General features: G+C 40.8%; 6 protein-coding genes, 1 long non-coding RNA gene and 3 pseudogenes across 10 annotated transcripts; 5 read left to right on the plus strand and 5 right to left on the minus strand.

The window, feature by feature from the left end:
• Nucleotides 1-34,289: 34,289 nt before the first annotated feature.
• On the plus strand, nucleotides 34,290-41,375 carry LHX1 (LIM homeobox 1). The gene is made up of 5 exons (XM_036269321.1): nucleotides 34,290-35,168; nucleotides 37,019-37,245; nucleotides 37,343-37,620; nucleotides 38,953-39,118; nucleotides 39,492-41,375. Exons 1-5 carry the CDS (start codon nucleotides 34,999-35,001, stop codon nucleotides 39,869-39,871), a joined length of 1,221 nt encoding a protein of 406 aa, XP_036125214.1. The 5' UTR covers nucleotides 34,290-34,998; the 3' UTR covers nucleotides 39,872-41,375.
• Nucleotides 41,376-45,648: 4,273 nt separating this feature from the next.
• Nucleotides 45,649-148,189, plus strand: AATF (apoptosis antagonizing transcription factor). Of its 2 annotated transcripts, XM_036269294.1 has the most exons (12): nucleotides 45,649-45,975; nucleotides 46,924-47,115; nucleotides 49,615-50,046; nucleotides 50,525-50,662; nucleotides 86,370-86,484; nucleotides 87,646-87,847; nucleotides 88,384-88,548; nucleotides 90,293-90,376; nucleotides 110,462-110,529; nucleotides 112,366-112,446; nucleotides 122,085-122,156; nucleotides 147,854-148,189. In XM_036269294.1, exons 1-12 carry the CDS (start codon nucleotides 45,885-45,887, stop codon nucleotides 147,915-147,917), a joined length of 1,704 nt encoding a protein of 567 aa, XP_036125187.1. In that variant the 5' UTR covers nucleotides 45,649-45,884; the 3' UTR covers nucleotides 147,918-148,189. The 2 variants fall into 2 exon arrangements, with proteins under 2 accessions (XP_036125187.1, XP_036125188.1); XM_036269295.1 differs by lacking the exons at nucleotides 122,085-122,156; nucleotides 147,854-148,189 and adding an exon at nucleotides 111,506-111,557 and having other exon boundaries at nucleotides 45,740-45,975.
• A 27,165-nt stretch (nucleotides 148,190-175,354) lies between these two features.
• On the minus strand, nucleotides 175,355-425,638 carry ACACA (acetyl-CoA carboxylase alpha). 2 transcript variants are annotated; one of them, XM_036267833.1, is made up of 57 exons: nucleotides 425,521-425,638; nucleotides 409,747-409,793; nucleotides 406,265-406,517; nucleotides 387,564-387,696; nucleotides 385,459-385,597; nucleotides 378,642-378,751; nucleotides 376,730-376,811; nucleotides 375,427-375,525; nucleotides 373,895-374,001; nucleotides 370,324-370,434; nucleotides 360,465-360,674; nucleotides 356,725-356,895; nucleotides 355,374-355,535; nucleotides 354,866-355,029; nucleotides 350,873-351,023; nucleotides 350,007-350,110; nucleotides 347,384-347,465; nucleotides 346,796-346,941; nucleotides 345,621-345,771; nucleotides 343,531-343,665; nucleotides 343,026-343,172; nucleotides 342,288-342,476; nucleotides 341,492-341,592; nucleotides 340,421-340,509; nucleotides 334,801-334,925; nucleotides 327,395-327,508; nucleotides 326,086-326,199; nucleotides 325,128-325,217; nucleotides 322,513-322,631; nucleotides 312,165-312,188; nucleotides 309,394-309,537; nucleotides 308,525-308,621; nucleotides 307,538-307,645; nucleotides 301,493-301,549; nucleotides 301,228-301,272; nucleotides 293,355-293,396; nucleotides 292,130-292,345; nucleotides 290,995-291,150; nucleotides 288,678-288,881; nucleotides 283,667-283,822; nucleotides 281,707-281,853; nucleotides 264,570-264,839; nucleotides 260,208-260,305; nucleotides 255,391-255,511; nucleotides 254,432-254,542; nucleotides 218,173-218,316; nucleotides 217,481-217,601; nucleotides 214,083-214,179; nucleotides 210,877-210,973; nucleotides 209,311-209,446; nucleotides 201,556-201,733; nucleotides 199,463-199,575; nucleotides 187,446-187,600; nucleotides 186,600-186,770; nucleotides 178,804-178,940; nucleotides 177,408-177,527; nucleotides 175,355-176,438 (listed from the first exon to the last, which is right to left on the minus strand). In XM_036267833.1, the coding sequence occupies exons 3-57, from the start codon at nucleotides 406,489-406,491 to the stop codon at nucleotides 176,420-176,422; spliced, it is 7,056 nt and encodes a 2,351-aa protein (XP_036123726.1). In that variant the 5' UTR covers nucleotides 406,492-406,517; nucleotides 409,747-409,793; nucleotides 425,521-425,638; the 3' UTR covers nucleotides 175,355-176,419. The 2 variants fall into 2 exon arrangements, with proteins under 2 accessions (XP_036123726.1, XP_036123727.1); XM_036267834.1 differs by having other exon boundaries at nucleotides 175,355-177,527.
• Nucleotides 240,647-241,605, minus strand: LOC118633805 (annotated as a pseudogene).
• Nucleotides 317,566-317,732, minus strand: LOC118635192 (annotated as a pseudogene).
• A 248-nt stretch (nucleotides 425,639-425,886) lies between the features above and the next one.
• On the plus strand, nucleotides 425,887-455,880 carry CUNH17orf78 (chromosome unknown C17orf78 homolog). The gene is made up of 8 exons (XM_036268379.1): nucleotides 425,887-426,102; nucleotides 433,249-433,261; nucleotides 443,249-443,335; nucleotides 444,341-444,586; nucleotides 451,569-451,724; nucleotides 453,530-453,654; nucleotides 454,102-454,218; nucleotides 455,577-455,880. Exons 1-8 carry the CDS (start codon nucleotides 425,887-425,889, stop codon nucleotides 455,649-455,651), a joined length of 1,035 nt encoding a protein of 344 aa, XP_036124272.1. The 3' UTR covers nucleotides 455,652-455,880.
• A 16,571-nt stretch (nucleotides 455,881-472,451) lies between these two features.
• LOC118635024 lies at nucleotides 472,452-475,324 on the minus strand. Its single transcript, XR_004960427.1, has 3 exons — nucleotides 475,180-475,324; nucleotides 474,828-475,074; nucleotides 472,452-472,664 (listed from the first exon to the last, which is right to left on the minus strand). It is a non-coding gene; the product is annotated as an uncharacterized LOC118635024 (long non-coding RNA).
• Nucleotides 475,325-475,503: 179 nt separating this feature from the next.
• Nucleotides 475,504-532,160, plus strand: TADA2A (transcriptional adaptor 2A). Of its 2 annotated transcripts, XM_036269780.1 has the most exons (16): nucleotides 475,504-475,571; nucleotides 478,586-478,712; nucleotides 491,610-491,716; nucleotides 492,926-492,985; nucleotides 501,201-501,292; nucleotides 503,196-503,353; nucleotides 506,129-506,217; nucleotides 507,437-507,509; nucleotides 515,412-515,475; nucleotides 517,383-517,426; nucleotides 520,765-520,875; nucleotides 522,745-522,816; nucleotides 526,192-526,324; nucleotides 526,870-526,913; nucleotides 529,171-529,244; nucleotides 530,953-531,260. In XM_036269780.1, the coding sequence occupies exons 2-16, from the start codon at nucleotides 478,688-478,690 to the stop codon at nucleotides 531,136-531,138; spliced, it is 1,332 nt and encodes a 443-aa protein (XP_036125673.1). In that variant the 5' UTR covers nucleotides 475,504-475,571; nucleotides 478,586-478,687; the 3' UTR covers nucleotides 531,139-531,260. The 2 variants fall into 2 exon arrangements, with proteins under 2 accessions (XP_036125673.1, XP_036125674.1); XM_036269781.1 differs by lacking the exons at nucleotides 506,129-506,217; nucleotides 507,437-507,509 and having other exon boundaries at nucleotides 475,509-475,571; nucleotides 530,953-532,160.
• LOC118635126 lies at nucleotides 479,267-479,324 on the minus strand (annotated as a pseudogene).
• Nucleotides 532,161-542,849: 10,689 nt separating the features above from the next.
• On the plus strand, nucleotides 542,850-573,587 carry DUSP14 (dual specificity phosphatase 14). Its single transcript, XM_036268819.1, has 3 exons — nucleotides 542,850-542,896; nucleotides 571,109-571,202; nucleotides 572,348-573,587. Exon 3 carries the CDS (start codon nucleotides 572,437-572,439, stop codon nucleotides 573,031-573,033), a length of 597 nt encoding a protein of 198 aa, XP_036124712.1. The 5' UTR covers nucleotides 542,850-542,896; nucleotides 571,109-571,202; nucleotides 572,348-572,436; the 3' UTR covers nucleotides 573,034-573,587.
• The last annotated feature ends 3,129 nt before the right edge of the window (nucleotides 573,588-576,716 follow it).

Genomic DNA, 576,716 nt, shown 5'->3' on the forward strand with positions numbered 1-576,716 from the left:
GAGGAGCTGATGTCTCAGCAGGGTTTTTAAGGGTGAATAGGAGTTTTCCAGGTGGCAAAGGGATCATTATCATTACCTGCCTACACCTCTGGCCACACATTACATACTTTCCTCTCCCTTTTGCTGACTATACACTTTTCCTATGAGTTCCTTCTAACACTCTCTATGCTGTTCCAATTGCCTGAAATGTTCTTCCCTTCTTTTCCTTGACTATTCCCTATTCCACCTCGAGGCTCGCCTTAAAGAACTATCCCTTCCTTAGAGAGAGCTACAGCCCCCTTCTAGATGCTGCTGTAGCCTCCTGTGTCTCCCTTTCTTAACTCAACACACTTGTGTTCACTTGTTTGCTCCACAAGGGCAAGGACTATGTGGTACCTACAGTATCTGGGACAGTGCCTGACACATTTCAGGAGCTCGCTGGATGTGATGGTGGGTGGATGGATGGTTCAAGGAGCTACAAGTGAAAGAGAATTTAGAACTGCAGAGGTGTGTAGAATACAGGGAGGTGGGATGATGATGGGAGAATGTGGGAGATGAAAGTGAAGAGGCTGGGAGTGTGGAAGGCCCCGTGACCCCCACACACCACACATTGGCATATGAAGTGAATTCTAGAATGTTATCAGTACAAGACCCCTTGGAGATGATATGGTGTTAACCTTCATTTTACAAATGAGGAGGCTGAGGTCCAGAGAAGCAGGGCTTGCTCCAAGTCACCCAGAGGGTGAATCAATGGATCAAACCTGTAGGATGGACCTCCTGGTCCAGGGCACAAGCAGTCTCCTGTACCCCAGGAGGGATTAGGAGGTGATCAAACCACACTCACTTTCCTGAGTTGGGCTTGACTCTCTGGGTACACTGACTGCTCGAGGAAATGTACTGAGTCCATACATAGCACCTGTACCCATCAGAAAAAGTGGCTGAAACCCAACTTAATCTAGTTTCTCCAAAAGGGCAGATTATTGACCTGTGTACCTGGGAAGGACAGGTGGGGCTGCCTGGGGTGCAGCTAGATTCGGACTTTCAAGCAGTGTTACCAGATCTCTCCCCTCCCCCTCTCTGTGCTGGCCACTCTCTTGCCTCCTCCTGGTGGGCTTTGTGTTGGGTTGGGGGAGATGGGTAGCAAGGGACGGGGCATGACCCATGATGCTGGAAAGGGAGAGCGGGGGGGACACTTGCCCCTCTCAGAGTCGACATATAAAATCCCAGCTAAATGTTCTGCTGCTTCTAGCTCTGGTCTGATCCAGTGGTCAGAAGGATGGACACTAAGATTGAGCGAGTCTGGATCTCATGTCCACACCAGAGGCCAGGAGAGGGCATGGGACAGGGCCTGACAGCTCATCGGCTGACATGCAGAGGACAGGGCAGTACTGCGAAGGAAAAGGTGCTCTGAGCTGCAGCACAGGGAAGGGATGCTGATCACACAAAACGGCAGATGGCCACAGCAGTGCCACCATAGCACTGGGTAACTAGTGGGTCAGAAAGTGTTGAGAAATAACAACAACAGCAACAAGAATAGCTTTTAGAGTACGTCATGCAAATTGCCTGCATACATCATCTCTTTTCTTTCTTTCTTTCTTTCTTTCTTTTTTTTATCCTCCCCCGAGGACATTTTTTGATATTTTGTTCAGATAGAGTGGGAGGGAGAGAGAGCGAGAGAAACATCGATGTGAAAGGGACACATCGAGTGGTTGCCACCCACGTGACCCAACCAGGGCCGGGGACAAACTGCAACCGAGGTCCATGCCCTTAGGGGGAACCGAACCCGGGTCTCTCCGGACCGCAGGCCGACGCTCTAACCGCTGAGCCAAACTGGCCAGGGCACATCATCTCTTTTCATCTCATCTAAACCTAGAGTGAGAAGACGCAGGATTGAGTCCCAGCTCTACCAGTCACCAGACCCAGGGTCTGTAGCTGAATCCTTCTGAACCTGTGTCCCCATCTCTAAAATGGGAAGAATCGAGCCCATCTTCCAGGAGCATTTGGGTTCCCTGTAAACTGTGAACAATGTTAGGGGCAGGAGAGGTTCACAGTAATGCGTGTGCACTAATTCCAGGTGGAGACAAGGAATAAGGAGATGCTTTTAGCGAACCAGAAAGTGTTCAGGACAAAGACGCAGCAGGCTGGCTTCTAGCCTGACTCAGCAGGAAAAACAGGTCTGCCCAGAGCACAGGAAGTCCTCCTCTGGGAGCCCCCTTGGCCTGGCTCCTCTCTACCAGGGTGAAGGGGGTGCACAGAGGACTTAATGGATTACAGGGCTGGGCAGGAAGAAGAGAGGATTTTTCATTTTAAAATGTTCTGAAATAATTCATATTTGCTTTGCAGGGCAGCGTTGTGCGCTGTCAGCTCTGTAATAACTTCTAGGCCTTTATTTATTGTTTCACCTTAATGATTTCATGTTGCTCTGGTGTGGAGAATTCAGTGTCTTGTAACACATAATGGCAGAGAAGACCCAGGCCATGGCAGGCCCCAGCGGCGAGGGAGTCACGCTCCTCCACAAACCCTGCCCGGCCCCCAGGAGATGGCATAGCCGAGAGCAGGAGGCAGCAGAGGGCAAGCTCTGTGTAAGGTGCTTTGTCATTGAAGGCCAATTCTCACAACGCCCGGCAAAGTTGATACTACTACCCCATTTTACAGAAGTGAAAACTGAGCCTTAAAGAGATTGTAAGGTTCACCACCTGGCTTTGGGTGACCAAGCTAGGATTTAAACACAAGTGTGTTGTATTCTACACTGGTGAATCTTCAACTTTGGTATGCGTTGGAATCACCTGGGGAGAACATTTAAAATATGGGCTCCTAGGGTTCAACTCTGAAGACTGGGCTTTAGCAGGTCGAGGATGGTTCCTGATGCTCTCTGTACTTAACAAGCTTCCCAGATGAACCACAGCCACATTTGGGGACTCAACTAGTGGCGGAGACCATACTAGTCACACACTTGGACCCTGTGCCTCAAGAGTTGTGGTCCCACAATCATCTATCTCTCCATAGCCCATCTCTCTCACAAACGTCCCCTCAGCCACTCCTGTCCCCTGTCACTCTCCATCCTGTATCCCTGAGAGCTTGGACTCCCCACCAGACCTCTAGCCCCTTCACTGAAGCCAGGACAGGAAGGGTTAGGGAGGGGAGGCTTTCTTGGTTGCCATGGTGATTCTCCACCTCCCTGTCTGTTGGGGGGAGGCAGTTTCATTGTGAGCCTCCAGCCAAGGCCTGGAGGGAAGCAAGCTGTCCCAAGCAGGGAGGAGGCAGAGGGGTGGGAAGAGAACTCTAGTCACTGGGGAGAGGGGAGGCGGGGAGGAAGAGAAGGAGGAGGAAGAGATAAGGTGGAGGACCATGCACCCAGAGCAGCCGGCCCAGGGCAGCCGGAGCAGAGAACCAGCCCCTCCAGATGCTGGGGCTGCCAGCCTTCAGCCAGGGGGTGGGGAGGAAGTGCGCAGGAACTAGACTGACAGGGCCTGATGCTCCCTGAGCTCAGAGCTGGCAGGAAACCCCGGGCAGGTGGTGGCAGAGATGCAGGGATGAACGAGACAGCCAGAGGCTGGCACGGGATGGAGGCAGAGCCTCAGGGCTGGGAAAGACCAGGGCTCCGAAAGCAAAGAAGAGATACGGACAAATAAAACAAAGCAGCAGAACCCCAGACTGCAGCCCACTCCCACCCCTAGCTGGGCCTGGGCTGGCATGGCCTGGGATCCCAGCCTGCTGAGCTGGGCTGGGCTGGGCTGGCAAGCCGGATGGCACAGGCTGTGGCAGAGGCAGATGGAGCGAGGAGGGGGCCTGACCCCGGCCCACCAGGGAATGGCTGGGATTGTCTGTTCGTTAGAGCCCTCCCACTGCCCCACCCCCAACCTCCCGCCTCTGGGAGCATGGCTGGGGAAAGGGTGGGGAGGAGAAGCAACATTTCAGAGCCAGTGTCTCTGCCTCCTCCTGCTCCCTTTGGCTTTCTTTCCCTGCCCATGGCACGCACCGCCTGCGCCCAGCCTGGCTCTGGCAAAGACTAAGATGTTGGAGGGGGGCAGGGGGACAGGAGCTTGTTGTGAGAGAGAGAGAAGAGGGAGGGAAAGAAGCTGGGAGGTGACATCCCAGAGGTGAGTAAAGGAAGATGAGGGGAGAAGCCTGATGGGAGCTACTCACACACACACACACACACACACACACACACACACACACACACACCCGCCCCGCACCATGTTTTAGGCAAGCACTTCCTTTGGACCAGGCCCCATTCAACACTTTACATGTATTGACTCATTTAATCCTCATAACAGTTCTAGTCAGCAGGTGCTGTTGTTCTGATCCCCATTTTACAGATGAGAAACTGAGACAGAGAAAGGTTGAGTGACCTGCCCAAGGTCACAAGCTAGGAATTGACAGAAGAAGGGTTCAAACCCAGGAAAGGTTCAAAGTTCATTCTCTTAGCCCCCACACTTCACTGCCTTTCACCCCACCCCTACATTTTAGATTACAAATTTCTTCTTCCTTTTTTGCCCCATCTTTTCTCAGCATTTCCCTAAGCAGCCTGTATTCCTTCAGATAGCATGTTCCAGTCTCCCCAGGTCATCATGCCAGCACTATCACCTGAATGGCCATATCCACGTGTGTAGATGCATGAGCACTCACGTGCATGACCACTGGGAGCCCACATGCATGCGAATGTATATGCACACCTCTGCACAATAAGCACACGCATCCACATGTCTATGTATATGTACACAGGTCCGTTCACACATGTATCCACCAGACATACCACACCCTGGGTAGGTCGTGAGTGTTCTCACCGACAGAGTGTTAACTGTGGCAAGATAATCCCAAACAATGGTGAAGCCAAAATTATCTGTTTGGCTTTGCAATAAAGTACTGCTTGGCATATGGGGCTTTTGGCAATACATTTACCTTTCTAGGTTTAGCTCAGGCTGATGTGGTTTCCTGCATGTCTGAAGCTTGGCAGCCCCGGATTCCAGGGTAATCAGCTCCTGAGAACCTGCCAGATGCCAGGCCCTCAGCAAGGCACCTAACAAACATTCGCTCCAGTCCTCACAGCTGCACGTGAGGCAAATCTTGCTGGTCCCATTTTTCGGGTGTGTACCCTGAGACTCAGCGAGTCGTGCAGTTACACAAGAAGAGTGAGGATTCGAACCCCAGGTCAGCCTGAGGGTCTATAAAGCTTGAGTGCCTGCAGGTGGGTGGGGGAGCCAGACATGTGACCTTCCAGGCGTGCCTCAGCCGTCTGGAATGTGGCTGCCTCACCGTCTGGTCACGTCTGGGCCCCTCTCCTGCAGCCAGGCTGGTGGGCGGGGGTGGACTGCAGTGGTTCATGCTGAGCCGCTCTACAGACGGCCCACCCCGGCGGCGTGCAAGTAGGTTTGCAAAAGCCTTTTCCCCGGTGACGATGAAGAGAATACGGATGGCTCAGATGATACAAAGACCAGGCAGACTTATCATCCACCACTGAGACTTAGGCCTATCCATTCCTTTGGCATTTCTGGAACACCTTCTGGCATTTTATTGGACTCTGAGGACAATACAAACAGGAATCAAACTTGAACTCTGCCTTCTTCAGAAAGCTTATGAGAACAGTCTTTCAATTATGGAAAAAGCTTTAATATCAAGTTAAAAGAAACCTAAATGCTGTAAGAAAGATGCAGATGTGCCCTGGCCGGTTTGGCTCAGCGGTTAGAGCGTCAGCCTGCAGTCCAGAGAGACCCAGGTTTGGTTCCCGCTAAGGGCATGTACCTCGGTTGCAGTTTGTCCCCGGCCCTGGTTGGGTCATGCGGGTGGCAGCCACTCGATGTGTCCCTTTCACGTCGATGTTTCTCTCTCTCTCTCTTCCTCTCTCTTCCTCCCACTCTAGCTGATCAAAAAATGGAAAAATGTCCTCAAGTGAGGATAAAAAAAAAAAAGAAAGATGCAGATGTAAAGTAAGAGATCACTTTCAGCTTCAGGCATGAAAGAAGACTTCCTGGGAAAGGGGTGTGTGATGCCTCTTGAAGAGAGGGGATGACTTACTGTGGTGATGGAGAAGGGGATATTGATTTCCCAAGGAGCACGTCCCAGGTGCAGGTGAGATAATGGCAGGTGGGCACGGAGAGAGCAAGTAGCTTCATTTTTTTGTGGCAAAGGCTGTGGGAAGTGAATTGGGGTCAGATAACAGAAGATCCCGAGACCAGGACAAGGAATTTGGACCTTATAGACAGTAGGGGGCCATCAAAGAATGTTGAGCAGGGGAAGGCCTCAGGAGCTGTGTTTTATTTAGGAAGACTAATCCACAGTTGTGGGCCAAGTCAACTGGAAAGGTACATGCACATTCTCAGGAAGGTGTATATATGTGTACAAATGGACAGGCCCAAAAAGCATAGGGTTAATTCCTGAGCCCACATCTTTTTAAATTTTGAATTGTATTTGTTTGTTGAAATAGGTAATACATTCATGTGATCTAAAATTCAAGAGAAATCTAAGAGAATACACTGAAAAGTGAAGCCACCCCCACTCCTTCCTCTAGGCCCTCAGTTCCTCAACCTAGAGATAAGCACAGTGGCCACTTGGAATCGTCCTTCCAGAGATGTTCTGTGCACAGACAAGCAATATCCAGCTGCATTTTTATTACACACATTTTTCTACACCTTGCTTTTCTCATTTAATAATATCTCTTAGAGATCTTTATATATCAGTACATGGAGAGCTGTCTTGGTATTTTTAATAGCAGTATACTATTTCATTGTGATTAGATACTTACATTATTTCTTGTCTTGGGCTCTTACCAAAAATTTTGCAATGAATAATGTGTCATTTTACATATTCCTCCTCCCTCCCTCCTCCCTCCCTCCCTCCCTCCCTCCTTCTTTCTTTCTCTCTCTCTCTCTCTCTCTCTCTCTCTCTCTCTCTCTCTCTCTCTCTCTTTCTTCTTTCTTTCTTTCTTTCTTTCTTTCTTTCTTTCTTTCTTTCTTTCTTTCTTTCTTTCTTCAGACATTTATCCAGCATCTACTATGTAGCACCAGCATCTAGGTTCCAAAGATAGAGCAAACACATGGGCAAAAGTCCTTGTCGCCACTGAGCCTACCTTCGGATGTGTCTGAGCAGGTCTGCAGGATACATTCCTGGAGGTAGAATCATCAAATCAAAGTTCTGTGCATTTTAAAAGTTAGTAGATAAAGCCACATTTCTCCCTGGAGAGGTTGTACCGTTTCACCCTTACAATGTAGACGAATGTCTGTTTCCTTATCCTTTACCAACAAAATGTTATCAAACTTTTCGATCTTTGCCAATGCGACAAATGAAAAACACCTGTAGTTTTAATTTGCATTTCTCTTGTAATGAATGAAGTTAAACGTGTTTTGATATATTTAAGAACACTATTCACGTCCTTTTCTGTCAATTATCTGCTATTCTTTGCTCATATGTCTATTAGGTTGTGGATCCTTTTTATGTTGATTTGTGGATTCTTTTTATCTATTGAGGAAATTAGTCCTTTGCCTGTGATATGAGTTACAAATAATTTTCTCTAGCTTGTCATTTGTATTTGAACTGTATGGTTTTTTATAAATACAGACTTTTAAAAATATAAAATAAGATGTAAGGGGAACTCTGCTCATTCCCAGCTTTGCCTCCCATAGTGAAATGCTTGCTCGGGTTGAGAGACATAGGTCACAAGAACACAATTTTGGGTTCCCACCCGGGCACTTGATAGAAGCACCGGTTCTATGCAGAAGCTGACAGTCCTACTCTGTTCTGATGCCTCATCTCAAGAGGTTTCTGGACAAAGGGGAGCAAGCTGAAAGGAGGGTAATCAAGAAGGTGAATAGGCTTGAAAGCCAGTCACATAAGGGATAGTGATGGAACTGTGTCTCTGAGCCTGAAGCAAATCACTGGCTATGAATATCATCGTGGGCAATGGGACTGGCCACATGATGCAGAACCAGGGCCTGTGATGGAAGCTGTCAGATAATCGGGCTCTTTTTAAGGCAGAGCTGTCTGAAAATAGAATGGCCTACTTTGCGAGGAGGTGAGCAAACCAGAGATGTACAAACCAGAACTGCATGACCACCTACTGGAGAAGCCAGGGGTTAGACCAAATGCCTTTCAGAACTTCTAATCCTGAGAGCCCATAATTCTAGAAGACCACAAGGAATCGTAAAATTCCTCATTTTGCAGATGACAAAGGCGGGGGTGGGGGGACTAACATGCATTAAGCACCTACTTTGTCCCAGGCACTTTGATACATATGACTTGATTTAAAAGGATAGGACCAGAGAGGCTGAGTGATTCACTTAAGGCTGAACAGCAATCTCATGGCAGAGCCAGAACTAGAACCCAGGTCCCCAGAATCCAAATCTAGAGCTCCTTTCGCTGAACCATCTGTTCCTGTTCAATAACCAAACACACGTTTATTGCATGTTTATTGCATATCTACTCTGAATGGACACTAATGTGGCCAATGAGAGCGTGTAATATGCAGGCTATTTGCAAAGTCTCAGGGTCTTTGCTCTGCAGAAGGTCACTGCCTAGTGGGCGAGTACAAGCACCACCTCTGTATTGGCTGGCTCAGTGTGAATGGTGCTCTCTGGAGTTCTGGTAGCCCTGGGTAGACCTATAATGAAATATGAGGCAATTTGGTAAGTGCTATAATAAAAATGTGTACAAAGTGCTACAGAAACACAGAAGGCATGATTAATTCTACCAGGGAAGGGAATCCGGAAAAGGGGAGGTGGCATCTGAGTAGGCCTTGAAGGATATGTAAAAGAACAAAAAGCAGAAGAGAATAATTTCTGTATTCATCCCACCTACATTTATTAAGTAGCTTCATGCTGCCAGGAAGAGATGAATAATTCTCAGTCCAGTAGTGGGGGGCAGAGAAGTCACCAATAAATTGCCATGGAGTGTAAGTATAACAGTGGAAACCTGCTCATGGCACAGAAGTGAAGTAACTCCTGGAATAGTGTGGTGGTGGGAGAAGACTCTGGGAGATTTTGGGGAGGGAAATAGAAATTTTCCAGGCTGATAATAAGAGAGTCGGGAGAGAGGAAAAGGTATTCTAAGCAAAGGGAATGGCATGTGCGAAGTTTCTGAGTCTTGAAAGCTCATCCCGTCTTCAGATACCACAGCAGATCTGAAAGGCTGGTGTAAAAGGTTGGAGTGGTGGGCAGCCAGGCAGGAGGTGGACCTGACACACAGGCTTTTAAGCAGGATCTACCAGGCTTCCGGATGAATGGGGAAGGAGCGTTGGTGTGCACTAGGATTTAGCAGACTTAGCAACCTTCCTTCAAAGCGGTGCCCCCGATTGAGAGCTGGAAGAGAAAAGTGTGAGCCATAAATCCCCAGCTCCTTCTGCTGTGCCCAGCGCTGCAGAGCCCGGGGAGTCTCCATGGCTCTCCAGTCCCACCGCGGCGACCCGGCTAATCCAGCCTCCTGGCCCATCTGACACACACTTCCACTTAACATTTTGTTAGCGACTCTATAAACGAGCTCTCCCTGACCTTCAATCCCTGGCTAATTGCTGGTTTCATGTACAAGACTAGCTTAATTTTACGTGATAATTACCTGAGAGTGGCAATACATATGGCATTGCATGTTCGAAATGTCAGGCCTGGAAAACTACAAGTGGCCGTAGTCAGGGGCAAAAAGAGGAGGCAGCTGGGTGGCGGGGGCCTTAGAGAGGCAGCCAGAGGATGAGGCCACGAGGAGAGAGAGAGCATGCCCGATGCAGACAGAGCTCGGAGAACCGAGACCCCGGCTTGTGGTAGGGCCCAAAACCCTCCACTGAGCCCAGAACACACAGGGGCACAAAGTCCGAAAGAGCTGCACACACATTCCAGTCACCCATGCACACACACGGTGGAGAAACACGGACCAGGTCACAAGCACAGCTCATACGCTCTCTCAGTCCCTCAAATGCTCCTGGAGCACCTACTACATACCAGGCAGTGTGTGGGCATTTCCGCTGGTTTCAAATCCCCATCCCACTCAGGGAGGTTGAAAATACATGGAGGGTGCCCTGGCCAGTTTGGCTCGGAGGTTAGAGTGTCGGCCTGCGGTCTGGAGAGACCCGGGTTCGGTTCCCGCTAAGGGCACGTACTTCGGTTGCAGTTTGTCCCCGGCCCTGGTTGGTCGTGCGGGTGGCAGCCATTCGATGTGTCCCTTCACATCGATGTTTCTCTCTCTCTCTCCCTTCCTCTCTCTCCCTCCCACTCTATCTGGACAAAAAATGGAAAAATATCCTCGGGTGAGGATAAAAAAAAATAATAATAATACATGGAGGACATGTTGGGGTTGTCATAATTATTTGGGGGATGCTACTGATACTGAATAGACAGGGCCCCCGGGAATGCTAAAAGACTTGCAATTCCCAGCACAGTCCCACTCCGTAAAGCTACCGACCCCCACCCAGATGAGAACCCTCACACCTAAGCCTGGGCCACAGCCATGAGGAATCCAAGTGGCCCCTGCCCTCTTGGAGTTGACTGGAAGGATGATAGTGACAAGGGTTTAGTAAAGAAAGAGGACTCGGGACATTTAGCAGGTGGACTAACAAAGTCCAGTGTTCAGAAAGGACCTCCCTTAAAAAGTATGGGGGAAAAGGAGAAACATCTGTAACAAAAATAAATTAATTTTAAAAATTAAAAATTAAAAAAAAAAAAGTGCCCTCTGTTCCCCCAACATCTCTAGTTTGTGCCTAGAACCGTTCTTGGCAAAAAGATGGACAAATACCAAATGGTATATACGTGTCTACACCACATGCCACACATCTGAGTGCGTATACCCTCTACAGAGGGATGGCCTGGGTTCACTTTTTCCTTATCATTCCAGGGTGCAGGGCAGGGCAGGGCAGGGGGGGGGGCAGGGCCCTGGGGTGATGAGACTGGGGAGTCTAGACCAAGAAGGAGAAAGGGTGCCCCTGGCCAGGAGGGAGGGCCCTTCCACAGGAGCCCATGTGTACACCCACCACACAGGCCACAGCAGAAGGAAGCACAAGCCCCAGACTAAGGCGAGTCCCCTTTAGCCTCCTCACCCATAGAATTGTGGACTCCTGAGCTGTGTTGGAGTAAATTACTTGCGTAATGAGATTTCAATTAACAAAAACAAATTAAAATCACTTTGGTAATTAAGCTGCTGTGAACCTCACCAGCAGCTCTCCCTCAGACCTCAGATTTCCATGGAGAGGGAGCTGGGAATCAGGGGCCACTCAGCCATGCTGTTGAGGCTGGGGCAGGGCCCGGAGCTCCCTGCCTTGGGGATTCTACCCCAGGAGCCACAGCCTCCTGGAGCCCTTCTATTGGCACCAAAAATGTGGGTGGGAAGGAGGGGACAGCACATAGCAGCTAAACTGAAATTCAAATGGTAGCCCTGCCAGTTGGCTATATGAGCTAGGGCACATTAATTGACCTCTGAGCCTCTGTTTTCTCATCTGTGTAATGGGGATAATAACAGTTCCTACCCTACATCATTGGGTTGGGGAAGGATTAAGTGAATGAAGGCAGGTAAAACATTTCAAAGACGGCCTGTTCCACAGCAAGGGCTTTTAATCTACTTTCCCTTGTGGGGTCAAGCCCCTCACTGGGTGATCTTTCCACCCTTGCAATTTGCATTGGCCTGAACCCAACCCCCTCCAGGGCAACCCTGTTGCTCTGAGTTGGATAAGAATCTATCACAGAGGTCCCCTTTGAGGTAAGGTTTCTGCCAGGTTTTGTCCCATCCAGGCCCCCATCTTTTTCTATCAGAGCCAGTAGCTCAGATATGGGAGATAAAAAGCTTTTTCTTCTCAGGTAGCTTGGAAAATACCCCTTTCCTTAGGTTACAGAATCACCCACTTGCTCCCACCTGAGAGGCCGGGAGCGTTAAGTAGAGCCGGCATCACTGGCCCAGTGGTTGAGAGAGAACAAGTCTCGGTGCTGGCATAAATATACACGTTTGGTCTTGTGAAGATTTAGTAATGGCATTTTAGTTTTAGTTTTTGAGTCACTGTTTGCTACCTTCATTCTGAGAGACTGAAAAAGAAAATTAAAATGTATTTTTCAAAATTCACAAAACGAAATAAGTGCATAATAAATCTAAATCAAGTTTCAAATAATTTAAGTTTTTAAAGTTTGTAGCACTTATACTTTTGAAGTTATTAAAACTAACACTTCACTAAGTAGTTTTTATTTATATATATGTATAAATACACACGCACACCCCAAATACTGTTTTCTCTGTGGTATTTAAAACTACAGATGGTTTCGTTTTATGTGTTCATTCATTCATCTTTTTTTGTTGTTGTTGTTCAGATAGTGTGGGAGGGAGAGAGAGAGAGAGAGAGAGAGAGAGAGAGAGAGAAACATCGATGTGAAGGGGACACATCGAGTGGTTGCCACCCGCACGACCAACCAGGGCCGGGGACAAACTGCAACCGAGGTACATGCCCTTAGTGGGAACCAAACCCGGGTCTCTCTGGACCGCAGGCCAACGCTCTAACCGCTGAGCCAAACCGGCCAGGGCTCATTCAACATTTTTTTTCATCCAACATACTATTTGACTTAGCAGGTTTTTTAATGCCCATGGAGTACCACAATGAACAAGCCAGACTTGAACTCTGCTTCGAAGGGACTTGGAGCTTGTTAGAGATGGACACTGGACATGAAACAATGAAATGACTACTGTAGAAAAGAAAAGGCAGGGCCTTGGAAGCCTCGTACAGATGCTCTAATAAACATTTATTTCTTTCGTAAAAGTACTAAAATAAAACAATTTATATATTTTTTAATGAATCCCAAGAGTCCCATAGATAGTTAATATTAGAACTGAACGTAGACCTAAAAGCCTTCTGGTTCTCAGGCAAATGGTTTTTTAAAAAATCTGACACCAATACCCTGGACAGTTTGAACAGCATCCCAGTTTTGAGTAAAAAGCATCCCCAGATAAGCAAAGAAGATATCTCACAGAGGTGCTCCCACCATCTCCAGACCGCAGGCTGACGCTCTAACCGCTGAGCCAAACCGGCCAGGGCCTCCCACCAGCTATGTACCTGTCAGACCTAGGAGGTATCCCCATTTACACCTCCATGTCAGATCTGGAGGAGGTGTGTGTGTGTGTGTGTGTGCACACGCGCATGTGTGTACACCAAGCAGGACCCCAGTGGATGGGTGTCTCACCCTTCATCAACTGCAGAAGTGGAGTCCAAACATAGCTTGGTTTCAGCAGCCCCGCCCTCCCTGCCAGACTGGTCTCTAGTGCTCCTTCAACCCACCCTGGGAGCCAGGCCAAGGGGAGAACATCCCAACATCCAGAACCTCCCACCGTCTGTTCCCTCCCATTCCCTGAGAAATACTAACCTTGCAGCCCCTCCCCTGCAGACCCTTCAGTCCTGGGGAGGGAGAGGTCAGGGTGCCATCCTCCAAGCACCCAGCTCAGTGAGGGCTGCTGGCTGTGATGCCCCCTCATCAAGAGATGCAGCCAGAAGGGTGGCCCTCTCCCTGCCCAGACTTCTCAGTTATCATATTTTGTGCTGACTTCAGGCAACCAAGGGAGGAGGACACAGTTGTACTTTCCAAGTAGCTGGAAACCCTTAATCAATGTTAATTGGTTCTAATTAGCATATGTTAATTAATGATATTTACTACAAATTAAAGGTATGAGTGCTCCCAGAGGGTTTCCTGTTCATCCAATTAGTGCCAATTAGTTGCAATTAACACGTGTAAATGAGATTCCATTGAACCCAAAACAAACAGCACAGAATCTCTCAGATTCCCTCTTGCACCTTTTCAGTCAGCCAGGGAGCTAAGGGTGGGAAGTGGGGGTGGGAGGGAGAGAAAGACCCCCTTGGGCTGACCTCCTGTAGAAAGATACCGATTCTCCATGCACCAGAGAGGAGAAAAGGAAGAGCTGCTGGACAAGTCTGACCTCCTGAAGCCTTGACCATGCTCCTGGGGCCATGGACCATCCTTGGGCATCTCTGTACCTGCCAGGGTCTAACCTAGTATATGGCCAGAGTAGGTGCTCAGTAAAAGTTGGCTGAATGAAAAGTTGGTTCCTTGGTATCAAGGACCAATAACTTTAGATGTAAAGTTACAGGATGCATTGATTAGGAAAACATGCAGTGTTCTCTTCTCCATAAAACCTTCCCAGGTGCTCTACCAAGGAGCAAGATAGTATTTGCCTCTATGACATCATTTTAATATAATCTTTATATGTCTATGGAGATTTTACTTTACTGCCAATGTTGCACTTCCTAATTTTATTTCCTTTTCATTTAACTACAACCTGAGGCCCAAACTTCTATCATGGTGGATATAAAACAGCCAGAAGGGGCTACCATGAACAATGAAATGCTACTCCAAATTCTCCACCACACAGAACCTTCTAAGAAACTGTGACGTAAGCTCTAATTCCCAATAACTTGTTTATTCTTAACTCACTTTTGCTACACCCAACCTTCCATTAAAGGTGATACTCATTGTGTTTTCAATGTTTGCTGGTCACTGTGTGCTGGGCACAATTCCACGGGCTGGGATACAGCAGCAACAAATCCTGTATAAACCCCTGACCCCATGGAGCTCACATTCTTCTGTTTTATTACCTCCCAGTTGGGATTGTGATGTATCTAGAGTCAGACTTGGGTTCACATCCCAGTTCTGCCTCTCAGCAACTGCAGGGCAGGGGGTGGAACAGGGCATTTTATCTACCTAGGCCTCAGTTTATTTATCTGTAACATGGATATAATAATACCTATCTACCTATCCTACAATCATGTTATTGGGAGGATTAAGCTTCCTCCCTTGTCCCATTTCTTGGCAGAGCAGAATTTGGAATTAAGGCACAAAGAAGGTAGGAGACAGAACTCAATCTGAGCTCACAAATAAAAGTCTGATGGAGTCATCTCTACATCTGGATCTCCACACCCCAGCTGGTCACAGCAGTCCTCACTGCCTGCACAGCACTTCACAGTTTACAAAGCCATGCACAACCAGCCTCCCACAAGCCAATGACCCCCAGGCTGTGTTAAGTGGGGCGGGAGGAAAGGTTCAGGAAGAGAAAGCGCCTCCTGGGTCATGTGGCTGCTAAGACTGAGCCCAGACCTCCGGCTCCTCTGGGCATATCCTCTTTTTTTTTTTTTTTTTTTTTTGGTACATGCCCCTAGCCACTAGGGCCTAGCAGGAACTGAACCCAGGACTCTCTGGTCCGCAGACCAACGCTCCAACCGCTGAGCCAAACTGGCCAGGGCGGCATATCCTCTTTCATCTGTGCCCTTTCTGAGTGATGGGAGACGTGAGTGAGGTCCAGAAAGGTCACTTCCACTGGCCAGGAGCAGGAGTTGGCCCGCCAGTGATGGGACGAGCCTGGCCCAAGGTACACCTTTGTACAACCAGGTGCCAGGACTCTTCAGCTGGGCCAGGCCTCACCTAGGCCAGAGACCACAGCACCTGCAGCTTTTGTCCCCTCCCTCAGCCTCTCAACTCTGTCCTCATGGGTCCTCAGGCAGGGTGTTGGATCATTTCAAATTGCCTGAGTGTGCCCTTTGTAAAGCAAAAGAGTTTGCCTAGAATAGTCTCTAAAGCCCTTTCAGACCTGGTATTCTAGGATTTTGGATATCCTCTGAGGAATGTAGGTCCCACCTTTACAGTGTATGTGCCAACATCTGGAGGCAACTACATGGTGGATGGGACTCAAAAATAGCCTTGATTTCCCTTTCTTTGGGGATCCCTCCCACCTGTGATGACCTCATGGTTCCCACCCCCCTCCCTGCCCACTCCCTAGTCGTTTCCCATGGCTCTTACGTCACCTTCCACTCCCAACCAACCTTCCTTAGGATAGTGATGAACCACCAGCCCTGGTCCCCAAGACACCAGGCCTCAGAAGTTCTTCACTTTGATCAAATTCAAAGCTTCCCGGCCGGTGTGTCTCAGTGCTTGAGCATTGACCCATGCACCAAAAGGCTGCTGGTTCGATTCCTGGTCAGGGCACATGCCCAGATTGTGCGCCTGATCCCCAGAGGGGCAGGCAAGAGGTGACCAATCAATGTTGTCTCTCATAAACGTTTCTATCTCTCTCTCCCGCTCCCTTCCTCTCTCTAAAAATAAATTTAAAACAAAAATTCAAAGCCGAGTTGGAAGGCCAGTGGGAGGAATGGAGCTGACAGCGTTTAATAGAAATTGCCCAGCTGGGCTGTCTTCCTGGAGGGGCATGCAGCTGTGGAATGGATGTCTGCACTGGGCCTTCCTGGGGCTCAGTATTTCTTTCCCACCACTGCACCCCACCCCCATCTGGCTGCCTTTCCTTCCAGCAAAAATAAAATCACCACTATTGAATACGTGCCATGTACCAGGCACAGTACTAGGCCATTTACTCACATTATTTCCGTTTAGAAAGGATGGCATTGGCTCGTTCTCATCTCTAAGTGCTGTGAGCATCCTGGGCTGGGTCAGGTTAGCACTGGGACTGATAATCAGCCAGATTTGACCATGAAAGGTAGAGCAGGAAGGTTGCAGTGAAGGATGAGGAAAGTGCTACTTGCTGTGTCCCTACAACCAATGTGCACCCTCCCACACAGACGCGCATGTGCGCGCGCGCACACACACACACGCACACACGCACGCATGCACACACGGAGGCACACACATGCACAAACACAGCACAATCCCCCTCCTCTCTCTTGGCCAGATGGATGCTGGCTCACCAGTGGGCAGAGGGTAGATCCAGGGGGAGGAGGCTGCCACTCAGAAGGTTGAGTGTCAGAAACCAGGGACACAGTGGGGCGAATCTTCAGCTTTCAAGGACAAGAACGTTGCCTCCAAACCAGGAGTTCTGGGAGCCCTAGGAACTCTGGGATGGAGAAAAGGAACTCAGGCGAAATGGCTGCTTTTTATCCCACTAATGCCTCTTGAGAAGTGATATCTCTCTAAAGCCAAAGTTCCTGTGATGAGGCTTAACATGGCCACTTCGGAAAAAAACCTCAGCTCCAGGAATGTAACAACAGAAAATAATTAAGGTCTAATAAGGTCACTGTTCCACCTTAACACCTTTTCAGTTCCAGTTAAAACCTCTACTAATTTGCCAAGAAAAACCAGCCTCACTTGGGTCTTATTATTTGAATCACGTCCTGTCTCTTAATTTAAACGAGAGACTCACATAAGGATTTTTTTTATTTTAAATTACAATGCCGACTTTCTTCCAGTTGATTACGGTATATGACTCTCTGTTGGAAGGCCATTATTTTTTGCTATGATTTACAAAGCATTTAAAGCGAAATCAATGTAATAAATATTGAAGTATTGTAATAGATAATTCCATATATTTAACCGGAGACACAGTGCAGCCTGGCTTGGGCAGCCAGGAGAGGAGCAGAGGAGGACGGGGCGGGAGAGTGACCTGGTGCTCGCTCAGAGGGTGACGTCTTCTCTTTTCTCCCGGATTCATTCAGCCAGGATGCCCTGAGTTCTCCCTAAGGTCCTGCACACTGGACTTGGGACTGCGGGCAGTGTGCGGTGCCCAAGCCATGTCCTCCAGGTGCCAGAGACCCTTCGGAGAAATTCCCCCGCAGTGGAGGGGCCAGTGGTGGAGGCCACCAGATCTGCGGAAGGAGCCGTGTGCGGGGAAAGGGTTCAGCACGGGAAAAGGTCCACCAGTAAAGGAGGCACACATGGGGCCCAGCCTGTGCGTTGGCCCCGTACACACCTCTGGTGCAGGAGATGTGCTGTCTGCAAAGCCACTTGAGTGCTGTGGGGAGCTTCGTAAAGGTTTTGTCCACTAGACGCTGCTGGCTTGTAATAGAGCATGGGTAGTGCATGTGTGCACATATACCACACACACATGGACACGCACACACGTTTAGCAGATCTCAGAGGAGGAAGATATATTGTCCCTTGCCTTCCCACCCCAAGCCTGAACCCAAGCCCCAAGTCCCTAGCTCTGAACATTTTCCACCATAAATCCCAGGAGGGGACACACAGAGGGAAAGGGAGCAGAGAGAGATTTACAGCAAACTTGCTTCCTGACACCTCTTTGGCCCATCCCATAAAATAACAATATCACCAGATAAATCACACAGAGTCTTAGGGGTTCTTACCCTTGTCCTTTTGGGGTCTTTGGTGGAAGTCAGTGGGACGTGGCCAGAGGATTCCACCTAGCTGGGTTCTCCGTGACAACATCAGTCCTGTACAGCATGGGGGCAGGGGTTGGATGTCTCAGATCTAATCCCTGGAGTATGGCGGGGAGGGGTTGGAGAATGGGGTGATGGTAGAGAGCATTAATCTATCGTCACCCAACAGAGAGCATGGCATAAGGGATTCAGCATGGGCCTTGAGCAAATCCCAGCTCAAATTCCTAGCTGTGTGACTTTGGGCAAGTTACTTAACCTCTCTGGGCCTTGGTTTACTTCTCTGTAAATGCAGGACCTAGAATATCCATCTAACAGGATATGTCTGGAGATTATTGAGAATAATGTACCTCAAAGTGCCTGGCGTATAGTAGAGACTCAGAAACAGGTCTGATACAGGGGCACTGAGGTGGCACAACCTTGAGGCGGTAAGTACATGTGTGGGGCTGGGGGCATGCTGGGGTAAGTACATGTGTGGGGCTGGGACATGCTCTGGCCTGAGCACCCCCAGTATTTCCAGTCGCTGGAGGATCAGGAGTTCACCCACAGGGCAGCTGTCAGCAGCTCAGTGGATGGATGAGTGAAAGTGTAAGAGGTGGGAGGCGAAGGTGCTGGGGAGGGAGCTATCTTCAAATAAAAATGAAAGGGGCATGGTGAATGAAATAACGGGGCTGTTTAATATAAGCCCCACCCAAGGCATCTCTGCCCTGGCACCCAGCCTTCCTGCCCAGCTCCCTCCAGTCCTGGGCCCCTGTCCTGTTTCCTGAAGTTTCCCTCATCACAGAGGCCCATTTGCGTCCCTGATCCTTTGAGAAAACCAGAGAGCAGGAGATACCCCCACCACCACCAAGTCCCCGGCTCCCTGGCCGCTCCCAGTCTCCTCATCTCCCACTGAGGATTGGGACCCCAAGCAACCTGCTCCCAGCGTGATGGTGTCTGGGCAGATTAGTGCCCCCAAACTGGCAGGCCTATCAGGAGGCCTTCGTGGGGGAGAGGGCTGGGGAGGAGAAGGGGATTTTCCATTCTCTGCATAACTGGATTACCCGGTCAGGGGATCAGGGAAGAACTTACTGCTTAAACTGCCTCTTCCCAGCCCAGCCTCTGCCCTGGCTCTCAGCCTCCAGTGTTCCCAGCAGGGGTCTTAGTGAGCCTTGCCTTGCCTGCTTTTGAGGTGTGTGTGTGTGTGTGTGTGTGTGTGTGTGATCTGAGTCAGCCTTGAGGGCAAAACAAAATCTCCCCTCCCCCCACTCCCAAAGCTATGACACCAAAGGACTCAAAGGGATAAGCTTATCACCACCTCCACTAACCCCCACCTTCCACGAAGACCCAGGTCTGAAGATGGATCCGGAAGGGGTAGTTCAGAGAGGTGGAGTGAGTTGCTCTGAGTCCCACAGAACGTAATGGGCGACCAAGTTGGTTTCCTGACTGTGGCTGAATTTGTAGGAGAATGTTCTCTGCAGAGTGCGCCAGGTCTATGCCAGGGACCGGAAGGAGCCCGAGACTCTACCATTCTCCTGAACATTCCTCAGCCCCAGTATGACCTTTTGGGGAGGGAGCCCTGCTCCCATTCAGTCTCTCAGACTGCAGTGGACCAGACTGTAGCAGATGGGGAGGTGGGAAGGAGATTAGGTTTAAAGACTTGAAAGTCTTAAGGGTTAGTCCCAGCCTTACCAGTTAACTTGCTGCATTACCTTGGGTAAATCACCTCCCCTTTCTGAGCTGTTTGTCTTATCAGCAAAAAGAAGACAACATCTCTTTCAGAATTGTTTTGAAAATACTGGAAGAACATAGAGCATAGCGCCTTACATACTAGCTGCTCAAAATCATGGTGGAGGCAGAATTGGAGGTGATTTTATTTCCTTCACCCAGAGCTGTGCCCATTCCCCAGAACCAGTCTCCACTGTACATTCAAACAGCTGGATCTCCCTCCTGGGAGGGCAAATCCATCATGTTCAGCAGCTAGTCGCCTCCCCCACCTGGTGTAAGGTTATCGGGGGGTCATGCCCCCACACCTTGTGTCCACTTTCTAGAAAGGGGCCCAAAGCCCCCCACCCTAGCCCGTGTGGCCCTTAGAGGCCTCTAGCTGACAAAGTGGTCATCTGTGACCTTCTTAATGGCCTGTGTTCCTCTCAGTCACAAAATTCTATGATCCTGTGACCCCGTAAAGCCCTGCCCTGCTAATGGTTTTATGATCTTCCAGAGGAATCCTCTCTTTGCCCTCCTTAACCCCCAACCCCTTTCAGTAGGTTCTAGTCAAAATAAACAACGTTTATGACCAGAGAAGGATTCAAGGTCCAGGCGTTGCATTGCAAACAAATGCAGAGCCCTTTGAAGGGGCCTGGGGAATCCATCACTCCTGGGGTGTGATGCTCCCCAGGCCCAAGGGGAGGTGGGTGCTGGGAAGGGTTGCAGACCTGGGAAGCTGAGCTCTGGATCTAGATTTAGGATCTCCCTCCCAGCACCAAGCCTGCCTCCCTGCGAGGGAAGTGAGGGGAGAAGGGACTGGCCACAACCCAGTGATCAGCAAACTTTTCTGTCGTGTGTGCCTGGCATGGCATCAGGGGAGAAGGGAATAAAATGAAAGAGTAGGAAAAAAAAAAGAGCTGAATGGAGACACAGTGAGCATGAGTGGGTGCGAAGATTAGAGCCCAAAACACAGAGGTCTCAGGCGTCATCATTACCTCCAGTGCTTGTGTGGATGGTGGTGTAATGGTAGCAACCTCGGGACAACTTTCCTAAAGAAAAGTAGTCCAACCACCTCCAGGAGAAAATCAGCCAGCCGAGCTACAGTGAGAGCAGGAGAGAGAACCAGGCTCTGTTCTGAGTTTCTCTGGGAGGGCCTGAGCATCACCTTTAGTAAGTGAGAATACTGGGGGAGAAGTGGAGACCCTCCATTCCGAACGAACACCTCCTCCTCCATCCCACACCAGGGGAAAGGCAGAACCCCTCCCCCCACACTCTCTTCTGCATCCTCAGTGGGAGAAAGGGGCCCACAGGGTGGGGCGGTCGTCACTGGTCGGTGGTCCGCAGCCTGTGTTGTCTCAGCTTTGTCTTCCACTTGCCGAGTGGATGAGATGTCTCACCTGGGTTCAGCCTCCTCTGGCAGGTGCAGATTTGTTTTCAAAGGAGGACTGGCTCAGCCTGGGAATGGTTGTTGGAGAATATTAAGATAGAATTCCCAGAGGCCCAAGTCTGAGAGCAGCTTTCTAGGACACTCAGCTCAAAGCTTTCGTCAGCCGCTGCACCAGCCCCCAGAACTGGGGCACGGGCCTAGGGGCTGGTGTTCTCTAACTCAGGGCTGAGGGAGGGAGGAAAGTTCCCCGGGGGCCTGTGCCTTATCATTTACCCTGCTAAAAATACTGTGTTACCCTGCAGCTTGGGTGAGGAACTAGACAGGAAAAATGTGCAGGTAGCAAGGTATTTATCACATTTATCAGGTACCAGCTGATAGCATTTGCATAGATGGCATTATAATTAATGTTTGATGAGTGAGAGTCAGGGAGCTCGAAGATTGGAACAAAGATGGAAGGGAATAGAGATAGCTGGAAATGCAGGCATGAGTTTTTCCAGGATAAATACAGTTTGTTCAAAAAAATTATCCTCTTCAGCAGAGTGCCCTGGTGTGCAGCACGGTTCTTTGTATATAAAAAGTCCTCCGTGACATAGAGTTTAAGGGCTAGAAGGGTCGTGGAGAGTATCTAGGCCAGTAGGTCTCAATGTTGGCTGAATATGTATAGAGTCACTTGAGATGCTTTTAAAAAAAAAATTAAATGTGCTTGGCCGGTGTAGCTCAGCGGTTGAGCATCGACCTTTGCATCAAGAGGTCACTGGTGTGATTCTGGGGTAGGGCACATGCCCAGGATGTGGGCCCAATCCCCAACTGGGGGCAGGCAGAAGGCAGCCATTCGATATTCTCTCTCATCGATGTCTCTCTCCCTCTCTCCTTCTCCCTTCTTCTCTCTCTCCTTCTCCCTTCCTCTCTCTCTCTAAAATTAATAAAGGAAAAAAATTAAAAATAAATAAATAAAATGCTGGGCACCCACCTCCAGAGATTCTGATCTAACTGGTCTGGGATGGAGTCCAGGTGTCTGTTTTCTAAACGCTCCCCAGATGATTTTACTGTGTGGCCAGGGTTGAGAACCAGTAGTCTGGGCCATACTTCACTTTCCAGAGGTAGAAACTGAGGTCGAGAGAGAAGGTTACCTAGGCAGCAGAACCAGGACCAGAGACGGCATCCTGGCTCATTTGTTAAATGAGCAACATAACATTGATCCTCTTTTGGAGACATCTTTACCTGCAGAGACCAGCTACCCAACCCCTCCTCCCAACCCCCACCTTTTCATATTATTTTCATCAGAGGCCAAGCAGGCTGGTATCTTAACCTTGCTCCTCCTGGCTTCCCATCCCGAGTGTCTCAGGGCTCATAGAAGGTAAACAAACACCCAATTCAGATATTGTCCAACAGGTCTGCATCCTCCAGGAGTAACAGGGCAGCTGTTGCACCTCGGCCTATGGGTGTCAGTCAGTGTATGCCCCAGAGCAAGGGTGCGGGAGTGCGTGTGTGCAAATGTGCACATGCACATGGAGGCACACTTATGTGGGAGCCTGTGCAGAGGATTCTCCTGCATATGGGCACTTGTCCTTCCAGGCACGTCTGCAATTGCAGTGAGAGCACTTACATGTGTACATATAAATAGCCACACTTGGGATGGTGTGCATGTTCATGTCAGCATCATCTATAAGGCAGTGTGGGTGTGTGAGAAAATATGCATAAATGTACCAAAGATCCTAAAATGCTGGTATGTGTCCATAATTATGTACAGGTGCATAAAGCTGGGTCTACCTTTACAGAAGCTACACTTACATTTACCAGTGAAGACACATAGATGACATTACAAATGGGGCTGGCTGGACGTCTGAATGTGTGTGACTGGCAGTCTGTGTGTGCAGGGTGCAAGTAAATGTGGAGAGAGAAAAGGTTTCTGCTGTTTCCATCACATTCTCCTAAGTAATCACTGGGAAATATATGTGTCGGAAAACTGTATCGTTCATGCTTAAATATATCTCGGCATATACAAATGAAACATGATTATTGTGCCAACTGAGATGCTACACATTAGCATTGTTTATCATTGATAGAATTAAATAACCCGTGCAAGGCCCTGGTAGCATTTCTTACTATTTTATTTAACACTGTTTTGGCCAAGCAGCATTTGGCAAAGGCCACATACACACTGCAGAACTGTAACAAATGCACACTTTGGGAGATATAATATACAAAACATGAGAAGTATTAACAGAGGAGTGTTAAAAATTCCAATTGTCCCCATCTTTCTTTGCACTCAACTTATTCCCCTTCCTTCCCCAAACCTGATTAAAACCCATCCCTTCACACTTCCCTAGGAGGTCTTGCATTTGTATTTGAGAGATAAATGGAGGGTGAGGATTTGGGGATGGGAGAAGAGATAACACTCTAAGACCTGATCTCTGGAATGTTTCTACTCCTCCCCAACTCCACAGTCTGTCAGAGGCAGGCCGCAGCCCCAGCATGTGTTAAAACAAGGAGACCAAAGGAAGCATTTTTATAGGTTCTGCAGACCCTCAGGTTGACTGACAAAGTTACTCATTCAGAATGAGTAAAAAGAGCAATGAACTTATCAAATTGGTAGTAAATCCTTCATTAAAAGATTCATAGAAATGGTTCCCTGCTTCTCTTTTTGAAGGGGAAACTGTATCCTTTCTTGAGCCCAGATGAGAACAACCTTGCAGAGTTACAGGCCTGCCAGCTCACCTCTCACAATGTGTGCTAGCCAATGGCCTAGAATGTGGGTTAAATTATGAATGGCCTGAGAGAAACCAAAAGCTCAGGAGCTGGGAAGGCTGGAGTCTTCCTCGACAAGTACAGACTGGAGCATGAGCTAGAACATGGTAGAAACACAAATGAGGGTCATACTAGCTGCAAATGCTCCCTTTCCAGCCTCTGGACAGTGAAAGAGGTTGCATTTAGTCCCAGAGATTATGAATAAATGACATTTGTAGGTCTTTCCAAAACTTGGAAAAGACTTCTTAATCTCCCAGAAATCAGGGCCGAAATCCCACATGGAACCTCAAAGCCCTACTCTCTAGAATCTGTTTTACCACCACTGGGCTTCATTTGGGCATGGCAGTACTGCGGCTGAGGCAAGGAACTCCCTACGCCTGCCCCTGCAGTCTAAGTCTCTCTAACTTCTCTCCTACTGAGACGCAAAGACTAAAGATGGCCAGGTATAATTTGAACATCAGCTGGATCCACCCCCACTCCCCAAGTCCTCTGCCACCTGCAATGAAGTAGTCATCAGAACTATCTTTCCAGACAGCCCTGGCCCCTCTCCGCCAGCAGGGAGATCAGCCAACTGCTTGGGGGACAGCTGAATGTTAGCCGCGAAAAGCATCGCATCATCTTCACACCGCTTCAGTCAGGAAGTTGGCTCTCCAGAGCTTGGTGCCATGCGCTGTCTCCTGAGTGAATACAGAAAAAAAATTTCCTAATGTTTGGATTGGAAGTAAGAATGATGACAAGCTCTCATCAATGTGTGTGCCTCTCTCCAACACACACACTCCCACACCCCCACACACACCCTGTCCTTGCAGACAAATCATGAATCATCTCCGTGGCTGAACATTTTAGCGTTCAGTAATATTCTCCAAGGCCCAAGGTTTTCAGGCAAATCCCAGGTCTGTGCACAAGGACACTGCATAAATCCCTCCCCTTATGAAAGGCCAGTCTGAGCAGATGGGACCACTCTTAAGTAAACTGCCCAGCCCTCCCTTGTCCATCTCAGGAGGAGCAGCAGGGAGCCAGTCCTAACAGCCAGGATTGCAGAGAGCAGCAAAAGCTGCTAATTCAGAGGCTAATGTTCACATCCCCAACTTATCTCTCTGAGGGAGGTGTCCGTTTGACAACACAATCCTCCCTCCCCTCCCCCAAGGGGAAATCAGATCTTCAAGTCAGATTAGAGGAGGCCACAGCAGACCAAGTGGTAGCCAGAGTTGGGAAAGCAAATATGAGCACTGGAGAGCTGACCGGGGCTGAGAGGTGAGAGGCCAGAGGGCCCCTCAAACCCAGTTTCTTCCCTTGCTAAATCTGGGGAAATAACCTCACAACAGCTCCACTTTCTGATACCTGCCTCATTCATATTTATTAAACAAAATATTTTTTTAGCCCAGCCGGTGTGGCTCAGTGGTTGAGTGTCGACCCACTCACCGAGAGGTCGCCCCTTCGATTCCTGGTCAGGGCACATGCCCAGATTGTGGGTCCAATCCCCAGTGGGGGGCATGCAGGAGACGGCTAGCCTATGTTCTCTATCATCGATGTTTCTATTTCTCTCTCCTCCCTTCCTCTCTCTTTAAAATCAATAAAGAAAAAAATATATATATGTGTGTGTGTCTATATATATGTGTGTGTGTATATATATATACATATATATATACACACACACACATATATATATATATATATTTTTTTTTTTTTTTAAAGAAGGAAGGGCCAGTAATTAAATACTCGGTGGAGGTAAAGGCTTCCTCCATTCTGTTCTCTGCCTGCCCCCACCCCTGCAGCCTAAGCCAAATATATACACTGCACTATCTACCACCCCAGCCCCTACTCATCTCCCCAGGTGTGTCAGGAAGACATAAGGCAGGTGGATGGAGAAAGAGACAGACCCGGGCACCCCAGGTGCTCACAAGGAAATGCATGGACTGTGAAATTACACCAGGGCTGGACAACTTACCACCACACTGGAACCCTTGGGGTACTGAAATAATTAACTTGCTAATCAGGTACACCTTGCTTTTTCCCTTTCTTTCTGGAAAAAAACAATTGCAAATCGCCTTCACATCAGGTTCCTATGTCAGTCACTTGGAGACAAGTGATGCTTTGGAAGAAATACACTTTGCACCTCCTTGTAGACTGAAATGGATCAGACCAAGGTGGACCTCCTCTTCCTTACTCCTTCCCACCAGGCCTGGGGGCCACACAGAGACAGAATGTTTCTGGAGATGCAGGGTTTTCTATGTCCACGCCACAGAGCTTTTCCATCTCTGCTAAGCTTTCTCACTTTTGGCCCTCTTTAGCCTGCTTGCTGGCGCTAAACAGCCAAGATCCATGTGGAGAAAAGAGGATTGATTAGAATCATAATAATAATCCCTGATTCGTCCGGCTTTAGCGTTCACAAAGTGTTTTCACACATTATCTCATTCGGTCAGAGGAGATTGGAGCTAGAAGGGATCTTAGCAACCATTTAGCCCCATTCCCTTGTGTTACAGTTGGGGAAACTGAGGCCCAGAAAGGTTAAAGGTCCTCTCCATAGTCCACAGCTAAGGACAGTGCGGCCAGGTCCCCACGTTCATTGTCTAGAGATCCTGTGTCGCCTCTGATCCTCTGAAAAGAGGGAAAGCGCATGGCCATATTTTTGTTCCACAGTAGATATATAAGCCAAGAAATCAAAAAACTGAAAATAGGACATTAGAACAGATAAAGGCAACTCTTGTAAGAAATTATTGGGAGAGGGGTTTTTGGGACTGGGAGAGACTATTCTATGTCCTAAACGGAACGTGTTAACTAACACACTTCCCCACTTCCCTCTCTGTCTCTTTGTCCCCTCATCTCCCCCTTCTCTCCAGGTTTAAAAATATGAACATTATGCAGTTTGAGATCTAAGGCTTAATTGCCCACAGGCCTTGAAGGTGAGGGCATACTTTTCTTGGATTCAAATCTGGCACCGACCCTCCCATCAGGATTCACAGCGTGATGGGTTCGTGTGTACATGTGTGTGTCCACTCAAGACATTGGATTTAACAGTGAAAAACAGGCATCTTGATCCTTTCACAGATCAGATGATTTACAAATTAATAGCTCTTCCCCCCACCTCAAGGCTCTGAGGGGATAAAAAAGAGAATTCTGATGGGGTTGGGGAAGGCAGAAAAAGGTAAATTGGGGAAAAGAAGTAAAACGACACTGTGTTCTGTAGGAAAATACTTCCCTGTGAATGGTGAGCGTGTGTTTGGATATAGGTCTTGCATTTCCACAGGGCCGCCCTGCCCCGGTTGCCCGAGCCGGCTGGAAGGTAAGCGGTTCCTTTGTGTGTTCGTTTATTACTAAACCCAACTCTTTTCCCTCTAAAACTCCTTCTTCTCCCTGTTGAGCTGACCATGCTTCTGGATTTATGAAGAGAGATGTTTTAGCAGAAATCCCCCAGAGTGTCCCATCAGCCCTAAATCCCAGGCCCACTCACCCCCCCCAAGACCCCATGACACACAGCATGCCAACACGGCTTCCTCTTGCCTATGCATTAGCCATCCATTGTGGCAACCTGACATCTCTCACACATAAAACCGTAAGAGAGAAATAAAATATCTGTCTCTTGGCGAAAATAAAGCTTTGCCTCCCTCCTGATGTATAGGATATAAAATAAAGCCGCGGCTCCAATAGTGGCTTTTCCTTATGCCGGAGTTGCCTTTGCACACACAGAGACAATGAAGACGGATGGTTTGGGACAAGGCCCAGCCTCCTGGGGCCGCCTTCACCCTTTTTTATTATCCTCTCTCCCCCCCTCCCTGCCTTTTTCTTTCTTCTTCACTTTCTTTCCTTTCTGGTTTGGATTTGCCTTTTATATGCCCTTCTCTTTCTTTCCTCTGGAACTTTATTTTTCTTGCTCACTTTCTTTCTAAAGCATGACAGAGACAGGGAGAGAAGAGCCAAGTTTCTCCCCTTCTCAAACATGCCTGCCATCTCTCCCCACCTCCCTCTTCTCCAGACGCCCCCAACTCTCTCTGGACTGCCAGCCCCTATGACGAATTTTGCTGTTACTGCTCAGGGATTTGCTTTGGTCAAATGTACAAATGTTCCCAAGGGACAATTAAGAATGTGTTCAGTGGGGTGGGGTGAATTTTTTTTTTCTGGGGAGCTGCCCTTTCCCCCTCCTTCCTCTCCCTAGGCTGGGTGGTTTATGGATCTCAACAATTATTTACTTAGCCTCTGAGGAGGCCAACAGAGTAAACCTACCACCTCCAAGGGGTGAAAGTTGACATTCACCTCCCAAACCCAAGCCTCAAAGCTGCATCATGGGCAGCCTGCGGGCCTTGGGCCCCTTCCAGCCAATTCTAACATTCTCCTGCCTCTTTCCCCAGTCCTGAAAACGGAGGGCACCGTGGTGTAAATAAGAGGAGGCCTTCCCCCTGGTCACATAGATAGAACTGTCTCCCCAAGTCACACAGTCACAGAAACATGGTCACCTTTCTGCCCTCACCCACAATGCATGTGCCTACCTTTTTTCTCCTCTGTCCTCAGAGGCCTCATACTTGCCAGGTGTTCATTGCTGTCCACTGTGCTCTGTGTCTCTCCACTCCTGCCTGGGTGGGCTTGTCCCTAGAAGACTCTTCCCATCCTTGTCCTGACCTCATCCCTCCTGCTGCTCTCTCTATCTACCCAAGGCTGCTTCCCAACCCATTCAAAACCTCACCTGCTCCACTCAAGGTGGCAGGACACATCCCAGGTCCTGGGAAAACTAAGTAGCAACTGAAAGAAGGGGGACAGGGTCTGGGCTCCTAGGGGAACAACAGGGGAGGGGGAGATTTAGTGTTGCCTAGAGGTAGAAAATGTCCAGTAGAGGGGTAGTGGGTAGCTTTCAGCCCCTGAGATTGATGAAGGGCCCCTGTGTGTGTGGGAGCTCCTGGTCACCCCTAATCTGAGGAGATCTTTATTAATGCAAACACGGAGGGTCTGGTGAGGCAGCAACATCTATTGAACTCTGCTGCCCCGCCCCACCAAAAGGGGAGGGGGGCTTAGAGCAGTCAAGTCCAGAAAGAACTCAATCCAATTCCCAAAGGTAGTTAGCTTGGGGGGTCTCTCCCCCTCTGTCTCTCTTTCCACTTGATATCTCTCCAGATATCGGCAATGACCACCGCCATTAGGTAAGGGGAGAGAGTCAATTAGTGGGAGGATTAATTACTCGGAGGCACGAGCCCCGTTTGTCTTCCTTACGGGGTGTGTGTGTTCAGACAGGGGAACATGGGCACGCACCCAAATACACATTGTTGTCACGCCGTCTTAGACGTTTTATTTATTTGTTGGATTCCTGCCCAGAGCCGCTCACACGCTTTTCCACGGGCGCTGAGTCTTCCACCAAACACGCTGCCTCCTTTTCTCCCGCCTAAGAGCGCGCCTGTCACACACGCGCACGCCCTCCAGTCCCGCTGGCCGCCCCTCGGCGCCTGCAGGGTCCTTGGCTCCGCGCCTTTCTCCTGCCGCCTTTTTTGTCGCTGGATGTCTTTCCGGGTCTTTCTTTCCCCCTCTTTTCCTCTACTCCTCCATGCATTTCTCCCAGCACGTCTTTGCTCTTTAATCGCCGATCACTCTTCCACATTCCTCCCTTATTTCTCTGGTTTTCTGTCCTTGTTCTCTTTCCCGTCCCTCTCCGGTCACTTCTCTCTCTTCCTTCCGACGCGGCCCGCGACCTGTCTTTGCTCCGAAGCACTGCCTTGCATCTGAGACCACCACGCTCGACCTCTTTCCCCTCTTTATGCCCAGGATCCCCCCAGCTCTCCTGGGAAGCCGGGGTTGTTTACCCAGCCCGAGCGCACACGGTGAAACCCGGCCGCATGCTGCCCTTCCCTGGCCTCTGGGTACCCCTTCCCATCCCCACCCCCAACCTTCGCTTCGGACAACGTGGCTGAGGCGAAGTACGAGGTGGGGCCAGGTGATAAGCCCCTCAAACTTCTCTCCTTCAATAATGCCCCGACTAACGGATCTGGAGCAAACCGTCTAACTTGGGTTTCTTCCCCGGGAAAAAGGAGGTAATACCGATCCCCCCTCTTACTATGTGGTCCAGGGGGCAAAGTGCTGTAAACTGTAAAATACTGCACACAAGTAGGTCATTTCCAGGAGAGAGTAACGGAGTGAGGTTAAGGCAACCCGAGGCAGGAGGGAATGAGAGAGGACACGGAGAAGCGGGGGAGGTCGGAGCAGATCCGAGAGACTCGAGCCAGTTTCCTGCGTCGCGTCTGCCGTGTTCTCTCGGAGTCGGTGTGGAGTTTGCTTGGCCTCTGGGACCCAAAGGGTCAGGACTCATCCAGCTCTCTTCCTGGCCCCGCGTGGCGGGTGGCACCGCATTCCTGCGGCTAAGTGCAGGGAAGCACCTAGAGTCCACTCTGTCCCCGGCGCCTCCTTCCGTGGCCTCGCCGCCCGATTCTGGGGGTTCGCGGACTGAATAGGAGAGCGGAGGGCAAGGAAAAATGCAGCCGCTCTTGGGATCAACAGCAGCGACCTGCCAGGCAAACTCGGGCGCTTGGCCGCAGGAGCCACTGGAGAACGTGGGGGAGGGAGACGAAGTAGGGCTCGAATCAAGGAGGCAGCGGGGAAAAAGAGGGTGCAGAATAGGGCTCCTCCAGCCCCTCAAACTGCAGAGCGGCTGGGGAGGGCTGGCAGAATCTCCTCCGCTCCCAGTTCCCTGGCAGGGCCCCTCCTCTGGGGATCATCCTCCAGGCACTTCTCACAAGAGAAATCTATCCTGTGAAAGCTGTTTCCTGGGCTTTCTCCGAGTGTCTGGGGGTGAGGTGTTGAGGACCCTCAGGGCACCCCTCCAGAATTCACAGGACCTAGGGGCGTTGGGTAGGAAAGCGCTGGTGCACTTCAGGACACAGGCTGTCGTCAGTGGTGAGAGAGAGCAGGGAAGGTTGGCATTCTTCACCCAGCAGACGTGCAGGGCTGAGCTGAGCTGAGCTGAGCGGCTTCGGAGACAGCGCATTTGGAGAGCTCGGTCAGTTTTCTCTCCAGGTCTCTGTGACCAATTACATTTTAAAATAAAAACTCAGTGGAAACGAAGAAAACATTAATCTAGTGTGCTGTCCCCGTGGAGGCGTTAAATCTGGACTTTAAACCTATAATCAGGAGCTAGGAGGGCCTCCTCCAGTTGCGCTCCTTGACCTCCTGGTGGACACTTGGGTTGGTTCCCTCCGACCGGTTTACTGAGCCATCTGGACACAGGGACAAGCAGAGCCCGGTGTCCCAGAGCCTGCATCCTGTCCTCCTCTACCGTGCTGGTACCCCCGCAGGGAGGGGTTCTCTTTCCCTCCATGTCGAGGTCCCAAGGTACCCGCACCCCCAGACGGGTGCAGAAACCTCCTCCTGCCCACCAGAAAGGAGAAGGCGGCAGGCCTTGGGTTCAGTAGGGGCTAGCAGCCGGGTCCAGCTGTCAACTCAGAGGTCCCCCGCCCACCGTCCCCCCACCCCCCTGGCCCCTCTGCTTTGCATAAGAAGAAGCCCAGCTGGGGTGGGGGCGGTGGCGAGCCGCCTGGGACCTGGTACGCTAAAGATTCCAGAAAGGGGCGGTTGGGTCCAGGGCACTAGCGGCGAGAACTGAGACAGCTGGGCGAGGGAGGTGCGTGGGGACCACAGAACTAGACCAGCCCCTCCCCAAGACCTCTCCCGGCACAGCGGGCTGGGGAGGCGCCTCGGGTCACACTGGAGGAGGCAAGGATCCCGCGCCGCGCATCTCTAGTGTCTCCCCGGGTCCTGGAGTACCCGCTACGGGTCGGCTTGTTCCTCTGCAAATGTCGGGTCCACAGGACGAGCACAAAGCCAAGTCTAAGCCTCCGAAACCGGCTTGCAGGGTAGTAGAACAGCACTCCCATCCCCAGTCCTGCCCTGAGCCCCTGCCTGGGAGAGACCCTCGAAGGGGGCTGATGCGAGAAAGATAATCAGCCCCAACACTGCCTTCCCCGAGCCTAGGGTGTGTGTGTGTGTGTGTGTGTGTGTGTGTGTGTGTGTGTGTGTGTGTGTGAGCGGTGCGGCGCTGGCGTTAGGGACTCGGCACCCAGAGGTCAGGATGGGCGGAGCGCCGAAGGCGCGCGGCGACGCTGGGCTTCCAATGAAAAGGTGGCGCGGGCGGCAAGGCGAGGGCTGTCGGTATGCCCAGGGTTTGCCGGGCGGTGCGGGTAGAGACTTGGAGGCAGAAACGGGGCGTTGGCAAGAACCCTAAAATTCCAATCCCACTTAAGCGCAAACCAAATTCGCTGTAGCAGTTTGCCGGTTCGCCCGAAGAGGGTTTTCTATTTGCAGAGGGCTAGACTTCCTGCCCACCCAGGCTCAGTGCAATTGGGATTCAACTCTCATTTCCCTTTAGTTAGCCCTAGACCCTATGTAGGATGTCTGAACCCTGCGCCGCGAGTGGGGGGAAAAAAGGCCAATCCCCATACTGGTTACACTTAGCTGTCTGCCCATCCTTATTTCCTTCCACGCTAGGCCAAATGCTCTTTCCAGTTACCCGTCTCCGAAAGAAAAACAAAAACAGGGAGCAAAATAGCAGAACTACCTAGCACTGCTGCCTTCAAACATAACTTTGGGAGAAATCCCAGTTGAGCATAGAAATGGTGCTGTCGAAACGGAATTTGGTATTTGACTGGTGTTTGCCAGGGAACCAGACTGACTCTTCGTGGCTAAGGCTTTCAGGACCCCAAAGTGACTCCCATATCCGCAATAATCCGCCCCTTGGGCAGTGGTTCCGAGTTTATACTCTGAGGTGTGAGCTCCCTGATGGTGTGCACTGGCGTCAGTTGCCTGGGGAAGTTGATGTCAGCCCAGGGCCAGGAAAAGAGGAGGACGGGAAGCCAGGCTCACTCTGCCTGTTCGCTGCACACCCCAATCCACTGCAGCTTCTCTGTGGTGCCCCAGGGATGTCCCCCTTCTCACCGACACAATCCCCCTACGCCGCCGCAGCCCCGCGGTTTCCCGCCTAGTCTCTTGTTTTTGTACGTAAAAGGTGTCCCCGGATCACATTTTCCTCACAACTTCTCGCCCCGGTAACAACTCCTCACCCGAGGCTTTTCCCCACCCACTTCTTTCCCCTCCCGGGCGCCGCGCCTCCGGTCTCCCCCGCCCCCACAAGGAAACCGCCAGAATCAACTTTACAAGACGGCGCAGCGGGAAACAGACACCCAGATCTCCCAGGGACCGGGACCCTGTGGACTTTGGATGGAGTGGGGGAGGGGGAACAGAAGGAAGGACCAGAGGAGGGAAATTCTGCAGCCAAGGGCCCTCCCTTCACCACTCCCCCCCAAAGACCCTCGCTGTGCTCGAGGAGACTTCTAGGCCAAGATTGCTAGAAGTAGAGGGGGGGTGGGGGGAGCCAACACCCAATGAATTGCAAAGCCAAAGTGTGCACGAGGGCGGCCGGGGCTCCCAGACCCAGCTGCACCCCAGCCTTCAACAAGATTGGATCTTGGATTACTCCCACCCTCCAGCAGAACTCTGCCTCCGCCTGGCCTATTCCCACGTTCCCACCGAAACCGAGGCCTTACCGGAGCAGGAGGGGGCCCGGGCACCTCGCAGCCCGCCGCGCACACCGCGCCGGGCCGCGGATGCGGCCGCCACTGATCCTCTAAACGCGGTCTCCCCGCACTCTCCTCGGCCTGGGGATGCAGAATGGTTTACAGAGGGACCGCGAGCCGCTGATTGGTCGCAGGCCGCGGTGACGTCGGCGGGCGCTGCATTAAGGCGAGGGGGCTTCCAGAGCCCAGCCAACAGCCAGGAGCAGTGACCGAGCCGCCGGAGCTGGGGAGAGACGCGCCGGGGCGGCAGACTGGGCCAGGAGACCAGGGACAGAGGGACGCTTGTCCAGGGAGAGCCAGGAACGAACCGCGGCCCGGGCAGCGACAGCGGCGGCCGGTGCCGAGCTGTTCCCGCCGCGCAGAACTGTAGCCGCTGCACCAGGACGTTTTAAAAAGCTTTCTAAGCTACCCCCCTCCTCCCGACTCCTCCCGCTGCAAAAGAAAAATAAAAGGGAAGGAAGGAAAGAGGCTAGAAAGGAAACCCAGATTTGCCACCACAACGAAAAGAGAGGGGGAAAAGAAAAAGAAAAAGTCGAGCGACTGTGGGGTTGGACGCCGGCAACCGGAGTGTGGGCCAGCGATGCGGGGCTGCGCACCCAGGCGGCCGCGAATTGTGACTGGAGCCACGATGCACAGCCAGGCGCGGTGAGGAGCCAGCCCGTATCACCTACCAGAAGGAGTCCAGGCGCAGGGAGGGCGGTCCCGAGAACACGGAGGCCGCCAGCAGGCCCTGGGCCGAGGTGACGGGGCTGGGGCGGTGGGAAGTGAGCGAGCGCGCCTGGCTGCGTCCTCCGGGAGTTGTCCCTCTCCGTTCTCGATTTTCACAAACACTTCTCCAAAAGGGGAGAAACCTAAGCAACAACAGTCAACAACGAGATCTTCCTTCTGCCCTCCCCTCCCTTCCTCCCCCCTCGGTCTGCCCCCGCCCCCTCCCCCAGCCCACCTTGGGCGCCCAGCGCGTCCCGACCCGCTGTGCGATGCCGGCAGTTTAGGATCCAAAGCTTCTCTACTCATTTTGTTCTTTTCTTTTATAAAAAGAGGAGGGGAAATCCCGGTGGCGGGCAGCCGGGCACACATACACCAGCCCTCATACTCCGACAAAAGCAGATGCACTTTGACTTCTGACAGCTCTACCTCAAGCCCGAGAGAACTCAGCGACGCTTTCCCTGCAAACAGAGCTCGTCGCGTCGTCCTCTTCCTTCACCATCTCCGTTTTATTTATTTATTTCTCTTACCGTCACGGTTCTCGGTGACCTTCACTCCTCCGCGGGATCTGGGCAGAAGAGTCGCTTTCGCGCCCGCCTGGGACTCTTTTCCTCGCCCCAGGAGCTGCAGCGTCGCTGCTGTGCCCCGGGGCCTTGGGACTCACCGGCTCCACGTCACTGAGGCGCCCTGTCCTCCCTCCCCCATTTGTCTCGTTTCCCCCTCTTTTGATTTCCTGGTGCGGGTTTTGGCTTTCACCGCCGAGTGTTTCTCCTCTTTTTGGAGGGACTGGGGAGCTCGTTTCGGTCGTCTTCGGGAGTCATTCCCTCGGCTCTACCTGCTCTTCTGTCTCCGGGCCTCACCCAACCAAACCAAAGACCATGGTGCACTGTGCCGGCTGCAAAAGGCCCATCCTGGACCGCTTCCTCTTGAACGTGCTGGACAGGGCCTGGCACGTCAAGTGCGTCCAGTGCTGTGAATGTAAATGCAACCTGACCGAGAAGTGCTTCTCCCGGGAAGGCAAGCTCTACTGCAAAAACGACTTCTTCCGGTGAGTACTTCCCTCGCGCGCCTCTGCTGCTCCCTCCCCGCGGGCCCTTCCCGGTCAGCCAAGGATCAGAGGTCAGCGTGGCCCCGTTAGGAGCTGCCTTTGGAGAGGGCAGCCAAGTCCCGCAGGCGCCCACCTCTTAGCCAGCTGGCGCACGGGGCTCCCGGGACGCGGCCCTGCTTGCATCCTGGAAATTGTGGGTCGCGGCTTAGCTGCACGTGCTTGGGAAGAAAGGGAGTGAGCCCGCCTCGGCCCAAAAGCCCCTCTAATCTTGGAGGAAGGCAGCGCGGCCTCGGGCGTTGTAGTCCTGGCTCCCCTCACTCCCAGTGCGCGGAGCTCTCCAGCAACTGCATTCTCCCGGCCTCCTGGGTTGCTTGCCCTCCAGACTGAGCTTTGAAGGCTGGTCTAGCTCCTTGCCACCGACTTTTCCGTCTCCAGGAGGTCTTGGCGGGAACCGTTGAGCTTTTTGCATGGGGTGTCTTGAGTCCTTGCCTAAGCAGCGGCAGTGAAGAGACCCTGTCCTGCACATCCCGGGGCGTTCCCGAAACTCCAACCGGCCTCAGAGAGCTGGCCTAGGCAAACTGCCTCGCGGTAACTGTGAAATGCCTCGAGGCTGCAGCTTCCGCGAAGATCCTTTCCCCTGCTTCCCCACCTGCCCCGGGTTGGCATGAGGTTTGGCCTCTGCCTTACATGGACTTTGGCTCTTAGGCGAGGGCTCCGTTCGGAGCTCTTCCAAGTACTGCCTCTCACCCCCAGCCACCTCCTTTCAGAAACCCAGGAAAAAGACAAGATTTCTTTTGACACCCCTCCTTCATTTAGCATTTTAATTGTGTTCTCTTAAACTCACTATTTTGTCACCAAATCCACAAATACACAAGTCAACAGAGAAGAATAGGAGCAAGTGCGAATTGTCATTTCCCTACGGTGCTTGAAATCTCCCAGTTTACTCGGCTGACTTGGTCTGTTTTCTTCGGAGTCTGTAGTGATAGATCAAACTGGGAGAGGAGGTGGGAGTTTAAGCCACCTGTCCCCAGTGCCTCCCCAGGACACGCGGCTCTGGTTGTTGGCGACAGCGCAAAACGCTGTGCCGGCAGGAGGAAGCGCAGGCTGAACCTCCGAGCCTCCGCAGGCCGTGCCGGTTTTCCCTGGTACTGGCTGGAACCCAGCCGGGGAGCTGCGAACCGTGCTGGCTGCCAGTGGGCTCCAGAGGCCTGGCCCGGGCAAAGCGCGGCCCGGCACCTATAGCCAAGCCGCGACTCTAGTTTGCGCCAACCTGCCGGTCTTTGGGCTTGAACGTGGCGGCGGTCCAGCTGCGGCCGTCTGGGCTCTCGCGGCTGTTTGTTCACCCGCGGCGGGACTGGACCTTGCCAAACCCCGCCTGTGAGCGTGTCCTTTGGCGGTGAAAGAGAAGCGACGCTAGGAAAGAAAAGCGGAGCTCCGGAGGCGTTTATATGGAGCTCTAATTAGAATTTGACTGTTTTCTGAATCTAATCGGAAAATAAGTGCCTCCCTCCCTCTTCCCTTCGCCTCCTCGCCGCCTTCTTCGGCAGCGCTTTTTCCCTTTGGGACAGCCTTGGGCATAAGGGTAGGGGTGGGGCAGTTTGGGTCCCTCGCTCTCTAACTCTAACTTGTGTACCGCTTCCCCGACTTTTCGACTTTTTGTGGCGCCCTCCCTCTGTCTTCCTGCCTTCTTTTCTGCTTAATCGGTATTATGCCTTTCTTACTTTTTGGCGCCCGCGTTCTCTCTCTCCTTTCCCCCTTTCCTCTCCACCTTTCTCCATTTTCTACTTCTTTCTTTCTGCTTGTCTTTCTCCCTCTGTGTCCCCTGTCCCTCACCCCCGCCCCCCTTGCAGGTGTTTCGGTACCAAATGCGCGGGCTGCGCGCAAGGAATTTCCCCTAGCGACCTAGTGCGGAGAGCGCGGAGCAAAGTGTTCCACCTAAACTGCTTCACCTGCATGATGTGTAACAAGCAGCTCTCCACCGGCGAGGAGCTCTACATCATCGACGAGAACAAGTTCGTCTGCAAAGAGGATTACCTAAGCAACAGCAGTGTCGCCAAAGAGAACAGCCTCCACTCGGGTGAGGCCCCAATTCCCTGCTGGCTAGGGGCGGGCAGGTCGTGCGGGAGGACGGTCCGCCAAGGCTGCTCCTCAACCTGTTCCTTCCTTCTCCCCAGCCACAACGGGCAGTGACCCCAGTTTGTCCCCGGACTCCCAAGACCCGTCTCAGGACGACGCCAAGGACTCGGAGAGCGCCAACGTATCAGACAAGGAAGGGGGAAGCAACGAGAATGACGACCAGAACCTAGGCGCCAAACGACGGGGGCCACGCACCACCATTAAAGCCAAGCAGCTGGAGACGCTGAAGGCTGCCTTCGCCGCGACGCCTAAGCCCACGCGCCACATCCGAGAGCAGCTGGCTCAGGAGACTGGCCTCAACATGCGCGTCATTCAGGTTAGGGCCCCCTGCTTGCCGCTCAGTTTCCCTAGACCCACATGACTCCTCCAGGCCAGCTTTAGGGAGCTGAGCAAGTTTCTGGAGGCTGGCGGATGGGAAGAAAAGCCCAGATAAACCTCTATCCCTTGCGACTTTTTAAGCGCTGCCTGATGCTTAGAACTACTGTAAATTCCTATGTCTCCTCTTCTTGTTTCAGCACTAGTGATAGTGGTGGAGGGGGGGAGAGGGGAGCTCAGCAGAAGCCTGGAGGAAGGAACATTGTCGGACACCCAGTGAGAGTTGGGACCCTTTTTTCTGCACCACCTACCCCTGTTCCGAAGGAGCCCAGAGGTCGCTGTGCATGTCGGACTTAATTGGTTCCTTTGGCTTCTGCACAAGGAGATCTCCTTCTGCATCCCCAACTTTGTGTGTCTCCTGCCCTAGTTAGACAACTCCCAGAACAGAGACTTCCCCTCTGAAGAGAGGTGGGGCCTCCTGGTTTCATGGGGAGTCTGGAGGGAGTCAGCGCTACCTCACCGTCCAAAGTGAGATGGGGAGGAGAGGTGGCCATCTGGGCAGCTGTGCAGGTGTTGTAAGGATCTGAGACTGCATGTGATTGGGGTCGAGTTTCCCGTCCAAGTTTAGGTGTCTGGTTCACTGTTCTTGGATGCTCTTCGAAGGTGTGGGTGTATCTGCCTGGGAGGCTGAGTGTGCATGGGCACATGTCTGCAAGCTGCCCTCCCAAGGAGGCCCTGCAGCCTCTGTGAAGTTGTGCCAATGTGTGTTCATGTGAGCGGTAGGCTGCATGTCTGTGTCACTATGAGTGAGAGGCTGTGGATAAGTATCTTTGGCACTGGGAGATTGTGCGTGGGTGTGAAAAGGAGATTGTGTGTTTTGGTGTCACTATCGTTGGGAGACTGAGTGTCAACAGGAGGCTGTTTAGTTCTCTCTCACTATCAAGTGGAGGAGGGAGCTGCCAGGGACCGTGAAAGAAAAACTGTGTGTCTGACAGTACTTGGGGAGGTTGAGTGTCTATATGTATACACGACCGGAGAAGCTGTAACTGACAGTGTGACTGTTAGAAACAACTCCAACTGTCTCACGTTGCCCAGGCCTTCCAGGCCGGAATCCTGTTCACCATTGGTTCAGGGGCCGCCCAGCGCTGTCCTACTCAGAAGACGCCCCCTCCCCCCATCTTACACAACACACGCGCACACACATATACACACACGCCCGCACACTTGGAACCCTGAGTGCTGGGCGGTGGAGGGGTGAGGGGCCGGCGGGTCGGCGCACCCGAAGTGGGGAGTGGGATCTTTGTGGCTTCACCCCACGGCGTGTATGCTTCAGGTCTGGTTCCAGAACCGACGCTCCAAGGAACGAAGGATGAAGCAGCTGAGCGCGCTCGGCGCCCGGCGCCACGCCTTCTTCCGCAGTCCGCGCCGAATGCGGCCGCTCGTGGACCGCCTGGAGCCCGGCGAGCTCATCCCCAACGGGCCCTTCTCTTTCTACGGAGGTGGGTGCGCTGGCCCGTGCAGGTCTCTGCCAGGCCGGCTTTGGCTTCGTTGGAAGAGGGTGGCAGCGTCAGAGGCGCTTCTCTCTCTCTACAGACAAGTGGAGAGATGGGTGGAGGCCGGGAAGTAATAACCGGGGAGGTAGTGAGACCGAGGGCCGAATTCCCGACCCTGAATGAGCGGGTGGGCAGGTAGGGAGCAGCTCCTGGGTGTGCATCCGGCTCCCAGCCCGGCTCCCAGCCCGGCAGGGAGCCCATGAACCAGGAGCGCCCCGCGTTGCCGTCCCCTGCAGGCTGGCGAGCGCGCCTCCCGGCCCTTTGTACCCCACCCCACCCCGGGCCCCGCCCTGACAGCCTCCTCCCCGCCGCTCCGCAGATTACCAGAGCGAGTACTACGGGCCCGGGGGCAACTACGACTTCTTCCCGCAAGGCCCCCCGTCCTCGCAGGCTCAGACGCCAGTGGATCTACCTTTCGTGCCGTCGTCCGGGCCGTCCGGGACGCCCCTGGGTGGCTTGGAGCACCCGCTGCCCGGCCACCACCCGTCGAGCGAGGCGCAGCGGTTCACCGACATCCTGGCGCATCCCCCTGGGGACTCGCCCAGTCCTGAGCCCAGCCTGCCCGGGCCTCTTCACTCAATGTCGGCTGAGGTATTCGGGCCCAGCCCCCCCTTCTCGTCGCTGTCGGTCAACGGCGGGGCGAGCTATGGGAACCACCTGTCTCACCCTCCTGAAATGAACGAGGCGGCCGTGTGGTAGCGGGGTCTCACACAGTCCGTGGAGTTCGTGGTTGTACAGAAATGAACTTTTATTTAAGAAAAAAAAAAACAAAAACAGAAAAAAAAACCATAAAAATTAAGCCACCCCCCACCCCCACCTTCGTCCAGCCGCGGGGGCCATTTTCCGTATGGGAAAACTAGACGGGAAAGGGGGACACGAAATAGGATTTAAATCTGCCTGGAGGTAGGACTGGGATCCGAGAGCTGGCTGGCAAGGTGCAGGACTGGGGCTCCCGAAGGGAAATGCAGACCTCTCCCCACCTCCCACCTGGACCTGGCTCCGTGGACAGACACCGCGGGCGTGCGCGTCTGGCCAGCGGGCGGCACAGAAACCACCACAGCGGCCACCGGACGCAAAGCACAGCGGTGATGCCGGGAGCCGCAGGGAGGGAGGCTGCGCCCTTAACCGGGTGCGGGAGGTGAATCATCCCTGGGCGCTCCCGGGCCGTCCAAGAGGGTTCTGGCCATGGGAAATCTAATAGTGTTGGTCTCAGAGTTCAGCAACAGCGACAACAAACTCTTATAGCTTCAGAAACGCCGACCTGCTGTGCATCAGGTGGGACTCTATATATATATATTTTTTGTCTCTCTGGGTTTTTTGTTTTTGTTTTGTTTTTGCCAAAATTGCAAAATTCTAAATGTAAAGCCCTCAGTATCAACTCTTCTACCTTCACAAAGCTCCACACACACACACATATACACACAGACACACTGGATATGATGGTCTCCAGCCAGACCTCTCAGTAAAATGACTTGAACATCAGCTGTACAAGAAAAGTATTTTACTTTCCGACACACACAACACACAAAGTTTAAAAAAAGACTATTGAACTAAAAAACAGTCAACTGTTTACGTATAATGTTAAATTCAGGAGTTCAGTGTTTTACTAATATATCCTGTTTTGAAACCTCTTGTTTAAAAACAAAATGTTTTGAGCACTCAACCAAAATTGTTCATTTTCTTTTCCTGTAGATGTTCTGACAGATTTGCAGGGCTCACAGCTCACTGTGCTAGTATGTAAAAAGGTGTTGTTTACACAAGGCAGAGAAAACACGATATTCAGACACTTGCCAAATAGAATAATTATAGCACAAATACTGTAAAGGTGCCTGGCACCACAACCTGAGAAAGTGTTAAAAAAAAAAAAAAAAAGTGTTACAAGGTTTAAGAAAAAAACATCTTTGCTAATTTTTAGTCCTGTTGAACATTCATGGAATTGTTAATATGACTTATATAGACCCACACAGGTTTTATTTTTGTGTCTTTAAAATAAAAGTCCAAAATATTTAAATTTTATGGTCAAATATGCAGTCAACAGCTGCTACTTTTTTCTTTATATATTAAATTTCTCATATGTCTTTTATTGTTCTGATAAACCTAAGCTTGTGTGACCTCCAGTGCATATTAGACCATTCACTGTATGAAAGAAAACATGTTGAATAAATTTGTGAGTTTTTAATAAAAATAGAAAATCGGATGTTTAGATAATTGGTGTTATTTGATGTTTTAAGAACTAGAAGGGAGGCAGGATGGGGAGCTGAATGACCTCTCAGAAGCCAGGCAGGACTGAGATATGTTTTTGCCTTGGCTGTGGTTGAACCCCATTGCTCCTGCCAGCCAAGCAAGCTTTTCTCTATGGCTTCCCGCGGTTATTAACTACAGATTTGCATTCTGTGGATTTAACTGATACAGTTGAAGAGATGTTTGCTGATAAGTTAATATAGAATGTGAAATAGAAATCAAATCCATGGCTCAAAATGGGTGACCCTAGTCTGTGATTAGGCAGGAGATCCCGTGCACTCTCTCGCTCCCCCTCTCCACACAAACAAAACTGGACTTGTGAATGTCAGTTAGCTGCAAATATATAGTTAGAGGTGGTCTTTTTCAGTTTCAATTCATTTCCCATAGATAATCCTGTTTTCTAATTTGGTGGTTTGAAAGATAATGTAAAATGAATGTACAGTACAGCTAAAATGAAATACTTTAATCCCTTCACAGAAATGATATGAAATAGTTGTTTTATAGTATTTGTTACATTTGAAGTTCCCCAGAAGGAAAACTATTTTGCCTGGCACAGATACATATTGCATTTCTCTGAGAGATGAGTAAAAGTAACCAATATAGAAATCAAATGTTAACTGGCAGTTGCCAATTGGTTCTGAAAAGTAGTTCAGTCCCTTCCAAGCCTTCATTAAACGGGGAAGGAATTTAAATATTTTATCTGCTATGAAATACGTGTGTGTGTTTTAATATCAGACACTATTAGAGTTCCAGGATTTCTTTTCCGTATAACCTAGATTTCAGTCTGGGTTATTTAATTCCTTATTTTTTAAAAATCAAGGTTTTACATTAAATGGCATGTAATTTCCAGTGTTGTTTTTATATTTTGTTAAGACACAACCAAGTGTATCTTTCCTGACAAGAAGTCTTTAAAATAAGCAATATTTCACTGCATCCATTTGATGGTTTATCCAATGGGGATGACTATCAGGGAGGAATCTGGCAGTGTTCTTGTAGAAACCCCAATTTATGAAATACAGGAGAGACTTTTGAAACAACTAGCCTGTGCTTTGTATGCAATCACTGGATCGGCTTGTTTTTGCCCATTTAGCATTTATTTGTGTTAAATCATAGCCAACTTATTTATTATAGCCACCCCCTGAAAAGACATTCATTTAACTGAACCTCATTGGGAAGCTGCATTTTCCTATCAAGGCTGCTGAATTATTTAGCAGCTTTATTGTGGAATCGGGTACTTGATAAGAAGCGTTTTAGAGTTGACTGCTCGATGTGGACTCAATTTTTCTCTCTGACTCTGTGGCAGCAGCTCAGTCTTTCCCCCCTTGGTGCTGTATTCTGAACCCTAACGAATACCTAAACAGGTGGCAAAGTTTATTAATAGTCCATTTTGGAGCTGCCTGAGAGGAGGAGATCTAGAAATGTGAAGGACTAGTCTCCTTCCCAAGGGGGCCTCGCTGCCCACCTCTGGTCCTGAGATGCAGAAAAGTGCTGCACCATCCCCACCCTGGTGGGGCTGAGAGCTCCCTATTAAGGCTCTGGCCAGCGGGGAGGGCCAAGCCAGTCCCCTTTCGTCTGAGAACAGTCTCCTCTCTGGCTGGGCTTGGCAGCCTGGTTTCTCCCTGCAGCCATCTTAAAGCTGCCACCTCTTCAGCCTTTTGGCCACCTGCCCTCAGGATGCCAGCAGCAGAGCCACCATCTGCCTTGGGTGAGAGAGGTGAAAGTCACCCATCCAACGTCTTCAGGCTGAGGGAGGCCGTAGGAGTCTGGGGGGCTACTTTAGGGTGAGACAAGGCTGGGCAGGACTATGCATGGAGAGCCAGGACAGGCATTGGCAGGGGCCTGGGACCTGGAGATTGATAGTATCTGGAAACAGAGAAGAGAAGCAGGTAAGAACCTGGTTTCCCCAAACTCTTGAAACTCCTGGTCATGTGACAGGCAACTGATTGGGGGGTATCTAATGTCACCCCTACCCATCCTCTGCTATTCCTACATCTATTTGCCACGTTGTAGCCCTTAGGCAGCAGGCAGAGGGACTGTGAATAGGGAGACCCTCTGACCTTCTCTGGAGAGGGCTATTCTTTTGGGAGTGTGCTCCCATTTATTCTCACCCCCTGCTTATCTCATCTGCTCTCATCTCTAGAGCAGTCAGAGGTTTACATTTCTTCTAGCAAATGAAGTCTTTGAAATATGCCCTTCCATAGTCGACCCTCATTCTCTATCCCATCCCCACCAGGAATCTCGTTCTCCCTTCTCAAGAAACTAGAGGGGGGGGGGTGCAGAGAGAGCATTAGGAGGTTGCTTGCCTTCCCCATGCCTCAATTTCTCTCAGTTACATATTAAGTTTTAGAATTCGCCCCTCTTTTCTCCACTCCTGGAGTCCCTTCCCTACCCTCAGTATGGGTTAAGAAAGTAGAGGAAACATTTTGGGGTCCCCGGCATGTGTGTGACAGGAATAGTCTTGATTTCTTCCTCAAAAAGCTTCCCAAGTGAGTGGGAACCAGGACAGAGAAGAAAGAAGAGGTAAGCAGGTCTATAGCATTTTCTGCCCAGAATCACCCAGCAGTGTCCTGTTTGCATGACAGCTTAGAGGTGGTCTCTGACCTGCCTTGCCTTCCTCCCCCTTTCTCCCTTTTCTTTACCCCTAGGCCAGGTTTCTAAGCATTATTAGTGTCCAAAATAGGAAGGGAAGAGGATTGCGGGAGGTAATTTCCTAAATGTGGGCTGAGAGAAACATTTTTGTCCTTTGAAGCCTAGGGCAATGGCCCCTTGTTGCAGCCCGAGGAGCATGCTTTTACTCTGAGAGGGGCCCCAGACTGTAATTACAGGGTGTGTGTGTGTGTGTGTGTGTGTGTGTGTGTGTGTGTGTGTGTTTAAAGCTGTTTCCTAGCTTGAATTTTTTTGCAGACAGTAAAAAGCAAGGTTTTTATTTGTTTTAGTGTTTTTTTTGCCTGAGCCCCCTGCTTAGGGTGCTCTTGGTCTAGCCTGGCATTCTTTCCCTTCCATGTTTGGGTGGAGGAGGTCAATCCTAAGATAGCTCTCTTTCTACTATGCAGCAACTTAGGAAAGGGACATAGGACAAGGCACATCATTGATCTTGATCCTGAAGGCACGTGAAGACTGTGAAAGTCAAGGATTCTTACTTCCCTTGGGTTCCACAGTAAACACTGGGGAGCTTAGGGTTCCCTAAGAAGTTCAGCTGTGGATCCAGTAGGCCTGGGCTGCACCCAAGAAGGACATAGGACACCTCTAACATTTGTTTTCTGGATCCTTTTGAGGCAGTTTCTGTTGAGGAGTTTTCAATTCTCTGTAGGCGACCTCAAACGGATACTGGAATGATAGACTGCTTTGTAAGCACACTTATCCCTTATTGCTCTTTCTATTTACATGTTTGTCTGCCCCTCCAGGCTGATGACCATCAGGAGAGAATCTAACTTACTCATCTTTGCATCTCTTCTAGCAGTGCCTGCCACATAGTGGGCAGTCAGGGAATGTTTGGTGAAGGAAAGAGAATATAAAAAGATCGTATCTTTCCATGTGACTGGGTGCAATTAAATTGATCCTATGAAATATTTACATTTGAGTCTACTCGTGCCCCTCTAATGGTAGACTTGAGTTTTTGTGTATTTGTGTATCAGTTCCAAGTGTCTGAGTATGCCCTCATCTTTGAACAGCAAAGATATCAATACAGATAGATGTGCTGAATAGTAACCCCCTCTCCACCGTCTTTTCCCTGTTCCGACAAGACTACTTGGAGAAACTACATAATCGATCCTTATTTATGCACAGCCATAGCGATTTCTAATTATTCCTATTAATAAAGATGCCAGCAATCCGCTACACACTTACACATACCCATCTCTGACATAGGATTCCCAAATCCTGGCAGCTGCGAGGCCAGAGGCTTAAGCCCGGCCCCTCCAAAATATGAAATGCAAGACCTGCTTTTGGTCCCAATCTGTGGCATGCCTGAAAGCGCACCTGGGGCTCGAGACGCTTACGCTTTACTCCCTCCTTCTTTCCAAATCAGCCGCCATGGATCACGGCTACACTGTACTTTATTTCTAAGCAAGTCTCGGACAAATCTTTAGGTATATTTTATTCAAGGGGACAACGGCCGCTCTCATCACAATCCTTGCAGAGCGCTGGCGTCAGCCACGAACCCTTGCGCGTTCCCGCGTGCCCCCAACACACCCCTTCGGCGCACGCGCACGCGCACACGCGGCCAGACCGCGACGATCCCTTCAGTCTCCCGCGCGCTTCCGCCTTCGTTCTAGGAGTGACGCGAAGGCCCCGCCCCCGCCCGAGCGCCTTCCGGAAGTTGCCATCCCTGAGCTGGGCGCGCGACTCCGCGCGGTTCCTGGCTGGGCTGGAGAGTAGTCTCCCGGCGAGAGGACCCGGCGGGGAGACAGCGTCCCGGGCTGGGGCCGCACATTTACGTGCGCGGCGCGGAGCGGAGTGAGACCTGGTGACGATGGCGGGGCCGCAGCCCCTAGCGCTGCAGCTGGAACAGCTGTTGAACCCGCGGCCACGCGAGGCGGATCCAGAGGCCGACCCGGAGGAGGGTGAGGCTGGAACAAGGCCACGTGCAGAGCGGTGGGTCCGGCCCCGTGCGGCCCCGGGCCGCGTGTGAGGGTCGGCATCCTTACTCTTCTAGGGAGGAAAGCTGCCTCCCGGAGCGGTGCCCGGGGCACCGGAGGACGGCTGCGGCTTCTGACGCGCCCCATAAACTTGGTGCTCGGGTGGGCGGAGCATCCCGCGGACTTGGGCTTGGTTAACTTGGTCCGGGCAGGGGCTGTCGCAGGGAGCCAGAGGCTGGTAGCAGGTTGGAAGTTATCTTTCAGGATGCTCTTAACAGGAATTTCATTAGAAATGAGGAGAAGGCAGTCTCATCCGTTTTTTAAACTCTGCGTGTTCCTAAGAACTTACTTGGAGAAAGAAGTGAGAAGTAGATTTCAATGGTGTTTTAAGCCTCTGTAGACCTCAAGGCGCTTGCTCAGGGGCTGAGACTCGGTTCTATCAGCTCTGGTCAAGGTCTCGTTGAGAGTGAGTAATCCTGCTTTAGACTTGAACCAGAGAAGCGTGAGGAAGGGAGAATAATGAAGGATAAATGTGAGTGCTGCACTGGGTCTCAGGAGTATCAGTTGAAGGAACTGGGGCTGTTTCTCCAGTTCCCTGGATAAACGAAAAAACTCCCTGGGGGATAGGATGGGGTGAGGACAGAAGATGATGATAGATGACTTACAATAGTTGAGGGACTGTCATACATGGAAAAGGAATTACACTAGTTTTATATGATCCAAGGCATAGAAATATATCCTACTAGTAGGTTCAGAGTCAACTTTCTGTTCAAGAACAGCAATAAGATAGAGGTCTACCTTAGGAGGGAATGAGTTCCCTGTACCTGGAAGTTCATAGAGGACATTCAAGTATGAGTGGAAAGGGTTGGACAGGGTTACCATTAAAGTTCCTTCTGACCTGGAGATTCTGATTACTTTCCCCCTCCCCCACAGCCACTGCTGCCAGAGTGATTGACAGGTTTGATGAAGGAGAGGATGGGGAAGGTGACTTCCTGGCTGTGGGTAGCATTCGAAAACTGGCATCAGCCTCCCTCTTGGACACAGACAAAAGGTATTTTGGCAAGACCACCTCTAGAAAAGCTTGGAAGGAAGACCAGTGGGAACATCCTCTGTCAGGTTCATCTGGTGAGTGGATATATTTGCATGTTTGTGTATGTGTGTGTGTTTTGCATGGTATTCTTTCTCTTTCTTCCCTAATTTTTTTCTAGGGTTAAAATTCCCCCGCTCTTTTAATGAATTTTGCAAGAAGAGACCATTGATAATGGCTTTAGAAAGGGCCTTAGAGGTACTTAGTTTCACTTCACAAGGAATCTAAACCCTGGAGCTATTAAGTTGCCACACTCCTTATGTTTAGACTAGTAGTTCACAATAAAATGCAGTGAGAGAAAAGGTAATGCACATGGGATATTGAAGAGGGTTGTGCATTGAGAAAGTGTTGCCTCTGAAGAGCATGGTATTCAGGGATTTTGATCCCTTTCTGTCAGTTTTTCAGTCTTGCATTGGGTCACTGTGTGATATTAATTTGTGAAACTCATTTTTGCCATTGTAAAAGTAACACAATCCTTCCCTATTCCCTGCAAGAGCGTTAGAAGATGTGAGTTTATAGTTTTAAAGCAGAGTGGAAGAAGGGGCTGGATATGGTAATTATTGAGTGAATGTCATTTGTTTTTCATTAGAGAAATCAGAGTTGCTTTGTTGAAAATCCACAGATAATATAACAGAAATTTTTATTTAGGTTATGACATATGTGTGATTTAGTCCTTGATGTAGGTCTGGGGAGTTTCTGATAAGCTTTTTAACATTCTTAGCCTAGAGACTGATAAAGAGACCAATATGAGACAAACATTATAACATTTGTTGAACTCTCACCATGTGTCATGTCAGGCACTGTGGTAAGCCCTTTAAGTTTTAAGAGCCTAGGACACATAAGTTCTCAAAAAATGTTATCACCATTATCATTATATGTATCATCTCATTTAATCATCCCTGTAGCCTTGTGAGGTTGGTACTATTTAGTCCCATTTTACAGATAAAGAAATTGAGGGACAGATTGGTTAAGTAACTTGCTCAATGTCTTACAGGTAGTAAGTGGAAGATGCTGGACTCAAATAAGGCAGTCTGACTCCAAGATCTGTACATTTAATTAGTATTCTGTAGGAATGTTTCTTTTCCTTCTTCTTTTGGTTAATCCTCACTGGAGGATATTTTTCTATTGACTTTTTTTTTTAAGATAGAATGGAAGGGAGGGAGGGAGAGAGAGGGTGAAAGAGAGAGAGGGAAACATCAGTATGAGAGAGACACATTGATTGGTTGCGTCCTGCACAACCCCTGACCTGGGACAGGATGGAACTTGCAACCTGGGTGCTTGCCCTTGACTGGAAATCCAACCCGAGACCCTTTGGTCCATGGGTTCTAACCGCTGAGCAAAACTGGCTAGGGCTGTAGGAATGTTTTTTTTCTTTGTTTTTATCCTCACCCGAGGACATTTTTGCATTTATCTTCAGACAGAATGGGAGGGGGAGAGAGAGAAACATCGATGTGAGAGAGACACATTGAATGGCCACCACCCACACGACCCCAACCGGGGCCGGGGACAAACTGCAACTGAGGTATGTGCCCTTAGTGGGAACCGAACCTGGGACTCTCTGGTCCACAGGCTGACACTCCAACTGCTGAGCCTAACTAGACAGGGCAGGAATGTTTTTAACCAGGAACCATAACTAACATTCCATTTACTGGAGGGTCAAGTTCAAACTCCTTCCTATTAAAAGTAAGACTCCTGATTTGGTCCCTGGTCAACTCTGTAGGCTTATCTCCTACCATTCTGTACTCCAGTATACTTTTATGGTGCTGGACCTTTGCATATGCTGTTTTCTCTTTTCTTTCTCCGTTCTCTGTCTGATGAGCTGTTTACTTATGTAATGTCTCCTCCTACACATGAAGCCATCTCTCACCTTTCCAGGGAGTTAAGTGGTTCCTTCTCTATATAGTGTGCTAATGACATTGAAACATAATTATTGGTATGCGTATCTACCACTCCCACTAGACTATGAAGCCCTCCTCATAGATACCACATTCTATTTGTCATTCCTTAGTATTTTCTCTACCTGGCTCATAATAGGTGCTTATTAAATATACTAAATAGGGTGTACACTTGTGTGATAGAGATTGTGCATTTGGGATAGTTAATGATAACCTATACTTTTTTAGATGCAGGTTTGGGAAAACTGGTAATTCCTTACACCTGTTAAAATCTGACTATCTCTTCCTGATAGGTTTGCTTAAATGTGCTTGCCCCACAGTTAAAATTTTCCCCTTCTCTGGAGTATCAAAACTTTGTCAAAGCACTTATAAGTCTTTTCTGTATTATAGTTTTATGGGTCTTTCTCATTAGAACCTTTTGTTAGAATGGGATTTATATGTTTTATTCATCTTTACTTCTCTGTTAGCATTTTACAGATAGTAGATGTGTAATAAATATTTATTGAGTCGAGTACAATGTACTTTTTTTTATAACTACTATGGTCCTTTAGATGAAATGAATAATATGGTCTAGTATTTGCCTTAAGGTAAATCCATTTTTTCCTTCTTCTCTCCTTGTTTTTCTTTCTTTTCCTTGTTTAGACAAGGAAATATCTGATGAGGAAGAGTCTGGAGATGGCGATTCAGAGGTGCTGGGTCTGGAGGAATCTGATGAGGATGTAACGAGTGCTGTTGAGGAACAGGAGTGTGGTGATGATGGGGACAATAGTCTGGCCTGGAGGAAGGGGAGCAGAAGCCACTCTGGGAAAACGCCAGGCTTCAGTATCCAGAATATCAGTGACTTTGAAAAATTCACTGAGGGAATGGATGACCTTGGTAGCAGTGAAGAGGAAGAAGATGAAGAAGATGAGAGTGGCATGGAGGAAGGGGATGGTGAAGAAGACTTAGAAGGTACCTGTGAGGAAGACAGGGCTGAAGACAGGAACAGTGAAGATGATGGTATGGTGATGACCTTCTCCAGTGTCAAAGTTTCCGAGGAAGTGGAGAAAGGCAGAGCTGTGAAGAACCAGATAGGTTTGTACATGGTTTGCTGTTTGCTTATTTTTCAAAGTGTCTGCATTTGATGTCCTTTTTGTCTGTTTGTTTGTTTGTTTGGTTTTGGCTGTTCACTCTCTCCTGTGTCCTTCCAATTAGTTTGCGACATGCCCCACTTACCTAGAAGCCTAAAGCCCCATTCCTCTGTGCTTAGCCAGCCATTTCTACCCTGAGCTGCTTAGCTGGTTCTGCTCTAGTACTTCCAGCAACTGTGGAAGATTGAAGAGAAGGGTGTTTTCTTCTCTCTTTGGGCTTTAGCATTCTCTCTCATGTAGCAAACATTTGCTTCCAAGATACTGAATTTATTTCCTATAATAGAGAATATTTGCACGGCATGAAACTGTGATAAAGCTGTGCTGCTCAGAGACTGGTATGATTTCCTGTCCCGTTACCCCCTCCTCTCCCCTCCCCAGGAAGATTGTATAACTGAGGAATGGAATTCTTATTTCTTTCTCAGCACTGTGGGACCAGCTCTTAGAAGGAAGGATCAAACTACAAAAAGCTCTGTTGACTACCAATCAGCTTCCTCAACCAGATGTTTTCCCTGTTTTCAAGGACAGAGGTGGCCCAGAATTTGCCAGCGCCCTAAAAAATAGTAAGAATACTTATGCCATATTGGGGTACCTTGCAACACCACAGAGTTGATGAAGAAAAGATGTGGTTTTAATGATAACATGGTATAAAATAGTAGTTTTTAACTTTAAAAAAGCAATCTAATTTTTTTATCAAATGAAGATAACTTTGGTTGACATGGATTGGGTGCTTGAGTCATGTCTATTCTGCTTTTTCTTTACCTGCCCCTCCCCTTCTCCTTGGCTTTCTGAGTTACTTCTTTTAATGCTCAGAGAATACTCTTTGAAAATCTACTGTTATAGAATGAAAGGGAGGGAAGGAATGACTAAACTCAGTTCATTTAAGTTGGTTGTACCAAATACTTAAAAGATGCCCTTTTTTGTTGTTGTTGGGACATTTCTATAACATGCTAAAATGATCTTATTCTTATCTTCCTTTGGGTTACATAGAGTAAGGAAAGATGATGACTGCAGAAGGAGGAAAAAGTTTCAGAAGAGAATTGCTGAGCTATGAAAGCCAAAAATTTTAGAAGAAAAAAATTTAGAAACGTTTTGGTTCCCAGTCCCCTCGTTTTATAGAGAGAACTATGGCCTAGAGAGAACAAGTTGCCCAGAGTTACAGAGCTTGTTCCTGCATGGCAGAGAGAAAACTCCAGGTTTTCATCTCAGTCTTCCTTCCGCACCACACTGCCTCCTGTGTGCTGTATGCCTGTGTGCCCAGTGGCACCAAAGGACTGGGGTAGATTTGGGGGTAGTGCACTGTGATTGGTATTGCTATTCCTTATTTACATGCTGGGACTTAGTGTTTTCTTTTGCTCTTTATTTATTGTATTTATTGATTTTTAGAGAGAGATTCAGAACGGAGAGGGAGAGAGAGAGATAGAAACATTGATGAGAGAGAACATCGATTGGCCGCCCCCTGTAGGCCCCCCACTGGGGATCGGGCCCACAACCTGGGCATGTGCCCTGACCAGGAATCGAACTGATGACCTCTTGGTGCATGGGTCAATGCTCAACCACTGAGCCACACCAACTGCTTCCTTTGCGAAGGGACCCGAAAAGGGTATCTGATTTGGTATCTGCCTTTAGGGAGAATCACCTCGAATCATTCAAAATAAAGATGTAGGATTTCTAGGGAAGGGGATACTGTGAACCTTTCATGTGGGAAAATACCTGGTTTAATTAGAAATTAATTCCTGGAGTCTGGTCTTTAGATTGTATGTCCTACCATACTTGAAGTCTGTTTCCTATGGGAAAGGCCTAGTTGGCCAATTAATCCTTCAGGAACCCTGCAGGTACTGTGAAGGTGGGTCTTTTATAGCCCCTCTCCCAGCTCTTCCCCCTTCTTCCTTTACATAAATGATAGATTGGCAGTTTTCAAAATTTTTGAGATTTTTGGAATAGTTCTCTGCTATTTTTGATATCCTAATACCCTAATTCCTGGTTTGCCTTGGAATGAGTCCTAGACTGCTCTAGATGAAATGTCTGAAATGTTTGCTAAAGGCTTTTTCCATTTTGTTACTTATTACTCTTCTTGCTTGAGCCTTTCCCTTTTTTTGTGTGTGTGGGGGGTCTTCTTAAAATACTGATATTTTAGGGGTTGGTCAATATCAAGTAAATGGATACATTTTTATTCTTGGATACAATTTAGTGTCTTTAGCTATTTTAATGTTATTTAACAGTTCTGATAATTTTTATGTTTTTGTTTATTTTGTATTTTACCAATTGCCTCTTTGCCTCATTGGTGAACTTCAGTTAATCTGAGACAGGGTGGGTTTTGGTAGAAGAGGGAGAAGAAAGGAATGTTTGTTTGGTATCCCATATTCTAAGGTGGGAGAGCAGGGAGTTTCCTAATCAGAATTTCTGCACATCTGACAGGTAGTTAATTTTTGTTTGTTTTCAACCTGCTTATGACAATATGACATAATATGTTATATACCTCCCTGTCTAGGTAAACAGAGTTTAAGAAAAATTTCTTGACTACATTACTCTGGATGAAGAATTTATACTGTGTGATAAAGCTAGTGTGGAACATAAGCTAAATTTGTGTTGACCTCAAACACACACTAGAACTTACTGTCTTTAACTAAATCTCTTTTCAGTTTGCTTGGTTATACAGTAGCTAAAATCAGACTGCCTTGATTTAGATTCCATCTCTGTGACCTTGGGCAAGTTACTTATCACACTAAAATGGTGATGATAAGGTGTGAGGAGGATTAAAGGATGTAATATAAAGCATTAGCACAGTATCTGGCATGTAGCACACCACAAATGTTAGATATGGGTGTGTTTCTGCTGAAAGAGGCATTTGGCAATGTTCAGCTATGCGAATGATGGTCGTCATTGTAACAAACTATCATCTCCATTGTCTTCAGTGTTTTTTTATTTTTTATTAGTATGCATATACCTGATATAGTTTATTTATGTATTTATTTTTTAATCCTCACCTGAGGATATTTTTTCATTGTTATTTTTTAGATAGGGTGGGAGGGAGAGAGAGAAACATTGATGTGAAAGAGACACATTGATTGGTTGCCTCCTGAACAACTCTGTCTAGGGCTGGGGATCGAACCCACAACCAAGGCACATGTCCTTGACTGGGAATCGAACCCGTAACTCTTTGGTCCACAGGCCGATGCGCTAACTGCTGAGCCAAACTTGCCAGGGCTTCCCTATATAATTAAAAAAATTTTTTTTCTTTATTGATTTGAGAGACGGAGGAAGGGAGAGGGAGAGATAGATAGGAACATCGATGAGAGAGAACATCGATTGGCTGCCTTCTGCATGCCCCCCACTAGGGATCTGGCCCACAACCTGGGCATGTGCCCTGACTGGGAATCGAACTGGCGACTTCTTGGTGCATGGGTCGATGCTCAACCACTGAGCCACACCATCCAGGCTTCCCTATATAACTTAAATTAACTATTTTTCTGGAAAGTAGGTAGTGTTATATTCTACTGTAATACTTATAATTCAGCTTCTGCTTCTTATGCTTATGGAAGGTAAGCAGAGATTTCCTTATTGCCAAACCTGGCATACTGCCTCCCTGAAACTTTCAATCTTTTCTTGAATTATTTCCCTTTGGTGGTGGTAACACTACATATGCTGTTTGAGTTCTCTTGCCTTTCTGATTTCTTCTCATCTCAGACTCCTCTTTTATGCTCCCAATGTCAGTTTCATTGCATTGAGGATAATGTTCTCAGGTAGTGTTTTCTTGATATATCCTCTCCTTGGCACTGTCATTTATCCTCATAGCCCTAACAATAGTCTCTAAAACAGCAGCCTTTCAGCTATATTTTAGCCACAATAAACTTCTGAGCATGTTTTTGTACCTTCAGTGTCCTAAACTTTTCAGAAACTAAACAAATATCTCCTTCCTTCTGCAACGCATACATGCACTTAGTCCCCAGTCACCTTGATGTTACATGTTGGTAATTAACTCTGGAACTATGAAATAATTTCAGAGACATTTTTTGATATTTTAGTAGCAGCATAAGTAGCAAGTTATGAAGTAACCTTAGCAAAATTAAGGGATTTTCTATGCACAAAACCATTTCTCTAAAAAGATTAGCTTTTTCTCTGATTTTCTTTTTAAAAGTTCTACAGTATTAGGAGGCAGGTCTTTTATGTTGGTAGCAACAATATAAGGAAGAGGGCAAGTTACTTAAGGAAAACTCATAATGAATTATTTAAAACTTTTCATTATAGAATATATCAAACCTGTATAAAAGTAGAGAGAATTGTACAATGAACTCATATAGTGTTACCAGCTAAGTAATTATTAACTCACAGCCCAACTTATTCATCTATGCTTATACTAACTCTCCCCTTCTGGATTATTTTGAAGCAAATAATAGATATTCTGTTATTTTATCAGTAAATCAGCATGTATCTCTAAAAGAAAAGGACTTAATAAAATCACAATACCATTCTTTCACATAAAAACGTTAACAATTTCTTTTTTAAAAAATATGTTTTTATTGATTTTTAGAGAGAGAGAAAAACATCAATTGGCTACCTCTTGCACACACCCCAACTGGGGACCAAACCTGAAACCGGGGCATGTGCCCTGACTGGGAATCGAACCAGTGACCTTTTGGTGCACGGGACAATGCCCAACCAACTGAGCCACACTGGCCAGAGCAGCAATGATTTCTTAATACGCATAACTGATTTGAATGTATTGGGGGAATTGAGAGAGCATTTCTGTAACAGGTACACTCTACTATCTTTTTCAGAGTTTTCTCTATAGCTTTAAATGAAGTGATTAAAGGAAAGCCAAACTTTAGCCATAATAAGTTGACCTTTTAGTGAAATGCATGTTATTAATGTATTTAATGAGATGCATTACAAACTGCAGTGAGCACCATGTTTCATTACAGGTCCAAAATGTAATATCATTAAAGACCTTTAATAGAAACAATGGTTGACATTTTGATATTTCCCATAAGCAAAAAATCCAAGAACACAGTATAATGTAATATAAATATAGAAGCAGTGTTGGAATTTCTTACTTGAGTGTAAAAACAAATTCTATTATAAATAAATTTTGTTTGCCACTCTTCATCTTCCCAGGTATAGTTCATACTCATTCTGTTATCTCTCTGTGGCCCTTGTACTGGCCCCTCAACTATTTTGACTTGAATAGACTAAATATTGTAATGCTTATTTGACCTCCGCACTAATAGATACCTTAAAGAATAACTTCTAAAATTTTGAGTAAGTCGTAGGCAACCACAGAGTCTTGATAATAATTCTTTTTTTTTTTTTTGGTGGTACATGCCCCTAGCGGGAACCGAACCCGGGACTCTCTGGTCTGCAGGCCAATGCCCAACCGCTGAACCAAACAGGCCAGGGCTTGATAATATTTCTGTTTTGTTTTTAAATTTTATTTATTTTTAAGTAGGCAGTATATTCACATGACTTACAATTCAAAAGACATGACTATATAGAATCTTTCTTCCCACTACTCCCTCTACCCAGTTCTCTATCCCATAGGCAACCAATATTATCAGTGAACTCCTCCCTTTTTTAATTACTTAGTTGCCTTAGGTGACAAATTCATGAACATCTATTTCAGTATTCTCTCAATTAACACTCTATGGGTTCATGGCAGAGTTCTCACAAACGATCTGTAGAACCCTGAAATAGCCTTAATTACTTGGAATAGGTTTAAGTATTGCTTGGGACAAAGGTACTTGCAACCTTCTCCAAGAGCAGCACTGTGTCGGATTAAGGACTTTTATCACCTTGTATTTCATCTAGCCAAGATGATGTAAGTTTGATCTTTTTGTTTCAGCCAATGGCTATCGTTTTTTAAAATAGCTTTACTGTTCTAATTATAAAATTATGTTGTGCTTGCTTCAAAAATTCTGGAAATGCATAAAGAAGAAAATAAGAATTACCTGTAATTCTGCTGCCCAGAGGTAATCACGGTTGTCATTTTGATGAATATCCTTTCAGACCTTTTTCTGTGCTTATACACAAACCCGTTTTTAAAACAAAAATGGAATGTTATAAATATGTACTATTTTATAAGCTTATTTTTTCTACTTAATATATCATTTCATGTCAATATATTTAGATGAACATCAGCGTTTTCAGTGGCTACAGAATATTCCATTTTATAGATTTACTGCAGTTTGTTTAACCAATATGTATTGATGAATGCTTAGGTTTATTCTAGTTTTTCACATTTATAAAGCATGCTTTGATAAACATCCTTGTACATACATATTTGTGCAATTTGTCTAAAAGTAGCACTGTCTAATAGAAATATAATGCAAGCCACATATGTAATTTTAAATTGTCTAGTAACCACATTTAAAAAGTAAAAGGAAAGAGGTAAAATTAATTTTTGTAATATTTTATTTAACTCAATATATCAAAAAAATTGTTATAATTTTAGCATGTCAGTATATAAATATAAATGAGATATTTATGTATATTTTTTTTATGTTAAGTCTTTGAAATCCCAAGTGTATACTACATTTACAGTGCATCTCAAAATTTGGACTAACCAGATTTTGAGTGCTCAATACCCACATGTGGCTAGTGGATACTGTATTGGACAGCACAGACTTACATTCGCTGGAAATGCAGTTGCTAGTACAAGGGATTGTATGGTATTTTTTTTTTTTAACGTGTTTTTGAATATGTTGAGAAATTGGCCCTAGAAGAATTGTAACAATTGAAATTCTCATCTGTAAGTTATTTTCCTGAACTCATGCCACCACAGAGTATTATGGATCTTATTTTTCTTAAACTGTAGGTGGCAAATGAAGGCATTCATTTCTTGATAACTTTCTGTTTGATATTTACATAATACCTGTTGACTTAGCAGTGAAATATATCCTATGTTTTGCCTATTTATTAAAAAAATGAGCCCTGGCAGGTTTGGCTCAGCGCTTAGAGCGTCGGCCCGCAGAGCAATGAGTTACGGGTTCGATTCCAGTCAGGGGCATGTACCTCGGTTGCGATTCATCCCCGGCCCTGGTTGGGGTTGTGCAGGAGGCGGCCACTTGATGTGTCCCTTTCATGTCGATGTTTCTCTCTCCCTCTTTTCTCTCTCTCCCTTCCACTCTGAACAAAAATGGAAAAATGTCCTCGGGTGAGGATAAAAAAAATTTTAAAAAGAGCTCTGTGTAGGAAGACTTTAGGTCCCTCTTGAGCTACTACCTATTTTGTCCAACTTGGTTAATTAGGTATATTATGTAGAGAGTAAAGCTGGATCACAGAGCAAGTGCTTTTCCAAAGGAATCAACTAGTGGAACCAGGAGGAGTGTCAGATTCTCCCGCAGTGATTCCACCTACCCTGGAAAGATGAGACTTAGATGGGTCATGGAGCTGTGAAAGGTTCAAACTACTGAAACCAGTCTGGTCAGAAAATTTGCTGTTTTGGGTTTGTTAGGAATTAGAGTTGTCTTTGGTTTCAGAAGCAATCTTTAATAGTAATGAGTTAGAGAAGCCCACAACCCTGGCTTGTAGTAGTTCATAGGATTTCCAAGTAGGATCACTACCCGTTATTCACGGTGAAGTTGTACACATTCCTGTATATTGGAGCCTCTTTGTATGGACATTTAATTAACTCACCTTTCACTATGTGCCTGGCCAAAAGAAAAAGAGGAAGGGAGAGGGAAACAGCTTAAATAGTGCCAGCAATTTTGCCTGCCATTTTACTGAATGAGCGAGTGCCCTGGAGTAAGCATGAGAGGGCAGATGGAATCTGGTTTTGGATCAGTTATTTTTTTGTTCCTGAATACCTCTCAACAGACAGACTATGAATCTAGTGTTTAAAGTTACAGCATGCAGTCTTAGTACAGTGTGGTCCCTAAACACAGTCATTTGTTCAGTCAGTGAACTAGCTTCATGTTCTAGTGTTTGAGGGGAGAAACTGACTATGTTGAACTAGTGGAGAGAAAGCATGATGCTGAACTTCACAGGCAATGTTAAGGATTTTTTTTTCTTTGTTTAAAAGATTTTTTTTTTCTTTATTGATTTTAGAGAGAGAGGAAGGGAGAAGGCGAGAGAGATAGAAACATCAATGAGAGAGAACATCGATTGGCTACCTTCTGCATGCTCCCCACTGGGGATTGGGCCCACAACCTGGGCATTTGCCCTGACCGGGAATCGAACCGGCGACCTCTTGTGCATGGACCAATGCTCAACCACTGGGCCACACCGGCCGGGCAATATTAGGGATTTTTAAAGTAGTTTTGTCAGAACTTGATTTTTTGCTTTATGCTCAGACTTTAGAACCTAACCATTGCATAAGATGCTTTTATTCTACTTTATTGTTATTTATGTCTTACAATTTATTCTTTTTTAAAAATCCTTACCCGAGGATATTTTCCTGTTTATGTTCAGATAGAACAAGAGGGAGGGAGAAAAAGAGAAACATCGATGTGAGAGACACCTCAATTGGTTGCCACCTACACAATTCCAACCGGGGCCGGGGACGAACTGCAACCGAGGTACATGCCCTTGGCTGGAATCGAACCCAGGACTCTTTGTTCCATGGGCCGATGCTCTAACCACTAGCCATACCAGCCAGGGCTTAAAATCTATTCTTTTTTTTTTTTTAATCCTCATCCGAGGACATTTTTCCATTTTTTGTACAGACAGAGTGGGAGGGAGAGAGAGGAAGAGAGAGAGAGGGAAACATCGATGTGAAAGGGACACATCGGCTGCCACCCGCACGACCAACCAGGGCCGGGGACAAACTGCAACCGAGGTACATGCCCTTAGCGGGTCTCTCTGGACCGCAGGTGGATGCTCGAACCGCTGAGCCAAACCGGCCAGGGCTTAAAATCTATTCTTAAATCATTTTATTAAAATTATACATGAATATAATAGCATAGAAGTATTCTGGAAAATAAGAATCCTTTGCCCTATATTCAGTCTCATTCTATTTCTGTTTTACTTCTGTAATTTTAGATACTTTGTTTATATCTATTTATTCTCTAGTTTGAAAGGTGAGAATGTGCCAGACAGGTTAGGTAAATGAGGATTGAGAATTGAACATTTAATTTTGCAACATGGTGGTCATCTGTGACCTTGATGTGCAATTTGGATGAAGTGGGAGGGAATGGATTCATGAGAAAATAGGGAAAAGGGATTTGAGACCGTGAGTACAGACTACTGTTTCCAGGGATGTTGCTTTAAAGGGGAGCAGAGAAATGGGACATTAGATGGAGAAGGATGTGGAGTCGAGAAGTGTTTGGTTTGTTTTTGAGATGAAGTAAATAACATGATGAGAAGGACTCACAAAGGGGGAAATTGATGCAGGAGAGGAGGGCTATCTGCCATAGCAATGTCCTTGCGTAGGTAAGTGGAAATGGGGCCAGTGCACAAGAAAGGTGGCCTTGAATAGCAGTGTGGACAGTTTAACTGTATCGAAAGGTGAGAAGATATATATAAATAGACACAGCCCTGGCCGGTTTGGCTCAGTGGTTAGAGCATTGGCCTGCGGTCCAGACAGATCCGGGTTCAGTTCCCGTTAAGGGCGTGTACCTCGGTTGCAGTTTGTCCCCGGCCCTGGTTGGGTTGTGTGGGTGGCAGCCACTCGATGTGTCCCTTTCACGTCGATGTTTCTCTCTCTCTCTCCCTCCCACTCTATCTGAATAAAAAATGGAAAAATTTCCTCGGGTGAGGATAAAAAAAAAAAAAAAGGCACAGATAGGTAGGAGTCTGTGAAAATTCTCTTTTGCTCGTTGTTTTCTTTGAAGTAGAAACTAAGTTAATAAATTGCTAATGAGGAATAGGGGAGGAGGTAGTAGAAATTTTGAGGGTAAGTTAGGAAATAGTCATTACATCTTTTTTTCACTCCAGTTTTACATTCTGCCCTACAACTACAAGAAGGATTTTAGCACTTTATCCATATGTTGACTCCAGGAGTTGAAAACCAATAAACCAAAAATATTTACAGCGTTATTACCATGTAAATATGGTATAATACTAGGGCAGAGAAGAACTGGAAAATTACTGTCTCTTTTCTTTGTGTTCCCAGTCATGGCTCCTAGGCCACTCAAAAGAGAATGTTCCTAGTTTAGTTCAAGTTCCTAGATCCTAGTTTAAGTAGATCTTTTATTAACCTCCATCAATTGCTTAACATCATGCTGTATTTTAGTTTGCTTCACATTTAGACTATTAATTTATTATATAATTTTTTTCTTAGACCTCTAATCCCTCCCCCTATATCTTATAGCTAGCTCAGTTTTATCTTTTTTTTTTTTTTCTTCCCATCTTTTGTTCAGATAGAGTGGGAGGGAGAGAGAAACATCGACGTGAAAGGGACACATCGAGTGGTTGCCACACGCATGACTGCAACGGAGTTATGTGTCCTTAGCGGGAACCGAACCCGGGTCTCTCTGGACCGTAGGCTGACGCTCTAACCGCTGAGCCAAACTGGCCAGGGCTCAGTTTTATCAATTATATTTTCCCCAAACTTTAAATCATGCCTTTTCTTTTATTTTTCCAGTTTGAACTGTCTGTTCTCTGGGACTAGTGCTCCCTTCATCTCCATTTGCTTTGTCCATTTGTTGCCAAACATGCGTGGAGAGCAGATTGTCTGAGTTTTTGTAGATGTATTTTATTTATTTATTTCCTTTTATTGATTTTAGAGAAAAAGGAAGGGAGAGGGAGAGGGAGATAGAAACATTGATGAGAGAGAACATTGATTGGCCACCTCCTGCATGCCCCCCACTGGGGTTTTGACCCACAACCTGGACATGTACCCTGACTGGATATCGAACCGGTGACCTCTTGGTGCATGGGTCAGTACTCAACCACTGAGCCACACTGGCCAGGTGAGTTCTTGTAGATTTAAAAATACTCTGCCCTCATTCTTTATTGATGAATTTTAATTGATTGGGTTTAAAATTTTAGGTTGGAAAAAAACTTTCCCTCAAAATTTGAAAGTACTGCCCTTGGTTTACTATTGTTACTGCAACAAATTACCACAAGTTTAGTACTCAAATGGCACATATTTATTATCTTACAGTTCTAGAGGTTAGAAGTCCTAAAACCACAAGGTGTCAGTGCGATTGTGCTTCTGGAGGCTCTAGGGGAACATCTGTGTCCTTGTCTTTTCCAGCTTCTAGAGACTGCCTGCATTCCTTGGCACATGGCTATCTTCCATCTTCAAAACCAGCAATCCAAGCCCATCACTTCAGCCTCTCCTTTTCTGACTGATCCTGCTGCCTCCCTCTTACAAATGGACTTTGTGATTACATTGGAGTCATCTGGCTAATTTATTATGATATCCCCATTTCAGATCTTTAATTTAATTATATCTGCAAAGTTCTTTTGCCATGGAAGGTGACATTCACAGGTTCTGGGGATTAGGATGTGAGCATCTTTGGGGGACCATTATTCAGCCTTCCTACTACATGCTCTATTGTCTTCTATTATTCAAGTGTTGTCAGTGAGAAGGTAGTTGTTGGTTTGAGTCACATTCCTTTGCAGGTGACTTGTTTTTGCTCTCTGGAAATGTTTGGAATCTTCCCTTTATTCTTGATTTTCTGAAATTGCCTGAAGAGACGTCTAGGTATGGATCCTTTTTCATGCATTGTTCTGAGTACTTACTGTGCTCTTTTTGTCTGAAGATGGGTCATTCAATTTTGGGAAAATATAATATTCTTTAAATAATTTCCTTGCCTCTGTTTAATCTGTTCTCTTACAGATAGTAAAGCTGTAGTAGTGTTGTGTCTCTTACGAGTTTGTCTTCTAACATTTTCCATCTCGTGATTTTCCATGTCTGTCTTCTGAAAGTCTTTGAGTTTGATTTCTAGTTCTATTTTTCTTTTAATTTCTAACAGATCTTTTGTTTTCTGAATATTCCTTTTCTATATAATTAATATACTTGGAGTGTATTATGTACGTTCAAAGCTTTTTTGTTTTTATTTTCACTTTAGTTTGTAAAATTTTTCCTATTTCCACCAGCTTTTCTGTTTACCTTGGACTTTTTCCCTTCTCTTTCACCCAAGTTATACATGTATATAATTTAAAGAGTCAAATAATTCAACAAAGCTTGTTATGAAAACCGGATGCTTCTAGCTGTGCACATCACCCCCTTATTTGTTTATTATATTTTTTTGGAATCCATAGGATTTATCTTTATACTGCTAGTTTGTTTTTTGTTTTTTTCTTTATTGATTTTAGAGAGAGAGGAAAGGAGTGGGAGAGAGAGATAGAAACATCAATGAGAGAGAACATTGACTGGCTGCCTCCTGCATGTCCCCCAATGGGGATCAGGCCCACAACCTGGGCATGTGCCCTGACCGGGAATCGAACTGGTGACCTCTTGGTGTATGGGGTTGAAGTTCAACTACTGACCCACACCAGCTAAGCTATATATATATATATATATATATATATATATAATATATTTATATATAAGCTATTATATATATATATATATATTTATGTGGTACGTGCCCCTTGCGGAAACCGAACCCGGGACTCTCTGGTCCACAGGCTAATGCTCAACTGCTGAGCCAAACTGGTCAGTGCTGTTTTTATATTTTTAATTAACATGTCTTGTTTCTACTTGATTTTTCAGTTTTAGGCATTGTCTATTGACTCCTCATTATGAAAATGAGGATTTAGCTCTCATTCCTTCTACACTCATACACACTTTCATGGTTATATTGTAATTTGGTTAGATCAATAGTCAGTGTTTACAATATTATGTCTATGTAAACACTGTTCACAGCTGAGCCGAATAATATATAAATATACTATGATTGTTTCTCCTTTCCCACACTCCATTTTGTTTTCTAGAATGAATAAATCAAGCCCATACTTTTCTCTGGTTGTCTACATCTCCCCTTAGGATATGCAATTGCATCAGATATTCTACCAATTTATCTTCCAACAGAAATCTTTTTTAAAGCCTTTTGATCTGCTCTAATCTGGACTGTCCACCTTTTCCCATGCCCAGCTATTGTGCTGGGATCTCCTGGGGCTTACCTTAGCTTCTTGCTTCTGTGGATCTTCTCCATATTCCAGAATCTTTCTTGGCTTATTCCCTTATGTTGGTAAAGCACATTCTGTTGTGGCTTGCTGAGAAAGGATGCATGAGAGATCAACTTTTTTAGACCTTCTTTGTCTGAAAATATCTATTCTGTCATTACAGTGACACTAATCACAATTAACTCTTCAACTGTGTATAGAATTCTATAGAATGTTCCATTGTCTTCCACCTTCCAAAATTGCTATTGATAAGTCAGAAGCCATTCTGATTCCTGATCTTACTGTTTTTCCCTCCCTGTTTGGCAGCTGGAAACTTCTCTTTGTCTGAAGAATTCTGAAATTTCCTGATGCTGCCTCTTGGTGTTACATGTGTTCTTGTTCATTGTGCAGAGTATTGGCAGGACCTTTTCAATCTGGAAACTCGTATCTTCTAGTCCTGTAAAATTTTCTTGAAATTATTTTGTTAGTGATTTTCTTCCCTCTGTTTTCTCTCCTTCTGGAAGACCTCTATTATTTGATGTTAGCCTGTTCCTCTAATTCTCTTTTTTTTTTCATCCTTTTTTTCAGTTCTCTCTTTCTTCTCTCGCTCTCTCTGGTTCTATATTCTAAGACAATTTCTTCACCTTTATTTTCAAACTCTTTTTTTCTTTTTATTGAATATATTGGGGTGACACTAGTTAACAAAATTATACAGGTTTCAGGTGCACAATTCCATAAGACTTCATATGTACACTGTATTGTGTGTGTTCACCACCCCCAGTCAAGTCAACTTCCGTCATCATTTATCCCTCCTGTACCCTCTTCCACCTCCCCCAAGTCCCCTTCCCCTGGCAATCACCACACTGTTGTATGTGTCCATGAGGTTTATTTCTCTCTTTTTATTATTTTTTTCTTTATTGATTTTGAGAGAGAGAGATAGAAACATTGATGAGAGAGAACATTGATCTGCCGCTTCCTGCATGTCCCCAACTGGGGATTGGGCCCATAACCTGGGCATGTACCCTGACCAGGAATGGAACTGGCGACCTCTTGGTGCATGGATGGGTTGACGCTCAACCACTGAGCCACACCAGCTGGGCTCTCTTTTTTCTTTTTTTTTCTTTTTTTTAACTCAATTCTTCTACCCCTGTATCCAGAACCCCACCCCCTGACCCAGACAGCTGTCAGCCTTCTCTCTATGAGTCTGTCTCTGTTTTGCTTGTTAGTTTATTTTGTTCATTAGATTCCACATATGAGTGAAATCATATGGTACTTGTCCTTCTCTCACTGGCTTATTTCACTTAGCATAGTGCTCTCCAGGTCCATCCATGCTGTCATTAAGGGTAAGATTTTCTTCCTTTTTTATGACTGAGTAGTATTCCATTGTGTAAATGTACCTTAGGTTTTTTTTCAATCTACTCATCCACTGATGGACACTTGGGGTGCTTCCAAATCTTTTTTGAGTATTTTTATTTTTATTTCAGATATATTCTTAAGGGTTCTTCCTGCATAGTCTGTTTCCTCCAAGCTGCTGCTTTATTTTTTTAACCCCTATATAAAATGTTGGCTTTTAAAAGTAAGGGTACCCAACCCTGGCTGATTTTGCTCAGTGGTTAGAGCGTCAGTCCACAGATCAGAGAGTCCTGGGTTCAGTTTCCACTAAGGGCATGTACCTCAGTTACAGTTTGTCCCCACAGAGCCATGTGGGTGGCGACCACTCGATGTGTCTCTCTCACATTGCTGTTTCTCTCTCTCTTCCTCCCTCTCCCTCCCGCTCTATCTGAAGAATGCAAAAATGACCTCGGGTGAGGATGAAAAATAAAAACTATAAATAAAAATAGAGTACCCAGCCCGGCTGGTGTAGCTCAGTGGATTGAGTGTTGTCCTATGGACTGAGAGGTCCAGGTTCGATTTGTGATCAGGGCACATGCCCGAATTGCACGCTTGATCCCCAATAGGGGGCGTGTAGGAGTCAGCTGATTAATGTTTCCCTCTCACATTGATGTTGCTGTCTCTTTCTCTCTCTCTCTAAAAACAAAACAAAACAAAACAAATCAATAAAAAACATTTAAAAGTAGGGTACCCAAAAGTTTATTAGAAGCTTTGTATGTTTAGATAGGATTCTTTGTGGTTTCCATTGTAAAGTGATCTATCTGGGTCATATGGGGAACCCCAGTGTCAGTATCTTTAGATCTTTGTTCTTCATAGGATCATTATTGCTAGGAGACTTTCAGTCTCAGCCTCACTGCCAACATTCTAGGAGGTGGTTAACCTGGGGATTTCAGCATTCAGTCTGTGAACTTCAACTTAGTCCCCTATTGTTTAAGTTATGCCCTTGCCCTCAGCTGTGTCTGGTGACCCCCTGACCAGATACCTTATGTTAACTCTCTTCAAAAGATAAACCTCTAGCCCTGGCCGGTTTGGCTCAGCGGTTAGAGCGTCGGCCTGCGGTCCTGAGAGACCCGGGTTCGGTTCCCGCTAAGGGCATGTACCTCGGTTGCAGTTTGTCCCCGGCCCTGGTCGGTCGTGTGGGTGGCAGCCACTCGATGTGTTCCTTTCACATCGATGTTTCTCTCTCTCTTTGTTCCTCTCTCTCCCTCCCACTCTACCTGAACAAAAATAAATAAATAAATAAAAGATAAACCTCTAAACTTCTACCTGGGTGACTGGTAACTACTGGTAACTGAAACAGCGGAAAGCAAAACTGCAGGTAAGGGGGGACTACTGTACATGCTTTTGTATGCACGTATACCTTTACTTCTGGACAACTAAGAATGGAATGACTGGGTCACATGATAAGTATATGTTTAATTTTTAAAGAAGCGGCCAAACCGTTTTCCAAAGTGGTTGTACCATGTTGCAATCTCACCATCAGTGTATAAGAGTTCCAGCTGCTTCACATCCTAAATGCTTGATATGGTTAGTCTTTTTATTTTTAGACATTATCATAATTGTTTAGTCGGTTGGCTTTTTTGGTTACCAAACTGAGTTGATGTCATCTCTCTCATACTTTATCCTTCCTTTGTGGGTTTATTAATTTTAAAAGTTACTTTAATCAGTAGAATAGAATAGAGAATTCAGAAATTGAGTCTTACAAATATGGGTAATTGACTTTTTACAAAGGTGCAAAGTCAGCTCAGTGGAGACAGGATAGTCTTTTCAACAACTGGTGCTAGAACAGTATACATAGTATATTCATTTGCAAAAGAAATGACCTTTAATCTATAGCTCACACCTTAGCCAAAAATTAACACAAAATATATCATTGCGTTAAATGTAAAACAAAATTATAAACTGAAGAACATATGGGAAAAAAATTCTCATGACCACGTTAGGCAAAGAGTTTTTATTCTATTTATTTATTTATTTTTTAATCCTCACCTGAGGATATTTTTCCCCCCATTGATTTTCAGATAGAGTGGGAGGGAGGGAGGAGGAGAGAGAGAGAGAGAGAAAGAGAGAGAGAAACATAGACGTGAGAGAGACACATCAATTAGTTGCCTCCCATAGGACCCTAACCAGGGCTGTGAATCAAACTGCAACTGAGGTACATGCCCTTGACCAGAATTGAACCTGTGAGTCTTTGGTCTGTGGGCCTACGCTTTAACCTCTGAGCCAAACCGGCCAGGGCATAGGCAAAGAGTTTTTAGATACACATCAAAAGTATAATCCATGAAAGAACAAATTCATGATTGGGCTAAATCAGAATTAAAATCTTTTGCTCTGTGAAAGATATGTTAACAGAATGAAGAGACAAGCTGTAGATCTAGAGAAAATATTTTCAAATCACATATTCAACAAAAGACTTGTGTTCAGAATATATAAATAACTCTCAAAACCCAACAATAAAAAAATATCTATTAAAACAAACAAACATACAAAAAAACAAAAGCCGTGTCTGGTATGGCTCATTTGGGTTGGGCTTTGTCCTGTACACTGAAAGGTTGCCAGTTCGATTTCTGATCAGCCTGGGTTGAGGGTTCAATCCCTGTAGGGGCGTGCAGGAGGCAGCCAATTGATGTTTCTCTCTCACATTGATGTTTCTATCTCTCTCCCTTTCTCTCCAAAAAAATAAAAAACATATTTTTAAAAATGAAATTAAACTTTTATTAGCCAGATGATCCAGCAGTCCTAGTCTTAGGTATTTACCATGGAAAAATGAAAACATATGTCCTCACGAAGACTTATACATGTTTGTTTATAGCACCTTCATTCATTATCACCTCAAACTGGAAACAGCCCTGATGTCTTTCAGTAGGCAAATAGATGAACAAATTCTGGTACATTACTCAGCAGTAAAAAGAAACAAACTATTGATAAATGCAAAAACATAGATGATCATTAAAGGTATTATGGTAGTGAAAGACTCCAGTTTTAATAGATTATTTACTTTAAAATTCCATTCAGATGACATCTGTAGAAGGTAAATGGAAAGGGATGGAGAACAGATCAATGGCTGGCAGAGGTTAGGGGCGGGGGAAGGGCTTGACTATAAAGGGGCAGCCCTGCTTTCTTTGTTTCCTATAAGTTTCTATTTTCCTCTTCAGTAGCCTCATTTCCTTGGAGTGTTTCCCACCTGTTTTTCCTCAGTGGCTCACCGCTGAACCCTGCAGTTTGGCTTGATTGTGAACATTTTGTTTGGATTGAGGGAGGGGCTATAAATAGTTGTGTGCTGATTCCCAGATAACTCTGGGAATATTTCTTATGATAATGGATACATGATACAGTACTTCTAGGGATGGAAGAATAGGCTACATCAACCTATAGTGTCATTTTTGCTTGAAATATATATCTTTGGTACTAAAACCTTACCCAGAAGAGAATAATAGATTACACAGAGCTTCTAGATTTTGATGTGGGTTAGAACTGAAAAATGAGATGTCTTTAAACTCTTTTTCCTTCTCTCTTTGATAAGTGATATAATGTGGTTTGGACACTCAGAGATTCCTGTGATTCCAGGTTCTGGTTGATGATTTACTGCAAAATTGCTTATAAATTGAAGTAGAAAATGTTTTGCAGACCTGGCAGCTTTCTGGCTTCACACCCATTTGTCACCCAGCATTTCCCTTTGTGTATAGAACAAGAATTAATTAGGCTGCACTGCAGGAAAAGTTTATGGCTATAATTTATATAGGATGAATTTCCTTTTAAAGAGACAGCATTGTTTTGTTATACCTATATACATGTAAGTGTGTATATAGAGAGAGCTGGGATTTTTTCCCCCTTAAAGCAGTCTGTGAACTTCTGGAGTAAACACATGTTTTTTCTACTTAATGTAAGACATTGGTGGAATAGATGCTTTTATAGTGATTGCTTTCTGATTAAAATGTTGGATTTTGTTTCTGGTTTTTAAATTCACTGCATACTAGTGAGCAGCACTGTTTTAGATTTGCATTTTAGACATTGGTCAGACTTGTCTGGTTTTGAGAGCTTTGTATTGTTTTAGTCTCTTCAAAGACTTAGGATTCTGGTTTTTTTGCGGGGGGGGGGGCTTGTTCATTCAATTAATGTTTTCATAATCAATGCAAGTCAGAACTTGCAATTTGTTCCTGATTTGCACATTAAAGAGCTCCATTAATTAAGAATCCTGATGTTTGGCATGTACCCGCAGGATCTGTGCATTATTTACATGGTAAAAGTGCAAGATGCAAGTTTCTCAGTGTATGGCAATTGCAGTTAATTCTGCTTTTTCTTTCTTTCTTCTTTTATTTTGGGGGTGTGTGTGCTTGTGAATAACAATTCACAACTCATTGAAGCTCCTTAGGGATACATTGTATCAAAATAGGAACGTGATCCAAATGAGGGGGCCACAGTGGAAGAGCAGAAAGTAAATTATTTAAAGGGGAAAATTCCCCTGGAAGACAGAATTTATATGTTTGGTTTTTGTTGGATGTTTCACTTGGCTAAATGTAGGAGGTGTAATAGTGTTGAGTTGTAATTCTGTTTACTCTGAATTTGCAGATTTTTTTTCTTCATAATAGTAGTTGCACTGATAAGTGAAGTTGTCTTTCATAACTCAACCCCAGAAATTTTTACAAACATACCCTTATGTGTATGTCAAATAGGTGTTTCATACTATTCTTGTTTTTAGTTGCCTTTTTATGAAGTTATTTTCCCTAGTGTTTGAATTCTGTTACTATTTGAAAGCCTTGGTCTAAGCCAGAGGTGGTCTCCATCTTGGTGTGTACGAAAAGGGGTATAAACAGCAGTCGGAAACATGAAATCAGATCACTGGTTCATCAGGTTCCTTCTTTTCAGTTTTAACCATGGCTGATGCTTACCTACTCATAATGTATTGTCTTAACAGTAGCTAGTTTATCTTTAAAAATACTATGAAATGGGGGAAAAAGAAACATCTGTAACAAAAATAAATCAATAAAAAAATGTAAAAAATAAAATAAAAATACTATGCAAAGTTGCAAAGCAGTTTTCAAAAACGTAGAGACATGTTTCCCCCTGAAATTATGAACTTGCTAGGGATTTTATGGGACTTAATTTGTCCTTATGTGCTCTTTCATTATGAGATACATATATATATATGTATATATATAATATGTAAATGTATACAAAATTTTTACTGTTAAAAATATATATATGTGTATATATATATGTGTGTGTGTATATATACACACACACGCCTTGGCTGGGTAGCTCACTTGGCTAGAGTGTCATCCTGATACGCTAAGGTTATGGGTTCAGTCCCCAGTCAGGGCACATACAAGAATCAACCAATGAATACATAAATAAGTGGAACAACAAATTGATGTCTCTCTCTCTCTCTCTCTCTCTTTCTTTTTCCTTTCCTTTCTCTCTAAAAAAAAAAATCAATAAAAAATTATAAAATATATACAGTATAGATGTATGTAAAGGAGAAAGTAAAAGTTCTCCCACTTTCCCAAATCCCTGTACCTCCTCAGAGAAAACAATGTGGGGTGTATTATTCCAGACATTTTAATGTGTATATATTTTGTCCCACTATATTTATTTTTCCATTAAGTTTTAATGGAAGTTTGACACGGAGAGGAGATGGAGTGGGGGTGGCCAGTGGTGTGAGAAAAAAACAGCATAGGTTATAATGTTACTTATGAATTATCTTAGAGAAAATCTGCATGTCATGATACCTTTAAGACATAAGTCTCTCTTGATTATGATGATTATTATTTACAACCTATCCCCAAATAAGTTTACCTATATGACTTGCTTTGAAAATTTGTTATACTTGGATTACACTTGACTTTGGCTTGAGTTCTTTGATAACTTTTTTTTTTTTATCCTCACCCAAGGACATTTTTCCATTTTATTTTGTTCCGATAGAGTGGGAGGGAGAAAGAGAGAGAGAAACATCGATGTGAAAGGGATACATCGAGTGGTTGCCACCCACACAACCCAACCAGGGCTGAGGACAAACTGCAACCGAGGTACGTGTCCTTAGCGGGAACCTAACCCAGGTCTCTTTGGACCACAGGCAGACACTCTAACTGCTGAGCCAAACCTGCCAGGGCTCTTTGATAACTTTTAATTACCTTTCACATAATATTGATTGTTTTTCTGGGTGTTTAGTCCCAAATCTACCAGATTTTTCTCCTTGGGGCAGTTGAGTAAATTTGCCTATGGATAAATCCAAAATGCTACTATTTTGAGAAAAGTTATTACTGGCTATTCATACTGTCTTAGATGGGGAAAACTTTATAGGTAGAGAAGCTGTTCAGACCGTTTTAAAGGTTCTTACATCCTAAAGATGGTACATAATCTAGGCTACATAAATGTTAACAGTGGTGAGAGTTGGGGGAAGGGCAGAGATAAATGTTCTAACTCAAGTAATTATAAAGCATTTCTGGCCCTGGCCAATTTGGCCTCGCAGTTGGAGCATCGGACCTGCAGACCAAAGAGTCTTGGGTTTGATTCCAGTCAAGGGTATATACCTTGGTTGCGGTTTGATCCCAGGCCCTGGTTGGGGTCTTGCGGGAGCGGGAGGCAACCAGTTGATGTGTCTCTCTCACATCGATGTTTCTCTCTCTCTCTCTATCTGAAGATAAATAGAAAAGTATCCCCAGGTGAGGATTTAAAAAAAAAAAAAAGGCATTTCTGGTGTCCTCAGTATGACTTATAAGAAATAAGAACATGAATGGAAAGCTATCAAATGTGATATTTTGAGAATTGGGATAATCAATCTATGTCTTTCTTGGGATTTTTATTGTGCAAGTATGCTAGATGACATTATATACTAAAATAATAAAGATAGCTCCCATTTGTTAATTGTGTATTACTCCCCATGTACTATATTAAATTCTTTACAAATGTCTCATTTAGTCTCACAGCAGCCTGTGAAATAGGTGCTAATAGCTGTGCTGCACACATGAGAAAATCAAGTCTTGAAGAAGTTAGTAGCTAGCTAAGGTCACACAATTAGAGGCAAAGCTAGTACAGAACCTGAGGTTTGCCCTGCTTCACAGCCTCTGCTCTTGACCAATCACTGTGCATATAGTTTAACTATTTTGTTTTATTATTATTATTATTATTTTTTAAGACATGTTAGTTGAATAAAAGCCATAGCTTAAAGGGATGAAGTCAGGAGAGCTATGGAGATGAATTTATTGTAAAACAGAAGGCTTAGAGTGTAAGTAGTAAATGCACCCCTCAGTTTTTCTAAAGATTTTTCCTATATACTGTTTTTTGTTGTTGTTATTAATCCTTACACAAAGATATTTTTTCCATTGATTTTTTTTTTTTTTTTTTTAGAGAGAGTAGAAGGAAGGGGGGAGGGAAGGTGAGAGAGAAAGAGAGAGAGAAGCATTGATGTGAGAGAAACATTGATCACTTGCCTCCCACACATGCCCAGGGACCAGGGTAGGTATCGAACCTGTAACCCAGGTATGTGCCCTTGACCAGGAATCGAATCCACAACCTTTTGGTTTGCAGGCCAATGCTCTAACTACTTATTGACACTGTTTTTTTGTGGTTTTTTTGTTTGTTTGTTTTGTTTTTCAGTAAGACAGTTAGATGGGCCCTTGAGCGATCAGCTAATCCAGTTTCTCTGCTACAGGCAGGTATGACTTTTTTTTTAATCCTCACCCGAGGACCTTTTTTTTTTTTTTTTTTTTTTTTATCCTCACCCAGGACATTTTTCCATATTTTGTTCAGATGGAGTGGGAGGGGGAGAGAGAGAGAGAGAGAGAAACATCGACGTGAAAGGGACACATCGAGTGGTTGCCACCCGCACAACCCAACCAGGGCCGGGGACAAACTGCAACTGAGGCACGTGCCCTTCGCGGGAACCGAACCCGGGTCTCTCTGGACTGTAGGCCGACGCTCTAACCGCTGAGCCAAACTGGCCAGGGCTCGAGGACCTTTTTTTTTAGTTTTTTGTTCAGATAGAGTGGAAGGGAGAGAGAGAGAGAAACATCGATGTGAAAGGAACACGTCAAGTGGTTGCCACCCGCACGACCCAACCAGGGCCGGAGACAAACTGCAACCGAGGTATACGCTCCTAGTGGGAACCAAACCCAGGTCTCTCCAGACCGCAGGCCAACACTCTAACCACTGAGAAAACCGGCCAGGGCAGGTATGACATTTTTTAAGTGATAAAGAAATAGATAAATAGGTATTTTTCTTATAAATATAGTACATATTCATTATATAAAATTTAGAAAATGGCCAAACAAAAGTAAAGAAATAATGTTCCTTAATCCCAGCAGCTACAGTTAAGTACTGTTAATATTTTAGTATATGGTATGCTTATCTTTTCTAGCTTTTTTCCCACATAGGTGTGTAGTTAGAACAAAAATGGAAATATATATATATATATATATATAGTAATCTGTTTTTTCTTACTTAATAGAGATCCATGTCATTAAATATTGTTCTGCAGTATTTTTTTTTTTTTTATCTTCACTTGAGGACATTTTTCCATTTTTTGTTCAGATACAGTGGGATGGAGAGAGAGGAAGAGAGAGAGAGAGAAACATCGATGTGAAAGGGACACATTGAGTGGCTGCCACCCACACGACTGACCTGGGCCGGGGACAAACTGCAACTGAGGTATGTACCCTTAGCGGTAACCAAACCCGGGTCTCTCTGGACCGCAGGCCGACGCTCTAACCGCTAAGCCAAACCGGCCAGGGCTGCAGTATTTTTTTTTTTTTAATTGATTTTAGAGATGGGAAAGGAGAGAGAGAGAGAAAAGAAAATTTCAATTTGTCCCTCTTATTTATGCATTTATTGGTTGATTCTTGTATGTGCCCTGACTGGGGATCAAATCTGCAACCTTGGCACATCAGGACGACATTCTAAACAACTGAGCTACCCAGCCAGGGCTCTACAGCATTATTTTTAATGGCAGCATAGGTTTTTCCATCATATGAATAGTATAATCAGTTCTTTATTGTTGGACATTTGGGTTGTTTCCAGTTTATCATTTTTATAAATAATGTAATAAGCATCATTGTTACTAAATCTTTACTTACGTCCATGATTACATTCTTGCATAACATCAATTTTTGTGTGTGGAATTAGTATGTGTTCTAAGGTTATACAACGTTTTTAGGTTTTTGATCTATATCACCAAGTTGCTCTCCAGAAAACTACTAGTTTACATTCTTTTTTTTTTTAAATCCTCACCCAAGAATATTTTTCCATTTATCTTCAGATAGAGTTGGAGGGAGGGAGAGAGAGAGAAACACATCAATTGGTTGCCTCCCGCATGACCCTGACCAGGACGGGACTGAACCGCAACCGAGGTACATGCCCTTGACTGGAATCGAACCATGACTCTTTGATCTGAGAACTGACACTCTAACAGCTGAGCCTAACTGGCCAGGGCTAGTTTACATTCTTACATTCTTTATATGAATGTCGGTTTCCCTTATCCTTGTCAACACTGGCTTAAAAAATTTTTTTTTCCATTTTTGTCACTTTGATAGATGGAAAATGGTTTCTGTTTATTTTAATTTAGATTTTTAAAAATTTACATTTCCCAGTGTTTAATGAGGGTAAACATTTTTCCCCTTACATTTATTGGTCATTGATATTTTGTGAATCGTATAAGGAAAATTTTAAACTAGATAGGGAGGTGAATTATCTCTCTCTCTCTTTTTTTTTTTTTTTTTTTGGTACGTGCCCCTAACGGGAACTGAACCCGGGACTCTCTGGTCCGCAGGCTGATGCTCCAACTGCTGAGCCAAACCTGCCAGGGCTAAGAAATTATATTTCAAATTACAGTTTATACATTTAATATTATTTTTTGTGTTTTTTGTTTGTTTGTTTGTTTTTATCCTCACCCGAGAATATTTTTACATTTATCTTCAGAGTGGGGGGAAGAAAGAGAGAGATGATCTGTCAGTCAAACTTCTGGCGGCCTCTAATCTCTCCTGCTTTTATTTTAATGTTTCCTCTTGTTTGATTTTCTGTGTTGACAGGAAAAATTACATTTACTTTAGAAGACCTCTCTGTAGTCTGAAATGTATTATTTAATCTTAATTACCTTTTTAAAAATTATAAAAATTAAATTTGTAGTAAATATTTTTTTCAAATAGTACTGACTCCCTTCCCCAAATAGTACTGAAATATGCAACATGGATTGAGGAAGTCCTCTTTTTTCCTATTCTTCATAGTGCTCTTTAGAGATAACCATATTTAGCAACTTGGTGTATATCTTTCCAGATACTTTATGTCAATTTAAACTTTTTTATTTTTTTATTTTTATTATTTATTTATTTATTTATTTATTTTTATCCTCACCCGAGGACATTTTTCCATTTTTTGTTCAGGTAGAGTGGGAAGGGGAGAGAGGAACAGAGAGAGAGAGGGGAACATCGACGTGAAGGGACACATCGAGTGGTTGCCACCCACACGACCCAACCAGGGCCGGGGATAAACGGCAACCAAAGTACGTGCCCTTAGCGGGAACCGAACCCGGGTCTCTCAGGACCGCAGGCCGACGCTCTAACCGCTGAACCAAACTGGCCAAGGGCTCAATTTAAACTTTTTTAAAGCCATAAATGAGATTATGCTTCATATATACCCATGTTAATGAATATAAATTTACTTTTTCTTTCTTTAAAAGCAATACTTTGCTATCTTTGTTTTCTTTTTCTTCTGAAGTATTTTAAAGTAAATTACAATCATCATGCAGTTTGCCTTCAAATACTTCTGTAAATGGTTCTTAAAAAATGAGGATGTCTCTTAACATAACAGTATCATCTTACCTAACCAAATTAATACTTCCTAATAATCCTAATAATATGTGTACTCCATATTCAGAGTACTTCAATTATCCTAAAACATATTTTATGGTTTAATTTATTCAAACCATGTTCCAGTTATACTTATACTTTTCAGAAACTATACAGAAAGTTATCTGGCTAAACTAAATTAATTTAACCAATCCCCTGTAAAAGGGCACTTGAGATATTGGCAGTTTTTGCCTATTATAGACAGTGTTAGCCCTGGCCAGTGTTGCTCAGTGGTTAGAGTGTCGGCTCTCGAACCTAAGGGTCACAGGTTCGATTCCCAGTCAAGGGAATGTACTGGGGTTGTAGGTTTGATCCCCAGCCCCATTGGGGGACATGTGTAGGAGGCAACCGATAGATGTTTCTCTCTGATATCAGTGTTTCTCTCTCTCTCTCTCTCTCTCTCTCTCTCTCTCTCTGTCTCTCTCTCCCCTAACCCCCTTCCTCCCTCCCTTCTACACTCTAAAAATCAATGGAAAAAATATTCTCAGGTGAGGATTAAAAACTAAACAAAACAATGTTATAATGTTATTAACCAGTTTCACCCCAATACATTTAATTAAAAATAAATAATGCTAAAAACAATGTTTTTGTGCCTAAGTCTTTGATTTCTTATTTATTTTGTTAGGATTAATTTTCAGTAGTGGAATAGTAGGGTCAGGAAATATGCATGTGTAAAACTTTGATATATTTTGCCAGATTGCTTTCTGGATATGTTGGTGCTAATTAAACTTTTATCAGTTGTATGTGGAGAGTGCCCCTTTCCTCAATCCTTGCCAGCATCAAGCATTATCAGAAAAATATCTTCTTGTATGTGTGTGTGAGGCTAAGCACCTTTTCTGATATGTTTGGTCATTTGAATCTTGGATATTATTAGTCCATTTCTTAACATTCACTTCAGATTAAGCATGTATTCCTTTATGTTGTTTTACTGGACCTGCCTTCCATCTGTATGATTTGGGCTTCCTTTAGTTTCTCCACTCACTGTTTTTTTAAGTATGGGAACCAAATTTGAACATAACATTATAATAGATCCTCACCAGTGTTGTTGTTTTAATTGTGTAAGGGTATTGGGGAGGGCAGTTTTGTCATTTTTTTAGTAATTGAAATTTTATTACACTTTGTTTTCCAGGTAGTTTTGCACCCATAAGGATACATTGGTCTAGAAAATGAAAAGTGTACAGGTTTTTTTTTAAGCTTATGGGATAGGAGTGTTTTATTTTCTTCATCTGTATAATGGTAGTATAATAATAGTGTCTAATCAGAGGATTGCTGGGAGGATTTAAATAAGTTGATCCATATAAAGAGCTTAGGGGCTAGTGCCTGCTACTTAGGTTCTTAGTAATGTTAACTGTTAATCTTAATAGTGATAGTACAGTCTTTTCTTGGACTATAGCTCTATGGCCACAGTATTTGTTTCTCTCCTCTTAAAGGGGTTATGTATAAATTCTAGTACTGCACTTACAGTTAGTTCTTTGAAGACTTGAAGTTCCCAAAGAAAAAGTATATGCCAAGAAAAATATTACGGTGTTATTTTTATTTAGTTACTCAGTCAACAACATGGAGTGTACCACTTACCAACACCAAGCATACCAAGGTTCATACCTCTTGCCTCAGGGAGCTCATAGTAAGGTATAGGAGATAGGTAAACCACTTTTTATTTATTTATTTATTTTTTTAGAGAAATAGGAAGGGAGAGGGAGAAAGGAGGAGAAACATTTATGTAAGAGTGGAATATCCGTAGGCTGCTGGCTACATACCCCCTACCGGGGATTGAGCCAGCAACTCCGGCATGTGCCCTGATGAGGAATCAAACTGGCAACCTTTAGGTGCACCGGGCAACTGACACCCAACCAACTGAGCCACACTGCTAAGGTGGTAAACCACTTTTAAAGCATAAATCATTTAAGTGTTTGTTAGTTTGTTTTTACAAGAAAGCAGCTTCTCAGAGTGTTTCATTTTGAGTTGGGGAATAAACAATGTTTAGTCTTACTAATATTTTTTTTTTTTTTTTTTTTTTTTATCCTCACCTGAGGATATTTTTCCATATTTTGTACAGATAGAGTGGGAGGGAGAGAGAGGAAGGGAGAGAGAGAGAGAAACATCGACGTGAAGGGACACATCGAGTGGCTGCCACCCGCACGACCAACCAGGGCCGGGGACAAACTGCAACCGAGGTACGTGCCCTTAGCGGGAACCGAACCCGGGTCTCTCCGGACCGCAGGCCGACGCTCTAACCGCTGAGCCAAACCGGCCAGGGCTTACTAATATTTTTTAAAAAATAAAATAAAACAATCTTTTATTGTCTGAGCCTCAGTTTATCCCTCTAAGTGGTGATAATTGCTAAATCTTTATGAGTATACATTGTAACATTTGTAGGTTCTTAAATCTGGTAAAATGGTTTTGAAGCTCTTAGGAGTAACCTATGTATCTTACATAGCTGATGTGATGATAATAATAAAAAAATTCAGTTTAATTACTTTGCTTCTGTTAACAAAGCTCAGCTTGTAGAGGATGCATAATTTTACAGTTAGCACTTATGGAGCTCACATTTTGTTTGCTTGTCAGCATTTAGATTTGGAAATGATAGTGTAATCAGATGTTCTGCCATGTGACTTAGGCATCAGTTTTCTGGAACTAAAATATTGTAGGATACTTTTTATGGCTCAAGGGATGTGTTGGATGCTAGAGTGACAGGATGAGGTCTGTGCTCTCGAGCAGCTAACAGTGTAGTGAAATCAAACTCACGGTACAATATGATAAGCGTGGTAGCAATGACATGAATGATACTGAGAAAGGAGTGATTAATTCTGCATGGGAATCCTCATTTCTGAAAGGTATTCTCTGAATCCCCATTTTCAAAGGAGTTATTTCCAGACCTGTACTCTATGGAGAATTTGAGCATTTTGTTAGGGATAGTTTCACTAAGAGGCTGTTTATTTAAAGGCTTTTTAATATGAAGGGATCAGACTGTTTTATATGAAACAGAAGGGTTACTTGGATTGTGGTTCTGATTTTATTTTTAGTAAGTTTCCTTGCTTTAAAGTTAACTTTAAATTTTAATAGTATTTTAAACTATAAAAGTAGTATATGTGTATAAAATGTTCAAACAGTTCAAAAGTCTATCAGATAAATATTAGAGTATCCCCACTCTCACTGAGCATCTCCTGTTAGGTAGTTTAAACAATTACTTGTAAATAAACTTGGATTTGAAGTATCTCATATTCTGAGCATTTACTCTTTCTGTTTAAAGGAGAAAAAAAATCAATTTCCTTTTTTTGGGAAGTACTCCAGAGCAATGGAGGTTGTCTAGCCACTGTGAAGTGGAAGGTAACTGTAGTGGATTTCAGGAAGTACATTGATCAGTTAGATTGCCGTGTCCTATAGGGCTTTTTAAGGATTTATTGACACACTTCATCAAGGTGTTTGAGAGAGTATTCAGGGAAACCTAAGAAATTCTGCTGTTCTTTTCCCTTCCTTATAAATTCATGCCTGGTCAGAAATTACAGCTTGAGTGGGATGTCCCTCCACAGAACTCAAATGCATACTATCTATCATGTTACTTAGTGTGGCAGTAATGTAAAATGTTAAGGATTTTTTCTTTTTGTTTCTTTCTGTGAGGGGCTCACCCAACATATTTTATCATATGTCTCTTCATCTCTCCCTTATTTCAACTTTCACTTACTCCCCCAATTCCCCATATCATTCTCTTAAGAGAAAAAAAATAAGTTTTGCCCACTGAGTCCTCTTTCTTATTTGATTTAATATATCTTGGGCTGAATGTTTCTCACAAAAACACTTTGCATTCTGAATTAGCCTATCAAACCTTTTTCTCCATAGACCCCTCCATAGATTGTGTTCCTTCTACTGTGGTACCCTTGGAGGTATGAAAACCCAAGTCTGCTTTTGGCTTAGCCGTCATGATTCAGAATATAAGTCCCCATGCTCTGCTTTGAAAGGTTAACCTGGTGGTTTTTTTGTACCAATAAAAAAAATTCTGTTTTTGGTCCACAGACCCAAAGAACATAGTGGGACAAAACTCTTATACTATTCCTGTTAAAACCGCAGTCTTCCTGATAGCACAGCCACATATCTGCATCAGGGAATCTGTATGTGCACACACCTGTATATGTGTACACATACATGGATATATAAAAATTCTAGTTGGACACATTGGAAATGATAACAACTCATCCATATGGTTGGTGTCAAGGAATTTGTAACCTGCAGTACTCTTTCTTACTGGTAACGCCATTCTGCTTGGGGAATATAGAACAAGCCCAAACAGTAATACTGACAGAATTTGGAATTATGATACAGTGGAGCCTTCACGTAATTCTTTGTTGAAGAAGTTAGGGCCTAAATGTTAAGGCTTATTGTTATTCTGAGTTGATAATCTCTGCCTTGCTTTAATAATTTTTCCTCATGCCTGGGTAGCCCGCGAGTTGCACAATAATCACTCACACAGCTTTGTAATCAATGCCCAAAGTAATAGGATTCCTCTGGCCACCGGCAATTAATAAATTTGTGTCTTTTTTAAAACACTAGCAAGTCGGGCCTGAAATACGACTGACTGGCTCTCCTCATTTGCATATTTATTGCAGTGGAAAAATTCTTACCAGATGATTGATGCTGAGCCTGCCTCTTGAATTCCAAGCAGCACATTATTATGAAATGAAAAATGCCGGCCATACAGTTGATTAAAGTTGAAGACAGTGGAATCGGTGTTTTTTAAGATTGTGGGAGAATTAAAGGCATATTTTAATAGATGTTGACAAGAAGTGAACTAACAAAAGCAAAGCAAAGGATTTGCTTGAAAAGATTTAATCAAACGTCTTTCGTGGGGGATTAATTGCCAGGGATGACTAGTGCAAGTGGCAGGCTTGTGTGGATTTGAATGAAAAGTATTGTTCTCAGGCCAATATATTGTGTGTCATTTTGACCTATAGTTTAGCTCTAGTTCTAGAGTTTCTTTTGAAGGAGAAAAAAAATGCCCTTGTAATCTGTACATTCTAGTTCAATATATTTATCTGGGGTAATAGGAATGTGGGAGTTTATGTATACTTGTACATAAATAATTGTATGTTTCGTATTACTTTAAACACTGTGTAGATATTTAAAAACTGATAAGGTAAGCTTTATTTTATTTTATTTTATTTCATTTTATACATTCACTCTTTCCATTCTACCTCCATCTCCTTGCCAGAAGTTTTACGTATTGGTTTATAATCTAATTAATGAACTATGTACCCATGTTCAAACTTATTCTCTGTCTACAATTTTTTTTTTTTTTTTTTTTTTTTGTCAAACAGCCTAGATGAATCAGGGGAAAAAATAAAGCTGTTAGGTGAAAATGGTTTTTAGATTGGTGACATTTTCTATATAGAATGCTTGCATATGGGTAGCATGTAAATGAATACTTAATATAGGACTCTGAGTACTAGTTCAGCCCTAGTGCTGTAGCTCAGTATAAGCAGAGCTTAAGATTTTCACCATGTGAAGATGATTTTTTTAAATGGTAATAGTCCTTCCATTTCTATTGCATTTAAAAATTTGTAAAATTTTATATATAAAACTCATTTATTATTTTCACCTTTATTCTATAAGATAAACAGGCAAAGGATTATCTACATTTTATAGATGAGAAAATTGAGACTCAAAAAGATTACATTGGTCCACTCAGTATATAAAATGACTAGTTAGTGATAGCGTCAGTTAGAATACAGGATTCCTGACCCTGAGTAAAGCACTCTTTCCATTTATTCTCTACCTGGAGAATTATTCCTAAAGCTGGTGCCTAGATGTTTGGGTTGGATCTTGGTAATTTGATGAGGCATATGTCCTTCTTAATCTCCCCTTAAGGGAAAGGCCTCTGGAAATGGACCATGTAGGACAAAATAAACATACATCCTTAACAGTCTCTGTTTGTTTTTATGTGACCACATGCCAAGAGGGAGAAGAAGAAAGTATATGCATCTCTGCTGCTTTTCTAAAAAATTTAACCCTAACAGTAATTGGGTGAAAAACTAGAGGTGAAGTAGGAACTGGTGATTTCCATTCTCTTTATTATTCATAAGGCTGAGCAAATAGAATTCAGTCCTGTATGAATGGTAAAGAGGATTTGTTTTGGTTTGGTTTCTGGCTGGGAAGAATTCACTGTTGGATTTGAGCCTCCAGGAGAGAGTCTTTCCTCACTCTTCTCTACTGTGGCTTTGAAGAGACCTACCAAGTCCAGCAAATGATTGCTCATTGTCTCCTCGAGTTTTACATAAAATCTTATTAGGAGGAAATGTGGTCGTAATATTGCAAAGAAACAAGAATTGGGTTCTTCTAAATCTCTTTATAGGAAGTTGTTCATTATCTATATGTTGGCCTCTAGTGACTTTACTTTGATAAACTTATTTTTTTGGTGATTAGAAGCACAGAATTGCAGATTTCATCTCTGGTAGGTCTCTTGACACTTTGATGCATGGTGGTGCTATCCCTGAATGGAGCTTAAATACTTCAGGGCTACTTTCTGACTGGGTGAAGGGGTGTATAAAATGAGAACATATGAGAGAGTATTAACAGAAAGGCACACTTTGATTTACTGATATTGGCTCTCTGCTTTCGTGTTGGATTGATAGGCTGTCTAATATATCTCCAATGGATTTTTAAAAACTGACTTGAACAAAATAAAAGGGCTTGTATAGCTATTTGAGAGTGGCCCTTAAAAGTAGTAGTCTTTCATTGGATGTTTTCACAATTCTTGGTTACGCTACATGTTAGAGTCAAATTACGACTTGCTCATTGTGGGCAAGTAGCTGTAAACATTATGGACTGCTTTGCAGCTTCTTCCCTGCATGGTTCGTGATTTCATATTTTAGATCATGGACACATGGTACCTAGCAGAAGTAAGAAACGGGTATTTGCATTTTCTATTCTATTTAATTTTTTATTGTGGTAAAAAAAAAGCATAATAAAGTTTACCATACTATCCATTTCTAAGTGTATAGTTCAATGGTGTTAAGTATATTCACTTTGTTGTGCAACCAATCTCCAGAACCTTTTCATCTCGCGAAGCTAAAACTCTATATACTTCATTAAACATCTGCCTTTCCCTCTGCCCCAACCTCTGGCAACTACCACCATTCAGCTTTCTGTTTTTATGAACTAGACTACTCTAGGTATGTCATATAATTGGAATGATAATAGCATTTGTCTTTTTGTGACTCTTATTTCATTTAGCATAGTATCCTCAAGGTTCATCCATATTGCAACATGTATCAGAATTTTCTTTTTTTTTAAAGGCTGAATAATATTCCTTCATTTTACCCTGTTCTTTTTGACTAGGCTCAAGATTGAGGGATTATAGATTATTTTGTCTATATAGAAATGAACTAGGATGGTAACAATTATTTATTATACTTGGGTCTTGGGATTTTTAAAGTGATTTTTTTTTTTTTTAATTGTGGTCAACTATACATGAGCCCTGGCCAGTTTTGCTCAGCGGTTAGAGCGTCAGTCTGTTGACCAGTGAGTCCAGGGTTTGATACCTTGGTTGCAGTTTGTCCCCTGTCCTGGTAGGGATTGTGCAGGAGGCAACTAGTCAATGTGTCTCTTTCGCATAGATGTTTCTCTCTCTCCCTCTCCCTCCCTCCCACTCTGTGTGAAGATAAATAGAAAATTATCACTGGGTAAGGATTAAAAAAAACATATATGTATATGTATATATGACATAAAACTTACCATTTTAATGCGTACAGTTCATTATCATTAAATACGTTCACATTGTTGTGCAACCATCACCATTCTCCATCTCTAGAACTTTTTCATCCTTCCAATGTGAAACTGTATCAATTAAACAATACGTCCCTATTTCCCCCTCCCTCCAACCTTGGCAACCACCATTCTACTTTCTATTTCTATGAATGTGACTTTCAGAGACCTTGTGTAAGTGGAATCATACAGTATATACCTTTTTGCAACTGGCTTATTTCATTTGGCATAATATTTTCAAGGTTAGGTCTTGGGAATTTTGAAAACTACTTTGCAGATTCAAAATTGATTTGAAAATATGGTCCCTCTTTCTTAAGATATAGCCATTTCCAGAAAAGAAGTTAGAAATAGTGGTTACTACATAGAAATTTGGATGAGATGAGAGTTCTACATTGTCATGGTCTTCCTTTTAAGTATTAGCATCTTCTGTTTTCTGAAGGTTTTTGCTACAACATATACTTTCAAAACCATAGCTACTTGGGATATCTCTTATCACTTCTCAGGTCTTTTCACAGATGATCATTTGTGGTAATCTAATATTTGTAGTTATCATTTGTATTCTTTGTTCTGTTTATCCTTTAAAATTTTCCCATATATATTTACATAATTTGTGTTGTTCTACTTACACACTTAGCATGTTTAGACTGATTTTAGGCTTTAAAATTGTTACATCTTTCTTCTATTTTTCTTTCTTGCCTTTGTTATCATCTGTTTATACTTAATACATTTCCTAAAAGCTGATAGAACGAAGGATAATGCTGTATTACTTTTTTCTTCTTTATGAGTATAAGTTGTCTTCATATTTGGTAGAAATTTTGTTTTGCTTTTTGTTGTTGTTGTTTTCTAAAGATTCAGAGCAATCGCCTGGCCAGTATGGCTCAGTGATTGAGCATCGATCCCTGCATCAAGAGATTGCCAGTTTGATTCCTGGTTGGGACACATGCCCAGGTTGTGGGCCTGATACCCCATGGAGGCATGCAAGAGGTGGCCAGTTGATGTTCTTTCTCATTGAAGTCTCTGTCTCACTCCCTCTCCCCTTCCCTCTCTCTAAAATCAATAAAGGAAAAAAAAAAAGATTCAGAGCAACAGTTTGAGAATCGTGGTTTATAACACAAGGCATTTGGATTTTTCAGGTAATATTATATATTGCGGATCCTCTCAAGTGGTATGGATATACACTGATTATAAAAGGATTAGAATATAGAATTTAGAAAAGATGTGATCAAGGGTTTTATTTTAAACAAGGAAGTTGTATTCATGTAGTTTTATTTTTATTTATTTATATTATATTTATTTTTTTATCCTCACTCGAGGACAATTTTTGCATTTATCTTCAGATAGTGTGGGAGGGAGGGAGGGAGGGAGAGAGAGAGAGAGAGAGAAAGAAACATTGATGTGAGAGAGACACATTGAGTGGTTGCCACGCACACAACCCCAACCAGGGCTGGGGACAAACGGCAACCAAGGTATGTGCCCTTAGCGGGAACCGAACCCGGGCCTCTCTGGTCTGCAGGCTGATGCTCTAACCGCTGAGCAAAACCGGCCAAGACGTATTCATGTAGTTTTATATGCAGACTGTTTGAAGGAATGCAAAGGAGTTATTGGGTCATTGATTTCCTTCTGACCAGTCTGAGAAGGCTTTCTCAGCTAGGTTCACTCTTAGACTTATGTAGAAATAGAATGCTCCAGTATGATATGTATGGGGAGCTTATTCAACTCAGGTGTTGGTGTACAATTGGTGAAACAAGTTGGGGTGTAAAATAGTGAGGAGGCTATTCAAGCTGGGCAGGGTAGAAGCAGGAAAAATAGCATAAGACTTATAAAGATCACTTAAGTTAAAGTTAGTGTGGATTATACAACAAAAATGGATGCAGGGATTGCTAAATGAAAATAGGGATGCTTGTTAGAAGATTGCATTTATTTTATTTAATTTAACTTTTTAATCTTCACCCGAGGATATTTTTTCATTGATTTTTTTTTTTTCCAGATAGAGTGGGAGGGAGGGAGGGAGAAAGAGAAACGTCTATGTGAGAGAGACACATAGATTGGTTGTCTCCTGCATGACCCATACTGGGGCTTGGAATTGAACCCACAATCACAGTACATGCCCTTGACTGGGAATCGAACCCACGACTCTTTGGCCCGCAGACTGACGCTTTAACTGGTGAGCCAAACCAGCCAGGGCAAAGATTGCATTTATTTAAGGGAAAGAGGGAAGGAATGATCTAAGTGTGGCCAGAGATAAATGGATAACTATTAGTGTGAAAAACATACAATTTAGCCACTGATTAAATATATAGAATAAGGACACCAAAGTGTCAATGATCTCCTATGAAAACATTAAACAAAGAAGAGAAAAATCAGACAAGGATGAAGTATTCGGTAGGAAGAAAAAGTTCTATTTCTGATGTGGTATACATGAAGGAGTGATGGAGCATCCATGTGAAGATTTTCTTGGAGTTGGCTGGAAATGTGAAAGCACAGGAGAGTTGTCCGAGTGCTAGCAACACATAAATAATGATGACCAGTGTCGTTAGCCCCTTTAGTAGGATTAGGCTGATAAAGAAGGTAAGAGTTCAGTTCTCAGAGGGCCAGTTTTTATTCTGAAAGTCCTTAGTCATAGATCATATACTTGATCCTGACTAGCTTTATTTGACTAGCTTTATTACAAATGCATCCTGTTGGCTATGAAGAGAGTCAGGTGAGAACATATTTTTGATGTGCAGATTTTTAATACACAATTCAGTACTGCAAACAGTAAGTCATTAATTTGGGTTTTTCATACGTGAATAAGAACGTTCCATAAGGATATATATGTGTGGCAAGATTGAAAGAAACATGTGGCAGCTCAAACCAGAGGCAAATGAGATCTCCTAGAGCAGGGTGGTGGAGGTGGTAGGGATCCTGGGACTAAATTGTGCTCTTAGGAAAAGAGGAGGAATTGCTTAAGGGGTTGATTGATAGAGGGATAATACAGGAGGTCAGGGGGTAACGTGTAGAAACTAACACCAAAGGAAAAAAGATTGGTTATGATGACAGGCAGGGAAGGAATTTGTCAGTCTTACTAAATTTAAGAACTCACAATTTATTGCAGACTCTTTTCTAAGCACCTTAACACATGTTGCCTAGCTTGTTCCTCATAGCAACCTGATGTTGTAGGCATTGTTATTATTTCCTTTTGTGAATTCTGTGTTTCAGAGTTCTTAGTCCCTGCATACCCTGTGCCTGCACCCCCAGCCAGAACTGCTCAGAAGCCATGATAAGTGTTCCTTCTTTGTGCTTTATTTCCCAGGTCACAAGGCACTTAAAGCATTGTTGAGGTCATTGGTAGATCTTCAGGAAGAGCTACTCATCCAGTTCCCAGATACGAGATATCTAGTAGATGGAACAAAACCCAAAGCAGAAAGGTAAGGAGGGAATGCAACTATAGAGTTGCTTATTTTCTTTTCATCTGAATAGTTTGCAGTCATTTATGAAAAAGAAAGCTAAATCCTTTCCAGGCAGATATCAGGCTTACTGTTAGTAAAATAGAAAGAGCCACTTACAAGTCAGCTGGCTTTTTTTTGGCCAGGATGGCACAAAAATTGGGAATTAGGTTTTGAACTTTTATACTTAGTTGTGCCTGATTCTCTTTGTGACTTCAGCATAAAGACTTGTCTTCTCTTTAGAGCTATTGAAATTAATAGATGAAAACACATTTTAATATCATTGCTTTATTAATGTTTATGAAGCACTTTGTGCCCATACCATGGAATTGCTGGTCACAACCATCTTCTTTTCAGTCGAGGAAGAAGCAGTTGTTTTGAAGGGAGGAAAATTTCAGAAAACAGTAGAATAAACCTTTTTCTTTACTGAAATTATCACATTCAGTGAAGCATCTCCCTGCCCCTTTGAGCCTGCTGTGTATGGCACCTGCTTACTGTTTTCCCTTGGGCTTATCCTTTGTTGCATTCTTTTCTCCTGAAATAGTTGGAGGGATAAAAAGTAAACTCATTTATTGAACACCTACTGTGTGTTGGGGTCTATAATCCAGTAAATGCAATTGAAAGTTGTATTCCTTTCCATGGCAGTTGCATATAATATTGTGCTTTAATGCTGGTTCTGTTACCTACCCCTTTGAGTTTTCTTCACGCTCAGTTTCTCTTCATTTGGTTCAACTAATATTCAGCTTTCCTGAACAATTGATTACAGGGAGACATTGATTTGGGGATTAAGGTCATAAAAATATGGTTATGTGTTTAATTTTTAAAAACCCTTTTGTAACCAGTATAGGCCTGGTTTATATGCATTTCTAATAATGTTTTTACAATCTCATTTAGTTTTATGGTTTTCTTACCTTTTAAGAAATATTTTGAAATCAGTTATTTTTATATTTATTTGAAAAGTTACATGAGATTTTGATTGACCTCATGAACATTCTTTTCAAACAAAAAAGCCATCCTTATATCTGTGGTGCTATGTAAAATGTAGACACAATAGGAAAGGCCTAAATACTCTCGACTTCATGTGAATCTAGCTTTTTATGTAGGTAATGTTTATTTATATTTATATTCTTAATGGTTTTCTAGTGAGGAGGAGATTTCTAGTGAAGATGAAGAACTAGTAGAAGAGAAGAAGAAGCAGAGAAGGGCCCCACCAAAGAGGAAACTGGAAATGGATGACTATCCTGGCTTCATGGCAAAACGCTTTGCTGACTTCACAGTCTACAGGAACCGCACACTTCAGAAGTGGCATGATAAAACCAAGCTGGCTTCTGGAAAACTGGGGAAGGTAAGTGTGTGTGTGTGTGTGTGTGTGTGTACGTACGCATGCACACATGTGTGTATAACAGGCTGTGACAATCTGAAGCAGTTTTAAGAAATTGGAACTACAGTTCATTTCTATGAATGATGCCACTATAGTAATTAGTCATATTTGTAGAAAAAAATCTACTGAACTCCTACCATTGGGGTTTATACCATTCAGACTTGTGATTTTAACTTTATTAGAAAGAATATTTTATTCTAGAAATTGTGACTTTGTAATTGTTCAGGTGTTGTAAATAGCAAAATAAAGAAGTTGATGTTAATCATTATTAAAGGAGCAGATGTTAAACTCTGGGTATAGGAAAGTAATACGACCTACTTAAGACTAATTTTTTTTTCTGAGAACAATTACAGCCATTCACAAACTCAGTCTTTAATAGAAAGTCCCTCCTGAAAGAGGGTTGTCTGTTTCTCTGTTGACACAGAAAGATAGAGAAACCAATGTAGCTGCCTTCAGCACAGACTTTCTGCATTATCTGACACTGGTTAATGTTGTTGCAGGGTTTTGGTGCCTTTGAACGCTCAATCTTGACTCAGATCGATCATATTCTGATGGACAAAGAAAGATTGCTTCGAAGGACACAGACCAAGCGCTCTATCTACCGAGTTCTTGGCAAACCCGAGCCGGCAGCGCAGCCTGTCCCAGAGAGTTTGCCAGGACAACCGGTAAGAACTCTGATCCAGGGTGATTATGGGGAGCAGTTTCTGTGAGGCTAATTAACTGAAAAATCTGATCACCTACTTGCAGGTATGACTCTTAGTATGAGAAGTTAGTGAAAGGGAAAAAAACACTACTAGATTGTTGAGAAACTGAGAATATGTTTTTTTAAAACGTTCTATTAAAGTTTTTAAAATATAGAGCTATTATTAACTTGTGTGCAGTCTTTCACTTTTGAAGTTGATATGAGTCCAGTAATGGAAGCATTCATAATCTAATTTTTAAAATTCAATTTTAAAGTAGCTTCTTTAGAAATGTCAATATTAAAGCAAGTGTATTCTTTTTTTTTTTTTTCCCTTTATTGATTTTTAGAGAGAGGGGAAGGGAGAGGGAGAGAGAGCTAGAAACATCAATGAGAGAGAACATTGATTGGCCGCCTCCTGCATGCCCCACACTGGGGATCGGGCCCACAACCCGGGCATGTGCCCTGATCGGGAATTGAACTGGTAACCTCTGGTGCATGGGTCAATGCTCAACCACTGAGCCACACCGGCCGGGGCAAGTGTGTTCTTTAGGCTTTATATTTGGATGTTTGGATACTCCAGAAAAGGATCCAAAGTTGGAATAGTCAGATTATTTTTTTTTTTATCCTCACCCGTTTTTTGTTCAGATAGAGTGGGAGGGAGAGAGAGGAAGAGGGAGAGAGAGAAACATCGATGTGAAAGGGACACATTGAGTAGCTGCCACCCACATGACCAACCAGGGCCGGGGACAAATTGCAACCGAGGCACATGTCCTTAGCGGGAACCGAACCCCGGTCTCTCTGTACCGCAGGCCGACTCTCTAACCGCTGAGCCAAACCGGCCAGGGCTACAGTCTTTTTTTTTTTTAAGGTGCAGAAGAATTTTACATAAAAAGTAAAATTCCCCCAGTCTGAGAATTTTATTGCTCAGATTTAACCAATGTTCATAGTTGTAACAAGCTTTTGGATTATTTTCCATTCATATATATGCACATGCATACATATATGTACATATGTAAAATTGGTTGCCTTTTCTTTTAAACTAAATGGTATGGATATACATGTGTATTTAAATATATAAAATGTTATAAAGTATATATAAAATCTTACCACTTTTTAAATTTAATGTATCCTAGACATTTTTCCATATAATTTTCCCTGATGACTAGAGTATTGTATGGATATGTACTATAATTTATTCAAACAATGGGTATTTTTGTTGTCTCCAGTTTTAGAAACGGTGCTACAGGAAACATTCCTGAGTATTTATAGTTTTGTATTTGTGTGAACATATGGATAGATTTTTCGAAGTGGAAATATTAAATCAAAGAGAATATGCATTTTAAATCTCGATGAATGTTGCCAAATTGCCTCCAAAAAGGCTGCTTTAATTTCCAATCTCAGCAGCTGTGTTTTCCAAAAGTGAGTGTTGCCAGTTTTAGGGGTGAAAAATGGTGTCTTCTTGTTTTAATTTGCATGTATTTGAGTAGAACAAGATTAAACATATTTTCAAATGATTTTTGATTATTTGTGGTTCTTACTCTGTCAAGTGCCTATTAATGTTTTTGCCCATTTTTCAGTTGGATTGTTTTTGTTTTTTAATTTTAAGAGTTCTTTATGTCTTAAGGAAAACAGTGCTTTGACTGTTACGCACATTGTTTATTGTAGCTACATTGCTTTTATAATAACCTCAATGATATTCACTTTTTCCTTTCTTCTTATTGATATAGGAGATCCTCCCTCAAGCCCCTGCCAATGCCCACCTGAAGGACTTGGATGAAGAAATCTTTGATGATGATGACTTTTACCACCAGGTATGATTTTTACACTCTTTGTTATAAATCAGGTTCTAGTATTTTAAAACAGCTGATAGATTTTTTTGATCAAAAGATAGCTTACTTTGGGGATAGAGTCACACAGGGAGTTAAAACTATCTGTATTCAAAATTGACTTAATGTGTAGTTCTGGATCTGTTGCTTTCCTTCTGTCTTATGTTTTTCTATTTGAAATAAAAAATAGCTACAGCAACTTTTTCAGTTGTTGCAGCATGCAGATTATCTGTAAAATAGTCTCCACTTCTTTGAGTTAGGTCAATTATTTCTTAGCTGTTTTTGATAATGTTAATGGAGGAATTTTTGTTAGTTATTTAGTTTTCGTCCTATTAGTATTATATCAGGATATGGAGCTAAAGGACTGGGATCCCAGAATTCTTCAATTGCACTTCTGGTTCTATTACCTATAAAGTCTCTTGTCTTTATTTTTGTGCCTGTTCAAATCAGTTAAGTATGTATTGAGATTGCTACTGTTGATTATAATAATATTGTAGTGCTTTGAAAACAGAAGAATTGGCAGAAGTTGAAATATGATTTCGTTCTCAATACTATCTCTCTACAAACATCCCCCAGTTCTTTCCCTGACATTATTATCTCTTGGCATTGCTCTTTTTTAATGATGCTAGTGAATATTAAGGTAGACTAAACATTTGAGCTATTCTAAAGAACTAAAATAATTTCCTATAATGCTAGGTCTCTTGATAAGTTATACCTCTTAATGAAATGTGCTTTAGGAGGTACCTTTTCTAGCTCCAGAGAATTGAGGATGTTGGTCAGCAGCGATACACTAGTTTTTTGTTGAACCATTATTTATCAAGATAATTTTTTTCTTCTGCTGAATTTTCAGTGTGTTAACTTTTGCCAAAGATTTTGCAACTGCTTTTTGAAGGTTTAGCTGTGATGACTGTATTATGTACATGGAATAGGAAGGAAGGAACTTAGGAAAACTGTACTGTGAACCCAGGAGAACAAGTGATTTTTTTTATTGCAGATACCTCTGCTTTTGCCCTAAAAAAGAAAAAGAAACTTTCTGTTAATCTTTCTATTCACTCTGTGATGTTCAATAAAATTATTACCATAGTGAGTCTTAAAAGTAATGAGAGGGAAGAGAATTGGTGGGGCCTCACGTGTTCCTAGTCAGAGGTCCTGATTCTTTTTTTTTTTTTTTCTTCTCTTATATCTATTTGTCAGAAGAGTAGAGAACTCTGTTTTGTTCTAGAATGACTTAGGAAGTACATGATATAGGATATTAATGGTGTATAATTATGTGAGATCATGGGAGATGATCAAAAATGTTCCAGTCTTCATTAATTGAAGTGTACGTTATTCAATGGAAAGTGTATCATAAATTAAATAGGCTTAATAAAATAAACTGAAATTTCTGGGGAGAATCTGCCTCCACAGTCAATCCTTTGTCTATCTGAATGATTATTAGTATTTTTTTTTTTTGGCCTGGAGGTCTGTTTAAAAAGAAATAGCATTACTTGATTGGCCCTTCATCTCAATTAATAATTTTTAACTTCGGTAAATTCTGATTTCAGAGTTATGACTAGTCACATCTTAGCTTTTCCCCTTGCCGGTTAATTGGGGTGCTGGGGTTAATCTAAATTAAAACTTAAACTAATAGAGGTCAGCAAGGCAGCTGAAACACCTGAGTGAAACAAATGGGACTGCCAGGCGCAACTTTATCTTGGCTGTTTCCCAAGAGGGAAGTGGCAGCAAATTGGAGTTGTTTCAGCCTTCTGTAAAGGTGAATGATGGGTGACACTTGTTAATGTACAGTATCTCCGGAAGCATTCCAGATTGCTTTGCTGCTGTACCAACTGCTGCCATCCATGCAATCAGTAGGAACTGGACCAGTTGCCAACATCTGGCAGCACAGCAAGGAATGGGTGCAAGTCTTGAAACCCCGCAGATTCTAAATATGGTGCTTAGAACTGTGCAGGCTTTAATCACTTACCACTGTTTGGCAGCAGGCTACGACAGCTTATCCTAGCCTCGTACATCACATCCCGACATCTGCTGAGCCGCAAGGCAGCTGCACATTCATTTTCTTTTCTTGCCTTTTCTCTTTGCCTCCTATTCCTCCTCTTTTCACTTTCCCCCTCCTCCCTTCGGTTTTCCTCCCCCTCCCCAATATGCTTCTTGGAAGAGATGATCTGTAAAGATTACTGCTTCATTGTGTGCAAGTAATTGTGGTGATGCCAGACCCTTGACAGACACAACGTAGCACCTGTTCTGCTGACCTGGTTAATTTCTTCTGTTGAGTGGGATTTGCCAGAGATTGGAGCTGAAGCCAATTCGATGATAAGGCTAAAGAAAATGGCTGTATGTTTTCTGTCACCTCCCAATTAAATTGGCTTCATAAAGTGCTTTCCTTTATTTGTCAGGGTAGTAAGCCTGAGCTAAGTGTTGCATTCAGAAGTGGTACAATGTATTATAATGGGCTTGTGAGTTTTCATTTGCGTTTTTCTTTATGTGGTCATATGGAAAAGCAGGGTGGTGAATATAATACATTTCGCCTTTTTTTTTTTTTTTAACCGTACTTGAAGCCAGACTCTTTGGGTCTATGTTTTGTAAGGAAGAGATTATAGCCACATTGAATTTTAATGTTTCATTGTAGGGGTTTAAAAGCTTACTTGGTTAATTCAGGTGTCAAAAGGCTGTGTAAATGCCCTAACTACTGAGAATAATGTTTGGGGTCAGAACACCCAACACACACACACACTCACTCACTCTCTGTTTCATAATGGGCCTTAAGTTATACAACTTTACAAATATGTCTCTATTATTTAATAAAGGTACATACATAAAAATATCTGAAGAGTATCTGATAACATAAGTAATTACATCATTTTTAAGCTGAAAAGAACCTTACAAGAAACTAATTCCTTGAAAAGTTAAGTAACTTCCTGAAAGTTATATAGTAAATAGCAACTCTAGTACTTGATCTTAAGACTTCTTAGACTAAATTCTATTCTTTCCATACCTTTATTTCTTAAATATTTCATCCTTGAGCCATAAAAAGACTTCACTATAGTATTACAGTTTTCAGTTTGTGAATAAATAAGCTTCATTTTCTTAGAACTGGAAGAAATATTATGTGTGTTAGAAAGTAATGTCTTTTGCTTAAAAGGGAAATGATTTATTGAACTGTTGTTTCTTAACAATTCTAAAGAAAAAATTAGCTTTATAGTCGTGATACTGGTTTGTGTGGGAACCAGAATTGCTGAAAGCTTGAAGTATACACAGTGGTGAAGATTTTATCAGGGAAACTCTTCACCTGCTGACTCCCAAATGGAATTAGTTTGCATTTGGTCTCTTTATTGTCAAAGCTCATCCCGGAAGACGATCTCACAAAACGTGAAGGTTGTAGATGGCCGTGAAGGATGAGTCATTCAGAAATGTTTTCAGTATCTATTTTTCATTTTCATGATCCTATATGCTACTTTTTTAACATTAAATTTTTTTAAAGATGTGTTGTCTAGATCACCATTTAAGGTTGCCTTTTTTTTTTTTTTTTCCAATTTACTTTTTTAAACCATCAGTTGATCTTGGACTTGATGAGCCTGAGTTCTTAAAGAGTTGAGGAAGGGCTAACATTTACTGAACACTAGTTATGTGCCAGCTCCTGGGCTAATTAGATAGGTATTTGACATATATCTTTATTTAATCCTCATAAGATTTTTCATATTGAGATATGACTGTACTTAGCAGCAACCTATGGAAAGTGACTGGTTGGGACTTCTCATAGCTGAGACTTCAAACTAGTTTCTTGTCATCTCATGAGGTATTTTATTCTGAGAGGCCTAATTGAGCTTAGATATTGACAGATCGATACCTGGATTTCTAAGAGTTCATTAGGGTTTTGTATATTGCTTCTAGCTGTGTTTAGTTTTGATCTGGTTTGTCATGTCACTTTGAATTTAACCAGGAGTATCTGGAGAAAGGCATAATAGATCTTGCACCTTTAATGACCACTTTGATAGGTTAAATTTCTCCCTTCATTTGCCATCAGGATATGTCTATAACTGACCTTGCCACTTGCTGGATTTTTGTATCCAAGACATTTGATAATGCCATAAACAAGTAATTACTGCCCTGGACTGTTTGGCACAGCTGTAAGAGTGTTGGCCTGAGAACCAAAGGGTCACAGGTTCGATTCCCAGTCAAGGGAATGTACCTGGGCTGCAGGTTCGACCAGGGCCATGTGGGAGGCAACCAATCGATGTTTCTCTCTCTCTATCTCTCTCTCTCCCTTCCTCCCTTCCACTCTATCTAAAAATCAATGGAAAAATATTCTCAGGTGAGGATTAACAAAAAAAAATTTTTTTAATTAAAAAAAAAGTACTGATTTGGCAAACTATTAAAAATAGATAATCCTAAGAAATAGAGAACAGGTAAACTTTCTGATAAGATGGTTTACCTTAATTAAATTGGTGAGTGATTAATATGGACAGTTGGTGTGGTTGGTGGCTTTAATTGTATGCATTTAGATCTTAGTGCGAATAAGAGATGTCTGAAGCCATTCCTCTGGTTAATGATAATACAATGGGACATTCTAACTTTTGGCATGTGTCTTTCCAGTGGTTCAGTTGATGGTTAATAATATGTTTTTAGTTTGATCTGAACCTGCTCCTTTTAATTTTTTTTTTTTTTAATCCTCACCCGAGGATATTTTTCCATCTATTTTCAGACAGAGTGGTAAAGAGAGAGAAACATCGATATGAGAGAAACACATTGATTGGTTGACTCCTGCACGACCCTGACCAGGGCCACAACCAAGGTACGTGCCCTTGACTGGAATTGAACCAGTGACTCTTTGGTCCACGGGCTGACGCTTTAACCACTGAGCCAAACCAGTCAGGGTGAATCTGCTCCTTTTTTTTTTTTTTTTTGTTTAATTCTCACCTGAGGATATTTTTCCATTTTTGTTAGATGGAGTGGGAGGGAGAGAAAGGAAGAGAGGGAGAGAGAGAAACAGATGTGAAAGGGACACATAGAGTGGCTGCCTCCTGCACAACCCCAATTGGGCTGGGGACAAACTGTAACTGAGGTACATGCCCTTAGTGGGAACCAAACCTGGGTCTCTCTGGACCACGGGCCGATGCTCTAACCACTGAGAAACCGGCCAGGGCTGAACCTCCTCCTTTTAATTAGTTGTTGAAAAACTGATACCTTTGTTCAGAGTAGTATTTCCTTTTTAGTTTTACCTTAAAATGTTGCTATTTGAGCCCTGGCCGGTTTGGCTCAGCGGTTAGAGCGTCGGCCTGCGGTCCCGAGAGACCCGGGTTCGGTTCCCGCTAAGGGCACGTACCTCGGTTGCAGTTTGTCCCTGGCTCTGGTTGGTCGTGCGGGTGGCAGCCACTCGATGTGTCCCTTCACGTCGATGTTTCTCTCTCTCTCTCTTCCTCTCTCTCCCTCCCACTCTATCTGAACAAAAAATGTCCTCGGGTGAGGATAAAAAAAACAAACAAACAAACAAAATGTTGCTATTTGAAATGTGCATAGTGTTCCTTAAAAGTTTGATAAAACTTATTACATATAGACCTTTATGGTGATTTTAGAGGAGACATACAAATGAAGTACATACATTTGAAAATTAAAATTATGGTTAAAGATATAGTAGAGAATTAATCAGGTTTCTTGAGGTATAGTAAAGGTGTTAAAAAACAACAAACAAACCAAATACCAATATCAAATTAAACCTTAGTTTTATTTTTTAAAATCTGTTTTTATTTATTTATTTTTATTTATTTATTTTAATCCTCACTCGAGGACATTTTTCCATTTTTTGTTCAGATAGAGTGGGGAGGGAGAGAGAGAGAAAAAAACATCGATGTGAAAGGGACACATCGAGGGTTGCCTCCTGCACAACCCCAACTAGGGCTGGGGACAAACTGCAACCGAGGTACGTGCCCTTAGCGGGAACCGAACCCAGGTCTCTCTGGACCGCAGGCCGATGCTCTACCGCTTAGCCAAACCAGCCAGGGCTTTTTAAAAAATGTTTTTATTTTATTTTTTAGATAGAGAGGAAGGGAGTGAGAGGTAGAAACATCAATGTGAGAAAGAAACATCAATTGGCTGTCTCCTGCATGTCCCCCCTGGGGATCAAGCCCGCAACCCTGGCATGTGTCCTGACTGGAAATCAAACCAGGACCTCTAAGTTCATGGGATGACACTCAATCCACTTAGCCACGCTGGCTGGGCTAAACCCCAGTTTTAATAATTACATGATTATTTTGTATACTATGTGTACGAATTTTGAGATATATTCTGGCTTCTGTGCTGCCATTATCTCTCTGTCAGTGTTTAGATCCAAATATGACATTCAAATTGGCATTTGGTTCCTAGTGTGGGCTTACTGTTGTGGAGGCTGCACAGAACAGGAGGCCAAAAGCCACATATTAAATGCAAGGTCCAGAAATTTAATGAAAACAGCAGCATCAAGGGAAGGTACACACGACTGGCCCTCATTTCTTTCAGTTTCCTTCCTTTAAAAAACATCGGAGCATGACCTCAGTACTACTACCTCATTTAATCAAAGGTACAGCTTCAGAACAAAGCCTAAAACAGTAGATTTTAGGAGCCAGCTAGGAAAGAGATAAGAATTGGCTTAGAATGATTGAAGAAACATTTCAAACGCAAATGGTCATGGGAGTTTACTAAGCAAATATGTGGCCAAAACTGTGTTTTCTGTATAAATAAGCACAGTGTCAGCTGGCTGGATGTAAGTTAAATACTGGATTCTTGTAGTATTTTAGAATTTGACACCCCTCGAAAAATGAGGAACACTACTGTTCACCAAAGTAAGCATGACGTCTTCTTATTAAATCATATTCAATGTATAGCTCCTGTAAAGTAAATTATAGGGATGACGTTTTAGCATAGTAAGAAGTTAATGAGCATCTTTAAAAAGGTGTGTGTATTGTGGATCTAGAATAGAACATAATTGCTGTAAAGTTAGATAGCATCTTTGAAGACCATCAAGTCCAAACTGTCTTTTTTACAAATGGGAACCTAGAGGAGGTAAGTGACTAGTGTAGGATCACTCCATTTAGTGAGTTAGGACATGGAAGCCCACGTACTCTTGCTCCCAGTTTGATATTCTTTCTGACACATTATTCTGCCTTTTGATCTGACACATTTAAAAATCCACGTGAGAGTTTCTTTTTCAGATTAATATCTGTTTAGGATATTGGAGATCCAGTGTATCCATTTGCACTCTGACAAGACACATGTATCACTTTTGTGCAATTATGAACTTCATTCAATTAACATTTATTATACCAGATGCTAGGCTTATAAAGACTAATAAGACAAAATCAGTGCCCAAGGAATTTGTGTCATCTAACAAGAGTAGGTTCTCTGCAGTTCTATATAGTCATATAGCTCCTCTTTAAGAGTATGACTTTATTAAAATGTAAGTGGAGAAAATAAGTGATGAAAGAGAGCAGTCAGGTCCTTGATATAAAAACATACATGCAGTTCTCTAGTGTTGTATTATAACAAATATGCCTCAAGCATTTATTAGCATACTGGTATTTCCCTCAACATACACCTGATCTAATTCCTAGTCATTTCTTCATAACCTCTAAAAGGCCCTATGAGATGCTATTAGATATAAACTCAGGTTACTATAAATTCCTTCTTTTCCAAGAATGCAGTAGAAGACAGATTGAGATACCAGTATCTACTGATACTTATTTCAGGTTAGAAAAGCCTTTGGATATTTGAGGGTTCATTGGCTATGGCCTACTACTTTATTGTATTTCTGTAATAAAAAATTAAGGAGAAGAAAAGCCTTCAGATTTCTTCCTTCCAGTCATTCATTCAACAAATATTTTAATACCTACTACGTATTTATTGAATAACTACTGTTTTAGGCTGTGCCGTTTAATACTGTAGTCACTAGCCACATATAGCTATTTACATTTAAAATAATTAAAATAGGATAGAGTTAAAATTTCAGCTCCTGAGTCATACTAGTCCCATTTCAGGTGCTAAGTAGCCACATGTGCTAGTAGTGGTTATGTTGGACAGTGCAAATATAGAACGTTTCCATCATCACAAGGTTGGAGCTATGTTAGGGGCTGGAACAAAGCAAAGTCTTATGAGTTGTATTCTAGCTTACAGATAGGGTGAAATTCAGAATACATTATGCCACTGCAGTAGAAAATGATAAAGCTGGATATAGGTGAAGTGAGTACTAGATTAAAAATAGGATGGTTACTGTTTTTATATAGGATGTTCAGGGGATTAGGTGATATTTGAGCAGAAACCTAAAGGAAGTGAACAGTAGAGCCATGCAGGTGTCTGGGGGAGTAAGGTGGGGGACAAAGGGAATGGCAAGTGCAAAGGCTCTGAGGCACATCAGCGGCTAGCATGCTTTAGGAAAATCATGGAGGCTGGTGTCACTGAGGTGGAGTAGGCAAGAGTGATAGGAGAGGAGATCAGAGAAGTAGAGGGAGGCCAGGTCCTGAAGGATCTTGTAGGCCACTGTAGGACATTTTGGCTTTTACTGAGATGGGCAACCACTAGAGGGTTTTAAAGAGAGGAGTAACATGATTAGTAATGTTTTATTTTATTCTTTTACTTTATTTATTTTCCACCACCATTTATCCCCTCTATGCTCTCTCCCACCTTCACCCACCACCTTACCCCCCACAATCATCACACTATTGTCCATGTCCATGAGTTCTCTCTCTCTCTCTCTCTCTCTTTTTCTCAATTCCTCCACCCCTACTCTCAACCACCCCTCCCCCCAAACTGTCTGCTTGCTCTCTATGAGTCTGTCTCTATTTTGCTTGGTAGCTCAGTTTGTTCATTAAATTCCACATATGAGGGAAATCATATGATGGCTGTGTTGAGAATAAACTCTAGGGAGGTAAGGTGACAAACAGGAAAACACTTAGGTGACTCTAGAGATAATTCAGGCACGAGATGGTGAGAGCTGGGACTAGACTGGTTGTAGAGGGAGTGCTGAGAAGTGCTTGAATTCTGGATCTATGTTGAAGGTTGAACTGACAGGATTTGCATGTGCTATATGGAAAGAAAGGAGTCCATGGTGACTTGAAAGTTTTTGGTGTGAGCAATTGGAAGAATGAAGTTAAGATTTATTGAGCCCTGGCCGGTTTTGCTCAGCGGTTAGAGCGTTGGCCTGCGGTCCAGAGAGACCCGGGTTTGGTTCCTGCTAAGGGCATGTACCTCGGTTGCAGTTTGTCCCCGGCCCTGGTTGGGTCGTGTGGCTGGCAGCCACTCGATGTGTCTCTTTCATGTTGATGTTTCTCTCTCTCTTTCTCTTCCTCTCTCTCCCTCCCGCTCCGTCTGAATAAAAAGAAATGGAGAAATGTCCTCGGGTGAGGATAAAGAAAGAAAAAAAAGAAAGAAAGATTTATTGAGATGGGGAAAAACTGAGAGAAGCTACTTTGGAGGAGAAATCTGGAACTCAGTTTTGGTTACATTAAGGTCTCCTTCCCGCATGGACCTGTGTTAGCTTTAATTATTTTGATTCCAATAATTGGTTATATTAATTATGGGATACCTCTAAAGCATTTATATGGAGTTATTGAAGAGAATTACTATGTAATTTTGAAGTTCAGGGTATGGTCAGGGATAAAGGTCTGAATCTGAAAGACATCAGCATATAGATTATATTTAATACCATGAGACGGAATGAGATCACCTAGGGAATGAAGGCAGAGAGAAAGAGAAGAGATTCAAAGCCTGAATCTTGGGACATTCAAACAATTAGCAGTTGGGGAGATGAAGAGGAACCAGCAAAGGAGATTGAGAAGGAGCAATCAGTGAGAAAGGAGAGGTGAAAGGAAGAGTGATTTCCTAGGTTCCATGTATAAGTGTTTCAAGAAGGAGGGAATCTAGTTTTCCCAAAGCCAGACAAAAAGATCACAAGGAAAGAAAATGACAGACCAATGAACATAGATGCAAAAATCAACAAACTACTAGCAAACTTAATCTAGCAACACATAAAAAACAATTATACACTGTGGCTAAGTGGGATTTAGCACAGGAATGTGAGGTTGGGTTAACAAATATCTATTAATGTAATATACTATATTGAAAGAATAGGACAAAACCACCATCAGTAGATGCAGAAAAAACATTTAACATCCTTTCATGATAAAAACTCAACAAACAAGGGACAGAAGGGAACTTCCTAACATCCTTCTCAGTGGTGAAAGACTGCCTGCTTTCCCCTAAGACTGGGACCAAGGCAAACATATCCGCTTTTGCCACCACTATTCACTGTTGTACTTGGAGATTCTAACCAGGGTAGTTAAACAAGATAAAAAAAATAAAAGGCATCCACATTGGAAAGACAAAGGTAAAACTTTCTCTTATTTGCAGATGGTATGATCCTATATATAGAAAATCCCTCCAAAAGCGACCAAAAATAAGTTCAGTACTACCTTGGCATTTTCTTTAGCCAGTTCAGCTGTGTGGATGCAGGTACTGAGATTTAACATCGTTTGTGGTAAGTTCTGAAAACAACTTTGTTTGTTTTGGTTTGGGAAAACAAACCATTGTGGTGGCAACATCTGATCTGAATGGTCATGAAGCTTATATAACCCTTATATAACCCTATAAGGCTTTATTTATTCCACTTAGTGGGCATTGTCAAGTATTTTGCTATAGAAATACTAATATGTTTGACTTTGGGGTGCTGCCACAGGCTCTGCTGGGGCATTCATGATGTATCCTAAAAATTCTGAATTCCAAGACACATCAATCCCCAAGGGATTGTGGATCTGTATGACAAAGGGACAAGCATGCAAGGGAGTTAAGGATGTATACTAGGAGTGATTACCCTGATGGACTATGAGATTGCATCCACCTGAGTAAGGAGGGAAGTGAACACGTGAGGAGAGGACCAGGGATGCTGAAAAGGTAGCAGAATCAATGCGTTATTGATCCTGGTGGGGCTGAAGAATTATTGGAGTCTGAATGCTAGAAAGACAGGCTGAGGTTTGTTTCAGCTGGGCTTTTAGTCCTTAAAGGACATAATTACAGAATACAAGTTAGTACTACCCTTTCAGTTTCTTTCTTGTGAATCCTTTTTGGTAAAATTGTCTGTGGTTCTGAATGATCTCCTCTTTATTCTTTTAATACAAATTATATTATTGTATGGAGCCATTAAAAGAAATGTTGCCAAAGAATGCCCAGAAATAGCCCTTGTTTGAGCTGGTATCCCAAAGAATATATAACCCCTCTCCCCACCTTTGTTATGGATAGAAGAAGGAAAAAAAAAACAAAAAAAACGTACCAGGACATCTATCTGGTGACGAGGGGACAGAATACTGAAAATGGAACCTGTTGGAAATTCTAAAAAGTAGCACTTTCTGTACATTGTTACTTTTGGTATGGATTGGGATGAATGGCTTCATGCAGTCACTTAGTCCTTGTAAAATTCATTTTATTCGTAGGAAAAAGAAAGGAGAAGCAAATTGGCAGAAAGAAATTCCTTAGCATTCTCATTGCCCAACTCTTACTCTGTCTTCACACATCAGATCCTAATACTGATAGTGATTTACTTACACTTCTAGTTAATAATTAGACATTGGGAGACACTGTATGTCATTCCTAATGGAATATATGAGGTCTGATGAGAAAGTTTTCTGTTTTGACTAATAAATTTTAACTCAAATGGCCCAGCCTAGTGAAATATTATAGCCTTTGAAATATTTTAGAACTTGGACTGAGAAAAGTGCTACTTTATTCAGTGAATGGATTTATCATCCCTTCCAAACCACAGGCCTTAGCTCTAGCTTCAGAGGGGAGGCTGAATCAGACAGTGGAAAAACTAATCAAATCCTTAAAGACCAAGGGCAGTGAGGCAGTTAGACTGACTTTTTCAGTGGTAGCCTCTAGCTATACATTTTCTTATTTTAGTAAGCAAAGGTGCGCTATTTGTAACTTCAGTATTAAGATACATGTCCATTTTATTCACACATCCCAATTTCCTTTCATTCTTTCCTATATTATTTTTCTTGTAAATATTGTACTTGCCATTGCAAAAGTTGGATGCTTTCCGTCCTTGATCACAAGATCTAGAAGACTGCTTGCTACTTAACTCTTTCATTTTAGAAATATTATCGAATAATCATTATGTGCAGGACAGTATACAGAGTTCTGTGGGAGGTAAGAATTTGAATCAGACTGTACCCTGCCCTCAAGAAGCTTACAGCCAAACAAAAGAGATGACAGAAACATAAACAACCAGAAGGCTTGGCGGGGAGGTATTAAAGAATTCAGAAGAGGGAGAAATTAATAACAGTTGATGAGAATTAGAGAATGCTGTAGGAAGAGGAGATAGCATTTAATCTAGGTTTTCAAAGAAGGTAGATAGGATTTTAGATAGGATGAGATTGAGAGGGAGAGCTTCTAGGTCCAGGGAATTATGTCATCAGAGTATGGTGGGGGTAGTAGCAGATCATGGAAAGGGAATAGCAGTTAGTTGTTCAAATAGAATAAATGGTAATGGAGAAGATCACTTTTGCTCCAATTGATCATGGTTTAGTTTGGGAAAGTCCTGCAAATAATAGCATACTTTTCAAGTATTAACTTAATATTTTTGTGAATTTTCTATGCTTTTTATATTTTTCTTCTTTCCATTCTATGTTTCCTTCATTTCATATCTTATTTATCTACTATTGAAAATCAGTAGAAAGGAAAATTGAATTATTATTATTTTTTTTTATCCTCACCCAAGGACATTTTTCCATTTTTTTTGTTCAGATAGAGCGGGAGGGAGAGAAAGGAAGAGAGAGAGAGAGAGAATCATCGATGTGAAAGGCACACATCGAGTGGCTGCCACCCGCACGACCAACCAGGGCCGGGGACAAACTGCAACCGAGGTACGTGCCCTTAGTGGGAACCAAACCCGGGTCTCTCTGTACCGCAGGCCGACGCTCCAACCGCTGAGCCAAACCGGCCAGGGCGGAAAATTGAATTATTGCATTTGTTCACTGTTAGCTGCTAGGGTGATTTAGCTATGGAAGGTATTGCATTTTGTCCTAGATGGTGTTTTGGGATTATGAATATTGTTATCTGATATTGACAGTATTTCTATTTATCAAATACTTAACATTTTGTTAAATGCTTCACTTTTATCATCTTTTAAAATCTCAAGTCAACTTCATGAGATACAATTATTACCACTTTATGGGTGAGGAAACTCAATCACAGACAGGGGAAATAACTTGTCCCAAATTACACAGCTAGTAAGGAGCATAGCTGGAATTCAAAACCCAGATACTGTATGCTAGACTCCAAAGCCACAACATTATTCCGACTCGTTGGCAGATACTCAGATTTATATTAAACTGTGCAGCACACATATGCATGTAATTGAAAACTCCTATCTAGAAGCATTAGATCTTAGGAAATGAGAGATGGAAACCTGTGACTGTGATTTGACAAACCTATCTCATAGATAAAATATATTTAAATAGAAAACACTATATTAAAATTAATGGAGATCTTTATTACAAAAATGTCAAGACACCTTTCTTGCAGTGAAAGGACCAACTCAAACATTCTACAAAAGGGCCCCAAAATGATCTCACATCAATGTTTTTCTCTCTCCCCCTCCCTTCCTCTCTCTCTAAAAATCAATAAAAAATATTTTTTTAAAAGAGGAATGAAGTACTGACATGCTACAATATGGATAAACCTTGAAAACATGTTAAGTGAAAGAAGCCAGTCATCAAAAGCCATATATTGTATGATCCCATTTATATGAAATGTTCAGAATGGCATATCATACAGACAGAAAGATTAGTGCTTGCTTAAGTCCAGGGGATATGTGGCTGGGGTATACTGGGGATGACAGCTCATAGGCATGGGGTAGGGATGAAAATGTACAAAAATTAAATGTGGTGATGATTGCATAACTGAATTTACTAAAATACACTACATTATATAAATTTTGAATGGATGAATTGTAGGTGAATTATATCTCAGCTGTTAACAATTATTTGAACTTCATCTGCAACAAATCAAAATAAATGTCATTGGTACTATTTTCTAGTGTGTTGTCATGTTTAGAAAACAGAAAAATATTCCTAAGAGTTTTAATCAGTATTTCCTCAATCCCCCTTCCCTTTTTTTCTCCTGTAGGAAATGTAAAATTTCTCAGTGTGAATTTGCAGACTGGGAAGATTTTTCAGAAACATCTATACTCTTTTTCTCTGGGCATTGCTAAATTAATACTGACAAATTCTTCTTCTTGGGTTCTCCATTTCCTAAAAAATGTTACAATTCTAAGGTGCTAAGAAGACCCAGAAGACAAAGTTTCCATACTTTATTTTCCTAATTACTTGCATTTGTTTGTTTGTTTGTTTGTTTATTGATATAAGGGAGAGGGAAAGAGAGAGATAGAAACATCGATCAGAAAGAACATCAATTGGCCGCCTCCTACATGCCCTCCACTGGGGATCAGGCCTACAACCTGGGCATGTGCCCCGCCCTATGGGGAACTGAACTGATGATCTCTTGGTGCATGGGTTGATGCTCAAGCACTGAGCCACACCAACCAGGCATTACTTGCATATTTAAAATAATATATCCTACTGTTGAATAATCGATTTTAGTCATTTATTAAATCATCTTTTTTTTATTTTTTTCCTCTATTGATTTTAGAGAGAGAGGAAGTGAGAGGGAGAGAGAGAGAGAAACGTCAATGAGCGAGACCATTGATTGGCCGCCTCCTCCATGCCCCTCACTGGGGATCAGGCCCACCACCTGGGCATGTGTCCTGACCAGGAATCGAACTGGTGGCCTCTTGGTGCATGGGTCGACGCTCAACCACTGAGCCACACTGGCTGGACTCAAATCATCTCTTGACTTTTAGTAGTCAGGCCCTAGCTTTCCGATACACCCTCCCTTCACACTTCAGTTCTTTATTCCCTGGGTGCATTCCCTGGGTGCAGAGTTTTGTGAAAACAAATCAGTGTGAATTTGCAATGTTTACAATTTGAATTGTTTACAATGTTATGACTAAATAAATGTTGTTCACAAGTAATAGATTGTGATTACATTTCCTAACAAATTTGTTTTTTTCTAGAGCTAATGCTACCCATTTTTAAACAATTTGCTTAGTTATCTGTGTATCTCTTGGTATTTTTCCTCCACTTAAAATGCCTTGAGTATATAACATAACCTATCACTTTCCTCCTCTTTCTGCCTTTTCCCCTGGAGAGCTTCCTCCAGAGTTCCCTGGGCTCTGTTACTTTCTGGAACAGCTGCTCCCTGGGCCACTGCCATCTGTAGTCTGGGGACTTACCTTAGCTTCTTTCTTGAGTTAGACCTGTTTCTTAACATCTCATTCTTTTTCTTTCTTGATGTATGCTCTCATTGTACTGAAGCACATCTTCCTGTGAAGAAGTGTGTGGAAAGTAAATTGTTGAGGCCTTGCATGCGTGAAAATGTCTTTATGTAACTCTCATACTTGGTTAACACTTTGCTTGTGTATGGAATTTGAGGTTGGAAGTCGTTTTCCTCAAAAATTTGAAGGCATTGCTCAGCTGCCTTCTGGTATCTGCTATTGTTTGAGATGTCTAATCCCATTTAGATTTTCATTCCTTAATAGGTAGGGCAACTATATAATTTATTGTCAAAATTGGGACACTTGAGGTGCTTGCCTGAAAGACTAGGGCAGCAGGCATAAACCGGGATTCTCTGGGGTAAACTAGGATACACGGTCACCCTCTTTACATGTGACCTGTTTTTCTCTAATCATTTAGGATCTTCTCTTTGCTTCTAGTGTTCCACATTTCACGAGGATGTGTTTTGGGGAAGATCTTTTTTCATTCATTGTACTAGATCTTTGTAGGCTCATTCCTGTCTTTCAATTTTGGGAAATTTTCATTATTTCTTAAATAATCTTCCCCTAGCCTTTGTTAGTCAGATGTTTGACATTCTGGATTGTCTTCCTTTTTTTTTTTCTTCTCTCACAAATAAGCAAGAGGGTATTATCTTTTTACCTTTTTGTTTTAATCTAAAAGACTTTTGTACATTTATTTTCCAGTCATTCTATTGAAATTTACATTTTTCTGTTTGTGTTTAATTTCTTGTTATACTTTTCTACTTTTTCTTGGCATTTTGTTCTTATAGAAGTGATCTTTGTTCACAGCTTTGGGAGTGTTGTACATTTTCCCTCCCTCCTTCACTTCCTTCCTTCCATCTAAACCCCCCCCCCCCCCCCAGCTTTATTAAGTCCCTTTTTTCTTTTTGTTTTGGTCTATGCCTGAGGCTTTCCTCAGATGCTGGTGATCCTTAACTGTCTCTTTATACTTAAGAGGAAGGCATTCAAAAGTATTTCTGAAACTTGACCGTAGGTTTTTGGCTCCTTTATAATTGTGCTGTGAACTTATCTCTTTTGGTTGGAATATTCTCAAATGTCAGAACTTGGAAATTTTATGTTCTGGGGGGAATGGGGATCAGCCATGAAGTCTCTCCAGTAAAGACTCCTCCTCTGCTCTGCTGCCCAGGCAGTTTTATACCTGGGTCCTAGCATTCTGTGCCTGGGTGTGGGAAGGAGGCAGAAGGTCTCAGAGATGAGCACAGTGCCTTTCCCTTATACCTCATCCCAGCCTTTGGTGCCTCATCTTCTCAGCCTGAAGCTTCTGTGGCTCAGTTTTTCCAGAAAATAAAACTTCTTTTTTCCTGGTGAGAGGAGGTGATTAAGAGGGGTTAGTCGCTTGGCTGTATGGGGTAATGGAGAAGGCCCAATAGTTCTGCCCCCTCCCTTCTCCACCTTTCCTGGTAACTGCCACTCCAGAGCTCATCCTCATAGGGCTTCTGTGGTCCTAGTTAGCCCCACCCTCATCACCTTTATTCCCTCTTGGCACTTGAGTGATAACTTCCTTTTATTCTTCCATCTCCTGCCTGTCTTTGAAAAATGTATGAAAATCTGCTCTCATTAGCTCTCCCTTTCTCTTCTTTCTTATGGGTTAATAACATTTATTTTATTCCTCTACTATCTTTCAGAGGGCTTGAGAAAGGAGACGAGATAAACTTTGTTTAATCTGCCATTTTTAACTTGATTCTGGCATGCATTTTTCTAGGCAAAGTATTATACATATTGGTTAGATGCTGCATAATAGTAGCAGTGCTATTCTTCATGTATGTTGTTATGGGTTAAAGAGGTTTCTGTGGGCTGACTTGGAAACCTAACTACATTTATGATTTTCCTCTAAACTGGAGAAACAATCAAGCTTTTCTGAGTTGACTCTCTGGAGGAATTAAAACAGGCTAGAATAAAAATATTCCACACATCTCTCCATTTCCTGAATCACAGAAAATTATAAATATTGTGTCGTTGTCAAAATTAAAAGCTCCAATACTGTAACCAAAACCTGAATTTTAATGGAAAAGTTTGTTCATAAAGTTCAGCTATAAAAATTGAACTAGGAAGCAAAATTGAATTCTCCAGTAAATACCCCTAAAGCTTCTTTTTTTCCCCCTGCAACTTTTTTGAAAGCAGTTTTCCTAATTAAATTTAAGCCCAGTGATAGTGCTGGCTGTGGGAAATTGTAATAGCCCCGAGTGGGAATAGTTTACTTGTATTTACTTGCTACTTTCTTATTCCTACCTTGCACATAACAGAATCTTTTGAAATATTGGTTTGAATAAACTAGACTTAGCCAGACAGACCAAGAAAACCATCTTCCTAATCACAGATTACTAAGAAGAGCTGTGCCAGGCACTTGGGTAGTGGAAATGCAACCCAGAATATGCAAAGTCCACAGAATGCTGGAAGGTAAACTGCACCAACCTGGTGTTTGACATGCAGAGGCCACTGCAAGTGTAATGGACACACTGCAGTTGTGCTGCTCCTATTTTCAGCCTCCGGGAAGGGCATATGGGGCTTTCTTCCAGAGATCACCCCTTTTGTGCAGGGGCAGCCTTCCATGAGCACTTGTTCCCAGTGGCCGTGACAGCCCAGTCTCAAGGGATCAGAGCTGATTAGGAAAACCAGGAACGGTTGTTGTAATCTCTTATGTGGCTGGAACAAGGTAAGGGCAGTGAAATGCAGTCATTCCATTATTTTTATTTTTTACTTTTTTCTTTCTCTTCTTTTTCTCTTTCTTCTTTATCTTTTTTTTTTTTTTTTTACTAACCTCTCCCCCTTCTCCCTCCCAACCTTGCTTTTGACAGCATATTGACTAGGGACTAGAAGCCCATTTTTGCTTAGCCTTAAGGGCAGCTGTTTACAGAGTAGTAGTGTTACATAGGTTTACTGTGTCGTATGTCTGTGTAACACTGGATTTGGATCTTGTATTTAGCTGCCAGAAGTGACTGTGATGAAGTAGGAGAGATAAACTGATAGATTGGCTGCCAGAAAGGTGTTGGGAATCAATCAGATAAACAGGGTAGAGAAATAGCTTGCTGTTTTCTAGTGATAATAAACCAGTGGCCTCTGGTCCCCGCATTTTAAACATAATTGCTATAGTACTAATGTCCAAAATAAGCAAATGAAAAAAATCACAGGCGGTTCTTTAATTGCAATTGAGATATCCTTTTCCCTTTTGCAATAAATAAATATTCATCTTATATGGAAATTAATATTTTTATAAATTTTACTTTTTCCAGCGCCTACTTACATAAACAAATGAAAATGAGAGCATGAACTACTTTCATAGGAATTTATTCCTCCTTCTCCATCCTCCCACAGGCTTCAGCTGTTTAACTTGGTGAAATACCTATATTGCTGCCGTGCCTCACCTACAAAACAATTACTTATTTTTGTGAAGAAACAAGTTTTAAAGTCAAACCTGTATTATTGACAGATGAGTAATAGGAACTGGTTTATTTTAAATTTTCTCTCAGAAGATATTTGGAATATTTATTTTATTTTTTTTCATCCTCACCCAAGGACATTTTTACATTTTTTGTTCAGGAAGAGTGGGAGGGACAGAGAGGAACAGAGAGAGAGAGAAAAATCGATGTGAAAGGGACACATCGAGTGGCTGCCACCCACACGACCAACCAGGGCCGGGCACAACTGCAACCGAGGTACATGCCCTTAGCGGGAACCAAACCCGGGTCTCTCTGGACTGCAGGCCGACACTCTAACTGCTGAACCAAACCAGCCAGGGCGATACTTGGAATTTTAATCTCTGCTGCCATTTCCCTGCATACATATAGCACTTGCATAGGAGAGATGATCTACCATATTATTGTAATTTAGAATTCTCCTCCTTTAATGTTTACCTTTTAAATCCATTGCTTCTCTTTACCTAGGACTTTAAAATCCAATGCAAAAGCTTAAGACTGTGTGAAAGATATAGTTATAGACTTGGATTGCATGTGGTGGACTCCCCAGGATTAAGAGGAGAGGAGGAGAGGAGGTTCAAGTTCCCATGGAGTTAATTGTATAGGATGAAAGACTGGTTTTCTGTGTTGTATTTGCAGTAAGCACATATGTCTTTTTTTGGGTTCCCTCTTAAAATTATTGTGGCTGTAAATGTGTTGGTCTCATATATGGTTAAATCACTGAATAGTTAGCAGGGAAGAGTACTGGCTATGGAAGGCAAGAGAATGAAGTCCACACTTTTAATTATATATAATAAAGGCTTTTGCCTGAGGAAGATCTTCCTGACTGCTGGAGGTTATAGGTCAGAAGTTAACTGTGTACCATTATTCTATTGGTGAGAAGCTGATGCATCTTTTTTTTTTTTTGCTGCACAGTCCTCCCCACCTGACCTTTTAAAGATTCTCCACTGATATCGATGAGGTGGACAAAAGTAATCATAAAAACAATGAAGGGGATGTTGCAGATTCATTGATCCATTTGAAATGAACTGCAGTACAATAAGTCTTCCAAATGGACTTCTGTTCTCAGCTATTGCTCTAGCCACCTTTTTAAAGATATATAAATATGAAAGGGTTAATGGGAATTCAGTCATGCTCTTGCCACTGGGTTGTCCCTTATTGATTGTAGTTTTAGAGATGTTGCTATGCCATTCAGAATTCTTACTGTGCCCTTTTAAAGTTAGTTGGTGCTGGAAAATAAATAAATCAGTTGCTTTACTTTTACCATAGCTCCTTCGAGAACTCATAGAACGGAAGACCAGCTCATTGGATCCCAATGATCAGGTGGCCATGGGAAGGTAATTTAGATATGGCTTTCTATTTATGCAAGCAGCTTACGTAATAGTTTCTCTCTTTGGTTCCCCTTAATTCTGCCTCCAAGGCATTGATTGGCCCTATAATTATAAAAGTAGAGTAAGCTATAAGAGCTAGAAAGACAAAGTGATGGAAACCCTAATTGTTTACCCTACATTGCCTAACATGCAGTTTGAATAAGAGATTATAAAATACCTATATGTGTTTGTTCTAGGGCTTGTTTAGCAAAGTCCTTCTTATGCTTTATGGATTTGGGTTGTGACTGTATCTGTATCAATCTCTGACCAGTGGATAAAAAGCAACCCCAAATGTGTGCTCTCAGCTGTCAGATGTGGCACTTCACACAACAGGTTCCTAGCTCGTAGCTGAATCTGCTTTGTTAGAGTCTGCCCTAATTTAGACCTCCACCCCTCAGTAAAAGCTTCAGCACAATTAGAAATGGAACGTGGCAGCATTACCCAGATGTCAGGGGAGAATGTAAAGTAGTGAAGGAAGGCCCTTGTGTGTATGCTTCACCCTGTGGTTGGAAAATAAAAAGGGCATTTAGAGTGTTACCTAATGAATAGTGTACATTTAAATAGCCATGAGCCATAATTTGCAAAAGCATGAAAGGAAACAAAGGCTGCAAGTGCCAGAATAGGATTCTATGCAGAGAAGCATTTGGAGAATGCAATGAAAAATTTGTGTTGACGAAATAATTTTATTTGAGTAAAACAGTATTTGAATTTTAGGATGGGATGTTGTTGGTATTTTGTGTCTCTCTGGAATGTTATAGAGAGCTGTTCACTATAAATTTAATGTGATAGAGCAAATTGTATTTAAGTGGTGATTATATTGTACATTTATCTCACTTTACAATAAAATAGATTATGGTAATTAAGATTATATTAAGATTACGGTAATTGGATTTCCCTAGATTTTTTTTCCCTTCTGATGTTGAGTTTTCATTGTATAAATCAGGTAAGAAGACTAGCTGCTGCTGTTTCTCCTTGGTTTTTTCACATTTGTTCATGTGAGCAATTTATGATTTTCTTAGCCCAGTATCTTTTGTTTGAAAAATTAATTCCTTTTAATCTAAAATGACTGGAGAACATGTGGATCTTGTTTGGATCCTGACTCAAACAAACCAACTGTAAAATTCAGGCAATCTGGGAAATTTGAAGACTGACTGAATATTTGATAGTGAAGAATTACTGTTAACACTTTTTAGGTGTGACAGTGGTATTGCGATCATACTGGGGAGAAGGGAGAATCACCCTTACTTTTTAGCAACACATTCTGAAATATCACAGATTAAATAAAAACTTAATAAAATAACTGTAAAACTGGTATCAGTAGTGGTAATTATTTTAAAAATTTGCAAAAATTGAAAAGCATAAGAAAAAGCAGTTGGGTATTAACAAAGGCAAAATTAGATTTAAGGAATTCATGTGTTTAAACCACACAGCGCTAGCAATATTAGTAATAGAACTTGCTGCACAGCTAAAACATTAAAAGCAAACCGAAGCAGCTGTACTCAATTTGATGGGTTTTTATATAGACTGGTAGATTTAGTGCTTGTCACAGCAACTCCAGATACTAAGGAGTATTGTTAACCAAATTTGCTGTAGAATTTCCCAGCTGCCATTTGTTTTTTTTTTTACCATTGCACAAATCCTCTTCAATTGATTAGTCGCTTTGGTCCCAGACTGTCTTGAGGAACTTCATGTAGGTTGATGATTTCTTTCTGTAGGGTTGTTAGTGGGAAAAATTCCAATTTGTCAATACATATAACTGTTTCTGTTAGTGATGATGCATAACATTGCTTGTGAATTTCCCAGGCAGTGGCTTGCAATCCAGAAGTTACGAAGCAAAATACACAAGAAAGTAGATAGAAAAGCCAGCAAAGGAAGGAAACTTCGGTGAGTTACTTTTCAGAAAAAATGTCAAATGTTATGTTAATATCTGTCTTCTCTTGCATTTTGTCTATTGTGCCATTTTTCTGTTTCTTCTGATGATTCTGTTTTTAAGGGTCAGAAAAATAACTGAAACAATATTGAGACTTTTTTTGACTCAGCTTTTCTTTACTCTAAAATGTAAATACGGTTTTAAAGGATTTTTGTTCTACTCTTGTAAATGGATAGGTTTTGTAATATCTGCATTTCTCTGAAAGAGAAATAATAAATAAACAAGAAATGATAGTTGAAATGTCTTAGTTTTAAAAAGTGATTTCTATAGAAAAATATAAATATTTTATTTTGGAGTCTAATTTAGAATATGATTATGTTGGTTCATTTTCATGATGCTATATGTGTACACAGTATGCAGAAAAGATATAAAGAGTCCAGATAATGTTAACAATGTGCTTAAGTGAGATGAGAAATATAATTTTTATGAGAAAACCGAGAAATTTCTGACTATAGGAAAACCCATAGCCCTGTGATCTCTTTAAGGAGTCTTATATATATGCAGAGAGAAAAGGAGTGAGAATAGGAAGTGACATTTCTATGCTTTTAGACTTAGATTCCTTGTAACTATATATATTACATGGTATCATTCACACAAAGCCTCCATGTCAAAGAAACTACTTGTAATTCAGGTGCAAATTGAAGAAAAGTCTTAAATTCATTGTGTTAGGACAATTTTAGGCAGGTAGCTAATCCTACATCCTTATTAGAGCCTGCCTGTCATTAAATTCCCTTTGGACAAATGCAGATCTATCTCATTTTTAAATATCTTCAGAGAAGCAGATTTCATAACTACTTTAAATGAACCTGTTTAAGTATTTAACAAAACTCATCAGGAAATGCTTATTACTTTTCTATAACTTTGCAGAAATAAACTTATTCATGTGTCGAAATTTCCAAATTTTCATGCTTCTCCAGGTTCATTTTTACTTTAGTGGTTAAGAGCATGTACTCAGCCCTGACCAGTTTGGCTCAGCGGTTAGAGCGTCGACCTGCGGTCCCGAGAGACCCGGGTTCGGTTCCTGCTAAGGGCGCGTACCTTGGTTGCAGTTTGTCCCCGGCCCTGGTTGGTCGTGTGAGTGGCAGCCACTCGATGTGTCCCTTTCACGTCGATATTTCTCTCTCTCTCTCTGTTCCACTCTCCCTCCCACTCTACCTGAACAAAAAAAATGGAGAAATGTCCTCGGGTGAGGATAAAAAAAAAAAAGCATGTACTCAAGGGCCAGACTGCTGGAGTTTAATCCAAGCTTTGACATTGACTAGTAGTTACTTTGGGCAAGACCCTCAAACTTCCTGTACTAGTGTCTTCATCTGTGAAATGGGGATGATAACAACGGTGCAGACTTGTAAGGCTGCTGTGAGGATTAAGAGAGTAAGTATGGCCCTGGCCAGTTTGGCTCAGCGGTTAGAATGTTGGCCTGTGGTCCCAAGAGATCCGGGTTCGGTTCCCGCTAAGGGCACGTACCTCGGTTGCAGTTTGTCCCCGGCCCTGGTTGGGTCATGCGGGTGGCAGCCACTCGATGTGTCCCTTTCACCTTGATGTTTATCTTTCTCTCTTCCTCTCTCTCCCTCCCACTCTATCTGAACACAAAAATGGAAAAATGTCCTCGGGTGAGGATAAAAAAAAAGAAGAGTTCGTTACTTTGGTTTGTCTTATGTTTTCTGTTGGCATTGCTATCGCAAATGTATGCTCTTCAAAAGAATTGAGAGAGGAAAATAATACCTTTTCTACATATTGTACTGTTATAAAATTTAAAACTATTGGGGCAAGTAGCCAAAGCTGTGTGCCCCTTGAGAGCAAGAATTATACTGTTTTATCCTTTAAGACATTCCAACCTTATTATCTGCTATACTGCTTTATAGACAGCCAGAAAATGTTTTTGGATGATTATGACAGTAAAATGAACATGCTCATCAGGTAAAGAGAAATGGCACTAAGTCTAAACATAACACAGATTAAGAAATCTGTATAAATGTTGGAGAAGTGAGCATGACAAATAACAGAAGAACTGTGGATCTGTTGTTTCCCAAATCAAAATAAATTTATCAGAGTTGTTATTAGGTTAAGGTATTTTTTTAAAGTATTATATTTTAATAGCAACTGCTTTTCTTTTTTCTTTATTGATTTTTAGAGAGAGCGGTAGGGAGAAATGGAAACATCGATGAGAGAAAACATCGATTGGCCACCTCCTGCATGCCCCCTACTTGGGGATTTGGCCCACAACCTGGGCATGTGCCCTGACTGGGAATCGAACCAGTGACCTCTTGGTACATGGGTCAATGCTCAACCTGTGAGCCATACCAGCCGGGCAGCAACTGCTTTTCTATTATTTACTTATTAAACCTCATTAAACTATTCATCAGAGGTATGTGTCACTGCAATTGTATACTTCTGTTTTTGTAGCATTTTGCTAGTAATTGAGATTATAAATCCCCATAAATCCAGAGGCATTTGACATCTTATTCTGGCAACAGGCAAGTAGGAGATAGATATTCTACTTAAACATTACAATATAGGAAGTGGTATATAAAAATATAGGAAGGGTGCCTTCTGAGATTCTAGGGGCCATATTACGAGCTGGGTAAGACCCATTCTGCCCTCGAGGGGCATGTAGTCTGGAGAAGATGGCAGACAATAATCCAATAAGTGGTGCTGTGTGGGAAGTGCTATAGTAGAGATCATCCTGGTACAGGGTCTCTTGGGGAATGCAGACTACTTAGGAAGACTTTCTATAAGGTGCAACATCAACACTTCACATTGAGCAGTCTGGAAACAGCCCAGTGAAGGCCAAAAAGAATAACGTTTGCAAAAATGTGTTTTTAGAGTATACATGGCCATTTTGGGAACTGCAATTAATTTGTTTTGGCAGAGACTTAAAGTGAATGTGGAGCAGATGAGGCTGTATGAGTAGTGAGTGCTAGATCATAGACAGTCTAAGGGTCTTGGACTTAATTCTGTAGACTGTAGTGAGTCATTTAAGACTTAGGTAGAGCCCTGGTCAGTTTGGCTCAGTGGTTAGAGCATCGGCCTGCAGTCTAGAGAGACCTGGGTTCAGTTCCTGCTAAGGGCATGTACCGTGGTTGCAGTTTGTCCCGGCCCTGGTTGGTCGTGCAGGAGGCAGCCACTCGATGTGTCCCTTTCATGTCAATGTTTCTTTCTCTGTCCCTCCCACACTATCTGAACAAAAAATGGGAAAATGTCTTCCAGTGAGGATTAAAAAAAAAGACTTAGGTAGAGGTATGTTATCACATTTCAGTTGTATTTTAGAAAGATGTAGGGAGGTAAAGGAAAATGAGAAGGCTAGAGTTGACTCTCAGGAGTTTCAGAGGGAGGCTGAAAGAAGGAAATCAATTTTTTGCCTTTGAGAGAGAGAAGTATGTTCAGTTTTTTAATATACTGAATTTGACACAACCTTGAGGAATCCAGGTTTAGAGAAAGATTTTTTTTTTATGTCAAGAGAAGGATGTAAATATTAATAGTAGTCCCTCCTTATCCACGGTTTCACTTTCTGTAGTCAGCCATGTTCTGAAAATATTAAATGGAAAATTTTAGAAACAATTCATAAGTTAAATTATGTGCTGTTTAGTAGTGTGATGAAATCCACTCCCTACCCCACCCCCGCCCTAGGACATATATCATCCCTTTGTCTAGCTGTGTATGCTACCCTCTGCCCTCCCATTAGTCTCTTAGTAGCCATTATGGTTATCAGATCAGATATGAAATAATTATTGTTATTGTTGTTAATCTTGTACTGTATCTAATCTGTAGATTAAACTTTATCATCATTACATATGTATAGGAAAAACATAGTATATGTAGGGTGCAGTATTAGCCATTGTTTTAGGCATCTACTGGTGTCTTGGAACATATCCCTTGTGGATAAGAGGGGACTACTGTGAAGTTGATAGTTTAGAAACAATTGAATTGCTATTTTCAGGGAGTATATAGGGTGAAAAAGTACAACCTCGAGGAATGTGATAGAGGAAGAGTGGTCACTGAGGAGGGGGACAGAAAAGAGGGATGTGAAGCAGTAAAGGCAGAGAATGTTTGATAAGAGTCAAGGATGTTCCATGTCTCAGAGCAATTAAGTTGGGTGGGACGTTTCATTTGTCATCACATTACTCCACAGGAGGTGCTGCTGGGTGACTACAGAAGTCTAGAAACCATAAACTAAGGGACCTTCCATACTGTAAAGGCCTTTTACAATTTTTCTGTAAACTTTTTTTTTATTCCTCACCTGAGGATATGGTTTTTTATTGATTTTAGAGAGAGGAAGGGAGAGAGAGTTAGAGAGAAACATTGATGTGAGAGAGGAGCATTGATCAGTTGCCTCCTGTACATGCCCTGACCAGGAATCAAACCCACAATTTTTTTGGTGTATTGGACGATGCTTCAACCACCTGAGCCACCTGGCCAGGGCTGTTTAAACTTTTACTATGTCTGTTGGCTTGTGTCATAAAAGCCTTTTGGAATACAGTTGATGTACCATCAAAAGGATATGTGCAGTTCCACTTATTAAATGTAGAAGGAATAAGAGAAATACAAAATCACCAGTAGACAAGCACCATGTAATAATTTGTGCAGGCAAGATCCACCAGTGGGTGCTACAGTCAATGGGGAAAAGTTAAGAAACAGTGTATCTTCAAAGATATTAATTACAAAGAGAAAGCAGTAACTTTATAGTGGAGAAACCCAGCAGGTGCCACCTTACCAAAGTGTTCAAGATTAACAACACCAATAATAAGGCATATTTACATCCCTTGCCCTGTCTTCTGTAGGAGAACACAACATCATTTCTGTGGTATTCTTGCTTAACCTCAATCTCATCATGAAACATCACACAAATCCAAATTGTGAGACACTCTACAAAATAACTCATCAGTACTTATCAGAAGTGTCAGGGTAATGGAAAAACAAGGAAGACCGAGGAACTGTCACAGATTGGAAGAGGCTAAGGAGAGACAGCACAAACAGGTGCAATGTGGGGTCCTAGACTGGATCCAAGACAACAGAAAGGACATTGGGATAAAAACGGGTGAAATTTGAATAAGGTCTATAGTTTAGTTAATAGTATTATACCAGTGTTAATTTCCTGAGTTTGACAATTACACTGTATTTAGGTAAATTATTAACATTAGAGGAAGCTGCGTGAGGTTAAACATGAATGTACTATGTTTGCAAATTTTCTGTAAGTCTAAAATTATTGCAAAAGAAAAGTAATGAATATGGTCATGTGTTTTGTTTTTCAGTTTTGTCATTTGTATTTATGTGATTCTCCTTGACCATAAATGTGAGGGATGTGGTCAGAATCAGAGAATAATCTTTATTAGTAGCAACAGTGACCACTAACATTTATAAAACTCACTGTTGGGCCCTGCAGAGGTAGAAAAAGCACAGGCTATGAATCTTAACTGTCTAGGTTTGAAATCTGACTCTTCTGCTTACTGGCCTTGAGGCCTTGGGCATGTTACTTTACATCTCTGTGCTGCAATTTCCTCATCTGTGAGGAATGAAGTAAAAGTCACATCTCATGTTGTTATACAGATTAAATTAGCTAATTCATGTAAAGTAGTTAAATAAAGTAATTTACCCAACATTACAGAGCTAGTTAGGGATTTAAGCTAATTGGTCTGAACCCACTCATGTAATTTCTGGCTGTTGAATTGTTTCTCTGGCAAGACCTCTGCAGGCGCTAAGATGACATCTGGGCTACATTAGCATTCTGCCCTGAAGGATTAAACCAAGTGGCCCAGACTAGATGAGAATATTATAAATACTTCCTTAAAATACCTCTACAAGAGCTGGTAGAGTACACTATCATCACTGATACTAGATTCTGCCATTGATCAACTTTTGCTCTTTGTTTGTGATAGGGTTGGAAAGATAAGATTTCCAGAATGTTATAGCAAAATTGAACATTACCTTGTGGATATATTAGTTAAGTGATAGCAGGTCAGTGGTATCAGCCTGTTGAGACTGGACATGGCAACTTGCAAGTTGGATACTAGAAAATAATTTATTTAAAAAGAATATTTTAGCCCGGCCAGAGTGGCTCAGTTGGTTGAGTGTCACCTCATGCACCAAAAAAAAAAAAAAAAAGGTTGCCAGTTTGATTCCCAGTCAAGGCACATACCTGGGTTTTGCAGGTTTGATCCCTTGTCAGAGAGTATATGGAAAGCATACTAATCAGTGTTTCTCTCTCACATCGATGGTTTGTGTTCTCTCTCTCTCCTTTGCTCTCTTTAAGCATGTCCTTGGATGAGGATTAAAAAAAAAGAATATTTTTATTTTTAGAAATAATTATAATTATTGATTATCAGTATTTTATACAGCAGTATATATAAGTGGATTTCACCATAATTTTGTCAGAACTTGTAATGTAAATGAATTAAACTTTCAGGTCTTTAATAATGAGATGTCTTACTGTGTCTGTCTATTCTTCTGCAACAAAATTACATTTATCTTTTCTTCTTTTTTTTTTAATCCTCACTCGAGGATATTTTTCCATTTATTTTCAGACAGGGAGGGAAGGCGGGAGGAAGGGAAGAGGGGGTGGATAGAAAGAGAGAGAGAGAGAGAAACATAGATGTGAGAGAGATACATTGATTGGTTGCCTCCTGCACGACCACGACCAGGGCCAGGACAAACTGTAACTGAGGTACGTGCCCCTGACCGGAATTGAACCCATGACTCTTCGATCTGCAGGCTGACACTCTAACTGTTGAGTCAAACTGGCCAGGGCTATTTATCTTTTCTTAGTATGGTTGGAAAAAGGTGTTTTAATACTAAAACATGTGTTTATCATCCTCAGCAGTACTGAGATGAGATGCATTGCATTAAGTACACGTTACTAAATGTCTTCAATCTGGTTACTTCTTAAAACCTGTCTTTCCTCATGCAGTTAATAGTTATTGAATATATTGTATTAGTGTAAAGGTATTCCATAGAGCAGTATCATCCAATAAAAATATGTATTGCATATGTAATTTTAAATGTTCTAGTGGCCACATTAAAAAACAAAACAGGTGAATGTAGTTTATATGTTTCATTTAACTCAATATATTTAAAATATTATTTCAATAATTTATTATTTTAAAAATTATTAATGACATAATTTGTATCCTTTTGTGTCTCAAGTCATCAAAATCTGGTGTGTTTCTTAGAACGATAGCATATCTCAGTTCAGATAAGCCACATTTGAGGTGCTCAGTAGCCAAACAGGTGGCCAGTGGCTACTGGATTGGACAACACAACTATAGAGCATACTTCATAGTCTTTGTCCAGAAGTGAATTAAACCTGGTCTTTGGACACAGCCAAGAATAGTACTAATTTTTTATATAGACACCAAACTTTGGTGAAATCTAAAGATATTAAAATATGTTTATTAACAGTATTTATGCTTTATACTTATATAAAGAGGTTAGGTAAATATTTATACTCTCACATATTGACATAACCTTTGGGAGGGCATTTTGACTCAGTTTTTCTATTTTAAATATGTATGCCTTTCAATTTACCAGCAATTTCACATGTCACAATTTATCCCATAGAAATAGGTGAACAAATATACAGCAATTTGTATAATTATCTTCACTTCGTTGTTTAACATGGTTTTTAAAGGGGGCAATCTACACAGATGCCCATGAATAGGAGATTAAATAAATTATAATATATTGACACAATGGAATATTCTGCAATTATGAAAAAGAACCGACTATGACATAATGGTTCAGTGGGAAAAGCTTAATGCAGAATATTAACTCTATTGTAATCTGATTTTTAGGTTAAAAATGTATTAAGTTTATATTTATCTTTTGTATGGAAAATGCTTCAGCCACACTAACAGTTTTAATCAATAGTGATTATTTCTGTGGGGTAGTATTACCGGGGACTTGTAAGTTCTCTATACATTTCTGTATTTGGATTTCTTTTATAAGAGTTATTATTTTTATAATTAGGAGATAACAGACATTTTAAAAACAAGTATGAGATTTTGTTTTTGCATCATATAAAAAGTGAAGAAGTGGAAACAAGATAAATGTTCAAAAATAAGAAAATATATTATGGTACTTCCACTCCTGGAATTGTATACAGTTATTTAGACATTATGGGACAGAGCTTACAATGCAAAGGGGAAAAAAGAGGATATAAAATTGTATGTATATATAACAGGATCACTATGTAAAACAAATATAACTAACCAAAATGTTAACAATTGCTTTTAGGTGGAGGAATTATGCATATTTTGGTGTATGCTTTGTTGGTTTCTTTTCCAAATTTTCTATAATGAATTTATACTTTTCCTACTACTTTATAATAAAGAAAATCTCATCACCATTATTCTTTTAAAACTCATTTGTTAAGGAAAAGAAATTTGGCCCTGGCCAGTTTGGCTTAGTGGTTAGAGCATCAGCCTGCAGACCAGTCACGGGTTCGATTTTGGTCATGGGCATGTACCTTGGTTATGGTTCAGTCCCAGCCCTGGTCAGGGTCGTGCAGGAGGCAGCCAATTGATGTGTCTTTCTCACATCAATGTTTCTCACCCTACCCCTATCTGAAGATAAATGGAAAAATATCTTCAGGTGAAGATTAAAAAGAAAGAAAAAGAAAGTTGGGAGGCTTTGCTGTGGGTGGTACAGCAAAGAGTCAGATATTTGATATATGTAAAAATGTTTTTAAAACTTAAAACATAATGCACAAGAATATATTTATTGTATTTTTGTTTGTATATAGTGTTTTGCCCAAGTCATGTTTTTTGGTTAACATTTTATAATGTGCATATTGTCATGCAGCCTCTCCTATTATAATTAACAGAAAGGGATACTTTCCTTGAATTCTCTTTGGTATAATTTGGTCTATAGAAGGTTATATATTTGTTCGGCCCCTTTCACCAGAAAAATCTCAAAACATTGTATACAAAAATAACTATTTTTCTATTGACAATAACTGGAAGTGATGTAACTTAAATTTATATGACATCTTGACTGAAGATCTGGGAATCAAACTTATGTACTATTAAGTTGTACTCCTTCATTTAAAGATGGGGGAATGAAAGACCCAGTGGAACTAGTGAGTAGAAATGATGCGGAATTCTAGAAGCCTTTTCTGACTCAGGGAACCAAGTGCTATTGAGTGACGGTGATGATGAGGTATTGCATTCGGGTGTTATACCACTCACCGCCTATGCTACTGCCAATAGGTAGTTTTAATGACACTGAAAAATGATTAAGATATAGAGAGAGGAGGAAAATGGGGTAGTCAAGTGCTCATTGTCTTTTGTCTGGAGTAATGTTTAAGGATTAGTATGTTGCTCAAGGGCACAGTGTATCTACTTTTTGGGGGGCTGTGATATGAGTGGATCTGTGTTGAACAACTGTCATTTATAATGTACTGTTACCAGACTTTTCTCCTGTAGCTTTAAGGAAAAAGGGTTCTATAGTTGTGAGTGTTACATGCCTATCATTGTTCTCTATTCAATTCTGGAGCCAAATGTTCCTGTGCTGTGTTCCCAAGTTTGTTAGTTCATAGAATGTGTTTCCTCTTCTAGTTTAATAGTTACTAATGTTGCTACCTCTCTCCTGCTTTATTTAGGTTTCATATCCTTAGCAAGCTACTGAGCTTCATGGCACCTATTGACCATACCACAATGAATGATGACGCCAGGTGAGTAATAGATTAATTATGTGTCTCAAATGGCTTCATGACAGCCTGATATTGACCTGTTCTCCAGCCTGTCACCCTCTCCATTTTTTCTTATCAGTTAACCATTTGTCATTGGCATCATAGCAAGAGTCCTTGTCACATCTCTTCACTCCCATAATTACTGTAAAACCAAAACAAAATTTCCATACATCTCAATGCTGCCTCTGATTGTTTTTTGTTTGTTTTTGCTGTTTTGTTTTCTTTTTAACTTTAGCTGTTTGCCCAGCTCATCTGAGCTCTTGCCTAGGACAGACAGGTCAGGACAACTCTGCACTTGATTTATAGAGGTGTGCGTTGTTGTGTTTGTTCAGGCTGCTGAAGAGGATTGTTTGATTAAGTATTTTTATGAAAGAAGTACATGCTGCCCTGGCTGGTTTGGCTCAGCGGTTAGAGTGTCGGTCCATAGTCCAGAGAAACCTGGGTTTGGTTCCTGCTGAGGGCACATACCTCAGTTGCAGTTTGTCCCCGGCCCTGGTTGGGGTTGTGCGGGAAGCAGCCACTCAATGTGTCCCTTTCATGTCAATGTTTCTCTCTCTCTCTCTCTCTCTCTCTCTCTCTCTCTCTCTCCTACTCTATCTGAACAAAAATGGAAAACTGTCCTTGGGTGAGGATAAAAAAGAAATACATGCTGCCCTGGCCAGTCTTGCTCAGTGGTTAGAGCGTTGGCCCACGGACCAGAGAGTCCTGGGTTTGGTTCCTGCTAAGGGCACGTACCCTGGTTGCAGTTTGTCCCTGGCCTCGGATGGGGTCATATGGGAGGCAGCCACTTGATGTGTGTCTCTCTCTCTTTCTCCCTCTCTCCCTCCCACTCTAGCTGAAGATGAATGCAAAAATGTCCTTGGGTGAGGATTAAAAAAAAAAAGAAGTACATGCTTATTTTGTAAAGCTGAAACAAAATAGAAATATATACTTATAATAATATAATTCAGAGATAACCATTTAAAAAATAGCTTCTTCAGTATTTATTAGTAATCTACTATAATGTAATATTTTTGTAAGATTACTTATTGATTTACCATTCGTTTATATCAGTATGGAATCATGCTTTCCTGTTTTATTCAGTGAATTATAATCTATTAGTATCATTATTTATTTTGATTTTAAACTGCTCCATATTAATGGATGCCCCTTCAAGCTGACTTGTGTTCTTTTGAGATATCCTCAATTATTCTTTGAGTACTTCCCTACTTTCTGGCACAACAAAGGTGTTCTAGGTTCATCTTATATTTTCTCTGTTTCCACTCTGGAATCAGTCTTTCTCCAAGGAGCCCTGATTCTTTTCAGTTGATTATGGATGTAGAAACCAAAATCTGGGTGCTAGGAGTGCTCACTGTCACTGGGTGTCATTGTTTCTAGGCTCTTTCAACATTCAGAACTGGGAAGTCTATATATATATACACACAAGAGATAACTACTTTTAACATTTCAGAATATTTTCTTTTAGTCTTTTGAGTTCACTTTTTGTACATTCTTGTTTTTCTTTTTTATATAATTAAAATTGTATTCCACTATTATGAAATTTAAAAAAATATTTTGTATGCTGAGAGCATTGTCCCATTAAAATTATTTAAAAATTTGTAATGACTGTAAGGTTTTAAATATTACTTATTAGTCATTTACTAATTATTGGACATTTAAATTGTTTTTTAATTATAATTGTTGTAAATAATGCTGTGATAGACATTTTTAAACAACCCAGTACATGCCCTTGACCTGGAATCGAACCCACAACCCTTTGGTGTGCAGGCCCATGTTCTAACCATTGAGCAACACTGACCAGGGCTATTTGCGTATATTTAGTTTGCTACTAAATCCTATCAGATTCTCCCCTACCCCTTGCCTATAAAGAAGTAGTTCAGCAAGTTTAGGTAAGCACAGTGATTATTAATTCTTTTTGTTTGCTTTGTTCAGTACTTTGAGTAATAAAACAGCTTATGGATAGTTCTGAATGTTTATACTCAAAACTTTGTGACCTTATATTTTCTCTTGTGCTTTGCAAGTGAATGCCTGTGTATGGCTATTTTTTTTTCCTCATTCATTTCTAGATTAGTCTGTTTTTAAAAACAGAGCAAAATGAGTACATCCTTAATTGACATGAAAAAATTATATTGCCAAGAAAGGAAAACAGAATGCTTAAACCTAAATGCAACCCATTCAGGTAATATTATTATTCCAGTCTGGCTGATGTGGCTCAGCCGTTAAGCATCAACGCATGCACCAGGAGGTCACCGATTTGATTCCTGGTCAGGACACATGCCCAGGTTGTGGGCTCGGTTCCTGGTGGAGGGCATGCAGGAGGCAGCCAGTCGATGTTCTCTCTCATCGATGTTTCTATCTCTCTCTCCCTCTCCCTTCCTCTCTCTCTCAAATCAATAACGGAAAAAAAATTATTATCCCAGGCATAAAATGAAACCTAGTTTAAACATTGGTGGTGTCTTTTGTACACTGTACTACTAGATCATTTAGAAATCAACTTCTGTCGTTCTTAGTTGGGCATTTTCTTTAATCATCTAAAAATACCCCAGGGACACTTGGTTTTACAGAGTCTTACTCACTCATAATGTTTGAGGCTTTGCTATATGCTGGACATAAAGATTATTTGAAAATGACTATTATTTAGGATTATGTTGAGCTTGGTCTTTAAGAGACATAAAGCCTGACTACAGAGGCATAAGCAAATGGGATTTATTTTTCTGACAGAATAATAGTAGGGATGCAGGCAGTGGTTTTCCCATCTCAATGATGTTAGGGCCGCATTCCTGGTCTTTCCCCTGTGGTCCTGAGTTGGCTGCTGCAGCCTCAGCCATCAGACGTGCATTCGAGGCAGGAAGAAAGAGAAAGGAGTGGTTGGTGTCAGCCACACCTGTTTTCTATTATCAGGAAAGTGAAGAAATTCTTAGAATCCATTCAAACAAACTTCTTATATCTTATTGGCCAGAACTATGTTACATTGCCACTTCAGGTAGAGCAGCAAAGGAGGAAGGATTGGGAATGTGTTTTTCGAATAACACTTGGGAATAGTCCTTGTGGCATTCAGTGGGGGAAAAGGCTATCCCTTGTGGACTGATGGCTGACTATCAGCATTGTTCTCTAGCTGGTTAGCCATTTAACAAGGAAGTTCATAAAAGTCTTATAGCTGGAGCCTGACAGGTGTAACTCAGTGGACTGAGCGTTGTCCCATGAACTGAGAGGTCTGGGTTTGATTCTCAGTCAGAGCACATGCCCAGGTTGCTGGCTCGATCTCCAGAAGGGGGCATGCAGGAAGCAGTTGATCGAGGTTTTTCTCTCACATCGATGTTTCTATGTCTCTCTCCCTCTCTCTCTCGCTCTAAAAAAAATCAATAAAAACCTATTTTAAAAATGTCTTGTAGCTGGAGAACTGAACATTTGTTTTTACCATAGTATACTCAATTCCCTTTGTGTTTCATAATTATCAGTGCATACTACTTTTCCTCAAGTGAATACTTCTGGTTTTGCTAAGTTACAGATACGCCATTCTGTAAAGTATGAATGGAGAACTTTTTATGATTTTGAGGCAGAAAAGGACTTCATAAATATGGCACCAAGGCCAGAAATTGTAAGGGAAAAGATTAGTAGATCTTACTACATACAAGTCATGTTGGAAAAGACAGCAAAAACTTACAAATAAATGACAGACTAGAGAGAAAAAGTTCAACGTATGATATATTTCTTTACTATGTTATAACACTTATAAAGAATTCTTACAGCCCTGGCCGGTTTGGTTCAGCGGTTAGAGCGTTGGCCTGCGGGCCAGAGAGACCCAGGTTTTGTGCGCACTAAGGGCATGTACCTCGGTTGCAGTTTGTCCCTGGCCCTGGTTGGTTGTGTGGGTGGCGGCTGCTTGATGTGTCCCTTTCACATCGATGTTTCTCTCTCTCTCTCTCTCTCTTCCTCTCTCTCCCTCCCACTCTATCTGAACAAAGAATGGAAAAAAGTGTCCTCGGGTGAGAATAGGAAAAAAAAAAAGAGTTCTTACAAACCTCTAAGAATATCCCAATAAAAATTAATGGGCAAGCATGTCATGGGCAAACTCTGAAAGAAAAATCTTAAATTGCTAAAAACATAGACTATCAGTCTCATTAATCAAAGAAATGCAATTTAAAATAATGAGATTTCATTTTTTTCTTATTGGAAAATATTCCAAGATAGTAGTCCCCAGTTTGGGTAGTGTGAAAAAACAGGCACTTTCATAAACTGTTATTGGGAATATAATTGGCAAAATCATTTTGGTGGGTTACTTGATACTGTGTTTCAGATTTTTATCTTTTGACCAAGAAAAATCTGTCTTTAGGAATTGACCTAAGGAAATAGCAAGTTAGCAAATATATTTTATTTGCATCAAGGATCTTTATCACAGCATTGCTTGAAATGGAGAAAAATAAGAAACAATTGGAACCATCAATAGGGAACTAGTTAATTAATCATAGAAAATCATTCAATGCAATTATACGCAGCTGATAAAAGATGAGTGGAATGTATGTATTAACATAATTTTAAGTGGAAAAAGTAGTTTACCAACTACTATCTTCATTGTAATCCCAATTATTTAAATAAACAGATATGCGATAGAAAATAGACAGTAGAGCCCTGGCCATTTTGGCTCAGTGGTTAGAGTGTTGGCCCTCGGACCAGAGTCCTGGGTTTGGTCCCCGCTAAGGTCATGTACCTTAGTTGCAGTTTGTCCCTGGCCCTAGTTGGGGTCATATGGGCGGCAGCCAGTTGCTGTTTCTCTCTCTCTCTCTTCCTCCCTCTCTCCCTCCCGCTCTATCTGAAGATAAATGCAAAACTGTCCTCAGGTGAGAATAAAAAAAAAAGAAAGAAAGAAAGAAAATAGATGGTAATGCCTTTAAAAAATATATACTGTCACAGAATGATCTCCAGGTTATTTTGTTAACTGGAAAAAGAAATTGTGCTTACTTGTAATGTGCCTTGCTTTTAAAATAAAAATTAACTGAGTATGTAGGTACACATATCTATCTATATCTATATCTATCTATCTATCTATCTATCTATCTATCTATCTATCTTGTAGAAAATGCCTGGAAAAACCGTATGTCATAGTATTTTATCCTCACCCGAGGACATTTTTCTATTTTTTGTTCAGATAGAGTGGGAGGGAGAGAGAGAGAGAAACATCGACGTGAAGGGACACATCGAGTGGCTGCCACCGCACGACCAACCAGGGCCGGGGACAAACTGCAACCGAAGTACGTGCCCTTAGCGGGAACCGAACCCGGGTCTCTCCGGACCGCAGGCCGACGCTCTAACCGCTGGGCCAAACCGGCCCGGGCTGTCATAGTATTTTAAATGTTTACCTATGGAGAGGAGAATGGGATGAGGAATGGGCAAAGTTAGACTTTCAACAGTTAGTTTTTATACTTCTATTGTGCTCTGATCTTTTGCCATAAGAATGCATTCATATTAGTTGTCATTAAAAATAATGTCATTAAAAATAAGAAGCTCGCCCTGGCCGGTTTGGCACAGCGGTTAGAGTGTCGGCCCGTGGACCAAGGAGTCTCGAGTTTGGTTCCCGCTGAGGGCACGTACCTCGGTTGCAGTTTGTCCCCGGGCCCAGTTGGGATCATTTGGGTGGCAACCAGTCAATGTGTCTCTCATGTCGATGTCTGTCTTACCCCCCCCCCCCCCCCCGCTCAATCTGAAGATAAATGCAAAAGTGTCCTCTGGTGAGGATAAAAATAAATAAATAAAAATAAAAATAACAAGGACCTTCCTACCATCTCTCTGTATTATATATCTATATATATTTATGTTCCTTTTTTCTGCTGATAAAAACTACAGAAATATGCCCTGGCCAGTTTGGCTCAGCAGGTTGTGGGTTTGATTTCTAGTCAAGGGCATGTACCTGGGTTGCAGGTTTGATCCCTGGACCTGGTCAGGGTCGTGCCGGAGGCAGCCAATTGATGTGCCTCTCTCACATCGATGCCCCCCCCCCCACGCCTTGCCCACCTCCCCTTTTTTTGTACTCTATCTAAAATCAATGGAAAAATATCCTTGGGTGAGGATTAACCAAAAAAAAAAAAAATTAAGAAACTCTGAAACAGTGTACACCAAACTTCCCATATTTATTGCTGGGTGGGTGGAATTGAAGACACATTTTCCTTCTTATTCTATGTATTTCTGTAGTTGTTGTTGTTGTTGTTATCCTCACCTGAGGACATTTTTCCATTTTTTGTTCAGACAGAGTGGGAGGGAGAGAGACGAAGAGAGAGAGAGAGAGAGAGAGAGAAACATTGACGTGAAAGGGACACATCGAATGGCTGCCTCCCGCACAACCCAACCATGGCCATGGCCGGGGACAGACTGCAACTGAGGTACGTGCCCTTAGCGGGAACCGAACCCGGGCTTCTCTGGACTGCAGGCCGACACTCTAACCGCTGAGCCAAACCAGCCAGGGCATATTTCTGTAGTTTTTATCAGCAGAAAAAAGGGACATAACTATGTATAGATAAAGATATAGATATAGATATAGATATAGATATATAATACAGAGAGATGGTAGGAAGGTCCTTGTTATTTCTTTATAGAAGTACATAAATGAAAACTCTTCTCTCCCCTACAGTTTCTGCTCTATGGACCATATGGATAAAACTGGCTTTTTAATATCTGACGAACTTCTCTTCCCACCCTACCTCCCATGTTTTAAATCATGAAAAAATACAGTTTTAGGCTCTTTTGATTTCTTATTCCCAGAGGCAGCTGCACATGTATGGTTCCCATCTAGCCTAGATCTAGGGAGTGAAACCCTCTTTTTTCTTTAGTTGTTCTTAGTGCCAGTTCATTGTTCCACACATCTGTCTAAATTGGATTAATATCAAGTGTTTGGGCTTTGGGGAAGAGGGACCCAAGTGCTGTTACTTGTCCTTGAATCTCCCATATCCCTTGTCTAGTTTGAGCTAAAAAAATTTACACTTGGTCAGTTTGAGTTGAAACTGGAACATCTCTCTCATTAAGAGAGAAAAGAAGAGACCTTTACTGTTTAGTGGCACTTGCACTGTTTTTCCTGTGGTGTGGTCATGTGGTCTGCACAGTGTTATCTATTTAGTTAATTTCTGCTGATACATACTCTTTTCTCCTGCTAGGAATTTTTCTCCTCAAGCAGTCTATTTTAAAAAACACACAAAAACCTTTTAAAATTTAAAAGTAGCTCAGTTTGCACCCCTGTGTTACCAGATTTTTCTTTGGGGGTTTTTTCTTTCTAGATAAACTGTGTATACGCCTTTAAATGCCTCTTGTGCCTTCAGGTCTCCTTTGTTAGTAGTGAAAGTTTCATGTAATCCTTGTCATTTCTCAGGTGCAGGGCCGGTAGGTCTTCACTCCATCATGAGAAGTTGGTCTCTGTTGCAGGCCTGATGCACAGCCCCAGTACTGAGCAAAAAGAAATCCCACTTTGTCCACATACCATGTGTTTGCATGAGAGGGAGGGAGGACATGACCATGAGCCTAAAAATGATCATGGGCTTCGCTAAGCCCCTGGGGACCCTTGGCATGGGACAGTTCAGCTCCCGGAGCAGCTACCTTCAGAGTCATTTTGCTAAGAGGCCAAAATATCATGTGATATTGTAGAGACAGTTATCAGTGGGTGAAGGAGGGAAAGAGGTATGCTGTTCCATTGGTAGAGAATTCCTTTAAGCACATTGTTACCACCAAGAAAAGGTCAGGATATCACCTGCAAGATGTACAGGAGAGCTGTTCACATCTCTGAGTATTGAAGGACGTTTCAGAGCAGCTTACTTTACATGGTGTGAACCCCCTGGAGTGCTGTGAGACCAGGTGAGTATGAAGTACAACTTTAGATGATCTCTCATTATAGTTCTAACAAAATGAAGAATTAGAAGGTTGTGGAAGAAATCACCTGTTTTTGAAAGCCTCTCTGAGATAGACTTGTAAAGAAGTTAATTCTTCATTTGTTGTGTTGACGGGGGTCAGACAGTAAAATGCTAGTGTGACAAGCAGGAGAAGCAAATTCTGAGACCTCAGAGACAGGTTATGATGTGTTCCCCAAAACTGGCCATGGCCTCATATTTGGGAAAGGGAACCACTCGAACTGCTTGCTCTGTTGGCATGATGGCTTTGGCTGTCAGTGTGGAACAGGTCTCAGTAGCAGCAGTCAGCTTAATGTGTGCCAAGGAAAAGAAGTGTTTGCCTTGCGCAGCTGCTGCTTCAAGAGGGTCCTGATTTTGGTACTGACCCTTAAAGGTGTAGGTTACTGTATTTTCATATGAAGCTTTTTTTTTTCTTATTACAAAAATGATAGCAATATTAACATTTTATAGTTACTCCATTCTTTAAAGAAATTCTCAGTAGGAACAGCAAGAATTTCCATTTTGTCCCACCCCCATATTCACTCCCAAAATAGAAAACACTTTTCCGATTCCTTTCCTAAAGCTACTGGCATTTTTAAAAAGAACCTGGAGAGGATCCTTTAATGATAACTACTAAGCACCAAATGCATTGTTTTACATCTGGAGTTTTAGAAAAGAAACGCACAAATGTAATCCAGCCTTGTAAAGTGCTTTGTCAACATCACTGCCACGCTGTTCTTGAGGTGCCTCGGTGTAATAGAATTTGTACAGGCGATTTATCTTTGGCTTGCCATTTTTGTGTGTGTGTCTGTACCTTAATGTGGGGACATTCTCCCACTCTACTGAAGATGTTCTTTTTCCCCTACTTGGTAACCCAGAGGTTACTTAGACCATTTGTAATTCCCCCTTGCTAACTTGACCCCTTTCCGTAATAGAAATAGGCATTGAATCATGCTGAAATATTCTGGGGTAGTTTGCTCAGCATTTGAGAGCACATCAGCTCATTATCCGAGAAATACCCTCCACAGAGCATTTTTGTTGGTTAAAAACTTGCAAGCAAGAATGGTTAAGATATAGATGTTTTCTCAGAAGCTTATCTTCTAAAAAGACACAGGTTATTCTGACAGGTGAAACAAGTCCGGGCGAATATGCAACACTGATCTAATCGGTATGAACGAGAGCAATATTTTCACTGGTGCCACCTTTCACCAGTGTCATTAAAGGCTCCCATTACTCTTTTATTAGAGGCTCCCTCTCTTCCTTATCAGATTACAGAATGAACATAACTCATGGCAGTGATTTGATCTCTTGTTAAAGAGGATTACAGCTTTGCATTAACTCAGATTGACACAGTTTATAATTCGCTTGTTGATACTCAGGCAGGCCGTATCACGTGTTTGACCCCCCAGCAGTACTGAGGGGAAGGGACCCCCATATATCATCATTAAAGATGGCGTCTAGCACAGAGATAGGAGGCACAGGGCTTTCCTCCTCAGTAATGTCAGAAAGGACAAAGGATATATTCTCAAGTTCACACTTGAGGCTTGGGCCAGAGTTCTAAAACTGGGTTGAAAAGAAAACATTGATACTGTTTTCCTCTATTTTCCCTGATTTGCTGCTTGTTCAATCTCACACGATTCTAGAGAATTTGCATTCTCAAATTGAAGCCTTGGTTCCAAGCAGGATGTAGAGTGATAAAAGCACATCTTCTAGAAAGAGATTGTAAAACTGAACAGATAAATCTTTCCTCAAAATGGGGCTTCTTGACTATAGTTCTCATTTCTGCAGTCAAATGCCCATCATTTCTTCAGAGGATTATGAATCCTTTTTATTCCCCCAAAGGGATATTTCACATTCTTTAAAGTGAGTGTAAATGTTTCTCCTAAGGACTTACTGTTTTTAAGTTTTTGTATTTTATTATTATTGACTTTTCAAATATAATATCTTATAGATATTGTATTAATTAGAACTAAGTAACTTGCTAGTGGGCAGGCAATAGCCAAATGTCTTTTCCATTAATTTAGGTTAGGCTTTCACACATCTTAGTACATTTTTCACAATGATCACTGAGCCAGCATTAGATTGCTAAGATATGTAGACCATTTCTGTTTCGAAGTGCATTCATCCTTCTCTCTGATTTATTCACCCTAAGTCAGCCACCCTATTTCTGATTGGCAATGAAATGACATAGAAAAATATCATATTCCACTTATTGAGCATTTACTATATGCCAGACACTGCACTAAGCCCTTCAAGTACAATTTCATTCATTCCCTATAAGAAACTATTAAAAGTATTTCACATTATCTGCATTTTATGGTAAGAATTCTGAGGCATAGAACAAATAAGTAACTTGCCCAAGTTAAACAGTGAGTAAGTAGTGGATCTGGTATACTATATGCACCTAGGAGTGTGGCCCCTAACCCCTGCTGCTGTGTCCAGAAAATCAGCAAGCTTTTAGACATATTTGGGAATGATATGCCAAGGGGATGCTCCTTCTTCCACACCCAGTACACATACACAGAGCCTATCTCTCAACTAAAAACTTGTTTGGGAAAAAGAAACAAAGTAAAGAACTTGTTTGGATTAAAATGATTTCTCCTTTTCTAATAGAGATGCTTTCTATATAAGAAGGTTTTGCCTGTGAAGTCATTCACATTTTAGTGTGAATCACTGAATTTCCAAACCCACTTTTATGGCTATACCATTCTGATTACAAAGACCCTAAACCTTGAAATTAGCTTTGAAACCTGATCCAGCATATTCAGTCATTTTGCTCTTATAGTTCTATCTCTGCCACACCTAGGCACCTGTTCCCTACTTTCCTTAGAAACAATATATTTTCCCCCTACAATAACCACAATATATGCTTACAGAAGAAGTACAGAAAGGACAAAGAAAAATTCATCTGTTATCTGCTATTGAGAGTTGAACATTATGCCCTGGCCAGTTTGGCTCAGCGGTTGGAGCGTCGGCCTGCGAACTAGAGAGTTGAACATTATTAATAGTTTTATGTTTTCTTGAAGAATATTTTTGTGTATGTATTTTATGAAGATATATACATACATGTTTGAATCCCTTTTTTCAGTTAACTTTATAAGTATTTTAACACCATAAGTATTTTAAAGACATTTTAATAACTTTATAATATTCAATTATGGAATATTTATTATTGGACATTTAGGTTGTGTCTGGTTGTTTTTATTCTCTTTAAGTAATGCTGCAATGAACAGATTTGTATTGAAATCTATGTTCTAAGTTTTGCTTGTGTCTTTAGAATTGGTTCTTAGAAGGGTAAATCCTGGGTAAAAGACTTAACTTTCTAATGATTCTTGGTAGGTTGAACTAATTACCGTGTCCCTTCTCCCCGTTCCCCCCTCAGCTGAGGCTTATGTCATTGCACCTTTGCTAATATGGAGGGTTGTCATACACATTTATAACAAAGACACCTTATTGAGGACCGAGAACGTGTAGGCACTGGACTAGGTATCTGATGTTTATTTTCTCGTTTAATAGCAAACTTAGAAAATCTGTATATTTATTAATCATGTGTAGTTCTATTTTTATCCTTATTTTTCTCTTTTTAAGATTTAGTTTTCCTCTGCAGTTTGTATGAATTTTATATATAATGGTTTATGCTATATTTTATATTCTTGTAGATTATTCTTATTTTTGCTTACCTGTTAATTTTAATCGCTTTTATTGATCATATATAACTTTTCTTTTTTTATGTAATCAAATATATAAAGCCTTTTTCTTTCAGATATTTTTCATTGCTTTGTGCTTAGGCAATCCCTCCTGCATCCCAGTGTTTTCTCTAAGTCTGATTTCTTCTCTTACTTTTAATCTGCTTGGAATTTTATTTAATATACAGGGGTGGACAAAAGTAGGTTTACAGTTGTAATACAAATAAATAATATGAGAATAAATAATAATCCAAGAATAAACTGTTTCACATACAACTGCAAACCTATTTTTGCACGTGCACGTACGCGTGCGCACACACACACACCTGCCTCACTCCCAGTGCCTATATTGTTCAGTGGTCTCTACGCTCCGTTTCTACAGCTTCTTTTTGAGTCCAGATTTTTTCTTTTTACTTCCCCCATAGACTGTTGCCCTAACAACTTCTTAACCACCAGCCTGATCTAATCAGTGCTGTGTATCATTGCCACATTAATGCCTTCCTAAACACCACTTAAAGCAAGTTATTCTTCATTGTCTGTAGAGTAAAAGCCATACTCTTGAACCTGCCACTCAGGCCTGCTGTGAAATGTCTCCTTGCTACCTTTTTCTCTTCATCACCTGTTTTGGTGCACATACCTTTGTGTAATCCCAGAACACACTCCCTACTCCTCCCACTTGTGTCTCTTAATGCTGTTCACTTAACCTGCCCCTGCCCCACCTCGGTCTCTCCTGTTGCCATGTTCAGGTCCTTGGCTAACACCAGCCTTTCCAAGGAGGCTTTTAGATTCCCAGCCCTCACTGAGATAGGGGCTCCTTTTCCCTTGACCCATGTTTTATTTGTTTATCTCTAACAGCATTTTCTACAATTCACAAAAGCACCTATGAGTTTTTTTTTTCTTGCTAAGAATGCTTAACTTATAAGTCAAAGTAGTATGCATGTTTACTGCAGTCTTGTATTTGGTATCAGCCTGGTTTTATGCTCGTATACTTGGATTAATGTACAGGCATACCCCAGAGATACTGCGGGGTTGGTTCCAGACCACTGCAATAACGAAAATATCACAATAAAGTGAGTCGTAATCATTTTGCTGGTGGATAGTCTGGCCTTCAATTTGTAAAAAGCTCAACATCTGTGAAGTGCAATAAGATGAGGTGTGCTGTGTTATGATTCAGTTGTATCTTGCCTTATTATATAGCAGTTTTGTAGCACAGGTGTTACTTCAAAACAATTTATTTAAGGTCTTTGCCCAGTTGTTGTCAGTCTTCCCTAAGGTAGAGGACTGATTTAGGATTCTTGAGCACATGGTATGCCCTTGCCCTCATGTGCTGTGTGACTCTGAAGGCTCCATGTGCCTTAGTTTCCTTCTTTATAAAGTGAAAATAGCCCTTCTTGCTCATTAGATTCTTGAGAATGAAATGTTCTTTTAAATTTTTTGTTTTTGAGAAACAAATTTTTTGTTTTAAATTAATCTATATGGATAGTTATTTAAATAAATAACATTTATGTTTTCATATGAGTATGTATATATTATGTCATGTCCATTTGCGTGCAACACAGACACATCCTTTTTTATATAAACCTAAAGAAACTTGGCTCTAGGTCTGCTGTCTGAAATGTCTTTAAAGGTCTTCAGCTTATAAGTCTATTTACAATTTGCTGCTAAGATTATTTTTGCAAACGGTCCTAAGATAGATGAGCAATGGTTTCTTGCCTCTTTTACTGAAGTTTTTCCAAATCATCTAGCTCCTGTGACACACTCTTGTCCACTCCCACAGCATTTTGTACATGTCCACATTATATATAGCATTTACCACCAGGTTGTGTCCTATCTATGGATCATGTCTTCACGCTAGAATATTGCACTACTTGAGGGCCAGCTCCACATCTTCTTCACTCATGGCTACCTGGAAAAGCCCTGGAAATGAAGAGTCCATATTTGGGACCTCATATCCCCAACCCTTGACCTAGAGAGTTTGTGAGGTCATATTTACTTAGTATGAACCCTGGGAAAAGATCTTTCATGAACACCCTTATATTTCCATCACTTCTAAGAGTGTATACCATAAACTTTATATAATTCTATAGGTTTTCTCCTGCCCATGTTGGCTATGATATCTATACTGGGTTTGGTTTCTGGTATAGATATCATACCAGATATCTATTGGTTACGATGAAACATGGCGAATACAGACAGGCCTCTGTGATGAACAGTCACAGCTTTAGGTCAGTTTTTTGGACTGCTTTCAGGATTTGTTTTGTTTAAGAAGACAACAGCTCTGGAATGGATTCTGTCTGTGCATTAACAAGGCCTAATAGTCCCTGGTTACCTTTTGTTATTTTTAGTGTTGGTATTAAGTGTCAAACCAAAAAGGGATATTTAGATAAAGGGCATTGCCTTATTGTTCAAGGTGCTGGGAAGCCAGTATTTGTAAGGAAGCTATTATAACTACCCTGGAAATGAGGTCCTGAATGAGCCATAACCACACCTTGTGTTCTACCCATTGTCTCCCTCTGGGGAGCAGAACACTTTATAAACATTAACTCTTTTACCCTCTGGGCACCTCCACTTAAAGGTAAATAAGACTGAAGGCTCTTTCTTCTCCAATATAGATGAGGAAACATCAGCCCAGAGAGGGAAATTACTTGATCAGAGGCAGGGGAGGCATTTGTGGCCCAGGGTGTTTGGAGTCTCAGCAGTGAAGCTGGACAGCGTGGTGGCCATTGACACCCAGGAGACCCCGCTCTGTGTGGTTCCCCTGGTTCCCCTTTCAGCTTCTCAGAGGCTGGTGGGGGTTGGGCCTTTTGTCTCGTGTAGAATGTGAAATGCTGCAAAGACGAGCAATTGTTCTTCAGTGCTTTGTGCTCCTTTATAAAAAAAGAAGAAATCAATACACATTTTCTCCTACACGCACTTGGCAGCATTCCGCCTCCTCATCCAGCTCTCGGTCCTGCAGGGGAGGCACAGCTCTGCAGCAAAACACACTCTCCAGGTTTCAGGGGCAGAAATGCAAAGTACTCATTTTGTACTGAGCAGTCAGGCTTTTAAAAGCCAGTCACATAGCTGGCCGAGGTCATCCAATTGCTGACTTCAGTGACTAGTTGGTGAACTGAGTTGGGGGGAGATGGCCGAGTAGCTGAATCCTGCACAGTACTCCCCAGGAAAGTGTACCTAGCAGGTGTCTGGGACAGATCTTCCCTTTCCCCCAATTTCTCTCTGATTTACAGAGGAGAAGGGGGAGTTCTTTGAAGAGTTATGTTAAAAACCACAAAGATTGACAGATGAAGGGCATCAGTTTGCATTTTATCAATTAATATAAGTAAACTGTCTAAACAAGAGCCCTGTCTCTGGGTGGATTTTATATTTTAATCAGAAAATGTGGTATTGATATCTGTAACTCTGTTTATAAGCTTCCTGCCATTAAACAGTTAAGTGTGCAACATGAATAACAAAGAATTTGCTGCCATTAGTAACAGAAATGATAGTTTAGGTGACAGTCTTGCCTTGCAGGGCCAGGGGTAGAATTCAGTGTCTAGGTGGGGAGGCAGGAGCTCTGGCTGTGGGCTTCATCCTTCGCGCAGAGATGTTAGAGCTGAGAGAGCATGGGTGAGAGAGATTTCAGGGGAGAGACTGGAGGACGAGAAGAGAACCTAGGAGAAGGTCGATGCTCCTGGCCAGGAAGAAGGTAAAAACAACAAAGAGGGAGGAGGGGAACCAGGAGATCCCAAGACCACGGCACCCTAGGGAGGAGTGTGTGGGATAGTCGCTGGTCAGCAGTTAGAAGTGCTCTCTGCGAGCGTCCTGCGGGCTGGCCGAGCCGGTGCATGGCAGAGTTGCATGGCAGTTGCTACCTCGGGTGTGTTTGCTGGGTACTTGCTCGTTTTATGTTTGGGTGGTATTGGATTTTTTAAGTAAAATAACTCGAACTTATTACCAGAAGTAATAGAAGACCTTGCTGGAACCCTGGGGGCCGATAGTAAATACCTTTACTAATTTTCATGTGTTTTGACCCCTTAAAAGTAAAAGTTACACTGGAGCCGAAAGATGCGTCATCCGCTGCCCCCCCCCCCCCCCCCCCCCCCCCCCCGCTCCCCAGGCGCTGCATCGTTGGACAGCAGCCTTGATAGGGATACAAATGTTACCCCCACGTCAGTCTCACCTTCGTGCGGTGGAGGAAGTGATTCACGTCCAAGCAGTGAAGCATCCTCCGGCTTTTAACAGGAGCTGTTAGAGGGGCTGCTGTTTGAACAAGGAGCTTCATCTTCCTGAAGCCAGCAGTCACAAAACCGTAAACACAACACCGGCCAACTCTATTGCCAGGATCGTGGCGGCTTGACGTTAATATTAAACATCTCCAGCAAGGCAGAGACCTCTGCAGCTCAGCTACAGAATAAAAATAAATAAAAGTAAAGAGAAAACCCTGCTAAAAGCGGTGAGATGATTTGTCGTTTTTTCTTTGTGAGGCCATTTGTCTTCTCTCGCATCAAATCTGTTATAAAACAGTCAAACTGTGAAAGTGGAAATCATCCCAGGAATGTGGAATATTAATGTACAGGAGAGGAGGGGATGTCCCCTTTGTCTAAAGAGTGCTCCCCTCCCCCTTGGGTGTTTGCAAATCCACCAAGGTAAACTATTTTTCTTTAAAAGAATGTGGAAGTCTTGAAGCTATTGGTAGGATGATGGGAGTTTCAAGTATTTTTCTGCCTTTGTTCAAGTGGAGTGAATTTGTAACTGACTTGAGAATCGGGAGGGTGCATAAGTGAGGAGAAAACCTTACAAATTTACCTCTCCTTCCCTCCTCACCTCTCTACCCTTCTTCTCTCTCCTTCCTTGCCTTGCCTTTCAATTCCTTTGTTTGGGCCTGAACCTGCGTCTTTGAACATTTATAAATCTTCAGTCTGTCTGATCTTTAGGAGACAGGCCAGAGGCCATATGTCACCATCTGTAATTTAAAGCGGTGGGGCTAAAAGCATTTGCAGAGGTTTGAAGGACCTAGTTCTGACCTGACCGAAAGAGCGAATTGGAACAGACCTTCTAGAGTCTCCTTCAAGCACTGGGGAGGATGGTGATAGAGCAGACACACTAGGTAATTTATGGGCCCAGTTTGCTGGGAGCCACTGGAGTTGGTCCGCTCCAGAAGTGCGTTGTGTGCTGCCACCTTGTGGCGGTTTGGGTGTTTTGGAGCTTCTGAAGGGTTCAGCCAGTGTTTGGAGATTTGCCTTGTATCCGGATTTAGGTAATTAGTGATAGACAGGGTGTTCTCTGAATCGCTGCTACTTTGCTAACTTGATCCTGTTAAGAAATAAGCCCTAGGTAAGAGATGATTGCTTTCTTTTCCCCTCATTTCTTTGTTTTGTGTGTGTGTTTTGTCTTTTGGTATGAAATTGTGATGAGATTTCAAAGAAAGAAGCCTGTGCTCCACCTTTTGTTGCTGGGGGAGGTTGGGAGGAGAGTGAGGGAGAGTTAAGTGCTGACTTTTCTACTACATTCAGGAATTCTAAGGTGTCTACGCTCATCATCTGTGCGTGTCACTCTGACTGAATGACACCACCTCCCTGTAAGGCCATGTCTGTCTCCTCCCTTGCTTGGACTGCCTTCCTTACAATCCAGTCTTCCTGAGAGATGAAGTTCTGTGTGTGTCCTGATCCAATTCCTGTGACCTGCGTATGTTTACCCTCTGCCACACGCCGCCCCACGAGTACGGGGCAATTGCTTGCCATTTGGATCGATGTATTTCCCCTTTTAGGTCATAGAAACATTTTTCAAAAACCTTCCTCTCACCTGCAGAGTCACTGACACAGGAGAATGGGTTGGGTCCGAGGAAGCAGAAGTAATGAAAGATTTTTGTCTCTAGTGTTTTGAGGCATAGACCACAGAGCACTCAGATGGTTGTGGTCAGGGTTGGGAGGGTCCCTTCATTTGGTGTCGTTAGCACTGCCTAGTGATAATTGGCAAGGTATCTTGTGCATTGATGTCTGGAATGCTGGGCATTGGTGGACAGATCAGAAGAGAGTGGAAGCTCTGAGAAGGCAGAAGTGTGTTGAGAACACACACGTGAGGCCACAGAGTCCAGCTCTGAGCTAAGTAGGCTGTCCCAGCTGTGTCGGGGTTGGCTCAGAGGGTAAGGGGGCCTTACCACCCACCTGGCAAACTGGGGGGCTCATTTCAGTCGGGATGGCAAGAGAACGCCAACTTTGTCATAGCAGGAATGGCGTGAATTTTCTTTTTCCCGAGGAAAGAACAGGCTTAGTTAGAGGAAGACATCAGATAGTTGAAATGCTGCGACAGGGAAGAGCAGGCAGCCTTTTCCTCTCCTGGCTCTGGAGGGACAGGCCCGGGAAGCAGAGCGGCCGGGTTGGGGTCAGCATAAGGAGGGATGTTTGTGTGGACTGTTCTTCACAGATTTGCTGGCTGCGTTCACCTCCCCAATTGAGCTTCTGCTCGGCCGTTCACAGCCCTAGATCAGAGAAACGAGCACTCGTCTCATCTTTGTAATCCTCCACAAAATCTTACAAAGTTCAGATAGGCATTGGAATGTAGTTGTGGATTCAGTACACCTTGGTGTTAGACTTACACTCTGAGGGCAGACTGCGCATCTAATGCATGTTTATGAGCTTCCACAGCACTAATAAGTAAACTGCTTATTCAGATAGATGAAATGTGTTGGAATCAGAACAATGTTGGAACCGGAACCCTTCGTCTCACTCTCCCTTTGTGTGTTTCATCATCCGTTGATTCTTAAATGTATGTCTGAGGGATTAAGTTAAGCAGAAACAAACGCTACCCCACTTCTGGATGCAGCACAAGGGTTGTCCGTCTGCAGAGAGGGAGAGGATTAGGAAGGACGAAGGGTCAGGATGCATTCTGGGATGTGTCTTGTACATTAGGGAGACTACCCACATTGAAGTAACAAATGAACGATTTCAGATTAATCAAGGGCAAATTATGTGTATAGTTGTAAGCAGGCGAGCAGCAATATTGTCTCCTCTGGCACATTTGGAAGACTGTCCAGAACTCCTGCGTGTAGTACTTGCTCAGAGAATAGGAGTTCCTCCTGGAAGTTGTATAGGTTTCTTTAAGGAGCCGTGGCTTTGCTGCTTTCTCTCTATGGTCCTCCTGCCTTTGGCTGCAGGGATGGGTAGGGTCAGTTCCGGGATATCTTGGAGGCTTGGGGGTTTCTGGCCAGAGTAGGGGGTGGGCAGCTGGTCCAGCTTCTTCAGTATCCCAGATGCTGCAAGCTACTGAATCTAGCAAATCAAAGCCCCACACAGATCATCTCCAGGTTTAACAGGCTCCGTACTGTTTGCTCGTCCGTGTTGCAGTGGGTGAGGAGTGCATCCATAGAGATGAAGGGAACACAATTGGGTGCACACGTCTGGGACTACATTACTGTACATGTACCACACTCATTTAGGACTGTTTAAACCTCACCTGCCACTCAAGTGGTCGCATTTCACAGTTAGCTAGACTGCATACTCGAAGTCTCTTTTCAGAAAAGTCACATAATAAGTCGAATCTCTCTCTCTCTCTCTCTCTCACACACACACACACACACACACACACACTGTCTTTATGGAAAATGGCTGCTAATCCATGGTCATTTTTTCCCCAGAAACAGGTTTTATGATAATATAGTAAAAATATTAAATTAGAAAATGCCTCACTAAGGGTTATAAAACCTTACTACACTAGAGATAGGTAATTATCCCCTCTACAGCCTAAATGACAGTTTAAAAGAAATAAAAATGTTAGTGCTCATTACTTGCTTTTGTAGGTTGCAATAAAGGGTAAGTTAAATTTTAATTCAAGGAAGAGCCCCTGCTATCGACCTTCTACCTTAGGTCCAAGTCCTGTTAATTACTCTGTAGGTTATTCTCCTGCATGATACCAACATTAATACATTTTCTACAGTGGACATTCCCACTGGCCACTGAGGCCAGCTGTGTGGGGGAAGGGATAACAAAGGGGGAAGGCATTTCAGCTCAGTGATTCAAATCTTGATTCTTAATGTGGTAGAGAGCAGGAGTTATGTATTTAAAAAAACACAAGTTCATTATGCATAGCCTTAAGGGGACTTCAAGTGTTAAACTGTACAGTTACCCAGAGAATCCGATAGAGACAAGGTTAACCTGAGGATTGTTAGTTGAGCTTCTCTGCATGGCAGAATCCGGTTAGTGAGGGACATGTCCTCGAGGCAGAAGGCAGCCTGACCCTCTGTCCCATGGTGGTTTTTTGGTACCTACTTTTATTTTTAGTTTTGTTTTCTTTTTATTTTTATCCTCACCTGAGGACATTTTTTGATATTTTGTTCAGATAGAGTGGGAGGGAGGGAGGGAGAGGGGGGGGAGAGAGAGAGAGAGAGAGAGAGAGAAACATCGACGTGAAGGGACACATCGAGTGGTTGCCACCCGCACGACCAACCAGGGCCGGGGACAAACTGCAACCGAGGTACGAGCCCTTAGCGGGAACCGAGCCCCGGTCTCTCCCGACCGCAGGCCGACGCTCTAACCGCTGAGCCAAACCAGCAGGGCTAGTTTTGTTTTCTTTAGTAGGGAACAAGGGGTATGTTTCTTTTCAGATGCTTCTACCTTTCCCTACACAGTGGCACCACATCTAGCCCCCGTCTGGGTTTGGGCCAAGCTCAGTGTGCCCTGCACACTCGGTCTTCATCCTGGGGTGTGCAGAGACGTCCCGAGGGGCAAGTAGACCCAGATGTGTACTGGTCCCTGAAGCGGATCCGTCTTCGAGTGTGCCTGTGCTGGGCCTGTCCCAGCTGTCCTCTGCCCACCTGACACAAGCCCACCTTGAGCCTCTCCTTGCTCTGACCTGGCACATGGCCCTGCAGTAGAACAGCCTCCAGGGCACCACACAAAAGACAATTCAGAATGTCGGTGCAGGGACTGAGAACAGCATTGACTAAGGGCTGGGTAACTAGTCCCTTCAGGTTCTGTGGTTCCCAGGCCTTTATTTATTTATCTTTTTATTGATTTTTCAGAGAGAGAGGAAGGGAGAGAGAGTAGAATCATCGATGTGAGAGAGAAACATCAATTCTACACGGTCCCCACTGGGGATCGAGCCCTCAACCCAGGCATGTGCTCTGGCTGGGAATCAAACTGGACCTCTCAGTCCATAGGATGATGCTCATTCACTGAGCCACACTGGTTGGGCCCCAGGCCTTTATTTTTAACAAAATTGCAGGAGAAGTTTATTGTGATGTCAGCTGGTAGACCATTAAAGCTAACTTTTGGTGGCAGATCACTATGTGATTTTTTTTTTGTTTGGCCATATAATTCAGAAAGAATTCAAAGAATTGAGTGACAGCCCGGCTGGTGTGGCTCAGTAGACTCAGTGTTGTCCCATGGACTGAGAGGTCTGGGTTTGATTCTCTGTCAGGGTACATGCCCGGGTTGTGGGCTCGATCCTCAAGTAGGGGGCATGCAGGAGGCAGCTGATTGATGTTTCTCTCACATCAATGTTTCTGTCTCTCTCTCTCCCTTCTTCTCTCAAAAATCAATAAAAACATTTTTTTTTTTTTTTTAAGAATTGAGTGTCATTGCTCTATCAAAACTCTTCCATTCCCTTCTACTTGTTTATGTGACAAGGTCTCAGCATTTATGTCTACAAAACCACAAGCAGGAACAGGGTCAATGCTGAGCCCACCTTCAGTGCAGCAATAGATGACACTCCTCCATGGGTTCATTAATGAATGGAGGGAGGCCTCACCGGTGTCATCAGGAGACACATTTCCAGTAATGTTTTACTTACTTATGTATGTTAAGTTTCTACCAAAATTATAATGCACTTTATTATATTGTTATTGCATATATGATTATATCCTAATAATATTGTCATGGTGACACAGTCCGGAAGTAATTTTTAAAAATTACTTAGAGCCATATGGTCTCAAGAAATTGAAATATATTTATTTCAACTTTTTAAATTTCAAAAAGTGTTTTCAATTTACATATTTTTGTAGCCAAGAAATATGAAAGGGTGATCAATAAAAGACTTTCAAGCATAAAATAATTATATTAGGACCAAAATCTCTAGGGAAAAGTCAAATGAAAGTACACATTTAAAAAGAAAAAATGCTATAAAATTTCCAGGTTAAAGAGTTTATGTGTTATTTAAGTGAGAGATGATGGGTAGCAAATCAATATGGTACATTGATTCCATTGGGTATATTACAAAAGGGATGTAAGAGTTTTATTTTAAAAGTTAGTGTTCATCCCTGACCTGGTAATTCAATTGGTTGGAGCATGGTCCTGTGTGTCAAAAGTTTGTGGGTTCGATTCCCAGTCAGGGCACATTCCTGGGTTCCAAGTTCCATCCCCAGTCAAGGAGTGCACTGGAGGTAACCAATCAAGGTTTCTCTCACTCCCTCAAAATCAATAAAAAATAAAAAATAAACATATTCTTGTGTGAGGATTAAAAAAAGGTTTTTAAAAAAGTTAGTGTTCACAATATTCTGGTGATTATTCAGTTTATTGAAAAAATTTATATGTAAACTTAAAAATGTATGAGGGGGTTTTATCAAATTCTGTTGGGGTATGCAGAGAAGCTGGAGGGCCAGGGCCCCCGACTCCACCGTGGTGGTGCTGTTTTCCCAGGCTCCACTGGGCTTGTGGCCCACAGGTAGGAGACCCAGCCAGCACAGAGCCTGTGCAGGGACAAAGAAGGGCTGGGACAGTGCAGAGCAGTGGGCATCCAGGGTCTCCATCCTGGTGACGTTCCTGGACCTGGGGCAGGTCGGCTTTGTTCCTCTGTAGAGTAAGGGCTGGCGGGGGAAATGAAGAGGGGACCAGGAGGAGGGAGCAGAGAAGCCGGTTAGGAGGCTGTCGCATATTCTTGGTCAGAGATGGTGAGATCTGAAATGGTGGAGCCTGGAGAAACAGGGAGCTTGAGATGCTTTGGAGGCACAAACAATCCCTGATTGGTGGTAGTGGGTAAGGAAGACGCAAAGTTGAAATTACTTGGGGATTTTTAGATCGGAATAATCTCTTGCTCGTATTCTCCCTCTTAGTAAAAAGATTTTTAAAATCCAGATCACTCAGCTTTCCAGGTTGCTTTGCCATGAACAGCCACATCTGTTCGTCAGCTTTGCCCACCTGAGTGTGAAACGATGTTCTCTCAGAACATGGGTTTCAGCATTTCACTCTGCTCCTGACAGTGAACCCTGCTGCCTCGGCCCAGGTACCTCTCGCTGCTGCGGTGCCAAGTGGAAGCATTTGCTTGGTGGTAATGATGAGGTGCAGGCGGGCTCGGGGAGGTAGGAAGGGTACAATTGCGAAGGCTGAGTAGCATGTGCCTCTGCATTTCTCTCTCATCATATGATGCAGCCTTAAACTCACACTGTCCGTGCCATTTAATTTTTTTTTTTTTATCCTTACTCGAGGACATTTTTCCATTTTTTTGTTCAGATAGAGTGGGAGGGAGAGAGAGGAAGAGAGAGAGAGAGAAACATCGACATGAAAGGGACACACCGAGTGGCTGCCATCCACATGATCAACCAGGGCCGGGGACAAACTGCATCCGAGGTACATGCCCTTCGCGGGAACTGAACCCGGGTCTCTCTGGACCGCAGGCTGACACTCTAACCACTGAGCCAAACCAGCCAGGGGTAATTTTTGATGTGGAATGGTGAGAGTCTTATATTTACTGGCAGATAGGCAAGCTGCTGTGTGATGAAGGAAAGCAAGGGCAGCGTTTCTGTTGCTTATGCTGTGCAGCTGGTAATGTGGAAGCAACTGCAAGTGAGGCCGTCTGCCTCTCATTTGCATTCAGTATGAAGCTGCCTTTCACCTTTGTGGACTGCTGTCTGAGGCTGGCTGGGCTGGCTGGCTGGCTGGGACTGATTGAGCTGGTTGTCTGGGACTGATTGGGCCGATTATCTGGGCTGGTTGTCTGGGCTGGCTGGCTGGGACTGGTTGTGTGGGGCTGGCTTTTTGGGGCTGTCTGTCTGAGGCTGGCTGGGCTGGGCTGGCTGTCTGGGACTGGTTGTCTGGGCTGGCTGTCCGAGGTTGGTTATCAGGGCTGGCTGTTTGGGGCTGGTTGTCTGGACTGCTTATCTGGACTTGTAGTCTGGGGCTGATGGTCTGTGCTGACTGTCTGGGGCTGGTTGTCTGGGCTAGCTGTTTGGGCTGGCTGGCTGGGACTGATTATCTGGGCTGGTTGTCTAGGCTGGCTGTCTGGGCTGGTTCTCTGGGACTGATTGTCTGGGACTGGTTCTCTGGGATTGATTGTCTGGGGCTGGTTGTCTGGGCTGGCTGGCTGGGGCTGGCTGTCTGGGATAGCTGTCTGGGATGGCTGTCTGAGGCTGGCTGTCTGGGCTGGCTGTGTGGGCGAGCTGTCTGGGATGGTTGTCTGGGGCTGGCTGTCTGGGCGAGCTGTCTGGGATGGTTGTCTGGGGCTGGCTGGCTGGGCTGGCTGTGTGGGCGAGCTGTCTGGGATGGTTGTCTGGGGCTGGCTGGCTGGGCTGGCTGTGTGGGCGAGCTGTCTGGGATGGTTGTCTGGGGTTGGCTGTCTGGGGTGGTTGTCTAGGGCTGGCTCTCTGGGACTGATTGTCTGGGGGTGGCTGTCTGAGCTAGCTGTCTGGGGCTGGCAGAGGGGAGGCAGGCCCTGATATAGCAGAGGAACAAAAGAGACATGGATTCAGGGTGAACCTGCTTTCTTTGTCTGGAGGTCGGGGCTGGTCCATTGTTCAGGCTGAGGGTACCAGCAAATTCTTGCCACAAAATTTCTGTACCGAGATTGGAGAGCCACTGTTTCCTGGCCTGACTTTCCTGTCTGCCCTGTGGTCCTCAGAAGGATAAGGTTAGTTTACATTCTTGGCTGCTGCAGTTTCTTTTTAGAGATCTTTTTCTTTTAAAAAAGTTTTAATATGCTCTTTCTATTGCTGTGTTTTCTAATTATAGTACCTCTATTCCTACCGCAACTGTAGCGGGGTGACTTCAAAAACAGACTAAGTTTTTATGTTAAAGTCTTGTTGAACCAACATAGCCGTTTGAAGGGCGGGTTTTTTGTTTTATTTTGAAAGTCAGATTTGCTGATGATGACGCTCAGATAATGAGAGCACTCTTAGAAGCCAGTTTTCTTAACAAGAACAACAGGCTATATTTTGGCATTAGATCCTGAAAGTATAAAACAGAGTAGGCCCAGCTTTATTTCTGGGGCTTTTTCCTCAATGACTGGGGGCCTTAGCCCTGGCTGACCTTCACTCAGCAGCCATGGATCGCTGCCTTAGGTGGCTGTGTCCTCCACAGTCCCCCTCCGTAGTGGATTTCACCTGCTCAGACCCTCATGGTTCCTTGTCTCTCTCTCTTTGCCAGTAGAACCTGCTCTCTCCTCACAGGGAAAGTGTTCTGAAGCTTCTGTCACAACAGCAGGAGAGGTCCTTCCCCCACCCCATCTTTCTGAGATTATCCAGGGCTTGACACATGGCCTTGACTGGATAGTCATGTATGTTACATTTGAAACAGAGGTTAGAAGTGATCATTTACTTGATTACCAAGGACTCAAGACCCTGGTATGTTGTGGTTTTCATAACATCAAACCCCAATTTTAGAAATAATAAATTAGCCAGTCAAATTATTTATTAGATTGAGAACAGAGAGAAGGTGCTAGGGGAGTTGGGAAGAACCTTGGTTCTACTGAACGGCTGCTCATGAGACAGTAATTGGAATCTTGTTGCTGGGTTATTTTCATTGTTTTTCAAGTACTGCCAAGTCCAAGAAAATATATGAAAACTAAATTATATTCCCCTACATCCCATGTCTGATTGGATCCCCCTCATCGTGTGGCAGTCTCCTGCATCCTATTAAAATATTCAGTCTTGCTTTCTTATTTGAAGAGCCTGTCTGTAAAGGGCAAACTTACGGAAAACTCATTCCCCAGAGATGGGGTGTCCAGCTACACTGGACCATTTCCATATTTCACTACTCCATTGGCTTCTTCTAGGTTTCTCCCTCTCTCTGTATTTGTGAATAAGAGCTGTGGGATGCATTTTTAATTACACGGCTAGGTTTTCAATTGAACAGACACATTGGGGTGTTTCCCAGCTTCTTAGTTCTTTTTTTAACCTTGAAAAATTAACCAATGTGTTAACCAGTTTGTTTTGTTTGTTTTCTAGGACAGAGTTGTATCGATCTCTTTTTGGCCAACTCAGCCCTCCTGGTGAAGGCCATCGGGATTGACAGCGTCCATATCTCCTGCTGCAGGCCTTGAGGCAGGGCCTCCAAGTAACTGCTGCCGCCTTGGCCAGGTTGGCCACTCATCCAGCCCCAAGTGGAGAACCCACTAGCCTGAGGGGTTGTGCAAGTCAGGAAATCCCAGCGAAGGTGTGCTGTTCGGAACACATGTGTAACAAGTCCCAGGACACCCGGAATCACGTGTCTCTGTCTCCACGCTTCAGTGTGCAGAGGGCCCTCCCCGTGTCCTGTAACCATCACAAATAAAAAGCATTGTTACTGCCTGTGTGATTTCTTAAGCAGCATGGAGTTAAGTCTGATTTAGGGCTCTAGCAGGGTGACGGGTATGTCGGGGGGTTTTCACTTTTGTCTTAGCCAAGAGGGCTCTGATGACATAGCTTCACAGAAGGAATCATTCGGCAGATGCTGCTTTCTGGTGGATAATATTTAGCAATTGATTGTGGCTCTGAGGAGCAGGGAACCCCAAAAACCTCATAAGTTATGCCCTGGAGACTTTGTCACTTGGAGGTGTTTGCTGATTTGTTGCTAAATCTGACTTGTTTTTTGTTTTTTTCTTTTCACCCATAAAGATTCTTCTGGGGTCCTTTTTCATTCTCACCATTCCTAAGCCACTTATTGAGATCAGCTCTGGTGTAAATCTAGCAGGAGGAAATGATTCACTTGTTTTTCATCCAGAGGTCACAAGCTGGAAATTAAATCCCCATAAGGGGGATTTATTGGCCTGCTGTGGTCAATATGCAATGAAGATTATCTTGCATAAGTAATGTGTGTGGACCAGCATACGAGACTGACCATCTCCTAAGTGCCTGGCCCAAATCTTTACTTAATGCTATGGAATTAGAGAAGAAATGTTGCATCCAGGCCACTGAGTACAGTTGTAAGTTAATAACTAGTCATTGTTTTTAAAGTCATGTTCTCATACGGTTTTAAAAGGTCAAAACCAAGTGACAGATTTTTGTGCCCAGGACTCCCATGTATCATTGACTTAGTGTCTGGGGACTGCCGTGCCCAGAGGCTGGGCTCCAGACGCCGTCAGTCCTGAGTGTACTCTGCTTCCCAGTTTAGTGTGAGCATCAGTGTCTGCTGAGCTCAGGATGGGGCACGTGGCGGGAGGACGTTCTTTCCATTTCACGTTAATTGGACCCTGGAATGTGGTGATTTGTTTTTCTTGTCTCGGTAGTTACCTCTTGGGCTTGACTGTCAGGGAAATGTTTAATTTTCAGCGTGTCTCCAGTTACCCAGAAGATCAATCAACAGAAATAGAGTTCCCCCACACTCACTCTCTCCAAAATGATCACTTTTAAAAATACAGGACAAGCAAGCCTGACCGTCTAGCCTGAGGATTCCAGATAATTCACCTCAGAACGGCCAGGAAGTAGCCTCGTCATGTTGGACTTCAGTGAGCTTCATGCTAACCCATGTTTCTTTAAAAGACAGAGCCTTTGTCCTAGTCACTCTTAATTTAATGAAGAAAAGGATTTAAATAGGTACTTCAAAATATTTGGAGTCCAACCTGTTTAATTAAAACGAATTAAAATCAGGGAAGATGAGAAAGAACAGACAGCATGAGCAAGAAAGGGAGGCCTGCATTTTAAAATTCAGAAGACCACCCTCCTTCCAGCCAAGAATAAATTGGAAACTGTTTTAATTGGCACGGATACTGCAATTCAACTGTTACTAGACAGATTAGTTGATTGATTTGCATTTTAATAAAACTAATACTTTACATTTTGGTAGCTGATTTTTAAATGAGTTGAGAACTGTTATCGAGAGTTTCGATCCAGAGCCCTTTCTTGGTGTTGACTGAAGCATTCCTCCCTTTTGTGTGGAATGTGCTTATTTTCCTTCCGCCCAGCTGACTGCTTCGTGCACGACAGTCCTGAGCCACAGACCTTGGAGTCCTCAGTGCAGGGAGGTGGTGCGCTGGCCCCTGGATGCAGGCCGTGCCCATGCAGCCCAGGTTCGCTCGCACCAGGGACAGCCGCCGGGGGCAGGCACTGGGCCTCTCCTCGGGATAGAGAAGATAAGGCTGCTTCCTTGTCCTTGTTTGTTTTACATTAAGAATTAATTATAGAAAAGTAAACGGGACAAATAAGACTGGGCTGTAATCCACCACCCAGACACATCCGCTTCTCGTTACTAATGGTGCTCACAGCCTCCTTGTGTGTGCAGGCACCGCCACACCAAGTAGCCCATCCCCCTCGGGCCGTGAGGATGGGAGACTTGGTGTTCACTTTGGGGCTGTTTGCAAGTTCTTACCCTTTAAAAACATAAGAAGAACACCCATGAGGTCATGTCTACCATCTCTCCTCCACCGTGTACACACCATCAGCCGAGAACCAGTGGTACATAGTACGTCCATTCTGCATTTTAATATTAAGAGTAGAGTAAAAAGTTATTGCCATGGTTTTGCAGATCTCAAGTATTTTTCCTGCTAACTAGTAGTTCCATTTGGGGCATGTATCTTCAGCACCTAACTACTTCCCGTCATGGAACGTGTAAATGCTTAATTATTTGATATGAATAATGTTACAGGGAAATATTTGGGCATAAAGCTTGTTTATTGTCTTTTAAAATTACTCTTTTTTTGGCATATTTTTAGGAGTGCAGTGAACCAAGTGAAAGCATCCGAATATTTTAAAGGCTCTTGGAACACATTACAGAGGCTTGTCTCGGGGCCCTTCGTGCCTGAGGCGGGCTGAGAGGCAGAGTGGAGATTGGCCCTGGAGTCTGATCCTGGGGCTTATTTCTTGCTCCCCAGGGAACCCTTCAAATCAGCAGCCTCCTCTGGGAGGATTAAAGAGCTACCGCCTGTAATGTGCTTTGAGATGTTCCCATGAAAGATGGTGGATAAACAGAAAGTGACACCATCATCTCCTTCCCCGGCCCCCCTGTCTTTTTTCCTGGCTGCTAGATTCAATCAGGTTTGCTCTCCACTCCCTCTGGTTTTCATGCTCCGGGGACCTCAGGTGAGTTTCCCTTGCCGTGTGGGTTTGCCTTCCTCCCAGCTGCTCTGTCCAGTTCTGGTGTGTAGCCATTCTCTCCAGTCACACCCAGTGTTGCTTACTGAGCACCAGGAAACCCTAGAGTCCGACAGAACACCAGGGAAGGTGTCCTCCATCCCATCCTGCTACAGGCTCCGTGTCTATCCCCAGTTGGGAAAAGTAGGTTCCTTGAAGAGGTTGATTTTCCTGGTCCCCACATGCATTGCTGAGACCTCTGAGATGGCTTCCCCTTCACCGTTTCATCCCAAAGGAGCTGAGTTTGAGGGCTCAGAATGAATCCAAATGTGGCGTTCGTCATAAACCATGGAAGCACTTCCCAGGACATAGCAGCCACCCTGTCTATGGAGTGTGTCGATGCCAAGACCCATGTCTGCCTGGGCTAGACTCACAATGAGGCAGCCATGTGTCTCACAAAACCACAGGCTGTAGGGGTAGAGGGTGTCCTGGAGGAGCCCCAGGCTTCTGGCGCAGGGGTGTGGGTGTTCTAGGCCAGGGTGGCTGCCCCGCTGGTGACACCGATAGTCCTACCCCATGTCCTTGCATTTAACGAAGACAAGTGCAAGCAGTGAGCTTTGCGTAAGGCGAAGGAACCTTGTTTTCTGCATCTGAGTTTGTGTTTTTACTTTTTAAATTTATGTATGTGCCTGTGTGTTGGGGCAGCTGTGCTAGAAGTTAAATTGAGCTTGCGGCCCTGGCCGGTTTGGCTCAGCCGTCAGTGTCGGCCTGCGGTCCAGAGAGACCCAGGTTCGGTTCCCACTAAGGGCATGTGCCTCTCGGTTGCAGTTTGTCCCCGGCCCTAGTTGGGTCGTGCGGGTGGCAGCCATTCGATGTGTCCCTTTCACATTGATGTTTCTCTCTCTCTCTCCCACTCTATCTGAACAAAAAAAAAGGGAAAATGTCCTTGGGTGAGGATTAAAAAAAAAATTGAGCTTGCTGTAGTCGTTCTTTTTTTAAAGGTTATCTACCTTGTTTTCCTTCCATCTTCTTTTGCTTTCTCTTTCTTCATAACATTTCAAAAATAATTGCCAGTAATGTGGTAAGTTTGTTAAATCTCTCTTCGGTCCTGGGGATCCACACGGCCCAGCTGGTGCGGATGCATCAGCGCGCCCCTTGTCCAGCACGGCCCTGTGAGTGAGTCTGCCCCGTCTAACTTGTTTTTCTTGTTTATGTGTAGATTTCCTTTCTTGCCCATGGCGTGGGGCCTGCCAATAGGGTCATTGCCTCAACAGCATTTATATTCCTGAGAAGTTTGCTTGGTTTATTTCCCCTGGTTGAGGGTTCTCAGTTCATTTGTTGAGGTCAAGGACGCTGAAGTCTCAGGAAAGAAAATTTAAAAGAACATTAAAAAATAAGAAAGCAATTCCACATCACTGATAGGGTAGAAAAAGAATATAAGGTCCCCAATAGGCACAGACAGTAACACATAAAGGTTCCAGCCCTCCCTCCTCCCACCCCATCTTCCCCTTCGTGACTGGGAGGGAGCGAGCTCGTCCCTCTGGGCTGCCAGCTGCTCAGCGCGTGGGGCTGGCTGCTGCCTCCGACCCAGTCTGCCCTCCCCAGCAGAGGAGGGGCTGTAGTTAGGGCTGTTGCCTGGTTCTGATGGAGACTTGGGGGCGCATAGCTCATTTTGGAATGGGCATGTGTGACGTTTTGAATAAAGGACAGATATGAATGAAAGGTGGAGTAGTGAGAAACCTGGACTGGAAATCAAACCTGCTAGGGTGTGACCTTGAGGAAGTCTTTTGACCTTTGGCCTCAGGGCCCTCATGGTAATGTGAGGGTCAGCTAAGCTGGTTTCTGGGGGTCTCTATTCTGTAGAGTTCTGCATTCTCTAATTTAAGTCTGATCAAACCCATTACACCCACTGGAGTTTCCTCCGTTAACCCTGGCTGGCCCTGGAAGACCAGGCTTTGAGCCCTTTCCGGGCTTGGCATCACTTTCCCGATGTTCTGCTTCTCCTGCGTGAGAGGCCAGCCTCGCAGCCGGGTAGGGGCCCTGGTGCTCCTGGGCGCTTCCTCCTGGGCTGCAGCGTCAGCCTCTGCAAGCCCACCTGCGGGACGGCCGGGCGCAAGAGTGCGGGTGGCTGACACCCACGGGAGACGATCGTCTGCGGCTCCGTGATGTCTGCCTCTCAGCCGGGCGGCTCCGAATGAGGAGGGATTCCTTCGTCCCTCTCTCCTGTGGGTGGTCCTGGGGAGCCCCGGAGAAGCCTCCTCCAGTGCTAGGGGTGGCCACAGCCTCTGGGCAGGCCTGTCCACAAACTTTCCTATCCCTGTGCCATTCCATACCTTGTCGCTTTTGAGCTTTGTAACTTGGCCAGTGGCCACTCTACTGGACAGCTTGGGTCTATGCGAGTATTTCCAAACCTTTTGCAAGTCATACCAAAGACCAAAATTGAAAGTGAGCGAAATGATCAACAGATGGCACAGCGAGAGCTCCAGCTGGCCCGGGGCTGAGGGGCACGGTGTCTTCACACCCCAGGCATGTGTGCAGGCTGGAGAGGAGCTCCCCTCCCCCCAAGACCCGAGAGGTGGCCGCGAGGTTGACCTGCAGAACAGGAGGGTGTGAGGAAGCCAGGGGTTCCTGCCTTGGTGCCCGGAGTGGCTGAAGGGGACCCTGGGAGGCTGACCGGTCCCCTCTCTCCTCCTGAGGGTCAGACTGGGAACCGACTCCCTGATGCCATAAAATTATTTTTCATTTGACTCCTGTGTCCTTTAAAGTTGTAGCACACTGCACTGGGTTGTCAGAGCTAAATGTAAGGCTACTACGGAACACTGTAAGCATGATAACTCCGAGTCCACATTGTCAGAGGAGATAAGCAGGAAGGAGCAGGTGCTTTTGAATTTACTTATCAGCCTTTCAGCAGGCTCCTGGGCTGCTCGCCCCACCTGGGCCCTGTGATGTTCGGGGGATCTCGGGGAAGGAGGCTGCCCCAGGCCCTGGGCCTCCGCTTCCTTCACTGACCTCACCAGTAAGGCCAGGCCTTTGTTTTCGGTGGGGGTACGAGTGCAGCCCAAGAGCGTGCTGGCCAGCGGGGAGCCCCCCTCAACCTCGCCTCAAGCCTTCCGAGGGAGCCCTGCAGAGAGTTTGTGTTTTAAGGTCACTTCCGATCTTGCGAAGAAGGGTAAGAGGGGACAAACGTGAGCCCTAGTTCTCAGTTATATAATTAAGCCGAGATTTTCCTTCCTGGAGGAACAAAAGGAGGCCAAGGACAGACTAATTGAAACCTCAAGATTGCGTCTCCAGGAGGGGCCCGAGCAGGTGGGCCAGGGCAGGGTGCCACCTCTGGCTGTCAGGTCCAGGTCCCCGGCCGAGCCGGACCGTCCACAGGCGGGTGTTGTTTGGCACGGGTGCCTCCCCTGGCCTTTCTTTTAAAACAAGCCTTTGCTCCTCCTGGCCCGGACACGGAGGCCCACGAGGGAGCTGGCCGAGCTGACCCTCAGGCTCCATCGCTGCCCTCCCTTCGTCCCCACGGCCCCGAAAACAGCATCGAGCAGCCCAGACAGCCGGCCTCAAGGGTTCTTGGAGGGCCCTCCTCTCTCTACGAGGACGTCAGCCAGGCTGGCTCTTCTGAAGTCGCTCATTACCAGATAAGCGATGGTAAAATAGTGATGCTTTATTAACTGCAGATAGGGCTCTAATTAGAACCCAGGCATGTGCTCTGTATACCTGTGCATCCCCTCACTCCAGAGCGCACGGACTTTCTTGCCTCTCCTTCCCTCTCCCCACCCCCAGAAGAGAATTTCAACTTTAAGACAAACAACTTCATTTACAAGTGTGTCTCTAATTAGCTGCAGAATTAGGAAAGCTGAGTTTTCCCCCATAGATCGGCTGAACCCTCGAGGGAGACCAGTGGAATAGAGAGAATCGCATTTCCAATTATTTTGTTGAATTGCTAATTTAGTTATTGTGCCTGGTGTAATTGTGATGGGTATTGGGTGTGCAATTCAATTTGTTTTAAATATTTGTGGGAAGGCTGATCAGTAATGGAGCTGACCTATTTTGTGGCCCAAATTGAGGGAAAAAAGGGCTAAAACACAACAGCCACAAAGATATAGTTTGTTTCCATTTTTATTTTGATCTCTCTCATCCCTCTTAAGACCATTGATGCAACAAAAGGATTAAATTAAAAGATGACAGCACTTTGATCTTCTCCCTTTGCAAGCTTACCCGTCCTTGGTAGTTGGCTATGCAGATGTGTTAGGGCAGAGTTGTAGATTCGTTGCTGGAGCAGAGCAGCGCATGCCTCCGGTGACTACTGTGTGTGCGAGGAGGGGTTTGGTGTGAGAACAGAAACACCGCAGGGATATTGTGGGTTCGGTTCCAGACCACCTCAATTAAGCAACTATTGCAATAAAGTGGGTCAGAATTCTTTTACTGGTGGAGGGTCTTGCCTTCCGTTCATAAAAACACAACACCTGTGAAGCACAATAAAGCGAGGTGAGCCTGGGGTGCATCAAGTAGGGGGGGGTGCCTGCAGCAAATACTGCCAAGTCATTGGAGCCGCGGGCCCAGCCTGGGTGCCAGTGTGGAAAGGAAGGCACCCTCCCCCCAGGTAGCGCCTGGTGCAGGGTTGGTGACCTGGAGACCCCCCCCTGGCGCTGGCACGGTCCTTGACCCAGGTAGCCCTACGCTGCCTGGTTGAGCCTGTGCCGTTGTGACGAGGGTGAGGTGTGAGGTTTTCTCGCTGCTGGGGGTGACTCCAGGCGAGCTCCTGATGGCCAAGCTCAAACTACCTTTTCAGAGTCTCCCCGTCTCCCCACCACTCAGCCAGGGTCTGGACCAGAGGCAGGGTCTGTGGTCTCATATTGTTTATGTGTCTTTGGGTGTTGAGCAGGTCACTGCCCTGTGGGCCTGGAGCAGGCCTGTGGCTTGTAGGGAAGAGCAATGGACTGGGCTCTGCTGGGACTCGAGGCCACAGACAGAGGGCAGGACTCCAAGCAGGAGCAGGTGTGTGAGTACCAGGTGTGTTCCGGCCAGGGTTGCTTGCAGGTGGCTGGAGAGACACTGACCCTCGCCCCATCCACCATTTCCCCGCCCCTCCCGGTCCCCAGGCACAGGGTAGGGCCTGGCTGCACCAGATCAGAGGGTGGCAGACCAGAGTAGATGTTGAGGAACGTTGATAATAAAATGGGCATAGAAGCAGCTGACTTTGACCCTAAAAGGATCATTTTGTAACTCAATTAATTTAGGAAGGTGGCAGGGTCCATTTTTGCACGTAGCTGCTGAGTAGAAGTTGACACTTGATTGTTCCTATGTGAGAGCTCACCAGGGCCCACGGAAGGCACTTGAGACACCAGTGGCCTCGCTTCTCTAAACAAGCTCTTCTGGAGGAACTGGGAAGACCGAGTGGGCACAGCTGCTGATCTTGAGGATCGGGGTCCTGAGGGTGTACCGACAGGAAGACAGTCATTGTCCGTGCCATGAGCTAAAAACAAACCGCTATGGGAGTCTGGAGGGTCTCCGGGGAGAGCAGCGGGGGACAGAGGAGGAGTTCGTGGAGACGGGGGCAAAGGCAGGAGGGCAGGCTGTGGGTGTTGGGAGTCAGGTTAGTGCACCCCCTCCCCCTGCTGGTTATAGTTTTTACAGCTTTGATATGGAGGTGTACTTTACATCCATAAAATCCACCCGTTGCGAATGTACGATTCAGTGATTTTTAGCAAATTTATCAAGTCACGCTACCATCAACACATTCATCATTTTTAGAACATCCCATCCCCCCACAAGCAACCCTGTGCTGGTGTGCAGTCCACCGCGCCCCAGGGGTCACTGATCTGCTTTCTGTAGCTCCTGACTGGACTTTTCTGAATGTTTCCTACAAAAAGAATCATACAATATGTAGTCTTTGTGTCTGGCTTCCTTCCCTTAGCATGAGGTTCATCCACGTCAGAACGACGGTCGTTTCTTTTTATTGCTGACTCATACCTGTTGTGTGGCTAGACCAAATTGTATCTGTTCGCCTGTGGATGAACATGTGGATTGTTTCCAGATTGTGTATAAAGCTGATATAAACAATCACAAGGATTTGTGGAACATGTTTTCATTTCTTTTGCATAGATACCTAGGTCAATTGGTATGTTTATGTTTAACTTTTTAAGAAATTGTCAAATGCTCTGGCTGGTGTGGCTCAATTGGTTAGACATTGTCCCATGCACAGAGAGGTCTCCAGTTTGATTCCTGTTCAGGGCACAACACCAGGTTGCACACTTGATCCCCAGTAGGGGGCGTGTGGGAGGCAGCCGACCGATGTTCCTCTCTCCCTCTCTTTTCTCTCTCAAATCAATAAAAACATATTGAAAAAAATATATTTTTAAAAAAGAGCCCTGGCTGGTTTGGTTTAGCAGTGGAGCGTCGGCCTGCAGACCAAAGAGTTGCGGGTTCGATTCTGGTCAAGGGCACGCACCTTGGTTGTGGTTTGGTCCCCAGCCCTGGTCGGGGTCGTGCAGGAGGCAACGAATCCATGTGTCTCTCCCACATCAATGTTTCTCTCTCTATCCCTTCCTCCTACTCTGTCTGAAAATAAATGGAAAAATGTCCTCAGGTAAGGATTAAAACATAAATAAATAAATAAGAAGAAATTGTCAAATGGTTTTCCAAAGTGATTGTACTGCTCTGTGTGCCCACCAGCAATCCGTGAGGTTCCAGTTGCTCTACTTCCCTGTTAACACTGCTTGTCGTCGTCTGTCTTATGACTCAGCCATCCTAGGACCTGACAGACTCACCGCGGCTTTATTTCCGTCTCCAGTGACTGACGATGTGGAACAGCTTTCCATGTGTTTATTAGCCATTCATAAATATACCTTCTTTGGTAAAATGTCTCTTCAAATCTTTTGCTTATTTTAAATTGAGTTGTTTGTCTTATTGCATTGTAAGAATTGTTTGTATATTTAAAATACAAATCCTTTATCAGATATATGATTTTCTCCCATCCTGTGGCTTGTCTTGATTTTATTTATTTTTAATATGTTTTTATCGATTTTCTTAGAGAGCATGGGAGACAGAGTTAGAAACATCGATGTGAGAGAGAAACATCAATTGGCTGCCTGCCTCCTGCATGTCCCTTGCTGGGGTCAAGCCCGCAACCGGGGCATGTGCCCTGACCAGGAATCAAACCAGGACCTCTCAGTCCAGGGGAGGATGCTCAATCCACTGAGCCACACCCGCTGGGCATCTTTTTATTTTCTTAATGCTATTTTTTGAATCATAAACATTTATAATTTTGATGGTCTCATCAATTTATTTATTTTTTTATTTTTAGAGAGAGAGAAACATTGATGTGAGAGAGACACATCAACTAGTCGCCACCCACACGACCCCAATTGGGGCCGGGGACAAACTGCAACCGAGGTATGTGCCCCTAGCAGGAACCGAACCCAGGACTCTCTGGTCCGTGGGCCGGTGCTCTAACTGCCGAGCCAAACTGGCCAGGGCAATTTTTTTTTCTTTTATGGATTGTGTTTTTGGTGTCATATCTAAGAAATCTTTGCCCAACACAAGGTCACAAAGATTTTCTCCTGTGTTTTCCTCCAGAAGTTTTATGGTTTTAATGCTTACATTTAGGTTTGTAATCCATTTTGAGTTAATTTTTGTATATGGTTCAAGGGTCTAAAAATATAATCTTGCATATGCATATCAATTGTTCCAGTACCTTTGGTTGAAAAGACTATTTTCCTCCATTGAACTGCCTTGACCCCTTTGTTGAAAACCAGTTGACCATAAATGAGAATTTATTTCTAGACTATTAATTTTGTTCCATTCAATTTGCCCATTTTACACCAGTGAAAATTTTGAAATTGGATAGTCTTAAGTCTTCCAAATTTTTATCACAGTTGTTTTGGCTGTTCTGGGTCTTTGCATTTCCATATACATTTTAGGATAAATTTGTTAATTTCTATAAAAATAACTTCTTGGATATTGATAAGGCTTACATCGAATCTATAGGTCAGGTTAGGGAGAACTGCTATCTTAACAACATTGTGTCTTCCAGGCCCTGAACATGGAATGCCTCGTTGTGTATATTCAATTTCTCTCAGCAGTATTTTATCATTTTCAATGTACAAATCTTACTGTTTTGTTAAATTTATTTCTAAATATTTTATTGTTTTTGATGCTACTGTCAGTGAAATGCTTCCTTAATTTCATTTTTGGAAGCTCCTTGCTGTTACATAAAAATACAATTGATTTTTTTTTTATCCTCACACGAGGACATTTTTGCATTTATCTTCAGATGGAGTGGGAGGGAGAAAGGGAGGAAGAGAGAGAGAAACATCGATGTGAGAGAGACACATCGAGCGGTTGCCACCCACACGACCCCAACCGGGGCCGGGGACAAACTGCAACTGAGGTACATGCCCTTAGCGGGAACCGAACCCGGGTCTCTCTGATCTGTGGCCCGACGCTCTGACCACTGAGCCAAACCGGCCAGGGCCAATTGATTTTTTTTGTATATTGATATTATACTCTGACTTTGCTGAACATATTTATTTGATCTCGTTTTTAAGAAATGGATTCCTCACACAGAATCATATCATCTGTGAATATAGTTTTAACTCTTTCCTTTCAATCCTACAAACTTTTAAGTTAAATTTTTTTTTAGTGTATTGCACTGGCTGGAACCTCCAATGTGATGCTGAGTAGAAGGGGAAAGAGTCAACATTCCTGCCTTGTTCCTGATCTTAGGAAAAGCATTTCCTCTTTCACCATTAAGTATGATGTTAGCTGAGTTTTTTCATAGATGACGTTTATCAACTTGAGTAAATTCCTTTTTTTTTTTTTTAATTTTGGGATTTTTTTTAAAATTAATTTTTGTTACAGATGTTTCTCCTCCCCCCCCTACTGATTCCCCCTCCCCCTCCCTCCCTGCCCTTTCCCCAGTTTGTTGTCCATGTCCACTGTTCATGCATACATGCATATAAGTTCTGTGGTTTCTCTCTCCCCCACCACCCCTCTTCTGGGGATTGTCAGTCTGTACCCCACTTCCACGTCTCTGGGACTACCCCATTCCTCAGACTGTTATGTTCATTACATTCCACAAATAAGTGAGATCATATGAAACTTGTCTTTCTCTGTTTGGCTTGTTTCACTTAGGATGATACTTTCCAGGTCCCTCGTAAATCCCTTTCTCATCGTAGTTTGTTGAGTGTTTTTATCTGGAATGGATGTTGAATTTTACCAAATGCGTTTTCTGCATCCATCGAGATGATCATGGGGTTTCTGTCCCTTATTCTATTAGTATGGTGTATCACATTAATTGATTTGGATGTTTAACTTTGCACTCCTGGGATTAATCTCACCTGGCTATGGTATGTAATATTTTTATATGTTGCTAGATTGGGTTTGCTAATAGTTGCTAAGGATTTTTGTGTCTATCTTCACGAGGGATATTGGTCTCCAGTTTTCTTGTGTTGTCTTTGTTTGGCTTTGGTATGAGGATAATACCAGCTTGTAGGATAATTGGAAAATATTTCTTTTCTGTATTCTGAGAGATTGGTATTTCTTTCAATATTTGATAGAGAACTCACCAGTAATGCTTTCCAGGCCTGACTGGACTTTTCTTTGTGGGAAGATTTTTAATTACTAATTTAATTTCTTTACTTATTGTAGGTCTATTCAGATTTTCTGTTTGTTTCTTTTTCTTTTTTTTTAATTTTTTTCCTTAATAGATTTTAAACAGAGAGGAAGTGAGAGGGAGAGGGAGAAATAGAAACTCTCTCTTGATGAGAGAACATCGATCGGCCGCCTCCTGCGTGCCCCCCACTGGGGTCTGGCCCACAACCTGGGCCTGTGCCCTGACCGGGAATCGAACTGGTGGCCTCTTGGTGCAGGGGTCGACGCTCGACCACTGAACCACACAGGCCGGACCAGATTTCCTGTGTTTTAAGTCAGTTTTGGTAAATTTGTGTCTTTCTAGGAATTTGTTCACTTTAAGTTGTCTAATTTGTTGGTATAAACTTGTTTATAATATTTCTTTATAATCCATTTCATTTCAATAGGGTCATTAGCAATGTCTCCTCTTTCATTCCTGATTTTGGAAAATTTGTCTTCTCTTTTTTCTTTTTGTCAATTTTGTTGCTCTTTCAAAGAACTAAAGTTTGGTTTTATTAATTTTTCTCTACTGTTTTTTGTTTTTTATTTTATTAGTTGTCACTCTAATTTTTTTTTTTTTTTTTTTAATTCTGCTTGCTTTGGGTTCGGTTTTTTTATCCCCTTTTTTTTCAGTTTCTTCAGATAGAAGTGTAAGTTTTTAATCCAGACCTGTAAGTGTTGTCTGTTTCTTCTTTCATTTACTTCTGTCAATTTTCACTTTATGTGTTTTGGGGCTGTTTTTAGGTTTGTATACATGTATAATTGTTACAGCTTTCTGACAAATGATTGCTGTAATTGTTATAAATGTTCCTCTTTGTCTCTAGTGATATTTATCTTAATGTACATTTTTCCAACACTAATATCGCCATCCAGCTCTCTTATGGTTACTGAATTTGCTGTATGGTTTTCTATATGGTATATGGTTTTCTATAATTTTAGTTTAAACCTATTTTTTTAAAAAAATCTTAAGTGTGTTTCTGGTAGACAGCAGAGTTGGATTTTTTTTTTTAACCTAGTCTCTGCTTTTTTATTGCAGTGTTCAGTCCTTTCTAATTTAAAGTAATTATTGATAAGGCTTTTGCCCATTTGTTCCTCCTTTATTGCCTGCCTTCTTTGTGTTAAGTAATATGCCATTTTAATTCTTTTGTTGTTGTATTACTATATATTTATTTTTAAAACACACAAAATCTACTGTCATAACCATTCTTTTTTAATAAATATGTTTTCGTTGATTTTTTTAGAGAGAGAGGAAGGGAAAGTGACAGAAACATCAATGCGAGAAAGAAACATCAATCAACCGCCTCCTGCACGCCCCCTACTGGGGATCGAGCCCGCACCCTGGGCGTGGGCCCTGACCAGGAATCAAGCCAGGACCTCTCAGTCCAGGGGATGACGCTCAACCCACTGAGCCACAGCAGCTGGCTGGAGGCTATTTTTCAAGAGATTAAGGTATCCATGGGAGTCAGGTCTGTCTTCTGAGTGATGGGCTTCTGGTTTTGTGAATCTAAATTCCGAGTGTGAGAAGAAAACGTATCTGCCCACAAACAGGAAGTGGAGCATGAGCTGCACAGGGAGTCAGGGGGAGTCAGCGGGCACATGCAGGAAGGGTGAGATGAAGACGAGAACGTTTCCTGTGCCCTTCTCATCCCCTCTGGCTCGGCGACGCATGGCCAAGGTACTTAATCTGGGACTCTGATCCAAAACACAAGTAAAGACTTTCTTTAAAACGAAGCTTTTATATATAGCTATACATATATGTACACGCAGCTCTGAAGGCCAGAGAAGTAACTCAGATTTTGGAACCTTGGAGGCTCTACAGATTACACTGGGTTTCGATCAGTTATTAAATCCTGGGTAACAGGATCCAGAGCCTTGGCCTTGGAATTGTACAGGAAAAATTAAGTCAAGAGTAAAAGCTTCACATTCTGAAAATAACAGTGGCAAATCAGGACACTTCTGGATTGTGGGAAATGAAACTGAGGGAGGGTCATGATTGGAAAGAAACCACTAAAATTCTACTAATCCCGTGCTCCTCAAACTGGTACCAAGGGCGGTGATCTCTGGGTCCCTGGCACCCAGCGTTTGGCAGAGAAGGACGACCCACAGGAGCAGCCTTTCTCTGCTTGAGGGTGGCCCAGCACTTGCAGTGAGCTTCGGATCCGCTCTTGGCAGGAGTCCCCCTGGGCCCCTGGCAGAAGGCCCAGCTGTCAGCCAGCCACCACCCTCGCCCCGCCCTGTTCGAATATCCTGGACGCAGTGGACATGAATCTGCCCTTCGCAAGCCTGGGGCTGGAGGACGACGCTTCCCACGCACCTGAGGTCGGGCTAAGCCGCAAGGAACCTGCTCCCCCCCAGGGGTGACGGTCAGGAGTAAGCTCCGGGCGGCCGCTCTCTTCCTCCACAAACCCACCCCTCCCGTCGCCCTGTCATAACCGTTCTGGAGTGTACAGTTCAGTCGTGTTAAGTACACTGTATTCCCACTGTTGTGCAGCAGATCCCCAGAACTTAATTCTCTTGAACAACAAACTCGATACTCTAAGTGGCACTTCCTAGTTCCCCCTTTCCCAGCCCCTGGTAACCACCGTTCTACGTTCTTTTCCATGAATTTAACTACTTTAGGTATCTTGTATAAATGCGATCATACAATGTTTGTCTTTCTGTGACTGGCTTATTGCACTAACCCTGATGTCCTCAAGGCTCCTCCATGTTGTAGCATGTGACGGGACTTCCCTTTGAAGGCTGAATAATATCCCATTGTATGTATATATCACGTTTGTTCATCCGCTCATCAGTTAGTGACATTTGGGTTGCCTCCACATCTTGACTGTTGTGAAAAATGCTGCTGTGACTATGTGCAAACATCTCTTCAAGACCCTGCTTTCAATTCTTTCAGATATATACTTAAAATTGGGGTGGTTAGATCATATGCTGGTTGTATTTTTAACTATATATAAGGAACTGCCATACTGTTTTCCACAGTTTCTGTACCACTTTACAATCTCACCAACAGTGCACAGAGGTTCTGATTTCTCCACATCCTTGGCAATACTATTTTCTGTTTCTGTTTTGAGGGTTTTTTGTTTTGTTTTTTAATGAGAGAAAAGCACGTGTGCTATTTTCTAGTGTGTGTGTGTGTGTGTGTGTGTGTGCATGTGTGTTTATTTTCTAGTGAAAGCCATCCTAATGGATGTGAGGTTGATTTACATTTCTCTGTTAGTGATGTTGAGCATCTTTTCACATGCTTGTTCGCCATTTGAATATAATCTTCAGAGAAATGTCTTTTCAAGTCATATGCCCATTTTATAATTCCTTTTTTCTTTTTAAATATGTTTTTATTGATTTTTTAGAGAGAGGAAAAGAGAGACAGAAACATTGATGGGAGAGAGAAACATTGATCAGCTGCCTCCTGCTTGCCCCTTACCAGGGATCGAGCCTGCAACCTGGGCATGTGCCCTGACTGGGAATCGAACCAGGACCTCTCAGTCCATGGGATGACGCTCAATCGACTGAGCCACACTGGCTGGGCCATATGCCCATTTTAAAATTGAGTTATTTGGGTTTTGTGTTGTTAAATTGTAGAAATTTTTTACATATTTTGCATAGTGTCCTTTATCAGATATATGATTTGTATTTACTATATATTTTAAGGTTATTTTCTTAGTGGTGGTTCTAGGGATTGCATTATAATGTATGAGATGAATACTAACTTAATTCTGGAGAAATAAAAACTTGGTTCTAATATAGCTTGATTTTTCTTCACCTTCCTTTATGTGATTATCATGTTACATTTATATTTGTTATTAACCCAAAATACAGAGATAATTATTCTAGTCAATCTTATGCCTTTTAACAAAGTTAATGAGAACACACGCAGTCTTTTTTAAGACCCTTACCTGAGAATATTTTTCCATTTATCTTCAGGTGGGGGGAGGGGGTGAAAGAAAGAGAGAGACAGACAGACATCGATATGAGAGAGACGCATTGATTGGTTGCCTCCTGCACGACCCCAACCAGGGCCAGAGACCAATCAGCAATCGAGGTACATGCCCTTGACCAGAATCAAACTCTCGACTCTGGCCTGTGGGCTGACACTCTAACCGCTGAGCCAAACCAGCCAGGGCTCATAGTCTTTTTACCTATATTTACCTTTTCAAATGACTCTTCTTATTGTTGTGTAGATTCAAATTACCATCTGGAATCATTTCTCTTCAACCTGAATAATTGCCTTTAATATCTCTTGTAAGGCAGGTCTTCTAACAATGTATTCTTGAAGTCTCCCTGCCCCCTGCAATGTCTTTATTTCATCTTTTTTTTTTTTTAATCCTCACCCAAGGACATTTTTCCATTTTTTGTTCAGATAGAGTGGGAGGGAGAGAAAGGGAGAGAGAGCAAGAGAAACATTCGACGTGAAAGGGACACATCGAGTGGCTGCCACCCGCACGACCCAACCAGGGCTGGGGACAAACTGCAACCGAGGTACGTGCCCTTAGCAAGAACTAAACCCGGGTCTCTCTGGACTGCAGGCCGACGCTTTAACTGCTGAGCCAAACCAGCCAGGGCTCATCTTTGTTTTAAGGATAGTTTTGCTGGATATGGGATTTTTTAATCGACAGTTTTTTTTTTTCCTGGTAGCACTTTGAATATATTATCAGCCCACTGCCTTTGGCTTTCATTGCTGTATTTGTTTTGTTGTTTCTTTATATGTGATTGTTTTTCTCTCTAGCTACTTTCAAAATTTTCTCTTTGTCTTTCAACAACTTGGCTATGATATAAGTCTAGATATAGATTTTCTTGGGGTTTATTGAGCTTCTTTGATCTGCAGATTGTTTTCCATCATTTTGGGAAGTGATTTCAGCCATTATTTCTTCAAATATTTTGTCTGCCCCTCTCTGTTTTCTCCCCCTCTGGTATTCCCATTACACATAAATTGGTACACCTGATGTTGTTGTATGGGTCTCCGAGGCTGTGTTCATTTTTCAGTCATTCTTTGTTTTTTTCACACTGGGTAATTTCTGTTGCTCTATCTGCAAGTTAATAGATTCTTTCTTCTGCTTTCTTGAATTTGTTTAGTCCCTCTAGTTAATTTTTTAATTTGCTATTGTACTTTTCAACTTGAGAATATTCTTTTTCCATCCTCACCCAAGGATATGTTTATTGATTTTAGAGAGGGGGGAGGGAGGGAGAGAAGGAAAGAAAGGGGAGGGGAGAGAGAGAGAGAGAAAGAGAGAGAGAGAGAGAGAGAGAGAAATATTGATGTGAGAGAGAATATCCATTGGTTGCCTCTGTACATGCCCTGACCAGAATCGAACCCACAATCTTTCGGTATATGGGAAGATGCTCCAACCAACTGAGCCACACCAGCCAGGGCCATTTTTTTTTTTTGTGGTGAAATATACGTAACATAAACTTGACCATTTTAATGTTTTGAAGTATACAGTTCAGCGGCATTGAGTACATTCATGTCGTTATGCCACCATCACCACCACCATTTCAAAGAATTTTTCATCACCCCAAACTGAAATATTGCACCCATTAACAATGACTCCTCATTTCTTCCTTCCTTCAGCCCCTGATAACCACTACTCTATCAGAATTTTATTCAGAATTTACTTAAAAATAATTTCTATAATAGCTGATTTTAAGTCTTTATCTGCAAAGTCTAGCATCTGGACTCAGAAACAGTTTCTTTTTTGTTTTTTCTTCTGAGAATGGGTTACACTTTCCTATTTCTTTGAATGTCTCTTACATTTCTGTTGAAGATTGAATATTTTAATAAAGCCACTATAGATTCTATTTTTCTCCCTGAAGGTTCTCTTTGCTTTTGTTTTGTTGTATTTAGTAACATGATTAAATCTGTGGATTGAGTTTCCTCTGTGGTTAAGGCTCGTGTCATAGGCATCGTTTCTGTGCCCAGGGGTTAGCTAGTCACCTAATGGTCAACCAATGATTTGGGTAGCAGTTGTGCTCAAAGACCTTGCACCACTAAGACTTCCACTTTCTATTGCTGTGTGGTGTGTGTCTGTGTGTGGTGTGTGTGTGTGTGTCTGTGTGTTGGGGAGCACATTAAAAATTCAGACAGTTTTCAAGCATGGCCTGGCTTTTACTTTCTGATGGGACCTCTTGACTCTCCTCCTCATGTGCTTCTGGGTTCATGTCGGTTAGGGATGTGTGGATAGCTTAGACGCTCTCCGGTCTCTTTCGCATGGGGAGCGTATCAAGTTCCCCAAAGGCCGTCTCATTTCCCATGCCTGTTACATTTTTGGCTAGGCTGCTGGTCTGTCATTTGTCACTGAGATTATTCGTTACTAACAATGTCACTGGGTATGGAATATTTTTATCCAGACTTCAGCTTCCACCCACGATCCCAGAGTAGAGTACTTCTAGAGCTGAAAGCTACCCTGTGGATCCTCTCATCCTGCCTTTTCCTTTCGCAGCGCAGGGAAGGCAAGTCCCCGGAAGGCCCTCGGGCTGCTCACGGCCCACTGCAGGGGGCCAGGCTCCGAGCTCAGCCTCTGTCTTGATCCATTCAGGCGGCTGTGACCAAATACCACAGACTGAGTATCTTATAAGCAACAGACATTTATTTCTCACAGCTGAGACTGGAAGCCCACGATCAGGGTGCCACATGGTTGGGTGAGGGCTCTCTTCTAGGTTGTATACTTCTCCTTTTCTCCTGACGGGGCAGAAGGGGGGGACCTCTCTGGTCCCTCTACAAGGCACTGAGCTTATTCATGTGGGCTCCACCCTCACTTAAGCGCCTCCCAAAGGCCCCAGCTACTGAAACCATCACCTGTGGGGGTTAGAATTGCATCATATGAATTGGGGGGCATAAACTTTGGGACCATAGCATTTCACCCCTGGACCCCCAAATTGAAGTCTTTTTTTTTTTTTTTTTTTTATTTACAGATAGAGTAGGAGGGAGAGAGAGGAAGAGAGAGAGAGAGAGAGAAACATCGACGTGAAAGGGACACATCGAGTGGCTGCCACCCGCATGACCAACCAGGGTCGGGGGCAAACTGAGGTACATGCCCTTAGCGGGAACCGAACCCGGGTCTCTCCGGACCGCAGGCCGATGCTCTAACCGCTGAGCCAAACCGGCCAGGGCCCAAATTGAAGTCTTTATTGCATGGAAAATACATTCATTCCATCCCAACAGCCCCAAATTCTTAAAATTCATTTCAGTATCAACTTAAAAGTCTAAAGGCCAAAGTCTCATCTAAATGTCATCCAAGTCATCTATGGGTGAGATGCAAAGGATAATTCATCCTGAGGCAAATTCCCCTCCAGCTGTGAACCTGTGAAATCAAACAGGTTATGTGCTTCCAAAACACAGTGGTGGGGCAGGCTTAGGATAGACATCTCCATTCCGAAAGGAGGGAAAGGAAGAGTTCACAGTTCCCAAGCAAGTCCAAACCCCCTCAAGGCAAACAACATTCGCTCTTAAGGCTGAGCCCTGGCTGGTGTGGCTGAGCAGTAGAGCGTTGGCCCGCGGACCAATGAGTCGCAAGTTTGATTCTGGTCAAGGGCACCTACCTTGGTTGTGGTTCATCCTCAGCCCTGGTTGGGTCATGGGGAGGCAAATAGTCGATGTGGCTCTATCACATCGATGTTTCTCTCTGCCTCTCTCTCTCACTCCCTCCTTCCCACTCTGATGATAAATAGAAAAGTATCCTCAGGTGAAGAATTAAAAAAAAATCTTAAGGCTGAGAATAATCTTTAATTTGATGCTCTGCTCTCTGGGGGGGGGGGGGTCCTGTTTTCTGGGCACACTGAGTGGAAGGTCTTGCCTTTTGGACACATCGGACCTCCTGGGGTGTACCTGCCCCATGCCTTTGCTAAGCACAATGCACACCAAGCTCTCCTGTGCTGGAATCAAACACCAGTTGGGGGGTGGTGTTTCAAGAGGGGCCCTAGCCCCCATGGCTCTGCTGAATAGGGGCCTGGCCCCCACAGCCTTGTGTGGGGATCATCTGGCCTGTTGAAACCCAGACAGTGGTCCCCTTTTGAAATTGAGGAGGCATGCCCAGCCGGTGTGGCTCAGTGGTTGAGCATTGACCCATGTCCATGACCAAGAGGTCACCGGTTCGATTCCTGGTCAGGGCACTGATCCCCAGTGGGGGGCATGCAGGAGGCGGCCAGTTGATGTTCTCTCTCATCGATGTTTCTATCTCTCGCTCCCCCTTCCCTTCTTCTCTAAAACTCAATAAAGAAAAAAAGTTAGAAAAAGAAACCGAGGAGGCAGCACCAATACTGCCTTTGGGGTCCTTCCTCCCTTGTCTTTTTGTTTTTTAAATCATAGCAGATGCTCTTATTTTTTAAAAATCCTCACCTAAGGATATTTTTCCATTCATCTTCAGATAGGGGAGGAGGAAAGAAGGAGGGAGGGAGGGAAAGAAATGTCAATGTGAGACAGACACATCAATTGGTTGCCTCCCACACAACCCCAACCAGGGCTGGGGACGGAACTGCAACCGAGGTCCATGCCCTTGACCGGAATTGAACCCAAGACTCTTTGGTGCGTGGGCCAACACTAACTGCTAAGCCAAAACAGCCGGGACTTTCTTCCCTTGTCTTGAAGAATAGAGCATATTAGAAGCTGAATAGCTCTATGGTCCCATCCTGTAAAATCCAAGTCCAACTTCTTTCTTTCCTTCTTATTTTCTTCCCCTGAAGTTCAAATAGGCTGTTTTCCTGTTGGAGTGGCTGCTGAAGTCCATGGTTCACACCCATACTGATTTCCTGATCAAAGGGTTGCTTGGCCACATCCTCAGTGTTCTCTTCTGAACATGCTTTCTCATTTGCAATATGGATGGACTGAGAATTTTCCAAATTTTCAATGTCTGCTTCCCTTTTAATAATTGTTTTTAAGTCATTTCTCTCTTCTCACATTTTACTATAAGCATTCAAGAGAAGCCAAGCTGCACCTTCAGTTCTTTACTTAGAAATAGCTTCAGTCAAATATCTAATTTCATTGCTCTCAAGTTCTACCTTCCACAAAACATTGAGAGGTGAACACAATTCAGCCAAGTTCTTTGCCACTTTGTAACAAAGATCACCTTTCCTCCAGCTTCCTCCTTTCCGTCAGAGACCTTATCAGAATGGGCTTTATTAGCTGTGTTTCTGCCAACAGTCTGTTCACAACCACTTGGTATTCTTGAAGAAGACAAGCTTCCTTCTCAGCTCCCCTCTTCTGGGCCCTCACCCAAACTGCCTTTAAAAGTCTGTTCGTGGCAACGTAGGCTTTTTGCAGCATGAACCTCCAAACAGTTCCGGCCTCTGCCCATTACCCGGTTCCAAAGCTGCTTCCACATTTTAAGGTTTGTTACAGCAGCTCCTCACTCCTGGTTTCAATTCAGTTTTACTGAGGTACAATTGGCACACAAAATTGTAAGATATTTAAAGTATACATCATGTTGATTTGATATATATTGTGAAAGGACATCCATCACCTCACATATTTATCTTTTGTGTGCGTGTGTGTGTGTGTGTGTGTGTATGAGAGAGAGGGAGAGAAGATTTAAGTTCTACTCTCTTGGCAAATTTCAATTATATATCACAGTGTTATCAACTATAGTCACCATGATGTACATTAGATCCTCAGATGTTATTCCTCTTATAGCTTGAACGTTTGTATTCTTTTACCAACCTCTTTCCTACTTCTTCCACACCCTACCGTTAGCCCCTGGCAACCATTTTTCTACTATTTCAATGAATTTGACTTTTTTTTTTTTTTTAAGATTCCACATGTGAGTCTTCCTCTGGTTTATTTCACACAGCATAATGCACTCAAAGTCCATCGATGTTGTTACAAATATCAGGATTTCCTCTTTCTCATGGTTGAATAATATTCCATTGTGTATGTATACCACATCTTCGTAATCCATTCATCACTGATGGACATTTAGGTTGTTTTCATATGCTGGCTATTGTAAACAATGCTGCGATGAACATGGGAAAGCAGCTATCTCTTTGAGATCATGTTTTCATTTCCTTTTAGATATTCCCAGAAGTGGGATTGCTGGGTCATATGGTAGTACTATTTCTAAGGAACCTTCATACTGTTTTTCCATAGTGGCTGCACCAATTTACATTCCCACCAACAGTGCACAGGGTTCCCTTTTCTCCACATCCTCACCAACACTTATCTCTTGTCTTTTTTATGACAACCATTCTGACATGTGTGAGGTGATAGCTCATTGTGGTTTTGATTCGCATTTCCCTGATTAGTGATGTTGAGTACCTTTTCATGTACTTGTACCATTTTTTTTTTAATCCTTGCCCAAGGATATTTTTCCATTTATCTTTAGACAGAGTAGGAGGGAGGGAGAAAGGAAGAGAGGGAGATGGGGGCGGGGCGGGAGAGAGAGAGAGAGAGAGAGAGAGAGAGAGAGAGAAAGAAACATTGATGCAAGAGAGACACATCAACTGGTTGCCTCCCACGTGGCCTGACCAGGGCTGAGGACGAACTGCAACCAAGATACATGCCCTTGGCCAGAACCAAACCCGGGTCTCATTGATCCGTGGGTCAACACTCTACCTGCTGAGCCAAACCGGCCAGGGCTACCTGTACCTTTTAATGGCCATATGTTTGTCATCTTTGGAAAAAGGTCTATTCAGTTCCTGTCCTTTTATTGATCAAATCATTTTTTTTGCTATTGTTATGAGTTCTTTATGTATTGGCTATTAACCCTTTATCAAATGTATTATTTGCACATACTTTCTCCCATTCTGTAGGTTGCCTTTTCATTCATTTTGTTGCCTTTGCTTTTGGGGCCAAATCCAAAAAACTCATTGCCAAGACTGATGTCAAGGAGGTTAGCCCCTGTTTTCTTCTAGGTCAGGAGTTTTATGGTTTCAGGTCTTACTTTCAGGTTCAAGTTTTTAATCCACCTTGAGTTGATTTTTGTGTATGGTGCAAGATAAAGATCTAGTTTCATTTTATTGCATGTGGCTGTCCAGTTTTCCCAGCACCATTCACTGAAGAGACTGTCCTTTCCCCATTGTATAATTTTGGCTCCTTAGTTGTAAATTAATTGTCCATATTATGTATGAGGTTATTTTTGGGCTTTATATTATGTTCCATTGATCTATGTGTCTGTTTTTATGCCAATACCACACTGTTTTGATGACTATGGCTTTGTGATATAGTTTGAAATCAGGAAGTGTGATGCCTCCAGCTTTGTTCTTTTTCAAGATTGCTTTGGCTGTTCAGAGACTTCTGTGGTTCCATACTAATTTTAGGATAGTTTTTCATTCTGTGAAAAATGGAATTTTGATATAGATTGCACTGATCTATAGATTGCTTTGGATTTTAAAAATACTAATTCTTCCAATCCATGAGCATGGAGTATCTTTCCATTTATTTGTGCCTTCTTCAATTTCTTTCATCTTACAGCATCTTATCATTTTTAGTGTACAGATCTTTGAATTCCTTGGTAAAAATATATTCCTAGGTATTTTATTCTTTTTGATCTAATTATAAATGGGATTGTTTTCTTAATTTCTCTATGATAGTTCATTAATAGTGTATAGAAATGCAACTGCTTTTGTATATTAATTTTGTATCCTGCAACTTTACTAAATTCATTCATTAGTTCTCACAGTTTTTTGGTGGAATCTTTAAGGTTTTCTATGTATTTCATGCCATCTACATATGGAGTGTTCTACTTCTTCCTTTCTAATTTAGAAGCCTTTTATTTCTTTTTCTTGCCTGATTGCTCTGGCTAGGACTTCCAGTAGTATGTTGAATAACTTGTCTTGTTCCTGATCTTCCAACTTTACACCGTTAAGTATGATGTTAGCTATGGGTTTGTCATATATGATCTTTATTATGTTGAGGTACATTCCTCCTACACCCAGCTGCTTCCACATTTTTAGGTTAGTTACAGTAGCACCCCACTCCTGGCCCATAGTTCCGGAGGCTGAAAGTCTGAGATCAAGGTGCCAGCACAATCAGGTGAGGGTTTTCTTCTGGGTTGTAGACTTGTATACTCACATAATGGAAAGGGATCTCTCAGGGTCCTCTTTTATAAGGCACTAATCCTGTTCATGAGGGCTCCACCCTCATGACTTAAGTATCTCCCAAAGTCCCCACCTTTTAATACCATCACTTGTTGAAGTTAGGATTTCAACATATGGTGGGGGGGCACAAATATTCAGCCTGTGGCACTCCTTAGTGGTATTTTTGCTTAGTGTTCATGTAGCTCAATGCCTAGAGACAATCTCTAGATCCTGCTTTCATTAGGGGATGGTTCTCTGAAAATGCCATGAGGGAAGGTTCTCCTGAGTGATAATAGGTGCCTTATCTTGTGAGTATAAGGAAGGGGCAGGGTATGGACATTTGAAAATTTGTTACTAACACCCACCAATTGGTTCATACTAATTAATTTAAGTATTGTTCAAAAGCTCCTTTGGGTCCTTGTTGTTATCCACATTTCACAGATTTAGGAGTCAGGAGGTTGCCCAAGGACAGGAGTGAGGGATCAGATATTTGAGCCCAGTGTAGGCTTATTCCAAAGTCCATGCTCTTTTAAGTGGCTATGAAAGTATCTGTTAGCATGGGCAAGAGGATTGTTAGCTTTTTCCTAATTCAGGGCCTAGATGTCTTGTTTTTGTCTCTCCTCACCCCCAATCCTCACAGAATTACAATGTTTGGGTTTGGAATTAGGCTTGTCATTCAATCGCCTCTAAGCTAGTCTATCTCATTATAGTTGCTAAAGGGACTGAGCCCTCTGGGTGGACCCAACTCCTCTCAGAAATGAGGTTCCATTATCATTCTGCCCTTCTACCCACCACAGGGAATGCAATGTTTTGGAAGATTTTGCTTATCAAAATATTGAATTTATGAAGGTATGCAGTTCCCATTCTTTTTTTTAATTATTATTATTATTATTATATTATTATTTTGGTATGTGCGGGAACCAAACCTGGGACTTTCTGGTCCACAGGCCAATGCTCCAACCACCGAGCTAAACTGGCCAGGGCCCATTCTTTATTATGAACTGTCCATTGGAGCTCTGCCAACATGACCCTCAGTCAATCAGAAAGACAAACCGGCTTGGTGAGCCTTTGCTGCCCAAGGTGCACGCAGGACAGTCACCCATTATATCTGTGCCTCTTTGGGTAGCCGGGGCTTAGTATCTGGGTGACTCTTCTAGCTCAGGAATGTACACACATGTATCTGAGCTTGGAGCTAGATTTCTTGGCACCCAAGTTGTGCTTTTTACTGTTAGGCTGCTTTCTAAATGTCTTTGTTTTTTCCCCTCTAAATCTTTATACCCAGTCTTCCTATGTCCTCAAACCATCAAAGGTGTCTCACTCTCTCCAGGACATACCTTCCCATGGCTCAGCACTTAAAAGATTTCACAATGTTGCCTACTTGCATTTTCAGATTTCATTTCCATCCTCCCTCATATGATTGCTGTGCTTCTACCTAGCATTCCGTGTCCCTAACTTGGGACACCCTGCCTTACTCTCCCTGCGTTACTACTCTCTGCCGATAGGCTTCAGCCTTTGTCTGCACCACTCACACACTGCCTCACCATGTGGACCAGGGCAGGCCCAGGTTTTACCCTTCTTGTGCCCGGAATGAGGAGCCAGCATTTAAGTGAAGGCTTTTGCCCAGACCGGCGCCCCTCCAGGGCTCTCCCGCAGCCTGGCACTGAGCCTTGCACATCCGAAGCACAGGAAGGGTCCTCCATGTGATGGTGTTTGCATTTGTCGCTGTGTTCTTGTTTTCCAGTTGGGGAAATACAGGTGGGTCCAGGATTAAATCACCCAATCCTCGCTGTTCAGTCTTCTCCTTATTACCCCAAAGTAATATCAATGGAAGTTTAACATTTTCTTTTATTAAAAAGACTGAAGGAATATCACTCCCCAGCAGAAGAAAACACTGTATCAGGCAAGTTCCCAGAGGCAGAAGCGGAGTCTTTTCCTATTTGTCTTGCCAACCTCCCGTAGAAACACCAAGGGGACTGGCCAAGAGTACAGACAGCTTCAAGTCCATGCCTTGGGGTCTGGTTCTCATCTGCCTCTTAGGGGAGGGAAGAAGGCCCGAGGCCTTGATGCTGCCCGGGCTGCCTGTCTGGAGTGCAGCAGCTGGAGGCACAGAGTAGCAAATTTCTCCTGGATCCTGACTCTCCCTACTTACTCCCTTTTCTAGAGCATCTACTTTAGGGTGATTCAAACAGATAATATGTGTATATTTTAACATTTTATTTCGCTTTAGAAAAAGTCACCCTTTGCTTTGCTATACATCCCAAGGAGACAGAGCACCGAGTTTAATAATCAGTAGAGGTCAATGCTTCCCCTCCCTGCTGTCTTGTGGCCTCTACCTTTCTTTGTATATGTTTAGGGATTGGTGTTTGTTCTTGTTGCAGACGCATGGCTTCATGGAGAGAAAATGAGGCAGAGAGTCGAAGGCACACACGAGTTTCCTGTCCCTAGTGCCTTTTGGTGCTCAAATTTAGCATTCAGAGTCTATTAAATAACCAAATTATTAAGAGAATCTAAAACCACTCCATAAAAGTGGCCTGAAGTGACCTCTGTAAATGGTTCACTGTTCACCAGAAAACCCCACATCATGCAAACCAACCCCCAAGAGGTTTAAATCTTCATGTTCAAGGGTGTGTGTATCCGAAAAGCCAACAAGTCTCGGAACACTGTCACTTTGAGAAGCAGTGCATACCTCTCCATCATGACATGGTTCTGCTTTCTGTAGGTGAGCAGAGGCTCACCCACCAGGGCTGGAAGCTCCCCTGCTCTGAGTGGAACAAGAACAAGAAGCTGCGCATGGGCTGAAATGACAAACAGTGACTCTTCTACAAACGGGGAAGTTTATTTCAACAAAATGTGAAAAGAATACACTTGACTGAAGCTCCTTGCTCATTAGGGTGTGTGTCCATCGAATTCTCAATGAGACAAGGGAAGGCTGCTCTGTGAACAAGGTGAACAGACAATATGGCAACCTCAGCTCTAGCAAGTTTTGGTCAATACATCATTTACACTCCTCCTGCCTCAGTAACCTTGCATGTGGGAATATCAGATCGCTCACATTCTGTGGCTCCTTCTGTCTTCTCCACCTGAAAAATCCCTGTTCAGGGTAAGACCTAAAGTGAGGCGCTCTGGAGATGGCGGAATAGACATTACAGGGTTCGAGAGAGGAATGGATTCACTTAGTGTCATAATTTGGTGAAGTTGGGGAGGTACATGAGAGTAACCCCCCTGCCTCTGAAGAAATGCCAGCACAAGCACAGGCCTTCATACCAGCTGTTGGCAGATGGGGTTTTATGTATTGTAGCAAAGTGCAGAGGAATAATCTGGTCACAGATGAATTTAGTTCTTACGGGCTAGCAGATACGAGCAACAGTGGACGCGTCTTCCTGGACTGAAAGCTGTTCCCCACCTTTTCCCGCCCTTCTCTGATGGTGCCAAACATTGCATCTTGTACCAGGGCAGCCTGGCTGAAGCTCTGAGCTCCTGGGGGCAGTCAGTGACATACCCAGCCACACAGTGCCCATCTGCACAGTTCCCAAAGAAGGAGAAGTAGAACTCTTTCCTGTGTGTGAACTACAGGGTTAAGGCTCAAAACTGTAGCTTGTACACAAGTATTCATACCGGTGCTTCTAAATATCTTAGTGATTCCTCCTTGGTCATCGGTGCCAAGTGCAATTAGCTGCACTGTAGGAATGGATGCCCCGATCCCCTGCCACTCTTGCTTTAGGAACACCAACTGGGGGGAAGGGGGAGGATCAGTAAGCTCTTTCCTTGAATAAACTGGTTGTTGAAAATAAACAAGTGTTCTCCACCATCTGTTGAGGAGGTCCTGTTGCTGGCCGGGCAGGGACCAGTGAGCTAGAAGACAGCAGCACCATGAGGGAGTTGTAGACAGTCTTAAGGTCATGTGGAGTCTGTGTTCCTAGGGCCAAGAGCATAGATGTCAGCAGGGTTCCTGTTGGCAGCTGTGGGGAGACCTGCTGCCTGTGTGCATTCCAGGGAGAGACCAGACCCAAAGGGAGTAGGACTGTAGATGCCAGGAGAGCAACTCTGTAGGCACTATTAACCTCTGTGACCATCAAAGCTCCAGGCTTAACAGTAACAACCTTCCCAATCCCACTCTCCCTGTGGGGCCCCTGGGAGGAGGCTGGGTCTCCCACGCACTGGCCTGTTGAGCAGTGACATGCAGGGTAGTGGTCTCCATCTTTCCACTTATTCTGAGACCTGAACTCAACGTTGAGGCCTCTAAATCCACAACAGAGACTAGGTCTGTTTTCTTTCTCTGCTCCTTGGATGTGGTTTTGCCTTCATCTTGAGTTCCCATGGAGCCTGCCGATTTCATGCTCTATTTTCTTCACAAATAGGTACCTTGGTGTGATTAGAGTGGGAATGATTCCTCTCCCGTGCCTAGTGTGTACTGGGCTGAATGTGGGGGTAAAGAAATAACGGACTTGAGGCTTCCTCCTCTCCCCAGCCCTCCCCTGCTGCCTGTGGCTGCAGGTTCATGGGGCCAGGGACAACTGTCAGTTGCTGACTGCCTGGCATTTCCCAGGGCTCAGACCAAGGGGCTGTTAGGACAGGAGGGGCAGCCCTGCTTCTGTGGAGTAAGACCTCATGGTACGTGTGTACCCTTCATTGCCTTCTCAGGTGTGTGCAGGGAGAGAGGACTGTCGTCACAGCCTATAAATAAATAGTGGGGTAGGTGTGACTGGTGGGCTGGGACGTGGCTTTGTGACCCTATCCCAGTATGTCATGCAGAACCTGAAAACTTTCGAGGGGAAGCAAAATGCCACTTTGATTCCAGTGCTTTCTTATTACAGTGGTTTCTGTGAAACAGGCAGCTCTCGCCCTTTCTCTGGAGGTGGGCAGGTGGGAAGGGCGCTCTTCCTACGTGGAAGGGGAGTCCATCGTGGAGAGGATCCGTACGACTTCTGCCCGCTGAGTGGGTGAGATGTGCTGGGTCATGTGGACGATGGAATCCATGGCGACCTCTGGATTGGCCTGCACCAAGCTGCAGAGGAAGATTTGGGGGTGGGGGGGAGAGGGGCAGCAGTGTGTAGGTCAGCACAGCTTAAGAACTGCTCTCTAGTCAGCACCTACACGACTGGTTTTTCTAGGTGAAAAGTGTCCCAGCAGCAAGGCAGGAACATGATACACCTGAAACATCCCCCTGGGTGGAAGGAAGGAAGTACTTCCACAAAACCAATGAGGCATGTCACAAGGACAGTGGAGCCAGCACGGAGACACACCCACTGGCTAAATCTGGAACATTTTGGGCATCAAAATAATAATGAATTTAAATTATTAAAGAAATAGAAACGTATTAGTCTACACCAATAGTGAGTATATAACCGAACGGAGGAGGAAGAAGAACTCTGCTGTAGTAGGACCGGAGTGGCGACTGAGGAGGACGTGCGGGAGCTGGAAAGCTACCACGTTGAACCCCCGTAAAGACTGGATTAAGCAGGAATCTTCCATGGGTGCTAAATCTAGGTAAAATTCTGATCAGGAACAGGATGTCTTCATGGTCTCAAAGTGTCTCCCCACAGACTGCTTATTAGGTACCGGGGGGGAGGGGGAATCAGTAATTACACAGTGGAGAAACTGAGTAACATCCTGACCGGATGATCGAAACTAACACCCGGAGGGGCAGCTGGCATCGTGCGTCTCCAGCTGTGGAACCCGTGACGGCCACCTCACCAAGTATGTAATGTTCTGGCTGAGCACATACGGTCTGAGTCTAATCATGAAGGAACAGCCGACAAACTAAAAATGAGCAGTTCTACAAATGGATTAGACAGGAGAGCAGGCACACTTGCAAATGGGGTGAAACGTAAACAAGGACATCTGGGCACAGATTTGTTCTTTGCACTGTTTTTAGCTTTGTAACTTTTCTGTAAGGAAAATATTTCCAAATGAAATGCTTTAAAAAATATGCCCACGTCCCCACTCCCTGCAAGAGAGCAGCCGGAGACTCTAGAACAGACGGCTGGGGCGGGGGGCAGCTCCCCAGGAAACCGCCATCAGCTGTCCTCCCTGGACCGTTCGCCCAGCCGGAGCACCTGCATGTGGAGATAACAGTTGGGCATAATGAACTAAGTCTTCAAGTAGCTGAGGAAGAACCGTGCGTGAGGGTTCTGTGTTCATCTGTGGGTCAACTACAGTGGTCCCCAGCAGAGAGAGACCACGAAGATTGTAAGCATCATCACCTCAAGATTTGTTCTTAAACTTTTCATTCCAAAAAGTGAGCCCACTTCTCCTAGAGGAACCCCCACTGTGGCTCTTACCTGCGGATCTGCTTGAGGACATAGTCTCTGCTGATATACTTGATGTTTTCCTCTATCACTGAGCGAACACCATCTTCTTCTGTCAGCTGTTTCTCCAACCACTCCACCAGGTCCTTGTTATTGTCCCAAACATAGGCCTGCAAACAGATGAACCCTGGTCAAATACCAGGGGCTGGGCCAGGCTGGACACCCTGATTGTTTGATACCTGGAAAATTCACTCCCCGAACTTGCTCAGCATAAAAAAGTTGTTCACAATTCTCTGTTACTGTTGACAGTGTAGAACAGGTGAAAACAGGCCTCCAGACAGGAGCTGTCCTCATCCTCCCCTTCCTTGCATATTGGGACCATCCATGCGGCCCCTCCAGAGGCACTAGTGCTCACGTTCTGACTCTGGGCGTCACTCTAGGTCTCTACCAAATCCACAAAGGCTGAGGAAACTAGTTAAAACCAAATTGTTTGGTAAAGTGCTGATTGAGAGGGACAGGTGGTTTGTTTGGTGGTTGAAAGTGAAACATGTGTTGCCCTGGCTGGTTTGGCTCAGCAGTTAGAGCAAGAGCCAGCAGACCAGAGAGGCCCAGGTTCGGTTCCCGCTAAGGGCACATACCTCGGTTGCAGTGTGTCCCCACCCTGGTTGGGGTTGTGTGGGTGGCAACCATTCGATGTGTCTCTCTCACATCGATGTTTCTCTCTCTCTTCCCCCCTCTCTCCCTCCTGCTCTATCTGAAGATAAATGCAAAAATGTTCTCGGGTGAGGATAAAAAAAAAAAAAGTGAAACCTAATTCCTAAAATGTGACTCTAATCCCAGGCAGGCCCAGCAGACAAGCTGCCTGGTTGTGGAAGTCTCCTGCCATACACAGCGCAGGGGGTTGATGCGAAGGAAGTCCTGCCGCCAGGGGACAGCCACCAGGTCAGAAACCCATTTTACTTTCTATGAGAGTATTCAAAAGGGTCAAGACGTCTGTAACCCTGAAAGACTCAACAAACCCCCTCTTGCCTCTTTTTTTCAAGATCATTTAGCTCAGTATTTCCTAGGTAGTTGACTACATAATAATTCAGGAGTGTGTTAGAAACCTAATAGCCTTGCTCTTCTCCTCTCATTTTCTTTACAAATCATTTAGGAATCGTTTTGTTAATGGTTTCCGGAAAACCAAGTACCACCATTAGGGCTCATTCATATTTATGTCATTTTGTTTGGGTAATTAAACACAAAGCTCGTCATTTAAAGGTGCGCTATCCTTCTCTGTTATCACTAACGAAGTCAAAGTCAGAATGACAATGAGTTTGGTGCTGTAATTTAATAGGTGGGTGCATTAGGGACTCTCAGAGGCTTGAGATGTGGCCCAGGAACCCTGTTCCTACCACAGCTGTGGTCACAGGGCCTGCAAGGTGCCAGGGGTCTGGTTTATCACACCCTTCAAGAGGCAGCACACAGGAACCAGCCCTGCACTGTTTTCTAACTTCCTTTGTGCCTTTAAAAAGAATGGTTTCTTTTCAGACTCACTTCCCATTTCTAACTTAGCTGGCAAGTTAATGTGACTGGTTATTTACTATATGTCATGTAATGACTTCCACATTTCTAACAATTATTAAGGAACCGCAGGATCAGCAATGTGCCTTTTCTAGCTCTTTGTCCAGTTCTTTTTCTGTCCCCAAATTTGCCCATCTCTGGAATCACTGATAAAAAGATCAGCTCTCCCAGTCAGGGTGGTGTGGCCAAGACGGTACAGACCTGAGCAAGCCTCCCCGCCTCTCTGGGCCTAATGGGCAGGAAAATGTTTTTGTTCAGAAGGGAGGGAGGTACCACATCATCAGTCTGTTGACAAGGGTGGTGGTGGTGATGCTTTCCCTGCAACGTGGTCTTAACTCTTGCGTTCCAGCCCCTGCACACCCTACATGTGGATGGATACATCTGGACTCTGACATCTCCATTTCCATCACTGGTAATGTAGACTTCTGTTCTGTGGCTTGAGGACTTTCAACGTGTCCCTACTTATAGAGCTTTGGAGGTAGGAAAAACTAAAACAATGACTGTTACTTGAATTTCAATATGAAAAAAAACTAGGTTTATCCAAGAACCCCAAAGCCTTTCATTTAGGAGAATATTTAATACTCTTATTAATCATTTTTAATCCGTTTGCTTTTAATTAAGAAACAGCATGATGCTTTCCTATCAACATATGCCAGGGAGCAGATTAATTGTGGCTTAAGATAACACTCCTTGATTGGTGTAATGTATTAGCTAACGAGACGCCTGCTTCTAACGACGCTCAGACACAACACTGTAAAGCCAGCTGCCCTCTAGAGGAAACTCCTCTGCCTTCCCCTCCTGCAGCACACAGTATACTAGGTGTTTCATATAAACACTAAAAACATTCTCAGACGGGACCAGAGCAATGCATTCCAGGTTTTGGAACTGTTGCTCTAAAGTCTCCCCTTTGCAAATGTCCTTCTATGAGTAATCTACTGTTCACAGCATAGCAACTAGATGACAACCAAAAGGCCAAACCCGAAACTCCACTGAAATTCAGCTCACAGCACCGGGTACAAGAAGGCAGAGAGGTCACAGATCAGAGTCATCTGCACTTTTAGCAAGAGTAAACGAACTTAAGCACCCACAGTGCCACAGATTTTTCTGCAACAGACCTGGGAGGTATAACACACTGTTGTGAGCCAACTTCCTTCCTTCCCCGGGGAAAAGCAAGGGTCCCTCCTGCTGGGTCAGGGAGCCTACCGTCTTCATCTGCCCTCTTAGAACAGAATTGTGAGACTCCTCACTCCAGCCATCTAGAAGGATGAGCCAAACTTATTCCCAGAAAAAAAAAATCCATTTTCCTCCTGAAAATTATAAAAACGTGACTCATTATTCCTAGTGTCCCAGTACGGATTTTAAACAAGTGTGAAATGCTGGGCTGCTAACCTCATCAAAGGCCTGGGCCCATATGTCACCTGCCTGACACTCCCCAATCAGAACATTTTAATACCAATAAAATGTTGATAATTAAACATCCCTACAGTGGTCTTACAATAATGTTCAGCAGGCACTTTATCTCTCTCTGCATCAGTGGATAAGTATCTCCAGCACTACTCAGCCTCACTAATTGTATGTAGTAATTAGTCTATCTTACAAAATCTAAATGACCTGTTTGGAAAGTTTCATTTCTAACCTATCGATAGCTGTTAAGTCCTCTTTACTCAGTGGTACGGCAGGGCCAGGGAGTGACTCGGGCACTGCCTGATGGATGCGAGCTTCCTGGAGACACCTCCAGCAATGCGATCTTTCTCTGAGGCCTTGGAGTGCAACAGCAAATAGCCATGTGGGCTGGGGTCTCCTGAGAGCCACTCCAGTCTCAGCCCCAGGCCCATTCAGGGCCAAGCAATGCTGTCCAGGTTTTGTCTCACCTCCTGCCTCTGTGGCCCTAAATCAGAAGTTGGGTGCATAGACTTGTCCATGGGTAACTCGAGGCCAGGCCTTGAGGATGGTGGAAATCAAATGACCCTACCAATGATGTTTCTCTATCAGCCTCACAAAGGCCCGCACTGACCACATCTCACATCTTACCCAAAATAAGAGTGAATGGGTAGATACCGGGACAGTAGGAAGGTATTATGACATCTTAGGTTGTGGATAAACTAGAGCAAAGCTAAGAACAGTTACTGAGAATATACTATGCTCATAGAACCACTGCTCTCCTGCCAAGATCATTAAATTGTACATCTTTAACTCTTAGTCTGTGTTACATTGTTATTATTATTATTTTTAACCTTCTAACAAGCTGTGTTGAGAGAGGATGAAAAGACTGGCATATTTAGTCTATTGATGTGCTCCATACTTACTTATTATGTCATTTAAATCCCACTGAACTCTGTGAAATAAACATCATCCCCATTTTACACACAAGGAAACAGAGGCTTAAATAATATGCCCACACCAGTAAATGGCAAAGCTGGGATCCAAAAAGTTAGTGAGATTCTAAAACCCATGTTTTAGGATCCATTAGAATTGTGTCCAGGCAGAGTTCCAATCTCAATTTCTACTATTGGGGGGGATCAGTCGGTTTGAAAAACCACAAACTGTGGATCTAAGAATTAAGAGAGAAAACATGCCCATGAAACAAATGTGTGCCATGTTCTTATGACTCAATTTAAACCTACATTCTTATTTTGTTCAGGGAGCTGTGTAGTGATGCTTTTCATCTGCCTGCAGTGAAACTATGAACCATAAACCTATTTCCTAGAATAGGACTGTCCCAGGGACTCAAACAGAATCTTGTAACTGACAGTAGCAGGCAACGATTTTAACCAGTGTGCTGCAATTTTTAAAACATGCAATATCTGAACTCTTTTCCCTTAGATTGTCAAAAAAGTGACAACAGCCAACACAACAATAGCCGTTCTGTGTGAATGCCCTGTCTTGAACCATAAATATATAGGTCAAATAATGGAGTTACATCTTATTGGTCATGTTGCATAATAAGGTTGTATCTGATTCGTTAATTCTTGGTACCAGAAATCTTTATATACAAATATAGGCACCTGATTTTTAAAAAGTCACTTTGACCCTGGCTGGCGTGGCTCAGTTGGTTGGAGTGTCACCCTTACACAAAAAAGTTGTGGGTTTGATCCCCGGTTGGGGAGGCAACTGATCGACGTCTCTCCCTCCCTTCTACTCTCTAAAATCAATAAAAACATATTCTTGTGTGAGGATTTTAAAAAGTCACTTTGGAGCAAAAAGGGTAGGAAATTATTATTTCTTTTGGTGTGCCACAGAATTTAGTAATTAGTTTGTGTGTCATGAGATGAAAAGGTTGAAAATCACTGCAATAAGGGAAACAAAAGAATTACATTGCTCAGTTATGTAGTATCACAGTGTCTTCAAATGTTCAGTCCCAGAATCTCTTTTTTCAGGATTAAGATTAATAAAGCAAATTCTCTGGGGGGAAATAAAAGAACACGCAGCATGGCTAATAGATACCTATCACTAAATGTCTTTCCCTACCAGTAACCACAACAAGGATTAGAGGGTCACTTCTTGGTGCAAAGCCGGGATCTAGACCAGCCAGTCTTTGCACTTGAGAGCCACAGTACACAGTATCTATCACTTTTTGAGGGACCAACAAAACGACAGTTTTAAGCCATTCCCAACACTGAGCAGATTTCATGCCAGCCCTTCAGAGCCAGCGCAGTCGGCTTTTGAACACTGCTACACTTTCTTCTCTCAAGGGCGCTGCAGATTTTATCACCCACCCCACACTAAACTAGGTCCTGCTGAGCCTGCAGAATATAGAAGGAGGTTTCAAAGCCATATCGCAGGATCACCCACCCTTTCTCTCCTTGGCTGTCCTAAACTTAGGGCTCAGGAGAAAGCTGTCTTTTGTAAATGGGGGCAAGGGAAACAGCCTCAGTTCTTGGGTATAGTTAGGGCCCATGATCTCAGGCAACCTCCCCCTGAACTATGGGGCTGAGGTTGTCTTCTGTACTTGATTTCCAGCCAGGAGTCTGTCCACAAAGTCAACATTATCTCCGTCGATAAGAAATGGAAATGACCTCCTCCTCAGATACGTCCCCTGGGAGGACGCTAAGGAGCATGGAGGGCCTATCCATACTCACTTCATGCTCGGAGGAAAGCGGTTCCTTCTCCACATCCTGTGCCTACTGAGGCCGTGCACGTCCATTAGTGACTAATGTGGTAGGAAGGCGGCACAGGCCTCTCCTGGCCACACGCACACACTCCATTTACCTAGCCAGCCACTCTTAACTGGAGAACAACCTCTTATTTTACACTTGCGTGACTTTCAATGCCAACTTCCACTAGAAGCTGCCAGTAGCCACTGACAAAATTGTCTCACTCAATTATGATGCCACAGACTGACCTTAACCTGAACCAAATGTCACATAAGGCTGCACTCCCCTGCTGCACATCTGAAATATTTATCCAAAGAGGCTTTTCAGTCGTAAAAAAATGAGTAGACTTAACACAAAGGTGAATCTTAGAAGGACCCTGATTCACTGACTTTAAAACTGAAGGCAGAGACTTCAGCGATGCTTTCCAGAAAGAGGCTGCAGTGCCCGCCCCATAGGGACTCTAACCCAGCAGTCACCAAATGCTTCTGATCACATAGCTCTCAGGAAAAGACACACACACACACACACACACTTTTTATCCTTACCTAAGGACGGATAGAGTGGGAGGGAGAGAGAGAGAAACATCGACGTGAAAGGGACACATCAAGTGGCTGCTACCCACATGACCCATCCAGGGCCGGGGACAAACTGCAACCAAGGTACATGCCCTTAGTGGGAACTGAACCCAGGTCTCTTTGGACCGCAGGCCGACACTCTAACCACTAAGCCAAATCGGTCAGGGCAGAGAAAATGTATTTTTAGCACATACTACCAGTATTCTGATACAATGTTTATATGATGTATGCGATTTACTTTTAATCTATGTACTAGTAACAAAAGGTTAATTTCTTTTACTTAGTAGAAATAAAGTTATAACTTTTCCTTCCCATCTTCCTGTGGACTGCCTTCTGCAGCCCAGGATTCCAGGGGCAGATGCTCGTGCCTGGTTGTCCTGGCATCAGATGCACCTCATCTCCAACCCTGGGGCAAAACCATTGGGGACCCCATCTCAGGGGGTCACTGATCCAAGGCATGTGCCCTCTATAAGATCACCCCAAGAACACCCTGGATTCATAGCTCCTATTTCCTTCCAGCTCAGATTTGAAGTTAAAACATCTTCGGTGGCCACAGCACCTACTACCCAAATTACCATCACCTCTCTTAGGTGCCTTGCTCCTGCCTCCTTCAGTTCTATCTTCCACACAGCCCCTGAGCAGTCATCCTACAACACAAGTCAGACAGTGTCTCTGCTGCTTAAAATGCCTCGGTGGCCTCCCAAGTTCAAATCCCTCAACACAGCTTCCACGGCCCCGCACGATCCCAACCTCTGAGCTATCCTGAGATATGTTCAATGCACGATACCCTTGCTATCAGGCCTTACAACACACTGTTCCTTCTGCCTACAACATTCCTCCTACACCCAAATCCAACCTCTTCCTCTGGCTCATATCTACTTTGTTTTCAGGTCTCTGCTACATCACTTCTAGACATCTTCCCAGACTCTCCTCCCCTTCCCAAAGGGTGGGTCAGGCATCGTTCTCTGGGCTCTGCGATGTCCTTGGTTTGTTGTTTAACATCAGCTTCACTGTTGTATGTGGCCTTTTGACCACTGTCTCTCCCTGTAGATGGTGAGCTGTATAAAGAGAAACACCATCTGCCTCTTTTTTTAAAATTTTAAAAATGTTTTTATTGATTTTTTTAGAGAGAGAAGGGAGAGATAGAAACATCAATGTGAGAAATATTGATCGGCCGCCTCTTGCACGCCCCCTACTGGAAATTGAATCTATAGCCCGCGCATGTGCCCTGATTGGGAATCGAACCAGAACTTCTCAGTCCATGGGATGATGCTCAGTCCACTGAGCCATACTGGCTGGGCCCATCTGCCTCTCTAACTGCCATGTCCCCAGGGCCTAATGCAGTATCTGGTATTTAGTTAAGTATTCAAAAAAGTTTGCTGAGGGATAGAACAAGCTGCAAAAAATGCTGTACCACCTCTTCTGATGAGACATCACAACATGTCACTGTGGGGGGGAGGAAACAGAGCTTAGGCCTCTGTTCTTCCCTTCCACTCCTGACTTGAGAGGCCTGGGGACTCTGAGATGACAAGCCTTGCAGTTCTCAGGTGGAGGTGAGGAGCGTAGCATGAAGGCTTCTCTGAGGCTACCCACCTACCTTCACTGTTCCTTCCACTTCCACAAACCAGCGCCTTAACATGGCCTGGATCTGGCCATCAGTCAGCTCGGGGTTGGCATTGTGGATTTTCTTCTTGACCAGGTCCTCCAGCAGGAGACGCCTCAGCCGCCAGTAGAAGAAGGTACGGGATGTTTTCCAATCCAGGATATCCTATATACAGACAAGAATAAACTTAGTCACCCCAGTCCCGATCCTTGCTCAGTACCCAGTCCAGAGGGAACTCCACAGGCACAAAACTCACTTTCCAGCAAGCTGCTCAGAGACTTAAAAGCTGGCTGTGAGCTCCCTGTTCCTCAGATGTGCCCCCAGTTCAGAATTAGCCCCTCCGCCCTGCTGACCACAGCACTGTGCACAGCAATGGATAACGCGCAACCCTACTCACGACTGAGATGTTCTGGGAAGGGGGCTGTGAATTCCCAGGTAACCAGAGTGAGGAACTGGGTTGGAGCAAATGGCTCAAACAACTTGTACACAAATCAAGTGTGAGTTAGCTGCTGCTGGAACTGACACTGTAGTATCTGAAGCCTGAGCAGCACCTGGGCACCTCTCCCCAGTGGAGGCTCATGTGACTCAGTTTCCCACCAGTTAAAATGGAGTTTGCCTCCTGAGGAGTCCAGGAGGTAACCTAAATCATAAATTGTTTTAGGATGATAGCAGATAGAGAAAAAGGAAAAAGTCTCTCCCCAAAATGGAAATGGTTTGATACACACACACACTGTTTTAATCCGGCCCTAGCGACTCCCTGCCTGTGAGCCTGAGTGCATGAGATATACACTTGCTCGCCCTTGGGTCTGACAAGTCAGAAGCAGCAACCACTGTACTTACGTTAATAACACCCTTCTCCTGCATCCGGCCTGGTGTGTCGTGCAAGTCAGCAAACTGCACAGCTACCTGATGGTAAATGGGAATCAGGAATTCCTCCCGCTCCTTCAGCTTGTTCTCCAGCTCCTTCCGCTCAGCTGCGCTGAGCTCTGGGGTGCCTGCAATTAAAGCAACCTGCCTGTCACACTCTGTAGTGACCAGGAATCTCTCTGCTCAGGAGCAGTCAGTCATGGGAAGCTCAAAATCACCCCTCCTTCTGTGACCTGCTCTCCATTGTCTTGTCTTCACCACCTCTCTGCTGAGTAACAGGACTCTGTGAGATGCCAGACCGGTCTACCTTGCCACAGGGAGCCCAAATGTCCTCCTTTCCCTATAGAGGTCACAACCATGGAAGCAGCCATGGGAGTGCTGTCCCCAGGTCTCTCCCTGAGCAGGTGCAAATAGCCACCTGGAGGCTGGTGTGTCTCATCATCTCACTGACTGACAGCCAGGCCCCTCCTGTGAAGGACACCATGCCCATACCCTTCAGACCAGCATTCGGACCGCTGGACTACTGGAGTGTGGAACGTGGTGGGACAGCATGCCCTATGCCTCCGACCACAAACCACAGCTCTTCTCTCCTCACGTCCACATCAGTACCCACCCAACTTGATCAGGATCCGAATGACTTCTAAAGTGGCAAGCTGCTTTACTCCACAGCTTCTCATCTCAGCTTTGAATGCTCTTAACCTGAAATTAGTAGAATCCAATCTAGTTATAGCTGGCTCTGTGTGTCTCATGCCAGCTCAGTGAATTAGCCAGCCAGTAACAAAGACATTCCAGTTCTTGGCTAAAAGAGAAGAGGTAAAAAGAGAAAGGCAGCCCACAAACCCCATTTGGATTACTGAGCTTCTAAAGTACATAGTACCCTCACTCAACAGATAGGAGACTTTGGAATTCTTTACAAGAACCCCCACCCCCATCAATACTGTCCCAGCAGAGGTGCTGCTCTGTTGCACTTTTACCCCTAATTACTCTCAGAATGGGACTGGCAATCAATACTGAAAATTTAGTTGCCTGCCTAGTGAGGAGTAAGTCCAGCCAAAGGAACAATAGGTGATAGCCCCTGGTGTTGAGGACAACCTGAAGTGCTTTGTCACTCAAGCTGACGAATAAATACATGGCCACAGGTGATGGGATGCAGAAGAGAAAGGTCTTTCTCAAGCATGTCTGGGAACAGGCCTTGCTGTTTTATGCCACTATGAATCATATGCCATAAACAGCCTTGGGCTGCTGAATGAGTATAAGTATTATATACAAACACATGTTAATAGAACAAGGATGTAACTAGAGTACCTAGTTTCATTTTTATGAGGTTTTTTGGATGCCCAACTCTACCTTTTTTTAAAAAACAAAACAAAACCCATCACTACTTTAAAACTACAGAACAGTGCTAGAGGCTATCTTTTCTTGGGCTCTCAGAGGACAATCACTGACTTGTCACTTTGGGCCCCACATCTCAGCAGCCTTCTTTCCAAACCAGGAAAACAGCATGACGACATTGGGCCCCATGCTGTGTGATGAGATGAAGGCCCATTCGTTCTAATGTTGATCTGCCTGGAGAGCCGACGGGCGGCCCAACCACTTTCTTCTGAGATGAGACTGTCTCAGTTATAATACCCTTGACAGGGAAGCAAACATTTTTCTTTCTACAGTAAAAAGAACTGAGACTCCTTGAAGAAACAGTTGATTCCAGGGCTGGGGCATGGAAAATATAAGAGAGCCTGGAACATAATGGCACAAAGAATAGGAAGCACTGAAAAAATGAGTGGGACATGCTAAAAGAACATGGGAGCCATTTTGAAGGTGCTCCCACTGGCCAAATCTGGGACAATTTGAGTAGCAAATTTATCAAAAAAGATAATATTTATTAGACGACAGATCATTTATGGAATCAAATAAGAGCCTGTGAGTCCATCCGGAAGAAAATGATTAGATGGGAGTGAAGGGAAGGGAAAGATCTCCCTTCTAGCAGAGTAACAATGAAGGCAGAGGAATGAGAGGATCAGAAGATCACCATCTTACAACCACCACTGTTACTGATTTTGCCAAGAATTATCAATGGATACCTTAACTAGCAGGTGAAATTGATGAGGAACAGGATATTTACATAGTCTCACATGTCTCCTTACAAATGACTTACTAATTACAAAGGGGAAAATGGTAATTTTGTAGTGGGTTAACCCAGTGAACAGAACTGTAACCAGGTGATCCAAGTTACCATTGCCAGAACAGGACATACTGACACTATGTGCCTCTTGATAAGTGTCTGGAGGACAAAATATCACTTCTGCAATATTCCTGCCCAAACACACAGTCTGACTCTAACTAGGGGGAAATATGAGACAAGCCCAAATTGAGGAGCATGCTACAGAAAAGTGGCCTGAATGCTTAAAAAAAAAAAAGTCCAGATCATGAAGGACAAGGAAAGGCCAAATAATTACTCCAGATTAAAGTAGGCTAAAAGTACTCGACAACAAATTGTAATGTGTGGTCTGGGATTAGATCTCAAACCATAAAAGAAAAAAAAAGCTGTACAGGACATTATTGGGATATTGTTATAGTTCCTGATCTTGATAAATGTGGTTATGTAAGGGAAAGTCTGTGTTCTTAAAAACACACACTAAAGCCCTGGCCGGTTTGGCCCAGCGGTTAGAGCGTGGGCCTGCAGTCCAGAGAGACCTGGGTTCGGTTCCTGCTAAGGGTGCGTACATCAGTTACTGTTTGTCCCTGGCCCTGGTTGGTCATGCGGGTGGCAGCCACTTGATGTGTCCCTTTCACATCGATGTTTCTCTCTCTCTCTTTCTCTTTCTCCCTCTCACTCTACCTGAACAAAAAATGTCCTCGGGCGAGCATACACACACACACACACACACACACACACACACACACAAGATTTATGGATAAAGAAGCATGATATCTACAGACTATTCTCCAAAGACTCAAAGAAATGGGTGTGCATGTGCATGCGTGTGTGCATGTGCGCATGCAGAGTGAGCGAGCACATGCATGGGAGCGTGCAGAAATGATAAAGCAAAGGGCACAAGATGTTAACAGGTGAATCTGAGAAAAAGGCATCAGAAGTCCTTGGTACTAGTTTTATAACTTTTCTATGAAATTATATTGAATGGAAAGTTAAAAAAATAAGCCCAACTAAAAAAAAAAAGTTTTTCCTGGCTCCCCAATGCATATAATCAATAATCAAAGCTAACATTTACATGGTACTGGGCACTATTCTAAGTGCTTTATATCTATTAACTAATTTCACCCTTACAACAATCTTAAGCAGTTGGTATTCTTATTATCATCATACAGGTGAGGAAATTTAGGTAGTGAGAATTTATGTACCTTACCAAGGTCAAAGCCAGAAAGGGGCAGAGCCACAAAGGGGGATTCACGTGCAACAGGATGGCTCCCATAGCTTTTGGACACTATGCTATGTTGTCTCTCTAGCTTACTTGGAGGCAGAGGACACGTGCTTCAGTGGTTGTGTCCCTTTGATTTCAGAAAAGGCTAAATGATGACAACAGATTCCTGGCTGGTGAAGCTGAAGTTCCATCTTAGTCTCATTCCACAACTGAGACCAAGATGATGTCTCCAAAAATTCCCATTCTGTAGGTCAGACATCAGATTTAAGGGCTCCTCCTGTTATTGTAAAGATCAAGAATTAACACCACAGCCCTGCTTGGAGGGCAAGGGATGGCAGGACTGTGGATATGGATGAATAGAGAGATTCAGACTCTTACAACATTCTTCTGGGTAAACAACCAACATTGTGCTTGTATGCACACATATGTATATGTGCACCATATATAACATACCATTTACTGAGCATTTGCTATGTGCTAGGCATTGCACTCAATGCTTTCAGGATCACATATCTCATAAATCGCCACGCACAATTCAGACTTAGGTCTGGGTCAGCTGTTACCACCTCTGCCAAGCTCAATACCAAAATACTACTGAGGGCTTTCCAAGTTGCTTCTAATCCTTGTAACAATCCAACCTTACAAAAAGGATGTCTATTTTACAAATGAGAAAACCAAGGCTCTGAAAACTCAGTAAAGTGACTTGCCTAAAGCAGAAAGTTAGGATATACACTTGGGGCTGGGTGTCCCTGAAGCCTGTGTTCCTCCGTATCAAATGGTACTGAAGGCAATCAAGCAGGTGTCTGGCAGTTGCCACAGAATGAGAATCAGCTGGAGAGTTTGGTTCATTCAGTTAGAGAGGAGTTAAGAGCCCAGCTCAGCATTAGGTACAGAGAGGGAGGGCTTATGAGCTTAGGAGCAGAGCATTCTGGAAAGAAGGCCTTGGCTTTACCAAGTTGGAGGGACAGAGAAGGCTGGCTCCTGGACTAACAAAGGTCTTGTCCACCCAATCAAGCTATTTTAGAGCTTTGAAAGAATAACAAAATAAATACCTGTAATGTTGTCCCCCTGAGACTAGGAAGATCACAGATCAGCCCCCCAAAGGCTGCTTTTCTTGAGTCCTTCAGTGATGCTTCTGATCACAGGTTCAAGACTTACCTCAAAAAAGCATCAAAGCAAGGAAAAGACAGAGGTAGAGAATGTATGTATTTTAAAATGCACACGAAAAAGCCAAGGATTTGTGTGCTTTGTTTTAATGGGAACAAAAAAGGTCTTCTAAATTTGATTTTCTAGAAATAAAATGCTGCTCTTAAGCTAGTCAGACTCTTGTGTAGCACACCAAGGGCCCCCCTCTCCTTGTACAGCAAAGCAGCCAGCCCCGGTAATGATTTAGGGGAGATTAACAAATATGTCAATGTCTATTTTCTGCTTAATTTAAAAGCAGCGTCTATAAAGATTTTTGACTTCTGAACCCTGTTCTCCTGAAAGAAAGAAGGTAAGAATGAGGAGGGGGATCAAGAGTGATTATCCTATCATTGATCGTTTGTCAGGAGCATTTCTTATTCACCGGACTATTGTAAAAAGCTAAGCTCTCGATCAATCCTGTAAGCTCCCTGCACAATTAAATATCTTGGAATGGTTTTCTTTCTTTTCTGGCCAGATTGCAGGGCCTCAGGGTTTTTAGGAAAGCAAGTTGGTGTGTGTGTGTGAGTGTGTTAAGAATATGTTACAGAGAGGAAAGTCATTCTTTTCTAGAACCCTACTTTAGGAAAAGGCTGAAATGAGAGAAGAGAGGCAAGTTACTCCCATTCCTTCAAACTAAAAAGTCCCCATGAAATCCTAAAAATCCAACTTTATAATGAAAAATTTTAATGTAAAGAGTTAAAATACAGAATTTTGATAAAATGAAAAGAGCTAACATTATTGCAACGTTACTATGTGCTAATACTGATTTAAGTATTTTTCATGTCATTTAATCCTCGTAACAACCCTAAAAGATCACTATCTTACAGATGAGGAAACTGAGGCACAAAAAAATGAAGTAACTTGCCTAAGGCCACAAAGCTAGAACATGGTGGCGCTGGGATTTGGGCTTAGGTAGCCTGGCTTCAGAGTCCATGCTCTTTAAATGAAACAAGTTAAACTGACCCACAAGTGTCCACAGGGCAGCTGCCTGTCAGGTGTTCCCAGGGCCATCGTAATGAAAAGCCACATCTCTCCTCTATGGGGTCAAAGATGAAGAAGAACTTCTGAGGAGAGCTGATCTCTGCAGCAGGAGGTGTTTTGTACCCAGCCACAACACTGACAGAGCAGGAGGAGGCCAGCCTTGCTCTATGGATGAGCTGGCCACATTCTATGGAGGAGGATTTGGGAGCAGCGGTGGGACTCTCAAAGCTTAGAATAAAAATCAGGCGTAAGCTGAAAAATTCTCTGTTTAGCCAAAGGCATCTGACAGCCTTATAAAAATCTCTTTTCCTTTCTGAGCTCAGTTTCTCATTTATGTAACAATACGAATCTGGCAAACAAGAAAAAAGTTTAGTAAAAGAGTGTGATAGTAAAGTGTCTATTTATTTATTTATTTATTTATTTATTTATTTATTTATTTATTTATTTTTAGTTATACCAAGCAACCTATGTAAATTAAAACCCAATTTTAACTTTTATGGGCCCTTCTTCCTTCTCTTAAGAAAACAATTCGCTTTGATTGGTTAAATACTTATAAAGCTAAGAAAAAAAATTACACCACCCTCCCTACTAAGCTCCAGAATATCTCAGATGTAGGAACACACACCTCAACCTTAAGGCTGGAAAATCAGCATAAAAAAGACTGGAGTCTTATTAAGATTCAGAAGCACAAACGTAAGTAGCTGTTTAAAAGATCTATGTAATCATATTTTTTCTATGTTGAAAGAAATTTCTCTATAAAGATAGTAAGATGGGGGGAACAACCCTGCAAAACTAATTCCTTACCCATAACAGGTGTGCCTTTCCTTACACAAAAGCATTCTTGAAAAACTACGTAAATCAGATCCTGTTTTAAATGCCTTCAGGGAGCTATTTAGAAGGAACCCTGCAGTGAATCCTTTGGTAAAGCAAATAATCCTTTTGTAATGGGAATAATTTCTCCCAATGTATCTAGTTTTTTTTAAAAAAAATCCCATTTTCATATATCTGCTTTTCTTCAAAGGGGGCCATACCTATCTAAATACAACTTCATTTGCATATTGATTTTAACAGCAGTCCTCTCAAGGGATGCTTAACCCTCAGGTTCCTTGCAATGGTGTTTGTGCTCTGCTGTTCCTATTTTTAAAAAATTATAGTAAACCCAGAGATTTCTAAATAGAAATACAAAAATATATTACTCCCCCTACAGCCCTGCACCCTGTACCCCCGTGCAAACATCCCACACAAAAGAGTCCAGAAGCAGCACAGATGTCTCTGAATTCTAGTGGCAATACCCTTGAAATCTTTACTCTTTTATTTCCCTAGGTTGCTCTCCCTCAGGAACAGAGATCTGGGTCAGCTGGGGCCAAATGGGGAACAGGGTGTCTCAGACATGATCTGGTGACAGCTTCCAGGCAGGCAGGAGCTTGGGTCAGTCTAAGGAAATGCCTGCCAGGTCCCTCTGCTTGATGGAATTGTGAAACTCTGCTTCCTAGGAAGAGGCAAGCTCGGTGTTTTTATAAATACAACCAGATTAATGGATCAGACCAAAATGACCCCTTCCCTTCTCCTTCTAGAAACACTGTCACTATTGCACTAAATTGCATCAGACCAAAGAGCTTCTGAATCAGTGGGATGAGGTAGGTTTTAAGCTGCTGCTCATTTAACGGAAGTGGCTCAATTCCATAATTTCTCCTTCATGAAAGAAAACCTTACATTATTTCTCATCGGCCTGCCGATCATAGAGCCCATGGTTGGGTGGCATGGTTCTAGGATGCTCCATGTACAACAGGTGAGAGGGCTACAGGCTACTTCCCAAGCCTGCGTATTGGAATTTCATTCTTTCATAGTCTCAACTTTCCAGTAAGGATGCTGCTTTCTGCCTCAAACAAGTAACTTTGGCCCTTTTCAGCTTACAACATCTTTTTTTAATTTTTATTTTTTATCCTCATCCGAGGACATTTTTCCATTTTTTTGTTCAGATAGAGTGGGAGAGAGGGAGAGGAAGAGAGAGAGAGAGAAACATCGATGTGAAAGGGACACATTGAGTGGCTGCCATCCACACGACCAACCAGGGCCGGGGACAAACTGCAACCGAGGTACGTGCCCTTAGTGGGAACCGAACCCGGGTCTCTCTGGACCGCAGGCCGACGCTCTAATTGCTGAGCCAAACCGGCCAGGGCAGCTTACAACATCTTGAAGATGAATACAAGGGATGGAAAAACACACACAGCTCAGATACTTTGATCACCTCTACCAGAAAAGCAGCTTAGCCACTATATCCCCTTAACCCTGGGAAGTGTCCTTTCCCCATCATCCTGGTTGCTAAAGAGAAGGCTTGGGAGGATGGCATTCCTGAAGATTTTTACAATCTATCCTCACCTGCAGCCAGTATATTCCATCTGTACCTGGGGTGCCTCGGACCAGGTGCATTGGGTGCTGAGGAGGCCAGGCGAGGGCTGGCGGCAGAACTCAGCCAGTGCTGCCTCTGCCTGTTGTCAGACTGGCACTCTCAGGGCAAGCTCCGTGTGGGCACAGCTAAGGTGCTGCATGGCAGGCTGCCCGGCTGTCTGGGAACAGGGCCACCATGGAGATGTGTGTCTGGAGCAGAAAAAAGTTCCACTAAGTGACTCCTTTGCCCGGGTGCTCTTTGTACTGAGGGAGAGGGGCAGTGGAGAACTTACAACTGCTTCACACTTCAGCTGGACAGTTCTCTATCTAAATTGGTTTGTCATTTCTTTCTGAACACAAGAGGAGGGCAAGGATCCAGGAGTGGACCTTAGGTCACGGCACTTGAGGGGCCAGGCTGGGAAGGCTGTCCCACTCCAGCCATGCTCCCTGCTCCCATCTCTGCAAGGAGGTAGGATGTTGAAGGGCCTTGAAGGGCTTGGGCTGAATTTCTAAGGAGAAATTTAATTTCCCTAAGGCAACCAGAATGGTAGCCGTTAATCCTCCCCACACGGACTCTAACCAAGCCCCAGTCCTGAGAATGCAGGGGCAGACCTGGTCCAGCAATGAAAGACTCTGATATTTGGGCTTATATCACTTTTCTTTCTGGAATAATTCTTCCCTTTACCTCTACCAGGAATCAATGTATGTGCTGTATTCATATTCACTGTTATAATCACAGAACTGTAAACTAGTAATTTGCCACCTTTCTACCTAAAGCTAAGTATGTAAAATGACAAAAGGTCACTTTTAAAAAATAAAAATTCTGAAAGAGATGAAGTTGGCTGTTTAGAAATTAAATATTGCTCATTGTCCTTGGAGAATAATAGTAATCATGTTTGAACACAGTCAATCGGTGGTGCATTGGTTAGTCTAAGGCAGTGGTTCTCAACCTTCCTAATGCCGTGAGCCTTTAATACAGTTCATGTTGTGGTGACCCCAATCATAAAGTTATTTTCATTGTTACTTCCTAACTGTAATTTTGCTACTGTTATGAATCGCCATCAGAAATATGTGTTTTCCAATTGTCTTAGGCAACCCCTGTGAAAGGGTCGTTCGACCCCCAAAATGGTCGCAACCCACAAGCTGAGAATCGCTGGTCTGAGGGCTCTGACAGCCTGCTCCCAGTGACAGAGGCTGATGTGAGAAGAGATCAGGAACACAAGATAACATCCACTCCTACAGGCTTTCTCTCTCCTAAATCTGATTTTTCTCAGTGGAACTGGCTTTAGATCACAAAGGGAAAGAATTCTTGTTTAATTTTTATCAGGCTCAGGATTCAGCTGAGGTAGAATCTGAGAAAGTCCTGAGAAAAGTACAACATAGGAACTCAGAATTTCACTCTGGACTCCAACATACATTTATTTTTATGTTGAATGATGATTCATTGAACTCCTCTTTTTTGCCTCAATCTCCCAATCTGGAAAATGAGGTCATTTTCATCCACTTTGTGAAAGAACATTTTGGCAGTCTTTGGTTCTAGGTACTGAGAAAGGAGCCAAAAGCCAATGTGAACCCCAAAGGAGCTGGTTTACAGCATGTCCCATTACATCCCTGTCTGTGTGTCACAAATACACTCAGGTGTGTATGGTCTCCCTGAAAGACCGCAGACCTGAGAGACAAGACCACTTCTGTTTCTTTCTTATTTCCTTTCCTATACCACTTGCTCTAAAAGTGGACCTCAGCCATATAGAGCGCCTGGCACCAAACATGGCCATTTGCTTCTTCTAATGATTAAGCTGGAAAGGAAATGATACCAATCCCCATGTTTGAAAAACGCTTTGCAGGCTGAAAACTAATACATACTCATCTGATCCTCACATTTGCTATGTGAGGGTGTTGGCCCCACTTTCTAGATGAAGAAACTGATGTTCAGAGAAGTTAAAAAATTTACCTGCAGGCAATATAACCATGATTTGTACCTAGTTGTTTTTATAAAACATCCACTGCTCATATTCCCAAGCTGCCTTGGGCCAGAACCTGCTTCGCATTTAGCAGACTAAGGATCCTTTCTCTAGTGCCATTTTGGTCAAGGTTAAATAAATATGGTTTTCTTCAATGCTGACAGTAAATTGATAATGAGATGATTTGTAACAAATGATTAAATGGCCATCACTTGGGAATCTCCACCCTCTCCCTGTCCTATGTTTCAAAAGTGAAAAGGTGCTGGGTGAAGGTGGGAGTGATATCACTTTCCTTCTAGAGGAAGAAGCTTCAGCCCCACACCCCTCACCATCCAGTCGTTCTGCAAACAGATGTCAGAGAGGATCCCTCTTCCTACCACCCAGTTACTCTGAAGGGATGATAACAGCTATTGGGGGGTTAAAAAGAGGCAGTGAACCCCCAGTTAATGAGTAGGAATTCAGCAGGCAGTGTAAGATAAATGGAGCTCTCTCTGCTTCTGCTAGAGTCAGCATGAACTGCGGCCCTGCGGCTTGTTTGTGGCAAATGGAGTGCACAAAATATCAAAGGGCAGTGATCCAGAAGAAGACCGACTTTGACAAATTTTAAATTGGCCAGAAAGAAAACCAGCAAAAAAGAAAAAAAAAAGAGAGAGAGAGAGAAAATTATGCAATTTGCTGTGTCCTGCAATTGTGGCATTGCTGCCTTTGTACAGAATTAGTGGTACAAACAGCAGCAACGATCGCTGGATGCTGAGAGCAATTATGCGCCATCGAAGGGAGATGCTTATCAGAGGCTGAAGCTTTTAGAGCTTTCTCTGTGTACAGTTGTGAGGAACTTGCTCTTGAGCTGCAGTTACTTTAATTAAAGTGTATGGGGTTGGTCAGAAGTAATTATCCTGTTTGGAGAAGAAAGAGGAAAAAAAACCACCTCAACAACTCCAGTGGCAATAGATTTTAGAGACAACTTTGCCAATTTCTTGTTGTATGTGTGCATTTCCCATTAAAGGGTCAGGCTGCAGTAGGTTAGTTATTGGTGGTTGTTGCTGAATGGCAAACAATGGGGCACAAACAGGGTTTATTGTAACCCGAGTCACTGTGTACAGCAAACAACCTGGCTCAAGGCTGCAAACACCTGGCTCAAGGAAGTGCAAGCTTGAGAGTGGAAGCAGTCAGAGGTTTGTGTCTCTAGATGGTGAGGCTAGAGAGTCCACAAATGGTACTTTATTAATTAAATTACTATTTAGAACATAAATGAGCTAGTATCTCTTTTTTATACCTTCCATTCACTGCATTTCACTACCTTTTAAAGACAATTTCTCTACCTCTCTGAAAACAAAACAAACCAACAAACAAAAGAAGCTCAAGCAATTATCTTTACTAACACAATGAGGGGCTCAATGGGAGACCTGGGCAGAAAATCAGTGTTTCAAAAGAATCTGAAACTCCTTTAGACTCTGAACTCAACACAGGGCTCCCACAGTTTAGTCCTATGTTCAAATCACAAGTGCCTTCCAAAAGCTGCAAAACAAATGAGCAACAGAGCCCTGGCTGGAAGCATGAAGCGCAAACGCTTGCGGGGCTACTGCAGCCACAGCCTCTGTTTTGGAAGCACACAGTGCACAATCTTTATTTCCATTTTTCTAGCTCAGGATGGCCCCAGAACACTGCCTGGGTGGGTTTCCAGCTTTCCTATCCCATGACTCTCACAACCCTCAGAAACGAGATGAGTTTGTCCAAAGAAACAAGTGGAAAAGGACATTTAAGTCTAGCATATTCTCTGACTGATTAGCCTGCCCCCAATAGCAACTTCTAGCTAATCATCCTTTACAAGGATATCCACAAGCCTAGAAAGATGGGCTATCTAAACTGTAAGGATTAGAAGAAAAATCGGGTGACTTTTGCTTTTTTAGGGCCCACTTTCCCTCCTATTACACACACTATTTCATTCTACCAGGGTTCTTACCATATAGAGGACAGTAAATAAAGATTATCATGAATTTGATCAAATGCTTCAGTGCCTCCTCCCTTGGCCTAGAATGCACTCATTACAAATCAGCTGAATGGCTCATTGATTTGCCAGGAACACAAGCAGACATACCCAATCGCTCAGCCAAGTGGATGTAGACCGGGTCCACCCGACGCATGGTTTTCACCAGATCCTTTTTGCGGAATTTGATTTCTACTGTCCCTTCTGGCTCCAGAACCGATGCCCTGGATCAAACAAAAAGAAAAGAAAAAAACAAAACAAAACAGAAATAGAGGCCCTTTAAAAGAAGGAGACAACAGAATGAGGCCAGTTACAATTTGTGGACCAGGAAATAGCTTCATTATGGTTTTGGCCCACCCATGGTTCACAGAAGTTATCCCAGGGAGAGAAGCAGGCACCAGAGAAGAATCTAAGTGAGGTATGAGAAAGGTCTGGCAAAAGGCAATTAAAATAATTCTCATTACCACACCAGTCTACTTCCATCTCAAGGAAGAAGAATGCAGATTCCACCACCTACAGCTGGTAAGGGTAATAGAAGTCCTATTATTTTCTGCTGGCAGGGGAACCACCTCTAGAACTTAGGCCATACAATGAGGGGTCGATGCTTATCAGTCCTACACACAGCTGTCAGTCTGCTGGTAGCACTCAGACATAAGAGGCCAGGTCAAGCAGTAGAAAAATGTTCTGCCCACTGCTATGGAAATGACAAAGTGAACATCTCAGGTTACATCTAACAATGTTCTATTACCAGGAACTTACTCTACACACCTTTCTTTTTTCTAAATTTTTACATTAAAAAAAAAATTACAGTTCATGCTTACTATGCGCACGGCACTGTTCTAAGTGCTGACAAAAATGTTAACAACAATCCTGTAACCAGTCTACATCCACTATGAAGTCAGGTACTGTTGCCATCTTACAGATAAGGTAAGAAACTAAGGTACTATAAGTTAAGAGACTTGTACTAAACTAACAAGTGACAGAAATGGATTTAAAACCAGCCTCCTTCCAATATCTGCAGAGGATATTTGATCTGGTATCAGATCAGGGGTTAGGTTAGAACTTAAAAACAATAAATTCCTAAGCATAGAATGCAAGCCTAATGATTTGACAATAAAACTACTGGACTCTCCTAAGCAGCTTTTGAAGTAGGAGACTGACATTTTGGGGGAAAGAGAGACATAGGTGTTCTAATAAAATGATTGGATATAGGAATCGGCAAGGAAGATGTTAAGGACATATGATGTAAATTTACCTACTTTATTTTTTATTTATTTATTTTTTCATTTTTTGTTCAGATAGGGTGAGAGGAAGAGAGAGAGAGAGAGCGAAACATCGACGTGAAATGTATACATCGAGTGGCTGCCACCCACATGACCCATCCAGAGCCAGGGGACAAACTGCAACCAAGATACGTGCCCTTAGCGGGAACAGAACCGTTAGCGGGTCTCTCTGGACCGCAGGCAAACACTCTAACCGCTGAGCCAAACTGGCCAGGGCAATTTATCTACTTTAAAAAGGATTGAAAACATTATGGAAGGAACTGGTTTGGATCTTTTTTACTTAAAGAATTTTCAGGTATCACCTTTCAACAGAAACATGAGATTTTTCTCTTGGAGTTCTTTTGGTACTGCAAACACTGTGCTTTCCGGGCCTTCTGGAATGCCAGTGTGAGACACTGGACTCTGAAAGAATCACAGAATGTGGGTGCTGTGTGTGGACCTCAAAGACCATGCAGTGTTCTACAGACAAGGAGAAACAGCCCAGGGAGAGTAAGGACTGCTCCCAGTTCCTCACTAGCGAGCAGCAGAGCTGAGTTAAGGCCCTAGAATTTTAGACTAACAATTCAGTCCTTCTGCTCCAACTCGCTTTAAGCTCCCTCTGCCACATACCTGAGAGAGGTAGTGAATAGGCATATATGAACATTAAATAGGAAAAGAGACTCTGAGTTTGGGGTGCCTGGAATAGAAGACTTTGTGGTAAAAGAACCTGGGGTTGGGGATCACACTGAGAGAGCCTGACTCCAGCCTGGTTCCCTTCTCATGCCAGCTGACACTACTTGGAAAGCCCATTTTTCCAACCTTGGAGTCCTCTAGGAAAGAACAGATGCAAATAAAGTTCTCCCAGTTACAATGTTCTCCAGGAGGAAGCCAACACTAGAGGATCCCCAGAGGCAGTGAATAGAAATAAGGAAGGAGTGCTACCTGCTTTCCCGGTCAGCATACATCTCCATGTGCCGTGGGTTGATGGTGGGATCAATCACGACCCAGGAGCCCCCCCGAAGCTCGGCCTGGGGAGGAATGTAAACCATCACAGGCTGAGAGCACTCCCGTAAGCCATCCACGATGTAAGCACCAAATTTCAGCACTTGGTCATACATATCTGTGGAGAATGAGAGAAATTAGAAATCAAGAAACAATGCTTCGCCTGGCCAGTGTGGCTCAGTGGTTGAGTGTCGACCCATGCACCAAGAGGTTGCTGGTTCGATTCCTGGTCAGGGCACATGCCCAGGTTGTGGGCCAAATCCCCAGTGGGGGGCATGCAGGAGATAGCCAATCGATGTTCTCTCTCATTGATGTTTCTATCTCTCTACCTTTCCCTTCCTCTCTCTCTTAAATCAATAAAGAAAAAAAAGAAAAAGAAACAATACTTCCAAACACTGTTCACATCATTGCACACATAGAAAATAATATTTATCAGGCACACTGTGCCTCCACGAGGTAGTCAGAAGTGACAGGTCTGAGGGTTCAGCCACCCTACATTCTGTTTGGCCACCCTGAAGACTAGAAGGACTGGTAGATTCACCTGTATTCAAGACTCCAGGGAATCTTCAAAAGCACGAAGTGCATGGTCTTTCACAAAATTCAGTGTGCAGGCCCTATGGATGGCATATCCATTTTATATGATCCCTGAATTTCTGTCTGTACCGCAGGCCGACGCTCCAACCGCTGAGCCAAACCGGCCAGGGCTGATCCCTGAATTTCTGTATTCAGGTCTCACCACATTAATTCACACTTGCTCTACAAACGTTGAGTATTTGTCATGTCAATACATATTTCTCACTATCCTTTCTGAAGGAACTACTGAAGCTCTTTTCAGTTCTTCTCATGATACTTAGCATATGATAAGCTCTTACTATGTGTAGCTAATGTAAAAGGATCCTTCAAAAACTGCATCTTTCATCTTTGTGTCCCCAGTGTCCTCTCCAGTGCCTAGAACACAGTTAGTGTTCACCAAGTATCTGCTGAATGAATGAGCACATACACACTTTGGAAAGAACACAGTGAGAAAGAAAACTTAATTCCTTTTTGTTGTTGTTGTTGTTTTTTATCCTTACCCGAGGACATTTTTCCATTTTTAGTTCAGACAGAGCGGGAGGGAGAGGAAGAGAGAGAGAGAAAAACACTGTGTCGTGCGGGTGGTAGCCATATTGAGTGGCTACCACCCGCATGACTTGACCAGGGACAGGGACAAACCGCAACCGAGGTACATGCCCTCAGCGGGAACCGAACCCGGGTCTCTCCGGACCACAGGGCGACACTCTAACCACTGAGCAAAACCGGCCAGGGCAAAAACTTAATTCTTTAAAGGCTGCATTTTTATCAGGGTTTCAGTGAGAGAGAAAAGTTTAAATGCATATGTATTTATTGGACCTGTCTCACAGACACATAAAATGAGAAGCCACCTCTTCATTTTGCTAAAGAGTACACTATATAATGTCCCCAGGGCCAGGAGCAGCCTGAAGAAAAGGGACCTCTGGTACATAAACAGAGTCCTTGGAAAGTAGGATCAGTTATTTATTTCCCAATAATTTATGAACTTCTTTCCATTTCTTAGCTCACTGAAGTCTAAACATTGCTAAAGCTTAAGGTTTATGATTCCAGATGTTTAATGAGTACTTCAGTGGAACCACAATGGATCCCTTTTAAACACCAAATAACAGGTTCAACAGAGTTCAAACTTTCCTATCAAGGAGAGGATCTCAATTTGGAATAAATCAATTCTGGAAACCCAAAGCAAAGAAGCATTTTTTAGGAAGTTAAGAGCAAACCAAATAGAAATTGCTTTCATTGTAGTAACTGGCAAATTAAACTGCCAGCTTCCCCAAAGTAAAAATGGCTCTATCTACAAACCCTCAGTGAGCAGAGTTCATCGCATGGAATATGCCTTCTCCACTGCCCTAGCCTGATTGGTCTGTGACAACTCCAGAAATTCCAAAACTCCAGAAGTTGCCCCAGAAAAAACTCCCTACTCAATGAGGAATGTGTGTGATCATATACTCTGTATGTATGATCACAGCAAATACATTTATTCCTTTGGGAGGAAAGCAACCAAAAAAATTTACTGCTAATTGCACAACTGCTGTATGAAGAGCAGGGAATAAAGGACTTTAAGCGCTTTACGCTAATTCTGTGGTTATGAAAATAATTGCTCAGTTCAAATTATTTTAACTAAATTAATTCTTTAGTGGATATTTCAACCAGTGCTACATAATAAAATAATTGTGTAATTAGCAATACATTTTTCAGCGCTGCCAAGGGTACAGTCTCAGAACAAGTAACAGAAAGAAGTGGTCCTCAACGGTATCACATGCAGAGAAGAAATGGAAGGCATAGATAAAAGAAGAAAAACAGCATAAAAAAGTCATCCTATATGAAAAAGAAAAAAGTAAGTTAAAGGTAAATGAAGGGAAAGTTTCCAGCCTCTTCACTTGTTTGTTAAAGACATATACACATCAGGACCTGGTAGGTTTGGCTCAGTCAGATTAGAGCATTGGCCCACGGACCAAAGAGTTATAGGTTTGATTCTGGTCAAGGGCACATACCTGGGTTGCAGTTGGGTCCCAGGCACTAGGCAGGGTCATGCGGGAGGCAACCAAATGATGTATCTCTCTCACAGGATGTTTCTTTCTCTTTCTCTCTCTCTACTCCCCCAACTCTCCCTCCCCTCCATGTCTGAAAATAAATGGAAAAATATCCTCGGGTGACGATTAAAAAAAAAAAGAGAGACATATCTACATCAAAATCTGTCTCTGTAGTTGCTATGATTTATAGACCCAGGTCCCCACAAGAAGGGGGGATTTTAAAGTGTACTTCCATTTAATTTAAGAAAGTTGGTTTCATAGTATATGCAAATTGTTTGGGATGAAGTGGAGTGTGTATGCATTTTTTATTTTTGTGAAATGGACTTTGGTCCCTCTTTTTCATCATCATGGCTAGTTCACTGAATACCAAGAAGCATGGTTTAATATATATTCACACATAAGTTACTTAGTCATTAGAAAATCATCTTGTTCTTATATCCAAGTTACAGGTGAGTAAGCTGAGGCTTAAATAAGTGGCAGATATAAGACTTGAACCCAGATCTCTTGGAATCTAAAATCTACATTCTTTCACTTCATTCTTTTTTTTTTTTCTTTATTGATTTTAGAGAGAGAAGAAGGGAGAGGGAGAGAGAGATAGAAACATCAATGAGAGAGAATATCGATTGGCTACCTCCTACATGCCCCCCACTGGGGATTTGGCCCACAACCTGGGCTGACTAGGAATCAAACCAGCGACTTCTTGGTGCACGGGTCGACACTCAACCACTGAGCCACACCAGCTGGGATTCCACCTCATTCTTAATCCATCATTCTTATTGCATGGAAAGGGCACGAGGCTGAGGTCATTTGCTTTCCAGCATCTGATACAATGGATGAGTAAAACAGAAACCAGAAGAGACCTGAATAAATGATTCAATATTTCTAAATTTTGCCTGGATTCTTTGAATGGTCAGAAATGTCAGAAATTGTGCTGATGATACTACTAGCTTGTATCTGACTGCCAAACAATGATCTTCAGGCCCCAAGACTGAGTAGAAAAGGGGCATCAAGGTTTATTACAGCTAACAAGCCGGGGACTGAAAACAATACCTCCATCTAACCTGGAACACCAACAGACCCACAATTCAACCATCAAAACACCCAAAAAGCAACAAAGGCTATGAAACATAAACAAACAAACAAACAAACAAACAAACTCTACAAACAACAGGTTCACATTGAATCATAGCTGCCCCAAACCACATATTTTGAAAGGCAGGTTGAAGCACTTGGCAACAATCTGGCGCACACTTGTCTGAAATCCACATTTAAGAGACAGAGCAAAATCTCAGCCAAGAATAGCAAGGAAGGGGCTGTTACCAATGGTTTAGGCTAGACATGACTCTAGGGAATTTTACAGCTATGCACATGCTGTCAATTCTCAGGCCATAAGAAATGCAACTGGGAATGGAAAATACTGATAGGTTCTTCATTGAATAGGCGGGAGCTTGGAGCTTTTTAAGCATTCTAAGCCAAGAACATCTGCATGAACGGTGATCACACAGCTTTTCCGGTGTGTTCTCAGCACCCAAATACCAACCCACATAGGGCCTTCACTGTTATACAACATGGATAAACCTCGGCCCACCACATGTACCAAACAAGGGAGCAGAGTGGTAGTGTGTTTCCACAGAACCCCCCACTCTCGAAACTGGAACAGATCATGTTGACCTGGGGATAAGTTATCTGTTAGAAGCTGAAGGTAAACACTAGGCATACGTAAACTGCATACACATAATGTCTCCCATGAGTTCATTATGGCTGGCTGACACTGTATTTCAACATCTAAGTAATCAGAGACTTTAACATAGACTTTCATTCCAGTTAAAAGTTTTCAATAAATGTTTTTTTATTGTTATTTATAACCTGTCCCAGGAAAAAATAATAAGTATAACATGAAAAGCCTACTGAGAGTGACCCTGTAGCACCAGCAGTGAGGCGGCTTAATATCACTGGGATTTGCATCCTATCAAGCTATTCATGCTGAGGCTGGGACCCTGGTGCTAATTTCTAGTAAATTTCACGCTTGATGTCTCCCTGTTGTGGGTCATTGCCGGTTCGTCTAAATAAACTGCTTCCAAATGGCTCTTCCATCTAAATATTCAGCCAGTTTTTATAATTTAATTTTGCATTATGCTGAATAGCCTTCCGGCCAGATAGAACTCATTGGAAAAAAAGCACCAATACCATCTTGACATGCTTTTATTTATTTATTTATTTATTTATATTTTTACTGCTCGAATTAGACCTCCTAGGCCGACTAGTAAAGAGTTTTTTTTTCCCTCCACTAATGTCAATTTTCAGCATAGCAAGAGCTGTCTCTAATCTTTTCCTACTCATTACACACAATTTTGGAGTCATTTTACCCACAGTGCAGTCGGCTCCTGGCTGTGTGTTTGTGTGCACTGAGGGATGGCATAATTGTTTATTTTCCCTCCCTGCATAATCCCCAGCCAGTATTGAAACCAAAACTGCAAACATCTCCCCAAGGGATATGGAATGATTCTCAGCTTAGGTCCCGTTACATGAGATAATATGTAGAAAACATCCTGACCTGTATGTAAATATGAAAGGCAATGTTCTTCCTTCCCCCTCCTACTGTCACCCTGATCTCTATCTTCCCCAAAGCTTTTTTGTCTTAAGTAATGTGTAAACAGATGCAGCAGCAACAAAATTCAGAAAACAGAGCTGGTCCTGGTCTATAGCAGGCTAATAACTCATTTTTACCAGAGGCAGGGGGGAGGAGCTATTATTTAATGGGTGCAGATTTTATGTCCAGGATGATGAAAAAGTTGAGTATATATAGTGATGATTAAACAACATTGTGAATGCATTTAATGCTGCTGAATTGTACACTTCAAATTGTTTAAATGATAAATATTATGTTATGTATATTTTACCACAATAAAGAACCATAACTCATTTCTGAGCTCTTGTCATAATAACCAAAGACTCCAAAGCAGAGGGAAGGTAGGTGAACAATAACTTTCTCAGGAACCTAGATTCTGGGGATATTCTAGTAGATCTGTTCTGGTCCTAGGCTCTAAAAATCAGCCAACTGTGCTACAGGAAGTCATTTTTAGCTAAACAATCTTAGCAAATATACTTAAAATACGTCTCAATTTATGTAAATTGCAGATAATATAACCTACCCCGTAGAGGTGCTTGTTGTGATGATTACGTAAGATAATGCATGTGAAATGGTGAGCACAGTTTCCGGTGAAAAGAGCTCAATGAATCTTAATTGTTGTTGTTCTTATTGTTACAGGGCTAGCAGCCAATCTAAGCCTGGGCCAAAATATGAAGCAGAATTAAAGCTTTTCCTACAAGAGGCACATGGCATACTTCTGAACTCTGAACTCAGACAAAATAGCCAGGCTGACTTACTCCTAAGTAATGTCAGGAAGAGTGAATTTGCAATGGCCTCCCTAGAAGAGATGTAACTAAGAAATAACAGCATTGTATTCTCTCTTAAATCTTAATGTAAATCTTATAGCCAAAGAATATGGGATCAGTGAAATCTGATGCTAAATGAACCTCACATATATAAATGAAAGGAGTTTCAGGCCCCTTCCCTCCAAATTTAATATAGTATCATCCTCTTTTGAACACTATGGTATTCTGTTTATACTTTATACTTTATCATTCTCCCCAAGACATTTTTCTTGACTTGAGGCAATGTCTATTTCTCCAGACCGCAGGCGGATGCTCTAACCGCTGAGCCAAACCGGCCAGGGCGAGGCAATGTCTATTTCTGACTTGCTTGTGTTTTGTCTGCAGTAGCTAGCATAGTTCCGTGCACATAGGAACTCAATAAAAATGTGTAGGATTGACTTATTTAACTTGTACTTTCAATATCTCATGGTATTTCCACTGATTTATTATCTTGGTCAAAGGACATTTTAACTTGATAGTCTATGAAAGTATACAAACATTAATTTGCATTTATAGTCTAAATCTCCCCTAAGAAAAGTGTAAAATGTGGTGGTTCTCCAGCAAATATGGGCAAAGGGGCACTTTTCAACTAGAATAACAAAAAATCACCCTAGTCTTCTACAATTTGTCAGGAAGGCCTAACCATACAGGGCTTTTACTAGCTAGGCAAGGAAAAGTTGTTGGCATAGGCTCTAATCTCTCCCTGCACATAGCTGATAATCTATAAAAGGGTAACTTCCCCAGTTTCCTCCCTTAGAGGTAGAGATATTCCTGCTCCAAGGTATTTTTGGGTACCTGGCTGAGAGTTTATTCTTTAACATTTCACATGCCCTTCTCTGATCACTATTTACTCCAGCAGTACCAATTTCTCCCTCCTTTCATTCCCCTCACCCATTCTACTACACTTCAGAACCCTGGGTTCTGTGACACTTCTCAGCACATGCATCCTCTCCTGGAATGTAGTTCTGGCCTCAGTATGGCCAGGCATCTCTGGCCACTGGAGAGAGAGCTCCACTACTCGAAGAGGCAGTGTGTTTTTTGTGGTATTCACTGAGCCAGTGTCTGCACACCAAGGATTCTCAGTAAACGGGGATACTGGCTGCCTAATCACTAAGCAATTCCCATAGCACAGAGCAGAGCCTTGATAATAATGGTCTAATAGGCTTCAGCCAAAGGCCTAGGGCTGTTGTTGGATAATAATAAAACATATCACAAATTATCACAAAGAACAGCCTCTGGTATAGACTTTGTTCATTTTCTTCTGGTAAAGGCTAATTTCAGTATCGGTCTTGGTCACTGTAGAGTGTTAAAGAGTAACATCAACAAAAAGTATGCCCAGAAAAGAGGGACAGAGACTAGCATGATCATATTTCTCCAGGACCAGCATTCACCTGTGAAAGCTAATCCATAACAGTAGTCCATCTAGATAACACTAGCAGATTGTTCTGATATTTTGTATGGAATTGTAAAACATACTGAATTTTCCCATTCAGGTTGCCACTCAGAAGATATCTCAGAGGGCGCATAATCCCCAAAAAGGCCTAGGGTGATGGGCTGCCAGGACACACATAGGCTCTGCCTAATATAAACCCTCCCTCACCCTGCTGCAGGGTTCAGGGGAGTCAGCTGTGCCCCTCCAGCCCAGAGCCAGGCCAATCACCTTTCATCCCACCAGAGAAGCCTCTCCAGTTAGCAAAGACCATCAGAGGTAGTCCTTCACGGTTGAAGTCCTTGATAGCCTGATAGGTCTTAAATGCAGAATCTGGGAACCAAACTTGGCCAGCCTGCTGGATTATCTATTGAGGAAAATGAAAGAGAAAGACACAATTAACAACACAGTTTAAGGGGGAATCTGTCCAAGGGGAACAAGGTTTGACTGATTAAAAATTCAAAATCAAACTAAATAAAAATCGTTGTCCATCACAAAGGTGTTCTTTGAAGCAGGAAAAAAAAAAGATCCTGGATCTCTGACTTTGCCAAACACTCCTCTTTTTGAGTCCTGATTATACCACCATTCTTCATGGAAGAATGCACTCTCAGGATCCTTGTTCTGGGCTTCCCATGGGCAACTTTAGACTCAACTACAGTCGTCCCTGCCACTTCGCGCTTCGACTTTCACGGCTTCACTCTATCGCGGTTTTTGCAAATATGTTCATTAAAAAGTTGATTTAGCCCTGGCCGGTTTGGCTCAGCGGTTAGAGCGTCGGCCTGCAGTCCAGAGAGACCTGGGTTCAGTTCCTGCTAAGGGCACGTACCTCGGTTGCAGTTTGTCCCCGGCCCTGGTCGGTCGTGTGGGTGGCAGCCACTTGATATGTCCCTTCACGTCAATGTTTCTCTCTCTCTCTGTTCCTCTCTCTCCCTCCCACTCTACCTGAACAAAAAAAAATGGAAAAATGTCCTCGGGTGAGGATAAAAAAAAAAAAAAAAAAAAAAAAAGTTGATTGAGACAGTGAAAATGATACAGCGTGTCCTCAGTTGTCTGAGTCAATTATACACCCCTGTATTACAATAAAAATTACCGTATGTATGGACTGTAGGCCTATGTATTCGAGTACCCCAGGAATCCTTCAATGCCAGGTGAAACCGCTAGACTCTAGAACAAATTAACCGTGATAAATGAGGGACAACTGTACACTACTCCTCAAAGCAGCCAATTGTATACAGGCTCCGAGTCCTCTCACCTCTGTGCTTACTTAGTGCAGCTTTTCCTGTTCTGTGGTTAATCAATAGACACTTGATATGACCCTTCTGAATAACCTCCTTCCCAATTTCCCCACTCCTTATTTTCTGGATCTTGTCAGGATGTGAAAATGCTATCCATCCTTTAAAAAAAAGATGAGCTATGGTGTTCACAATCTGGCAGACTCCACTATTAATTCTAATAGTAGTTCTTCTATGTGTGTGTTCAGAGAATCTGGAACCAAAGAACCCTCGGTATCATCTCAACTGCCTTTCTGTAAGACCACATCCCCCCAAAAGTAGACTGGTGTCTAGCATCAACAAGACAACTGTAAAGGCCTATTTAACTTTTCAGGCAGAATTTTTCTTGGAGTACATTTAGCGTCACCTTAAAAGTAAGCACAGGATTGTCTGAAATCATTCAAGACCGCTGACTGCTCTTCCCTCTAAAATTGGTGGTTTGCAGTGCTCCCAATACATCCACAGGCTCTGCAGAAGGAAAACACAGCTCCAAGCACAGGCATACACAGTACTCAGGGTGACCTACCTTGGCTTCAGAATCCAGGTTTGCAGGATCAGCTGGGATACTTAGTTCCACTGTTCGGGTTTCTACGGCAACTACTCCCACAGGTATTCCTCCTAGCCTGATAAAAAATGAGTCACATAAGAACCTAATGTGTGTCAACATTACAGCTAGTCATTTATTTTCCAATCCCATGTCAAAACATTGTAGAAAAAACTAGAAACAAATACAGAGAGCAGGGAGAAATCTGACTCTTCCAGGGGTACAATATGAGACTCTAGATTTGGTGAATATGGTACATTTTTGTAAATATGGTGGGAAATTCCCCTCAGACTCACTGCAATTCGCCACCGCAGGATAAATTCAAACCAAGGTTTGTATTAGGGGAGCCTCTAGCACTTAGACTCAACAGTCTAGCATGAGTACATGCATACACATGCACACACATCTATCTTTGTGGTTGCCAAATGCAATTTCTCAGTTCACCATAAAGCATCTCCTTGATGAAGATGAAAGGAAGTGGTCAAAATTGTAGTAGGAACCTGAAACTTTCAGGAACTGTTTTAATGAATGATGGCATTGCTGAAATAGAGCTGTAGTTTTCTATAGAGTACAAATAACATGGTTCTAGATAAAATCTGAAGGTACAGTAGGTCTCACCATTGGGCATGTGCATGGGGAGTCTATAAGTATGTTATGGGGATAAAGAAAAATATGTTTCAAGTGTAGGAAAGTGGTTAAACAATTTAACTTTCTTCTTCATTGGAAAAGAACAATGGGACGGGGATAATTTTCAGTAGTAATATTGGTGAAACAGCAGATCTGTATTAGAAGTATATATTTAATCTCCAAGCTACATTAATTTAAAAACCTGTCTAGGAGCTCAAAGCCTCCATATCTATACTCCATGATATCCTCCCAACTTGGTCCTGATTTCCTAGGAGGGGGAAAGAGGGAGGGAGGGAGGGAGGGAGGGAGAGAGAGAGAGAGAGAGAGAGAGAGAGAGAGAGAGAGAGAAAACTGCAAGGTAGAGTGAGTCCTTATCAGAAATGTAATTCAAACTTCACTTTCTCAGCTGCATTCCTTGGGGTTGGAGCTGGGATGGGTTATAGTCTGTCATTCCCCCACAGCATCTCCATAACAAACTTTTCCATAAAGGATGGTCTTTGGTTGTTACATTGACTACTGGAAATTGATTCCTGTTATCACAAGAGGCCTGACAGGGGCCTGAGTGGGGACCACCCACCCCCTTGTCACTTGCCTGCACTGAATCAGAATCAAAAGCCCTCTAGACAACCAGACAATGAGCAGGAGGTACACAGGAGGGTTTAGAAATATTTCTGTTCACAATGATTAACAATCCAACTGGAAACTTGTAATTGCAAAAGCCACCCTAAATCGGTAACTTATAACTTATATATTAGGGCCCATGTGACCTAATAAAGAACATCTTTATCCGAGTATTACAGTTATTTATTGAACTTGAAAACAGCTCAGAACAACTTCTGTTTTCTATTATACTTCATATAAATTTTATCAGGCTAGCACATGAAGATGCTACATCTTGTTTTATAGTGTGTCCCTGGACAAGGTGCCATGGAATAATAAAAGACAATTTACAGCCAATAGCACACATATTCCAAACATACATACCAAAGATGAGTTTTGGCAGCACTTACAGTAACAATCCCAGAAGAATACATTTATATTTATTTCTCGAAATGCCATTGCTTTTGAAAGAAGCTAGCTCCATTTGTGTTTTATATACTTGTGAGCATGTGTATGTGTTTGGAGCAAGAAGCCCAGAACTCATCAGATGGAAAGAAAGGAAGAAGTCAGAGTGAGTGTTGCAATAAACAATGGCAGAGCTAGCCAAAGCCAAGCTTGACTGATCTTGCTCGCAGACAATCCCTATTCTTCCAATCATAAGTGTAAAGCATTATTCTCGTTTCCCACGGGAGGATCTTAAAGACCTTAACAAAGGTTTGGCTTTCGGTTGGGTTAAAATCTGTCATATTTTTTTCCAGGCAGGAAAATTGAAGCAGAATAGAAAGGAGGCAAATTTTCAGAAAAGTTGTTTTGAGTATGATATGAGGACTCTCTATAGCGAAGTGATAGGTCCTGGGTAGGAGGGCTCTCTCTCTAGTACATCCCCTACCTCCACCTCCCCAGTGGGAATTTTACCAGGCACAAAAAATAATTCTCACTGGCACCCAGAAGCCTGGGGTTAGGTGGAAGACTTGAGACTCGAGAGAAAACAGGAGCTAGTCCCTGTGGGTTTCAGTCTAGGCTGACTACAGGCCTGACTCTTATTCAGAGTCACAGAGGAAGATTCTGTCTGTGGGATTTGCCATCTGATGGCTCCTTGTCACTGGCAGCGTGAGCTGTGCTGACCTGCTGTACTGAGAGAACCACAAAGCCTAGAATTATTTTCAAGGCTAGAATCTAAATCTCAACTCAATGTGGCATGTTTGAGAATCTTGAGCAGGTGCCACTTTTCACCAAGATAAGAAAAACTGATTGCCCCCGAGAGGAAGGTGAGCTCCAGATGTGGGTCCCTAGGGCAGCATGTCTCTGCAGTGCAGAAGGAGATTAAGATCAGCCTTGGCAGGTGCTCGTTATGGCGAGCGCTACAGATTATTTCGTGCAGAGCTGGCTGTTGAGTGAAGCACTTCTTAGAGTGGGTATTAAAATTTAATAGAAACTTCAATTTCCCACTTGAAAAATATAGGTATTCCAGCTTATTTTATGCACTCCTATTTCAGGTAAAGTTTTTTTCCTTTGTAATTCAAATCTGGTGATAAACCAATATAGTGTACTTGTTACTTAAATAGTCTCAATACCATGAAGGAACTTCTTTCAAGTTACATAGAAAAGTAGATGAGACTGATTCACTTGTCATCTACTTCTGAAAGAAAATAGTCTTTGGGGGTGGAGGGGTGGTCACTGGTAGGCTGTGACTATTTACAACCCCAAACAGCTTTTCTTTCAGCATTATAAAAAGGAAATGTCAAAGCCAGACTTTAGATTAAACGCATCATTGGAGTAACACACTGAATGACTATCAGGAACCAGCCCTCCAGTTATGCTGCCTCAGGAATCATCATATTCCAATATTCTTAGGAAGTTTAGACAAAGAGCATTATTGGTAAGAACCTATATAGTCACAGCCCTTTCCTTTCTTGTTTTTAGTTGGAAGGAACAGGAACTTCTAGAACAAGAGCTCTTACCTGGCTCTGCCAACCACCACAGTCTGTGCCCAAGGCTGCATGATTTCTGAGAAAGACCCATAGTCAAAAAATCCACTCAACCACTGACTTTTCTGGGCTACAGAGCAAAAGAGAGAAAACAAGTCAATCCACTGAAAATGCACTGGAATTAGTAAATTTAATGTTGGATCTGGGGAATTATTTTGGGGAGTTTAGTGTGTTTTTAACCATATTATAATAGATGGAAGCATTAGGCAGCTACATGTTCATCTGTCTTTAGACATCATCTCCTAGTTCATTTGCTAGGCTGCATAAGAAGATTCATTTATCAGCAAAAGCATCATTTATTGTTAAACGATGGGGTTCAGCTAGCAGAAAGTGTGTGCATTGCTTTTAAATAAATAACTTGGCTTTTTTCAAAACACCACAAACATTTGTCAAAAGGCAGCCACGTTGTTAAAGATGTTTTCAAATGTCTATTTCTATTTTAAAACTCAGCTTACAATTATATTTGATTCCACTGATTTTCTTTTAATGGAAAGCTGAAGTCCACCAAATCATAAGTATTAATGCTCAGACAAGGACCCAAATTTGGGGGAAAGAAAAGGGACTCAGCTTTTCTGCTGGACAAGCAACAAGCAACTCCCACTTTATTTACAGCTGACAAAGTATAATCTTTCCACAAGAAAGAGCCATGCCCACATATTGACAGATAGCAAAAAACAATGGTTAAAATGCACATACTTAATGTCATTAACCTCCCCTGCACATAGAATTTCCTTTACTGGCAACCCACGTAACTTTCAACATCTTAGTTTAAGAAAAAACCTTTTGTTCCACAGGTATCCGTGTTTGACCAGGGCCCCATTAAAGCTTCTGCAAATAACTGTTTCCTAGTGTGCCCTCTCAGCTCATGGTTTCTCAGTGATTCTTCTAATTTGAACATGGCCCTCCGCCCCCTACAAACCCAAGTCCAAAACCAATTAAAAGTGGAGATCCAAGCAAGCTAACCTCTGCTGACTTAAACAGGATGGAGAGTGTTTTATCAAGACTAAACTTGTAATTACTGTGTTCTACATTCCTTGCCTCTATGGCCCCAGTGTAAAATGTGATCATCCATTTCAAAATTATCTCTCTATCATGAGCCCAAAGCCGATCGTTTAGATTCTGGTCTCGTGTTGGGCGTCAGTTTGAAGAATATCACAGCACTATCTCCTCTAATAAATGACTTTAACTTTTCACCTAGAAGATATCTGCTTTAACTTATCACAGGGAATCATCTGCTTTCTTTAACGTTTCCACTAAATTAAAATCTGAAGTCACTCGATTTGGGAGCGAGTGTTAGCTGCACATAGACAGCAGGATGAATTACTAGGGAGTCGATGAAAAAATATTATCCAAAACCCAGAAAACTTTGTTTATCACAAATTCTATTTTATTCTGCAGATCTCATTAATAATGGCCAAGAAAGTGCCCCCTCACACATACATGTGCACTTGTTCACTGCATGAAACAGAGCTCAATTTTTGATGATGGTTCTAAACCAAATTTCTGAATGTATCAGGATATTGTAATTTTAGCTTCATCTGCTTGGGTCATTTTATGATTTGTACTTCAATAACAATGATTTAGAATTACAAAATTCATTACAAAATGGAAATATTTTCTTCTTTAAAAACCTTTTTGTGCCTTATATGTCGACTGGGGGCTTTGGCTATTATAAGGGGGGCTTTACTGCCCTCAAAAAGCAGGTCATATTCAGTTCAAACACAGAACTTAGAAGCCAGTTAAAATGGCTCCCTATGATTCCTAGGAGAACACTCACTGAATCTTGTTTTGAATTTTCCCAGAAAAGTCCTGGATTTTATCCCAGGCTCACAGTACTTACCATAAAAATGGTATAAAAATGAGAAGTAGGAAGAAGATTACTATGGTGATTTTTTTTGGCTATGTAAGAAAAACTATTTAGTTTTATTTTAAAAAGGCATTGAAGACAATAGGCAAAAATGTAAATTAAAATCAACCTTTCTCTGGTGATTTTTCTACACTATCTATAATTAGGCTTCAGATTAAGGTCCAGCTCCTAAGTAATAGCTGTGTGACCTTGCACAAATCATTTAACTTCTCTGAGCTTGTAAAACGATGATCTTTTTGTATCTCTGAGAGGTAGCAAGCCCAAATAAGATACTGTATATAAAAGTGCTTTATCATTCCACCTGGCCCACAAAGGTTTATTAAGTCTTCCTTATGAAGACCTCTTTCTCTTTCAACAAAATCACAATGACTCCAACTTAATTACCTTCTGCATTCCACTCTTTTTTAAGATATAGCCTTTCTTTGAAATAGTTGCAATAAACATGCAAAAAAAGAATAAACACTTTCTCAAGCAACCTAAAAAAATAGATTCAAAACATAGCAGGGACATTTGGGGCTTCACAAAAGAACTTTCTAATAAGTATGGTTTGTGAAAACAGCTAAATGGACCAACAAACGAAAATGTACATTTGCCTTATATGGAGTTATCTTTGTTTCTGTTTTTCAAGTTAAATAAAATCAGCCCCAAGACAGAGAGATATATTAGATAAAATGTGGAGGAAGGGCTTGTTCTTGTCCTATATATTTGTAAAATTAAAAGTTCTGGACAGTCTCTTCATGAATAAATGATGTTACATGAATAACATGAAATGATGTTAGTTATTCATATGCCAACACTATTACCAATATCATAAGAAAAGAAGGGTGCACGCAGGGTGGGTGCTCAGCAGTAGCTGGCTCAGAAAGGTGTAGTCACACTCTACATCAATGGTTCTCAATCTTCCTAATGCCGCGACCCTTTAATACAGTTCCTCATGTTGTGGTGACCCCCAACCATAAAATTATTTTCGTCGCTACTTCATATCTGTAATTTTGCTACTGTTATGTTTTAGGCGACCCCTGTGAAAGGGTCGTTTGACCCCCAAAGGGGTCACGACCCACAGGTTGAGAACCGCTGCTCTACATTGAGGGGTCTCAAAGACCTTTCCTAACACTGATCTGATTAACCTGTGTATAGAAACTAAATGGCTGAAGATTCTGGTCTTGTAGTTCTATGACTTTATGGCTTATATTTAACTTTTAAAGTCTTTGAACCCATTAAATAATAAGTGCTTTAAAAGCAGAATAAATAGAAGAAATGTATTAGTGACTATACTGCTTATGACACAATGCCCAATTGGTAAATCTCATCTCATTTTTAATTTGTTCTTAAGGAATTTTCCACCTTTTTCTTTAGAAAGCATTTTTCACATTGTTCTCACTTCCAGGTACTTAGTAGCTGTTTTCTTTGTCACATGCTGTTGTGGAGAGATTCATTTGTGATCAGAAAAAAAACCACCTCAAAGCTGGAGGGCCAAGGCACTAGAATCCTTACATATACATACTTGGGTGAGGACGACCTGCTAGCATCCATCGAGGATCATATGGGGCCTTTGTGGGGACAAATTCGATGATTCTATCTATAGGATCCTTGGAGTTCAGGATAGGAACTGAACTGTTTACACTCTGAAAGGAGATTGGGAAGGAAAGAGCACAGCAATCAGTACACAACAGTCCTATACTCCAACTTGGCAACAGTCATTACAGAGACAGCAGGGCCCACAAACAAAACTACACCCATGAGTCCCAATCAGCAGATAGAAGTACTCTAATTTCGTGCAAGCCCTGAGGCACATGCACAGGTCTCAAGTCTCATGTAGGACCTGGCCCAAAGTGGTACCTTCTGATTGACTTCATGTGCCCAGGTTTTCCGGGAAGCTCCCAGGAAGGAGGGGTGGCTATCGCAAAGGAGAAAACACACAATGAGGAGAAAGCCTTAATATGCTGGGATCTGAGCCCAGATAGGCCATGAAGACTCCTGTGGCTAGAAAACATTAGGTAGGGGCCTAACCAATGAAGTCTGAAGGCATTTTAAAGGTAGAAGGCAAAAGATGGCTCTAAGAAAAAAAGAAATCAACAGCTTTCAGAGGAACAGTTCATAAAAAATTCCTGAGCCCCCTCAAGTGCAGAGGCAGCGAGCTGTGGTGGAAAGGCCGGGTGCTGCAGGCTTTGCCAGCATTGGATCAGAAGGGCTCACCTTAGGCATGTACGACAACCAGTGCAGGACAGTGAAAACCCCCTCAAAGTCATCACAAACGGTGCTGTGGGTCACCCCATTGTTGTGCATGATCTGGATGCCCCCGAGCTGGTTATTGGAGGTATATACTTCCCGCCCGAGGACCTAGAGAAACAAGCAAGAGAAAAGACATTTATCGTGACAGAAATAAAAGCAGAGTCTATTTTGTAATTCTCACTAAAATGGGTTCTTTTCTCCACAAGACAAGATTCCAGCTTCTGTGACTTGTTTGAAGGAACTATCTGGACCTTTGTCCTAAAAAGAAAACTTAGAAAACCAAAAAGGTTTTTAAACAATCACACACACTGTTGCAATTTAAAAACCAGCAAACCTCTCCCTCTCTCTCCCCCAGCTGCCAAAGCAGCATCCTTCGACTCTGAGCTGAAACCACAGCAGTGGGTGAGGCTGGGCCTTGAGAGAGCAGCTCCTTCACCATGTGCAGGCCTGGCGGAGTTACTGTGCACACACATGAGGTAATGTGCCTGCCTTCTGACAGTCTTCAGTCACAAGTCTCAGTTAAAGAAGTGCTGTGAGGTTTAGCTTCCTCTTTTTTTTTTTTTAAGGATTACTTTCCCCCCTGTATTTGATTTTTAAACCTGGTCCCCACACACAAGCCCTAAGACTAGCAAAATCCTGAAGCCACTCATGATATAGACATGACCCCTCCAGTCTACAGTTCTTTTGTGTGTTGGGTGCCAGGCAGTGATTTATACCCAAGCCTGCCTCTCCTCCCTCTGTCCTTCCTCCCAAGGTTCCAGGGAAGTCAGGGCCTCAATCCCCAGAGTATCCCTAGACTTTAACCCTTGTGAGGTGGAAGGGCACCTGCAATTGGAAACCACAAAGTTTCCTTTAAAGAAGAAAAAAGTGAAAAAAAAATATTCTTGAACTTGGAAATTGCAGGATTCCTTTTTCTCTCAAAGATTGGTTAGTAATTTCTTTCAGGGAGGGAGGTTCTGTGACCCAGCAGATGGAAGCCAGGCGGCCTGATCGCTGACTATTGCAAACTGCTGAGTGTGTAGTAATTGCCAGTCATCTAGGGTAGCCCTGGAGAGCTCTAAACAGTTGTAGAGCGCTTACTGTATTTTACCTTTCTGTTCCCTCTCCCCTCCTCCTTTAGAAAATAACTACAACACAAAATTTCTTCCTTACTAACTTTTATTCATTTCCAGTCTCTGGGGAGAACCTAATAAATGAAAGACCAGCAAGTTCTACCTGTATATTCCCACATTGCTCCTTCTTGTTAGAAGCTCTGAGAGGTTCCCCTGCACGCTGGGTCAGCCCCTACATTAAGACCCTCCAAAGGCTGAGGAAGTTGGTGACCAAAGTAATCACCTCAGTGTGACCCGGCTGGCCTTGGTTCCATTTAACTTCAGCAAGGAATGTCGTACGAGGCTCTTCTGAAAAGCATATGGAAAGCAAAATTGCTCTCAGATTACGGCTTTCCTTGATGAGGAAGTGCAGAGAACAAGCCTTTGCAGGCAGCCCTGAGCTAAGCAACATGCTGACAGCTCCTTTGAAGGAGCCCCAGGAACAGGGGAGACCATATCTGACCACTGGGCTCCCATCCTCCTCAGTCTGTCTTTAATCTCAGCCCAGGCACTGTGGCTCTTTTCTCATTCTCTTGCTGTCTCTTTCCATTTGCCCTCTCTCTGACGGATACACTGATCTCTCGGTCACTCGGCTTTCTGCTCCACTGAGTCCATATTACTAATAACACCTCCGCCACGGCCAGTTTACCTCATGAAGGCAGGAGCACATCATTACAAAATAAACTCATAACTTTGACATTCTAGCAAATACACGCCGTTTGTTATTTTTATGGCTTTAGTCTTTCTAACAGGCAGAGGGCATTACATACCTGTTTCATTTATATCTTTAAATGTGTGCACACATGCACACTCGCACATGTATCAGGAAATAAAACAGAACAACAACAACAAAAACCAAACCAAAACAAATATCCAAAGCAGTGAACTGAAGGGGGACTCTGGTGGAAGCAGGAACCCTGTCAGTCAGGGAGGCCATGCTCTGATCTGGCTCCGGTTTTATGGACGTCATAAACCTGATGGCTCACAACTGGTCCTTCTGGGACAGACTGCCTCTCTGTCAGAAGTCATTCAATGTGATCAGCAGTATTTTTAATTATTAAAATAAAATTGAAAAGGGGGAAACAAAATAAAATGGAGACACTGTGCTGGCTCTGCATATCTGATATTCACAATCTCTGTCAGGGGCCAAGAACTTGCTGCCCGAAAGAGAACTAGACCATTTTCTACTGAAAAACACTATTTTCTTTCCTACAAAACACTCTCTCTAGTGCTTGATAATCTCTAGGCACTTAGAATCTCACATTTCTCCAAAAGTGGTAATGGACTGATGAAGAACCTGCGAAGGGACCGCAGCACACCAAGAGCTGCTTAGCTATAAAACACACCTTCCTTGGGTGTCTCTGCCCTTCCTTTCAAAGAGGACAAGAGCATCCAGAACTGGGTTACTCCCAGAGGCTCTGCCACTTGCCCATTCCGCCTCATATTCTTACAAACTAATGGGAGACAAACATGGATGGAGCAAGAATTTAATAACTTTGCATACCTTTCCTTTACTCAAGTTCTGATGCTTTGGCATTGCTCTGAAAAGGCAGTAATATTTCTACATTTCTCCCCCTCTGGATTCAGAAAGAAACCAAACCAGGGGTCACCAAAGCCAAGAAGATTATTTCTGGACTAAACAAACGTTTGTCATGTGAGAAGATTCATTTAATTGGTGAATTAAAGAGAAAAAGTATAGGACAGACCAACAGAGTATCTGAATGGCTCTCTCTGACCAGCCTTATCTTAGGAGGTCGGGGGTAGGGAGGGGAAGGCCACACAGAAATGAAACCTGCTTCAATAACCACAAACAAAATCATAGCTACTTAACAGTCAGTGAAGAGAGAGCAGTAGTACCCTCCAATTCATCTTCAGTGACTGTATGTTTGGAGCATGCACCAGTAGAAGGAGGGCTCTCACAATAGCTCCTGATTTATAGGGGTCGTTGCTGACTCAAGTGGTTTTAATGATTTTAGAATACTTCAGAACAAAAGCTCCAACCAAAGAAGCAGAATCTGGACAAGGACAAAACCCATTCTGCCTAACTGAATGATCATGCTGCAACAGTTACGCAAACCCTAGGGAGACAAAGAAAGGAGCCCACATAGACAGAACCACTATTTTATTCCTCAATATGTTGCCCTACCAACCTTCTACAGAAAAATTTGGGGTAAACAACTCTCATCACCATAATATTTTCATGATGAAGGTGTGCTCCATTCATCAGTTTTTTCAACTTGGACATATGCATTTCTACATAAGTCAAGTTGCTTGCCATGTTCCAGTCCCCAAATTATTCCTCTCACATTTTTCTACAGCATTATATAAGCTTTTAATTTATCTGCCCAACAAGAATCCTTAACCATTTAAACAGAGGTGACTCTCCTGAGGTCCCAGCATGCTGCTTCTTGGATCTAAGTGGAAAAGCAGTACCATGAAATATTAAAAACAGGCACCATCTGAAGAGTGTCCACGCTGGCAGAACTGAGTAAGGACTGAGTCTGAGAGGAAAGAATATCTTCATCCACTCTCAATATAAATGTAAGCCTCAGCCAGCACTTCATTCATTGGGGTTGGCAGACCTGAGAATTAAGGGCATCACATAAAAGCCAGTGATTAGCAGAGACAAAATTGTTAAAGGCGCTACCAAAGATACGACATAGCCTTTGGAAATTTGGAGATATATATAGAAGTACAAATGAATGCAGTCATACACACATGCTAAGGCTTCTGCTGTTCTTGCTGCTTATGTAGAGACACTGTAAACAGCTCAGGTTTACCATAGCTGACAGGCAATGAAAACAGTCTAATATACCACCTGCTCTCTCCCTTAAATCCCTTTTTGGAGATCAAGATAAACATGTTCTTCCTTTTCCCAGTGCTCCCGACGTTTGACTGAAGTGGCAAAGCATTGTGAAGTTTTGCGCAAATGAAATCACTATGTAATACTGAATGAGTGCAGTATTTATTTGTCAGGATTATTTGTCAGCACAGGCATTGAGATTTCCAAGTTTCATAGATGCAACTTAGCTCAATTTTTTAAAAAATTGCTTTTGTCCTGATATATACATTATGTTGGGGACTCTTAGACTTACAGGCAAATATTTGCAATCATGCTCAAGATGTGAAAAATAATGATGCACAACGATGGAAAGGAGAAATCTACCACTGCTTCCCCCTCTTTATCCAATCTTTCCCCTGTTAAACAATCCTAGGTGGGTCAGGGCAATCTTCTATTTAAAGAAGCAGGGAGGCCCTGGCTGGGTAGAGTGTCAGCCTGAGGACTGAAGGGTCATGGGTTCAATTCCGGTCAAGGGCAAGTACTTGGGTTGCAGGTTCGATCCCCAGCCCCGGTCGGGGTCATGTGCAAGGGGCAACCAATCTATGTGTCTCTCTCACATGATGTTTTGTTGTTTTTTTTTCTCTCTCTCTCTCTCCCTCTCTCCCCCTCTCCCTCCCTTCCACTTTCTCTAAAAACAGGAATGGAATAATATGCTTGGATGAGGATTAAAAACAAAATAGCCCTGCCTGGTCAATGTGGCTCATTTTTTGAGTGTTGACACATGCACTAAGAGGTCGCTGGTTTGATTCCGGGTCACAGCACATGCCCAGGTTGTGGGTCCAATCCCCAGTGAAGGGCATACAGGAGGTGGCCAATCGATGTTCTCTCTCTCTAAAATCAATAAAGAAGGGAAGGAAAAATGGCGGCGGAGTGAACGGAAGCCACACAGACCGTCTCCCAGAACCAAACTGGAATTACAACTGTAACACAGACAAATCGACGGGAAAAAACAACAGAAAAGCAGCTTGCGAGGACCATATAACCAGAGACACTGACTCCATCCCGGTAGGCTTGTGAAGGCGCGAGACGGGGGCTGGGATGCAGCGAAAGCAGTTCTGAGAGGGAAGTTCATAGCACTACAGGCCTACCTCAAAAACCAAGAAAAATTTCTAATTGACTGTCTAACCTCACAACTTAAAGAATTAGAAAGCAAACAAAAAGAAAACCCCAGAGCAAGTAGAAGGAAGAAAATAGTAAAGATCAGAGCAGAAATAAATGACATAGAGACCAAAAAAACAATTCAAAGGATCAATGAAACAAAGAGCTGGTTTTTCGAAAAGATAAACAAGATTGATGGACCCTTAGCTAAACTCACCAAGAAACAAAGAGAGAGAACCCAAATACACAAAATCAGAAATGAAAGAGGAGAAGTAACAACCAACACCACAGAAATACAAAAGATCGTTAACAACTATTATGAACAACTATATGGCAACAAATTTGACAATCTAAGCGAAATGGACAAATTTCTAGAAACACACAGTCTCCCAAAACTATTCCCGGAAGAGATAGAAAACTTGAACAGACCAATAACAACTAAGGAAATTGAAGAGGTAATCAAGAGTCTCCCAGCAAACAAAAGCCCAGGCCCAGATGGCTTCACGGGGGAGTTTTACCGAACATTCAAAAAAGAACTAACACCCATTCTCCTCAAACTATTTCAAAAAATTCAAGAAGAAGGAAGACTTCCAAACACGTTCTATGAGGCCAGCATAATTCTAATTCCAAAACCAGAAAAAGACACTACGAAGAAAGAAAACTACAGGCCAATATCCCTGATGAACATAGATGCCAAAATCCTGAACAAAATATTAGCAAATCGGATCCAGAAATACATCAAAAAAATTATTCACCACGACCAAGTGGGATTCATTCCAGGGATGCAAGGCTGGTACAATATTCGCAAATCAATAAACGTGATACACCACATAAACAAAATGAAGAATAAAAACCACATGATCATATCAATAGATGCTGAAAAAGCATTCGACAAAATCCAGCATCCATTTCTGATAAAAACGCTCAGCAATGTAGGAATAGAGGGATCATATCTCGACATAATAAAGGCCATATATGAAAGATCTACAGCCAACATCATACTCAATGGACAGAAATTAAAAACAGTTCCATTAAGAACAGGAACAAGCCCTGGCCAGTTTGGCTCAGCGGTTAGAGCGTCGGCCTGCGGTCCTGAGAGACCCGGGTTCGGTTCCCGCTAAGGGCACGTACTTCGGTTGCAGTTTGTCCCCGGCCCTGGTTGGTCGTGCGGGTGGCAGCCACTCAATGTGTCCCTTCGCATCGATGTTTCTCTCTCTCTCTCCCTTCCTCTCTCTCCCTCCCACTCTATCTGTACAAAAAATGGAAAAATATCCTCGGGTGAGGGAAAAAAAAAAAAAAAAAAGAACAGGAACAAGACAGGGATGTCCACTTTCGCCACTCTTATTTAACATTGTACTGGAAGTCTTAGCCACAGCAATCAGACATGAAGAAAAAATAAAAGGGATCCAAATTGGAAAGGAGGAAGTGAAACTGTCATTATTTGCAGATGACATGATATTATACATAGAAAACCCTAAAGACTCCATCAAAAATCTACTAGACTTAATAAATGAATTTGGCAAAGTAGCAGGATACAAAATTAACGTCAAGAAATCGACGGCATTCTTGTACATCAATGATGAATTCACAGAAAGAGAAACTGAAAAATCAATCCCATTTACCATTGCGCCAAAAAAATTACGATACCTAGGAATAAACTTAACCAAAGAAGTAAAGGACCTATTTGCAGAAAACTACAGGTCATTGAAAAAAGAAATAGAGGAAGATATAAAAAAGTGGAAGCACATACCCTGTTCATGGATTGGAAGAATTAACATCATTAAACTGTCCATACTACCCAAAGCAATCTATAGATTCAATGCAATCCCCATCAAAATACCAACGACATATTTCATAGAACTAGAACAAATTCTTCAAAAGTTCATATGGAACCAAAAAAGACCCAGAATAGCCACAGCAACCTTGAAAAAAAAGAACAAAGTAGGTGGGATCACAATACCAGATATCAGATTATACTACATAGCGACTGTAACCAAAACAGCCTGGTACCGGCACAAGAACAGGCATATAGACCAGTGGAACAGAACTGAAAACCCAGAAATGGACCCAAGGCAATATGCTCAATTAATATTTGACAAAGGTGGCAAGAGCATACAGTGGAGTAAAGACAGCCTCTTTAATAAATGGTGTTGGGAAAATTGGACAGCTACATGCAAAAAAATGAAACTAGACCATCAACTTACACCATACACAAAAATAAACTCAAAATGGATAAAAGACTTAAATGTGACCCGGGAATCCATAAAAATTCTAGAAGAAAATGTAGGCAACAAAATTTCGGACATTATACAGAGCAGAATTTTCACTGACACATCACCTAAGGCAACAGAAACAAAGGAAAAAATGAACACATGGGACTACATCAAACTAAAAAGCTTCTGCACAGCAAAAGAAACAATCATCAAAATGGAAAGGCAACCCACTGTATGGGAGAACATCATTGCCAATGATGTATCAGATAAGGGGTTAATTTCCAATATATATAGAGTGCTCATACAACTCAACAAAAGGAAGACAAAGAACCCAATTAAAAAATGGGCAGAGGAGCTGAATAGACACTTCTCCAAACAGGACATACAAATGGCCAAAAGACATATGAAGACATGCTCAACATCACTAATCATCAGAGAGATGCAAATTAAAACAACAATGAGGTATCACCTCACACCTGTCAGAATGGCCGCCATCAACAAATCATCAAACAACAAGGGTTGGCGAGGGTGTGGAGAAAAGGGGACTCTAATACACTGCTGGTGGGAATGCAGACTGGTGCAGCCGTTATGGAAAACAATATGGTGTTACCTCAAAAAATTAAAAATTGAACTTCCATTTGACCCAGTGATCCCACTGCTAGGAATATACCCTAAGAAGCCTGAAACACCAATCAGGAAGAATATATGTACCCCCATGTTCATAGCAGCACTATTTACAATAGCTAAGATCTGGAAACAACCCAAGTGTCCATCAGTAGACGAATGGATAAAAAAGCAGTGGTACATATACACAATGGAGTACTATGCAGCGGTAAGAAAGAAAGATCTCTTATCCTTTGAGACGACATGGAGGGACCTGGAAAGTATAATCCTAAGTGAAAGAAACCAAGCAGAAAAAGACAAATACCACATGATCTCACTTATACACGGAATATAATGAACATAACAGTCTGAGGAATACAGTAGACCCAGAAACATGGAAGTAGGGCACAGACTGACATCCCTCAGAAGAGGGGGTGGGGGGGTGGGACGAGATAAACCACAGAACTTATATGCATGTATGCATGACCAATGGACATGCACAACTAAGCCGGGGACGGGGCGGAGGTGGGGTGAGGTGGGGGGTGCCAATGGGGTAAAAAAGGTAAAATATCTGTAACAAAAAAATAAATAAAAAAGAAATTAATAAAAAACATCTATTAACTATAAATATAAAAAAATAAAAAATAAAATAAAATCAATAAAGAAAAAAATATATATAAGAAAAATAGCTTTGGCCGGTTTGGCTCAGTGGTTAGAGTGCCAGCACATTGACCAAAGAGTCATGGGTTTGATTCCGGTCAAGGGCACATACATTGGTTGCGATTCAGCACCTGGTCAGGGTGGTGCAGGAGGCAACAATCGATGTCTCTCACATTGATGTTTCTCTTTCTCTCTCTCTGTCTTTCCTTCTCCCTTAGATACTATCTGAAGATAAACGGAAAAATATCCTCAGGTGAAGATTTAAAAAAAATAGAGAGAGAGAAAGAAAGAAGCAATGAGTACAAAACTCTTCCTGCATCTGAGAATTAAGCTACACAAGCTGAGTCCTTGCTGCAGTCCTCCTTCTCATTAGGGTTATTTCCATTCTCAAGAGGACTTGAGGAGGGGTTTTTAAAACTTCCTGAACAATCGTCGTCACTGGACTTCATCCACGATTCCTATTATTAAAGTCACTCTGGGATTTGCCAGGTTATTGATAAAGGTTTGGTTAAGGCAGAACGAGAGATAGATATGAGAAAAAATATGCAGGAGCAGGGTAAGTGGTAACATAGGGACAAAAGAAAAGAGGAAGGATGAGAGAGAGGAAAAGGGAGGGGGAGGGAGAAGAAGACAGGGAAGAAAAAATGCAATAGTTCATCTAACTCATACTGCTAATAACTTCCTCCCTGACCTGAGAGGACTACATTTTTAAAAGCTGACAAGTAATTCAATCTCCAATTAACAATTTTAAGTGGTGTAGCACATATTACTGTGCAAACGTTTCTCCAGGAATATATCCAAGGGTGAATGGAATTAAATTTCTAGGGAGACAGGAGCAGTGCCTATGTGACCAAGAATATTTGGGGGTTCCAAAATAGTATCTTTATACACAGAATCAGGGTTACAACTTCTTCTCCTTCCCTTTATTGCCACTATTGTCACTGGCAAACTGGAGTGCCAGTTGACAGCTGGTAGGCTAGGGTTGGGGGTGGACAAGTGCACAGTGACATATTGCTGGTACAGGATGGGAAAGCCTCTGACTTGAGCCACAGATGGATTCAAGACCATCCACTGCAAGACCAAAAATCTCTTTATAAGGAGCAAAGTTATAAAGTGGTCAGGATGGCTGATGGATAAATCAGAGTAAAGGGACTACACTACTTGTGGAAGGAAAAGATATTTAGCCAAAAAGAGACTGAGATACAGGCCCGAAATAACATTGGAAGACCTGTTTACTGAGGTATTAGGGAGAACACAGGGATGTGTTAGAAGGCAAAAGGATGATAAGGACTTGAAGGTGGACTGGGTGAGGAACAGAGACTCATTTTTTTTTTTTTCATCCTCACCTGAGGACATTTTTCCATTTTTTGTACAGATAGAGTGGGAGGGAGAGAGAGGAAGAGAGGGAGAGAGAGAAACATCGACGTGAAGGGACACATCGAGTGGCTGCCACCCGCACGACCAACCAGGGCCGGGGACAAACTGCAACCGAGGTACATGCCCTTAGCGGGAACCGAACCCAGGTCTCTCCGGACCGCAGGCCGACGCTCTAACCGCTGAGCCAAACCGGCCAGGGCCAGAGACTCATTTTTAATGTAATGGTGATAGAAAAGTGTCATATGACAGACTGTCAAATGCATGAGAAAAGGCATAGGCTTTTGGAGCAAATACTGACTGCCAAAAGAAATCACTCATCTCGGGGATCCATCAACTGCCCATTTAGCTATAGATATGAGCATGCTGACTATAAGTTACTTCCAAATATGGAAATTTTAAAAAGTCTGGTTTATTGAGGTACAATTTACATACAGGAAAATCATCCATTTTTAGGTGTACAATTCTATGAATTTTGACAAACACAGAGTCATATAACTATCACCATAGCACATTAAAAGTTTTCATCCCCCAAAGTTCCCTCACCTCCTTTGGAATCAATTTCCTTCTCTCACACATGACAACCACTGATCTGCTTTCCGTCTTAACAGTTTTGCCTTTTCTAGAATGTGATATAAAATGGAGTCATACAGTATGTAACCTTCTGAGTGTATCTTCTTTCAGTTGGCACAATGCATCAGAGAGTCATTTGTACCGATGTAGGCACCAGTAGTTCCTTTTTACTGCAGAGTAGTATTCCATTTTATGGGAATACCATACTTGTTCATCTGTTAGCCTGTTGGTGGACATTTAGGTGGTTTTGTTTTTTACAATTATGAATAAAGCTGCTATAGACATTCATGTACAGGTTTTTGTGTGGATATATATTTTCATTTCTCTTGGGTAAATACCTAGAAGAAGGACTGCTAGGTTGTATACAAGTGTCTCAATATATTTTTTTCCCTCTGATTTCTTTGTTTCCTCATTGGTTGTTTAGTAGCATGTTGTTTACTATCCATGTGTTTGTAATTTTTCCAGTTTTCTTCATGTAACAGATCTAATTTCATAACATTGTGGTCTGAAAAGGTGCTTGATATGATTTCAATCTTCTTACATTTATTGAGATTTGTTTTGTGATCTAATATGTGATCTATCCCAGAGAGCTCTAGTTAAAAAATGTGTATTCTGTTGCTTTGGATGCAATGTTCTGTATATATCTATTAAGTCTATCTGCTATAATGTATCAGTTAAAGCTGATGGTTCCTCATTTATTTTCTGTCTAGATGATGTATCCATTGATATAAGTGGGGTATTAAAGTCCCCTACTATTATTGTATTGTTGTCAGTTTCTCTCTTTATGTCTGTTAATATTTGCTTTATATATTTAGGTGCTATGTTGGGTACATAAATATTTACAATTATATCTTCTCAATCCCTTTATTATGTAATGCTCTTTATCTTTTGCTACGGTATTTGTTTTAAAGCATATTTTGTTGGACATTGTATTGCTACCCTAGCTTTCTTTCTTTCGTTCTTTTAAAAAAAATTTTTTTTTTTTATTGATTTTTAGAGAGAGGGGAACAGAAAGGGAGAGAGAGAGAGATATATATAAACATTAATGAGAGAGAACACTGATTGGTCACCTCTAGCGTGCTCCCTGACTGGGGATTTGGCTCACAACCTGGGCATGTACCCTGACCAGGAATAGAACTGGTGACCTCTTGGTGCATGGGTCAATGCTCAACCAATGAGTCACACCAGCCAGGCTACCCTAGCTTTCTTTACATTTCCATTAGCATGGAATATCTTTTTCCATCCCTTCACTTTCTGTCTGTATATGTCCCTAGGTCAAAAGTGAGTTTCTTGTAGGCAACACATAGAAGGGTCTTGTGTTTTTTGTTTGTTTTGTTTTTAATCCACTGAGTCAGCCTATATCTTTTGATGGAAGAATTTAGTCCATTTACATTTAAAGTTATCATTGATAGGTATGCACATATTGCCATTTTGGTCATTCTTCTCTGTTCCCTTCTCTTGCTCTCTTCCCTTGTGATTTAATGACTTTCTTTAGTGTTTTCTTTACATCCCTTTCTCATTTAATTTTTGGTGTATGTATTATAGGTTTTTGGTTTATGGTTAACACAAGGTTCATATATAACAATCCATATCTGTACCAGCCGATTTTAAGTTTAGATTCATTTAAATTTGAACATATTCTGAAAACACTATATTGTCACTCTGTCAATTTTTGCTTTTTTTTTTTTAAATTTTTATCCTCACCCGAGGATATTTTTCCATTTTTTGTACAGATAGAGTGGGAGGGAGAGAGAGGAAGGGAGAGACAGACAGAAACATCGACGTGAAGGGACACATCGAGTGGCTGCCACCCGCACGACCAACCAGGGCCGGGGACAAACTGCAACCGAAGTACGTGCCCTTAGCGGGAACCGAACCCAGGTCTCTCCAGACCGCAGGCCAATGCTCTAACCGCTGAGCCAAACTGGCCAGGGCTCAATTTTTGCTTTTAATGTCATATTTTATATTTTTTATTTTGTATATCCTTTAACTAATTATTATAGTTATAATTTTACCACTTTCGTTTTTTAACCCTCACACTATATTTAAAAACTTTTGTTTCTTTATTGATTTTAGAGAGGGAAGAAGGGACAAGGAGAGAGATAGAAACATCGATGAGAGAGAACATCGACTGGCTGCCTCAATGCCCCCCCACTGGGGATTTGGCTCACAACTTGGACATGTGCCCTGACTGGGAATTGTACAGGTGACCTCTTAGTGCATGGGTTGACGCTCAACCACTGAGCCACACTGGCAGAGCTACCCTCATACTATCTTAATAAGTGATTGATTCACTCTCTTTATTATATATTTGCTGTTGCCTTTACCAGTGAGATATTTTCATTTATATCTTTTCTTATTTCAAGTTATGGCCTTTTCTTTTAAGCATAAAGAAGTCCCTTTAACATTTTTTGCACTGCCAGTTTAGTGCTGATGAACTCCATTAGCTTTTGCTTGTCTGAAAAACTGTTTATCCTTCCTTTAATTCTAAATGATAACTTGGCTAGGTAAACTATTGGTTGGAAGTTTGTTCCTTTCAGCACTTTAAATATATCTTGCCACTCACTTCGTCCTGCAAAATTTATGCTGAAAAACCAGCTTATAGTCTTATATGTAACTAGTTGTTTTTCTTTTGCTGCTTTTAAGAGTCTCTATTTGTCTTTAACTTTTGCCATTTAATTACAATATTTTTTCATGTGGGTCTCTTTTGAATTCTCTGTACTTCCTTCCCCAGGTAAGGAAAGTTTTCAGCCATAATTTTTCTTCTTCTTCTTCTTTTTTTTTTTAATATGTTTTTATTGATTCTTTAGAGACAGAGGACTGGAGACAGAGATAGAAACATCAATGTGGGAGAGAAACATAGATCAGCTGTCTCCTGTACGCCCCCCTACGGGGAATTGAGCCCAAAACCTGTGAATGTGCCCTTACAGGGAATTGAACTGGGACCTCTCAGTCCAGTGGATAATGCTCAATCCACTGAGCCACACCAGCTAGGCTCAGACATAATTCCTTCAAACAAGTTTTCTGCCTTTCTCTCTTCTTCTGGGACCCCTGTAAAATGAAAGTTAGTGTGCTGAATATTGTCCCACAAGTCCTTTAAGGCATCCTTATTTATTTATTTATTTTTTTAAGTCTTCTTTTTGCTGTTCTGTATGAGTGGTTTCCACTGCCTTGTCTTCTAGGTCTGCTGTTGAATCCCTCTATTGTATTTTTTCAGTTCACTATTGTATTATTCATGTCTTAGAGTTCTGTTTGATATTTTCTTATATTTCTAACTCTTACTACAGACCTCACTGTGTTCATCTATTATCCAGAGTTTAGTGAGCATCTTTATGACCATTACTTTGAATGTTTTATCAGGTAAATTACTTATCTACCTTTAGATCTATCAGGGCCAGAAAAGCAATCTTCCCTGGCCACCTAAACCTGGCACTCAAAAGCCATCCCCCTGTGTGGGCTGCACACACCTGTTGACTCTGGCTGAGTTACATTAGTGTCTCAGGTGGGCCAGATTACCCACTATGTTTATTGGTGCTGTGAAAATGACATGGGGTGCAGATTAGAGAATGCAAAAACTGTGCCAGCCTGTGTGGGCACTAGTAAGGTAGACAAAGTCCACAACAATGGCATCTGGCAGTGCTCGGTCCCCAGAAAGAGTCCCAACAACCTCTGCCCCTCTGGAAGATACTTTGAAATTATTAAGTGATATATCTGACAAAATAGACTTTATTTTTTTAATCCTCACCTGAGGATATTTTTGCATTATTCTTCAGATAGAGCGGGAGGGAGAGAGGGGAGGAAGAGAGAAAGAGAAACATCAACATGAGAGGGACACATTGAGCGGCTGCCACCCACATGACCCAGTCGGGGACAAACTGCAACCGAGGTATGTGCCCCTAGCAGGAACCGAATCCAGGACTCTCGGGTCCGCGGCCAATGCTCTAACCACTGGGCTAAACCAGCCAAAGCTGACAAAATAGACTTTTTAAAGGCAACAGTAAGAGACAATGAATGACACAACATAACAATAAAGGGAGCAATCCAACAAGAGGATATAACCCTGAATGACATTAATGCACCTAACAAAGGAGCACCTAAATATGTAAAGTAAATCTTCATGGACATAAAGGGACAGTCTGACAGTAAGACAGTCATAGAAGGGGATTTTTAACATCTCATTGACATCAATGGATAGATCTTTTGGACAGAAAATTAACAAGGAAATGGCAGCTTTAAATGACACACTAGAAACTTCCGGTCAAGATGGCGGCGTAGGTAAATGCAGTATTGCATCCTCCCACAACCACATCAAAGTTACAACTAAACTACAGAAAAGCCATCATTCAAAACCGCCTGAAATCGAGCTGAATGGAAGTCCTACAACTACGGAATTAAAGAAGAAGCTGCATCGAGACTGGTAGGAGGGGCGGAGGCATGACGGGCTGGTCCCACACCCACGTGTGGCGGATAAAAATCAGAAGGACACCCGGGCTGGGAAAGTGCTCCCTGAGAAGTGAGGGGGTCTCCTTCTTATACCAGGTGCCCAGCTCAGGGTTCCAGTGCCAGGATAAGAAGTCCCCATAACTTCCGGCTGTAAAACCAGTGGAAACTGAGGCTGAAGGAGGCTGAGGCGGCTGGAGCCCCAGGCAGCTCCTCTTAAAGGGTCCGCATACGGACTTACTCAAACTCACACCCTCCAGGCTCCAGCGTGGGGGAGGCAGCTTGAAAGGCACCAGAGACATATTGGGAAGAAATTAGTTGTTTGGCATTGGAGCGAGGGCTGGAGAGGCAGCTTTCTTCTGGACAGACCTGCTGTCAGAGGCCTTTGTTTCTTTGGTGACCCCTTCACTGGGACGGTAGACCACAATATCTGGGACTCCAGCAACCTGGCTCACACTGGTAGCCCTGCCCTGGTGACTCCCTGAGGCCCTGCCCCACCCAACTTTCAGGCCTACCCAAGCTGTTGCCAGTTGCTTTACCATAGGATTGGCCTGTCCTGGATCCTGCTTCAGGTTTTCCTAAATTCTTTCAAACAAGCAGCATCTGGTCTCAGCTAGCCCAATACCTCTCCTTAAGTAATACATAGAAGCAGGCGCAGGCAGGCAGCCAGAATGAGGAGACCAAAAAACAGGTCCCATGTGAAAGAACAGAACAAAACTCCAGGAAAAGAATTAAGTGAAATGGAGATAAGCAACCTAATAGATGCTGAGTTCAAAACACTGCTTATAAGGATGCTCAATGAATTTAGTGAGAACCTCACTGAACTTAGTGAGGGCCTCAAGAGCATAAAAAAAGGACCAGTCAGAAATGAAGGATGCACAATCAGAAATGAAGGAGGCACTAAAGAATAATTAGTGAATAAAAAGAATAAAGAATAAAAAGAAATAAAGAATAATTTACACAGATTCAATAGTAGAGTAGGTAAAGCCAAGAAGCAAACCATTGATTTGGAATATAAGGCAGCAACAAACACCCAATCAGAACAGCAGAAAAAAAAAAAAGAAAAGAAAAAAAAAAGAATCCAAAAAAAATGAGGATAGTGTAAGGAGCCTCTGGAACAACTTCAAGCATGCCAACATTCGCATCTTGGGGGTGCCAGAAGGAGAAGAGAGAACAAGAAATCAAAAACCTATTTGAAACAATAATGTCAGAAAACTTCCCTAACTTGGTAAAGGAAACAGACATACAAGTCCAGGAAGCATAGAAAGTCCCAAACAAGATGAACCCAAAGAGGTCCACACCATGACACATCATCATTAAAATGCAAAAGATCAAGACAAAGAGAGAATCTTAAAAGCAGCAAAGAAAAGCAATTAGTTACCTATAAGGGAGTTCCCATAAGACTGTGAGCTGATTTCTCAAAAGAAACTTTGCAAGCCAAAAGGGAGTGGCAAGAAATATTCAGAGTGATGAAAAGCAAGAACCTACAACCAAGATTACTCTATCCTGCAAAGCTGTCATTTAGAATCGATGGCCATATAAAGAGTTTCCCAGACAAGGAAAAGCTAAAGGAGTTCATCACCACCAAACCGTTATTATATGAAATGTTGAAGGGTCTTTTTGAAGAAAAAGATAAAATATATGAACAAACAAAATGGCAATGAATACATATCTATCGACAATTGAATCTACAAACAAAATGAACAGGCAGAACAGAAACATTCTCAGATACAGAGAACATTTTGTTGGTTGCCAAATGGGGGTGGGGTGGGAGAATGGGTAAAAAGGGTTAAGTGATTAAGAAGTATAAATTTGTTGCTAGACTGACAAACCTCAAAGGAAAGGGAGGTTGGGGGGGCGGGAAGAAATACACCAAAGAATGTATATGTATACATATGCATAACCAATGGACACAGACAACAGTGTGGGGAAAGGTAGGAGGGGGACGGGAGTGGGGAGGAGGGGGTCAATGGGGGAAAAATGAGGAACATCTGTAACACATTCAATAATAAAGTTAAAAAAAAAAAAAAAAAAGAAACAGGTTAAAAAAAATGATACACTAGATCAGATGGATTTAATTGGTATTTTCAGAGCATTTCATACCCAAACAGCAGAATATATATTACTTTCAAGTGCACATAGAACATTTTCTACGATAGAAAACATGTTAGGACACAAAACAAGTCAATAAATTTAAGAAGAAAAATCATATCAAGCATCTTTCTACCCATAATGCTATGAAACTAGAAATCAATCACAAGAAAAAACTGAGCCCTGGCCAGTTTGGCTCAGTGGTTAGAGCATCAGCCTGTGGTCCAGAGAGACCCGGATTCGGTTCCCGCTAAGGGCACATAACTTGGTTGCAGTTTGTCCCCGGCCCTGGTTGGTCGTGCAGGTGGCAGCCACCCGATGTGTCCCTTTCACGTCGATGTCTCTCTCTCTCCCCCCTACCCACTGTATAAAAACTAACAAACAAACAAAAAAACTGAAAAACATAGAAAGACATAAAGGCTAAATAACATGTTACTAAACAATGAATGGGCTAACAATGAGATCAAGGAAGAAATCAAAAGATACCAGGAAAAAAAGAACAACCCCAAATCTTTGGGACACAGTGAAAGCAGTCCTAAGAGGGAAATTAATAGCATTACAGGCCTATCTCAAGACACAAGAAAAATCTCAAATAAATAATCTAATTCTACACTTAAAATAATTTGAAAAAAGAACAATAAACAAAGCCCAAAGTGAGAATGAAGGACATAATAAAGATCAGAGCAGAACTAGACTAAACAGAGTCTAAAACACAATACAAAAGATCAATAAAACCAAGAGCTGGTTCTTTGAAAAGATAAACAAGACTGACAAACCTTTAATCAAACTCATCAAGAAAAACAAAGAGAGGACCCAAATTTTAAAAAATCAGAAAGGAAAGAGGAAAAAGAGGAAAAGTAACAATGGACACCAAATATAAAGGACTGTAAGAAAATTTTATGAACAACTATATACCAACAAATTGGACAATCTGGATGAAATGGATAATCCCTAAAAACATAAAATTTTTCAAAACTGAATCAGAAAGAATCAGACAATCTGAATAGACAGATTACAACTACTGAAACTGAAGCAGTAATAAATATAAAAAAAACCTCTCAACAAACAAAAGTCCTGTACCAGATGAAAGATCTAACACCTATCTTTCTCAAACTATTCCAAAAAATAAGAGGAGGAAAGACTCCCAAGATCATTTTATGAGGCCAGCATTATCCTAATTCCAAAATCAGACAAAGACACTACAAAAAAAGAAAATTATAGGCCGATATTCCCGATTAACATAAATGCTAGAATCCACAACAAAATATTAGCATACTAGATCTAGTAACACATTAAAAAGGTCATACACCATAATCAAGTGGGATTTATTCTGGGGAAGCAAGATTGGTACAGTGTCTGCAAATCAAGAAACATGATACACAACATGAACAAATTGAATACAAACCACATGATCATATTAATTTTTTAAAAAAGCATTTGATAAAATCCAGTAAACTCTCAGCAAAGTGGGAATAGAAGAAACATACCTCAGTGTAATAAAGGCCATATATGACAAACCAACAGCCAACATGATACTCAATGGGTAAAAACTATAAGCTTTTCCCTTAAGATCATAAACAAGACAGGGAGGTCCACTTTCACCACTCTTATTCAATATAGTACTGAAAGTCCTAGCCACAGCAATTAGACAAGAATAAGAAATAAAAGGCATCCAAATTGGAAAGAAAAAAGTAAAACTTCAGCCCTGGCCGGTTTGGCTCAGTGGATGGAGCATTGGCCTGCAGACCAGAGAGTCCCAGGTTTGGTTCCCGCTGGGGGCACGTACCAAAAAAAAAAAAAAAAAGTAAAACTTCATTATTTGCAGATGACATGATACTGTACATAGAGAACCCTAAAGACTCCACCAAAAAAACTACAAGAACTGATAAATGACTTCAGTACAGTAGCAGGATGCAAAATAAATATACAGTAATCAGTTGCATTTTTATGCACCAATAATGAACTATTAGAAATGTAAACTAAAAAACAATCCCATTTACTATTGCTTCAATAAAATAAATAAAATAAAATACCTAGGAATAAATTTAACCAAGGATGTAAAAGATCTGTACAAATAAAATTATAAGACAGAAAGAAGTTATATGGAGAAAGAAACTGAAGAAGATATAAATAAGTGGAAGCATATACTATGTTCATGGGTAGAAAGAATTAACATCATTAAAATGTCCTTACTACTCAAAGCAATCTATAGATTCAATGCAATTCCTATCAAGATACCAACGGAGTATTTCACAGAACTAGAACAAATATTACAAAAACTAACATGGAACCACAAAAGACGCTGAATAGCCACAGCAATCTCAAGAAAGAAGAACGAAGCTGGAGGAATCACACAATCTAATAACAAACTATACTATAAGACCATAGTAATCAAAACAGCATGGTACTGGCATTAAAACAGAAACATAGATCAATGGGGAATAGAGAGCCCAGAAATAAATCCACACCTTTATGATGAATTAATATTTGAAAAAGGAGGCAAGAACATATAATGGGGTAAAGATAGTCTATTCAATTAATGGTGTTGGGTGAAGTGGACAGATACATGCAAAAAAAAAAAAGAAATTAGACCACCTTCTTACACCATACACAAGAATAAACTCAAAATGGATTAAAAACTTCAACGTACGACTCAAAACCATAAAAATCTCAGAAGAAAATAAAGACAGTAAAATCTTGGACATTTCTCTTAGCAATATTATTTCTGATACGTCTCCTTGGGCAAAGGAAACAAAAGAAAAAATAAACAAAGGAAACTACATCAAACTAAAAAGGTTTTGCACAGAAAAAAGAAACCATCAACAAAATTAAAATTAAAAGACAACTCATTCAATGGAAGAACATATTTGCCAACAATGTATCTGATAAGGGGTTAATATCCAAAATCTATAAAGAACTTATACAACTCAACACCAAAAAAATGAACAATCCAATTAAAAATGGGCAAAGGATTTGAACAGATAATTCTCCAAAGAGGACATACATATGAAAAGATGTTCAATGTCACTAATGATCAGAGAAATGCAAAATAAAACCACAAGGAAATATCACCTCACACCCGCCACAATCCTACCATCAATATATCAACAAACAAAAAGTGTTGATGAGGATGTACAGAAAAGGGAGTCCTCATGCACTGTTGGTGGGAATGCAGATTGGTGCAGCCACTGTAGAAGACAGTATAGAGTACCTCAAAAAAAAAAAAAAATGAAATGCCTTATGACCCAATGATTTTGCTTCTGGGAATATATCCAAAGAAATCTGAAACACTGTTTTGAAAGAATATATGCACCCTTATGTTCACTGCAGCATTATTTGCAATAGTCAAGATTTGGAAGCAGTCCAAGTATCCACCAGTAGATGAGTGGATGAAAAAGGTGTGGTACATTTACACAATGGAATAGTCCTCAACCATAAAAAAGAAGGAAATCTTATCATCTATGACAACATGGATGGACCTGGAGAGTACTATGCTAAGTAAAATAAGCCAGTCAGGGAAAGTAAAGTACCATATGATTTCATTTAATGTAGAATCTAATGAACAAAATAAAGTAACAAACAAAACAGTAACAGACTCATAGAGAACAGACTGATAACTACCAAAGAGGAGAAGGGTTACAGGGCTGGATGGAAAAAGTGAAAGGATTAAGCAAAACAAAACAAAACAAAAACACCCACACACAAAAACAAAAATCCCACATTAATAGACATTAATATGATGATTACCAGAGGGAAATAGGGGTAGGGGGAGGTAGAAGAGGTTAAAAGAGGGATAAATGGTGATGGAAGAAGACTTAACTAGGGGTGGTGAACACACACTACAATATATAGATGATGTATTATAGAATTGCACACCTAAAATTTATATAATTTTATTAACCAATGTCACCCCAATAAATTCAATACAAAAACAAAAATATAAATTAAATAAAATTAGCAAGTGAATCTCCTTCACTTATGTTCTAGGCTACTCTTAAACTACTGCTTTTTTTCTTTTTTAAGTTTCTCTATTTTTATTGATTTTTAGAGAGAGAGGAAGAGATAGAAACATTAATGAGAGAGAAACATTGATCAGCTGCCTCCTGCATGCCCTGCACCGGGGATCAAGCCCGCAACCCAGGCATGTGTCCTGACCAGGAATCAAACCAGCGACCTCTTGGTGCACAAGGGTTAATGCTCAACCACCGAGCCACAGCAGCTGGGCTCAAACTGCTGCTTTTTGGTCCCAGGGCAAAAGCGTCTATGAGTAAGCCCTTTAAAAGCAGGATCTTCATACCCTACAGCCCCATCTTTCTCCTGGACATAGCCCAATTGGTTTTCTTTTCTGCTTTAAATATTAAAAATTTTTCAATTACAGTTAACATTCAATACTGTATTAGTTTCAAGTGTACAGCATAGTGGTTAGACATTTATATCACTTACAAAGTGATCCCCCTAATAAATCTTGCACTCACCTGACACCATAAAGTTATGACAACAGTATTGACTATATTCCTTAAGCTGTACTTTATATCCCTGTGACTATTTTGTAACTGCCCATTTGTACTTCTTAATTACCTCCCTTTTTTACCCAGCCCCCCAATCTCTCCCTGATCTGGCAGCCATCAGTTTTTTTTTTTTGTTTGTTTTTTTAATCCTCATCTGAGGACATTTTGTTTTTTTGTTCAGATAGAGTGGGAGGGAGGGAAGGAGGGATGGAGGGAGGGAGGGAGGGAAGGAGGGAAGGAGGGAGGGAGAGAGAGAAACATCGATGTGAAAGGGACACATCAAGTGGTTGCCACCCAAACAACCAACCAGGGCTGGGGACAAACTGCAACCAAGGTACATGCCCTCAGCAGGAACAGAACCCGGGTCTCTCTGGACCGCAGGCTGATGCTCTAACCGCTGAGCAAAACTGGCCAGGGCAGTTTTGTTTTGTTTTTTGGTATCTATGAGTTTGCTTCTGTTTTGTTTGTTCATTTACTTTGATTTTTAGATTCCACATCTAAGTGAAATCATATGGTATTTTGTCTTTCTCTGTATATGTTACTTAGCATAATATCTTTTAAGTTCATCCATTTTGTTGCAAATAAGATTTCATTCTTTTTATGTCCAAGTAATATTCCATTGCATATATGTATCACATCATCTTTATCCATGTGTCTTTTGATTGGAGCATTTAATCCATTTATATTTACAGTAATCATTGACAGGTATGTAGTTATGCAATTTTATGGTTTTCTGATTATTTCTATAGTTCTCTGCTCCTTTCTGATTCTCTCGCTCTTTTCTCTTGAATATTCATGCTTTTCTGTAGTGTTGTGCTTGGATTCCTTTCTCTTTATTCCTTGTATATCTCTTGTAGATTTTTGGTTTGTGGTTACCATGTGCTGTATTTATTTTTTTTATTTTTTTCCCCAAGATTAAATGATTATTAAAAAAGCATGCCACACTGTATAGAAATCAACATTCTCTCCCATAATTTTGTGCATCTGGGACTATAGAAATGTCACTGTCCCTGTCTCACATCTTCAAATTAACATTCTCAGGTCACAACAATAAGTCTTCCCAAAGGGCACCTTCTGGAAAAACAAGCTATTTCCTTGGCTCATATTTCCCTCTTTCTGTGGCATGCTCTAGCAGTCTATCCAAGAAGTATACACTGGGGAGTAAGGAGGGCACCCACCAGCAAGCCCACAGTTGTTGATAGCCATGAGATTAGAGACTAGCACAAAGGGATAGGTCAACACACTGGCAAAAAATCCTGTGACAGCTTGGGAATACTCTTCATTTCACTCATGGTGGAAACCCCACTGTCCAGTGCATAGGTACTAACAAGGTAGGCCAGTGAGTTACAGAGCCACAAAGAAATGATGTCACCAAGGAGGCGAGGAATAAGACCTGCAAAAAATCCTAGTATGCCCTATTCCCGGTTACTATGGAGTCACAAAGTCCACAGTACTTAGATTATCTGCCAATGAATTGCACCATGGATCTCAGACTGATCACCTGGAGGGATGTATGATGAGGGTAGCAGCAGAACGAGCCATCATATCTCGTGTTGTCTCATTGATAACTCGGTCAAAGGAAGATGAGGCTTCTGTCTGTCCATTTCCAGGTCCTAACTCCTCAACCTTGTCAGACTCCTGGTAATGCTGTAAAGCTTTACCATGGACCACAGTCCCAAGAACTCCTGAACACAGCCTTGGAATTAAACCTGTAAACAACCCATGCTTCCCATCGATGCTCGCAATGTGCTAAGCATAACAAAAGAGACCAGAAAGCTGACATACTTGCCGCCCCAAAATATTTCATCCTATTGTTGGAGGAAGAGGTTCATATCCCACATCAGCGGCTGGAACAAGATGGTGAGACTGGAGCACAGGAGCATCTGACTGGCCGCGTCCCCCATGATGGCACCCGCGGACAGACAGACTGAGTCACCAAGCTACCAAGCCAGTCCCGGATCACTCCTATATGCTTTATTTATACCAAGCTACGTTTCTAGAAGTCTATTTTAATTTGATGGTCACTTAAGTTCAAACACATTCTAAAATCATGACCATATTTACTCACCCCCTTCACCGGTTATGTTTTGTCATTATTTTTAACTTTGTGTGTGTTTTGTGTATTTCTTAATTTACTATTGTAATTAACATGATCTTCCTACTTTTGCCTTTTAACCTTTGTACTAGCTTTAGTGTTAGTTGATCCACTGCTTTTATTTTGTGTTTGCCTTTGTCAGAGATAATTTTTTTCTTTGTGATATTTTCTTTTCATGTTTTCTTCTTCTACCCCCCCCCCCTTTCTTTTTAAATAAGTCCCTTTAACATTTCTTGCAATACTGGTTTTATAATGAGCTCTAGCTTTTTGTCTGGGAAGTTCTTTATTTCTCCTTCAATTCTAAACCATAGCTTTGCTGGGTAAAGTAATACTTAGTTGTAGGTCTTTTCTTTTCATGACTTCAAATATTTCGTGCCAATCCTTTCTGACTTGCAAAGGTTCTACTGAGAAATCAGCTGACATTCTTATGGTAGCTCCCTTGTAGGTAACTAACTGGCTTTCTCTTGCTGCTTTTAAGATTCTGTTTTTAACCTTTGGCATTTTAATTATGATGTGTCTTGGTGTGGGCCCCTTTGGGTTCATCTTGTTCAGGATTCTTTATACTTCCTGTACTTGTTATGTCTATTTCCTTAACCAGGTTAGGAAAGTTTTCAGTTATTATTTCTTTAAATAGGTTTTTAATCTCTTACTCTCTCTTCTCCTTCTTGTATCCCTACAATACTAGTGTTGTTACACTTGATGTCCCACAGGTCCCTTAAACTATTCTCATTTATTATTTGTTGTTGTTGTTCTCATTGGATGTTTTCAGCTACCTTGTATTCCAAATTGCTGGTTCAATCCTCTGCTATATCCAATCTGCTGTTGATCTCATGTAATATATTGTTAATTTCAGTTACTGTATTCTTCATTTCTGACTGGTTCTTTGTTTTATATCTTCTTTTTTATTTTCTATCTCTTCGTTGACATTCTCACTGAGATAATCTATTCTTCCCCTAAGTTGAGTGAGCAACCTTATAAACAGTGTTGTGAACTCTGAATCTGGCAGATAGCTTGTCTCCATTTTGTTTAGTTCTTTTTCTGGAGTTTTGTCCTACTCTTTCATTTGGGACATGTTTGTCTCCTCATTTAGGCTGCCTCCATTTGTTTGTTTCTATGTGTTAGGCAGATCTTCTACATCTCCCAACACTGGCTGGGTGACCTTAGGTAGAAGCTATCCTATGGGTCCAGAGGTACAGTCTCCCTGGTCCCCTGAGCTGGTTACTCCATGAATGTCCCTTATGTGGGCTGTGTGTGCTCTCACATTGTTGAGCCTTGATTTCAGTTGGAACGTCAGTGGATGGGACTGACCCTCAGGCTGACTGGCTGTGAGGACTGGCCATGACAATAGTGGACAAGCTGTTATGCGGGGACAAGATTCACTTTAGTGGGGTTCTGGTGCCTGCTGAGTCCACCCTGTGGGTATGTAATTTGTGGCACTAATTGGGTGGTACTCTGGTGTGGTCAAAAGCCAGCCACTAGGTGTGCTGGTTCTTGGGCCTCTTGAGAGGGGCTCTGTTGCAGGCCAAAGTCAGCTGTTGCATGTGCCCAGCCCAGAGCCACCTAGTAGGAACTCGAAGTGATCTGCATTTGGTAGCTTCCCATTATGAGCTTGGAGGTACCTGAGGGTGGTTATACTATGAACAGAGGCTGGCTGCCACTACTGCTAAATTTGTGGCCGCTTAGCAAGAGGTACAGGGCATGCCAAGGCCAGCTGCTGCTTGTTCGAGGTTTGTAGACCTTCTTATTTTTCTCTCTCTCCTGACTGTGGGTCACAGTGCCAGGGGTGGGGTTTTTGGCAAGACCATGTCTCTGCCTCTCCTATCCATTTGACATTGTGACCCTATTATCCTTTGTTATAAAGTAGATATTCAACTAGTTCTCAGGTTCTTTTCAGAGGGAATTGTTCTGCATGGAGTTGTATATATATTTTGTGTCTGTGGGAGAAGATGAGTTCAGGACCTTCTATACCACCATCTTGAACTACATCTTGACACTGAGTTTTTCTTTCAACATCCTTATCAGGGCTAGAATTAATCTATAATAAAGTCAAATTATACCACTGACCCTTGAACAACATGGATTTGAAATGCATGAGTCAATTTATACACAGAATTTTTTAAAAATAAGTGTACAGTTGGCCCTCCATATCTTCTGGTTTCGCATCTGTAGATGCAACCAACTATGGAATGAAAACAGCCTTTATGATCTGTGGTTGAGAATCTGTGGATATATAGGGCTGACTGTATGCATTGTATTACCCCATTTCATATAAGAGACTTGGGTGTCTGTGGATTTTGGTACCCATGGGGGTCCTGGAACCACTGTCCCATGGGGGTCCTGGAACCAATGTTCCATGGATACCAAGGGGCAAATTAAGTTTTAGCGAGGTTAAAACTTATAAGCAGATTGTTGACTATGTGAGGGGTTGGCATCCTTAACCTCCATGTTGTTCAAGAGTCAACTGTATCAGAGTTGTTCTACTGAGCTGCACAAACCTGATTTATCTATTAAGAAAAGGCTTACTTTATCAATGGATCATACAGAAAACAAAGACACTCAAAACCTGATTATATGTTTCAATGCCCTTGACTTCTCATATTTGCATCTTATGTTACTGGTTAAATATGGGTGGGTTCTTTTCCTTAATAACACCGATTTTTCAATTTCTCTTATGAGCATACTATTTTCAAGGATGTAAATTCCAGACACTGAAGCATTATTAAAATTAGGAACCAGTCAAGAATCAACCAGAAAAACCTGAAACCTAGGCATGGTAATCTTAAAGATTCTCCTTTCACAATTAAACACTCCTAACTATGTACATTAGCTGATCAGGGTGTGTGAAGATGGTCACACTGAATGAAAGGGAACATAGCTAGATTTGGATCCATGCACAGGGGACATTCCCTAGAATGATGAACAGCCATAAGGCAGGTTTCTAAACAGTCTCGTTTCACAGTCTTTATCATATTCACACAGCAGTCTGTGCACAGCCAGGGCCCAGGTCTGTCTTCCTCCTAGAAAAGACTGGAGTCCATGCATTTCTAATCTACCAATGTGTGCAGTTCTTGCACTTTTAATTTATGAGTGTTTGGGGGGGACCTCTCTGACTTGGGAACATATTGGCTTGGTCTAATGCTTGGAGATTATTAAACTTGGAGCTATGCTCCACTATCAAGTCTACAGATCTTTTATTTAGAAGATATGGTGCTCTAAATGCACAAAGAGCTCCCTGTCACCTTCACATTAAAGCCCCTAGTGCCTGGTAAATGGAATTATATAGCTGTCATCTCCTTTCCCCAAAGTTTTAAGAGTACAATGGGCTCATTTTTTCACACTCCATCCCAGCTTCAGAACTAAGAGACCTACTTTGTATTGATTTAAGGTCTCAGAAATAAATAAACCTGCTTCACTGCTGTGATTCACAACAAATTCATGATACACTATTGCATGATATATTTCAAGCTCTTGCTCTGGCTCTCTTTTTCCTCTGGTGAGTGATGGGGGAGGTGGGAGGTAGTGGGGAGCTGCAAAGCTGACAGCCTGATGGTTATTGGAGATGGCTGCTGACTGCAAATCCAAGAACAGACACAGTTGGAGGAATGCAGGGTTTTTTTTTTTTAACTGGGGGGCAGGGGTGAGAAGCTAATTTACTTGGGTTTCAGGCTGGGGTTGGGGGAAAAGTAAAGTTAAGGGGGAAAGGGTAAGGTAGGTGGAATAGCAAAGCTTCAAGTGAACACTAATTTGCAAAGACAGAGCTATGAACATTTTTAAAAAGAGAGAAAGGTGAAGAAAATCCAGTATATGAAGGTGTAACAGATGACTGACAGGAAAATGAAGAAGATGAACCATTCTGCCAAAGGGGCCATGTTCACAGTCCTAAGAGGGCACTTAGCTTGAGTTCAGAGACAATGTTTTATTAGGAACAGAAAGTGCAGAGACCCTACATGCCACAGAACCTGCGAAGTAAAGGCATTTCTTCATTCCTATGTTCAGGAAGCAACATAGTCCTGGAGGTTGAAACAGATACTCTGGAGGTAGGGTAGAGATATTATGGAGGTCCACACATACAAAGTGAGCTAGAGACTGCTCACTGAGGTGAGAGGGCAATAAATTCTAGCATTTCAGATTGTGTGTGTCCTTAGAGCTTTAGAGTACCTCAGTCTACATCATTTTATTGATTCCTGAAGGAAATACCACCGAACCCTGGACCAATGAGTTTTAACTAGTTCCTAAATATACAGCACCCAAAAAGACCTATCTTCCAATTGTATATCACAAAGATTTTCAATTGATGTGCTACAAGAATTTTAAAAATATGCACTACCTGACTATTTAGTGAGAAGCACTGACAGCTTTTCCTTTATACTGTCAAATTAAAAAAATGACAAGAGTCAACACAACAATAGCTGTCTGGTATCAATGAATAGATATTATACTTTTTTTTTTTGTCAGATCGCTAAAAATTATATTTTTTGGTGTACTGCAGAATTTTAATAATTAGTTTATGTGTGCCATGAGACGGACAAGGTTGAAAATTACTGGTATATGAGGATCCTGACTTTCATCTAGGCAGGTAATGCAAAAGCAGGACATAATCAGGCTACTAAAAGCCTGATCATGGCACTGTGCATCAGACCCCTAAAGTTCCACACAGTACTTTCAATCAATAGTTGAGGTGCTAGACTTTTTAAGGATCCTCCACTTCCAGCAATCATAATTCTATGGCCACTTGTAATCATGGACACCACCACCACCATCACCACCTGGCATTAATTTTTCTATAATGTGGATAAAAAACAAAATAAATGCCCTGGCCAGTTTGGCTCAGAGGTTAGAGCATCGGCCTGCGGTCCAGAGAGACCCGGGTTCGGTTCCCACTAAGGGCACGTACCTCGGTTGCAGTTTGTCCCCGGCCCTGGTTGGGTCATGTGGGTGGCAGCCACTTGATGTGTCCCTTTCATGTTGATGTTTCTCTCTCTCTCTCTCCCTCCCACTCTATCTAAAAAAAAAAAAAAAAAATCAAGACAAAAAGTTTTAAATTACCCTGGCCAGTTTGGCTCAGCAATTAGAGCATAGGCCTAAGGACCAAAGGGTTGTGGGTTCAATTTTGGAAAAGGGCACGAACCTGGGTTGCAGGTTCAATCCACAGCCCCAGTTGGGGTTGTGCAGGAGGCAACCAATTGATGTGTCTCTCTCACATCGATGTTTCTCTGTCTCTCCCCTCCTCTTCCCCTCCCACTCTATCTAAAAATCAATGGAAAAATATCCTTTGGTGAGGATTAAAAAAACTTTTTTAAAATAATTAAATCATCCCTGGCCAGTTTGGCTCAGCGGTTAGAGTGTCGGATCGTGGACCAGAGAGTCCTGGGATCGGCTCCCGCTAAGGGCATGTACCTCAGCTGCAGTTTGTCCCCAGCCCCGGTTGGTGTCGTGTGGGTGGCAGCCAGTAGATGTGTCTCTCTCACGTTGATGTTTCTTTCTCTCCCTTCCCCCTCTCTCCCTCTTGCTCTATCTGAAGATGAATGCAAAAATGTCCTCAGGTAATGATTAAAAATAAATAAATAAATAAAATTTTAAAAAAGCAAAAAAAAAATAATAGTTAAATCATTATATTTTACAACTCCTGTTTCTAATCTCACTAGCATGTAATAATTTTACCTATCACTAATATATAATGTCACTAATATATAATACCCTGATACAACTCCTGTTTCTAATCTCACTAGCATGTAATAATTTTACCTATCACTAATATATAATGTCACTAATATATAATACCCTGATACGTAGTAAATTTTAGACCCCCTCCTCCTCCAGTTGATCCTCTCCCTGTCCCAGCCTAACATGGTTTCCCTGGCTACAAATCAATATCCATCTTCATAGCATAACAGACTACTAGAAATTAAAGAGAATTTAAGTTTAATAGATCCTCTGGTCTTCACCTTGAGGAGGGCAATGGATTTTACAGAGAAAATTGAGGCTCAAATAAATTAAAGCCCAAAGTTGCTTTACCTATGGAAGAGAATAATCTAAAGGTTTTCATTTGCTCTTTTTTTTTTATCTAAAGGTTTTGTAATTTCAAAAAGTTTGAGCACAGTTATAATAGCTTGTCAAACATGATAAACACTGAATCTACATTCAATGCCCCAGCAGGGCCTCAGAGCTTTTACTTCATCTAGAAGTTCTGGATTGATACTGATTGCAGGTTCTCCCATCATCAGACTCTAAGCCACCAAACCTACATGGGGCTGTCTTAGAGAGTCAGGAGCAACTTCTGCAATGGAGCTCTAACCGGCGAATCCATCCTGTAATTTCTCCAAACTAGAGAGTTTGGGATCAGGCTGCTGGCTGATTATGAGTCACTAATTGAGCCACACATACCCGGCACAGTTTCCTCCCATATTTGAGGAACAACAAATGAAAAACAAAACCCCAATGAAGGGCCAGGGGTTTTATGTGTGGGGATGGTAGAAGGGCTAAGGAGATATTTCCATTGCAATCCTTTCTGAGAACTCATTCATAATGCTACAGCAGGGCTTACTAAGGAAAGGAAGAATAAATGCCCTCTTTAGAAAGGAGAGTGATCCCATCTGGAGCTTTTGGAGTACGGGGACTGTCCATTGTGAAAATAGGTAGTTAGGGACTTTTAAAAATGCAAATTGCTGGACTGATCCTTAGAGTGATTATGGGCTATTGTACCAACAAGTCCTTGGGGACTCTTGTAGACAGATGACTGACACATATACTACCCTATCAGGACTGAACATGGTGCCTCTCACGTTAATGGCTTTCCAAAGTGCAGTGATTGTCTTTAGATAACATCTATTGGGAAAGTCAATACATGAATGTACTGGTACAGTGAGGACTGACATCTAACATTCTCTTAAAGGAATTTTTGCCTTCAAAGGAATAGAAAATACAGAGAATGTTGTGTTTGTATTTCCTTTCCAGGGCCTGGATGATGAGTTGCAATGAGAAAGGACCCTAAATGCATCTCAGGAAACACTACAATGCTAGTGATTTACCTAATTAACTTCTTATCCTCACCACAACCTGGTGGATGGGTATTATTATTATTCCCATTTTACAGTTAATACAACTGTGACCCAAAAAAGGTTAAGTAGGTTGTCCGAGATCATACAACTAGTAGGTGGTAAAGTCCAGAATTAAAACTGGCAGTTTGACTCAAGTCCATGTTCTTAACTATTCCACCTTGTTAAGTTATGTGAAAGTTACGATGCTGCCTCAGAGTGAGAGCTAAATCTCCCCTTCCCTTTTTGAGCCTCCATGACTCTCTTACGTTGTGTGTCACAGTCATGGTGAATATGCAGAATGTACAGTGCAGGCCCCTGGTGCTACAAGCTCATGGGAGGATCTCTAATACTGTACTGTAGTCAGCAACTACATATTTCATATCGCACTGATACATTAAAATATGTATTTGGAAACTGAGATCAAGAGAGGCACTTACAGCAAGTCTTAAAAAGCAAGTTTGGCAGAATTAGCCTCCTACCAGCCTAACATATAGTCCTAGCCACACCCATCGCATAATTTATTTTTTCCTGGCAGACGCAGTGGAAATAGGGGCCTGATCTTGCTAAGGGGATCAGATTATGGGATGTTTTGGCCCCCAAAGCAGAAGCTTTCAAATGCTTATCACAGGAAGTCACAAGTCACACCTCCTGAATGAACCTATAACCCATCTATCACAGCCATTGGTGCATGCCTTACTTCCATAAACAGCTACTGTCCAGAGGACAAGCCGTAAACTGCAAATTCTGATTTCTCTGTGTGCAGAGAGAGCTCTCACCAAGTCTGGGGCAATGGAATGAGAACTAGAAGGCTCTGGTCTGCACCAGTGTCCCTTAAAATACTAGTTCCTTCCAGCCTATCTACCACCTGAAATTATGAAATAGGAATGGAGAGGAGGAGTTGTGGGGGAGGGGAAGTAAATTGGAAAGTTACTGCAAATGTCCAGTGGCATCTTGACTTTGAAGTTTATGACTCTACAAATTGTCTCAGCCCCTTAAGGATCTATGTTACCAGTCCCCTAAGCACATAGGTCACTGCCTTTGCCAGGCCAGCAGGACTCCCTTCAAGCAAGATAGTTTGTCACATCCATCAAATCTGCCCTTACCACTCAGTGAGGAATTTTGAGGAACCTGCCACTCATAGACTACAGTTTGTAGAGCTAGGAACCTACCATCTACTACTTTGAGTGACATGGAATAGCAGGCTGTAGAAGTTTTTCTTATTTATTTGTTTATTTTATCCTTACCCGAGGACTTTTTTTTTTTGCATTTATCTTCAGACAGAGTAGGAGGGAGAGAGGGGGAAGAGAGAGAAAGAAACATCGAAGCCAAGCAGAGAAAGACAAATATCACATGATCTCACTTATTTGTGGAATATAATGAACATAATAGTCTAAGGAACAGGGCAGACCCAGAGACGTGGAAGTAGGGTACATACTGACAACCCTCAAAAGAGGGGGTGGGGGAGGGAAGAGATAAACCACAGAACTTATATGCATGTAAGCATAACTGATGGACACGGACAACAAAGCTGGGGACGGGGTGAAGGGGATGGGGAAAAGGGGGGTGGGGGGAATGGGGAGGAGGATGTCAATGGGGAAAAAAAGGAGAAACATCTGTAACAAAAATAAATTTAAAAAAAAAGAAAAGAAACATCAATGTGAGAGTGACACATCGACTGGCTGCCACCCACACGACTCCAACCGGGGCTGGGGATAAACCGCGACCGAGGTATGTGCCCTTAGCGGGAATCAAACCTGGGACTCTCTGGTCCGCAGGCCAACGCTCTAACCTGAGCCAAACCAGCCAGGGTGAAGTTTTCTTATTTATGTCATCACTCATATGACATTTGGACAAAAAGGAAAACGACCAGACTACCTTCTCTTTTCAGGCCTTATGGACATTGAGCAGAAGGGACTGAGCCCATCTTAAATGAAACTTGGGAACATGGAAGTTCACATTCTGATGCTGATCTAGTTTCTGTCAATGGAACGAAGTCACTTTACCTCTTACTGTTTTAGCCTTCACCTGTAAAATGGCCCTGGCACCACTAGCCCACCTAGAAGGTAGCAAGGAGCCAGATGTTCTTGATTTTAAGTTTCCAATAAAGTCACCCAGGCTGCCTCTAATCACCAGCCCACTGCCTTTAGTGTAAATGTCAAATCTGCTTCTGCAACACTCAAGAAAACCCAGATACTGTCTCTTTTCTCAACTTGGTAATATTTTACAAATAACTGCAGGCAACAAAGAGCAAGACAGACAAGAAGAGAGAAAACACAAATACTGAGATCATAAGGCAAAAGGGATAAATATACAAATGTGAGAAGCACTTTGTGGTTTTAGAACAAAAGACACAGTGGCAAAGGATGGTGACCATGAATAAAACGTGTAAGTAAAATCACTGAAAAGTGACTATTCTTACTTTATATTCAGGTTACTACTGTTGGCTACAAAGAAGAAATCCTTTAAAAAGGAAGAGTCTTTGGAAGCACAAGGTAGGAAGGTCTAAACTAATTAAAAACAGGTTGGCTAATGACAGGGTGCAACCACGTGCACAAAGAGATGGAGTATAGCCATAAAAGCTGGACGCATACATACAATGTATTAAGTTGGAAATGTGTATGTCTGCAGCTTCATATCTATTAAAGGAATAAACAATTTACATGTTGCTGCATTACAGGAATATGATATCAACCTTTTTTCTTCAAAATGAACCATATTAAGTCAAATCAGAGATGGGGGTTGGGGAGATGGGGAAGGGTAGAGAAAAGCAGGGAGAAAGAAAGTTTTTAAAAAATCTCTGCCTCAGCAAAAGTTTTCATTAAAATTTTAGACAAATGATCCCTGTGTCCTTCTCCCTTGCTGCCTGGGGCTCCATGCTATTTCTATGCAAATAACAACCTCGTGGTTTATATCTTATTATTTCCACCGGAGCTGCAGCGACATGACCTGAGACGTGTAAGGGATAGGCATGGGGGGTGGGGGGAGTTGGTGAGGGTGGGGGGAGAGAGAGAAAGAGAGAGGGGAAAAGGGAGAGAGAGAGATAGAGTGGGTGTTCACTCAAGTGTGAAAAAATATTGTCGGGAGTAAGCGTCAAGAACAAAAAAAAAATTGCAGGGATAACGTGTTTATTTCAGTCCCCCCACCCCCAATCCCACACCCCCCCCTTTGCAAACCGGCACCTTTTAAAATTCATTGGGCATCAGGCGATCATGCACAATCCATCTGCTTTCACTTTATCATTTGCATTTCATGCCTCCTGGCTTTTGATGTGCTGATACTTTGATGCAGTCAGGAGGCGCGCATTATCATTATTTCAATTTTCAAAGGGGTCAACGGGATCGGCACTTGCACACACAGATTTTTTCCCTACAACCTCTGCGCACCCCCTCCCTTCTTATTCTTCACCCCAATGTTTAACATAAAGAATGAAGACTGTAAAAGGTAGGGGTCAAATGTTTTTAGTCTTAACGCTTGCATATACCACCATATTTCCACTTTACGCAGTTATACACGTACTATGAGCAAAATAGTCAAGGCTTAAGGAGGCTGGTTCTACAGTGTTTCAGACACACACAAAGACTTTTTCACATTTGGATACTCAGGGAGGCACACAGACAGAGAAAGAGAGGAATCTAGAAGCAAGATACAGACACAAAGAGACAGAGAGACCCGCATTCACACAGGAAGAGACACGCAGTTAAGTGACCTGCACACACTCGGAGTATGTGAGACAGAGATTCTTACAGAAAGAAAGGCAAACAGAGATGTAGAAAGTCACTAGTACACACAAAGACAGAACCTGCATAATGAGTCAGAGGAAGCAATCTGAGCATGTAGCTCTCATACAGTTTCTTTTTTCATACCTGATAGGCAAAGGGGCAGATAGGACATTTGTAATGAATTTGCATGAAATCGGGTGTTTTCCAGCAACTCGACTCTATACTTAAGAGGCACTGACATGAAAATAGTGAAGCAGGAGGAGCAGGATTATAACTGATCATTCCCTTCAGCTACAAATGATCATGTCCTTCTGAAAATAAGCACTGTTGGTGAGTTACAGCTGCACCTTCACTTGTCTTTTCTCCTGCAACTAAATTTCTCTTTTAACAAGCAGCACTGGAGGCTAGGGAGATGGTAAATAGAGCATAATGAGTTTGATCAGAACAATTTAACCAGATTTTAAAGATGAAAAAAAAAAAAATCTCCAAAGCTTTCTTAATGGCACAAATGAAATACAATTAGAAAGTTTTTAGGCAAAAAATAAAAAACCATCATAACAACACCCCAACAACAAAACCTTTGCTTTTTGCAATATTCTTTGTGTATAACAGTACCAGGGAGAAAATAAGAAACTCACTGTAACAAGATACATTTCATAAATTAGGTCTTTGTTGAAGTATGGGAACATTATGGAAATACAGGTGTCTTTAAAGTCTATCTTCTCTCCCCAGTGGGAGGCGGCCATTCAATGTTCTCTCCATCGATGTTTCTGTCTATCTCTACCTTTCCCTTCCTGTCTCTCTCAATTCAATAAAGAAAAAATATTTAAGTAAAAAATAAAAAATAAATAAATAAATTCTATCTTCTCAAACAATGATACCATCAATTCTCGTCAACATTCATCATATCTTATCCTAAAAAGGTATGCAAAGAGCAACTTAAAAAAATTTAGGGCACCTTGCAGTTTCTCCCACTGCAATAATCTCCTTCACTAGTGGTGGTTCACAATCTTTACTTCTAGGCTACTCAAAATGGAAGCAGGACATCCAAGTTTACCATTGTCAGCACTGCTCTGCCACTTCTTAGAGAGAAAGACAGAACTACATTGTCCTTTGTATATTCAGATACTTTTAGACAGTTTTCACTCTTATAAGAAGTGACCTCACCTTACCATTTTTATCCCCCTTTGGAGAAACCCCAATGAGCTTGGACTGAAAAGGCACAAGCATTTCTTTCTTTTCTTTTTGGTTAATCCTCACCTGAGGATATTTTCCCACTAATTTTTCTTTTGAAGGGAAGATAAGCAAGCCTCTATGTCATATTCTTTCCCAACAATCCATCCATCCATCCATCCACCCATCTTCCCATTTATTTACCAAGAACTTCCTCTATGTACAAGGGATCATGTTATGTACCCCTTTTTAGAGGTACATTCACAAATTTCTCAAAACACTAAAACTTTATATCCTCAACATGTTCAGAGGATGTTTCAGAGATAGCTCTATGTCTGAAAATAGATCTCACATCGCTTACTCATAGATGAGAATAAGAGAGGAAGGGCATTCGATTAATTCTGTTTATCTAGAAAGATACTAGAACGTAAACTCTTTGGAGCAGGAGTTTTATATGATGTGTTCATGAACATATCCACAGGGCTTAAAACAGTGCCCAACACAAAGTAGATACTCAAAATATTTGTTGAATAAATGAATGAACAGGCAAGCAAGGCAAGGGGTAGGGAAGATGAAAGGAAAGGTGAAAAAATAGACTGAGGAAGGCATGGACTAAATGGCCTCCTCCCAAACAGGATCCTGAATCAAGAATTCACAATAACCTTCAAACAGCTTCACATACTTCTCCAAAACCCTAGAAACTTACTTTGTTGAGGGCCCCAGCTCCTGTCAGAATTAAGTGAGAATTTTCAACCTGGATGGTTCTCTGTCCCAGCCGGACAAGGTAAGCCCCGATTCCAATAGCCCGGCATGTAACCTTAAAAAAAAAATTCTGCATGTCACATATTTATGTCCCCTCTCAAGCTGTAAATACTAAGGCACAGATATGTAAAACCTATATTAACAGAAAAACAAGCAAACAAAACAAATTACTGCTTTTATGAAGTCTGTTTGATTAATAATACAAAAAATAATAATTTCCTGGTCAAGAAAAGAAGGTACAGAACTCATTCAATGATTCAATATTAGACACTTATAAGATTCACAGCCCCTTTACTTCTCCTATATTTTTGCCCATTTCATAGATGCTTGGCATCTATATCAGAGGTATGAACCAAAAGTAGTAAGAGAAGATATTCAAGCTTTTAAAACTCTGGTAGAATATTTAGAAATAAAATAAACTAAAAGCTAAAAGGAGGTACTAGGTTTATCTGGGAAATTCAATTATTTACACTGGCTTATCTTCCCATGATCACAAACAATTAAAATCAAATTGCAGATAGGCAATTTTTAAGAAATGTTCTCATTTTTTATTGAATAGCAGGGACAGGGCAAAAAGAAATCCTAGCTACATAGTACATAGTTGGCTCTTTATTTTTATTTATTTATTTATTTTTTTATCCTCACCCGAGGACATTTTCCCATTTTTTTGTTCAGGTAGAGTGGGAGAGAGAGAGAGAGAAACATCGATGTGAAAGGAACACATCGAGTGGCTGCCACCCGGACGACCGACCAGGGCCGGGGACAAACTGCAACCGAGGTACATGCCCTTAGCGGGAACCAAACCCGGGTCTCTCAGGACCACAGGCCGACGCTCTAACCGCTGAGCCAAACTGGCCAGGGCTAGTTGGCTCTTTAAAAATTTCATTTTTAGGCAAAATTTACCAGGCTAATGGTGATGATCTCATCATAGGCCAATGAGGTTTCTCCAGCAATCATTCCAGAACCTCGAAGGTTCTCTGCTCCAAGTCCCTCTTCCTTCCCAATAATATCAGTTATCTTGTACCTATCAGATACAGCCAAATTATAAAGGTTAAACACAGTAAAGAACAATCTCTTAAAAGAACAATCACCATTAAAAGGCTGCTAAAAGCATAAAAAAGCATACTGGAAGCTTATATATAACACCAGGGCTCTATTGTCTTTATTCATATATCTTTCCTTCTTAGCTTATATTCATATATCTTTCCTTCTTAGCTTAGTGTCTATTTTGTCTAGAGGCAATGTGGTATAAAAGAAAGAGCAACATCTACAATTAAGTAGATAGGTTTAAATACCTGCTCTAATACACACAACAGAGTGATTTTGGGGATAACAATAACTTCTGTAAAATGGGGTAACAGTATCTACCTCTAAGGGTTAAAATGAGAGTTAAACTAAAGCAACAAGGAGAGGGCTTGACACTTAGGTAGCATTCAGATTTCAGATGCCCTCTCTTACTTTCTAGAACAAGTTCTTAAAGGCAAGATCAATGTATATCTCTACAATAAGCAATAGCTGTTAAATCATCAATTTTAGATAAATGTTACATAGGAATAAAAAATTCAGTGGTGTAATGAGAATAATAAGCCCAATTTCTAAAGTAAAAAATCCTCTCTCTTTCTAAAAGAGACGAAGGGGAAGGTCAAAACGGTGCACTCTCATCCCTACTCCTCTGTAAATACCAAGTGTATGTACGAGGGTTCCTGGCTATAGGCCTCTGGAGGGGCAGGTGGAATGTGTGTAGAAGTGAAATGCTAGCCAAGTTGTCCAGAAAGCATCCTGTGGATCCAGTGGGAGCCACTCATCTGTCTTCTTGGCAGGGGATTAGGAGTGATAGCTGATAATGGGAAATGGGAGATGGGGAATGCAACTAATAAAAGAAAGGAAAAATACAAAGTTGGAAGTAGAGATGGGCATATATTATTTATTGTTCCATGTGTACCCAGAAGGCTTGGCACTGGGCATAGTTTCATAAATTGAAATAATAAATAAGTATCCCATAGTGGCTCTTAAACTACTTTTTTTTGCCCCCATATTTCTCTGCTCCCTTCTTTACTTTGAGCCCTCCATCAATTCCTTTTCTTTGCCCTTGCTGTTGGTCTGTGGCTTTGCATCTCTGCTTCCCCATTTCCCTTGCCTTTCTATTTTTAGCCTCTCCCCAAAATTCTCCAATTCTTCCTCCGGCTCTGTATCTAGACTCTAGCTTCTAGAGTTATGTTATAGATAAAGCTTATCTCCCTTAAGAAGTTAATGAGGTACATTAATATGGTGTGTGGGGGAGTGGGGTAAGGGGGGGAGAGTAATGTGTTCTTTTTATAAGGCCCACAAGCCATAAAGTCACAAACACTCCTGGGCCCAGCCAGTCTTCCCTTCAAAGCAGATCTTTTCCCTCCTAAGGACTGCCTATTACTTCACAGGTGTTCCCATCTCCTTCCATTGTATGACATGAAAAAGAGGGAAAATTCCCCACCTTCTGCTTTATGATCTGAATTATCTATCAATGAGGTTACCCTTCTTTAAAGCAGTACCAAATTTTAACATTATTTTTTTTAGAAAAACCTTTGCATAGTATAATACAATTAACAAAACATATTCATATATATATAAAAATAATTTTTGATCCTCACAACAATCCACTGTGATAGGTAATGCCATCTCCATTACTACAGACAAGAGCAATAACAACCAGGATATCTGACTGCTTATTATGTACTCAGTGCTGTGCTAAGGGCTTTAAATATATTCGTTTACTTGACCTTCACCTTACAAATGAGGAAACTAAAGAAAAGAAGGTTAAGAAAAGAAAGCCCTAGCCAGTTAGAGTAACGGCCCGCAGACCAGAGAGGCCTGAGTTCGGTTCCCACTAGGGGCCTGTACCTCGGTTGCAGTCCCAGTTGGGGTCTTGTAGGTGGCAACCAGTTGATGTGTCTCTCTCACATCAATGTTTCTTTCTCTCTCTCTCTCCCGCTCTAATGTTTTTAACAAAAGCAACATACTAACTCAACAGCTTCTGAGATACCAGTAATAAAGAGGAATCCATTCAGAGTAGCACAGAAAATGCAAAATATTTAGGAATAGTCATTTAAAAATTGGTAAAATCCCACCACACCTACATGGTGAACAAGGCATTCTGGGGTGCCACAGTGACTACCAGGGTCACTGAAGGATATTTTACATTTCTGAGAGAAACACTATGATCTGTGATACCTGTCAAATCCCATGTGAACTACTTGCTTTAGGTAGTTCACAACTTAACATTAGATAATACTACATTCCTTTTGACAATGTCCTATCATTGCAAAACTGCTTTTTCTGTTTCTGTGGAAAAAAACAATAAACAAGTTCTGCACAAAACTCAATGCAGAACAAGAAATGAGGGTGGCTCTGTCCAAAGTTGATTCCAAGGTTTGAGATATCATGCAGATGCAAATATCCCATTAGTAAGTAACTGTAATTATTTAAGAATAAAATAAAACATTTTTTCAATTATGTGTATTATATTTTCAAATGATAAGTTGTTAGGAGCATAAATATTTACGAAGTTGTTTGGGTCTAACTAATAAACAGAAATATTAGATATATCTTTTTGTCTAAAGGTGCTATGAAAAAATTACAGTAAAGGGTGCTATGAACCAAGAAAGATTGGTAACTTCTGGCATAAATCATATGAAGAAAACTACAAAACCTTAAAAAATACACTTTTATAAATGAAAGAACATACCATATTTTTTGTTGGGAAGAGTTAATATTATGAAGATGTTAGATCTTCCTAAATTAATTTATAAACCTAATTCAATTTGAATCAAAATCATTATGAAAAGTTTTTATGAATTAAAAAAAATGAGCCTAAATATAAAAAGACAAAAATAGCTAATAATACTTGACGGAAAATTAAGAATGTGATGAAATCCACCCCAATAGAATAGCTAAAATAGTGTGGCATTAGCCTAAGAACAGACAGAACAAAGCACAGAATACAAAGCCTAGTAACTGAGTTAAGATTACTATAAAAGAAGCATAAATTGCTTGGCTGGTGTGGCTCACTGGTTGAGGGTTGACTCATGCACCAAGAGGTTGCCAGTTCAATTCCCAGTCAGGGCACAGGCCCAGGTTGTGGGCCTGATCCCCAGTGGGGGACATGCAGGAGGCAGCCAATCGATGTTCTCTATCATTGATGTTTCTCTCTCTCTCCCTCTCTCTAAACCTCTCAACAAAGAAAAAAATTTTTTTTAAAGAAGCATAAATTATTCAACAGATAATATTCAAGCAATGGATTAACATCCTGGAAAATATCTGCACATAGATTATAAGAATGTTCAATTTCATTGGTAATCAAAAATACTAATTAAAATAACAGTTGTTTTTATCCTATTTTATTAATTGACAATACTTGATGTTGGCAAGGGTGGAGTAAAATTAAAGATGGGAAACAAACAGTATTATAAACTGCTGGTGGGAGTACAGATCTTGGGAAAGCAATCTGAAATCATCAAAAAAAATCTTTAAAATGGACATATTTTTAAACAAGTAATTCCACTTTTAGAAATTAACCCAAAGGGAATAGAGATATTCTTAAAAGTTTATGTAACAGAATGCTCAGCCCAGGGATATTAACAGTAAAATTTTGGAATAGTCTGAATGTTCAAATATGATATATTCATTATGATGAAATACTATAAAGCCATAAAACATATTCTCAAATAATATTTTAAGAATATACAAAAATTTCCCCAAAATAATTTTTAGTGAAAAGAACAAATGAACAAATGTTTTCCTATTACTACCCAATTATTAGGGGAAAAAAGTACATATGAGAAAAAGACAGTAAGAATGTAATATACATTAATGATTGTGTCTCTCAGCAAAATAAACAAACAAAATAGAAACAGACTCATAGATACAGAAATCAGACTGATGGTTGCCAGAGGAGAGGGGGATTGAGGGGCTGGGTGGAAAAGGTGAAGAGATTAGGAACTACAAACTGGTAGTCACAAAATAATCATGAGGATGTAAAGTACAGCATAGAGAATATAGTCAATAATATTGTAGTAATGATGCCAGGTGGGTACTTAAAATTTCGGGGGGGTGGAGACCACTTTATAAAATATATGATTTAGTTAACTACTCTGCTGTACACCCAAAATTAATACAAAATAATATTTAATGTAAACTGTAATAGAAAAATAAAATAGTGTCTCTAGGTAGGATTGTAGCTAATTTTTATTTTTTATTAATAACTGTTTACATGTTCTGACTTTTTTTTTTTAAATCCTCACCCGAGGATATATATTTTGTTTGCATTTATCTTCAGATAGAGTGGGAGGGAGAAAGAAAGGAAGAGAGAGAGAGAGAAACATTGATGTGAGAGAGAGACATCAAGTAGCTGCCACCCACACAACCCCAACAGGGACAAACTGCAACCGAGGTACATGCCCTTAGTGGGAACCAAACCCAAGACTCTGGTCCGCAGGCCAATGCTCTAACTGCTGAGCCAAACTGGCCAGAGTCATGTTCTGACTTTTATAAAACGAATATTATAAATATAATTAAGGTCTTCAGCTAAGTGGTAGAGCTCAGATACAAACCTAAGACCTCTAGAGATATAACAAGCAATCTTCATTGCTCTTCAAGGTCATGATCAGCAGGACAGTGAGGAAAAAATAATCATATTATCCTTCCTTTAGTCCATGGCCAAATTATTCTGATACATATATACCTACCTGGATTCTCCTTCGTCCTCCACATGTTCACAATGGACAGAGTTAAGCGCACTTACTCTCTTATAATCTTGAGGGGTCAGATATAAATATTTGTATCCCTGTGAAGCACAAATAGTTTTAACTCATTATCTGCCATCGTCACATAACTAGAAGACACAATAAAGTATGCATAATGCAGCTTGTTCCAAAGCTGGCTTTAAATTGCCACATCACTTCTTAGAGTTACTGTCTAATAGAATACTAGCATAGACACTTCTCCTTTAAAAGATGGAAGTGCCTGCTTCTCCAATCACTGACAATCTGTCCTTGAAACAAGATGTCTTGTAGCTGCAATGCCAAGTATATTCCATTTATTTCATTTTTACCAGGATTAAAGGGTAATTTTCTGTTCTTTAGTGACACCTCTAATAAAGATATCAACACAAAATTATAGAATTCTGTTTCACTTTCTCAAATCCATAGTGTCATAAAAATATAGATGGTATGGGATAACTGAAAGGATCACAATAATAGGATATTCAATATTAAAATCAGAGGTCTATGTAGTGCTTATAATCTGTGACCACTGTCAAGTCTTTTGCTTTTTTAAAATAAATTTTAATTCATATTTACATTTTAAAAATTATACTAACATTTCATAATCGTGTATTTTTATACACACAAATATATACTCACGTATGAAGTAGAGTTATGTAAGTGTGTTTAACTAAAGTGAATTAGTCACTCAGCCAAAAAAAAAAAGTAAACAGAGAAAAACATTTTAAATACTCTGAGAAATTATGCCCACCATTTAACTCAATGAACTATATGATATATTTAGGCGGACACAGTGAGCGTAATACAGAAGAGACACGAAGCTGCCACTGGGTTTTTATTTTGCATGACCTATGACGAGAACACTTTGTAGCATTGAGTGTCATTAGTATGTCAGTCAGCACATATTTACTGAGTGCCTATTATGTGCAAGGTACTGTTCTAGGCACTGGAAAAACAAGAACAAAACAGATAAAAACCTCTGACCTTATTAACTTATCTTCCAGTGAGAGACATATACAAAATAAGTAAGACATAGAATGTTAATGGGAATAATGTTTAAGAAAAAAATAAAATAGAGAATTGCCAACGCAGGCTTCATTGAAAGTATGATTTGGGCAAAGACCTGAGGAACTGAGGAAATGAGACATGAGGATATTGGGGGAGGAAAGGGAAACATTCTAAGCAGAAGGAACCACAAATACAAAAGTGCTGAGGCAGGTTCAAGGTAGAGCCAGAGCATGCATGAAATGAGGTGTGCTACAACAAGAAATGAGGTCAGAGTGGTATTGGAAGGCCAATCTATGTGGGGCCTTACAGGTAACTAGACAGCTTTAGGTGTTTATGTGTGTGAGCTAGGAAGACACTAAAGGGTTTTAATCAGAAGAAAGTTTTGAGCCATGATCTGATTTATATTTTAATTGGATCACTCTACTTTCTGTTTAGAATAGACTTTGGGTAGGGGTAGGGCAAGGCCAGAAGCAGAAAGGTCATTTAGGGAACTATTGTAATAATGCAGGTAAGAGATGACAATGACTTGGACTACCATGTAGCAGTGAAAATGGTTGAATTCTGGATATATTTTGAAGGTCAGGATATAAAAATTATTTCCTGACAGAGTGAATGTGGGATATGAGAGAAAGAGAGACATCAAGGATTAACTCCAAGTTCTTTTACTTAAATGGAAGAACAGAGGTACCATTTATTAAGATAGAGAAATGTGGGGAGAATAAATTTATGGAAGAAGATTAAAAGCTACATTTAGGCAGACGTGTAGATAGAGATGTTGAATATGGATATATGAATCTAAAGATCAGGTGTAGACCATAAATTTTTGAAGTTTACCAGTTTATAGGTGGAATTTAAAGCTTTAAGACTGGATAAGATCACTAAGGGAAGGCAAACACAGAAAAGAGAAGAGGTCCAGGAACCATACCCTGAAACACATTCTTTCTAACCCCTCTTCTATATAGGCTATCCTGCCAAAGCACAGGTGAGACGGCATTGGGCCCTGGGGGGTTGAGACTGTGCAATTCACTTGGTCCTACACCAGTCTCTGTGGCCCTGACATTTGTCTCTATTCATACTTTTTGTGGTAATTTTAAAAAATGAGATAAAATTCACATAACATAAAATTGGCCATTTTAAAGTGTACAATCAGTAGTTTTTAGTGTGTTTAGATGTTGTGCAACCATCACCACAATGTAAATCAAGGACATTTCATCACCCCAGAAAGAAACCCTGTACCTATTAGTGGTCACCAACAATTTGACTGCATTTTAAAAATGAATTTTACTGAAGTATATAATACATGCAATACAATTAATCAGTTTTAAGTGTTGTAGTTTGGTGAGTTCTGACAAATGTATATACATGTTTAATTACCACCATAATCAAAATACAGACTATTTCTATCACCCCCTGAAACTCTCTTACAATAAAGATGTGAAGGACAGCAAAGGAAACCAAAAGTGCAGCTAGGTGGGTAAAAAGGAGACTCTGGTGTCCTGGAAGCCAAGAAAAGAAAGTATTTCAAGAATGAAAGAGTGACCAACAGTGTCAAATGATGCTGAGAAACCAACTAATTAAGATGAAGACTAAGATTTACAATAAATGTAACAATATGGAATCAATGGTGACTTTGACAAAAGCAGCTACAGTGGAATGGTGAGGGTGCAAGCTTATCTGGAGATATCAAGAAAAGACAACTCTTTTAAGAAGTTTTGCTGTAAAGGGAAGGAAAAAATAGGGTAGGGCTAGTAACGGAAGGGGTAAGTATGCTAAACGAATAGACCCAGTGGAGAGGAGAAAAGTAATGGTACAAGAAGGAGCGGGGAGAAGTGTTAGTCTACATTTTTAAGTTAGCAAGAAGAGAAAGGATCAAGTGAACAAAAGGAGGTATTGGCCTTAGGTAGAAGGAGGGACCATTCACCCAAACTACAGGAGAGACAGTGGAGAATAAGGGCACAGATGCATATATGTGGCAGCTCATGGAAGCTGTTTCCTAATTGTTTCTGTTTTCTCAGTAAATTGGACAGCAAAGTCATCAGCTAAGAGTGAGGATGGAAGAAGAGGGGGTTAGAGATTTGAGGAGGGAGAAGAAGATGCAAAACTGTCATTCAAAAGGTTGTTAAGCTTAAATTTAAAATAAGACCAGGCAATAGCACTTTGTATTTTTCTCTATCAATGTTCAACTATATAGGCTCAGGTATGGGAATAGCTGGAGACAATTGCATTTAAACAAGGTTTTTGTAAAGGCACAGAGTAATCAGAATAGATAGAGAAGCAAAAAAAGTTGAGGGTGTAGGAAAGGTGGTAACTATAATATGATTATAATGATTAACCTATGATTGACCTTGGAATTTAAGCTGGATAGAAATAAAATGAGGATGTAAGGAAGGAGTGAATAACAGAAGAAAAGTAGTAGGATCAACAGTTGTAGGTCCTGTTGGGTTCAAAGGATTGCTGGACTTGAAGTACTGAAGAGAGTGAGCTGCAAAGACAGTGTGGAGTAGTGGCAAAGAAAGGGATGCTTGAAATTGAGATTATGGGGAATGCGACTGAGGTAGGGTGGAGGATAGTAAGAGGGTAGATTATGGGATAGATCATCTATGTGGATATAATAATCACAAAGAATTACAACAGGACTAGTAGTATTGCAGAGAGTAACAATGTTCCAGCAACTAAAAGATGCAAGGAATGAGAGGGAGTGGCTAAACATTGGGGAACACTATAATAAGGAGCAGGAGTAAGTAATACAGCACAGTCTGATGACATGGGATTCAAAGATAGAGGTTTTCAGGGAGAAGGGGGGAGAAAGCACCTGGAATAGCAATGAGGCACAAGGAAGACACTCTTCCCCTCCAGGCTCAGCAATAGAAGAAAAAAGAGAGAAATCAGTCACTTCTTACGAGGGCAATAGGGGAAGCAGTGTCTTTAAAGGATAGGCAAGTTTCAAATAGAATAATAAGGCTGAAGAACAGCCAGGGAAGAAGCTCAGAATATAAGGAATATTGCTGACAACTGACCATAAGTCCCAGAAGCCACAGTGAAATAGTTTAAAGATATAAATTTTTGGCTTAGCATGTCTCATGCTAGAGGTATACCTCCTATTTCACCTAGTGTTCAACCAAAAAAATCAGCAATCTATCTTCAGAGATGGAGAAAAAACCAGGTGAACATATTGAGAGACAATTTGTTTCCAACATGGTTCACCCTAAATACTGACTTTTGAACTTAAACCTCTACCCTCCCCGACCTCTACACATGTACACACACACATGCATAACCATACAGTGTCATGAAGCATTATTTTTTCTTAGTCTGTACCTTGTAAGGATCCTCAGGATCTACCCAGGCCACATGAAACATATGACGAATTTCCTCTGCCAGTCCAATTCTTGCTCCACTGTTGGCTGCCACATAGATGCGTGGGATACCCTCTGACCTCGCAAGTTCAGAAGCTCTGAGAAACAGCAAATCCTCCTGGGGCCCAAAGGACCCAATTCGGTATGTGATGTCATTGCCAATAACAATGATATCTCGGCCTTCTGGATATTCAGGACTTTTAAGGGTCATTTTCCAAGCTACCATGCCAATCTGTAAAATCATAAACAAACAAATAAATACAAGCTCCTTACATGCATTTTTTTTTCCAGACACAACCTTCATGTAAAGATATGCATATGTACCCAGTCAGTGTGGTTCAGTGGTTGAGTGTCGACTCATGGACCAAGAGGTCACTGGTTCGATTCCCAGTGAGGGCACATGCCTGGGTTTCAGGCTCAATCCCTGGTAGGGGGTGTCCAAGAGGCAGCCAATCGATGTTTCTTTCTCTCTCATCAATGTTTCTGTCACTCTCTCCTCTCTCTTCTTCTCTCTCTCTTAAAAAAAAAAAATCAATAAAACCATTGGAAAAAAAAAAGTTTTGCATATGCATTGCTAAAGAGCCAAGCTCCCTTTGGGAAACTAGAACATTCTAGCATGCTTTTTTAGATTATGTTGAGAATAGCTGGTTTCCTATGTATTTCAGTTATCTCAATTCCATCTTTGGTCCTGCTCAAAGATGAAAAATACCAAAGCCTAAATGTACTCAGAGTACCTGTAGAAGAATGCCATGGCACTGGGAATTAAATCCAGAACTCCTAAACTTACTGCACTATCTACTAAGACAGTAGTTCAAATTTTTTGAGATTCTTTCCAAGAAACCTTTAACATATAAAAGAAGGGCAGGAAGAGGATCACCTCTCAGGGACTGTATAACTTTTGTGATTCTGCATCCATCCTTTTACTGTCCTCTAGCATTTGATAGGAATAATAGCAATGTTCTTGACTGGCTTGCTTCAGGTATCTTCCATTTCTGCAAGAATCTACTATAGTTCAACATCGCATCCTTGTGAGCATCTCATCACTTTCTCCCAGAACCGGAAACCAAATGATGCAAGGAACTAATCTCTTCTGCACTATGATATATGTAAATCTCTGCTCTCTGTTCAGCAACATCTAACCAGCCACACAAATAAATGATACTGACTTAAAAGTCAGGGGTGACATGTCTCATCCCAAACCCTCATAGCCCTCTCCTCTTTTAATCTCCTTCTACATGAAAACCAGTCAATCCTACTACTTGTTTATTCACTAGTTCCATTTCTTTTCTTTTTACTCACTCTCCAGTTACAACTGCAGTTTTTCATGTCTGCCTGTCTGTCTCTCTATAACTGGATAAGTAATGTTTTCCATTCTTCCCCCACCACCTCCATATCTTTCTGTCTTCCCTCCCTTCTCACCCCCAGAACTCACCCCCAAACACCAAGCCCACCAGATGAACATTCCTGGTCCTGCCTAATGGAGCCCAGCCACATCTACAGCCTTAGTCCCTCATCCCCAGGCTGCTGCATATCACCTCATTGGGGAGGCGGCCATCAAGAAGGGCCATTAACAGATGTAAATAGCAGCATCCCTGGAAAGCCACATGTATCACCCAGACTCAACAGGGCCAGTGATCATAAGCTCTGAGTACACATTCCTCAATCCAATAGCACATCCACTATAATCACGCTGGTTGAAGCTATTTGTGATTCCTAGCATCAAGAAATATATGTATGAAGCACCCACAGATAAATACAAGCTATTTAATATATTATACCATTGACAAAATACAATCAAAATGGACATAATACACAGAAAAAATCCAATCACTTTCTGAGATCAGATATTACTCTATCTGCTCATTAAAGATAGAGAAAAGAAGGCGAAATAAATCATTCAAAAAGACAGCCCAGAGAAAACTCCAAATATCAGAATAATTTTTGTCATGGTTTTAAGAAACTGGTTAATATAATGCCTGCGTGGGGAGAAATATTTTACCCGCCTTCTCACGTATCCCTCTAATCCAACATCTCTTTTGTTTCTTAGGAAGGAAAAGACATTTCCTCTAAATGCATTTGTAGTTAGGAAGATCGAGTTTTACACCAAATTTTGTGATATATTAACCGTAGCCACCTAGGCCAGAAGCAGCTTAGATGCAAGCTCTGAAGAATTTACTTCAACATTTGCATGCTAATGCAAACATTGTGTCTATGTGACACTGGACAGGCAAATAATACTCTTATCTTTTGTTATTACCTGGGGACTCTGTGTCACTTGGGCAGTCATTATACTTGGCAATACTGACTTCTAATTAGGTGTCAACACAGCAGCACCAAGAACTCACTACTCTTTATCAATGTTCTTTCCAAAGTTAATTCCTCATCGATCACCCCTCCTCCCTAAAAATGTACCATTATAAAATGGAGTGCTGTTCCAGTCTTAGTGAGATTCCTTATTGGAAGAGATTAAGTTCTGAGTAGGCATACTAGATAAACACTTAAGAAAGCATCTATTGCTCAATTTACATTAAAATTTAGATATTATTGCAAATCAAATGATAGGAAGTATAATGGTGAACATGGGCTTTGAAGTCAAACAAACTTGCATCCACACCCAGGCCCTCTGGTTTTTAACTGTGTGACTTGTGAAAATCACTTTACTGCACTTCAGTGTCCCCATATACAAAGTTAACAATACCTATGGGTTTGATGTGCAAACTAGTAGAAGTAGCAATCTGTTATATTAACTTCAACACACAAAATTTGTTCCTTTCTCTCTTCTAAACCTATCTAAATCTTCTTATTCAAAAAAGGTTCATTCAAATTCCATTTCCTCAGTAAAGCTTCCCCTAGACTAAAATGACTCCTTTCTTCTCTGATCTCCTACTAAGACCTTCATGTAGAGAATTTATTTGATAATTAATCATATATTGCCTAGAACCACTTTTTGCTTGAACTATTATATCATCTCCTCCAGTGCCTAGCAGGATCCCTACATGTAATATGGGAGTGAAAAATATTTGCTTCTTCCATAGTCATTTCATTTTTAAAATGATACTTGGAAAACAATCAATACCAAGGGCTTAGAACATTGTCCATGACTTATAGGGATTAAATAATAACAGTCCTAAACACTAGTCAACTATTTTTTTAAATATCAAGAATAGTTACCATTAATTGAACTTCTTTTTTTTTTATCCTCACCCGAGGACATTTTTCTATTTTCTGTTCAGATAGAGTGGGAGGGAGAGAGAGGAAGAGAGGGAGAGAGAGAAACATCGACGTGAAAGGGACACATCGAGCGGCTGCCACCCACACGACCAACCAGGGCCGGGGACAAACTGCAACCAAGGTACATGCCCTTAGCGGGAACCGAACCCGGGTCTCTCTGGACCGCAGGTCGATGCTCTAACCGCTGAGCCAAACCGGCCAGGGCTAATTGAACTTCTATTACATGTTGTACTATACTAAATGTTGACAAATACTGATAGTTAAAAGTTTAAGCTGGGTGTGTCAGCCTATCTTGGTTCAAATTTCAGCTTTATACTAGCTGTATAATATTGGACCAATCACTTAACTTTGTATAGTCTCAATTTTTTCAATTATAAAATGGAGATAACATTATCTTTCTGGAGGGATTGTTGCAAAGAACACCACATTAAATTAGTACAGAGAGTGGCTTAAATAATAGCTATTATTATTATTAATTCCAAAGCAGCTGTTATTATTGCCATGAGAAAACTAAGGCACAGAAAAATTAACTTGTCCTTACAGCTAGTGTGAATTGTTTATTTTATTTTATTATTTTTAATTTTTTGGTACGTGTCCCTAGCAGGAACCGAACTCAGGACTCTCTGGTCTGCAGGCCAACGCTCCAACTGCTGAGCCAAACCGGCCAGGGCTGAATTGTTTATGTAAAAAAATAAGGTTTGCGCCCAGCCAGTGTGGCTCAGTGGTTGAGCATCGATCCATGCACCAAGAGGTCATAAGTTCGATTCCCGGTCAGGGCACATGCCCAGGTTGTGGGCCTGATCCCCAGTGGGGGCATGCAGTAGGCAGTTGATGCTCTCTCTCATTGATGTTTCTCTCTCTCTCTCCCTCTCCCTTCCTCTCTCTCTCTAATATCAATAAAGAAAAAATATAAAAATAAAAAATAAGGTTTGCGTAATACTTTAAACAATACAATAAATAAATAAATAAATAAATAAAAATAAAATTGTGGTGTTTGAAAAGGGTTATATGATTTGAGATTTTATTAAAATTTAAAGACAGTCTAAGATTTTCTTAAACTCAACAAGGATGCAAACATTATTTTCTCTTTCTCCTCCTAGGTCTATCTAGTGAGGGGCTGTCCTTCTTTTCAGGTTTGCTTTCAACTTTATTTGTCCCTTGTCTATTCCCTATGCAAAGCTGATGTATCTAAATTTTTGACCCTCTGAGTAAAGAATCATGTGTCCGTGCATTTTATATATTTAATCATCATAGCTAAGATAAAGATTCTGTGGAATCTTAGTGATAACTTGCCATTTTTAAATGTTGACCTGACTTTGATGTTTTAACATTATACATACCAAATTTTTTTGTCTGTGAGTAAAAGCTGCACATATCCTTGTGTACCCACTATCAATAAACTGAGGACTAAATAAAAATAAATAAAAAATAAGATTTGCATAATTTCATTTTCTAGAGAAATTTAAGAAGTATGTTCCACAGCCCTGGCCAGTTTGGCTCAGCGGTTAGAGCGTCCGCCTGCGGTCCGGAGAGACCCGGGTTCGGTTCCCGCTAAGGGCATGTACTTCGGTTGCAGTTTGTCCCCGGCCCTGGTTGGTCGTGCGGGTGGCAGCCACTCGATGTGTCCCTTCACGTCGATGTTTCTCTCTCTCTCTCCCTTACTCTCTCTCCCTCCCACTCTATCTGTACAAAAAATGGAAAAATATCCTCGGGTGAGGATAAAAAAAAAAAAAAAAAAAAAAAAAAAAAGAAGTATGTTCCACAGATTAGTGTTATGCACTTAGCTGAAACACTATGAAAGATAAATAACAATTATAACACACATAAATGTCATTGACCCCTACATGCAAAATATGATTTCCTGGAACAAAAAAGAACATTAGTAGAAAAAACTGGTAAAATCCAAAACAAAGTCTGTATTTTATTTATTAGTATTGTACCAATGTTAATTTCTTAGTTTTAATAGTTATACTATGGTTATATAAAATGTTAACATTAGGAGACAACTGGTTGAAGAGATGCAGGAATTCTTTGTGCTATCTTTGTAACTTTTTTGCAAATCAAAATATTTTAAGCCCTGGCAGGTTTGGCTCAGCCGTTGGAGCATTGGCCTGCGGTTCTGAGAGACCTGGGTTCGGTTCCTGCTAGGGGCATGTGCCTTGGTGGCAGTTTGTCCCTGGCCCTGGTTGGGTTGTTCAGGTGGCAGCCACTCAATGTGTCCCTTTCACGTCGATGTTTCTATCTCTCTCTCCCACTCTATCTGAACAAAAAATGGAAAAATGTCCTCAGGTAAGGATAAAATATATATATTTTAAGAGAAAAAGTTAAAATAATAAATGCCGTGGTAAAAACTTTTTTGAAGGGAAGAAAATTGGCTAGCAAGGGCATTGCTAGTGTTCTGGTCAGCCTTATAAAATGATGGTTATAAAGACTTAAATAGTATTTAAAAATACCTACAATGTAATACTAAATGTGAAGAAGTGGTATAACAAAATTGCATGTATACTATAATAACAAAATAGTGTGGTGGTTAAGGGCACAGACTCAGAACCCTATTTGGAGACTATAAACCTAACAGAATCTGACTCTGAGAGAACAGAGATTCAGTCAGTTTTCTAGCCACATAACCTTAGGTAAGTTACTAATCTCTGTGCACCTCAGTTTCCTCATCAGTAAAATGGGGTAATAACCTACTCTTTTAAGTTTGTGAGGATTAAATACATGGTAAATCTTAGAACAGTACCTGGCACATAGTAAGTGCATGATAAGTATTACAACACTCTAACTAAAAGCATGTTAGGGGAAAAAAATAGAAATAAAGAACATAGCAAAATGAGATGATAGTTATTTTATGATGACAGGATTGTGTGTTTTTTCCCGTTATACAAATTTTATTTAATATGTTTGTATTGTATTGATAACTTAAACATTTTATAAAATTAAAAAGTAATTGAGAAAGGACTACCAAGTACGTCTTCACTGGGTGACAGATACATGGAAACATGTATTATTATTTCTAGTGTACACTAGAACATTTCCCTAATTTAAAAAAAAAATTTTAAGGGGAAAAAAATAATATCACCAGCCTAATGGATTTTTGTATTTTATAAGAACTGAATCTAAATTTTAGTCATACTATTACAGATCACATAATATAATGTTGGAAAGATATAAACATATGAAAATTAAAAATCAAGACTCACCTCAAAGGGAGAAGAATATCAAGAACTGTCTTAGGTTATTGGGAATATCTTTCACTTTTAAAAAAGAAATGCTCTGCCATGATGTGGTAGAATGTGAACATATGTATATATAGGTTTATACAATATTAATATCTCTACCTGAGAAGTAACTGCTTCAGTGTTTTTCTGGTCTGATGGTTAAATACATATTTATACTTTTAAAGTCAATATTTGTACACTAGACAAGAACAGTGCCTATCAGCTAAATACATATTTAGGAGTGTACCACTTGTATTGCAAACATGCACTAAAATCGAAAGCTTTTATTTATACAGAGCCTTTCGTCTTGAAGGGGGCTAAAGAGCTTCACAAACATATGTACATTAAAGGACGTTTGCACTGATAGGCAGGCAAGGTATCAATTCACCCACTCCCCTATTTCTTCCAGCAGACCATGGTAGGAACACATGGTACCAACAGAGGCAGGTCTGTAACAGCTGCAAAGACACGGAACACAATAATCCACATCACAATGCATAGTCACTGAAAGAGTGCTTCCGTTTGAGAACAGCAACTGCTCTCCTCAAGTGCAGAGGCACCACAGCCATTTCCAAATTTGTGTTTTTTGTTTTTTTAATCCTCATCCAAGGACATTTTTCCATTTTTTGTTCAGATAGAGTGGGAGGGAGGAAAACGGAGGAGAGAGAGAGAGAGAGAGAGAGAGAGAGAGAGAAAACATTGACGTGAAAGGGACACATCGAATGGCTGCCTCCCACACGGCCCTGACCCAACTGGGGCTGGGGACAAACTGCAACTAAGGTACATGCCCTTAGCAGGAACTGAACCCATGTCTCTCTGGACTGCAGGCTGATGCTCTAACTGCAGAGCCAAACTGCCAGGGCCAAATTTGTATTTTTGTATTATTCTGTACCAAACTCAACTAATCACCTGATAAGATTGAATTTGATACGGAAAATGGTTTCTAAATGCAAAATACTTTGTCTGATGATGAGAACTAGGTTGAAAAATGCTTCCTTCCTCCTGCCCTTGTTAGATTTAGAGGGGAAAAAAGGGTCACAACATTCAGGAGAAATGGTTCAAAATATTCCATCTAAGAATAGCTTTGTCTCGGTGGATTGGGTCATTACTTCAAAAGACAGTCATATCCCACCCCCCCTTTTAATTAGGACACTGTTGGTTTTTCAGTCAAATTACTTTATATAGATGGGTCTGTCTATATTATACACACAATGGAGATTTGATATTGAAAACCGTGCAATCACTGTAAAAGCATACACAAAGTGTGACAGTGTGATTAGAAATATGACATTCACTGATTTCACCTAAACCCAACTTGCCTTGTATATTAACTGAAAAATAATAACCAAAGGAAATTCCATCACCGAATCTCCTTTTTTTGGCTTCTCTCTCCCTTGCAGATTTTTATGTAGGTGAAGAAACCTAGTGAAAAGACCATTCCAGGACTAAAGGCTAAGGAAGCAAAAAAGGGGCAACATGTAGCCAGAAAGGGGATTGTTTAAGGGTGAGAAGGTGGATGGTATATAATGAGCTTCAGACTCAGGCTTTGGGTACTGGCAGTGTCAACGACTTCTTTCCCTGACCACTGCCTTGCTGAGGCACTGACTAACCAAGTGGTTCTAGGCACTACTGCCAATTATGTTTTCATTAATACAGCCATAAATCATTGGAAAAATACTTCATTTCAGATGATTTTTTGTAACAGAACGTTCCAATTAGCAGGTTTCTTAGGTTTAGGGTTATCAATCTAAACTAATTAACTTAAAGCAAAAAAGGGATAAGGATAAAAAGAATTACTGTGAATAAGCTAATATAAACAGAAATAAATATTTGTTTTCCTTATATAAGTTCTAAGGAAGAAAATATTTCTTTGGCCACAGTCTGATTCTGAAATAAACACGTGCCAAGTGAGGGAGGAGGGGACGGGGAGGAGAAAGCAGAAGACAACAGTCTTATTTAACTGTTTTTATGTGGGTAAAATGATTTGTGCCACAGTATTTCCATAAGAAGTGGGACCATTATTTTCCTGTAGAAACACATTTGGTTTGAAAAGTATCACTGGACAGGACGTGAAAATCAAACCGAATGAATTATTCACAACCTCCGATCAGAGGTGATCATTATTTCTGATGCTCCAAACAGTGATTAGGATTCTGCCCTGAGATGTCATTTTCTCACTGAGTAACACCAGCGATATAGAAAGACATTATCTATCTATCCATATATGTATTTTTTTCTCCTGGGAGGACCTTAGTTTAATGTTGCTATAACAGATACTAAAAAGATGATAATATTAACATTTATTCTGATGGTGCTTATAAATGCCATTAGTCCGACACAAAGTGTCAATGCTAATTATGACCCAAAGTTAACACCAAAATTGACATCAACATTAATTGTACTATCAGTGTGAACAGAATGTACAAATGCACATATACACACACATGCACGCACACACATGCACACCCTTTCCAAAGCTGCTGTTACTACAAAATAAAACAATATTAAGCTCAATAAAAATTTTTGAAGAGAAAGCTAAGGAAAAAAGCAAGACAGGATTTTGTTTTTAAGGATATAAGATCATCTCTTAACTTTAGCTATGCTGTGGGAAGCAGAAAGGGAATATCTTTGCCACGGTTGTCTTTCTTTTATCTATCTCCTCATTTTTAGTTCAGCTGTAATAATATAAAGGTTAGACTGTGGCTGAGATGTTGCAGCTTTATTTTTCATGCTAAAAGTCTAAAAGTTGAGTTTTTCTGGCAAAGCCTCTGGTAGCTATTGTTCTACTACTGCTACTGTCAGAAAGATGACTATCCTGCAAGGCTCTGGAGCAGCAATACAAAAACTCCAAGAATGGTATGATGATTACCACAAGGAAAGGAGGGTGGGGAGAGGTAGGAGAGGGTAAAGGGGGGAATAAATGGTGATGGAAGGAGACTCACTTGACTTGGGGTGGTGAACACACAATACAATATACAGCTGATGTATTATAGAATTGTATCCCTGAAATCTACATAATTTTATTAACCAATGTCACCCCAATAAATTCAATTAAAAAAAAAAAAAAAGACTCCTAGAATGTTAGAGCTGAATTGGACTTAAGCATTACTTGCATCATAAAGAAGACAAATTAAGACCCAGAAGAAAGGAATCTGAACTTAAGTTCCTTTACAGACACGTAATAAAATGTTACCTTCGCCCCTTTTGTATCCTGTATGGAATATTAAATCTTCACTTTAATTAGAGACTGTGAAAAAATAATTACAATTTTAACTCATGTTAGAATTTCATAGAAAAAATATACTTGAGGAAATATTAGAAAATACTGTGCAGGTATTAAAAATGTGTATTTTTTTAAACCGTAAGGCAATGTAATATTTGACTAAATTTGTGCTACTGAGAAAAACCACGCTAAAAAAAAGTCAATGCCTTTCCACATTGTATTACCTGCTAGAGAATGTTCTATTGCCTAGTTTGTATGATCACATAAAAGAGCTGAAAACAATTTTCTTAACAGCTGAAAAAAGCCTTTTTACATGCTTGGATAATTCAAAAATGGCTGAACAAACTTACCTCAACACTTCTAAAAACCGATAAAAGGGTAAGAAAAAATATCATATTTAGAGCAAAAATTGTTATCCCAGAGATAACTCTTAGAAAATGTTACCAAAGATTAGAAACAATAATTTTGAACAGGGGAACTATTTTTCTGTAATATTTATGTACATGAACCACATCAATTTTATACACGTGCACACAATGCTTTAATAAACATACTGATTTTTTAAAAAACATGTAATGGAGCACATGCAATCCAGTGGTATTTGAGAAATGGGACACAGGAGTAAGTGTGGCAATTAACCAAGTTGGCCTACTACAGTTCCCGAAGCCTTGCCCATTAATCATATAAATGAAAATTGAACTTGGATGCTACACCTCATCCTCTGGTGTCATCTGTTGCTGTCCTGATGTCCATTACTGCCTTTAGTTGTAGCTGTCTGTTTGTAAAGTTTCTTGACATAGGGTACCATATCACATTTTTCTCAGTAGAATTTAAAGCTTAAAATATATAAAAATGCTGGCAAGTACATTATTTTGTTTAAAGGCTACCTGGAGGATGTATTTTTGAAAGGAACTGGAGAGCCCTCCACGAGTGCTTCATCAGTTGGCCAATGGATACATTAGGATTTTCTCTTTTTTAAAATATGTTTTTATTGATTTTAAAGAGAGAGGAAGGGAGAAGGAGAGATAGAAACATTGATGAGAGAGAACTATCGATCAACAGCCTCTTGTACACCACCCACTGGAGATCGAGCCCATGAGCCAGACATGTGCTCTGACCTGTAATCAAACCAGCAATCTACTGCTGCATGGGATGACACTCAACCAACTGAGCCATACCAGCTGGGCTATATTAGGATTTTCAAAGCCAGTCAAGCTCATTGGGCCTTGGTTTGCTACTAATGAAATGAGTCAAACTCAGCTAATCAATCTGATGAGAAATCTCCAACATCAACAACAGTCATTTGGAAGAAATTCTCAGGCAAGTATATGCATCCCAAAAGAACAGTGTTAGAAATTCATTTAAAGTAATTCCATGGCAGGAAGAGCTATGTTTCAAAATTAGCCTTAATGTTTTTCTAATGAGGGACTCAGCTTTTGGTTCCAAGGATCGTTTTAAACAAAGAGAAATGTTTTAGACATAGCCAAACATGCTCACTTAGAACAAGGATAGCAGAAGAAAAAGTTATTAAATAAAATTATCCTACCATATATTCCATAATATGTCTTTTACTATACTTGAAATTCCTATCTAAAAGGATTCCTATCTAAAAGGTCTAAGAGGATTCAAAATTGGTTTTTTGAAGCCCTTGACAAAAAATAAGGCAAGCACAAATTATGAATGTCTATATGTAATCAGTGGTATATGACACTTTCTGTTGAGGATCTCAAAGTGCTTACATTCTCCCATTTTCAGGGACAGATTGGTGGCAAGGACCATTAGTCTCTTTGTATAACTTGAACAATCAATGTACAGACCATGTTCTTGTTTTTCAAATCTGCTTTTATCAGGTCTATTTCAAAGCTCACCTTCAGCTTACTACAATACAAATATGCCTCCTTTCCAACATATATCTAAAAAACTGACATGGACTCAATTTCCACACCCAGCATAAAAAGGTAAACTGATTTCAAAAGAACAAAACAAAAGCACAGTAATATATATCCAAATTAGCTTGACATTCACTGAGTTACTCTGAGGTTAAACCGAGTAAAACAATACACAAAAGTCTAATGTTAAACTAGAAGATACTTGGGTTCTGTGCACATGAGAAATGGTCAACACTTTCCTTATTCAAGCCCACACATATATACACACTCTCTGAAGTCAGTTTCAAAACATAATGGTTCCACTAGAATCTGAATCCAGGATAACCCAAGCAATTCCTTTGAGAGTATGAAAAATGTCAACCAAGTGAATTAAGACAGAGGATTATGCTGTTTTTTCTACAATAAGAGGTCCTTTGGGTTAAGGAGTCCAGCCTAGAATTCTCAAAATGAATCTACTAATTAATTTCTTCTAATCTTTTAGGTTTATAAAAGCTTACCAAACTTCCTTTCCCAACCCAACTCCTAATTTTTTGTTTGTTTGTTTTTAGACTCAAATTAGAGAGTTCAAACGTGTTAAATGGTAAGATTTGCTTAAGTTAGTCAGAAAATGTAGGAATATTTGTCCTATCACTCTCCATATTTTTCTGTAAGTTTGAAAAATTTTATAATATTAAGGAGACTGGACATCAGCACACTGTCAACAACTGAATATTGTGGGCAAGGCTGAGCAGTTCTAGAATTCCTAATCCCCAACATTTCATCCCCAAGAATATAAAGCAGAACTGAAACCAAGATACTAATTATAATGGCAGCCAGTCTTTAATTTACACTGCTTTTTTCTCTCGATCATCCTCTTTCTAAAAATTATTTCCTATAAAAATGTGTACAGCCATGATGTAAAGTTCAACAGATTTCCACCCCAAAGTGTTAAAAATGCAATTGCATAATGTAGGAACACTAGGCAAAGCCAACCAATCCAACTAAAAAAAGGGGGAAGGATACTGCTGGATTTGCCTCACCAAAACACAGCAAATCAAGAGGCCTGTCAGAACGCTAAGCTGCTGAGAAGGAAAAACCCTGACACCTAGTGCCCATTGGAAAAAATGAAGCCTTGGAGCCACTACAATTCTTAGTGGGGTAGTGTGTGTGCAAGCGATCATAAAATTGCACTCAATTTGGAATATACCTATCTCCCAGAAAAATGTTATGGAAAAAATGTAATACCGTACAAGAATTCTAATCTCTAATTGCCAATACTTTTTGGAGTACACATCCTGTACCTAATTGTTATAACTGCTTCTAAACACAGCATCTTCTCATCTCAGTTTTTCATTATGAGAGGAGTGATATGAGGGAATGGATGGGTTCATATTGTTAAAAAGGCCATGTTCTGAAATAATAAGGAAAACAGGGTCGTAATTTATATCTTCACTAAAATTACTATAAAAGGTGCATCTCTATCATATCTTTCATCATTGCCTGACTTAGAGATTCATGATCTAGTTCACAGATCTGGTTAAAGGAAATACAATAAAAGAATGCTAATAACATTTCAGACAAATAACATAGTCTCAAGAAGTCTAGTGTTTTCTTTGTCCTATCAGGCAAAGTTAAGTTGTTCTCTGTCAAGTCCATTACAGCCCTTGACTTGATCTTAGCTTAAGCCTTTTAATAACAGAATCTGTGTGAAAAATAGCTGCACTGGATTGTGAACTGTTACTCAAAATGTTCCCACCTGCAATTATAGCTTCCACCAAATGATCCAAACGGGTTAGCAAACTGGCAGGAAAATTAAAACAATTCCTCCAAAATCGAGATGGATAAGAGTAGAACTGTTGGTTGGTTGCATTTCTTCTGTATCCAGGCTCAACAGCACACATTCACCTAGCTGTGTATTTACATACAGTGCCCATCACTGTAACATCATGAAATCAATTTAGACTATGCTGCAATCATACTTAATTTTCACCTTTACTTAAAACTATTAAAAAACAAACAAACAACAACAACAAAAAAAACCTAGACAACTCATCTTTGGAGCTATTTGCAAGTAACACAGTTCACAGATATGGTCTACATCTCTTTATTCCTACTCTAAATTCATACTAAAACGAAATGCCATTCAAATATGACAATGAGAAAAATGTATTTTCCTACACCTTTCATCATACATAAGGTGGCATTCCTTTAGTTACATCTTTCTTGATAGCGAAGGGACAACTAGGAAAATAGAAAGAAGAAAGTAGCTAACACCACACCAGAAAAGCTCTGTTTCTCCTGCTTTTAACACAGGCACAATGTTCAAAATGCAGGTCACATCTTTGCTGAAACAGCCAATATTCTTCCTCAAATGGCAAACAAGTTACCTAAAACTAAATGAAACTGAATTGTTCCAGCTCCTAGACCCATCACCATTTTACCCATTTACTGTCCTGAAAAAAAATATATATATAAGGAAGAAAGACTGGCCACCCATATAGCCAATGGTCTGATAAGTGCAGGGTTTTTTGCTTCTGATTATGGGGAAACGCATCTCAATTCCCAGGGAAACTCTGCAGGGATCTCTTGTTTTACCTTTATTCCTATATCCACATGCTAGCTTTTAAACCCAGAAACTCCAATCCTTCAAGGTAATATAATATCACCCACAACGATGACCTGGTAGAGCCATCACCTTTGGAGAACACCACATTATAATGATTTAATGTCTATGTAGCACCAATGCATTTACATTGAGCCTTGGCTCTCAAGACATTAACAGGTCAATTTTTTATTCCTTTTTTAATAAAACTATTTCTCAAGGCTCTGTTCAGATGCCCATTCTCTTTGGGACAGGACAGATTTGATCCAAATCTTATCAGCATGAGCTCTTTTCTTTACCCTCACATCATTCTTGGGGTAATATGTAGAGTGCCAGGCTCACAACAAACTTGTCTCTTTGGCCAAAGAAAATTAAACTGCTATAGCTGAAAGTCAACTTGTCCTGATAAAACTGGGCTCAGCATGAGGAAATACATCCTATTGATACTGTGTCATCTCTTAGGCAGAGCTGTCCCTCAGAACTCTGACTGCTGAAACCCCATCTTTAGATTGGTCAGTCTCTCAGTGGACATGCTCCATTGTATGTTCAAGCTATTCGTAACGGAATTTGATACTAATACCCCAACCTCATTCCTGTTGTGCAGTGCCCCATAATCCAGCTATGGCCACTGACTGACTTCACCAGCCATCCTGGGCATTAGCCACTAACAGTCTCACTCCTCCTGAGCGCAAAGACTCAGAAATAGCAAGCTAATGCTCAGCCTCAATTCTAGTCAATCGTTTGAAAAAAAAGGAAAAGAGAACAATGAAAATGGACAACTAAGGATGGAAAAGAATAGAAGAGTGAGAACAAACAAAAGGCAAAAAAAAAAAAAATGTATTTTTAAATACCATTAGATTTCTAGATTCCAAGATTATTAAACCATTGGGCAAAGGGAAATGTGGTTCCTATACTGACTCTACTACTCCCAGCTATAGTATAAGACATGACTTTTTCATCAAGGTTTGTTGGGTCTTAAAAGGGTTAAAAAAATACCTTTACTTTAATTTTTTTTATTCGTTCGTGTGTGTGTGTGTGTGTGTGTGTGTGTGTGTGTGTGTGGTCTTTGGGTACAGAGTCCCGTATAATAAGACTATTTGTATTCATACTGGCAGAGTAAACACTACATGTTCATGCCCAGGCAGCTCTGTGCTTGTAATTTCAGCAAGAACAGAGCTCTGTCCCTCTGGGACTTCACTATTCCCCCAGTCTCCATTCGCTCAAACACAGAATGAGAGCGGATAGAAAGCAGGAGAGAAAGATCATGGCAAGAGGTTTCACACAGCACTGGAGCTAGCTTTCACGTGGCCAAAAATCTCATTTTGTGTTTTAATTACATTAGTTAAAATGGCTTTCTCTTAGCTCCATGTTCACAAGGGTGCTTTCCGTTCCTGAAGACTACACTGTTCAATGAATCAGAATTTAAGTCTAGCACAATGAAGCTGTTGAGGGGCTCACTAAGTACAGGCTATACACAGTGGCACAAACCTCTGCTTCAACTTTGTGTGCTAATTGAGTATATACTTACTCTTGTCAAAATTCTATGCATCCTTCCTCCCTAGCCTCTTACATTTGCTATGTGTCAAGGTGTTAGATTAGAAGAACTCCTACAAGTCTGATACTGTCCATCTTGGTCCATGACTGCATCCATCTTAATACCAAATCATCTACTTTGGCATCCTCTGGTGTACTTACTGAAACAGCCATACACTTTGTATATATAGTAACATTTAAAAAAATAAGATACTACATAAAATAGAAACAATTGCATATTATCTCCAAAGGTCTACCCAGCCTGTTTATGGTGAACAGCCAGTTAAAGATTACTCCTTCTAAGGAAGGAGATTTATCTAGGATGATATCTAAGGTTGAAATAAAAACACTTTTCTTTTTAGGTTTATTACTGTTATCATTGTTGTTATAACTGTACATTAGAAGCATAGTTAAAATCAGGAAGAATATCAATGCATGAAAGGGGACATAGGATACTGGGCAGAATATGACTTTATAACATTATTAATAGTGCACTATAGAAGAAAGGTCTCCAAGGCTAGAAAATACATTCTTAACTATCAGAAATGGGTTCTCTGTTACTTTCTTTTATGTTTAAACCCCTGGTTCTGAATGAGTCCCTTTATGAAGAATATATTTACCAGGCTTACAACAATATCAGATCAAATTACTTGAACATAAAAAACATGCCAAAATATTCTTACTAGTATGCAAATAGATATCCAAGTACAGAGAAATATGAAGCAAAAACAGTACATTAAATGTTCGTATTAGAAAATTTCAAAAATATACGAAAAGAGAAAATAATCTATTCCTATGTAGTTATCATCTAGCTTCAGTTAGCCAATCTTGTTTCATCCATAGTCCCACATTCACCCCCTATTATTTTGAAGTAAATTCTATATATCAGATCATGTCATCTGTAGCTATTTTAGTATGTATACTTAATAGAAAAACAATACTCTTGTTTAGAAAAGCAAAATTGCCCTGGCCGCGGACCAATGAGACCCAGGTTTGATTCTGGCCAAGGGCACATACCTCGGTTACGGTTCATCCCCAGCCATGATCGGGGTCGTGCAGGAGGCAACTAGTCAATGTGTCTCTCTCACGTCGATGTTTCTCTTTCCCTCTCTCCCTCCCTCCTAATCTGTCTAAAGATAAATGGAAAAATGTCCTCAGGTGAGGATAATAAATAAATAAATAAATAAAATAAAGAAGCAAAATTGTATTATTTTTAAACAAAGTAGTATTATCACACCTAAAAAATTAAACAATAATTCTGTGATAATCAGTTAATGTTCTATCTCTAAGAAATTCTACCAATAAGACTACTATGCTGCCTACTACTGTATCTGAATTAACACTATTTAATGACCCCCATGAAAAGCTGGTACTAGTGAGCACAGAGCTAAGAAAGGGGGGAATAGGACTTAACTACTTGCCTCATTTCCTCCTGGAAGCCTGTTCATGTGGACGAGTTGACCTTGATCATCCAACACAAGCTCAGTGTACGTCAGCATGTCAGAAGGCAGAGGGGGTGATGGAAGGAATGCTTGAGTGGACATAGATTCCCAGAGTTTGATCAGAGACTAGAGGAGAAGAGAAGTTTGACAAATCAATGACAATTAACATTTCAACATAGATAAAAAATGTTAAGATTTGATCAAGCTGGTTTTGCTCTTTCTTTTCTAAGTGTTCTTCTGAGTGTCTAAACATCAGACCACATTCTACAGCTCTCGTTCTCAGTTAAAATAGATTTGTTATTATTTTTCACATAATGTATTTTACATGCCAGAAAATCAGGCATTTTTCCAACAAAGTCAAATTACTGAGTGACTCTGAATCAGCACTAGAGCATTAACAAATACACCAGACCTAACAATATCCTTGGAAAATTAAAATAAGAAAGTAAGTAGCATCAATCTTCTAAAAAGGAAGAAAAATCCTAGAGAAATTGGCAATAAAAGAATAAACAGGAAAATGACATCACACTCTACTAATACAAAGAAATCCCAAGAGGGCAAGAATAAAGTTTCTACTAGAGGTTTAGGGGAAGCATCATTTTTCAAATATCTTTTAAGAGCTACAAGCCCATAAACAGGAATTTGTTCACTAGAGGTGTGTGACTATTTGTAAATGTGCATGTCAAGTCTGCTCAAATTTGAGAAAAACAGACAGACATGTATCTATTTAGAAACCATCTTGATTTCCATTTCCAACTTCCTATTACCAAAACAAATGCCTCATGAAGTGGAAACTAGTTGTCTGCTTGCCTCAAAGCAACATTTAAAAACCAATGGACTCATTCATACCTAGATGTCCTAATCACTATATTTATGTCTATTCTATAGGAAGAATTATATAAATTTCTATTTACAGCACTAATATTGGGAAACAGAACCAAAGCCCAACTTTTAGACTAACAATGCCAGTAATACTGAATGAAGGTAGCTACATTTCAAAAGAGAACTTGTAAACAAGTGATTACATAAGGAAATCTCTTGTAGTTGTGACTAATACAGGAATTACAGATAGACTATTTACTTTGGCCACATATATTACCTTAGGAAAACTTATTTTTATTTTTATTTATTTACTTATTTATTTTACCTTAGTAAAATTTAAATGTGATTATATTGGTGGAATTAACTAGGAGATTTGGAAAAATCCTATATTCATAGATATTTTTTTAAAGAACAAATTCAGTATTCTTTTGATACCTTATTTTTTTGTCTGGTGCATTTGCTGCTGGTGATATACTTTTCTTGCCTTCTATTGATGGAAGAAAAATCTGCAGCATAGAGATGATTCAGCATACAGATTAAAGGAATTTAGAGGATAAGATTCATAATATCATATTTTCTTATGCTAGTTTTTATTCAGCTATAATAAATCTCCCACAAAAGAACTGATAACTTTAAACTGTACCATGAACTCTATATCCATTTGTATACGTTAATCTATATTGATTCTCATCATATTAACCTAGGCTATGAGCTAGAGAGACCTGGGTTTCATCTTGGATAACAGAAAAATGAGAACTAGAATTTCAAACCTCTTTAATTTCCATAATTTACATTATAGAGTTAGGAAATATAGACATGAACATAACTCCTCACACAGGTCATTGTAAACTACCATCACTGGCATGTGGTCTTAGTTTACTCTCATCTACTCAATAGAGACTTCTATCCTCACTAATCCTCCTGTTAATTCTTAAAGAACCATCCAACACCTCAGTAGGCAGTCACCAAATCCCAAATAAAGTAGAAATGAGAATAGTGTCAAGATATTTCCTGACCTTTGGGAGTGTATCATTCCAGACTATGCTGCATCTGATGGAGAGTCAAGAAACCTTGCCTCTTTAAAATATATCAGAGTCCCCCAGTTAGCCACCATTACCTGTCGAAACATTTCTGGGATATCATATATGTATGTTGTCCCTAAGGACTGGGCCTGGAACCTCTTTGATTGAAGCAGATCTTTGGTCACATAGGGAGTGTTGATTAACATTCCATGCAATGGTCCCTGTTTGTCTCCATATGCCTGAAACATGATCTGTAGGAAAAAGAGGATGGCATGGGGGTGCTGAGACAGAGAAAAAAATCAGAGAGTGCCTAGAGGGGCTTTTTCACAAAAGTTATTTCTTGAAACACATTTTTGGTGGGTTGAGTAGCTCAGATATGCTTCTTAACATCAGGTACATGGTGTTCTCACCGGTCTACAAATTAACCAATTGCAAAAGATGGTATGTAGCCAACTGTACACCACAGGCTGCTCTCACTTTTTGTTGAAATCAACAAGAAAGCACTGTAAATTTCACATTTCAGAGACAGACTGACAATGCATGCCTTCTAAAGTGACTTGAATCCCACATTTTCAGAAATGAAGTATGTCAGCTCACCAGTCTAAGCAGTGCTACTAGCATTTAAGTTGAGAAACAATTATGCACTAAAGAGAATTGTTATTTCCCAAATGGTAGAAGGCCAAGTCAGGTTCTACTATATCATCTATGCTTTAGTCTATTTGATTAGAAGGTGCTTCATAAGTATTATTAGCCACAGAAAGGCTTCAAAGATTTCTGCTGCAAGTGAATTTCATCCACCCATCTAGATAATCAATTGTTATTAGCTTAAAAGACATAGCTTATAGTAAAAACAAAATTTTATTAAATTATACATATATCTACATAATATATACACATATATATTTCCCCAAAATACTATGTCTACTTGTGAATAGCTCCTGTAATATTTATACTATCACATAATGAAATCACCACACCAGCTTTTAATTATTTTAACTCAAATATTTCTAAAAGAATACTTCATATTCCAAATATTTAGTTTTATTTGCTTATCAACATTTATAAAGAATGCCATTATTTCTATTAAATTTATATTTATTGAGTGCCCAGAGGTTGTATGACACTAAACTAGGCACTTTATGCATGAATGCATAAAATACAGATTCCCAATGTAGTGAATAGAAATGGAGATTGGGAATGTAAGGGTATGTATGTGTACCTACCAAAATCAATTCAGGCCTAATATATATATAAGCTTAAGTCTACCATTGATGATTAGATTTGTGAGCTTGCTCTACAGGCACAAAAAGAAAATTAAGTGCTTAGTTAAACTCTGGGTATAGTTTAGTGAAATGAATCCTTAGCCCTTTAGATAAGAGAAACAAGTGAATTATGCTAACTTATCAAATAAGTCCTATTCTGGGCAAAACTTGTCTTGGGCTGCTGAAAATCCCACAGAATGGAGTTACAGTCCTCTTCCCTATGATCAATGGTGAAAGTTACCAGGTGGGAGGTAGAATTAGCAATGTCTTAAAAAACAGTAATGTTTTTAGAGATTCAGAGTGTTAGTATGAAAGAACTGGACTCACAAGAGAACTTATGGGGGTATCAAAGATGTTCTCTATCATGTTTGTGATGGTGGTACACAGGTGTATACTATTTCAGAATGTACTGAACCGTACACATAAAATGTGTGCATTTTAGCCCTGGCTGGTTTGGCTCAGTGGTTAGAGCGTCAGCCTGGGGACCAGAGAGTCCCGGGTTCAGTTCCTGCTAGGGGCACATACCTCGGTTGCAGTTTGTCCCTGCCCCGGTTGGGGTTGTGTGGGTGGCAACCAGTCGATGTATTTCTCTCGCATCGATGTTTCTCTCTCCCTCCCGCTCTATGAGGTTAAAATATATATATATATGAGTGCATTTTATTATATGTAAATTGTATCTCAATAAAGATAATTTATAATGTATATTTCTCCCTTATACTGCACTTGGAAATCAACCGACATACAACGAATTACCCAGATCTCTTCTCCCCAATATAACTGCCTAATATGTGTTCATTACAGTTAATACCGCAAAGATTATATAAGGAAAATGAAACAAAATGAAACTCATGCCAGTCAACCTTGCTCCTTATTGGCAGAAAGAATAAACAATGTACCAAAGTAAGAGGTTGATAGTAATGGATAGCACTAGAAGCCTCTGAAATGATCAGTTATCTCTGTTAATTCCATTTTCTACTTGATGGACATCATAATTAAACACTGGTAAAGTATATGTTTTATAAGTTCATGAAAATATGTACACATTTAATATATCACACATTTTTCACTTTTTTAAAAGAAAATCCTCACCAAGGATATTTTTCCAATTATCTTCAGATAGAGTGGGAGGAAGGGAAGGAGGGAGAGAGACAGAGAAAGAGAGAGAGAAACCCTGATGTGAAAGAGATACATCGATTGGTTGCCTCCCACATGACTCCGACCAGGGCTGGGGACTGAACCACAACCAAGGTGCGTGCCGCTGACCAGAATCGAACCCGCGACTCTTTGGTCCACGGGCTGATGCTCTAACCGCTGAGCCAAACCGGCCAGGGCTAATATATCACACATTTTTCACCAGAGGCCATAAACATCAAAAGATTTTCTCTTGGAAAACAATCTCTGATCCCATATAGTCTGTTCCCTTAGAATCCTGTTTTATGATGGCAAAATCATAATCATACTACAAAGAAACAAATTATTTATTTGTCTTCCATTGTGATGTAAATGTCTTGAGAATAGAGATCATTTTTCTTTGTATCCATACTACCTGACACGCTATAGGTGGTTAATAAATGCTAAATTAATGAACAAATGAATGAATGATACACAGGGTTCTATATTATTTTAAATTTATATAATGACTCACTAGAGCTAAGAAAGGGAAAAAACAAACTGTCAATAAGCATCAAGTAGGCATTAGGAGTGCCAGAATTGAGTTGAAGGCTGTTTTTCTTGTGTGTTCCTCCAGTTCAGATGGGGCAGTGGTTGTTGAACTCTTGAAGCTTCTGAGGGAGACCTCTTCCTTCAAGACATGGTAAAAGGGGTTCTCCCTCAAGCTAAAGGTAGAGCATTCATTCATTTATTCAGATACTTATTGAGTGCTTATTTTGTGCCAGGCGTGTACTAAACCCTGACTAAAGGCTTCTGTGCCTTTTATGCCCCAGTGTCACCACTAGCCAGCATGAGGGAAATCTAAGAGCTTTCTGATATAAGAAAGGAGAAAAAAAGTAGTTATGAAGAACAAACTTATTTATCATAAACACTGAAATCTCAAGTGGCCATCTTATTTTTCACAAGAATAGACTTGCCTTGAAGCTATTGTAGAAGTTAATTAAAAACATCCCTAGCCCTGGAAAGCTTTGACTGAAAATGTCTTTAAGGTTGCCCTGAAAAACATCAAATGCAACAAAAATTATTGAATACTCTTTCTCTTACTCTTGCATGCTTCTCTCTGTTTTAACTATTCACTTCTCACGAGATAGGTTTCCTGGCCATAGGTACTGGGACTCAAAGCACAAAATGAAAGGTCATTCTGACAGCTATCCAAACTCAGATTTTTAAAATTCATCTTCAAAGTACTGATAAAAATGTCTTTTCTTACCTCTGTCCCTGGATTTAAAAAGAGCCAGATAAAAACAAGAGACATATAATCTCTTCCTGTAACCTCATGCATAGAACAGACTGAAACCTTTGTGTACACATACTGGAGCAAGTTCAACCTTTAAAAGAGGAAATGCACTTCCCAAGTTCAGTCCAAAGTCTTGAAATAACATCGTAGTTCTTAAAAAGACTAGAGCAGTCTGGCTGGTGCGGCTCAGTGGTTGAGCATCGACCCATGCACCAAGAGGTCGCTGGTTCGATTCCCAGTCAGGGCACATGCCCAGGTTGTGGGCCAGATCCCCAGTGGGGAGCATGCAGGAGGCGGCCAATCAATGATCTCTCTCATTGATGTTTCTATCTCTCTCTCCTTCTCACTTCCTCTCTCTCTAAAATCAATAAAGAAAACTAAACTAAAAAAAAAAAAAGACTAGAGTAATGGGAAACCAACCTAAATCCAGCATCACAGCAAATGGCCCAAATATTGAGAAACTCAGATGGTAAAACAGACTAAAAAGGAATTCTCGCCCTGACTGGTTTGGCTCAGCCCTGGCTGGTTTGGCTCAGCGTCCGCCCGTGGACCAGAGAGTCCCAGGTGGGTTTCTGCTAAGGGTACATACCTTGGATGCAGTTTGACCCTGGCCGTGGTTGGGGTCGTGTGGGTGGCAGCCACTTGATATGTCTCTCTCACATCGACGTTTCTCTCTCTCTTCTACCTTCTCTCCCTCCTGCTCTATCTGAAGATAAATGCAAAAATGTCCTCGGGTAAGGATAAAAAATAAATAAATAAATTCTATGTTATCACTGAACCAAACTACTAAAAAAGTCACTTTCCATTTTCACATTCTTGATTTTTCTACCTGAAAAATGGGTTAAGGTTTGCCACTTTGCTCTTAATACTCTGAACTCTTTGAAAGAAAGATAATGTATATAAATGGAATAACATATTGGGTATATATGATAAAACCACTGATTGATATTGCTCAAACTACTGAAATTTTCCTTCTTTAAGATAAAAGTTGGTCACATTATCTCAACAATTCTCCTTTCTTTACTTGCCAATGAGTGGTCTAACTAGGTTGAAAACAGGAAGAAGGACAAATCAGATCAGAAAAAGACACGATTGCTCAAGTAGCCCAAGGGCCTAAGAGCCTACGAGCAAGCCCTAAATTACACAATTTCCTCTGGAGTTAGGTTCACTTGGCATCTGTTAGGGCTCACCAAACACATGACCAAAGGTTGAAGTTTTTATAACACTTATGATTAGGAACATAGGCACATCTTATTAGACAAATGAATTTTTTCAAATTCATGCAATCATTCAAGGTGACAAAGGATAAGCCCACTAGGTGAACCAATAGGATTTATGAGTTTAGGTTTTCTATAACAAGTTCAAGTGGCTTATCTTTAGAACCAAATAAAACCTTTGAGGAGACCTCAAAGTTTGAGTACTTCTTGACTACTGTACCTGTGCTGTCCTGGAGTCAGTCACTTCCTTGTACAGACTGATGTCCAAGTAATAGCCAGACTCATTTGTCAGGAAGAGGCGGATGGGAATTGCTTTTCCAGTTGGTGTCAGGCGAATGTTGATTTTCAGTTCTGCCTGGAGGACGCGTAATTTCCACAGCCGACTTCCATAGCGCATTACCATGCTCCGCACAGATTCCTCAATCTGATACACACACATCACCAAGCATAAAACTTAAATACCTGTAACTAGGACCTGTTTCAGGTCTGTCCATCTTTGGGAAAGGAGGAATGGAAAAAGATGCTGGTTTCTTGAGATGTGTACTACATATATTCTTAACACAAAGTCATATAGTTTCTATCCAGTGCTACTTTTGCTTAGACAAATCAGGAACAATTTCATGCTGGCCTGTCATATGAGTGGTTTTCTATGGCTAACAACACCCAAATGTGTGCAACTGCTTTCCCCTTTTCCAATTATATTCATATTCTATCCCAAAGATCTGCAATATCTAAAATTACAAGCCATGGGATATAAGAGAAAGCCCCAAATAAGAATAAAATCTCTAGTTAAACAGCTATTAAGTAGCATTTATATGCATGGTAACTATGTTTCATTGCACTTTCAGGACCTTAAATCAACACAGCAATTACCAACATGAGCTTTTTCCCATACATTTTTATTAAACTTTATAATACATGTCTCTTGGTAAATTGCACAAATTAAAGATAGGCAATTTGTAGATGGTGCTAGAATGAAGCTTGATCATTGCCAAATCCAACTGGGATTTAAGTATATGAAACAGATGTTCCCTAGTTTTTCTAAGCTTTATACCAGAGCAGCTTTATTCTTCTACTTTTCAGGGTTAGGTGAGTTACTTTAACCAAATAGCCTTAGATGTGATTTCTCCTTATTGACACACTAAAGCAAAAAAACCATTCTTTCCGACATGGCTTTAGGCAGCTAGGATATACTACTCAAAATTAATGTTTCTTAAGTGAAGTATCTTTCCTAAATGCTTTCTCAACTTAGAAAACTCTCAAAAAATATCTCATACCACCTTTCTCTTGTGGTTTTTCAAAACCATGTGCCTCTTGCAATTTGTTTCTGCACAACAAAATTTTAGGATAAGATGGGTTTCAAGGAGTTAACTTCTCTATTCCCACACTTGCTTATTAACCAAGTGATATCTACCCATTATTTTCTTAAGGAAACAAAAGTCAACAACTCTCTCTATATGAAATTGACAGCTATCTATGATTAGAAAGGCAGAGCCAGGATATATGGGTGTTTGGAGTAGAAAAGAGAGGCTGATTGAAAAATATCAATGAGAAATCATAGGCTAAATCTAAGAATATATATAATTATATAGTGTCCAGGCCATGTTTTAAGTCTTTCAGCTTCATCAGTCCCAGAATGCTTAGGAGAACCTTTGCTTAAACTACATGATGAGACTTGATACTCAATGAGTTACCCTGTCCTAGGCTTTCACAGACTACAGCAACCGATCAGTAGCTTGGAGTCTTGGAGAAAAAAGTAGGAAAAGATTTCTCAGGTCTTAGATACTAAGTTCAAAGAGCAGAAGTGCATACCTACAACTGATCTTGAGAAAGGGTTATTGGTTCTCCTATCCAAATTCCACAGTATGAAAGAAAAAGGTTAGAGGGAGCAGGAATAGAGAGCAGCCTATCTGTAGGATAAAAGGTCAAGAATAGAATCATTTTATTTTCTTTCCTTAAATTATATTGAATGCATTTTAGAACAGAGCCTCAGGCAAGAAAGAAACATAATACATGTGAAATTCCTTATTAGCCAAATTCTCTCCCTATGGAAAAATACTAAGGAAAACAGGTTAGACACATTGGAAAGGTACACTATGTCCCTAAGGCCACCAGGTAAATAACATTTAGTACAAAGAGGTAGTAATTTTGCCAAAATGCCCAATAACAGCAAGTTAATATTCTAGATGAGAAATCCTATGGAATTATATAAGATAGGACCACTGTCACGGCAAATATCATTGTATAGGAACCATAAGAGGAAGAGAAAGAAGTTTTATGTTTTTGTACTGCTTATAAATGACCAGCAAGATAAATCATACCACCTTCAGTCTTGTGGTCTGCTTTTCATGGCTATAGCATATTTCTAACACCATCCCAGAAACCCAGTCTTATAAACATTCTGCAAACTTTAAAGATCAAGGGCTCAATCAGCTGACCAAGAGTACCTGTTTCCAGGTCCAAGTGCGAATAAATATGAATGAAATCTCCCTGCTTGCATCTGCTAATCCTGGGAGAGAAGCTAAGGAGAAATGTACCTTTGATGGGTCCATGATGACTGTAGGCACAAAGTTGAGGAAGATGTGATTGCAGTCAGTACGAACATTTGTATTATTAAAAGCAACTTCCAACTCATCCATGGCTTCCAGGAGCAGCCGCTCCCCTTCATTTTGTAGATATTCAAAAGAAGCTTCCTATGCAGAAAGAAATCACCATCAATATCAATGTGTTTTAAAAGAGGCAATAAAGAAATGGCTGTTGTAATTACTTAAGCAGTGGATGTCATGAATCATAAGGCATCTACTACAGGTACTATTTACTTTTCTCAATAGTCAGCCTAATAACCACAGGCAGCAGGGGCAGGGTCAAATTAAGAATCCATGGTTAGAGCATCGGCCCACAGACTAGAGAGGCCCAGGTTCGGTTCCCGCAAAGGGCATGTACCTCAGTTGCAGTTTGTCCCCGGCCCTGGTTAGGGTCCTGTGGGTGGCAACCAGTTGATGTGTCTCTCTCATGTCAATGTTTCTCTCTCTCTCTCTCTCTCTCCTGCTCTATCTCAAGCAAAAATGTCCTTGGGTGAGGATAAAAAAAAAAAAATCCCTGCAGCTCTTCCTCCTGCCTCTTAGTCTATCATTTCCTTCCAATAGGTGGAGATGCTGGGCATCCCCAGAGCTGGAACCCCAATAGGGTTATAGCTCACATATGACAAACAGAGCAGTCTAGAAAAAAAATCTGTTTAGAAAGGAAAAGCTGAAGAAAGGTTATGGCTATGGGATGTAGTAATAACTAACACACCAGGAAGCACTTTGCTATGTACAGAAATCACTCTACCTCTAGAGAGGTCTACAATGGAGTCACTTCTAACTTTTCTCCTTACCCTCTATCATCACCTAACTCTCCCTGTTACTTTTCTATTAGCATGCTTTTCCTTTTCTCAATTGAGTGCTATCATGCTTTCACTACCAAGAAAATTCAAATAAAAGGGGAAAAAAGCTTTTTATTATATGGAATATTTACTTCTGTGAAAGAAATGACTCTCAGACTTCTGCTTGTTATTAGAAAGTGAGATGAACAAGAGCTTTGATATAAAAATATGAAAACCTAATTTTGAACCATGACTGTTCCTCTGTTCCTTCCCTCAGGGATAACTTCCCATTAGAGTACAGCACCCACCTTAGTGACCAGATCAGAATGTCTGATGATTGCACGGACAAAGAACCTATAATCTGTCACTTCTGTGCCCACTTCCACTTTGGCTGCCCCAAGATACAAGTGCATTTTGTGATTAGCACATGGAATGGCAGTAAGATCAAAATTTCTCATCCGGTTCAGCTCTAACTGGAAAGCGAGGGCAGGCTCCAAATGACGATAGATACGATCCTCTTCAAACTGAGCACAACAATTGGAGGGAAAAACAGCCCACCAGAGGCAGTTACAAAATTATATTATGAATGTGTATGTAAAAGAGATGCTTAAAAATAAAAATATAAGCTATCATTTGATAATAAACAACAAAAATGAGCTTATAAGAAGAACGCTATAGCTTACATAAGATTATGCACTAAAAAACTTATTTAACTTCTCAAGCTTTCATCACTTATGCTTTTACAAGTGGTAATGCTCTCCATTAAATACAAACAAAAAAACATCAATTCCCTCAGAACTCCTATAGCATTTAATATCATTATAATTCATTTTTTACAATTAACTACAAACTGTTTCACATTAACAACTACTTCACATACTAGTGTTCTGGGTTTACTCAGCTAGTCTAAAATGCTCATGGGCAAAACCCATGTCTTATACTCTTATCATTTCTGGCACAGTACAAAGGACACAGTAAATACTCAACAAATAAACATTATATAATTTTTTATAATAGAGGTACTTGGCTTTAGAACATACTATATCTATCTATCTATCTATCTATATCTTTTAGGAATTATATTTACATTTTCTGTATTTTTGCTGAAACTAAATTGTTTTCCAGAGTACATGTCAATTGAGTGAATTGTAACAGGAAGAAACCAACATGGTCTGAAATTTTGTATTTTAAAAACTAATGCACATAAACAAGACCTGAATATAAATGAATTATCTGTAGGTGATGAGAATAACCTTACTAAGTATAACAGTACTTAAGTATCACATCATTAAGATAATCCTAAAGCATCAGGATGATTCTGAAAGTTATTACTTTCTTTGGGTAGGTCATTACATTAGATTGTTTCCTAAATCAAACTCTTTCAGAAAGGAGTCTTCTTTCATTCTAGAGACATGTAAGGCAAAAGGAAGCACAAATTCAATTAGAGAAAGAAAAATGGCAAAAATATGGGCTTGTAAAAAAAAAAAAGAACATTTTTTTAAAAAGAGAGAGAGGGAAGAAATCAGTTCTTACCTTGTCCCTTGCTCGGAACGTGAAAAATTTAGGGAATTCTCTCTGTATTAAAAGAAGGAGAAAATGTATCAGTTCTTCATAGATATGGCTCTTTGGGGATTAACACATAGTACAGAAGCACTCAAGCATCTAGAAGACAGTCTCCTAGAAAACATTCTCCTTACTGAAGCTTAACCTGAGGAACATGAATGATCCTCTGGGTGACCATCACTTTGACCCTACTTCCAAATTTGAGAATCACCATACTACTAACCTAACTTTAATAGCTACCCTCTCCTAGGAAGAAAAAAAATTAGTATTTTTTCATCTCCCAAGTAAAACAAAAAAATCTTCCTGGGTGTTGCTCTTGGCAAAACCTGACAAATAAAACCAATATACCCTTAAGCTTCAGCACTGCAATAGTAGTTTACTGGACTGATTTCCCAAGCTTCCCCTTAAGAAAGTCTTAAAATGTAAACTAGTCAGAAAGCACAGAATCCCAATCTGTGTTTTCCTCATTCATGCTTAAGTCAATAATTTTAAGGGTTTAAACAATAATGTTTCAAGACAAAGAAGAGTACAAGATGTTACTTTGGTCACTACCACTATATGTATAAGAAAGGATGTCACTACCACTATATTATAGGAAAGAATGGGGTAGAACCAGTGAACTTGGAATCATTTGGTCTTACTGCTCTTTTGCAGGGCATTACAAAAGAAAGCAACCAATTTACTAGAACCTTATTAATTAACAAAGATGAATTCAATTAGCAGAGTCCATTAGTTTTTGAAATTTAACTTATTAACACCAAATACCCCTGTTTCTCGGATGGGAAGCTCTATTGGCAGGGTTGGAATCAAGTCATTACTATTTGCCTCTATAGGAGGTTTCATTAGGTATTTTCTTCATTATGAGTGCAATATAATCAAACACTCATTGGTACAAGGCAGAGAGACCAGGACTAGCTGCATAAATGTCCCTCAATTAGCTGAAGGAAACATGAAGGAAGCATGAACTGAAATGAAAGCCTTCTAGGTGGCAAGCACTCTCATGTGTCGTCCCCTCAAATGTGCTCAATAACCTCTTCAGGTAGGTATCTGATTTTACAGCTGATGAAGTCATGACCAAGTGATATGCCCAGGATCAGAAACCTAGAATATGGACTTGGGTCTCTCATGCCCTTCCATCTCTACCACTCTATTTCTCAAGTGTAGGGCATTACCTTTCTATTGTTGTTATAATCCAGATTCCTCAGAGGACTTCTCTTTGATGAGGCAACAAACAGAAATTAAGATTCAAAAAAATAGAAATAAAAGTAAAACTCATGCTGAAAACTTGTGGTTCATTAATTTACTGAGACCTTCTTGAATACTTTCCACAGCTATTACACCTCACTCTCAACCTTAACTATAGCTTGCACAGTTAATAAATCCTCTTACATTGTCCTTGCATTTTAACAGTAAAACTGCATTTAGCATGTTTCTTGGAGCTTGTTTAGCAAAACCAGGAAACCCCTTGTTCAGGATTGGGTCCTTAAAAGCCTTTGAGAGTGGACTTTACACAGCACTGCTCGTACTGATAGTGTTTTCATTCTAAATAATTCTATAATTCCCCTGAATGATGATAAAGAACATGGGAATGACTTCAAGGTTAGGCAGAAAGATGTTCTCATCTGTGTTGTCAGTAGGTTTCATGCTCAGGGCTTTATAGTCCCCTTTTTGTTTTATTCTTGAGAAACATGGCTTTTAGAGTATTAGCTAGGGTAACACAAGTCAAAACAAAGGAAGGGCAACAAAATCCTTTCATGAAATTTTCTGAAAGAAAAGTCAAGGAAAGTGAAAATACAGCCTTTTAAGCACATACTCTTCTGTTCTGCCTTAACTATTAATTAATTAATTTATTTAGCACATCATTTATTCAAGTGTGTACAACTGTAGGACCACTATCATTTTCCTTCAAAAACATAACACTAGTAACCAAAAAACCCACTTTCTTTACCACTTAAACCAGTTAAGACAATTTGTAGTAAGTGAAAGTCATGAAAAAAAAACCAATTTGAATAGAAATGTCTTTACTACAAATAATGAAAGAGACTGCCCTGGCCGGTTTGGCTCAGCGGTTGGAGCGTCGGCCTGTGGACCAGAGAGTCCTGGGTTCGGTTCCTGTAGGGGCATGTACCAAAAATAAAAAATAAAAAAAAAATAATGAAAGAGACTAATTGTTGGCAGAGGTAGAAATAGACCCAATCAGAAAAACCACTTTCATTAAAGTTAGCTAAGAAATGTGTTATAAGATGATTATCAGAAAACCTTTTAAATTTTTTAGTAAATTTTTAGCTCTGCAGCAAAGTTCTCAATTTAAGGATGAAGCATTCAAAACAGGAGATGATAAAAACTGTACAATGGGAAAGCAGAATTAATGAGTAATTCTTCAAGACTGAGAGGGCTTTTATAAAAAGTCGCCTCTTTTGGCAGTCAAAAAAATCACAGAAACACAGAAAAAAAGAAACCCAAAAGTCTGATCCTATAAGTTTTAGTAAATTCCTTCATCCTACCTCATCTTCACATTGCCAATTTTTCCACTAACTGCATTCATGCTTATTCTATCACTAATGTAATTGCTTTCCAGGCATTCTACTAGTGTTATGGGCAAATATCATAATTGAATGTACACAAAGAAAAGCCCCTCTTAGTGTTCTTGTACCAAAAAACAAAAGAATGCAACATTTCTCAGGAAGAAATTATACCCCTGCTGTGTTCTAATCAGCCAACCATCATCAAGACAATCAAAATAATTTGCCTAAATTAGCCAATCAAGACACCCTGCAAATCAGAGAATGTGAAAACCTGCAACAGAAAACATCATAGCTGATTATGATACTAATAATCGTGTTAAAAACCTAATGAGATGAAGAAATTGAAAGCTTGCTGGTGCAATTCTCTTTTACTTCAACATGCTGAGAACTAATTATATAGACTGTAATTAAAACAAAAACCCAAACCAAACCTTCTGAAAAACTAATAGTTGATCCACTAGCAAACAAAACTACCAATTTTTTTTCAGTTTTACTGAGTTATAGTTGACATACCTTTTTTTTTTTTTTAAAGAAATGAACTACTAACCATGATAACTGTTTTCAATAGTAGGCTCTTCCTTCCAAAGCATTTAATTTTAAAGTGGGAGATATTCATATAAAATCAGTAAAATCACAACTATCTCCTAGGTGATTTATAGCAGAATTTTTAAACTCTCGTGAACTCTTACAAACAAGAATCAAAAGGAAACTTAACAGATGCAACACTGATTTAGAATTTCACCTCAGTTTTTGGACCTAATGCTTTTGCTTAGGTGGCAAAGGAAAAGAAGAAACTATGAAAATGTACATTTTAGTTTCCTCAAAAAACACTTGCCTGAAAAAAAAAAAAGAAAACCTCAAAAAGTATAATACTTATATTCCAATTAAATAGTACCTTCTGCTCCACTTTTTGGAATCTGAAATGTGAAGGAAACTAACAGACACTTAGTACTACATGAAACTAGAGGACTGCAGCTTTCATAGCTGCAGAAATCAAAGCCTGTTCTTTCATTTTCAAGGCCTCAATATATTTTTTAATAACAATATATTTATGAGAATAGGCTCATTTTTCATCAAACTTTATGTTTACATATTAATGTTAAGCAGTTATTCAAATCCCATTAAAGGTACTTGATTTAATTAAATGATTCTGGAAACAGACTGGACACCAAGTATTTATGCTGATAAATACTGCCAGCTCAGAACAGGCTCCAATGTAGTTAAGAGACTAAGGTAGCAGCAGGCATTCCAGTGGAACTGTAGAGATTAAACAACAAAATTTTGGAAATGCTTATAGCTTTCACTGGCATCTTTATAAACACCTAACAATATACCCACTCTCTAGGAACTTCTACTCTGGCCATCATTTGCCTTGTTCTGGTTCTAAAAGTTGGAGAGACAACTATGTAACAGTATATAGCTGATTCATTCCACATTAGCCAATGTTGTTGTTGTTGTTGTTTTTTTATTTTATTAAATATTTCCTTTAGCCTTGACCGGTTTGTCTCAGTGGTTAGAGCATCGGTCCGTGGACTGATGAGTGGCAGGTTTGGTTCCAGTCAAGGGCACATACCTCGGTTGTGGTTCGTTGCCGGCCCTCGTTGGGTCGTGCAGGAGGCAACCAGTCAATGTGGCTCTATCACATCGATGTTTCTCTCTGTCACTTTCTCCCTCTCACTCTATCTGATAATAAGCAGAAAAATATTCTGGAGTGAGGAATAAAATAAATAAATAAGTGTTTTTCTTTATTGCTTTTAGAAAGAGAGGAAGGGAGAGGGAAAGAGACATAGAAACATCCATGTGAGAGACTCATCGACTGGCTGCCTCTCACATGACCCCGACCAGGGCTGGGGACAAACTGCAACCGAGGTACGTGCCCTTGACTGGAACTGAACCACGACTCATTGGTCTGCAGGCCGATGCTCTAACCACTGAGCAAACTGACCAGGGCCAATGTTGTTCTTGAACAAAATGTGGTAACCTTCCTCCTTTCCTTGCCCCTTCATGTACGCATTCTCTTTTCTGTTCAGTAATATAGGGATTTCACAGTGTAGAACAGGGGAGACTGCATACATCACAGTGGATTACCAAGAAGCCAGAGAGATCAAAGGATTCATCTCTAACACTCACAGAAAGCTTCCTCTTTTTCACACTACACTAACTATGGGGCAAACACACATCTGATGACATGACAGAGGCTAAGCATCCTTCATGAATGACAAACTACCACCAGCAGAGGAACTTACAGCTGTACCAAGGAGGTGAGCCCTGGATTTGTAAGCTCCTGCCAAGGCGGCCTGGCTATTGTAGATTCTAGATAGGAATTCAGTAATAGTTGCCCTTGACCCCTGTGTAACCACTAATAATTTCTATGGGGCCTAACAAAAATTATCCAACTCCTCTGCCATTCAAGTCTTCAAAGAAAATCCAGTCTACACCTAAACCTTAATTTTTCTAAGTCCTTAAAGCAACCTTTCCTACACTCATGACAAATCATGTTACTTGATAATATAACTGATTTTCCACCTGATGTCACTATAAATAGAAACTAGACCATAATTCCCAGGAAAGACCCACTGCTGGGCTCATTTCCTAGCAGATTTTGCCTATACATGTCCCTATTAAACCTAAATTCAGAAATATTAGAATAACAGGGAGAAAAATAATGTTTTAAAACTGTAGATATACTCTAGGACATGACATAGATTTAGAGGCAAGATGGGGTTTTTTTGTTTGTTTGGTTTTTATGTATAAAACACATTTTTAAAATGCCCATGAGAATGACTTGTTTTAGCTTTTAAAAAATTTTAGTAGAGAATTTTTAATTTATTGTGGAATGTTTATTACGGGAAACCAGTTCATGTGCTATAGCCATGAAGACTCCATCTGAACTACTAGGATAAAGGAAAACAGTTTTACAAATTCAACATTATTCCCCAGAAAATATATAGTATTCCAAAGTCAGTGAATAAAGATAAATTACATTAATGCTTAAAAACCCAGCCCAATACTCTTCCCAAATCAAGGGCCTGACTCTGGTATGTCTACCTTAGCTCTGATCAGCATCCACCAGCCATAGTATATTCATGGGCTCTCTCATATTCTATCCTCAAGTATCAATTTTATTCTCTAAGCTCTGGACTTCTATTCCTAACGCCCCAGGGTTCTCTTTAAACTCCTCATACTTCTTCTCTGCCTCCAGTTTGCTATCTAAAGCTATTGATTGATATGTATGGGCACTCTGCTTGGTTTCCTGACATCAATAACACAGGAGAGTTGTGCAGTCCACAACATATCCTAAAGCATTTCAGAAAATCTTAGCTCTTCAGTTTGCAGGGTAGAATCTCTTGTTTCTCTAGACTAGACCAGTGATTTTCAACCAGTATGCTGCAAGAATTTTTAAAACATGCAATACCTGACTATTTAGTCAGGGGCATTGACATCTTTTCCCTTAAACTGTCAAATAAAAAAAAGGACAACAGCCCTGGCCGGTTTGGCTCAGCGGTTAGAGCGTCGGTCCGGAGAGACCCAGGTTTGGTTCCCGCTAAGGGCATGTACCTAGGTTGCAGTTTGTCCCCAGCCCTGGTTGAGTTGTGAGAGTGGCAGCCACTTGATGTGTCCCTTTCACATCAATGTTTCTCTCTCTCTTCCTCTCTTTCCCTTCCACTCTATCTGAACAAAAGAAAAAAAACAACAGCAGCCCTGGCTTGTTTGCTCAGTGGTTAGAGCGTCGGCCCTCAGACCAATGAGTCACGGGTTTGATTCCAGTCAAGGGCACGTACCTCCATTGCAGTTCATCCCTGACCCTGGTTGGGGTCAAGCAGGAGGCAACCAGTTGCTGTGTCCCTCTCATGTAGACGTTTCTCTCTCCCCCACCCCCATCTGAAGATAAATAAAAAAATACCCTTGTGTGAGGATTAAAAATAATAATGATAATAAATAAAATAAAAAAAAGGACAACAGCCAACACAACAATAGCCATCCAGTGTGAATAAATCAAAATTATAACTATTTTTTTGTCAGATCGGCAAAAAATATATTTTTTTGATGTGCTACAGGATTTTAGTAATTAGTTTATGTGTGCCATGAAATGAAAAGGGTTGAAAATTGCTGAACTAGACCAACAAGGTGCACTGTGAGAAGGAAAACAAAATGTCAAGTTCTAAAGACCTAATAAACAAAAGGGCAATTAAAGAATACACACATACGTCCTTGAGTTTAGAAAGTCCTTTCCAGATATGGCCGGTTTGGTTCAGTGGTTAGAGCGTTGGCCCGCAAACCAGAGAGTCCCCATTAAGGGCATGTATCTGGTTGGGGTCGTATGGGTGGCAACCACTCAATATGTCTCTCTCACATTGATGTTTCTCTCTCTCTTCCTCCCTCTCTCTTTCCTGCTCTATCTGAAGATAAATGCAAAAATGTCCTCGGGTAAAGATAAAATAAATAAATAAATAAATAAATAAATAAATAAATACATACATACATACATACAATACAATATGTTAAAAAAAAGAAAGCCTTCCCAGAATCCCAAATGTTATCTTCATTATTGCAAATGAATTGGGCTTGAAAACTAACTTAATTATCTTAATTGCTAAAATAAAACAAAATCAGGAAAATTAAGACTTTCTAATAAACCTCTGGAATTTTAGCTGCATTACAATCAACTTATAAAGAAATATTATGACTACAATCAGTCATTTTAGAGAATGACATCTTGATTGCAAACTAGATTTTTGGCCTTAGTGCTATCATCATATTGGGTATGATCATATGGGTATACTATAGTTTAGATATCAGGCTATTAACTTATCTTTTCAATAAAATTTTTAATCTCACAAGTATTAACAGTTAATTCAGTTAAATGGGAGAACAAACAACTTAATGCTCAATTTTTATTTATTTTCTGCTCCTAAAATTAACATAAGACAAAAGTACCAACTTTGGCTCTGAATCCATCTTTGAATTCATCTTTGGTAAAAGCCAAGACTCCAAAGTGTAATTGGTAGTTCTTGATTACTGATTCACTACGTGAGTAAAAGAAATTACTAGTTGGCTCCTGCTTCTACCTTATTCATCCAGATAAATGCATATGCTCATTCTTAATTATTTCTCAGAGATATACTGAAATGTTATAGGGTAAAAAATGAAAAAAAATACTATATAGAAAAATGGAATAGTTATTATAATACTTTCTAAGAGAAGAGGGACCAAACATCAGACCAGCCCTTCTAAATAACTCACACATGTTCTATGTTTAATCAGTGACAAACGGATAAAACAATATATACTATTTCATTATTATTCCTTTTACTTACATGAAATCTCTGATCCACCTCATAGCTGATCTGTTTCCTGAAATCCTTTCAAATGAAAGACAGAAAGGAAAGAAATGATAAATTTAAAACCAAATTAAGTAAAAGGTGATGAATTAATGTTTGTCTTAAACTTATAGAAAAGTTATCTCTCTGCATAAATTCTACAAATAAGTGTATAATTATAATTCCATTTGTTTTTATTTTTTAAAATTCTAGCAGCAGCATTAAAAATGTTAAGAGAGTATAATTCATGTATTGCTAATACCTTTTGTGCAACCAGGAAAGTAAGGCGGCGGATTCCATGCTCAACCAGAGTAGCTTTCTATGGAGAAACACACAAAACAGAAGATAGATAAGATTTCCATTCATCCTAAATCTTGCCCCATTCAGGCTCTAATTGGACTAAGCACCCTTCTTGGTTATCTATTTATATTTTGGTTTAACCTTTCAAACTTACAAATAAACAAATTTCAATCTGGTTCCTGGGACTAAGTCTTATGGAATAGGTTTTATATTGATCTGAACAAAACTGAGAGAAAAGGGGGCATATGAAGTCACCTAAATTCTTTAAGGTCTGATTCACATCAAGGTAGACCTTAACAGAATTTCTGGTTATAGAAATCACATTGGTGAGCATGTTCAAATGTAAAGATTAAAACTAAAACAGAAGCTACAGAAGCGAAATGAAATCAGGTCATTCAGGTCAGAAGGAAAAGAAGAAATTTTCATAAAATGAAAAATTCAGGTCCTAAATTGTTGGTTTAGGTTATAGATAGAACCTACCATCATATACAGCACTGCTAGAATTCAACCAAACAAATATTGATCCTTTCATTTATTTTTAATTTTTTTCCCTTTATTGATTTTAGAGAGGAAGTGAGAGAGAGAGAGAGAGAGAGAGAGAAACATCGGTAAGATCATCGATTGGCTGCCTCCTGCATGTCCCCCACTGGAGATTGGGCCACAACCTGGGCATGTCTCCTGACCGGTAATGGTACTGGCGACCTGTTGGTACATGAGTAAATGCCCAACCACTGAGCCACACTGGCCGGATGATCCTTTCATTTCTTTTAAAACATGTCCTCCCTACTTCACGTGAAGGTATTTTTTATTTTTATTTTGTAATTTTTTTCTTTATTGCTTTTAGAGAGAGAGAAAGGGAGAGGGAGAGAGAGATAGAAACACTGATGAAAGAGAACATTGATTGGTTGTCTTCTGTATGCCTCACACTCAGGACTGGGCCCCCAACCTGGCCATGTGCTTTCACCGGGAATCGAACTGGTGGCCTCTTGATGCATGGGTTGATGCTCAACCACTGAGCCACACTGGCCGGGCATGAAAGTATTTTTTAAAAGACTCTCTTAAAAGACTCTCTTTAAAAATGTTTAATAGATTTTCAAATTTAGTGATTGTTATATTTCCATTTGGCATAGGTGAGCAGTATATTAGATGGCAAAAGATACCAGTCATTTCAAGACAGTGTCTTATGTGAGTCTTGGGCCTTTGGATCTCTGTTTTCTTCTATCTTGTACTGCTCATTTTTCCTAAAAGGCAGAGACAACCCGGCCATGCGGCTCAGTGGTTGAACATTGACCCATGCACCAAGACGACTTCAGCTCCATTCCCGGTCAGGGCACATGCCCAGGTTGTGGGCCAATTCCCCAGTGGGGGGCATGCAGGAGGTGGCCAACCGATGTTCTCTCTCATCAATGTTTCTTTTTCTCTCTCCCTTTCCCTTCCTCTCTCTCAAAAATCAATAAAGAAAAAAAAAGGCAGAGACAAAGAAACAATTTAATGGGCTAAGTAAACAGCATAATCTTAAAGGGCTCTAACAAAGAGAGGCTACTTGGTAACAAGTAGAAAAGCAATCTCATCAGTTGAATGACCTGGGAAAATATGAGTAGTAACACAAATAAAAAAAATATATGTGGACTTTCACAATCTACATTCAGACTTTAGTTTTATCACATTCCTCGCTATAACTCTAGCCAAGAGATATATTCATAAACCAATTCTTGACTTTCATGATACTATATATTTTTAAAATCCAAACTGGCATCCCCTTATAAATAAGCACCCAGACCATTTCCTCCTACTGGAGAACCATTTGTGCTATGACATTTGCTTAGTAATAAGTTAATTAACAATGTAAGCAAAATATAATGGGAAAAATAAATTTCCTAATAATAAATTCCCTGGTCAAATATAAATAAATTTTGGTTTAATCACATTTTAAAATGATCTATACTGGCATCATACCCGTTATTGTAAATAACCAAGTATTGATACCACAATAAGAAAAGGAAGGAAGGGAGGGAGAAAAAAATGGAGGAAAGGAGGGAGGGAGGGAAGGAGGGGTTGAGTGGGTTGGTGGTGGTTCTCAATCTCTCAGTGTGCCAAGGAACAGAAACATTTCTTCTGACACCACCAACAAAGAATTCCACCACAGCAAAGTCCTTCAAAGACAAGCATCAATAACTATGTTCAGGCAAGGGAAGAAAATAACTTTAATAATGCCATGATTTAAAGTCAAAATTGTTATTGCTTTTAAAATTCCACAAGTGGCTGACAATAACAGCAGAGCAACAGGATTCTGATTACATTGTAATAATGCAGGTCTCACAGCAAGTCCACAGCTATTACCCAGCGATTAGGCGTCAGCACCTGGAGAAACTCCATTTACACTGACTGCTTCAATCTCCTCCACAAGTCATTTACAAATATATGATCCTAATTTCTATGAGAGAAAAAAAGACATGCTGGGACTAGAAGATTATTTGGACAATTTGGATCAACCTATTTGATAGTTTAATGTGTGCTTTAAAAAAAAGAAACTTTTTTCTGAACTGCTAGGAACATGATCATGAAGTGAAAAACAAAACTAGTTATCATTTCAGTGTTTTGGTTTTTTTGTAATTGCTTTTCCTTCTTTTTATTTTTACATTCTTTTCAAAACAAGGAGGTGGAAATGCCAAATATTTCTGGATAAGCACAGAACCTGATGCAATTAACAGCTTCTCTAGGCTTAGAATGTTAGAACAGTCTACCCTTACCCTTCTGCATAGCCATAGGCAACGGCAGTAGATTTCTCTGTGCCTCAGTCTACAAGTCCAGTAGAGAAAAAAAGGTAATTTCTTACTGCCAATTAATGTTATACATTTATGTAGTGAAGATGAAGAAACTGCCTCTTTAAGTCAACATGCGATGACATATAGCACTAAGATTTGAGAGGGTGATAAAAAGCCTACAGTAGAGGTCAAAAGAATCAAATAAGGGCAATTAGTGCCTCAAAACCTGGAAAGAAAATTTCAGATCATTTCAGCAAAAAACAGCACCAGCAGCCATGCACATTAGGACTCTTTCAGATAAGGTTACTTTGATCCCTGGTCTCAGGTTAATTTTTTTTTCTTTATTGATTTTTAGAGAGAGAGGAAGGGAGAGGGAGTGAGAGATAGAAAAATCGATGAGAGAGAACATTGACTGGTCACCTCCTGCATGACCCTCACTGGGGACCAGGCCCACAACCTGGGCATGTGCCCTGACCAGGAATCAAACCAGTGACCTCTTGGTGCATGGATTGACACTCAACCACTGAACCACACCAGCTGGACTCAGGTTAATTTTATGTGGTCACGAGACAAGGGCAAAAAAAAAAAAAGGTAAAAATTTCTCTTCTAAGGAAAAATTTCCAGGCATGTCCCCCATTTTGACTTCTCTGTAAGTGCCTTTCTTCAGGTTGGACACTATAATCCCAGAGCAACATGGAATAAATGCTAAGACTCATGTTAAGCACAAAGTTACCATCTTTTACGGATAAAAAAGCTGTGGTACATATACACAATGGAGTACTATGCAGCGGTAAGAAAGAAAGATCTCTTATCCTTTGAGACGACATGGAGGACCTGGAAAGTATTATCCTAAGTGAAATAAGCCAAGCAGAAAAAGACAAATACCACATGATCTCACTTATATACGGAATATAACGAACATAACAGTCTGAGGAATACGGTAGACCCAGAAACATGGAAGTAGGGCACAGACGATATCCCTCAGAAGAGGGGGGGTGGGGGTGGGAAGAGATAAACCACAGAACTTATATGCATGTATACATGACCAATGGACATGGACAACTAAGCCGGGGACGGGGCGGGGGTGGGATGCGGAGGGGGGTGCCAATGGGGTAAAAAAGGTAAAATATCTGTAACAAAAAAATAAATAAGTAATTAAAAAAAAAAAAAAAAGTTACCATCTTTTTCCCAGGTGTCTACCATTAGCATTACATGATGTGAATGCCTATGGTACTAATTGTTTATACTGCTAAATTAAGTTTTAAAAAATCTATTCAGTTCTTTCTTTATAACAAGCACTATAGCTAGCTGCTTCCCATTTAAAGTAAACACATGGGTCTTGTCATTAGGACAGTTGAAGAGGACACTTTGGCATCTATCACATATTGCAATGAAATTTAACTGTTATGTAGACAATCATTTTGGGTGTGCCTATTCAATCCCTCCAACTTGACTATAAGCATCTTCAGAGCTAAAAAAAAAATGTATTATTTACTGAAGCACCTAGATCTGTGCCCCCTAGAGGTGGAATCAAAGCCTTAAATGTTAATTTTTGCTCTATCATCTACCAACTGTTGATCAAGGGGCCATAATTAATCTAACCTTGAACTTTTCACCCATCGGCACAACTGGAATAATTCTTAACTAATCTAACCCCATGGGATTGTGGCGAGGTACAAATAAAAAACTGTACATAGAATTTCTTTATAAATAAAAAGCATTACTATTGCTAATAAATGTATGCTGACCAATTAAAAATTCAAGGGAGATAAAATACATTTTAGTTAGGGCTACTCAGAAAAGTACTCACAGAAGAGGTGAAATTTGAAACAGTCTTTAAAACAAGCAGGATTTGGAAAAAAAGAGAAAGAAACATTCCAGGTGAGGGGAGGCAGAAGAGATGAGACACAAAGACTTATGTATTTTCACAGAACAGTGAAGGATAGATTGTTAGCCTTTGTCAATAGGCTGATGTTAAATATAAAGTTAAGGAGATATCTTAGAGGTAACAGAGAATCACTGCTGATAGTAAAAGGGCATTTGGACATTTCATTTTGTGGTGGTGAATAGAATGGAAACTATCTGGAGTGGGCGAGTGAAGAAAGATAGGTAGATCACAAGTAAACCTGTTGTAGTGCCTCAGGTGTGAGGTGAGTAAGGTTTTTCTTTTTGTTTTGTTCTTGAGGTGAGTAAGGTTTTAAACAAGAGAGATGGTAGAGGAAATTAAAAAACTGAAAAGAAAGGGAGGGAAAGAGACACTATAAAAAGAAACTAACATCCTGGCTACTGTGGCTCAGTGGCTGATCATTGACCCAAGCACCAAGAGGTCATTGGTTCCATTTCCGGTCAGGGCACATGCCCAGGTTGCAGGCCCAATCCTTAGGGGGGAGCATGCAGGAGGTGGCCAATCGATGTTCTCTCTCATCAATGTTTCTATCTCTCCCTCTCCCTTCCTTTCTCTAAAATTAAAAAAAAAAAAAATTTTTTTAAAAGAAAAGAAAAAAGTAACAGACCTTGGATGACTGGTCAGATACAAATAAACATGCATAGATTATGGTAGAGGAGTAGCATCATGCAGTGGCAAGAAAAAAGAGGATATCAGTGAATTCTGAAGGACTGGGGGCAAAGGGTCTGGTTACTTGGGTTTTTTGTTTTGTTTTGGAGAGGGAGGTATGGGTGGGGGGGTGGGATCAGAAGAGGTAAAGGAAAATGATGGAACATTAGGTTTAAACTACGGAGTTTGATGTCAATATGAGATATACAAGTTACACAAAATTGAAAGGAGAATGGAAGTGTAACTGATGCTTTTAAGGAAGGGGAAAGGAGGGTGGACCTAGACATATGGACGTAAGCTACCAAAAAAATATTCAGTAGGTGACTGAACGTTTCTAGACTGGAGCTCTGGGAAAGATTTAGGACCACATTTCCCTTCCTTAAAACATTTTAAATATTTGAGGTCTATATTTCTTGACATAAAAAGATAGTCATGGAAGGAGGGGGTCAAGGGGGGAAAAATAAGGAACATCTATAATACATTTAACAAAAAAGATAAGTTAAAAAAAAAAGATATTCATTATACACTATTAAATCACTTTGGAATTTTGCCCCTACAGGCAGAACTATGTGAAGGACACAGCCATCATAAGTGATAGACCTTTACAGTAGCAACTGATACAAAGATGGGAATGATATGCAGTCAGTAGGAAAAGAGCCATCACGTTTCCATCCAGCTGAGGGCTTACATTTTGCTGGGTAAACTCTCTGAACATCGCTGCCAGCCTGTCATCCTCAATATCACAGTCAGTCTTGATAGCCACATTCAGAATGTGAATAGGTTCATCCCTGGGGACCTGTAACCCAAGAACACAAGACAAAGAAATTAGGAGGCTGGCTAATATAGAGGCAGAGAAAAGTTACAGTACTTGGCAGAATACCTGAAAAAAAGACATGCCCACGGGACATTTTGGTTTGCCCACTAGTGCACATAAGCAAATGAAACCATTACACAACTTTCATAATGGAGATTAAATGAAGTAAAACATCCAATTTTTAAATGATAAGGCAGTAAAGGCATTGGCCAGAGGTGGCCCCAAACCTTGACTTGACATGAACTTGAAGACCACTATGTCTCAACTTTTTCACCAATAAAATGGGAATGAAACTAATTGCCACATCTCTTCACAGAAGAAGAAAAATGAGTGAAAGAAGCCATTTGAACATATTCCCACATAATATATTTCCTAATTATTTATCACACAGTGGAAATGTCACCCATAGAAAAATACTCTGGTAGAAAAAAAAACCCACAACAATTTGTTTACCGAGAAATGAAAAAAGGGGTTTAATAAAAGGACAAAGTTTTAAACATAATTTTCCTACTATCTAAAGTCTACCATTCCCTGAAGACTATAATAGGTCCACTGTACAAGTATACAAGCCATCACCATGTACAAATTAAAACAACCAAAGATGAAGTCTTTGAAACAATATTCAGAGACCCAGAGGCAGCTACAATGGATTCCAAACTACTGACTAATAAGTGTTTGTTGTTTTTTAATGTTAGAATTTATATTCTATCAGTTTCCAAAAATACTTGGATGAGGCATATAAAATTAAGTAATATAAAGTAGGGTAAAGAGATGACATTCCCAAGTCAGAAAGATAGTATACATGTAGTACAAGTTGTGTATCTGAAGGAGCAAAGCAGTCTCCCAAAGGGGACAGTATACCTTGTCTTCATCATATAGAGATGTGTGACCTGCCTCAGGGAATGTGGGGCTTTGGGGTGGGGAATCACAGAAGCAGCCCATCACTTCATCAAAGATCCTGAAAAATACCAGAGAAAAACACCCACCATGAAAATCCAAGTGGCAGAAAACGAACGCTGCCACTGCCAGTTCAGTCTAAAAGAATAATCTACCCTACCCTATGCTCAACAGTCAACTGAATGGAATCACCAGTGGCTACAGGTGATATGCAAAATTTCACCAAGTGGCAGAAATTAGGAGGATGGATTGTTTCAACTTTAATAAACCATATATATTTTTCTTTAAAAAAAAATAATCTAAAGCTTTTTTGTTTTGCTTTTTTCATATGTAAGATATGAGCACTGCTGTCATCATCAGTCTTAAAGTAACAGAAAGAGCCTGGGACTGGAGCAGTGACAGACCAATGTAATTACCCCTCCCCCTAGGGTAATGCATCAGTATACATCAAGAGATAGATGCTGAATGCATTTAATCAAAAGATGTATCGTCTCTGGTGGGGCTCACTCTAGTGTTGTGTTTAATTTCTCCTGACATTTCACTCATCACAAAGCAGACAGCTTCTTCTGTTAGCTCCTAAAGAAAAGATGATTTTTGTTTGTTTCTTTTTTTCTGACCAGGCTCATATAACAACTAGAGGCTTGTAGAGTCTGAATGAGAGGTAGAAATGGAAGGACATATACCTCTCCGAGGACATATACAGCAAGGGCTACATCTCCTTAGCTGGCTCATGGCTCTTCTGGGGACCTTTATTCATTTGGCAGAAGTCTGAGACCCCAAAACACAGACACCCATTGCTCCCCTTGTACAGACACAGTTCCACAGTGTCTTACCTGACAAAATCTTCAAAAGTCCGAAAAGAGACCATTCCGCCCATCCGCTGACATGGTGGAGTGAATGAGTTGTCCAATAGTACATCACTGACACTAGCTACATGAGTCATGCCATAGTGGTTGAGGTTGGAGGAGAAGGACATTCTAAATGGCAATTCAATCAAGTGGTTAGACAAGGAGGGTAGGATCAAGGACTGGAAGAGTGACAATAGGAAAGGAGCTAGGAGGAAACTCTGAAATAGGGTAAGGTTGCAGAGCAGATTTGGTTTTTACCCACTATGGATAAGGCTATCTTGCTACATTCACATTACCTTTTTGTTTGAACCCCATCCACCCATACCCCACATCCAAACACATAACCTATATTTTTATCACTCCAAAATTTATCCAAATAAAAATCTAAGGACTCTCAGGAATTTCATGGCAGTTTTAATACAATGACCTCATGGCATGTCTAATAAATAAACAACACATAGGGGTTAAAAACCATCCTGCATCTTCCCCTTCCCTATAACATTCCCCATTTTAAAAGGAAGTAAGCAAGCCAAGTGAGTCGTAACTAGGCAACACTTAAGGCATTTTTCTCTAGAAACAGTAATAGATTAAGTAATCACAGATAGATATATGCATGTACAACAACTCTAAGTCATTTGGAATGGTTTAGTAGATCATTATAAAAAACATTATTTACCACACAGAAACAAGTCACAGTCTATAAAAGGAACTTATGAGGTATTTACTTTTTTTCTTTAATGGGCTGATAACAGATAGCAGTTATAAGGATTATAGCTCCTCCCTTTTTGAAAGAGAGACATTTTCAATCTTAAATTGCAAATTTTCCATTTTATAATCAAACATTTCTATACCAAAGTAAACATACCTTCACCAAAAGCCCTTAATAAATCCCAGCAGGATACAAAAGGGCAGAGCATGGGTCTCACAGTATGTGTAAGCATGACAAACAGGTGCTAAATGGAGATGCTCAAAGAGAACTGAACTGATTTGTTCAATCTAAAAACATAATGAAGCTGTATATTCCTTGATGCACCTCTGCAATATGTACTGATAAATAATACTGTAAAGTGTTTCTGAATGCCCAGTCAATCAGGGCAGCCTGTTAGGAAGACCAAGCTGAAGGATGCCTCTAGGACTTGCCTGACATGTTACCAGCATACTGATCAGAAGAAGTTCAGAGTAAGGCAATGGCACCTGAACGTTGGGGAGCAGCTCCAAAATCTCCTTAAATGCACCACCTGCAGCGTTGCAGGGGGAAGAGAGCCAGCAATGAGAACTTGAGATCTGGGTACATACTGTACTCTACTGTAAATTGTAATTATAAAAGGCAATGGAGTTTTTTATAGGATGGAAGTGCTGCTCACACAGACCATAGAGACTGACACTCCAGGTTTTTATTCCTTTGGCAAATTATGATGATGAAGAAGGTACTTCATCTTTTGACAGTACTAGGGAATTGAAAGCTAGAGTGGGAGAGGAAACCATTGATACCATGAATGAAACAAATAAACAAATGAAACACACAGCAAGCAAGTCTTATACATGGTGCTCACTAGAAACTGGAATTCAGAGTTGTAGGAACTCCAAAATACTTTCATCCTCTTTTCTAGGATCACCAAATATATTCGCTAAAGGAGCAAGTTTGTGAGGCATATCTTTTCTACCTGCCTGGTATTAGACAGGAAAGATAAAAGGGTTCCAGATACACTTAAAGGGAACTCCATCTGAATAAGCTAACAGGCTGTGCTTGTGGCAAACATGGGGTTAAATATCTTTTTCACTCAACTGAACCCCATGGGAAATATACACTATTTAGTTTCCCTCGGTACTAGGTTCATGGGCCAGGACAGCTAAAGGCAGGCAGGAATGAACCAAGCCCCACTCTCCAAGGGTAGGCAAGAGGACCAAACAAAAGCACTCCCTTTCCTCTCCCCATCCAAATTGGACTCTAAAAGCTATAACGAGTTTTGATTACTTAATATTTAAGGGGAGAGGGGAAAAAATAAACATAAGCCTATAAATATTTCAATGTATAATTGATCATGTACAAAGGACTCGCCACCAACTTATTGCTTTAGCATTTTGTGGATTCAATTCCAATCAGAATTGCTTTCCTCTCAAACTTGCATTGTGTTGCCTTGCTTGGTCAGAAGCAGGAGGAACTCAAAATACTAAACTGACACTTGTGTTATATTGGCCCAGAAACCTCTTCCCAGGGCTATACACATCAAAATTTAAATACACTTTTCCAATGTGAATCTTACTATAGATATGAAATAAAAACATGAGATCAGCTATTTCTGCATTTGCATTCCTCTAAAAGGAAAAGCAAGTAAGAGAAACTCAAAATTGAAAAAATTAGGAATAATTTGCCAGGACAGGAGTAACCTTAAGGGGTTCTCCTCTGAAAGCCCCAAACTAGATATATAACTTAGTAAAAAAAAAAAAAAAGATCTTTACAGCAAAGCTGAACATCAGGCAGACAACTCCCCTAACATATACAGCTAGATGGGAGCTTTTCCATATTGAGGCTTTTCAAGTAGTGCTTTTTGAACAGCTGAAGAAAAGCTGAAGACATGTTTTCCAAATAGAAAGAATAACTTAGCACATCCAAAGGGGAGCTCAAGACTGACTCCCTGGCAGAAGATAACATATTAGCATGTCCAGTATAGTGCTGTTTTCCCCCTGATTTCACTATTCTAAGTTACAAAAAAGGTGCTTTTAATTGGGAAAAATAAAAACTAAACATACGGTACCTGTTTAGCGTGGGGATGTTCCCTCTGTAATTAAACAACCACAGTTAGTTATTTATAGGTTAGTAAAAGCCATAATAAAAAAAATTGTCAGAGCAGATACAGACCAGTCACAAGGAGCTGCGATTTGGCAGCGCTGGCACTCAGCAGACATAATTAAGTGCTCATTACCCTTCCATCTCCAGGGCGCCTCCAAAGAGGCATGCCTCCTGACCTACCTCACCACAGCAGCAGTTGGTGGAAAGGGTCGAAATATATTTACCATGAATTTTTTTAAATAGATCTATTACAAAAATAATGCAGAGTAGTGATAAAACAGGCTCATGAAAATTAATTTAAGTTATATGATATGGTATATTAAGCTTCAACATGAAATACAATTCTTGACAAGATTCTTAAAGAATCTTCTTTCTTGGTCCTGTTTTACTAAAAATGTAATAAGGAGGTCCAGAGAAGTTGATTCTATAGCCCTCCCCTACCTTAATTGGTTTTGTAGAATATGTGATGAACCTACAAACTCTCATCCAAAGAAAAGAAGCCAGAGGGTTCCCAAGCTGCCTTTCTAAATAAGTCTCTTCCACTATGCTTTTCATCCCATGGATTTGGGTGAGATAGTGGTTGTGGTGGTAGTGGTGATAAGGAGGGTACTTTGTAGTACAGGAGCTTGAAGGAACTGAAAATCATGCAGGAATGTAATGATAAATGATTCTATGGCTAGAGTGGTATAATATGTAAAAATTAACACTCTTTAAGTTAAATGAATTTAGGGAAATAATAACTTTTTAAACCTGCTATAAGCTTAAAAGCTCTAGGCCTCTCATAAATAAAACCTTACCTAAATTTGGCTAGTCCTAGATTTTCCCAGTAAAGAATGTGCCAGCATCCTGAGAAAATGACTAGGGTAGTTATGGAAAGACTGCAAAGCAAGTTTCCTATATTCTCTTTGGTCTTTGCCACCAACTCTTTTTGTTTCTTAATATGATTTCAGTCATTTCCTCAACTGAAAAAAAAAACAACCCAAAACCCCTTATTTCCAATGTTAAAAGGGCAAAGTTATACTTACCACCCACAATTTAGGAGGACTGTAAGGGGGTTGATTGGTTGATATCTTAACCTTCTAACATTCTTTTATCAGTATTTAATCATTGTTGGGGTTTTCTGGCACGCAGAGGACTTAATGGGCAGAACATAGTGGGTGGTGCTGATGATATGTGGGAAGGAGGAGAAAGGGAGGAAAATGATGCACTTTCAATGGCAGTGAAAGGAGCAGAACAGACTGAGCTGGCCATATAAATAAAAAGCTGTGACATATCACTGCACACAAACTGTATACCTCGTGTGATTTGTGAGTAGCAATGCTCTCTGCATCAAACCTGTATCACAGAGTGAATTCATAAGACAGCAGCAACCTACGAGTACAAAAAACCTGCACCTTTGCTGTGTGAATTCTTTGAGCCTCTCTCACTCAGGGGAACGGGTTTCATTTTACAAGACAGCCTTAGTTATAACACACTGGGCCCTCATCAACAAAGTATGCATAGGTTCTAGAGCAGAGGGAGGTGAAACTAAAAAAAACTAAATGTAGATGCTAATGAGAAAATAGAAAAGTCTTCCTTTTAAGATATAAAGAATTCTAAAAAAAGGAGCCACTTGTACAGTCCCTTCCCATGAATCTCACTCAGTTCACAGAGAAGAACCTTACAACCAAAGCAATCTCAGGTTCCACCTATCCAGGTTTATGGAATTTAGAAACCAGTATAATCTCTCTCAACTGTTAACCAATTTCTTAAACTAATAAAATGGTCTCGCCGCTTCTTTAGCTACACTCTAATCCCTTAGGGAGTCTTTACAGGATAAGGGCCAAGTTTTCAGCAGAAAAGGGCCTGAATTGAAAAGAACACCACAAACAAAAAGCCAGCCTTTCTCCATCACCAATTCTCAACCTCTCATAGGGAGCCCCTTGCTGCTTTGTTATAGAAATTGTGCACCATCTACACAGTATGGGGTATGAACAAAAACTCCCAACATCTCCAGTTTTTAAAGGAATGGCACCAAATCAATTAAGTAAGAGGTAGGTTTAGAGGCAGCTTTCCCTTTTTGGTACAGTAAGAATCTGTGGAGCTAGAGGGAAGGAAGAATAAATTATTTATTACCAGGTAAATACGTAGCCATGTCCATAATGATCACTTATATATTTTGTTACACTATCAGGGGCTATTTGATTCATTTAAGAATATGACCAATGTGGCATACTGCACACCACTATGATACACTAGAAAGCTAGATGCATGGGCTGCACAAAAATAAACAATCAAGGAAGAGAGTATATATGAGTTAAATATTCCATTTATGTAGCTAAAAATAAAATCTACTACATTCCATTGCAAAACCATCATGTAAAAATAGTCCAATTGCTCAATTTCCGATAAAGCAATCAACTATATTTCTAAATACATGGGATATAAATTCATGTCTCATAAGACATTTGCTGTTTAGGCTAGTCAAAGCATTTATGATGAATCTTCACATGTAATGTTTATATAAATATTGGAATCATTTTCCTTCCAGTAGAATAGCTCCATTTTACAGATGTGATTAACTGAGAAACCAGAGGGGATGCTTTCCAAGGACACTGTTCAATAGGGTGTCATAAACTAGAATCTAAACCAGGCAATTTCTCATCTCAGTTTCCGAGGCTAGCATTCCACATCAATGTAGAATAAATTTAAAGAAGGACAAGAGAAATCCTTTGAATTCTGAAGTTCTTGGCACTAAGTCACCTCTGATTTTATTGATCTGTCTGCCTAGAATGGCTGGAGAGCCTGCTTCAATATGAATGCAAAGTCAGAGTTGCTGCCTGCTAGCTGAACCCTCTTCATTTAAGGAACACTGACTTCTCTGGCAGTCACAAGTTCTCTGAGCCTTTTGCCATCCCTTCCAGCTGAATTTCATTTTGCTTGATTCTAGCTGGCCCTATCTAAATCTTTTATCATATAAAAATGCTCCCGATTCTTTTTGCCTTCCAACTTGAAGAGGGGAAAAAAGACCCTACATGAAAATGATGGGGATGCATGCAAACAAGCAGTGGTTACATCAAGCTGTGACTGAGAGCCATATAGGGCAAATCTTTTGAAATCAGGCAGCAAAGCAGAATCAGAAGAGGTCGGCTGAATAACCTACTAGCAGTTGCTAATAGCAGTAGCATAGGAGAAAGAACAATTTGACTGGCTGTGACCAGTGGTGGTCTCCTTGCGTGACTATATTTCTGCAGGAGAATCCAAATCAAGAGCTTTAAAACACATCTAAACCATGTATTTCTATGGGGATCACCTCTACCACCTCCTTGCAGTTTGGATGCCCTGATTCCAATGCAGACCTTTAGTTTACAAAAAAATGAACATTAATTCATTCATTTGCAGCCCCTTCAAAGCCCTTCTTTGCTCTGCTGGAAGATTTTGCTCTTTTGGAAACAAGTATGCCAACAGAGCTATAGCATATTACTGCTGCCTGCTGTATAATTAGCTACAAATCCACAGCACAAAACTACAGGGATTTACAGGTGCGCTGGATTCTGCTTTTCCTTCCCCCTGGAATCAGCTAGTCTTCCTTGACAAGAAGGGACCTTGAGCTACTCTAATGATATATTGAGAGTTTAAAACTCGATTCTCCAATCTTACAAGTCTAAAGTGCCAAAATAACACAGCAGAGACGAGCAGCTGAGCCATGGATGCAGGAAAGCACTTTGGTAAGCACTTAAACCTGCTGAGAATCTTCTCTTCTCCTAGATGCTTGCATCTTATCAGCACACTACCCCGAATGAAGGAAGCAAGTGCTGTAGGATTTTATTTATTTATAGCTCTTTCTAGCCTGCTAACTACAACCAAGTGTTCCTGCTGCTAAAAAAATGCTACAAGTTGGGTGACTTTTGAGTGTCTCAATATGATCCAAAGAGGGGTCTAATCTCTGGGTGTCAAAGATTATCAGAATTCTCAAATACGGCAGCAGGCTGCTGATTAGTCACATGGAAGGCTTCTGATTCCTGAACTTCCTCACAACCTTCTTCATAAAAAGAAGGTCCAGAGGCCACCCACTGACAGCTAAACATTGAAGGTGCCAAGCAGTCTAAACTCAGTCATGACCAAAATGTGTGCTATCAGGGAAGAACACAGCCGACCTCTTCTGGATAAGAGACATGAAAAAAAGGAAAGTGCTTGAATTAAAACATTATAACAAAGGAGACCAAATTCACAAGGAGCAAATAGCAAAGAAGGTACAATATAACTCAACTAAAGCATGAATTTCCATCTAAAAAAATAGGTGGAAATAAACACCAATAGGTCCTCACCCATTACATATACATAGAAACATACAAAATATACTTCCATCTCCTACATCAATTGATGTCTTATTTGAATCACAGGTAAAATTTCTGAAAAATGAACTGTGTTTGTTAATGTGTATTACTCATGAAAATCATCTGGAGTTATAAATTTTAAACTCTCAGACTGTCATAGTATGTACAGCCATATGCAGAGCCACAGAGTTTATGAGATAATGTACTTTATATATGTTTGTATAAATAGAGTTATATTTTAGAAAATGAAATACATAGGCTGACTAAACAACTTATCTGTTTCCAAATTATTCTTAGTAATTTAATATGCCCAAAGCTAAGTGAAATCTGAATGTCAAATTATTCAATGAAATGCCCAGAATAAAGATGTTTAGGATGATGCTTTAGTGTATGTAACAAGCTTTTCCATCACTAGTCCAGTAAGTGATAAAGTAGGATTTCAGAATGGGGAAAAAAGACACACACACACACACACACACCTCGGGCTCTAAACCCTGGGCCTAACTGGAGAAGAGAAAAAGGAATGCTTAAATTATATAGTCTGAGCTCTGGGATTAATCCATGTATAATTCTGGTAGAATTCACTAAAGAACTGGGCTGATGAAATCTTAGACAAGAGAATCAAGTCTGGATAATAATAAAATGTTCTCTAAGTGCAGACCAGATGTCCACACTATTCCTGCACCCAGGAAAATGACCAAAGAAATTCATTCACTTCTCCTTTAAAAATTATTTGCTAACTGATTACAAGTCACCTTAAAAAAAAAAAGCAAAAATCTCCTCCCCTCAAAAAAAATTCACATACAGTAGGATATAGCCTTTAAATGCTAAGAAGAAATAGAAAGAAAAACACACAAACACACATGTCACACATGTATAGCTTCCTTTTATGCTTAAATCAGGAAAATCTCTATAGCTGTTGCTATTCAAGTGAAGAGAATTTAAGAAGAAAAGGGTATATTTACACTAAGGGCTTCCCTGAGTGAAGTTCTAATAACTGAATCCTCTGGTAAGACAGACCTGGGAATGCCAAATAAATGAAAACTATAGCTTCCAGAAAAAACCTGGATAGAAAATCAAGAAGAAGATAACATACCTTGACTACCTAGCAAGAAGGATGATGCAGAAAGTCATTGAGATTAGAAATAGTTTCCAATTAGCAATAATCGTGCCTTAGATAAACCTCACTGGCTATGATACTGCTACTGCACAAAGCTTGAGATCAGAAATAAACTGTTTAGTCATCTGCTTCTTTTTTTGAAATATTGAGACCAGTACTGGGAAAAACAGTCAAATTATATTGAAACACAGAGTAACTAAATGTCAAGGAAAAGTTTTTGTCAAACAAGGTAAATAAGTGCTAGAAATCTGTTGTATAAAAAGGTACCAAACATGTTGACTACCCAATAACTACGCAAGTGTACTAAAAAAAAGGGGGGGGGGGTGTCTTCTCCCTTCCTAGAGGCTGCTCCACTTATTTGCAATGGAAATTATTGTGTTTTGCCTGTTTCCCTAAAAATAAAAACATGCCCTAATGGGACATGGGTTTTCAATACCACCAGTATCAAAACATTTTCCTGAAAAAATACTCTACTGTTGTCAATTTGCAGACAGAAAGCCATGTTTCATCCCAATCCAAACTGTAGGAATGGAATTCTTGCTTTAATAACATACCTTAGAAAGATATTCACTTCTAAGAACCTGCTGGCTGCATTTAGTCTTCTTCAAATGAATGCCTGGCTAGGAATGTGAAGACCAAGTGCCAGGGAAGAAAATGCAAAAATTGGTTAAAGAATGTATCTATTTTTTCCCCCAAGAATTTTTGGTTTGTCAATCCCAATTGGGAAAAATAGTATAAAATTCTGTTTTGCATTGATAATTAAAATATGTATATTCATATGCCTATTCTGTTCTCACTGAATATTTTAAAGCAGGCTATAGATGTCAAAATAGACTATAATATCAGGTATAGCTAATTCCTGTAACTACTAAGAACCAGCAAGATAAAAATAACAGCTTTTTTTTTTAATCCCTCCAAGGGGTGCTACTAATAACATAAAACAAAAAGGACTTACTATGATAGTCCTAATTAATTTTTGATCTAGTGTTGAGCTGTCCATATGGCTAGGAAGTCTTGAAATATGGCTAGCGTGTATCAAGACATGCTATAAGTATAAGATATACATAAATTTCAAAGACTTAGTATGAAGAATGAAAGATATCTCAATAATTTTATTACAATTTGAAATTGTATCATGAATATAATGGGTTAAATAAAATGTTATTAAAAGTAATTTTATCTGTTTATTACTCTTTTAAATGTGGCCAATAAAAAATTAAAAATTACATATATGGCTTGTATTATACAGGAATTCCCCCTTTTCTGTAGTTTTGCTTTCTGTATTTTCAGTTGCTCATGGTCAACCAAGGTCTGAAAATATAAATGAAAAATTCCAGAAATAAACAATTCCTAAGTTTTAAATTGTGCGCCATTCTGAGTACCTCACTTCATTTCATCACATAGCCATTGTCTCATATCATCATAAGAAGCGTGAGTATAGTACAGTAAAGACTACATTCACATAACTTTTCTTACAGTATGCTGCTATAACTGTTCTATTTTATTATTAGTTATTGTTAACCTCTTACTGTGACTAATTTATAAGTTAAACTTTATCATAGGTACGTATGTGTATATATGGTTTGGTACTATCCATAGTTTTAGGCATCCACTGGGGATCTAGGAATATATCCTCCATGGATAAGGGGGAATTGCTATATTTCTGCTGGATGGTGCTGATCTAGCAGGATTGATTCTCAATTGCAGTTTTTCATCAAAATTATCAAAGCTTTTTTAAAGTGGCCCCCTGGACTCTGGTTCAAAATAAATCAGAATCTTGGAAGTTAGGACCCCAATATGTATATTTTATAATACTTCCTAGATAATTCTGAGAATCATTAATTTAGAGGTTAGTAGACATAGTCATGTCCTTGAGCCTTACAGGACTGGGATGGACTGGAATTGTTTATTTCTGGAATTTTTGGAATGGCAGATAGTCTCCTGTAACTTATTTCTATAGAATAAGAAACAAGGTGCTTACAACCTGCTTGTTCAAAACAGTAAGAATAGAAAAGAATAACAGTACTAGAGTTAGAAAAAAAAGTTGAAACTTGGCTCAAAACTAGCTAAAACTAGAAGACCCTAGAATTCTTTTGTAAAGTAAGCTGACCTATTATATAATAAAGAATTTGACTGGCATTTGTCCCTGGTTCCTGAGAGAGATTAAATCCTTGGAATTTCTCAAGTAATATTCATGAGCCCCTTGGATCACACCTGAATTTATGCTGGGAGATGAAATAACTCAGGGTAGGGGCTGCTCACTAGAAAGACCAACCATGTGATTAGAGGGTTGGGGGCTTTGAGCCTGCTGGACCCCTGTGGAGGGGAGAGGGACTGAAGATTGAGTTTAATCATGTGGCCTATATTTCAATCATGCTGCTATAATGAAACCCTAATAAAAATTCTGGACACTGAAGCACAATGGAACTGTTTGGTTGGTGAACACATTGATATGATGGGAGGATGATATACCCTGATTCCACAGGGAAACAACAGAGAAACTGTGTTTAGGACCCACCCAGACCTTACTCGATGTCTCTTTCCATTTGGCTGGTCCTGATTTGTATCCTTTATAATAAAATCGTGATCATAAGTATAGTGCTTTCCTGAGTTCTATCAAGTATATTGTTCTAGTGAGTTATTGAACCTGAGTGGGTCATGGGAACCCCGAAATTTGTAGCCAGTTGGTCAAAATTGCAGTGGTCTGGGAACACCACCTGTGGCCCAATCTGAAGTAGAAGCAGTTTTGTGGAGAACTGAGCCCTTAACTTGTGGCATCTATTCTAACTAGAGGTGGTTAGTTTTACAGTTAAATTGCAGTATACCGGTTGGTATCAGAATAAGGTTACAATTTCAAACTGTAACAAAAACATTTGTAAGAAAATACAGAATCTTCTAAAACAATATTCAAGTTGTACTAACTGAATAAATTATACTCTAAATTAAATATATCATTCTGTGATTTAATCAGATAATACATTTTATATTCCTAAACTAACAGGGACTTTAGATCTAAAAAAGCATTAAAGTAATTTTTACGTTTTTCTGGCTGTCAGATTATTTTATCTTTCCTTCTTTATTTGCTCTTTACCTTTAAATCTATACCAATAATAATGATAATAATAATAATCCAGCCATATGTAATTTTATTTTCACACAACCAAGAAAGACTTTCGAGAGACCACAGAATTATAGTCTATCCAAGTCTGGTCTTCATTCATGGGGGGTGCAGTGTATCTCAGACATTCAAAGGGACAAGTATACAAGTTTTGAAACCATATCAGAAATAATCAAGATTCACACCCCGGAGATAGAAAGGTGAATAAGATTTCTTAACGGTTAGGAATCATTTCTCTCATTTTCTAGTTGACTATCCCTCAGCAAACTGGACACATATCTGCAAATAAAAAAGTGGAACAGGGAGAGCAATTCAGAAAGACAAGGGGAGCGATGAGGAGGGAAGGAATCACAAGCAGCTTTGCAACCTGACTACAAATCACTGCCCAAAGGAAGAGGTGTAGAAGCAGGAAGAAAAGGAGAATGTCCTGAGAATTACAAAGAGCATTAAGTATAGCTTGTAGTTCTCTATAATTATTCAAGGAATGCAAGAAAAGAAAGACGACCGAGGGCTGAGCCCATGTGTGCCATGAGGACTTCGCCGCTTGCGAAGGACAACCATTCGTTTCTAGAAAATGAGATTCTGAAACCCATGAAGGCAAAAATGAACTGAGAGATGCTTGCGAAATCAAGGACATGATTTCTCTGCCAGCCATAAGGTATTTTTGAGGTAGAGAAGTGAAAGGATCTTCTGAGACAAAGAAGAGAAGTACTTTTTCTGAAGATGCCTCTCTCTCTGCTCATCTGCTGACCTCTGCTGGATCAACAGTGGCATCCAGCGGCCAAAAGTCTCAGCACAGACTTCTTTGTCTCTCGGAAGGTTTCTACTGCTCTGGGTGAAGTGGTAATTCAGAACAAAGCTATTTCTGTTGTCTATAACCAAGGATCCCCAAAGACATAGTACTCTGCAATATAAAGTGAAGAACCAAAGGCTATAAAGAAGAAATGGAGGGGGTAGCTTAAGATTGGCTGTGGTATTTATATTTCCTATGGTATTACTAAAAAGAATGAAAATACAAAAGGGGATGAACATATGTGTGGGTAAAATTCCTAGGTTTTCACTGCCTCAGAATACTTTAAAAATAAATGAGTATACAAGATAAAGTGTTTTCATTTTAAAGCAAAAGCAATACTAAAATAAATCTCCATATGTACAGTTAATTTTTTTAAGGGCTTAGGAAAGGGAAAATAGTGGAATTAGCATGGCTTAATTAAGTAATTTACTTGAATTTAAGTTGCTTCTGGAATGTGATTTTTAAAAACTGACTGCATGTCAAATGCTAAATTCAGGTGTCTGTTTTTAGGGAGATAATGAAATTGAATTAGGTATAACCTTAACCCAAACAAACATATTAAAAGGAAAAGCTTTCCACCCAAGATATTTTTATGTTCCAAGTATTCACTTAAACTGTTAAAAAAAAAAAAGATCTTCTGGCAAAGTTCCAGCAAGTAAAATGTTAGTAAATTCTTTCTGACTTTAAAAGGAAAAAAAAACTATGTTTCCTCAGTGACATAATATAACCAAAATGAATGAAGTAATCCTCAACTTTTATCTTTATCAGACCATACTTTATCTCTCCAAGTCAAAGTAAAAAAAAAAAAGTGGGTAGTAGAGGTTCTCTTCTCATGGTTTAAATTTGTTCATTTTCTGGTCTACATTTCTAGCTTTGAAAAAACATAGGGTCATCATACACATTACTCCCCTAAGTCTCCTGATGGAGTGCTTGCTGGCTCAGATGCACATACCAGCTCAAACTCACCTGTTTGGATGAGATGTGGGCAGCATGAACTGGAATTCCACCACGCAGGTGTTGTCCTTAAGCTGGCGATGTTGTACACTGTTAAGTTCATAGGCAATATAAGCCCTTCGAACATATACCTGGTTAAAAAGTAATCATCAGTAAATACACTTTAAAAACAGAAGCTAAGAGATGGTTAGCCCAGAAAAGGGAGTCCTGAAAAGAGGTATTTCATGCAGAAGGTGGTCTGTGGTGACAGAAGTCTGAAAGATTCTGTATAAAAATACCTTGCTTTGGCCCTGGCCTGTTTGGCTCAGCAGTTAGAGCGTTGGCCTGTGGCCAAAGAGTTGCGGGTTCGATTCCGGTCCAGGGCATACCTCGGTTACAATTCATGGACCCCATCCATGGTCGGGGTCATGTGACAAGTAACCAGTTGATGTCTGTCTCTGTCTCTGTCTCTCTCTTTCTCCCTCCCTCCCTCCCACTTTGTCTGAAAATAAATGAAAAACTATCCTAGGGTGAGGATTTTTTAAAAAATCACTTTGCCTGGCTGGTGTGGCTCAGTGAACTGAATTTGTCCCATGCACTGAGAGGTTCAGGTTCGATTTCCAGTCAGGGCACATGCCCAGGTTGCAGGCTTGATCACCAACTGGGGGTGTGCAGGAGGCAGCCGATCGATGCATCTCTCTCACATAGTTGTTTCTCTCTCTCTCCTGTACTCGCTCTCTAAAAAAATCAGTAAAAACATACTTTAAAAAATACCTTGCTTTAACTAATAAAGCTGGAATCTTTCTTTTGTTGTTAATCCTCACCCAATGATATTTTTCCACTGATTTTTAGATAGAATGAAAGGGAGAGAGAGAAAAACATCGATGTAAGAAAGACACATTAATTGGTTGCTTCCACGTGACCCAACTGGGTCTGGGGATCGAACCTGCAACCCAGGTACATGCCCTTGACCAGAAATGAACCCGAGACTCATGGGTCCATGGGCCGATGCTCTAACTGCTGAGCCAAACCAGCCAGGGTTAAAGCTGGAATCTTAAAACTATACCCATGACTAGAAATGAAAACAAACCTAGCCTGACTGCTGGACACCTCTAGGTGTGCCATAAACCTTTCACACTAACCTAAATTCAGGAGAAGGGTTGCTCTTTAGCAGGCGAGAGCATATAGGGGTGGGAAACGCCCACTCTACGGGTGGTATAAGGCCTTCGAAATCCATATCAGCTAACATCATACACTTCACCAAATTAGCCTGCCCAAATATAGCAGGCTAATTTTTAAGTTCATAATATTGTATGGCCTTCTAATGGTGTTATAAATGTACAAATGGTACCTGGCAGAAAAAAGATTCCCCACCCCTGATAGAACCACGACTATTAACTCATTATGCATAATCATTTCAAAAGAAGATAAAAGCAAGCATGAGAAAAATGAAAGGTGCTGATTCTGGGCCACATGAGGAATGAAGATAGAACATAGAAAGAACTGTACTATAGTCTAACCTTTTTACTGTCTAATACCTTTATTTTGTTGTTTAATTTCTCCATTGCCCGAAATCAATTTCAGATTATTTCTATTCCCCAAATACTAGGCAAAAGCAGTATGTCAAACACACTACTTGACTCAAGAGTTAAGAGAAACAGCAACAGGCTACATCTCAGCAAAAATCATCAGTCCAACCTTACGCACTTCAGATAATTTGCCATGTATATAAAATGCTACGTGGAATTCTATCAGCATGTGGAGACTTCTCATTAAAAGACATGAAAGTACTATAAAATACTTAGATATTTTTAAAATTTGGTATTTACTGAGTAGGAAACATTACACTTTACCCACAGAATACAAATAGAGTAACTAAAAAGAGCTTCCAACAGATTGCAGTGATGTCATATTACATAAGATCATCTAAAACACCCCTTTTCCTCATCTTTAAAAAACATCCACTTGGCAATTTTACAGCAGTATTCAGGGCCTGCAATTTTTGTGCTTAATGAGGTAGTGAGCTGTAGTGGAAACAGAAAAGTCTGAGTCAGATTCAAATGCAAACTCTCCCTTATTATCTATGTGAATTTAGACAAGTCACTTAACCTCTCAGAGTCTCACTTTCTTCTTATTTCATGAAGTAATTGTAGGATTAAATGAGAAAAATAAAGTAAAGCACCTAAAACACAGTTCATTAAATGTTATTACTTTTTTTCTCATGATGAAACATTTCATAAGAGCTGCTTGACAATTCAGAATATAACTGAAATCCATTTTATTTGCCCTAAATCACAAAATGGTACATGTTCTTACCAGCCATATTTTTTTTCACTTATTGTGCTATTGGGAATCCGAATTCATTATGAAATGGGAGAATCAAATATATCTAAGAATTAGAGATTGTTTACAAATGTTGGCAGCTGTTTTCCTGTGACTGGAGCCTAGAATATGTTGATTAGTTCAGTTGAAACACTTGGGTCAAACAAGATCTTAGTTCAGCATTGGTTTCAGAGGAAAAAGACTCTACTCTTAAGAACTAACTTTAGGCCAAAGAAAAAAACTGATATGATAGCCAAATAGACTGAAAAAATCAACAAGAAACGAAGAAAAAGGTCATGTTACATTATGTTACTAAGAAAACTTACCTCCAGAGCTGCCATCCTCACCACCTGGTTGCTGTGATAGAAGAAGTTTGGAAGGACATCAAAAATAGATGTTTCGGACAAGATGAGTTTCTGGAAGGTACAAAGACAATCTTAAACCATTAAAACCAAAAGAAATTTCAATGGAAAATATTTCGCATTTGAAGCATTTTAGTGAAACTTAAGAATTTTGTCTATGAATGTCATGTATGAACTTTCTTTGTACTTTAGCTTCCTCAAGCTACAAAATGAGGAAAGTAATGATACCTATGCTTTAGGCTGTTGTGAGCATTCAAAAAGTTAATAATTCTTAGAATGCATTAATGATATGCTAATATAAGTGTTTATGACTATTATCCTTTCTGACATATATCTGCACTCTTCTTCTTAAATATTATCTCAATACTAATGGTAAACCATAGATTTGAACCCCAACTGAAGCCCTCTATTTCAACTATGCACCAAATAAACAAAAACATCCTTCTTCCTTCTCTAGGTTCCCCAAAAGGAAATCTGACAGAAAGCCTGAAGATTCCCTTGGCTAGATATAACAATATTATCCTTATGTTCAGGTAGACAAATAGAAAGTCGTTCCTGAGAAAATGATGTTGTTTTAAAAATAACAGTCAAGATCCTTCCAATTTATAAAATTAGCCAGTACTCTTGAAAAATCGGCTCCATATAAAGCTTAACAGTAAGCATTAAAATAAAGTGAAAGCACAAGAGGTAGTAGACTTCAATAGGACCCTTTTATCAAGGCAGGCCTATTTGATTTTTAAGCTAAACCACAATTCTAACAGTATTTTTAATAAAAAAAAAAATTTGTAAGTACAAATAATTTTAGAAAGTCAAGGTATAAAACTTCATTACGTAAAAAAAATCAAAATTGATTGATTGATTACTCAATTAAACTATGCTCAGGAACAAGAGTATGAGAGGTAGAAAAGGGCTGTAAGTATACCTGCAGGTTCTCAATGCAAAACTGATGTCCGTACATGTCAATAGCTGATAGGAAGATAGACTCGACTTGGTTATGGCGAAGCTCATATGATGGCAAATGGGAGGCAATAAGAACCTAGAGCGAGAGCAAAATAAGAAGCATAAGTTCCTGAGGGAGTGATTATTCTAGGCTCCTATTAGGCAGCTCTGATACAAAAGCAATAAATATAAATCTCTAAGTGCAGACATCAAAGATAAAACAGAGACCAAGTAAAACAACTTCTAGGTCCTGTAACATAAAGCTAATGCCACCAAATACTGCATCTCAGTTGACTCTCATGATGATATGCGTTGGTGGGCAATTTCCCATGGGGATTGGGGGAAGGGAGAGAAAACAGCTTCAATCAAGTTCCATCAGTGCATGTGATTTACCAATGCAAAGCTGCTAGTTCTCAGGACTGCTTGACTAGCTGTTAATTGGGAATTGGGTCTGGCAGGAAGCAGCTGTGGGGAAGGTGGATGCAGCAGAGCTAGCCTCCTGCAACTCTGAAGTAGAAAGAAAGATCAGGGAAAACTGCTCTGACAGTCCCATGTACTCAGTATCAAGGAAAAGGCGTCAGGATGTAACACCAATGCATGTGAGGGGCAGAGAGAGTGAAAGCAGTGTCACAAACAAACAGGAACACGGTAGGACCTGAATACTCTCAGCAGGTCACTGAGAGGTTCAATAACTTTGAGTAGTTCAATGACATGGATACAATTGTAGAGAAAGCAGAAGGTCACTGAACAGCTTCAAATGCTGCTTCCCTGTCAGTGCCCATGCACTGAAACACAAAGGGAGCACCAACTCTTGGCTTCCCTGCTGAAACCTTTTGGAATGGAAATGAAGACTACAGGGTGAAACTAACTGGACTTCTCTGGGGTTGTTCTGATTGCTAGCACCTAAGATTTATTTCATCATATTTCTGCTTCCCACACTTGATTTTATCCTATACACTTAAAAGTTTTCACCTGCTTCTAAGCTCTCTTTGGGAAGTAAGAAATACCGAGTCTATTGCCTTCCTCCACATGACCCTGATTTACCACCACAGTGTTAGCAGGAAGGGTGGGGAATGATAACAGGATTTTATATGGGGAAAGGGCTCCTACTTTAAAGAGACTCAAAGTTAATCTTCTCCTTTCTCTTTAAAAAACACATCCCACATGAAAACATTTGTTCTGAGGGGAATGGGACATAGAAATTTGCATCTCTGTAAGGTGATGAAGTAAAAGCTCATTGCACAATCTATGAAAACCATTCCTGCCTCAAGATAACCAACAAGTGTCCTTACCTGGCGTGCTCGAAGTGCCACTTTAGCATTGGTGGTCTTACTGAGTTGAGTTAGCTCCGTGAGGATATTCAGCAGCTCATCAGTGAGTGTAGGGTCCCGGCCACACAACTGATCCTAATTATTTATGTGGAAAAGAACATATATATATATATACACACATGAAAAGAAACTGAGGTGGAGAGGACTTGGAAATGGGGAAATGGGAAGAAAAACAAAGTAAACATAGCTGGATTAATAAAAAATGCAAACTTCCTGGCATATTTGTTTTGTTTGTAATTGCAAAGAGTATGGTAAAGATGATCCCAGAGGAAGTTGCTGCCAGGGGAAGAAGAAGCCTAAATCCCTCAGTCATTCAGATTCAAAATTCCGAATGTATTTCTTGATAAACCAACACTATACTTTTAACATGCAGAAGAAATTTTCAGAGACCGTTAAAAGGGGCCAAGGGATTCTGAGTAAGAAATAACAGATGATGTTTTAAGAGGTTTAAAGTATACAGGGACTAAAGGCTTCCTGTTCCCTCTCCCACTTTAGGGGGAAAAGGCAAAATGTAAAGCAAAAGGAACCACTCTTGGTTTTCATTCCACAAACCAAATGTTTAGCATCCCAGGAGAGTACAAAACAGAAACACAAGAACAAATTATTCATTTATAAACACACACTAAATAAAAACACCATCTCATATTCTGACAATTTTTTACCCCCAAATCATTTATCTTCTTGCTGTACCAAGAATCATTATGTGATATCTAAACATGGTGAATCCTTACATGGATTAGAAGAAAACACAGAGCTCCTACAATACAATCCATGGTTTATTCAGCACTGTGTCCTTCCTCTCCTAAAAATTAAAAACCATTAAGAAAAATCTTTATCATATTTTGAGAAAAATATTTCTTCTCCAGTGGAATGTCAGTTTATTCCCTAAATTCATCCATGTAATTTCATCTAAGCTGAAAAACTGCTTAGTTCTTAATACCACACCACATAAACTATACACATTTAGGTATAGTTCCCTCTACTTGGAGTTTGAAATAATTACCTTTATATTTAGTAAATTTTTATTCTCCCCTTACTATCTCCCCTTACTAATAGGATATGAAAGATGACCAGATCCCAAAAGGCTTCCTGTTGCTGCTTTTTAATCTCCTCCCTATCTTGATTACCAGCTATTTCCTTGAAGAATCTCCATTTCATACTTATACTTTCCCCACCTCAGGAAGAGTGTTTACAGTCCATGACCACAGCTATAGAAATAAAAGCTTGGGGCTTTTGGCTTTTGGAGCATATATGAATTTCCCAAAACATTTTTTCTACAACCCCTACTACTTTCCATGTCACAGAGTAAATAGTTTTGAAGAGCTCAACATCACTACACTGGAAAAAAAGCTTCTCAAATATTTCAGATACTCTCTGGTTCCCCAACTCACCAACCAGAGGTCTGCTCCAACTGTCCAAAGTTGTAAAACACACAATGGGATTTATAGTTAAGGAAGTGCAAGTGCACACATTGTTTTCACCTATTTAATGCAGGAATTCACTCATTTGAATAGAAAGAAGAAAAGCTGCTCTAAAAGTGACTATAAATCCAGGGTTCGGTTGAGCGTGTAGTCACAGACTAGAGGACCTATTCCACCTATCCTAAGGCATAAAAGCAAAGAAGAGGGAGAAAATGCAACAAAATCTCATCTTTTGTTGAGAATTAACAAGCAAAATAGAAACTCAAGGGATTAGAGTGGGGCAAAAGTAGGTGTATGAAAAATAATACAATAATTAATAAATAATACAAGATAAACTCTGTGTTTCCTGTACTCACAACTGTAAACCGACCTTTGCTCCACACTGTACATAAAATTACAAAGAAAAAAAACATAAAAATACAGAAGGAAAGAACAGATAACAGTGGGTAGGGAAATCAAGATAAGTTTTTGTTACAAAAATCCCTCTTTACCTATTGTTCCTAATAGAGAACACATATTCAATCATCAGAATGACCTACTGAAATATTTTAAAACCTAACAGATATCCTGGGTAGTGCTACTCTACAAATAGCCAGACTAAAGTCTCAACATTAACAACAAAAGCCAACATGACAAAATGAGAACACTAGCTACCTACCCAACCTATTTCCTTGAAAGGAAATCCAGCTTTACTGTTTGAGATTAAACTAAAGTAAGTAAAAGTAAAATTATGGTTTTGTTTAACTACAGATCCTGTTCTAAGTTTAAAAAAACAAAAACAAAACACAAAACCACTCTTTTTTAAAAACATGTTTTGAGTTCTTCTTGCCACTATGAGAAAAAAGAAGTGAGAAAGGGGGTTGGGAGAAAAAAATATATATCTGTAAGAAATGTGATCTATGCAGATTAGAAAATATAGTAGGTAAGTAAGTATTCGTTCAGTATCACCAAATGACAACATTCCTGAGCTCGTTGGGATAAAGTACAGAAACCAGACCTTTCTGGAATGTAAAATATCAGACTGTGAATTAACCACTATTTCCATTAGTTTATCCTGACTTGGAAATTTTCCATTCAAATATTATTTTCTCCATTGTCATCATTAGCACTTAGACAAAGATTGGCAACAGAAAATTATGTATAATCTTCGAAACCCTCTCTCATCCTTGACCTAGACACAGTGTTTAAGTCCTAGAAAAAAAAACAAAAAACAAAAAACACCCGCCAGGGAAGGAAGACCTTTCTGTTCATCAGAACCACCCATCCTAAGATACAAACATCCAAAAGGAAGTTTAGGATCCTCTAGCCTAATAGACAGACTTCCTTTGGGCAACTTGACAGTCTAACATCACCATTTAATCCTGGTGAACATTTTGTAACAATAATATTAATGGTGACAATGTCAGCAGATGTTTTCTCATTGTAAAGCAGTTCATTTAATAAACCTACTTGCTGATTTGGGGATTACAGGTCACTTGCATAAATCTGCAGGCCTAAGTAAAAACTATTATTCAGTAATGGTTAAGATTGGTACCACAAAGTTATTTCTTGATTTTATTCTTAATCCTGATGATAGCTAAATGATGGGGAATATAACAAACATATTTAAGTGTCAAAACCATAGCCAGAGTTACCCAGCTGACTGCCAGAAGAGCAGAAGGTAGTCCAACCTGATCTTAGCATCCTAAGATTTGAAGGCAATTCAAAATGAAAAGAATGTGACCTAGTGAGTAATGAGCTCAAGACATTAACTATATTCAGATGGGTGATGCACTAATCCCAAAGCCATCAATGGACTAGAAGCTTCTTCCAGTCACAGCTGGACTTTTTGACATTCCAAGGATGGCATGAAATAGGTTTAATAAGAAATTAATATCACATTTATCCAGTAAACTGGGTTCACTGAGAAAAACATTCTTCTTTAGCACACATTGGACAAAATTACTTGAAATCATGTTATGAGGAAGAAAAGGCACTGATCAATATTTTAAATGATCTCTGTCTAAACCAAACCAGAGGCTCATCGGCATAGCATTACTCAAGGAAGAATTGGTTTATATCATATTCATGTGCACCATCCCAGAAATAATATATAAGTAGTGAGGGACAACTCCTCAAGTAGTTGCTGTCTAGTACTTGGCTATCTAGATAGCTATGAGAATGTTGATACTTTTTACTGGTACCAAATTGCTTAATTTAGCTAAAGAGTCTCCTAAATATCTCTAAGTAAGCATAAACAATGTTCTAAACTTTTTCCTGGAAAATTAAAGAAATAAGAAGAGCTTTCAAAACAATAAACTTACTGTTGTTAGTCTTCCAGACTTTATTTTCCACTGTGGCACAATATTCCTCAAAATGGAGAAAACTTGACAGAACTTTAGCAATTTACTCAATATTTTGCTATTCCAATAGGTGAAAGATTAGAAGAAACTTGCTCATGAGTCCTTGAGGCAAGTTACCACTAGGCAAGTTATGTTAATAGCTGGAAGGGATGAAGGCTTCCTTGGAGCAGCCCGTGTTCCAAAGGAAGCCGGGGTTTTCTTGAGCCCTCGCTCTAGGCTCAAAAGCCTCAGAAAATTTCATCTAGCTCACCATCACATTCCTACTTCTGGAAAGCAGAGATTGGAATGCCAGGCACAGAACCATCAATCCGGAAGCCAAGGTAAGCCAACAATGTGAAACCAGCTGAGAATACAAACTAAGGGATTCAAGAGCTACCATGTCCAGATGATACCTGTAAAAGACAGTAAAACCTACAGAAAGAGTAATCCAAACAACTAAAATGGCTTTTACCAGCTACCACCAGTAATGCAGATGTGGAGTGGGAGATCTGACCACTGCCTAAGAAGGAAAGAGGGAGTCCATGCCTGGCGTTCATTAACATCAAATAAGAAATGAACACATTTTAAGCTTTCATCCCTGCTCCTTAAGTCACTATTTGCAGGCCCTCAGCTCAATCATATCAGTTAACTTCTTGATTTCCAAATTTCTAATATGAGGTAGAAACAGCTGTTATTTCAAAATAAATTTGATGATATGAAAGCCTATAGATCCTTCTATGTTTAAAGAATTTTGTTGTGTTCTTTTTTAAAGAAAAATGTGAAATGCCAAAATAAAAGAACAAATCCATCTTTCTGATTCACATCTTCAACCTTCTTCCTTCTCCTTCCCTTCCTCCTTCACCTCCTCCTCCTCCTGTTCCTCTCCTCCCTGTCCTATTCCTACAAACCCAAACACTAACAAAGTGCTCAGCCTGTTGGAAAGAAAGTTTGGGTACTATCCACACAGGTAAGAAGTAATCAGGATGACAAGGTGGGGGAGAAAAAGAACAGCAGCAAGTCAGAGTCCCATTGGCTTCTGCCTGTCCTGACTGGCAAAAGCAGAAAGCAAAGCCTGAAACCAGTTCTCTGACAGGGCCCAACGCCTCTGCAGCACCCCCGTGTAATTACACACTTGAGTGACTGGACTCTGAAGAAAATTGAAGGCCTGAGCTCCGAACAGCTGCCATTTTCTCTCTCCATCACACCAGCGTGATTACTTGAGAAATGAACAGCCCCAGCTCAAAGCTACTCCAGAATTCTCAGAGGAAATATGGCTCCGTGTTCCAATAATGAGATTCTTAAGGCAAGCGTTACTTACAATCACTCCGCAAAAGGAGCGAGCCGAGCCCCTATATCTTACAAATTAGAATTTAAGAAACCCAGCGACAGTCTTGGACGATCATTACTCTTCTGCTGCTCCAAGGATTCTGGGCTTTGGTCTATTTTTAGTGCAGAAAACTGTTACGTCCTTAAAAAGGTAATCATAATAAAATGAAAACTCACCATAATTAGCTTCCTAGAAAGGCAAATTCCACCCCATTTTAGGGTCAAACTGACAGATTTTTCCACTCCCCCATCATTACCCTTTTCTGCCAGAAAGTCCTGGCTTTATCCGAATGAGAATTAGCAATCTTTGTATTAAAATAAAATTTAAAAATCTAACAAGTCGGAGATTTCTTCCCTCTTTGAGAAAAAAAAAAAAAATCAGTCAGGGTGCCATAGATAATATCGCTTCTCTGTCAAACCTGTCACTTACAGAAACTGAAATATTACATAGTGCTAATATATATTTTTCCTTTCAAATGCATCTCCTGGTTTCCCCACCATCTAGCAATTCTAGGTTAGCAAAGGTAATGAACTCTCCCTGCAATTAGATACTTTTTAAAGTGGGTATTCTAAAAAATGTATATCCTCACGAGTTAACCAGCTAGGCAGATAACTGAATGAATGGCACTGTTGTTAACCAGAGATGTGAGGTAGATCATTTCCCTTCATTCTGAACTATGAAATAAAAAATAGCAGTGAAGATTTATGGTTTTTCTCCTCCAAGAAGGAATGATGGAATTAAGGTACCAAAAATGCTAGTCACAAAGGGATAAGAAAGGAAACTCTAGAAGCCAAAGTTACTCCAGTCACCCCCAAAAAGACACACATGCAGGAGCAAGGCAATTGTTCATGGGGTAGGGGACTCTAAGAGTAGCCCTATTGTTCTGTGATTCCTAGAATTAATTCTACCAGAAAAACCTAAGAACGAAGAACTTACAAATCATCTTTAAAAATCTGTAAATCCACAGAAATTCCACCCATTAGTCAAATGTACGTTAGTCCTGTTCATATCTACTAGTTTCACCTCTCACTCCCACTTTCTACTGTCATATCACTAATTTATGGGGACAAAAGCATGTATCTACTCTCAAAACAATACTCTTGGTTGCCATTTGTCCCCGGCCCTGACTGGGGTCGTATGGGTGGCAGCCACTCGGTGTGTCTCTCTCACATAGATGTTTCTCTCTTTATTTCTCCCTCTCTCCCTCCTGCTCTATGTGAAGATAAATATAAAAATGTCCTCGGGTGAGGATAAAAAACAAAAACAAAAAACAATACTCTGAGCTTAGATGTCCATGTAAATAAAATAGAAAGGGACCAAAGAGGATGCAGAGTAAATTTAAATGTCTTTCTTTAGTGGGGGAAGGGCAGTACTGGATTTCCAACAGTTGTTTTGTTTGTTTGTTTGTTTGTTTTTATCCTCACCCGAAGACATTTTTGCATTTATCATCAGATAGAGCGGAAGGGAGAAAGGGAGGAAGAGAGAAACATCGATATGAGAGACACATCGAGTGGTTACCACACACACAACCCCAAACGGGGCTGGGGACAAACTACAACCAAGGTAAGTGCCCTTAGCAAGAACCAAACCTCGGACTCTCTGGTCCACAGGCCGACACTTTAATCACTGAGCCAAACCGGCCAGGGCCCAACAGTTGTTTTTTGCTTTTAGGTTTTGGACACAAGAGCCACTGTTGATTTCATGGAACAAAAAAGAGTTATAATGAAAAAGTACACTGGCTGGATAAGACTAAATTTTAAAGCTACTGTCATGAGTGACAACAGTAATGAAGAAGCACAGGGCATGTCTAAGTAGAGTCAAGAGATCTGAGTTCCTGTGCATGATTATATGCATAACAGCCAGAACAGCTCCTTCCTGACTGGAGCAGGTTCCTTCAGGTCAAAGACAAAGGTAGATGTAAGAAATTGTTAATCTACAACTCAAGCCCTACTCATCCCACAATTATAAAAGGCAAAAGCATTTCACCAGCTGCTGTGGATAAGTGGATTAAGTGTCGAGGTTCCAGTTTTATTCCTGGTCAGGGCACATGCCTGGGTTGCAGGCTCTATCCCCAGTAGGGGGTGTGCAGGAGGCAGCAGATTGACGTTTCTCTCTCACATTGATATTTCTGTATCTCTCTCCCTTCCTCTCCCTCTAAAAAATCAATAAAAACATATTTTTAAAAAGGAGGGAAAAAAAAAAAGACAGGAGCATTTCCTCTGACCACAGCCATCAGAAGGAGAAATACTTTTTTCACATCATTAACCATCCTTACAAGTTCTGAAAATTTGTACTCACAATAAGCATTGTGACTAGAAGATTCTTCTTGGTGACTTGAGCATGAGAGAAGATATAGTTCAGTACTGTGTTCATGTCACTCTTATTCTCCTCCCGAAGAGCAAACACACATTTGTCATAGTGACCTGCAAGCAGTAAAAGTAATTGGTCCTCACCCGTGTATGAATGTTCACATTTACATGCTATTTGTTTTTTTTTTAATGTCTATAATTCATCTGATAACCTGTGAGAAGACACATCTTAAGAATTTTCTTGGAGGAATTTGGACAGAATTGGCAGTGTGGTTTAGTCAAAGGCACACTGGAGTAGGAGTTAGGCAATCTAGCATAAACCTGACCTCAAAGCCTCGTTCTGCTGCCAATTTACTTTGTGCTCCTGGGAAAACCACATTACCTCTCTGAGCCTCATTTTCATTACAAAAGAACTGCGAAGTGAAGGAGGGTGTACCAAGAGACTAAGGGATTGGGATTTCCAACCTCCCACCTTTACTCTGAACTCTCATTTAGCTTCCTGGAATGATTTCCTTACAAAAGAGGATTCTGCTGCTTAAAAAGAAATGTCAATACCATTAAACCAGATTTTTAAAGCTTACACCAACTTAAGATTCTGGTTCCATGTTTGACTCACTGAAAATGTTTAACCCTAACTAGAGCGAACAGTTAGTTTACTTATCAATATCCACAAGAAGAATGGCTGCTAGCTCTGGAGTCAACGTTTTCCCTTGTAAATCCGTGAAACACCTAAGAAACGCCTAGGAATTCCAAATCCAAACTAAGGCACAGATCAAAGAGAACCCTGCATTAAGTCAAAAGGTCTGCAGGGAGAGAAAACTTAAGTATATTTTCACTGGCCTTTCATAAGGCCACCAAGAGCAGGTTAATTCTGCCCAGGAAAGCTAAGTTTTGCAATAGACGCATAAGCTTCAGGTATACTGCAGTGATACCTGCCATGGGATATAAGTAATAGTCACTTCTTTAGGAAACAACTTACCTCAGAATTAAAACCCCAAGTAAAGGAGAATTAGTGTTTGAGGAGTTTCAAGGATGAGAATTTTATGAAATCATGAAAATATTAAATGATTATTGCCTCAGTTCAGATTCCATGTTGTTACAAACAAAAAGAGTGACACTGAAACTGCATTACCATGGATTCCTAGAATACTGAGTACACTCAACCAGGGCAACTCTGTTTTTATCTGCTTTAAATATTAAAGATTGACATAAGATTTTCTTTTCAAAATAAAAATAAATATATTTAAAAAACAGTAGACGACAATATCTAAAAAGATGCCAATTTCATAAAAGACCCATTTAGAACAAAATGGAAGCTTTTTAAAAATTTGATGTAAATTTACATTTCTCCCAACCAAGACTTAGCTTTGACGTGACAACAGAAATATATCTTGGTAATTGGAATTACTAGGACTAGAGGAAATAAAAAGAATATTTACTCAGGGGAGAGGCAGTAGAAATATTAAGCAGGAAGAAAGCAATGATACCAATTGTTCTCTTTTTAAAAACTTTTTATTGTGAAATATATACATACAGAGGAAAAAACATAAACATTCGTGTAACTGTCATCTATCTTAAATAGAACATTTTTTAGTGTCTTTGAAGGATCCTATGTGCTCCTCCTCAGAAACAACTACTAAGCTGAATTTTGTGTTAATCATTCTTTGGCTTTTCTTTACATTTATCACAAATGTATATATAGTTTCATTTTCCTTGTTTTTCATTTTGGTAACAATGGAATCGTTGCGTATGGATCTTTCAGTAACTTGTTTCTTTCCCTTAACACTACATTTTTGAGATTCATCCTTTTGTCCACATGTATAACTTGGTTCATCCATTCACTGCTGTATAGTAATCCATTGTAGAATTATGCTGCACTAGAATTCGGTTATCTATTCTACTTGTATATATTTAAATTGTTTCTGTCTTTCTTACTATCATGAACAATGCTGCCACAAACAGTCCTGTCTATGTCTCTTAATAAACACATGTAAGACTTTCCCTCAAGTATATTATCTAAGAGTAAAACTGCTAGGTTGAAGAGTGTACAAAAGTTAAACTCTATTTAAAGTATTGACAAATCATTTTCTAAAGTGGTTTGCACTTTGGAAATTTGCACTTCCACTTACAGAAGCAGTGGAAGAAGATGAAGTGACTTTTTAATTCTTGCTCATCTCATTGTGATTTTGGCTTACTTTCTGTAATTAATAATGAGATTGAACATCTTTTCAGAATTTTGTGTTGCCCTTTCTGTGAATTATCTCTTTATATCTTTGGAATCCTTTTTCTATTAGGCTGTCTTTTACTTATTGATTCTTAACAGTTCTCTATACACGCTAGACACTTGTTAGGTGTATGTTTTGTGGCTTATATTTTCAGTCTTTTTATAGTATCTTTCCATAAACAGAAGTTCTTAAGTGGGGTCGAATTAATTAACCTTTGCTGTTATAGTTTGCATTTGCTGTGTCTTGTATAAGATCTTCCCTACCCTGAGGTCATAAAAATATTCCCCTAAAAATAATAGTTTTGCCTCTTTAGTACACGTTTAAGTCTTTAATTTGTCTGGAATTGATTTTAGTGTGTATATGGTATAAGTCCTATTTCTTCTTCTGCTTTTGCAAAATGAATGCTTACTCTGTTATAAAGTAAGTGTTCATATATGTGTGAATCTTTTTCTGAAGCAATTATGTTTCACTGGTCTATTAATCTGTCCTATACTAATATTACCATCTCTTCATCAATATGGCTTTATATTTAATCTTGATATTTGACTGAACAAATCCCTCCACCTTATATTTCTCAGCTACATGGTTATTGTCAGACTTTTCTTTCATGAAAATTTTAGAATTAGCTTGACGAATTTCATGAAAATACCCTACTAGAATTTGTATTACAATGTTAATAAATCTACAAATGAATTCAGGGAGAATTAATATTTTACAAGTGTATATTCCAATCTAAGATCATAACTATTTAGATTTTCTTTATTATTGTTAACTAGTTATAATTTTCTCCAAAAAAGGCTTGTACATTTTTAAAATTAGATTTATTACCTAGTATTTATTTTGGGTTGCTATTTTAAATAGTATATTTCTCTAACCTACTTTTCTAAACAACTTTTCTACTATAAAGAAATACAGCCCTGGCCTGGCCCGTGTGGCTCAGTGGATTGAGCGTCATCCCATGGATTGAGAGGTCCTGGTTCCATTCCAGGTCAGGGCACATGCCCAGGTTTCGGGCTTGATCCCCAGTAGGGGCGTGCAAGAGGCAGCCAATGTTTCTCACACTGATGTTTCTATCTCTCTCCCCCTTCCTCTATTTGTAAAAAACCAATAAAAACATATTTTAGCCCTGGCCGGTTTGGCTCAGCGGTTAGAGCGTTGGCCTGCGGTCCGGAGAGACCCGGGTTCGGTTCCCGCTAAGGGCATGTACCTCGGTTGCAGTTTGTCCCCGGCCCTGGTTGGTCGTGCGGGTGGCAGCCACTCGATGTGTCCCTTTCACATCGATGTTTCTCTCTCTCTCTCCCTCCTGCTCTATCTGAACAAAGAATGAAAAAGTGTCCTCGGGTGAGGATAAAAAACAAACAAACAAAAAAAAAACATATTTTAGAAAAAGAAAAAGAAATACAGCCCTGGCTGGTTTGGCTCAGCGGTTAGAGAGTCGGCTCACAGACTGGAGATTCCCGGGTTCAGTTCCTGCTAGGGGCATGTACCGCAGTTGCAGTTTGTCCTCGGCCCCGGTTGGGGTCGTGTGGGTGGCAACCACTTGATGTGTCTCTTTCACGTCGATGTTTCTCTCTCTCTTCCTCCTTCTCTTCCTCCTGCTCTATCTGAAAGTAAATGCAAAAATGTCCTCGGGCCCTGGCCAGTTTGGCTCAGCGGTTAGAGCGTCGGACCACAGACCAGAGAGTCCCGAGTTCAGTTCCCACTAAGGGCATATACCTTGGTTGCAGTTTGTCCCAAGCCCTGGTTGGGGTCATGTGGATGGCAACCACTCGATGTGTCTCTTTCACGTTGATGTTTCTCTCTCTCTCTTCCTCCCACTCTCCCTCCCACTCTATCTGAAGATAAATGCAAAAAAAAAAAAAAGTCCTCAAGTGAGGATAAAAAAAAGAAAGAAATATAATTGAATTTTGTATACTTGCCTTTTGCATGTAGCACCCTTGTTAAACTACAAATAATTCTAATAATAAATTTGTGGATTCTTTGAGGCTTCCCAGGTAGATACCACACCATATCTAATAGTGCCAAATTTATTTCCTTACTCCTTTCCGGTCCTCATACCTTTAACTCTTTTTCTTGTCTTACTAAACTGACAAGGACATTCAGTATGATGCTGAATAGTAATGATAGCAGGTGTCCTTGCATTACTTACAATCTTAAAAAGAATGCTTTTAACATTTTACCATTATGTATCCTATAGATTTTTCTTTTTTTAATCCTCACCCAAGGACATTTTTCCATTTTTTGTTCAGATAGAGTGGGAGGGAAAGAAAGGAAGATAGAGAGAGAAACACCGATGTGAAAGGACACATCGAGTGGCTGCCTCCCACACGGCCCTGACCCAATCGGGGCCAGGGACAACTGCAACTGAGGTACGTGTCCTTAGCAGGAACCAAACCCAGGTCTCTCTGGACCGCAGGCCAATGCTCTAACTACTGAACCAAACCAGCCAGGGCTATCCTATAGATTTTTGATGGGGAACATTTACATGACTAAAGAAGTGTCAATGCATTCTTCATTTGCCAAAATTTTTCATGAATGCATATTAAATTTTGTCAAATGCTTTCTCCCCCATATCTGGAGATGATGACCATGTTCTTTCCTCTTTTAAAGTTATTACGTGATAATTACATTAACCAGATTTTAAAATATTAATCAAGCTTACATTAGTGGGATAAAGCCAACTGGGTTGTGAAGTATCATTTTATACATTTCTAAATTCAGTGTGCTAATATTTAGTTGAGGATTTTTTACTGGTTATAAATAGCAGAGCCATCCTTTAAAGAATACAAAGGGAGCAAAAAAGATAAAAGAAAATGTTAGGTAATATTTCAAAGTACTATATGGTGTTTCACTGCCATCTTGTGGCAAGAAGCAGTATTAGCAGTATGTGGCTTTACAATCTTAGCTAGTCTTCACATTTAGAGACTTTATACATCACTTAGCGAAGCTCTTCAGAGAAAGCCAGGGATAAATTCCACCTAAATGATACACTGAAAAGTAGTGGAAAATATGAGCCTTTTTCAGATGTCTGTGGTTCAATCCATGGATTAGCTGCTGAGAAGCAAACTCTTCAGATAGGGTTTCTCAATTTTAGCCTGGTCATGATTCAACCAACTCTTTCTATACAGAGGCAAGAAGACATCAACAGGGAATGCTAACCTCTACTAGACAAATTATCTCAGCCCTTTCCCAGAAGCACATGGATTCACAATCTCATCAGCTGTGTTTTTTTGTTGTTCTTTCTTTGGCAGTAGTGGGATATAGAAGTGAAAAGAGGAAGCGTTTGTTAGTGGCAAGTATTAGTGACAGGATGAACTGGCTCAGCTGTTACACAGTCCTACAGGGAAACTTTCTCAGATACAGAGCCCTCAGAGAGAGGCTTACCGTTCTGGAACTGTGTCTCTACTCGAAGGTACTGCCGCAGCAGATCCATCACCACAGCCTTCATGTGGCCTCGGATGCCACTTCGGTACCTAGGCAAATAGAACAAGTCTCCACTGAAAAACCTGATGGGCTAACTCTATTAAAAACAGACTACTAAATAATAAACCCAGCCCTGGCTGATTTGGCTCTGCGGTTAGAGCACTGTCCCATGGACTGAAGGGTCGCAGGTTCGATTCCTGGTCAAGGGCATGTACCTGGGTTGCAGGTTTGATCCCAGGCCCCAATGGGGGTCGTGTGGGAGGCAACTAATCAATGTGTCTCTCTCGCATCGATGTTTCTCTCTCTATCCCTTCCACTCTATCTAAAAAAGCAATGGAAAAATATCCTTGGATGAGAATTTTTAAAAAATAAATAAATAAATAATAAGCCCAGTGCCCAGATTTACTTTGTATACTTTCCACGAACTGCTTCCCTTTGAATATATGGCAGGACAGGGGTCAGCCTAAAATCAACTAACCAGATTAATTCAAACCCAAGCCTAAAGGAAATCTGGCTATAGACAAGATTGTTTCATAAAGAACAAGAGAAATAAGATGAACAAAAGACAAAACCAAAAACCACTTGATAGCTCTACCTAACAATACTCTGGTTCAGTTCCCATTGCTAACTAGAAATTACCACACCTGTAAAATGGCTAAGAAATATATGAAAAATTTACGAGTATTTTCCCTCAGTCCAATAGTTGGCTCCATAAGCTAAGAAGAAGAAATGTTACATTGGGCCCTGTGCCAGAAGAAAAATTAGAGGTTTCATCAAAATTGCAAAAAAGAAAAAAAAAGAAAATGAAATTTTTGTACCTTAAAGATTGAGAGAAGGATGTAGAATAGAAAGAAATCATCACAAATATTGAGTATAACAACTCATCATTCCAAGATATTTAGAAGATAAAAGGTATTTTCTAAGATATAAGTGCTTTCTAATTTATCAAACCTGAATTAAATCTGAATTAAATCTCTTTGTGACTACTTAGAAGAAAGAAAGGTCTGGGAATCTGGAGTTACATGTAACTACCTCTGTACCAGTTGGACAATGCTCTGAGTGTTCATGAAGAAGACTTCCCGTTCAGATTTCCGGTTCAGTGTAGCTGCATGGCTATCTAGGATGTTGGCAATCTAAAGCATAAGAAGGAGAAAAAATGAAACTCATCCCAACGAAGGGGCCCAAAGCATTAACCTGTATAACATCACCACTAGGAATTCCTAATTATAATATGATCATTTATATCTTTTGTATGTTGGGAGCAGCTAAAAGTTACTGGGCATAGTTTAGGGGTTTGTGTCAAATAAGCAAGCAAGTTTTATTTCTTGTCTTCACATTTTCCCAAATGAACTAATGAGTGCATCACAAAAACTACCAGAGGCCATGACAAGCAAGCTATGCCAAAGGTCAAGGTCCAAACTTTACTCCCCACTTGCCTAGCTTTACTCTCTACATGTAAATTTTCTTTATAGGCAAAGGATAAGCATGCTGCTGAGGTGGTAAAGAAGTCTTTGAAAATAAAACTGTGAATATCCCTGTACTTCAAATTCACAAAAGTACCTCTGATTAGCGTAAAGTCTCAGGAACAAATCTCTATGAAGTACATGGCCAATATCCTTTTCTTATAACCACAGACACTTTATATGTTACATACAGTACTTTAATTACTGAGCTTGTATTCTGAGAAAGTTAATTGAAGGGCACAATGCTTAAAACTGTAACAGTACAACATGCAGATAGTAAAGAGGAGCCAAACAGGAAAGAATCCTACAACATGAACTCCAGAATTGGTAGCCATCAGAAAATGATAGTGTTGCTCTATGAATACCTGCTGGCTGGGAAACTGACAGAGGACTGATGTGATGTTGCTAGCATACTGAGCCATTTCTTTCTTGATAGACTTCTCAACATTGGGGGGGATACGGCCAGAGACACTGGTCATAATATCTTGCAATTCTAGGAGAGGTAAGGAGGGATCTCTGAGGGTCTTCATCAACCTCTCTACCCAGTCTTTTACCTAAGAAGAAGGAAATAATAAAATAGGATCCACACAAAATTAACCCAATAAATAAAATGATATAACTGAATTCACTATCATGTAGTACTTCTTTAAAATTATAATAAAAGCGTGGCCAGTGTGGCTCAGTGGTTGAGCGTCGACCCACGCACCAAAAGGTTGCCAGCTCGATTCCCGGTCAGGGCACATGCCCAGCTTGTGGGCCTGATCCCCAATGGGGGCCATGCAGGAGGCGGCCAATCAGTGTTTTCTCTCATGGATGTTTTTCTCTCTCTCCCTCTCCCTTCCTCTCTCTAAAATCAATAAAGAAAAAATATTTTAAAATTGTAATAAAAGCATCTAACACTGCCCTTGTTCTCCGGTTTAATTCCCAATTAAATGTGAATTAAAAAACAGACAAGAAGCAAGGATTTAAAGACTTCAAATCCCACAACTGAAGGGAAAAAGAGGTCCATCTAAAAAAAGTCCTTATGTAACTTTTAAACTATCTTGGAGAACAGGTACCTTACCTTATTTGTATATCCCTTCCCCCAGAGAAGTGATTCATACCCTGCTGCTAAAGAAAGGATCTGGAAGGCAGTATCCATTCATCACATTGACCAGATTATCCAGGACATAGTGGAACACTCGATGGAGCTTCTCGCCTCTGAGTGCTGTGCTCTGGATCTGTGGCAGACTACCGGTGTGAAGCTCAGCCTGTCAACCCCAATGAAAAAGCAAGTCATCCACAACTTCTATGCAGGGTGCAAACTCACCATTGCAACTTAGAATCATCGTTCAAAAATCAAGATTTCCCTTCACCACTTGCAGCTACAAGGAAAGAAGTAAATGGAGGATGTATCATGAATAAAGGTCATAAAATCTTATCATCATAGTAACTCGTGCAAACTCTAGTCTCATAATACTATAAGCACAACTATAAGGCATAAATAAGATCAGGGGGGAAAGCATAAAAAAACTGGCAAACCAAGCATTGAAATCATTTGCCCCTCCAAATTATCCCTATCATGTAATTAGCTCTTACAAAGCAGTATCGAAGTCCCTTCCTACTTACCTGCTGGACCTTGCTGGGGTTATCCAACTGCATTTTGGCTATTACACAGCCAGGGTCAAGAGCTGCTCCAGGCCGCTTGACATAATGAATACAGCCAGACTCTATAGCTGTTAAGGTCATTACCATCTTCATCACCTATAATGAAAAATAAATAAAATTAGAATTTAATCTCTCTTTATACAGATGAATGATTTAAGGTCAGTTTTTCCCTCACCATCTAAGTTGGACGGTATCTTATTCAATCCAGAAAAAATGGAAATCTATTAAAATCCCCAAAGACTACCAAGAAGGCAATTAGAAAATCTCTCAGGACCTAGCTTTAGGGATTAATGACTGCTACTGACATTTCCTGTTTTTATTTTTTATTCTTACCCGAGGACATTTTTGCATTTATCTTCAGATAGAGCGGGAGGGAGAAAGGGAGGAAGAGAGAGAGAGAAACACTGATGTGAGAGAGACACGCTGAGTGGTTGCTACCCACATGACCCCAACTGGGGCCGGGGGGACAAACTGCAACCGAGGTACGTGCCCTTAGTGGGAACCAAACCCAGGTCTCTCTGGACCGCAAGCTGACGCTCTAACCGCTGAGCCAAACCGGCCAGGGCCTAAGAGTCATTCTTTACTTCTTTCTCCTTATCTATCAATTATGAAGCCTAGCCAAATACATCTTCTAAACCTCTTTCAAAAATCTTCTTCTCGCCCTGGCCAGTTTGGCTCAGCGGTTAGAGCGTCGGCCTGCGGTCCGGAGAGACCCGGGTTTGGTTCCCGCTAAGGGCACGTACTTCGGTTGCAGTTTGTCCCCGGCCCTGGTTGGTCGTGCGGGTGGCGGCCACTCGATGTGTCCCTTCACGTCGATGTTTCTCACTCTCTCTCCCTTCCTCTCTCTCCCTCCCATTCTATCTGTACAAAAAATGGAAAAATATCCTCGGGTGAGGATTAAAAAAAAAAAAAAAAATCTTCTTCTCTCGCCAACTGTTTGGTTTAGGCCCTCATCATTTCTGACTAGAGTACTTCAAAAACCTCCCAACAGATTTCCCTACCTGCTATGCACCTGCAACAAGGACACTGAAAGCAATCATTTTAGAGCCCAAATCTTGTCATATCACTTTTCTACGTAAAATCTTTCCATGAATAGACTAAGCTTTTTAGTATGTTTTATAAGGTCCTTCATGATCTCGAATTCTATTTACTTATTTAGCACCTTTGCTTGCCATTTCCCATTAAACCTTAGTCCATTCTTGAGTAATACAAACATGTACTTGCAGTTCTCTAAATATATCATACTCTTGCTTCTGTGCCTTTGTACATGGCTGTTCCTTTGTCTTTAAAAATTCTTCCCTGCCCTTCTTTACCTGGTCTATTATTACCTATCTTTCAAAATTAAGATCAAAGTCCCGTTTTTCAGGAAGTCTTCTCGTACTAGCCACCTACATCCACCCAGTCCCATACTGACTTGGATTAGGTGGCCCTCTGAACTCTGTACTTGGCTGTATCAGAATTCATATTTCATTACTTGCTTGTTTTGTGGCCCCTGTGTACCTATCATATTTTTCCTGTATAATTAGTACTTAGCACAATACCTAACACTCAATAAGTACTGTTGCCTAGTATCTATTTTATTTTTTAAGTTTTTTCTTTATTGAGTTTTAGAGAGAGAGGAAGGGAGAGGGAGAGAGAGATAGAAACATCAATGAGAGAGAACATCGATTGGCTGTCTCCTGCATGCCCCCCACTGGGGATCAGGCCCACAACCTGGGCATGTACCCTGACCAGGAATTGAACTGGTGACCTCTTGGTGCATGGGTTGACGCTCAACCACAGAGCCATACCGGCCAGGCCTTAGTATCTATTTTAGAGCTAGAGATACCTCATCTGTCAAAGAAAAACCTGGTGAGCTTTGTATTTGTTGTTAAAATCCTTAAGATTCTTCACCCCAGTTAAACTAACTGATGTTCTTTCCTGTCTATTTTCTATTTACTTCCAGTTACTCTTCAGTCCTCCCCCATCCCAGACAATCCCATTCCTACCTTCCCTCCTATGATCCAAAAGCCCAATCATTCCCCCCTGCCCTCTCCCCACCACACACACACCTCAATCTCAGCATAGCACTGGCCAGAAAACACATGGCCACCATCCTCCACAATGTACTGGATTAATTTCCCAGCAGAGGGTGAGCGCATCACCGAAGGGTCATTCTCCTTCTCAAACACACAGGTTTTATTGCCAATCGTGATGCGATATCTAGAAGATAAGTGGGGATATGTAAGCCAATAAAGCACCTGAGGTTATAATAGAGAATAGAATAATGTCAATCTTAAAAAAAAACCCTGAAAATTTTATTCTATATAAACACATACACACAAATACTTGTTCCTTCTTTGTTTACAATGAGAAATAACCAAAATTTCCTTCAATAAGGGACAGATTAAATCAATTGTCATACATCCATATAATGGGATATTATATGCAACCATTAAAAAGACCAAGCATCGCCCTGGCCGGTTTGGCTCCGTGGTTAGAGAGTCGGCCCACAGACTGGAGAGTCCCTGGTTCGGTTCCCGCCAAGGGCATATACCTCGGTCGGGGTCATGTGGGTGGCAGCCACTCGATGTGTCTCTCTCACATCAACGTTTCTCTCTCTCTCCTTCCTGCTCTATCTAAAGATAAATGCAAAAGTGTCCTCGGGTGAAGATTAAAAAAAACAACAAAGACCAGGCATCTCTATTAAAAACAAAAACAAAAACACAAGATGACAATAATGTAATAGTTAACATATGAACCCTTACTATGCCCCAGGCAAAGTTCTAAGCACTTTACATATGTTAATTCATTTAACTGTCACAACAATATTGATTGATTGGTGTTGAACAGTCTACAATATATGGTAAGGAAAAAATAAGGTGCAAAATAGTATCTAAAGATTTTTTTATTTGTGAATGCATTTAAAATAAAAACACAGTATATGTATATATATGTAACTTGTAAATGCATATAAAATTTCAATACATAAGAAACTGTTAACAGTTGTTGCTTATAAAGAGGGAACTTATTTTTTTATGTCTACTCACACTGGAGTGGCAAAGAGACTATGTTTTTCATTGTAAACACTTTTTTGTACTCTTGAAATTTTTGTTAAGTGCATGTACTATTTTTTAAAATTAAAATAGAGTAACAAAAAAGACCTTGAATAATGCCAAGAGCTAGTTACTACTGAGGAGAAAGGCTGATACAATGACCATCAAATGGACCTCAAAGAGCCACTCACCTATCCACTTCTTCCTTCATGTATGTGGTATAACTGCTGCCATCATAAGACAAAAGCAGTCCTCCATCACTCAGCCGATGCACATCTACTTCTACGCATGAACCATTCATGATCACCACATAGGAGTTAGGGGACTGTCGAGTCACCTAGGGAATGAGAACCAGAAGGGACAAGTCAGTATCCCTTCCAGGTGGAGTCCCAGATAAAATTCAGTATCTCAAAAACGTAGGTAAAAAAGATCTGTCAGAGAGAAAGAAAATTCCTGGTTCTAGTGCTCCTAGCATCAGTGTCTATGGGCATGGCTCTGCCCTGCTACAAGCAGAGGGCTGACCTTAGATTCTTCCCTGGTCTGGCTGTTCTTTGTCTCCTTTATCTCTTGGCTCCATATGTGAAATTGAGGAAAACTAAAACATTTTCAGAAAACCATCAGATATTGATTCTAGCTTTTGACACAAATAATGACTGTAATTTCATAACACTCAGTCCTATAGCAAACTAAACTTTCCTCCCTATCTCTTGACCTACAGATAAAAAGCTAATAAAGAGAGACAAAAAATAAGGTGTAGGTTTCAGTAGGGCTCCACATACCTTAAGTACATACTTGACTCCCTCATAGATAAGTTCAACATCTACAGTGTTCAGAAGTGTATGAGCAGGTAGGACTTGACCCCTGAAAGAACAACAATGTAAGATACACTTACTTCTAGAAAGTTCTAAAAGTTTATAAGGGCATCTCAAAAGTTATTGATTATGGCATTTCTTGGAATATCAAGACTGGAAACAACCTAAACGACCATCAGTAAGGGACTGATACATAAATTATGAAAAAGCCATATAATAATAAAATTATGCACCTATTAAAAACGATGAAGCCTTTTATGTACTAATATAAAATACTCTCTAAAATAATGAAAAAAGGAAGTGAAATTGTATAGAACAGTTTCAGAGTATACTACCATTGTGTTTTAAAAAAAATAGGGGATGGGAAGAAATAACTATTATATGCATATGTTTATATAAATTTATAATGTCTGGAAGGTTATAGAAGAAACTGGTAATGCGAGTTGACTACAGAGAAGGAAACTGGGTAGCCAGGGAACAGAAGTAAGGAGACTTTTTACTATATACCTTTAGAGACTTGAATTTTGAAACGTGTGAATATATTATCTGTTCTTAAAAATAAATAAAAGGCCCTGGCCGGTTTGGCTCAGCAATTAGAGTGTCAGCCTGCAGACCAATAAGTTGTGGGTTCGATTCCGGTCAAGAGCACGTACCTCAGTTGCGGTTCAAACCCTGGCCCTGGTTGGGATTTTTGCAGGAGGCAGCCAGTTGATGTCTTTCTCACAATGATATTTCTCTCTCTTTTCCTCCTTCTCCCTCCCTCCCACTCTATCCGAAGATAAATGGAAAAATACCCTCAGGTGAAGATTAAATAAATAAATAAATAAATAAAGTAAAACTTAAAAAAAAGACCCAAGCACAACCAACCCTAATCTATTACTATCAACTGGAATTTTATTTGGGGTCTTAAAGAAAAAGAAGTAGTGCATGGCTGGGTGGAGGGGAAAGGGGAAGACACTGCCAAGCAGGAAACATTATCAAGGAACACTTTTGATAACAATAAAGAAAGGAAGTGATAGAGCAAGTGAGGCAAGTTGTTAATAATTGGTGAATCTGGGCAAAGAATATATAGAAATTGTTTGGACTATTCATGCAACTCTTCTGTAAGTCCAAAATTATTTCAAAATATGTTTTAAGAATAAATGAAAATAACATTAAAAAGGCAGGGGAGCTTTTAGAGGAGATTGCGTATGACACATTTGTACACTAGAAGGGAAACCATTTAAATGGGTAGAGATTACATGCTGAGAAACAGAAATTATTAAGACTGGACTGGTAAAAAGGGGCCAAAATATATAGGGAGTTAAAATTCACACTGAGGGATTTAGATTTGATACAGAAGGGTAATGCGAGCTGCTGAAGGTTTTAGTGCATCAGAGTAACAAAGTGAAAGATATTTATCATAAGACTCGAAAAACTGTGAAATCTCAGTTCAATTAAAAATTTTTCTTTTCTTCCTTTCAGACACTTCAAAAGGGAGCTGATATAAGTCTACAACACAGAAGCAAACAAAGTGCCTGTTATTAAATTTCTTTTTTTTTTGTCCTCACCTGAGGACAGATAGAGTATGTGTGTGTGTGTGTGTGTGTGTGTGTGTGTGTGTGTGTGTGTGAGAGAGAGAGAGAGAGAGAGAGACATCTATGTGAGAGAGACACATTGATCGGTTGCCTCTCCCTCGTGACCCCGACCAGGGCTGAGGACCGAACCACAACCGAGGTACATGCCCTTGAGTAGAATCGAACTCATGACTCTTTGGTCCACAGGCTGACACTCTAACCACTGAGCCAAACCAGCCAGGGCTGATTAAATTTCTTTAAAATAATTAACCCTTTGGATCATTCCTCCAGGGACTCAAAGGCAGAGCTTAGTCTCCAGAACCAGTGTGAGAAATTAGTTTAGCCCTGGACGGTTTGGCTCAGCGGTTAGAGCATCGGCCCACGGACCAATGAGTCGCAGGTTCAATTCCAGCCAAGGGCACAGACCTCAGTTGTGATTCATCCCCAGTCCTGGCTGGGGTCATGTGGGAGGCAGCCACTCGATGAGTCCCTTTCGCGTCGATGTTTCTCTCTCTCTTCCTCTCTCTCCCTCCCACTCTCTCTGAACAAAAATGGAAAAATGTCCTCAGGTGAGGATAAAAAAAAGTTTAGCCGCATACAGACTGATCCTCTACCTAAAAGACTCATGAGGTCACCCTGAATATAAGCCTCAATTATTAATTCCTAAAAGGTGTTGCAGGTAAATATGAAATATTCAGGGTTCAATGCTAGAGAGAAACAACAGATTTTTCATCACTAGGGTTTGGAGAGATTTGATGCTTGTACCAGTCAGAAAGTTCACTTTCGCAGAATTTTAGTTTTTAAAAAGCAACCCATTTAACTGCAGCAGAAGCTAATTTCTAGAATCTGCAGTGGAGTCCCACAACAATTTGTCATAAACCCCTACATCTCTTTTCTCTCCTGTCCCCATGGTCAGTGAATAATAGTAGCACAGCTGCCAGAAACAGGGAAAAAGAATAAATGGGTCTTTGAACTTCAGTCCTGTACTCAGGTTCATTGGTTAACTTATACAGCCTATGAGAGACAAAGCCTACCTTTCTAAGGAGTGAAGAAAGTTAGAGACGCTATTTCGCAGACTCACATCAGCCACATGGAGAGCCCCACACACAACTCCCAACATGGTGTCAGGTCGCTCTGCCTGAAATGAAGAAAAACAGGGCAGATAAAAAGCATGGTCACTTGGTACCATGTCCCCTCAACTTAAATCGGGCTCAAATTTGCTGTGAAGATACAGTTAGCATTGAGAATCTCCATCCTTATCACCCAAGTGATTTTTGGGCTAAAAACACATTTCCTTTAGAATCCGAAGAGAGACCTCATTTGAATAGAGATGAAAAACAACTCTCCCTTCACTATAAAACTTCTAGTGAACCAATCAAAGAGCAGCTCAAAAATAAGCTTTTGTCAGAAATAAAATAAAAATGTTACAGAGATTTGGTTACTGATAATCTTGAAGAAAAACAGCATATAACCAAAATTTGGACATTTAGATAATTTAATTGAATCTAATGACTAACAAAATCTTGGTTAATTTAGAATAGTCCTGCAATTCAGGAACAAGGGGTAACTTTGTTGATTTACATGAGGCCTCTCTGATCAGCATCTGTTAAACAGATGTAAAAGTTGGTAACTGTAAGCCAGATTTAACATCAAATGAGAAAGGATCTCAATCCCGGTGTGCCTCTCTTCAAATATATCCCAAAACATAAAATGACTGTGTAACACAGGCACAAGAACTCTTACAATACTAAACTACACTGACTCCTAGGTTTTTTCCAAGTAGATCAAGAACCATTTACATTAGAATCAGATAAATTTTATCTAATGACAGACTGATCACATCACAAGCCTATAAAAACCCAATCCCAGAAGCTGTTTGTGCAAACGGATAAATACACACCTGTACTTTTTCTGCTATCAGTCTGTCCAGCCAGCCAGTATCAATTCTATTCAACTGGAAGCTTTCAGTCTCCAACAATTTGATCAGGTATTCAACTGTAGTTCGAAAGTCACCCCGAATAGATAGCTCCTTCAAAGCCACCACCATGTTTCTGGGAAAACAGAAGTGGATCTGTTTCAGCAACAAACATTTTAGTTTTTTCAACCATTTTAAAGAATTGTTTCATTCCTCTGGAATCTTAGGAGGGAGGGGGGAGAGAGACCATTCCAAGAATAAATGAGGGTGCAAATATAAGTGTACTCATTCACATGCATTCCAGATGGGATGATTTACAAGAAGTCAGTAAACTTATGAATTCTACTGATATAACCATAAGTGCGTCAGGAAATCACATGCATTTCATTATATGAGTACAGAACAAATTATATGCAAACCACCCCAGCTTTCACTTACTAGGTTTCCATGATTCCATTCATTTATTGATTGTTAACTAGAATTAAAGCATAATTCTCCTTTGCTTACACCTTATTTATTTTATTAAGGTAAAATTTACACATAATAATATATACTTATTTTAAGTATACTATTCAGTGAATTTTGACACATACTCATATCTTAATTTAAAGGTTTCTATACAATGAGGCAATTGATCGGGTATAGTCAGGTATCAGCCTGACACTTCATGTGACAGTGTTTCTTTTTTTTAAGCTGCATTTTAGATGTCTGTGCAAAGACTGCTCATTATTTTTTTTTTACTTCTTAAGTGTCAAATGATCTAATCGTAACAATATTTCAAATACCCTGGGTTTTTGTGCCTGTATATTTCTGCCCATTATCTGTCCGGCGTAGAACAGGTCTTCACTTCAACAAATACTTATTATGCACCTCTCAGATTCAAGACACATACTAGGCTCATAAGGGAGAGAGAATATAGACACAATAATCACTTTCAAAATATATGGCAAAATATCATATGTGCCAGTAGAGAGATATAAGCAAAGTGCTGGAGAGGTTCTAAGGGAGAATATTCACCTCCCCATGATTTCATGAAGAATGTGGAATCTGATGTGGAATAAAAGTAGAGCTGGGAATATGACTGTGATAGGAATATCATTCCAAGTGGTCCAGGCATTCCCTCAGCCTAGAACATTCTTCAGTTTCCCACCTCCACTTATTCCTATATACTTTTTAGATATTAGTCTAGATGCCACTTTCTTCTGGGAAACTATTCTGACCCTCTCTAGACTGAGTTAGCTGATTCAGCTATGTGTTCCTGTAACACTATTATGTAATCTCACTATCATAGACAGCAACTTACTACATTGTGTTTAATTGTTTATTTGCATCTTTTCCTCTGGATTCTAAAGCTCCATGAAGGTAGACACCCTATTTTGGTCCTTGTTGTATTGCCATAACCAGTAGATATTGAGCAAATATTGTTTTGAATGGAGTGAATGAATACATGGACATTAAGAATATTAAGAACAAAAGGAGGGAAAGGGAAGGAGGGGGTCAATGGGGGAAAAAGGGAGACATCTGTAATACTTCCAACAATAAAAATATTTTTTTAAAGAACATCAAAGGGAAAGAAAGAAGGAAATATGGGTTGTGTTCAGGGAACATTATGACTGAAGCAAAGGGCATGAGGACAGGAACTAGTGGCAAATCCATTCATTTAACAAACATTTACTAGCCCTGGCCGGTTTGGCTCAGCGGTTAGAGCGTCGGCCTGCGGTCCTGAGAGACCCGGGTTCGGTTCCCGCTAAGGGCATGTACCTCGGTTGCAGTTTGTCCCCGGCCCTGGTCAGTCGTGCGGGTGGCAGCCACTCGATGTGTCCCTTCACATCGATGTTTCTCTCTCTCTCTCTGTTCCTCTCTCTCCCTCCCGCTCTACCTGAACAAAAAACAAAAAAATGTCCTCGGGTGAGGATTAAAAAAACAAAAACAAAAAAAACAAACATTTACTAAACACTTACTATGTTCAGGGGATACAGCAGCAAAAAAAAACCAGACATGGTCCTGTTCTCATGGTATTTAAATTGTGATCTATGGAAAATAATGCTGGAAATATCGGTTGGGGCTATTCTAGAGAACAAGGATATTATGAATGTTATGAATAAGAAAATAAACATAAATAAGAAAGAAGAAACAAACTTCGAGCTGAGAAATGAATTTTTGGCATGAAGTCAAGAAGCAAGCTTACTGTAAAGACCATATTTTTAATATGCTAAAAGTTAACCTAGTTAGCTTTACACCGAGTTAGAGAAATGTACAGAGCAGGTCAGGAAGTAAAGAGCAAGGCTTCTGGACCAGGTCATAGGACATGTCCTGCAGAAAATACTCAGTAGTCTGCTTAAGCAGGACTGTAAACCTAAATGAATAACAGCAGAGGATACTCTGAGAATGTAAATGAATGAGACAGACTAGATGGGGTCTGTGTGCTCATGTTTCCTCTAAAAGAAGCAGCCACACAAAGCTTTGTTAACTTTTGCCAAGTGGAATACAAAACCAATGTTGTCATCATCCCAATGGCAATTTTTAGTACATTAGCCCTCTGTAAGCCAATTAAACATGTGTGGCTATGAGTATGTGGAAGGCCACCAATCTGCAAAATTTAGCATAAACCTTCTCCACTTTGGCAAAACAGGATAAGACTGTTATAAAATTTTTTTAAAAAGGCAATTTTATACCAAGTGGTTTTTCTGGTAGCATTGCGTTAATTTGGAAAACTCTACTTATTGGTTTTCTTTTTCACCATTCAGAAAGTCATTTTATTTTATTATTTTATTTTTTATTGTTGACACTATTACAGATGTGCACCATTTTCTCCCTCTTTGTACCCCTCCACCCAAGTCCCATCTCCCCTTCTTATAGTTTTGAATAAATGGGAAGAATTATAGAGGATAAAACAGAGAAAAATGGAGATTTCCCTACTTCCCAAAACACTATTAAACACCAAAATTATTAATAAATACTTATTGACTACTAGTCTATGTATACAGTCTAAAGGTCAAAGGAATGACATTAAATGCTTGATTTAAGGAAACAGACAAAAAATAGAATTAGTTCAATTTTAGATAAATATTCTAAAATATCTAAACTGACAATATTGTCTCCTAGAGCCCTTTTTTTAGCCTAATTTAATGTTTAATATTTGCGTTTAATATAATATTAACTAATAACACTTATGATATACCAGTTATATTTGGATAAGCTGTGTGTATATTTCAGAGCAGACTGAAGTCTCTTATATAAGCAATGGGGACAGTTCCCTTATGCCCTTTGCATGTAACAAGCAGTTTAACTGTATTAGTTTAAATGACTATGGGACATTCACAGCTATACCTTTATTTTGATGACTAATAGCAGGTCTTCTCTATGATTTATAGGATGCCAAATTCTTGGTCAAGAATCTACCTCCCTCCAGCAACATGAGAAAATTATATCTTTAAAGGAATCAACTTTACAGTTTGCCAAAAATACACCCGGCTGGTGTGGCTCAGTGGTTGATCATCAACCAAGAGGTCACTGGTTCAATTCCCAGTCAGAGTACATGCCCAGGTTGCAGGTTTGATCCCCAGTATGGGCATGCATTAAGTAGCTGATTGATGTTTCTCTCTCATCAACGTTTCTCTCTCTCTCTCCCCCTCTCCCTTCCTTGCTCTCTAAAATCAATAAAAACACATTTAAAAAATATTTTTTTATGGAAAATGATATCCTTAAAGCAATCAACTTTATAGGTTTATCAAAAATATTTGAAAGCAAAAATACTTAAAAAGACTCGAACAATAAACTGAAAAACATCTACCAAACACTGCATAATTTAGGATAACATAAATACAAATACAATTAAAGATATACTTCTTCAAAAAGGTTGTCCATATTAATACTTCTGCAGCAGATAACTAATTCCCTGTGTATACCCATATCTTCACTGAAGATTAATACAGATTTATTTTTTAAATGCAATCAAATGCTAATTATTATACTCACGAAATTGCTTCCTCTCTGTTTTCTCCCCAGGAAAAACAGTGACCAAACTGAGAATCAGCAAATTCATGAAGTCCCCCTGCGGCAGCAACACTGAAATAACCCCAAACATTCTTATTGCTGCGGAAATTCAGTTCCTGAACTGTTCCTGAGCTGGGCTTAAAACCCTGTTCAAGAATGAAGAATATAAGAAACCATGTTATATTTCCTAGAGAACATTTATATATTTATTGTTTAGGCTGTGTTAATCATGCATAAAAGCAGAAATGAAGCACAAAAAGCATGAAGGCTTGAGACCCAACATCCAATGCTACTGAGGACTCTATAGTGACTATAGTTGGATGAAATAACCAGTGGAACAATGATCACTTCTTTGTCTGCTATGATGAAACCTCTATAAACTTCTCTCTCCAGCAGAAGTCCCAAAATATTTCATAAGTAAGCCCTCAGGTATCATCTTAATATTAAAGTTTACAGGGAAAAAAATGTAAACCTTAAAGTGACAGGTTACCTCATCTGGATTTTCACTAGTGATCCGAGCAGCAATAACGTGGCCCCTTGGGCAAGGAACATGAGCAGAATTTTCAAAATCAATGGGAGCATCACCCCAGGGAGATACACCATACATCATACGAATATCCTTGATTCTGTACAGAGGGATCCCCATGGCAATCTGAAAGGTAATAAAACACACATCACTCCGTTTTCACAGTTACTTTCCTTTAAATGTGGAGGCTATAGATTACCTGCAAGATTTTTAGTAGTCACCACCTAAAACATCCTATCTTTATAACCTGTATTCTATAGTCATCAGAGAAGAAACTCTAAGTTATTTAAAATAAAATATGTCACTATAGAAGTTGCTAATACTTTCCACTTCTAAAAAACTCCCCAAATTCCTAAGGCAATAGACATGAGTTTCCTTCTATTGTCATTTCTCCATCAGGATGAAAATATCCATGGGAAGAATCAGTATCAGTGGCTACCCAAGAAGTTTAGACAGCTATATTCAAAATTATTCCTATAGCCTGGTCAGTGTGGCTCAGTGGACTGAGCATCGACCCATGGACTGAGAGGTCCTGGTTCAATTCCCAGTCAGGGTACATGCCTGGGTTGTAGGCTCAGTTCCCAGTAGGGGGCGTGCAGGAGGCAGCTGATTGATGTTTCTCTCTCACATTGATGTTTCTATCTCTCTCTCCCTTCCTCTCCCTCTAAAAATTCAATAAAAACATATTTAAAACAAAATTATCCCCACAAGCCACTGGAGAAAAATAAATAAATAAAGTAAGTAAATATGTAGCCTTTAATGGGAACCCAGAAGGGGTTTCCAATATGGGCAAAGAATATATTAGATGCAAATAATATCAAACTTCATCATTAGCTATTACTGCTTCCCATAATATTTGTTTACTGGGCTGAATGGATAAAATAATACTGGCAGCTAGCACTTAAACACTATAAAAATAAATGGGTGCTGCAACAGTCTTGCCCAGAAAAACCCTGACGACTACTCTGATGTGAGACTGCTTCAATACAGAACACTAGTAAAAGGAGCAGAGGCCAATTACAAAGTTGTAAAATTTTCCATAATTAAAACAATTAAGTAAGGCTTATTCTTTTTTAAATTTCTTTCTAAAATGACAGTTTTTACCAGACGTGTCTGCCTAAAAAATATGATAATATTCCTAGATTTGTACCACATAGGAAAACCAAATATCATAACCCACATAGCATAAAAGATGAACATTAGATGAGACTCAGATAGAAGGTGCTCTTCTCTTATATCAGACACAGGTTAAACTAGTTTTTCAGGCATTTCTGACATTTTCTAGGCTCTCTGAGCCACAATCAGGATGATTCACCTGGAGTTGTGCTGCAGGGAGATTGACATCAGCCACCATCTCTGTACAAGGGTGCTCCACCTGTAGCCGAGGGTTTAGTTCCAGAAAGTAGAAGCTGCCATCCTGGCTGTAGAGGTATTCTACAGTCCCCGCACTCACATAGCCAACCATTTTGGCAAGTTTCACAGCACACTCAAAGAAGAAAGAGAGAAAACGTGAGTATCTCACCTTGTCCAGCTGGTGGACCACTGCTTATCTATATAGCCTCTCCCCCTGACTCAAATATCTAGTGTTTATAAGAGCCACCAAAGGCTTTTAGCCACATTAGAGTGACTTTCACCCTCTAATTATTACAGAAGAACCTGGATATGGACGATGAACTCAATTCAAAGCTACAGGAAAATAGTGTTTTCATTTGGGATCACAGGCAACCTCACCCTAAAAGTACAAGCAGGTAAAAAAACAACACTGTGGCAGATTTTTCACTGTGCCCTTATTTCTAGTATTCTTAGCATTCTTCCTAAAACATGGCTGCCCAGCTGAAGACTAGATTTCCCAACTTCTCTTATACCTAGTGACTAAGTTTTGACCAATGTAATGTCAGCATTGGTGAGTGACATACCTAATTCCTGAATCATGTTTCTAAAAAGGAAGTGCTTGTCCTCTATTCCTGCTTGTTCCCCTTCCATGGACTGAAATACGATCATGACAGTACAAGCCAGTTTCAACCACACAGATAACATACTAACAATGGCAAAGCAAAACAGAAAGAACTTGAATTCCAAGATGGCCTCATGGAACAGAACTGTCCCACTAGCCCTGCAGAGTTTACCTCGGCTTATGATGGGAAGAAAAAATAAACTTCTATCTTATCTGGGTTGCATTTTTTTTTTTTTATCCTCACCCGAGGACATTTTTCCATTTTTTGTTCAGATAGAGTGGGAGGAAGAGAGAGAGAGAGAGAGAGAAACATCGACGTGAAAGGGACACATAGAGTGACTGCCACCCGCATGATCAACCAGGGCCGGGGACAAACTGCAACCGAGGTACGCGCCCTTAGCAGGAACTGAACCCGGGTCTCTCTGGACCGTAGGCTGACGCTCTAACCGCTGAGCAAACTGGTCAGGGCTGGGTTGCAGGGTTGCATTTTTTTGGATCTCTTTATTACAACAGCTTAATGTGTATCTTAATCACAACAGAAATTATTAAGTTCAGGTAGAATCCTGCAGACTGGAAACCTCCTTGTTAGGCATAACAAAACATTTGGTAAACTGTGTCTTACAATAACTTGCAAAGCGGACAACACACCAACTAAGCCGTTAGAAAAGGTCAGAATGTGAAAAATCCAACTGCTTTTGTATCTCCAAACCAGAAAATTAGATTCTCACCCTAAAGCACCCCCCAGGATCAAAGATCAAATAAAAGAGAAAAAGTTACTGTATCTAAAAATCTTGGGGTGTGGTTACTCCCACCTGAAGCTGATTGGCAGCACAGTCCAGAAACTTACTAAGTTTTAAAGGAATTGTAATTCTAAATAAACCCCAAACCTGGCTTTCAAGAACCTGTGACTGATAACTGGAATAATCTTTGTGGCCCCCAATCCTGCACCAGCAGGTAGTAAGCTGTGAAAGCTCTGCCAAAGAAAGCATAGTCTCCAAAGCCCCGTCACTGAGAAAACAACACAAGGAAGAACTTCCCAGAGAACAAAGCCAGGTGCCTTAAGTAACAATAAGCAAGGGATTTACTGTGAGAGCAGAACCAGGGGCGGCCAGAGGTCAAACTGAGGTATTACTCCACTACACTGCAGGAAATCATCACAATTCCTGCCCAAAAGGATTTGATAACTGCTATGGATCAGTGATTACTGTTTATATTTCATTCTTCTTTTTTCCAAATGGGAGCTTATCCTGTTTCTATTCCACTACTGTATATTGGACATATGAGGAAAGGGGTAGATAACTTGTATTTTAGGTCACTCTCCCATGAAAAGCCACATCACATTTAATGGAGAGAATTAGAGATCTTAAACTTTGAGCTGTCTTCTTTGGGGAAAGGCTAAGTATGTTCTAAGAGTGAGAAGAAGGGCGTGAAAGGATAATGGGTAACCAGAGGCACAGATTAACTAACCTCCAGGAATTTTTCTTTGTGTCATCCATTTAGTAATAGAATGTCTTAAATTTCAGCTGAGTATATGGCCACACAGTAAATGACTACAATTCCTAACATCCCTTATAGGTAGTGTGATTGTATAACTAAATTTTGTCCAGTGGAATGTGAGCAGAAGTAATAGGTGTGACTTCTAGATTATATTTTTACATGCTTGCCTTCCATATTCTCTTCCCTCCTCCCCAGGCTATAATGTGAACATACTCTTGTGAGCTACCTTTAATCATGAAGATGGTGACACTTAGGGCAAGGTTGGCAAACTTTTTCAGTAAACAGTCAGACAGTAGTTATTTTCAGCTTTATGGGCCACATAGTCTCTGTCACAACTACTCAACTCTGTCATTGCAGTGATAAAGCAGCCATAGATAATTCATAAATACATTAGCATGGCTGTATTTCAATAAAATTTTATTTGCAAAAGCATGTAGCAGGTTGAATTTGTACTACGAGCTGTAGTTTGCTGACCCCTTTCCTAGTGAACCTAGGTCCCTGGCACCAGCTCATCTAGAACTATGATGAGAGAAATAGAATTTATACCTTGTATAAGCCACAGTATTTTGAAAGCCTCTTACAGCAGTTAAATAATGTGTCTTAGCACATGCGTGCACACACACAAGGAGAATTAAACTTTCATATATTTAGCTTGTTTGGAATTCAGGAGAAATAAGAGAAAATATATCTCCAATAAGATGAAGACTGAGTGACGATGCCAGAAAAGACCAAGTTATACCCCTAAACTACATGGGACCCTACAAGGGTCTCATAGTGGTTTCTGAATCTGTGCTTGGTATCTTTTATGAGTTCAGGAAAATTCTTAGCCATTATTTCTTCAAAAATTGCTTATGCTCCATGATTTCTTTAAATGTTGCTTCTGTTCCATTCTCTTATCCTGCTGAGAGATTCTTTTCTATTAAAAAATATGGAATATAAACTTTAAAGATATTTAGAGGACCTTTTAAGAAATAATGAATTTGGCCCTAGCAGGTTTGGCTCAGCGGTTAGGGCATCGGCCTGCAGACCAAAGAGTCCAAGGTTCGATTCCGGCCAAGGGCACGTAACTCAGTTACGGTTTGTCTCCGGCCCCAGTTGGGGTCATGTGGGTGGCAACCAATCGATGTGTCTCTCTCACATCGATGTTTTTCTCTCTCTCTCTCTCTCCCTCCCTCCCTCCCACTCTGTCTGAAGATAAAGGTAAGAATATCCTCGGGTGAGGATTAAAAAAAAAGAAATAATACCATTGTCTGAGGACTCAATGATAATCAGTTTAAAAATGGACTACCTATTTAACATTATTAGCTTGTTAAAAAATCAAACGATAAAGATTAAAAATTCCAAAACATTTCTCTTTTTTATTTCTACTCAAAATAGCATACTGACTTTTTTTCAAAAGTGCTAACTAATTTAGAGCTTGAAATGTTCACTGGTAACTCTTCTAGAGGAGACAACAGAATTATTTTTACTGGAAAATATACATATAATCTTAACAATGATCCACAATCACTACAAGAAATCACACTATTCTCAGATTGGTATATGAATTGAATGAGTATAGTTCTGTGTAAGAAAACAAAAATTAGAGCTTTTCATATAAATACCTGTTCCATATGTTCAAATACTGCTGGAGTAGCAATAGCAGCAGGTGCCTCTTCAATAATCTTCTGATGCCTGCGCTGTACAGAGCAATCACGACCAAACAAAGAGATAGCATTGCCATACTGGTCTGCTAAGATCTGCACCTCCAGATGACGAGATTGTTTGGCTAGTCTCATCACAAATATAGGAGATCCGGGAACTTCAGCTTGGACCTGTATTAGAAAATAAAACAATTTTTTAAGTGGTAAGCATTTTTTCTATCCTGATAAACTGCTTCAATTTCAACAGGGAGATACCTAGAAGTGTCAGGGACCATGTTAATCAGCAGTAATACAAAAATGAATAAAATAAAGTTCATGTCCCCATCTCCTTTTAAGAGATTGTATTCTTAGTTATATGATCGATATTAATTGATGAATAGAAAAACATATGAACATCCAGTGTGTTACAAGAGTCAAAAACAAAGTATTTTAAAAACATACACATACAAATTCCACAAAAGAGCAAAGTACTGCCATCAATTCCAAACAGTCAAATGTACAACTTGTTCCAGACTACATGCTCTCCTAGTTCATATTATAGCATATACAGTATTGTTGTAGTCAAAGAACTTTCATCTGCAATTCTGAAGCATATTGTCAGTGGATACATAATTCTATATTGGCAAATATTTTCTTTCTATATATTTAAGATATTTCAATATTTTCTGGCTTCCACTGTCTCTACTGAGATGTCAGGTATCAATCTTATTTTTACTCCTTTAAAAAGTATCTTTTTTCCCCAGCTGTTTTAAGATTTCTCTTTCAGCCCTGGCCAGTTTGGCTCAGCAGTTAGAGTGTCAGCCCACAGACCAGCCACGGGTTTGATTCTAGTCAAGGGCATGTACCTCGGTTGTGGTTTGGTCCCCGGCCCTGGTTGGGGTCATGCGAGAGGCAACCAATCGATGTGTCTCTTGCACATCAATTTTTCTCTCTCCCACTCTATCTGAAGATAAATAAAAAATATCCTCGGGTGAGGATTTAAAAAAAAAAGATTTTGCCCTGGCTGGTTTGGCTCAGCAGTTAGAGCATCGGCCTGCGGTCCAGAGAGACCCGGGTTCGATTCCTGCTAAGTGCGCGTACCTTGGTTACAGTTTGGCCCTGGCCCTGGTTGGTCGTGCGGGTGGCAGCCACTTGATGTGTCCCTTTCACGTCGATATTTCTCTCTCTTCCTCTCTCTCCCCCTGACTCTATCTGAACAAAAAATGGAAAAAAAATGTCCTCGGGTGAGGATTAAAAATAATAATAATAACAAATAAAAAAAAATTTTTTTTAAAAGATTTTCTCTTTCATTCTCTCTTGAGTGAAGTGGCAGATTTATTCAGATAAGCTTAAATGTAGTTTTCTCTGTACTTGTCCTGTGGGTCTCATAGTGGTTTGTGAATCTGTGCTTGGTATCTTTTATCAGTTTAGGAAAATTCTTTACCATTATCTCTTTAAAAATTGCTTATGCTCCATAATTTCTTTAAATATTGCTTCTGTTCCATTCTCTTCTCCTCTGAGACTCAAAGTACATGATGTTAAATCATTTCACAGTATCCTATATGTCTTTTATGCTGTTTTGCTCTACATAACAAGTCACCTCAAGACATAGTGACTTAGAATGTCAACCACTTTCTTTGCTCATGATGCTGTGCTCATCTAGGCAGTTCTTCTTCTGGTCTCTATTGCAAGTGGCCTCCCATCTTCCAGTAAGCTAGAAAGGCTTTCTCAATGCAGTGTCCCAAGAGTGGGGGCAGAAGCCGCAAGGCCTCACAAACTCTAGGCTCTAGAACTTACACACCATTACTCTGGCCACATTCTAATGATCTAAGCAAGCCGCAAGGCCAGCTAAGATTCAAGGGGTGAAAAGAGATGCTACATCTTTATGAAATGAAAGGCAAAGTCACATTGCCATTGTATATTCATACAAGTTTGGGAGGAGTTATTGTGGCCATCTGCAAACAATCTACTATGTTCCTCCCTTTGGCCACAACAATTCATATACCTCCCACATGCAAAATAGACACACCACCTCACAAGATCCCCAAAGTCATCTAAGCATGGCATCAGGCTTGAAGTCCATTTTCTCATGAACCATGTCCAAAAGCAAATGAAACTCCTTGGGTGCAGCTCATTAGTACAATTTCTCTTGATCCAAAGATCTGGGAACTAAAAAGACAAGTTATCTGCCCCCAACATTTAATGAGATGGGAAGAGGATAACTGTAAAAGATACCTGTGTTCAAAGAAGACAGGATGAGAGTACATAGCAGTCATTGGTCCACAGCAATTTCAAAATCCAGATGGATACCTGATGTAAGGTTCCCTTACTCCAGAAGTAAAAATATTTTTTTTTATCCTCACCCAAGGACATTTTTCCTTTTTTTTTTTTTCTTGTTCAGATAGAGTGGGAAGGAGAGAGAGGAAGAGAGAGAGAGAGAGAAACATCGACATGAAAGGGACACGAGTGGTTGCCACCCGCATGGCCCATCCAGGGCTGGGCACAAACTGCAACTGAGGTATGCACCTTTAGTGGGAAATGAACCTGGGTCTCTCTGAACCACAGGCTGACAACTGGTGAGCCAAACCGGCCAGGGCAAAAGTATAAAATTTTTTAGGGTCTTGTTCTTCTCCCTGGGAGTGGTTTCCTAATCTATGGCTCCTCTGCTTTCTGAGCTCCTGGCTCTGCTCTTTGAAAAAAATCTTTTAATTAAAAATGACTAATGTCACGCTGGCTGATTTGGCTCAGCAGTCGGACTGTCAGCCCGCAAACCAAAGTCATGGGTTCAATTCCGGTCAAGGGCACGTACCTTGGTTGTGATTAGATCCCTGGTCAGGGTTGTGCAGGAGGCAACCAATAGATGTGTCTCTCTCACATCAAAGTGTTTCTCCCCCTCTCTCTCCCTCCCTACCTCCTAATCTGTCTGAAGATAAATGGAAAAATATCCTTGGGTGAGGATTTAAAAATATAAAAATAAAAAATATATAAATAAATATGACTAATGTTTACAGATGAACAGCTTTCTATTAATAGAAAACTATTAATAGTCTGCTTCCTATTAATAGAAAACTGGAGGCCCAGGGGCCTCTTTGAAGTTTGAACTGCCTCTCTTTTATTCCTTTTGGGACATTCATCAATTCAAGTCTCTTGAAAACTTAGTGGATTTCCTATGAAACATATTGGGGAGTTACTCCATATCCCAAAAGGAATATACATAACTTTCTACAGACTTCTCTATATTTTGCGCATGTCATGCTCCTGTGGAAAAATACCCTTAAGATTTTTAGAAGCCCTTTTTCCCCCTAGTTGAGAGGGTAACCTACCAGGTACTCCCTTAAATATTTTTGAGGTCTTTTTTTTTTTTTTAACCTCACATGAGGACATTTTTCCATTCTTTGTTCAGATAGAGTAAAAGGCAGGGAGAGAGAGAAACATCGACGTGAAAGGGACACAGCGAGTGGCTGCCACCCGAATGACCCAACCAGGGCCAGGGACAAACTGCAACCAAGGTTGCATACCTCCAGCGGGAGCCGAACCCAGGTCTCTCTGAACCACAGGCCGACGCTCCAACTGCTGAGCCAAACCGGCCAGGGCTGGTATTTTTGAGGTCTTAAAGGATCTCACAGGCATGCTTGACTTGGCCTTTACCTTATGGTCTTTTTTTTTGGTATGTGCCCCTAGCGGGAACCGAACCCAGGACTCTCTGGTCCGCAGGCCGATGCTTCAACCACTGAGCCAAACCGGCCAGGGCAACCTTATGGTCATTTTTAACTTTGAGAATCTTTGCCCTGGCCAGTTTGGCTCAGCGGTTAGAGCGTCGGCCTGCGGTCTGGAGAATCTTTTGCCTTCTGGAGAAACTGGAAATAAAATAAAAAACAGTTCTATTTTCAAACTCAATAAGTTTGAAACACATTCTTTAGCTTATCTCTCTTTTATAATTCCTTAGCATAAGCAACCAGAAGCATTCAACAGATACTCTATTTTTTCTTTTCTTTTGCTTTTTATCTTTATTGTTGAATGTATTATGGATGTTCCTCATTTTCCTCCCACTGACCCCCTCCTCCCCACTCCCGCTCCCTTCCTGCCTTTTCCCACACTTGTCTGTGTCCATTGGTTATGCATATAAGTTCTTTGGTTTATTTCTTCCCACTCCCTAACTCTCTTTCCCTTTGAGGTTTGTCAGTCTAGCAACCAATTTGTACTTCTTAATCCCTTCACCTTTTTCACCCATTCCCCCAACCCCCTCCCATCTGGCAACCAACAAAATGCTCTCTGTATCTATGAGAATGTTTCTGTTCTGCCTGTTCATTTTGTTTGTGGATTCAACTGTCGATAGATATGTATTCATTGCCATTTTGTTTGTTCATATATTTTATCTTTTTCTTCAAAAAGACCCTTCATCATTTCATATAATAATGGTTTGATGGTGATGAACTCCTTTAACTTTTTCTTGTCTGGGAAACTGTAAAGCCATCGATTCAAAATGACAACTTTGCAGGATAGAGTAATCTTGGTTGTAGGTTCTTGCTTTTCATCACTGAATATTTCTTGCCACTCCCTTCTGGCCTGCAAAGTTTCTTTTGAGAAATTAGCTGACAGCCTTATGGGAACTCCCTTGTAGGTAACTAGCTGCCTTTCTCTTGCTGCTTTTAAGATTCTCTCTTTGTCTTGAAAATTTTGCATTTTGATGATGATGTGTCTTGGTGTGGGTCTCTTGGGGTTCATCTTCTTTAGGACTTTCTGTGCTTCCTAGACTTGTATGTCTGTTTCCTTCACCAATTTAGGGAAGTTTTCTGTCATTATTGTTTCAAATAGGTTTTCAATTTCTTGTTCTCTCTTCTCCTTCTGGCACCTCCAAGATGCGGATGTTGGCACGCTTGAAGTTGTCCCAGAGGCTCCTTACACTATCCTCATTTTTTTGAATTCTTTTTTCTTTTTGCTGTTCTGATTGGGTGTTTGTTGCTTCCTTATATTCCAAATCGATGGTTTGCTTCTTGGCTTTACCTACTCTACTACTGAATCTGTGTAAATTATTCTTTATTTCGGTTAGTACCTCCTTCATTTCTGACTGTGCATCCTTCATTTCTGACTGGTCCTTTTTTATGCTCTTGAGGCCCTCAATAAGTTCATTGAGGTTCTCACTAACTTTATTGATCATCCTTATAAGCAGTATTTTGAACTAGGCATCTGTTAGGTTGCTTATCTCCATTTTGCTTAGTTCTTTTCCTGGGGTTTTGTCCTGTTCTTTCATTTGGGACCTGTTTCTTTGTCTCCTCATTTTGGCTGCCTCCCTGCGTTTGTTTCTGTGTGCTGCTGAACGAGAGGTATGGGGATAGATGAAACCAGATGCTGCTTATTTGAAAGAATTTAGGAAAACCTGAAGCAGGATCCAAGACAGGCCAATTCTATGGTTAAGCAACTGGCAACAGCTTGGGTGGGCCTGAAAGTTGGGTGGGGTGGGGCGGGGCCTCAGGGATTCACCAGGGTGGGGCAACCAGTGTGAGCCAGGTTGCCGGAGTCCCAGATATGGCTTCTGTCTGCTGCCCCAGGGAAGGGCTCACCAAAGGAACAAAGTCCTCCGACAGCACATTTGTCCGGGAGAAAGGCCCCTCTCCAGCCCTCGCTCCAATGCCAAACAGCTCAGTTCTTCCCTGTATGTCTCTGGCTCCCCTTGAGCTGCCTCCCCTCCAAGCTTAGAGGGAGTGAGTCCGAATAAGTCTGTGCACGGGCCCTTTAAGAGGAGCTGCCTGGGGCTCCAGCTGCCTTTGCCTCCCTGATCCTCAGTTCCCATTGGTTTTTCCAGCCAGAAGTTATGGGGACTTCTCTTCCTGGCCCTGAAACCCTGAGTGGGGCTCCTGGTGTGGGATGGGGACCCCCCCAGTCCTCAGAGAGGACCTTCCCACCCGAGGTGTCCTCCTGATTTTTATCCGCCACACGTGGGTGTTGGATCATCCCATCCGCTTCCGCCCCTCCTACCAGTCTCAATGTGGCTGCTGCTTTAATTCTGTAGTTGTAGGACTTCCATTCAGCTTGATTTCAGGTGGTTTTGAATGATGATTGTTCTGTAGTTTAGTTGTAACTTTGATGTGGTTGTGGGAGGATGTGATACCGCATTTACCTATGCCACTGTCTTGACTGAAAGTCCTCAACAGATACTTTCAACACTTTGTTTAGAGATCTCCTTAACTAGGTCCATGCCTTCATTAATACATTCTCTATCTTTCAGCTTACCTTAAGCAGTTGTTTCATCATCACAGAACATGGGTTACCTTTTTTCTAGACTCTAATAATAATTATTAGACTCAATGCCTTTCCAGCTTCCACTAACATTGTGTTCACCATTCCTCCACCATTTATTATCAACCTTCTCACCATTTTTCTAGCCTCTACCTTTGAGCTAATCTCAAAGCTAATGCCACATATTTTACCCTTTTTTGTTGACAGAATTACACCTGTAGGTATCAATTTCTATATTAGTTATCCATTAATACCTAACCAACCATCCAAAATTTAGTGACTTAGGACATTGACCATTTTATTTTATTTATTCACAGCAATTTGAGCTGGACTCAGCTAGGCAATTCTTCTGTTGACCTTGACCTAGAGTCACTCATGCAGCTATAGTCATTTGGCAACTTGGCTGGAGTTGGATGGTCTAATAGGGCCTCACTCACATGTCTCAAAAATTGTAGGAACTGTTATCAAGTAGGTATAGGGAGCTTCAACAGAGCAACTAAGCCCTGTTTCATGTGGCTCTCTTTCTCCAGAAGACTACACTGAGCTCTTCACATGGCAGTCTGAGGCTCATTCCCAAAAGGGCAAGGGCAGAAACAACAAGACCACTCAAGGTTTAAGTTTCATAACCTGAATGCCATTTCTGCCACATTCTATTGGTCAAAACAAGCTACAAGGTCAGCCAAAATTAAACGGGTAGGAGAAGAAAGAGAATCACAGTGCAAAGAGATGTGTATTTATGGATGAGAGGAGTTATCATGGTCATCTTTGCAAATAATCTCTCACATGCTCTTTTCTATAGTTTCCATTTTTTATCTCTTCATACTTCAGTCAAAATTTTCTTCTGACCTATCTTCCAAGTCACTAATTGTCTCTACAATGGCATCAAATATGCTACTAAATTCCTCTATTGACTTAATTTTATTTACTGCATTTTCAGTTCTAGAATTTTTAGTTTTTTTCCTCTTAATAGTTTCTAGTTTTCTGCCCAAATTCTCAATCTTGTCTTTAATTTTCTTGAATTCATTAAATACGGTTACTTTAAAATCCTTGTTTGATAGATTCATTATCTAAACTCGCTGTGAGTCTGTTTCTACTGACTTTATTTTTCTTGATTGTTGATCATGTAATTTAATATGCTGCTTATCTTTAATTGGCTGCTTGATATTGCATTTGAAAAATTAATAGAAATAATTTGAAGTTCTAGATGTTATCTTTCTCTGGAGAGATTTATATTTGCTTCCTGTTGGTGGCTAGGAACACTAGCAATCACAGAACATCTTGCTTGAATCAAGGGCTGAGTGTTTTGAAGTTGATGTTTAATCCCTATGAAAGCTGATTTATTTCTAGTTCATTCTTGCTCCTGAGATATAGTCCTTTCAAAATGCCAACCTTAAATGTCAGAGGCTTCCCAGAGCACCCTGCTCAGCAAGCCCTAAAGCCTAATCTTGTACTTTTAGTCTTGTAAGACTGTTGAAAACTCTAGCTTTTCAACTGCTTCTTCTCAAACTAGATATTATCTCTAGGGAAAAAGTGGCGTAAATGCCAGGCTCTCCTCTGGGATTCCTTCTTCTTCTATATCTGAGCCCATAATTTTGTATTGCCTTGAAAAGTCTCTGATGCATTACAAGAGATTTTTTTTTTATCCTTTGAAACGACATGGAAAGACCTGGAGAGTATTATGCTAAGTGAAATAAGCCAGTCAGAGAAAGACAAATACCACATGATCTCACTTATTTGTGGAACATAATGAACAAAATAAGCGCTCGACCAAAGAGATCCAGTATCATGGAAGTAGGGAATAGATGACATACCTCAGAGGGATAGGGAGTAGGTGGGGAGGGAAGAGATAAACCAAAGAACTTATATGTAAATGTGCACAACCAATTGACACGGACATTAAGCTGGGGAAATCAGGAGAGGGGTGGGAGCAGAAAGCAGGGGATCAATGGGGAAAAGGGGGGATATCTGTAATATTTTCAACAATAAAAAAAGATACCATGGGGGAAAAAAAAGAACAAATTTTTTTTTTTTTAAATATGGTCCAGCTAGGGGGCAGGAGTGGGAGGAGGGTGTCAATGGGGGGAAAAAAGAGAAACATCTGTAACAAAAATAAATAAATTAAAAATAAATAAATAAATAAAATCTCAGAGTCAAAAAATAAATAAATAGCCCTGGTCGGTTTGGCTCAGCGGTTAGATCATCGGCCTGTGGTCCGGAGAGACCCGGGTTCGGTTCCCGCTAAGGGCATGTACCTCGGTTGCAGTTTGTCCCCGGCCCTGGTTGGGTCGTGTGGGTGGCAGCCACTCGATGTGTCCCTTTCACATCGATGTTTCTCTCTCTCTCTCTCTTCCTCCCACTCTACCTCAACAAAATGTTGAAAAATGTCCTCTGGTGAGGATTAAAAATAAATAAATAAATAAATAAATAAATAAATAAATAAATAAATAAATAAATAAAAAATAAATAAATAAGGTCCAGCTTTTCTAATTTGTTCTCAATGGGAGAAATGGTTTGAGTTAGTTAATTATTACTGGAACTTAAAAACTCATAAAAATTCCTAATCTTAGTGTTCTAGTTTCTTCAAGTATTTGATTCCATAGTAATAAGTAGTTTGAAATACCTATAGAAGTTAACATGCTTTTTCTTTTGCTTTTAAGAGAAAAAGACCTTCTTTTTAGACTCCATAAGGCACTGAAATATCTATGAAAGTGGGATTATTAAAGAAGGTATATAAAGAAAAAGACAAGTAATATTCCAATTCTGACATTCAAAATAAGAGAATGTAGCAAAATAATATCTTTATCACTCTCTTTATTGAGTATATCAAATCATGACCCAGTGCATCGACTTTTTCTCTTTAGTCCATGATAAGGAAGCAATAAATTTACTGCTGACTGATTTTTAAAAAGGAAGGCAAATAAAAGGTGGCCAGGGGTACTAGTAAAGGATGGTGCAAACTAAAAGATGTTGGGAAAAATAAGAAAAAGTGGGAAGCTAGAAGAGTGAAAAGACCATAATGTGTCCCAATTTGCCTTTTTCTGACTCATCTTTTTCTGGCTATTGGTAGGAGGAAAAAGGGTGAGTCGAATATGTGAGGATAACTCTGAGGGCAGGGGAAAGAGACTCCTGTCTCTCAATTCTCTAAGGTTCTTAAAAGACAACATTTCTTCGCCTTCCACAACCAATCTATAGTTCGGCCACATCAACTTAGTTGCAAATCAGATGAGTAGGCAGAGAGACACCCTAGGATTAGCTTTTCTGAATGACTCTCAGTTCTCATAGAACGTGAGTCTGCCATAGGGTTCAATGGCCATGCAGCACAGGCTAGGGTGTAGACTGCTGGGCCAGTAGGGTAGATAAAAAACATGGCAGGAACTCAGGAGTCAATTTGAACTGATGTAAGGTAAAGTCAATCAGAGAGTCTGGGCCTGACCAAGAGCATCCAGATCAGGAGTTAACCATACCACATACGTTATAACACCAGCAGAAGAGGGACAAAAAATTATAGAAAGGCATTGACTCTTCCTTGCCAAATTATAGTGTGAGTTAAATCATGTGTCACTGATATACATGTTAATTCAAACAAAGATAATTTGTACTCTACCTGTCTGAAGAGGTTAGGGAAGTCATCTGCATTGTTGACCTTTCTGATTCCCTTTCCTCCTCCTCCTTCTGAGGCTTTGATCATTACTGGATACCCAACTTCCTCTGCTGCCTTCAAGAAGAAAGAAAAATGGGAGTAAAAGTGGTATTAGTAGGGAAAAAGAAAACTGGCATTTTCTCCCTTTAAAAATGCTATTATTTGGTAGGCCTATATGTAATAAAATAGAAAGATCCTGGAGATATACTATTAAGTAAAACAAGTAAGAGAACAATACTTGTAATTCTCTTGGTTAAACCAAGAGAAAACTGACTTTATGTTTAAGTATATGATTACATATGCATTCATACACCCACATGTTTTTTTTTTAATACTCACCTAAGGATATGTTTTATTGATTTTAGAGAGAGTGGAGGGGAGAGAGAGAAACATCAATGAGAGAGAAAAACATCTATCTGTTGCCTCCCAAATGTGCTCCAACTGGCGATTGAACCCGCAACCTTTTGGTGGGTGGGATGACACTCCAGCCAACTGAGCCACCTGGCCAGGGTTCATACACCCACATAGTTAAATGTAAAAATGTCGACAATAGCCCTGGCCGGTATAGCTCAGCGGTTGGAGTTTCGGCCTGCGGACCAGAGAGGCCTGGGTTCAATTCCTGCTAAGGGCACATACCTCAGTTGCAGTTCGTTCCCAGCCCAGTTGGGGTCATGTGGATGGCAACCAGTCAATGTGTCTCTCTCACATCGATGTTTCTCTCTCTCTCTTTCTCCCTCTCTCCCTCCTGTCTATCTGAAGATAAATGCAAACATGTCCTCAGGTGAGAATTTAAAAAAAAAGTTGACAATATACATCAGTGGTGGTATATAAGAGAAATGTGAGTAGATATAAACTTTTAAAATATTGATAAATGTTTTATTGTAATTTCTTATAGTAATCAAGTATTCATGTATCATCCATAATTTTTATTAAATAAAAAAGACATAAATAGTTCATTTCATGTAAGTTGATGGTCTCAATATAGTTTCTGATAACACATAAGTAAAACTCAACAAATCAGAACTCACACATCCGGAAATTTTTTCCCCCATTCAACCCTTTGTAAAAGATAAAAATAATGAGATATCAAAATAAATAAAATTAGTCAGAAAAACAAAACTTCAGCATGCTCTAAGTGTGCTTTTCACATTACAGTATTTTATAATGATCAGGTGATTATCCTAAAATTTTTTGAAAAATTAATTATATATACATTAAGTAGGGAGCTGGTTAAATAATAATATACCCATATAGTTAGAATACTATGCAATTATTAAAAGGAATGAGGTGGTTTTTACATGTAATGATATGGAAGATGTCCAAATTATATTGTTAAGGCAAAAATTAAAGTGGGGAAAAAGTTAACCAATTCCTTTAATAAAATATTTGTCTTTTCAGGTTTACACTACAGCAGGACCTAAAAAATGTGTCACCAGAAAACACCATTTCAAATTTTAATTTGTGTCACTAGATTAAGCATGAAAAAATTTTTTTTTATCCTCACCCAAGGACATTTTTCCATTTTTTGTTCAGATAGAGTGGGAGGGAGGGAGGGGGGGGGAGAGAGAGAGAGAGAGAGAAACATCGACGTGAAAGGGACACATTGAGTGGCTACCACCCGCACGACCAACCAGGGCTGGGGACAAATTGCAACCGAGGTACACGCCCTTAGTGGGAACCGAACCCGGGTCTCTCTGGACCGCAGGCTGATGCTCCAACCACTGTGCCAAAGCGGCCAGGGCAAGCATGAAAATCTTTCAGTCATAGGCTCCTCTCTTCCAAAATTCACTTAACTCTATTTATTTCTATTTTTATAAACAGAGTCAGCATGATGAACTCAATCACTAGGTTATAAGTGATCAAAGAGACAACCACAAATATGGAAAACAGAAAAAAGGTAGGATAGCCCACATAATGTCACTAAGAAGGTAGACCCTTTAAAAATACATAAAGGATCTAGGTACAGGTCATCCATTTAAAATGTTAGAAAAATGTTAATGCCATGAGGAAAATGCTTATTATACAATATTAAGACAAAAATAAACATTATTAAAATATATATAGTCAAACCCTAATTTTATAATAATGATAATAATAATAATTATGGAAATCTATTAATAAAGATTATCATTATGAATCTATGAATCAAAAATGGCTAGAAGAAAATAGGAGTGGATTTATCATCTTTTTTTTCTGGCTTTCCAAATTTTCTACCAGATGATTTTATGTTTATAATTATAACCAGAAAAAAAATAGGAATTTTAATTGATAAGCAAAATGGCAAAGTTTCTACTCTTTTGCAAATCACAGCAAACAGAAAATAGCAATTGCAAATCAATTAGAAATATTAATTCTGATTAAGGACATTATAGGATACTTAATTTAAAATGTAAATAATACATAAAATTAGTTGAGCATTCAGTGTTCCACTTGAATTTTTAACATACAAGTCAAAAACAAAGCAATGTGTTTTTCTAAAATAGCCTCTTTCTTCATCTACCTGGAGGCATATCTGACATTTCCAACTAGTTAAAAAGTGAAAGGGGAACAAACTGGAGAGAACTATAGAGGAAAGAAAGATTATGTTGAAGAAAGACTCTCCTTTTGCTTGGGTTAATGTTTCTACATGGATGGACACGCCTCTCTTAGTTCCCTCCCTCACTCCTCCCCCAGGGAAAAAGAGTAAATTATATGATTGGTCAGTTTGGAAGGAGGAACTGAGCAGGCATAGCTCAGCCTCTTTCCCCTGTGGGATCAGCCCATGGCACAGAACATATGCTCTTCGTCAGCTCTGCGTAATACAATAAGCTGAATGGTAAAAGCTATGTCATTATAGAGGGAAGTCTGGGGTTATTGAGCACCACCAGTAACCAGTGAATGAACCTGTTTAACCAACAATCAAGTTATAAATATGATTGTTGCTATACAAGCTATTTTCACCAACATCTCTCTATTCTTTTTTTTAAAACTTTTTTTTTCTTTATTGATTTTAGAGAGAGGAAGGGAGAGGGAGACAGAAACATAGATGAGAGAGAACATTGATTGTCTGCTTTCTGCATGCCCCACACTGGGGATTTAGCCCACAGTCTGGGCATGTGCCCTGATTGTGAATGGAACCGGTGACCTCTTGGTGCATGGGTCACTAAACCACAAAGCCACACCGGCTGGGCTCTCCATTCTTAATAAAGCTGACATTTGATATTCTTGGTTCTGAACTCAAGCAGGGGCAAAAGTGTATTGTTTATTGCTCTTCCCCTCCCCCCCACACTAACAGGTGGTGGAAAGGAGACTCAGTACCTCCTTAAAGCTCTGATTTAACCACGTAAGGAATGTTCTAAGTGAGAGGATTGATTCAAAACAAATTTAAATAATTTTTGTTATATGTGGGTCACTTCTTCACTCTATAAACTATACATCTTAACTTACAGCCCTAATGCCATCATAAGTATATATCATGAACCAGGATCCAGATCGATATATTTCTGACTATAATTGGTCAGTTGAAAGACATCACTTCCTAGAGTTAGTAACCTACCTTTAGCCCATCATCCACATCCTTCACATAGCCTTTTTCATAGAGTTCCTGGGGAACATTTAAGATGCGTTTTGAAAAATCATTTTCTTGCCAGTCCACACGAAGACCTGCAATAGATAACACTGACTTAAATGCAGCTATAAGAGCTTCTGTTCTTGTCAATTTTCTTCTATACCTTCTTTAAAATGCTCTCTCATTGCCCTGGCCGGTTTGGCTCAGTGGTTGGAGCATTGGCCTGCAGACCAGAGAGTCCTGGATTTGGTTCCCACTAGGGGCATGTACAAAAAAAAAAAAAGCTCTCTCATTGAGGGTAGATGGGAAATGGAAGGATGTCATAAAACCCTGATTAGTCCTTGGGGTTAATAGTATACACCTACAGCAGGACCTGGCAACATGGGTTTCCAGTATAAGCAGGACCTTACACTAGAAAAACCCAGGAGAGCCAATAGGAAGCAAATTATAAAAATGTAAGGACATATAAGGGGGGAAAAAAGCACGTCAAGCTTCTCACAATAACACAGCAGGCAAAATACCTTCAATTTGTGTGTTCAGGCCTGCTTTAGGGCCAGAGGTCTGGGAAATAATTCAATCTTTATGAGCCCTTGGAAATGAAAATGGCAGTTTTATTGGTCTCAGCAGAGTCATGATTCCATGCTCCCTGAATATCCCTGTACTCAGCCACAAGGGGAATGCTATTGCCTCTCCATTCAAATAAAAACAAACTCAACCTTTTATTTTAAACTGTTTGACCCAGCGGGTCTGGAGAGGATATTGCAATCCCCCTGGAGAGCTAGAGTAATAAGAGTTCAAATCTATTCAGCCTCAAGACAATGGTCACTCCCATTTGGAAGAAGTTTTAGTGTATGTCTGCCCCTTGTGCTTGAGTACTAAAAAAAGGTAAGTTCATATTATTATCAGCTATTATAATTCACATGGCACTCTTTGAGGAATTTATCAAGAAGAAATCATTTTTAGAAAAATTTTACCCTTCTGCATGCCTGGAAGAAAGGTTGACTATTGACCTCATTTTCTATATCAAAGGCAACTGAGAGGTTAAAAGGTATTAAACAGGCAAAGCAAATCATCAATACATTGTGGGCTGACATCAAAAAATACTGGCAGGCAAATATTTGAGAGGTGGGTTTTAGGTTTTCCTAATGATCCAGGTCATTTCCCAGGCCAGTTCAAAGGCCTAATTCTGCCTAGGAAGTCCGTCTCTGAGAAAGATTCTAGCCTACCCAGAGTAGATCTGAATCCACAGAACTATGAGTTTTCCAGAGTTTCTCCAAATTAAATCCCAAAATCAGTTTTAGCAACTGTATACTCAGTACAACATTTATATTCCTAAGACATGATAAAATCACAGCTGTAGTAATTAAGCCTAGAGATACAAGATACCATTAATCAACCTGGATTCTATCTCTTATCAAGTATTCCTACATTTTAAATAAACTTAAGCCCCAAGCCACAGTCCCAAATATCTTACTGAACTTTTCTGTACTTTAAGATACAAACAAGATATAGTTTCTTACCACTGCCACTCCAGGGAAGAGTTGGGATACCTGCAGTTTGAGCCACTATGGAAGATGCAATCTTATCCCCCAAAGCCCACATGGCCTGGCTTGGAGGACCTAAAAAACAAAACAAGAGAAGCTTGACTATAACATTTTGGCTTCATTTCTGTCACATATATTTTGTCTTCTGTATAATTACTGTTGTATTTTTCTTCTCTCTCGTACATATCATGGAGATCATAAACTTGATTATGGGAATTACTATGTTTAACTCATAGTTTGTACCCTTTATAGCTTTTTGCACACAATGAAAAGTTCAATTTATATATAAATAATTGCTAAAATAAATTCCTGACAAATCTCTCATTTTATAATCCTTCATGATTCAACTTTACCAGATTAACAAAGTCTTTTTTACCAATATCCTAAATTAAGGACTATAAAGTTCTGGGGTTCAAGTTTGAAATATAAATATTATACCTTCCTTGGTCTTAGAGGAACTGAAAAGGAAGATTTAACTTTAATAGGGTTTACAAAATATTAATTATCATTGTGGAATGTCTCTGAGACAGAGAAAGAAACACTTTGAGCAATATAACTCTATTTCTCTCTTTGCCATAGGAGAGCAGAAAAGACAGACGACAGAATTCTCACTTATAGGAATATAACCTATGTGCTTAAATGTGAAGGTGCTGACTCTTTTTTTTTTTTATCCTCACCTGAGGACATTTTTCCATTTTTTGTTCAGATAGAATGGGAGGGAGGGAGAGAGAAACATCGATGTAAAAGGGACACATCGAGTGGCTGTCACCCGCACGACCAACCAGGGCTGGGGACAAACTGCAACCAAGGTACACGCCCTGAGGGGGAAACCGAACCCGGGCCTGTCTGGACTGCAGGCCGACGCTCTAACCGCTGAGCCAAACCGGCTAGGGCGGTGCTGACTCATATTTAATGACACACTGCCAGGGTATCTATCCTAAGTATTCAATTATCTTTGCTATATAAAAATATGTCTTCCACATGTTTTCTTAAGTTAATGGCAAAGTTTTAAAAGGCATTGCTTTAGAAATCAGAGCCTCGTCCATATCTCATGGAAAAGAACCTAGGGAAAGAAAACACAATCAAGATGCAGAGACATAAGCAGGGTATAAGAAATGAAAAAGGGAAAACAAAATAATAAAGTGGTTACTCTGAGAGCTGCTTACTGATAAAAATTAAGATAATGTTAAACAGAAGAAAAACAGAATGTAGAGTGGAATATGGGCAAAATTCACAGAGAGAAACACAAAGACAGGAACAGTATGTCAGAAAGGCTTACCCATGAAGGCGATGCCATTTTTCAAAAGAAGTTCTGGGAGCTTGGGATTCTCAGAAGCATGACCCCAGCCAGCCCACACTGCCTACAAGAGAATACAACATGGTTCATTATTAAAATTCATATTAAAAAACAAAACAAAACATGACAAACTGTATTATTCTCTACCAAGACTAGGCCCTACTCCATGAGGTACAATAGCTCCACAATAGCCCAATACTTAATTCAGCTTCTATGCTTGATTTTTGGCAAACTTCTTACAGAACAATAAGCAGTCCATTGTGGCAAAACCTCTGAAGAGGTCAAAATCAAATTGAAATTGATAGTAAAATCCAGCTAGTCTTGTTGCTCTTTAGGAGACTCAATTCATAGCCTTTCAACTAGACTCTACAGAGCCTTTTCTAGAAATACTGGTTTTCTTTCACAGTTTCAATTACTTTGGCCACGCAAGACTCAACCTTTATATCTAGTGGTTACACTGCCCCACAAATCTCTTTTTGGGCTTTAAAACACTTTCCCTCAACTTCCTCACACAAGTGATAGGGAAGAAATGACCTTCTTCTACACCACCATGTTCTGGGCTAAGAATATTCCATTAGAAATAGGCAACTTTTACTTACTCTGGATGGTTTGAAGGTGAAATGGGTAGAATAAATAATCTCTGAAAAACCCTTATAAACCTACTGTTTGTATTGTGTTTACTTTATTTTGACTAAATGCATCTTTCCATCTTTCCTTTTCCTGTTGGTTATATTCCACATAAAGGCATTTATTAATTTTCAACAAAGATGCTTTCTATAAAATTAAAAGTTCTTCTGTGGATATCCCCTTGTACCTAACAGTAAAATGGCTACATTTGTTGGTGGGGGTTTTTTGTTTTTTTTCCCCTGTGACCACTTGCAGATTTTGTGTTTATTAAAACAGTGAAGCATTGCAAACCATGAGATGCAACGGTTTTCTTTGGCAAGTGTAAATATTAGTTTCATACATACATGAACTATAGTGCTAAATTTGAAAAATATCTTAAAGAGGAAACATTCTTTTTTTCCCTTTATTTCAATTTTTTAGAAATTTCAATTATAGCCCTGGCCGGTTTGGCTCAGCGGTTAGAGCGTCGGCCTGCAGTCCGGAGAGACCAGGGTTTGGTTCCTGCTAATGGCGCGTACCTCGGTTACAGTTTGTTCCCGGCCCTGGTGGATCGTGTGGGTGGCATCCAATTGATGTGTCCCTTTCACGTCGATGTTTCTCTCTCTCTCTCCCTCCCTCCCTCCCACTCTATCTGAACAAAATATCGAAAAAGATGTCCTTGGGTGAGGATTAAAAAAAAAAAATTTCAATTATAATTGACATATAATATTATATTAGTTTCAGGTGTACAACATAGTGATTAGATATTTATATAACTTCTGAAGTGATCACCTAATAAGTCTAACACCCATTTGAAAGCATACATAGTTATTATAATATTATTGACTACTGACTATATTCCCTATGCTGTACTTAAAATCCCCATGACAATTTCTATCATTGGCCATTTGTACATCTTAATCCCTTCTCTTTTTTAACCCATGTTCCAACCCCCTCCTCCCATCTGGCAACCATCAAAATGTTTTCTGTATTTGTGAGTTTGTTTTAGTTTTGTTTGTTTTTTTAGATCCCACATATAAGTGAAATCATATGGTATTTGTCTTTTTCTTATTCATTTCACTTAGCATAAATCCCTCGAAATCCATCCATGTTGTCACAAATGGCAAGATTTTATTCTTTTTTATGGTTGAATAATATTCCACTGTATATATGTACCACATCTTCTTTACCCATGGACGCTCAGGTTGCTTCCACATCTTGGCTACTGTAAATAATGTGGTAATGAACACATAAATTTGGTTTTAAAGGACACCTTGGCATCTCTTACTTGTACGGGGATCCTTTTAGCAATATCAAGAATTAATTCCACATTTGCATAGTTGTTGTTGTTTGGGCCTCCTGGCACTGGCACATAGTGATCTGCCATCTTAATGTACTCTGAAAATGCAAGCAAATTAATAGAGAACACATGCTTTATTTTCTGATACATAACACAGAACAAAACTATGTAAAGGACCATCATAAGTAACCACAGGACAAACTGCAATAATGGGGTCATTTCCAGGACCACTTATTTGAAGGCTCTGACTTTATTAAGTCACAGGCACTAATACGCACTAATCTCGTATTTGGAAGTTCTTATACTAACACAGCAATTCTCAAACATTTTACTATGTGACCTTTCTGAAGGATCCTGATGATCCCTATACCAAAAATAATGTCTGTCACTTAGAGGTCCAGGTATAATTATTCTGTTCTGGGAAAAAGTTCTAGTCCTGACACTCTTTATCTTTAACTTGCACTATATTCTGAGAAAGCCCTTTTCCTGATGTAAAGCTAGGACAGAATGGGGACAGATGGAAGAGTATGAAGGGTATGAAGGGTTTCCTGGCTAAACAGGAAAGGGTAGATACAGGAGTCTCCCAGGTGTTTGAAAGGGTTTATCTGGGAATGTTAGCCATAATAAGTATTTGAAAGACACTTTAAAAAGATACCTTCTTTCCCTCCTTACTTTTATTTTGCTCAGTGTTCCCATTTAAATTTGTCACCTGATACCTCTCCCTTCCTATTCTGGCAACAACTGTAGCAGAGCAGCTACAATGTGTAGGAACTGTACTAATAAGCACTTTATATATATAAATATATATATATATATAATTTCATTTAACACTCAACATATGATAGGTATTATAGCACCTAGTTTATAGGAAATTATGGCTTGGAGCAGTTCAATTATGTGCTCAAGGAACATTTCCACCATATTTATTAACATTTCTTATATCTTCTTAATTTTTAAAGGCTTTAAGTCCTTCCAAAAGAAAATTCTACTCAAGCCCTGGTCGGTTTTGCTCAGCGATTAGAGAGGTCCGCAGACCAGAGAGGCCTGGGTTCGGTTCCCGCTAAAGGCATGTACCTCAGTTGCAGTTTGTCCCCGGTTCCAGTGGGGTCGTGTAGTTGGCAACCACTCAATGTGTCTCCCTCACATCAATGTTTCTCTCTCTCTCTTCCTCCCTCTCTCCCTCCTACTCTATCTGAAGATAAATGCAAAAAAATAAAATAAAATGTCCTCGGGTAAGGATAAAAAAATAAAAGAACAGAAAAAAAAAGAAAATTCTACTCAAAGTAAGATATAAGGCCCTACATTTGGTTCAAAATAAAAATAGGTTTATTGTTCTCTTTGATTATAAGAGGAAAAACATGCTAATTATTAAAATTTTAAATAATATAATAATGTAATAATATTATTTTTTAAAAATCAAAATCACCCATTTTCTATCACTCAAAAATAATCAGTTCGTTTTGATAAAACCATGAATTGTAACCAATTTAATAATATATTGTAGATATCTTCCCATATTATGACATAGATATGTCTTAAATTTTCAATTATTTAGATGTAATATAATACAAATATTATTTATATATTTAATATTAATATATGAATATATTCATGGTTGCTTAATATTTCCATAGTCCCTAATTCACTTAACCACTAATTTATTGATAAACACATAGGTTATTAATCATTAGAAAAATTCTAAAATAATGTAATGATGAATATCCTTACACTACTGTCCAATTATACCCTCAGGATATGTTCCCAGAAGTAAAACTACTGGGTCAAAGGATATGTACCTCTTCAAAGATTGAACCATTTTAGACTCTCACCAGCAACATGGATGCCAAATTGCCTATACTCTCATCTATATTAGGTTTCACCAATCTTTTAAACTTTGTTGGTCCTATAAATGAAAAAAAAAAAAAAAATCCCAATCTACTACTTATTTGGTTTGAATTTCTTTGATTACCAATGGTATTGAATCTCTTTTCATATACTTATTGTTACTTTTTAATTCTTCTTTTATGGACTACCTATTCATGTATATTTAATTTTTTTCTGACAGGTGCCTTTTTCTCATATCAAAGGTAGAAACTTTTGCCCTGGCCGGTTTGGCTCAGCGGTAAGAGTGTCAGCCTGCGGTCCAGAGAGACCCGGGTTCGGTTCCTGCTAAGGGCACGTACCTCAGTTGCAGTTTGTCCCCGGCCCTGGTTGGTCGTGTGGGTGGCAGCCACTCGATGTGTCCCTTTCACGTTGATGTTTCTCTCTCTCTCTCTCTCTCTCTCTCTTCTTCTCTCTCCCTCCCACTCTATCTGAACAAAAAATGGAAAAATGTCCTCGGGTGAGGATTAAAAAAAAAGGATTAAAAAAAAAAGTAGAAACTTTTTACTGCTAATATGTTTTTCCAGATTACCATGTCTTTAACTCTTCCTCTTTTTATTTGCTAAATAGAAAGTTATATTCTTATGTAGGCAAAGCTAACTTTTCTGTAGTTCGATGGCCCTAGATACAGAAAAAAAAGTTATTTTAATTATTGACCTACATCCTACATAAACACATGGTCTACAAAGGTACTGCTGTCGCCAACCAAGAACAGTTCAAAGTTCTAAAGCAATCAATCTTCTATTATCATTACTGCAGACACTAAAGAAAAGAGAAGCCCTGGGAAGTAGAAAAAGAAAGCTTCCTAATTATGTAGCTTGCATTTCTCCATCATCTCCTAGGTCCCACAGTTCCCATAACTACCAGCAGAGACACTATTCTAAAGTATAGTGACAAATAAATAAGAAAACTCCCCTCAAAAGAGAATATGCAGTTATATACTATGGATTTCACTAATCATCCACCTCTCCAACTTTTCCAATAACTACCATGAAATAAAAATATGCAACTGGCCCATTATTACCATTTCACCATCCCTTATAACCTATCAATTTTGCCTGCTGTCCTCTAGTCTCAGAGCATGAAGCCCTCCCCTCATGTGAATAACAAACTCTTCTAAGGTTCCTTTTTCAAATTGTTTAAAGTATAAAAATACTTAGTGATGATTGCAAACAGTATGAATTTACTAAAACGCACAGAACTATATACTTTTTGTTGTCGTTAATTCTCACCGAGGATATTTTTCTCATTGATTTTTTAGAAAGAGTGAAAGCATGTGGGGGGTGGAGGGAAGAAAAAAAAACACATCAGTAGGCTGCTTCCCGCACATGCCCCAACCAGGGCTAGGGATGGAACTGGCAACCTAGGTACGTGCCCTTGACCAAGAATTAAAGGAGTGACCCTTCCGTCTGCCGGCCGATGTTCTAACTGGTAAGCCATACCGGCCAGGACAGAACTGTACACTTTTAAAAGGGTGACCTGTGCCCTGGCTGGTGTGGCTCAGCAGTTAGAGCGTTGGCCCATGGATCAATGAGTTTTGGTATGATTTCAGTCAAGGGCACATACCTAGGTTGTGGTTCGTCCCCGGCCCTGGTTGGGTCATGCGGGAGGCAACCAGTCGATGTGGCCTTATCACATCAATGTTTCTCTCTCTCTCTCTCTCTCTCTCTCTCTCTCTCTCTCTCTCTCTCTCTTCTTCCCTCCCTCCCTCCCTCCCTCCCTCCCACTCTATCTGATGCTAAATAAAAAAAGTATTGTTGGGTGAGGAATAAAAAAAAAAAGGTTGACTCGTATAGTATATAAATTATACTCAATAAAGATATTAAAATAATTAACATAATACAAAGTTTAGGAAAAAATGAAAAAAATAAAAATCATTCAAAATACAAATTCCTTAATTCAATATCACTGGTATTATAATCCTTCCTAGACTTCTATTTCATTTCTTTTTTATCCTCACCTGAGGACATTTTTTCCATTTTTTTGTTCAGGTAGAGTGGGAGGGAGAGAGAGAGAGAGAGACATTGACGTGAAAGGAACACATCCAGTGGCTGCCACCCACACAACCCAACCAGGGCCAGGGAAAAACTGCAACCGAGGTACGCGCCCTTAGCGGGAACCGAACCGGGGTCTCTCTGGACCGCAGGCCGACGCTCTAACCGCTGAGCCAAACCGGCCAGGGCTAGACTTCTATTTCTTAAATAACTTATTAAGAAAGTGTAAAATTGTATAAACTGTAAGTAAAAAAAGTTGAAAAAAGCAGAAACACAAATTTTTTTAATAGCTATATGATATTTCATAGAATTGGTGTAGCACATTTTACTTAACTAATCACTGATGTTGACACTAAAATTACTCTTAGTTTCTCCTTATTTTAATAATGACTATCCTTATACAAATATATTTGCCCATATTACTGATTTTTGTTCCTCAGAATAAATACCAAAAAATAGAATTTCTTGGTCAAAAGATATGCATACTTCTGTCTGTGGGTGCCCTTGATCCCACCCTCTTCCATCTCCTCTAGGTCTCTTGTGCACTTGTATCCCTCTCCCCCTGGTTCCTTCCTCTCAGACTATAAACATTCCCAAATGTCTTTCACTCTGAAAAATTAAAATCCTTTACTGACCCTGAATTTCTCTTTAGTTACTGCCTTTTCTTCTTCCCTTCTCATCCAAAAATTTAAAAAACTTGTCCACACTCGCTATCTCCATGTCACTTCCCATTCATTCCTTAAAATCCTGTATTAGTTTGCATACTCATATTGTTCTATTTAAATGATTCCTGCAAATATCAATGACTTCATAATTGTTGGACAGGTTTCTCTTCCTATTTTATTAGACTGCTGACACATTTGACCCTTCTTTATTGAAATTCTTTCTCTTCTGCTTCTCCCATATCTCTGATCATTTCTTCTCAGCACTGTTTATGGGTCTACTTCCTGAATCTATCCTTAAAGCCAAGTCTTCCATAAAATGCCATCCTTTGCCCTCTTTTCATTTTCTGTATGTTCTTTCAAGGAGTAGTGTTAACTACCACATATTTGCTGATAATGTACACTCTTAATCTCTGGCTGTTATTATTTCTAAGTTTTAGAAGGATATAGTCCATTTTTGTAGGATTTATAGAAACTGCTTGTACCACAAGTACTCCAAACCTAATCTGTCCCCCAAAAAAACTTACAGATAAAATTATGTCTAGGATTTGCTTTAAAAACTGTGTAGAAGAGGGAAGAGGTAAAAGTATAGATTAAACAAGTTTAGCTATGTTTGGATGACAGGTCGATGGAAAGGGGTTCATTACACTCTTCTACTTTTGAATCATTAAAAACAACTAATCTATTTAAAATGAAAATCCTGACATCCCTCAGAAGAGGGGATGGGGGGTGGGGGGGGTGGGAAGAGATAAACCACAGAACTTATATGCATGTATGCATGACCAATGGACATGGACAACTAAGCCGGGGACAGGGTGGAGGGGGGGGTGGGGTGGGGGGTGCCAATGGGGTAAAAAGGTAAAATATCTGTAACAAAAAAATAAATAAAAACATTTAAAATAAATAAATAAATAAAATAAAATAAAATGAAAATCCTTTAATGTTCAACATACACACTATCCCTAAAAAGATAGTCTATGCTCTTGAAAAAGAAAAACAAGGCCCTCCTTGACAAATAGTAAATCACATTTTTTACTTTAACAAGCCACCTGTAATTTCCAGAAAACTACTGTGTCACACCTTCGAATATTTGCATACACTGTCCTTTCTGCCTGAGACAATTTGTCTTCTCCCTAATTGCTTCATTATTTCTTAACTCAGTTTTGGATAGATATATATAACCTCTTCAGAAAGCTTTCTCTTAACCCTGCCCTCAAGAGCACAGGGCAGAGTTAAGATGTTTCATCTCTGTATTCTCATAGTACCCTGTGCATATTTCTATTACAGCACTGACCTCAGCGTATTGAAATTATTTGTTTCCTAGAGCAAGATCACATCTTATCCAACTGTAAGTCCCCATGTTCACTGAATGAATAAATGAATTAATAGGAGCACTAGGTAGAAAAAGATGAAGAAAATGAAATAATGCAAGGTAGTTTACATTTATGATAGATAATTTCATCTTTACAACTACCCAGTGAACTAGACATTATGATCATTCTTTTACAGATACAAAAATTGTGGCTCAGAGATGTTACAGGAGCAATCTAAATGTTTTCACATAACATCAGCTTTCCAATAAATTAGTGCTTTCTCCATTTCTAAGTAAGACAGCGTAATAACCTTTACTCCTCAGACATTGTCTTAACATTGTTGTCTCAATATAGAGAAAACATATACCAAAAAAAAAATAATAATAAGTTTAAAAAGATAGCTATATAAAAAGCAAATGTAATCTGTGGATACTCTAACTAAAAGATTATGCTTTAGTGACAAAAAGTATGGAGAGGAGAGCCACAACCTCTCAGCTATCCCTACAACTCTCACCTGGAAGACCTACTGAGTAGAGAGAATAAGCAGAGGAGCATTGCAGAGTGAAACCCACTTGGGTCCCAAGAGTTCTCTCTCTCAAGGAGGAAGGAAAAACATTCACTGTAGCTCATAAGGGAAATATTATTTCCTTCCAAACTTTTCCACTTACACATGATATAAAGTATGTGGCTTAGCAAATACTTCACACTGAAAAGGAGTACAACTGAAAACCCATGTCTACACTTTTGTTCAATTTCTATTTACTTTTACTTAGAACACAGGAGTCTGTGTTGACATTAAATATATCACTATCACTTTATATGCCTATTACCAACACTTTAAAAGAGAAATCCTTCAGTTTGGGAATCTCCCTAAGCTACCATTCTCCTACTTACAGGCTGTGCTGTTCAATGTTTTATGCTCAAGAGTGATGCTTTCTTGATGCTAATAACTCACCGGCATTGGCTTTAAGGTCTTCAGGTGTGACCATGACAACAAATCGAATTGCACGTTCATTTCGAAACATCTCATAAGACCACCGACGGATAGACCGCATGCACTTCACAGCTGCAATGCCATTGTTGGCAATAAGGACCTGGGAGAGTGGAGGGATAGGAATTGGAGAGAAAAGTAGAAAAGACAAGCAATGATGGAGGAAAAGAGGTGAGACAATTTTTGTAGATCTATCTTTGAAAAGCCCACGTAATGAAGGGATATTTTAAAATGTTAGCTAAGGAAATACTTCAATATGTGCCTGCTCAACCTTATTCCTTTCTAACTTCCCTTTTTTCTTTTCTTTATTGATTTTAGAGAGAAAGGAAGAGGGAGAAAGAGATGGAAACATTAATGAGAGAGAACATCGACCAGCTGCCCCTTGCACGCCCCCAACAGGGACCAAGCCCACAGCCTGGGCACATGCCCTGGGCGGGAATTGAACCAGCGACCTCCTGGTACATGGGTCAACGCTCAACCACTGAGCCACACTGGTCAGGCCCTATTTTTAAATACTTTTTTTTTAATCCTTACCAGAGAAGATTTTTTTAGAATTGATTTTTAGAGATAGAGGAAGGGGGTTGCGGGGAGAAACACTGATTGGGACTGCCTCCCATATGCACCCTGACCGGGGACAGAACTTGCAACCTAGGTATGTGCCCTGACTAGGATTCAAACTCGCAACCTTTTGGTGTATGGGACTATGCTCCAACCAACTGAGCCACTCGGCCAGAACATAGCTTCATTTCTTTAAGGAAAAATATCACAATTACTCAAATCTTGTGAGTTTGTGAATTATTCTACCATACCAATTACTAGGGAACAGAATAGGACAAACTTTAGAGAGATGGTATAATATCAAATAAGGAATGGAGGAAGACTAAACAGTGTAGTGTCATGCACTATTTTCCATTGTAGTAAAACAAGGCAGAGAACCCTGAATATGTATAAGAACTCTGGCACCAATCACCAACTCTCCCCCACAAAAGCTGAAACCCAAATATCTTAGAATTGTAGAGACTACCTAAGAAAGAATGGTCACAAGAAAAAGAGAATAATCAATAACCCTGAGACTTCTCTGTAACAAACCTTTCATCTCCTTACCTGTTTTGTAGTCATGCCTCCAAGGATAACACAGACTACAAGATATATAATCTGTCTTTATGGGAAGACTAACAAAAGGACACCACTGAAGCAATAATTTTAGGACTGGGAATATAGATCCCCATCCTTTAATCTTTTAATCACTGTAAATATTTTAACTAAGTCATCCTCTCAGCTCTGACATGGTTGAGATAAAAGTGACACAGAGTTAACACTTAAAAATACTTGTAATCTCTTTAAGTAGTTCATGTGGTGTATTTCCTCTAAACATCTCAAATACTTGGTGGAAGCCAGTAAGTCACAAAGTATCAAGCTCTTTAAACTTTCTGTTCTAAAACTCTCTATTCCCTTAGCTCTAAATCCAATGCTATGACAATATCTCCTCACCATCACACCACAAGCTAATTGATTTCTCAGATCAGTGCAGCCCAACCCTGTAAAACCACAAGATTTTTTAAAAAGAACTTTTTGAGCACGGCTTCGTCTTAATTAGCTGTGACTAAATTATCAGTGGTTAATACATATTACAGAAAATAGTAAAATTATATAATAGAATGCTAGGGAGGTAGAAAGAAAATTTTCACATAAAGAGAGGCAAGGTCTCTGGCACTGGCCGGTTTGGCTGAGCAGTAGAGCGTTGGCCCATGGTCCAATGAGTCGGGGGTTTGATTCCGGCCAAGGGCATGTACCTTGGTTGTGGTTCATCCCTGGCCCTGGTTGGGGTCATGCGGGAGGCAACCAGTCAATGTGTCTCTCTCACATAGATGTTTCTCTCTCTCTCTCCTTCTCTCCCTCTCACTCTACCTGAAGATAGGTAGAAAAATATCCTCGGGTGAGAATTTAAAAAAAAAAAAAAAAAAAGAGTCAAGGTCTCTGAAAGTCTTAACTATCAGTTTTGAGCAAATCTAGACAACAAATAAAATTTCATGTACTTAGGAAAAATAATTTAGTAGGTTACAGCTTACCTTCTCAATCACTTTATTCCCCCCAAAACGAGTAACAAATTCTGCTGGAGAAGCTACAGTGAAATCTCGCTGTGAGTCTATTTTCTTCCGGTCTCGACCTTGCTTTAGTAGATGCAAGCCAGACATGCTGGACCTATAAAAGTAAAGAAACCATGAAAGTTCGTCAGTAGGATTTCTTCACACCATCTATCTCCCCTGGAGATCTGCTTTTCACTACCATACTTATAACAACACTTCCAACTACACCGTTGTGAAGACTGCATGCTAGGAGACCACACACTTTTTAAATAGAAGAGAAAAGAAAAAATGGTCTTTGCTTCTGAAAGTTCAAAAACAAAACCAAACCAAAAAAACTGTTCCTGAATAATAAAAGATAATATTAAGTTTACCAACAGGTGCCATCACAAAGAGACAGGCAAAGGTTGGAATGAAATGAGATGGTATAAATAATGGGCTCAACTGTTAAAGCTGAAAACACAACTAGCAAGGCTGTTTCTGGATCATGATTCTGGCATATGGATGACCTTCACCTCTGTAATCTTTCCTCCTGTAATCTTTCTTATGAGCTATGACTCCATATTTTTAACTGCCTATTAAATGTTTTACTTGTGTATCTTATAAGTGTTTCAAATCCAAGTTCTTCACAAGGCAGCATAATATACCATGTTTCATCAATTTTACGATGCCCATATTTTTAATTTTTAAAAAATCTCTGAAACTGGTATGTATCTTACAATTGATTGTATGATTTATTTATTTATTTTATTTTTATTTTTTTCTTTATTGATTTTAGAGAGAGAGGAAGTGAGAGGGAGAGAAAGATAGAAACATCAATGAGAAAGAACATCAATTGGCTGCCTCCTGCATGCCCCCCACTGGGGATTGGGCCCACAACCTGGGCATGTGCCCTGACTGGGAATCGAACTGGCGACCTCTTGGTGCATAGGTCAACGCTCAACCAGTGAGCCACACCAGCTGGGCTGTATGATTTATTTAAATGGCAGTATTTTTGTTTCTCATTGGTGCCTCTAACAATCAATAGTGTTAGATGAAATAGATTAGATGAAATATAGTTGTTGAAACTACATAGATCTGGGTTTAAATTGCAGATCTGTCTGCTTAATAGCTCCAGTGAGTTTTAGCAAATAATCTAACCTTGCTCAACTTCAGTTTTCTCTTTGTAAAATATGGATAGTATTCACTGTTCTACTTACTTACCTATTGTCTCTCAGCTCCAAGCCTACTCTTTTATGCTCTGCTCTGTGAAAATAGGGCTAAGCCTCTGCAAAATTATTTAGTTCTGCTGATGAGAAGACAGAGGGGTAAAAAAGAGACTTCTGTGTTTTCCAGCTATTACCAGCACTGCTGCAAGGTAACAGAGAGTTAACTCTAGCTTCTAGCATCTTTTGACATTCCTGGGAGGAAACCTGATGCATTTCCTTAGAGGTACCAGGAACAACAGGTTGTGGCTCCTTGGCAGTCAGTACTGCCTTGCCATGCTCACTTATCCTCTGGGCTATGCCGCCTGGGCCTATCAATCACCTGTCAGGCCAGGTCTCCTCTTCAGGGATCTGAGCACCAGCTACTCAAGCATACTCCCAGTGGTCTAATGACCAACCCCCAGGGGTTCTCCTCCAAGCTCTTACCTCTTCCTTCTTGTCCTCCCAGGCGTAGGGGCGGTAATCGCTTTCTATAGGTATTAACTTTGGGTTACCTGAGCATCCCTTTAGAGTTCTTTTATTCTTCTAACACCCTAGTAACCAATTCTCACTGTCGAACGTTCTGTTTATTATAATACCTAATGCAATTTCTCTTTCCTTGACTGGACTTTGATAGACTCTCTGAATGGATGTTTTGAGGATTAAATGAGATAAAAAATATAAATAAGGTCCTTTATACACTGTTTAATAGATAGCTATTTTCTTCTATTCCTATCTTTTCTTCCTTTGTCCTACCCTCTAACCCTGACACTGCAGTAATTTAACTTTTCAAAATTAAAATTAAGATTAAAATCATCCCACAAAGAAAATACCAGGTCCAGACAGGTTCCATCAAACTTTCAAGGGTAGTAGTCTACCAAACTTCCAGACAATAGAAAAAGAAGTAAAACTCCCCAGCTAGAGTAACACTGATACCAAAACCAAACAAAGATGTTACATAAAAGTAAAAGTCCAAGTCCATTTTATTCATGACTACAAATGCAAAATTCCTAAACAAAATATTCTATTTTTTATTTTATTTTTTTTATCCTCACCTGAGGAACTTTTCCATTTTTTTGTACAGATAGAGTAGGAGAGAGAGAGAGGAAGGGAGAGAGAGAGAAAAACATCGACGTGAAGGGACACATCGAGTGGCTGCCACCCACACGACCAACCAGGGCCGGGGACAAACTGCAACCGAAGTACGTGCCCTTAGCGGGAACCGAACCCGGGTCTCTCCGGACCGCAGGCCGACGCTCTAACCGCTGAGCCAAACTGGCCAGGGCCTAAACAAAATATTCTAAATAGTAGGGTATTGGTGCAAGTATGGACAAATATTAGTAAAAAATATGTTCCTCCATGACCAAATTGAGTTTGTCCCAGGTATGTAAAGATGGTTTTAGAAAATCCATAAAAGTAAAAAACTGTGTTAGATTTCCTAACAAGTGCAATACAATGGGAAAAAAATTAGAAGCATTAGGACTGCAAAGAAGGAACTGTCATTATTTTGGAATGATATGATCATTTACATAGAAAACACAGATGATTCTGCAGACAATGTATTAGAAATAATAGGCCTTAGTCAAGTGTCTAGATATACGATTAATATACAAGAAGTCCAAATATATTATATACAGTAGACCATATACAGATTATAAAATTAAAAACAGATCATAAAGCCAAGCAGAAAAAGACAAATATCACATGATCTCACGTATATATGAAATATAATGAATATAACAGTCTGAGGAATAGGGCAGACCCAGAAACACGGAAGTAGGGTACAGACTGACAACCCTCAGAAGAGGGGATGGTGGGGGGGTGGGAAGAGATAAACCACAGAACTTATATGCATGTATGCATAACCAATGGACATGGACAACAAAGCCGGGGACGGGGCGGGGGGGATGGGGAGGAGGGTGTCAAAGGGGTAAAAAAGGAGAAACATCTATAACAAAAATAAAATTAAAAAAAAAAAAATCATAAAGTTAAAAACAATTGAAACACATACTTTTAAGAGCTACAGAGAGATACAATAAAACTATATAAATAGGAAAACAAAAGAATGTGATGAACATGTGATTAAGAAAATTGATTGTCTGGGTGGAGGAGGCAGAAAGAAGGGTTGAGGAGAGAATACATAATTAAATGTAGGTGATGGCTAAGGACCTATCTTTGTTTTAATTCTTTCTATATTATTTAAAAAAAAATAACTAACCAAATAAGTAATAGTGGACCCCACATGGACCAATGAGTGTGTCATGAACCAATGATTACATAATTCTATACACCTAAAGTTAAACACACACATACTCCTCAAAGATCAGCTATCAGTTATTTAGTGAGGGGGTGAAGAAATAGAGAAGATATAAACCTGGAACTAAAGAGGAGTTGCTTAGGTATAACACAAAAAGGGAAGCAAAGTCTATATTGATAAAGGGTGGAGTAGGAGCCCTGCCTAGCGTGGCTCGGTTGGATATCACCCCTTGCACCAAGAGGTTGCTGGTTCAATTCCTGGTCAGGGCACATGCCCGGGTTATGGACTGGATCCCGAGAGGGGGACTTATAGGAGGCAGCCAATCAATGTTCCACTCTAACATCGATGTTTCTCTTTCTCTCTCCCTCTCCCTTACTCTTTCTCTAAAAATCAATAAAAAATATTTATTTTTAAAAAAGTAAAGAAGCAACTGGTCATAAGATTTAATCAACAGTTTAAAAATAGAATGGATCTCAAAAATCTTGACCTCTCACCTACCTTTTCTTGGGAAGCTTAAAGAATGTTGTCTTATAAAAGAATGGATTAAGCCAAGAAAAAGGAAGACAAGGCATACAAGAAACAGAAGATCCAACACAGAGAAGGGGATTCCCTAGATGATTGTTCAAATGGGAAGACAGACTGCTCCAGGAGGGATGCATTCTTGGAAAAAATGGATAGATCACCCATTGTATTTAACCACAGAAAAGCAAAATAAAACTTTGTGGGTGTAGTATATATAAAAATATATGGGTGTGTTTTCTTTATATATGTACATATATGCTTGTTTTACATATATAAAACAAAACAGTGTTATACATATAAATGTTTGTTATACATACACATAAAATGAGTTGCTTTTTACTTATTTGTCTCTCAGTAGAAGTTCTGCTTGGTTTTCCCCCAAAAGGGTGGAAGATATCAAGTGAAAAAGAAAAGGATGATTGTTCTAAAGACTAATTTAACCAACTCACTGTTTTTTGTATGTTTTCTGCTTTTGCCAAAGTCCAGTTTAATTTTCATGTAATATTAAACAAAAAAAGTCCTCTTAAGATCGCAAAAACAAGCAAACAAAGAAGATAATGGAAGTACCCTCAAGTACTGTTACCAAGCAAATCATTCAGGTCTTTTTCAATCCTCTGCTGAAGAGGACCAGAACTTCAGGAGGCCTGGAGAAGGTTAATAAGGCCTGACTCACTTCCTCCTCAGCTTGAGTTCTAACAGCAGGAAGAAGGAAGATCCCAGGACAAGTAAGTTTGGCACCCTGAACAACTCTGGTCTGGCTGCCCAATGTCACGTGCCAGGACAGTTGCAGCAGGTACCTTTCCTAGTGCCAGAGACACATTCTAAAAAAGTTTTCTTTAAAACTACCTTCAACGGGAATGTTACATACTACACAGAATCAATATCTACCTTCACAATAGTCGAAGAGATGTTACTCTTGAAAAACAAGCCTAATCCAGTGAGCAAATGTGGCAGAGACTGAGTGAGATCCCTTAACGAAATAATAGCACAGCAAGACCTGCACAATTATCACACATGGTATCTTTGGTTCAAATTCCAAATGTAAAATACAAGTTGAGAACTCCAGAATCAAATATGAGAGTTTTTATTCATTTTCTTTAAAAAAAAAAGACAGTTTCTTTGAGATACAAAAAAAATCATCAAATCAAATTTCCTATAAATTTCAGGGCTTAACTGCAATACCTTACTGTTTTTTAAAGGTATATACTACCTAAATATGGTACCCTAAAACTTACCCTTGAAGCATGTAATATCTCATCTCCTTATTTTCCTCTGGAGAACCTCCATATCATAATGGCAAAGGAATGGAAGATTTCTTTTCAGATTTCGGTCTTGTAAACACAAGCTGCAGCTCGTCTTTCTGTTGCAGGTGCTTAAAATCCAGGAGGACAAGAGATTCTATGCCTTCTACCTACTTCTTGGCCCTGCTTTAGTCAGACTAGAGTATTCCTGATGGCCTCAAACTATAGTCTTTTTGTCCACTTAGTCCCCAATTTCCATATTTCCCCACTTTTCCTCCTTTTTGAATTTTCCCCCTATACTTGGCTCGCACCTATAATTAGCTGGTTTCCCAAGAGGAATGAGAGAAGAGGGGGAGAAACACAAAAGCTTGTATAACTAGAAAATAGATCTTAGCAACTCTGTGTTAGCCACAGCAAACATGTTTCAACAACGGTCACTTTCTTCTGACAGTCACCAGAGAAAAGCTCCATAGTCTCTCCTGGCTGCCAGGAGCACATGACAGGGAGGGCCAGGGCAAAAGAGAAGACAAAGTTTACAAGGACAGCTAAGCCAAGAAAATAATGGGGTCATGAAATCCAGAGGGAGGAAGACAGCACAGCCTAGATAAGTAATTTCTGAGATCCAATCAAAACAAATAATACTGATTATCAGACTGCAAGAGGGGGAAAAGCAGGCCAGGCAGTTAAAAAAACAAAAACAAACAAAAAAATACAAAGCATAAAACCTGCCACTAATAGGGAATTCTGTATAAAGTGGGTGCTACAATTCTCATTTTCAGGCCAGAATAGTGATACACACAAAAAAAGTTTAAAAACAATAAAATCTAAGATTTTATTCACTAAAACTTGACAATGAATGAAGCTGGTACAAAAGGGATATAGAGATGTGGATAAAATCCTTGAAAGGAAAATGGAGCCCAGACAAATATTTTAGACACAGAGATCTACTCCAATTTAAGCAGGTAAGAAAATTCCTCAGAAAGGCTACTGAGACATATCTATTGCTATAAAAGCAAATTTGCCAAGATGGACAGATCATTTAAATAAATAATGGCTGAAAGTTACAGTAACATAGTCCTGTTTTAGCTTTTAAATTAAGTAGATGCTCATGATATTGCTGCCTTGTAATGGGAGAAAAGACTTTAACAGCTAGAATCTATAGAATCACAACTTCCTGAGACAAGTCCTCAGGAATGGTATAATTCACTAGAGTCATATCTAACCTGATTTATACACCCTAGAAAAATTCCTACCAACATGCTGGGTAGAAATAGTTAATAATCTAATGCCAACTACGCTGAGAACCTATTCATGTTCTAGGGAAAAAAATAGAAGTACACAAATGACCTGGAGCACAGACAGAAGATGAACAATGAAACTGGAGATAAAATGATTAAGATAAACCTCAATCTTTGGACATTCAAGTGAGCCAGGTTGAAAAGACTCACTCAGGCCATTCAACATGACCATCAGCCATAACAGAAAATGGATGTCTTGGGTTGTTTTCTGGTCTGTACCATTTTGAATCATATCTTCTATACTATGCCAATGTCTGATAAAGTTAGTCGTTTACTTTTTACTTTAAAGAACCAAGCTGCCACAGAGGCTCCCTCCTACCTCTATGTGTCTTCAGAATAATACCTCTCAAATTAGAGCACTGAGGCCTTTGTTTACAACAATTATAGTGACCACAGATGTAGAAGGAGCTCAATTTTACACAAATGTAAGTGTCTCCAGATATAGGCAGTTCCCAAAACAGAATCACTCTCTGCCTTTATTATATAATTTGAACATTCAAAGACCAAATAAAGCATTGAGTATAGAATAAAGCAAACTATTTTGCACTCAATTGTATCAGAAAAATATACCAAAGAGGCACACTCAGTAACAGAGTTTATGCTTTCTTTCACCAAAGGGATCTTTCTAAAACAACTAAACACGAACACAGCACACCCAGATCCAAAAACAAAGCTAGAGTTTCTAATCTTTTATGGATGTTGCTCACAATCCTTCTGTTATATTAGAACACAGGAAATAAAAAGCCACATTCATTCATTCCTCCAAATTCAAAGCACCCCCATTTTAATCTACCATAAAGTGTCCAAAGTAGACACATACCTGGCACAAAATCCAACTAGAAGCCCACATTGATTCCAGCATTGTAACATGCCAAGCACCAAGGATGACGTAGCAGTTTATCCAGCAGGCAGTGATGCACTGGCTGGCTTGATTGCAATGCAGTCTGAGTTACACTGCAGCACACACTGTGAGAGACTGTTTTACACTGGGGCTTTTCCAAGCAGAGAAATCTTGAATCAAGGATATACCTCTTTTTAAAATAAACTGACCACACGGATAAAGGTTTAGCTGTGGATTCTAAATTCGGATCCACTGATGTATATGCCTATCCTTGCAGCAATGCCACACAGCCTTGATAACTATGGCTTTATAGTAGGTTTTGAAATCAGAGAGTATAACTCTTCCAACTTTGTCTTCCTTTTCTAAAATTGTTTTTGTCTATTCTAGATTCCTTGGATTTTCATGCACATTTTGGGATCAGCTTATCAAATTCTAGAAAGAAAAAAACCCTGCTAATTTTGAAATGGACTATGAATTTATAGCTCAATTTAGGAAAAATCATCATCTTGACAATATTGATTTTTCTAATCCCCGACCATAGACTCTCTCTCCATTTACAGGGTGGGGCAAAAGTAGGCCTGCAGTTGTTCATATGGAAAATAATACAATAACTAGTAAATAATAATATAAGGATAAGTTGTGTTTCGCACACTCACAACTATAAACCTACCTACCTTTGCCCCACCCTATATTTAGATCTTTAATTTCTTTTAGAAATGTCCTACAATTTTTAATGTGCAAGTCTTACACTTTTTGTTAATTTATTCCTAAGCATTTTATACTTTTTGATGCCACTGTGAATAAAATTATTTTACTTTCATTATTTGCTTGTTCATTGCTAGCTAGTGTATAGAAATACAACTGATTTTTTTATATGGCTCTTACAGCCTGAGACCTTGCTGAAGTCATTCAAAAATCTTTTTAAATAACTTTATTGAGATATATTTCACATACCATTTATTTCAGCCATTTAAAGTATATTAATTCAATGGTTTTATTATATTCACATAGTTGTGAACCATCTTCACAATCAATTTTAGAACATTTTCATTACCCTAAAAAGAAACCCCATACTCAGTAACTGTCACTCTCTTTTTCTCCCAAACTCCTTCCCAGTCCTAGGCAACAACTAATCTATCTTCAGTCTTTACAGATTTGCCTATTCTGGATATTTCACATAAATGAAATCATATAATATGTGATTTTATTTATTTATTTATTTATTTTTTATCCTCACCCGAGGACATTTTTCCATTTTTTGTTCAGGTAGAGTGGGAGGGAGAGGAAGGAAGAGAGAGAGAGAGAGAAACATCAATGTGAAAGGAACACATCGAGTGGCTGCCACCCACACGACTGACCAGAGCCGGGGACAAACTGCAACCGAGGTACGCGCTCTTAGCGGGAACCGAACCCGGGTCTCTCAGGACTGCAGGCCGACGCTTTAACCACTGAGCCAAACCGGCCAGGGCTAATATGTGATCTTTATCACTGGCTTCTTTTACCTAGCAATGCTTTGTGTTGCAGCATGCATCTGTACTTCACAGCACAAGCAGCATTTGAGAAAAACTTTAAAAAGTGATGAGCTCGCCTGGCCGGTGTAGCTCAGTGGACTCAGCATTGTCCCATAGACTGACAGGTCCCGGTTCAATTCCTGGTCAGGCACATGCCCAGGTGGCAGGCTTGATCCCCAGTGGGGTATGTGCAGGAGGTGGCCAATCAATGTCTCTCTCACATTGATATTTCTATCTCTCTCCCTTCCTCTCGCTCTAAAAGAGCAATAAAAACATATTTTAGAAAAATACAAACATTTTTTTTTTAAAGTGATGACCTCAAAGGGTGAATGGAATTTCAACAGTGAGGGAAAAGACATTCTAGTAAAAAAAACATGAGGGTAGGGGATGAAGAGAGAGGAAAATCCTACTACCCCTACAAGTAACTGTTCTACTTTCTTCCTTGCCATCAAAATTTCTTAGAAGAGTAACATACTATTGATTGTTCTACTCCTTCACCATTTATTCACAACTTAATCTCTTGACATCTACTACAACTGTTCTTCCTATTCACTAACGCCAGTGCTTTTTCTCAAGTCTTTCAACTCTTATATCTCTTACTTAACACTGTATGCCCCACCTTCCACCTTAAAATTATCTTTCCTTTGGCTTTCTTGGTTCTCCTTCTACCTCATTTCCTATCTCATTTTTCCCCCTCCATCCACCTAAAGATAGACATTTCCCAAAATTACATTTCCCTTTTATCTACATAGTCTTCCTCATCGTGATCTAATCTACTTGCACAACTTTAATTTAAATGCAACAAACATTTATTAAACACATACTATATGCCAGGCACTGTTCTAAACTCTGAGAAATTGGTTCTCAGCTCAGGCTTCATATCAGGCTCACTTGAATGTATTAGAATGAAGATTCCTGGGTTACATGACCAGAGGCTGTAATCTAATCAGTCTGGGTAAAAGCTCTACAGATGATTCTGTTGCACAGCCACACCTAATTACTGTTTTCCATTTTATTTATGTCTTAGCAAGACATACAAGATCCTTAATGATCTGACCTCTATCCCACCAGCCTCTTCTTCCACAGTACTAGCCACCCTGTCCCCCTTATATTCCAGTAATACTCCATGACTTATAATTACCTGAATATGCCAGATGATTCAGTCTGGTACCTTGACACATGTTGTCAACCCCACCGTCTCTACTCTTTATACTACGCATACACATATTTCTATTAGTTTGTCTGTTTTCTGTTCATCCTTCAAAACCCAGTTGAAACATCTCTGAGACATTATTGGGCCTCTAACAGATTTCATCAAGCCCACAATAATAATGATTGAAGCAGTTGTGAATATTAGAAATAACATTAAGCACCTGGCACAATGTTTGGCTAGACATTATTATATCCTATGAGTAAAAGGTACTGTGAGATTATTAGTTTATCTTTTAGAAAGATCCCAATAGTCATGTGGAGCTTATACTGAAGGTAAAAAGGGATTTGAAAAGAGCTAAAATGCTACTGCCATAATCCAAACAGGAAATAAGAGCAAAAGCAATGGTAGTAGCAATGGAAAGAAGGGGATGGAGGATCCAAGATGGTGGCAGAACAGGTGAAGTTACAGTCACCTCCCCAGGACCAAACTGGAATTACAACTAAAGACTAGATGAATAACCAACTGAAGACTAGCTGAACAGATGTCCTAAAACCAAGGATTTACAAAAGAAGCCACACTGAGACTAGTTGGAAGGACAGAGATAAGAAAATGGCTGGTCCTGTACTCATGTACTAAATCTGACAGCTCTAGCTACATGCAAGGTGATTAGGGAAAATGTAAATATTGGGGAAGCTGAGTGAAGGACACACAGGAACTCTGTGCTATCTTGCCAATTCTTCTAAATCTAAAATTACTTCAAAATAGAAAGCTAAATTTAAAAATTAAGTTTATAAAAGATTTTTAATAGCATAAAAATATATTTTAAAAAAAGGAAACAGAGCTTTATATTCATTATAATATAATCTATGTATGTACTCTTTAATGAAATGTATCCTTAATGAGTAAAAAAACACTGAAAGGAAACATATCAAATATTAATAGCAGTTATGGCTGACTGGTTGTATTCTGAATTATTTTATTTATTTCTTTATACTTTTTGGATCTCCAACTTTTCTATATAGCTAATAATTTTAAGAAATTTAAATAGTAAATGCAAATTTCATTTGTAAACTTATGTTCACAGGAAGAAAAAAGGGAGAAAATGTATGCATTACAAAAGTCACTGTCAAGTGGTTTTCCTGAGCCCTACTTACATTTCATAATTTCATTTCCAAAATTAGGCAGGTTTACAGAATAAACCCTGGAGACTGTAATGCACACACAAATAGCTCCTGTTTTCTGAATGGAAAGGAATGAGTAGGAGGTAGAAGAAACTATTGTCCTCAGCAAAAGAGTACCAAGTGTCAGATCTCATAATGACCTTCTCTGTCTACTCACTTCTGAAGTACCATGGCAACCGGAATCTCAGAATATTAAGGAAGTAGCATTGAGGGAAAAGAGTTTGAGGAGCTGTCTCGGGGAGAAAGCTCAGGGAGGCTAAGTGAGAAATGCCAAGTAAGTCAAAACATAAGAACACTCTCACAGGCCAAACAAGCAAAGCCAAAATATAAACCCAAAACTGGAGTCAGTTTTATTATTAATTTCCCATGTTAAAGCTTGAAAGAGATAAGCCAAAAGATAGGATGGGAAAATAAAATTTCCTGCCCTCTCAATAATGGTTATTATTATGGATAAAAAAGGGGTTCTATAAAAAGTAGCCTGACTCTCTGGGTGATCTGATCATAAATTCCTAGCTGGGCAGGTAATGGTGCATAGTCATGCCCCAAGCATACAACTTTTTTATAAAAGGTTTATCTTTGCTTTAAGCAAGCCCTGCCCATTGTCTGTGCATCTAGGTTAACATACCTCTGAAATAAATGTAACCACCCTCATATTCACCCTGGTCTGTCTGGCTCAGCAGGTTCGATTCCCAATCAAGGGCATGTACCTGGGTTGCAGATTTAATCCCTGGCCCCGTAGGGGTTGTGTGTGAGATGGGAGGCAACCAATGGATGTGTCACATTGATGTTTCTCTCTCTTCCTCCCTCCCTTCCAGTCTAAAATCAATGGAAAAATCTCATCGGATGAGGATTAAAAAAACAACAACAGAAAAAAGCACAGATTCTTGTTAGGAATCCTTTAATCCAATCATACTGCCTCCTTCCTCCCACCCTGATCATCATTACTTGCCTCATTAGAACACTTCAGATCTTGCTTTTGGGCAACTATTGTCCGTTTTGGCTCAAATAAACTGATAAAACATTTCTTACATAGACATTTGAATTATAACATTAACAATATATGTTTGCTGTAATCAAAAGCTTTTCAAGTCTAAATTTCTAAGTTTTAAGCTCTAATTTACAAAAGACTTAAAGAGGTTTTTCCATTCAAAAAGTTTTACCTTACAAAAGGACTCTTCCATAATAAATAATATCATATTATATTAGTATGGCACATTTTATGTTTCCAAAAGCTTTTGTAGTTATTATTTAATTTTACCTCCATCACTAGATTAAAGTGAGAGACTAAAAAGAAAAGAGAATCCTTATTTCTTTCCAGGTCAAACGCAAACATATACAGTTAAAACTAAAAAGCTTTGTCCTTTATAGCTTTTGATCAAATCATATAACTACTCTTGTCCCCTGAATTTCCCTCTTGTCCCAATGGGAGCAGAGCTAAAAGTCACTCCCAGATTCTCTCAGAATCTCACTTCATCACCCTTATTTCCTATGGATGAAGATCTATAGTATAGCTCTATATGATTTTTTATGACCATAAATTTTTAGAAAATATCAAAAAGTAAAGTACTTTTCTTTCTAGACCAGAAAGGAGGTAGGACAATACTTCATCTTCAAGGAGCCCTTTCTGAATGAACTTAATCATTCTCTCCTTCCAAATCAGCAACTACTTGTCCTAAACCCAGCAACAGAAAACCTTATGCTGGATTTATGTATATACAAATAACAGCAATTACAGATTGCTTTCAAATAAAGTCATTAACCAAACATGCTTGCTAAGCATAAAATGTTGGTCATTTGATATTTTGAGTATATATTTAAAGAAATTTGCCCTGGCCGGTTTGGCTCAGCAGTTAGAGCGTCAGCCTGCCGTCTGGAGAGACCGGGTTCGGTTCCCGCTGGGGGCACATACCTCGGTTGCGGTTTGTCCCTGGCCCTGGTTGGGTCCTGCGTGCAGGAAGCAGCCACTCGATGTGTCCCTTTCACATCAATGTTTCTCTCTCTCTCTCTCTCTCTTTCTTCCTCTCTTTCCCTCCTACACTATCTGAACAAAAAATGGAAAAATGTCCTTGGGTGAGAATAAAAAAAAAAAAGAAATTTAAGAGAAGCCCTGGCTGGTTTGGCTCAGCAGTTAGAGCATTGGCCCACAGACCAATGAGTCTCGCATTGGATTCTGGTCAAGAGCATGTACCTCAGTTGCAGTTTGTCCCCAGCCCTGGTCGAGTTATGCAGGAGGCAACCAGTCGATGTGTTTCTCTCACACTGATATTTCTCTCTCTCTCCTACTCTATCTAACAATAAGTACAAAAAAATATCCTCAGGTGAGGATTTTAAAAAAAAGTGTAAGAGAAAACTGAGATGGAGTTTCAAATATTATAACATGAATTATAGGATAAAAAAAGGTTTAGAGAGCCTGGCCAGTGTAGCTCAGTGGATATGGACTGAGAGGTCCCGATTCAATTCCTGGTCAGGGCACATGCCTGGGCTACAGGCTCGTGGGGGGCGTGCAGGAGGCAGCAAATCGACGTTTCTCTCTCACATCGATGTTTCCATCTCTCCCTTCCTCTCTCTCTAAAAAGATCAATAAAAACATTTTTTTAAAAAAGGTTTAAAGAAATCACATACCCTAAGAGGTAAAAGATCCTACTGTGGGGCTAATGTTATTCCAGCTGGACTTTAACCAGGAGGAATTCAGCATACTAGTTGACAAAACTAATTATAATCTTTGTTTGGTTGACAGTGTGGGGTGATCTAGATTTAGACTGCATTGTAAGTATGCAGAACAATCTAAACTCAAGTGGCATCCCACAAGGAGCAGAGAAAATGTCAATACCCATACAACTAGATGGCTCTATTATATAACACCAAATCACATTAGTTTTCAAAATTAAGATGCCCGTGCTCAGTCTTAAATGGCCTTTCTTCTCAAATGTTCAGTTAAATATTAATAATGAAGTTCAGAAGTATATCAACCTAGTTGATATATCAACCCCTAGCCAATCTTATCTACAAATAAAAAGTACAGCTGTCTACAGTGAGGAATATACAATGTATATTCCCATCAAGCTATAACTTTCTTGGGACATTATTTTCAAATGTTTGGGTCATAACACTTAGAAAGTGATTCATCCTGTCTTTCATTGCTAAAAATATGTTATTCCCACCTATTCATTAGACTTCTCACTTAGTACCTAAAACTAAGCCCTAACCTTGAGAGGCCCACTCTCATCCTATACTATGGCAATCACTTCACTTGGTTTTAGGTAAGCTCCAGTTGACATCTCTTAAGAAAGTACCTATCTCTTTAATCTACATCATCTGTGAAGGATTAGGCTATTCACTCAGGAAGCTAAACCAGTCTCTATTTAACTTTGGGTTCAAAGAGTGAAAAGGAGTATTTAAACCAATATCCTCATTTTCATGGATGAGGAAAATGAGTCCAAAGAGGTACCATGAATTGGTGTGGTCACATACCTAATTGGTGGCAGATGTCAGAGTTCTCTCTAATATCAAATAAATTTGACTCAATTTAAATTACCACCAAGGACACTATATTCACAAGTGACTTAAGAAATAGATCAATGGAGAAACGTTGTTCCATTTTGGAACATTAGCTACCTGAGAAATGAGTGGGGAATTGGCACTGTCTCCTATGCAGAATGCTGATCACACTTCAATCCATAGCTCCTCTATAAGCTATGGGAATGAGTTTTGTAAGAGTAAGGTATGCAAACAAATTATCAGGTGCACATACCACTGACTACACAGTCTTTGCAATAAGAGTCATCAACTTTGGAAATGACTTGGCAACTATAAACTGCCTTGTAATATCATCAGCTGAATTTCCTATAATGGTGTTTATCTTGCTATTGCCAAACTCACAATTTCTGAATCCAACAAATGATATTCTGTTTCACATTGTCTCATATTAGACAAATTTCTCAAGATGTTGTGTGGCTTTAGGGATTCAAATTTAACCCACTCTTTCTCAACAGAACACTGTGGTATTTTGAGAATAATTCTTGGTGGTATGGGATTATCCAGTACATTGCAGAAGGTTTAGAATCATTGATCCTCTGTCCTCTAAAAGGTTGTACCTACCAGGTACAACCCCAACACATTTACAGATGATCTTGAGTGGGAAGATACCACCACCAGTATTAGCCTTCAGGTCAACCATTAAATGATCTATAAAGGTAACTTAATAAAAAATGTTTACATAAAAATAAAGACCCTTCTTCTGTCTGCCACTAAATACTGTCCTCTATTCCCAGAAATTAGATATGATCTACACTTAAGAATAGAGATATATTCTGAAAAATGCAGCCTTAGACATTGTACAGTGCATTTACACTAGGTGGTATAGCTTCCTACACAGCTAGGTTTTATGGCATAGCTTACTGTTATGTACAGGAGAAAAAAAAATTTCCCTCTACCATTCTGGGCTGTTGGCTGAGAAATTCCTGTAATAAAAAGATATTAAGAGGCAAAAACAAGCAATAGCTTAATAACATGTATACCTCCTGTATACATGGGAGAGACCCAGGAAAACTGAGTAACTTGCCAAAATGGCTGAAGCCACCATCTTCAATTCCATCTTCAACTGAAGACAAAAGATGTTGAGGGGAGTCAGTTATGAGAGGTTAACAGAAAAAGCACTGTAAATGAGGGTAAGATTGCCATGCAGATTTAAGTCTAAAAGTTTGTATGTATGTATGTATGTATTTATTTATTTATTTTATCCTCACCCGAGGACATTTTTCCATTTTTTGTTCAGATAGGGTGGGAGGGAGAGAGAGAGAGAGAGAAACATCGACATGAAAGGAACACCTCGAGTGGTTGTCACCCACATGACCCAACCAGGGCTGGGGATACACTGCAACCTAGGTACATGCTCTCAGCAGGAACCGAACCCGGGTCTCTCTGGACCATGGGCCAAAGCTCTAACCACTGAGCAACCGGCCAGGGCAAGTCTAAGAGTTTTCAGAGATGAGGTCATCCCCTTCTTCCCTGTATAGAAAGGGAGACACCCTTACAAATGTAAATGTGTTTTATAAAGGGTAACTACTTGGCTTTCAGAGCTTTTTCCATGTCTGTTATTTCTTAAAATTAACCAGCCTAGCTCTGGCCAGTTTGGCTCAGTGGTTAGTGTGTCGGCCTGTGGACTGAAGGGTTGTGGGTATGATTCCGGTCAAAAGCACATACCTGGGGTGCAGGTTTGATCCCTGGCCTTGGTAGGGTCGTGCAGAAGGCTAACAATTGATGTATCTTTTTCACATAAATACTTCTCTCTCTCTCTCTCTCTCTCTCTCTCTCTCTCTCTCTCTCTCCCTCTCTCACCCTCTCTCCCTCCCTCCCTTCCTTCCAGGCTATCTAAAAAACCAATGGAAAACATCCTCAGGTGAGGATTAACAAAAAAATGAATAAATAACCAGCCTAAAATAATCCTTATGTCAAATAGACATATATATATTTTTTTCTTTATTGATTTTAGAGAGAGAGGAAGGGAGAGGGAGAGAGGGAGAGAAACATCGATGAGAGAGAACATCGATTGGTCACCTCCTGCATGCCCCCCACTAGGCATGTGCCCTGACTGGAAATCAAACCAGCGACCTCTTGGTGCATAGGTCAACATTCAACCACTGAGCCACACTGGCCGGGCTCAAATAGTCATATTTTGAGGTGAAAAATTCTATTCCCCTACAGCTCCTAGGCTACAAACCTGTACAACATGTTGTTGTACTGAATACTGTAGGCAACTATAACACAATGGCAAGTATTAGTGCTGCATGTTGAACCACTAGGTGATTGGAATTTTTCAGCTCCATTATAATCTTACCTGTGGTCCATTATTATGTGGGCATGACTACATGGGCATGTCTATAATACCTCTTTCATTACCTCCTTAAAATGAATTTTGTCTGAACTAGATAGAAATAAAATTTAGACACTTGTATGGTCAGGGAAGTAGAGTAGAAAAGTTACTGAAATGGAACCTGGGCATCTGACTCTGAATCCCAAGCTATTCATCCTTAGGCAAGTTATTTCCCCTCTTTAGTCCTCAGTTTTCTCATCTATTTAAATAAAGGAATTAAGCTAAATTATCTCTGGTTCACTGCTGTTCTAGGAATCTGTGAAGTAAAACATAATTAACTTGTTTAACTCCTTTCTTTTGACCTCCAAATAGCTAAATGAGGTGACCACTTACACTATCTCATCTTTCAGAAGCCTAGGCCCCAAAGCCCCAGTGATAACCATAAGGCAGGATAGTCTCATTCTGCCAGACCCAGTTTGGGATTTTACTACAGAGCCTGTATCTTTTTTTTATTTTTTTATCCTCACCCAAGGACATTTTTCCATTTTTTGTACAGATAGAGTGGGAGGGAGAGAGAGGAAGAGAGAGAGAGAGAAACATCGATGTGAAAGGGACATATCAAGTGGCTGCCACCCGCACGACCAAGCAGGGCCGGGGACAAACTGCAACCGAGGTACATGCCCTTAGCGGAAACCGAACCCGGGTCTCTCCAGACCACAGGTGGATGCTCCAACCGCTGAGCCAAACGGGCCAAGGCAAGAGCCTGTATCTTGAGTATATAAACAGGAGATGAATTATTTTATGATCCAGCAATTATAGAAGCATCAATATAATAACAACAGCAATACCTACCCTAACTTATGTTTATCTAGTCTGGACCTATAATCTAAACCCTGGCTGTATAACAGAGTCATCTGGAGAGCTTTAAAAGAAAATGCTTCAGCTCAAAGATAAGCCAATATCAAATAAATCAGAATCTGTGGTGATGGGGCTCGTTTCTTAAGACTCCTCAAATGATTCTATGTATAATGAAAACCAAGAACCACTAATCCAGAACCTTTAATTCAAGAAATGGCAAAACAAATGACCAAAGGTTAGTATATCACACACTGGTTGTATAATCAAACATCAATAAATAAGAATAATCCAGTGTTACTATTTATTGACATTCTCAATTACATACAGAGAATTGCATTTTTAGAGAAAAAGGAGAGCTCTGTGACAACCCCTTATTCCTACCACAGCTCTTTATTGAGTACTGCCCCTGCCAAAAAATAGAATATAACTTCCTGACATAATGAAGCAGTTCAAAGAGAGATTACTACAAATTTGCCCACCCTTGCAAAAGTCTAATCAATCACCAAGATAGTTACAACAATGGTAGTCAAAGCAGTACAGAGACTAAAATTCCTCAGCCTAACTCTCATTCTCTAGAGTCTCAGTAAAAGACCTAGAATGTAGAAAAACCAGAAAAAGTTGAGAGGAACATTTAGGAAAAGACACTTTCAAAGACTGTACTCCAGATAAAATAACCATTTTCCATTTATTCATCAAAGTTTTAAGACCAGTGACACAGGAAAAGGTGAAGCAATCTTAGCTAAAATTATTCTTGCTTTCTTTAGAACAAATTCAGTGAAACTAACAGGACCATTTAAATAAGTAAAACATTAAACTTTTCTCTCTTACCGCACATGTAAGGCCAAGCCATCCTGCAAGCTAGAGATCCCCAAATCAGAGAGCGTATCTGAGCTGACAGAAGCTGGTGACAGAGAGCCCTCCTTCTCCTCCAGCAGATCCAGCTTCACCAGGTTGCTGATCTCATCCTCTGAGTTATCTTCAGACACAGAACCAATTATGAATCGGGAGTGCTGGTTCAGCTCCAGAGGCTTGGCCAAGGAGGATGGTTCATCCATTATTTCCTCAAAATGAGCCCTGAGAGCTATGGAGAAAATGAAGAGTGAGAAAAGCATATTATGAATAATAACCTACATCTGAGGATAGCCATAGGTTATACCTAATATTCCACAGCTTGTACTTGGAAGCAAGGCAGAATTTGAGAATTCATTTTCTTGGCTATTCTACTTCAGGGCCTTTATTTTCTACAGAGGAAAATTCAGATGATGGTAACTCTGCCTGAAAAATTAAAACCAATTTCCTTTTCCTCAAACCTTTCCACTAGGTGAAAATTGCTTGTTTTGATGTTGTAATTTCAGTTATTAGTATTGCAGAGAATGTGGAAAGGGTTTGGGAAGAATAGTGTTCATTTAAAACTTCATGTGTACAGTGAACTACATAACTACCATCTGGTTCCAAACACTACACTCTGAGAGGCTATGAAATTTATATAAGTGCATTTATGTATAAATATATTCATTAAATGTTTATATATATATAAATATATATATGCCATAGAGTGAGTAGATATACTATATGTGTATATATGTGTGTATACACATGTACACACATACACACACACACATACATAGAGTTTACTGTCAAGCAAACTCCAATGGGTTTTTTTTTCTTTACTGATTTTTTTGAGAGAGAGGAAGGGAGAGGGAGAGAGACAGAAACATCGATGAGAGAGAACATCGATTGACCGCCTCCTGCATGCCCTCCACTGGGAATTTGGCCCACAACCTGGGCATGTGCCCTGACTGGGAATCCAACCAGCGACCTCTTGGACCATGGGTTGACGCTCAAACACTGAGCCACACTGGCCGGGCAAGATGGGTATTTTTTTCATTAAAAAAAAAAAATCTTTAGCCCTGCCTGGTTTGGCTCAGCAGTTAGAGCGTTGGCCCTGGACCAAAGGGTCATGGATTCGATTCCAGTTAATGGCATGTACCTTGGTTGCAGTTCGTTCAGGCCCTGTCCCTGGTCAGGGTCCAGTGGAAGGCAACCAATTAATGTATCTCTCTTACACATCAATGTTTCTCTCTCTCCTCCTCTCCCCCCCCCCCACTCTATCTGAAAATAAATGGAAAAATATCCTCAGGTGAGGATTAAGAAAAAAAATCTTGCACTGGCCAGTTTGGCTCAGCAGTTAGAATGTCAGCCTGCGGACCAGTGTGTTGCAGGTTCGATTGTGGCCAAGGGCACATGCCTTGGTTGCGATTCATCCCTAACCTTGGTTGGGGTTTTGTGGGAGGCAGCCACTCTATATGTCCCTTTCACATCAATGTTTCTCTCTCTCTCTCTCCCCTCCTCTCTCTCCCTCCCACTCTGAGGAAAAATGTCCTCGGGTGAGAATAAAAACAAACAAAAACAAAAAAAACTTTACTTGTTGCCATGAGATTTTTCTTAAACTACATTTGTCAAAATTTCACCCAACAATGTCTGCTTTTGGCTCTAATGTGCTGACAGTGAAAGGGAGAAGGTGAATCTACTATTAAATTAAAGTCTATAATTAAAATAATAGAGGTGTCATCTCAATTAAGTATATGTTTTCCAGATATTAGATACTGCCAATTACTCGAAAACGAATTAACAAGGACCAAAACAGAGTTCTAAGTCCATACAATAAAAACTAAACTAAATGAAACAATATTTATTCTGTCATTCCAAAATTCCTATTAAAAAACTTTAAAACTACACATCAATTTAATATTAAACAGTTTGCGGCCTAACATACAATTTTAATTCAGAGAGTAATAATTTCCAATCCTGACTGTGAGGTGCTCTAAGAGTTGATATATCAACAGGTAATAGGAAATGTATGCTGTAAACCACTCTGAGGTATAAAAGAGCCGTGCTCTTTGACATTAGACAACAAAACATCAAGATTTTAAAAGGTTCAGGAATCACCACTAAACACGTTAAAATTATAATGCACCATTATTTTTGTGTAATTTATTAATCAGAGTTTATTCATTTATAAAGATAAAACAGTATTGGTAATGTTAGAACAGTGGTTCTCAAAGTGTGGTTCCCAGATGGAGCAGTGTTCCCTGGGAATCCATTAAAAGTACAAATTTTGGGGCCCTACCACAGACAGACTAACTGTATCAGAACCTACAGGCTGGGGCCCAGTAATCAATATTTTACCAACTCCTAAAGTTTGAGAGCCACTGTGCTAGAAAAATGAAGCAGTAATAACAAATTGCCAGGAATGCTAAAAGATATCTATAGATATATTTTTAAAGTGAGTTGGAGATTACTTAGGCTATTTTTATGTTTAAAACTGGAATCAAATATAAAAACATCATGCAAAGTTGACATCTAAATTTTCTATACATTTCTCCCTTGGAATACTAGATTTCCTTAAAAATTTAATTTTAATGTCTCAAAATTTTATAAAGCGTTCACTTCCAGAACCTTGAAAGAAAACCAAATCATTTTTTAAAAGGGGGTGGGGGGAGGTTAGAAAGGAAGGAAGGTAAAAAAGGAGAGGAGAAAGCAAGGGACAGGGGAGTTCTAACAGATTGACCACTCCAAATCCAGAAGATATAGCAGCAAAAAGGCTACTTCTTTCACATTTTAGAGCAGTGCATAATCAAGTTTAAGAATAATAGATTTTTTTTAAATTCCATTTCAGCTAACAGAAAATAACGGCTACGTTCTTCACAAAAGAAATAAGTAAGGTACTCAGGGACAGACTCTACCTTATAGTCTGACCAAAATTAGGTGACTACCCGAAAAAATAAAATTTGTGAGAAAGAAGCATTCTCTGATTCCATGGGAGAAGAAAAAGGATTGACTAATAAATAAACAAAAGACTCCAAAAGATCAACTTCAAATTTTTCTTTCCTCGCTAAGAACATGAAAGGCAGCGTTCCCTAAAGGGTTGCAAAGACTGGAAGCAGCCCAGTGCAGCTAAAAGCATGTCCACCAACCGGCAACTCTACTGAATGGTATTCCCAGGCACAAGCTTACAAACCACCAGAAGAGAGGTCATGTATGGAAAATCACTGAGTAGCTGTCCAGACACTCTAGAAGCTACTCCACAGCTCGTCCCACTTACATTGATTGTAGTTCTGAATTAAAGAGAAAGGTGGTGGAATACTAACACTGTCAGACTCGTTCACTCAAGTCATCCCCCCTAAACCTGCCTATATTCTTTTGGGGAAGGCAACTTTTAAGATAAAAACCTACAGTTAGTATTTTAGTACATGAACATAAAATTTTTATCACACCGAAAACAAGAAAGAGCATGATTTGTAACTGACCTCTTATAATTCTTACTGTCTGAGCAGATATCCACTTCCAAAATGAACTAAAAAGAGAAAGGAAGAGATATTTGAAGTATTTTTTGAAAAGAAAAATTTTATCAGTAACTTTTGTTCAAGCATAATACAAAACTAATAATACTCAAAGTATGATTTTTCTGGTCAAATCTATTATTCAACTTTAAGCATAAAGTTCAGTTTAACTATTATTTGTTCAAACCTGTGAATCAAAAACATTACACACTCAAAGACTTTATTATTCACAAAAGTATTAAACAATAATCCAAGATTACAATTTCACATTGTGCCTGTTCCAATCGTATGCTCAGATGAACATATTCCCACCCTATGGTTTCCAATATTTCATCAAAAAAGAGATAATGGGGAGAAGAGAAACACTAGGTTCTGTACAACTCAGGCAATGATTACAATGATTATGTTTCCAAATGGCTATACCCGCCCTTGGCCAGTGTGGCTGACATGGTTGGAGTATGGTCCTGTGTCGGTTCCATTTTGGATCAGGGCACATACCTAGGTTGTTGGTTCTATCCCCAGTCAGAGTAAGTATGGGAGACAACCAATGTTTCTCTCTCAAAGAGATGTTTCTCTCTCTCCCCCTTTCCCTCTCTCTAAAATCAATAAAACTATATATATGTGTGTATGTTTATATATATATGTATGTGTATATGTGTGTGTGTGTGTGTGTGTGTGATATATATATTTTTTTAACGGCTATACCCACCCAAAAAGTCAGGGAGAGGACAGATCTCCTATTATATTAAGTCCCTAAACTCTAAGGGACCAAGGAGTCTCTAGTTACTTCCCAAATCCTAGGTTTCCTTCTTAGGCCCAACAATTTACATGAATCCAGGGTAGAAATTCTCAACTTTGACTATTTATAACAATCACCTGTAGAACTTATAAAAAACATATAGTATGTCTAAACTCCACCCCAGATCAACTGAGAATCAGAATTGCTGCTGAAGACCCAGAGATCTGAATATTAAGTTCCACAGCTGACTGACATAGTTCCACTGGTCTAGGGTGCAGACGAACACATAAGAAAAGAACTTATCACACATATAGGGAAATCCAGAACTTCTGAGAGAAGACCCTGAATGACCAGCCACAAGATTGGGAACAGTGCAGGTATATTAACTGGGGAATTAGGATTTACCCAATTATGTAGTTTGAGCTAATATTATTCCCCAAAATTATGGTAGGAAAGGGGGTGAGAAAAGGGAGGAAAAAGAAAATACAGTTGACCCTTGAATGCCACAGATTTGTGTGTGGGGGGGTTACTGAATTTATTGGTGGTAACATTGGTTAATAAAATTACATAGGTTTCAGGTATACAATTCTATAATACATAAGCTATATATTGTATTGTGTTCACCACCCAAAGTCAAGCCTCCTTCTGTCACCATTTATCCCCGCTTTACCCTCGTCTACCTCCCCCCACCCTGCTTTCCCTCTGGTAATCACCATACTGTTGTCTGTGCCTGAGGTTTTTGTTTGTTTGTTTTTGCTTAATCCCTTCACCTTTTGCACCTAGCCCTTCAACACCCTTCCCTTCTAACAGCTGTCCGTCTGTTTTCTGTATCTATGAGTCTGTTTCTATTGTTTGCTTATTTTGTTCATTAGATTCCACATATAAGTGAGATCATATGGTATTTGTCTTTCCTTGACTGGCTTATTTCTTCACACAATATAATACTCTTCAGGTCCATCCATGCTGTCGCAAAAGGTAAAATTTCCTTTTTTTTTTAAGACCAAGAAATAGTCATTCCATTGTGTATATGTATCACAGCTTTTTTACCCACTCATCTACTGATGGTCACTTGGCACTGGGCTGCTTCCAAATCTTAGCTATTCTAAATAATGCTGCAATGAACACAGGGGTGCATACATTCTTTAGAATCAATGTTTCAGGTTTCTTTGGATATAGTCCCAGAAGTGGAATCACAGGGGCATAAGGCAGTTTCACTGTTAATTTTTTGAGGAACCTCCATACTGTTTTCCACAGTGGCTGCACCAACAGTGCATGAGTGTCCCCTTTTCTCCACATCCTTGCCAACACTTCTTGTTAGTTGATTTATTGATGACAGCCATTCTGACAAGTGCAAGGTGATAGCTCCTTGTGGTTTTATTTTTGTTTTTGTTTTTTATCCTCACCCGAGGATATTTTCCATTTTTTGTACAGATAGAGTGGGAGGGAGAGAGAGGAAGGAGAGAGAGAGAGAAACATCGATGTGAAAGGGACACATCGAGTGGCCGCCACCCGCACGACCAACCAGGGCCGGGGACAAACTGCAACCGAAGTACGTGCCCTTAGCGGGAACCGAACCCGGGTCTCTCCGGACCGCAGGCCGACGCTCCAACCGCTGAGCCAAACTGGCCAGGGCTCCTTGTGGTTTTAATTGGCATTTCTCTGATGATTAGTGACAGTGAGCATCTTTTTATATGTCTATTGGCCATCTGAATGTCCACTTTGGAGAAGAGTCTATTCTCAAATCATTTGCTCATTTTTTAAATAGATTGTTTGGGGTTTTTTGGGTGTTGAATTGTAATAAGTTCCTCATAGATTTTGGATATTAACCCCTTATTAGATGTATCACTGGTGAATATGTTCTCCCATTCACTGGGTTGTCTTTTAATTCTGTTGAGGGTTTCTGGTGTGCAAAACTTTCCAGTTTAATGTAGTGCAATTTGTTTATTTTTAATTTTGTTTCCCTAGCCCAAAGAGACATATCAGAAATAATATTGTCATGAGAAATACCTAAGATTTTACTGCCTTCGTTTTCTTCTGGGATTTTTATGGTTTTGAGTCTTACATTTAAGTCTTTAACCCATTTTGAGTTTATTCTTATGTATGGTGTAAGAAGGTGGTCTAATTTCATTTTTTTGGGTACATATCTGTCCAATTTTCCCAACACCTTTTATTAAATAGACTATCTTTACCCCGTTGTATGTTCTTGCCTTCTTTGTTGAATATTAATTGACCATAAAGGTGTGGGTTTATCTGGGCTCTCTACTCTGTTCTGGTGATCTATATGTCTGTTTTCATGCCAGTACCATGCTGGGGTTTTTTGTGCTTCTTTTTTTAATAACAGTTTTTTGTTTGTTTGTTTTTTATTGATTTTAGAGAGAGAGAGGGAAAGAGAAACACTGATCTGCTGCCTCCTGCACACCCCCCTACTGGGGATTGAGCCCACAACCCATGCATATGCCCTAACCTGGAATCGAACTGGTGACCTCTCAGGGCATGGAATAACACTCAACAAACTGAGCAACACAGGCCAGGGTTACCATGCTGTTTTGATTATTATGGCCTTGTAGTATAGTTTGATATCAGATAGCATGATTCCTCCAACTTTATTCTTCTTTCTCAAGACTGCTGTTGCTATTCAGGGTCTTTTTTGGTTCCATATAAATTTTTGGAATATTTGTTCTAATTCTGTGAAATACGCCATTGGTATCTTGATAGTTCATTGAATCCATAGATTGTTCTAGGGAATATGAACATTTTAACGATGTTAAGTCTTCCTATCCACAAACATGGTATATGCTTCCATTTATTTGTATCTTCTTCAATTTCTTTCTTCAGTGTCTTATAATTTTCCAAATACAGGTCTTTTACATCCTTGGTTAAATTTACTCTAAGGTTTTTGTGGGGTTTTTCTGATGCAATTGTAAATGGGATGTTTTCTTAGTTTCCCGTTCTGACAGTTCATTATTGGTGTATAAAAATGCAACTAATTTCTGGATATTTATTTTGTATCCTGCTACTTTACTGAATTCATTTATCAGTTCTATAGTTTTTTGGTGGAATCCTTAGGGTTCTCTATATATAGTATTTCATGTCATCTGCAAATAATGACAATTTTACTTCTTCCTTTCCAGTTTGGATGCCTTTTATTTCTTCTTGTCTATTGTGTCCAGGACTTAGGACTTCCAGTACTATGTTGAATAAGAGTGGTGAAAGCAGATACCCCTGTCTCTTTCCTAATCTTAAGGGAAATCCTTTTAGTTTTTCCCCATGAATGCCACAGATTTCAACAGTGTGGGTCCACTTACGTGAGGACTTTTTTCAATGAATATCATAAATGCATTTTATCTTCCTTTTAATTTTCTTAATAACGTTTTCTTTTCTCAAGCTTACTTTATTGTAAGAAGGTATACATATGTGTTGACTGTTTATGTCATTGGAAACTTCCAGTTAACAGTAGGCTATTAGTAGTCAAGTTTGGAGAAGTCAAAAGTTATACATGAATTTGACTGCATGGGGGGGTTGTTGCCCCTAACCCCAACACTGTTCAAGGGTCAACTTTAATTTGAATCAGATGTAATCAAAGATGCAGTGGAGCTGAGGTCAAAGCCTAGGACCTAAGATCAAACTCTGACTCTGCTAAGTACTGGCAGTATTAACTTGAACAAGTCTCTGAGCTACTTCATCTGTAAAGACAAGAATATCATGTGAACCTCATAGTACTCCTGTGAAGACTGAGAGTATATGAAAGGATTTTGTGAGCTATGAGGTACTAGACCAGTGTTTTTCAAACTATGGGTTATCACCAAACAGAATAGTAAGAAATCAATTTAGTGCGTTTCAACCACCATTTTAAAAATGAAATAGGCTTGGCTGGTATGGCTCAGTGGATTGAATGTTGTCCCATGGTTCAATTCCCGGTCAGGGAACATGCCTGGGTTGCAGGCTCGATCCCCAGTGAGGGGCATGCAGGAGGCAGCCAATTGATGTTTCTCTGTCACATCAATGTTCTATTCTCTCTCTAAAAAAAAACAATAAAAACATAATAAAAAAATAGTAAATAAAAAATTTTTTTAAAATGAAATAGTCCCTAGCCAGCCTGGCTCAGCTGTTAAGTGTGTCGGCCCCTGAATTGAAAGGTTATAGGTTCAATTCCCAGACAAGGGCACATACCTGGGTTGCAGGATCGATCCCCAGTTCTGGCAGGGGTCATGCAGGAGGCAATCAATCAAGTCTCTCTTACATTGCTATATTTCTCTCTCTCCTCACCTCCCTTCCACTCTATCTAATATCAATGGAAAGTCCAGCTGGTGTGGATCAGTGGTTGAGCATCAACCCATGCACCAAGAGGTCACCAGTTGGATTCCCAGTCAGGACATATACCCAGGTTGTGGGCCAAATACCCAGTGGGAAGCATACATGAGGTGGCCAATCAATGTTCTCTCTCATTGATGTTTCTATGTCTCTCTCCTTATCATTTCCTCTCTCTCTAAAATCAATAAAGGAAAAAAATTTTTTTTAAAAAAATCAATGGAAAAATATCCTCCGGTGAACATTAACCAAAAATTCATAAATAAATAAAATAGAATAGAAAATGTTGGGAGCACACCATGCTTTAAAAGAATAAATATTTTTTGTTTGGTTTTTATTTATCATTATTATTATTATTATTTTATCCTCACCCAAGGACATTTTTTGATATTTTGTTCAGATAGAGTGGGAAAGAGGGAGAGAGAGAGAAACATCGACGTGAAAGAGACACACTGAGTGGTTGCCACCCACACAACCCAACCAGGGCCGGGGACAGACTGCAACCAAGGTACGTGCTCTTGGCGGAACCGAACCCGGGTCTCTCTGGACTGCAGGCCGCCTTTCTAACTGCTGAGCAAAACCGGCCAGGGCAGAATAAATATTTCTTTGTAAATTTTTTTTATCAGTTACATATACACAATGACATCAACATCTTATTGTGAGTTGTGTCCAAAAGTCTTAAAGCCACGATTAATCCTCACTCTCCTGTCCATGCCACTTATGCACTCACCAGAGAGCAAGCACAGTGAGTTAAGTACCTAAACCAATGGTTCATAAACTTTCTTAGGTCAAGACACTATTAGAAATATGATAAAAGCTATGGGATCCTTTCATGACAAAAACTTGCTCTCACACAAAAGTTTGTTTGCATTAAGAATTTGGGATCTCTAAAGCCTTGCCACGGAATAGTGAAGACCTCTTTCTCTAGAAAGAGATCAAAGAATGGAGTTGATCCCTGTGGAAGGCTCATATAGCTATTGTCATATCACTTCCAAAACAAGGCCTTCCCTCAGAAACAGCTATAGGAAATTCTGCCTATCCAAATAAAAATTTTCTTCATTGTATCGAATTGTTAGCAATGTCAAATTCTCTTTTGTTAAAATATATATATATATAGCCTGAAACACCAATTAGAAAGAATATATGTACCCCTATGTTCATAGCAGCACTATTTACAATAGCTAAGATCTGGAAACAGCGCAAGTGTCCATCAGTAGATGAGTGGATAAAAAAGCTGTGGTACATATACACAATTGAATACTATGCAGCTGTAAGAAAGAAAGATCTCTTATCCTTTGAGATGACATGGAGGGACTGGACAGTATTATCCTAAGCAAAACAAACCAAGCAGAGAAAGATAAATATCACATGATCTCACTTATTTGTGGAATGTAATGAACAAAACAAACTGATGAACAAAATAGACACAGAGACACACAAGTAGGGTACAGACTGACAAACCTCAGAAAAGAGGGTTGTAGGGGAGGGAAGAGATAAACCACAGAACTTATATGCATGTATGCATAACCAATGGACATAGATAACAAAGCTGGGGATGGGGGGAGGGTGTCAATGGGGGGAAAAGGAGAAACATCTGTAACAGAAATAAATTAATATAAATAATTTTAAAAAATAAAAAATATATATATTTTCTTAAACTTTTATTTGGGGACTCCTGAAAATATTTGCAGAAGGTTCCCAAAATATTTGCAGAAGGTACCCTATGCTCCTGAAATTGGGATAAAGCTGATTATAACAAATGTACTTATTTAATAGTTAGCATGTATTTCATTCAAAGATATATCTCTAAATAAAATAGAACAGACTTTACCAAACTTAGTTAACATATTCTCTAAACTCAAATGGCATGGCATATTCTAAGCAATTCTAATATAAGGCAGTAATTAGTTTACATAGCCACTGATAAAAATATCCAAGGTAACACAACACCTCCTTGCCTTTTAAGCCATAGTAACTTCATTTAAATTTTTTCAAAAAGAATAATTGAATTTGACTTCTCTCATTTTTGTCATTTTATTGATGAACTGGTTTTTTATGTTTTTTTTTTTTTTTTTTTTTATCCTCACCCGAGGACATTTTTCCATTTTTTGTTCAGGTAGAGTGGGAGGGAGAGAGAGGAACAGAGAGAGAGAGAGAGAAACATCGATGTGAAAGGGACACACTGAGTGGCTGCCACCCGCACAACCGACCAGGGCTGGGGACAAACTGCAACCAAGGTACGCGCCCTTAGCGGGAACCGAACCCGAGTCTCTCAGGACCGCAGGCCGACGCTCTAACCGCTGAGCCAAACTGGCCAGGGCGATGAACTGGTTTTTGTTTGTTTGTTTATTTTGGTTAATCTTCACTGGAGGATATTTTATATTTTTCCATTGATTTTTAGATACAGTAGAAGGGAGGGAGTGGAAGAGAGAGAGAAAAATTAATGTGAGAGAGACACATTGATTGGTTGCCTCCCGCATGACCCCAGCCAGGGCCGGGGATCAAACCTGAAACCCAGGTACGTGCCATTGACTGGGAATTGAACCCTTGACCTTTCAGTGCTCAGACTGACACTCTAACTGCTAAGCCAAACTAGCCAGAGCTACAGATAAACTTTTAAATGAATTTTTGTATTAATTCAGTATCCATAAGAAAGTTATAGAGTGTTTTAAGCCACATTTTATTTTGCTACCAGTTTTAAATTTAAAAACCACAAGCATTTGTATTCCAAATAGTGAGATGGGTGATGTATATACAACAATAAATAAGTGTTGGATCCAGCTAAGTAGCTATAGACACTTAACTAAACAATTATAGCAGTATATTTGCTAGGTGTGGAAATAAAAAAAGAAGGGCACTTAATCCAAACGTAGAGGTGGTAGACAAGGATCATGGAAGACTTCCTGGAGTGAGAAGACAATAGCAATGAAGTACTAGGGAGATAAGCAAGGAGGGAGAGGTAGAAGCATTCCATGTAGAAGGAACCACTGAATAAAGACCAGATGGTAGAATATGATGATTTCTGAGAAATACTAGATCTGAATGGTTACAAGAGTTTGAGGTAATTTCCTTTAAGAGCCAGCTGGAGACTTTTTGGTTTGTTTGTTTTAGATTTTTTTTTTTTTTTGTAAAATATTTCTTTAGCGTATAGTCATCAAAGAAAATAACAGTATAATAATTGGTCCTATTTTTCATTTCTCAGCATGGGGATAAGAATGTCTCTCAAGAGGGTTGCAGGGGAGGGAAGAGATAAACCACAGAACTTATATGCATGTATGCATAACCAAGGATGGTGCAAGCATCTGCATCTTTCAAGAAATCATTAAAGAGGCCTTGCCAAACTTCTGGGTAAAGATGGTGGACTGAACACATATCCACTTTTGCTCCTGCCAGAATTCCCACTAAAACAAAAGTAAAGAAGTTTTTTTAAGGAATAGTCCACAAAAAGACCTCTCATCCCACAAAATATTCAGGGGGAGAAAACAGTAACTTAATTTTCTTAGAAAGTAGACGGGCCTGGCTGATGTGTTCAGTAGATGGAGCATTGGGTCCAGGTTTGATTCTTGGTCAGGTCGGCTCGATCACCAGTAGGGAGCATGCAGGAGGCAGCCAGCTGATATATCTCTTTCAAATCAATGTTTTTATCTCTCTTTTTCTCCCTTCCTCTCTCTCTAAAAATCACAAGAATCAATAAAAACATATTTTTTAAAAAAGAAAGTAGATGGAAGAGTGATAAATGACTATGCAAGCTCAAGAAAACTGAATCATAAGCCTTCTGTGGTAAACTTAGAATCAATACAATTTATATCACAGAATCTCCAAAATGTTCATGAAGTAGAAGATGAAACTAAAATAAAGAGTACTGGTTGAATTGTTTCAGAAGCTTTAGATTCCTAGATTCTCTTCCCTATTAATAAAGCCAGGTGCCTGCTATTCCACGATCCTGGCAAAAGACTGAAAAATCAATCCTCTAGAGAAGGTTAAATTTTTTTTCTTTATTGATTTTAGAGAGAGAGAAAGGGAGAGAGAGAGAGTTAGAAACATAGATGAGAGAGAACATCAAATGGCCACATCCTGCATGCCCCCCACTATGGATTTGGCCTACAACCTAGGCATGTGCCCTGATCAGGAATCGAACCAGCACTCCTGGTGCATGGGTCAGTGCTCAACCAGTGAGTCACACCGGCTGGGCTAGAGAATGTTAAATAGAGGGTTTCTAGACTGGAGGATACCAGCAACAGTAAAGAGGAGGGGACCATATTGAAAATGAAGTGAATAAACACATTGAGTAAGACCTCTCAGTCTTCTTTACCCTATTTTCACCCTCAGAAGAGTGTGTGTGGGGAGGGGGGGGGAGGGTGCAGGATCCCTCTGTGCAGAATCTATCCAGCCCGAGGAGACAAAAAAAAAAAATCAGGAATTAACACTGGAGTTCTCTAACTAAGATGCCAGAAAACCCTGGAGTGAAATTAATAGTCTATAAACCCCACTCACATTCTCATAATCTCAATAATTTTGTCAATTCCCCCTCTTAAATGAAAGCTGACATTTGAGGATTACTAGATATCAAAGGAAAAATCTCCAACACATTATGAAGAGATTATGCAAAATGGGAAAACATTAAAAACTGTGAGTAGCCATGATCGTGCTGTACATTGGTTAGAACACTGGCTCCTGCACCAAAGGGTCTCAAGTTCAATTCCTGGTTAAGGTCATGTACCTGGGTTGCAGATTCTGCCCCCGGCCCTGGTTGGGGTGCATGGGGGAGGCAACCAATCGATGTGTTTCTCACATTGATGTTTCTCTTTCTCTCTTCCTCCTTCCCTCCCTTCCCATTCTAAAAAAATCAATGGAAAAATATCCTTGGGTGAGGATTAACAAAAAATGTTTTGTTAAAAACTGGGGATGAAGCCCGGCCAGTGTGGCTCACCAAGAGGTCACTGGTTCGATTCCTGGTCAGGGCACATGCCCAGGATGTGGGCCCAATCCCCAGTGGGGGGGCATGCAGGAGGTGGCCAATCGATGTTCTCTCTCATCAATATTTCTCTCTCTTCCTCTCCCTTTCTTTCTCTCTAAAATCAATAAAGAAAAAAAAATATTTTTAAGAATCTGAATAAAACCTCTAATAACTATTTAAAATTCAATACATTTAAATTAATATATCTGATCATTACTATTAAGAAATTATAATAAGATATTAATAACACTGCTTGTCTCTGGTGAAGGGAACTAGATGGCTGCCAGACAAAGTTAGGACACAGAATGTCACTATATATACTTTTGTTACATTTGCTTTCTCTCTCGTTTAAAATTTTGAACCGTGTGTGTATTTTGTATCAGCGACTGAAGATTTTAAATAAGTTTAATAAAAAGCTTTACCCAATTAATTCCATGCAACTCTGATCTCTTATCTCATATATGCCTGAGCAATTCAGTAGACAACTAGCATGTCATTCACTTATTTATTAATATGTGTAATTGACTCCGTTTTCTACTTAATGAAAGTGGAAAAAGTTATTATCTATTCCGACTATTTTAGATCTACCACTCCTAACACCTCAAAATGCTGTATAAAGACTAGGTTTTTGTAGGCCGTTTCATAGGAATTCTAGTGAACACTTGAATAACAGAACTAGGAGACATGAACCGCACGGCTTTCTTTCTTTCTTTTTTTTTTTTAAATTGGTCCAGGTGTACCGTGAGTTGTTGATCAACACACGGCAGGGTGAGGTTGAGAGCTGGGAGTAAAAGATTGTTTTTGGATGGAAGAAACAATCTTGATGGTGGATCTTATACCCTTTCTTTCAGATGTTATGGTTACCCCATCTCTAACAGGAGTCAGTAGACATTTAGGGGAACATTTCACTCCTGTTTTTTCTGAGTCTAGTTGCAGCAATGCTTTGGGTATACATTGATAAGGTTGGAGCACTTGAGATACCAACAGATCCATGGTTAGAGAAATGTCCACTTGTGGCATATAATGGCACAACAATCATGCTCATCTGCAGGACCAGGGGTCGTGTGATATAGACAATAGCTAGTCAAACTCAGGGCAGTGGCAACTGTCTGGGACAGGTGTTCCTGTAAGTTCAGTGAGGTGACAGTCACTTGGGCTCTGGCAGAGAGGGAAGGCAGACTAGTTTGGAACTGTGTGGAAAGACTTGGGAGTTTGGAGAGCTGGGACAGCAGTGACAGTTTTTTGCTGAGTCACTCCCACACAAGACAATAACCATCTTGCTCAAAGGGCCCTTTCCTAGAGCTCCAGGGAGCATGGCTTTATTTCAAATATTATTCCCTAGAAACATTTGGAGGTCTCCAGGTAAAAACCATTTCCCTCATAATCTTATTTCATAGAACAATATTTAGAAAAAGCTGGAGCCATGATTCAGGTTTGTCAGCTACCTTCCAAAGAGTCTGAAGATAAAAACAATTTCTTCTTTGCCCTGGTCGGTTTGGTTCAGCGGTTAGAGCGTCGGCCTGCGGTCCTGAGAGACCCGGGTTCGGTTCCCGCTAAGGGCACGTACCTCAGTTGCAGTTTGTCCCCGGCCCTGGTCAGTCGTGCGGGTGGCAGCCACTCGATGTGTTCCTTTCACGTCGATGTTTCTCTCTCTCTCTCTGTTCCTCTCTCTCCCTCCCACTCTACCTGAACAAAAAATGGAAAAATGTCCTCGGGTGAGGATAAAAAAACAAAAACAAAAACAAAAAAAACAATTTCTTCTTTGAAAGCACATTGCTTTTCCCACCCCCCTCCAGTCCCCTAGATGTGTTAAGGCAGTGGTTCTCAACCTTCCTAATGCCACAACCTTTTAATACAGTTCCTCATGTTGGGGGGACCCCCAACCATAAAATTATTTTTGTTGCTACTTCGTAACTGTAATTTTGCTACTGTTATGAATTGCCATCGGAAATATGTGTTTTCCGATGGTCTTAGGCGACCTCTGTGAAAGGGTCGTTTGACCCCCAAAGGGGTCATGACCCAAAGGTTGAGAACCACCGTAAGGCATTGTACGTTATGTTACCTAGCAGAGATGCGGAGCTGGAGAAATTTATAGGTTAATGCAGAAATTCCTATCCTCTTGGAGTTACATTATCTTGCATCATTTTAGAGAGACAGTTTTAAGTTGAAAATAATTACAAACTCTCAAAAATTAGCTGCCCCATGATGCATTAGAGCAGATGACGAACTGGCCTATAGCTGGAAGCTTTCAACAGGAGTATTAGATAAAATAGTCTCATATTAAGTGGAAAATTGGATTATAAAATTCCTAAGGTACATTCCAATACTAAGAGTTCTATTAAGTTCTTGGATTTTATAAGATGGAATCAAAGGAAAATTAAATAGCTTATCTTGTCAGGGTCAGGAATGTTGATGCACAAAACACAAACCAGCTATCTATCCTCTTGGTGCTAATCTACTGATATTACTTTTATTAAACTTGAAAACTAAGCTACTATCCCCTCAATTTGGCATGTGTGTAAATACATACATACATGTATGCCAACTTCTATGACTAAGGACAGATTTGAAAGCTTTCTACAAAAACAGAGGGTAATTTTTAGGAACTTCATTAATCCGTGTACTCTGTATTTCTATCATTGGAGTTAGCCAAATTCATAAATGAAATCTTACTTTTCCTAAAAAAGATTCTCTAGAACTGCCCTGGCCAGTGTGTCTCATTGGTTACAGTGTGGGCCCTGAGTACAGAAGGGTCTTGGGTTCCATTGCCGGTCAAGGGCATATACCTGGGTTACAGGTTCGATCCCTGGCCTAGTTGGGGAGAGTGCAGGAGGCAACCACTTGATATGTTTTTCTCACATCAATGTGTTTTTCTTCTCCCCATCTCCCCCCCTCTGCTACTCTCTCTAAAAAAAATCAATGAGAAAAGTATCCTTGGGTGAAGATTAGAGAACAAAAAAAAAAAAAAAAAAGATTCTCCAAAACTAAGCCTGCTTTTTAGACCTCCCTCCACGAATTCATTCAGAATTTTCAAAATTTGTGTTATTTCAGAAATGAAAATAATCACTACACAAGCTTATTCTCTCTGGGATAATCACTTTATAACTAGTACTGCCATACAATTTCAATTCCTATTGTCATGTGATCGTAAACATTACTGTGGTTCCTTAAATGAGCCTAAGTCCCCAAAAAACATCACTGGAAAGCCAAACCAATTGTGGCCACCAACCTTTGGGTAAGGCCCTTAACATTGTTGTTGTTGTGGAAGCCATTTTTCACTTGCTTGCTTAAATATTCCGAGACTAGATGGTTTTATGGTAGCTTAAGTAAATAACAAATTGATAAGAGACCTATATCATTGGACCATACAAACTAAGATTGCCTGATTGAACTCACAAGAACCTATGCTTTATCAATCAGATTCATATTCCTTGTGTTAAGTGCAGTGTCCTTATGACACTATTTGTCAGTTTCCTATTTAACAGCATCTTCACATAAGCCATTAGATTCAAGTAAAGTACTGAATAGTGACTAAACTGTAAAATTGATATAACAAACAAAAAACTAGTTAAGCAATAATCCATTAGAGTGGAAGATCAGTGAATATTTCCTTTAAAAATGTTAGTTACCTCATAGTTAAAGAAATTTTTTCATCCAAATGAGCCTTCTTTTTTCACTTCAGCCATATTTTTTATTGTAGTAAAATATACACAACATAAAATTTACCATTTTAATTGTATAGTTTAGTCACATTAAGAACATTTATATTATTGTGCAATCATCCAAAGAGTCTTTAGTGTTCATTCACTTCTTCATAATCTTATTGTTTTAAGGGTTTAGAAAAATGCTTGATGTATAGCTCCTATCATTATTAATCTTTAAAAATATGTTAGATAATGATATAACAACCCTTTTTTCTGTATTTGTAAAAAGACTCCTCCAATTAGAAATACTAAATTTCAATGTATTAGTCTAATAATTTTTATTTTACTTTATTTCTTTCTTCAACCATGACTATTAGGATATTATATATATATTAAAAAATTGTTTTCGCGAAAGAAAAACACTAGACCCAGACCTGTTAAACTAGTCTGTGTGACAGCCAAAATGTTTTCCTAGTCACTGACTGAAAAGGAAATAGAATTTTGTATAATGTTTTACACCTGAACCTGTTCACAGCACTTTAGAGAGGTCAATATCAGATGAGAGTTCGGAGGCTGGCTTTCTTTCACAATGCCAGTTCTTTAACACAACCTAGTCATTACCTGAACTGTAAGTTCACTAAGTTAAATGCCACCATTTCCCAACCTTTCTTCCAATTTTAAAAAACAATTAAATCTTATGCTTGATGTATTTCTATTATGCACTGGTAAATTCAAAACAAAACTTCTGCAGCACAAGTAAACACAAGTGGCTTCATATGTTAGTGCTTTGCCTTTAACATCTTTCATATGGACACTGCAGCTGCTGTCCTGCTCTATATTACTATATTAGACCACAATACTTTCCTTAAATGTGTCTGTTAAATAGGCAGCACATTAATGCTTCTCAATCACAGATATCCAAGGCATTCCCACCAGAAAGAGACAAGTCAGAGAATTCCTACCACCCAAAAAGAAGAAACCATGTAACCAAAGTAAGCATGCTTCTCAATCTGTACCAGGGGGTTGGGGAAAAAAAAATTGAATGAAAAGAAAGCAAGATTAAAGGGATCAGTTCTGAGACTGAGAATTAGGTTTAGGTGAATTCCAACATTGGGAAATTACTGAAACACCCCTTAAGTAGCAATGGAATCAATCAGGAAACCCTAGGGTCTTTTGATTTCGGACTTAAACCCCAAAACAAAATATCTGAAATTAAAGTATTCCCCCTACTGGCGCAGCTATATTCTTACATGCTTCTATAAAATCCATAAGACCTACAAGGAGTCCCTGTTATTTAGAACTGATTCCAAGTATCCACGAGTGTCCACTTTCTGTGTCCAAATCCAAAAATAATGTTGGCACTGACCTGGGGAGGACCTTGACGCACATTTTCCTCTGAAATCATTAGCCTCACACATCACCTTCCGACGTCCTATCTAAAATAGCTTGATCAGTATAGCAAACGGGGAGAGGGTAACAACAGGCACATACATTTACTAGTCCTGCACAAAAAACATAATAAACCTGGGAGCAAGATCTGGCAAGGTATAACTCGCCTGGCCTGCCTTCCACAATCATACAAAGACACGGTGAGAGCAAGAGAAGACGGGGTCTCTGCACCCTACACCTCACTCTGCAAGAGAGTTAGAAGACTTTCAATGCAATTGGACCCAACCCTCAACATCCCCCTCCCACGTGGGTCTCCTCCCTCGCCCGAGCGCAGGGTAGCATAGGCGAAGAATCAGAGGAGGGAATCTGACCACGCCGGGGCTGGGACGGGAGTGGTGGAGAGGCGAGCCCCAGGCCCACATCCCAGCCCCTTCCCAGAGGCCCAGGGCTCTACGCCTCCAAGTTCCGGGTCTCAGCTCCCACCCCGAGACCCAGGCCCTTCCACGTCTCCCCAGAGGGGAACTCGAGGCCCCGGAGCTGTGGGGAGGGTTGGGCTACATAAGTCCGGGTACGGACAGGATGGAGCCGGGGCCGCGTGCGGGTGGGCAGAAGATGGGAGGCGGCCCCCAGCTGCCACTGCTCCTTCCTGGGCCCCAGCCTCTCCAGGCCACGAATCGCTGGCTCTGAGGCTGCCCTGACCTCACCTCCCGGCGGCGACGTCCGTCGTCCGGTGGTCGCGGAGCCCCTGTGCGGAGGCAGTGCTGGGTTGGGGAAGACGCGGTGAGATCCGACGATGGCTGACAGGCGCTCAGCTTCAGGCCCGCCTGGCACACGGTGAAGGGGCGGGGCTTCCCGGGAGCCGGCCCGCCCCCGCCCCGCCCCTACCTCCCACCTCTGCCAGCAAACCCCATGAGGTGACTATGTCCGGGGTTACTCAAGGCTGTTCACCTCCGACCCCGCTCCGGGCTGCGGAGCGGCCTGGCACGCTGAGAGGCGCCGCGCAGACCCCGAGGCCCTGGTGACAGCCAATGGGAGGGAGGCGCTGGGCGGGGCGACGTGAGGCGTTGTGGATGGTCCGAGCGCCGCTCTGCCATTCGGGACCCAGCGGCCAGAAGGCGGGCGGGTCCTGGGCGATCGCGGCGCCCCCAGCCCGGCCTTCGCTGCTCTTTCTGCTGGGTTGGCGGGTGCAAGGCCGGCTGGCCGCTCCCCCTCCTGGCGGACAAGGGGATGGGGAAGTGGCCCCGCTGACACCTCCCATCTGCGAGAGAAGCGCCCTGAGCCAGCAGGCATGTAGCGCGGGAAGGTGGTTGGTGTTCGGGCCTCGTCAGGATCTTTCCGTGTTCAGTTCTTTCACCCTGAAGAAGTAGGTATTACATCTGTGAATTGTCCAGGATCACACAGGCTGGTTTGCAAATTAGTGCAGGCTAAAGAATCCCTGTTCTGGAACATAACCAGACTCCCTTGGCTTGCTCCTCAGACCCAAAGCAGCTCACCTCAAAGGAGTCTAAGTTGCTGGATCCTGGAGCATTGAGGGAAGCTTTAGTAAAGAAAGCTCAGTAAGAAGGCCAGTGTGCTTAAGGACAGCAGTCCTTTCTGCCTGCCCTGAGCAGGGAAAATAGATGGCGGTAAATTCCTGACTTATATTGGAGTTTGCCTCTCAGTTTCTACTGTGGTTACACCAAGCCTTTGAGAACAAGCCAACCAAGTTTTTCCAGTTAATGCATAGCAGGCTTTCATGGTGGCTGTGTGTTGAAAATGAACAGGAACTAAAAAGAGTCCTAACATATAATACAACTATTGGGTGGAAGAAAAAGAAAATTGCCCTTCAGAAGAATGGGGTGAGTTTAACCCCTTCCAAGGATTTAATGGAGCTCCCAGAGTAATTTTCTGATCCCTACACAAGCTTGTGCTAAAGGGCAAAAGATGTACAGAGGATGATTTGGCAAGAAGGTCTGTGCCAGATGGCAAAAAATGAATAGTATAGCCCTGGCCAGTTTGGCTGACCTGTTGGAGCATTGGCCTGCGGGCCAGAGTGTCCTAGGTTCGGTTTCCCTAGGGGTGAGTACCAAAAAAAAGAAAGAATAGTATAGAAATACACACCTGGAGGTCAGAAGTTCTTGGGCCAAACAGAGGCAGGGAGATAGGAAGATTGGTCAACATGGAGCAATACTCATCTAGGAGCCTTCAATACCACTAGGTGGTGGCTTCTCCAAGAGTTTACCAACCTAGTTTAAAATAATAGGGACTAGAAACAAATTTAGAAAGATGTAGACTCTACAGAGCACTGACCCACATTTCACAATAGCTTTATCTGTCACTGGATGCACATCAGTTGAACAAACATAGGAAATCAGAATTTAAAGATAACTGCAGGTTTAACAGGATGTTTGACTTGGCTGAATGAAGAAAAAGGTGTGTGTGTGTGGGGGGAGGGGGACTGGGAAGAGGGAAGTTTTACCTCTTCCTGATAGTGGTCTTTGAAGCTGGCATGAAGGAAGTGACTTTGGAAAGACTAAAATTTTTGAGGTTGCCTCTTCTATTTTTCATCCACCTTTCCTAGTTCCTATTAAGTAATAGGAACTCTGGCCCCAAGATTCCTTCTTAGTGGTGTTGCTGTTTATCAGCCTTAGGTGCACTGCAAAATCAGGTTACCCTCCAAAACTGTCCTTATGTGAAATTTCAGCAAGCCCTTACATGTCCTGCTTGTGACCTCACTGAAAATTTGAAGTAACTAAGCTCTCTAAAGAACTAGCCAAGGAAAGGCCTGAAAGAGTGACAGTGAAAGAAACCAAAGGATATGTTAGGATACACGAAGACCAATTAGGTAGGATCTAATAATCTAATTATTACCATCAAATGTTAAGATGAGTGGGCAGAGCTATGTCTTTTCTTTTTTTTTTTTAATCCTCACCCAAGGACATTTTTTCATTTCTTGTTCAGATAGAATGGGAGGGAGGGAAACATCGATGTGAAAGGGACACATGGAGTGGTTGCCACCCACACAACCCAACCAGGGCCGGTGATAAACTGCAACCGAGGTACGTGCCCTTAGCGGGAACCGAACCCAGGTCTCTCTGGACCGCAGGCCGACACTCTAACCGCTGAGCCAAACTGGCCAGGGTAGGCTGTGTCTTTAAGACAATACACATGAAATTTCAACAGCTCCAAAGTGGTGCAAGCCAAAACCTGCCAATCTTTAGACTCTTTAGAGCTGTTCCAGTGGTTCTTGCCACACAAGCCATTATGTCTGTAAGAAGCCGAGGAGAGCCTCGGGGTGGAGACAACTTACTATACGAGACTAACAGGTGGAAGAGAAGGGAGTAGAACATTTCTAGAAGCTGAAACTAGATAGTAACAATGGGATGAATAGTGTCCCAGGATTCTTATGTTGAAGTCCTAATCCCCATTACCTCAGATGCTATTTGGAGATAGGATCTTTAAAGAGGAAATTAAATTAAAATAAGGTCTTTAGGGTGAACCCTAATTCCAAATGATAGGTGCCCTTTTATTATTATTTTTTTCTATTTATTGATTTTTAGAGAGGAAAGGAGAGAAACATCGATTTGTTATTCCATTTATTTAAGCATTCATTAACTGATTCTTGTAACATGACCTAACCGAGGATCAAACCTGAAACCCTGGTGTATGGGGATGATACTCTAACCAACTGAACTACCTGGCCAGGGCCTAATTAGTGTCTTTATGAAAAGAAGAGATTAGGACACTGACATACACATAGGAGAGACCATCTGTGAATCACAAACTGATGAAGCATTTGCCAGAATTGTAGCTCTTATGTGGGAGAAGATGGCCATCTATTATCCAAAGAGAGAAACTTCTAAAGAAACCAACCCTGGCCCTGGCCGGTTTGGCTCAGCGGTTAGAGCGTCGGCCTGCGGTCCACAGAGACCCGGGTTCGGTTCCTGCTAGGGGCATGTACCTCAGCTGCGGTTTGTCCCCGGCCCTGTCTGGGTCGTGTGGGTGGTGGCCACTCGGTGTGTCCCTTTCACATCGATGTTTCTCTCTCTCCCTCCTGCTCTATCTGAATAAAAAATGGAAAAATGTCCTCGGGTGAGGATCAAATAAAAAAAAAAAAAAAAAAGAAACCAACCCTGGGAACATCTTGATTTTGGATATACAGCCTCTAGAACTGTGAAGAAATAAATTTCTATTATTTAAACCTCCCAATATGTGTGGATCTTTATTATGGGAGCCCTAGAAAACTAGTATCAGCTCGCCAGTGTGGCTCAGTGGATTGAATGTCATCCCATGGACTGAGAGATCCTGGTTCAATTCCTGGTCAGGGCACAAGCCTGGGTTGCTGGCTCAACTCCCAGCAGGGGGCGTGCAGGAGGCAGACAATTGATGTTTCTCTCTCACATTTTTAAATGTTTCTAAAAACATTTTAAAAAAGAAAAACTAATATCAAATGGCTTCCAGATTTTTCAAGAAGGTTGCATAAAGGTATCAGGGATTTATCCTGAACATTCCAGCTATCATCCACTTTAAAGATGGTCTCAAATATTCTGTGTCAACTATAATTAAAAAACATATTTTTTTAAAAATTGAAAAAAAGGATGGTCTCTCACCCTACTGTGAAAAAGTTAGAAAAGTCTGAGGGGGTCTCTGTCATTAAAATGATTATAACCTAGTTGGGAAGACAAAACTAAACACCAAAACAGAATGTCTACAACTTGCTCCTTAGATAATAACCATGTGAATCTTATAAGAGCCATAGATGAGAGAGGATAAATTCTCAAACATGAATAAGCCCAGAAATACATAAATAGTATGTGTGGTACTGTCCAGGCCATTTTGGCACTTTATTGTCAATTCTACTTCAGTTTATGGCAGTGTTTGTTAAAGTATGTTCCACTGAGCACCTGAAACAATCACTAGGTGCTTGTTAAAAATATAAATTCACAGCCCCACTGCAAACTTTGTATTTATTTATTTATTTATTATTTTTTTAGAGAGAGTGGAAGGGAGGAGAGATAGAAACATCAATGAGAGAGCGATTGGCCACCTCCTGCATGCCCCGCACTGGGGATCAGCCCACAACCTGGGCATGTACCCTGACTGGGAATTGAACCGGCAACCTATTGGTGCATGGGTCGATGCTCAACTACTGAGCCACACCAGCCGGGCTTCATTGCAGACTTTTTTTTTTTTTTTTTATCCTCACCCGAGGACATTTTTCCATTTTTTGTTCAGGTACAGTGGGAGGAAGAGAGAGGAACAGAGAGAGAGAGAAACATCGACGTGAAAGGAACACATCGAGTGGCTGCCACCCGCACGACCGACCAGGCCCGGGGACAAACTGCAACCGAGGTACGTGCCCTTAGTGGGAACCGAACCCGGGTCTCTCTGGACCGCAGGCCTGACGCTCTAACTGCTGAGCCAAACCGGCTAGGGTCATTGCAGACTTTTTAAAGCAGTAATTATTCACCTGAAGTTTGAGAACAGTAGTTTAGGATTTATGCTTATTGTTCCCCTTTTGCTGCCAGTGTCTCTGATCAAACAGCAGTGCCTTCTACACCTGCACTTCCAAGATAGGAAAGTCTTATCAAGTCAGGCCAGAGTTAAACCAAGGGAGGAAAGTGTCTTAATAGAAAATGAAACTATGAAGAGCCCCCTGTCCTGCTGGCTGTCATGGTTCCACTTCCTTAAGTAGCAAGGTCAGTGATCAACCGTTAAGACAGAGAACGGAGGAAAGACTAGGATGCTATTTCTCACTGGTCCCCAACATATAACATATATTCCAACCTGGCTTCTAGCTTTTGCCATGCTTATTCTTACCTTTGCTTATACTGTCAAACTTGTCCTTCCTCCTTCCTAATTTTCTGAATCTTTCTAGTCCTTAGAAGTCCCCTCTTCACTAAGATCTCTTTATTTCTTCAGCTTCTACTGATATAGCTTTCCTCTGAATTCCTGTAGCAATCTGATCACCACTACATGGTTCAACATTTATTAGGCTTTAATTATTTCTGTGTATGTTGGTTTTAGTTCTCCACTAAATTTTAATAATCTTAAAGGCAGAGAATATTTTTTATATTTTGGTATTCCTCTCTGTAAGTATTAAAGGAGGGCTAAATATGGATGTTAGTAAGTGACTCATTGACTGAACTAAAGATTAGCTAGCTCACCCTGGCTGGTTTGGCTCAGCGGTTAGAGTGTCGGCCTGCGGTCCAGAGAGCCAGGTTTGGTTCCCGCTAAGGGCGTGTACCTCGGTTGCAGTTTGTCCCCGGCCTTGGTTGGGCCCTGTGGGTGGCAACCACTTGATGTGTCCCTTTCACGTCAATGTTTCTCTCCCTCTCTCTCTCTCTCTCTCTCCCTCTCTCTCTCCCTCCCACTCTATCTGAACAAAATATAGAAAAATGTCCTCGGGCGAGGACTAAAAACAAAAAAGATTAGCTAGCTCTGCCCAGCCAGTGTGGCTCAGTGGTTGAGTGTCCAGCCATGCACCAAGAAGTCACTGGTTCAATTCCCAGTCAGGGCACATGCCCAGGTTGTGGGCCCAATCCCCAGTGCAGGGCATACAGGAGGTAGCCAATTGATGTTCTCTCTCATCAATGTTTCTATCTCTCTCTCCCTCTCCCTTCCTCTCTCTCTCTCAAATCAATGAAGAAAAAATATTAAAAACAATGTTTTTTAAAGATCAGCTAGCTCTGTACCTGAGAGGCCACACTGCTCCTGATATCTGTCTGCTTATTTGTCTTCACATTGCCTCTGGGAGGCAAAGCCTCCAGTATCATACTTAGCTGACTTACAGATGGACAGACTTCATCAAGAAAAGTCAGGTCCTTGACCAGAATTATGGCTCCAGTCATGAGATAGAGAAAAAGAAGACACACAGACCTTTATCTGAACACTACATTCCTTTGCTCTGGTCAACCATTTAAGTTCATTCAGAGTTAAGAGCCTGGGAATTTCATACCATAAAGTCAGAAAATGTCCCCAAGGATGCCTTTATAAGTCTGGTCCTGATGATGAAAGGTAGGATTGCACAATGTATGACAGAGTTCATAGTGAAGATCCACCATCATGTTTTCACATGGACATTTAGGTTCTCACCGGCATTTCAACGCTCCTTCCCTCCTAACTATCCAATACCGAACACTTACAATCCCCATCTATATTTGATAGTCACAAAATCTTAGCTGCTTCTTCCCTAGCACCTCCAATATCTTTTCTTTTTTTTTTTTAAATCTCTAAGTCCCACACATCTCATAGCTAAATATCTAGAGAAAGTTTAAACATTTAAAAGGCCCTTTCAGCTAAAGGTAGGAAAATGGACAAGATGACTTGTTTAGGTCCTGCCCAGTCCTGAGACTTTGACATTTTATATTGATCAGCTTTACAAACTTGTCATCTCTGACCTCACTCTCCTTCAAACCAATGAAAGTGGCCCTGGTGAGCTGACTTCCTGCTCCTGTCCTCATCTTCTCTTCAGACTTCTCCTATTTCAGACTCAGCCTTTTCCTGTTACATGTTTAGGCCTCCTCCTATGTACCCCCAACAAGTACCCTCACTCTTCATTGTTATTACATATGACACACAATACAAAATAAAATACAACATTAATCATTTTTATAAAGCCTTTACTTTTACAAGGAAAATGAGCCACACTCAACTTCCTTTTATCCTTTTCAGTCCTCCAGTCTTAAAGTTTTATAGGAAGATTTGACAATGTCCCTATCTTTTCTTTTTTAAAATATTTTTTTCTTTATTGCTTTTTAGAAAGACAGGAAAGAAGAGGGAGAGAGGGATAGAAACATTGATGTGCGAGAGAACAATCGATTGGCTGCCTACTGCATGCCCCCCACCGGGGATCGGGCTCACAACCTGGGCATGTGCCCTGACCATGAATTAAACCAGTGATCTCTTGATGCATGGGTCAACACTCAACCACTGTGCAACAATGGCCAGGCAATGCCCCTATATTTTTAAAATCTTACCTCTGGTTAGCATAGTAGACCAGCAAGTGGAAAGCTTATCTCCCCAACATAAGTCTTGTTTATCAGTGGACCTACTGTGCTGATATGCCCAATTTTCTTGATGAGAACAAAAAGGAAGAAAGGATAAAGGAAACAAAAAAATGTAGTTTAAATCAATGAATGAGATGGCCGTAATCATTTGAATAACACAGTTTGGGGGGTGAATTCAGAAAAGCAAAACTGAGAAGAACTGACTCTTGGTATTGTTAATAGGAGTCAAAGATATCTTTTTTTCCCTTTCAATTAAAAAAAATTGTTTTTTCTTTATTGAATTTTTAGAGAGATAGAAACGTCGATGAGACAGAACATCAATTAGCTGCTTCCTGCATGCCCCACAGTGGGAATCGGGCCCACAACCTGGGTATGTGCCCTGACCAGGAATAGAACTGGCGACCTCTTGGTGCATGCATCATGGGTTGATGCTCAACCACGGAGCCACATCGGCCAGGTGAGCCAAAGATATCTTAAGAGCAGCAGGAACTTTGCCTTCTCTGTGCCCTGTATTGTAAAGAGCCTGAATTATTTAATCAGATAGACCAAGCTTTAAATCCTGACTCAGTCATTAATTAGCTCTGTGACCTGGAGCAAATGAACCCCTTCTGAGCCTCAGTTCCTTGCCTATAAAACTGAGACATAACATCTACCTTGCAAGGTTGTGTTTTAAATTAAATGTTATAATCAAAATGTAAAGTGTCTAACACAAAGCATAGAACACAGTAGGCACACTGAAAATATTACTTCTCACTTTCTCTCTGTTTTCCTACATTTCCTACTACCGTTCAATACAAGAACAAAATAGCCTGTGGATGCTCACTTTATTCAGTAAAGGTTGTATTATTAAATTTACCAACAACTGCATCTGGAGCCAATATTCCCAGGGTAACAGAGCATGTGATCAGGAACCTAGGGATAATCTGAGTCCAACACTTACTTGGAGGGAGCAAGTAAACAGAAGTGACTGTGGCCCTGAGAACCAACTAAAGGATTGGCACTCTGAGAGTATGTATGGTTGTGCCATACTGAAAAGGGTCTTTGACCCCTTTGGGAAGGATGTGAGACAACAGGAATTTTCATAGTCTGCAGACAGGAGTGTAAATAAGTACAATCTCTTGGAAAATAGTTTGTCATTCATTAGTAAAGATGAACAAACCCTGCACCGGAAGGTTGTGGGTTTGATCCCTAGTAATGGTGCTTATAGGAAGCAACCAATCGATGTATCTCTCTCACACCCATGTTTCTTTCTTTCTCTCTCTCTCTCTGCCTTCCACTCTAAAATAAAAAATAAATAAAATACATAGTATCTGTTATATATCCAGAGAACAGACTGATGGATGCCAGAGGGGAGAGGATTGGAGGGGGTGAAAAAGAAGGGATTAAGAAGTACTAATTGGTAATTACAAAATAGTCACGGATATGTAAAGTACAGCAAAGGGAATATAATCAATAATATTGTAATAACTATGTATGGTGCCAGGTGGGTACTGGAAATATTGGGGAATCACATTGTAAAGTATTTGACTGTCTAACCACTATGTTGTACACCTGAAACTAATACAAAATAATGTTGAATGCAAACCACAATTTTAAAAAAATTTTCAAAACAACTAAAAAAATACATAGGGTCTTGCCCTGGCCGGTTTGCTCAGTGGTTAGAGCATCGTCCTATGGACCGGAGAGTCCCAGGTTCGGTTCCCGCTAAGGGCACGAACCTCGGTTGCAGTTTGTCCCCGGTCCTGGTTGGGGTTGTGTGGCTGGCAGTCACTCGATGTGTCTCTCTCATATCGATGTTTCTCTCTCTCTCTTTCCCCCTCTCTCCCTCCTGCTCTATCTGAAGATAAATGTAAAAAATGTCCTCGGGTGAGGATAAAAAAACAAATTAAAAAAAATACATAGTGTCTGAAAAGATGTTTAACATCACTAATCATCAGGGAAATGCAAATTGAAACCACAGGGAGCCCTGGCTGGTGTTGACCTGCACACACCGAAGACCTAATTGATCTTAGGTTCAATTCCCGGTCAAGGGCACATACCTGGATTGCAGATTCAATCCCCAATCCCAGTTGAGGTACGTGCAAGAGGCAACCAATCAATGTGTCTCTCTCACATGGATGTTTCTCCCTCTCTCCCTCTCTCTTTCTCCCTTCCTCTCTTCCTTCCATTTTCTCTGAGAATCAATGGAAAAAATATCCTCGGGTGAGGATTAGCAGAACAACAAAAAATCACAATGAAATCACCCCACACCTGTCAAAATGGCTGGCATCAATAAGGCAACAAACAACAAGTGTTGGCAAGGATGTGGAGAAAAGGGAACCCTTGTACGCTTTCGGTGGAATTTTAGATCGGTGCAGCCACTGTGGAAAACAGTATGGAGTTTCCTCAAAAAATTAAAAATAGAACTACCTTATGACCCGGCAATTCCACGTCTGGGTATCTATATGAAGAAATTGGAAACACTACTTCAAAATGATATGCACCTTATGTTCACTGAAGCATTTACAATAGCTGAGATATAGAAGTAACCTAAGTGTCCATCTATAGACAATTGGATAAAGATATAGTACACAGATACAATGGAATATTACTCAGCCATAAAAAATAATGAAATCTCTTGCTCCCAGGCATATGTCTCATTTTGGCTCAAATAAACTCTTATACAAATTGAAAAAAAAAAAAGAAATCTTACCATTTTTTGTTTGTTTGTTTTTTAATCCTCACCGGAGGACATTTTTCCATCTTTTGTACAGATAGAGTGGGAGGGAGAGAGAGGAGGAAAGAGAGAGAGAAACATCGACGTGAAAGGGACACATCGAGTGGCTGCCACCCGCATGACCAACCAGGGCCGGGGACAAACTGCAACCGCAGTACGTGCCCTTAGCGGGAACCGAACCCGGGTCTCTCTGGACCGCAGGCTGACACTCTAACCGCTGAGCCAAACTGGCCAGGGTGAAATCTTACCATTTGTAACAACATGGATGGACCCAGAGGGTATTATGCTAAGTGAAATAAGTCAGGCTGAGAAAGACAAATACCGTGTGATTTCACTTATATGTGGAATCTAAAAAAAAAACAAATAAATGAGCAAATAATAATGAACAAACAAACTTACAGATAGAGAGAACAAATAGGTGATTGCCAGAAGGGAGGGCTTTAGGGGGATGGGTGAATAAAGTGAAAGGGATTAAAAAGTACAAATTGCCAGTTATAAAAACAGTCATGGGGATGTAAAGTATGCATAGGGAATATAGTCATTAATATTGTAATGACTATGTATGGTGTCAGATGGGTACTACACTTATCGAGTGATAACTTCATAAGATATATAAATGTCTAATCATTATGTTGTACACCTAAAACTAACATAATATTATATAATAGATAAATAAATAAATAAATGGTACAGAGAGTATGCTCCATCCATTTACATAAATTCAAAAGCAGGCAAGATTTAATAAAATATATTTAGTGATACATATACAAATAGTTCACTATTTTAAAAAAGCATAGGAGCCCTGGCTGGTTTTGTTCAGTGGTTAGAACATCAGCCAATGGACCAAAGAGTCTTAGGTTCAATTCCAGTCAAGGACATGTACTTTGGTTGCAGTTCATCCGAGGCCCTGACTGTGCAGGAGGCAACCAATCAACGTGTCCCTCTCATGTCAGTGTTTCTCTCTCTCCTTCTCTCCTGCTCTATCTGAAGATAAATAGAAAAATATCCTTGGGTGAGGATTTTAAAAAATAAAAAATAGCCCTGGCTGGTTTGGCTCAGTGGTTAGAGCGTCAGCCCCTGGACCAATGAGTCATGGATTTGGTTCCATTCAAGGGCACATACTTCGGTTTCGGTTCCTCCTGGCCCTGGTCAGGGTCGTTCGGGAGGCAACCAGTTGATGATGTATCTCTCTCACATTGATGTCTCTCTGTCTCCCTCTCTCTTTCCCCATCCCTCTCCCCCACTCTATCTGAAGATAAATACAAAAATATCCTCGGGTGAGGATTAAAAAATGAATAAATAAATAAAAATTTAAAAAGCACAGGAAGCCCTGGCCGGTTTGGCTCAGCGGTTAGAGCGTCGGCCTGCAGTCCCGAGAGACCCGGGTTCAGTTCCCGCTAAGGGCACGTACCTCGGTTGCAGTTTGTCCCCGGCCCTGGTTGGTCGTGCGGGTGGCAGCCACTCGATGTGTCCCTTTCACATCGATGTTTCTCTCTCTCTTCCTCTCTCTCCCTCCCACTCTACCTGAACAAAAAATAGAAAAATGTCCTCAGGTGAGGATAAAAAATAAAAATAAAAAAAATAAAAAAATAATAATAAAAAGCACAGGAAAATAATGATTGAGAGGAGAGAAATGAGTGTGATCAAAAAGTCAGACATACGCCCTGGCCAGTTTGGCTCAGCGGTTAGAGCGTCGGCCTGTGGTCCAGAGAGACCCAGGTTCGGTTCCCGCTAAGGGCACGTACTTCGGTTGCAGTTTGTCCCAGGCCCTGGTTGGTTGGTCGTGTGGGTGGCAGCCACTCAATGTGTCCCTTCACATCGATGTTTCTCTCTCTCTCTCCCTCCCACTCTATCTGTACGAAAAATGGAAAAATATCCTCGGGTGAGGATAAAAAAAAAAAGACAGACATACACCCTGGCCAGTTTGGCTCAGCGGTTGAGCGTCGGCCTGCAGACCAGAGAGTCCCGGGTTCGGTTCCCGCTAGAGGCACGTACCACTAAATAAATAAATAAATAAATAAAAATAAAATAAAAAAGACAGACATACAAAGAACTTCTAGGATACTGTCAACGTTTAATTTCTTACTTTTGGTGATGGCTATGCGGTGTTCACATTATTATTATTGTCGCTGCTATTGTTATTATTTAAAATATACTATGGCCCTGGCTGGTTTGGCTCAGCGGCTAGAGTGTTGACCCACGGACCAAAAGAGTTGCAATTTTAATTCCGGTAAAAGGCACGTACCTTGGTTGCGTTTCCATCCCCAGCCCCGGTGGGGTCCTACAGGAGGCAACCAATCAATGTATCTCTCTCGCATTGATGTCCCCCCCCCCTCTAAAAATCAATAGAAAAAATATCCTCAGGTAAGGAATAACAAAAAATAATAATAATAATAAAATATACTATGTTCTATATATTCTTCTATATGTATGCTATATTCCACAATAAAAGAATTTAAAATAAACTCAAACATAAAAAAGCATATGCCCTTAAAAGAAAGAGTAGCAGAGTGTGGCACTGAGATAATAATTTTAGAGTTGGAAGAGGCCTTCAAAACCATTTGTCCAGCCATCTCATTAAAGAAACCAAAACAGGCCCTGGCCAGTTTGGCTCAGCGGTTAGAGCGTCAGCCTGCGGTCCGCAGAGACCCGGGTTCGGTTCCCGCTAAGGGCACGTACTTCGGTTGCAGTTTGTCCCCGGCCCTGGTTGGTCGTGCGGGTGGCAGCCACTCGATGTGTCCCTTCACATCGATGTTTCTCTCTCTCTCTCCCTTCCTCTCTCCCCCTCCCGCTCTATCTGTACAAAAAATGGAAAAATGTCCTCGGGTGAGGATAAAAAAAAAAAAAAAAAAAGAAACCAAAACAGAATCCAGAAAAGTTAAGTGACTTACTTACTCAAAGTAATTCAGTCTAATCTAGAACCTAGGTGTAAGCCTCCTGGCTTCTTGTCAAATGCTCCTCCCACAGACCCACCCTGATTCATTTAGTCAGTCCCAGTTTCCTAATATCTTCCAGTGTAACATCTCTCATCTGCAGATATCATAAGACTCACCTATGTTATAGCTTTTTTTTCCTTCCTAAATTTGACATTTTTGTTGTAGGGAAAGGAGATCAGGTGAGATATCCTCTCCTCCACAGATATTCCAAACACTTAGAAAACCAGTCAAAATATGTAGTAGTAGAGAAACAGTCTGGGTCTATTTCTCCACTGACAGTTATTTTGACTTGTTTTTGTTTTTTTGTTTTTTTAATATGTTTTTATTGGTCTTTTAGAGAGAGAGGAAAGGAGAGAGTTAGAAACATAGATATGAGAGAGAAACATCTATTGGCTGGCCCCTGCACTCCCCTTACTGGAGATCTAGCCCATAACCTGGACATGTGCCCTTACAGGGAATTGAACCAGGGCCTCTCAGTCCATGGGATGATGCTCAACCTCTGAGCCACACCCGCAGGGCTGTTTTGACTTGTTAATGTAGCTCTCCTACCTTATGGCTGCTCCATCATGCAGGCTGACTTTTGGGCCTGAGACACAAGGAAAAAGGGAAGGGTCTGAGAGTTGATAAAAGTCAAGTCTTGTTCTTTATCTTTGTCCCAGCACAAAGTCTCTTTAGGGAAGAATGAGCTCTTCTGCCACCTTGTGACATAGATTGAGAATAGCAAGCCCTCAGATCCTTGCCTACACCGGCTCCAAGGTGGCAGCATTGTAACATGGCATCTGGGGACTAAACCACAGAAAATCTGAAATAGCCCACCCGCTGTGGCTCATGCACCAAAAGGTCGGTGGTTCGATTCCTGGGCAGGACACATGCCCAGGTTGTAAGCCTGATCCCCAGTGGGGGGCATGCAGGACGCAGCCAATCCCAATCGATGTTCTCTCTCATCAACGTTTCTGTCTCTCTCTCTCCCTCTCACTTCCTCTCTCTCTAAAAATCAATAAAGGAAAAAAATAAAATCTGAAATAAAGTGACAGGGGGAAGTGTCTGATACTACAGGGAGGCAGAGAATCATGTGACCATGTAAATAGTAAGCAAAAACCATGTATCCTAGGAGAATCAAGCAACTTTAGCAGGGAAAAAGGAACAAGATGGTGCTGCTCTGAACCAATAAAGACTTGAGGTACTTATGTTCCCTCTGCTCAGTTGGCCTCACTTCTCTGCTCCCTTCCATAACAAAATATCTTGAAAAGATTGTGTATACATCTTCACCTCCAACTCCTTTTTAGCCCTCTCCTACTTCCACTACTCTGCTAAAGTTGTTCTTATAGGACTGTCAAGTATAGTAGACAGTCTGTTCTCATCATACACACCTCTCAGCATCTGACCAACTAATCTTTCCTTCCTTGGTTTCTATGACATCCACTCTCTTGGTTTTCTTAGCTTAGATGTCACTTCTCCTCAGAGAAGTCTTCCCTGACTACCCTACTTAAAGTGGCCTCTGCCAGTAATACTTCACCTCATCATTCTGTTTGTTGCTTCACAACAACTATCACAATTTCTAATTATCTTGGATATGTATTTGCATATTGTTTATTATTAGTCCTTTGCACTATTTTATTTTTACCAGGTTTATTGTCTGCTTCCTACCTTTTCATGTGAACACAGACTTGATCTTGCTCACTGTTAGAATAGTGTCTGGTACACAGTAGACCCACAATAAATACTTGCTAAGTGAAAGGCACTGCGGTTAAAGGTTCGGCACTTCCTCTCCTTCTTCCACATTTCAGGCAACATGTTATCCTTCAGTGACATCTCTTTCCCTTTTGTTTTCCCACTAAGATTTCCCATGATGCTCAATTTAGCCAGATTTCAACCTGAATTAAAATGTTAGCTCTGGCCAGTTTGGCTCAGCAGTTAGAGCGCCTGCCTGCGGTCCAGAGAGACCTGGGTTCGGTTCCCACTAAGGGCACAAACCTCGGTTGCGGTTTGTCCCCGGCCCTGGTTGGGTCGTGCGGGTGGCAGCCACTCGGTGTCCCTTTCACGTTGATTTTTTTTTTTCTCTCTCTCTCTTCTTCTCTCTCCCTCCCGCTCTGTCTGAATAAAAAATGGAAAAATGTCCTCGGATGAGGATAAGAAAAAAAAAAAAAATGTTAGGCAGCAGGGTGACATTTAAATCATGATTTGACTCAAATCTCATGAACTTCCTCATGGAATGTCCCTTGAATCAAGCTCCCTATTCATCATTATCAATCAGAGTATCAGCCTCTAGAACCTTCTTTTACATACCCAAACCTACGTTGACACCAATGGAATACATTTATAGTGGGTAGAATGACCACACCAGCTCTGGGATTAGGCAGAGGATCTGAGTAGTTCTTCATTTCTGCTTTATGATCCACCTAGTTATGCTATCACAAAGTCTATAGAGCATTATTACTAATTTTTTTTGTTGTTGTTAATCTTCATCCAAGGATATTTTTCCACTGATTTTTAGATAGAGTGAAAGGGGGAGGGGGAGAAACATGGATGCAACAGACACACATCGATTGGGATGGGGGCTGGGGATCGAACTTGCAACCCAGGTAAATGAGCTTGCCTGGGAATCAAACTCTCGACCCTCTGGTCTGTGGGCTGACGCTCTAACCTCTGAGCCAAACCGGCCAGTATAGAATATTATAAAATACACAGTTTTTGAAAAATCTTTAATGACCAGTTATCTGTCTAAAAAAATCTTTCCAAACTGCAAGCAGTATCTTTCGTCTAGGGTATTTAGCTCTTCCTCACAACCTCTTAGCCCAATAGTCATGGGAAGGTGGTCTACCTGTACTCTCTTCACTATTCAGGAGTGTAAAAATGTACAAAACCAGATAGGTATGTCTGTACTGATGTAAGTCTATATGTGTAACTGTGAATGAATTCTAGAAATCATTTGGTTGGAACATTTACAGAGGAAAAAATTGAGATGCAGAGAAATCAAGCAATTTTCTCAATATGACATAGTTAATAACAGCCTGTATTAGAACCCAGTTCTCTTCATTTCTAGTGCAGTGCTTTCTCCAATGTAACTCACCAACTTACTCAATCCCAGCTTCTTGCTCTACTCTAGAAATCACTTTCCTTAATAGAAATCTCTTTTTGTTGGTGTTTAAATCTATGTGCCTGTCAGTGAGCATGCTTGTGAATGTCTACGTGTCTACCTGCAAGTATGTATAAAGCATATCACTGGGCGTTTATGCCCTTTCTTCTAGGAAAACCTGTAGGTAATTAGTGTTTTTTATGTTGGCAACAACAGTGGTCAGGGAAGACCTAAGTCAATCGTTAACAAGCAGACTTGGTCCTCTCTCCAATCAGCTCTACTCCTGGCTCTCTTCAGGAAATGGGGCAAATAATTAGGGTGGAACCAGACTCTCCCAGGGTCAAACTTGGTTCCAGGGCAGTGAAAACACCTAGAGACAAAGTTATAAGGGGCTGTGACAGATTAGCAGCATACTGTTTCTGCAAGGAGCATGTGCTCAAGCTGACATGGATACCATCTTGGTTTTCAGCCTAATCATTACATCCTATGATGCCAACAAGAAAGGTAAGTGCTTCTCTAGCCTAATATCCTGGCAAATCCAAAGAGAGGCCTAGGAAGCAAGTGGGGTCTATTCCAGCAAATAGAAATATAGTCAATACTCAGTAGGCAACACTTTTCAGTCATCCCATGCATCCTCCTGCAGGACTGCAACTTATTGAACCCAGAGAGAATGATGTCTGTTTCATGGTGAGAAGTCTTCAGAGAATGTAATACATTCTTCTGTTTTGTTCATGTAACTAATATTTCACTATTAGATATATAACTTTCTTTTTAAGATTTTTAAAAATTATTTTTAGCGAGAGAGGAAGGGAGAGGGAGAAAGAGAAACATCAATTGGGCTGCTTCCTGCATGCCCCCTACCAGGAATCAAATCTGTCACCCACGCATGTGCCCTGACCAGGAATCTAACTGGCAGCCTTTTGCTGCCTGGGATGATGATGCCCAACCAACTGAACCACACCGGCTAGGGCTACATGACTTTCTTTCCTGGAGGGGTTGTCACAGTTTCAGTGTTATCATCACCTAAGCCCCCAAATTCATAGCCCCTCCAAAGATGTCTTCCTTTTTAAGGTGTTACATCCAAATACATGGGGATACTCTTGGGAGGGGAGAGCTAAGAAAAGGGTGGTGTGGAGATGAAATGACACCATTTCTGCTCTTTGATAATTGTTAAAACATGATTTTTCAAAACATCCTAAACATTTCATCTCTATAATTAGCTCACCAGTGTTAAAGCCAAACAGTATAATGTACAGCAGTAACAAATTTAGCAAATGAAGAAAACTCACAACACCCTGTAAGTTATGTGCCAAGAATCATAAATAACTATGACCTATGGTTCCATGGAAAACTGGAAAGATACCTTGTTCAAGGCTACACTTAATACTTTCAAAACTTTAAAACAAGAGGGCAAATGGAACAGGAAGGAGAAGAGATAATAATCAGTGTTTGAAGGAAAAGGTTGGTTAGTCTTTCATTAACTTCACTTAACTCTATTTCACCTTTTTTTCCTAAGGATAATAGATTGGTACTCAATTTTCTTTATACTAGTCTAACTTATCCTTGTATATACTTTAAAGTCTCTGAAGGGAATTTTTATCTTACCAATTGGAAGTTTTATGAGAAGGAACTGCATTCTTTTGTATCTCCCTCTCCAGCACCTGGAATTCTAAACAGTAAATACCCAGTAAATCCTGACTTTTTTTTTACTTCCAGAACTCAGAGATAGCAGCTGCCAAGTGGAACAGCTCCCAGGGCTCTTCCCACAGGGTGTGAGAAGCATCAGAGATGTGCTAATGCCAGGTATGGAATGAGTTCTCCCTTCCTGAAAAAAATCACTTCACCATTCCAGAAAACTTTTTTTGTTATCCTCACCTGAGGACATTTTTGCATTTATCTTCAGCTAGAGTGGGAGGGAGGGAGGGAGGGAGGTAGAGAGAGAGACAAACATCGACGTGAGAGAGACACATCGAGTGGCTGCCACCCACACGACCCCAATCAGGGCCGGGCATAAACCGCAACCAAGGTACGTGCCCTTAGCGGGAACCGAACCTGGGACTCTCTGGTCTGCAGGCCGACACTCTGACCCCTGAGCCAAACCAGCCATGGCAAACTTTCACCCGAGGATATGTTTCTATTTATCTTCAGATAGAGTGGGAGGGAGGGAGGAAAGGAGAAAGAGGGAGAGAGAGAGAAATATCGATGTGAGAAAGACATATCTACTGGTTGCCTACCGCATGACCCCAACCAGCGCCAGGGATGAACTGCAACAGAGGTACATGCCCTTAACCGGAATCGAACCCGCAACTCTTTGGTCCGTGGGCCGAAGCTCTAATCGCTGAACCAAACCAGCCAGAGCAAAAATTTTTACTTTTAAAAGATGGCTGTCTCCCCCATACCTAGCCCAGATTTCAAGTACCCTATTTTAAAGATTTGTATTCTTCCAAGAGGCTTTCTGGAAACCAATTTTTGAATTAACTGTTATTACCTAAGGCATGGCTATATAAATCAAAACAGTGGGTAAAGAAAGAGAAGGAGGCAGCACTCAACCCTCTTGGCATTAGAGAAGATAATCTATGAGCATTTCTCTAGGCTGAATTTACTACCATCACCTATGTTCATGGGACCCATGGCAGGAAGGAAGGAAGGTAGGGTTATATATTAAGTACCATAAGCATGTGCTGAGGAAGAACTTAACTAAAAACAGAAGAAAGTACAGCAGTGGGGTTTCAAGAGTCAATAAAGTGCTTTAGCTGTTCAGATTAAGAATCAACTTCCTTTATTCTCTCTGGCTTTTCTCCTTTCCAGAAGCTCAGGCAGAAGCCAACAGGTCCAACTTCATCCAAACTCTGACTGTGTCTACCCTGCAGTGCCTTGGCTCTGGGAGCAAAGTAAAAGTCAACCTTGTATATTCAGAGAGAAGGCCAAAGTTCAAGCATTCTCTAAAGAACCTGAGAGTCATTGCTGCTCCCCACAGAAATAGCACTGCTTTCCCAAGCTGTTACCTAACTCCCACATCCAACTTTCAGAATGGATCTCTTCTAACAGGAAAAGGTGAGAATGGAAAATGAGATGTAGGCAGGCATGACTTTTACTTGATAACCCTGAACTAGGTAGAGCTTAGTAGCAGCTAAAGTCTCAAGGCAATGGATTCTACTTCCTTGGGCAAATCTATGTCCTCTCTGAGACTCAGTTTTCTCATCTCTAAGGGCTCTTTTAGTCCTGACATACTGCAATTTTCACATGATCTCCATTTCTAATGGATCGTCTTTGACAATGGTTATTTGATTTTTATTTACTTGGAATATGCATGGTAGAATTTTCAAACAACACAGGTTTATAGTGAAAAGTAAATTTTCCTATACTCCACTCTCAGTCCTCCAGTACTCTATCCCTGAGGGAACCACTATTAACAACTATTGAATTTCCTTCCAGAGATACTCTATGTATGGATGTATATATTTTAAAAACATAAATAGTAGCAGACCATACATACCATTCAGTACCTTGCTTTTTCCCACTTAAATATGTATCTTATAGATTGTTCCATATCAATATGTATAAGTTTGTGTCATTCCTTGTAACAGTTGCACAGTATTACATTGTATGGCTGTATTATCACCAGTTGCCCATGGATGGATATTTTGGTTGTTTCCAATCTTCTGCAAATACAAACAATGCTGCAAGCACTGACCTTATATATTCTTTGTGTACCTGAAATTTATCAATAAATTGGATAAATTCCAAGAAGCAGGATTGCTGCACCAAAAGTTTGATTGATATTGCTAAATTACCCTCCATAGTGGTTGTTCAGTTTTTTACTCCCATCCACATTGAGGATGCCTGTTCCCCTCCAGTTGCTGAGCAATGGCTCTTGACCTCAGCCCTAAGTTTCTCTGCTTCTGCCCTTCCTTCCTTCTCCTACCCATTCTTTCAGTCAATTAGTTTATGATCAATAAATTGGTATTGACAGTTCCCCCTTACAGGCAATTCCCTAGATGCTACTGCTTCACTGTTGGAAAAATGAAATAAAACTTGATACTTTTAGAGAAACTGGGGGTTCACAAGCAGAATAATGGGGTGGGGCTTTTAAAACTACAATCTGTTTGGAGGCCTAGAGATTGGGAAATAAGTAGACAGGTTCTTCAGCTGTGGCCCAGGTACAGTAAATTATATATCCTTATATGACATGAACTCCTTTATTATACTTTCTAAAGTTCACATGGTGATAATTTTTGTGTGAAAAAAAACAACAACCCACTTTAAAGCCTCTGACAGTATTGGGGGGCTTTCAGTCACTCAGTGTAAACTAACTCAACCAGATTGTTCTCCTACTAACATGTGACACCTGCCTTAAGTTAATGGTAGGTGTGATGGGTAATATGAACTTAAGTCATTTGGAATCTAGAGCACTTTGTTCAGGGTGAATCTTTCTTGGATATAGTGCTATGCAGTGTTGGACTCAGAGCAACTAAGGACAAATTAATTAATCTCTCTTAGAGATTTGGGACAAGGAAAAAACGGAGATTAAGGGGGAAGAGAGATGCCAAAGATCAACTTGACCTAATTCAGCAATTTGTTTGGGCTAGCCTAGAGACCAGGGAAGGAGGAAGAGTTCAAGCCAGTGATTTGCAGCTAGTGTGCTGTAAGAATTTTTAAAACATGCGCCCTAGCTGGTTTGGCCCAGTGATTGGAGCGTTGGCCTGCGGACCAGAGAGTCCTGGGTTCAGTTCCCACTAGGGGCACGTACCACAAAACAAAAAACAAAAAACATGCAATTCCTGATTATATAGTCAGAAGCACTGACCTCTTTTCCCTTAGATTATCAAATTTAAAAATGACACCAGCCAACACAATAATAGCCATCCAGTGTGACTGAAACAAAATTATAACCTATTTTTTTGTCAGATCAGCAAAAAAAAATTTTTCATGTGCAGCAGAATTTTAGTAATTAGTTTATGTGTGCCATGAGATGAAAAAGGTTGAAAAATCACTGGTTTAAACTAATACCTGTACTATTTGAGCTGTGCAAAGAGATTAAATGAATGTTTATAGGTTAGTTTAAGGACCTAATCATCAATCAAGATACATTTCAAAAACAATGATGAATTGCAAACAACCAATTTATGAACGGGCTTTTGAAATATAACCCCATTTATAAGTTTGAAACTGCCTATACTGAATTTAACTTACACTGAGTACCAGGAAGGGACAGACTCCAAGTAGGGTAGAAATAAACATTAGGTAAATGGTCAAATTTAGAAGGTCATAAAAGAGATGCCCACTATAAATGACATCAGTTTACACAGGAGGATGTCCCAGAAATAGAAGACAATTCATGGAAATGTTCCCAAAGCAAAGTAGGAATTTGAAATAGTAAGGATGAGAATGTACTGCAACATGTTCATCATCAGAAGATGTGGGTCAACATGCAATGTAGAAAAATGTAAAATGGAGACTATTTGTTACTGTTTCTGGAATTTGGCCAAGGAAAAGATCCTCTGTTATAAATATTCCGATATTTCTGGTGAAAGAAGACCCATGGGTCTTTATCACTTCTCATAAGGTTTGTACCATTTAGTTCCTATTGCTCAGATTCTATATCAATCAAGAAGCTTTCAAATTATGTATTAGGTTTCACAAGAACCTCTATGTTTAGAAAAGGGTGTGTAGAAGAGAAAAGCATCCTATCTAATCCATTTGACAGACACATTCTCCTACGTAAATGTTTTCAATGTCATTTTAGTATATAGATTAGGCTCTTTGGAATTTGATTGGTGTGAACTAATTTTTATGGTCTGTTTACCCCATGTGAAACTGTGAGGAGAGAAGAAATATTACACAAATATTTATTCTAATATTAATGATCACCTTTGACAAGTTTCTTAATTTCTCCAGTGCTGTTTCTATAGCTACAAATGAGGGATTGACTAGATGGGTTAATTTCTATATATGTAAAGCGGAGGTTTAGATCTGAAGCACAAACCCAATTGCAATATATATATATGGCTTCTCAAATAGCCCTTTCTTTTTAAAAAATGTGTTTTTATTCATTTTTTAGAGAGAGGAAGAGAGAGAGAAACATCGATATGGAAGAGAACCATCGGTTGGCTGTCTCCTGCATGCCCCCTGCTGGGGATTGAGGCCTGTAACCAGGGCATGTGCCCTGACTGGGAATCGAACTGGGACCTCTCACTCCATGGGACTATGCTCAATCCACTGAGCCACATAGGCAGGGCTCAAATAGCCCTTTCAACCTGATAATATTATTACAGAATAATCTCTAAAAGAGACCTCCATTTAAATATAATGCACCTAATCTTCCCTATTTAAAATAAATTATTTTGTAATAAAGCAAAGCATCATCTCCTAAATCAGTGGTTCTCAACCTGTGGGTTGCGACCCCTCTGGGGGTCGAACGACCCTTTCACAGGAGTTGCCTAAGACATAACAGTAGCAAAATTACAGTTATGAACTAGCAATGAAAATAATTTTATGGTTGGGGGTCACCACAACATGAGGAACTGTATTAAAGGGTCACAGTATTAGGAAGGTTGAGAACCACTGTCCTAAATTACCCATTTCATAAATTGGAATTTTTGTTCAAATTTTTTAAAAATATGTTATTGATATTTTGAGAGAGAGAGAGACAAAGGAAGGGAGAAGGTGAGAGAGAAAAACATAGATGAGAGAAAACCATCAGCTGCCTCTTGCATGCTCTCTACTGGGGATAGAGCCTGCACCCCGAGCATGTGCCCTGACCTAAAATCAAACCGGTGACCTCTCCTCAGGGCATGGGACCACGCTCAACCAACTAAGTCACTCTGTCCGAGGCTGTTCATCTTCTTAAAATGGGGCATTCTTGCCCTCGACGGTTTGCTCAGTGGTTAGAGCATCAGCCTGTGGACCAAAGAGTCATAGGTTCGATTCCAGTCAAGGACATGTACCTCGGTTGCAGTTTGTCCCTGGTCAGAGTCATGGGGGAGGCAGCCAGTCAATGTGTCTCTCACATCAATGTTTCTCTCTCTCCCTCTCTTTCCTTCCCTCCCATTCTATCTGATGATAAATGTAAAAAAAATATCCTCGGGTGAGGATTAAAAAAAATAGTAATTAAAAAAAATAAAATGGGGCATTCTTGCTCAAATAGCCATAGCCAGAGAAAAGTCACTATTCACACTCTTGAACAGTGAATATTGCAATTCCATTGTCTCTGGGAATGGAGAGCTGTATTTACAAATGTGCTCCACCTTAATGCTCAGTTACCTAGCAGATAAGATCTAAAAGAGATGAACAGCCAATATGGATGGACATTAATTCAGAAACTAGGCAGAAATGAAAATACACTGATAGATGAAGCCTATCTAGTAAACTTTGAAATAGTGGCCCGTAGGAGGTGAGAAGACATGCCATAGTGAAATACCACTATCCCTGTGGTTAGAGGGAACAATTCTTCTACTTAGAGGATCTCTAGGTTTTCCCTCCTCTTCCAGTTATAATATCACTCAGTTTGCAGAGTGTTTTCATTTTTAGTTGTTTCTCATCTTCACATCACCCTTGTGAAACAGGTACACCAAGAATTATTTCATTATAACCATCTTACATACAAGGAGACCAAAACTCAGAGAACTTATGTGACTTGTCCAAAGTGAGATTTGCTTACCTTCATCTCATCTGTCTCATAAACACATATTATCACTTCAGAGAACTGACTGGCACTATGCCGAAAATACTTCACATAATTTCCCGTTTTTCTTTTGAAACTGTGGCACTTTGACTCTGCCTATCTTTGCTAACACAGTCTTCCTGATTAAAATGAAATCAAGGATGACTCCTTACTGTGTAATTTCATGTATAGTGCCTGGTTCTGAGGCCACTACTCTCTGAAGTAAGGAACTTTCATTTTCACATAATCAAGACATGGGAGAGTAATTCAGAAATGTCATGTAGGACTTACAGACCTTAATTTAATAAGCAGTGATAAGAGACTATTCAAAGTCAAATAGGAACCACTGTCTGAATTGGATTAGGTCAATTCTGGAGGCAAGTGAAGTTAGTTCCAGACTACAGCCAGAATCTGCTTGCATCATTCCATCACTTCCATAGCCGGTCTGAGTTACCATCATCTCTCATTTGGACTTCTGCAGCAGCCTAACAGGTGACTCTGCTTCTACCCTCTCCCCACCTTACAGTATATTTCAGTGATCCTTTAAAAATAAAGCCATCCTGCCACTCTTCTACTTAAAATCTTGAAATAGATCCCCATTTCTTTTTCTAAATATGTTTTTAACTGATTTTAGAAAGAAAGGAAGAGAGAGGGAAAGAGACATAATTTCAAACCAGCAACCTTCCAGTGCAGGACAATGCTCAACCACCTGAGCCACACTAGCCAGGGCTGGATCCCCATTTCAATCAGAATAAAAACCAAAGTCCTTAAACTAGCCTACCAGGCCCTCAGTGATATGGGCTCATTTCCTTTAGATATTTATATCTCCTATTCCTTTCACTTGCTCACTCCACTCCAATCTCAATGGCCTCCTTGCTCTTCCTCTAAAACTGTAACATGCCAGACATCCATGCCTTGGGGCTTATACTCTAGCTCTCACTTCTGCCTAAGTCATTACAGCAGGTCCTCAAGTAATGTTGTTTTGTTCAACATCATTTTGTTATAACACTGATGAGAAGAAAATTGATTTACACTAGGGCCACTGTCTGTGTGGAGTTTGCATATCCTCCCCAGTCTGCATGGTTTTCCCCCTATACTCTAGTTTCCTCTCACATCTCAAAAATGTGCACATTGGATAAACTGGTGTGGCTACATTGCTCTGGTCTGAGTGAGTGTGGGGGTGTGTGTGTGCGCCCTGCAATGGAAGGGTTTCCTGTCCCAGGTTGGTCCCCATCTTGTATTTGCTGGAATAAGCAGGTTAGAAAACAATTATCTTGCTTGTTTTCATTAATCTTTATTAAATGTATGCATAGCTCAAATTTATTTTAAAGTTTACTATTAGAAGTGTTTGGGGTCTTTAGAAGTTTGGTGATGTTTTTGTGACCAGAAATAGGCCATAAGAACTTAACTCTTGTTTATAATAGTTTGTCTATGGTAACATTAGTTTTGTTTTATATCATTTCGCCTTACAGTCACAGTTCCCAAGAACCTAATGACAACATTAGTGAGGACTTACTATATTTTCTCAGGCATCTGCTTGAATATTCCCCTCACCTTCTTCAAGTCTTGGCTAAATTCTCACCTTCTTACATGTTGCCAAACCACTGCCTACCTGCACCCCAAGACTGCTCCCTTACCTTGCTCTACTTTTATGTATTTATTTATTTTGGTAGCACTTGTCCCCTTCTAATATACCATAAAGTTAACTGTACTTATTGTGGTCTGCTTCCCCCGCCCTCCTCAACCCTTCCTCCCTTTCACTTGTTCCTTTGTTAGAATGCTGATACAGTATATTCAAAGTAGTGGAGCAGTGCCTGCCACACAGTAGATATTCATTTTAAATTATTTGCTGAATAAATGAAATTGAGGAGTGAATATAGTTAGGTAGTCTTTCCTTCTTCTTCCAGCTCCCTTTGCTTTCTCCAGACCCCTCTTGGAGTAGTGTACTTAGATTCCACTAGACAGACTTGCAGCAGTCATTAAGACAAATTATGATATTCCATGTTCTTCCTTGGACTCTGGAGCCACGTTTTTTAAAGACGGAAACTTTGAACAGTGTTACGCCCTCTGTCCTTATTATTATTATGGCCTTAAGAATGATAGACAAACAAGATATGGTCTACTCCTCCATTCTGATCATACATTAGTCAAAGGCCTCATGGGGATTTTAATCCATATCTCTTATTAGTATCTCTATCCTCATTTATTCTTGGCATTTAGGGCTCACACCCTAAACCTATGGACAGGTCAATGGGGCCACAGTGAGAAGTTAAATATCACGTAAGTAGAGCTAGGGTTTTTTGTCAGGTAAAAATCAAGAGCAAGATAAAGTTTCTTCAGTTGTCCTTTCATTATTTCTTTCTTGTGTTACAGCTTTCTTACCAGGGATCTCCCAATGTAAGGTCTATCCAGCGATGGGAGCTTCGTCAGAGACTTTCCCCACTATTACCACCTCCATAACTCCAGGGAATAAAGAAAGAACAAAAACTACAAGTACTGATGATGTTTCTAGCCCTTTGAAACAACAAGGTACAGAATAAGTAGGGGTGAGATGAGAACAGAAAGAAAAACATTTTTAGCCCCAATATTAGGTCTCCTAGGATTTTCATGGAGGTTGAGAAGTTACACAGAGTTTACATTAGAAAACCACTCCATTTCCTATGGAAAAAAGAAGGTCCTAGAAATGTTTGTAGTTTGACACTATAGTCATACACTGCATAACAACATTTTGGTCAATGATGGACCTACTGTATATACAACAGTGGTCCCGTAAGAGTATAATGCAGCTGAAAAATTTCCATCGTTGTATTGTAACATCATAGTGCAATGCATTACTCACATGTTTGTGGTGTTGCTGGTGTAAACAAACCGACTGCACTGCTAGTTGTATAAAAGTATAACATATATAATTATGAGTAGTACATAATACTTGATAATAATAAATGACTGTTACTGTTTTATGTATTTACTATACTATACTTTTTATCATAATTTTAGAGTATAGTCTTTCTACTTATAAAAAAAGTTTGCCATAAAATAGTAAACCATGTTAAGCCAGCAGCAGCCTCATACATCCCATATTCACTGTGTCTCTTGATTACATAATTTTCTCTTATGCTTGATTTAATCTCAGATTATTTTGTATAGCCTAAGTGTACAGTGTTTATAAAGTCTACAGTAGTGTACAGTAATGTCCTAGGCCTTCACATTCACTCACCACTCAGTCACTGATTCACCTAGAGCAACTTCCAGTCCTGTGTGCTCCATTCATTCATGGTAAGTACCCTATATAAGTGTATCATTTTTTATCTTTTACACTTTATTTTTACTGTACCTTTTCTAAGTTTAGATACACAGATACCAATGTGTTACAACTGCCTACAGTATTCAGTACAGTAACATGTTGTATAGGAGCAATATGCTATAACATATAGCCTAGGAATGTAGTAGGCTACTGTCTAGGTTAATATAAGTGCACTTTATCTTTTTCACTCAATGATAGAATTGCCTAACAATGCATTTCTCAGAATGTATCCCTGTTGTTAAGGGGCACATGACTGTATTAATAATGTTTTACCTCCACATAAGTGAGCTCATCTTATAGCCAGATTTGAGGACAGAATAAAATATATTCATATGGTAGGTAACTCCAGCCATTGCATGTATAGATAGATGACATTTACACTGTAAGCAATCATTACAGTGATGACAACAACCAAGTGCATGTTTCATCTGCACTGTTTTTAGAAATAGCCTCCCCTAAATTGGCCAGGATTCAAATTCTATAAGATTCTGAATTCTGGTTTGGGTTACATCCTAATTCCTATCAGGAGAAATATAAATATAAGACTAATAATAACAAGATGCATATAAGTCATCTGTCCCCAAATTTGGCTCATACCCCAGAAGCAATGCCAATTCACCTTTGTTCCTCCTATGCCCCACTAAAGCTATTAGAAGCACAGGAGGATGATTTTCTAGGTAGAGAGGCTGAGAGGGCTGCTGGTGAAAGATGAGTTTACAAATCCTTGTGCACCCCCAACCCCTTTTCCTCCTTTGAGAGTAGTGCAAGAATCAGTTCTACTTGATCATGGGAAAATCCTAAATCCCAGGGAAGGTGACTCATTGGGAAAAGGCTGCAAAGGAGATTAGAGCAGAGTCCATGATGCCCACCAAACACATGACTCTAAGTCTGAACTAGAAATTCAGCCTCTGCCTCTGAACCAAGCTGGACCCCTCTTAGTCATGTGAGCCAGGAGACCTTCAAATCAGAGGGTTGATCTCTTCCCTCTCTCAAATTCTCTTTCTCCCTTTTCTACTCTTTCTCCTTTTAGACACAGATGAAAACCTAGAGAAGAGGCAGAAATGGAGCACTCTGGTCAAATTTCTGATTGCTGTCACTCTGTTGCTCAGTGTAATCGCCATTACAGTGTTTGTCATTTTTGAAGTCCCATGTCCTGTAAGTTTGCTGATGTATTGGGTCCTTGGGCTTGATCTATAAAAATCTTTTCCAGAGGTAGGCTGGCATAAGAAGAAAAGCATAGACTTTGGAGTTTGGACAGACCTGCCACTCATACTCATTAGCTGAGTGGCTTTGAGAAAGTTGCTTGACTTGTCCAACTTCAGTTGCCTCATCTTTAAAATGGGACTAATGATATTTGCCCCTCACGGTGGTTATGAAGATTAATTGAGATCCTGTGTGATAGGTGCCTAGCACATCGGAGGTCCTTGTTAATGTGAGTTCCTTTCCTCTGCTATACTTGTACATTCTTTAGGGAGGATACAGACAATAGGATAAAATATTTTTTTAGAAGAGATGATTTTCTTTAAATGGCCTGACATGAAGTTTGGAAGATAATGTATATCAGCCACCTGAAGTTAATACCAGTCATTTTCTCCCCCTTAGAGTCAATGCCTGAGAAGCAGAGAGCTATGCCAATGCCAACGACTGTGGAGATGGCAAAGAAAGGGAGGTCAGCAACCTGAGGCAGCTGAATCCCAGCCTGACTCTCAGTCAGAGAAGGAAAGTGTTCTCTGTATGGTTTATGTCATTTGCTTGGAGAAAATGGGGCTAACATATAAGTACTAGGAGACAGGACGCTGCTTCAGTTATTAAGCAAATGTGGGTAATTTTTTATGTGTCAGGAAATAGGCAGGTATTTGTATTGCTATTTTCTTAACATCAGCCCAGCAATAGCACAGTAGGGTACATACTTAAAATACATATTTCTGGGCCCCAGATATAATGAATCAGGAATTTTTAATATGCTCCCTAAGTAGAGGTAAATTTACTGTAAAATTAATGAAGCTTAAGCTTCAGGAACCATGGGACCTTATATCCAATTTTTTATTTTTAAAATGTGTATTCTTTTTCTTTAAAAAAGCTCCCAAAAAACGATAAGAGCTTCAGAGCCCACAATTATGCATCCATTCCTGCCCCTAGGTAACTAGTATATACACAAAGTTTAGGAACCACCACACTTGAAACAATTTGAAATTTAGTAAAATAGCTTCCTTCCTCCCCACCCTTGGGTTGCCTGACAAGATTATAAATTCATATTGCCCTTTGGTGTCTAAAACAGACACTACCCCACTGGTTCAGCACAGCTGCTTTAAATCCAGTTTCCTTTGTTTGAGCCTCATAAAAATCCTGTGACATAACTAGGGCAGGTATCTATATTTTATTGATACTTAAATTGAGGCTCAGCAAGGTTATGTGACTTTCCCAATGTCACACAGCTGGTAGAAACAGAACTAAAGTCCAGGACTTTTCATTCCTATACTGGATTTACTGGCTCATTCATCTATTCCACAACATTTTACTGAAAGTACAAATTTTACTTCTATGTGCCAAGTCCTGCCTTCTAGAGGCTTACAGTCTATGTTCACTACAGGTTAGCATTTAGAAAGTACCTAGAAAATCAGATAGGGTATGGAATCAGGTGTAGTGAGAGTGGAATGGGATTAGTAAAAAATATTTGGTCCACTTATACCCAGATCTGTGCTGCTTTTCCAACAGAGCAAGATTGTTTGGGCCTGATTCAAAGAATGAAGTAGAATCCTTGTGTAACCGGGAACCAAAGTAGTTGCAGACCCAGGGTCTTTTTCATTCAAGGCAAATAGATCAAGCAAGGGGTAGAGTGGCTCTTTGCTGGAAGGTATAGGGTCCAAAAAAGTGTAGGTTTTCACACTAAGTGTACCTTGCTGATACTTTCTCTGTGTTAAGTACAACTTTCCCTAGAATTATTGAGTAACAAAGAGGCAAAACGATATGTACTTGGAATTTTGCAGGGTTTTGTACTTAGCTATCTTTTTGTTGGTACATGAAGAAATATTTATTTGCACCCTTCTTTATCTTTCCTATTTCCTTTCATGCTCTAGGTTGGAGAAAATACTCCCAACTCAAGCTCAAAGAAGGCTGCAGGGATCACTGTTATCCACCAGACATACTTCTGAAAAGTTTTGCTCTGCCTCATATACTGCATGATGGATACTACACTGTCTTCTCCCTATTATTAATTAAGATGGGCAGACTCTTGCCAATTCTACACTTTTTCCTTCAGCAGGAACATTACAATAAAACAGTAATGCCAAGCCAATGAAGAGGGAGCCTGGGCTTAACAATCAATTACCCTCATGCCACTGGTACTGACTGAGTCATAAACCTTTGAGATTTACTTTCTACTTCCACAAAAAATGGGTATCTTCTCACCCCATCAAATAAAAACGGAAAGTTTTCCCTCTAAGCACTGTGAATGGACCTATTGCTCTCTTTGACAAAAGGTTTAAACACAGCCTCCAAGGAACAGGGCAGGGCAGCCACAAGTGTAGCACAGTTCACTAACTCCTCTGTCTTCACAGCTGACTTCATGCTCACTGGCTATCAACTGGCTTAGTATTCCCGTTTTCCTAAGGCTGACAGTCCTAAGGTTTTATGATTTAGCCTCTGCCACCACAAGTAGCTATGAACACACTGGTGATGGGAATGTGAATTTAAGCATCCCAAATGTCCTTTTCAAAAAGCCCCAAGGGGCTCAGAGACTGCATACCAGTAAGACCCAGATGAGATCTCCTGGTAATCCAGAGTTCCTGAAAGGATTGGATCTGACTTTATACCCTACCATAAGAGTTAGCTGTGTACATTCTGAACAAGGACCAGAGCAAAATGATTATCATGATCTTTCTCATGGAGGCACAGCTATAAGTCATCTGGCCTGCTTAAGAGTTTGGTAAGAAAGTGGAAAGAGCTGATGTTAAAGCAAGATTTAGGTAAAAGGGGAATGGCGAAGACAGATAAAATTGTTATCCTGCCTCTGTTCATAAAAGGCTGAAACCATTCCATTTCATTATAGTAAAATGTGCTTGTTTCTAAGTAATTCTGTTTTCTTAGTTCTCCAGTAAAAACATACAAATTGTAGTCTTCTTTCTTTCACTTCAAGTTTGTCCAAACACAAGTAATTCCCAAAACTGTACCAACAGGGGAATATATCTTGCCATAAGCCCTGAATTAATATTCAAGCCAAGCGTGGAAGAGATGGAACAGATATAAAGCATGGATGATAGTAGCTTTCAAGGAAGCCTTTGAGACCTTCTAAGCATCCTAAAGTTCCACAGAGACTTGAAAACATAGTAAGAGAAGACAACAGAGCACTGGGACTTGCATTAGGATAAATGAGTATATTTTTTGCACCCTTCCACTGATTCACATCACCTCCGGTTTATCCTGCCATCTGTAGTTCAGTCTGAAATAGGAGTAGGGGGAAAATTTGTTCCTTCCCAAGACCATGAGGGAGGATGATTATAAGCATTCTATACTTAGAAGCCCCTGGTTTAGGACTGATGCCTACATTCATCCCCACCCTTCCCAGTCTCATCCACCACAGAGTGTCCTTTAATCCAGAAACACGAGATTTCTCAGGAGATGAAACCTGGGGCAAAGTCTACATTCATTAACACTTCTGCAAGAGTATTATTTGGATAATATTTATAATGACTTTCTCTACAGAAATTCACCGATGGGATCAAAATTATTTAGTTTGCTTTGGGGACAACCTGTTTCTCTTGACAAAGCAAGGTCCCTCTGAGGACTTTGACTCCCTAATCAGTTAATCAGTTTGAATCCCACATTCTCTTAACAGCAGAGATCTCTGGAAACAAAGAGATAGCAGAAGGGAAGGGAGAACTCCCATGTGGACTTTGGGATGGGCACCTCAGTCTGCAGATCACTTCACAACAGTACACAATTCTCCCTGTCACCACTATAGAAGAAGTTATAGTCTCAACTTGATAAAACACTGTTTCTATGGAGTGCCAACTATTCCTCTGGGAAGTGACTAGTTGGCAAGTTTTCATTGCAAATTCTTTCTCATCCTTTGTTGTTCAATTATTAAAGTACATTCTCATTATAACAATTTTTGAAAAATACTGGAAAATCTGAAGAATAAAAAAGTATACCTAATACTAATACCCAGAGAAAACCACTGTTAACACTTTGATGAACCTCTTTATAGTCATTATAAATATATATCCTTATACATAAAAAGACATATGTTACACAAATAACATCATACTCTTCCTACCATTTTAAAGTTGTCCATCCCTTTTTTGACTAATATATTACTATCATATTTCCAGTTAGCACAAGTATTAAATTGTGTTTTTTCCAAGACTTAGGGTAGAGAACACTGAAGTTATTCCACCTTTTCTAAGGGTCTAAATCACCTCAATACTTCTTTTTAAAATCCTCATCTGAGGATATGTTTTTTTGTTGATTCTAGAGGGAGAGAAAGGGAGACGGAGAGAGATAGAGAGAGAAACATTGATGTGAGAGAGATACATTGATCAGTTGCCTACTGGACGCACCCCAACTGGGGCCCAAACACACAATCAGGAATTGAACCCATGACCCTTTGGTGCAGGGTACAACATTCTAACTAACTGAGCCACACTGGCCAGGGTACCCCAATACTTTTTGATAGATTCAAAGATTAAGGTAGGACATGCACTCCTCCAGAGGATCATGTCTGTGACATTCCTTTTCCCCTCTCCTTCCCCAACAAACACAGATCTCCTAAACTCTAAGGGACCCTGCAAGACTTGCAATCAGGAGAGCAATGGGCAGTGGCAACTCATCCCAGGCTAACCTCCTAAACCTGTCTCCAAGGCCCCCTGTTATCTGACTTCTCAGTGAGCCAAAGCAGCCCAGCCTAGGCTCTCCTTTTACTTCTTCTATGCCCTTCCTTGTTTCACTGTCCTAAGTGTGTTTTTGCTGTAGCCAATAAATTCTTGCTTGCTTTACTAAAAAAAAATAAATAAATAAGATTAAGGTAGGAAGTTGCTTAGGGCAGAGAAGGCACATTCACAAAAACTTCCAATTTAAACTTTTGAAGGTATTGCTGAATGACATTAATAGTTATATGTGTCACATCTGCCTGAATGGCTGCCATCAACAAATCTTCAAATGACAAGTGCTGGTGAGGACGTGGAGAAAAGGGGACCCTAGTACACTGCTAGTGGGAATGCAGATTGGTGCAGCCACTATGGAAAACAATATGATGTTTCCTCAAAAAATTAAAAATGGAATTGCCATTTGGCCCAGTGATTCCATTTCTAGGACTATATCCTAAGAAGCCTGAAATACCCATCAGAAAGAATATATGCACCCCTGCGTTCATAGCAGAGCTATTTACAATAGCTAAGATCTGGAAAAAACATAAGTGTCCATCAGTAGATGAGTGGATAAAAAAGCAGTGGTACATTAACACAATGGAATACTATGCAGCTGTAAGAAAGAAAGACTTCTGACTTCCGGTCAAGATGGCGGCGTAGGTTAACGCAATATCACGTCCTCCCACAACCACATCCAAGTTACAACTAAACTAAAGAACAACCATCATTCAAAACCGCCTGAAATCAAGCTGAATGGAAGTCCTACAACTACGGAATTAAAGAAGCTGCATGGAGACTGGTAGGAGGGGTGGAGGCGTGGAGGCGCGAGGGGCGGTGGTGAGACAGCGGTGAGACTGGCTGGTCCCACACCCACGTGTGGCGGATAAAAATCAGGAGGCTACCTCGGCTGGGAAGGTCCTTCCTGAGGACTGAGGGGTCCCCGTCCCACAACAGGTGCCCCACTCAGGGTTCCAGTGCCAGGAAGAGAAGTCCCCATAACTTCTGGCTGGAAAAACCAGCGGGAACTGAGGCTTAGGGAAGCTGAAGCGGCTGGAGCCCCAGGTAGCTCCTTAAAGGGCCCACGCACGAACTTATCGAACTCACTCCCTCTAAGCTTGGAGGGGAGGCAGCTCGAGGGGCACCAGAGACATACAGGGAAGAACTGAGCTGTTTGGCACTGGAGCGAGGGCTGGACAGGGGGCTTTCTCCGGGACAAACGTGCTGTCAGAGGCCTTTGTTCCTTTGGTGAGCCCTTCCCTGGGGCGGCAGACAGCCGCCATATCTGGGACTCCAGCAACCTGGCTCACACAGGTAGCCCCGCCCTGGTGACTCCCTGAGGCCCCGCCCTGTCCCACCCAACTTTCAGGCCCACCCAAGCTGTTGCCACTTGTTTAACCATTGGATTGGCCTGTCTTGGATCCTGCTTCAGGTTTTTCCTAAATTTTTTCAAATGAGCAGCATCTGGTCTGAGCTCGATAAGTAATACACAGAAACAAACACAGGGAGGCAGCCAAAATGAGGAGACAAAGAAACAGGTCCCAAATAAAAGAACAGAACAAAACCCCAAGAAAAGAACTAAGCGAAATGGAGATAAGCAACTTAACAGATGCTGAGTTCAAAATACTGCTTATAAGGATGCTCAATGAACTCAGTGAGGGCCTCAAGAGCATAAAAAAGGACCAGTCAGAAATGATCGATGTACAGTTAGAAATGAAGGAGGTTTTAACTGAAATAAAGAATAATTTACACAGCTTCAATAATAGAGTACGTAAATCCAAGGAGCGAACTATTGATAAGGAAGCAAAAAACGCCCAATCAGAACAGCAAAAAGAAAAAGGAATCCAAAAAAATGAGGATAGTGTAAGGAGCCTCTGGGACAACTTCAAGTGTGCCAACATTCACATCTTGGGGGTGCTGGAAGGAGAAGAGAGAGAACAAGAAATTGAAAACCTGTTTGAAACAATAATGGCAGAAAACTTTCCTAACTTGGTGAAGGAAAGAGACATACAAGTCCGGGAAGTACAGAGAGTCCCAAACAAGATGAACCCCAAGAGGCCCACACCAAGACACATCATCATCAAAATGCAAAAGGTTCAAGACAAAGAGAGAATCTTAAAAGCAGCGAGAGAAAACCAGTTAGTTACCTACAAGGGAGTCCCCATAAGGCTGTCAGCTGATTTCTCAAAAGAAACTTTGCAGGCCAGAAGGGAGTGGCAAGAAATATTCAGAGTGATGAAAAGCAAGAACCTACAACCAAGATTACTCTATCCTGCAAAGCTGTCATTTAGAATGGCCATATAAAGAGTTTCCCAGACAAGGAAAAGCTAAAGGAGTTCATCACCACCCAACCGTTATTATATGAAATGATGAAGGGTCTTTTTGAAGAAAAAGATAAAATATATGAATAAACAAAATGGCAATGAATACATATTTTATCAACAATAGAATCTACAAACAAAATGAACAGGTAGAACAGAAACATTCTCACAGATACAGAGAACATTTTGTTGGTTGCCAGATGGGAGGGGGGTTGGGGGAATGGGTGAAAAAGGTGAAGGGATTAAGAAATACAAATTCATTGCTAGAATGACAAACCTCAAAGGGAAAGGGGTTGGGGGGGCGGGGAGAAATAAACCAAAGATATTATATGCGTAACCAATGGACACAGACAATAGTGTGGGAAAAGGCGGGAGGGGGGCGGGAGTGGGGAGGAGGGGGTCAATGGGGGGAAAATGTGGAACATCTGTAATACATTCTACATTCAATAATAAAGATTTAAAAAAAGAAAGAACGAAAGACTTCTTATCCTTTGAGACAACATGGAGGGACCTGAGAGTACTAAGCTGAGTGAAATAAGCCAGAGAAAGACAAGTACCATATTATCTCATTTATGGAATATCATGAACAAAATAAGCTGTTGATCAAAATAGATCCAAAGACATGGAAGTAGGGAACAGACTGACAAACTTCAGAGAGAAGGGGGTGGGAGAGGTTGGGAAGAGATAAACCAAAGAACTGATATACATATATGCACAACCAATGGACACAGACAATAGTTTAGAGAAAGCAGGAAGTGGGTGGGAGGAGCGGTCAATGGGGGAGGAAGGGCAGACATCTGTAATACTTTCAACAATTAAGAAAAGGAAGATATTAAAAAAATAGTTGTATGTGTATATGTATTAAAGCATGACTTGTTCAATATAAACGTAAATATACAACAGTTTTATATCTGTTTTGCCATTTCTTCACTTTTCAGATATACCTGTGTTCTCAAAAAAAATCAGTATAACCTAGGACACTCTGTACCTCTGAAAGGTCTGAGTAGGCCATCAGCATCCCGCCTTTTCTGCACAGCCAGGCTAGTGCAAGAGGTTACTAATCACAGAGAAACTTGTTCTTCCCCTCCCCTCTTCTTGTTTTGGAGCCTCTTTAAGCACTCTCCAGCAGATTCTGACCTAGAGCATTTTTCCTATGTGTACAAAGAGAACTAGCCATTTTCCAAGGAAGACTTGCTATATGTACTTATGGCTATGGACTAGGAACCCTTCTTTTTTTTTTTGCCCTGCACAGGTTGACAGTTTTATGGCCCCTCCTCCCTTCACACTCTGATCCTTCACTCCTCTCTCCCACTCTCAGGATTCCATTTTCAAGTTCATACAGTGGTCCTCATATAGTGGCCTTGAGTTGTCACTTATCATTTTATGTATACTACCTAGTTTGTATGCTTGAAAGTTGTGTGTTCTCTACATCTACAGTTATATATATCTGTATTACTTTGTATCCAACAAAGCACCATGTTCACAGCAGACATTCAAATAATGTTGGTAACATCACACTACTAAATGGATAGCTGAGGATATTATAACTGACTTTCTGGGAGAAAATGAAGTAACTTTTATTTTTTACATCACAGCTGCTATTGGTTAACCAGGTGGATGCAAGCCAATAAAGGGCCATCCTGTAATTGTCGGTAACACTTGAATTTATGTCTCTAGATTTATATGCTTTTCTCTTACATTTTTAAAAAATATGTTGTGTTTTTTTTTGTTTGTTTTTTTAACTGATTTTAGAGAGAGAGGAAGGGAGGGGAAGAGGTAGAAACATGTATGAGAGAGAAACATCAGCACTGGTCAGCTGCCTCCTGCATGCCCCTTGCCAGGTATTGAGCCCACAACCCAGGCATGTGCCCTAACCAGGAATCGAACTAGTGACCTCTTGGTGCATGAGTCAACGCTCAACCTCTGAGCCACACTGGCTAGGCTTCTCTCATATCTTTTATTTATGTATTTGTTTGTTTATTATTTTTTAATTCTCACTCAAGGATATATATATTTTTCTATTTATCATCGGATAGAGTGGGAGGAAAGGTGGGGGGACGAGAGGGAGAGAGAGAGAGAAACATTGATGTGAGAGACACATCAACTAGCTGCCTCCCACACAACCTGACCAGGACCAGGGACAAACTGCAACTGAGGTATGTGCCCTTGACCAGAATCGAACCTATGACTCATTGGTCCATGGGCCAATGCTCCAACCGCTGAGCCAAACCACCCAGGGCCTCTCATATCTTTTAAAATAAGTTTTTTATTTTTATTTATTTTTTAAATCCTCATCCAAGGATATCCTTTATTGATTTTAGAGAGAGAGTAAGGGGGAGAGAGAGACAGAAACAGAGAGAGACGGAGAGAGAAACACTGAGGTGAGAGAGAAACATCGATTGGTTGCTTCCTGTATGCACCTCAATGGGGGATCGAACCTGCAACCTAGGTATGTGCCCTGACTAGGAATCGAACTTGCAACTTTTTTGGTGTAGGAGATGATGCTCCAACCAACTAAGCTTCTCTTATATTTCTTTATCTCATCTTTCTCTGTATTCCAACACTTTCCTTTTTCCTTTCCTTCTTTTTCTTTCCCTGACTTGCCAGTCGTCCAATACTAAAAATTTCCCTTAATTTTTATTCCCAGGGATCTTAGATTCATGTCTATACTTAAGTTTCAGGCACAAAAAGCATTTTTTCTTCTACCTAACCCTCCTTCACATGGTATAGTGGAACAGATGCAGTTGGGGTGAAATTTAAGAACTTTCACCAAACTCTTGTAAATTTGCTCCACCCAGTGGCTGAAGTTGCTAACTTCATCCTCTGAAAAAAGCAGTGGGCAAAAATGATTACTAAATGTAAAATATAAATGAGAAGCCTATATAAAGGAAGAAAAATCAACTACAACAGCCCTGGCCAGTTTGGCTCAGCAGTTAGAGCATCGGCCCGCGGACAGAGAGTCCTGGGTTCAGTTCCCGCCAAGGGCACGTACCTCGGTTGCAGTTTGTCCCTGGCCCTGGTTGGGGTTGTGTGGGTGGCAACTACTTGATATGTCTCTCTCACGTCACTGTTTCTCTCTCTCTCTCTTCCTCCCTCTCTCCCTCTTGCTCTATCTGAAGATAAATGCAAAAATGTCCCCGGGTGAGGATTAAAAAAAAAAGAAAAAGAAAAATCAACTACAACAGCTGAATTTTGTCCTACTTTAAGCCGTTTTCTAAAACTTAGAATGGAGGATATTGTTCAAAGGTATATTGTAATGATCTCCACAAAATAAGATAATGTCCAGAAGACTCTCTTACGACTTATTCAGGTCACTACTGTTCCCTACTGCACTAAAAACAGAGAAACAGTGTAGACTATAGAGTACACTCCTAATTGCCCTCAAGAAGAATCAATCAAACATTCAACAGAAAAGACACTGAATTTGAAAATATAAGCTATACATACAATAATATCAGATAGCAGTTTAACTAACTTATTCTACAATAAATTTCCTTGGACATGTTTATGTCTAAGACATATACCAAGGAGTTGAATTCATTGTTCAACTTCGCTAGATCACATATAGTTCTCCAAAGTAGTTGTAGTAAATACACTGTCCCAGCAGTAAAAAGAGTCTCTATAATTCCACATCCTCCCTAACTTGGAAATGTCAGACTAAAATTTTTGATAATCTGATGGCTATAAAGTAGTATGTCATTGTTGTTCTTATGTGCATTTTCCTGCTTACTAGTGAGGTTGAGCATCTTTCCATATATTTACTTGCTTTGGGTTTTCTCTTGTTTGCTGATAACCACCACCCCCCTTTTTTTTCTTTTTCTTTCTTTTTTTGTTGTTCAGATAGAGCGGGAGGGAGAGAGATAGAGAGAAACATCGATGTGAAAGAGACATATTGAGTAGCCGCCACCCGCACGACCCAACCAGGGACGGGGACAAACTGCAACCAAGGTACATGCCCCTAGCAGGAACCGAACCTGGGTCTCTCTGGATTGCAGGCCGACGCTCTAACCGCTAAGCCAAACCAGCCAGGGCTCCCTTTTTTTTTTTAATTGGGTCGTGTGTGTGTATGTTTTGAGTTGTACAGTCTTGTATTCCTGGCTTTACAGTTGGCCCTCTGTATCCATGGGTTCTACACCCACAGATTCAACCAACTATGGATAGAAAATATTTTTTTCAAATGTTATATTACTGACATGTACTATATTGGTAGGTCTACAACATAGCTCTGTTTGGTGAGACCTTTAGACATAAGTGTCAATAGCTTTTTAAATGCAGCCATAGAAGGCAATATAAAAATAGATTCTTGAAGGCAATGGGACTCCCAGAGCTTAAGAACCTGACAGTTGCTTATTTGGGGTATATCTGCATGTTGAGGAATGTTATATTAGAAATACGCTATAGCCCTGGCTGGTTTGGCTCAGTGGTTAGAGCGTCGACCCGTGGTCCGAAGGGTCATGGGTTTGATTCCTGATAAAGGGCATGTACCTGGGTTGCGGGTTCGATCCCTGGCCCTAGTCAGGGTCCTGCAGAAGGCAACCAATAGATATGTTTCTCTCATATTGATATTTCTCTCTCTATCCCTGCCTCCCTTCCACTCTATCTAAAAACCAATGGAAAAATATCCTCAGGTGAGGATTAACAACAACAAAAAAGAAGTACACTGTAGATTGCAACATGTTTCACAAAGAATTAGTATTCAGGAATATAGTAGTCTCCCTTATCCATGTAGGATGTGTTCCAAGACCCCCACTGGATACCTGAAACCACAGATAGTACCAAACCCTATCTATATACTATGTTTTTTTCCTATAAATACATACCGATGATAAAATTTATATATAAATTAGGTACAATAAAAGATTAACAATAACTGGTAATAAAGTAGGACAATTATAACAATACACTATAATAAGTTATGTAAATGTGATGTTCCCCACCCCACCCCACTCCCCACCCACCCTGACCTGGGATATGCTAGACAAAGAGATGATTCATGTTCCAGGAGGGAGAAAATGAAATGGAGCAAGATTTCATCATGACATACAATTTAAAACATTAATTGTTTATTTCTGGAATTTTTCATTTAATATTTTATATTTTTTTACTTTTTTTTTCTTTATTGATTTTTGAGAGAGAAGGGAGAGGGAAAAAGAGATAGAAACATTGATGAGCGAGAACATCAACCGGCTGCCTCCTGCATACCCCGCACTGGGGATCAGGTCCACAACCTGGGCATGTGCCCTGACGGGGAATCAAACTGGCAACCTCTTGGTGCATGGGTCAATGATCAACCACTGGGCCACACCAGCTTGGCCCATTTAATATTTTCAGACCACGAATGATTTCCAGTAACTGAAAGCATGGAAAGCAAAACCATAAATAAGGGGGGGACTAATGTACATATTCTGTATTTCTCAGGAGCCACTCGATTTCCTTAAAAAACTTTACGTATCTCTGCTGGAAGCCATTACCATCTAAAATTGTATAAAGTGTGGTTAGAGCCCCGGCCGGTTTGGCTCAGCGGTCAGAGCTCCGGCCTGCAAACCAGAGTCTCGCCCTGGCCCTGGTCCAGGTCGTGCGGAAGGTGGCCGGTCTATATGTCTCCCTCACATCAATGTTTCTCTTTTTCTCCCTTCCTCCCTCCCACTCTCTGAAAAATCAGTGGAAAAAATATCCTTGGGTAAAGATTTTAAAAAGTGGGGTTAGAGGTTGGTGATAGAAGTTTGAATCTCCACTATGCTGTCTGCTTACACTCTCTGGCCATCAGTTTCTACACCAGTAAAGTAGGAGTAACAACACCTCGTTAAAAGGTGAAAATAGATACACAGAGCCTTGAGCAGCAGCTATTTTCAGTACCAAGTAGGGAGAACTCTGTTGTGTTATTTTAAGTGTCAACCCCCAAAAAAGAATATCTGCCAAGAAGAGCTCCTTGTGAATAACTGGGCCCAAATTCATAACAAGAGTCTAACAACCATTGTTTACAGAGGCCTCTCATGCATACTCTGGTCAAAAAACCAGAGTCTGAGCAGCTAAACCTCCTGCACTGTGCTCCTACCTCCACTGTGCCACCTTTACAAAGAAACTCCTGGTATTGTATTTCGACCAATGGGACTAAGACCTTCCCTGTCCAATCAGAGCAGCTATATCATCATTTGCATATTTACTAACCAATCAGAGCAGTTCCACAACTAATCAGACTGTGTGAGGTGCCCAAACAGAACAGTGTAATTTGAACCTGTGTGAATTTGGCCCTGGCTCATTTGGCTCAGGGGTTAGAATATCAAACCAGAGTGAACCTTGTATGAATTTGGAGTCCTCATTTGCATAAAAATGGACCAATCAGAAATGGGAGCAGGAACTTCTTTCTATATAAACCAGCCTCCCCTCTGCCTTGATGGAGTGCATTTTCTGCTGCATTTCCCCAGCATGCAAGGTACAACACTTAAACCGCAACATTAGAGCTGTAACACTTAAGCTGCAACACAAGAGCTGTAACGGGGACTACTTCAATACTTCCCTTGAGCAGCTTAGCTTGAACTGTTTCACTGGAACCCATTCACTCAGTTTCTCCCTTCACCATACCTCAGATTAGGGACTCTTGTTGGCACTGAATTAGTAGCAGTGAACTTTGCTTGACAAGAGTTTATCTGTGTGTGTGAGTTCATAATTAAATAGTAAAAGGCTTCAGAGAAAACTGTTGTCCTTGGCATGGTTCTAGATTCTAGAAAATTAATAAAGTGAACAAACACCAAAAAATGTGTTTGGCTGTGTAAAAATAACCAATTACAGTCATGTATGGAAACTGCTTAGCATTTAAGGCCTAATTATTATGCAGCACAATTACATGCTATTAAATATGCATCAGATTATCCTTGTTAGTTTTAATGCATCAGATTATCCTTGTTAGTTTTATTTGATTAAAGAAGTACTCGTTCTGTACTGAGGAACAGTCTTATAGTTAATTTCTCATAATATATAAGTCTGTTCACTATTTACATTAATTAAATGGGACAGAGCTCCTGAGATTGTTTTGTATTCAAGGTAAGTCTGGATTAATCATCCTTGATGGCAATTATGAATATTCCCTCTGACCTGTAAGATAATGTACACTCATTGTTTCTTTTTATTTTAAAATATACTTTTATTGATTTTTAGACAAAGGAAGGGAGAGACAGAGAGAGAGAGAAACACTAATGTGAGAGTGTAACATTGATCAGCTGCCTCCTGCATGCACCATACTGGAATCGAGCCCACACCCCAGGCATGTGCCCCAACCAGGAATCGAACTAGCAACCCTTCAGTGCATGGGAGGATACCCAACCAACTGAGCCACACCAGCCAAGGCCCACTCTCATTAATTTTGTAGTGAAGAAGGTGTTAAAAATGCAGGCAGCAAAATAAATTGTTTCATTGCTTGGTGATCTGTGCTGAAAACCTATGGATTTCCAGTAGACAATTCTTGATTTAAATAATGACAAAATTCTAATGCTGAGCAACAGCCAACCTAACTTAGAAAAACTTTTCTTTTCTTTTTTATCCTCACCCGAGGATATGTTTATGGGTTTTAGAGAGAGAAAAACATTGATCAGTTGCCTCCTGTGCATGCCCTGACTAGGGATTAAACCCACAACCCATACCTTAGAACAACTTCTAAATAGGCCCCAGGATCATCCTATGGAGCACTTATAGAATTAAAATTAAAATTACCATTATAATTTATTTGACTTCCACCATGAACTAGGTACTATACATATATCCTCACAAAACTCTTATTAGGTACTATAATTTTCATTTTACACACAAGGGGGAAAAAAGCACAAATAACTTACCTAAATTCTTTTTTTTTTTAATTAAAAAATTTTTTTTTTCTTTATTGATTTTAGAGAGAGGAAGGGAGAGGTAGAGAGAGATGGAAACATCAATGAGAGAGAGCATTGACTGGCTGCCACCAGCATGCCCCCCACTGGGGATTTGGCCCACAACCTGGGCATGTGCCCTGACCGGTAATCAAACTGGCGACCTCTTGGTACATGGGTCGACGCTCAACCACTGAGCCACACCAGCCAGGCAAACTTGCCTAAATTCTTGAAGGTAGTAAAGGGTGGGGACAGGGTTGAAATTCAGGAGAGCTTTAAAGTCCATACCTTTTAAATTACATTGAACTGTGCCAGCTTCCTTACAAATCATGATTCAAACATTAGGCACTTGCTAGTTGCAAAAGAATATAGACTGCCTGTCACAGAATGATGCAAAATATTTTCAGAGCCTGTTTGACAGTCAAAAGGTGGAGGCCCTGTATATTAGGTGGAAAAGTATGCAGCTAGGTTGCCTAGTAGGCATTTCAAAGTTTTCTGATAAACACACAGGGCCAGTGTGGCTCAGTGGATTGAGTGTTGTCCCATGGACTGAGAGGTCCTGGTTTGATTCCCAGTCAGGGCACATGCCTGGGCTGCAGGCTTGACCCCCAGTAGGGGGTATGCAGGAGGCAGCCGACTGATGTTTCTCACATCAATGTTTCTCTCACTCTCTCTCTCCCCCTTCCTCTCTCTCTAAAAAAATCAGTAAAAAGATATTTTTAAAAATCTTTATAAAAAAAATTTTTTTTCTGATAAACAGAAGTCACTCAGCAACAATACATTCCTAGTTCACCTAACTTCTTGGATTCTACCCAAAGCCTGGTGATTCATGAGACAGATATCCTCAAAAAGAAGTCAGTGAGGTAGGAAGAGGCAGAAGAGATGGGTAGCAAAGATTTAGGTTAATGAAAACTCTGCTTAAAGGCCACAGCATTATGTAACTCTTAATTCCTGCTAACTCTTCCCTATTAACCAATCAGAAGTAGTTTATTAGTTACATTTGGACAGATCTATATTTTGTTGTTGTTGTTAATCCTCACCCAAGGATACTTTTCCACTGATTTTTTAAAGATAGAGTGGAAGGGAGGGAAGGAGAGAGAAACATTGATGTGAGAGAGACATATCAACTGGTTGCCTCCTGAAATAGCCCTGACTGGGGCCTCAGATCGAACCTCAACCCAGGTACACGCCCTTGACGAGGAATCAAACCTGCGACCTTTCAGTGCACAGGCTGATGTCTAACCATGGAGCCACACTGGCCCGCGGGCATGCATCAGGGCTCTTAAGCAGAAAAATATCCCCCCACCCCCGTTCACCTTTGAGATCTTTGTTTTTATTTATTTTTTCATTTTCAGAGAGTGGGAGGGAGGAAGGGAGGGAGAGAGAGAGAGATAGAGGAAGAGAGAGAGAAACATCGACATGAGAGAGACATATCGATTGGCTGCCTTCCGCATGACCCCAACCAGGGCCAGGGACCAAACCACAACCCAGGTATGTGCCCTTGACCAAAATCAAACTCGAGACTCTCTGGTCTGCAGGCCAATGCTCTAACCACTGAGTAAAACCGGCCAGGGCCACCTTTGAGATCTTTATGACCCTCCCTCCTATTTATGCAGAAGCTTTCCCAGTCAGACCTCACTATGTGGAGAAATGACTATAGGTAAACCTTACATTTTTTTTTTTTTTAAAGCTGTGTTCTTTTTTAAAAAATATTTTTTGCTTTATTGATTTTAGAGAGAGGAGGGAGAGGGAGAGAGAAACCTTGATGAGATTGGCCGCCTCCTGCATGCCCCCCACTGGGGATCAGGCCCACAGCCTGGGTATGTGCCCTGACTGGGAATCAAACCAGCAACCTCTTAGTTCATGGATCAAAGCTCAACCACTGAGCTACACCAACTGGGCAACCTTACATTTCTTTAAGTAGATTAGCAGATGTGCCTCAACCTTTCCTCTGCAGACTGCTCATAGTTTGGATGGATCAAGTTGAATGAGCACTCTAAGAACCTCCTGGAAGCCCTGGCCGGTTTGGCTCAGCGGTTAGAGCACTGGTCTGCAGTCTGGAGAGATCTGGGTTCGGTTCCCGCTAAGGGCACATACGTTGGTTGCAGTCTGTCCCCGGCCCCGGCTGGGTCATGTGGGTGGCGACCACTCGAAGTGTCCCTTTCATGTTGTCCCTTTCATGTCGATGTTTCTTTCTCTCTCTCTCCCTCCCACTCCATCTGAACAAAATATCAAAAAAAATGTCCTCGGGTAAGGATAAAAAAAAAAAGAACCTCCAGGAAAGAAAAGGATTGATTCTGTAACTCCTTTGACTAGGGTGGACACACAGAGACAAAGAGGTAGAGGCATGGATTAAGGGGTGAGGGTTGGGGGGGGGGTGGCAGGAAGGTGAATGGCAATGCTCCAGTTAAAGAGGCAGCAGCAGAGGCTAAGGAGGAATCAGTCCTGAGCTGGACCTTGAGAACTTAAACCCTTGAGGCTCAGGCCTTTTGCAGGGTGAAGCCCTCTCTACTGAGTGCATCACAGGAAGACTCCTTGCCTTGAAGAGCCCTTGTAATTGGTAAAGGGCCCTGCTCCAGGACCTTAATCTCTGGCTAATTTACATTGACTGGGTATACCTCAGAGTTTAAAGGGGAGGAAACTGAAACCTAGAAGGCACAGCCAGACTTTTAGACTTTGTACTTTTGTCTATTTGTGTACAAAACTACAAAGAGCCACTTCAGTTTATAGGAAAAATAAATATTAGATAAGACAAAGTTTATAAAGTCTTTCAGCACTCTGGACATAGTAAAAATCTAAAAATGGTAGAAAATCATTTCCATACGGAGAGAGGCTCAGAAACTGCAATTTTTATTCTTTTTTTTTTTTTTATCCTTACCTGAGGACATTTTTTTCCTTTTTTTGTTCAGATAGAGTGGGAGGGAGAGAAAGGAAGAAACAGAGAGAGAGAAACATCGACATGAACGGGACACACAGAGTGGCTGCCACCCGCACAATCAACCAGGGATGGGGACAAACTGCAACCGAGGTATATGCCCTTAACGGGAACCAAACCTGGGTCTCTCAGCTCTAACCGCTGAGCCAAACCTGCCAGGGCTGCAATTTTTATTCTAATCACTGAAAAAACTGCGATAGAGTGAAGCTGCGAAAGTCGAAGCGCGAAGTGGCGAGGGACAACTGTATATAAATAAAGAATCCTACTTCACGGAAATTCATTTATCACGGTAGAGTCTGGAACTGATTAACCACGATACTCGAGGGCCGACTGTAGCTGAAAAGTTGTTGGGATAGTCTGGGCTTAGTCAATGGCAGCCACATCACAGAGCCTGACAGTATGATACAGTTTTCCTTGTTGGGTTTCAAGTTCAAAAGTCAACTCCTAAGTTAGTTATGAATGAAATGGCTTGAAGAATGTGCTATTAATCTGTCCTGAAGTTCAGTCTTCAAAAGTATTAGCCCAATATGGACTAATCTTGGATGTTATTAAATTTCTGACTTAAAGAGGATAAAAGGTGCTTTTTCAGGTTCCTTTACAGACTTTTTTTAGTGAGGGGAGCAACAAGACACTAAGTTCTTTCTGCTATGAAAGATTAAATACAGGCTGCACTGGAAGCATGTGAAGGGTCTACTTAACCCAGACTTGGGGGCCAGGAGAGATGTTCCTGAGGAAGTGACATCTAAGTTGAAGTAGAGGTACCTTGGTGAAGGAAGCTTGGAAGGAACAGGGTGCATAAGGGAAAAATCCAGGTACTTCCGTCTGGCTAGAGGATAAAGTGTGAGATGGGACAATGATAACAAAGAAATAGGAAGACACTAGACCCTAAAGGGCCTTCTACAAAGAGTAAACATATAATTTATTGTACAAACTGAGGCACTTCTGAAAGTGAAATAAGACAACATTGCTAATTATATGGAGATAACAGGAGTAAACCGGGTCTGTTCTGAGCAAAGTGGAACTTATAGTCACCCTGCTTATAAGTCATGTTGAGGTGCTTGAACCTCCAGTGAAAGCATAGATTGGATATCTTCTCTGTTTACCTTATACATTTTGCCTGAGTGACTTCATCCATACCTTTGCCTTTACTTGTTCATTTCACAAATATTCATCCAGGATGCACTTCTGGGCACTGAGGTTACAAAGAAGAAAAGACACAGTGTCTGTCCTCAAGCTAAAGACACATATCCAAAGAAACAATTCTAATACAATTATTCAATTTTAGCTCTGGCCTCTCCGCTGAGCTCTAAATTCATATGCGTCATTTTCACTCAGATTGCAAAACACAGATCTAAAATAGGACTTTTATTTTCTTCCAAATCTCTTTTCCTTCAGTTGGTCTTCCACCTTCCCCAGCTGATCTTATAATTGATATCACTATTCACTACACTGCGGAAGGCAAAAAACCAGAAAAACACTACTTTAATCAGTGCTATCCTTCTCACTGTGCATTTTCATTTCCTTACATCTTTTAAAATTTGTATTAATTTATTTTTGTTACAGATGTTTCTCCTTTTCCCCCCACTGACACCCTCCTCCCGACACCCCCCCCCCCCAGCATTGTTGTCTATGTCCAATGGTTACGCATACATGCATTGTAAGTTCTGTGGTCCACCTCCCCCCCATCCCGTCCCCCTCTTCTGAGGTTTGTCAGTCTGTACCCCACATCCATGTCTCCGAGTCCATTCTGTACATTAGTTTGTTTTGTTCAGTATATTCCACAAATAAGTGAGATCATGCAACAATTTTTTTAAGCACAATGTCTAAATTGGGGCTTAGAATTCTAATGAGGGCCTAACATCAATGGAAGAGGAAGGGTAATTTTCAGGTGCTTAAATGCAAAGTTTTTAATGAACAGATCCCAGTATTATGTGGGGATGTTTTTTCTACAACAGTACTGGTAACTCACATTCAGGTTGTTGACAATCATGACATCCAGATCTGGATATATGCCCTAGCCAGTCTCAAAAAGATTCAGTTTAGGTGAAAAAGACATGAAGATAAGTCCTAAGTGTTAGACTCAATTTCCTCTTTGTGGAGAATGTGAGAGTGGTTGTAAAGGTGTAAAGGTGTGGGTGAAACACTAAATAAACTATCTGTTGAACAACTGCTGTGTAAAAGGGCAATTTTAATGTTTCGACCATCTATTCTCCACATAGCTTCTTGAGTAACCCCTTTAAAGCAAACCTGATTACTCCTTGGCTCTCAACCCTTCCATGGTATTTTATCATATCCCAATAAAATCCAAAGTCCAACCAAGGCTTCTCAGATGATACATGATCTAGCTTCTGCCTGTTTCTCAATGTATTTCCCTAATTTAGTATGCTCCAGCCACCCTGGTTTCCTCGCTTCTTCTCCAACATGCCAACCAAGTGCTTATCTTAGGGCCACAGCAACTGTCATTTCTCTTCTCCTAGAATAGATTCCCTCTAGAAATCCACAGAGCTTCCACCCACATTTAATGATTAGATTTCTGCCTATGTGCTCCTCCCTTAAGAGGCCTTCTTTGTCTGTCCTATCTAAAAGAGGATCCCCACAGCACTTATCCCTTTATCCCGATTTTTACACTTGCCACATTTCTGGGCATTATCTATTACTTAGTAAGAGGCATTATCTATTATTTAGTAATATATTCTGTTACTGCTTATTGTCAACCTCCCCTACTATTATAAGAGGCAGACTTTATTTTATTCACTGCTGACTTCCCCGCACCTAGAACAATGTCTGCTCATTAAATATTTGTTGAATGAATAGATTTTCAGGATACATCAAACGTAAAACGACTCTCTTATTTACTGACGCAGAGGAAAATGTAAAGTACCTAGCAAAATGTTAACAGTTTATTTAACATGTTGGGAGCTGCTCTTCACATTTTTGCTCATGTGAATTTTCTAATTTTTAAAAAATTTTTACAATGAATGTGTTTCTCACATACTAATAAAATGAATCCAAAAGCCACAGAGGCAGAACGTGTAAATGAATTCTAAGAGGCTGGGCAAATTCATGAGAGATTTCTGAATAGATATAACAGTATAATGGTTAAACACACACCACAGTTTGAACCTCCTTCGCCAACACTTTGTAGCAGTGGGACCCCAAGTTATTTATTTATTAGCCCGAGTCTAAATGTCTTCTACCTGGAAAACGGGGATAATAATAGTGCCTGCTTCACAAGGTTGCTTTTGAAGATTAGGGGAGACCATGTAGTAACTTCCTTTGTACAACACCTGGCATGCAATAAATCCTCGACGTATGTTCGCTATTATCATTCGTAGTAATAAGAGTTAGGACATACCTAGCCCTCAAGATAGCCATCAGAGTGGACCACCACATCCTCTCATCCTTGCGCCTCCCTCTGGGCCTCTGACGCCCAAAGAGGGGATGGGTGTTTCCAAAGGAGGTACTTCCGACGGTCCAGAAGCATCCGAATCGAGCGCACCCTGCACACCCTGAAACCATCCAGTCTGGTTAATCCATGAGCAGCACTCCAACACACGGATTCCAGAGGCGGCCACTGAGTCCTTTAGCCTCAATTTCCTTTGCTGCAACAAGGGTGAGAATGTAAAAAATACAAAAGCAGGGCAGTACGGGCCCGCCCCGCCTCACGGCACCACTCCCCGGCAAGCCTCTGGCGACCCGCAACGCACCTCACGGGAAAAAGTGATCACGGATGGGACTCAAAGGCAGGCAAGCTGCTCACCCGCATCCTCCCAGGCCTCTGCCAGAGGGCAGCAGCGGGCACGCGGCGAGGCCCGGGCTCCAGATGAGGGGGTAGCGACGGGCGCGCGGCAAGAGGCGAGGCCGGGAGGGCCAGGGAGGGAAAGGGGCGGAGACGGCGGGCGCGCGGCACGCGGCGGGGCCGCTAGGGGGAGGGGCGAGCTCGCGCTTGCGCCGCTCGGGAGCGAGCTCGTAAGCCCAGGGGCGCGCACGTGGCTGGCTGCTTCTCGGCGTGGAGGAGGGGGACACGGCCAGATTGGAGCACGAGGCGCTGCAGAGCGGGCTGTGGCGTGCTGAGCCCCTCTAGCCGGACGAAGAGGAGGTGAGGACTGCGAGGTGCGGCGGGGATCGGGGTCAGGGTGCAAACCCGGCGGAGGGGGAGACGCGGCAGGGGGGCGGGCGATAGGCGTCGGACCACGTCGCGCTGTAGGGGAGGGCGGGGCGGGGCTTGACCCCGCAGGCCCCGCCCCGCGGCGAGCCTGGCGCGTTTTGTGCTCTAGGCGGCTGCGCGCAGTCCCAGTTTAGGCATTCCTGTCTCTGCACTGCAGTGCCTAAGAACGCTAAGGACAGCCGCTGTGTGTCATGCCTCTACCGACGTTTCCCATTGGGTTTTCAAGTAGGCCTTCCGCAGCAGGCATTTAAGCTTCCTTATTTAGGTCTAAGCCTGACTGAGGCTCAGGTAAAATGAGTTGCCCAAGGTCCTGCTTCTAATAAGGAACTAAGGGAGGATTTGAGCTTTGTCTGCCAGGTGTCCTGTGCACCACACTGAATGATGTTCTTCACGTACCTTCCATCCTCCCAGTCATATCTTTGAACTTGGTAAATGTTGATTTGGAGCTAACACCCATCTTTTCATGGGTGTTCGTGTTAGAAATGTCTCATGAGAAGGGAGAGGAAGAAAGAAAATTCTGTTTATTGCAATATTGTACTTAAGACGTGGAGTGCTTATCAGACTGTTTATACATCCTTAACTCGACTCTCTATTAATCTTTGTTGAAATGGCACTGCTATTCACTACCTGTAAGACATTGTACAAATAACAATCTTTCAGGGCTTCCTTTCCCTTCTTCGAAAAAACAGCATGCCTCAGAGGGTTCATAGAGATATATACAGTGGTACTACAATATCTGGTATCTGAGAAAAGTTCAATAAACGTTGAGCATTATTTCATTACGGAGTGCATAACACCCCTTGCTAGACTCATTTTTCTTCAAAGACTTTTTCCTGAGACTAGAGCAGAGAGAAAACTACCCTACCCAAGCCTGCCCCCCAAAAGACAAGTTCAATGACTTCCATGTTATCCAAAAGTTGATACACTTAGTGATTAACTATTCCCCAAACTAAAAATATCAGGTGAGCCCTGGCTGGTTTGGCTCAGCAGTTAGAGCGTTGGCCTGTAGACCAAAGAGTCACAGGTTTGATTCTGGTCAAGGGCACTACCTCAGTTGCGGTTCCTCCCGGCCCCGGTTGGAGTCATGTGGTAGGCAACCAATCGCAGTGTCTCTTTCACATCAATGTTTCTCTCTCTCCCCCTCTCTCCCTCCCACTCTATCCAAACAAAAATGAAAAAATATCCTCTGGTGAGTATTTAAAAAAAAAAAATCAGGTTAAAAAAGTCACTCCAGGAAAACTAGAGATAAATTAACCTATTGAAGAACTAACATTTATTTGTCCATCACATTTGTGTTTACTGAGTTGTTTCTGTGTGCTTGGTACTTTTAAAGCATACAAATTTGTATGTAGTCCCCGCTTTTATTTAGTCTAGAAATAGGGGGAAATATGCACGTAGAAACAATCCTCACAAATTAGAATGTGAAAAATGCCAGAAAAGAGGTAGTTAAAAACTAGGAGAGTATAGAAGAAGGAGGGATGTTTTCTTGGCTTAGTGTGAAATATGATTTCATTTCTGCCTTCAAGAAGATATTTTGACCCTGTGGCTCTGTTGGTTTAGCATTGTCCCATTCACAGAAAGGTTGCCAGCTCAGTTCCTGATCAGGGCACATACCCATGTTTTGGGTTTGATCCCTGGTCAGGGTACAAATGGGAGGCAGCCAGTCATTGATGTTTCTCTCTTCCTTTCTCTCTCTTTAAAGAAAGTCAACATGTTTTGCCCTGGCCGGTTTGGCTCAGTGGTTAGAGCGTCGGCCTGCGGTCTGGAGAGACCCGGGTTCGGTTCCCGCTAAGGACACGTACCTCGGTTGCAGTTTGTCCCCGGCACTGGTTGGTCGTGCGGGTGGCAGCCACTCGATGTGTTCCTTTCACATCGATGTTTCTCTCTTTCTCTCTGTTCCTCTCTCTCCCTCCCACTCTACCTGAACAAAAAATGGGAAAAAAAAAAAAGAGAGAAAAAAAAGTCAACATGTTTTTAATAAAATGTTTAAATTATTGAACAAATGTATGTTGTAATAGATAGGATTCCTTGGTTTCTAATAACAGAACTCATTTGTATAAAAGTATTGGAAAGAAAAAAAAAAGTATTGGAAATATAAAGAAATGAGAAAAAGAAAAAAACTAAACAGTTGGGCCACCCATAGGGATGGGGAATCTCAACAGCCAGAGCTCATGGACCAAATTTTTTGACTAGTGAATGACTGAGTTCCAACTGCCTTCTGTCTTTATATGTCTTATTCAAGATTCAGATTTCTCTAAGAAGAGATCTGGTTGCTTTAGCTATTGTGAGGGTAGAGGACAGAATATTGTAATTGGCAGCACTGAACCATATGAAATGTCTAAGACTCAGTTACCCAAAGGAAGGGGGCTAAGGAGAGAACCAGTAGTTGTTTATTAGAGCTGTGTAGCTTTTGTAGAGGGTTTACTATGGGCCAGGCACAATGATACATAATTTATATGGATTTTGATATTTAATCTTTTTTCTTTTTTTTAATTCTTACCTGAGGATATTTTTCTATTTATCTTCAGCCAGAGAGGGAGGGAGGAAGAGAAAGGAAGAGAGAGAAATATTGATGGGAGAGAGATACATCAACTTGTTGCCTCCCGCTCAATCCTGACCAGGGCTGAGGACCGAACTGCAAGTGAGGTACGTGCCCTTGACTGTAATTGAACCCAAGACTCATTGGTCAACGGGCCGATGCTGTAACTACTGAGCCAAACAGGCCAGGGCTTGATATTTAATCTTTACAACACCTCTAGGAGGTAGAAACTATTATAATCATACCCTTTCTACAGAGGGGGAAACAACAGGTTTACAGAGATTAAATATTTGCTTAATGTTACAAAGCTCATGTGTAGTAGAGTTGAGTACATTGCATTATCTTCTCTTTATCTTGTCCCTTTGACTTATTTCCTGATCCATGTGCCACTCTTCTTTATTCATAGGAGGTCATCAAGCTTTGGTGTATGTGTTGGCCAGTTCTGAAATCTTCTTGAAAGGGCACTGCATTGAAGAAGATCAAAGCAGCAGTATTTGCCAATTAAGGAATGGACCGTTTGGGTTCCTTTAGCAGTAAGTACTGTGTGAACATATCTCAGGTGAATATTAATAGCAAACTAAAGTGGAAGTTGATCAAAGAAGGAAAATAAGCACTTTGAAGTTAAACAAAGCCCCGTAAATCTGATCCTAAAGGAATGAGTATTAACTCAAAGTAAAATCAATCAATATTTATTGATTGCCCACTGAACACATAATACAAATATATCACCCTAGGTCTTACAAGAAAACTAGGTCAGATGGACCAGGCATAGTATGGTTAACTTGCATTTAGGTTTTTTTGTGTTTTTTTTTTTAATTCTCACCTAAGGATATTTTTCCATTTATCTTCAGATAGAGTGAGGGGGGGGCAGAGAGGAAGAGAGAGAGAGAAAAAAACATCAACTGGTAGCCTCTCACACGACTCTGACCAGGGCCGGGGACGAACCGCAACCAAGGTACATGCCCTTGGCTGGAATCGAATCCGGGACTCTGATCTGTGGGCTAATGCTCTAACTGCTGAGCCAAACCGGCCAGGGCTAACCTGCGTTTAGATTTTTTTTTACTTACTTACTTATTTATTTATTTTTTAGGGCCTTCTGGTAAAAAGTGGAGACCTGCTAGACAAATTCAAAAAGAGCAGCACTTACATTGAGATTTTATAAAGCAGATGGGCCCTGGCTAGTTTGACCCACAGACCAGTGAGTCAAAGGTTCGATTCTGGTCAAGGGCACATACCTCAGTTGCGGTTTGTCCCTGGCCCAGATTGGGGTCATGTGGGAAGCAACTAGTCGATGTGTCTCTCTCACATGAATGTTTCTTTCTCTCTCCCTCCCACTCTATATAAAGATAAATAGAAAAATATTCTCGGGTGAGGATTAAAAAAAAAAGCAGATGGATTTCTCTTTGGAACCAGTATCATGTTTGTGATGCCTTGATAAGAGATAATGTCAGTGGTAGAATAAAGGAAATACCCTATTCCCTCATTAATGTAAAACTTATATTTTAACAGTAAGCCACAGTATAATAATAATGCAGAGAATTATGTATGTTTGAAATAGATTCAGGCAGCCTCTGTATGGAGAACAAATATATAATGCTTTTTCTTTGATTCTTAAGATAAGAGATTTGGCAGAAGTAGAAATCCATTGTTAGATGTTGGTAGTGACCCAATGAGAAGAATCAGAGAGGTACTTTTTGGGTGTTTGTTTTATCTACAGCAGTTTCTTAAAGGGGCTCTAATTTATTCTGTCATCACACTGTTTATATAAATTTAGTACAGAATGGAGTCTTCAAACACAGCTAGTTCAAATCTCTCATTTTGCACATGGAAAAATAATCTAAAAGAATTTTCCCGATGCTGTCAGTGAAAACTGAAACCATTCCCTCTCTCTTTAAAATAATTTCTAGTCCAGCTGGTGTGGCTCAGTGGATTGAGTGTTGTTCCATGGACTGAGAGGTCCCAGTTCAATTCCCGGTCAGGGCACATGTCCGGGTTGTGGGCTCAATCCTCAGTAGGGGGTGTGCAGGAGGCAGCCAATCAATGTTTCTATCTCACATCGATGTTTCTGTCTCTCTATCCCTTCCTCTCTTAAAAAAAAAAAAATCAATAAAAACATTTTTTATTTAATTTCTACACTCTTTATTTGGACATGATTTCAAACTTACAGGAACGTTGGAAGATATCCTTAAAAATAGTACAAAGACTACCCATACACTTTTTGATAACTTTTTACTCCATTTGTGTGCACTTTCTTTCTCCCTCTGTCTCTCTATTAATACATATAAACACATTATATATTGATTTATATATATTTATAAACATACCCCATATATATTTTGTTTTAGTCATTTGATGGTAAGAGACATACAATAGGTCCTCGATGTCATCAATAGATTCTTGGAAACTGCAACTTTAAGTGAAATGACATAAAAAGAAACTAATATTACTGTAGGCTAATTCATATAAATAAGAGTTAAATTCCTGTGGTGTATTTCTGGTCACAAAATCATCACCAAACTTCTAACTAAAGACCCCAGACACTTCTAATATTAAACATTGAAATAAATGTGAGCTATGCATACATTTAAGAAAGATGAGCCTGGCCAGTGTGGCTCATTGGTTGAGTGTCGACCCATGCACCAAGAGGTTGCTGGTTTGATTCCCAGTCAGGGCACATGCTCAGGTTGTGGGCCAAATCCCCAGTGGGTGGCATGCAGGAGACAGCCAATCGATGTTCTCTCTCATCCGTGTTTTTATCTCTCTCCCTCTCCTTATCTCCCTCTCCCTATCTCTCTAAAATCAATAAAGAAAAAAAAATTTTTTTAAATCAAAATAAAATTTCCTGACACTGAAAAACAACAAAAAAAGATGAACCCTAACTGATATGGTTCGGTTGAGTATCTTCCAGTGCACCAAGAGGTTGCTGGTTTGATTTTCCGTCAGGGCATGTGTCCAGGTGTTGGGCTTGACCCCTGGTTGGGGGCATGCAGGAAGCCCATCGATGTTCCATGCTTGCGTTGTTTCTCTCCCCCTCAAAATCAATAAAAAAATATATTTAAAAAAAATATTAATAAAAACAAGATAATCCTTTTCTAACCCACTTATTCCAGTTCAGGAGTTGAGGGTGGCCAGGGCCTATCCCAGCAGCTCGGGGTACAAGGCAGGAACCAACCATTCCATTGAAGAGCACACTCACACACTGATTCTGGGACAATTTAGATGCCAGTTTACCTAACGTGAACATCTTTGGGATTTGGGAGGAAACCAGAGTCCCTGGGAAAAACCCATGGAAACATGGGGAGAATATACAATCTCCACACAGATAGTGGCCATAGCTGGGAATCCATCTTTTTTTTAATTGACATTATAACAAAATGATATTGAACAAATGAACAAAACAATGTTATATGAGGACATGCTAAATATCATAGCCCTTTACTCCTAACTACTTTAGTGTTTATTTCCTAAAAATAGGGGTATTTTATTATATAACCTCAGTAGAGTTTATCAATTCTATTAAATTTAACATTGATAAAATACTTTCTGTGGATCACAGGCTGACGCTCTAACCGCTGAGCCAAACCGGCCAGGGCTGATAAAATGCTTTCTATCTAACCTACTGTCTGTCTGTATTTCAGTTTTGTCAGCTGACTCAATAATGTCCTTTATGGGTTGTTTTTTTTTTTTTCCAGTTCATGATACATTCAGGTCAGGTCTGTCTTCCTTTTTTTTTTTTATTCCTCACCTGAGAATACTTTTCCATTTATCATCAGATAGAATGGAAGGGAGGGAGAGAAAGACAGAGAGAGAGAAACATCCATGTGATAGAGCCACACTGACTGGTTGCCTCCTGCACAACCCCAACCAGGACCGTGACAAACCACAACCGAGGTACATGCCCTTGGCTGGAATCAAACCCACGACTCATTGGTCCACAGGCAGACGCTCTAACTGCTGAGCCAAACCAGCTAGGGCCAGGTCTGTCTATTTAGCCTTCTTTAAATTGAAACATTTGCATAGCCTTTGTCTTGGTGACTTTTACACATTTGAAGAATACAGGTCCTACCCCCCTTTTTTAAAATAGAGGTTTCTCATTTGGGGTTTGTCTGGTCTTGCTCCACCCCTCATTGGTGATGTGAATTTTGAAAACCCAGTCAAGGTGTCTGAGTTCTCCACTGTATAATTTTTATCTATTCTCTTGCATGTAATAAGCAATCCATGGGGAGACACTGTCAGGCAATAAAATATTCTGCTCACCAAAATTTCTCCCTAGATTTAGCATCTGTTTATGATTTTTGCCTGATCCAATCTTGACTATTATGATTGCAAAATGATGATTCACCTCCCCATCCCCAAATCCAGCACTCTTCACATTTACTGCTTGGTACTTAGCATTCTACTATAATCAAGAGATTGCCTGTGTCCCTTATTTATTTATTACAACTATGGACACATGAATTCATATTTTTTCAGTGGTTTATAATTCATTTATTTAAATATGTTTTTACTGATTTTATTTTAATTTTTAATCTTTATTGTTGACTGTATTACAGATGTTCCTCATTTTTCCCCCATTGACTCCCTCCACCCACTCCCGCCCCCTCCTGCCTTTTCCCACACTGTTGTCTGTGTCCATTGATTATGCATATATGCATATAAGTTCTTTGGTTTATTTTATTTCTTCCCATTCCCCAACCCCCCTTCCCTTTGAGGTTTGTCAGTTTAGCAACCAATTTGTACTTCTTAATCCCTTCACCTTTTTCACCCATTCCCCCAACCCCCCTCCCATCTGGCAACCAACAGAATGTTCTCTATATCTATGAGAATGTTTCTGATCTGCATGTTCATTTTGTTTGTAGATTCAATTGTTGATAAATATGTATTCATTGCCATTTTGTTTGTTCATATTTTTTACCTTTTTCTTCAAGAAGACCCTTCAACATTTCATATAATAATTGTTTGGTGGTGATGAACTCCTTTAGCTTTTCCTTGTCTGGGAAAGTCTTTATTTGGCCATTGATTCTAAATGACAGCTTTGCAGGATAGAGTAATCTTGGTTGTAGGTTCTTGCTTTTCATCACTCTGAATATTTCTTGCCACTCCCTTCTGGCCTGCAAAGTTTCTTTTGAGAAATCAGCTGACAGCCTTATGGGGACTCCCTTGTAGGTAACTAACTGCTTTTCTCTCGCTGCTTTTAAGATTCTCTCTTTGTCTTGAACCTTTTGCATTTTGATGATGATGTGTCTTGGTGTGGGCCTCTTGGGGTTCATCTTGTTTGGTACACTCTATGCTTCCTGGACTTGTATGTCTGTTTCCTTCACCAAGTTAGGGAAGTTTTCTGTCATTATTGTTTCAAATAGGTTTTCAATTTCTTGTTCTCTCTCTTCTCCTTCTGGCACCCCCAAGATGCGAATGTTGGCACGCTTGAAGTTGTCCCAGAAGCTCCTTACGCTATCCTCATTTTTTGGATTCTTTTTTCTTTTTGCTATTCTGATTGGGTGTTTGTTGCTGCTTTATATTTCAAATCCATGGTTTGCTTCTTGGCTTTACTCTACTATTGAATCTGTGTAAATTATTCTTTATTTCGGTTAGTGCCTCCTTCATTTCTGACTGTTCATCCTTCATATCTGACTGGTCCTTTTTTATGCTCTTGAGGCCCTCACTAAGTTCTCTGAGGTTCTCACTAAGTTCATTGAGCTTCCTTATAAGCAGTATTTTGAACTCAGCATCTGTTAGGTTGCTTCTCTCCATTTTGCTTAGTTCTTTTCCTGGGGTTTTGTTCTGTTCTTTCATTTGGGACCTGTTTCTTTGTCTCCTCATTTTGGCTGCCTCCCTGTGTTTGTTTCTATGTACTGCTGAACGAGAGGTATGGCGCTAGCTGAAACCAGATGCTGCTTGTTTGAAAGAATTTAGGAAAACCTGAAGCAGGATCCAAGACAGGCCAATCCTATGGTTAAGCAAGTGGCAACAGCTTGGGTGGGCCTGAAAGTTGGGTGGGGCGGGGCCTCAGGGAATCACCAGGGCGGGGCTACCAGTGTCAGCCAGGTTGCTGGAGTCCCAGATATGGCGGCTGTCTGCTGGCCTCGTCAGGGAAGGGCTCACCAAAGGAACAAAGGCCTCTGACAGCACGTTTGTCCCAGAGAAAGCCCCCTCTTTAGCCCTCGTTCCAATGCCAAACAGCTGAGTTCTTCCCTCTATGTCTCTGGCACCCCTTGAGCTGCCTCCCCTTCAAGCTTAGAGGGAGTGAGTCCGAGTAAGTCCGTGCGTGCGCGGGCCCTTTAAAAGGAGCTGCCTGGGGCTCCAGCCGCCTCAGCCTCCCTGAGCCTCCGTTCCTTCTGGTTTTTCCAGCCAGAAGTTATGGGGACTTCTCTTCCTGGCACTGGAACCCTGAGCAGGGCGCCTGGTGTGGGATGGGGACCCCTCTGTCCTCAGGGAGGACCTCCTAGTCAAGGTACCTTCCTGATTTTTGTCCGCCACACGTGGGTGTGGGGCCAGCCCGTCTCACCTCCGCCCCTCCTACCAGTTTCGATACCGCTGCTTCTTTGATTCTGTAGTTGTAGGACTTCCATTCAGTTTGATTTCAGGCGGTTTTGAGTGATGGTTGTTCTGTAGTCTAGTTGTAACTTTGATATGGTTGTGGGAGGACGCGATACCACATTTACCTACTCCGCCATCTTGACTGGAAGTCCTTTACTGATTTTATTTTTTGTTTTTTTTTTTAATCCTGGAGGACATTTTTGCATTTATCTTTAGATAGAGCCGGGAGGGAGAGAGGGAGGAAAAGAGACAGAGAGAAACATCGATGTGAGAGATATACATTGACTGGTTGCCACCCACACAACCCCAAGCAGGGCCGGGGACGAACTGCAGCCAAGGTACATGTCCTTAGCGGCAACTGAACCCAGGCCTCTCTGGACCACGGGCTGATGCTCTAACCGCTGAGCCAAACCTGCCAGGGCCCTTTACTGATTTGAGAGAGAGAGAGGAAAGGACAGGGAGAAAGAGAAACATCAATGAGAGAGAAACACCGATCTGCTGCCTACTGGGAATCAAGTCTGAAACCTGGGCACATGCCTGGCCAGGAATCGAACCAATGACCTCTTGCTTCACTGGATGATGCTCAATCCACTGAGTCATACTGGCCGGGCCATAATTATTATACTTAATTATTTTGATTCTCAGATTTTCCCAGTTTAACCACTGTGAGGTTCTTCAAGCTGGCTCCTGCATCCTTGTGTTATGCCCTCCTTCATCACTTTTTGGCACTGCTACATGTTCCAAATGCTTCTTGTACTTCTGTTTTAACCCTGGAATCAGCCACTTTTCTGAGGAGCCATGGTTCATTTTAGAGGGGAATGACATTAAAGCCCAAGATCTGGTCATTGCTCATTGTTCCTCAAGTATCTTTGTATTTTGGCCCACAGAACTAGGAAATAAATGTTCATATATGCTCCAAACATATATACCGATATATATACATATTCACATAAACATGCACAAACTCATACAGATACATTTTTTTTTAAACCTCTCCTGAGGATATTTTCTCAAATATCTTCAGATAGAGTGGTGGTGGTGGTGAGGGGGGGGGGGAACATCCATGTGAGAGGGACACATCAATTGGTTGCCTCCAGCATGACCCCAGCTAGGGCCAGGGATGGAACTGCAACCAAGGTATGCCCTTGGCCGGAATCGAACCTGCAACTCATTGGTCCACCAGCCAGTGCTCTCTAAACTCTGAGCCAAACCGGCCAGGGCTACAGATACTTTTTTAAATAAATCACGTGTTTACATTGATACCTCTTAATTTATCTTCATAGGCTTTTTTCTTGTTTCCCCCTATTATTTATTTGTTCATTCCTCAGTGAGAATCCTGGTTTCCAACAGTGGTTCTCAACCTGTGGGTCGCGACTCTTTTAGGGGTCAAACGACCTTTTCACAGGGGTCGCCTAAGACCATCGGAAAACATATTTCCGATGGCGATTCATAACAGTTGCAAAATTACAGTTATGAAGTAGCAATGAAAATAATTTTATGGTTGGGGGTCACCACAACATTATGAACTGTATTAAAGGGTCGCGGCATTAGGAAGGTTGAGAACCACTTTCAAAATCAGTATATTGACTCATTTACTGTGTCTTTTAATACACCAAAATTATTTCAGAATTGCTCTGCACATATCACTACATAAAACAGACCTACTTCAACAAGTTTAGGATTTGTTTACAATTCTTTCCTGCATCACCCAAGACTGAAGATATATTGTTAAATGTTCATAAGTTAGTTATTTGGATTGGTTCTTTTTTTTTCCTTCTTCAATGTGGTTATAGTATTCTATATAGTATAGTATATACTGTCGGGTTCATCTGTTCATTCTGTTTTTAGTTTTCCCTTCCTGTACTTATTAATTTAGTTTTTTTTAATATGTAGAATACAAATATGCTTCTAAAAGTCAAAGCTATACAAAAAGATATTTTGAGAGTGATCACCTCTTCCTGTATCCATTCCATTCTCCCTCCCCCAATCCTTTGTAGGTATCTGACTTCATTGTTTGTTTGTTTTTTAAAGAATAGTTTATTGATTTTTAGAGAGAGAGGAAGTGAGAAAGAAGCTTTGATGTGAGCACATAACATCAATTGGTGCCTCTTGCACGCCTGCTACTGGGGATCGAGCCTAAAACACAGGCATGTGTCCCAACTGGGAATCGAACCAGAAACCTCTCAGTGCAGGGGAAGATGCCTAACCAACTGAGGCCACACCAGCTAGGGCCTGACTTCACTGTTTTTAAGTTTGTCTGTCCTTTATTTCTTTCTGCAAAGTAAGCATATATATGTAATTCCCCTCCACCCCCAATTTCTTACAGGAAAGATAGCATACCATATATGCTCTTTTGCACTTTGGTTTTGTATTTCACTTAATAGTATCTCCTGGAAATACTATATTAGTTTATAGATTGTTCTTACATTCTTTATTTTTTATATAGCTGTAGTACTCATCATATGGGTGTACCATAGCTTGTTCAACTATTCCAGTGCTTGGACATTAAAATACTTGCAATTACAATAAATAAATAAATAAATAAATAAATAAATAAATAAATGCATTAGATGTTGTTGTTAATAATTCTCACCTGAGGATATTTTTTCCATTGATTTTTAGAGGGGGGGGGAAAGGGGGAGGGAAAGGGGGGCGAGAGAGAGAGAGAGAGAGAATCATCGATGTGAAAGACACATCAATTGGTTGCCTCCCCTATTTGCCCCAACTGGGGTCAGGGAACAAACCTGCAACCCAGGTACATGCCATTTACTGGGAATCAACCCGGGACCCTTCAGTAAACAGACCAACGCTCTAACCATTGAGAAACACTGGCCAGGGCTGGGTGCATTCGTTTTATTTCAATACAGTTAAATTCTCCTCTATAGGAATTGTGCCATTTTGCATTCCTTTCAACAATATATGAGAATGACTATTTCCCCACAGCCTTACAAAGAAAGGATTATCAAGCTTTTGAATTTTTGCCTGCCTGATAGATGCGAAGTTCTATCTCAGTGTAGATTTCTCTTATTATAAGTGAAGTTGAATGTCTTTTCATATATTTAAGAGCCATTTTTATATATCTTTTTTCTAATTATCTCTTTGTGTCTTTTGCGATAAGATTTTTGGTCCTTTTCTTTTTTTCTTTTTAAAGGTTCTTTGTAATATTAGGGATTTTAGCCCTTTATAATATGTTTGCAAGTATTTTCTTTCAGTTTATTAGCTTTTTTACTTTGCTTCTGGTGGGTTTTTTTGTTTGTTTGCAAAGAAAGAGTTTTTGTTTGTTGGCTTTGTTTATACACTCAAATGTATTAAAATTTTATTCCCTTGGATTTTGAATGATGGTAAAAAGCCTTTCTCCTAAGTTATAGAAAAGTTCTGGAATACCTTTGTAAAGGGTTCTTTGACTATATATATAAAAATCCTCTGTATATTCAACAGTTTTAGTTCTAGGAAAATACATATCCTGAGGAACAAATGTGCAAAGTTGTATATACAAAATGTTGGTCTCAGCATTCTTTATGGTAGTAAATAATTGGAAACAACATAAATGTCCACCAGCAGGGAACTGTTTAAATTAGTTCTCAACCTTATGAGACCCAGCGATTTCTTTTTGTAATATTTTTTAAACCCCTTTTGCTATTTGGAAATAAAATACATAGATGATATAACATATCTATAACCATGATTTCAAAGAAATAAAGACAATAATGGCCCAGCCAGTGTGGCTTAGGGATTGATCATTGTCCCATGGACTGAGAGGTCCCTATTCGATTCCAGGTCAGGGTACATGCCCAGGTTGTGGGCTGAATCCCCAATAGGGGGTGTGCAGGAGGCAGTCGATTAATGTTTGTATCTCTCCCTTCCTCTCTAAAAAATAAAGAAAAAACATTTTAAAAATAAAATAAAGATTAAAACAATACTACCCTATCTATAATACAAAGGGTAAATAAAAGAAGTAATTTATAACAAAATAATCCAATTTATAATAAAAAAAATTTGGATCTCAATATGTTTAGACATGATTACAGTAGAAGACATTATGACTTAAGTAGTCAGGTGCTTACACACATATGTTGAGTCACCATCTTACAACTACACGTGCACAATGAATGATTCATGTGTGTTGTATTGGTGACACAGAAAGACCACAAGCTTAATAACCCTTGGTAAAGTTCTGAACAAAAGAAGATGCAATCTCCTCTGAGAGAATGTGCACTTGCTTTCTTGGAAAATGAAATATGTATTAAAACTGTCAAAAACATTTTGTTTTATATGTAATATGAAACTGGGTTCTGGGTCATGTAATTATGAACAGATTTTTTTACCTACTTGAATATCTGGTGGGACATTTGAAAGTTGTACAGATACAGGCCAATTCTTTGTTTTGGAGGAATGTCTTGACCATTCAGGATAACTAGCATCTCTGGTCCCTGCCTGCTAAATGCCAGTAGTGCTCCCTAGTCCTTGTGGAAACAAAAAGGCATCTCAGATTTTCAAAATGCCTTTCTAGAGGGTAGTTGAAAACCATTGAGTTTCAGGGGAGGAAACATCCAGCCCACAGGCCATATAAGGCCCTCAAAATCAGTACCAGCTATTGATTTTGTATGGCCCAAGAAAGATGTTATAAATACCCAAATGGCCCTTGGCAGAAAAAAGATTCCCTACACTGGCAAAAGAATGAAGAAGATCTAAATGTACTGTCATGAGAGATGACAATATGTTGTCAAGTGAGAAAAACAGGCTCAAGCCCTGGCCAGTTTGGCTCAGCAGTTACAGCATTGGCCTATGGACCCAAAGGGTCGCAGGTTCGATCCCAGCTGCAGTTGGGATCATGCAGGAGGAAACCAAATCAATGTGTCTCTCATTGATGTTCCATGTGCTCTCTCTCTGTCTCTCTCTCTCCCCACCTATATAAAAATCAATGGAAATATATCCTTGGGTGACAGTTAAAAAATAATAATAAACACTACAAAACATCATGTATAGTATCCCACTTTTGTTAAAATAAATACACACACACATAGAAGAAAGGTTGAAAATCAAAATGTTAATAGAGGATGACATTGTCTAAACATTTTTAAACTAAATATTAGATTGCTGTTACACAAGAATTACTTCTTGACATAAGAGTTTTATTTTTATTTATTTTTTTATTTATTTTTTTATCCTCACCCGAGGACATTTTTCCATTTTTTGCACCGATAGAGTGGGAGGGAGAGAGAGGAAGAGAGAGAGAGAGAGAAACATCGACGTGAAAGAGACACATCGAGTGGCTGCCACCCACACGACCAACCAGGGCCGGGGACAAACTGCAACCGAGGTACATGCCCTTAGCAGGAACCGAACCCGGGTCTCCGGACCGCAGGCCGATGCTCTAACCACTGAGCCAAACCGGCCAGGGCAACATAAGAGTTTTAAAACTCTTTACTTTGGTTAGTGACCAATTTTTTTCCTGAGGAATGTTTTTATTTTATTTCATTTTATTTTATCCTCACCCAAGGACATTTTTCCATTTTTTGTTCAGATACAGTGGGAGGCAGGGAGAGAGAGAGAGAGAGAGAGAGAGAGACATCTACATGAGAGGGCATGAGAGGAACACATCGAGTGGCTGACACCCACACAACCCAACCAGGGTCAGGGACAAACTGCAACCGAGGTACGTGCCCTTAGTGGGAACCGAACCCGGGTCTCTCTGGACTGCAGGCCGATGCTCTAACCACTGAGCCAAACCGGCCAGGGCAGGAATGTTTGAGGAAAGAAAAACAAGCTGATACCATTAATATAAAGGGATGATAAGAAGAAGGTAATTTGGTAAAAAATTAGCATTTGCACTTAATATAAAACAATTTTTTTTTATTCTTGTGTCAAAATTTTAAGTGGGAAAAGTGGGGTAGTTGCTCTTCCTTATGTTTATTTTGAAGCTACTGCCAGAAGGATTACATTTTTCTCCCCTGTGGTTTTCCTCCTTGTCTTCATTTAGAAACAAATGAAAAGAACAGTAATCATCACTTGTAGGAGAGAAAGATGCCTTGAAGAGTTTCTCAGATTTTAGGAAGAAAAATGCTGTTACAAAATGTGAGAAATCTGGCCCCAAGCTAAAGAGATTAAATCCCTTCATCTACCTTCAAAGCCTATGTTAGACTCCTGATATTGATAACAAACTACTCTGCTAGATTGCCCTGACTCAAGAGAAGGAGAATTTGGGGTTTCTGGGGTCATACCCATCTGCATTTTTATGACTAAGAGTTGGTTTGTACTCCTCACCTTAATATTTCAGAGATGTTGGAACTAGCGTAAGGTTTGCGATTTTCTCTGCTTACTGTGGAAGAAAGGGAGGGAGCTTTTTTGGGTTTAAATCTCAGCTCAAATATAAAGTAGTATACCTCAAGGCATATCTAAAGGAGTTTTTTCCCCAAACTTTTTATTCTGAAAATTTTCAGACTTATAGAAAAGTTGAAAGAACAGTAGTGATTACTTGTTGCCCACTACCTATATTCAGCAATCATTAATATTTTGACAGATTTGCATTATCTATCTATCTATATATGTGTGTGTGTGTGATGTAGGTATGTGACATTTTTTCCCCCTGAAAAAATAAGTTATGGGTATTATGAAACTCCAGTTAAAACCTGTGTTTGTAAATTTCTTTGCAAGGGCCATATCTACTTAGATGCTGTTTGAAGTATTAGGTACACCGTAGGGAGGAACAAAGCTGCCCTGAAATAAAAAGGAACATAGTTTTTATTTTTTCTTATTTGGAACGAGCTCATCTTGTCTCCATGAACTTGCCGGCACAGCTCACTACCTGTGTAGTCATTTGCAGATTTTCACCCTCTTGCTCTTAACATAATCATAAGGTGTTTGAAGCTAGTATATTTTTCTGTTTGTTCTAGGTGATCCCTCTGATAAACCACCTTGCCGAGGCTGCTCCTCTTACCTCATGGAGCCTTATATCAAGTGTGCAGAATGTGGGCCACCTCCTTTTTTGCTCTGCTTACAGGTAACTCATTAATGAGAGGCCTGGCTCTCCTAGGCTTGTTTTATGGATATAATAAATTTAGAGATGACTATCGATTGCTCAGAAGGACCATACCTTATTAAATCTGTTCCTTCCAGTCAATCTTCCAGTACACATTTTACCAATGAAAAGTTGGGCAACAGAGCAGATAGATGAGATAGACTATTGAATACAAGTGTATCTCATAGATATTCTGGGTTTGGTTCTAGATCCCATGATAAAACGAGTTTCACAGTAAAGTGAATTGTAATCTTTTTCCTAGTGGAGGGTCTTGACTTCAATTTGTAAAAAACACAACATCTGTGAAGTGCAGTAAAACAAAGCACAGTAAAATGAGGTGTGCTCATATTTCACATCTCTGTGTGAACCTAATGTTTAACACTGTTTTTGCCAGTAGTGTTAGTATTGAGACTACAGGACCAGAATAGAAGGGTTATTTCTTTTGCTAGCACCTATGACACACTGTTTATTGTCTTCTTAAAGAGTAATCTTTGGGCAGCTGACAAACAAGGGAACAAACCATTTTGTAGATGATGATGGAAATAATAATACTAATTATAAGTGCTTACTTACTCTGTGCCAGGCCCTATTTTGAGTACTATGTATGAATTAACTCTTAAATCACCACCACTACAACCCAATAAAGTAAGTATGATTAGTATTCCCATTTTATAGAAGAAACTCAGGTGAAGAGAAGATTAAGTAATTTGCTCAAGGTCACAAAACAAATACCATATTTTGTTGGATTCAAGACACTATTGATTATAAGAAGAATCCCAATTTTAGAAATGTAAAAATGGCAGATGGAAGTTGCATTATACTTTTTATTATAAGATGAATCCTTATTTCAGAGTTTTAAAATATGAATAAATATGTCTTAGAATTGCTGAAATAGGTAAGCATGGAGCCAAAATTCAAATATAAGCAATCTGATTCCAGGGCTTAAGCTCTTATCAAAGGAGTTGTTGTTCTAGGGAAAAGTCTTTTTTTTTGGATTGTTGTTTATTCTCCTTGAGGGCCACAGAAAAGCTATGATCATGAATATAACCAGCCTATTATAGATACAGACAAGATTAAATGAAATCTTAAAAATTCATCACAAGAGTAGAGTACCCCCAAACTGTCTTTTAACCTTTAAGAAAGCATTTCAAAAATTAGCTTTTGGTAACTTAATTTTCCTCTTTATTGCAGTGTTTCACTCGAGGATTCGAGTACAAGAAGCATCAAAGCGATCATACTTATGAAATAATGGTAATGATGAAGTTGCAGGGAATTTCTGATTATTTTTCAAGTCTTGCATGGAAATTAGTCCTTTTTCTTTATCTCTTTCCCTTTTCTTTCCTCCTCTTCTGAATTAGGTAATCATTACCCAATAAGTTTTTTAGAGTTTTATGGATCTACTAAGACATTTTAAGTCCAAAATTTATTTTATTTTCTTTTTTAAGTTTTTTTTCCTCACCTGAGGATACTTTTCTGTTTATCATCAGATAGAGTGGGAGGGAGAAGGGAGAGAGAGAGAGAAAAAAAAAACAATGATGTGATAGAGCCACACTGACTGGTGCCTCCCGCATGACCCGGTGACCACGGCCGGCGATGAACCGCAACTGAGGTACGTGCCCTTGACCAGAATCAAACCCATTACTCATTGGTCCACGGGCAAACACTCTAACCACTGAGCCAAACTGGCAAGGGCCCCGAAATCATTTTATATATTCAGATTTTTGTTTAAAATTTAGAAGGAATTGCCCAGCTGGTGTAGCTTAGTGGATTGAACATTGTCCCATGGACTGAGAGATCCTGGTTCAATTCCCTGTCAGGGCACATGCCCAGGTTGTGGGCTCAGTCCCCACTGGGGTGTGTGCAGGAGGCAGCTGATTGATGTTTCTCTCTCACATTGATGTTTCTATGTCTCTCTTCCTCTCTCTTCTATTGATGTTTCTATCTCTCTCTTTTTCCGTCTCTCTCTGAAAAAATCAATGAAAACATATTAAAAATAAATAAATAAAATTTAGACAGAATTTAAAGGAAGCATTTTTTGAGATTTACTGATGTGCTGCTTTTCAGGTTCATTGATAAACATATAGTAGATGTGTCATCGATGTGTTTTGGCTAATGGTATTTTTATGTGGCTCATGGGGGTAATGGTAATGTGTATGTCTGGTACTCTATTCCCCTTGCGTGGGGAACTTAGTTACCTTTTTTAAATGAACATAGAATGAATGATACAATACATAAAATCACTTTGAAGAAACAGACTGGCTTATAGGCCAGAGTAAAACTTGGTTGTACTTTGATTAATTGTATTACCACCTCTTAAAGAAGGAATGAGAGGCAGTATACTTCCAAGCTCTAGCCCAAGGAATGGAAACTTTAATAAGCCAAAATATCTGGTCAGCTTGGTAGGTATGTATACCTTTGTCAAGATAGTTGTCAGTTACATGACTTGTAGTTCACCATGTAGTCTTACTTATAGGAAAGTGCTGGCTGGGGCATCTGCTTGACAGTAATAATGCCTTCCTCTTCTACTTTTGAGGGCCCATGTGATTAAATTAGAGTATCCAATGCAGGATACTCTTCCTATTCTAAGGCTAATTGATTAGTATCTTAGTCCCATCAGCAGAGTCCATTCACATAAATATGTAGTTAGTGTTTGAATAATCAGGGAACAGGAATTCTGGGGGTAGAAGGGGTCATCTTTAGAATTATGCCTACCACAGCACTATAGTATATCTACCTCAATTTCTTAAAAGTTTAAAAAGGGTGAATCAGCATCTCTGAATCTAATTATTTGTGGGGTCCTGTTAAGATAAATTTCTGGGCCTGAAAGGCTGAGAGATCCTGGTCCATAATGAATTAATCAAAAAATGTTCCTTAGTAAGAGTTCTTGGCAGTCAGCTAGTTAGCCTTTACCCTACCTCTCTAAATACTTTGTCTACTAACTTTTTTCTTCACCAATTATAAGACTTAGAATATATTTTTTTTATATTAGGTTTTATTTTTTTAGAGCATTTATAGGTTCACAGCAAAACTCAGTAGAAAGTACAGATTTCTCATATATTCCCTACCCCTACAAACACTTGGACTACCTATTATCAACATCACCACCAGAGTGGTACATTTGTTATAATTGATGAACCCACATTGATACTTCATTATCACCCAAAGTTCATGTTTACATTGGTGTTCACTCTTGGTGTTGTACATTCAGATGGTTTATACAAATATATAATGTCATGTATCCGCCATTACAGTATTGTACTCTGTGCTCTGCCTATTCCTCCATCTTTCCCCTTCACCCTTGGCAATCAGATCTTTTTATGGTCTCCATAGTTTTTTCCAGAGTGTCATATAGTTGGAATCATACAATATCTGTGTGTGATACATACAACATGTATCATATTGGCTTCTTTCACTAGTAATATGTATTTAAGTTACCTCCATGTCTTTTTTATGGCTTGATAGCTCATTTCTTTTTAGCACGGAATAATACTCCATTGTCTGGATGTACCACAGTTTATTTATTCACCTACTAAAGAACGTCTTGGTTGCTCCCAAGGTTTGGCAATTATGAATAAAGCTGCTATAAACATCCACATGCAGGTTTTTGTGTGGACAGGTTTTCGACTCCTTTGGGTAAATACCAAGGGACTTGATTGGTGGATCATATGGTAAGAGTATGTTTAGAAACTGCCAACCTGTCTTCCAAAGTGACTATACCATTTTGTGATTTTTTTTTTTTTTTTTTTTTTTTATCCTCACCCGAGGATATTTTTCCATTTTTTGTACAGATAGAGTGGGAGGGAGAGAGAGGAAGGGAGAGAGAGAGAGAAGCATCGACGTGAAAGGGACACATCGAGTGGCTGCCACCCGCACGACCGACCAGGGCCGGGGACAAACTGCAACCGAGGTACGTGCCCTTAGCGGGAACCGAACCCGGGTCTCTTCGGACCGCAGGCCGACGCTCTAACCGCTGAGCCAAACTGGCCAGGGCGACTATACCATTTTGTATTCCAACTAGCAATGAATGAGTTCATTTTGCTCCACATTCTCACCAGTATTTGATGTTGTCTATTTGGATTTTGGCTATTCTAATAGGTTTATAGTGTAACTCATTTTAATTGGCATTTCTCTGATAACATATGATGTAGAATATCTTTTCATATCAATAAATTTTTCCCCTTTTGTTAATTGCAAAATGAATGTGAAGTGTGGTAGGAGTCGTTATGGCTTTGAGTGCATTTCATCAAGATTATCAAATCTTCAGAAAGCTGGTTTATTTTTCCCAAATTCACACAAGAATGCCTGGAGCCAGTATACACATTTATTCATTTGAATTATGAAAATAATTTCTTAGAGGATAATTAAGTATAAGTTGAGTAGATTGATAGTTACCCATTGTGAGAAAGTGACTATGAGCTGTCTAGCTGTTCTGGAAACAGTGCCTTTTGCATTATGCTGAAGGTACTAAATTTCACTCCAAGTCCACTTACTTCTTCTTATTGCATCATCATTTCTCACATATTCAAAACCCATACAAACACATCTTAGAATCCTGTCTTTGCCCTGGCCAGTTTGGCTCAGCGGTTGGAGCGTCGGCCTGCGGTCCGGAGAGACCCGGGTTCGGTTCCCGCTAAGGGCACGTACTTCGGTTGCAGTTTGTCCCCGGCCCTGGTTGGTTGTGCGAGTGGCAGCCACTCGATGTGTCCCTTCACATCGATGTTTCTCTCTCTCTCTCTCCCTTCCTCTCTCTCCCTCCCACGCTATCTGAACAAAAAATGGAAAAATATCCTCGGGTGAGGATAAAAAAAAAAAAAAAGAATCCTGTCTTTTACTTGGGGAGCTTTAGAAGGTTACTAATCCTCCCTTTTTTTCTGCCAGTCATCTATTCCCAGACACAGGAAAGAAGAATCTTTTCTTCAGTAGGAATAATGACCAAATTTTGGCTTTCTACACATGAAGCCACTAAAAACTTGGGGTTTTTTTGTTGTTATTGTTTATTTGGCATGTGAAGCCTCAGAAAACTTTAAATGGTTTTCAGTACTTTTGTCACCTCACAGTGCTGTATTTTTGGAAGTTACTCATGCTGTGGTGGGTGGTGTGTTAAGATTTCTGAGTCCTATGCCTATTTTTGTCTTATAATTCTTAGAACCTTGAACAAGTCAAGGCACCACTTTCTGCCACACCCTTTATACCAGTGATTCTTAAACTTTAGTGGAGAAAGGTTACTTGGGAGCTTCTTAAAAATGTAAATTCCTGCCCAGCCGGTGTAGCTCACTCGTTGAGTGTTGGCCCATGCACCAAGAGGTCGCCAGTTCAATTCCTGTTCAAGGCACATACCCAGGTTGTGGGCCTGATCCCCAGTGGGGGGCATGCAGGAGGCGGCCAGTCGATGTTCTCTCTCATCGATGTTTCTAGTTCTCTCTTTCTCCTTTCCTCTCTCTAAAATCAATAAAGAAAAAATATTTTTTTTTAAAAAGTAAATTTCTAAGCCCTGCTATTAGAGATTCTGGTTCAGTGGGGCTAAGATTGGGTCCAGGAATTAAATAACATTGATAAAACTTTAAGAAAAACTATATTTTGTCCATTTATTTTTGGTGTAGAAAGTCTTGTTTATCTCACAGTACAATTGGTGAAGGCTAATTAATATTCTGTAATGCAGTTTTAGAAATAGCATAGGCTTTCGACTGTGACTTGTCATATTTACATGTATTTATGGCACTTGCCAGGTTGAGTGGTTTATGAATTCAATATAGAAATAGACCCCGAAATTTCTCATTGGTCTCATAGTACCTTATGTGCTTAGCATATTTATAGTACATGCTCAGATATTGCTTAATAGTGTAATTTCACAAATCACTCCAGTAATTTTGTCGTTAACAAAAGATACAACCATTTCTAAACGCCTGTGTAATCTGAAGACCTCTTATGTCGCTTTTTAAAAAGTTTACTATAGAAAGTTTTAAACAGATACTAAAATAGAATCGTGTTTCAGTTATCTGTTGCTACCTAACAGCTACCACAAAACTTTGTGGCCTAAAATAACAATCCTGTTATCTCCCACAGTTTTGTGGGTCAGGAATTCAGACTGGGCATGGTGAGGGTAACTTGCAGTTCTACATGATGTGGTGGGGCTGCAAGTCCAAGGGCTTTTTTTCCCACACACATTGGCACCTCAGGGGGATGGTTTAAATTGGTTGGGAATTAGCTCAAACATCTTACCTGCCTGCGGCCTTGGTTCTTCTTTAGTAGTCTTAGGACCTCTCTCTCTTTCCACATGTTCTTTCCAGCAAGGAGGCTAGATTTCTTATGTGGTGGCTCAGGAATCCCAATAACACAAAAGTGGTAGCTGCTAGGCCTTCTTAAGCAAGTCACAGGTCCACCTTGTATTAAATGAGAAAGGACTACACAAGGATGTGCATTCTAGAAGTTCATTGAGAGCCACCATTGTAACCAACTACCATACATAGTATACCCATATACCTGTCACTAGCTATTAAAATGATCAACTCAGGGTCCTTTACTATATCGAATTCATATTTTATTTCATCTAAACCCCCAATGTTTCAAATTACTGTGAAGCAAATCTCCCAGACATTATATCATTTTAACTGTAAATGCTTTATTGTATCTCTCTAAAATTTAAAAGGAATTCAAGTCACTTTTCACATTTCCCCATTCATTTCATAAAAGCTTTTTAAAAAATCTCTGCTCCTTTCTCCACCTCTGAAACAATCACTGTTCTGATTTTTATCATCATAGATCAGTTTTGCATATTCTACAATGACATATAATGGATTCATACTGTATGTATTTGTTTCTTTCACTCAGCATGTTTTTGAGATTTATTCATGTTGTATATAGTAGTTCATTCCTTTTTGTTACTGAGTAATATTCCATGGTAAGACTATAACAGTTTGTTTATCCATTCTGTTGATGGACACATGGGCTTTGCCTAGTTTTTTGCTATTGTGAATAAAACCACTATGAACATTCTTTTTTTTTTTTTTTCCTCACCCGAGGACATTTTTCCATTTTTTTTTGTTGTTGTTGTTGTTCAGATAGAGCGGGAGGGAGAGAGAGGAAGAGAGAGAGACAGAGAGAGAGAAACATCGATGTGAAGGGACACATCGAGTGGCTGCCACCCGCATGACCAACCAGGGCCGGGGACAAACTGCAACTGAGGTACATGCCCTTAGCGGGAACCGAACCTGGGTCTCTCAGGACCGCAGGCTGACGCTCTAACCGCTGAGCCAAACCGGCCAGGGCTGAACATTCTTGTTAAAGGCTTTCTATGGATATATATTTTAATTTTTCTTAGATAAATTCTTAGGAATGGAATTGCTGGGTCGGAGAATAAATGATTAACTTTTAAGAAACTCAAAAAGTTTCCTAAGTGGTTGTGTCATTTTATATCTCTACTAGCAATGTCTGAGAGTTGTGATTGTTCCACATGCTTGTCAACTTTTGATATCGTCAGTTTCTTTACTTTTATTATTCTTTTGGCTATCATGAGTGTGTAGTGGTATCATAAAAATATTTTTTCAGCCCAGCCGGTGTGGCTCAGTGGATTGAGTCTTGACCCATGGACTGAGAGGCCCCTGTTGATTCTGGGTCAGGGCACATGTACAGGTTGCCGGCTCCATCCCCAGTAGGGGGCATGCAGGAGGGAGCTGATCCATGTTTCTCACATCAGTGTTTCTATCTCTCTCTCCCTTCCTCTCTCTCTAAAAAAATCAGTGGAAACATATTGAATATTTTCCCACTTTTACAATTTGTTCTAATTGGGATGCAAATAAAGTTCATACATTCCAGTTGGTTGCCTCAGATATTTTCCGTTCTGTGGGTTTTTCTCCTCCCCAGTCTTCCCTCACTTTCTCTCATTGCTTATAGTTTATTTGATATTTTAAACACTGGGTTGTTTGTCTTAATAGATGTTAATACAGGCTAGATTTTGCTGATTGATGTGTTCCTCTGCCTTCTGTGTTTCCTATAAATTGGTAGCTAGATCTATTGGCTACATCTGATTCACTTATGATCATTGTCTAGATCTATTAATTTATTGAGGAAGGATTGCAAAGTAGTTGTCTTTTTTTTTTAATCTTCTTTATTGATTTTAGAGAGAGAAGGAGAGAGAGATAGAAATGTTGATGAGAGAGAACATTGATTGGCCACCTTCTGCTTGTCCCCCAGTGGAGATCTGGCCCACAACCTGGACGTGTGCCCTGACCAGGAATCAAACCGGCGACTTGGTGCATGGGTCAATGCTCAACCACTGAGCCACACTGGCCAGGCACAAAGTAATCTTTTAATTCTGTTATTTTTTTAAATTTGAGATAAATTCTATAAAAAGATAGTTTATATCATTATCTATGTGATCACCCTTATGTAAAGTTTGTATAGGAGGCAGGATAAATACTTGATTAATTCCTTCCTTCTCCCCCTCCCTTTTTCTTTACTGGTTTTGAAATTTGAGTTGGTTTCCTGGCACCTTTAGATGTTTATACTATTTTATGTGTTTTAGTCTTTGCAGTTATCTTATTAATTGCTCAAAATTTTTCCATTTTTGGTTAGTGGGAGCCTTTACAAGTTAGTCCCTGAATCCTTTTGACATGACACTTTGACAGCTTCTTTGCTCTCTATGACAAAATGTTCCAGTCTCATCTTGTACATTTCCTGACCCAAAGCTGGAATCAGCTTTTTGTTTAAGGAACCCTTGATCCTTTAGTGGAAAATAGTATTTAGAGAATGCATACTAGGGCCCTGGCTGGTTTGGCTCAGCGGTTGGAGCGTCAGCCTGCGGTACAGAGAGACTCGGGTTCGGTTCCCGCTAAGGGCATGTACCTCGGTTGCAGTTTGTCCCTGGCCCTGGTTGGTCGTGCGGGTGGCAGCCACTCGATATGTCCCTTTCATGTCGATTTTTCTCTCTCTCTCTCTCTCCCCCTCCCACTCTACCTGAACAAAAAATGGAAAAATGTCCTCGGGTGAGGATAAAAAAAAAAAAAGAGAGAATGCATACTAGGAAATAGAAATACTCATTGCTACTGGGTTGGTCATTGTTTCTAGACCTTTTCAGTGAACAGTGGTAGGAAATTTTTCCTTTTTTTTTTTTTAAATCAATCCTCACCCAAGGATATTTTTTCATTTATTTATTTAGATAGGATGGGAGGGTGGAAGGGAGGAAGGGAGAGAGCAACAGAGACAGAGAGAGAAACATCAATGTGAAAAAGACACATTGATTGGTTGCCTCCCGCACAACCCCAACCAGGGCCAGGGATCAGACCTGCAACCCAGGTACATGCCCTTGACTAGGAATTGAACCCGCAACTCTTTGGTCCACAAGCTGACACTGGAACCACTGAACTAAACCAACCAGGGCAGGAACTTATTCTTTTAAGACAAAATACATTATGAGGTTGCTGGGTTCTACTTCTATATATGTTCTTAGGCAAAACTCTTTCTTTCTTAGACCTCAGATTTTCCTGTTCTTGACCCCAGCTGGACTGCGCAAGAAGAAATGGCCCTTTTAGAAGCTGTGATGGACTGTGGCTTTGGAAATTGGTAAGAGCTTGGTGTTAGGGCTTGTCCTGCCCTAGTGGGCTCAGAGAAGAAGGTGCTCTTGAAGGTTAAAGGGAGGCACCTCAGAAAGAGAAGTTTAAGGGTCATATGTTGGGGGCTTCATATATTGTTTTTCTTTTGACCCATGACTTAGAGACAAGTTCACTAAAATGCCTCACAGGGATATGGGATGTTTCATGGTCTATTACTGGGCAGCCCTAAAAGACCATTTTGAATGTATCAACACAGCAAAGATTGATTACTCCTTTCTGAATAGTGGGGAAGTTTAGACTCAATAGTAATTGCTCCTTTCTGAGTCTGTGAATTCTTGGCTGTGGATGCCCTTGTCATTTAACTGAGTCAGACTTTACCTAGATAACCATAGCTTAAAGATTCAAGTTTGACAGACTTCCTATTCGCTATTCCCTATTTTTAGCTTTCAAGTACCTGCCTTAGTCCAAGTTTGGCAGAATTGAACAGCATTAATAATAATACTACTGCTTTCATTTTTGTCCTTTGGTTTTGAGAGTACTTTGACACTGGTAATACCATTTTGTGAACTAAATAGTAGAGGCATTATTAAATATATTTTGTTCCTGAAGAATCTGAAGCTTAGAGACTTGAAATGATCTCTTATGATCACATAGCTTGTTAGTGAAGGACTCTTTACTAGATCCAACCTGTCCTGAGTTCCTAGTGTATATAATCTTTTCTGATATTAACAGAATATACTATGCTGCCTCCCTTACGCTGAGGACCCTGAAGAAGGAGACTTGAGTTCAGTTCACATTTTGCTTGTAATTTACTCAGCATTTATTAAGTATCATAAAATATTGTATATAATAGGGAGTACCAAAGAAGATAGAAACCGTGATCACTCATGAGACACTTGGTAGTCCTCTTTGGCCTTTTTGGTTTTTTATTTTTTGCTTGCCATTCTAATGTTCAAAAATGGGTTAATCCTCCCTGTCCCCCTTCCCTCTTAGCAAAGACCACAAAAAGAGTATTATTTCTCTGTCCATTGCGAGTAAGGCACTAAGCTTGGTGGTGAGGGTGCTAGAGTTAAGAATTATAACAACCTGCCCCCAAGAAGCTTATAATCTAGAATGGGAATTAAAATCTATATATTATAAAATATATGTATTCTATATATATGATTGAAGTACACAAAGTAGAACATGGTGCCTTAGGAGAAGAACAAGTGGAGTGTTGTGGAAGAGAGAGGTTGAGAGGGAACTTTGAGAGATTTCACCTCTACCTCTTCGTCATCTGGACTAGGATTCAGGAGTCTTGAGAACAAATTCTGGCTTTGTCGCTTATGTGCTTTGTCTTCTTGAGCAAGTTTCTTAGTGTCTTTGGGCCCCACTATTTTTCATCTGTGAAATTGAGATAGTTAGTACTCACACCACACGGTTAATGGTAGGATTAATTTATATTGTGAATGTTTCTAGCTTATGCTTGGCTATTGTAAGAGTGCTAGTAAAGAAATGTTTGTTTACATGAAATGTTTTGTAAACATTATGCAAATATAAAACTAAACTTACCTACGGTTTTTTAGTGTTTCGAAGTGCTTGTTATTATTTATAGCAATTCTTTCCTTGGGGCCTAGCTCACAGGGTAATTACCAGTTTTCTAGTCATTTTTCCCTTCTTCTGGTGGAAATGAAAGGGCTTTTTAGATATTGTTTCTATATCTAAATAGCAGGATTTGGAATATCAGATTACACCAATATTAGGCTTATGTTTATCTTATTGTTCTGCTGATAGCTCCATGCACCCAGTTTGGAGGTATCAAATTCCAGGCGTTATATGGATAGGACCTAAAATTTGGAAAGAACAAACCTTGCTTTTATCATTATGTATAGTTGAAAGCACTATTCCCTTCTCTTTTCCTCACATTCCTTTAGGCAGGATGTGGCCAATCAGATGTGTACCAAGACCAAGGAGGAGTGTGAAAAACACTATATGAAGCATTTCATCAACAACCCTCTATTTGCATCTACCTTGCTGAACCTGAAACAAGCAGAGGAGGCAAAAACTGCTGACACAGCCATTCCATTTCACTGTAAGTGCCTCCCTTTTTTAAAGGAGTCTTAGGTCATCTTTGGACTCTGTTGCATAGCAGATAAAGAATGGTTTGATGGCCCTGGCCGGTTTGACTCAGCGGTTAGAGCTTCGGCCTGCGGTCCAGAGAGACCCGGGTTCGGTTCCCACTAAGGGCACGTACCTCGGTTGCAGTTTGTCCCCGGCCCTGATTGGTCATGCAGGTGGCAGCCACTCGATGAGTCCCTTTCACATTGATGTTTCTCTCTCTCTCTCTCTCTCTCCCTCCCACTCTATCTGAACAAAATATGGAAAAATGTCCTCGGGTGAGGATTAAAAAAAAAGAATGGTTTGATGACTTGGAGAACTAACAAGTTTACAAAAGATAGGAGGAGTTGGCATGACTATTACAAATCAGGGATATAATGGGGCAAGAAGAGGACATCTCCCAGGAGTCAGAGTTTTGTACTGGATGTCAGGGAGCCTGAAGTTACCCTGAGACTTTTGAACATTTTTATAACTTTAATGCTTGCTTCTATGAGGTGAGATGTGCAAAATGGGCCAAACTTTCTATGCTCTTGTGAACACACGGCTTTTTGCAGTCCCTCTGGAGGGTTTATGATTGTAGATATTAGTTACTAAGGAAGTCCAATATTTGACTCATTATCATTAATTTTTTTTTTATCCTCATCCGATGACATTTTTCCATATTTTGTTCAGATAGAGTGGGAGGGAGAGAAAGAGAGAAACATCTATGTGAAAGGGACACATCGAGTGGCCGCCACCCGCACAACCCAACCAGGGCCGGGGACAAACTGCAACCAAGGTACATGACCTTAGCGGGAACCAAACCCGGGTCTCTCTAGACTGCAGGCCGACGCTCTAACCACTGAGCAAAACCGGCCAGGACTATCCTTAATTATTAATCATCTCAGTGTTAAGTCCAGGAAGTGATTTGTTATTTTTGTTCACTTAGTTCTGGCAATAATAGCACACTTTTTAAAAAATCTCATGTGGCTAAGGGACCCATGGATCTGCTAACAAAAGATAACCAAAACCATGATGAATTATAAATGGATATCTTTCCTCAGTGACTCCCAGAGCTCAAGTAATTAAACATGAATGTTTTCCCTTCTTCCCTCCCTTTCCTCATACTCTCTAGAAATAGTTTCATAGCTGACTAACTCAAAGCCTGCTGATACCTATTTGGATAGTACTTTGGATGTTAGTGCTCTGTTCCCAAATCCATTAGACCATTTGTTCCTCATAGAAACCCAGTGAGCTAGGCAGAGCAAGTGCTTTTATTTTACACATGAGGAAACAAATTCAGAAAGGTTAAATAATTTGTACAAGGTCAAGTGGATGTTAGGGGACTAGTGGATGTTAGAGCTGGGACTCAATTCCAGCTAACTTCCAAGTTCAATGGGGTGTTTTTTGTCTCTCAGTTGGATAAGATTTATAAATTGAGATTTGTTCTAAAGCATAAGGATGCTGAAGGAAACAGGTAAATACCTATGTTCTGTAATATTAAAGAAAAGATCCGCCTTGACCAGTTTGGTTCAGTGGTTAGGGCATCGGCCCACGGACCAACGAGTCTCAGGTTTAATTCTGGCCAAGGTTCACGTACCTCTTTTGCGGTTAGTCCCTGGCCCTGGTCGGGTCGTGTGGGAGGCAACCAGTCGATGTGGCTCTATCACATCAGTGTTTCTCCCGTCTCTTCCTCTCTCCCTTCCTCCTACTCTATCTGATGACAAATAGAAAAGTATCCTCTGGTGAGGAATAAAAAAAAGAAAAGATCCTTGGTTTTTTTATATGACAAAAGCAAAAGGCAGAGCGAATTTTTCTACATTTACTTAAAGGATTCTTTAAGTCTTAATTTCCTTTTTAAGAAATCAGTCTTTTTATAATAATTTATTTTCACTTTTCCTTTTATAAAACTTTTTTAAAATTTTATTTATTCTGCCCTGGCCGGTTTGGCTCAGCAGTTAGAGCATCTGCATGTGGTCCAGAGAGACCCGGGTTCGGTTCCCGCTAAGGGCATGTACCTCGGTTGCAGTTTGTCCCTGGCCCTGGTTGGTCGTGCGGGTGGCAGCCACTCGATGTGTCCCTTTCACGTTGATGTTTCTCTCTCTCTCTCTCTCTCTCTCTCTCTCTTCCTTCCTCTCTCTCCCTCCCACTCTATCTGAACAAAAAAATGGGGGGAAAAAAAAAATGTTGCCCTGGCCAGTTTGGCTCAGCGGTTGAGCATCAACTTGCGGACCAGAGAGCCCCGGGTTTGGTTCCCACTAGGGGCACATACCACCAAAAAAAAAAAAAAAAATGTCCTCGGGTGAGGATAAAGATAAATAAATAAATTTTATTTATTCTATCAGACACTGTTCTATCAGACACTGTCTTTCTCCAAACAAAAATATTTCAGAGTGTAGCCCTGGCCAGTTTGCTCAGTGGTTAGAGCATCAGCCTGTGGACCAAAGACTCATGGATTCGATTTGGTCAAGGGCACATACCTAAGTTGCGGTTTGATCCCTGGCCTTGGTCCAGATCATGCGGAAGGCAACCAATTAATATGTCTCTCTCACATTGATGTTTCTCTCTTTCTCTCTCTCTTCCACTCTCTCTGGAAATCAATGGAAAAATATCCTCAGGTGAGGATAAAAAACAAATATATATACATATGTGTGTGTGTGTGTGTGTATATACATTTTTTTTTCAGAGTGTAAATGAGGACTATTTGTGTGTCACTTTTTAAAGGCCAATATTTTGTAATGTAAATAAGAAAAACTCTAAATTCTTCCAGCTGCAGATGACCCTCCCCGACCTACTTTTGACTCTTTGCTTTCTCGGGACATGGCAGGATACATGCCAGCTCGAGCAGATTTCATTGAGGTAGGAGAAACTTGTTTTTATTTCCGATGAGGCTTACATCTCTTACCCATAGGTTCCATACCACTTTAAAAAAAAAAAAAGATTTTCTAAGTAGTATAATTTGTAGTGCATTATGCAGCCACATTTTCTTCTATTTGGGTGCCTTTGTTCATTTGTAAACATTTTCACATGTAGAACAGTAAAAGTTCTTCAGACTAAGTTCCTTAAGTTTCATTGGTGTTGGTTCCCATTTTCATAGTAGCTATGGGGCCTCTATAGACTGGCTGTCATTCCATATACAGGGGGTGTCATGGTTATACTATATCAGGGGTTGGCAGACTTTCTGTTAACTGCCAGATGGTAAATATTTTAGGTTTTTTAGACCAAAAAAAATCTCTTTTGCAACTGAACTTTGCCACTATTGTTGCAAAAGCAGCATCCATATATAAACAAATGAACATGCCAGTGCTCCAGTGAAGTTTGTTTATAGAAAGGCAGTGGGCTGGATTTGTCTATGGCTGCAGTTTGCTGACCCCTCTACAGTCATTTATAAGATAAAGAATGACAAATGTATATAAAAACTACATGTTCTTTGTTCAGTTATGGAGTTAAAAGCTATGTGAATGTAGTCACAAGTCTCTTGATTTATTATCTAATTCAGATTACAGTGTTCCTGGAGGTAAGTTGAAAGTTTGGTGAGCTACAGACAATTTTGCTAGCCGTGCCCAGGTGAGCGTTTTTTCCGGGCAAGTTATATTGTAGAGCTACCCCATAGATACTACCCCTATGAATTGTACTCATTGAAGAGAATATGAAGAGATCTACCCTACCCACTGAGCTATAAAAGTACTATTATTGAATAACTAGAGCCCTCAGAAGGTACTAAAAAGGTAGATGAATTAATGCAGTAATGCAGACAATTTTCATATCTGAAGATCTAGTCAGAGTTTGATTTTCTGGGGTTACTTTTTATGAACAGACTACTTTTAATTTTTAGAACAATTGCTTCGGCTTTATTTGTGAACTCATAACTGTTCTCATTTTTGCTGTTACTACTGCCTGAAAGCCTCTCAGATTTTCCCCATGACATGCTGTGGCAGTATCCTGCGCTTGTATCCCATTCGGTGCTTTTTAATGAGTGTTTACTTTTGTATTTTCTGCTTGCTTCTCATGCATGACTACTGTAAAGGTAATACTCAAAACTGATAAGTTTGAGTTGGGAATTTTTTCCCCCAAACAGGAGTTTGACAATTATGCAGAGTGGGACTTGAGAGACATCGATTTTGTTGAAGATGACTCGGACATTTTACATGGTAACATTTTGTTTCAACAAATGTTTTTATTGATTGCAAACTGTGGGATGACACTGTGTTGGGGTCTGGGAATATAAGATGAATAAAACATGTCCCCTGCCCTTAAGGGAACTCAAAATCTAGTGATTAAGTTGCTGAACTTACCCTGTTGTTGGGTTTTGACCACCATGAAAAAAATCATTTATGCTGCTGGTGAGAGTGTTGAGTATATAATGGTAGTTGGGAATATCCCATTCCTTGGACTGTGTAATCTTTTTTTTTTTGACTGAGGTAAGCCTACATTGAGGTAATTGGTTAAATGGCCCCTCACTGCCTCCTTAGAAGGAAGGGAATCAGTGTGAAGACCTTGGGACTTCAGTAACAACTACTGATACTAGATGTTCACTATACTTTGTTCCCCCAAATTTCTCATTGCAAGGGAAAAGAATGGAAATTCTTTGAGGATTTTTAGACCAAGACTAAGAATTTCTCATTTCTCAAAACTGTTGAATTTTTAACATTTCTGAATTCTCATCTAAGATTAGCCCTTTAAGGATTTCTTGTTGTTATAAATGGTTAATGCCAACGGGGCTCTTAAAAGTGGATGGTTAGACTTTTGTTGAATCTCTTTTTTTCCCTCTTTCTGTTTTCGGTCAACTACATATTTAAATAATCCCCAGTCTTCTCTTTTACTTCAACCCAGAGTTGAATATGATGCAATAGGAATAATGCCCCATTGGATTCTATATTCCCCAAACACCATCTTCATTGTTTCTGTTAAATCTATATTCCAGGCAGGAAAGGCAAGTAGAGTCCTTGTTGAATTAAAAATCAAGTTTTCATGTGGCATTAACTTCTACCCCCTGTCATTAGAAGGGGAGTTTGATTCTTCTCTCCATAGAAGAGCTGCCTAGGTGTTTGTTACACCAGGTCTAGGACAACGAAAGAGTCCTCATAAAAATTTTATCTCTTCATATTTCTTGAGCAGTTTTATTTTCAAAATTTCATTTCTCTTCTCCCACACAACTTTAAGGAAAGTCAGAGTGACGCAGATTGAACTAAAAGAGGAAATCTTGAGAGCAGAATACTGTGGCATTCACTAGAGTCATTGTATTTGTTCAGTTGTCATGCCAACCTCTTCTTTTCAACCCTGGGTAACTCATGTTATTGTCTTTTCTCACCTGTGTTGTTCCCTTGAAGGTAGTGTGTGGATTGCCATTCAGTAGTTGTTCTCATATATGCCAGCTTTAATTAAAATGGTATTGTTTCCTGGCTTATATCTTTCTTTTCCAGAATGGAAACAAAAAACAAAAAACAAAACTTAATAAATATAATCCTTTTAGATACTGTTCAAAAGTACCAAACTTTTGAAAGTCAAGGATCTCTAATGTCAATAATGGCCACAGTATATAAGAGACTTGCTGAATCACTTCTCTAGGCCCTAATTGAAGATCTTCACTCCTAAGCCTCAACATTATTAAGAAAACTATAGTAATGCTTGGAATTTAATTTCACTCTGCTTCATAGAAGCAAGGTCAGTAATTTGTTCTGGTGCACTTGTGCTACTTTCTGTAATTAAGTGGAAAAAGAAAAAAGTCAGAAAGAAACGATTAACAATTTTTATTTCAGTTACCATTCAAATCTATAACATACTTTAATTATTTGTGTTCTTCCTACAGTTTCTACAACCTTGTTAGTCACTTGATTCTGGTTCATTTGAATAGGAACCAAAGCATCAGTTATTGATTATTGTACCTAAGTATCTTTTTTTTTTAATTTATTTTTTTATTTATCCTCACCCGAGGACATTTTTCCATTTTTTGTTCAGGTAGAGTGGGAGGGAGAGAGAGGAACAGAGAGAGAGAGAGAAACATCGATGTGAAAGGGACACATCGAGTGGCTGCCACCCGCACGACCAACCAGGGCTGGGGTCAAACTGCAACCGAGGTACGTGCCCTTAGCGGGAACCGAACCCGGGTCTCTCTGGACCACAGGCCGACTCTCTAACCGCTGAGCCAAACCGGCCAGGGCCTAAGTATCTTTAATATAACATAAATAATAACCCCTACTTCCCCTTTCCTTCCCTGTCTAGTAGTGGACTATAAGATGTTAAAACGGGTCCTTTTTAAAAGGTGATAACTTTTTTTTCTTTTTTCCCTATCACTATTTATCTCCCTTATACCATCTTTTACCGCCCCCTCCACCTCTCCCCAGCAATCACCCAAAAAGGTGATGACATTTTAAAGAGGTTTCCCAGCATTAGAGGGAAGACTTGCTGGTGCCATAAAGAGATGTTTTGTTTATGGCTCTGAGTTCTTAGCTCCTCTGGTAGCATGACCCACTGTCCAGTGGGACATATGCCTCTGAGCTGAGCAGTTTCTCCCTGACCACTCATTGAAATGGGACTAGGAGCCCAAGGAGACTCAGGAAGGAATGAGAAGGAGCACACACACCTAGAAGGAATGAGAAGGAGCACACACACCTCGAACAGGCAGAGGGACACATATTTTATGCAAAACAAAACATTGATTCAACCTTGGGCTTGCTTCTGAGTCACTGTGTCACCTTGGGCAAGTCCTTAGAATCCTGCTTACTGTTTTTTTGTCCCCTGCCAAAAAAGAAGGGGTGACACTGATTAGTCATTGAGTGTGAATGTCTCCCATGAAAGATGGTACATAATTCAGAATGACGTTATTACCATTCCATTATACCATTATACTCTTAATGTTACAGAGCATTAACAACATTCCTTTTATGTTTCCTCACTTGTAACTACTGGAAGGAAGCAAACTGTTTGGCTGGGGTTTTTTATATTCCATCTCAGGGCATCTAGAAGATCAACAGATGCTACCAAGTCCTTTTCCTTACCTAGATTTTTGCTGTGATTCATGGAATTTGTCTAATAAAATGGGTTTGAATGGTCCATTATAGACCTGAGACCCAATGGAGGGATAGTGAACTGCATTCCAACCATGCCAGAGACTTTTAGAATGGGCCCAAAGAAGATACTACAAGTGAAGCAGTGTCTGAGGAAGAAAATAAGGAAGTTCTAAGATCCCTAAATGACACCTTATATTTTATTAAAATAAGCAGGAATTATGGTTCAGAAAGAGGGATGCAGAAGACTCATAACTTGGCACTCTCGTGTGTCATGGTATGTTGTGGGCATTTCAGTGCAGACGCATAGTGTAGTTAGTTCCCTTTTCCTGAGATCACTCACCATCTGCTTTCATTTGGGAAAATCTCTCCTAAATTTGTAGATTCCTCTTCCCCAGAGTTTCACAGGTTCTGAAACCCTGGGTGCAACATCTTCTAACCATTGCCATCTCATAACCCAAGCAGGCAAAAGGCATTATAATTATAAACTCCTTCCTGTGTGTTGAGTCTGTGTGTTCAACACTTTTCAAGGTTGCACATTAAAACAGTTTATTCTCCTTTTATTTGGAAAGATAATTTCAGCAAAATTTTTTGGCCAGGCATGGCTTTCCAAACCCCCCCCCCCCCCCAGCCCTTTGGCCCATATTGTCAGCCTTTAGATTCTTTTACAGTTAGTAGATCAGAGATCAACCCTGATCTCTGTGCACGCTCACTTTTTGCAAGTGCCCTTCCCTTAATAGTGATTTGACTGTTTTATGCTTAAGACATTTTAGACGTAAATGCTATTAATAATAGCTAATACATATAGCACTTAAGCCCTTCACACATGTGAACTCATTTAATCCTCACAAAACTCTATGAGTTGGGCATTATTATTATTATCCCTATTTTATAGATGAGGAAATTGAGGAATAGAAATATCAAGTAACTTGCCAGAAGTCATGTAACCTGCAAGTGACAGAGCCATCTCCAAGTCTGTGATCTTAATACTGTACTAATTATATTTATGACATTAAATTTTTGTTGCTGGGGTCTTTTTTTTGGTTGGGAGGGGTGGGGGTGACATTTCACATTTTTTGTCTCCTATGACTTAACTACTCCTGAGAAGTAGGAATAGATATTTTCCCATTTACATTCAAGGTACTGTACAAAGAAGTTAACTAACTTGCCTCAGGCCTCCTAGTTACGGACTTGAACCTTTTTGTCACGTAGTCTTCTTTTCTTCACAAAACTAATTGTGTACCTCCTGGCCAAAAGCTTGAGGGGGTGGGGAATGACGTTTAAAAAGCTTTGCTTCTTGGGAATACCTGAGTCACAGGTTTGTACTTGCGTGCTTGTAATAGGGATGTTGATTGGCTTCCCTGCTGTTAAGGCCTCTAACTTGATTTTCTTGCCAAACAAACAGTAAGTGCCTTCTGTCAGGAAAACAGAAACATGTTGCCAGCTATTTTGAACAATGTTAGAAATACACTGCAGTGGGAAGGAGCTGCCTCTGACTTCTGCCCACTTCTTGAAATATTTTAAGGCCAGCCATTTGGAAACTTTGTTTTTAGTACCCAATATAGTCACAGGGGACTATTCTTCCCCCAAGGCTGAGATTTCAGAGGGTTTACATCAGTGGATAGGTTACATGGTTTTGGTTTGTTTTGGTTTTGGGTTTTGTTTTTGTTTTTGAAATATATTTTATTGATTATTTTTTTTTTTTTTTTTTTTAGAGAGAGAGGAAGGGAGAAAGAGAAACATCGATCAGCCGCCTCCCACACGCCCCCCACTGGGGATCGAGCCTGCAACCCAAGGCACGTGCCCCAACCAGAAATTAAACCATGACCTCTCAGTCCATGGGACAATGCTTAATCTACTGAGCAACACTGGCTGGGCAGTTTGTTTGTTTGTAATGCTCTCTGATTCTTTCTTTGCCCACTTTACTGGAACCTTCAGTCACTATGAGTAGAATGTGAACTGATGATTCTCATTCTTGCAGTGTCTGCCTTGTTATTTCTATTCTGCCTCCTGTGCTGTGGTCCTTCCTGAGTTATTCGTGCAGTGAAAATCTTATAATCAGCTGCTGCTACCTGAGTGTGCTTTATAAAGAAAAGAGATAGCTTCAAATTCTCTGGGAGAGCCCTGGCCAGTTTGGCTCAGTGGTTAGAGCTTTGGCCTGCGGTCCAGAGAGACCCGGGTTCGGTTCCCGCTGGGGGCATGTACTTTGGTTGCTGTTTGTCCCCGGCCCTGGTTGGGTTGTGCGGGTGGCAGCCACTCGATGTGTCCCTTTCATGTCGATGTTTCTCTCTCTCTCTTCCTCCCACTCTACCTGAACAGGAATGGAAAAATGTCCTCGGGTGAGGATAAAAAAAAAAAAAATTCTCTGGGAGAATTCCAATTTTCCTTTCACTTGTTTCTATGTGTTTCTTTCCTTCCCTTTGTTACCCAGAGCCAGTTGCACATATGTTTAAACTACTGAAATGATCAAGCTGTGGAATCAATTATCAGCAGTATTTATTTATAGACTTTTATTCTTTTGGTAACACAGTCTCTTCAGTTTTTTGTTTGTTTGTTTTGTTTTAATTAAGTCATTCCCACACATATCTCAGGAAACAGCACGGTAAGTTAGTGTCTTAGAAAAATTACAAAAATATTTGGTCAGAATTCATGGTGATTTCCACTGTATCATCAAGTAGTTGCTTTCCTATTGAACTCATCTTATTGCTGAGTGGATAAAGGAGATAAGACACATAAAGAGCCTGGAACATGATAAATACTCTGTGTATTTTAGCTGTTTACTTAGCTATTATATTTGCTTCTCTTTCTGCATTGAACTGTTGACTTCCTAATTCTATTTGTCAAAAGAAATAGAATCCACTCTAAAACTTGTATTAGGGCCCTGGCCAGTTTGGCTCAGTGGTTGAGCATCAGCCTACGGACCAGAGAGTCCCGGGTTCGGTTCCTGCTATGGGCACGTACCACCAAAAAAAACAAAACAAAACAAAAAAACATAAAACTTGTATTAGGTTTAAGTGCATGTCAGAGACACATCCCCTCTTCCACCACACAGGCATGTAAAGTGTCTCTCCATCAGCATAGCATTCTAGAGCCTATCATTCACAGCAATTGTTAGAAACAGTGGCAGGGTATGGGGCATTCTGTGGTACCTGGGCTTTCATATGGAACCACCCTATAAATCAAGAAAGTTCATTTGCCCTGGCCAGTTTGGCTCAGCAGTTAGAGCGTCGGCCCACGGTCCAGAGAGACCCGGGTTCAGTTCCCGCTAAGGGCACATACCTCATTTGCAGTTTGTCCCTGGCCCTGGCTGGGTCGCGCGAGTGGCAACCCCTCGATGTGTCCCTTTGATGTCAATGTTTCTCTCTCTTTCTCTCCCTCCCACTCTATCTGAACAAAAAGTGGGGGGAGGGGGGAGTTCATTTGTAGAAAGAGTTCTGCTACCTAAAATAGTTTGAAAACCATTGCCTTAAATCTTGGTCCCGATTAATTGAAATTACTTTTAGTTTGTGGACAGTTATGAGGAAAAAGAAGAAACAATGTTGTTTAAATTTTTGAACTTGTTAGAAAAGAACAAAAAATTTTTGTGATACTTAATACTGTTTTTATATATACTTCAACTTTAAAAAATATTGCATTCTCTCACCTCTTCAGATCATCCAGCTAGAACTTAGGTTATTTTTATCTCAGATCCAAAGGAGAATGACCTAGATAAAGTATTTCTGGTCATTTCCCAGTGATTGAAGATATAGACCTATGTAATGTATCTGTTCATAGCCCAGCATGTTAGATTTTGGTATTTCTACTTTCTAATCTGAGACTATCCTTAGGGCAAGTAGTCTTCTAGCTAACTCTGAGGTATACCCAGTCAATGTAAATTAGCCAGAGATTCAGGTCCTGGAGCACAGCCCTTTGCCAATTACAAGGGCTCTTCAAGGCAAGGAGTCTTCCTGTGATGCACTCAGTAGAGAGAGCTTCACCCTGCAAAAGGCCTGAGCCTCAAGGGTTTAAGTTCTCAAGGCCCAGCTCAGGACTGATTCCTCCTTAGCCTCTGCTACTACTTCCTCTTTCTTTCTTTTTTTTAGTCCTCATCCGAGGACATTTTTCCATTTTTTGTACAGACAGAGTGGGAGGGAGAGAGAGGAAGAGAGAGAGAGGGAAACATCGATGTGAAAGGGACACATCGAGTGGCTGCCACCCGCACGACCAACCAGGGCCGGGGACAAACTGCAACCGAGGTACATGCCCTTAGGGGGAACCGAACCCGGGTCTCTCCGGACCGCAGGTGGACGCTCTAACCGCTGAGCCAAACCGGCCAGGGCTGCTACTTCCTCTTTCATCAGGAGCATTGCCATCCACCTTCCTTCCCCCCCACTCCCACCCCTCATTCCATGCCTCTATCTCTTTGTCTCTTTGTGGCCACCCTAGTCAAAGGAGTTAGGGAACCAATCCTTTTCCTTCTAGGAGATTCCTAGAGTGCTTATTTAATTAGATTCACCCAAACTATGACCAGTCTGCAGAGGAAGGGTTGAGGCATCTCTGCTAGTCTACTTAAAGAAATGTAAGGTTTACCTATAGCTATTTCTCCACATAGTGAGGCCAGACTGGGGTGCTTCTGCATAAGTAGAAGGGTCCTAAAGATCTCAAAGGTGAACAAGAAGGGGAAAAAATTTACTGATAAATTCAACAGCCCTAGCCGGGTAGCTCAGTTGGTTAGAGCATTGTCCCAATATACCAAGGTTGTAGGTTCGATCCCCAGTCAGTGCACATACAAGAATTAATCAATGAATGCATAATTAGGTAGAACAGCAATTCTATGTTTCTTTCTTACCCCACCTCTGAAATCAGTAAATAATTTTTAAAAGCAAAAAAATAATAATAAAATAAAAGGAAAAAAAGAAATTCAGTATTATAGTATATTTTTGTTTCCAAGAGGCAAACTTCCTAGACCAGTGAGTAAGTGTGGAATATTTGACAATATGAGGTCAAAGTTTGGGTAAAAGATTTATTTTTGTCTCCACTTTATTTATATGTATTTATTCATTTAAGCTCTGAAGATGGCTGTAGTGGATATCTACCATTCCAGGTTAAAGGAAAGACAAAGGCGGAAAAAGTAAGTACAGAAAACTGTATCTTGCCTTCTTTCAGCTTTGGGATACTGATCACATATACATTTAACCTATAAGAATGTTCCATTTGTGGCTCATTTTGTGACCTTGAGGAAGATACTTACTCCTTGGGTCTCGATTTTTCCATCTATCAAATGGGGATAATAATACTTGCTTTAATTTTTTTTTTTTTTAATTCCTCACTCGAGGATATATTTTTCTCCTTATTATCAGAGTGGGAGGGAGGGAGAGACAGAGAGAAACATCGATATGATAGAGCCACATCGACTGGTTGCTTCCAACACGACCCAACCAGGGCCAGGGATAAACCGAAACCAAGGTATGTGCCCTTGACCGGAATCGAACCTGCGACTTAATTGGTCTGCAGGCTGACTCTCTAACGGCAGAGCCAAACCAGCCAGGGCTGTTTTGTTTTGTTTTGTTTTATTATGTTTTTATCTCCTCTTTAACCTTTCTTAAAGTATTGATGACCAATGAATAATGTGGATGTACTGTTTTAAGGAAAAAAGGAACAAGATGAATTTAAGATGTTATTAAGTTGTTACCCATTTTTTAATGTTCTTATTGTAATTGCATACTTTTTTATTAGAAGTCTTTTATGTAAAAGAATTTCAAAGGAAATTCTAAACAAGTTTTGGGCACTCTTGGTTATTCCTTCTCTTTGCAACAGAACAAAAAACATACATTCAGATTGAGAAATTATGGATCCCAGACCCCTGTAGGATTACAGAGATTTTAACAGTTCAGAGAAGGATATGCAGAGATTGTGAGAGTGTGTGTGTGTGCAGGCATGTTACTAACATGTGGTGTTGCTAACCGGAGACGCAGTGGCACAACGACAAAAAAGAATGGAACTTGGGAACTACTGTGTTAATGAAATTGGGAGGCGCTGTTGAGGGACCAATTTGTGTTCTAAAGTAAAGCTTACTTTCTGCATGTCTAGAGTTAGCTTCTGAGAGTGCTAAAGAAGCTTACCCACCCCAGCCTGTGTGGCTCAGTGGACTGAGCATCATCCCATGGACTGACAAGTCCCGGTTTGATTCCTGGTCAGGGTACATGCCTGGGTTGCGGGCTTGATCCCCAGTGGGGGTGTGTGTAGGAGGCAGCTGATTGATGTGTCTCTCCCATATCGATGTTTCTGTCTCTGTCACCCTTCCTTTCTCTCTCTAAAGAATCAATAAAAACATACATTTTTTTTAAAAAAGATGATTACTTAAAAAAAAAAGAAGCTTACCCAGCTCTTCTTGTGAGAGGCTTCATTGCTAGTCATGAATATCTCTGGTATAAATCAAAGGTTCCAGACACAGAACGCTGCATGGTTTATTTAAATTCTGTTTTGCTCAAAACACGCAATTAGAGTTAGACTGTATTGTAGAACTCGGTTGTTGAGGTTGCTATTAAATATTATGTTTTATGATGCCCTTCCATTAAACATACACAATATTTATTTCAAATAGTTTCAAAGTATTATGTGAATGAACAGTTGTAAATGCTGAATGTGTGTTCATGGTGCTCTTTTATGGTTAACAGGTTTCCCTTAAATTTCCTAAGCTGAATAAATTAATTTCTATGACGTGAACACAGATTCCCTTCTGTCTTGTCTTAAGTTATAGACATGTATTTTTCAGTATTTGTAAGTGCTTATTGATTGATTCATTCAAACAACAAATAGTTATTGAGAGTCTGCCAAGCCAAGGAGAGGAAAAAGGTCTGCTTGAGAGCCTAAAATTGTGTTAGTGACTAACAGACCTGCAGAACTTTGGGGAGTGACTTCTTTGGACCTTGATATTTTGCCTCATAGTGTTTAGGATATCTAATAAAAGCTGCATGTGGAAAACAATATTAAATGTAAAACTAAGTATAATAAACATTATTGTGGTTTTCATTCTAGAATTATAAGAGATCATGGATTAATCAACCTTAGGAAGTTTCAGCGTAAGTATTACCTGTTTTCTTTAAAAAAATTTTTCAACATTATTGAATAGTTTTAAATCATTTATGGTAGTAGTTCTTAGTCCAAGTTGTATATTATCACCTGGGAAGCTTTAAAGAATTTTGATACCAGGGTGTCACCCCAGGCTAATTAAGTCAGAATCTCTGGGGGTATTTTTAAAAAGTCTTCAAGGCAATAAATAAATAAAGATAAAAATCTTCAAGGTGATTTTATTGAATAGTAAGAGTTAAGAACCATTAAAATAGTCCACAACATTCGCACGACATTTTTTTTTATATCAGTATAGTAATTACAGCATGAGTATTAATGAGTCATTTTCTGGAACTGGATAGGTCATGTTTTGGAACTGTATGTTAAACATAACCTTGAACACCAGGTTGTGAAAATGTTTTTATGGAAAAATCAACAGAAAGTGATGTCTCTATTTTGTATCATAGTAGACAGACAAAAAAAAAATGACATTTAATATTGCATGATGGTAATAATAAACCTGGGAGGATTTATTATTATTTTTTTAATGCTAACCTTACTCTTTTAAATATTAGAGATAACTAGGCTAGGCAGAAAGAGTCCCTGTACTCTTTGTTCTGCACTGTAAAGTGTGTTTAGTAAATAAGAATGATGATCTCAGAGTAATTGCAGTATTTAAATTAAAATGTTTATAATAGTTGTATGTCACAATACTCTTTGTGGGGGGGGGCGGGTAAATTGCCTAATAATTATTGTGGTTCAAATCCTAGTTGATAGACTCTTTTTTTTTTTTTTTTTTTTTTTTTTTTTTTTTTTATAGAGTGGGAGGGAGAAAGAGGAAGGGAGAGAGAGAGAGAGAAACATCGATGTGTCCTTCACATCGAGTGGCTGCCACCCACACGACCAACCAGGGCCGGGGACAAACCGCAACCGAAGTACATGCCCTTAGCGGGAACCGAACCCGGGTCCCTCCGGACCACAGGCCGACGCTCTAACCGCTGAACCAAACTGGCCAGGGCCTAGTTGATAGACTCTTATAGGTTTTGATACTCTGTGCCCCTGTAGGGTTCAGGTTACCAGTCACGGGTTGTCTTTTAATATAGTTATGATCATAAATATGTTACAGTTTATGTCCTGTATTTTTTCACTTTTCATTACACATTTTTCAAGTGATTGTGTTGTTTGTAGGATGTCACTTTTAATAGTTACATAATATGTTGTATATATACATAAATACACATATAACAATATGCTTAACCTGCCTTTTATTAGATCTTTAGCATCCTTTTTTTTTTTAATCGTTGAAAATAATGCCAATGTTGTACTTGTTGGTGACTAAAACTTTGTTTATGTTTAGATTTTTTTTTTTGGAGTCCCAGAAGTGAAATTAATAAGCCAAAGAGTATGATAGTATGATCATTAAAAACTCTTGATACTTGCTGCTAGATTGCCTTACAAAAGATGTTATCAATTTATATTCCTTCTGACAGTGTATGAGATTGCCTGCTTAACCTCATCCTCATTGAGAGCTGTGGTTTTGCAAAAATAACTCAGGAGCAGATTTTCTTTGCCCTTTCTATTAACAATAATTGGTCAATACTGGTAGCTACAGTAGTGGGTTCCTCTGTCTGTCCTGGGCTTTTTCATAATAGGTTAGTTTTTTTTTAACCTTTATTTATAGTAGACCTTGACTCTTACATATATCTAATCTCAGCTGGTGGACAGAGGTCAGTTTAGCCTTATTATTCTTTTTTAAAAAATATGTTTTTATTGATTTTTTTTTTAGAGAAAGAGAGAAAGAAACACTGATGAGAGAGAAACATCAGTTGGCTGCTTTCTGCAAGCCCCCTACTGGGGATTGAACCCGAAACCCCGGCATGTGCCCTGACCTGGAATCCAACCAGCTCTTGGTGCATGGGATGATGCTCAACCAACTGAGCCACACTGGCCGGGCTAGCTTTATTATTTTTGTAATTGTAGGCTGCTTTGAGAAAGAAGTGGCATATGCATTGTGGTTTCAGAGGTTTTTATTCGCCATTATACTGGATGTACATGTGACCTTAATATGATAGGCAGAGGGTTTTTTTGTTTTTTTAAATCAAATTTTAAAATTATACTCCAAATTCTTCTGTATTATCCCTGTAGTAAGAGGCAGGGAAAGGGCGGGGTGCATTAAAAGTGAAAATAATCAATCTGTGGGTGCTCATCATATTGGCTCCTAGAATTTGTAGGTAAGAATGTCTCTTGCAAGGGAAAAGATTCATCTAAAAAGAGGACTTAATTTAAATAACTGTCAGAGGTTGACAGAACTAGCCTAGTTACTATTTTGTTTTAAAGGCAATTCCATTTTTATTTTTGTAATTTTTCTTTATTGTTTTTAGAGAGAAAGGAAGGGAGAGGGCGAGAGATAGAGACATCGATTGGACACCTGCATGCCCCTCACTGGGGATTGGGCCCACAACTTGGGCATGTGCCCTGTGCCCTGACTGGGAATCGAACCAGTGACCTCTTGGTGCATGGATCGATGCTCAACCACTGAGCCACACCAGCTGGGCTAACCTAGTTACTGTTGATTATCTGACTGAAATGAAGAGTAACACCTTGAGAGTGCCTGGCTGCTCCACCTACTAGTTATTGTTGATGGGTTTATTTCCCATTTTCTTTGCTAATACCTCTTTTTATTAGACATTTATTTGGTCAGTAGTGATCCTCAAAGTTGCTGATCCTAGCTACCCTGTCTATGTGACCATTTACTTGCATGATAATTATCAAAATATAACTTCATTAGCAGTAAATTAAGTTGTGGTACTTAATTGAGTTTAGTGAAGAAATACTATGTGCCTCATAAGTATGTGTAGTAGTTCTTAGTCCAAGGAGGAAGATTTTTGGTGAGGCATACAAGAGATCACACACTTTCCAGGCTAATCTCTTCTAGATGGACTCTTGTGTCTGCACATCCATTTTTTTCCTACAGAAGTTAATACCAGAAAATTTGGCCAACATTGTTTCTAAGAAATGCATGATCTGCCTTTAATTGTCTTTCCCCATTACTGCGAGCAATTTCTGCCCCTGTACAGATAAGAGAGAGTGAGGTGTGGAGGTCATCAGGGTGCTCAGTAGCTCAGATGCTCTCCAGTGATAACAACATCCCTATGTGATAGTCACTGTGATGCTGTTATTATGATGAGTGTTTTGCATTCTTAGCTTTCTTGTTTGCTTCCTGTCATGGTCAAGTTAGTCATGTGAGGTTATGAATAATGTCCTTCCATTTCACTTCTTGTAAAAGAAATGCAGAAAACTTAGGAGTCCCTGTATTCTCTGACATGGTTACGTTTTACTTTCTCTGTAGTAATGGAACGGCGGTATCCCAAGGAGGTCCAAGACCTTTATGAAACAATGAGGCGATTTGCAAGGATTGTGGGGCCAGTGGAGCATGACAAATTCATTGAAAGCCATGCATGTAGGTGGTTTTGAGCCTTAAGCATGTTTGAGAGAGAGAGAATGTGTGTGTGTGTGTGTGTGTGTGTGTGTGTTTATATAAATTTGAGAGATAATTGTTTTATGTGAAGGTCTGTAAATAAATACATGAATATTTTTGTCTTTGTTTCCCTTTATTACCATGAAATAAATTTGGGACTTTCAGGGTCGGAGAAGAGAAGTTAAAAAGCCTAGTGGTTTTCTTTTTTCTCTCCATATAAACAATTGTTGAGTAGTTTTCCCCTTACTTTTTGTTATGAGAGTTTTCAAATGCTATATATAAAAGTAGAGATAATAGTATCATGAACCGCCATCACCTAGCTTCAACCGTTGTCAACACATGGCTAAACCAGTGTCATCTCTGCCACTCCCTTCCCACCTTCACCTGGATTATTTTGAAGCAAATTCCAGATATCATATTATTTGTTCATAAATATTTTAATATTAAAACTAGTTTTTTATCCTCACCTGAGGATATTTTTAAAAATTAATTAGAGAGAGAGAAACACATCAATCGGTTGCCTCCCATTTGTGCCCTGACTGGGAATCAAACCCATAATCTTTCAGTGCATGGAACAATGCTCCAACCAACTGAGCCACACCAGCCAGGTCTTAAAACTAGTTTTTAAAGTGGGAACAGAGTTAGATAACTCATGGACCTAGTTCTTTCATCATTCTCTTGCCTTTTCTCTGAGAGAGCTCTACCCATTTTTTTTTTTTCTTTATTCATTTTAGAGAGAGAAGAAAGGGGAGAGAGAGAAACATCGATTGGCCACCTCCTGCATGCCCCCAACTGGGGACTTGGTACACAATCCGGGCATGTGCCCTGACCGGGCATCGAAATGGCGACCTCTTGGTACATGGGTCGATGTTCAACCACTGAGCCACACCGGCTGGACTCTACCCAGTTATGTGATTTTTCACTCTAAAATTGAAGTTGTTAAGAGAGGAAAGCCTAGTCTTGAAAGAGGTCTGGATGGGGTGGTTTATTCTATACGCATCAACATGATATTTATGTATTTGACATAAGTTTAGTTCTGGGAAAGTACTTTACCAAAGCTCTTACCCTGTTCTCATCATGTAGATATTTCTTACATCCATCATAGGCACTTATCTGAACCAGGTTGGTTGTCCTCACCAAACTCCCTATCTGGTTTTATTCTTTGTATGGTTTATACTAGGTGACTGATCCTTTACTCCCTGCCCCAGTTTGTGCCATCCCTAGTTTATGTGTCATTCCAAGGAACTACACCCCATGGATTGTCCAGGCATTTCCTTCATTCCTCTGTTTCAAAGCACCCAAATTTGAATGCTCTATTACGTAATAACCCAGGCAGTGCAACCTGATCTGTGTGCTCATAGGAAGCAGAAATCTTTGTTTTATGGGAAACACAATGCTCTTTTGTGTCTATGGAGAAAAATTATCTGGGATTTGAGCACAGAGCTTTTGTCCTTCCCTTGCATAAGGACCATAGCAGAGACAGATTTCATAAAAGAAATTTGGTTGTGTGGTAGAACTTTTAACACAGGATAAATAGCACAGGGACACTTGGTTGTTTAAAAAAGTTTGTTACTTCTAAGCTAAGTGAGTTCAGTCAGTTCACTGTAAGTTTTCTAAGATAGTTGCAGCTGCTGCTGCCTTCACCTGGAGATAGCAGCTGGAAGACAGCTGGAGGAGGTTTTTCTCAGCTCTTGGGTAACATTTCTAATGAGATGTTACCAACAAATAGGATTCTCCAAATGGAACTACCCAGTCTTTTATATAAAGCAGAATTACTGAAAATACTCAACAGCGAAACTGGTCATTGATGTTGATTATGTTTTTCTCCTTTGTTCTTTTTGGAATAAACAGTAGAATTTGAACTCCGAAGGGAAATCAAGAGGCTCCAGGAATACAGGACAGCAGGCATCACCAATTTTTGTAGTAAGTACTACATGCTATATCAGAGGACATATTTCTTCCAAACACATAGAGGAAGTCTGTTTGATGCGGTGTGAATTTTTTTTTTAAACAAGCTTTCCTTTTTCAGAATGAGTTTTTAATCCTTCTAAGAATGTTTCATCTATTTAATCCTTATAAATACCATTATGTGGATTATCTGAGGTAAAATGAAAGTTACAACACAAGAGAGGCACTGCTTTAGATTTAGGATTTAATAGCCTCTTAAAAAAAAGGACTTTAGCCTGGCCAGTGTGGCTCAGTGGTTGAGTGTTGAGCCATGCACCAAGAGGTCGCCAGTTCAATTCCCGGTCAGGGCACATGCCCAGGTTGTGGGCCAGATCCCCAGTGGGAGACAAGAAGGAGGTAGCCAGTCAATGTTCTCTCTCATCGATGTTTCTTATCTCCCTCTCCCTTCCTCTTTCTAAAAAAATCAGTAAAGAAAAAAAATTTTTTAAAGGACTTTATATTCTCATTTTTGCCTCAGCCTTTTAAAATTTAGTGGTGTGTGGTTTGATCATTCTTATTAACCAAATTTCAACTGGCTCTAGGTGTTTCCATCTCAGTTACTTGAGATGGTGATATTAATTACATTAATAGCAGCTAACATCTCATAGAAGCAGTTTACCATGTTCCAGGCCCAATGCTAAGCATTTCACCTGGATCATGTCATTTAATTCTCTAAAAAACTCATGAGTTAGGTATTGTTATTTCCATTTAATGAAGAAACTACGGTTTGAGGTGATTAAAGAGCCCTGGCCGATTTGGATCAGTGGTTAGAGCATCAGCCCGCGGACCACAGAGACCCAGGTTTGGTTCCCACTGAGGGCATGTTCCTCGGTTGCAGTTTGTCCCCAGCTCCAGTTGGGGCTGTGTGGGTGGAGACCAGTTGATGTGTCTCCCTCACATCAATGTTTCTCTCTGTCTCTTCCTCCCTTTCTCCCTCCGCTCTATCTGAAAAAATAAAAAATAAAGTGATTAAAGAGCCCTGGCCGGTTTGGCTCAGCAGTTAGAGCAGGGGTGGAGGATCTTTTTTCTGTCAAGTGCCATTTGGATGTTTATAATGTCATTTGAGGGCCATACAAAATTATCAACTTAAAATTAGCCTGCTGCTGCCTGGCCGGTGTGGCTCAGTGGATTGAGCATCATACCATGGACTGAGAGGGCCTGGTTTGATTCCCAGTTAGGGTACGTGCCCGGGTTGCTGGCTTGATCCCCAGTGGGGGGCATGCAGGAGGCAGCCGATCGATATTTCTCTCTCATATCAGTTCCTCTCTCTCTCTCAAAAATCAATAAAAAATACATATTTAAAACAAAATTAGCCTGCTATATTTGATCAGGCAAATTTGGTGAGGTGTGTGATGTAAGCTGGTATTGATTTTGCCAGCCTTATATGGCCCTCGGGCCACACGTTCTCCACCCGAGTTAGACCCTCAACCTTAGGACCAAAGGGTCGAGGGTTTGATTCCCGATCAAGGGCATGTACCTGGGTTGCAGGTCTAATCCTTGGCCCCAGTCAGGATTGTGCAGGAGGCAACCAATCCATGTCTCTTTCTCTCTCTCCCTCTCTTTCTTGCCCCCACTTGCCCCCCCTTCCTCCTTTCCTTCCACTCTATCTAAAATAATGGAAAAAATCCTTGGGTGAGGATTAACAAAAAATAAATAAATAAAGTGATTAAAGGGAGATGTAGTAGAGTCAGATCATAAAGGAAGACAGTATATTATAGTAGTTAAGAGCTTGAAGTCTAGACTTAGACAGTGTGTGTTTAGATTCTGGCTCTCCTGTTTACCAAATCTGTAATTCTGTTTCAGTCTTAATTTTCCAAGTCTCTTAGAATTAATCTAAAGACTAATTAGAGATAATGCATGAAAACATAGTACAGTACCAGGCACATAGTAAGTCCTCAGTAAATGGCAGTTTCTGTTGTTGTTATTGTTGGAGTGATCTTTAGCATTCTCTTCTTCCTGTTGGATGAAAGCGATCACCCAGTACCCACAGGAAGTTGCCCTATGGGTGGAAGTTTAGTATAGTATAATGGTTCTTTATTTTTAACAATAAAAATCACTTTCAAAATAAAATTTTATGAGCCCTAATCTATAAGTAAGGTGAAATGGAACTACTTTGGTTGAAGTCTGATGGTTTAGGTCAGGTGTAGAACCCAGAACCACCAGTATGTGGTAGTGCCCTTGCTCTTCATGTAAGCCCTGGTAGATCCTCATGGTACTCTGGGGCTCTGTGGAACACAGTTTGAAACCCATTGCTGTGGCATTTTGGCATCTGTATACCTTTGTTAGCATGTATAAAACACCATTGTTGTTAATCTTCACCCAAGGATATTTTTCCATTTACTTTTAGATAGAGTGGAAGGGAGAGAGGGAAAGAGAGAGAAACATTGATGTGAGAGAGATATATCAGTCGGTTGCCTCCTGCACAACTCCGACCAGGGCTGGGGATCAAACCTGCAACCCAGGTATGTGCCCTTGACAGGGAATCGAACCTGAGACTCTTTGGTTCACAGGCCAGTGCTCTAACCACTGAGCTAGACTGGCCAGGGCACCATGCAACTCTTGTGTAGCCATGTGCATATAAAGACGCTGATGCCGGGGTTTAGTTTCCTGATGCTGATTGCCTCTGGGAAAGAGGGGAAAGGAACAGTACTGATCAGGGAAGCCTTGTTTTTATTTGTAAAAAGCAATTCCTATTGCTTTTTAAGGAAGAGTGTATACTTATAGTATAAGTATATATAGGTAGAAAAATAGAACAGGAAGCAAATATGACAATATTACATGTTAATTACTTTTGGGGGTGGAAATATGAGTCACTCTTACTTTGTACTTTTCTGTTTTGGGTTTTTTTCCCTCTAAATTTCTGAAAGGGCCCTGGCCGGTTTGGTTCAGCGGTTAGAGCGTCGGCCTGCGGTCCTGAGAGACCTGGGTTCGGTTCCCGCTAAGGGCACGTACCTCGGCTGCAGTTTGTCCCCGGCCCTGGTCGGTTGTGCGGGTGGCAGCCACTCGATGTGTTCCTTTCACATCGATGTTTCTCTCTCTCTCTCTGTTCCTCTCTCTCCCTCCTACTCTACCTGAACAAAAAATGGAAAAATGTCCTCGGGTGAGGATAAAAAAATAAAAAATTAAAAAATAAATAAATTTCTGAAAGGGAGAAAAGGAATAAAAATATTTTAATTTCTTGTCAGAAGGATTTTAAACTAGGAGAAATCTCCTTTACTCTTAGAAAAATATTTGTGGAAGCAGTTTTACAAAGAAATAAAAAAAAAGGCAAAGCTGTTTGCTGGTTAATTAGGAAGCCCTTCGTAGTTCTACATTGTCATTGCAGTTGTGGTGTTGTTGTCACACCTCCAGGTGCCAGAACCTATGATCACCTCAAGAAGACGCGAGAGGAGGAGCGCCTTAAACGCACCATGCTCTCCGAAGTCCTGCAGTATATCCAGGACAGCAGCGCTTGCCAGCAGTGGCTGCGCCGGCAGGCTGACATGTGAGCAATTAGTCCAGGGTGAAGACGCATCCTTTGGTCTTCACATGTATTTTCAGTCATTTCCATGGGCACCTTACCCATGGCAGAGTAATAATAATTAGGTAGCTAGAAGAATTCGAAAGTTTTAGGAGTCTATCTCAGAAACAAAGCAATATGACAATTTTGAGAAACATAACTGGCCTCCTAGAATCCTCCTTTGCTACTTTGATTTTATTTTTAAAAATAAGTAAATTCCCCTACCCGTGTCTCCTCTCTCCCTCCATATCTATTGGTATAATTTCCACTGGAGAAGCATGTTCCTAAATTTCCCCATGAATGAGCTCCACGATGTTCCAGGCTAAGAGCTCTTAACAAATCCAAGTGATTTCCCCTTCCGGAACGTCTCTTCCTGGTTAGTACAGTGGGATAACTGTAAAACGTGCAGTCTGTCTCATTACATCTCTTCAAAGTAACTGACCTGATAAATGGCAACCAGCCCCACATGTGCTTTTGGAAATTGCCTCCTTTGGTGTGACATAAGTTTAAATTCCTCTTCTTCATTGTAGTGATTCCGGCCTGAGTCCTTCTGTTTCGATGGCTTCGAATTCAGGTAATTATTTTTCAAGCTAGAGCAAGTCTTGGTTAAGTTTTCATTCTAGGGATTGTGGTGAACCAACAGTCTGTCTCTGCTTTGTGGGCTCAGGGTGCTTAGACAGAGTAACGGTAATTATGTGTTGTCCCAATTTATAAACATCAGCAAGTTTTCAGAATCTTCATGGCCAGACAGGGACTATCCTCGGGGTTAGAGTACAAAGACAGGGAAGAACAAACTCCAGAGAGGTGGTTTCTTTATTTATTATTGTCTGTGGGCAGTTAGTTTGTGGTTGTATCTACCACAGATTTTAAGATTTTTCTCGAAGGGGATAAAATATAGTTTTTATGTCTTGTATGAGCAAAGAAGCATGTTATTTTCCAGATACACAAGGGCATCTTTTTAATTTGGAGACTTAAGGTATTTATGTTTCTTATCTTTACCTCTGGTTGTGTTCTATTTTGAGAATAGTTTACAGAGCTAGATAGATTAAGCATATGCTATCTGATAGTCTTTTGGTCCTCCATGTGGTAGATTAGCCACTTCCCCAAATCAGAACATGCAGACCACTACACTGATTAGAAGCGGACTAGCCCTTGCAGGTTTGAACCCAGCCTCAGTCAGGGTCTTGTAGGTGGCAACTGATCGATGTTTCTCTCTTACATCGATGTTTCTCTCTCTCTCCCTCCCTTCCACTCTATCTAAAAAAAATCAATGAAAAAACATCCTTGGGTGAGGATTAACAACAACAACAACAACAACAAAAGTAGACTACTCTAAAAGATGACCCACTTGCAGTTTTATCATTGGAAGTTTGGAACAATAGACCTGTGACGATCCCATTCACGTCTCTCAGTAGACTCAGGATCTCCACAGGACTCAGAGGAAGGCCACATTAGGGATGATAACTTTTTTTTTTTTTTTCATTTATTCCTTTGTTTCAAGTAATTATTTTTTAATACTTAAAGGAGAAAAGAGAGTCTTTTAGGGAGTAGCCAAGACATACCAGTTTTATTTTATGAGTTTCTTACTTCCAGCTTTTCCTCACCAGTCTCAGTGCAAAAGTACAAATAAGTTAATATTGGCTATTTAAAGTGAATGAACTAACATGACCATGCAACACTGGTGTTTGTGTTTCTGAACCATCTGCACTCACTTATTTCTTGCTTCCTAGGTTGTTGTTAGCCTTCTTCACCCCTTATATTTAGGTTAAGGAGACCCCTTGCTCTTCATATTCTGAGTTAGTCCTACGGCAGTGCAAACTGGGAAACCTGGATCCTTGTTTGTAGCTTAACCTCTGGGTTGGTAACAAATGATTTTAGTCTCCCTTTTTGAGCTGTTAGGGTAAGGCAAGGCCTGTCGGTTGTGGAGAAGCCCTTATCCTTTGTTGATTTTACAAAGAAGCATGTTTTCTAGCAGAGCAGCCTGTTAACAGTCCCTCCCCTTTCTTTCCACCACGAAAAAGACATTGCTCATAAAACTTATATTATTCTACATTTTCTTTTGTTTAACTCAGTCTATCCATCCCCAATTGAACACTAATCTCAAGTAAACATTCAAAACAAAACCAAAATATTTTGCACCTCAAGCTTCCCATCCTGGGCAGTGTTCTCACACTTGGATTTCTTTCTCAGGTATGTGAGTTCACCTCAGCCTCTACTTTGCCATATAATAGCTCATTGTTCCTCTGTGTGGATCTTTCCGGTAAACAAGGCTGCTTTGGAAGGAACAGATATTCCCTCACATAATAAATAAGAAGGGCCTTTTGCTGGCCTAACAGTCTGCCTTTGATCTGAAGGCAAATGGTACTTGGTTAATTACCATGTTTGCCTTGTACTGTTGGCAGAGTGGCAAGGGTTAGGAAATGTCTCTCCTGCAGAGTTGTTATTTCCATTCATCCGCTGTCAAGGTAGGTAGTGTATGACCTTTCTTAACTTGAGGAGATCTAGGCTTTAGATTTTGGAATCTCCTACTGGGTTGAGAAGAAATGGGTAATAACTGCTGTGTTAAGTAGTCATTATTTGATGCTATGATATGTGTGATTATATGAGTAGTTTAGGAAAGCAAAGGGCACACAGATTAGCCTTTTTATTTTCAAGTAAACTTCGTAGAGCCCATGTTGTTAGTTAAACTGGGGCCTGAGGAGACTGGTGAAGGTTTCCTCCAGCTGGACATAATGATCTAACTGGCCTGCCTGCAGTGAACGTTGTTATATTTACACCTAAGGACTTGCCACTTCTGGGAAACGAATGCCTTTTTCTGTCTGTGTCTGCAGGTAGACGAAGTGCACCACCCTTGAACCTCACGGGCCTCCCTGGCACAGAGAAACTGAATGAAAAAGAAAAAGAGGTAAGAGAAAGGGAGCTAGAGGAAAGAGGCTGTGATAAATCATTGTATTGCCATTGCAGGATCAAACCCGTTTTGCTCTGCTTATCTAATGACATGTACAGTTCTAGTCTATCCCAGAAGGCTATGAGCTACAGAGCTAACCTCAGGTTTCAGAGGACTCCTTTCCTTATCACCTTGCCACCATTTGCCTTCTGAGAGAAGAACATATGCTGTGTAAATCTAAATCATAGCAGCTATCACTTATTGAGCATGTACTGTGTACCAAATACTGTACTAAGTACTTATGTAAATAAAATTAATTTTTTTATAAACCTAAAATAATGTATATGAAAGTGGTTGCTTCCTATTAGAATGGTCACTTACAGTTGTTCTACACTTTTTCCAACGTATAACCATCACTTAAAAGATTTTATTAGAATTATCTCCATAGCATGTTTATAAGCATAAAGAAAGGAGCTCATTATCATATATAGTCACATTAATTTTTATTTAAAAATGGCATGATTCGCCCTGGCCGGTTTGGCTCAGTAGTTGGAGCGTCGGCCTGCGGTCCGGAGAGACCCGGGTTCAGTTCCCGCTAAGGGACGTACCTCGGTTGCAGTTTGTCCCCGGCCCTGGTTGGGTCGTATGGGTAGCAACCACTCGATGTGTCCCTTTCACGTCGATGTGTCTCTCCCTCCCCCTCTATCTGAACAAAATATAAAAAAAAAAACCAAAAAACAAAAACATGTCTTCTGGTGAGGATAAAAAAAAAGTATTCACCCAAAAATGGCATGATTCATGTTTCTTTTCCATTATAATCATCAGACTTGTCTTCATGTTACTTTTGGCTGTTCCTAAAATTTAAATCCAGCCTCAAAAGAGTCATCACCAAGTGTTTTCAAAAGAATGTGCCGTGGCTCTGAAATCCATTCTAACAGAGGGCTTCCCCGTTTGCTCCTCATCTGCTCCTCTATAGTCCCCAAGATCAGTGTCCCCATCTGCACTTTGTGCCATTGATTCAGGCCAGACAGTAAAGAAGAGTCTAGGAGAAGAGACTATTAGTCTTTTATTTTATCCACTAGGAATAGTAAAGATTAGTTTGGGAATAGAAGGGAGTATATGTTATATCCAAGTATTACTAAACGTTATAGGCCATTCTGATTGAAGTATTGACTGGTCTGGACTTTTAAGCAGTGTTTATCCTTACCCAGACAATGGTGACCTTAGAGTGCTCATTGCTGGGTAATGGCAAGTAAACTGGAATGAGCCACCTTTCTAGATTTTTAGCAGCTAAACTGGCCTAATCTTAGCAAGGTCTCTGTATCTCCTCTCCTTCCAAAGTAGGAAATGCAGTCACAACAGCAGGGACTATTACTTTAAGCCAATACTAAAAATAATGTGATTCACACTTGGGAATCCAAGTATCTGTACCCCCACCCCACTGAGCCCTGTGGCCCTTCCCTGACTGGCTGTGTTGGAATGTGCCGGGCCTCTACCCAGCCGACACCTGAAGGCTCTCCCAGCATCCTCTTCCTGAGCGTCTGTCTTTAGTGAATATTCCCTCCAAAGAGGAGAGAGACTAAATGGAATATAGTCCAGCCACCCAACAGTTCCTATATATAGTTGGAGGTTGATGTCCTCTTAAATTTTATTTTGGCTATACCTGCTGGATTAAATTATGAGAATGCTAGATGCTAATGTTTATTAAATTTGCCATGTCTTACAGCTCTGTCAGATGGTGAGGTTGGTCCCAGGAGCCTATTTAGAATACAAATCTGCTCTGTTGAATGAATGTAACAAGCAAGGAGGCTTGAGACTGGCACAGGCAAGAGCGCTCATCAAGATAGACGTGAACAAAACCCGGAAAATCTATGATTTCCTCATTCGAGAAGGATACATCACTAAAGCTTGAGGCTCTAAGGGCTTGGGATCTGAAATCACAAGTTTGGAATGTGGTGGACCAAAGGACAGTATGAATATTCTTGAGCTGAATTCTCATTGTAACAAGAGGGGAAAGGACAAAGGAAACCTTAAGTGGTAATAATGTCTACTTTATTCTCCACCCTGCTTTGACACTCTTGTTGTTGGTATTGTGCTGCAGAGTTATGTGCTAGATAAGCTATTATTAAATGTGAGTGGGCATTCATTCCTAACACTTCTTGCAACTAAAACAAGCACCATAGTACCTCACATCACAGTGTTGGTACAAATAGAACTAAACCAGTCTTTAGTCTCAGGGGTCCAGACCCTTGTACGTGAGTGGTTGGTTTACTGACTCTCTGTTTTGCCTTCAAACAATACAGACAGATTTAAAGTAAAGAGAACGGTTATAGAGCATGAGAAAGCTTTTTAATTCCTTTTGAGGATTTTTTAAGTTGACAACATGTTTATGAGCAAAGGGGAGGAAAAGCTCCTCATGATTGCCTTTTCCCAAACTGCATCTTTAACTTAAATGTCTGGCTTTGTACTTTGTAGTCTGTCTAATCTGCAGTAGACTTTTGAGGTGGTGGCATCGGATATAAAATGTCTCTATTATTTTTAGAATTAATGGATTAAAATGTTTGCTGTTCAATGTGTGATGTGTCAGATATTCTGGTAACTAAAGCACGCTTAAGGTGTTGGATGCCCACCTCGTCACACTGCACTGTCTCTCCTAATGGGTGTCCTTGACTAACCCTGTTCATACCCTGGGTTTCCCAGGATGCCAGGCCCTGAGGATGGAGATGATGCAACTAACCTCCGCTGTGCTTGGATTGAGACCTGAACTCTAATTTCTTAATGGGGAAAAGCTAGCCTGCAATAAAAGCTACTTTTAAAACAAAAGTAAAGCTGTGTCATATATGGGACTCAGTAGATAACGAGGGTGAGTAACTCCACCACATCTGAAACTAGGTCCTCGAAACCTTCTGCAGAATAAGAAGCCAAACTCAGTCACGGTTATCCCATTTCTAATAGAAGGAAAGTTGTATATAGAAATAACTTCAGAATCTGCACAAATTCCGTCTAGTAGCTGATTCTTTAATTCTTTCAATATTCAAAATATCTAATTAAAAGATTATATGCTTTGTTGGAAGTGTCTGCTCACACCTTTTAACTGATGTAAATATGCATGCAGCTCGCTAATAGACTTCAGCTGGGGCGTAACAAATGAAAAGGAAACTCTGAGGATCTGAAGGAATTAGAATAATTAAAGACTTCAATCTGTAAAGTGTGGCTTGTGAAAATGGTGTCTTTTCTTTGCATATTCGTCTCTCCCAGAAAAACCTAGTCTACCACCACCATCACCCTCAGTTGAGTATAAAGGGATTGTCTTTATCCCTGAAAGACAGTTCTGGTTCCAAAAATTTGGGGTGCATTAGACACTATGTCAGGTGATATCTGTTATGATGTGAAGAGTCCATCTTGATTAAGGAAGGCTTCCGGGGAGAGGTGAGCTTTTGAGGCAATGATAAGATCGGGAGGAGGGAGAGAATTTGGCAGATGGAAGTAGGAGACTGTTCCAGACATAGAGGGTGAAGGGTGATCTGGAGGCAGCAGTGGGAGTAAGGAAAATGGTGCCAAGAGGTTTCGTTGTCTAGGACACAGGGGCAGCTGTGGTAGTTGGGAGTAGGAGGATGGTAGACAGTCTGATAGAAACCTTGGAACCAGTTGAACTCTGAAAAACCGATCAGGGAATCAGATTTGATGAGGAAAAACGGCATGGTTGGAAATAGTGATAGAAAAATAGGACTGTAATTTCAAATAACTGGATTTTAGAAAGTAGGATTATTATTATTGTTTTGGAAAACCCAACTGTGCAAATGTTAGGACCTAGAATCCCTAGGGGGTTTCTCAAAGACCAAGCCATATTTTGGATAATGGGTACTCTTAAAAGGAGTCACTAAGTTGCTATCTTTATGCATTTATAATAGAAAAACACTTGCTGATATATTTGATGTGGCTGGCTTAAGTACATTATTTCTTTCCATGTTCTTATCACCATGTTCTTATGCCTTTTACTAAAAATCAAGAGCTAGCAAGGGCATTTCAGAGAATATTCCAGCTGCATTAATAGACGTCTCAGTCCAGATCATCTCAGAACAGTTTACTCTAAAACTCAACAACATGAATAAAGACTTCCTGCTGTTAGGAATTTTTGTTGCAATATAGCATTAAAGGTTTCTGCATTATCTTTTTCTGCCAGTGTTGGGAAATGGTGAACAGATTTCTTTCCGTATAGTGACCCTTTCCTGTGCTTAAAGGTCCAGACTGTCTCTTTTGAGGCCAACTATTTGTGGTTTATCACTTCTTGGGTTGTCGTTTTCATCTTTTTACTGCTTACAGCCCTCACCCATTTAAAATCTGAACTCAGTAGTTAATTAACCAGCCATTGCTGAGAGATAAGAACAAGCTGCCCAATTTTTAGTAATGAAATCACCACCTTGTGGTTACCTGGAAGGATAAGACCAATGACATCAAAAACAACAAAATTCCACTTAATAATTCATTCTAGCTTTAGGAAATATGCAGATATCTAATTTAAAAATAAAAAAATGGCCCTGGCCGGTTTGGCTCAGCAGTTAGAGCGTAGGCCTGCGGTCCAGAGAGACCCGGGTTCAGTTCCCGCTGAGGGCATGTACCTTGGTTGCAGTTTGTCCCCGGCCCTGGTTGGTTGTGCGGGTCACAGCCACTCAATGTGCCCCTTTCACGTCGATGTTTCTCTCTCTCTCCCTCTCCCTTCCTCCCACTCTATCTGAACAGAAAATGGAAAAATGTCCTCGGGTGAGGATAAAAAATAATAAATAAACAAACAGACAAACAAATGAGAATGGCTGTGGCTGGTGTAACTCTGTTGGAACATTGCCCTGTATACCAAAAGGTTGCAAGTTTGATTCCCTGTCAGGGCACATGCCCAGGTTGGGCCAGATCCCCAGTGGGGAGCGTGCAGGAGAAGGCCAATCAATGTTCTCTCTCATCGATGTTGCTATCTCTCTCTCCCTCCCTAAAATCAATAAAGAAGAAAAAAAAATTTTAGGTTTAAGTGTGAAGAATTAGAGGCCCAAATTACAAAAAGAAGCTTGGAAAAAACTTGTTTATATTTACTCCAAAACACTTTTCCCCTGGCCTACAGACAGTAGTATTATATTCTAAACAGTGTAGAACATGCTTCATCCATTTTTAAGGATCTTTGTGGATATCTTCTAAATATACACTTTATTATTGTTAACACAACAAGCTTTTCCACAACTTATATGTACCAGGCTTTTTATTTGTTTAAATTTCTAAAGTTTGATTCAAGATACTGATCTGGAAGGTTTGCTTCCCTTTCCAGTGCGCTTAGACCAGATGTGTTAGCCTCTCCCTGATCTGCCAGAGGGGTCATCTCTGGTACAGGGAGACTCTGCCATGTCTATGGCCTTGTGTCAAAGCGGTAGCCGGGCTAAGTCAAGGGATTTCTCTTCAATCAGACAGAATAGCCAGACCTGAGTGAAGTGTAAGTGAAATTGAACAGGATCTCAGAGTACAAGCAAGGCCAGAGTAGCCTGGATAGGATAGTAATGGTCATGCTGACATAGGCATTTAATTTGGTAGTGAGAACAACAGTGAAGAGCATTTAACTAGGAGATATTTTGGAACCTAAGCCTATCCATGAAATATGCATCAGAGCTGAGTATTAGTGTGCTACTTGTGAGGGGTGGGGGTGGGCGTACATGAATAATTTCTGAGAAGTCTGGAAAGCCTGTTTCTAAGTCTAATGGAATGGAGTTTTTCTGTTGAGTGTTTCCCTGGTGCCTTGGCTCCTGTCAGTTGAGATGTGCTGGGATGAAAGCATTCATAGCCCTTTAAGTTGACTGACTAGGCTTACAGTCAAGAGGCCCAGGTACCTAAGGAAAGGATGAATGCCTTGCATCTGACGTTAAATGCCTTTATCACCATGAGTTACTTGCTTGGTATGCATTGTGTACTGGGCCCCTTCCCTGTTAAGAGTAGGAATAAGGAAGTTGAGATAAGAATACAGAAAGTAACCCTTAAATGGTTTAAAACCCCAAACTGAAGGATACAAAAAACATTGTAATATCACCATACATCGTTGTTTTGAAAGTCCCATAGTTAATCTTTGCCAGCCCAGACTTGTTTTATGTCTTTTAGGACTGGGTAATTAAGTCTGATGCACTTACTTTCTACTTTGGAGCCCAGTGGATGGCATCAAACTAACTTGGTTGAATTAATCTTTTCTTCTTAACCAAACAACACTCCCCACCACCACCACCCCACCCTGGCTGGTTCTCATCTCCCTGAGGGTCTTAGGTGGCAGAAAGCTTCCAGGTGAGGCTTGCTAATTAACCTACCTTGGTCCAGAGTTATGTTGAACAGACGTAGCATCTAGGAAGGTGAAAAGGAGAAAACCTCATAATTTTAAAGAACCAGTGCTTTTTCTTAATTAAAGCACAAATGCTGAAATGCTGTCATCTTATTACCCTGATTCAATAGTGAACTGAAAGCTAAGTGCCAACTCATGACACTTCTAATGCATCTCTCTTTTTGGAGAGCTGTTTGCCAAGAATATGCCCTGCTTCTGGTTTGCCAAGTATATGCCCTGCTTCTGAAACTGTTTGCAGTGACCTTTCTCTTTTCTCCCATTAAACGATAGTAACTGATTTGGATTCTCCCCTTATTATCACCCTTTATTTAGAGGATTCCTTTAAAACATAACATTATATATATATAATGGAACCTGTACTGTGGAGCTTCATTTCGACGTTCCCAATCAACATTCCCTGCAAGAAAATTGGTTTTTAATTTTTGGTGTCTGATGTTTATATCTAAATTTCCAGTGGTAGGATGTCTAAGATGAAAAGGGAAATTTTCAGGGTCATTTAATAGGTTTTCAAAAAAATTATTTAGAGAGGGCCCTGGCTGGTTTGGCTCAGCGGTTGGAGCGTCGGTCTGTGGTCCAGAGAGACCCAGGTTCGGTTTTCGCTAATGGCACATACCTCGGTGGCGGTTTGTCCCCAGCCCTGGATGGTCGTGCGGGTGGCAGCCACTCGATGTGTCCCTTTCATATCGATGTTTCTCTCTCTCTCTCTCTCTCTCTCTCTCTCTCTCTCGCTCCCTCTCCCTCCCTCCCTCTCACTCTATCTGAACAAAAAATGGAAAAATGTCCTTGGGTGAGGATAAAAAGAAAACAAAAAAAATTATTTAAAGGGAGTGAAAGTTCAGAAATGCCATGAAGACACTAGCTCCTCAAATACCAGAAGCCTTAGCAATGGGGGTGGCTGATCTGCACTTTAGGAAAGGAGGAGAGGGCAGCAGGGTTCAAACCCTGATCCCCTGAGAATTTGCTGTCTGCTTTGGAGAGCTGAAACAGCTTTTGCATACAGTATTCTTTTAGGAGCCTCTTTTTAACCAAGGTCAAGCTGCAGTAGAAAAAGCCACTCTACTGGGGGCAGGAGCCAGAGCCCTTATTTTTTGCCTAAAGGAGAGCACTTTGATAATATTTTTACCAAAGGGCATTTACAGGTAGGTGACAGCAATGTCAACCTTACCTGGCAGCCTGCCCCAACCCCCCACCAAGAAAATCTGCCTAGTTTTGGGTGTACATGCTTTCAGATTCAGGACAGCTGTCAGATCTAAGTCAGCACAGTTTTAACTTCATGATGTAAAGCAAAATGCTTTTGAGAGCAAAATCTCCCAGGAGTGCCTTACACCCCCAGCAACTACAGAAAAGAAGGCGTCTGCTGCCAAGAAGGGTGGCTATAGATGTCATTGCATCTTCCAGATCCCAGCTGTGACCTGGCTCAGAATTTTACAGTTAAAAATAACCATGACTTAAAGTTGGGGGAGAAAAGTAAACTGTTGCATCTCCATGGAAACTAGGAGAAAGGAAAAAAGGCAAGCCATGGATTTCCAACAGATGTGGCAAGGTGGGGTGGATATAGGAGCCTGGGAGCTCTATTAGAGGCCCTCTGGTGAAAGGAGATACTCCTGATTAGCATCCAGGATATAGCCAGACATTGTTCCAGGGCTCTGGAGAGACTTTGCAGCCAAGGTATGTTTGCAGCAACAATGTACACATCTTGGGGTGGTGTGTGTGTATGTGTGTGTGTGTGTGGGGGGGTTGTCATTTGAGTCTTCCAACCTGCTGTAACACAGATTTGCTACTATTTGGCAAAGCAGAGAGCAAATGAGCAATACAGTAGGTTAGATGTTGTCTCCTAAACTATCCAGTAACCTCTACTACCTACCTCCTTTACATTCCACTTTCATTTTCGTTTACATTCCACTTTCATTTGCGTAGTCAGCTGTTTGACACGAAGAATAGCTGTTTAGCCCTGGCCGGTTTGGCTCAGCGGTTAGAGCGTCGGTCTGCGGTCCGGAGAGACCCGGGTTCGGTTCCCGCTAAGGGCGCGTACCTTGGTTGCAGTTTGTCCCCGGCCCTGGTTGGGTCGTGTGGGTGGCAACCACTCGATGTGTCGCTTTCACGTCGATGTTTCTCTCTCTCTCTCTCTCTCTCTCTCCCTCCCACGCTATCTGAACAAAATATCGAAAAATGTCCTCGGGTGAGGATAAAAAAAAAAAAAGAATAGCAATTTATAACTAGAGGGGAAGTGTTCAGGCTCTTGATCTGACATGGACGTCGACTCCCTTTCAGTAGGACCAGGATTTTTTTCTCTTTAGTATAGGAGATTATGCAAAGTGGCATTAATTACCTAGGATATCCTTAAAAGTTTGTATGTCTCTTAACCTTTCTAGTATTGTTACTACCAGAGGTGACTGACTCTTGGGGGAAATATTTTATTTCTTCATTTCCCCTTTCTTTAAAAACAATTTTTTAAAATTATTTTTATTGCCCTGGCCGGTATGGCCCAGCGGTTAGAGCTTTGGCCTGCAGACCAGAGTCCCGAGTTCGGTTCCCACTAAGGGCATATACCTCAGTTGTAGTTTGTCCCCAGCCCCGGTTGGGGTCGTGTGGGTGATGACCAGTCGATGTTTCTCTCTCTCCCTTCCCCCCTCTCTCCCTACCACTCTATCTGAAGATAAATGCAAAAATGTTCTCGGGTGAGGATAAAAAAAAAATTATTTTTATTAATTTGTTTTTGTTACAGATGTTTCTCATTTTTGCCCCATTGACACCCTCCTCCTCATTCCCCCAGCCCCTTCCCCAGCTTTGTTTTCTATGTCCACTGACTATGCATACATGCATATAAGTTCTGTGGTTTATCTCTTTCCCCCAACACCCCCTCTTCTGGGGTTTGTCAGTCTGTACCCTACCTCTATGTCTCTGGGTCAATTTTGTTCATCAGTTTGTTTAGTTCATTATATTCCACAAATAAGTGAGATCATGTAATATTTGTCTTTCTCTGCTTGGCTTGTTTCACTTAGCATAATACTCTCCAGGTCCCTCCATGTCATCTCAAATGATGAGATCTTTCTTTCTCACAGCTGCATAATATAAAACAATTTTTAAAGAATACATGAATAGCCTGGCTGGTGTGACTCAGTGGTTGAGCATCAACCCATGCACCAAAAGGTCACCAGTTCAATTTCCAGTCAGGGCACATGCCCAGGTTGTGGGCCCAATCCCCAGTGTGGGTCATGTGAGAAGCGGCCAATCGATGTTCTTTCATCGATGTTTGTATCTCTCCTTCTTCCTCTCTCTCTAAAAGTCAATAAAGAAAAAAAACCTAAAAACAAAAACAAACATGAATACATTCTAGTTGTAAATGTAAAAAAAAAAAACAACAACCCACAAAACTTCTCTTTTTTACATTAAGAGTTTATATACTTTCTTGTTCACCTGCATGGTGTATTGGAAAGACCTAATGCTTGTTCAGCTCCTTAATAATAATACAATCTTGGGCAAGTTTCTCAATCCCTAATGTCTAAAGTGTGCTTGACAGTACCTTCCTGACTGGGTTTGATGAAGACTAAACGGGATAAGGTATATTAACCACTTGGCACCTCCGTCTTCCTCCCTTCCCTTCCCATAGGGCCTTTGATATTTTCATTTAACTCCAATCAAGCAAGCACTTGATTTTTCTGTACCACACAATTCACATCATGGTAAAGGCTTACAGTGGGACACTAAGATCTAAAAAACACAGAGAAAATGTTAAAGCTGGCAGGTGTGCATTTTTCAAGGGTGTTACTTATATTGGGATTCTCACCATTGCCACAGACTCAGGGTTGAATTAAGGGCAGAGAATTTCAGAGAAAGATATATATTAAATGATCTAGTTATCCTAGACATGCTGTAATATCCTCTTACACAATGCCTTGCTTGAGAAGCTTGCAGTCAGGTTACAAAACTGCATGCACACTATGATCATCACTGTGTAAAGAAAAATAAGAAATCATGTATAGTAAAAAGAACTCAAAGAAAACATGCTAATTGTTGTTTGTTAAGTAGTAAAATTATGGGTGATGCATTTGCAAACACTCTGTATCCGGTGATGTTTATTAATGGACAGATTCATTTAATGAGAACTATAAATACTCTAAAAATAGAAGTTTAAAGTATTTTATATTAACAAAACTTAGTCCTTATTATGGCCATATAAGGTGCTATAGTACATCTTATAAAATAGCACAAGCCTTAACCAATTTCTGTAGTAGATGAAATGTGTTTTGGGACTTCTTTTCTCCTAGGTCTTTTATCTTTTCCACATTTATATTTTCTCCCAGATACCTGGTGTCCTCTGTCCCTCTCAAATGTGTCAAGAACAATAGCTTAAAGATTTTTTTTTCCTCTGGAGGGGTGCAGTATTGCATTTTAGCTACCAATGGATGACATGTACCCTAGAATTATAGACATCAGCAAGCAGGGGCTTGAGACATCTGTGACCAATAGGACCTGATGGCAAACTTCTGTAGATAGAGGAGCCCTGATCACAGCTGTTCCCCAGTTCTGGGAAATATATCAAAGCTGCTGTCAATTTGTTAACCAGAGGTAATGATACAAATAGAAGATGTGACTATTCTTTCTGAGGGACCCATAAACGTCTGATTAATCTAAGGAACCCAAGCAATTAAGGATAATATTTTTGGAAAAGCAGACATCAGAAGCCAAGCAGAGCAGAAGTTTCCAGCCTCTACTTACTGTGTCTTATCAGATCACCTCTTATTCTGGAGAGAAGCTGCACCACTCTAAAACACTGGTTATTTAGATATAGCCAGGAGCACCCACACCTCCCTAGGCATAGACAAATCACACTTTTGTAGTAGATGACCTCTATAATGTTTCTATATTTAAAATAGTTGGCACCTATAAAGATAACCTATTTCTTAGTAATGTGCTGTCTGTCCAGTAAGCTGGCTACTAGCCTCAAGTGGCTATTGAAATTTAAATTGATTCAAATTAATTTAAATTGCCCGGGTAGCTCAGTTGGTTAGAGCATTGTCCCAATACACCAAGGTTGCTGGTTAGATCCCTGGTCAGGGCACATACAAGAATCAACCAATGAATGCATAAATAAGTGGAACAACAAATCGATGTTTCTCTCTCACCCTTCCTCCTCACTAAAATCAATAAATAAACTTTTAAAAATTAATAAAAAAATACAGTTCCTCACTTACACTAGCCCACATTTCAAGTGTTCAAAGGCCACAGGAGGCTAGGGGTGCTGTATGGACAGTGCAAATACAGAACATTTCTATTACAGAAAGTTCTGTTGGACTGTGCTGGTGTCAAAGATAATACCTTCAAGTTGCTTTTTTTTTCCCCCCTTGTAGAGGCATATAGAAGCCTACATGTCCCCTGTAAAGGCATGAAGCACCTCCCTACCTACAGGCCTATGTGTACAGTTACTAAGTGATCTTGCTGAATTTAGCACTTTTTCCTACTTTCCTTAATCTCTAGATCTTTACACATGCCTTGCACTCAACACAAAGTCAGTGTTAGCCCTCTTCTCTCCTTTTCACTGATGAGACTGTGATTTTCATGGTAGGCTTAGTTCTTATAATCCAAGAAAATGCCCTGCTCCTTGTCACTAACTAGAGCTGTTCTGGAAACCTGCCTTCTGGGTAACAAACAAGCTTGAATCTGGAGAGGGATGCATCTCTTTGTGCTGCTGAGTCACCGAATTGACTGAAGGAAGGACTGTGGGAGAGAATGAAATGAAAGCAGCACACAATGGTTTCTATCAGAGATTTTGCTATTTTGGTATCGGCATGTCAAAAATAAGTCACTAGATGAATTGATGGTGGAGCAATTTAGTGCTGGGAAGATGCCTTTCCCAGGCAAGATTTGAACTCCTAGTGTTTTATCCTGAATCAGAGTCTCTCTTTCTCACAAAGAGAGATTAATTTAGCCTAATTTTAAAGCTTTGATTCTCTATTTATGAAGGCAAAACAAACAAATCTTTCCATCCTAGGTCTTTTTTAGCTCCCCTAAGATGATCATGAAAGTACCTTTGATGTTGTTTTTGTTTTGTTTTGTTTTTTGTCTGGGAAGCATAACTTTTAGATATTCCTGTACCCACGGGATGATTCTTGAGTCCAGCTGGGAATCAGGAAGAGTATGAAAAAGCCTCAACGCTTTTTGGTTGAAGATGCCAGGAGATGTAAACGCAAAATGCAGTTTTTACTTCTCTCATCAATCCCTCCCCCCAAACCTATGATTGCTCGTTTGACTATTCAGCAGTTCTGATGCCAAGGATTTACAACGGCGAGAAAATGGATCCAGTGAGCAAAGAGGGCTGGGCGTGGAGTCAGGGTTCTTAGGTGTCTGACTCACTGCGGAGCCCTGAGGAAGTCGTTTACACCTCCCCTCACCTGCCAGGGCAGGATTGTGTCGAAAACAGTCCGTTCTGCATCAACTCATGTTACTGATAGGCCAACCTAAATTTAAAAACGACAGCAAATAAACCCTCAGCGAATCCATATGTTCAGTCTGGGTTCCGTGGACCTACATCCCTACCTCGGAGGCACGCGCTGTGGATGGGGGTTTGGAGACTCAGGTGGTACCTGTGTTCGTGGTGGTGGGTTGGCAGTCTCAGGGCAAGCAAAGGATGGCCGTGTCTATAGCTACTTTTGTGTCTCGGACAATGTAGCCTCCCACAGTTACTGGAAACCGCCCACACCTGCCCAAGCAAAAGTCATCCAACAGTTGCCACGAGATTTATTTTCCCTTCACTCTTCGGTCCCAACTCCCGGGCAGCATAGAAGGTGGGGGTGGGGTGAGAGTCGGTGATTAGTCACTAACTGCAGTTTTCACCCCTTTTATAATTGTCGTTTTCTTGCCTTTAACCCTCTCACATCCAGAAAGTACCCTAGTACACCACCCTGGCACTCTCGCCCCACACTCAGCTTGCAAATGATGGAGTGGGAAAAGGAGAGAGGCAGATGATGAGACTACAGGAGACCCCTAAACAGTCTGCGAGGGAACTGGGGGCGTGCCGGGGCCAAGCCCCTTAGCGATGGAGAGCGCAGTGCGCACGCGCGCTGCCCGCGGCTCCGCGCGTCCCTCGCTGGCTTCCCCCCCGCGGGCGCCTCCCCCGCCGAGGCCCCGCCCCCCGCCCCGAGCACCACCCCCCGCCCTTGGGAGAGGGCGGTGGGGCGCAGGGAGCGTGCGCGCGGCCCGCCCCGGGCGCGGGCGGAGGGGAGAAGGAGGAGTGCGCGCAGCGGCCAGCCCGCAGAAGCCGAGAGCCGCGCAGGAGGACGGAGCGTCAGTCGCGAGCCCAGCGGAACCGGTATGCGGCCCTCGAGCCCGGGCGGGGGGCGGGCGGGAGGCGGGCGGGCTGGACTTGGCGTCGACGTGGCCCCGTAACGCTGGCGGGATCGGGCGGCCGGTGCTCTGCGCGACCCTCGTCTCTGGAAACTTTGTGTCGGCGCCCCCACCTGCTCCCAGCGGCTCTCGCATCCTCTGGGCAGCGGGGAGGGGAGAGGAGAGGCCCGGGGCCCTCCGCAGGGTCCCCTTCTCAGCGCGCAGTCCCCGCCTTGCTGGCTCTCCGCGCGCACCCCCTGCTGCTCCCCTTTTCCGAGGACACCCCGGCGCGGATAATGATCCTCAGGCTCCTTCGTGAGCATCCCGGTCTGCTCCCCTCCGGTCCCCTCTGCGGCCCCGCCACGGCCTCTCTACCCCCTCGCCCCGCCGTCGACATTCGCCCGCTCTCAGCCACAGGAGCCGTCGGCGGCTTTTTGCCTCTGCCAAAGGTTTCTGGTGCATTGATAGAAGCATCTTGACTTTCAGCAATGCCAAGTATTCAACTTGAGTATTTTTCTCTGCGGCGGAAGATCGGTGTGCGCAGGGCTAACGTGTCTTTTATTTCTTCTAAGTACCCTTGCTCCAGAGCGAAGTTGAGTTGTTTTTCTGTGAGGGGAATTGCATGCTGTAACTGCCTTAAGTGGATTGTATAACTCTTTTATTTAGGTGGATGTTGCCAATGGCACCAGCCAGTGTTATGGTAACTGGGCATCCCAGAGGGAAGGGAAGTGACTTACAAATGCAGTTCTACTGTGTAGGGATTTATTTAAAACAAACACACACACACACCTCCCTTGTACTTAAAAAAAATTTTTTTTTTCCTTTATTGGTTTTTTTTAGAGAGAGAGGAGGTGAGAGGGAGAGAGAGATAGAAACATCAATGAGAGAGAACATCGATTGGCCGCCTCCTGCATGCCCGGCACTGGGGATCGGGCCCACAACCTGGGCATGTGTCTTGACTGAGAATTCAACCGGCTACCTCTTGATGCATGGGTCGATGCTCAACCACCGAGCCACACCAGCCGGACTATACCCCCTTTGTACTTTTTATCCCGCAGGACCTCAAGGCATTTAGCCATATGAACTAGCAACTGTTCATTGTAATTTTAAAAGCGAGGTAGGTAGAGAGCATCACCATCCTTTTTACAAATATAAAAACGGAGGAAAAGAGCTAAGTCTCCTATCTGTACTAACCTTAAAAGAATATGGACCAAGAAATTTAACCCACAGTTTCCTGGAATTCCTAGTCTATGAGACCACTCAGAATTATAGTGCAATGTTGGAATATCCTCCTGGAGATTGTACAGATTAATTAAAAATCAAAGAGGCTGGGACCAGCCTTCAGCAACTGCATGCTCTAGGGACTTAGTTCTGTTACAGAGTGAAGTGATACTGGATAAGTCACAGCTGCTCTGCGTGTTTCCTGCTCTTTAAAACGAGGGGAACAAAGGTGCTGTATCCTTTGCAAAGTCGTATGTCTGGAGGCTCCACTGACTTGAGCTGCATTTGGTAATTGTTACTTGTAGACTTATAAAGGCTCCCATTCCTGAGTTCCCTTTAGAAAAGCAGGGAATGAGCCCCCCCTCCACACCCCAGAATGAATAACTGCCTAACTTCACCAGAGACACATGAGAACTCATAGCAGGGACAGCCTGAGGCAGGGACCCCAACCTGGTTGAAGGGAGAGGGTTGCAGGGTGGAGGTAGGAAGGAGCCCTGCACAGGCGGCTTGACACATGGGCACTATTCCTGCCTCCAGCTCTGACTCATCTTCTGACGCTTTGGGGAGGAGAGGTAGTTGCTTGGTATTTTTGGCTTTCCCCCATAAAAGGGGAGACAGTTTCCTTCATTCCAAATTTTTTTTAACGTCAGCGTCAAGTGTGTCTATGCTACATTCTCATCTGAAGTCTTTTTTTTAATTGTTGAAATGTTAACAGATGTTCCCCCTTTCCCCCTATTGACTCCCTTCTTCCCTCACCCACCCTTCTCCTGCTTTCGCCATCCTAATGTCTGTGTCCATTGGTTGTGCATATATGCATATAAATTCTTTGGTTTATCTCTTCCCACCCCTTCCACCCCCTGAAATCTTTCATATCGGTTGAATGCAGGTATGATTTCTATAACATCTTTTAATAGATTGGCATAAATGTATATACTCATACCATAAAAACTGGCCAGGTGTATAACACCAGGAAATCCTTTAAAAGTTTAGCATAAAAACTAGCATTTTTAAATGATGGTCTTTAGGAAGGTATCTGGTTGTGATGGATTCCTTTGTAATTGGGATTTTATTTTAAGGCAAAGTGGATTAAAATTTTTTCTAAATATAAGAAATACATTAATTGTTCTTTATGTAAAAAAAAAAAAAATTAAAGCTTTACAGATAAGGTTAAAGCCTTCTTTTGAGCATCTTGCCCAAAAGCAACTGCTGTCTCTATGTTTATTGTTTTGTGTGTATCCTTTTAGACTTTTCTAAGCATTTTCATACATGTCTTTGCACAATGTGATTTTTATTTTATTTTATTTTTTTCTTTATTGATGTTAAAGAGAGAGAGAGAGAGAGAGATGAAGGGAGAGAGAGAGAGAAACGTCGATGAGAGAGAACACCGTTTGGCTGCCTCCTGGATGTTCCCCACTGGGGATCAGGCCCACAACCTGGGCATGTGCCCTGACCGGGAATCAAACTGGGGACCTCTTGGTGCACAAGTCGACACTCAACCACTGAGCCACACCAGCTGGGCTGATTTTATTATTTTTTTAATCCTCCCTGGAGGACATTTTTTCATTCTTTGTTCAGATAGAGCAAGAGGAAGAGAGAGAGAGAGACATCGACGTGAAAGGGACACCAAGTGGCTGCCACCCGCATGGCCCAACCAAGGCCTGGGACAAACCGCAACCGAGGTACATGCCCTTAGTGGGAACCAAACCCAGGTCTCTCTGGACTGCAGGCCGACACTCTTAACTTCTGAGCCAAACCGGCTAGGGCTGGGCTGATTTTTTTTAATTGAAATGAATTATTATAAAATTAACTGGTTCTGTTCATAGAGATTTGATTTCTCTCTAGAACAGGTAGCATGCATATTAATTACAGCTGGTTGTAAAGTTTTATTAACCCTGATAGCATAATAGTATTACTCTGGTCAACTGGCAAACAACCCCCTCTTAATCAACTTCAAAGCAGTTAATCATAAAGATCCTAGGCATTACTCTCAGTTACAGATGAAACTTTCCCTTCAGAAAAGAAGAAATCTAGGACTACTAGGCATTCATCTTTTCTTTGCTTATAAGGAGGCATAAAAGGGAGTGGAAAGCAGAGAGAGTTGATAAAGCAACAGCACCTGGGTATAAACTTACAGAGCCAACATTTAAGGTGGTAGCTTTAGTTATTTATGAAAGCTTCATTGAGGTGAAGACAAAGAAAGGAAAGTGTTAATGTAGGCACAGTTTAAATCAGTAATTTCAGGAGATGGGCGAGTTAAAACAAATTTCACATCAAGAGTTTATGAGTTTAGCCCTGGCCGGTTTGGCTCAACAGTTGGAGCATTGGCCTGCGGACCTGAGAGTCCTGGGTTCAGTTCCCGCTAGGGGCATGTACCAAAAAAAAAAAAAGAGTTTATGGGTTTAAATGTTAGATATTTATTGAGGACTTTTGTCACGCTAAAGGTATTGTGCTGAATGCTGGGGTAGAAGGCATGTAAGGTCCCTGACCTCATGAAGCTGACCGGCTGGCTGCAAGTGACATTCAGAGAGGAAGTGTTCTTTCCCCAGATTAGCCAGAATTGTAATGGTTCTGAATTCCTGGAAATCAACATTGTAGTTATTTAACCTTTTTTTAAAGTTGTGAATTGTAACTCACAGAAAAGGCTATAAAACAAATGCATAACTTAATTATTTTAAAGAAAACACAATAGTTATCATCTTGCAGGTCAAGAAGTACCCTCATCCCACTCTTTCCCAATGGCAGTCGCTTTCACCCCAAAGGTAACCAATCCAGTAGCTAGCCTCATTGTGTGGAAATCACTTTTTTTCTTTTTTTGTAGTTTTATCCCCTAAATATAAATCTCTAAACAGCACATTTTCATTTTTGCCTGTCTTTTTACCTTTGTGCAGATGGGCTCAAAGTAAAAATTCTTTTAAATCTTTAAAAAAAAAATTTTTTTTTTTTATCAATATCGTGTGTATCTGCAGATGCACACACAAAAACACAATTTTTTGCTTTAATTTTTTGCATCATTATATATTTTTAAGATTCATCCATGTTGTTACCTGTGACTGTAATTACCTGTTCATTTTTGTATGAACATACTGCAAGTTATTTATCTGTCATCTACTACTGATGGACATCTGGGTGGTTTCTGATCTGAGGCATTTATGAACAATGCTGGGTCATAGGTGTGTGTATGTCCAGCTTTACTAGCTGAAACCTATTTTCCAAAGTGGCTGTACCAATTTACATTCCTCCAGTGGTGTCAGCCTTGAATTTATAATCTACTATATTTGCTGTTTAACCACAATATGTTTGGCTATTTCTTTTTTTTGTTTTTTTTAAATATTTTTGTTACAGATGTTTCTCCTTTTCCCCCACTGATTCCCCTCTCCTCCTCCCTCCCCGCCCTGTCTCCAGCTTTGTTGTCCATGTCCACTGTTCATGCATACATGCACATAAGTTCTGTGGTTTATCTCTTCCCCACCCCCCCCTCTTCTGGGGATTGTCAGTCTGTACCCCACTTCCACATCTCTGGGACTACCCCATTCCTCAGACTGTTATGTTCATTATATTCCACAAATAAGTGAGATCATATGATACCTGTCTTTCTCTGTTTGGCTTGTTTCGCTTAGGATAATACTTTCCAGGTTCCTCCATGTCGTCTCAAAGGATAACATCTTTCTTTCTTACAGCTGCATAGTACTCCATTGTGAATATGTGCCATTCATCTACTGATGGACATTTGGGCTGTTTCCAGATCTTAGCTATTGTAAATAGTGCTGCTACAAACAGGGGGTACATATATTCTTTCTGATTGGTGTTTCAGGCTTCTTAGGGTATATTCCTAGAAGTGGGATCACTGGGTCAAATGGAAGATCAATTTTTAATTTTTTGAGGTAATACCATGTTGTTTTCCATAGTGGCTACACCAGTCTGCATTCCCACCAGCAGTGTACTAGAGTCCCCTTTTCTCCATACCCTTGCCAACACTTGTTTGATGATTTGTTGATGGCGGCCATTCTGACAGGTGTGAGGTGATACCTCATTGCTGTTTTAATTTGCATCTCTCTGATGATTAGTGATGTTGAGCATTTCTTTATATGTCTCTTAGCCATTTGTATGTCCTGTTTGGAGAGGTGTCTATTTAGTTCCTCTGCCCATTTTTTAATTGGGTTCTTTGTCTTCCTTTTGTTGAGTTGTATGAGCACTCTATATATATATATTGGAAATTAACTCCTTATCTGATATATCATTGGCAATGATGCTCTCTCATACAGTGGGTTGCCTTTCCATTTTGATGATTGTATCTTTTGCTGTGCAGAAGCTTTTTAGTTTGGGTCGTCCCATGTATTCATTTTCTCCTTTGTTTGTTGCCTTAGGTGATGTATCAGTGAAAATTTGGCTGCGTATGATGTCTGAAATTTGTTGCCTACATTTTCTTCTAGGATTTTTATGAATTCATGAGTCACATTTAAGTCTTTTATCCATTTTGGTTTTATTCTTGTGTATGGTGTAAATTGATGGTCTAGTTTCATTTTTTTGCATGTAGCTGTCTAATTTTTCCAACACCATTTATTAAAGAGGCTGTCTTTACTCCACTGTATGCTCTTGCCACCTTTGTCAAATATTAATTGAGCATATTGCCTTGGGTCCATTTCTGGGTTCTCTTGGCTATTTCTTGACTGAATGAGTACATGTCACCTATGTGGACTGATTCCTGGCCCTTCATGTACCATTGTATTTATATATACTTATGTTTAATTGTATGGTTTGAACTAACATATCACCCAAAGGTCAGAGATCATTTTTCCACTCTATTTAATTGACAAATACCCAATAGAACCTTCCTTTGATCTTTTTTGAAAAAACAGATGTATAGTTATAGGGAAACTTAAATATGCCAAATAAAGTATTAATAAAAGTGTCCAGTACCTACACGTCTTTTACAAATTTTGGGTGAGTCCTATCTCTTGGGCTACCAGATGGCTTGATTTGTGCTGGTGAATGCTTGCCTTGTGCCCAGCCCTGAATGTGCAAGCCAGCACTCCTGGCTTTAGTGTGATGTATGTAGGAACCTAGGCCAGTTCTTGTTAAATAAAGTACCCTCGGAGGACAGGTACTCACATGCTTGTGTACATGTGCAGATCCCCCTAACAGGCACCAAGTACAGACCGTAGTTTGTCCTTCCTTGGCAATTCCAAAGGAACCATAGCTTCTTTGCTACCAGAATAAATAGCTTTTTTGCAATCCTTAAAGTATACTTTTCTCCAAATCTTCCTTTGTATGTGACAGAAGAGGTAGTTTAGAATTACCTCTTTTGATATAGAAAATTCGTGCTTTTTGAGCAGACAGTTGCCAGGTTAACTTTAATTGCCTACGTTTGGTGTTGCTAGCTAGATTTAAAGATGGGGTGTGTGGAAAGGAGTGACAGGATAGGGAGATGTGGTGAGGTCATGTTAGGACAGTTATTAAATTATTAAATTCAGGTATTTGTTGAGTATCTACTGTACCTAGTATCTGCTAACAGTCTGCTTCTATCCTTAGAGTGGAATGTTCTACAATTCTGAAGGTTTAGAAAATACCGTCAGGGAGATCATTTTTCTTTCTTTTTTTAAAATATATTTTTATTGATTTTTTTTTTTTAGATAGAGAGAAAGGGAGATGTGGAGAGAGATAGGAACATCATGAGAGCGAAACATCAATTTGACTGCCCCTTACTGGGGATCAAGCCCACAACCCATGCATGTGCCCCGACCTGGAATCAAACGGGGACCTCTCAGTCCATGAGGTGACGCTCAATTCACTGAACCACACCAGCTGGGCCTTTTTCTTTTCTTCTTTTTATCCTTACCCGAGGACATTTTTCCATTTTTGTTTAGATAGAGTGGGAGGGGGAGAGAGGAAGAGAGAGAGGAACATCGACATGAAAGGGACACATCCAATGGCTGCCTCCTGCAGGACCCCAACCAGGGCAAGGGACAACTGCAACCGAGGTATGTGCCCCTGACTGAATGGAACCTGAGATTCATTGGTCCACAGGTTGACACTCTAATCGCTGAGCCAAACCGGCCAAGGCGCCTTTTTCTTTTTTAAGTAAAAAAATACAATATCCCTGGCCGGTTTGGCTCAGCGGTTAGAGCGTCGGCCTGTGGTCCAGAGAGACCCAGGTTTGGTTCCTGCTAAGGGCATGTACCTCAGTTGCAGTTTGTTCCCGGCCCTGGTTGGTCATGTGGGTGGCAGCCATTCAATGTGTCCCTTTCACGTTGATGTTTCTCTCTCTCTCTCTCCCTCCCACTCTATCTGAACAAAAAATGGAAAAATGTCCTCGGGTGAGGATAAGAAAATAAAAGGCCCTGGCCAGTTTGGCTCAGTGGTTGAGTGTTGGCCTGCGGACCAGAGAGTCCCGGGTTTGGTTCCCTCTAGGGGCATGTACCACACACACACACACAAATATATATATTTATTGTTTATTATAGTCATAATACATTTAATTAAATATTGAATGAAATAATATAGTAACAGTTTCTATTGTTTTTAATATATTGTTTCATTTTATATATTTAATTCCTAGTTTTATAAGAATTGTTAATGTCTGGTAATGCTTAAAAATAGGTATTAGTTTTGATTTCTAGATTTTTTTTTTATTTTTAAAGTGTATGATTTCTTCTCTTTTCTCATTCTTATTAAATAATTATCCTAAGAGGAAAAAATAAAGAAAATCTCATTGATAAAATGACTGCTGATAATGTTACAAAGATGCATATAACAACAAAAAGAGCCTTTATGGAGGTCAGTGCTCATTGCTCAGTAACTTTTCCCCCCAGTTAAATGTGTTTTTAAAAAAATTAATTCGTTTTTGTTGCAGATATTTCTCCTTTTCTTCCCATTGACACCCTCCTCACTGCTCCTGTCCCCTCCCTGACCTTCACGGTATTGTTATCTGTGTCCCTTGGTTATGCATATATGCATGTAAGTTCTTTGGTTTATCTCTTCATGCCAACCCCCCACCCCTTTCCATCCTCTGAAGTTTGTCATTCTGTTCCCTACTTCTATGTCTCTGGGTCTATTTTGTTCATCAGCTTATTTTGTTCATTATATTCCACAAATAAGTGAGATCATGTGATACTTGTCTTTCTATGACTGGCATATTTCGCTTAGCATAATATTCTCCAGGCCCCTCCCTCCATACTGTCTCAAAGGATAAGAGATCCTTCATTTTTTTTTACAGCTGCATAGTATTCCATTGTGTAAATGTACCACAGCTCTTTTATCCATTTGTCTACTGATAGACACTTGGGCTGTTTCCAGATCTTAACTATAGTAAATAGTGCTGCTGTGAATATAAGGGTGTATATATTCTTTCTGATTGGTGTTTCAGGCTTCTTAGGATATAGTCCTAGAAGTGGGTTACTGGGTCAAATGGTAGTTTAATTTTTAATCTTTGAGGAAATTCCATATTGTTTTCTATAGTGGCTGTACCAATCTGCATTCCCACCAGCAGCGTACCAGAGTACCCTTTTCTCCACACCCTCACCAGCACTTGTTTGATTTGTTGATGGCTGCCATTCTGACAGGTGTGAGGTGATACCTCATAGTTGTTTTAATTTGCATCTCTCTGATGATTAGTGACTTTGAACATTTTTTCATGAGGAAATTCCTTTTTTTTAGCTGGAGGGGTGATGGAAGAACAGTAGCTCAAAAAATGTGAAATTAAAACTTTTCTCTTTATTTCTTCTGTAAGACATCTTGGAAGATGGCTAAATTGTTTTATTTTCAGTCTTTACATAAATCATGAACTTTTTAACTTACATATTAAAGATTTTTTCTAGATTCTCTAAAATTATTATTTTAAAAACTACTTACATGTAAGTTCAAGAAAAAACACCCAATGGGGAGGATAAAAAGTGTCAGAATCTTAATCTGAGCGATGGGGGGAGAAATCCTATTTGTGTTCTTTGATGTCATTCCAGTGGCTCTGTTTTCCACCTGTTGCAGGGAAGAGGAGCGCTGGCGTGGATGTCAGGGCCATGTCCTCTCACATGGATCCCACAGTCCTCCTAGCTCACCTCGCCACTTCCCATTCTGCTCTTACACTGATAGTGAGTGACCTCCCATCCATTATGGTCAGCTTTCCCCCTGCCATCTTGGAGTCTCAGTGGACAAAAGACCCTTCCCCACTTTAAAATTTATTATTTATTCATTTATTTTTGTTAATCCTCAACTGAGAATATGTTTCCATTGATTTTTAGATAGAGTGGGATGAAGGGAGAGGGAGAGAGAAACATTGATGTGAGAGAGAAACATTGATTGGTTGCCTCCCGCATGATCCCCACTGGGCCGGGGATCGAACCTGCAACCCAGCAACCCAGGTACATGCCCTTGACCAGGAATCAAACCTGGGACCCTCTAGTCCTCGGGCCAGTGTTCTAACTGCTGAGCCAAACTGGCCAGGGCACAAAAGACCCTTTTGAAATTCATATGCAACTGCCATTGTCCCAGAATAGTTTTGGCATCAATAGGCTATCTTTTTGACTCCTTAGCTCTTTTAGTTTGTAGCTACACATGAGAAAACTCTTAAGCGAGAGCATGCTGCTTCTGTTGACTAGTAAACATTTATGTGGCAGAGAGACCTCATACTTACTCTATGATAGTGGTACCATAAGTTTATAACGGAGCTGAAAATTTCCTATCCTCTAGTAACGTTGTAGCCATCTCAAGTCATAGTGCAATGCATTCCTCACCTGTTGATGGTGATGCTGGTATAAACAAACCTGTGCTGCCAGTCATATAAAAGTATATACACATACTTACGTGCAGTACCTATTCTTGATAATAAACAACTATGTTACTTGTTTATGTATTTAGTACACTATACTTTTTATTGTTATTTATATTGATTGATTTTTAGAGAGAGAGGAAGGGAGGTGAGAGAGAGAAAGAAACAGTTTGTCATTTCACTTATTTATGCATTCATTGGTTGCTTCTTTTTTTTTAATCCTCACTCGAGGACATTTTTCCATTTTTTGTTCAGATAGAGTAGGAGGGAAAGAGAGGAGGAGAGAGAGAGAAACATTGACGTGAAAGGGACACATTGAGTGATTGCCTCCCGCATGACCCAACCAGGGCCGGGGACAACCTGCAACCAAGATATGTGCTCTTAGTGGGAACCCAACCCGGGTCTCTCTGGACTGCAGGCCGATGCTCTAACCGCTGAGCCAAATCGGCCAGGGCCATTGGTTGCTTCTTGAACGTGCCCTGACTGGACATTGAACTTGCAACCTTGGTGTATTGGGACGATGCTATAACCAACTGAGCTACCTGGCCAGGACCTTTAGTGTGTACTCTTTCCACTTAAAAAAAAAAAAAAATTTGCTATAAAAACAGTGTGCCCTGTTAGGCTGGCAGCAGCCTCATACATTTCATGTTTATCATGCCTCTTGAGTGCATTATTTTCTCTTGTGCTTGATTTAATCTCATGTTGTTTTGCTCATCATGGTTCCTAAGTGTACAGATCTGCTGCTAATGTTGCCAGTACAAGGTCACGTGGAGTGATTTACCTGGAAACAAAATTAAAAGTGATTAAGAAATACAAAAGTGGAAAATCAGTGACAGTTATTGCTTGCCAATCAGGCATGTTCCATTTCACTATAGCTACCATATTGAAAAACAAGAACAAAGTGAAGATGTTAAAGGATCTGCTTCATTGAAGGGGATGAGACTAACCAGTATTCAATAAGGGCCCATATCAGACATGGAGAAACTTCTAACGACCTGGATTGAAGACCAGACGCAGAAGCACATCCCTTTCAGCACCATTATGATCACAGCCAAAGCAAAAAGTTTTTTTGTTTTTTGCTACATTAGAAAAAGCTGGACCCAACTACGATGTTGAGCTCTGAGTGGCTTAAACACTTTAAGAATCATTATTCATTACATAATGTGAAAGTGAGTGGTTAAGTCTATGAGTGTTAATATGAAGGCAGCTGAAGGATTTTTGGAAACTCTAGATAAACTGATTGTGGAGGAACATTACTTGCCAGAGCAAATATTCAATATGGATGAAACCTCCCTATTCTGGAAACAGATACTTGAAAGGACTTTCATCCGTAAAAAGGCCAAGTCAATGCCAGGTTTCAAGGCTTTTAAGGACAAGATAACAGTCTTGCTTGGGGACAGTGTTTTATGCTACAGATTGAAAACCTTCATGATCAGGGCCTTTACGCATATCAATAAGCAGACACTGCCACTGTACAGACAGGAGCAATAAGAAGTCATGGATGACTCAGCTCCTCTTCCAAGATGCTCTCCTGAATTGCTATGCCAGCAAAATGGAGAGGTACTGTTTGAGAATAACAATACCTTTCAAGATTGTGCTAATTGTTGATAATGTTCCCTTATTGTTATCTTCATCCCAATATCAAAGTGGTGTTTCTCCCTCCAAACACCACCTCTTTGATCCATCTAATGGAACAAAGTTATAGCAGCTTTTAAAGTCTACTGTGCAAGGAGAACCTTAGCCCAGGCTATTGCTGCAACTGAGGAAGACACAGAAGAAACTGATGCAATTCTGGAAGGATTACAACATTAATGATTGCATTAAGAACCTTTCTTGGGCCCTGGCCGGATAGCTCAGTTGGTTAAAGTGTCGTCCCAATACACCATGGTTGTGAGTTTGATCCCTGGTCAGGGCACATGCAAGAATCAACCAATGAATGCATAAATAAGTGGAACAACAAATTGATGTTTTCCCTCCTCCCAACCCCCAAACCAATAAGTGAAAGTTAAAAAAAAATCTTGCTTGGGCTTGGGGTGATGTCACCAAGGAGTATATGAACGGCATCTGGAAGAAGACATTCAAGAGGTTTGTTTGTCTATGACTTCAGAGGATTTGCCAAGGATGCGGAGGTTGCAAAAATTAGCCCTGGCCAGTTTGGCTCAGCAGTTAGAGCATCGGCCCGTGGACCAAAGAGGCCCAGGTTCAGTTCCCGCTAAGGGCACGTACCTCGGTTGTGGTTTGTCCCTGGCCCCAGTTGGGGTCGTGTGGGTGGAAATCACTCGATGTGTCTGTCTCACATTGATGTTTCTCTCTCTCTCCTCCTTCCTCTTTCCCTCCTGCTCTATCTGAAAATAAATGTAAAAATGTCCTCGGATGACGATAAAAAAAACACAAAAAACATCAACAAGACTGTGACTGCAAGGACAAACAATTTTAACCCGGGTGTGAATGAGGATGACATTGAGGAGCTCCTAGAGGTGATTCCTGAGAATTGTCTAATGAGAAGGGCTTGGAACTGGATAGGAACACATAGCTGAAGGAAACTGCAGGAGAAGAAAAGGAAGAACCAACCCCCAAGAGAATTCCCCCCAAGAAAATAAAGTGAAGGGTTTAACCAAAACTTTTTCAGACTTCAGTAAGCTCCTTAACAAGTTTGAAAATGTGGATCCCCAACACCAAAAGGTTTTCATTAATAGGAGTGTTCATGCCATTATCTGCTTACAAGGAAATGTATGATCAAACCACCATGGACATATCACTGAAAAGAATGACACCTCCTCAAGAAGAGCCTCAGACAGGTCCTTCAGGAGGTATTCCAGAAGAAGACGTTGTTATCATAGGCAATGACAGTTCCGTGCGTGTTATTGTCCCTGAAGACCTAGTGGGATGAGATGTGGAAATGGGAGACAGTGATATTGATGATCCTGACCCTGTGTAAGCTTAGGCTAATGTATAAGTTTGTGTGTTAGTTTTTAACACAAATGTTTAAAATAAAGTAAAATAAATTTTAAAAAGAAAAAAACTTATAAAGATATAAAGAAAGCATATTTTTATGCAGCCATACAATGTGTTTGCGTTTTAAGCTAAGTGTTATTACAAAAAAATAAAAAACGTTTGTAAAGTTACAGTAAGCTAAAAGTTTATTATTGAAGAAAAATATTTTTACTGCAACCCAGGTATGGGCTCTTGACTAGGAGTCGAACCTGTGACCCTTCAGTCAGATTGATGCTCTAATTGCTGAGCCAGGCTGGCCAGGGCTCTACTGTACCTTTCCTATATTTAGGTGTGTTTAGCTAACCAGACACCATTGTTATAATTGCCTACAGTATTCAGTACAGTAACATGCTGTACAGGTTTACAATCTAGGAGCAATAAGCTATACCATATAGCCTAGGTGTGTAGTAGGCTACACCATCTAGGTTTGTGTAAATGCAATCTGATATTCCCACAATGATGAAATCACCTAACGATGCATTTCTCACAACATATCCCCATGTATCCATTAGCTGATGTATGACGGATCTGTTTAATTTTAAATTAGCCAGTATATTTTTGATGAATGTCAGAAGGACGCAGAAATCTCTGATAGCCTTTAATTTGCATTGTCACATGTTTTGTGTTTAGGGAACAATTCTTTTAGGGTTGATGCTTGTATATTAGTTCACATGATGTGTTTTGTTAACAACAATTGGAAAAGTATTATGTGTTTTATAGAGCTTCATTTACTTGGTATAAACTTTCAGCTAAAGATGATCCTAAATGTAAATGAAATAGAACTTGTTTCATACTGAATTGTATCTTAAACCCAAATAATTAATGTATTATTTTATTTGAAATAATTTTTTAAAAATCTACATTCCATTTATCCTCCTAGAAATTACAATAGATAATATTTTATCTTTTTTATAATAACTTAATCTTATTTTAAATTATTTCACAGAGGTACTTGCTAGAAATATAAATTCCCAGGCTTTAACCCCCCAGAAATTCTGATTGATTAGGTCTGGGATGGGGCTTAGGAGTCTGCATTCTGACCAGCAGCTCAGATGATTCTCATGCAGGATTCCTTAGGACCACACTTTGAAAAATATTCCTTTGCCACACTGTGATGGCTTTATAACATGATTTCAGCTAAGGATTGGCAAACTTTTTCTGTAAAGGGCCAGGTGGTAGATATTTTAGGCTTGTGGGCCATATAGTTTCTGTTGCAACTACTTGACTCACCTCTGTAGCATCAACGCAGCCACAGTTAATATAGAACAAGTGAGTGTAGCTAGTTCCAATAAAACTTCATTCCTGAACACTTGAATTTTAATTTCATACAATTTTTATGTGCCATGAAATACCAATTTGTAAATTGTTTTTTCTTTATTGATTTTAGAGAGAGAGGAAGGGGGAGAGAGAAACATCGATGAAAGAGAACATCGATTGGCCACCTCCTGCATGCCCCCAACTGGGGATTGGGCCCACAACCTGGGCATGTATCCTGACTGGGAATTGAACCAGTGACCTCTTGGTATATGGGTCGACACTCAACCACTGCGCCACACCAGCCAGGCATGAAATAAAATTTATATGTGGATTTTCAATTGTGTGGAAGGTCAGCACTCCAACTCCTGTGTTGTTCAAGGGCCAGCTGTTTTGTTCTTCCTTTGATTTCTTTTTTAACCATTTAAAAATGTATAAACCATTCTTAGCTCATGGGCTGTACTAAAAACAGATGGTGGGCTAGTCATGGCCTACAAGCCATTATTTGCAGACCCTTGACTTGAACAAGAGTAGAGTGTGGTTCAGAGGCCATTGCATTCTTGTATAGTATGTGAATAATAATTAGTAGTGTAATCTAAAAAGAACTATGCCTATTGTCTTATTTAAAAATTTTTTTATTGATTGATAGAGGAAGGGAGAGAGGGAGAAACATTGGCTCGTTGTTCCACTTACCTATGCTTTCATTGGTTGATTCCTGTATGTGCCCTGACAAGGGATCAAACCCACAACCTTTGAGTATAGGGACAATGCTCTAACCAAGTGAGCTACCCAGCCAGGGCTGTATATTGTCTTACTGTACAAGATTATTGTTTCAGTAGACAATTAAAGCCAAGAGAATAACTTTGGGATCCTCTGCCTTTTTTTTAATCCTCACTCGTGGATATTTTTCCATTTATCTTCAGATAGAGTGGGCGGGGGAGAGAAAGGAGAGAAAAACATCGATGTGAGAAAGACACTAATTGGTTGCCTCCCGCATGACCCCAACCAGGGCCGGGGACCTAACTGCAACTGAGGTACATGCCCTTGACCGGAATCTAACTCACAACTCTTTAGTCCATGGGCTGACGCTCTAACCTCTGAGCCAAACTGGCCAAGGCGATCCTCTGCCTTTTGACTCTTGTTTAGCAAAAAACTTGATTCCTCCCTTTGCTGCAGGGTGGCTCAGACACATCAGTTGCCTTCAAAATGCATAGGCCTGCTGTCCCTCAGCATGGAGAAGGGTATGTAGCTTCATCAGGTTCCTTCCATCTAGCTAATGCAAGAGACCTGGTTATCTTATCTTCTCAGGAATCTAGTGGATAATTACAAATGCCTTTGATTAATAAAGAAAGATGGGAAATAATCAGTCCTTTATAAATGAAGTTACTTATTATAAAATCACCAAAAATGTCAAATTGGGCCAGAGGTATGATAAAGTTCTTGTTAGGGAGAAAGCTGAGACTTATGCTTGAGTTTTAAGGATTTTGATTCATCCAATGAGATATTTTAAAGGATAAGATAATCAAACGATGCTTAACTTTTCACTGTTGAACTCTTAGTCTTGTGAACTTTATTCTAATTTATCAATTCTCTTTTGCCTTACTTAAAGTAATAATGAGCTTTGAAGGACTGAGATCTTATTTATGAAAAGATGTGCATTTTCTGAAATTCATGGTCCTGCCTCTCAGAGGGCATTTGTGACTGGCACACTTATACCTACCTTGGGTATAATTGCTGACATTTTTTTTTAAAGTGCCCTGCGTCTAGATACTCTGACCTATATAAATGAAAGTTCACTGCTTAACCAAGAATCTATGAATCTGTTTAATGTTGACCACTTACTCCTTGATGATTTTAAAGTATCACTTACACAGGCTATGGCAAAAACTAGTTTCTGGTTATCCTCAAACAAGTTTAATTGTGATTGTGGAATTTTGTAAGCATTTTCTTGGTTTAGGTTTATCAGATTTTTCACCATCTCATACCACTTAGAAGTTTTTAGATTAATATTCAGATAATAGATAAAGCACAATCAGACTGACCTTATGTTCTTTAGTTATTTTTCTTTGCAGTTTTTTCCTTCTTCCCCAGTGAAATGTACATTTTGGTAGTCTTTAGGTCACTTGATCTGTTGTGGTCAGACTGTATGACTAATCAACAGACAACTCAGGAAAAGGTGTTCTGGTCCCAGTGGGGTTACTAATTTTCTGTGTAGTCTGGGGAAGCCTCTCATCCTTAATTTGCCTCTGATTCTTCACCTGGGAACCGTGACAGCAGAAGGATACTGATCTGTGAGAGGCTGAGCATGCTCGTGTGGTTTAAACAGGTGCTTGAGTTTGCTTCGGCAATCCCAGTGGGACAGATTGAGGCAGATTAACGAGAGCAGTACTTCTCCCACGTTAATGTGTATACTGATCACCTGTGGAATCTGAGTCCACAGGCCTGAGATGGGGCCTGAGATTCTGCTTTTCTACCAACCTCCAGGGTGATGCTCCTGGATCTTAGATCATACTCTTTGAGTAGTAAGAGCAGTAGAAAAGGGCCTGTGTTCTCCATCTGGAATCTAACAATAAGGAGGCTCTTGAAAGGCAAGAATGGCAGCATGTTTTAAGTAGATTGGTGAAAAAACCTGATAGCACAATTATAAGCTACCTCCTCAAATAAAGTTTATTCAATAAATAGTGTTGGGAAAATCCGACAGGTACATGTAAATAAATGAGACTAGACCCCACCTCCTTATACCATGCACAAGAAAGCACTCAAAATGGATTAAAGACTTAAGTGTGACTCAAAACCATAAAAATTCTAGAAGAAAACATAGGCAGTAAAATCTCAGACATTTCTGGTAGCAGTATTTTTTCTGATCTATCTCCTCGAGCAACACAAACAATGGAAAAAATAAACAAATGGGACTACATCGAACTAAAAATTTTTGCACAGGAAAGGAAACCATCAACAAAATGAAAAGTCAACCCACTGAATGGGAGAACATATTTACCAGTGATACATCTGATAAGGGGTTAAAATCCAAAATTTATAAAGAACTTATGCAACCCAACACCAAAAAACCCCAAAAACGAAACAGTCCAATTAAAAAATGGGCAAAGGACCTGAATAGATGCTTTTCTAAAGAGAATATACAGATGGCCAGTAGACATAAGAAAAGATGTTCCATGTCACTAATAATCAGAGAAATGCAAATTAAAACCACAAGGAGATATCACCTCACACCTGTCAGAATGCCTATCATCAATAAATCAAGTGCTGCCCTGGCTGGTTTGGCTCAGCGGTTGGAGCGTAGGCCTGTGGACCAGAGAGTCCTGGGTTCAGTTCCTGCTAGGGGCATGTACCCCCCCCCCCAAAAAAAAACACCAAAAAACAAAACAAATCAAGTGTTGTTGAGGATGTGGAGAAAAGGTAACCTTTGTGCACTGTTGGTGGGAATGCAGATTGGTGCAGCCAAGTGGAAAACAGTATTGAGTTTCCTAAAAAAATTAACTATGAAACTGCCTTACGACCCAGTGATTCCACTTCTGGGAATATATTTGAAGAAACCCGAAATACTTAATTAAAAAGAATGTAATCACGTTATGTTTGTTGCAGCATTTGACAATAACCAAGATTTGGAAGCAGCCTCAAGTGTCCATCAGTAGATGAGTGGATAAAAAAAGCTATGGTAGCCCTGGCCAGTTTGGTTCAGTGGTTAGAGTGTCGGCCCATGGACCAAAGAGTCTTGGGTTCGATTCCGGTCAAAGGCACATACCTTGGTTGCGGTTCAGTCCCTGGCTGGGGTTATGTGAGAGGCAACCAATCGATGTGTCTCTCACATCATTGTCTCTTTTCTCTCTCTTCTCTCTCTCTCTCCTCCCCTCCCTCCACTCTGAGGATAAATGGAAAAAGTATCCTTGAGTGAGGATTTAAAAGCAAAACAAGCCCTGGCCGGTTTGGCTCAGCTGTTAGAACGTTGGCCTGTGGTCTGGAGAGACTCAGGTTCTCTTCCCGCTAAGGGCACGTACCTGGGGTTGCAGTTTGTACCCGGCCCTGATTGGTTGTGTGGGTGGCGGCCACTCGATGTGTCCCTTTCACGTCGATGTTTCTCTCTCTCTCTCTCTTTCTCCCTCCTACTCTATTTGAATAAAAGATGGAAAAGTGTCCTTGGGTGAGGATAAAAAAAAATAATAATACAATAAATAAATAAATAAATAAAAGCAAAATAAGCCCTGGCCGGTTTGTCTCAGCAGTTAGAGGGTCAGCCTGTGGACCAATGAGTCGCGTGTTTGATTCCGCCGATGGCACGTACCTCGGTTGCAGTTCATCCCCAGCCCTGGTCAGGGTTGTGCATGAGGCAACCAGTCAATGTGTCCCTCTCACATCGATGTTTCTCTCTTTCTCCCTTTTTCTCCCTCTCTCTACCTCCCACTCTGTCTGAAGATAAATAGAAAAATATCCTTGGGTGAGGATTACAAAATTATAACAAAAGCAAAAGAAACAAAAAAAGCTGTGGTACATTTACACAATGGAATACTATGCGGCTGTAAAAAACAGAGACATCTTACCTTTTGTGACAGCATGGATGGACCTGGAGAGTATTATGTTAAGTGAAATAAGTCAGTCAGAGAAAGACAAATACCATATGATTTCACTTATATGTGGACTCTAATGAACAAAATAAACAAAATAGAAACAGACATAGCTACAGAAAACAGACTGACAGCTGTCAGAGGAGAGGGGGATTGGGAGTCTGAGAGAAAATAAGATGAACTTCAGGATGAAGCAAAGAAAAACAAACAAACGCATAGATATAGACACAGTATGGTGATTGCCTGAGGGAAAGGGGAGTGGGAAGAGGTGGAAGAGGGTAAAGGGATAAATGGTAACAGAAGGAGACTTGACTTTAGATGGTAAATACACAATACATTACGCAGATGGTGTATTGTAGAATTGTACACCCCAAACCTATATAATTTTATTAACCAGTCATCCCAATAAAGTCAATAAAAAAAATACACCTCCCCAAGAAACCAGCAACTCAGTTTTTCAACACCGTCAACTTTCACTTTGACCTTGTGCCTTCTCTGCAATCTATGGCACTCACTGTTTGTACTACTCATTTGATTTGCTTATGTTAACCCATCTCTTATTGTTATTCAACTGTTTTACATGAGTATCATGTCATTACTTTAAAGTGGTAAAATCCTAGCACAGGATTGTCTTATGTTATCTTTATATCCCTGTTCTTTTTACTATTGTTGCATAACACATTGTTCCAAAATTCACTGGTGTAAAAACAACTATTTTCGTTTCACTCACAGATTCCTCTGGTTTAGGAATTTGGATTTTCACCTAGTGGGGACTACTTTTCTTTACTCCACAATGTCTAGGCCTCCTGGTGGAAGATTCAAGACCTGGGGGTGACTTGATGACTGGGAGCTAGAATCATTGAAGTGTCTTTACTCACATACAGGGTGGGGTAAAAGTAGGTTTACAGTTTTGTATATGGAAAATAGTACAATAATTAATAAATAATAATACAAGAATAAACAGTTTTGTATACTCACAACTGTAAACCTAGTTTTGTCACATCCTGTATTTAATAGTTGATTCAGGCTATCAGGTGGGCTGGGCTGGCACACCCACATATGACCTGTCCATGTTGCTAATTTTATGGGGATGCTTTGGGCTTCCTCACAGCATGGCAGCTGGCTTCCAAGAGAACTTGGTAGAATAATCTAGCCTTGGAAGTGTCATTTCTGCTGTACTTTTTTGGCTGAGTTAGTCACATTTTAAGAAGGTCATGTGGGATAGGAGATAGTGTTGTGGATTTTGGCAAATACATTCTGCCACAGTCCCCCAAAACACTTAGAATAGTGTTGAATACATGTCATGAACTCAGTAAATATTGTTTACTGACAAATAATTTAAACACCCAGGTGAATGAGGACAAAATTGAAAAACTCTGTTCTAGATTGAACAGATTACCCCGTGGTACCGCGATATATACCTTCACCTTTTATAGTTTCTTCTCCCTACTCTATTCATTCTATTTCCAACATGGGAGTCTATGGATTTATCTTATGGAACTAAACTTATTAAAGTCTTTGCATCTGTGTCACTCTGTCGACATGCTTTTTTTCCTGTTCTCATCAAGTGGACTGCCCACGTCCTTCGGGCTGTGATGTGTTCCTTGTCCAGCAGTTTGCTCATGTTTGCTAGGTTCAGTTAATGGGCCGGTGGTCCACATGAGGACATTGAGATGTTCAACCAGGTCACTACTACGTAGGCAGTCATTTTACAGCTTTGTGTGTCACACTGGGGGATATCTGGCCAAACCAAAATGCTGACTCGCACCTTTAGCTTTATGTATATTTATTCTCATCCCATGACACCATCATGTCTGTTAATTTTTGTGGTGGGAAAAGCAAAAACAACTCTGCCTCCAAGTGGAAGATGTTGAAGTATATTAGCCAAATTACTAAAGTTTTCTAGATGACTGAGAACAATTTGTGAATATTTTAAATTTAATTTTAATTTAATACAAGTATAATTCAACATTTGAGTTTTACTGATTTTTTAGAGAGAGGAAGGGAAAGGGAGAGATAGAAACATCGATGAGAGAGAACATCAATTGGCTGCCTCCTGCATGCCCCCCGCTGGGGATTTGGCCCACAACTTGGGCATGTGCCCGGACCAGGAATCGAACTGGCGATCTCCTGGTACCACACTGGCCGGGTTTGAGTTTTATTTTATTTATTTATTTATTCTTTTATCCTCACCAGAAGACATTTTTTGCATTTATTTCCAGACAGAGCGGGAGGGAGAGAGGGAGGAAGAGAGAGAGAAACCTCGGTGTGAGAATGACATCTGAGTGGCTGCCACCCACATGACCCCAACTGGGGCCGGGGACAAACTGCAACCAAGGTACGTGCCCTCAGTGGGAACTGAGCCTGGGTCTCTCTGGACCACGGGCTGACGCTCTAACTGCTGAGCAAAACTGGCCAGGAGTTGAGTTTTATTTTTAATGTTCTATCAGAAAGTATTTTTTCTTAATGAAAGATTGCTACACTGTGATTTTTTTTTCTTTATTGATTTTAGAAAGAAAGGGGAAGAGAGAGAGATAGAAACATCAATGAGAGAGAACAATGATTGGCCACCTCCTGCATCCCCCCCACTGGGGATCGTGCCCACAACCGGACTAGGAATTGAACCAGTGACCTCTTGGTGCATGGGTTCATGCTCAGCCACTGAGCCACACCAGCCGGACCACACTGATTTTTATTTGTAATAGTGAGTGTATTGACTTTTCCCCCAATAGAACACATTTCTAATTTAATAATGAAAATTAATGAAGAAACCAGTATTTATGGAAATGTAAGCAAAAATGCTTCTATTTTAAAAAAGATGATTAAGGCTTTTAAAGAACTAGATAAACATTTACTTTTATGAAGAAAATGTGATTGCATAGGCTTTTCAGTTATGAAGAAGTAACAGTGTAGGCTTCCAGCATATACTGGGACCCTCTGAAACACCTAAAGCAAAAAATATTTTAGTCAGATCATTTTACAGTCATCTCTAGCACGATCGTGGCCATTTTTTTGCTTATTCAACAGGAGGGGAAAAGCAGTGGGTAGAATTTGTTTTTTTAACTACTGATTCTAGTGGTTGTCAGGATTTTTTTAAAAAGGGAAGTAGCCTCTGTGGATGGATGCTCCAAATGGACCGTGACTCCTGGCAGTGATCCCACATCTGTTCTAGGTATGGACGCCAGTGCTAACATGAGGCCGGTGCCCACATCCCAGGAGCTCTCCACGGCAGGGAGTAGTCAGTTAATAGCTTATGCATTATTGAGATTATATGCCCACTGGGAAGACACTAATTCTTCATTTTGTTTAGCACTCAGCACTTTGATGCTTATTCAAAAAAACCACTATCATCTCTGATGCGACATTGCTTATAACTTGTCTCTGGGGTTGGTTTAGGACAGCTCCTCCTTTTGTCTTTGATCCCATTCTACCCCTTTCCCCTGGCCAAGAAAAAGCATTTTTTCCTGAAGAAATGCATATGTCAGAGCAATTTGAGAGGGCTGAATCGAATACCATGGACAGCAATGTGGACATTCCTTTGCTTTCCCTCTGGTCATCACATCCCAGAGACCTGTGTGCTTCAGTGAGTGTTCACTCAGAGCAGCTTGCAATCTTTGAGCCCTCAAACATGGGCCAGTCTTGTACTCTCCTAATAGACGTCGTCTTTCTGTCTTCCAGTACACATTGACTAAATTGATTTTGACACATCTGTGGTGTAATACCCATATTTTCTTTTATTCTTGATGATCAGAATCTACTAATCTTAGAACTGAGTAAACTAAGGCTTCTTGTTGTGCCTACTCTGGGACTTCTTCTTGCTGAGGTCCCTCTGCTATCAGGATGGCCTTCTGTGCTCTCAATGGTGTACCAATATTTTGTGGCAATATTTTCCTATTCTGGGCATTGAGAAAATGGAACAGCTCCACTGATCTGGGCTGTCTTTTGTATAAGTGGCATTTAAACATGTTCTTCGTAGACAGATCCAAGACACCTTTCATGCATTGAAGGCACTGGTGGATGTGAGTGCTGTAAGGCAGGTGATGAGAACACAGCCACCCCCACAGTCACACCGAGAAGCAGTGTGTGGGTTTGAGCTAGGAGCCTGGGCACTGGATCTTTCCCTGGTTCAGTTACTTGTGTGCTCCACGCTGAAATCATCTCACCTTTTCTGAACCTTGTATTTTCTGATCTGTGAAGAGGTCAGGAGTGTTTGTTAGAGGAGCATCTGGGGTGTCTGTGCCCTCTGAGTGCTCTCTGGCAGAAGTTGTTTTTCTGAACCTTGGACCCAGCTTTAGCATTTTAAGCAGGTTTGTTGGCACGAGACTGATTAGCAGCAGGAGGGAGAGAGGATCATGTCTGTCTCACTTGGATTCTGCCCTGAGGACTCACAATCTGTTTTCTTTTTTAGCACCCAGTACCCTATAACTGCCCAACAAATGAAAGTTAACAGAATACTAGAGGCTTTGGCTCACCCCAGTCCTTACCATGGCCCTTCACAAAGACCTTTCTGCTGAAAAGGCCAGTGAGCCTGGGACCCCTGCCTCAGGAGGGCAGGTGGCCTCCCAAACAGAATGTGATTATTTGGGGCACAAGACTGAGTCTCTCTTAATTAGACAGTAATTAGATAACCTGGTTGGAAATTTGATTATTATCTTCTAGATTTTCCACATTGAGGAGGGAGTTATCACCAACAGTTTGAGAGCCTAATTTTGTGTTCATTACACAGTGACTTTGCTTTTTAAACGATCAGGGTTCTGCCAGGGAGAGACTTGGAGGTGGCAAGACACTGTGTGCTTTGCTGCAGGACAGGATGTTCCACTGTAAAAGTTCTGCCCATTTCCATCTAACTAACGCCCACATCCGCACCCTTATGCGACTACTTCCTTGTTCTTCCTCATAGAAATTGTGCCTATATACTTTTCCAGGTACCCCTGTATCATTAGTCATCAGATGTGGGCCCCCAAAGAGGGGTGTAACCTTGGGTGAGGCAGCTCCCTTCAGACAAGGGCAGTTTCTGGGGAGGGACTTGTGATCTCTCAGCACCAGCGCTCTGAGGGCCTCAGTCTTGAAGGGGGAATCTGGGTGGCGCACTAGAGCATCCGCCGCTGCAGTGGGCTCTGTCCTCTGACCAGCAGCATCGGCATCACCTGGGAAGTGGCAGCTCTCCAGCCCCGCTCCAGAACGAGTGAGTCAAACGGAGCAGGGCTCAGCAGTCTGCTCTGACAAGCTGTTGAGGTGATTCTGATGTACACTCAAGTTTGAGAATCACTGCATTATAAAGTCAGAACTAGTTTTATTTTTCTGTTTTTTTTTCCCCCCCGGTATAATTGACCTTCAATAGATTAGTTTCAGGTGTACAACAATAATTTGATATTTGCACATATATTGCAAAATGATCACAACAGTGTGTCACCATACATAGTTAAACTTTTTTCTTGTGATGAGAACTTTTAAGATTTACTCTTAAAAACTTTCAAATATGCAGTACAGTATTATAGTCACCATGCTGTACATTACATCCCTATGACTTCTTTATCTTATAACTGGAAGTTTGTATCGTTTAACCCCCTTTACTCATTTAGCCCCCCTCTTCTGGCAACTACTAAGCTGTTCTCCGTATCTATCCGCTTGGGTTGTTTTTGTTCTTGTGTCTTTTTTTAGATTTCACATATAGCTTATACCATACAGTTTGTCTTTGTCTTACTTACTTCACTTAGCACAATGCCCTCAAGATCCATCTATGTTGCAAATGGAAATATTTCCTTTTTTATGGCTGAATAATATTCTGTTCTGTATATATATCAACTTTTCTTTACCCATTCATCCACTGATGGACACTTAGTTTGTTTCTGTGTCTGCTTTATTGTAAATAATGCTGTAATGAACATGAGGGTGCATATATCTTTTTGAGTTAGTGTGTTTTTGTTTTCTTTGGATAAAATACCCAGAAGTAGAATTGCTAGATCATATGGTTAATTCTATTTTTAATTTTTTGAGGAACCTCCATACTGTTTTCTGTAGTATCTGCACCAAGTTACATTCCCAACAGTGTACACAAGTGTTCCCTTTTCTCCACATTCTCACCTTCACGTGTTTTTGTCTTTTTTTTTTTTTAATTTTTTCCTTTATTGATTTTTAGAGAGAGAGGAAGTGAGAGGGAGAGAGAACATCGACTGGCTGCCTCCTGCATGCCCCCACTGGAGATTTGGCCCACAATCTGGGCATGTGCCCTGACTGGGAATCAAACCGGTGAATCTTGGTGCATGGGTCGACGCTCGACTACTGAGCCACACTGGTCGGACTTTTCTTGTCTTTTTGATAATTGCCATTCTAACAGATATGAGGTGATATCTCATTTTGGTTTTGATTCCTATTTCCTTGATAAGTAGTGACACACACACACACACACACTCTCTCTCTGTGGTGCCCATCAGAGGGTCCCAGGCCCAGCACTAGTGGCAGCCAGCCTCAGTTTTCAGCGTAGCCTCACCCAAGCAAGCAGCAACCAACCAGAGATCACTTAGCTCCCACCAGATGGCCACAACCCCAGCACAAACGGCAGCTGACCTTGGCCTGCACTAGAGCCTCTCCCAGGAACCTCCAGAACCAACACTCTCAGTGTCCAGCTTCAGACCACACCAGAGCACCACCCAAACATCTCCCCAAATGAAATACCCAAAGGGTGAACTCAGCCGGCAAAATTTAAAACACTAATTTGAAAAGATACATGTACCCCTATGTTCAGTGTCCATCAATAGATGAATAAAGAAGATGTGGTACATATATACAATAGAGTATTACTTTGCCATAAAAGAATGAAATCTTGCCATTTGCAACAGCATGGATGGACCTAGGAGGTGTTATATGCTAAGTGAAATAAATCAGACAAAGACAAATACCATATGATTTCACTTACATGTGAAATCTAAAAAACAAAATAAGTGAACAAACAAAACAAGTTATACAGAAAACAAACTGATGGCTGCCAGATGCGTGGGGGGTAGAGGGATAAGTAAGAAAGGTGAAGTTGGATTAAGAAGTACAAATTTCCAGTTATAAAAAAAGTTACGGTTATAAAGTACAGCATAGTTTGGAATACAGTCAATATTGTAGTAACTATGTATGGTCTCTCTCTCCAGCCCTCCTTCCCTCCCTCCAATCAGTAAAAAAGCATGTCCTCAGGTGAGGATTTTAAAATATAAGAATAAACAACAATGAGGTATCACCTCACACCTGTCAGAATGGCCGCCATCAACAAATCATCAAACAAGTGTTGGCGAGGGTGTGGAGAAAAGAGGACTCTAATACACTGCTGGTGGGAATGCAGACTGGTGCAGCCACTATGGAAAACAATATGGTGTTACCTCAAAAAATTAAAAATTGAACTTCCATCTGACCCAGTGATCTCACTTTTAGGAATATACCCTAAGAAGCCTGAAACACCAATCAGAAAGAATATATGTACCCCCATGTTCATAGCAACTCTATTTACAATAGCTAAGATCTGGAAACAGCCCAAGTGTCCATCAGTAGATGAAATGGATAAAAAAGCTGTGGTACATATACACAATGGAATACTATGCAGCTGTAAGAAAGAAAGATCAGATCTCTTATCCTTTGAGACTACATGGAGGAAAGTATTATCCTAAGCAAAACAAGCCAAACAGAGAAAGACAAGTATCATATGATCTCACTTATTTGTGGAATATAATGAACATAACAGTCTGAGGAATGGGGTAGTCCCAGAGACGTAGAAGTGGGGTGCAGACTCACAATCCCCAGAAGAGGGGGTGGTGGGGGAGAGATAAACCACAGAACTTATATGCATGTATGCATGAACAATGGACATGGACAACAAAGCTGGGGACATGGTGGGGAGGGAGGGGGAGGAGGGAATCAGTAGGGGGAAAAGGAGAAACATCTGCAACAAAAATAAGAATAGCCCTGGCCAGTTTGGCTCAGTGGTTAGAGCGTCGGCCTGTGGTCCAGAGAGACCTGGGTTCGGTTCCCGCTAAGGGCATGTACCTCGGTTGTAGTTTGTCCCCGGGCCTGGTTGGTCATGTAGGTGGCAGCCACTCGATGTGTCCCTTTCATGTCGATGTTTCTCTTTCTCCCTCCCACTCTATCTGAACAAAAATGTCCTCGGGTGAGGATTAAAAAAATGTGTGTGTGTGTGTGTGTGTATGTGTGAATAAAAAATTCATTTAAAAAAATTACACTTTGTAATTCAGACCAACCCCCCAAAAGAATACTGCCCTATGTTATATGATTTCATTATATAAAAATCTAGAAAATGTGCCCTGGCCAGTTTGGCTCAGCGGTTAGAGCGTTGGCCTGCGGTCCTGAGAGACCCGGGTTCGGTTCCCGCTAAGGGCATGTACCTCGGTTGCAGTTTGTCCCCGGCCCTGGTTGGTCATGCGGATGGCAGCCACTCGATGTGTCCCTTCACATCGATGTTTCTCTCTCTCTCTCCCTTCCTCTCTGTCCCTCCCACTCTATCTGTACAAAAAAATGGAAAAATATCCTCGGGTGAGGATAAAAAAAATAAAAAAATAAAATAAAATAAAAAATCTAGAAAATGCAAATTATAGTGGCAAAACAGATCAATGGTTGCTAGGAAATGGGGCTAGAGGGTGAGAGAGATGAATTATAAAGGAGCATGAGGAAATTTGGGGGGTTTATGGATAGATTATTTCAAGGTCATGGTGTCTCGAGTGTATATATATGTCAAAGCTCCAAGTTGTACACTTGACCACTGTAAAAAATAATTAAAATTTAAGTGATGGTCACCTGGGAAAGGCAGAGGGACACATTTTTAATTTATGTAATGCTCGTTACATAAATGAGTAAATAAGAGGGCCAACATGGAAGAGAAAACAATGAAATTTCACTTTGGTCTCCTCAGTACCACGTCCTGTGGTGGGCATTCCAGCCTGAGCCACATCTGCAGTGCTGCTCTTCATGCAGCTGTCTTCCTGCCTCAGCTGAGCTCTGGGCCTGCACACTTCAGTCTCCCACACTGCGGGGTTGGCGGAGGGCACGTGGAAGATACTTCGAGCTTGTTTTGTATGTCCTGCTGGCCCATGAACAGTGCCTTACATTTTATTGATAGGTTGTGGTCTCTGAATCTCCTCTTTTTAGAAACTTTTCTTTGTTATGGCCAAAACCATACTTATATTTGTTACTCTGTGGATTACATGTTACTAATGAAAAGCTGAGACTTAGGTTGGTATTTCTTACTGGCGCATTCTTTAAATGCACATCTAGATGATAGTTAGCATGCTTTCTACTTCCTAGATTTATTCCAGTCAAACCCAATTTAGTAAAAACCCAGGAGGAATTCTTTTGAACTGATGGGCCACATGCTTGCCTTCTTGTGTTTCTGCAGGTCTGATTTATATCCACTGTGATCAGCACTCTCACTTTGGACTTTCTAGACCCAGACCCGGACCCAGGACTCCAGAGTAACAGACCTCTCCCAGGTGAGTAGCCCAGCACTACCTTAGTCTGTGGAACTAGACATGTTCTTGTTAGATTGAAATCACTTCAGGCATCCCTACAGTACCCTGGGTGGGAATAAGCACACTTCCCACTGGACACAGACTATAAAGCAGTGTGAATTTGAAGTGAGAAGAATTAATGTACAAAACCTTGAAACCAAGAATTTCGTTTTCTTTTGTTACTAATATATGCTAAATAGAACTTATATAATATTGAATGTTTTATAGTAAACACTGTACTCATGAGGAAATATAGATCTTTAAATATTAGACTACATTCATTTTAATACAACACATCTGAACCCAGTGGGATTCTTTAGCTTGTTTTGCATGTCCTTGGAGCTTAGAATTGGCTGAGGAAGGTGAAGTTATTTCACCAAACCCAGGGTCAGGTTAGTTAAAATGCTTATTAACTTAGACAAATGAATTTTGGAGACCATGGCCTTCAAATTGCCTGGGATTATTTCCATAGGTAACTTTGGGTAACAGCAGAAGCTACCCAAAGTTTAGTTGGATTTCCTAAGTATTCAGATGTCACAAATATGGTAGAAGGAGCTGTTTTCTAAATAATGAAGGGCTAAGGTGACCGTATGTCCTGGCTTTTCTGTAACTGATCCAATTCAGTATCTATTTAGTCCATAGAGGCAGTTCATTGACTATATTACCTAATGTGGTGTCATAAGATCTTATGTCTAGAATTAGACATGGAGGTAGGCAACAGTATATGAAAGAACATGGCTACTATAGGAGGGTCAGAATTTCTGATTTCCTCCTGATTACTAAGGAACACCACTCCCTTCAGTAAGAGCAAGACCCTGCAGAGTGTTGTTCAGGAACCGGCTGGGTGTTTCTGTCACTTGTTCTAAAGTAGGATAACTATTTCCATTTAATGCCCTTTTCAAAAACAAAAACCAATCACCAGAGTGCTAAGTTTTACATATTGGCATTTTAGGCTACTTTTTCTAACTGATAATCCATAGATGATTAGTTTACATCCTTAAAAGAACATACCCAATTATAGAAAATAACTATTTCTAATCCTTTTATTGTCCCAACCCACAAGCACTGCAGAAGGCTGTGATGAATCAATAGCATATAAAGTACTGACAGGCACCTGTATTTTGCAGGAAGATTATAATTTCGGATTCCCTGGTGGAGGAAAACAAAACACTCTGGTCTTGCTTCCAATGATGCAAGTGTGATTGTCGGCGTCTTCATGAGCTCCAGAGGTCACAGCACGCTACCACGGACTCTCATGGCCCCTCGGATGATTTCTGAGGGAGACATAGGAGGCATTGCTCAAATCACCTCCTCTCTCTTCCTGGGCAGAGGCAGTGTGGCCTCCAACCGGCATCTTCTCCAGGCTCGTGGCATCACCTGCATTGTTAATGCTACCATTGAGATCCCCAATTTCAACTGGCCCCAATTTGAATATGTTAAAGTGCCTCTGGCTGACATGCCTCATGCCCCCATTGGACTATACTTTGACACCGTGGCCGACAAGATCCATAGTGTGAGCAGGAAGCATGGGGCCACCTTGGTGCACTGTGCGGCAGGGGTGAGCCGCTCGGCCACTCTCTGCATTGCTTACCTGATGAAATTCCACAGTGTGTGCCTGCTGGAGGCGTACAACTGGGTGAAAGCCCGGAGGCCTGTCATCAGGCCCAATGTAGGCTTCTGGAGGCAGCTGATAGACTACGAGCGCCAGCTTTTTGGGAAGTCGACAGTTAAAATGGTACAGACACCTTATGGCATAGTTCCAGACGTTTATGAGAAGGAGTCCCGACACCTGATGCCTTACTGGGGGATTTAATGCCACCAAAGCCTGCATCAGCAGCCCCTCAAGCAGTACCAGCATCTGCTACATACCGTCTGCTCCCCTCTTCACCTTTCTTTTCAAATGGTTGACTTTTTGGTTCTCCCTGAAGTGTTTCTTACACTGGGTATTCAAGTTTATTTTAAGAGGTAGAGAGGAGGGGAGGAACATAAGGGGAATGCATACATTGCTAGTAACATTTTTAAAACTAACATTTTGGAATAGTGTTTATGAAAATCTTTAACTGGCTTTTAATCATTTTTAATAATTTGAACAGTTTAATAAACTGGTTCTGCTCTATTTTGAATCCCATGCCTTTTGGCATCATGACAGGTGCAGGAGGAACTCAGTGCAAAAATTACTTTGGGCCCTGGTTAGTCCTCCAGAGACAAGCTCTGCCCAAGGCTGCTGACCACACAAGGGCTTAGGGAAGATCGATACCAGCTTCAGTCTCTACTGGATTAGCCCTACTCTTTCCTTTCCCCTTTATTATTTAGTAACTTTGTAAACACCTTTATTATTTAGCTGTTAAGTAATATAACGAAATCTGCAAACACCCTCTTGGAATCAATGTGTCCCAGGACTATATTAACATTATTTTTAATAAACCTATCTGCTTAACATATTAGAATTTTTACTAAGAAGAATTTTAGGGTGTGTGTGTATGAGTGTTTTGATGGAAGAAAGACGCTCTCTAATAATAGTTTAAAATATGGCTGTCCAGTGACAGTGATGAACACTACTGAAAATAGGCATCGCCGCTGAATTGTGTCGACATTGCACATCCTTGCAGCTGGGCAGATATTAATATCGTTTACAGTGCTGGAACTGGATAATAGCATACAGTGTACATCTTGATTAAAAGTCGTTTCCAGTTGTCTCTTGGTAACGAGTACACCACAGCAGTGAATCAAGAATTTGGTTTTTCACAAAAGGTATGCTCTTGCTTGACTATTAAAACACACAGATGCCCTAAACCAAACCTTAATACAGGTGATAAGCAAATAACAGCTTCCTTTGTTCAACCTTGGACAAAGTTTCAACTGCTCCTAATAAATTTGACAACACAACTCATCAGGGACTTGGTAGTTTAATTAGTTCTCTATTCCATGTTCCTGAGAAGCCACTGGGCATTACCAGGTTGCCCATTACTTTTACATAGGGTGGCCATTTAAAAAATAAAAACAGTCATAGTACTGGTTTTTGTTGTTGTTGTTTTTTTTTTTGCTGGGTAGGTTGTAGCAAGCTTATCTGTGGAATAATTTTATAGAATTTTGGTCTGTTTTGGCAAGAAGCCATGACTATAATGCCAGTGGCTACATATCTATATAAATTACATCATCCAGATTTCACCTGGTCTGTGGCAGTGGTAATCCATCCAAATTGTACCTTTTCTTGTTTTATACCATTTGCCCTCTTTTATTGTCTAAATAGAAAAATTTTTTTTAAATTTTATTTTTTTATCCTCACCTGAGGACATTTTTCCATTTTTTGTTCAGATAGAGTGGGGGAGGATGGGAGAACAGAAATATCGACGTGAAAGGGACACATCGAGTGGCTGCCACCCACACGACCAACCAGGGCCGGGGACAAACTGCAACTGAGGTACGTGCCCTTGGCAGGAACCAAACCCGTGTCTCTGGACCACAGGCCGATGCTCTAACCGCTGAGCCAAACTGGCCAGGGCTGAATAGAAAAATTCTAAAAAAATTAAGTTTCTATGGGAGATCAGAGGAATCTAAATGCTACATCAGCACATGATCAAAAGTCAATCAAAAGAACAAAACAATCCTATGGCTATGAAGTCTGGTAGTCTCTGGATAAAAGTCCAAAAGAATTGTACTATAGTAAAAAAACACCTAGTGACAGATGTTCTTAGTAACTAAGGAAAATTTCCTGCAGAAATCCTGGAAAACACTACTACTGGGATGTGATAATTAAGAGCATTCTTAGCACCAAGGAAGCCTAACACCTTTCTAATCCAAGTGTCAGACTTTATTAGCAGGTCACAAAGGAAGTTGTGTGACCTAGAAGGTGTTAGGGGAATTTTTGTAGTGAGCCCGTGCAGGGCAAGCATTTAACATTTATGTAACATAAAGGCTCTATAATCTTTTCAAAGCTTAAGAACACTCGCCATTCTATAAAAGGCAAGTAGAAGTCATCTTTAAACAACAAAGAATACATAGATGCACACAAAATAATTTAAAGTGCACACAAACTACTACAGGAAAACAAAGAATGGATAATCCTAATATACCCCGTGCTGCCACTTCTACCTTAAGCATGGCCAGACAAAAATTATACACTATGCTATAAAATCTTTAAAGGCAAAATACAATAAAAAAAGGAGGGGGGAGGAGCGCTTGTTAATTGCCACTTAAGCAGTGGGGTGAAGCTGCTGGCACAATACATAGTATGGAAATAAGTAACCTTGGTTACTGTTTCCAAGGACACTGCTCTTGGCTAACAGGAGCCGAGGTGAAGCTGAATGCAGTGTTCAGTCATTTTAATAAACTTACATAAATCAACATAATGGTATTCCACACTCCCCAAATCCTTACTGGTGGTATCTAATAAAGCATTTCTACTATTAAACAGATAGGAAAGTAATGAATACTTTTCATAGCAAAGACTTTTGGTTGATGTGTGCTATATTTTCCTCTTGTACCTACCATGGAGTGACTAAGTCTGGTCAGCAGTAATTATACTTACAAATTTTATCTGAGGCATTCTGGAATATATCTAGGAATGAGGATCTAGTTAGCATACTTTTTTTTTTTTTAATTTTACTTTGTTACAGATGTTTCTCCTTTTTTACCCCATTGACACCCTCCTCCCCATCCCTCCCGACCCCGTCCCCAGCTTTGTTGTCCATGTCCATTGGTTATGTGTACATGCATATAAGTTCTGTGGTTTATCTCTTCCCTCCCCCCAACACCCCCTAGTTAGCATACTTTAAAAAATGTTATTAATACAGGTCATAGAGACAGAATAATCCATATAGTGTTTTTTTTTTGTTTTTTAATCCTCACCCGAGGACATTTTTCCATTTTTTGTTCAGATAGAGCAGGAGGGAGAGAGAGGAAGAGAGAGAGAGAGAAACATCGATGTGAAGGGGCACATCGAGTGGCTGCCACCCGCACGACCAACCAGGGCCGGGGACAAACCGCAACCGAGGTACATGCCCTTAGCGGGAACCGAACCCGGGTCTCTCTGGACCGCAGGCCGACGCTCCAACCGCTGAGCCAAACCGGCCAGGGCATATAGCATTTTTTTTAAAAGCAATATAAATTGTCAAACTGGGTGACATTCTTTTTTTTAAATATGTTTTTACTGATTTTTTTTGAGCGAGAGGGAGTGGGAAACATCCATGTGAGAAACATTGATTAGCTGCCTCCTTCATGCCCCCTACTGAGGATCGAGCCTATAATCCTGGCATGTGCCCTGACTGGGAATTGAACCCGGAGCTCAGTCCATGGGACAGCACTCAATCCACTGAGCACACTGGCCAGGCAAACTGGGTGACACAGCAAAGGTAGAATTTTGTTGTGGTCAATTACAGAATGTACAAGACCAAATAGAAGCCTGCTTGAATCTGGGTGCTATTTGAAACCCTAGGTGCTGTTCAGGCCGAATTGGAGCAGGGGCCTCAGGAAAAGCCTGCTGGCATCTGGCCCACG

This window comes from Molossus molossus, unplaced genomic scaffold (assembly GCF_014108415.1).
Source record: "Molossus molossus isolate mMolMol1 unplaced genomic scaffold, mMolMol1.p scaffold_m16_p_19, whole genome shotgun sequence".
NCBI classification, from domain to species: Eukaryota; Metazoa; Chordata; class Mammalia; order Chiroptera; family Molossidae; genus Molossus; species Molossus molossus.

What these genes read in the sequence shown, in the direction of transcription:
- TADA2A (XM_036269780.1), top strand. Translation starts at nt 478,688, where the DNA reads ATGGACCGTTTGGGTTCCTTTAGCA. An exon ending in GACTGTGGCTTTGGAAATTG is followed by an intron (nt 501,293 to 503,195) that starts GTAAGAGCTTGG and finishes ACATTCCTTTAG; the next exon opens with GCAGGATGTGGCCAATCAGA. An exon ending in TTCGATGGCTTCGAATTCAG is followed by an intron (nt 526,914 to 529,170) that starts GTAATTATTTTT and finishes CTGTGTCTGCAG; the next exon opens with GTAGACGAAGTGCACCACCC.
- LHX1 (XM_036269321.1), top strand. Translation starts at nt 34,999, where the DNA reads ATGGTGCACTGTGCCGGCTGCAAAAGGCCCATCCTGGACCGCTTCCTC. An exon ending in TCAACATGCGCGTCATTCAG is followed by an intron (nt 37,621 to 38,952) that starts GTTAGGGCCCCC and finishes TGTATGCTTCAG; the next exon opens with GTCTGGTTCCAGAACCGACG. An exon ending in GCCCTTCTCTTTCTACGGAG is followed by an intron (nt 39,119 to 39,491) that starts GTGGGTGCGCTG and finishes GCCGCTCCGCAG; the next exon opens with ATTACCAGAGCGAGTACTAC.
- ACACA (XM_036267833.1), bottom strand. Translation starts at nt 406,491, where the DNA reads ATGGATGAACCATCCTCCTTGGCCAAGCCTCTGGAGCTGAACCAGCAC. An exon ending in CTTTCCTGGTTGCACAAAAG is followed by an intron (nt 301,273 to 301,492) that starts GTATTAGCAATA and finishes TTCATTTGAAAG; the next exon opens with GATTTCAGGAAACAGATCAG. An exon ending in ATCCTGAGGATCCTTACAAG is followed by an intron (nt 260,306 to 264,569) that starts GTACAGACTAAG and finishes TGTGCTTCACAG; the next exon opens with GGATACAAATATTTATATCT.
- AATF (XM_036269294.1), top strand. Translation starts at nt 45,885, where the DNA reads ATGGCGGGGCCGCAGCCCCTAGCGCTGCAGCTGGAACAGCTGTTGAAC. An exon ending in AGAGGCCGACCCGGAGGAGG is followed by an intron (nt 45,976 to 46,923) that starts GTGAGGCTGGAA and finishes CCTCCCCCACAG; the next exon opens with CCACTGCTGCCAGAGTGATT. An exon ending in ACAATGAATGATGACGCCAG is followed by an intron (nt 122,157 to 147,853) that starts GTGAGTAATAGA and finishes TTTGTTTTCTAG; the next exon opens with GACAGAGTTGTATCGATCTC.
- DUSP14 (XM_036268819.1), top strand. Translation starts at nt 572,437, where the DNA reads ATGAGCTCCAGAGGTCACAGCACGCTACCACGGACTCTCATGGCCCCT.
- CUNH17orf78 (XM_036268379.1), top strand. Translation starts at nt 425,887, where the DNA reads ATGGTCCGAGCGCCGCTCTGCCATTCGGGACCCAGCGGCCAGAAGGCG. An exon ending in CAGAGATGTGCTAATGCCAG is followed by an intron (nt 443,336 to 444,340) that starts GTATGGAATGAG and finishes TCTCCTTTCCAG; the next exon opens with AAGCTCAGGCAGAAGCCAAC. An exon ending in TAGCCCTTTGAAACAACAAG is followed by an intron (nt 451,725 to 453,529) that starts GTACAGAATAAG and finishes TTCTCCTTTTAG; the next exon opens with ACACAGATGAAAACCTAGAG.